The sequence below is a fragment of the Danio aesculapii genome, chromosome 11 (assembly GCF_903798145.1).
Source record: "Danio aesculapii chromosome 11, fDanAes4.1, whole genome shotgun sequence".
Classification (NCBI taxonomy): domain Eukaryota; kingdom Metazoa; phylum Chordata; class Actinopteri; order Cypriniformes; family Danionidae; genus Danio; species Danio aesculapii.
The window spans coordinates 24944241-25486713 of record NC_079445.1 but is presented as its reverse complement, the minus strand read 5'-3'; the positions used below and the strand labels follow the sequence as shown (position 1 = coordinate 25486713).

Below are 542473 nucleotides of genomic sequence, written 5' to 3'. Positions count from 1 at the left end.
AGATTTAACTTCTGAAAACTGAAGGTAAATAAACTGTAAATGTAACTCTGTAAATCTACACTGTAAATGATTTTTGTAAATTACACAGTATTTAACTGTAATTTGAACTGTATTTTACTGTAGGACAGTTATGCATCATGTTACTGTATTTTAAAGTTGCACTGTGAAAATGAAACTGTATATTTTACAGTAAAGATATACAATACTGTAAATGCATATACAGCGAGATAAATGGTAAATAAATACAGTGTTTTTACTGTAATTGTTTTACAGTAAGTTACTGGAGAACTGCTGCCTGTAAGTTACTGTAGATTCTGCAGGAAAGTGTTAACAGTGTAAATATGAGATAATCAAAATTAAGTTTTTAGCAATGCATAATACGTACAAAAAGTTTATATATTTAACATTTTTTATAAGCTTTAATAGATATTCTAATAATTTTTGGCATAAAGGAAAAATTGATAATTTAAATAATGTGTTTTATTTTTCCCACCAATAAACCCTTGCAACATAAAACAATAAAAATGAGACATTACATTCATTTTAAAAGTAACATCCTTAAAAACAATTATAGTAATAATAATTATAATAATAACAAAATATTGCAATGTATCTTAATCTTTGTTTTTTTGCACGTCCATAACATAAACAAACATAAACGTAAAAAACTATGTGCAAAATTTCCCTCACTAAGTGATTTAATGTGACCAACAGAATAAATAAACTAAAACTACAACATTTTATATGGATTTACCCATTTGTCTTACCAAATAATTGTTAGTAATTAATTGCTTAGTTAGTTAATCTAGGTCACATTAAAATTAGGATAAGTCTCCAGTTTAGGATAAATCTCCAGTATAAACCTCTTTAAAGGGATAGTTCACCCAAATATTTAAATTCTGCCATCATTGAATCACCTGGTTTGTGTTGAAACCTTTATGAGTTTCTTTCTTCTATTGAACACAACAGAAGGTATTTTGAAAAAAATTGGAAACCGGTAACCATTGACTTCCATAGTATTTGTTTTTCCTATTTAAGTCAATAGTTACAGGTTTTCAACTTATCTTCAAATATTTTTTCATGTTCAGTAGAAAAAATAAGCTCAAAAAGGTTTGTAACCACTTGAGGGTGAGTAAAATTCATTTTTGTGTGAACAACCTTTTAAAGTACAATATTTGCTGACAGTTTAAGTTTACTGATAGTTCCAAAGACAATTTTGGGGTATCAAAACTCTTCTGGGATCTGCTCAGCAAAACTGTGATGCCTAAAAACATAAGTAGACATCATAAACCAAGTAGCCTATAACCAAGCCTATACATGTTCTCCTCAATCTTCAATACATTTGAATAGACGATGTTTTATAAAACACACACATTGCAGACAGTCATCGCTTACATATTGAAGCATCTGCACTGTAAGTAGTTTATGCGCATGCTTTTGTATTCATGCGTGAAAACCTGACCTGGAATATTTGAGTGTCTGAAACTCAACAAACCTGTTTTTTATAACTTCTTTTCATAGTTAAATAACGTGTGAAAGCATTAGTCATTATAAAGGGTCATTGAGTCAATGGCTTTAGTTCAGTATGCAAAGAGATATAATATCAATGCAATGCAAATATATAATTGATGTTTAGCTTAGAAAGGAACTATTGTTGCCTTTTTTCCCCACACATAAGATTCTTTAGAAATATTGAGAGTAATAACTGATTACAGAAGCCATCGCAACTTACATGCACCCTGGGTTTTTTGTTTTTCTATTTTTTATACACATTTTGCATGGTAAAATCAAGCATATTCTGTGGTAAACTGTAGTTTGCCTAATAATTTGTGAGTTTAATATCATAAAAAAAGAGTGTCATTTTCCTCATGCCATAACATGTTCTCTTTACACATGTAAAAAACAAATAATTTGCTATAATGAAATTTGAAGGTTTAATATCTGAAAACCTAAAACCTTTTATATTGCTACTAAAAGTATTTTTTAGTATTTAAAAAACATGTTTACTTGAACAAATTTCTCAAACAAGCAATAAAGCATTAACTAAAACATCAGAATTTCTTATTTAGCACTTTTCCTCGACATCTTACTCATCTTCATCTGTAATAAGAGCAATCATTTTAAAAAAACTATTACACACTAAGAAATAAAAGTACAAAATCTGTCACTGTGATGATACCTTTTCAAAAGGTACACTTTTGTACCATACAGGTGGACATTAGTTCCTTTAGGGTACACTTTTGTATAACTTTAAGGTTCACTTTTGTACCTTTATGGTACTATAAAGTACACATTTGTACCTTTTAGGTATTAATATGCAGTGTTGGGGAACGGTACTTTAGAAAGTAATGCATTATAATATTGAGTTACTCCCCAAAAAATTAACTTGTAGCATTACTTTTTTATGGTAAGTAATGCATTATGTTCAGGGTGTGAATTATACAGGGTGCAAAGTTTTCAGTGAATTAAATTTATGTATTTACTTAAATGACATCAAATTTATGAATAAGATGTATTTAAGTTTTCAGTGTTTTGAGGGATATTTAATGTATTCTGACATACAGTAACCTGATTATTTTAGAGGCTGTAGCTCAAACTTATTAAATTATGCGTCTTTTAAATTTTACTTTACTTTTAGGCTATATATAAATACAAACACCTATTTTACAATAAAAATGTCTCCGGGCCACTTACGATATCCATTTACGCTGCTCTAGATCTGGTTAGCTGGTTTAGACTGTTGAATGATTCTTGCAAAGACTGATTATGCTTGATCCTTATAATGGTATGAACCATTATAGAGGTGGTCAAGTGTATATTTGTATTATATATTATTTTAATTATTAATGTTATTATTTAAGATACAGATCAGGGAAAACTATTTCTCACTATTAAAGGGGTTGACCCGCTCAAACATCTGTTTTGACGTCCATAGGGGGGGATTGAGCATTAAAAAAATTAATGACCTGGCTGAGGCTTGATTACTTTGAGAACTTGCAGGTTTTTTTCTTCTTTTTTAAATAGAGGAGCTCTGCAATAAACAACACACTGTACCTTCATTTACCTTAAAAAAAAACAAACAATTAATGTAAGAAAATGTTACCTTCTGAAAACTTCCTGACTGCAGAGTTCTACATGCAGTATATACAGATTAATGAAAGTTTAAAGCAATGTTTGCTACTTTGGTACTTTTTTCTTATTAAAAAGTAAAATCACTGTCCATTCAGATAATCCTCTTACCCGTTTCTTTTATCGCAGGAAAGTAAGGCTCTGCCATCTTCATTTCTCTCTGTTCCTGTGTTCCATTGCGTGCGGGATTCAATGTGACTGCGATTTGTTTTTTAAAAGCTCATTATTAAGCTAAAAAGTAACTCACATTACATTTTTAAAAAAAGTAACTCAAATTTTATTACTTAATTTTGAACAGCAATGCGTTTCTTTACTCATTACTTTAAAAAAGTTAGATTATTTTGTAATGTTACCCCAACACTGGAAATAACAGCACTCGCCTTTTAACCTTGTGTATTACTCCGCCTACATACAGAAGACACACTAGTTTGACAATTACTGCTGCTGTTAGACAACATAAAAACATAATGTACTTTTGAGGCTTTTTAGTCGAGAATGTAGTTGTTTAGATTTTAACTATGCAGTTTATTCCTAAGGTTAGTGCCTATTTTTAAATATTTATAATTTTTGAGGGAGCGCGTCAGCAGCCATTAGCCTGTCTTTGAGCAAAAACGGTTGACGATGTTCAACCACAAAGATGGCGACAGAGACTCAAAATGTGCCCCAAGAGAAAAACAGCATATTTTCAAACTACAGCTGATAAAATCATCATTAAACAGGTAAATGGCTTTCTAAGTCGGTCTCTCTCTTTTGTATGTTGTAGTGCTGTATTTATACCATAGTAATATTGTGATCTCTCGATTGCAACAGAGAAATAGTGGGAAATCTCTGTAGACTGATGGCATTTCATGCCGTTCAGCCTTATAATCTTAAAATGTGAGCAAAATCACCTGTTTTGTCACCAGTTTAGCCATTACGCTAGAGAATCATTTAAATACTAGCTCTAGAAGTGACATTTGTAAATTAGCCACATTTCTGCTGTTCTGATTATTTTATTTATTTATTTTTAGAAATTTTCTTACCCCACTAGCAGCATTTTTTTCATGTTTAAAGCAAAAACTCAGCTAAATTCTGAATTTCAGAGCAAAAAAAAAAAAAAAACATCCAGGCAAAAGAAAATGAAAACCTGTGGCTCTTGACGACATATTGAGGTCAAATGAAGCAAGTCATAAAACTGAACGATCTTTGGAAGAAATGGAACATTAACAGTATTACTTTTAATTACAGCCTGGAGCACAAGCTTCCCTTTTAGTAAACTATAACTATACAAACAGTGTGTATGTAACTGGTTACGTGAAACACTGCATGCAAACTGCACTTCTGCAAAACCCACCAACCATTATTATTTATTTTACAAATCTGCAGACATATTTCAGCAAAAACTCTGCCTTGTTGAAAAAGGGAACACCTTTGAACTGAGCACAAAACTTCTCAAGTCATGCATTTCATGTGCTCTGAACATTTTTCTGAACATGTCAGATAAAACTGACAGACCGAAACGCTCAAATAACTGCAGACGCCACTTGGAATAGTTGAAATAGGTTGAGATTTATCTAGCGGCTCATCAGATCAGGTGATGTAGAAGTATGAAGATGTTCTACCTCGGGACGGTGTTCACAAGATCTGCAAGATACTGTGTCCTATAAAATCTTGTGATAGATTTTATGTAACCGATGATGACCTTGATACACTTTACCTTCCTAATGCACTTCATTAGGACAAGATCAGCACATTTAATGTTATTCCTGTTCACATAACATCTCAAATTACATATCATCAAGCTTTGAGTATGGGTTGTGGATATTATTGGAGCACCATTTCCATCTGTTAAATGATGAATTATGTCTTGGACGCCCTCAAACAACCCGTTCACATGACAGCACCTGCATTCTGTGCAATCTGCGATGTGTATGCTGCAGGGCTAAGATGTCCTTACAAAGAAACAAAGAGACAATACAGAATGTCCGATGCACTGCATACTTTCACTCTACTTTTTCTTAAATCTAATGACTGGGGAAAACATGAAAAAGACATTAAATGGCATTTTTAGAGGATGAATAAGGTCACTGGTGAGACGCACATCTTATTTAATTTATTTATGTATTATTATTACTGCCTTGTTATTATGGTCACACTTTATTTTGATGGTCCGATTGTTGAATTTTCAGATATATTGCATCTACATGCCAACTAATTCTCATTAGAAAATAAGTAGACTTTCAGGGTTAGTGTAAGTTGACATGACCTTGCAAAGTATGACGTTATAGTCAGTTAAATGTCTGTTGAAGGAGCATATCAACAGATAAGCAGACAGTCTACTAATACTCAATTGGACCATCAAAATTGTGTTACCTTATTTATTTATTTCTCTTTTACTATTATTATTTTCTGTATGTGTGCTTTTTTGTTTATTACATTTATGTTATTTATCTGTATTTACTGGATTTATGATGGCAAATTATCTAATTACTGTAACTGCCGCTGTTGGGGAAGGGAGGGGATAGGGGGTGTTAAAAGGACATAAAAATGTGTAAACTAATGGTACTGTTATATTATTTAAGAAAATAAAACATTTGAATCATAAAAAGAAAAGGACATTAAAGGATGCTGGATTATTGTACCCATTGACTTTAACAAGTAGAAAATTTACTATGGAGGTCAAAAATGGAACCAGTATTTTTGGAAATATCTTCTTTTAAGAAAAAAAACAACTATCTTTGATGAAAAAACTGGTTTTGAAAACGTTAAGGGTGGGTAAACGATAGCGGGATTATAGTTTTTGGGTCAACTATCCCTTTAAAAAATGTAATTCAGGAAACCATCACAGTTGCTAGTTTCACAAAAGCATATCCATGTGGAAAACATGAAAACAGTCACACTAAACAATGCAAATAATGGTCCTTTTTTACAGTAGAAACGTTTGTAGTTTACTATTAAGAGCATAAATAATATAAAAATGACCAGCTGAAATAGTTATAAATAATAAACTAGTAGGCTCGGTGGTTAGCACTGTTACCTCACAGCAAGAAGGCCGCTGGTTTGCGTCCCAGATGGACCAGTTGGCATTTCTGTGTGGCGTTCGCATGTTCTCTTCATCTTTGCGTGGGTTTTCTCCGTGTGCTCCAGTTTCCCCCACAGCCCAAAGACATGCGCTATAGGTGAATTGAATAAACTAAATTGGCCGTAGTGTATGAGTGAGTATGGATGTTTCCCAGAGATAGGTTGCATCTGGAAGGGCATTCGCTGCATAAAACATATGCTGGAATAGTTAGCGGTTCATTCCGGTTCATACCCCTGATAAATAAGGGACTAAGCTGAAGGAAAATTAATCAATAAATAAACCAGGAATTAATACAATAGGTAAATGTCAAAAATCAAACTACAGTGTTGTACATATTCTATAATACTGGACTTTTGAGGCTCATAAATTCACATATATAGAAATACACAACATTCTTCAATACAGGACATTCTTCCTGACCATGCACAATATCAGACCACACTTGCTGAAACCACACGCCTCCTTGTGGTTTTCAGAATGCACTGCAGGACAATCACATGCTTGGAGCCCAAACTTGGAAAAATACACTCACTGACCCTTAGTTCAATTGCCTGTTAATGAATAGTGTGAATAAAATATGCTAAATTGGCCGTAGTGTATGTGTGTGAATAAGTGTGTGGGGGTGTTTCCCAGTGTTTGGTTGCTGCTGGAAGGGTATCTATTGTGTAAAACATCTCCTGGATAGGTTGGCGGTTTATTCCGCTGTGGTGAACCCAGATTAATAAAGGGACCAAGCCGAAAAGAAAATGAATGAATGACTGTGTCCTGGTCATTAATGCCAGATAGGCTGGTCTGAGTATTTCAGAAACTGCTGATCTACAGGGATTTTCCACATACAAAAATGAGCTGCATTCACTAAACCTCTAATATAAAGCAGCAAAATGTGATTGCAACTGTCATCTATTTTGCATGAAGAAACAACTCTATCATTCATCATAAACTCTATTCTACTCTCCTCGTTGTAGTATTTCATCACTTTTTTGACCTACAGTAAAAGTTAATATTTTCTAATACTAAATGTACCTGCATAGCAAAACATTTTTAGCAAAACAATATTTAGGAAGGAGGGAAGGGGGTGTTGGAGTGTGGATGTGTGTGTGCCAGCCTTTAGCTTTTGTGGTGTAAAAATGGTTTTATAGCTGGCTGGTCAAAACTGGCCACAATCGATGTTTAAATGAATGCATGTATGGCTTTTATGAACATGTGAAAATAGAAAATGATTAATTTTAGAAAAAACATCCAAACATTAAATAAAAAATAAATAAAAATTCTGCTGTTAAAATGGTCACAGGTAATTTCTGACCCTTAAGTCAACAGGAGGATTAAACACTACAGTACAGTAAATCCATGTCCATTAAGTTATGACCACAGTTGTGATAGCTGTTCCTAGCTGTACTTCTAAAAGCACAACACACCCTGTCACAAAGCTCAAATCATGTCAGACTTGTTTCTTGAACATTCATTCATTTTCCTTCAGCTTAGTCCCTTATTTATCAGAGGTCGCCACAGCAGAATGAGCCAACTACTATTCCAGCATACGTTTTACGCAGCGGATGCCCTTCATGTTCTAATTTAGTCAATCCAATTGTGTCTTTGGAGATACTCAGAGGAAACCCACGCAAACACAGGGAGAACATGCAAAGTCCACACAGAAATGCCACCTGGTCCAGCCAGGACTTATTCATAAGGTCTTATTTTTTTTACAATAATTTAGAATTGAAGACTTTTTAAAACTTTATAGGGATCTGCGGACATAGGCAGACTGAAAGTAATTTTGCATCTACACCATGAGGTTGTGAATTAAACATGTCTCATGGACATGCTTTGGAGGGGTGAGCACTTGTATTGAACATTTTTTATCATTATTTCTGAAAATATCTGATCGTTAGCAAAAAATAGCAAACAATTTTGTGTTTAATAGACATCTAAACATAGACAGCTTGGCTAAAACAAGGCTAAACTTGGGCTGTCAGTGAAAATCTAACAGATATATGAGAATAGCCCAAAACTAGACTAGTCTTCAAATAGACAGATTAGATAGAGTTTATATGTGTAGTCATTCATTTCAGTTTATTTGATGACGAGTCTAGTTTTGAACTATTCTTAGACGTCTATTAGATTTTCACTGACAGCCCAAATATAGCCTTGTATTAGCCAAGACGACTATGTTTAGACATCTTTTAGACATCTTTTATCAACAAAAAATGCTTGCTGGGTTATTTATCAGGGGTTGCCACAGTGGAATGAACCACCAGCTATTCTGGCATATGTTTTTACACAGCGGACGCCCTTCCACCCACAACCCAGTACTGGGAAACACCCATACACTCTCACAATTATACACGCACTCATACACTACAGCCAATTTAGTTCATCCAATTCACCTATACCGCATATCCTTGGACTGCTGGGGAAACCGGAGCACCCAGAAGAAACCCACGTGAACACTGGGAGAACATGCAAACTCCACACAGATATGCCGGCTGGCCCAGCCGGGACTCAAACCAGCAAGCTTCTTGCTGTGAGATGACAGTGCTAAGCACTGAGCCACGGTCCCGACCTTCTGACCTAATATTACAATAAAAGAAAACACAAAGATTCAAAAGTCCTTTGCTTTGTTTTATTGCTGCATGACAGTCTAGCACACTAGTATGTAAAAGAAAGGCATAATGTCAGCTGCCACAAGATTTATTTATTAGACCCTAGATGTAAATTAAAATTGGTTCAAATATTTCATATCAAGCTTTAACTTTGAACCAAGGTACTTGCATGTTGGTTGTTCGTTTGCGCACTCATTGCATCTTAATGATTAAAGTTGCATCGGCCAGGCTGGTGAAGGACCATGCGGTGTTTGCGGGAGAAGTGTTGTGGAAGACGCTGGCGGATGTGGTTCTGCCGCTGAATGCAGTTGCGGCCGAGACTGTGGCGGTTGGCACGAGCCTGTGCCCTTTGTATTCTGCCCACCTGTGTGACTTTGACCAGAGCTCCAGCCTGAGAGACTAGTCGCTGAGAGACTCGACCACTGCTTCGGGCTACTGGGACTTCTGGTTCTGTGATGCTTTACAAAGAGAACAAGACATCTGGTTATGTTGAGCCGATACAGACTGTCAGTGTCAATATTGCTGGGAATAAAGTGATCCCGACTGCAGTCTCTTAGCAGATGTGGTGAATTTACCTCGCCTCGCTAACCAAGCTGGCAGCACAAATCTCAGAGTTTGACAGGCTTCCTATTAACTTGAACTGCAGCTCGCCAGTTTCAGAGGATGACTCTCCATCTACAGAGAAGAGAATCACAGTTAACAGAATGACATGAGAAGCTCTATCTTTACTCGCCCTCAGGCCATTTAATATGTAGGTGACTTTTTCCCTTCAGTAGAATAAGATGATCCTTAAAACTTAAACTGACGAGCAACTTTTTTTTGTACAGACTGATTGTTTTTCTCCAATAAGACTTCAAAATATCATTGGGAGTCACAGATTTGAACTTTTTTTTTTTTTAATAAAATAGTCATCTACTGTTTGAAAAGCTTGGGGGTGTTTAAATGAAAAGCATTTTTCACACGAACTATCCCATAGAATAGGTACAATCACATCTGTTATGAGACAATTGTTATCTGTGCTACAATCAAAAAGAGATTTTCTTATTTCAAGAGTTGACACTTAGATATGCTTGATGCTATTAGCAGGTTTGGCATGTTGTCCTGGGAGAGATCCCAGAGCTCTGAAATAATCAAGCCCAGAGCTCCCACCAAGTCAATAAGCATATAAGGGAGTCTGAGATCAGATCTTTTGAGCTCCCTTTGGTAAAGGGAGGAAAAGGAGGAGATGGGGTGGAAGAAGGGATTCTTCCAAATCGAAGATAAGGTAGTAGGCCAAAATCTGCCTATTTATTGTAAGCTTGAATCAATCTGGGGTGCATTTCCAAAACAACGACATAACTAGTGGCTGAAACATCACAGTACCATGCATCGTTTGGGAAATGAGCAATGTAGTGACAAGTGTTTTCCCAAAACTGTAGTTTCTCTGTCGCAGATCCATTGTTTGAACTACGTTAGTTATAACGTAAAAACTCCGTAGTGGCGCTCTAAATGGGGCAGAGTAACAACTTCTTTAGAGAAAATGGCCATCATACGAAGATCGCTAAAACCGAACTGTAAAATAATACTTTGAAAGCAAATTACACCTAAGAGTGATGACCTTTTTTTTAAAAATCATTCCGTTTAAATGTTGGAACGTTCAAAACAAATAGGGCATAGGAGGGATAAGTGGGAACAGAACACAACCAGGAACTATGGTTCTAACTACAGCTTTAGAGGTGTAGTTACAAGCGTACAAGTTTGTGATGCAGTTTGCAAATATTCGTTGAAACGACAGATTTGGATAACATTAAATCAATGAACTATGTTTGTAACGACGGAACTTGCAATCTATGGTTGGCTACCAATGGTTTTCGGAAATGCACCCCTAATTGGATTATTGCTGATTTCGGATGAGAGACCAGCCGTGATCAATCATATCACATGCTCCTCTCGAAATTGGTTTGTAAAACTTCACTTAAAATGAGCTGAAACTACACAATTCTTGAGATTTTTTGCGACAACTTATTTGTTTAATGTTCAATCCACTTAAATTAGTTATGATAACTTAACTGATTTGTGTTCAGACCAAATTAATTGTGTGGAATATTGTTTTTTTTTTCAGTTTATAAACAAGTTAAAATATATTTTTACATTTAAAAAGTTGAATAAAGTTCATTGTAGGTGAATCATCATGTAGCTTTATGTCCACAATTTAACAGCACCAAACATTTTACAGTTGAAACATAAGTAGGTCCACTGTATTATAAACAATATGCAAAAATCTAAAGCCTCAAAACTGTTATCATGATCAAAATACAACATGCCTATTGACAGATAGTTTTCAAACTTTTTTAAGCAAGTAAAAGGTCTTAATTTAATTATAAAAATATATCCCTTTTCAGTTTGTGGTAGAAATGTGATGTTCATATGAAGCAAATCGAAGAATATAGTATTTTGTTTGTATTACATAAAAAAATAGCACTTACTGGGCTAAAGCCACTTAATTTCCAAAAACAATTATACATTTCTGTATAACACAATACATTCAAATAATAAAAGCATATCATGTTACTAACTTGCTTAGAACATATAAAGCAACAGTTGAACTTAAGTATTTTATGTAATTAGCCTGCTATAATATCGAAGACTTCTTTATACATATAAATATCAGCATTTGTATCCAATTATACATGTTATATTTGTGTGACAAAAAAAACTTAATGTGTCAAATTTGATACTCAAATAAAAATCAAATAAAAAAAGAGAATTTCTTTTCATTAAAACAACTCAATATACTATTCAATTGTTTAACAACTCAATATAGCATTCAATAATTTAAAGAGGTTTTCTGAATAATGTTTTGTATGTCAGATTTTACAGGCTGAATAGTCTAGAAATATTTGTAATCTCAATTCATGACATTTGTGGCTGTACTCACCAGCTGCATTGACCAATAGCCAGCCCTCTTCATCCACTTCTGGAGATGCTGGTTTTGGTACCGTCGGTTCCTGAGTTGTTTCATTCACGCTTCCGAACAGCAGGTTCGTGAGCCGTTGAAACATGGTTATAATTTACTTGTGATTGCACTGAATAATTGATGGTGCGCTTGGTATACACTAGTCGCACACTTCTCCTCTCAGGCAGATGTAAAGAGCAGAACTCAGCAGTTTGACCTTTGGTAAAGGAAAAACGCAACTATAAATGCATATATTCCATGCATTTAATTATATCCATTTATCAAGGAGTGATTTGGAACAGCACATGACTGGGTCAGGCTAAGAGCTATTTTAAAATCATATTGAGGCCATTCTTTCGTAAAGCACTCATCTGTCAGCAGAGACTTGTTTTTTCACAACAGACATAAAGTAAGGGTGATTTTAAACTTAAAGAATTTTAAACTTCCAACAGAATGGATTTGCCCCATTTGTGCACACTTAATGTTTAACATTCAGATTACAATGTATTTGTTATCATTAGTTGTAGTTAGGCATGGGACGATAACTGTTTGCAAGGTATACCACGGTTTGAAAAAGTCAAGATTTTAAAACCGCCAAAATTGTCCGCTCTACCATATCTATTGTCTTTTTTAAACAGTTTTTTTAGGACAACAGTATCTTCTGCATCCATATCCATTATGTCATTTTAATTGTAATAAAACTGGTGTTTTGAAACCTAATGAAGACAGCAGAAGTCAATGATTTATTTGAATTATTTAGCCTGACATGTTTACTGCTCCAAAATACTTTAAATGTTTCTCAAAATGAATTACATTGTGCTCAAAGGAAAAGGCTCTTTTGTTTTTTACCCAAACATTTAAAATGAATATATTTTAGAGCAGTAACCACAATACCGTGATATTTTTATTCAAGATTATCATACCATCAGAATCTTATACTGGCCCATGCCTAGTTGTAGTTGATCAAAATATAACTGCAATCTAAGACTCAAATCTTAATATATTTGTTCACAAGGCCACTAAGATGGACGAGCTGAATTTTGGGAGTGCATTGTTGGGACTCCAGCTCCATTGTTGGTGTCCATCTGTCGTCCTCCCAGCTGGGGGGTGTGCCAGTGCCACTTTAAACAATACCTACATTTTTTTCTGAAAACAGCATCTGCATCATGCGCAAATACTTTAATTTCAATGGTTTTTATGCAGGGTTCATTTATCAAAGAGCTGTTTGAGGAGGATCTGGACAATTTGTTTTGATCTCAATAACGTTAAACACTAATCATTCATAAAAGCAAGTCGAGGACAACACAGCCACAAATTTATCCGTTTGTGGAATGAGCTTTAAAAGCACACCGACTAAAACTAACTGTTTATCTGAAGAAATAGGTATACATGTCAATTCTGTAAATACAGCATTTGCGAGAATGTATATTACGCGCTTCATGGTAAGATTAGGATTAGGTAACACACTGTGAGCATGCATAAACATTTCTATTTCTCTATATATATATTTATACACACACACAAATTTAATGTTACATACAGTACCTGGAAAGAAACGGGTTTGCTTATATAAAAATGTTTAAGGAAAACATACCTTGTAGGTCTAATTCGCTTAAATTAATCTTTGGTTGTTTAATCCGAGGTAGATGCGCGAAATATTTGTTCTTTTCTTTTGCTAATTTGTGCTTTTATTACACACAAAATACAGCACCGCAGTTTAGATCACGACGAACAGCTGATATTAAAAACAAAAAACCCAGCGCAGTAGCCCCGCCCACTGATGTTGGCTAGTCCAGTAAGATTCAAACACAAACCGAAAGGCGGAGACTTATATAAACGGGGTGCATTTACCGTTTTTCCATCTACAACAGACCTAGGAACAGTTGTAACATTGTACTTTAAAACTCATTGGCCGGCTTTGAGTAAAGCTGACTCCAGGTCAGTTGAAAATAAAGCGAGTTAGCGGGCGTATAAACAAAATTTGAAAACTGCAGAATGTTCCTCAGCAACGGATACACGGACATTAAACCACATTTAAAGGGGGAGATCATTGAAAAAATGAACCCACCTTCATGTTGTTACAGGAATTCACTTGCTTTCTTGTATGGAGCACTAAAAAGGGACAAGGCTCCATTCACTATTCAGTTAAAATGCACAGATGCTCTGATGTACAATATAGTGACTGTACCAAAACTTGCATTTTACAACACCTTTCTTTGTTATTTATTAAATAAGTCTTTACTTACTGTAACTGATTCCTGTTTTTTTATGGGTGCTTTATTGTAGTTTTAGAAGTACTTGACCTACATCTTTAAAAATATATATACTTTTATTGTTTCAGAAAAATGTGATACATACATACTGTATTAGTAACCAAATACAAATCAAAGAACACCCACCCCATCCCGACAGAGCCATTAAAAATAAAAATAAAATAATAATAATAATAAATAAATAAATATATATATATATATATATATATATATATATATATATATATATATATATATATATATATATATATATATATATATATATATATATATATATATATATATATATATATACACATATATATACATATACATATATATTTACATATATATATATATATATATATATATATATATATATATATATATATATATATATATATATATATATATATATATATATATATATATATAAACACAACAAATTATTATATATAATTTATATATAATAAATTATATATAATATAATTTAACAATAAATTATGTATAATATATAAAACAAGTATTTTTATATTATATTATTATTATATATTATATATAATTTATATATAATTTATATTTATATATATATATATATATATATATATATATATATATATATATATATATATATATATATATATATATATATATATATATACACACACACAAAATAAAATAAATAAAAGGAAAAGAAAAAATAAACTAAAATAAGATAAAATAATAATAAAAGGTTCAAAGGACAGTTTAACATATACATTCCAATGAAAGTAAAAATATATTAAAGTTATTCAAAACAAACACAGTGAACATTAACACAGTCACATTGTTTGGGATTACTAAACGGTCAGTCCATTCTTATTTAAAAAAAATGAAGAAATAAGTCACAAATCTTGAAAAATATGTGCAGTTTTTGTTTGATTGAGTCTTTCCATTGCTGTACAAGAAGACTTTTCCTTAATCCAGAGTGGCAAAGATGGACCATGAATACTTTCCCAGTGAATGGCAACCAGGCGCTTCACATGCAATAGACACAGATTTATACATTTCTGTTCTTATGACTTCAGCGATAAGGCAGGTGGGAAAAGACCAAGAATACAGATTTTAGGGCAAACAGGGATTTCTTTACTAATAGTTTTAGAGATTACACCTATTAATTCTATCCAAAATGATTGCAAGTGCTCACATGGGCCAATGACATCACCACACTGAAATGGTATATAGGACTTTTTACAAGCAGCTTACCATAGATGAAGAATAGAGAATAAAAGCCACAATATCTTATATCGTGGAACAATCCTGCAAATCAGGAGAGTGGTGCAGTATACTGATGTAGTTCTAGCTAAATTAAAACAGCATCAGTTCAAATGTTAAGTTCAGATCAGTGTAATGCAAATGTCACTGCTTGGCCAGTCTACTGAAACTTCACACCGACTTTTAATTCCAGTCAGTCAGCCCCAGGGCTTCCGGTGAATTGTCATCCCATAAAAAAAACGCCACTTTTAAGATCTGATTTCTTTAAAAACAGCGATCTTTACTGCCTGGCTGAGATACGATATAAAGAGGGTATCACACCAAACAAGACACATTAAATTCAATTTTTCCATGCCATGTCTTTAAAATATGGAAATTATTTTACCCCAGTATTTTTAATCGAGTTTTTGCGCTAGCCTGCAGCTAATGACAGTGTCTGCGTTTAAACTGTTTTTCGTCTAACAACTAAATGAGTGCTTAAGTCTATTTAACTGATTATTTTTTAATTACATTACAACATGGATGCTGGAAGGAACTTTATCAAATTGAAAATAGTCACATAAATCTTTCACCAGAAGTTCATCATTGGCTGAAAAACACTAGCTGTGCATATTTTCAACAATTCTGTTATAGCCTCTAGTCATCATTTAAAATTACAAATTTTCTATACATTTTCAACTGATCCAACATTCGGTTTTCCAAAAAAAAAAAAAAAAAAACGGACCCAGAAAGCTCTAAAAACAAATCCTATTGACTTAACATTGAAATTTGTGACCTCATACATTAGACTCATTCATGGGCTCATTTTACTTAGTCAACTAGATGATACACTTAGTTTTTCCTCTAAATTCATGAACACAAATGCCTTTTACATATTTTAAGCAAATGTGATTGACAACAAACTGTTATTGACTTGTGACTGCTGAATTAGATTGCATGTTTTTTTTTTTACTTAAGTCTACTGTATCATACTAGATCAAAAGCAGCACATTTGCTGTGTAAAATTTCTTACTTATTTTAGCATGGTGTGGTGTATGTGTCTATGTATATGAAAAAAAGTTAAATAAATAAAACAAATACAAAAAATATATATCTATAAATAAATAAAATCAATTAAATGCAAACATTTACTCAAATTTTATTTTCTTTTACAAGCAATGTCAAGCAATGTCATCTCACTAAAACGTTTCACTTGGTTAAACTTACAAACTCAATTTCATCTGCCTTGAAAATGAACTCAACTTTTTTTTGTCTCAACTTAAGATGTAGAGTTTCACAATATATTTAATTAAAACTCAACATCTTAGGTTGAAACAAAGAATCTTTCTGAGTTGAGTTGACTCACATTTTCAAAGCAGATGGTGAACTTAAGTTTGTAAGTTTGACAAAGTGAAACTTTTACAGTAGTTTACATGGGGGGGGGGTACTATTATTATTAATGTTACGATTATTATTATTTGCTCAATTTGTTCCATTGCTGTGTGCAATGCTGGATGTAGGGGAGCGCGGGGCACAAAGTAACGCAGGGTAAAATGTAACACAGAGTTTTAAGGTATTTGCTCAGGGTAAACCATGGCATGCTTCCGAGGTTTTCACCACAGTGTCGGCAAAAAATTGGTGAAATTTGGATGAGAAACACAGGAGAAACCATGTTTGCAGCATAAAAGTATTTTGTATTATACTCAATATTTTTTATTTTAAAGAAATCTGTGAAAGTATGTATGTAAAATGTGATTACTGTCTTCTAGGCTAAAAGATGGAACCATTTTGAAAGATGTAAAAAAACACACAGAGACTGCTAGCCAGTTTTGAGGAAAGCACGACACAGCGGGGTTAGTTGTAACAGGGTGTTACAATTAAGCCACACACTGTTGGGCACCACTAAATTAACAAAATAATTGTTGAATTTTGAGTGTAATGTTTGAATTTTTTTAAATAAAATAAAAAAAGAAAATATTATTAATAGACAAAATTCTTTTTATATTGCTAATACTACAAATAAATGCATTATTTAATAATGGACAATAATGCAAAAAAATCAAATATGTTTATCTAATAGATAAATAAATAAACATGCTGTGCTATGTAGAATAAAAAATAAATTGAGCTAAGTACTGAGGAAATATAGCTACCATTTAAAGTAAACTGGATTTAAATTAATTGTGTGAATCTGCCTTCTCCTGTGTCTGTTACCCCTTGCCCCGCAGGAGGGGTAAATAGTAACATTTTTACTCCTGGCATTTTTGGTAATACTATACAGAAACCGTAAGTCCGGCGATCATACAACCAGTGCTCATTTGTAGGAGAGGCTTGTGTGTTGTTGGTAAAAAACAAATGGTTTGTCTGACCCCATTACTTTGTTCATTATTTAGCCAAAACCAAAAAGGGTTACTTTGTGCCCCGCTCTCCCCTACACACACACACACACACACACACACACACACACACACACACACACACAGAGAGAGAGAGAGACACACACGTTATATACATAAATAAGTGCAAACCATAGACTTTAAAACTATGAAAATTAACTATGAAATGTTTTAAGCGAAATATATACATTTTAAACAAGTTAATATGCTAATGTTTGTTCATTTTAATAGCACATTGTTGCGTTTTGTGTATCAAATACTGTACACGCTAATTTATTTTATATAACCTAAACATGAAAAAATGCAGTGCTCGTTTTTGAACGCAAAACATCGTAAAATTAACTTACTCACCACAAGGTGGAGCCAAATTCAAAGTTGTGTTTTACAAACCACTTGAATCAAACTCATTCCAGACTCACGCTGACATCTGTTGAAAAGTGCATTGTGCACTTGTCAGCTCATCAAAAGCAGGTAATAAAACATCGGCAGAACCTACACGTTACAGTGTATAATATATTATGCACTCGGCGTTAAAATAAAACGTGATGACAGAGAACATTTCAGTTGTAAACGCTGCATCTGTGCAAACACCATCTACGTGCACTGCAGATTAATGTTGCACGCGCTAATTCTATTATCCTTTATTGTGCAGACTTGTAAATGGCACATTTTCTTTTTTCCAAAAGCTTTTATTTTAATGGATCTGGCCTTCTCCACACATTGGCTTGGAGCCGCGAAGTAAACAATGAATTTACAATGGCTAATTTGCATGATCTTGATAGGCACGAATTAAACAATTGACTCATGTGTATTACCTGCGAAGTGCGCTTTGGAACATTCACACCTAGGCAGCAGTCAAGTGCTGGGTAATTAAATGAAACACTGACGACAGCGATGTCTGTAGGCTGCTCTTTTGGGCGGGTCCAAATGGACGTAAACCCACTTACTAGACTGTCAGGCTATTTTAAATAAGTACAGGCTCCCTAATTGTAGTGCATTTCACATCAGCGTTCACGTTACGAGAAGCACGGATTGGTTCGTCGTTGCATTTTACGGACTATTTGAGAGTGGAGGATTTAGTTTTTTCATCTCTGAAAATTACTGGAGTGGATTGATCAACTTCAGACTTCAGCATGCCTCGGTCATTCCTGGTAAAAAAGTATTTCACCAGCAAGAGGCCAAACTACAGCGAACTGGAATGTCAGAACGGTGAGAACTGCTTTATAAATCGAGTTAAATGTAAATGTTTTAATGAGTAAACTAGTCACATTGGTTAATTTTAATAACGAAAATGGCATCTTTTAGTTCATGTTGTAATCAAATCACACACCCGACATGTAAAGCCAAACTTGGATAGTTTGCTCACAATTTATTGAGTTTATTTGATCAAAAACACATGAAAAAACTGTTGTTAATTATTATTTCAACCCTGAATTTCTCTGTGAATGTATTTTAAAATGTATTCATGTGGTGGCAGAGCTGATTATTTAAGTATCTTTACTTCAGTCACATGATGTTTCAAAAATCATTATAATATGCTGATTTGGTGCATAAGACTCGTTAATTATTAGCTATGTTGGACATACTGATTTGTGGAAACCAAGATTTTACCTTTTAAAATACTTTTATTAATCAAGGACTAATTTAATTTATCTTAAATGATAGTATAAAGACTTGTATATATTTACAGAATCTGTTATATCAAATTAATATTGTTAGTTTGAACTTTCTATCTCTCAAAGAATCCTGAGAAGTAAGATGCAACCTGATTTGCACGAAAAACAAAAGTGTTTTCATCATTGATGACAATAGGAACCACTAAAGTAAAATTGAGCACTAACTATATTAGATTATAACAGAGCAGCAAATCACATTAAAATGATTTCTGAAAAATCATGTGACACTGAAGACTGCAATGATATTTAAACATTCAGATTTGCCACCTGTTGGACATTCAGCTTTGAAGAAAAATATATTTAACACGTAGTAAGAGATAAAATGGGTATTTTAAACAAAATATTTCACTATATTACTATTTTTATTACGAATGTAGCCTTGTTGAGCACATCCTAATTTACTGAATCTGATTGCATTTCGATAAAGCACATGCATTTTTTGGTCTTTTGCATCTTGTGTCTTGGTTGTTTTACATTGCATCCACTTAAATAAAAAAACAACAACTCTTAAGTCAAACAGGATGAGCCAAACGTCTAGAATCATTAAAAATAATAATTTTCTCTTTTTCTCACATCAGACACTTCAGCAGACAGATACCCACTAGCAGAGCTTCCAGCAGTCAGCAATGACTTCCCAGTGACGTGTTTGACCACTGGACTTGTCTGGGACGTCAGCTTGCTACCTTCCCTTCACAATCCCACATCCCCATCCACCCTCTCCACAAACCAGGGCCCGCTGGATCTCAGCTCCCCATCCAGCATCAGCTGCAGCAGCAGTGGGGAAGAAGATGAAGGACGGACGTCAGATCCCCCGAGCCCAGATTCCTCCGACACCTATCACCCCCAGCAGACCAGCAGGCCGAGACGCACCAACAAGAGCAGGGCAGGACAGAGAGAGGACAAAAGCGAGGCTGCTGTCACCGCCGCCAGTCGACCAGCCTTCTTCTGCAAGCACTGTCCTAAAGAATACAACAGCCTCGGGGCGCTGAAGATGCACATCCGCTCCCACACACTGCCCTGCGTCTGTCCCACCTGCGGAAAGGCCTTCTCCAGACCCTGGCTGCTAAGAGGTCACATTCGCACACATACTGGTAAATCTGATCTTCTTTTTATCAACAAGTGTTGGAAATGGCTGATTACTTAAACGTTTGAGCATTTTATGTATTTTAAAGTTGTTTTATTTAAAAGTAGCATGCATATATTTATTATTTTAAATGTAGCAAAATGCTACAATTAGTAAAAAATGTTACCAATCTGTTCTGTTTTACATGGGACGTTTGCTGTGTAAAATGGAGGTAGTTCATAATTGATTATTTAAAATAGCTTATAATAGAAATATTACAGTTCCCGACTAAAGCTATTATTTATTTTAACTTTTAGTTTTAATTTGAGATAATAATTTAAAACGAGGGCAACACGGTGGCTCAGTGGTTAGCACGGTCACCTTAAAGCAAGAAGGTCGCTGGTTCGACTCCCAGCTGGGTCTGTTGGCATTTTTGTGTGGAGTTTGCGAGTTCTCCCTGTGCTGGCGTGGGATTCCTTAGGTTTCCCCCACAGTCCAAACACATGCGCTATAGGTGAATTGAATAAACTAAATTGGCCGTAGTGTGTGAGTGTGCATATGAGTGTATGGGTGTTTCCCAGTACTGGGTTGCTGCTGGAAGGGCATCCGCTGTGTAAAACATATGCTGGATAAGTTGACGGATCATTCCGCTGTGGCGACCCCTGATGAATAAACGGACTAAGGTGAAGGAAAATGAATGAAGGAATGTTGCAAAGTAAATGATACAATTAGTAAAAAATATTACCAATCTGTACAATTTTACATGGGATGTTGTAATTCTTATTTTATCTGAGCTTCTTTTTTATCAACAAGGGTAGGAGATGGCTAATTACTTGAACATTATCGACTGTTTCTCTAAGTTAGTTTCATGATGATTTATGAAAATGCTTCTTATTAAAGAACCAGGTAAATGTACTGATTTGAGCATTTTATGTATTTTAAAGTTGTTTTATTTAAAAATAGCATGTATCTATTTATTACTTTTTATTTAAATGTAGTAAAATGATACAATTAGTAAAAAATTATACCAATCTGTTTCGTTTTGCATGGGATGTTTGCTGTGTAAAATGGAAGTAATACATATTTTATTCTTTTTAAGTTTTGTAGCTTATAATAGAAACATTCCATTTCAGAATATCTATTTTTTTATTTTAGCTTTTAGTTTTATTTGAATTAATGGCTTAAAATGAATATTTAATTATTTACATTATACTTGTATCTAGCTATTTAGCTTTAAAGTTTGTGTTTTTTTCACCTGAATTGCTTTACATTTGTTTTAGAAGGCTTTATTTAGATATTTAATTAGTAAGACTTTATTTTGATGGTCCCTATTGCACATTTTGTTAACTAAAAGTTGCATTGCAACAACATGCCAATTACTTGTCATTTGAGTATTACTAGACTTAATGTCTGCTGCTACTGCTCCTTCAACAGACATTTAACTGACTATAAGAAACTTTGCAAGTACATGTCAACTTACACTAACCCCAACCTAACAGTTTACTTAAAATCTATTGAGAATTAGTTGGCAAATAGATGCAATGTAACTTTAATTCAACAAAATGCGTTAAAGGGACCATCAAAATAAAGTGATACCATTGCATTAAAAAAGAAAATCTGTTCCAATTTCAGTTTCAATAGTTCCGATTTTGATTAATTTCTACTTGGATCATTTTAAGACCAAGTAAAATCAACCTTGTTACCTTTAAATTTACCATATTCTGCAATGTTTTTTTCCTCTTATACCACTCTATTTTGCATAAGAAAGTTTTCTAATGCAATATACAACATCAGTCTTAACTAATCTCTTCTAAGCATGGGCCGGTATAAGATTCTGACGGTATGATAACCTTGGGTTAAAATATCACGGTATCATGGTATTGTGATTAATGCTCTAAAATATCTTATATTTTAATGTCTGGGTAAAAAACAACAATTTTTCCCCCCTATTGACCACTGTATACTGTTGCCCTAAAAAAACTACCCATAAAAATGTAAAGGTGAACGTAACCCCTAATAAAACATGTAAAAAACCTTACATATACCATAGGAATGGTATAACAGAATTTTTTTTTGAGGTTTTAAAACCTTGACTTTTCCACTCCACGGTAAACCTTGAAACCGGTTATCGTCCCATGCCTAGTCTCTTCCAAAGCAAATGTCTTCCATTTTCCTTCAGAAGCCTCTAGAAACTCTTTAAACGGTCATTTCATTAATGCATCACCGTTAGTTTAGAGATTCACTCAAGTCACTTGAGTTTGTCCTCAATAGACTTGCTTTGCATTGATCATTGTGTTGACGTCTTTTTAACAATGACACAATAGGACAATCTTATCAATCACTAGTGTGAGAGTCCAGATAAGCCCAGATAAGTGGATCAAGAATTCCAGCGAGCTCTCTTGTTATCATCCATGCTGAGCATCCACTTATTTTGTGTACTCTCAGTTGATTCAATCAGTCACCCATGTGACTGTGATTACCCAAGTTGATTACAAAGCACACATCTAACTGTAGCTTTTTCTGTTTTCTTTCCTCTCAGGTGAGCGACCATTCTCCTGCCCACACTGTAACCGTGCCTTCGCAGACCGCTCGAACCTGCGCGCGCACCTGCAGACCCACGCAGATGTGAAGAAATACCAGTGCAGCACCTGCTCTCGCACCTTCAGCCGCATGTCACTGCTGCAGAAACACAGCGCGGCTGGTTGCTGTCCCTCCACGGCCAATGCCCAATAGCCATTTCATTCTAATTCAGGACTTATGAGAAAAGTATTTCTTCTCCAAACAGGCACAATATGCAACAGGAGAAGGATGACGCAACATTAAAGCGGACTTCTTAAAACATTTCCAAATGCCTTTTTCCTCGAACCAAAATACTTCAGATGAAGGAATTATGAATGTTAAGGGGGTCCTGAAGCAGCTGCTGTCAGGTTGGGGGTGGGTTGACTATGGTAGGGTATGTCTCTCAGCATGACACACACACACACACACACACACACACACACACACACACACACACACACACACACACACACACACACACACACACACACACACACACACACACACACACACACACACACACACACACACACACACAGACAGAGACAGCTGTTGTGTGGTGCGGAGGCAGTGTACTAACAGGTGCCCTGACCGCCATGTCTCTGATAACAGGTGGCGTCTGCTGATTTCTCTAGAAACACACTTGGAGAGAGTCCTGATGGAGCACAGTTGACTGCTTTACTTTTTTTTGTTGTTGGTTTTAGAGGTTTGTAGCTTGCATGCGGACGGTGCATCGCATGTTTTTTCCAATAATTCTTTTCACCAAAGATTGTTTTTTTACTCTGTCTATTGCTCTCTTTTTTTGTACAGTTTTAAATGCACTCCAGTTTACCAAAGAGTATTGAAGTCCATTTATTTTGTATTATTATAACAAATGATTGGACCATTGGAACCAAAGCCATGCTTTTCTTTTTTTGTGTGTGTGTGTGTAATTTAAAAAGTTTAGAGACACTTCTGAATTTGTGAAGAAACGGACATTCTTATTAAACTACCACCAATTTTTATACACATCTTTATATTCCATCAACTTATCGTCACATTTTATTGATGCCAGAATTTGTGCATAAAGTGTTTTCTTAAAACCGAATGAGTTCAGTGCAATTTTTAGCATTTTGTTTTTCATGTTTCTTTGTATTTGTCCAAATCATTTCCATTCAATAAAATAATTTAAGTTTATACAAAGGCTTTGGTTCGTGCTCGCTGTGTTTGTTACAGTTACGAAAGGCCTGATGGCTCAATATTTTAAGCTGTTGAAATCGCTATAGTACTGGGTTGGCGCTGCAAGGGCATCCGCTGCGTAAAGGATATAACAGAATAGTTGTTGGTTCATTCCACTGTGGTGACCCCTGATCAATCAGGGACTGAGCCCAGTGAAATCACTTTGAGAAAAAGTCATTACCAATATTTAGTGGTGTGAGGTAACAAATTACAAATACTCAAACTATGTAATTGAGTAGTTTATGTCAGAAATTGTACTTTACAAAGTCTTTTTTAAAAAGTTGTATTTTACTTTCCCTTGAGTACATTTTTAGTGCAGTATTGTTACTTTTACTCCACTACTTTCCTTCAACCTGCAGTCACTATTTTTTCTTGTCTATGGGGATTAGAAAAATCCTGTTCAATCAAATCACACATGGAAGGTAAATCGCATGATAATGAACCACCTCAAGACATGGGTGATTTATAATTGCAGTAAACTGTTTGGAAGCATTACAAGTGTCCAAGATGTCCGAAATCTTTACACGTATTGACCCAGATACTGTTTATATCATAGTTCTCAAACTCAATTCCTGGAGGGCCGCAGCTTTGCTCCAACCCTATCAAACACAGCTGATCCAAATAAGAGTCATGAACACCTTCATTAGTTGGATCAGCTGTGTTTGATCAGGGTTGGAGCAAAACTGTGCAGAGCTGCGGCCCTTCAGGAATTGAGTTTGAGACCTATGGTTTAAATGCATGTCTATGATGAGAAGATGACAGATGCTTACTGTACGATGACGCCTTGAAATGGCCTTAAACAACCAGCAGGCACGTTGCATGTTTGGAATTTAAAAAATCGAGTTGACATCAGAACTCAATGTCAGGCTGACATCAATGTCCAACCTAAAATCAACCAAATATCAACGTCTAATGATGTTACAGCTTGATGTTGTGTGGATGTTACCACTATGACGTCTATCCGATGTTGGATTTTGGTTGCCATACCGGACAAGTTAATGTCAGTAATTGACGTTAATATGACGTTGGTTTAAGATGTTGGCTCAACGTTGGATTTTAGTTACTTTCTAACAACCTAAAATCAACAAAATATTTATTGGACGTCAAAATAACATTGTCCTTAGACGCTGACTAGACATGGAATTTTGGTCATCTGACATCACAACCTGAATCTAACCTAATATTAACTAAATGCAGTACAGAATGTTACGTTTACACACATCTACAAATCATGCATCAGCTTTTCACAGCGTAATACTCACTACTCACTACAACTTTTGAAAGGTTTACTTTTTACTCATACTTTGAGTAATATTTACAACAGATCCTTAGATTACATTTTTGGGCAAGTAATGGTACTTTAACGTAAGTATGATTTTCCTGTACTCTATCCACCACTGCCAATTCTATTACCGGCAGCTGTTAGTTGCTAAGGGATGAGATCTGTCCTCCGTAGGCTGGATCATCTTCTTTCTAAAATGCTCAGTTTGGCCTGTCTGAACTTCGAAGGACTCATCTTTGAAGTGTACACAGTGTCGTATCGCAAAATTAATTTGTAAAGAAACATTTAATAAACATTTTTATTAAACAACCACCAATTTTTATACACATATACAGTTGAAGTCATAATTATTAGCCCCCCTTTGCATTTGTTTTTCTTTTTTAAATATTTCCCAAATGATATTTAACAGAGCAAGGAAATTTTCACAGTATGTCTGATAATATTTTTTCTTCTGGAGAAAGTCTTATTTGCTTTATTTCGGCTAGAATAAAAGCAGTTTTAAATTTTAAGGTCAAACCATTTTAAGGTCAAAATTATTAGCCCCTTTAAGCTATATTTTTTCTGATAGTTTACAGAACAAACCATCGTTATACAATAACTTGCCTAATTACTTAAGCCTTTAAATGTCACTTTAAGCTGTATAGAAGTGTCTTGAAAAATATCTAGTCAAATATCATTTACGGTCATCATGGCAAAGATAAAATAAATCAGTTATTAGAAATGAGTTATTAAAATTATTGTTTAGAAATGTGTTGAAAAAAAATCTTCTCTCCGTTAAACAGAAATTAGGGGAAAAATAAACAGGGGGGCTAATAATTCTGACTTCAACTATATATTCCATCAACTTATCGTCACATTTTATTACTGCCAAAATTTGTGCATAAAGTGTTTTCTTAAAACCGAATGAGTTCAGTGCAATTTTTAGCATTTCTTATTTCTTATTCCATTCAATAAAATAATTGAAGTTTATACAAAGACTTTGGTTCGTGCTCGCTGCGTTTGTTACAGTTACGAAACACCTGACGGCTCACTATTAGAAGCTGTTGAAATGCACTATAGTGCCTCATTTCCCATGAATAGGAGTGACTCACTGGTTTGTAACTGTGATGTTTGCTGGGTGGCAGGTGAACAGGTGAATGCGCTATGACAGCACAGGGACAACTGCATGCACCTGCTCTACACACCTGTCACGCTGCACGCACACACACACACACACACACTTCCTTTCTGCAAACAAAACGGTTTACCATAACAGACTCCTGGCCTGCTTATGCATATGGGATGTGTGTTGATCTTAAAGTGTATGCATGTCCAGTGCAGCAGATCTGTTTTTATATACAAGACATAAAGATGTCACTGTGGCCTGATGGCGTTTTAGTCATCTGAGGGCTCTGTGTTGGTTCAAACTGTAATTTTGCTTCAGGAGGTATTGCTGCAAGGCAAACTGATGGTATGTCTTACATAAATATTTTCATGTTGGAAGCTTTGCTTATGAGCGTTGGAAGAGTTGCGTGTGTATGCTGCATTGATATAAGGCGCTCCTATCTGCTGACCTCAAAACCTTGCCTGTGTAACTGTGATGACAAAAAAAAACCTTGCCTGTGTAACTGTAATGACTAAAAAATCTCTACTATGTCTACAGATCTCTACAGATCTCTATAGATTTCTACTATGAAAGCCTCTTTCCATTCTGCAATAAAAATATGTGCCTTTATATCTTGCAATTAAACTTTTTGAATCACAAAATTGCAACTTTATGCATCAAAATGTAGCTTTGTTTTACACATTTGCAAATTTATTCTTCATTATTGTGAGTCTCATAATGCAGATTAATTTCTCACAACTGCAACTGTACATCAAAATAGTGACCTAATGAATCTCTTAAAGATTAAACCTATCCTCCGAAGGATGCATTCGAAGGGCGATGCATCATCACAACAAAGACGCTCTCATTTTCCCCAAAAATCAAAAGCTCCTTCAAATGCAGCATCAGAACGCATCCTTTGTTTCCTAGATAATAATAAAGTACACAACCAGTGGATCCTTCACGGCCTTGAACATTCAAGATTCATTGTGCGCTGATAACAACAGGACATTTTAAAAAGAAAACTGGATTACAGTTTTAAATGTTTGAATTAGGCTTACTTGGGTATCTAAACACATATTAAAAACTGTCTGCCTAATATCTGCTGATAGTGCTCCTCCAACAGACATTTAACTGACTATAAGAAACTTTACAAGTACATGTCAACTTACACTAACCCTAACCCCAACCTAATTTATAATCTAATGAGAATTAGTTGGCATGTAGATGCAATGTAACTTAAATTCAACAAACGGACCATCAAAATAAAGAGTGACCAAGGAAATATATTTTCAGTTTTTGTGAACCTTGTTTTGCCTTCAGATCGCTTAATATAAGTTTAAAATCAATTTCGCTGCATCCGAAATCGCATACTTCCATACTATATAGTACGCTAAAAACAGTTTGCGAGCCGAGTAGTATGTCTGAATTCATTGAATTCAAAAATCAGTATGGGAGAGGTACCCGGATGACCTACTACTTCCGGAGAGATTCTGAAGTGTGCATCCGATGCATGCTTCACTATCCCATGATGCCCTGCGAGAGAATTCATAAATTTGAGTAAAGCAATGCAACTCACGCGGGTAGGTCACGTGATCATGACAAAATGGTGGATGTAGTACGTCCGAGTTCCCTTCATACTGCTCAAGTTCATACAGTATAGAACGTACTTTTCTAATGGCCGAGTAGTACATTTAAATTCAAATGCAGTACCTACTGAATAGGCGGTTTCAGATGCAGCCTTTGAGTTTCCCGGTACTGGGTTGCGGCTGGAAGGACATCCACTGCTTAAGATATGCCGGAGTAGTTGACAGTTCATTCTGCTGTGGCAACCCCTGATAAATCAGGGACTAAGTCGAAAATGAAATCACTCTGAGAAAAAGTCGTTACAAATTCTATTACCACTTATTAACAGCAGCTTTTATGCTTGCTAGGTGATGAGATCTGTCCTCCGTAGTCTATATCATCTCATTTCAAAAATGAAAGACCCCCCCCCCACTGACATAGGTCCAGAATTTGTCCCATACATGAGCTCATTTGTCCTATTTTGCCTGCTATACCATCATAAAGTGTGTAAATATCTCATCGAAGATTATTATTTGCCTAATAAATGACAATAGGCTGCTTGACCTTAATAAGCAGTTTTTTTTAATTAAAACTTCGACAGATTCTTTTTTTCTAATGATATACCATGTGATGAATTTCTATTTTAAAAATAACACATAAATGATTTTTTCATATTTATTTATTCTAAATCTTTAGGAAATGTTTTTAGTACATCAAAAAGTGTGGTTATGATGACCATCCGACAAGCTAATCCAGCAAAAAAGTGTTTAAAATGTCTCTAAAATGCAGTCTTTAATCTATAAACACTTAACTTCATAGTTAAATAGAAAATGAGCTGAATAACTGCAAAAAGCTCCACTTTCTGAGAAATCATCAACCTGGCTACAGGTCTGATAATATGGCATATCTAACTATTGCAAACGTTTCTCATACCGTGTCATTGTGTTTCTTCAATGGCCAATTTTTCCTCATGATATAGCTTTGTTCTTCACAACTGCCACTTTGCACCTCATTAAGTGTTTTTGTATCTCATCGTTGTGACTTTATATCTCACAATGTCTTACAATGCACAAAGTTACTTTATTTCTTGACTACTCTGAGGGGAAACATGCTTCTGTACTCCATTGTTCACATGATGTGAATAGCTAAAATATATTCTTGAACAAAACTTGTACTGTACTCTCTTAAAATGCTGGAAGTGGAAACACAGGTTTGCATTAATCAGACCAAAGTGTTGAATCCAGACAGTGAGTCAGCTGTGTCAGGAGCAAGAGCGAGCTCTCATAGTAAGTGTAGGTGCGTTTGTGAAGCATGAGGTAAGTCCTTCCATGTGCTGTCCCAGATCTGAACGTCTGAAGGACTGTTAGCCTCTTCCCATTTAGTCACCCAACCACTCACAGTCATACACAATCTCTGGAATGCATGTGTCAGGTGCTGACACGTACTTCACCACAGTGTAATCCTTTGCGGGGGTCTGGTTTGGAAAGAACTGTCTAAACTTTACGTTTTGATGATGAAATTGGGGTTAATTCATCTTTAGGTGTAGTGCAAGACTGAATGGATTGCAATTCTCCCTGTGCTCTGGAAAACATCTGTATGAAATGGAAGCAGAATGTGGTCGATTTGTAAAAAGCCCAGAGGGGAGGGAGAGTCAGTCTAATGAGATGACGTTATCGGAGTTGCTGTGAGAAACTTTAAAGAAGAAATTCCTGATAAAACTCAACTCTGCTCTGTCAGCAGTTAAAAAGACCACACGCTAGTATTGCAAGCACTGTTCGCCCAAAAAAAGAATCTTTCCAAACCTGGAAAGTAAACGTAGAATGAGCCAACACGCCAATGCGCCGCCAGAGAGTTTGCTGTAACGCAACCCGCAGCAATATTTAGTGCACATTCTGTGCAAAGAAATGAAAACTAAATATGCACTCTCATACAGTCGTTCCTGAGGGATAATGAGACGTCTGGCCCTGAAATCGGAGAACTTCTTCCCCACTGCGCGTTCCCAAGTGCCAGAACGTTCACTGTAATTTACCAAAAGTGGCTGGTGCTGCTGCCATAAAGCATGTGTTTAACATTCCAGCCCTTTTCTCAGGGCTCGTGTGTGCGCCTCTACTCCCTTTTCTTTCGCTCTTTTTCAACTTTGCATGGCTAAATTTGAGCACAAGCATGATGTGTCTTTGCCTTACTTCACATGAGGATCATCTCTCTCCCTCAGAGACACCCAAAGTCCCAGGCAGGAAATGGGAGTTTACATTGGCCTGACTTTGCAGAGGGAGAACAAGTGGGCTCAAGTGTTCGGTGACTGCGGGACGAGCCCCATCCCCCTCTTCAGATTCCCTCCCACGCCTGTGCTCCCACTCAGTCAGGGGGAGAGCGCCGCCAGGGCCTTGGCCAGGACTTGGGGCTCGGGGCCTGGGATACAGGAAGAAGCTGTCAGCCTCTTATAAACACGCATTGCTTCTGCACCCACGACCAACGAGTGCCTGAGGGAACGCTCCGCCGCCGCCGGACTGTCTGTGTCAAACTGGACCAATGCAAAAAGTCATGCATGTGTTCTAAAGTTCAAAACAAGCATCTCTGCTGTTAGTTCCTCAGACCGCTGTTGTCTGAAACTGAAGCAGCTTTCTGTAGTGAATTAACAGACTACATTTATATATGATGGAAAATGGATTCCAGTAGGTATTCTGCCTAAATGCTATCCAGTAGCATAATAGCTTTGAAAACACAGTCCCTCCCCTGCCATCCAAAGCCACACCTCTTGAAGTCACGAATGCGCACATTAAAGATGACAGACAACCCACTAGATGATGTCATTCGCCAGTTAGAAAACTTTACTGTACTTTATAATACTACAAGTCTGAATGAAAAACAGTATTATGTCTAGCATGATTTCACTTGTGTAGCAAGCAAAACTTGTCATAATGTGCAACATTTCAGGCATGCAAGGATCTCTGGTCTCACTCTCTCACACACTTTGTCCTAAAGCGACAACTGTATGGCTTGGTTGGCAGGCTCCTGCAGGAATTACACTATTACTAAGGCATACTTACATGCTATTTCAGATCGAAAATTCAAAGTAGCATGGAAAAAGTGCGTCACAGGTTGTCATTGTTCAAAAATGAACCAATGTGAATATAAAAGCCACTTCACCTCAGTAAGGGGCCGGTCACACAGAATATGCTTTTTGCGTTGAGAGGCGCCTTTTTTGAATGATTTACTAACGGTAGCAAGCGTTGTGCGTGCTGCTTATGCGACCTGCGAGCCTCACATTTTAATCGCCTACTGCACCTCGCATTTTTCCGATTGCGCCGTGGCTCAAAGTGGAAAAAGCGCATTACGTCAGTCGCATCTTTTTCATTCTCCAATCAAATGAAAGCAGTGGCGGGGTTTCCGTTGAGGTGCTTGCAGTATTTGTGTTGTTAAGACGAATATGGAGACATTTAAAAATGGAAGAGAGACTTGTGGTTGCTGTTTTGAGTTATCTGGAGCTGTATGAATCACAAATCTTGAACATCACAATATTATTCAATTTGAAAATTATATAAATATAAACAGCAAAACTTGCACACAATACGCAGCTGATTCAGTCATTGACTTGTGACATAAAAAGTGCACCGCGCTTCTTTTTTCTAGTGAACAAAAAAGGCAGTGTGGTGCGCCTCACGTTTTTGGAACGTAAAAGCGTGTTCGGTGTGATCGGCCCCTAAAGCAGGCTAGGCAGAAAAGCGATATTTACTAAATAAAAATTTACAATATCGATGCTTTAAAAGATCCCTTGTGAAATTGAAAATAGTCACATCAGTCTTTCACCGGAAGATTTCAGTGACTGAACAACACTTCTGTGCATATAACCCATCTAACCAACAAAATCTACATCAGCTTTGCTTGACTAAAATAGTTTCAAGAGTTCACACTTAGATAATGCTCGACTATGATAGCAGGTTTGGCATGCTGTCCCGGGAGAGAACCCCGAGCTCGGAGATAGATGAGCCCAAGGTTCCCGCCTGGTCAATGAGCATTAGGAGGGATACGAGATCAGGAGTTTCTCGAGTGCCCCTCCTTGCTATGTATGTGTTAAGTGCTTGTGACTGTATTACGATTCACTTATGTACATGTGTTTAGACTGTGGGAGGAAACCGGAGGACCCGGAGAAAACCCACGCAAACACAGGGAGAACATGCAAACTCCACGCAGGGAGTGCCGACTGGCTCGATTAGAACTTGAACCTGTGGCCTTCTTACTGCGAGGCAGCAGTGCTAACCACTGAGCCACCGAGTTGCCCGATCATGAAAGAGAAGGGGGGAGAAGGGAGGGATGGGGGGTTTTTTCCAAAAACGAAGATAAGGAATGAAGTTTAGGCAGGATATTTATAGTAGTTTTAAAATGATCTGATAGGCTAGCTAATGATTAGCAATGAGGATCAGCTGTAGTCAATCATATCACGTGCTCCTCTCGAAATTAGTTTGTAAAACTTCACTTTTAAAACATAACATTACCCGTCTAAAAGAAATCCTTCATCCATAGTGTCATCCTTCCTCCAGCGTGCAAAAGTAAAAATTTTGATTCAGGATTTTAGAAAGTTTTGATTCAGCTTTTGTTTTATCGCTCTCTCGTGTACAGGTGAATGCAGTGTGCATGTCGGATCTGTGTAAACGGGTGCGCAGATATACAAATCTGCATTTGTTGACAGACCGTTTGGGCTACTACTGGGAAATTATTTGAGTCTTATGCCTTACCCAGAATATAAAAATACATACAAATACATTTAGATCATTTACTTTAATAAGTGCTATTGGAATGTGAAGAGACAATCACCTGCACCTTTAACTCCAGCAATATTTATATCAAAATACTGCATTGTGTTGCACAAGTTTGCACTGAAAGCGAATGAAAAAACACTTGCTTATAATTAACTCACTGCTTTCACATGTTCTGTCAGACGGTATTTTTATTCTTTAATCCAACCACTGGATTGCAAGAGCAGAATGGTGGGAAATCATAAGCACTGAAGGACACATCTGCGCTACCTTTAAAAAATTACCAGCTGGAGGCATTTAAGTGAATCTACAAATAATGGATTCAGACGTGCCTTGATGACTTCCTACTTCCATTACTCAGTTCTGCACACAATCTATGCAATCGAGTGTAATAAATATCATATTGACAGGTACACGAACAGAACATGGGCTTGGGGAAAAGTGAGTGCAGTTTAATGCCAAAGCTTTGTTTATTTCTAACGATGTCAGATTTGACAGATGAGAAAATCACACATCCTAATGGCAAACTTCACCTCACATAACCTGGATCTTTCAGCGTCTGTCCATCAGATGTGCCCCAATATGAGGCTAATTACAAACAGAGAGACTTCTGCATCAAGTCTCCCATGAACAATAGCATCTAAACAAAACCACCAAACAAACGGCAAACAAAGGCCCTCGTCGTTCTCTCCAAGAGCTCTGCAGTTTGCCAGAGGGCCGCTGGAGAAGCAGAGAGACCTTATTACAGAATAATGAATCACACACTCACTAAGTCACAGGGTTGCTGAAGATGAATGTGCTCTCTGTTGGTTTTCCTGGAGCTGCGTGTTTACTAACCAATGACGCAGGCTGCACTTGATCAGAGACATGTGTTTCTGAGGTCTCAGTTCCAGTGAGAAGTGAGGGGAAGGAGAGCCGAGCGCGAATGTGTGGCGCCTGGGCTCCCTTGGCCCCGACGCTGCCACACACACAGGGGTTGGGGTAACTGTGGGGGTCATGCTGAGAAAAATAAACCATGTAAACCTCAGGACAGGAAGCACGCTGCAGAGAGGAGATCCACATTAAGCAGGAGCATGAAGCCTCTAATTTCAGCCAATGCACTGGTTTTGAACCTCATCGCATGGCCAAAAATTCATTCCTATACACTCAGAGACACACAAAGGTGTTTGGGAAGCATCACAAAGTAGGCTTGGGAGTTATCGACAAAATCTCACAGCAATTCGTAACTTTTGATCTAGTGGCTAATTCGTATGAATTTATACATCTCATTTGTACAGTTTAGTACGATTTGTGCTAAGCCTCCTTTTTTTAAAATCGTACAATTTCATATGACTGAACTCGAGGAGAAAATGTAAACATATTGTACGAATTTGTACGAATTATGTTTCCTCGTGAGATCAGGCTGAAACTATATATAGAACTTAAAAGTTGCCTACTAGTGGCACTGAATATAACTGCAAAAATGACTGTTTTCAGACAGGTTTCAGTTCCATCACAAACTGTAGTTTTGATGCGATTATAATACTATTAAAACATTGAGGAGACAAATGCATTTGAGTGATTAATGTTAAAAAGCCTCAGGTAATGTAAGCATTTCCAACTAAAAGTTAAATAAAAATTGTAATGCATTTTGGCAGTTCATTTACTCTACAACATTAGCTATGTTTCCATCCAGTGAAATAAATGTATGCGCAGAACTGGAATATCGCATAAAAGACATGAGAATGAAGCAGCATTTCCGCCCAATGAGTCAAAGCGAACAAAATCGTCACTTCCTGATTAACTGGTGCCAAATATCAACAGTAAAAATTGAACTTGCTGAGGTAGGAGAAGCTGCGTGAATATTTTCTTTATTTAATAAATTACTGGCATCTTAGAAGACAAATGCCGGCATGCAGTGAATGCGTGGTGGCGTTTGAAGGCGTGAGACACAGAGCACAGATGCTCTTGATTCTGGAGGTAACTAATAATATAATAGCACTAATACTGAGATGGTTAAAGCATTTTAGAATGAACAAAATAACATTTCCGATGTTTTACAGTGTGCTCAGCCTGCTGGTTTATCTGTTCACTCACATTTTTATCATCACATGATCTCTTATAACATAATCACATGAGTTTTTTAATGCGCATACTGGAATTTATTTCGGTAAAAATGTTTACATCGTAGTTTATGTGCATCTTTTCTCATCGAAAAAAAAGTTTATCCTGCCCAGTTATGCACATACGTTTTTTATACACATTTTCAAAATTAATGCACATCTTGGAGTTTCCATCAACCGTTTTTTTTTTCTCGCATATCCAAAATGCACATAGGTGGATGAAAACTTAGCTACTGTTTTGTGGGCCTGAAAACGCAAATGTTTGAAAACGGTTTCAATGTGATTTTTTTTTATACTGTAAGTTTAGCCTTTTTTAGAAAAATTCTAATAAATGTGTATAAAACCTCCTTAAAACAACATAAATGTACCTCAAGTAAAATGGTGTTCATATTTGATTTATAAGACAATATATTTTATTTATCTAGCAATTTAGTAAAAGAGAATGATTCACGAAAAGCTTGACAAAAGAGTTTAGAAAAATAAAACAATTTGTTTTAATATATGTGTTTAAATATATCTTTTATATATATTTGTTTAAATATATCTTTTTCACTTTTTAAAATTTTGTTTTAATATAAATGATAAGGAGCGAGTTTGACATGCTGTCCCAGGAGAGAGCCCTGAGCTCATAAGATCCATGAGCCCAGGGCTCCCTCCCATTTGCAGGGCAAGAGGGGAGTTTGAGCTCAGGTAGGTCTCGAGAACTCCCCTTTCTTATGAGGCTAGTGATAAATTAAGGATTGCTGTATAGAGATAAACTGTTGGTTAAGAGCTCGACTATAGTGTCTATTTGGATTGGTAGATTAAACCATGGCGCATGTTTTTTTGACTGTGGGAGGAAACCGGAGAATCCAGGAGAAACCCGCACGGACACAGTAATGTCGAATGGCCTATTAAGGACTTGAACGAGACGCTTTTGCTGAGGCAACAGTGCTAGCCATTGGGCCACCGTACTGCCCTATTGAAGAAAAAAAAGGTAGAGTAAGGGTTGAAGGGGGATTCTTCAAGCTGAACATAACTGAAGTAAAAAAAACCTGGTTATTTAGAGAGAGTTAGGAATCATCTGATTGGTGAATCATGCGATAGCTAGCCTTGATCAATCATAAGCACGTGCTCCTCTCAAAATTAGTTTATAAATAAACTTTACTTAATAACTATAAGTTCATTCATTCATTTTCTGTCGCTTAGTCCCATATATTTTATGCAGCGGATGCCCTTCCAGCTGCAACCCAGTACTGGGAAGCATACATAAACTCTCACATTCATACACTTTGGGTGATTTTAGTTCATCCAATTCACCTATAGTGCATGTCTTTGGACAGTGGGGGAGACAGGAGCACCTGGAGGAAATGTCAACTGACCCAGCCGGGACTCAAACCAGTGACCTACTTGCTGTGAGGCAACAGTGCTAACCACTGAGCCACTGTTCGCCCCTAAATCCAAGTAAAAGTTTATTTATAGACATAAATGTACAATTATATATCTTTATTCATGATGTACTAATGTTGAAATGAACATTCATAGACTCTAAAACACAATCCACCAAATAAGAGAAAAACTACTCATAGCTTGGGGTTTTTTGTACTAAAAATGACATGACCAGCCCAGACAATATGTTGTTGAAGCAGAGATCAAGCCCACATAATGCCAGTGAATAAACACAATATAGACAGTTTCAGACACCTAAAATAAAAGTCATAAAACTACTCATTAACAGATTTATTCCACAGATTAAAAATGGCTATAAAAGTACCAAGTATTGTCCATTGATTACTCCTAATCCATTAACAAACCTTTTTACACAGCATCACATCTGACCTTTGGGGCGATCAAACAAACACAAAGCATTTCCACAGGCAGTGTAGAAATGACACACTTCACCTTCTACCAGTTGCAATAAAATAAAAACTCCTCACATGGTTCTTGTTGAATTATTAGGGCTACATTCAAGGAAATAACACATTGCACCACTTACCACTTAAAACCATGACACACCACTTACTCGAAATATCCTCATCAATGCACACCGCTTAAAGCCATGTAGAAATGCCTAATGACTCATGACTGAAATTCATGCCAAAAGGAGAGAAACAACCTTGACTGTAAAAAAAACGAATGTAGGCGTAGGCTGCAAAGCACATGGAGGATGGAAGTCCAATTTTAGGTCTCTGGCTCACAGGTCGTACTTAACTCGTATCCTGTGCTGCCCAGGCCTTTCCTCACACATGCGGAGGGAAAAGCGTGTCGTTATTCACAGATGGACAAGTGTCGAAACTTTACTGGTAGATCAATGGTGGCTTTGGAGACTTTAACTATTGGATTTCCTGTTGTTGCTGACTTGTTAAAGAGTTGGACCTGTTTACACCTGCCATTCAGATGTGTTTTGGTCACAAGTACATGAGGGGGAGGCTGCTGTTTACACCTGCCATTTAAATCTGTCTCTTTTGACCACTTTTTTTTGATGAGGGAGGGCTTACAGGCAGGTGTATGTGTAGACTTTTTTTGATAGTGTCTACATTTAAATTTGTTTTTAGATTTGGATCATTGGGCTAGAGTGTCTTTACAAATAAAATAATTGATTTTCAGTGACTGGAATTGTGTCCTTGTATGCTGCTTTGCATTAAGTGAAATGATAAACAAAACATGATTTTATACATTAAATAAAATACTTACAAATCAGCTTTTTCATTCAATAAATCCAGGTTAAGAGGTAATTATATTACATAATTTTTTTTGTCAAGTATAGAGGTAAAAGATACATATAAGGATATGCACATAAAAACTAGACAAACAAAAACTAGACCAAGATAATCAAAACAACACTAATTTGTTTTTTAGCGGTTTTATTAATGTAGCATAACCATTTATTATTATGGCATTATTAAAGCCACTAAATAATAATAATAATAATAATAATATTATTTTAGATATAAAAATTAGCATCTCAAAGTCTTTTTCATATATAAAAAGTGTAGCAGTAAAAGATACATACAAGGATCCATGCATAAAAACTAGAAAAAAATAGGCAAAAAAAACTATTTATTTTTGTGAACAAAAATAGATTTTAGTAATTTATTTAGAATTTTCCACATTACTTCAGTAAAATTTCAAAAAAATTGTATTTAGGTCGCATAACCGTGTATTAATATGCTATTGTTAAAGCCACTGAATACTACTACTACTACTACTACTACTACTACTACTACTACTACTACTACTACTACTACTAATAATAATAATAATAATAATAAACTTTATTTTATATAATCTCTTTTAAAAGTAGCATTTCAAAGTGATTTACATATATAGATACACTGTAAAACCCAACAGTCAACTTTATCAAATGAAATGAGTGCAGTTAACTCAAAATTGATTGAAAGTTAATTTTACTAATTTGAAAAGAGTTTTGAACTCAGTGTTGAAGGTAATCAGTTAATTAAACACCTCATTACTTCAAAAGTTCACAGTACTCGTATGGATTAGTTTTTTAACTCAAATGGATTGTAACAATCAGTTTCCTCAAACGGTTTGAGATGACTTAACTTATTGGGTTCTACAGTACTCAATTAATTTGAGTTCTCTTCATTTTTGGGGTTTTACTGTGCTCAAATTGCTCCATTTACTCAAATGGATTAAGTTCACAGTACTCATTAGGATTAGTATTTTTAACTGAAATGGTTTGTTGCAATCAAGTTTCCTTAAGTGGTGTAGTGTAGTATAGAGGTATACATATATGTAAGTATAGAGGTGAAAGATATAAGGATTCTGTCCATGCATAAAAACTAGAAAAAAATAGACAAAAAAAAACTATTTGTTTTTGTAACCAACTTATTTAGAATTTTTCAGGTTATTCCAGTGTAATTTCAGAGATTTCATTTAGGTAAAATAACCATTTATTCTAATGCTATTAAAGCCACTGAATAATAACATAATAATAATAATAATAAATAAAATTTAAAAGTAGCATCTTCAAGTGATTCATATGGTGGCAGAGATAGCTTAACGTGCTGCAATTTGAGAAAACATGTGCAATACAAAAAAAAAAAAAAAAAAACAGCAGCAAAATTAAGAAAAGATCTTTATCTGTTTGACAGCACATACATGCTGAAAATCCTCCCAATGCATACACATAAAAAACTGCACTGCATTTTCCCACAACGCAAACAATTTACAAAAACGCATTGCAATTTCTCAAAACACTTGCAAAAACATCGGAACACATGGAGGTTTTTCAAGTGGACCTTAAAACATGACAGATGCTACTGTACCGTGACTATTGCTCAGTGAAGTTGTAGTTGATTTTTGAAAGGTGAGTTTTGTGTTTGTTTATTTTAACATCCTGATTCCCGTGTCTTTCTATTTTATTAGTCTAAATAACCATAACCTAAATAGACAGGTCTGTCACATCTTAGGGTCCTCTTGTAGCATGTTTGCGTAAATTGTTTGAGTTGTGAGAAAAAGATACATACAAGGATACAAGCATAAAAACTAGACAAAAAAATACCCAAAACAAATTCAAGATAATAAAAACAAAGAAAAGTTTGAAACTACATAACAGAAAAATCCCACAAATCCTACTTTGAAAAGTAAGTGTTTAAGTGATGATTTTGACAATCTCAAGGATTCTGCATTCAGGATCTCAGCGGGCAGAAAATTACAAAATGTATCCAGTGAAGAGAACACCCGATCACACACCTGATTTTAACTGAGCCGACTTAATAGTTAAAAGACCTTCAACAGATAAAGCATAAAGCAAGTGCAGGGGTGTACGAAATTAAAAGCTCAAACAAATATTGTAGTCCCAGACCATTCAAGTTATCAGCATGCACACAAAAATCAATTCGAAGATTAGTCGGAAGCCAGAGCAATTTTTCCAAAATAGGTGTTATGTGCTCTCTTGCACTGATCCAAGTCAGAATTCCTGCAGCTGAACATTGTACCAACTGTTATTATGTGTATAAACATTATTTTCACACCTTTAGATCAACTTTAGGATTATCAATGAAGTATAACTTGCATCTGTCCTGTGCATTTCATCAACACAGCCTGAAACGTTTAATAAGCGTGAGTTTGGCAGGCAAACAAATTGGACAATGAGCATCTACACTACAACACCAAACTGATCTAATGCATGTTTAACTATTCAGACCTTCTTTTACACCGGTAATTAGCATCGTTCACCTGTGATCTGATTAACGAAACCACACCTTAACAGCAGGTGAGCTCTGAGCCGACGTCCTTCACATATAAAACACAAAAAATTAATACACGACTGATGAAAAGCTGTTTATACACCAGAATCACGTGGGGTGGCTCTCAGTTTACCAAACTAACTAAACAATTTAACACAGTCTCTCCAGCTGTCATATAACATCATGCAAGCCACCGGCACCTTCCCCCAACACAAATACATGCGTCCAGGGGTGGTCTTTTGTTGCAGAGACCCATAATGACCAGCAGCACTTTGCAACCTTGCAGTCAACCCTGATCTACAGGCAGTCTCTAATCCTCTATGAGGCATCGTTCTGATCTTCTCATCCTGTTGTTTGGAGGAGTCTGACAACCCGCAATCTCTAAACTAACATATTACGAGAGGAGGGGGATTCGCTCATTAATGTCAGAGATCTCGAGCAGGAAATGAGAAGAAACTCCTCCAAAACTCACAACCACACATGTATTTATATTCTCATAAACTAGCGGTCAAAGGTTTGGGATCAGTAAGATTTATTTTTAAAAGAAGGCTATTCTGCAAACCAATGTTGCATTTATTTAATCAGAAATACAGTAAAAGCAAGTTTTAAATATCTGTTTTCTTGTTGAATGTAGCTTAAAATGTCACTAATATCAGGATTTTCAGCATCATTATTTCAGTCTTCGGTTTGTTCCTTTAGAATAGGAGTGCCCAAACTTTTTGTATAAGAAGCCAAAAACCAAATATCTTTGATAGCCGTGGGCCAAAGATGAATATAGCAAACTATTATACATTAAAGTTGCCATGGGCAATTTTCTAACTCATATTATTTTTTCATGATATTAAAAAAATAAATAGAAAACTTTACTTTGACTAATGCAGTATACCTTTGGTTAACTTATTCCAATAAAAGATAAACAATCATATTTATAACACAGTGGAGTTCAAAGATTGCTGCAAACAACATGTATGGAAAAAGTGATCATTTAAAAATTGTTTGGGAAAAAGACTTGTAGTCTTTCTGGTAAAGGGGGTCCTGTGAGAGATGCTAGATAATTAATTGATTTTACTGGGTAGTAATGAATTACATTTACTTCGTTACATTTACTTGAGTAAAATTGTTGGGTAACGTGTACTTTTTGAGTACATTTAATCAGTAGAATATGCTGGTTTGCCATTCAGGAACTGGATTATAACATTATAAATGAAATCTTTGTTTTTCTTTATCATAATTTTGTGGGAAATTATACATTTTGAACAGAATGTGTAGTATTTAGTTTAAGAACCGGTTCTTACTATTAACTGGTGGCTTATTCACCTGCATGATGATTATTAAGATGATGGCTGTTTACACTTTTAAAGTATGATCTGATTCTACATCCATTAATGCAATAACCCAACTAATACCTTAATTATTATTAATGAGCAGCCAACTAGGAGTTTTTGAGCTAAAATCTATGTTAATGGTTTGTTAGTAGTGGGAAATGTACCTAAAATAAAAAAGTGTGACCAAAACTTCCATTAACAGCATATATTTTTGAATAAAATTTTACTTTTTTTTTTTTTTTTACATTAAAATGTCTTTACTTTTACTTTTGAACAATTTTAAAATGTCATAGAATAAAAGGAAATACATTGATATTTGAATTTTGCTGGATTGAATTGCTCTGTTTCCACAAAAATATGAAGCAGCCCAAAAGCTTTTAATAATACTTATTATAATAATACTAATACTACTAATAAATGTTTTGTGAGTAGTAGATAATTCTATAAGAATGATTTTTGAAAAATCATGTGACAGTGCAGACTGGAGTAATAATGTTAACAATAACCCAGCTTTAAATCACACGAATATATTAAAGTTTTGGAATACGTTCGAAATTTAGAAAACTTCAACTGTAATAACGTTTGACAAAGTAATCAGGGCTGCACAATATATCGTTTCAGCATTGATATCGTAATAGTCACATCATAAAGATATGCAATGTTGAGTCTGAGTTATAGTTGACCAAGAGCCACAGAACACATGTGATTTGAAGAATCACTGCCAAGTTTAACCATAAAAGAGTGAAGGTTTATAATTTGCATGTGTTTTTAAGGCCTGTGAATGAACATTTCAAGAGCAATTAGAACACTTGGCCACAAAAAAATGATTATGTTTAGATTAGAAAGATTAATTATTAATAATTAATAATTAATTAATTATTTTTACACAATATGTCTTGTTTCTAAACCAGATATCTACACTTCAAAGCAAAAGCAGATTATTTCACATAACCCATATCACACTTAGTAGCGGAAGTCATCATAGTTGGGTAAACTTAGAATGCAGTGAATGGGAGAACGCACCAAATACTGTTTTTACAATCTTATTTGCTCAAATAATAAAAGAAAAACTCCACAATGGTGTTATCAAGACTTTCAGAAAAATGAAGAAATTAGTTTGAGACTGATGACAGCAGCCAGAGGAGAGAATAACAGCAAATTTACTGTACTGTCCCATAGACGCTGCATTAGAAATGCCTCTCACAATCAGTCACTTGTTTATTTGTACTTTGAAGCAAAGATGATATAATACATACATAAATACATATAAATGTTCATATGTTTTTTTTATTAAAATATTAAAAACTTTAAAGGATTTAAGATGCTGATGAGCATTAAATGCGTCATAACAGGCTTGTGAAACGGATCCATTGGCAGATAATTTAGCTTGTTTTAAAGGATTTTTTTTTAATTATTTCTTCTAAAAGAGAAAACAAAACAATATTTTTACTTGATTTAAAAATGTAGGATATTTGGACTAGAAACAGGACAAAGCGAAGTACAAAAGACATTTTTGCATTGTGATTATTCAAATCTGTACATGAATACTGTTAGCATACATAGAAAACTGGCAAACAGTGCTATTCAAACTATCTTCTGAAACTGTATTCACATTGCAAATTTATTGCAGAAAAATAAAATATTGCAATATCATATTTTTCCAATATCACGCAGCCCTAAATGTAATCATGATTTTACAAAAATTGTTATCAAATAAATGCAGTCTTGGCTGGCAGAATATGCTTTTTAAAAACAACAACAATAAAAATAAAAATCTTACTGATCCTAAACGTTTGCTACATGCTAGCATTGCAAACAGCTTTTTCTGTAAGGTCTGACTCTGGAAATCCCTCTTTTTATGGGCTTAAAAGTCTCATTAGAATGAATGTACTAGTCACTACACTCCACATTTGCTCTCCTTCATGCTGGCTCCGACTAACATCAATGAATGCATGTTAAACAAAGCAGATATTTTTGCCATCTTGCTCTCCTCTGTCAGTTTCACAGCTCTCACATGCTGAAGTCATTAAACTGCAGCTTGTTGTTTTCCCTTCCCAAAAGTAAAAAGGCTTCACGCAAAGAATGCCGAAAGATTTGCCACCCAACTGAGCTTTGGGTTGTAGGAATGTTGGCTGGAAATATAAAAAACTCTAATGAGCCATGAACATATACAAGCTAAAATGTTACATTTCTCAAAAGTAAAGTCATCCGTGTTATTAAATATCATCAGAGCAAAAGATGATCTACTTTTCTCTCTCTCTGACATCAATTTGTGAAGCAGAGAGTCTGTGGCGACCATGAAACCTGGAAAAGGAGGAGATTTTATTTAGAAATTGTCTAAAGGCGTAGTATTTGAATCTTTTTGGGGAAAACATTGTGCGCACACACACACACACGCACACACGCACGCACACACAAATATATGTATACACTGATACAAAATAAATATGGCAACATCTCTAAGATACTACCTGCAAAGCTACCCGAATAACTGGGGCTAGTGTACAAAGTGTTTTAAATGCAAAGTGTGGTCACACTAAATGTTGACTTGATTTAGTTAATATAAGTAAATTGATAAATAAAAGGTATTAATGCGTTATTTTTGAAAGCATCCTCATTTTATTGTTTTTTTACACAAGTGCCTAAAGCTTTGAACAGTACTGTAGCTTTGCAGGTAGTCTTTCTGAAGCATCTTAGAGATGTTGCCAAAGTTCTTCTGGATTTAGCATGTCTTAGTTTCTTCTCTGTTTCTTCATGTCATTTCAGACAGACTGGATAATGATTAGATCAGATCTCTCTGTGTGTGGAGCACTGACTGTCGTCAGACTTCTTGTGCAGACAATAATCTCACTGTATAATAACAATTAATCACAAAAATAATGTTTTGTAATGTAAATTGATATTTCAAACTGACATGTTACAGAAAAATAAAAAAATATCCAACTTTTTTAGCGAAAATACTAGTGGCTTTTGCACAGTACTGTATATATAATATAATATAAATATAACAAAAGCAATAAAATAGAAAAAAATATTTATCCTGTTTAGATATATTTAGATGTTTTTACTAAATGCAAAAATTAAATAAATATACAGAGGGGAAAACTTGTCACCATTTTTCTCAGAAAAAAAATTCTAAAGGTGCTGTTGACTTGAAATTTTCCCCAGATGTTGGTAACAACCAAAGAAATGCATATATTCAAAGAAAACAAAACTAATTAATTTACTAATTAAATTATGTGTAATAAATGAAATGACAGTGTATGGCACACATGAAGAAAGGGAGCTGTAGAAAGGCAGTGAAAGCCCAGACAGCAGCTGAAATCTCTGTTTTCAACAACCCTCTGCCCTTCCTCATTGTAAATAATATTAGTTGCTTCAGTCCAACATCTTAACATTAGCAGGATGATGAAGATGAAATCAGGGTGGACATTTCAGTAAGACCATGATCCATCAATCCATGATCCAGCCAAGGAAACTCTCAAATGGTTTCAGCTGTAGAATGGCCCACCCAATCACCTGACTTGAAACTAATATAAAATCAAAATAAAGATCAGATTTGATAGACGAGACCCACGGAACCTTCAAGATTTTTACACCCTGTTAAAGTCTGTGAAAACTTACCCCTGAGAAATGACTGTGACATTATTCTCCATGTGAGCGGTGTCTTTAAGCTGTCATCACCAAAAAAGCCTTTTATATAAAGTATTAAATACACTTCAGTAGTTCTTGTGTCATTCCATTGTTATTAAACAACTCATTTTCAGATTTTTTTGTTTTATTTTTATTTGTATTGTTGGAGTTTTTACCAAAATCTGGTTCAATTCCATGTCAACAGCTCCTTTAGAAATACTATATATATTTTATATATATATGAATTGTCCCTTCATCGACATGATTAGTACAGGTAACATGCACGTATAAACAGTTCTTCCTCTTTTATCACCATGTTCACTAATAACACACACTCACACACACAAGTAGTTGTGTGTTTAAGCTACGCTACATAACCCGTCAGGTCTTTCACGCCACTGTTTTAATGCACAACTCCATCCAAAGCTTCTGTCTCTCACTTGAACGCTAAATGAGTGACACTTGCCCACCACGCCGGACATTCACACCTCAGATCAAAGAACTGCAGGACAACGGCTTTTGCTCACATACCAGTGTGCTCCAGCCTGCCCTCCTCCACCAGCCCCTCACTTTTAACACCCCAGTGATAAGTCTGAAGTGGGCAAATGGCGCAAACACCTGTCTGCAGTTCAAACAGTGACATCGTCCTTGTGCAATCACCTGTCGGCCATCAGCTGTGAAAGGCCTTCTCACTTTTACGAAGCAGGAAGGGCCTTTTCATTGTCTCTCTGTGACATGGTCAGTTTGTTAAGTGGCTGGAGTCTTCAGCGGAAAGCTTGAATGAGCCTCTAAATGGCCCTTTACAAAACAAACACACATGTTTGCTTAGAAAGATGCATTAAATGAAGCTGGCTGACACCTACTTGAACTTTTGTGCAATGCCACTTGTCTAAATAGTCCTTCATTTGTTTTAATTCAATTATGTTGGTGCACGTACTTTACGTTTAAGAGAGTCTGGGGGTTTTGAGGGTCCATGATTTTGCAGGAACATTTTTTTTTGTAATAATTGTGGCCTAAAACCACTGATTTCGTGATCGCTGTTCTCAAATGTTATGACATTATTTGCTTCAATTCTCATGTTTTGCTGTGAAATGATTTTAAAAATCTTATTAAAAATTGTTCTTTTTTTGATCTCAGAAATGATTGAATTTGCAAAATTATGGAGGGACGGCCTATAATTCAGAAGTAATGAGAATGATCAGGGAATCAATTATTTCAACCCTTACATTATGCTGAGGGTCAATTTGAGATGTGAGAAATACTGTTTAACTCAGCATATTATTTTGAAATTCTTGTGACAGTTTGTCCTGTAGGGTAATAAACATGTCGGCTGAGATGTTATGGAATGTGTGTAAAGATTTTGGTTACAATTATGATGTTTGCAAGTCAATTTGACATGGATTTTCTTGGGTAACAGCAGCTAAATGATAATCACATAAATAATAATGAACATTTTGGTGTTTATCATAAATAACGAACACTGTTGAAAGCTTCACAAAAAGTAAATATACAGTCTTGACTCTATATATATATTATTATAAAACATTACATTTAAAATAAATATTATACTGTTTATAACATTCTTTTTTTGTCTCGTAGTTTGTTTTATTAAAGTTTTACTATCTTTACCTGACTTATTTTTGCTTTGTGTGTGATTTTTGTTTGATTGAATTGAATTAGATTATTAGGTAATTTTGGGCCACAACATGCTCTCAGGAAATATTTTTGCTGTTTGATCAAACGACTTATTTAAAGTGAGCTGAAACAACACAATTACTTGCTTAAAGAGACTTTGATTATACTTGAGTTTATTTAAAATTTAGTTGAACCCTGATAAACTTAAATTAAGTTAAAGTAACATAAAGACATGTTTTTGTCTTGTTTTTGTCTTTATATGCATACCTACAGTAGAAGAAGTAACTTGCTTTAAATGAACAGACTGGCTTTAATTATCCATTTATGGTGGACAACACTCAAAAATGACTTATTCAACTACTTGTAGGAGTTGAAATAACACAATTCATAAGTTTATTTTGGGGACAACTTAATTGTTTTATGCTCAAACTAAATTTGGTGAAATTGATTAAGTTAACAAACTATTTGTGTTAGAACAACATAAAGGAATAGTGTGGAAGCCAGCATTTTTACACTGTAATTACAAGTTGAAACAGCCACTACTGAAACATCTATAAATAATAAAACATCTATGTATGTGTACAGAATTTACTGATTCTGATGAGATGCATTTTTATGAGCACAATGACAACAGTGTTGTAAATCCCAAAGAGCGGAAAGGCAGAAGCGAGGGATGAGGACAACATCAGAGGGCCGAGGGAGGAAATCCCAAAGCAACCTGACCTCCATTTCAGCCAACATTACACATGAATTCACCTACTCTCCCTCTTTTCCCTTTCTCTCTCTCTCTCTCTCTCTCTCTCTCTCTCTCTCTGGGTGTGGCGCGCACATCAAAAGCTGCATGTCTCTATGGGCTATTCCCATTTAGGAGAGTTTGGCAAAAACAAGCAAGGTGGCACCAGCCACTAAAATATGGGCTGTTTTTTTTAAACAAACATCTAAACAAAGCACACAATTATATGTCTGTCATATAAACAGGCGCCAAACGGAGCAAGTGCATTCACAGAGAAGCAGCAGAGATAGAGAAGTGCATTCCTCCACGGTGGAGGAAACAGAGGACTCTCTATCATCTGCTCATTCAGAGAGCTCATGGTCTGCATGTGATTTCAATATGGACAAGGCTGTCAACTGAGGGTCTGTTCGCAGTCATGCTAATGTGAGAGTGGCTGTTGAGACGTTTCTGCTGGAAATTAAACTAATTTGGGGGAATTTATGTGTTTTTGTGAAGTCCTTATATTTGTAGGCATAAGATCAACATGCAAACTATATAAATTATCTATATTGAAGGGAAAAATCAAAAAGAAATAGATGGAAAATGAATAAAAAATATAAATCTAATAAAAGTCAGGAGGGAAAATAAATAAATAAATGCAAACAAAATAGATAGACATAAAGTAAAAATGCAATTAATATGTGTTGGGACAACATGAAAGAATTATGTTAACCTATTACTTATAAATCAACACAATTCTTAAGCTTTTTTAGAGGGAAAACTCTTTGGATCCCCTCACAAAAAAAAAGAATTTCAGGTTGATGCAGAGACGCAATAGGTACTGCTGTTGCCTCACAGCAAGAAGGTCGCTGGTTCGAGCCTCGGTTAGGTCAGTTGGCGTTTCTGTGTTGCATGTTCTCCCTGTGTTCGCGTGGGTTTCCTCCGGGTGCTCCGGTTTCCCCCACAGTCCAAAGACATGCAGTACAGGTGAATTGGATAGGCTAAATTGTCCGTAGTGTATGAGTGTGTATGGATGTGTCCCAGAGATGGGTTGCAGCTGGAAGGACATCCACTGCGTAAAACATGTGCTGGATAAGTTGGCGGTTCATTCCGCTGTGGCAACCCTGGTTTAATAAAGGGACTAAGCTGAAAAGAAATTGAATGAATTCAGCTTAACTGAAATTAATTTGAACAAAGAGCAAATGTATTTTTTGAATGCAGATAAAGAATGAATTATAATATTATAGAATATAAAATATTTTATTTCAAATAAACAATTGTCTTATTTTAAGCACTCTTAATGTTTTTGCACAAAAATGTATATTTTTATGTGCTATTTTTGGCCAAGAATTTTTTTATGAAATACAATAAAACCAACGCAGGCTAATTCTGATTATCTACCCCTATGTACATTTCTGGAGAGAGCAAAATACATCCCAGGAACTACGTTATTTTTGCAGTTTTTGTTCTTGCGAATCCACCAAAGGCTGCTGTGTACGCTTTTTCAGATCTCAAATTTGTCTCCCAAGTACCATTCACACCTGCTGTTCTCACGTAAATCTATCAGAGGCCGCTGTGGAATGACTGACTGACCAACTGATCGATCTCCCCATCCTTCCCCTTCCCATAACCCACTATACCACTTTTTTGGCACCCTTTCGAAAGGGTACCAAACACGAGAAGGGTACCAAAAGGCGGAGCTAGATGCGCAGGCTGAACGCTATTGGTTTACAGAGATACGTCATTCGCTTACGCAACAGGCCAGAATGAAAACAAAAAACCCACCATGTTTAAAATACACACACAGCCGAGAGATTACAGCGGAATTAATTATACATATATTAAACGAGCCATGGTCGACCCGGGCTCAAACAAACCTTGTCGTCGTCTTGATGAACAACCACAAAGCCATGGTGTAGAGCAGAATCTACCCTGTGCCTCGTAGTTTTTTACGAGGCAGTCTGAAGTGCGAGCGGTTTCGCTTTCTTCCTTGCGTTCGCCGTACGTCTAACATTATATCTGAAATAACAAACTTCTTGAGCTGATGATAATAACCTGCGCTTGATTATTGACGTGCTTTTGAAACCCGATCCTGTCAGACACTGACAAACGCGAGAGTGAAGCGCGAAAAAAACAAAGTGTTTTAAAAAGCACAGATTGACCCGCCAACCCACTTACCTAAACCTAACCGCTGTGTGTAAAAAAGCAATCCAGAAAAAGAAAAGCCCCCTGATTTTTACCACGTTTTCAGATTTTACCACATTCCCACCCTGTTATTTACTTGTTTATTTTATTTTTCTGGATTCTGTTTTTGTTTTATTTGCTTTCTGGAACCATTTTTCACCAGACTCAAAACCTGTTGTCACAGTCAACTCCACGTCTCAAGTCCGCCAACGTACATGTTGAGCTACTAGACAAACTGGTAACAGCAGGAAAGCTGTCCATACGTAGGCAAGCAGTCAGCGAGAACGGCTCCATACCACCCTGTAGAATTCGTTTTAAAGATGAAATGCAGCCATACATACTTCTGGCTTCATAACTTGCGATCTCCAGAAATGTATATAGGGCTATGTTTTCAGAATGAGCCGATGTTGCATAAAACATGCACAGTTTTGTCCTGGATTAAATGATAAAAATAAATAAAATAAACAATAATAAAAAAATAAACACAACTAGAGGGATGGATAGTCAAAACATAAAAAATTAAAATGATCTACTTTATAAAACATCTGATTTATAAATATTTGTCTTATTTTAGGTATACCTAAAGTTTTCACTGAAATTCAAGACAAATGATGCTATTTAACAGTAAATATTTAATGTTAAATATTAAAAGCCTTATGAAATACAAAAAAGCCACGGAAAGCCAGATTTTTAAAGCCAGAGAATGTCTTTTGTAAAAATATTTTTAAAACTGCATAATAATAATAATAAAATAAACAATAAACATTTGTTTTATCTAGACTTGGACTTTTTATGTTTTTAAGAAACATAAGACTATGTACACACTATTTAAGACTATTTTAAGTGTGTTTTATTGGCAGGGAAAGCCTCATGGAATGCAAGTAAATAGCACACGCTAATTTGTTGTGGTACGTTAATCTAAATTTGGGCCAAAGCAGTACTGAAACCCCTCAGCCAGCCTGAACAGACTTCTTTTACCCATCAAATAACTGCTGCGAGGTCCCTCTGATACCTGCCTCTCACAAGAGTATGAAAAGCCTTCTGTGTTTTCCGCAAAGGCAGCACATTACCGTTTGTGAGGAATATGGCAAGTGCAGTGACGGGTGGGGGTGGCAGAGGCACCTTGCAACGGCTGGACTGAATTAGCCGGGGGAATCAGGGGTGCGGGGGGCTCTGAGACTGCTGGCGCCAGGAGCAGGCCAGCAGGTCAGGGTGGATGAAGATTACCAAAACACAAGCGGGCAGCCATGCCCTGCGGAGGAACAGGAGAGGAGAGAGAGAGGTAGGAGGGGGGGTGGGGGGGTTCCTGGCTTACAGGCCTTCAGCCACAGGATGGGGCGGCAGGAGGACTTCCACTTCCTGTCAGATAACCCTTTCCTGTCCAGATGACATCCACTGAAAGAATGCCTGAAAAGAAAAACAGATATTCATGTGATAATGACAAAAAATATTAAACAAAGCACTGTTGTCAGAGCTAATGTTGTTAGCAGATTTAGCTTAGATCGTAGTTCATCTGAACGCGACATGAGATCGAGATATTTTGAATTAGTGAGAGAATGGAATGAAAACAGAGAGCAGTAAAGCTCTAAATATAGAGGTTTATTAGATTTGGAAGCCAAATGGTTATGTATAAACACACTTAGCCACCATGCCTGGATGTGAGGAGGGGAATGTTCAAGAACAAATTCCATATGAGGTAGAGAAATGCACCTCCAGACATTATGGGAATGCAGAGCTGATCTCCAACACACAAACAAACACAATAAAGAGTAACTTAAACCTACTTTTGTTTTGCCTTGACGTCATAACTTAGCCACTGAGCAGGTTTAATGTCATAGAAATATCTATAACACAATGAAAAATTAATACAGAATAAAAAAAACTGGTGTTTTAAGCCTTGTTATTTAAAAGGTAACTTTCAGTATGAACAATGTTTTACTTTCTGTGCCATTAAAGTAGCATATGAGGCCATCTAGTGGCCGACTACAATAAAATACAGGCAAAATAATAAAAGTTTGTTATTTCAGTTAATTGGCTTTAATTAAAAGTAATTACCTTACAAAACAGACTGATGTCATTTAGGCAGTAGTGCGGCTTTCTATTAGTATCTTTTCATATTCAAGCACAAATTTAGTATCGTTATTTACTCATAAGCACTCGATTATACATGTTCTTCCGGGAATAACAAAACATTGTACCTCAGCAGACTACTCCAAGTTGACGTGGCAGCTTTGTGTTAAGCCAAATTTAGGTCTAGTGTAAACAAAATCACATTTTAGCACATCAAACAACACATTTTATGACAGCAACACCTGCATTTACACTGTCACTGACTGTGAAGTAATTTAAATCGGATTGTATTGACTGAATTAGTCCTGTAGATGGTGCCAACCGCACCCACTTCACTACTTCAAAACAGGACTCAAATAAGTTTTAAAGCGGTGCACTATTTTAGATGAAATTGATAAACAATTTTAGGTATTTAGGTATTCATTAATATGCTTCCATTATCATTACATTTTCACGATTTAGTTTCATAACTTATAATAATAAATCAATAATCTAATTTTGTAGGGACTGAAACAGCAGTGTTGTCCTAAATTCATGTCAAAGCATTTTTCGGTCAACCAGATAACAGATAATTTAACACTGACTTTGTAATACTACTACTACTACTACTACTACTCATAATAATAATAATTTTTATTATTACTATTATAATTAATACTACTACTACTACTACTACTACTACTACCACCACTACTACTACTACTACTAATAATAATAGTAATAATAATAATAATAATAATAATAATAATAATAATAATAATAATAATAATAATGTCAATGAAAATGCAGTGAAAATGCAGTGGCAGAGACATTTATTTAAACATTATCAAAATGGTTCCTTTTTTTTTTTTGGTTAAATATAATCTCTGATTAATTTTAAACCTATATGTGGTTGTTTTTTTAAAGCCATCTTTTGAGATTGAAAAATCAATGCCCTGAACATTAAGAGCAGAATCTGCACTGAATCTGCACTTCATCAACATTATATTTCCTAACAATGGCTTTTAATTACAGCTGGGCATCGCTATAAGTGTACAGCATCTCAAGCATGGTCTAAACTGTCAGTTCATTAACATTAAGTGCAAAATGAACGGCTATTTCACCAAAGGGTCTAAGACTTCTCGAGTGCCTGAGACTCTGCCAAGAAACAGCTCTTCTCAAGATGCTTTGGGGTTCACACCAACACCCCACAATGTCACAAGTGTAAGCGATGCCTTTTCTCTCGCCGTAGACTGAAACCAGGCCCCTGAGGGCTGCTTTTACATGTGTCGAAGTACTTTTGCCATATTTTTCTGCCAAGATGTCTAAAGCAAGGATTACAGAGACAGGACAAAAAAACGATAATAAATATATTTAAAAAAATACAAGTAGTGAGTGCAGTAGTGAATTAGATTATCTAAATTTGACGTAGTGGATCAGTGTGTGTGTAAATGTGAGTGTAAGGGTGTTTCCCAGTACTGAGTTGCAGCTGGAAGGGCATTCGCTGCATAAAACATATGCTGGAATAGTTGGTGGTTCATTCCACTGTGGTGACCCCTGATAAATAAGGAACTAAGCTGAAGGAAAATTAATGATGTCTAAAGCAACTGCACCACCTGATTTCTAGGTTTATGAAGAGCTGCAAGCATGTTTTATTATGTATTTATTTACAGATGCATATATACAAGCACAAAAAATATTGTTGATACTTGTTGTATAAATAAATGTAATATTATTATTTTTTGATCTTATTATTATTTTTTATTATTACAGATCTGACAGGGGCTAAATATGTTGCTTGAATATTCAGGTTTTTGGTGTAAAATCTTAAAACTATGAAAGATTTTTCTAGTATCCAACTGTACAAAACATTGATACAAAAATACTTTCATACCAGCAGCCATTACATATTTAAATAAGGCATAGACTAAAGCAGAGGTATTACGGTGACCTGTATATTTTAGATAGTTTTAAACATTTATTTTGGGGGGGTGGGGGTTGGGGGGGGTGGACACTTGAAGTGATTATTCATTTATACTTTATAAGTGTTTTTATGTTTTATGTAATAATGTTTATTTGTTGTTGTTACTGTGTGAGTTCCTTTGTGTGGCACTGTTGTGAGATGAGGACTCTTGACTGCAAACCAAATCTACCTTCGGGTATAAAGTAAAGTAACTTAACCTAACCTTGTAAAAACGATGAATGCACACTTTAAAACAAATGATAAAAACTGTTAAAAATGATCATACCCTGGCAGAAGAGTTTTTTTTTTTTTTGTTAAAAAATTATTATAAATCTAAATTATTGTTAAAAAAAAAAATCTGTGAGGGCAAAGCTAAACTTTCACCTGCCATTTTGTACTGTTACAAATTTTCTAATTTGATGCTTAAAATCACCACAACATGTGTTTTTAGAAAGACCAGAAGAGCAGCATTTATTAAAAAAATAAAATTGTACAAATACTATCATATTTTTTTTACATTAGTTATAGTAACATAACTGGCACTTTTAATCAATGTAATGCATTTAATGAATATATATTTTAATGCTTAAAACATTTGAATGCTAGAGTTTGCTATTGCTTTAAGTGTTAAGTGTCCTTCAGCTTTGCAATACAATGTAATAAAGATCTATTCTAGAAATTTCCAAACATGCCCTTACTTCTCTGCCAAAAATCATTCTGTAAAACAGACATAGTGCAAGATGGCTTGATGTATAGTTCTTCTCCATCTATTTGCAAAAAAACAACAACTACTGTACTCAAGTTCTGTGCTTTTTTCCTCCTCAAATTAAAAGTGTAGCTATCTAGCCATGGTCATGCCTCTTTTGCTTGGTATAGGATTCTTCATACAAACGTCAAAAACACCTAAAGTGATGCAGCGCCCTCTATTGATGCAAATGATTGACTAACGCATTGTTAAAGGAATATTCAGAAAATTGTATCATTATCATTTTCTCACCCTCACTTGTTTGAGTTTCTTTCTTCTGCTGAACACAAAAGAAGATATTTTAAAAGACATTGTGAAACCATTGACTTCCATAATTACTTTTTTCCCTATACCAGGGGTGCTCAACCCTGTTCCTGGAGAACTACCTTCCTGCAGAGCTCACCTGCAACCTTGATCAAACACACCTGTCTTTAATTACCAAGTGCTCCTTCAGATCCTATGTAGTTGGTTTAGTTGCGTTTAAACAGGGTTGGAGCTAAACTCTGCATGAAGATACATCTCCAGGAACAGGGTTGAGCACCCCTGTTCTATACTATGGTTGTCAGTGGTTTCCAATGATCTCTAAAATATCTTCTTTTGTGTTCAACAGAAAAAAGAAACTCACAAAACTTTAAGTAAACAGTGCAGTGAATTTGCTTGCCATGAACACGTTCTCGGTCTCCACAGTTCAGATGTTGCTGTTTAGTCTTTGAGAAAGGCATGCTGGGAGCCATCTGTGTCTGCGTTAAGCAGTTGCTCCATGCGGGACAGGTGCCAGGCTCCCCCGGGACGCCTTGCAGGCAGAGTAAACGGTGGGCAAACCCCCATAAATTCCACACCACCTTCAAGATCAACTGTGGCCCCTGGCATCAGAATCACTGCCCTCAGATGCTAAACACCACGAGGTGGACAATGAACATGCGTTTCCAGATCATTCATCTGCTGTCTTCAGGTAGTCTGAGGGGTGTTCTTACAGACGTCACGCTGATCTTCATATTAGCAAGTTATCAGAGCAACAACTGGTCTGGCAACTGAATTAGGGTTCAAATTTTTTAACAAGACAATGAAGGATGGAGCTGTTTTCACTGACCATGACTGGGCTTTTATTTGTATGTGTGTTGTTTAATTTAAGAAAATCTGAACAAAACATAATGACCATTACACATTTTTAATATGATTGAGAAGACATCTACTAAAATGAACAACAATCTACATGAAATTAAATGTCATTATTCAAGTTCTTTATCTAATAAACAAAAAACCCTAATCATTTAAGAAAATTCACCCAAAAATGAAAAATGTCATCACTTACTCACCCTAACCACTGCACTGCCCAATAATAATAATAATAATAATAATAATAATAATAATAATAATAATAATAATAATAATAATAATAATAATAATAATAATCATTACACTGTGGCAACCCCTGATGATTAAAGGGAATAATCAGAAGAAAAATGAATGAATGGATGAATGAATGATAATAAAAAATAAAAATAAATAAATAAATAAATAAAATAAAAAAATAAATAATTAAAAAATGTATTATTATCTGACAAAAAATTTAATTTCTTAATTGTGTTAGCATTCATGTCTGATGATTAGTTTTGGTTTTCAACCTTTATATTTTGGATTAAAACATTTTATAATCATTTATTACAACTAATTATTATGCTCTGAAAATATATTCATTGTGAAAAGTTGCATTTTGCATTTCCATTTTTGGATGAACTATCCCTTTGATGTTCTAACGCAAACAGATGAAATCATAGTATAAAATGTTTCCAAAAAAATAAATAAATAAAATGCCAAAATCTGAAATTCAATTCAACAAATCTTTTTATGACAACTGTAAATAAATAATTAAACTCCTAATACATATAAACATTTTTTCAACACATTAATTCGTTCTTTCTCCTTCTGCTTAGTCACTTGCAAGAACATGCAAACTCAACACAGAAATGACAACTGATCCAGCCGGGACTCGAACCAGGACTTCTTGCTGTGAGGCGACAGTGCTAACCACTGAGCCAACATGACGCCCATTTCTGAACATAATAGTTTTAATAACTCGTTTCTAACAACCATGCCATGATGACAGTACATAATATTTTACTAGATATTTTTCAAGATAGCCTACTAGTGTTCAGCTTAAAGTGCAATTTAAAGACTAAACTGGGCTAATTAGGTTAACTAGGCAAGTCAGGGTAATTAGGCCAGTTATTGTATAATGATGGTTTGTTCTGTAGACTATAAAAAAAAAAAATTTAATAAAAAATTATATATATATATATATATATATATATTTATATATATATATATATATATATATATATATATATATATATATATATATATATATATATATATATATATATATATATATATATATATATATATATAAAGAGGGCTAATAATATTAACTTTAAATGGTTTTTAAAAATTTAAAACTGCTTTTATTGTAGCTAAAATTAATCAAATAAGACTTTATACAGAGGGAAAAATATTATAGGAAATACTGTCAAAGATTGCTTGGTCTGTCAAACATCATTTGGGAAATATTTGAAAAGAAAAATATTTACAGGAAAGGCTAACAATTTTGACTTCAACTGTATATATATATTATGGAATAACACAAGTTTTAGCACTGTAACATAATATAGACAGTATATCGTTTTAAAAGTACAAAATGAAATGGTCTGCATAGAATCTAGCTGCATTTACTCTATATTTTAGGGTCATATTATCATCTGACAAAAACAAAACCTCTGATTTTGCTCAGTTCTAATCAGAAAATAACAAAAGAAGTCATCCTTGACTACTAAAACAATTGACCATTATTCCTCTCTAAAAGACCACCATGACCTCAACCTCACACAATACAAACATCACCAACAGGCACAAACATTAATTCTTCCACACCGAGGAGCGTCACCACATCAGTATGAAGAAGTGAAATCTGGAGACGATTAATGCATTACAGGAATGAAGCAGGGATTGCGGCGAGATCCCAAAGTGCGACGGCTTGTCTGCATTGGTTTAGATAAAGCCACGTGACGCTGAGATAAACCAGCATAAATAGAAAACCCAGCTAAAGACACCGGTACCTCAAACTGGGGCCAAAGGCCACGACTTAACCAGTGAAAGACAGTCTATTGTGTGAAGCCGCAGGGGCAGCAGGACAGTCTCTTAATTCAGCACTTGCTAACAGACTAATTGACTTATACTTGTGTTGTCTGTTTGTGTTGGCGCTGCTCAGGATATTGAATGAGATTATCAAAGAGCTGCGGTATTAACTGGTGTCTCCTCAATATGTTTTTCTGTCTCTCCACGGATGGATTGATGGCCTATGACAGAGACAGTGCAGTTGCTGAAAGCTTTTGCGGACCATCACAGCAATTATCAAACATCCAATGTGTTGAACTGGATTGTCCTCTAAAGGCCGTAGATGGAGCTATTTCATTGAAACACTAAGATGCTTTACTATTTTTCATATTACCACTTGCAGGGCTGGGCGTTTATTTAAATTATCAGGACTTACATGTCAAATTAGGTATGTATGCGTTGCAGGCTGTCTCCTTAAAAGATTTAGTGTGTATGTGTGGCTGTGTGTGTGTGTACATTTCAGACTCCCTCCGCTTCGGTGGCTAAGCCTGCTGGCATTTGGTGCACGATGATCTAAAACAACTGTGACCCAACTGCAATTGCAACTTTGATTCCAGGAATCCCTGTTTCAATCGGGATGATCTGACTTAACTCTACTGTTTCGCAACAACTGATAAACATACACATCGTCTAAAGTCTGGCTCATTTATGGATTCCAGCTTGATTTACTGACACTGTTTCACCATTATTTTAATCTTACTATATGTTGTTTATTGCACAACACATTTTGGAAATGTTACATGTTTGGTTTTTAAAAGAAGTGTTTTCTGTCCACCAAACACTACATTAATTTGATCAGAAATACAATGAAAATAGTAATAATGTAAAATATTATTTTTAATTTATAATTGTAAGTTTTAAAATATTTTTGTAAACACCTGTAGTGCGTGTCTTTGGACTTGTGGGGGAAACCGGAGCATTGGAGGAACTGCAGGAAACTCATGCAAACACGGGGAGAACATGCAAACTCCACACAGAAATGCCAGCTGACCCGGCCAGGGCTCGAACCAGACACCTTCTTCATGTGAGGCGTCAGCCCAACCCATTTAGCCATTGTGCTGCTCAAATATGGTGTTTTTTTTGTTATAATTTAGCAGTGCTATTTTAAAAATAAATAAACAAAACGTTTCTACAATTATAAAATCTACAATTTTACAACCAATTCTCAAATAATCCAATTAAAGTGTGCTGATGTAAATAAAAATGTATCCATTTCAGCAATGTTACTAATAAGTAATGAGCACTACAACTGTGAGAATAACTTCTGAAGAATCAATTGACACTTCATTGACGATGCTGAAATTTCTATTAATTGAATAATAGAAATGAATTAAATGTAAAGTATGTTCATTTAGTTTCTACTGTATATTTGATCAAACACATGCATCTTACGCTGTAAAAATTAGTTGCTGTCTTAAATTAACCCAGCAGACCCAACCACACAACGTCATAAGCGTTAATATTTGGTTAGTTTTAGGTTGCCAGCTTCTTAGTACATCATTATTTTGATGTCCAATAACGAAATGAAATGACATTGATATTTGGTTAATTTTAGGTTGTGTTGGAAAGTGACCCAAATCCAACATCAAGCCAGCATCTTAAACCAACTCCATATTGACGTCAAGCCAACATCTTAAACCAACGCCATATTGACGTCAAGCCAACATCTTAAACCCAAGCCATATTGACGTCAAGCCAACATCTTAAACCAACGCCATATTGACGTCAAATACTGACATTTATTCGTTAGGTGTGGCAACCAAAATCCAACGTCTGATAAACGTCAAGTTGATAACGTCCACACAACTCAAGCTGTAACATCATTAGGCATTGATATTTGGTTGTTTTTAGGTTGCGTTGGAAAGTTACCAAAATGCAATGTCTGTCCGACGATGGACATTGACGTTAGGTTCTCCTAGGACATCAACCCGATTTTCATTTCCAAACAAAATGCAACATCCCACGACGTTGGGGTACAACGTCAATCTCACATCATGTTGAGATCCTATGGCTGCTGGGAAGTTGAATCAATTTAACTTTACTAGTTATTTCAAGCTACATCAGTTAAACTGACTTAAAACGTTGTTACAATCGCAAAACTTAAAAAATAAAGTCAAAATCTTATACATTTTTTTCATCAAAGTAACAAAGAAAGATATGTTGTCAAGATTTTCATAATTTTTCCAGTGTAGACAAACAAAAAAGATTTCTTCCAAAAATAATAATAAATCCTTGTTTCCGAGCTTTTAACCAGTACATAATAAAAACAATAAAATAAAATTAATAAATAAAAATCACCATCAGATTTAATTATCCCTCACATTTTATCAGTCTGTCAACGTTTTTTTTAACGCGACTTGCAAGTGAGGCTGTACATAACCCAGCTGCCACACTCACGAAGCATCCCAGAATAGCCCTCAACTGGCTCGCTCTATCTGACCCAAGCGCAACAAACCTTCAGTCGTCAACGTAACACTCCACGCTTCACTAATACATATCAGCAGCCCTATCGACAACAATAATTGGTACTTATTTCACCATAACACCACATGATTTAAATCAGCAACAGGTTTCACAGCGGCCAGTAAAATCTACCAACTGACTTCTTTCTCAAACAATAGGCCTGGTCTGTTGCTGTTGGTCTGCCAGGAATGCCAGTCTTTGGCATGAGGCGCAGATAGCGTATTCTTGTCTATATCGGGACACTATGAGCCTCCTCCTCCCCTTTCGCTCTTTACCCCTTTTCCACATACAAGGACACTGAGCTCAAGGTCAGATCCGCTGGGGCCGCTGTGTAAAAAGAGGCGCTCAATTACTGCCTGCATAATAAGCTCAATTTAGGCCTGTTATTTTGACACTTTGTCTGGAAAGTTCTGCACCACACCTGCCGTTTCGTATATCAAAAATGTGTGTTGGGAGCGAAGTGGGCTGGACGTGTGAATTAAGAATTATATACGATGTTCACATGTTTAAGGGTGATCTAATGATTAAAACTGCAGCCTGATTCATTTACTCACATTAATTTGTGTTTTTGACAAATAAAAACATTTTAGTATTCCATATCATGTCAAGCACAAGGGACCCTTTAGCATTTAGCAAGTATTTAGAAAAATAATTCAACTGAAAACTATTAAGTAAAATAAGATGAAAATATTTTTTTTAAGATAATGTTTAAAATAGACAAAGGAAATAATAAACTATTTTTTTATGTATTTAGTTTTAGTTAACTGTAAGTTTTTTTAAAAATTAGACTTATTTGCTATCAAATGCACAATACAAATACATTTATTTATGAATGTGTATTAATACTTCTACATAAACAACGTGTACATCCAATTTATATATATGTGTGTGGATGAACTAAATAATTATAAATAACAGTATTTTTATATTTTATAATTACCTATATACATTTTTTGACATTTTGCATATAATCAGTATTAAGTAATTATTGTATATTGTTTTATTATATATTGTTTTATATTGTATTATTGTTTTAATTTTTTTGTAGTAGAAATGTTGTTATTGTCATTTATATTAGCTTTAGTTTAATTAAAGTTATATAGTAATTACTAATGATGGTATTTTTACCTTTGTTTTAGTTAAACTAAATGACAATAAAACTATCTAAAAATATGAAAAATAAGTATTAAAATTTTTTTAAAAATAATAATAAAAAAAAAAAAAAAAAAAAAATATATATATATATATATATATATATATATATATATATATATATATATATATATATATATATATATATATATATATATACACACAGTTGAAGTCAGAATTATTAGCCCCCCTGAATTATTAGCCACCCCTGTTTATTTTCCCCAATTTCTGTTTAAAAGAAATTTTTCTTCAACACATTTCTAAACATAATAGTTTTAATCACTCATTTCTATTAACTGATTTATTTTATCTTTGCCATGATGACAGTAAATAATATTTTACTAAATATTTACAAGGTACTTGTTTTCATCTTAAAGTGATGTTTAAAGGCTTAACTAGCTTGATCAGGTTAACTAGGCACGTTAGGGTAATTAGGCAAGTTATTGTATAACGATCGTTTGTCCTGTACACTATCAAAAAACATATAAAGCTTAGAAGGGCTAATAATTATTACCTTAAAACTGTTTAAAAAAAAATGTAAAAACTGCTTTTATTCTAGCTGAAATAAAACAAATAAGACTTTCTCCAGAAGAAAAAATATTATCAGACATACTGTGAAAATTTCCTTGCTCTGTTAAAAACCTTTGGGAAATATTTAAAAAAGAATAAAAAAGAATTCAAAGGGGGGGCTAATAGTTATATATATATTCTTAGTTAACACTTATTTTATTATAAAGCAATTATAAAGTAACCAAGTTACTTTCGTTTCATGGTTTTAGTTAAATTAAATTAAATGTAGGTGAAAATAAGATACATTTTCTTAGCTTTTTATTTAGACATTAAAACTATTTGCATACTAGTGCATCCTTGCATAAGTAGTGCATGCATACTTTTTAATTAATTTTTTCAAGAAAATATAAATAGCAAGGAAAGTTATTTTTATTGTTTTACGTTACTTTTTGTTTCTGCTGTTTCATGTTAATGAGTTTACTTTTTAGTATAAACTAAATTAAATTGAGAAATATTTCCATTGATTTTAATTCAATTTTTTTCTCCTGTTCTCATCATGTTTCAGAAATTATATTATCACATTTAGTTTAAGTTAACTATAATATCTGCTAAGTGACTCAATGTAAATGTAAATAATATTTTGTAGAATTAAATAAAATAATCATAACTTCATATCACTTAAAGACAAATTATCAATTTATTTAATGAATTTCCACTCACTCACTCAATCAGAAAACTGCACTGGTATCCATGCAGGAAAGTATCTATGCAGGAAACAACATCCATCTCAATTATACTGCTATTATCATTAAGGCCAGTGCATCATGGCTTATATTGGCATGTATTTTTAGCGTCCCATATCATGTCGAGCACAAGGGACCCTTTAGCAATTTGGTCTAGGGTTGCATTTACTGTGGCCACACACACACACACACACACACAATGACTGCCTGCGTTGGCGTTTACAACAAAGGATTCCGCAAACAAGCAATTAGAGTAAGAGAGAAGAGCGAACACATGGCCATTATGTTCACCTAATACTTGTCCTGTATGTTGAGGAGAGAATAGTTGACGAGTTATTGAGGAGATGTTAAAGAGCCGATGGAAAGGGTGTTGCTTGTTGCCGCTGAGTGGATCTGTAACCTTTATCCAGGCCGGGACCATGAGGGAGTTTCAGAGACTGCTGCCGCTGTTCACATGACTGTAGATGTTGGAGACAAAATATAACTCTGAGAAAAAAACATTTTAATAAATAAAAATAAATAAATAATAATAATTACTATTAATAATAATTAAGAAATATATTAATAATTATCATTGCCTTAATTAAACATTCAAGTGTTAATGCACATGTTACATTTATTTCAATTATTTTTATATGCTATACTAAACTATATTTAGTTTAGTATTTACAGCTTACAGTACACTGAATAAAAATCACAATTATTTCATTGACAGCAAGATAAAGTAAAATAGGTTAAGCATTTAATTTTTTTGCAGTTAATATTTATTTTTTTACTAAATTAACAAAATGAGTAAACAAACAAAAAAGTTTCATGGTTTTAGTTTTAACCGTGGTTACCCTGTTTTGAAGTTTAATGCAAACTGAATGCAAAAATGTAAAATAATTGAAGACAAAGTTGAGAGTGATTTCCCTCATAACTACACTGTAGAAAATCCTGGTTGCCTTAAATTTTTAAGCTAAATCTAATTATCCTTACGAGTTCATTGTTAAACACTTATATTATGTTAAACTGACTTAAAACAGCTTGCATAACTAATAAAATTAAGTTAGAACATGATTAAATTAGTTATTAATTAAGTTACAATGACCTAAAAACATATGCTGTCAGGACTAATAGATCATATCATTTTTTACAGTCTATAGCTAAAGTAAAATGTTTTTGAGTAAAACTGTTTTAACTATTTTAAGTTACAAAAAGCTTTTTAAAATGAGAATGAAATTTGTAAAAAGCAATGACATGAAAAACATGAAGTTAATACAACAACAGCAACAACACATCAATATTAATATTAATAATAATAACATTAATACATTTGATGTAAATTTGCATTTAAATAACAAAACAACTAATAACATAATTATTTATGATGTATATTTTATGTATCGCTGTGTTCCAAATTATTGATGTTTTTAATTTAAGTACATATCTCTTTTACAGTAATTCGCTTTTATGTCATTATAATAAAGTTAACTACATGAATATGAAAAGTATTTCCCTTAAAACTAGTAAAATATTATGACTATTGAAAGAAAAAGAAAACATTTTTAGGTTTTATGGATTTCATTTAGTTACTGCAAGTTACTTGAAAATGAGAATGAAAATAGGAACATGAAACAACAGCGATAAACAATAAAAAATTGTCTTATTGCTGTTTTCAGTTAGTTTTAAGTAAAAGCTGAAAACAAGATGCATTTTCTTGGCAATAGCTAAAATAAAATAGGTTTATTGGGTTTATTTATACTACCACATTCATTTTTATTTAACAATCCTTTTGATCACGAACAAAAATTCACTTAATTTTCATGGTTGAGCTATAATTACCCTGTTGTGAAGTGCCAAAAGAAATTAAATGAAAATGTACCTGTATTAGTTTCATCTGTATTTTACACTGCATCATATTACAATTTCCTTTTTATGGAAAAGTTGACATATTTAACTCAGAAAATTCAGAGTATAATTTCCTATTTCCCGTAGTTTATTAAAGGTAAAAATGTCAATCAGTTGCGAATCCCTAATCATGCATCCTTCTCAATATAATGCTGCTATAAAAATAACTAAGCTTGGGTTTGGGTAAAGATGAAAATATGGCTTGCCCTTTTGTGTCAGTTTGGGCACACGGTAAGCACCAATAGGCATTGGAGGAGGTGACACATGATAATTTCTCTGACCATGACCTTGGAGGAGATGATAAAAGGAGTTCAGCCACTCCAGCCGGTCAGTCCCTGTTAAGGTCAGCTACTAAATTATGACAGGACACTTTACACTTAATTGATCATTTATTTTTCATATACTGCTATAATAGCAGGAATCATAAATACCATTAAATCTGTTTAATTTAGCTATAATCTAATATTGTAATTAATTCTAGTTATAAGATAGACCTACTGAAATATACACTGAATTTAAGTTAATTTGTTGTGTTTGTTTACTTGTTTGACAGGATAATTTTGTCAAAATAAGAGTAATATTGCAATTTTACGTTTAAAGTTTACAACTTGTCTACTTTCAAGGCGTCTGGCAAGTTTTGTCTTCAGTGCGTAAAGCAGCGGTGGATTTATCATCATGTCGCGAATGTTGGATATGAAGGAGTTTGGAGAAGCTGCTTCGTTTCTGCGCAAATCCGACCTGGAGCTTCTGGCTGCGCAAACTGTGGCGTTTGATGGTACTTGAGAAACTTTTTCAAGCGTCTTCAACAAATGTTTTTCAGCGGATACAAACACTTCAGTTCCCATTTAAAATAGCTAATTGCCATCTTTAGCGGCGGCTTTTTAGCCTGTTCGTAATTGCGTGTTAGGCTTATAACTTGTTAACGTAAACACTGAAATACATTTGGAATTGAATTACTGGATTTATTACAAATAAACCAACCGATGAGAAACTTTGTCAGCCTTTGGATATCGATCTGACAGCCTCCCTTGTGCGCAGGAAAGAAACGCGCTTGGATACCAGATGACAAGGACGCGTATATTGAGGTGGAAATCAAGCAGATTGATGGTGACAAAGTCGAAGTTGAAACGAAGGATGGAAAGGTAGGGCTTAAGACTATTTATCATTTAGCTAAAAACGGTCAAATAAGTACGATTTATTCAATTAAATGATTTAAGGATTTGGGTACAGTTAATAACCTTTTCTTCCCATTCTTATATTTTCTACTATTATTATGATTAAGCTACTCCTTTTTCAGTGATGAGATCTCAAATGTAACTAGAACCAATAAACTTAAATTGTAATGATGCAGATTTATTTAGTGAATAATATATGCTAGCTGTATCCGACACTATTCCGCTAACGTTATTTAACGAATACATAAAATCATTTAACTTAGCCAACAAGAATATTTTGACGGTAAATTATTTGTGAAGTAAGATAAGCTTTACAAACATATAAAAGTTGTAAATTAAGTAAGCTGTTTACTTAGATACCTAACGTTATTGCCTTAAAAATAAAACTAATGATAGCTACTTTTGATCCAATTCTAAACTAGCGACTAACGTAGTTAACTAGCCTAAAGTTACCATATTTATGTTGTCCTCCATTTGAAGTTTTTCGTCATTTCATTTGTTTTTTCAGCTTTAATTGACTTTCTTCTTACTTCTACACATTTTTTCAAAAGTTTTATATTTACCAATGTGAATTCTGTGAGTTTACTTATCATTTGGGATAGGCGTGTGTAATAACTGCTTAGAGCCGGCGGATGGCGATATTAGGCTATTTAAAGAATGTAAAGAAAAAGGCGGCGGAGGGATACGAAAGACGTGAAGTAAAGTTAATGCTAGTAGTACGTAGAAAAGAGCTACGGTGATCCTGTTTAATTCCAGTAATTTATGAACACAGCAATTTTTAAATGCTTCAGAAAGCCATGCAATATTCCATTTTATTTACAACTTGTTTTAATCTCACTCATACACTAACTGTTGGCAATTATCAAATGTTTTATATTTACCATAGGCCTACTGTTCTGAGATGCTAAGTGTCATTATGAGTAGTAGTAGCTCATACAAACCATTTTAACTTGACAGATAACGTTGTTAATTTGAAGTGTAGATAAAAGACGGTTAATAGACGTGAAGTAGCACCATCATGTTGACATTAGTAGGCTAGGCCTTCGGATTATCGGTCTTTTTAAAGTATAAAAATAATTTAACTCGATGGTTGATCTACCAAACAAAATTAAACATCCCAATGAGCAATGCAATAAGAAGCCTTTTTGTAAATTAGATGCTACTGAAGTAGTTCCAAACTTCTGTTGAGCAATAAAATAAGATAGAAAATGTTGGAAACCAAAAAGCTGATTAACTGTCCACATTGACTTCCATAGGGAAAACAATACTTTACAAGTCAATGGGGACCAAAACAGTATGGTTCCCTGTGTTTTTCACATCATATTTTTTTGAGGTAATCAGAAAAAAGAAAGTCTTGCGGGTTTTAAACATGCTGTAGAGGGTGAGTGAATTATGCAAAATTTTGAGTGAACTTTCTTTCTAAACTTCTCTCTTTAAATATCTTTAAGTTGTTTTTCCTGTTCCATGCTATACAACCTTGTTCTGACCTTTTACTTATTCGCTAATTGTACTTATTGCCTCTCAATCTTGTAGTGCTTAACTGTCAAGGAGGATGACATTCAACAGATGAACCCGCCGAAGTTTGACATGATAGAGGACATGGCCATGCTCACACACCTGAACGAAGCGTCGGTACTCTTCAATCTGCGTAGGCGCTACAGCAGTTGGATGATCTATGTTGGTACCATCACATCACACCGCTCAAATATAAAAAAAAATGATCTGGCCTTTCTCACTAATCTTTGATGCCACAAATAACCTGACCGGAGTATTAAACATAGAGGGGCGGCACTATTCATAGAACTTTACAGTCACAGCAATGAATTTAACACTTGCCTTTGCCAAGGGACAAATACAAGTGAATTCCCCAGATGCATGTCCTTTATAAGTGCCACTATCAAAGTATTTCATTAATTCATATCTGAGAGGTTAAGGGTTTCTGAAGAGCATGTAAACTGAATGTGAACATGGGAACAGTGAAATAAGGAGTCATAAAAATTGTGAAATTAGCTTAAGAAATAGTCACTATGTGAGATGAAGTATGACAACTCATGGGATTTTAACGTATTTTAGGTTGTTTGGGTGAATTGGTAGCCAATTTGTATGATTTTGTATGATGTTTTTGTACGGTCTGCTTAAGGTTAAGTTCATGGGCAGAACTTTTGGCATTCTTCACTCTTTAACACACTCCAAAATATACAAATTCATGCAATAAGTCAACATGGCAGAACAGTTTTTATGACATTGGGTATCCAAAAGTCACAATTTGATTTCAGAAAAAAAGGTTTCTTTTATATTTAAATTCTGTGTCATAAATATAATATTAAGCACTAGTTCTACTAACAACTCTTAAAATAACCAATATGTAAAAATTTGTGTACTTGTATATTTATTTTCTTTTATATGTTCAGAATTGACTAAAGACGTGCAGTGAAAAACTAGTGATGAAAAGGCATGGGCGCAGTTATTCCTGCAGCTGACATACATATGCATTTGTTAGAGTTTTCCTTTCAGACAAATAATTTATGAGAGGGGTATTTAAAGACATTACGCAACATGATTTACAGTACTAAGATCTGTGGTCATCAATTTACTGGTATTTGCGCCATCGTTCATGTACAACACCATGACCCTGTACACAAATCTTTCGTTTTAAGATTTGAAATATAATAATATCACAGCAAAAAGTATGTAAATACACTAGTACTTATCACGGCCAACCCTTCATCTCTCTATCCACGCAAAACCAAGACATTTATTGTGACTTGATATGGTACCTGGTGTTAATCTTGTCATCTCCTCATGGCAGACGTACTCTGGGCTCTTCTGTGTGACCGTGAACCCATATAAATGGCTCCCCGTCTACACGGCCCCTGTAGTGGCTGCCTACAAAGGCAAACGCCGCTCGGAGGCTCCACCTCACATCTACTCCATCGCTGACAATGCCTACAATGACATGTTGCGCAGTAAGTATTAATAAAAAGATTGCTTGTATCTTCCCTGTTATTAATAATATCTTAGTGGAGGGATCATTTCTCTTTACACACTTCAGCCAAGTTTTTTTAATATATATTTTTAATCATTATTTTTTTAAATATATTTTTTTATTACGTTAATGAGCTGAAAATAATGTGTTACTGTTTCCCCACACAGATCGTGAGAATCAGTCCATGCTAATCACGTAAGTTTGAAAAATACTCATACACATTCTGCATTGCTGTTGCATTGAGACATTGTCAGAGTGGGAAAAAAACTAAATCCTAAGTTTTTGCATTTGCGATATTGTATTTTCTTAAAAGAAGATTTTGTTTCTCTGTTTTTTTCAAAGCTGTGGTATTTTCCTTTTTTAATCTTGTTTTTCAAATGTCTCATCACTGAACCATTTCTTGATACTCCTAGCGGAGAATCTGGTGCTGGCAAAACAGTAAACACGAAACGTGTAATTCAGTATTTTGCCATAGTAGCGGCCCTGGGTGAGGCAGCGGCTAAAAAAGGAGTAAGACACAAAATGCTCTCTCGGTTTCTATCATATATCATCTCCCTTTTCTCGTTCAGTATGCTTTTTTTACCTCTCATGCTGGCAAGTGTCATTTTCATTTTGAAGTCACTCCTCATCTAGATGTCTATCACATTTTACTGTGATAGCTGTACTATGTATTTTTGTAATACACGTAAGTGTTGTGGACATCTAGACTATGGTTTGACTGTCCCTTCCATTTGCATACTGTAGATTCTTGCAGTTTTCCCAGATGTTTTTCGTGGAGTTGACCTGACTCCATGTGTCTTTGATGGCTTAACCCCAGCACACCATTTCCTGCCTTTTTCCTCCTTGTTTTTGACATTTAAAAAAAATATTTTGTGATTAACATTTAAACGTCCTTTTTGTGTCTCCAGCAGGCCCGACCTCTTTCAATCTCCTTGATTTAATTGTTTCCTCCATTTTTAAATACTTTATTCATGAATTCATTTTTTTCTCTGATTATCCTTGAGTGTGAAAGTTAAAAATGTTATTGTTTCTGATGTGAGCTAACAACATGACCACATATTTTAATTCTTAATCCATGTTGTCTATGAATTTGACTTTTCAGTTATATTAATCATTACATTTGATGACACCAATTATTAATTTGCAAAATAGTTAAAAAAATCAAAAATTTTACTTAGAAAAGTGCATACTTTAAAGGGCACCTATGATGAAAATCATCTTTTTGAAGCTGTTTGGATAGAACTGTGTGTAGGTATAGTGTGTCCACAGTCTTATTGGGGTGATAGAAACATAAGTCTCTTTTTAAAACTTTCCTGATGTAAAATAGGATCAAAATCCCTCCCATTTTGAGGCCCACCACAACGTGACTTAGGAGTGCGATTTCCCCGCCCACCAAACTGATTGACAGCCATGTATTAACATGTCTCCGTAGTAACTCGTACAATCATATCAACAAGACAGGACGTGCGCAAAGGAAGTGGGAATAAAAGATCTATTGAGCTGTGATCTTCAATTATCATCAAATGTGATTTTTAAAACAGAGCATGTGTGTAATTAATTACAGCAATTTTACCGTCTATACTTTATCACCACAGCTGCATGTCAGTACAATTATAAAAGACGCTTCAATCCCGGTTTGTGGACGTTAAATCAGGTTTAATTTGTGCATTAACATATCCATACATTAACGTGTATCCTGTCACATTTGCGTGCAAAAATGTGCATGCAAAGGTAAACCTGCACACTGACTGTGTGTGCTTGAACTTTGTAATGACATTGTGTGTAACTCGTTGCAGAAATGCTTGAATTAACTCAAATAATCATTGGAAAAGTTCTTACTGTGGTATTTCTCACAAACGTTACGTGAGATCTGCTTTCTTCATGTCTGTCACTGTGCTGTTTATCGGACACAGCTGGTAATTGAGGCACACTCTGACAGGCATGTGAGAACGATGGGCAGGGAGAACTAGCATTAAAGGCACTGGCGACAAAAAACAGCTACATCGTGTTCTGAGCAGAAAATTTGAATATTCTAAAAGTTAGAATAAATAATCTGATGGGTGTTTAGAGCTGAAACTTTACAGCCACATTCTGGAGACACAAAAGATTTATCTTATTTTTAGAAAAGGGGTAAAATAGGTGCCCTTTAAAATGTTACATGCACTGATTAGTAAAAAATCAGGCTGTTAAATTTAATGGAACATAATGACACTCTTAAGCTGAGAAATATGTACTCTAATAGAGAACAACAATGTTTTTTGTTGCTTTTTTGTTTTAAGGCCCCTGCTACTAAAACAGGGGTGAGTATATCTTCAAACATGAAGACATACTGAATAAATTGGATCAAGTTAAGCTGAAAAGCAATTTGAAATTACTTTTCCTAGGGAACTTTAGAGGACCAGATCATTGAAGCTAATCCTGCAATGGAGGCTTTTGGAAATGCCAAGACTCTGAGAAACGACAACTCGTCCCGTTTTGTGAGTATTTGACACTAAAAATCATCATTGTAGTTTTTGAATCAATTCCTCTAACATACTGTATTCATACGGACTGATATTACCATTCTGTAAAATAAAAATCTCTACATATTGCTATCAAGCATCGTTGTTTCAACCATGATGTTCTAGTTAATGCATAATGTGCAAATTCATTTTCCTTCTTGCTTTGTATTTGCTTAACTCCCACTAGGGTAAGTTCATCAGGATCCATTTTGGACCAACAGGGAAACTGGCATCTGCTGACATTGACATATGTAAGTGACAGTTCAAAGAATGATGAGAAATAAATGCTCCAAAATGTGAAAAACTAATGTAAAACAAAAATGAGTACAGATCTTCTGGAAAAATCCAGAGTGATATTTCAGCAACCTGGAGAGCGAAGTTACCACATCTACTACCAGATCATGTCACAAAAGAAGCCTGAACTTCTTGGTATGATAAATACTGCAAATGTGCAAAAAAATAATATTTGATTGACCTATTATTGATCAAAATATACTCTTATGCTCTTGCTTTGTGCATTTCAGACATGCTTTTGGTCTCTTCAAACCCGTACGACTACCACTTTTGCTCCCAAGGAGTCACAATGGTGGAAAATATGGATGATGGACAGGAACTTATGGCTACTGATGTAAGCTGTAAATTCTTTTTATCTCATCGCCTACAAAGACCAACTGAAAAAACAGGCAGGCAAAAAAACCTCTTTCTTCTCCAGCATGCCATGGACATCCTGGGCTTCACTCCAGAAGAAAAGTACGGCTGCTATAAAATAGTAGGGGCCATCATGCACTTCGGGAACATGAAATTCAAACAGAAGCAGAGGGAGGAGCAGGCGGAGGCTGATGGCACTGAAAGTGTGTATAAACCTTGCATCGGTCTTATTTCAATAAATGTTTTACATATGGTCTAAAAACGTATATTTTTAGGTGCTGACAAGGCTTCCTACCTGATGGGCGTTAGCTCAGCAGACCTTATAAAAGGTCTTTTGCACCCTAGAGTGAAGGTGGGCAACGAGTATGTGGTTAAAGGACAGAATGTGGAACAGGTGAGAAGTGCTCCCCAAATCATTCCTCTTTGAATATGTGTCTGAAGCTACAAAGTCAAACAGGGGGACTTGGGAGAATTCGGCGATGCCAATAATAATGCATGCTGAATCCACTGACATTTATTGTTGATCTACTAAGGAATAAAGTAGCCTGAGAAATCAGCCTGGTATCCAGGCAACTGTTGCAATGCATGTGAGTGACAGCTGTGGTCTTCATGTGCTCCCCACACATTGTGTGGCTCCACCAGGTTAACTATGCAGTTGGAGCTCTGGCCAAAGCCACTTACGACCGCATGTTCAAGTGGTTGGTAGGGCGTATAAATAGGACGCTCTACACCGCTCTGCCACGCCAGTTCTTTATCGGAGTGCTGGACATCGCCGGCTTTGAGATCTTTGAGGTGAGTGACTCTCGAAATTCCACACCGCACTTATCTAGATTTCCGTCGGCATTCACACTTGTGCATCTGTCATGTGGATTCTCTCAACAGCTCAACAGCTTCGAGCAGCTCTGCATCAACTTCACCAATGAAAAACTGCAACAGTTTTTTAACCACCACATGTTCATCCTGGAACAAGAGGAGTACAAACGGGAGGGCATCGAGTGGACCTTTATCGACTTTGGGCTTGACCTCCAAGCCTGCATTGACCTTATTGAAAAGGTTAAAGACAAGATAAAGAATTATTAAAAAAATTTTAAATGGGAACAATTACAGAGGAAAGTGCCAAATTGCAATCACGCTTCTCTTCTCTTGGTTAGCCCTTAGGAATTATGTCCATCCTTGAAGAGGAGTGCATGTTCCCTAAAGCTACCGACAACAGCTTCAAGGCTAAGCTGTTTGACAATCACCTTGGAAAGTCAGCCAACTTCCAAAAGCCAAGGCCTGACAAGAAGAGAAAGTATGAGGCTCATTTTGAGCTGGTGCACTATGCAGGAGTGGTGAGTTTGTAGCACTAAATAAGCTCTAACAAAACCTAATTAGGTGGTATTGAAATTAGAAGCATGTATTATACATTTAGGAACATTTTAGGCACTTAAAACAATCAGCTTCAAAAATGCCATGTAAATACATTAGCAAGGTTAGTAATGTTGAAAAAATACTACTGAAAATACTTTTATCTAAATTTCAGGTGCCATACAATATCATCGGTTGGCTAGACAAAAACAAAGACCCTCTGAATGAAACAGTGGTCATCTGTTTCCAGAAATCAGCCAACAAGCTTCTTGCTAGTCTGTATGAGAAATACGTCAGCTCTGACTCAGGTAAATAAACCACATAATCTGTTTGAAATAAAGCACAATTCTTTTTCAAAATCTTCTAAATACAATATTTCCCTCTTAGCTTCTGACCCAAAACAGGGGGCAAGGAAAAGAGGAAAAAGGCTGCCTCCTTCCAGACAGTGTCACAGCTGCACAAGGTGGGACTTTAACCAGACTGCTGTTTGCATTAGGTTATTGATATTAAAAAGAAACTGTTGTCTGCGGTCGATAAAACAAAAGAAAATGAATACTGAGAGGGAGGCAGTTAAGACTTGCAGTGATGTTTAGAGAAATGTCACATGAACATCACTTTAAGTCTGTGCTGGCTCCTGTTCTATGTCCTCAAAGTGCTTCAACAACTCAAGGTAGGTCTAAAAACAACTGACAAAGCCAGAAAGTTAGACATTTTTGCATGTTATGATCAATAGCATTTGGTTTGTTCTGTTTTAAAAGATAAGAACTGATCTACAACAGTGACAGTTTTTGGTCTTGATTGTGTGCTTGATTGCTTCTCCTCCAACTATAGGAAAATCTCAACAAGCTGATGACAAATTTACGAAGCACTCAGCCACATTTTGTGCGCTGCATCATTCCCAATGAGACCAAAACACCAGGTAATGAAACCATTGAGCACTTCAAAACCATTAAACTAACAGTATTGTAATAACACTCTCTGTGTTTCCAGATTTATTTGATGCGAAAGCAGCGATCTAAAATGCTACCCAACCTACATACCCTTAGTTTAAACATTTAACATTTCATCTTATTTGCAGGGATCATGGATGCTTTCATGGTTCTGCATCAATTGCGCTGTAATGGAGTCCTGGAAGGCATACGCATTTGCAGGAAGGGATTTCCAAACAGAATCCTTTATGCTGAATTCAAACAACGGTGAGAGGAGCTATTATTAAACAGTTTGGGATGCTAGTGGCACTATAAAGGAACAAAAAAGAAAATTGGTTTCTCATATGTTCTTCCCAACCTATCATGAAATTTGGGTAGTATCATTATTTAAAGGAATAACCCAATATGAAAAAGTCCTCAATATTTACTCTCCTCTCAAGTGGTTATAAACCTTTAGGACTTTCTTTCACCAGTTAAGAAGAAAGAAACATAATTTGCAGAATGTTGGAAACACGTAACCACTGACATCCATAGTAGAAAAACGAATGCTATAGAAGTCAATGGTTACAGGTTTCCAGGATTATTCAATATATAGAAGTTCAGTGTTTAACAGAAAAGGGAAACTCAAACAGGCTTGGAACAAGTAAAGGAAGAGTAAATGAACACAGAATTTTCATCTTTAGGTGTACTGTCCCTTTAAGTTCATTTCATAAAATTATTTCTAAAATGGTGACACGGTGACTCAGTGGTTAGCATTGTTACCTCACAGCAAGAAGGTTGCTGGTTCGAGTCCCGGCTGGGTCAGTTGGGATTTCTGTGTGGAGTTTGCATGTCCCCCCCATGTTTGTGTGGGTTTCCTCCGGTGCTCCGATTTTTTCATCCACCACCAGTGTGCAGCATCCACCTGGATGATGCGATGGCAGCCATATTGCGCCAGACCTCACACCACACACCAGCTGACTGATGAAGCCAATTATCATATGGGGATGGTTAGGATGGGATTTTTAATAACCACAGAGAGTCGGGACCTCTGTTTAACGTCTCATCCAAAAGACGGCACTCACTGAGCAGTATAGAGTCCCCATCAATATACTGGGGCATTAGGACCCACACAGACTGCAGGTTGAGTGCCCCCTGCTGGCCTCACTAACACCACTTCCAGCAGCAACCTAGTTTTACCACGTGAGCTCCCATCCAAGTAATGACAGATGAATAATGAGCTTCAGTGGGCCACCATGTAAGAGTTGCAGAGAGCTAGCTGACGGCTAAGTTGGCGGTTTGTTCTGCTGTGGCGACCCTTGATGGATAAAGGGACTAAGCCGAAAGAAAACAAATGAATAAATGAATTTTTCCAAAATATTGTCAAACACAGAGATTCATATGAATTACTTTTCAATAAACCGTGACAATATTTAACATCATAAAATTGTACAGTTTGCCTTTACCCTTCAGTAATTTGTAAGAAGTAAGCCCTAGATGATAAAAACCCTGTCTTGACATACAGTATGCATCCATAAAATCAATAAACAATATAACAATATGGTTACGGTGAGATTTAGCTGCTATATGATGAACAGCACAATGAATAAACACTAAGCGTGTGTTTATTTTAAAGGTATCGCATTCTGAATCCTCACGCTATTCCTGATGACAAGTTTGTGGATAGCAGGAAGGCTGCAGAGAAACTGCTGGCTTCACTGGATATCGACCACAATCAATATAGATTTGGACAAACCAAGGCAAGTCAGACTTTTGCAAGATTAAGTGTTTGTTGCTTTGAGCCTCAAGCAGCGGGACATCTTTCAGAAGTGTGACTCTGAACACAAGACACGATAGGCTAAATCAAGCCAAATCAAAGTGTTTCTGCAATACAGGTGTTCTTCAAGGCGGGTCTGCTGGGACAGCTGGAAGAGATGAGGGACGAGCGTCTTGCTAAAATACTTACTCTGCTGCAGGCCGCAAGCCGCGGCAAGATCATGAGGATGGAGCTGAACAAGATGACGCAGAGAAAGTATGAGCAAAATATGTTTATGAGATTAAAAATCTCAGTGGCACAATATATTTAGACATTCACTGCACACTTGAAAATAAATGAAAGTCATTGCATTAGATTGCTATTCAAACCAGCCTCCATTAATTTTACAGAAAGCTATATTTAAAATACACACGAAATCAAAACTAATAAACAGTTTTTTTTAGTTCATATTGCTAGTTTTGTGGTGAACAATTCATCTGTCATTATCATTTAAGAAATAGTTTACTTTTGTAATCTTTAATTGAAATCTGAAAATGCACTTTGTTTTCAGTTAAATTTTACATCTATCTGAGCTATTGGGCATGGTTGACATACTTAACCACGCCCCTCAAGCTGTCAGTTTTGACGGCGCTATGATAACAAACAGAAATGGTGAGGAAGAGGTGTCTGTTAGCTTGCAATAACTCTCTCGAAACCCTTTTCATGATATTTCTGAATGAAACGCCAACTTTACTACATCCAATCAGATCACAGTAAAAAAAAAAGTCACTATTTTCTCAATGTCCTATACTAATATTTAGTTTCTTTAGCAACTGCGTCACAATACAAAAATAAAATAAAAATGATTTTAACATTAAAACATTCCTTAGGTTTACAATTTTAAAAAGGCACAACCTATAATAAGATTTACTGAACATCAAAAGTTAGTGGAATATTCACAGAAAACTTCAATTTTGCACAAATATGTCAAAAAAAAATAAATAAATATGGCTTATGAAAGAGAAAAACAAAAACAGCAAAAAGAGATTAAGATTTTTTTGGAATATAAAATATGTAGCTATACTTCACAGGCCACAATGGTCCATTTTGAATAGCACTGTTCACACAGAAGTCTCTTTCACACAGAGTAATTTCTGTTCCCAGCGTTGTGAATTTTTGTGACATACTTAAATCCAATGGTTAACCTAAGGGTGAAATTCTTCATCCGGTTTGGATTCCTTCTAAAATTTTTGCTTACAAAAATGTGCCACTTCATCCTACAAACAGCTTACCTGTTTCCAATCCTTTTATTTTGAGAAAGTGCTTCTTAATCTTTTTTATTTCCATATACTTAGCCTGAAATAATGCCGTCCCACACAAATATTCACAAACTGTTCTGACATCCAACAGGTTTGCTCCTAATAAAGTTAGCAACAATCTGTTGTCACATGATAGCTCTCAATACTTAACATTTGAGAAGTATTTTGGGGCTATGTGGATGGAGTGTGTGAGGCGTGTGTCTTCAGACATGCATTTGTCTGTGTGCATGTGTGGCCAAGATCCTTCATGGGCTCCGACACTCTCTTTCAAACACTCCATGTCTATATCTACGATCTCCACCCTTTCCCTTTATTAGACAATGCAGGCGGTGTCCTTAAAGCCCAGAGACCCTGTGGGTCAGAAGGCAGCTGCTCACTCCACTCCTCACTAAAAATACAGGCCAGCACCCTTCTCAAAGGACAGTTTTGCCAAGGCGCCTGAGCCTCTAAAGGACCCCATTGAAAGCATATCTGCAGACTGGCAAAGGATTAAAGCCTTTGGTTCAACAGAAGGCCTCGGTTTCTAAAATAAATATTAGGCACTTCACCTTTTGGGTGGCCTGGGGCACAGATGCATGGCAGCTATTTGATCAGACCGAATTCTCTGCGTCATCTGCGAACATGTAACCGCAGTACTGTGACAGCAAGTGCATGACATCTGAAAGTCACCCCACTAATAGACTAACTAAAATGAACCTCGTTTCAGGCATTCATGGACATAAGCCAGTGGGTCTTATGTGGGTGATAGTTTTCCCATGGTCAGTGTTATTGATAATCAAAACTATTCAATAACAAATTCAGAAACCAAAGTGACGCTGAAATAAAATAAAAATGATTTTAAGTTGAAAAAACCTGAAATACATGTCTAATTAATAAAATAGTATTATTATTTTTAAAAAATCAATTAATTTGCAGTTTCCGTATTTTGTTATTCATGAGTATTTTACATTTATTTATGCATTCAAATCGTATTATAGGACCTTCATCTCTGCTCCGATAATTTCCTATAATGTTATTAGACTTAACCTCTGTTCAGATACTTTGATGTTGAAATACTTAGGTTTAAATTGTAAATTAAGACACAAAAACCAGGTAATGGCAGTATGTTTCAGTCATTTTACAGATTTTTTTTCTTCAGACTACTAAAAAATGTCACAGAAAATCATTTTGTTAAGTTGTAATGTTACATATTCAACATTAGAATGTCTGTACAGAGGTTAAGGTCTAATAATGCAATGATAAAATATTATTGTTAGTGGTTCACATTGTTTTTATAGTTTAAATATGAATTACTAATTCTAAAGATGTATACACTCATCAGCCACTTTATTAGGTACACCTGTTCAACTGCTTGTTAACACAAATTTCTAATCAGCCGATCACATGGCAGCAACTCAATGCATTTAGGCATGTAGACATGGTGCAGTTCAAACCGAGCATCAGAATGGGGAAAAAAGGTGATTTAAGTGACTTTGAACTTGGCATGGTTGTTGGTGCCACACAGGCTGGTCTAAGTTTTTCAGAAACTGCTGATCTACTGTGATTTTCATGCACAACCATGTCTAGGGTTTACATGAGAAAATATCCAGTGAGCAGCAGTTCTGTGGGCACAAATGCCTTGTTGATTTCAGAGGTCACAGGAGAATGGTCAGACTAGTTTGAGCTGATAGAAAGCCAACAGTAAATAACCACTCATTACCACCAAGGTATGCAGAAGAACATCTGTGAACGCACAACTCGTCCAACCTTAAGGCAGATGGGCTACAGCAGCAGAAGGTCACACCAGGTGTCACTCCTGTCAGCAAAGAACAGGAAACTGAGGCTACAAATTTGCACTGGCTCACCAAAACTGGACAATAGACGATTGGAAAAACGTTGCCTGGTCTGATGAGTCTTGATTTCTGCTGTGACATTCAGATGGTAGGGTCAGAATTTGGTGTAAACAACATGAAAGCATGGATCCATCCTGCCATGTATCAAAGGCTCAGGCTGGTGTGTTGATTTAATGGTGTGTGGTTCTTGACACACTTTGGGCCCATTAGAACCAATTGAGCATCGTGTCCATCTCTTTTTGACCACAGTGTACCATCTTCTGATGGCTACTTCCAGCAGGATAGCGCACCATGTCATAAAGCACGAATCATCTCAGACTGGTTTCTTGAACATGACAATGAGGTTACTATACTCAAATGGCCTCCACAGTCACCAGACCTCAATCCAATAGAACACCTTTGGAATGTGGTGGAAAGGGAGATTCGCATCATGGATGTGCAGCCGATAAATCTGCAGCAACTGTGTGATGCTATCATGTCAATATGGACCAAAATCTCTGAGGAATATTTCCAGTACCTTGTTGAATCTATGCCACGAAGGATTAAGGTAGCTCTGAAGGAAAAATGGGGTCCAACCCAGTACTAGTAAGGTGTACTTAATAAAGTGGCCGATGTGTGTATGTCACTGTAACAAAGAATGAGATGATAACTTCAGTATTAAAAAACAACTATAACTAATTTTCTAAAAAAAAAAAAATAAATAAATAAATAAAAAGAGGACTGGACTAGAGACAATATAATCAAACCATCTATCAAAATGTATGTTTTTTAAAAAGTCACATTAAGTTTCATAATGGAAACCCACACTTTTCATTTTAAGCATATTTAAGCATGAGTTGAGTTAAAAAAAGGTAAAACTTACTAATTTTGCTGTTACAGTAGAAGAGCTACATGTACAACCAAGATAATTATAAGACTTAATGAGACTAATTATACCTGTCTTTGTCATAAGGGAGGCTCTGATGATCATCCAGTGGAATATACGGGCCTTTAACATTGTGAAAAACTGGCCATGGATGAAACTCTTCTTCAAAATCAAGCCCCTGCTGAGGAGCGCAGCCACAGAAAAAGAGTTGGCCGCTCTGAAAGAGGAGTTCCTGAAGCTAAAGGAGGCACTAGAGAAATCTGAGGCCAAACGTAAGGAACTGGAGGAGAAACAGGTCAGCCTGATCCAAGAGAAGAATGACCTTTCATTGCAGCTTCAGGCAGTGAGTATCATGCATTATCACTTCAACTGGTAAATACAACACAGGCTCATTGGAAATACGTGCTTCAGTCTACATTTTTGTGAACTGCCAAAAATGTACTTTAACATATGTTTGACTGCAGTTTCTAGGTTGAATGAATGCTATGGGGCAGTATGAAGCTGAAAACTTTTGTTCCTTTTCAAACAAATAATATTTACAGGGACATATTATCAATGAATAAAGGATTACTTTCTTGCAGTTGTTTGCACAACACCAAATAAATTCTACAATACAAATAATTGGTGTTCTTGATTTGTAGAAGAATATGTTAGCCTCTCTGATCCATCTCCATTTGGACAACTTTTCCAGTGTGGTCAGTTTGCTCAGAAACTCGCTTTGTACGTTGTTGTACTTGAGAGCTCAGCTTGAAGTACAGTTCCACAAAAGAGATAAAAGCAATGTAAAATCAAGGTAAAACCTTTCTCTTACAAATGTTTTTGAAAACACTATTGCTTGGGTTGAAGAAAGGGTTTCAGATGAGTGGTTCGCTAGGGGATCTGACAAGTGGATGTGGACTAACAAGGAGGACGTGTTTCTGAAACATTTGTCAAGACATACTCTAATTAATGTGTTTCAGATTTGAAAAAATTTAGTCAGCACCCTCTAGTGGATTTGTCTTCTGAAACATGCAACGCGACATACTCAGAGCAATGTATTTTAGGGTTTGAAAAAGGCATGTATTTCCAATGAGCCTATTTGGGTACATTTATTGTTTACTCATAATGAGTAAAAGCTGCAGTGGTCACAAAACTATTTGTTCTTCCTCAAAATGAAAGTACACCCAGGGATGGGCAGTATTTATGATACATGTATTTCAAATACGTATTTTAAATACAAAATAGTAGTTTGTAATTTGAATTTGATAAGGTTGATGAAAATGGGTTAATATTTTGTATCAAAATACTTAAGTGTCTTGTATTTTTGCATTTGTAAAAGACTTTGTAAGAAATCTTGTAACATGTAAATAGACCCTCTGACTGGTGTTCTGGATGTTATTGACTCTTTCATTTAAAGAAGAATTGAAAAAATCTTCGGAGTAATAAAATTATTTTTGAATGGATTGCTGGTGCCAATTGTTTGTTGTTAAAACAAACAACATAAAAATAATCCTATAATGGCGATTCCAACAATACTTCATTGGCTGTTTCAAATGCCAGTAGTTGATCCATAGGTCCACTTTATAGTTAATGAAGAGGAAAGGTGTAAGCCTTAAGATGTCACAACATTTGAAAGAAATATTTAATAATCAAAAACTCCTAATACAGTTCTTACATTGAGTACTGAAAAGTTCAATAGCAAAAAAAATATATATTTCTGAAAAATTCTACGAAAATTTTTTTTAAATTAACTCTTTATTTAACAGCCTTTTAAAATTCTAAAAGGTTGAATAATCATTGTACAAAGATGATGGCAATTTTACTGGCCACGTTCGCTATCAAACATTACTTCACTAAGTCAGTTTAATGGGAAAGGGATTGGTCCAATAGGTCTAATTGGAAGATTTGCAAAGAAATGTCATGCTCCTTTGTAAAGTATTTTGTAGTATTTTTAAAATACAAAATACAGTATTTTAATTTGATACAGGTTGTGACTGCTGTATTTTGTAGTCTATTTTGATACACCTAAAACTAAGATATTTAGTCTTTTATTTTAAAATACATTTCAATGTATTTTTGCCCAACCCTGAGTACATCAAATGATTTGCAGTGTCATTGCACATAGACACACTAAAGTGTTTAATGTTCAAAAAGTGTATTCAAAGTAGGGCTGCACAATATACAGTTTCAGCATTGATATTGCAATGTGCCAATCTGCAATAATCACATCCACAAGCCACAGTTCAGAACACAGAAGATTTTTGGATTCAGTGAAGTGTTTGAACCATAATAGAGTTTATCAAGTTTATCAATTTATTATCAATTTATTGTTTTGAGGCCTTTGGTTATTGAGGCATATGGAATTGTAATGTTTGTAACATTAAAAAAGATGTATTTATTTAATTATTTATACCATAAAGACTATACAAGTGTTATTTTTACATTTGATTATTCAATTTCTGAAGCTGAATACTGTGAATGTAAAATATTTCCCTTCTATCTTCCAAAATTATAACACAGAATAATCCCCATAATCTTCCAGAATGATCCCAATCTGTCTAGATTAGTCAATTCTTTATAAATAAAGCCATTCAAGCTATCTATTGAAATTGTATTCATATCGCAATATATATATATATCGCAGTAAAACAAAACATTGCAATGTCAAATTTTCCAATACTGTGCAGCCCTAATAATAATAATAATAATAATAATAATTCCTTACATTTATTTAGCGCTTTTATGGACACACAAAGCGATTTACACATTGGGGGGAATCTCCTCATCCACCACTGGTGCATCCACCAGGATGACACGATGGCAGCCATATTGGGATGCCAGGGTTAAACCCCTACTCTTTTTCGAACAAGACCTTGGTTTAATGTCTCATCCGAAAGATGGTGCTCACTGAACAGTATAGAGTCCCCTTCACTGTACTGAGGTATTAGGACCCACTCAGACCGCAGGTTGAGTTCCCCCTGCTGGCCTCACTAACACCACTTCCGGCAGCAACCTAGCTTTCCCATGTGGTCTTCTATCCAGGTACTAACAGGGCGCAGCCCTGCTTAGCTTCAGTGGGCGACCATGTGAGAATTGCAGAGAGCTAGTTGCCGGCTAATAAAAAGGCTTAATTCATAAGTATAGAATTACTATACTTCGCTATACTCTTTACTCTATGTATCTTCAATTATTAGTTGTACACAGAGCCTAATTTTAACATTATCAATGATCTATTGCAGCTTCAGGCAAGGATGATGGTAGAAAGCATATGGTTCTAATACTGCTACCCTATAAACTATGAAATTGTCTTTAAAGGATTGAATAACTGTGCAAATTCACTCTACAGGAGCAAGATAACCTTGCAGATGCAGAGGACCGCTGTGATCTGCTCATTAAGACCAAGATCCAACTTGAAGCCAAAGTGAAGGAGATGACCGAACGCCTGGAAGACGAAGAGGAGATGAATGCAACAGTTCTGGCAAAGAAGCGCAAGCTGGAAGATGAGTGCGCCGAGCTGAAAAAGGACATCGATGATCTGGAGATAACCTTGGCCAAGGTGGAGAAGGAGAAGCATGCCACTGAAAACAAGGTGAGGCCATTCTGTTGAAGACAAATTAAGCTCTTGCTTTGTTGTTGAAGTCAAATAATCAAAGTTCCTTCTTTAAAGGTGAAGAATCTGATAGAAGAGATGGCAGCTTTGGATGAAACTATACTGAAGCTCACTAAAGAGAAGAAAGCCCTACAGGAGAGTCACCAGCAGACCTTGGACGACCTGCAGACAGAAGAAGACAAAGTCAATACTCTGACTAAGGCCAAAGCCAAGTTGGAGCAGCAAGTTGATGATGTATGTTCATTTGCTGGATAAATGGTAGTGTTAATGTTAATGGGTCTAGAATGAGTCAGGAATAAGTAATCCACTATAATGCCTTTGTTTTAGTTGGAGGGCTCTTTGGAACAGGAAAAGAAATTGCGAATGGACCTGGAACGATCCAAACGCAAGCTGGAGGGCGATCTAAAGCTGTCAATGGAGTCTGTCATGGACCTCGAAAATGACAAGCAGCAATTAGAGGAAAAGCTAAAGAAGTAAGATTTATTATGTGACAGGACGCTGTAAATACATGCCACCATTTTCATTTGGAATTTAAATTTAGCAAAAATTTACATTAAAAATGAACCCAAATTAATAATGGATTGTCACTAAAAAGCTAGATATTTTGTGAAAACAGTATTGTCATGTGTATTACGTGTTCAATCCACTGCCATGTGTGTGTATTTGTTAATCAAAAAAACACTAAAAAGACTACAGGACTGTTATGAACAGGCGCCTACTGTTTCCTGTTTTTAGTTCTGTTTTTAGTAACTTTTACAGTTTCCCTTTCACATTTTTTTGTGAAATAATTTTTCTTTTGTACACCGTTATATTGTAAACACACCATTAAATTGTTGATTTTTCATAGGAAAGATTTTGAAATGAACCAGATCAGTTCAAAAATCGAAGACGACCAAGTGCTAATCATCCAGCTTCAAAAGAAGATCAAGGAATTGCAAGTACGTCCAACTAGACTAAATATATGTATGTGTCTTCATAAGAACATATCATCATTCAATCTTCCATTGTGTTTTTAAGGCTCGTATTGAGGAGCTTGAAGAGGAAATGGAAGCAGAGCGCTCCACCCGAGCCAAAATGGAGAAACAGCGAAGCGATTCGTGCAAAGAGCTTGAAGAGCTCAGCGAGCGTCTTGAAGAAGCCGGAGGAGCCACATCGGCCCAAATCGAGATGAATAAGAAACGAGAGGCCGACTTTTTAAAACTGCGCCGTGACCTTGAGGAAGCCATACTGCACCATGAGGCCATGACTGCTGCATTGCGCAAAAAGCATGCAGACAGCGTGGCTGAACTGAGTGAGCAGATTGACAGCCTTCAGCGAGTCAAACAGAAGCTGGAGAAGGAGAGAAGTGAGGCCAAGATGGAGGCCGATGACCTCACCTCCAATTTAGAGCAGCTGGCAAAGGGCAAGGTGGAAAATATGAGCTGTTGCATCACATGCTGATCTAATTTAACTAGCATTAATTTAGCGTAGACTTTAACACTAAAAACACAAGGGCACATTTCAGTTGTCAGGATTAAATTAACTTTGCCTGATGCAGCTTTTTATATGTTATTCTTATTTTTGTTTAGTTTATATTACATTAATTTGAAAATAATCTTTATTTGTTCTTAATATATATTAGCTGTCATAAATTTAAAACAAACTACTTTTACAGTATTTATTACTGAAGATGAATGCTAATTGAAATATACTCAAAGGTATATTTTTTTATATTTCATGTTAAATTAACATCAGCATGTCTGTCGTGATCAAGCATAAAATAATAATAATAAATAATTATGAATAAACAATGAATAAATGCTGCAAAAGTATTTTTTACTTGGTAGTTGGTTAAGGAGAGTTAAGAGTTAATTTGTTAAATATAGGCCTATGTATAATGAAAAGGTTCATCTAGAAAAACTGTAATTTTTGTAATATATCACTTTTTAAAAATTAAGAGTAATAAAATATTTAAACATAATGAATAATAGTAATTGTTCAAAGGTATTTTACCTACTTCAAACTGAACCTCAGACACAGTCATAAGAACAATATCCCAAACCTTAAACACAACATCTCAGCAGTTACTCAATCACAAATTTATGAACTTATCAGTTACCACTATTTTTAGTGGAAAAGCCGATATGATTGTTTAGAGGTTTTCTATTAAATAACTTGTAGAATACTAAAATACATACAGTAGAACTCAGATGAAATTTTTGTTATTAGCCTCCTTTGATTTTTTTCTTTTAAAAATTTCCCAAATAATGTTTAACAGAGTAAGGAAATGTTCACAGAATGTCTGATAATATTTTTTTCTTCTGGAGAAAGTCTTATTTGCTTTATTTCGGCTAGTTTTTAGTTTTTAATTTTTTAAAAAACATTTTAAGGTCCAATATATCACAATATATCGTTTCAGCATCATTATCCCAATGTACACAGCCTCAATAGTCACATTGCAATATCCAGTCGTGATTATAGTTGAACAGGTACAAAAGGTTGTCATTGCAAAGTTTATCCATAATATTGTGAAAGTTTATCATTTGCACATTTTTAGACCTGTGATTATTATTAAGCATTTCAAGATATCTTAAAATCACAAGAAATTTTAATGTCTGTAGCTTTAGACTACAAAGATTATTCATTAATTTTCTTTTCGGCTTAATTCGGCTTTCTTTTCGGCTTATTCCCTTTATTAATCTGGGGTCACCACAGCGGAATGAACAGCCAACTTATCCAGCACATGTTTTACGCAGCGGATACCCTTCCAGCTGCAACCCATCACTGGGAAACACCCATACACTCTCATTTACACACATACACTACGGACAATTTAGCTTACCCAATTCTCCTGTACTACATGTCTTTGGACTGTGGGGGAAACCGAAGCACCAGGAGGAAACCCTCGCGAACACAGGGAGAACATGCAAACTCCACAGAAAAATGCCAACTGACCCAGCTGAGGCTCAAACCAACGACTTTCTTGCTGTGAATCGACAGCACTAACTACTGCGCTAACGTGTCACCTACTACAAAGTTTATTTATATTTAATTATTATATAATGAAGACTATACAATGATAATTTGCCTTTAATTATTCAAGTTCTGTGTCTGAATACTATATAACTACTAAAAGCACTGTTTATTTAATTTGCATCTTTGCTCTTTTGAATTTATCCATGCGTGTCATTTGATTACTATATGTTATACAGAATAATCCTAATCAATCTCAAATGATGAATTCTTTCCTCCCAAAAACAGCGATTTAGGTCAAATTGTATTTTTTCGCAAAATATATCACAGAAAAACAAAATATCGCAATATTCATTTTTTCCAATATCGTGCAGCCCAAGTATGTATACATCTCTACTTTTTACACATATTGCTTATGCATTTATTTCATAATATAAAATACAGTTGGCTGAAAACAATCTGTTGTTTAATTAATTATATAAATATAAAAACATTACAGGCTACTGCTGAGAAAACATGTCGCCTCTATGAAGACCAGATGAACGAGTCCAAAGCCAAAGTGGAGGAGCTTCAAAGGCAGCTCAGTGACACCAACACACAGCGAGCTCGAGCTCAGGCTGAAAGCGGTACACCAGCAAATCAAACCAATGCAATATTAATGGGACAGTTAATGAATGAAAATTCTACCATCATTTACTTACCCTTGACCTGAAACCATTGACATCCATAGCAAGAAAAAGAAATATTATAGAAGTTACAGGTTTGCAACATTCTTCAAAAAACTCAAACTAGTTTGTATCAAGTAGAGGTTGAGTAAATGATGACAGAATTTTCATTTGGGGTGAACTATGCCTTTGAGAGACAACTAACCACCTACTAACTATGAGCATTTTTTAAAATATAAATTTACACTTAATACAGCTGAGCTTGGCAGAAAGCTGGAGGAGCGTGAAGCCCTGGTGTCTCAACTGCAGCGCAGCAAAAACACTTTCAGCCAAAACATTGAGGAGCTGAAGAAACAGCTTGAAGAAGAAAGCAAAGTAAGAGAAACTACATTCCTCATTTAGTTTGGCTTTTATGTGGAACAAATGAATACTCTGATTTGTCTTTGGCATCTGCTTCTTTCAGTCAAAGAATGCCTTGACTCATGCCCTGCAATCATCCAGACACGACTGTGATCTGCTGAGAGAGCAATATGACGAAGAGCAAGAGGGCAAATCTGAGCTTCAGCGCGCGCTGTCCAAGGCTAATGCTGAGGTCGCCCAGTGGAGGACCAAATATGAGACAGACGCCATTCAGAAAACAGAGGAACTCGAGGAAGCAAAGTGAGTGCCAGTTTAAACTCTAGGTTTATGATGGTTTTAGATTTTCTTGTCGCAATTAATTGCTGAAGCTTTTATCATGCTATACGGTATTATCACAATATAATATTGACCTAACCTGCAAAATATTATATTAACAAGATTATTCACAAAAACATATTTGCCGTATTGCTTTATTATATACATTTTCAGAGTAAACAAATGTTAAAAGCAAATTAAAGTACAGAAGGAATATAAAGTACAATAGGCAGGGTTTCTGCAGGTTTCAGCAAGTTAAGTTTAAGACAGGGGTGTCCAAACTCGGTCCTGGAGGGCCGGTGTTCTGCAGATTTTAGCTCCACCTTGCCTCAACACACCTGCATGGATGTTTGTAGAAAGCCTAGTAAGAGCTTGATTAGCTAGTCCCAGTGTGTGGCTGATTGAGGTTGGAACTAAATTTTGCAGGACACCGGCCCTCCAGGGCAGAGTTTGGACACGCCTGGTTTAAGACTTTTAAAAACATTTTTAAGACCATTATGAATGAAATTTTAGACTCATACAGAGCTAAACACTAAGGAGTTATTGAATGGCCCAGTTGGAAAATATTTTTATTTGCCCTATAAACTTTAAATAATTTAATACATTTAATAATATAATAATAATAAAATAATATTTTAGTTAATTCTGAGCATAATATTTTAAATATTGTGTCAAAACAAGCAAGCTCTAGTTGTATACATACAATATTTTCAACATGAGTAAAAAAATGTTTTAAAAACTATAATAAACTAAATGTATGCGCAACAGTCGTCCACGTCAGCTTCCTCAGCAGTAAATACATTGAGAACTTTTAAACGTATGTTATTGTAAGGAAAATAATGAAACCATTATAGTAAATGGAGTTAAAAATTACATTAAATAACAATTCCAATAGGGCCTTGCACCGTTCGGTGCTCGGTCCCTAATTAATAATTAAATAAGTTTAAAGTTTTAGTTGAGATGGATTGTTGGTGATTGAATGGGTGTTGGCCAGATTGGGTAGCTATACATGAACAAAGCAAAAATAAAAAGATTTAAGACCTACAACACAATATTTCAGTTAAGACTTTTTTTAAGGCCTAAAGTTTTGTTTTTGAGATATAAGACATTTTAAGACTTTTTAAGACCCCACAGATACCCTGAATAGGTAACAATTAGTCATGTAGTCGTGATTGTGATTGTAACTAAGAAATTAACGTCACATAAGATTAATAAATGTCTTGTAATGTTTCTTGTGAGTTTAGTTTAATTAACGTCTTTTAATTATTGCAGCCTTTTTTCACAATGTTCACATTCAATTAGATATGGCACGAAAACCGGTTTCAAGGTTTACCGCGGTATGGAAAAGTCAAGGCTTTCAAACTGCTAAAAGTTTCTGTTATACCGATCTTACCTCATATTTGAGCGGGTTTTTTTTTTTTACAGGTTTTTTGACCATCTTATTTAGTTTTTTTAAGGCATAAAAAAAGTATCTCCAGCAGAAAAGGACCATATCAAAAGCTACTGGCCAAAGAAATGTGTTTTTGAAACTAATGAAGACAGCAGAAGACAATTGTTTATTTTAATTATTTAGCCTGCATGTTTATTTTTTTAAAATAATATTAATGTTTCCGAAAAAAAATATTATGTGTAACGGGCGGTTGGGGTCGCTTTTTACAGACTCTTAAATATAACTTATTTTTGAGCAGTAATCACAATTTTATAATAGTGTGATATTTTTATCCAAGGCTGTCATACCATCTGAATCTTATACTGGTCCATGCCTACATTCAATATCTATATAAATGGTCACAGAACTTTCAACCAATATTTTAGCATGTAGTAGGCCAGATTAACATGGGGAAATCTTCATCATTTAAACTTTTAAGCCAATAAACCAATTAAGTCTTTAAGCATCTGACTCTGAAACCCACTGAAAATAAAATCTGAACATTATTAAAAGGCATACTATAAGATTAAATAATAAATGATTATTTACAGTATCTTGAAGTGCCACAATATCAATATAACACATGTTTATAATTACAATATCAAATCATTAAATATCAGCATATGTCTATTAGACAGAAATAAATAAATGGCTTTGTGCTTCAAACTACAATTGAATCATTAAATTGTTAAACTCATCAGGAAGAAGTTGGCCACACGCCTCCAAGAGGCTGAGGAACAAGTTGAAGCATCAAACGCCAAGTGTTCCTCATTAGAAAAGACCAAACATCGGCTGCAGTCTGAGATTGAGGATCTGGTATTAGATCTGGAGCGCTCAAACGCAGCTGCCGCTGCCCTGGACAAGAAGCAGAGGCAATTTGACAAGATTCTGGCTGAATGGAGGCAGAAGTACGAGGAGTGCCAGTCTGAGCTGGAATCATCTCAGAAAGAGTCTCGTAATCTGAGCACGGAGCTGTTTAAACTCAAGAACTCATACGAGGAGGCTCTCGACCATCTGGAAAGCATCAAACGGGAGAATAAAAATCTACAGGGTATGTCGTTTTATGGATTATGAATATAGAAAAAACCCACTAATCATCTAACACAGTGTTTCTCAACCAAGTTCCAGGAGGACCACCAGCTCAGCACATTTTCCAGGTCTCCTTAACCAAACACACCGGATTCAGATCATCAGCTAATTAGCAATGACTAAATGTAAATGTAAATGTAGCAGACTGAAAGACCTGTAATGGGTGTGAGACAAAGGGGACATCCAAAACATGCAATGTTGATGGTCCTCCATGCAGGAACGTAGTTGAGAAACACGTCTAACATATATTGTCAGTAACAAATTATAATTATATTATATTATTATAGTATGTTATGAATACTTTTTTTATGTTTCTAACAGAGGAGATTTCTGACCTCAATGACCAGATTAGCCAGGGCGGCAAGACCATTCATGAGCTGGAGAAGATCAAGAAGGGCTTGGACTTGGAGAAGACGGAAATTCAAGCAGCCCTGGAGGAGGCAGAAGTATGGAGTTTCTTTGTTTCTGAAAACTTTTGAAGATGAAAACTTGCCTTACGTTTGCATTATTTTAAAAAAATCATGTTGCAAATTTCAAAAGGACAAATATGTTTATTATTACAGTGATACAATTTTTTTTTGCTAAATGGGAAATTTCCAACTATTAAATTGTAAGAAAAACAAGATTTTTTACATAATTCATGTATTAAAAATGGCCTAACTTTAAGTAAAACACTAATATAACTAGAGGTATTAATGATGATGCAGTTAAGAAATAAACCTAAAAGAGTTAGAGATAATGGAGATCCCTGGAAATTATAAATACAAATTTAGCATTACTGCACATTTTTAAATATTTATTCTGCAGTAAATTCTTTATCCTATCATAAACCATTATCATATCAAAATGTAATTGAAGATACTCTCATTATTAAACTGTCTTATCTTTTTGTGTCAGGGCACTCTGGAGCACGAAGAGAGCAAGACTCTACGTATACAGCTGGAGCTCAACCAGATCAAAGCAGACACTGACAGGAAGCTGGCGGAGAAAGATGAGGAAATTGACAATCTCCGGTGAGTTTAGTTTAATGAGACAAGTCTGAAAAGTGATCATTATCCACTCTGCTATATAAACAAAAAGGCTCCCTAATAAATGTAACTTCTATTAACTTCTCTAGCCGTAACCATCAGCGTGCCCTAGAGTCCATGCAAGCCACGCTGGATGCAGAAGTAAAATCTCGTAGCGAAGCCATTAGGGTGAAAAAGAAGATGGAGAGTGACCTGAATGAGATGGAGGTTCAGTTGAACCATGCAAATCGCTTGGCCACTGAGTGCCAAAAAATGGTCCGAAACCTACAGACACAGATTAAGGTATAAAATGATATCAATTAATTCATCATTAATGTGGGGAATAAAAACAGGTTTGGAGTATTTAGGGCCTGAGCACTGATGATGTGAGAACTCTTCTGAAATTGTCCAGATTATTATTATTATTCCGGTTGCCGCTCTTTCTGCATCGCAGTTTTGAAGGACTAAACATGCTTGAAAACTCACACACACAGTGTTTGCACACACACCTGAATCTGATATGGGTTTCAAAACTTTGTGTGGCAAAATGGCTCATCAGTGCCACCTATACATTTTCAAAGTGCCCACTGAGCTACATTTCATGTACATGAACAAAATTTACAGACACATGGAATGTCCCAATATACAAAATATACAATATACATGTATACAAATATACTTTTGTATACGTCCCAATATAAAAAAAGAGCGAAATCTGAAATCAGTTGATGACTTTGACATATTCCTTTTCATTTACAGGCTGAATGCTTATTGACTGCTGTTCTCTGTTATTCTAAAGCTCCATTCACACTAAGTGACAAACAGTAACAAAACAACCATTTATTTCAATGGAGAGCGAACGATTTACGGCGACCTCCAGTACACAAGCGACAGCAACTGTTGGCGACAGATGTAGGCACATTGAGCGATGTGACAAAGTTGAAAGTCCTTCAACTTTATGCAAACGAAAAGCGACTTTTATGAGCGACCACCAATACGAGCATCAGTAGAGCTCACGTGATCTACTCTCAGCTCCTGCAGCAGGCGGTTGTATTTCCATGCTGTAGATCCACACAGACTCACGTTTGCAGGAGATAAATAGCCGCAATGACAGACAACACATTTTATTCTTGATCATCTTTGCAATTAAGCATTTTATGTACTGATTCCATTCATATTTACTGTTTTCCCTGAACAAGGTTTATATTCAGCAGCACGTAAACTCATTCGCTCTCAGTGAATATCATCATAAAGGTTTTCCATGGAACCTCAAGGTGGAAAAGCCAACTAGCGTCTTCAATTGCCACCCTGAGCGACAAGCAGCTACAAAGTCACTGCTAGTGTGAATGCAACATAAGCTCAACGGGCAGCAATTAATCTTTCAAGGTTGCTTGCAGCTTTAATTCCATATCATTATATTTTTAGAAAACAAATTAATAATCACTTTTCAGAAATTTTGCAAACCTCATCATTTAAATATTGAAGTTATTTTAGTGGTGGCTATACCACACTAATAGAACCAAGTAAACAAAAAACTTTTGGCTTTCATTTAGACAAAATGTTGTTGGAGGTTTTCACTCACATTAAAGCAGCTAGGTCAGTAAAAACTAGAAAGTTCTACTGCCAGTTAAATAGAGTTAGTTAAATTAAGGGAATTACCGAAAGAAAAGCAATAACTGGGAGGAATCTGAAAATGTGTTCCTTTTCAAAATATCTGAATTTAGTTTTTATGCTGTGCTTGAACAGGAAAGACCCTTTACTAAATAAAAAGATTATTTAGGCCCAGCAGGCACACAATGTCATAAGATATTAATATTAGGTTAGATTTAGGTTCTGACATCAGGTGACCAAAATTCAATGTCTAGCCAGTGTCTAAGGACAACGTTATTTTGACGTCCAATACCGACATCAAATGATGTTAATATTTGGTTGACTTTAGGTTGTGTTGGAAAATCCAAACACTAAAATCCAAATGACCAAAATCCAAAGTCGAGCCAACATCTTAAACCAACATCATATTGACGTCAAATACTGACATTTACTTGTCAGGTATGGCTACTAAAATCCAACATTTGATAGACATCATAGTGATAACGTCCACACAACGTCAAGCTGTAACATCATTAGATGTAGATATTTGGTTGATTTCATGTTGGACACTGACATCAGCCTGATGTTGGGTTCTGATGTCAACCCAATTTTTATTTCCAAACAAAAATGCAACGTCCCCATAACATTGGGGTACAATGTCAATCTGATGTCATATTGACATCCTGTGCCTGCTAGGGGCATTCAATAAAAGCTACATAGAATTATTTCAAACAAATATTTATAGTGGGCTCCTCCAGCCATGAAAATGACATAAAACATAATAAACAAAACCATTAAAATAGGCTATATTTTCCTTCCCATTAAGATACATTTTTGGTAGCCCAACTGGAAAAGATAATAGCCCCAGGACATCAGGTTAGCAGTTTTGCAAGCCCTGAGAAAATATTGTCATGATATGTAGAAAAATACAGTTTGTATAAAATCTCTCATTTTGATCTCCACTGTAAATTAAAAGGACCTTCAGATGGAGTTGGATGAGACGATTCACCAGAATGAAGAACTGAAAGAGCAGTCTGCCGTAACTGAACGCAGGAACAACCTCCTGACCGCTGAGGTGGAAGAGCTGAGAAGCCAGCTGGAGCAGAACGACCGAGCCCGAAAACTGGCTGAGTTTGAGCTCCTGGAAACCACAGAGAGGGTCAACCTTCTGCATTCACAGGTAATGCCTAAGGACAGCTCAAAGGCCATTCATCTGAGCAGTCATGACAAATAACACCTAGCGATTTTCAACGCTTCCCCAGAACACTTCAATGCTCAATCAAAAGAAGAAGTTGGAGAACGATCTCGCCACACTTTCTAGTGAGGTGGACGATGCTGTGCAGGAATGTCGAAATGCTGAAGAGAAAGCTAAAAAGGCCATCACTGATGTGAGCAGCTGGCATAGTGTACTGTAGAGATGGTATTATATTGAGTTGTAAAGGGGGTTTGATATAATGCTTTCAACATGCAGGCGGCCATGATGGCGGAAGAGCTCAAGAAAGAGCAGGACACCAGCGCTCATCTAGAACGCATGAAGAAGAACATGGAGCAGACCATTAAAGATCTGCAGCTGCGTCTGGATGAGGCTGAACAGATTGCTCTGAAAGGAGGCAAGAAACAAATCCAGAAACTGGAAAGCAAGGTATGGAGGGCAATGAAGGACTTTGTATAACATAACATATTGTCCTTATTTCTTAACTTAATGTTGGACTGCAGGGTTCTCACTCCAAGACAAATATCAAACTCCATGATTGTTCCCTGACTAAAAAAATGATTTCCCTGTCCTATAATAAAACAGGCAGCTGTTTCAAAATGGTTATATCTTGAGTATCATTTTGTAGGACTTTAATAGTCACTATGAGAACAATTATGGATAATTCACCTCAGATTACGTACTGTTTACATGGCTTTAGAGTGCTCCCTCTCCCATATTTGACAGCTCGACAGTAGTTTAACAAACTTTACATTTAGTTATGTCATGTACTTTTAACACCCAGTCTTTGAAGTGTCAAAAGCTCCTAAAATGTACATCATCCTGACATGTTAGCCTTAGTTAACAGGTAGAGTCTGGTGACTGCATTTGACTTAAGTGACTACCAGTTGATGAAGCTAAAACTAAAATGAAACTGAAAATTAGCCTAACCATGAACATTTTACCTTTAAAAGTAGGGTATAGATTATTTTTTAATGAATGGAAACAAAAAAATTTAAAGCAAAAAACAAAAGTGGACAAAAAATATAAAAATTCCACCAATGTCCATGATCTCCCAGAAATTCCTTTAACTGTGGTAAGAAACCCTGGGACCAAAACCCATAATGAATGTATTCATATTGAAACACAAATGAAGATATTTTTAATCAAATCTGACAGTTTCTGTCCTTCCATTTGAAGTCTTAAGCTTAAAAAACTTTTGTAAAAAGATGAAATCCATATGAATTGAGTGATTTAATTGGGGTCTTTAATATTGATAGGACTGCTTTATAATGAACATTTAATTTAGGCTTATACATTTGGTGCCACATATTTAAAAATCTTATATTTTTGTAAGTCTGAATTAGATTTACAAAAATGTAAGATTTTTAAACATGTGGCACCAAATCCCACCCCTAATCCCAAATGTCATTGGGGGATAATCAAATTGTACTAAATTGTACAAATGAAATCATACAAATTCATATGAATTAGCCATTAAATCAAAAAGTTATGAATTGCCGTGAGATATTGTTAGCATTCTAGGTGAAAAGACTTTACTGTGCATCCGGAAAGTATTCATAGAGCTTCACTTTTTCCACATTTTTTTATGTTACAGCCTTATTTCAAAATTAATTACATTTATTTATTTCTTAAAATTTCTACATACAGTACCCCATTATGACGATATGAAGAACAATTTTTTTTAATTGTTGCAAATTTATTTAACCTGAAAAAAAAATCCCATGTACATAAGTATTCACAGGCTTTATCGTGAAGCTCTAAATTGAGCTCAGCTACATTCTGTTTCTACTGATCATTCTTGAGATGTTTCATCAGCTTAATTGGAGTTCACCTGTGGTAAATTCAGTTGATTGGACATGGTTTGGACATTTGCACTCACTACTTACTTCTATTTTTTTTTTTTTTTTTTTTTAAATATATTTATTATCTGTTTTTTGTCCTGTCTCTGTAATCCTGTTGCACTGTAGAAGCTCTGTCACGAAAACAAATTCCTAATATGTGTGAACATACCTGGCAATAAAGCTCTTTCTTCTTCTTCTTCTTCTGATGGTTTGAAAAGACATACACCTGTCTATATAAGGTTCCAGGGTTGACAGTGCATGTCAAAGCACAAACCAAGCATGAAGACAAAGAAATTGTAGACCTCCAAGATAGGATTGTCTCGAGGCACAAGGCTGGGGAAGGTTACAGAAAACTTTTTGCTGCTCTGAAAGTTTCAATGAGCACAGTGGCCTCCATCATCCATAAGTGGAAGATGTGTGGAACCACCAGGACTCTTCTTAGAGCTGGCAGGCCATCTAAGCGATCGGGGTGATCGGGGGAGAACGGCCTTAGTCAGGGAGGTGATCAATAACCTGATGGTCACTCTGTCTGAGCTCCAGCGTTCTTCTGTGGAGAGAGGAAGACCTTACAGAAGGACAACATCTGTGCAGCAATCCACCAATCAGGCCTGTATAGTACAGTGGCCAGAAGAAAGCCACTCCCTGCCTGGAATTTGCCAAAAGGCATCTGAAGGACTCTCAGACCACAGGAAACAAATTTCTCTGGTCTGATCAAACAAAAATTGAACTCTTTGGAGTGAATGTCAGGTGTTTTGTTTGGAGAAAGCCATGCACTGCTCATCGCCAGGCTAATATCATCCCTACAGTGAAGCATTGTGGTGGCAGCATCATGCTGTGGGGATGTTTTCAGCAGCAGAATCTGGAAGATGAACTGGAAAGATGAATGTAGCAATGTACAGAGGCATCCTGAAATAAAACTGCCAAAATATCAATGGAGTGACTTCACAACAACTCTGTGAATGTCCTTGAGTGGCCCAGCCAGAGCCCAGACCTAAATTCTATTGAACATCCCTGGAGAGATCTGAAAATGGCTGTACACCGTCACTTCCCATCCAACCTGATAGAGCTTGAGAGGTACTGCAAAGAGGAACGAGCAAAAATTCCCAAAGACAGATGTGCCAAGCTTGTGGCATCATATTCAAAAAGACTTGAGGCTGTAATTGCTGCCAAATGTGCATCAACAAAGTAGTGAGCAAAGGCTGTGAAAATCTTTTTTCACATTGTCATTATGGGGTATTGAGTGTAGAATTTGGAGGTAATCAATGAAATTTTATGCATTTCAGAATAAGGCTGTAACAAAAAATGTGGAAAAAGTGAAACATTATGAATACTATCCGGGTGCACTGTATATTTAGGAATAGAAATCTATCAGATTTGATTTCATTTGTGTAATATTACCACATTTTTCAAGGGAACTGTAATGACATGGCAAGTTATTGATTGATTGTTCATGTGACTGCTTAATATTAAATTGTTTAAACTTTACTTTCTTCGAGGTGAGAGACCTGGAGAGTGAACTGGAATCTGAGCAGAAAAAAAGCAATGAACTGCAGAAGGGAATTCGCAAATATGAGCGAAGGATCAAAGAGCTCACTTACCAGGTACAAAATCCAAAAAACTAATTCATGCACAAATTCAATTTAAAGTCCTGGAGTTGCATTGTTCAAACCTGATCTCACAGGAAAAAAGTGACAGAATTTGTATAAAGGCCTATTTATATATGATTTAATTCATATGAAAATGTTAAATGTTTGGAAAAATGCAAGCATGAAGGCTCGCCCCTACTGTAAAAATATCCACCACTGGAATGTGAGCATATTGTACAAAAACATTAGATTGTAAAAATGAATTGCCATGGAATTTCATTGACTATTCTGGAAAAATTAAGCCTTGTTTGCTGTTTCTACAGACTGAAGAGGACAGGAAGAACATTGCTCGCCTCCAGGAGCTCATAGACAAGCTACAGGCCAAAGTTAAGACCTACAAGAGACAAGCTGAAGATGCTGTGAGTCTATCAGCAAACCTTTGCATGCAACCTCATTATGTATACTTAAAACAGCATTACTAAAGGTTCATGCTGATTGTATAATTGTAGGAGGAACAAGCAAATTCCAACTTGACCAAGTACAAGAAAATCCAGCATGAGCTGGACGACGCTGAGGAACGAGCAGATATCGCAGAGTCTCAAGTGAATAAACTACGGACCCGCACCAGAGACTCTGGCAGCAAGACTACTTCTAAGGCATGTTACAAGTCATTTAATTTAAATTTAGATATTGTTTCAAGGCTATAATGAATCAATTTACTCATCTTTGTTTTTACTCTTTTCAGCTTGCAGAGTGAAGAGGAAGGGGCCATTAACAGTGGCGAGAAAATCTATGAGCAAGTTAAAGAAATTTGTATTTAGAGCATTGAAATTGGTATATTGTTTTTAACTATACTACTAATATATACTGCAATCAGTGGTGGAAAGAGTACTGCAAAATGATACTGATGTAAAAGTACCATTTATCTGCCCAAAATATAGTGCAAATTTGACTGGACCAGGACTGATTATTCTATGTAGCAATCACAGCAACGTTAGACCAGAAAATAATCATATAGGCTACTTTTTAGTGCATAAGAAACAACTGATACAGCACTAAAATTTACTCAAGAAAAAGTACACATATTTAAAACTACTCAGTACAAAGTAACGTTGAAAAACTACTCAATTTAAGTAACCTGAGTGTTTGTAATTCGTTACTTTACACCACTGACTGCAATTTCATGATCTCTTTGACTTTAAACTTCCCTTTACACAAATAAACATCCCCTTTAGAAACCCTCTTCATGATGTCTAAGGCGTTTTGGAAAAACATCAGTATTTAAAGTGTATAACTGTCCGACATTTCAAACATAATGAATACCTTGAAACTGCTCCGAGTGGTCTGTCATGGCGCTCTAGTCAGGGCGGTTGTCATGGACATGCTGACACCTAGCGGCGTGAATGGAGCTTCACGCAATAGCAAACGTTTCTATTTACGATTTGTACCATTTTGTTTAGAAATGCGATACTAACAATACCACGAGTTAATTTATTACAATGTGTTAGAGTTACCGAAATTAATAGCGAAGATTTGTGTGAGTAGTGATGTGACCTGAATGGCGGCCACCATGAGGCGACCCGCGCCATGTAACCAGAAACAAGCCATAGACACATATACACTAGATATCGCATACGGACCCTGAGCATGCGTCAATAGCGCCGCCACATTTGTACAGTGCTCGCAGCACAAAAGTCATTTAGTCTATGGTCAAGACTAAAGCCAATCTGAAGATGCTGGTCTTTTGCGCAGCGTATGGGTGTAGTAACAAGCAAACAGAAAACAAAGCATAAAGGTAGAACACTTCATAGGTAAGATTTAGTTTTTTTATGTTAAAAACGTTTGTGCTTAACAAGTACAATATTGATGATAATACAGTCACGTAATGCATTCATCAAAAGGCAAAGTAGCACTAACTTGTACTAAATTCTAGGCTTATGCTAGTTTGGTTGAATAAATTCAGCAAACAATGTAAATTAAATATGACTGCAAGACGCTGTGTCAACAGTGGCTGCGCCTCGATGTGCCCACTGTCCACCCTAAATTATTGAATATTACAAACGTTATATAAAATTTAGATCAGAAAGGTGGATATGCACATATCGGATATCGATGGTTCACACGAGTTTTCATCGCACCCTCCATTAGCATCAGAAGTGAAAGCAGGAGAGGGTGTGTGTTTTAGGACATGGATTAGATCAAATTTAACAGGGAGGGAGGATAATACATTTCCTTGCACACAAACACATACTCCTTGTCGGCAATGCCCGTGCAGTCATTTATCCATGGATGTAGAAAAGTGATGTAAAATGATCATTTTCACAATTAAATTTTTTTTTTAGCATACTGACCACTGGGAAATCTCCTGATCGTAGATATATGTATAAATGTTTACATATCCATGGCTCCAGATGGCCAGTCCTCCAATACACCTTGGTCCCAAATTAATTTCAAAGGAGCGCTAACCTGTACTAAAATGGCAGCTTTACTGACGCATTCCTTCCAATAGACAACAACAGCGTAGGCGACGTCTAATGTAAATATCTATGTATAAAAGCCAGCATCTGGGTGTTTTCATAAATATTGTGTGCATTGAAAAAAAATGTAATATACGAAAATGTGTTTTAGGAAAGTGCTTCATTTCTTAGCATTTTTTTCAAAAACAAAACATTTTCTCAGATTAGACTATTCCTTTCTTCAAAATGAGGCTTGAATAAAAAAAAACTTTTGACGTTTAATAAATTTGAATGCACTTTGTTACTAAACAATGTATTGGGCCTTTTAAACATACAGTATATCTTTTAGTTGTGGAATTATGCAAATAAAAAAACAATAATAAAAAGCCTGTGATTGCTGTTCAAACTTCACAAGATTATTTAAGACAAAAAAAATTGTGTGAAAGAGAAAACGCCATCAAACGTGAACTGTCAGAGGCTATATATTAAATCCAGGTTTAAAGCATTAAGTTAACTGGGCTTGACATGGTTACCACATGACTGAATTCATCTAGATTAAGAAGCAATATTATTGTCAGCCAAGTTCACGAACGTTAGTACTTTAAGCAACTTATAAGGGTGCCTGACAACATAACAGTGCCTGCACCTCACTGTGCATACTGTCCACCCTAAATGATTGAATATTACTAATATTATATACCATTTAGATCAGAAAGGTGGATGTGCACATTGAGACGCAGGGATATCGATGATTCACACGAGTCGTTGATAACGGAGATTCATTCACAAACGAATCATTCCCTCTGTTAGAATTAGAAGTGAAAGCAGGAGAGGGGGTGTGTTTCAGGACATGGATTACATCAAATTTAACAGGGAGGGTGGATAATATGCACACAAACACATGCTCTTTGTCAGCAATGCCCTTGTGGTCACTTATCCATCGATATAGAAGTGTGATGTAAAATAAGTATTTTTGCATACTGACCACCGGGAAAACTCCTGATTATAGATACATGTATGAATGTTGACATCCATGGCTCAGAATGGCCAGTCCTCCCACTGCACTTTGGTCCTGCATTCAATTCCAAGGAGCGCTACCCTGTACTAAAACAGCAGCTCTATTGACGCATTCCTTCCAATAGACAACAACAGCGTAGGCGACATCTATTGTAAATATCTATATATAGAAGCCAGTATCTGGGTGTATTCAATATGTAAGTGCACATGACTTTATAAATGGTTAGAAAAGAGTTAATTGGGCAATGAAATGCACATTTAAAGTCGTTCAGTCAAGTAACTGTATTGAGTACATTCATAAAAATTGCGTGTACTGAAAAAAATGAAATATATGAAGATTTGTTTTAGGACTGTGCTTCATTTCTTAAAGATTTTTCCAAAATTAAACAGATTAGATCATTCCTTTATTCAAAATGAGACTTGAATAAAAAGCCTTTAACATTTAATAAATTAGAATGCACTTATATTGCGTTTTACATCTACAGTGTCTTTCAATTGTGGAATTATGCAAATAAAAAAACAATAATAAAAAGCCTGTGATTGCTGTTCAAACTCCACAAGATTATTTAAGCCCAAAAAATTGTGTGAAAGAGAAAACGCCATCAAACGTGAACTGTCAGAGGCTATATATTGAATTCAGGTTTATTTAAAGCATTAAGTTTACTGGGATTGACATGGTTACCACATATGACTGAATTCATCCAGAGTAAGAAAACATCTGTATTTAAAACAAAACCCAACCCATGCGAGACGTGAACCAAGGCCTGTGGATAAAGAAGAGACATTCAGATCCTTTGTGTTGATGTTGCAATCATTCAGAGCAGAAAAAAGCGCATTCACACTACAACTGATACAACAACCATACACATTCCTGGGGTCAAAGAAAGTGACCAAAAACTCACTCCTCTTCATATGAATTGTATGAAATTGTGTTTCGGCAAAAGCAAAGCACCGTGAGAGGACAAGGAACTTCTTTTAAGAAAAAACAAAACAAGAGAAGCTGCAAACACCCACAGGTAAAAGCGAAGCAATCCTCGTCAAACACATTTAGCCATTTACACGCCGGAACGTTTGCATACACAGTGAAGTCAGCTGCAGCATGCTTAAACTATAGGAGTGGGTTAGAAAACAACACCAGTGAAACGAGGTAGTTGATTGGAAGTTTCTAGTTTAGCGCTTCTAGTCTAGCTCAGCTACCACATCCAGCACAAAGCCACCGCAGCGGAGCAGCACCATCCCGGCCGCCGTCTTCCAGAGCAACAGATTGTCAACGGCTTATGCCTGTAAAGTTTTGAAGATGGTGATTTAGTGGTTTGCTACAGAACGAATGACGGATGGCAGCATGGAGGTCAGCAAGGCTAGCTGGATATTTCCGACCATGGTGTGAGTGAACCTGCATAGTTTAACACCTTCGGTGGCCACAAGATATGAAGTGTTTCATCGTGACGAGAGAAAAGAGATGATTAGCTATTGTTAAAAACTAATTTATACAAAATTAAAAATATAAGAACTGAAAATCTCATATCTGATATATGTGCTTGATAAAACCTAACGAAAGGAAGGAGAGAATACGAAAACCGAAGCTCAACATATGAGAGCAAAATCACAAGAGAAATGTGAGAAAATAAATAAGACTCGCACAAATTCTGTTCTCTGTCATCAACACTGTACAAAGATTTTGACATCGCTCCAGCATGAGAGCCGTTCGCCTCTTCAACAACAGTTTAACCTCCTGACTGCTTGGCAAATTCACCGTTCCTCAATCCAACACTCCCTCATCCTAAAAATGAGAGTAAATCTCTTTGAAGGCTGGCTGTGCAGTTCATCGATCGCCTGATCATCATCATTCAGGGATGCAATATTATCTTCTTTGTACATTTCTGTAGAAAAGGCCCCACATGATTTCACCTCCGAAACACACGACGAGACAGTTTCAGGTCAAAGGTTCGGCTTGAGCTGTTCAGATACTGCGTTCCTGTTGAATAAATGACTGGGTGGGCGATCCTTCGCAGGACGCTGTCTACACCCGGTGACCTGGAGATGAAGCAGTGGAACATGGGCACCAGTAGAGAATGGACAGCTCACTGAGCCGCAGCATGCAGTGGGATGAGCCGGGAGGCTGTACTATATGCTCTCTGGACCGAATCGGAGCGGAACATGTGAGCCCCTCCCTGAGCCCACCCGCAAGAGTCAATCCTCCAGAAGGTCCCGGTCCAGCTCCATGTAAGGCTCATCTATGTAGCTGATAATGGCACAGGGAGAAGTCCTGTCCTCTCCGAGCAGAACTGAAACGGTCTCCTTCCAGAAACTGAAGGGAATACAGGAACTCTAAAAATAAGAACAACATTGACGATTACAAATGTAAGGTTTGGGAAGAGCCCAAATATTTATTCATGTAAATCATTATTAAGAGCTTATGTATGTCAGTGAAAATGCTTGAGGAATCCCTCCATTTTACAATCTCCTCCTTTATTTCTGTTATCTTTTCTCCACATATTACCTTTATAGAGGGTCTAGCAAGAGATGGACTGAATTTTTAGCTACCAAAAATTATTTTCGTTTTTTGACCAAACAAGAAAAAGGCCATGTTAGTCAAAAGTAGGCTTTATGGAGTCAATCTAGGTCCATATATACTTACAAAATGAAAGAAAGTTTTGCTAACAAAAAATAAAGTATTGAGCAAATAAATAAATAAATGAATCTCCAAAAATGGCAAAACAAGGGGGCGGAGTCAAGGGAACTTGGTGTTTAAGGCAGGCCCAGACCTACTGGACTAGAGGTTCACCTCGGTGATGCTGTGTCTCCAGCTGATGACGTCGCGTAAATGGAGGCAGGTCCGGGCCTGCCGTAAACGCCCAAGTTCCCTTGACCCAACCCCCTTGTCAAGTCAAGGCCACAAAGTTATAAACGCAGGAACATTAAGTGCAAAGTGAAAACCGCATTGCAAACTTGTTTGTAAAGGCAATGCTATAAACGTAAATGCTTTGCAAATGTATCTAGTTTTTTTATTGCAAATATTAATTTTTTTGCACTGATTTTTTGCACTTTCATTTTTATTAATGAAAACTGAATATTCCCTTTGCAGTTCTTAATTTTCAAGAAAAAAAAATGTTTTTTTGCTAACAAATTTTTTTTTTCCCTTTGCAATTACTGGAATTTAGCAATTATTTTTTGCTCAATAGACGAATTACCATGTTTGTAAACATTCAGGTATGCGAGCGCAGGGAGGTGGCAGAAAAAACCCGGGAGCGCTAGCATTTGCAGTCAGGGAATGTCATCAGATGTGGTTCAGAGTTTGTTGTTGTCTTAGAAATAAGTTATATTGATTACACATTATATATATTATTTACATAATGCTTTCAGCATATTATAACAGCTCGTCACCCAGTGATAAGCACAGTGATTCAGCAAAATTAATGTCAAAGTGAGCTGCGTTCATCTGACAGGTCCATCTGCGACAGCACGCTCCCAATAAATATTGGATAAGATGAAATGACCAAGCATCCAGCCCCAAATATACAATCTCATTGAAGCTCCAAGTGTTTTAACAAGAGAGATGTTAAAGGCCTACAAGTCTTTGGATGCCTACAATGTTGTTCTGTGTGGTCATGAGCAAGAAATAATGTTCCATGATTACCAGAATAAAAACTATGTAGTGCTAAAAACCGAGGTTCTGCCTAGCCAAAGACAAGGAAAGAAGACGGAGCTATACAAGGCCTGTGTAATTAATCATCAGCAAGCAAAACAACTGCATTCTGACAGAGAACTGCACCCGTACGACAGGGTGTGTGAACTTACACATAGAGGTAAAGTTGGTTTTATATTCGCACATTCGGACTTTCTCCTTAATAATATTATTTCATAAAAGTATTAATTGCAAATTCTAAATAGCAAAATCATATTAGCAGCCAATCACTATCAAAGTACAACATTGTTCACAGTCACATAAACAGTGTTAATGTGGTTTTCAAGTCACACTTGCAGGTTATTTCAGATCAAATATTCAAAGTGCTGTGGTAGACAATATAGGGAGTGTGTCACAAGTTGTCACTGAATGAATGTGTGAATATAAAACCAAGTTTACCTTAATAACTTACACTTTCACCTTTCATTCTGAGCATTTAGTGTCCACAGTTTAATTAACCATGTTTAACTGTTTTTGCTGAAATCATTGCTGCAATCAACAACGAGTAATGTGTATGATTCAGCATAGCGAGAGCTTACCTGATCTAACAAGAGAACTGCAGAGTCCAGCATTTTTAACTAGGTCGTCAGTTCATTCAGCTCCCTTTTAGCCAAAAGTGTACGGTAAAAGTGAAGTTTTCTATTTTTGGACTTTATTCTATTCTGGAATTACCTACTGCACAACATGACATGTTTTTTTTTGCTATTCCAACTGGGGACCTGTGTGACGTAGGTTGGTAATTCATCTATACTTCATTTTTTGTTTGCAAATCTTTCTTTTATTTTGCAATTATACATGGCCCTATACATGACTCTATATATTCTGCGCTGCACTATGTGCTGGTTTCACTCTTCCACCAGCCATAGTCACCAAAGCACAAGAGAAGTGGACCACAGCGTTGAATAGCTTGTTCAAAATAGCTCAATACTATGTATACTTTTGTATGCATGAATCACACTTTCTCACCAGAAAAGCAAAGTTTGCTCAAATAACATGCCATTGGGACATTTCCAAGTATTATACTTGTTCCTGCTGCTTGCAATAGCGCAACTGTGTTGTCAAGGCAACGCTGGTAAAATGATGCCTCTCAACTCATTCGCTGTCAATAAACATTTACTGTGAATATAATGTTGTTATTTTATTGGCTTGTTTTCTTTTCAAATCAGTTTAATTCAAGTTGCATTCAATTTCAAGTCCTACTAATTCACTTTTTTACTTTACTATTTTTTTGAAGAATGCTGAAAACTCGGCATTGACTTCCACTGTGATTTGTTTTCAACGACTACTGGTTACCAACATTCTTCAAAATATCTTCTCTTGTGCTCAACAGAAAAAAAGAAACAAGTAGATTTAGTATTTTTTTGTTTGTGTGAATGTTCAAACTGATTGTGTGTGTGCAATAAACTCATTGAGCACACTTCGAGCAGAACAAGTTGTATAATCAGGCCTTCAGTCTTGCAGGATGTGTATCAGAATCAAGTATAATTGATTTATTTATAATTAGTTTACCTCACATCCCATTTGATTACATGGAAAGGGCTAGTAATATGACCTATACTGCAGGCCACCACCAGGGGGTGAAGATTATGGCTTTACTTTTCAAGCACATTTGGTTTATTGCTTACAAGAAGCACATAAGGTAAACCAGTAGCACATGAATTTACTTCATTAAACAAGTCTTGATCAAAACATCCATACTGCGATTCGTTCTGTTATGCTGAGAAACACTAACTAACACTAACCCTACAAAGACTCACATTCTCTAAGCAGGTGCTGTCCTTGTCTTTGTTGAGGTAGTGGTGCTGCCAAAAGCGCAGCAGGTTGTGGAAGTTGTTGAGCAGGCATCCAGGATATTTCTCAGCGTATTCCTTCTCCCGCAGGGCGTTCAGGTAAAACGGGAGCTTGCCTCTCCTCCGGGCCAACATCAGAATCACCAGGCTGGTGTTAAGACAACTCACATTCTCCTGGGAGAGCAGCCAGAAAAACAGAGGAATAATTATCACAGAGGACTGAAATGAGGCAAACAGGCTGAGGAGATGTGCACTGTGGTCTTGCCTGTGTGAGGGTCTGCACGTTGATGATGTTGACCAGCCTAAAAAGAAAGGACAGCCTGTTCTCCACTCGAGCCATGTAGGACAGGAGACAGCACTCGGAGAGCACTTCAACCACTGCAGAGAAGCAAAAACACCCACCAAAATAGACAACGCCATTATATCCAGTAGAATATTTTCCAGGAAAGCATGCAAGTCTAATGCTCTGGACTGACCATCCATCTGATTAAACAATTTACAACGTCACTGAAAGCAAGCGGATTTCTTAATAAAATCCCAAGTAACCTAGGTAAAGCAAATATGCATCAGATTTTTCCTCAGATGCTATTTTGCTGTTTATACAGCATAATTAAAGCCAGGATGAAATACTCGACACTCATGACACATTTGAAGTGCAAGGAGGCTTAACATTAAAAAGCATTACTATTTTGTGTTTTTCATGCATGCACTAAAGATATGAGCCTAAACAAGGGAGGTTATCAATCACCGCTTAAAGAAGAAAAAAATAATATGTCGGCATGTTTGATTGAATTGATTTCAAATGGGGTATATACACACAGACTTCTCATTTCAGCCAGCCAGCCTCAGCGCTTTTGGTGAACTATCTTTCCATTATAAAATTGCCACGTATAAGATCTGATTTCTTTAAAAATTAGTGATCTTCATTGCCTGATAGATTTACATTGTAAAGTGGGTCTCAGACAAGAAAGAAGCACTGCATTTAATTCCATTTCTCCCGCCACATCTTTGAAAATACTGGGGTAAAATAAACTTATATTTTAGTGGAGTTTCTGTGCTCGGCTGCTGATCCTGACAGCGCTAGCGGTCTTTCATCTCAATTTACGCTTGAACAACGAAATGAATGCTTAAGTCTATTTAACTTAGTGCATTGTAATTGTATTATATATGAAAATAGTCACAATAAACTTTTACCGAAAGTTTAGCTGTGCATATAGCCCATTCTCAGTGGTAAATTTATCATATAAATCAGTATGGTGGTAAATACTGATGTTACTATGTTCTGTGATTTTCGTTCATATAAATAAACATATTTACAAAAATATTCAATCATTTAATTTTTTGAATATTATTTATTTTAAAATATATCAGACTTATTTGACTATATTACTTGTATAAATTTGATTTCTACTGGTTTACTATTATTAGGTTTACAAATAGATAAAAAAAAAATTCAAAGATGTGTGTGTCTGTGGTGTAATTGTTGCATAAGGGAAAGTAAATAAAACATTTGAATAATAATATGAAGAATAATTTGATAAAAAATATGTGCTAATAAAATAATTAGTTTTAATATTATATTTAATGTTACATGTTAAGGGTTTTTAAAAGGTTTTTGTAAATTATTTCTGTGACAGAAAGCTGAATTTTCAGCAGCCATTATTCAAAACCTCAGGTTACTTGATCCTCCTAATCATTCCATTCTGCTGATTTGTTGCTCAAGAAGCATTTATCAATGTTGAAAACATAATATTTTTGTGAAAACTATTATACATTTTTCAGGTTTTTTGATGAATCAAGAGAAAAAGTTCAAAAGAATAGTATTTGTTTTTAAAAATAATTCTTCTGGAACATTTTAAATGTCATTACTGTCCTTTAAGTCCAAATCATCCATGCTGAATTATATATATATCTCCAATAACATTTGAACATTACTGTATATTTTAGATAACAATCCAAGAGCACTGTGCCTGAATTCACCTTTCACGTCCTCTGTCTGGCTCTCGAAGCGATCCAGCGAGAGCACGATACAGCGGACCAGCATGTTGGAGTCAACCAGAGAGCTGTTGATCTGTGTGAGGAACACCTGGAACTAAAAGAGGCAACAAAGTCAGGCACCGGATGTTTAGGCAAGAGCCTTTAATTTTCCATTACCACAGCATCTACAAGTACCTTTTCGTCTGTGTTCACATATTTGTTGAATCTCTTAAAGGCATCAATATTGAACTTCATAAGCTCCCCGAGCAGGTCAAAGTAGCTCTGCAGGACATCTCTGGACTTGCAGCCACTGTCGATGATGCAGAAGAGGATGTGCTGCAATCACAAGACCACATTTGTGTGAATCATTCAGTTCTGTGAACCAAATACAGACACTTTGATGTGTTGTATTAAGATCTTCACCTCCAGCAAGCCTCTCTTCAGCAGAAACATCTGGTCTGCATATGATGTGGCTCCTCTCAGAAAGCTCTCAACAGCTCTGGCCTGCCAGAATCTTAAGGGAGAAAATAGATGTCGCCGTTACGCATGTGGCATTGCAAAACTCTTTTAGGCACACTGTCATAAATCCAGTGTCTCACCTGAAGGAAGAGTCTGGGGGTTCTTTTTTCATAACTGTCAGGAGCCGTGTGAGGAGCCCTTTTTTGCCATCACACACTAAACTCCTTCAAGAAAACACAGACATGATGCAATACAATATTTGAATTCTGTAAGCAAATGATTAAGGTTAATATATATATATATATATATATATATATATATATATATATATATATATATATATATATATATATATATATGAAATGTAACAACTAATTGGTGCAATTTTTTTAAATAAAACAATCATCTGTTCAAAATAGCTTGAGAATTACGTTGACATTAGGGATGGGTAGGGCCAGACAGAATCTGCGGACGTTTTTTTGCTATTTCTGCGGAAAATTTTGGTAAAAATCTGTTGATTTCTACTGAATTATTTTGGGAGTATCATAACTAAAACCTTAATATGTGAAATAAAAAATAATATCTTTTTAACTTTTATTTAATGTTTACAATGCAAATCCAATTAGATCCATTTTATTTGGTAAACAAAGCAAGTCTCTCATATAATATATCTACTACAAGACAGAAAATATTACTTTACAAACTGTATTGTACATAAGTCAGATGAACATATTCATATTAGTCAATAATATTACTGTAATTAATATAAAAAACTGAATAAATATAGATTTACACACATTTACTCAAGTAAATAAACTGAATTAATGATGGGCTAAAATATCTGCAGAATTCTGCGCGCGCAGATTCCGTATGGGCCTAGGGATGGGGAGTGGACTCCAAAAGACTCGATTCCTTGACTCTCAATGAACCTAGTACCAGAATCAACTCCAGGACAGGAATCAGCTCCCAGAGTTCAGTCTGTGTTTTTAAACTCTCCTGAATGACGCAGTTACATTGTACAGTTACAATGCTCTTTCTCAAGCACGATTAAGACTGAAGGCGCCCGCTTTGAATGCGTGGTCACACGTTCTTCGATTTTTAATGAATTATTTGAATTTCGCGAACACAACCACTTACGTTTTCAAATTCCAATAAAGCACACCTTTTTGCATTTTGTTTTTAAAGATGATCTGCCTGCAATGTCAAGTCTGCTGTGTTATAAATAAAATATAGTACGTGTGTGAATTTGGAGCGGATCGGATACTATTTGCAGATCAATGACTTACATTAGCACTGCAGGTTAAATTACGATGTTATGTTATTGGCTACTGCTTTATGCTCAAGTACAATTTTTTATTAACCTATGCCTATTTCACAAACAAATAAAAAAAACAGTAATCATTATGACAAAAGTAGCCAAGATTTATTTATTGACAAAATCGGATCATGTGGTCGTGGTTTTGTTTTGGCTCTGAACGCACTTAATTTCACCTCTAAAATTCATTCTTCTTGTTTGTTTTGTAGATAACTCACGAGAATTGTTAATATAAATAACAAAATATAAATAACGTTAATATAAATAACGAAATTAGTTTCAAAAAGAGGATTTTTAAATAATAATATAGCTGAGGTTAACTGTTCAAAAACAGGTTTGACTCGCTTCTTTTCTTCTGGCATATGTCATCCCGTTAACACAACCTTATCAAATAAATGAACAAATTGCACAAAACAAAGTGATATTTAAAAGTAGGCTACGCTTTATAAAAAATTCAAAGTAAAAAAAAAAAAATTCACATTTACGAGAGTGCAATGATATGCTTTGAGGTCTGTCATGCAGCTTTTATTTTTTATTATTATTTAAGTTAAACATTTTATGTATGGGGATAAATATTTATTTGGTCATTAACTCTAAAATGAAAATATAAAGCTGCAAAAGCTGCAGTAGCACTGTGTAAAGCGTGATACTCCAAAATTGGGAGTCGAGAATCGGAGTCGACTCCAAAAAAACCCAAAACCAAACACCACTATATTGACGTGGCATGTGGCAAACTATGAGATTTCTTCGCAATGGTAATGTCTAAAAATGTACTGTCTTTTTGTTTATTGTATTTAACAAGAAAACATTATTTTGCTTTCCAAAAAAACAAATAATAATAATAATGTAATGAGGAGAAGTGCTTTTTATTTATGTAAATGCACTTTATGAAGCAATTTCCTTAAATAAATATCTATCTATCTATACAAATAAATAAATATAAGTTTATTATGTACATATATTTATAGTCAAAATACTCCTACTTTGGCACAGAATTCGTTATATTGCCTATTATATTTGTTTATATTATATATTAATTTCAAGTATAATAACATGAAAGCATATCAAGCAATAATACTATGAAAGAATATCAAGCTATATGTGGTTTGAATTCAGTTGTTTGAAATATTCAACAAATAAGTTAACTGCAACCAGTTTGTTTACTTTATTTCAGTACCACAGAAATAAGAAACAAAGATAAGAAAAAATTCCCACTTGTAATAGTCGAGTATATTTACAGTACATAACCCTTTAATGAACTATGAGGGGGGAAAATTACACTTAAAATATAAGAATCATTTATTAATCAAAATGAAAAGTCCTCTATTAATTGAGGTTTTGACTTTAGGTCATACTTTCCAGCATTTTCAGAGCTGAAACTAGTATTTTTGATATCTGAGCTATACCTGTCTGTGTTTACTAGCGCCTCCACCTCGGGGATGTTGGCCTTTAGGGAAATGGCACTCAACTCATTCAGCTCCTGAGCGTTGAGAAGGAGGTACTTATTTCTATGAACAAAAAAATAAATAAAACAGACATAAATGAATCATCTTTGTGAATTCCAAGCTGTCACATGATTCAAAGCACACAATCTTGCAGCTTACTCGTGGTGGTCACTAAAGCTCTGCAGAAGCCTCAAGAACTGGATTTTAAATGAGATTTCCTGTGTTATAAACAAAAGCAAACATCAGTAAGACTGATAGGAAACGTAATACAGTTAGCACGATAATGTTGAATGTTTTTACTGAAAGCTCACCGGGCTACAGTCACAGTTTTCATTCTGTCCGTGAACCACATGATTAGAGGCGGTGTATTTCCTCCAGATGAGCTTGTCGAAAAGGTTGTTGAGTCCAGGAATCAAACGAAACTCTGCCAACATTTTATGCACCTAAGAGGTTAAAAAAAAAAAAAAGGAAGCAGATAACAACCTTTAAAAAAATTATTTAATCAGATTTATACAGATTTTTTTTTTGTTTACAGTCTTGAACAGTTCTTACCTGGTTCCGCTGTCGACCCATGAGCAAGACACAAAGCACGTACAGCACTTCCACCTTATACATGATCTCATGGACGATCTTCATGGACTGTGGCAAGCGATGTCTCAGCGGGATGGTGGCCAATGTACTCTCATCGGACGACTCTTTGAGGTAAATTGATCAAAAATGCCATTATATTTCAGTTTGAAATTATTTTAAAATATCCACATATGTTGTAGTTTCTATAGTAATATAAAGGAACAGGAATGACTAAACACCAAGTACAATTTGTCATCGAATACTAATAACAATTAACCATAATAGAGCAGCAAATCAGTATATTAGAAAGATTTCTGAATAATCACTGAAGACTGGTGAGAGACACTGAAGATTGGCAAGAGAAATGCAGAAATATAAGCTTAGAATCAAATAATAAGTTACATTTTACAACTACAAATAATTTTTAAAAAAATATATATATATATATTGTTTAAAATTTTTGTGTATCAAACCCCCCAAAGACTTACTGTTTGATAATCCAAATTCTAATATGTCTCTAGAATAAAGCATAAATAAGTGTATTTTAAACTTAAAAATAGGTTATAATGATTTTGGATAAGGAATAAAGATGTTATGTACTGGCACAATCATTTCATCTCCTGTTATATTTTCATTTTTAATGTTGACATGGGAATGTCTATGTTTTTGTACCTGTGCTGCTATGCTCGGCTTCATCAGTTGCTATCTGCATAAGAGCATCCAGTACTAGCGTGTTGTCGAGCCAGGTGTACCATTCCTCCAGTTCCTGCAGAAAATTTGACGTTCCGGTTGCCTCAGACACCTTCCGTGTTGCCAACTTACAGAGACGCTCAATGAAGCCAGGGATGTTCAGCAGAGTGACTGGAAAACATTACTTTTTCATTTTTCATGCCTTTAAACCCTCACCCCATAAACAGATGCCTGTCTGAAATAACCTATACAAAAGAGCTGTAATTTAACCATTTAACAAATTGCCATTTACCAATAATCTTATGGCCCGTTGTGGTACGGTACTGTACGCTTTTAAGGGCATTTCCACTGTCAAAAGGTACCAAAAAGCGAACTGTATCATACCACTTTTGGATACCCTTTGCAAAGGGTACCTAGCACGACAAATAGGTACCAAAAGGCAGGCAAGACATACAGCTTAATGCTATTGGTTTACAGAGAAACGTCACTTACGCATACACAAGCAGGAGAATAAAAACAAAGAAACCGCCAGTTTTAAATACACAGCCGAGACATTACACTGTAATAATATATACATATAATAACAAGCCATGGTCGACCCGAGCTTAAACAAACCTTGTCGTTGTCTTGATGAACAGCCACACAGCCAAGAAGAACAAAACCTGCCATGCCCTGTTTTTGTTTTACGAGGCTGTCTAAAAGTGGTTTGCGAACAGTTTCACTTTCTCCAGAGAGCATGCTATATTTGAAATAACGAACTTTTTGAGCTCATGATAATATTGTGCGCGTGATTATTAAAGTACTTCCGACATCCGATCCATTCAGAAACGGACAAACGAGAGAGAAGCGAGAAAAAAAAAACAAAGGAGAAACCGGAAAAAAACTGAGCAAATGATTCTTTCAGCAACCTAAACCACAAACTGCTATTGGTACCCTTTTGGCAGTGGAAACCCAAGCCTTACGGGCCATTATTCTCCACAGATCTACCAATATTTGTGGTATCAGAGCCAATCCTCCCTATAACAACCAGGGTAAATATTATAACTGCCTAGATGTATATTCATTAAACAGTACAGTTAAAGACAATTATTAGCCCTCAATGGACATTATTTATTCTCCAAATAGTGGTGTTGAACGGAGAGTAGTCTTAATAACTAAATTCTTTTGTCTTTTCTATGATGACAGTACATAGTGTTTTATTAGTTATTTTGCAAGAAGCTAGTATTCAGCTTAAAGTCCAATTTAAAGGCTTAGGTAGGTTTACTAGGTTAGGGCAAGTTAAGCTAATTTGGCAAGTGGTTTGTTCTGTAGCCAATCAAAACAAAAAAAATATTTCTTAAGGGGGGTAACAATATTCACCTAAACAGTTTTGATATAATTTTTTGTTTAATATATGCATTTTTACCCCAGACAAACTACAAACCTGATTCCAAAAAAGTTGGGACAGCGTATAAATTGTAAATAAAATCTGAATGCAATGATGTGGAAGTTCTAAAATTCAATATTTTATTCATTATAGAACATAGATGACATGTCAAGTGTTTAAACTGTGAAAGTGTATTATTTGAAGAGAAAAAATATGTTAATTTTATATTTCATGGCATCAACACATTTCAAAAAAGTTGAGAGAAGACCATGTTTACCACTGTGAGGCATCCCCTCTCTTTTACAACAGTCTGCAAACGTCTGGGGACTGAGGAGACAAGTTGTTTAAGTTTAAGAATATGAATGTTCTCCCATTCTTGTCTAATACAGGTTTCTAGGTGCTCTACTGTCTTAGGTCTTCGTCGCATCTTACTCTTTATGATGCACCAAATGTTTTCTATGGGTGAAAGATCTGGACTGCAGGATGGCCATTTCAGTACCTGGATCCTTCTTCTATGCATCCATGATGTTGTAATTAATGCAGTATGTGGTCTGGCATTGTCATGTTGGAAAATGCAAGGTCTTCTCTGAAAGAAACGACGTCTGGATGGGATGCAACCCCATACCATCAGAAATGCAGCGTTCTGAACTGAGCGCTGATAACAACTTGGGTTGACCCTGTCCTCTTTAGTCTGGGTGACATGGTGTCCCAGTTTTCCAAAAAGAACTTCAAATTTTGACTTGTCTGACCACAGAACAGTTTACCACATTCCATTTTAAATGAGCCTTGGTGCAGAGAAAATGCTAGTGCTTCTAGATCATGTTTAAATATGGCTTCTGTTTTGACCTATAGACTTTTAGCTGGCAATGGTGAATGGCATGATGGATTGTGTTCACCAACAATGTTTTCTGAAAGTAGTCCTGAGCCCATATTGTGATTTCCATTATAGTAGCATTCCTGTTTGTGGATGCAGTGCCATCTAAAGGCACGAAGATCACAGGCATCCAGAATGGTTTTCAAGCCTTGGCCCTTAAGCACATTGTTCTAGATTCTCTATATCTTTGGATGATATTATGCACTGTTCATGGTGATAACTTCAAACTCTTTGCAATTTTTCAGTGAGAAACTTCTTTCTGATGTTGTTTCACTATTTTCTGGCGCAGCATTGGGGAAATTGGTGATCCAAATTTTTTTTCCCTTCACTTCGTCAATTGGTGAAGTTTCTTTTTCCCGCCACTGTCACCACTGGCTTGCTTGGATCGAGACTTGTGTAGCTGCACTTCGGTGGATTTGCTCTACAGTGTTTGAACATTCAGCAGTAAAATTTAAACCACACTGAACTAAACTAAACTGAACTTCAACTCTGAAATCTGGACTTTATTAGAACTATGTTAAGCTGCTTTGACACAGTGTACATTGTGAAAAGCGCTATATAAATAAAGATGAATAGAATAGATCCTCTGCCCAGTGACACTGCCACTCTGAGAGGCTCTTTTTAAAAACAATCATGTTGCCAATTGACCTAATAAGTGGACAATTGGTCCTCCCGCTATTCCTAATATGTACATTTGACTTTTCTAGCCTGTTATTGCTACCCGTCCCAACTTTTTTGAAACGTGTAGCTGTCTCATCTATCCAAAATGAGTAAACATTTGACATCAAATGTTGAAAGAAATGTTGAGAAATTAAAACATTTGATATGTTATCTATATTCTATATTATAAATAAAATGTAAGTTTATGAGATTTGTAAATTATTGCATTCCTTTTTTATTCACAATTTGTACAGTGTCCCAACTTTTTTGGAATCGGGTGTGTAAAAGAAATAAGACTTTCTCCAGAAGAAAAATATAATAGGAAAACTGTTAAACATCACTTGGGAAATATTTGAAAGTAAATCAAATTCACAGGACGGCTATTAAACTTGTCTTCAACTGTATATTTAATTCATGCTGTTAAGTCAAAAAAGTAGAATATTTTACCTCATGTAATTTCTGCATATTAAGCTATTTTTTTTATAAGCTAAATAATATTTAGTTTTTTCCCCCATTTTATTTATCCTGTAATTTTTTATTTTCATTAATTCTATTTCTGACTGTTTCAACTCACTGTTGTTTGTTGACATTTTTTCACAACGTTTTGCTTAGGGCCTCTAAAAAGTCCAGGATCGACACTAAATCAAATCACAATAAGTGGTTGACCTACCCTGGTTGACCTCTGCACGCGAGGGGCTGGTGTTGCGTTTCTGCTGTGCGTTTTTAGCCAGAAGTGTGTGTTTGTCATCATTCCCCACATCAGGCTCAGATATAGTGACTGAGAGAATCCGACAGAAGTTGGCGAGCTGCTGTTGGTCAAAGCTCTGAACCAGTCCTGACAGATTCGGGATCCACTCCAGCTGTATCATTTGCTGTTATGAACCATCATTAAACACCATCAGAAAAATATGGTGACATTTGGCATGATTATCACTATTCATTTTAAGGCTTCTTGTAGATTTTTGAAAAGAAGATGAACATCCTCTCAATAAATTTTACATCTGCTTAAAGCAGGGGTCATCAAACTTGTTCCTGGAGGGTCGGTGCCCTACAGATTTTAGCTCCAACTCTAATCAAACACACCTGAACAAGCTAATCAAGGTCTTACTAGGTATACTTGAAACATCCAGGCAGGTGTGTTGAGGCAAGTTGGAGCTAAACTCTGCAGGGACACCAGCCCTCCAGGACCGAGATTGGTGACCCCTGGCTTAAAGCATCAAAATGATCTAGTAGTATAAATCTAGTAGCAGTAAAATTTATTAACAGACTTTTGATACAATGCAATTAAAGAAATTAAGTTATTATCCAGTAGTATCGACCAATTAATAGTTTGAATAATTTTTGATGTTTATTTCTTTGTTTGTTTGTTTTAGTTGTTTACATTTAGGCAACAATCAAGTTCATATCAACTTTATTTGAACAACCAATATTTATTTTATTTTACCAATAACTATGGGTTGCAGCTGTTTATCAGTGTCCTATTATGAAACATTTTTTTGTAGTTCTTTGTCTCTAGATTGTTAAAATATCATTTTATTAATTGTTCAGTTTTATTAATTTCATCATCCGAAGTATATTTAAATGAAACTAAATTGTACAAGAAAATGATAAAATAATTATAAAATAGAATGAAGTTAGCTTTTTTAATAAAACATTTCATTTAACATTTATTTAATTTCAAGTAACAAAAAAAACTAATTATAGTTTAGGTTTGGAGATTTTTATAGCCAGCACTGACCTTCTTAACCCCAAGAATATCCTCAATTAATGTAGCCGTTTGCAAAAATGTCTTCTTGTTTGTCATCAAGGTGAACAGAAATAATACAAAATCATCTCTCGACGCCAGGCTTTTGGTGACTCCTTCAGTCTACAGGAAAACAAATGCATTTTTGAACTCATCACCTACTTAAATTAACACATGCAAATATTAAGAACTGAATAAAGCCTTAATACATAAATGAAAAGCCTTAATACATACACATATGCAGCAGTTATACAGCACACTTAGGCAGTCCTTCACCAAGTCATCATTCACTACAAGAAGTTTAAATGAAACTTAATTAAAAACAAAGATTATGCACACAGACCCAATCAAATTGGAAAATATATATATTTTTTTACAAATTTTTATATAATTATTTTTGGGGGTTTTCACCTTTTAACACTAACCACTATGCTCTTGGCGGCGATGGAAAATCTAAACTTTAGCGGACATTTGTTAACCAATCAGGAGCTTGCTCTAGTATGAGCGTGATTATGACGTAGTGCCTGTTGTTGTTGTCCCAATGGGGAATCCCCCTACCGACACAGGACAACAGCTCGTCAAACTGGGCTCAATTCAGCTGGAAGTACAGCTGAAAGCTTCATTCAGGTATAGTTTCTGGAGCTCCCAGAGCTGGGTGCATCTCTGAAAGGATCTAGTAGACTCAGACATGGCGCTGAATTAATATATGCTGTTTTTCAGCCTTCCTAAAGCACATAAAGCACAGCTACTCTCTTATTAACATCCATGTTAGCCATTTAGCAACAAAACTAGAGTCAATAGGAAACCAAAAACCCTGCCTATGACGCCAATGTGTGTCCATTGTGAAGTGAATTTCATACTTCTTAATAGTTTAAACTTGAAATGTTCACGCAAGCTGCGTCTGGTGTGAACGCTCCCATGAGTATACATTATGTAAATCATTTATAAATTCATGCAAATAAATGGAATTATTGTTTATTATATATATAATAAAATTGCTATAATCAACTTACTCTTGGGCTTCTGTAGTGTAGTCAGCGTAGGTCTCATCAAAAGTTCAACCAGTAACTAAAAATACAATTCAATCAGACAACTAAATGTCAATTAACTTATTCATCAGGTAAACTAAATTTTATTTCCCGTCTGTCACAGAAAAAAAACATTTTATAATTACAAGCAGAACTATTACTTTTCAAAGTTTGGTTTTACAAAAACGTTTAAGTTCCTTTATCATGTTCAACACAGCTCTTTATTTACTTTTTATTTATTTTCCCCTTAAATGCAAAATGAGGCATTGACAAATCTCTGTGCTGCAACACACAATTACCAAACTAATCAATACGGGACACATAATTAATGTTAATTATAACTTAAAGTGCATTTATTAACATAAATAAACAATGAACAATACATTTATTATAGTATATATTCTTTTTCTGTTAACATTATTTCATTAAAATAAAGTTGTGTTAACATTAGCTCAGAGTTCATTAACTAATGCAAACAAGCACAGTATTAGACTTTAATAATGCATTAGTAAATGTTAAACTATGTTTAATAAATTATATACAAGCGTAAATCTTTGTTTGTTCACTAGTGTTATCATCATTTCCATTATAACCTTTAAGTAGTCAAAATCAGATTTCAGAGAAGACTTGACTGAATCATAACTCACATCTACACCTCCAAACAGATCAAAAGTGTATGTGTTGGGAAAGGTGGACTCCTGCGCAGGCTTTCTGTCCTCTGTCACAAAAGACATGGCCTCCATAGACAGTAGAGATGACAGCTCCTGTAATAAAACAACACAATGTCAGAAACAATTCAGCTTAGAGATCCTCAGAACGAAGTCTGCACTGGCTAGTCTATGTGTAAGCAGTAAGATAATGTCTCAAGAGTCAGAGAAAGTGGAGTCACCTTCAGGACAGTGTGTGTTCGGGTGAAGTCAGTGTTCAGGTGGCTGCTCTCGTACAGCTCCTGGAGTAAAACAGGAATCCCGTGCCATTTCGCCCTTTTATCTCTCTCCTGAAGAAGAACTTCGGGGAGCTGCACACAAGCAACTCACAATTACTGGAATTGTATTTTCTTAAGGTACGTGAAAAAAACAAACAAAACTAGCAAACATTTTACTATGATTTACAGAAAATACACACTAAAATGTCATCGTGTAGCAACAGTTTATATATAAAAAAAATCTTTTTATTTTTAGAATAAGAAACATCTGATGACAACATCTGATAAAAATTCTTTTAAGAATCACAGTACAGCCTTAAATATGCATTAACTGTCATTTTAAAACCTAAAATCTAACTTAAAATCTTAAATCAATACACCTTTTCGCCACTATCCTTGACCATATGTTGACAAGAACTTTAATGATTAAAAATATAATGAATTAAATATAAATTATTGTAAATATTTCAATAAGTCAGAATATGTCATTCCATTGCTACATAAATCCATTACGCTGAAAGTAGATTGAACATACTTTAGCATTTATTAATTTATTCAAACATATTAAACATTACTGACACTTACACTGCATTTAATATGATTTCTATGACTATATATAAAATTGTAAAACTGTCCGTTTAATTTGATGCAGATTTCATCATCATTCATCATTTCAGATCTCATCATCATCTCAGATTTCAATTCAAATACAGTTTTATATGAGCAATAACACAAACAGGCATGCGTTTAAAAAGATTATACACTTTTTAATAGACAATACAAATCACAAATGTCTGTGATGTTTTTAGGTCTAATGTATAAAAGGAAGTTTAACCTCCCAAAGGAGCTGCTGAAACAGTTCTACACCTCCATCATTGAATCAGTCATCTGCACATCAATAACTGTCTGGTTTAGCTCAGCTACTAAATACGACCTCCAAAGACTACATCGAATAGTTCGGACTGCTGAGCGAATCACTGGTACAACCCTTCCTACTCCCCAAGAACTGTACTTATCCAGAGCGAGCAGAAGGGCTGCCAAAATCACTCTGGACCCCTCACACCCAGCACACTGCCTCTTTGAACTTTTACCTTCTGGTCGACGCTACAGAGCACTGCGCACCAGAACAGCCCAACACAGAAACAGTTTCTTCCCTCAGGCAATCCATCTCATGAACACTTGATGATAATAATTGTGGAACCAACATCACTACTTGCTATACACTTTTATACACATATAATTTGCACATAACAGCTGCACATATAACGTTGTATATATTAATAAACACGTACATACACTTGTCAATCTGTATATTTGCACTTACTTCTAATTTTTTTTTTATATATTTATTATCTGTTTTTTGTTCTGTCTCTGTTATCCTGTTGCACAGTAGAAGCTCTGTCACGAAAACAAATTCCTCGTATGTGTGAACATACCTGGCACTAAAGCTCTTTCTGATTCTGATTATGGATTTCTACATGATAAATGAGTCTTAGCTGAACAGAACAATTCAAAAAAAAAAATCGATTTGGGAAATCAATCAAGCCATCCCAAGACTTCTATTGACACATGAAATCACTATCAGTACTAGTTCAGGGTATATACAGGAATCAGAGAGTGAAATCCAATACTTTTAAAGACTCTTTCCATATATTAAGACCTCACTGGCACTTTCAGTTTCAACCAGTAATACTGGTGACATTTAAACCTGCAATACATTCACTAAATACTGATTGTAAGAACCTAATTCTAGTCTAAAACATTATTCTTATACTGAATAAAATGCTAATCTAGCAGGTGGCACCAATAGAACAGGAGAAATAATGGTGTTGTCTTGGTCACTGCAGTAATTAAAGCAGCGTGGTGACAAACCTATCAGGATTTTATTGATATATTCACAATATTCACAATTTAAATTCAGGCAAACTTTAGCATACAACTATAGATTGCACAATCAAAAATAATACAAAATAGGGCTGCACAATATATCGTTTCAGCATCGATATCACAATGTGCAAATCTAGTCATATCACAGGATTTCAAGAGATTTTAAGTTCATTTAAATGAGTTCATTCAAACCACAGCTTAGCATAGTTTAGCTCCAACCACCTCCAACACACACCTCCTAATAGACACTAGTAGTCTTGAACACCTTGATTAGTCAGATCTGTAGTGTTTGGTTAGAATTGGAGCAAAACTACACAGAGTTACAGCCCTCCAGCGATTGAGTCTGAGACCTATGATTTCAACCATTTGGACACAAGACATTATCAAGTTTTCTGCTTTAAAAATTAGATTACATTTTATTAATTGGGTTTAAATTATTTATACGATGAAGATATTGGTATTTTACATTTGATTATGGAATTTCTACATCTCAAAACTGTTAGACTCCACTGTTATTTATTTCATTTTTATCTTTGTTCTATTGTTTTCATCTGTGCTTTAAATGACATGTGTATTTTTGTATCATTTTGTATATTTGATGCAGATGCGCTCCCCAACAAAGTCATCACAATCCATGTAAAATTGTGATTTTTTTGTTCCAAATAGTCATCTCGTGTAATTAAATTCATATCGTATTATATATCACCAAAAAACTAAATATCGCTATGTGAGTTTTTTCCAATATCGTGCAGCTCCTAATACAAAATTGAGTATCTTGTAAACTAGCATTTAAGATTTTTAAATCATTTTTAAACTCTTAAATTTCTCAAAAAGTATTAAAGGCTGATAAATCAGTTTAAAGACCCTGCAGACACACAGTACATCTGATATTCGAATTACATTTATATTCTGATATTTAGAAGATTGCCAACTAGACATGGGCCTGTATAAGTTTCTGACGATATGATAACCTAGATTAAAAATACCAGCAGTTTCACTGTATACCGGTGACTGCTCTAGAATAAGTGTTTTTTTAAATGTCTGGGTCAAAAAAAAACTAATTTTTTCCTATTGAACACAATATATCTTTTTAGGAAACATTTAAACTACTTTGGAGCAGTAATGTCAGGCTAGATAATTCAAATAAATCACTGACTTCTGCTGTCTTTGTTAGTTTCACAAACCCAGATTTCTTTACAAGACATTAAAAAAAACATATAAAAAAGGAAAAAATCTTTCCATATACCTTAGGAATGGTATAACAGAAAATTTTAGCGGTTTTAAAAGTTTGACTTTACCAAACCGCCGTAAACCTTAAAAATCAGCCTATTGTCAACAACACTGTTTTTAATCGAAAGAATCAGCTTATACTAGGGCTGTGCAATCAATCAAAATCGAATCACAATCGTGATTTGAAACATTGTGATTAGCTAATCGCAAGAGGCTACGATATGTAATATGTATTATTTAACTTCTCCCACCCAGAGCAAATGTGTGACTGCCGTCTGTGCGTGACAGTCTTACTAGCCAATTGAGAGAGCACACTTTCATTCTGCCCAATCAGAATAGAGCAACCAAACTATGCAGAATGCCCACAAAAAAAACAAACAGGAATGCGTGAATGAGTGGGATGACGGCATCTGCCGCTTCAGAAGCATTAATACACTAATTAAAATAAAAAAAAAAACAGCAAGTCGGTAATATGGGAATATCCTGGTTTAAATGTCACATACATCAAACAAAACCTGGTAATTTGTAAGAGCTGTCGCAGAATTCTTACCACAGCATGAGGAAATACAACAACCAGCACCTAAAAAAACACCACAGGTGACTATATGAGGAGCGTCTTGCTAAAAAGTCAACTAAAAGTATTGCCAGTGAAACCCAATGTAGTAGAAAGCAACAGCAAAGTTCAATTTCAGAGTTGTTTGATAATATAAGTTAATATCTTTTAAGTTAACACTCCCCTTTTTAAGTAACACTCACTGCATTTTAGCAGTACAAAGTTACAATACAGATTATTGGGCTGAAAATTGACTACAAATTAAATCGCAAATCAAAATCGCAATATCTGTCGGGAAAAAGTTTTTTTTTTTTATTAAAATCGCAATTACATATTTTCCCCAAAATCGCACAGGCCTAGTTTATACAATACTTTCTAAATAAATATTCCATTTCGTGTTTCGAAACTACTTCTAATAATGTTGCAGAATAAAAAACTGACATATGCAATACTTTGGAGTCTACAAAGTGCCCTTTACACACACAATGCTTTAAAAAAAAATAATAATAAAAAAATTAAAAAATAAAAAAAATAAATAAAAAAAAAGCAAATAACTTGGAAATACAGGCTATAATCTTTGCATTTAAAAGTGAAAGCTTTATTCATTGAGTCGCTAAAACTTGTAATTCAAAAGCAGTTCAAAGCAGTCTACTTCACTTTAAATAAAACCAATGCATAAATGTAAATATCAAAGTTCTCCATTTAATGACAAAGATTATTCCCAGTTTCCTTCATTAAGTTTGCCATTAGATGTTTTATATTAAATTACACATAATGCTTCTAAAGTGTCTTGCAAAATTTTAAACCTTCTAATACAATCAAATGCTCATAGAAACTATTCATACACTGTAAAACCCAAAAAGTTAAGGTAACTCAAACCATTTGAGAAAACCGATTGCAATAAACCATTTAAGATCTAAAATGAATCCTAATGAGTAGTGTGAACTTAATTCATTTGAGTAAACAAAGCAATTTGAGCACAGTAAAACCCAATAAATGAAGAAAACTCAAACCAACTGAGTACTGTAAAACCCAATAAGTTAAGGCAACTCAAACCGTTTGAGGAAACCGATTGCTACAAACTATTTAAATTAAAAAACTAAACTATACGAGTACTGTGAGCTTATATTTAAGTTGAAGTAATGAGGTATTTAATTAGTTCAAAACTCTTTTCAAATGAGTAGAATTAACTTCCAGTAAATTTTGAGTTAACTACACTCATTTGATAAAGTTGGCTGTTGGGTTTTACAGTGTATGAAGCGTTATATACAAACAATAGACAACTAAAACTCAATCAGGCTGGTGTAGGATACACTGGACCTCTTTTAGACTGTTTTTATGCCACATGGAAACCTTAATCTAGCTATTTCTACAAACTCTAGCATCTTCAGTGTTGAAAAAACTGTGTCAGATAGTGTTTATGAAGGGAAAGTGAAACTTGTGTGTGAAGTTCCCAGGCTCAGATCATGTCCAACTCAATGGGACATCTTACATAATTCAAGCTCTGTAAACTCCAGGCCTGAGCCAGCAAAATATCACTGTCTGAGCCAATAAGCCACACAAAATGAGTGCAGTTTACTGTTAAAGCTGCTCTAAATATAACATGCATCTGGTATCTTGAGGAAGATGCCACATATTGTGGACAATAGAAAGCGTCTGTGACAATGTGGCTGTCAAACTGTAGCACGCTCACTGCTTTGACAGAATTTGTGAGCTTTGTGATGTTCAAAAATGAATAAATAACTTTCTGTCAATGCGACTTTCTGTATTTGTTTTATTATGTAAGCTATTAATGACTTTCCCTCCAAATTTCAAATAAAAAGTTGTCACTTTGAGCATTGCATTAGATAAAATAAGAGGAGCCTTATTTTAAGAATAACTTATATTAATTATTTAATTTTATTAATATTTTTTTATTAACTCATTCGGTTATTAAGGTTACACACAACTCATTAATTATTGCCATTGTATGATTAACGTTATATAACCTGTAACTTAATAGTATAAAATTACACAAAATACCATATTTAATGATGTTTATATACATTTTAAGACAGCAAAATACCTGTGTTTTGACTTTAGAGAAGAAGTTAAGTCAATATTATTCAAAAAATGCTGTCTAGATAGGCATGACATTCGGTTGTGAGACACAGCCTGTGTTTACTCCAAACAGCTGATCGGTTATAAACATTATATGATTAGATATTAATCCGTAAGAGATAATATTACTCATTCACAATAATACGACTCCATATGTCCGAGTATTTAAATGGATTTTATTTGGGCTGTGTTTAAAGCCTCGTTAACCTAAATTATTATCGGACAGTCAAAGCTAAGAACAGCCCAACTGGTTAACAGCCAGTTGTCATTCTCCGTTTACGAGGCTTATTTTTAAAACACACTTATCGTTTGACTTCACGTGCACGAATAGATAGTTTAAACTACTTAATAGGCTTCACACGCATCATATTTATTATGTTTGCTAACTTGAAGCAGGCAGCTCGACGGTTCAGCTCATGAACGCGCACCCTGACAGCGGTTTTTCTCTGAGGTTTCACTGTTACCTGCGTCCCTCTGCTGAAGCCTCGGCCACCGATCTGACTTTGCCGTATTCTGGTGAGGATATTCCTGTTTCGAGTCCGCTTCTTTCCACCCATACAAGGGGACTCGGGCCCCAGTAGCGTCGCCATTACTTCGTCTTCCTGAACTGCTCCAAACAGGAAGTTAAAATCGCTCCGTCTTCGACGCGCGCTCGTGTGTGTTGAGCGCCCTCGCGTGGAGGATATTTAAACTGAACACTAGGGGGCGCTGTACTCTGTGAGCTCAAATCTGTTTACATGTACTGTGATACACTGCGAAAATACTTTTCTTACTTAGATTTTTTTGTCTTCTTTCTAGTCCAAATATCTAAAAATTCGTATATGAAAAAGGCAAGCAAAACATAATGTCTTGTTTAATATGTCAAAATGAAGTCAGCTTTCCCTTAAAGATTTGTACATTTATTTTAATAAACATAATAATTAAATAACCAATTAAATAGAAAAACTTTTAAATAAATAATTTCTAGTTCTAGTTAATAAGTTGTTAATAATAAATAAATAAATAAATAATTTCACAAGCAAAGTGACTTTTAAATAATAATACATTATAAATAACAATACAGCATTTCTACACAAACATTAAAACATATTTTTAGATCTGATGTTAAAATACATATTTAAAGAAAGGTCAATTGTTGGCATTTGGGACCAAATGACCCAGTTTGAAACAAAAAGTATGTTTGAGTGTAAAGAGTCTAGAAAGTTTGCAGCATTTAACACACACACACACGCGCGCGCGCGCGCGCACGCACACGCACACAAAAGTTTACAAATTTCTGACTACTATTCTAAAATAGTTTTCTCATCATTCACTTGTTCCAAACCCGTTTGTCTTTTTTTAATATAAAAAACTGGATGCCTGTAACTATTGACATCCATACTATGAAAAAGCACTGCAGTATTTGAGTGTTCTGTGTCTGAGGTAATTAGTCTACCTAAGTGTACATATTCCAAAGTATGAAGCGGTCAGTTCTTGTCACCTAACTTGCGGTTTTCAACTGGCAAATGCGAGTAGAAATGACAGCTACGCTTCTCTTCACAATCAGAAGATACCTTCACTCCAGATTCTGCAATTTTTTTTTAATTAGCCTGTTTAGGCTGAGTTGGACCTCCATGTTTTTGGGCACCACTGTCCTCCTTGGTATTGTCATAGAATGCTTTCTGTTCAAGTGCTTCAACAAAGTGCTGGTAAAGTAAACAGTTCAAAGTTTTTTAGACTGCACTTCACAGCAATATTTTTTGTTTTTACGCTCAGTGAAATCAAAGTAACGTCTGTATTTCCACTTGAAGAAGCAATCACTCTCGACAGCAACCATTTCAGCTCGTGTTCTCCAGCAATTTAAAAGCGCATGTTTATTAACTGACGGTGCAGCAGAAAACGTGATTTAAAAGAAGCATTTTTCTTCAAAAAACGATGTTTGTAACGTAAGTAACGCAATTACATTGACTTTAGTAATTGTAATAAGATTACACAAATTTAAAATGTAATTCGTGTGTACTGTGTTCCTGAAAAATGTCATTAGAATACAGTAACGACTGTGGAACGCGTTACACCCAGCTCTCCACACACCTAATATTTTTCCTGACATGAGCCCCTTTCACACATACAGACCTTTCTGGAAAATTACCGGCACTTTTTTTAATTTACCGGTAAAGTCGTTCCAGTAATTTTCCAGATATTTACCGGTGTCACTGTGTGAAAGGGGCTAAAGATGTCCATACCACTAAAGGTCCATACCACTAAATAAATATCTAAAGGGAAAATTAATAAGGAATTATTTAAATTGATCATATAAAGCTTTAAAATACATATATACATCAATTGTATTTTTATTTTTACTTGTTGTTGTTAAAAAAAACATTTTAAGCACATGAAATTAAACATAAAATCAAAAAGCATTTTTATTTTTTGCATTTACTCTCATTTTCCACACAATTGCGCATTGAAATCATCAATTTCATTTGCATTATATCAAATACTTTATGCTCTTTTATGATTGATTTCTTTTATGAGTAATCTTCTGCACTATTGACCAGTTTATCTGTAGTTTTCTAAGGTAATGCATCCCCGTCCATTATAGCAATCAAAAAAACATGATAAAAAACAATTTTCACTTTTTACAAAAAAGCATTAAACAACCAAAATGGCACAATTAACAAAATAATTAATTCCACTTCAGGCGCACAATACTGAAGTATTAAACAAAGTATTGTGGTCTAAAGCATACACAAAAAAACCCTTCTTAACTTAATCAGTGTCTCATAGGTCTGTTTTAGGCTAGTCCTCAAAGCTGGACTCCTCTGCCAGATAAAAATAAGTATTCATAGTCTCTCGTAGTCCTTCGCTGACCAGACTCTCCTGATCCATTCCCTTTAACTGCCTCTTAATCATCGACCTGATGAGAAACACTAAAATTACTTCTGAGGTAACAATAGGAAACCAATTCAAGCATCCTACTAGAAAACATGGAAATTGTGATCCAAATAAAACTTACGCGGACAAATCTCTCCAGTTGAAATTGGACTTCTGCGCTGCTACTGGTGACGGGCTGTGAGCCGCAGTTGGGATGGAGTCATGAAGTCTGCAAGGCTCAGTCAGATGACAGTATGAACCAACAGAAGATCCTGTCAATTGGAAAAACTCTGATCTCAAATGCTACACTCAAATAAATATTTTTGCTGCATGTTCAAATGGCTTATTTAAAATGAGCTAAAACCACACAATTCTTGTGTTTTTGGGACAACTTAATTATTTGATGTTCAATCAACTTAAAATTGTAAAAAAGAAAACTACGTTTACTTGGACATCAGCAATCAACTTATTTGCCTTATTCTGAATAAGACAATAATACGAGTAAAGTGCACCATGAGTTGCTTTTTAAATGTTCTTTTCATGATCCTGTTTTACATCTTATAGCACATAGCTTGATTAACGTCATTGCGTCACCACGCTATCCACATTTCCCCTGGAGTTTCATGTTATTTCAGGTGTTTCATTTTTAATTTGTTGACTTTAACTGCAGTTTGGCACTTTCACTATCATTCAAGAACATTTCATGCATGCCCTGTGATAAAACTGAGGTATTGGATTAGAGTACGAATTAAAGACTGGTGGAAGAGTGTTGTTTTAAAAGAATTTGATACCGCACACCAAATGGGAGGAAAAAAAACTCTCCGTATTTTACAATGTGTGTGTCTGTGGTCCTTCACTGACTCGATAGGTGCAGAGAATAGTATCAAACAGCTGTGTGTAGTGACTATGCTGTTGCAAAATGCGGCGAAAATCCTGCATAACGCTAATAGTTTGATTGCGGTGTTTACATGTCTGTACTGCACTTCAATAATGCGACTAAAATCGACATTCTCCACATGTCTTAATCTGATTTCTGTTTAGTTAGATTATGACTTCAATCAGAATAAGGTAATCAAACATTACTGTTTACATGGTAGACTCTTAATCAGAGTATTGTCTTAATCATATTAAAATCAGATAATTGCTGTCCATGTAAACATACTGACAGTTACCTTGTTACCAATCTGTGTTAGCATGACACGAAGAAATTGTGTGGATCCCAGCATTATTTTACAGTGTATGTTTATTTTGTTAGATTTAATGCAAAATGGGCTGTCTTTTGAAGATGGAAGGACCTTAAGACCTTAGAAGTATAAAGCTGTATCTATATTAGCGTCCATTTCAATTCATCATATTACTGATGACTTATTGATTCTGACTGAAAGTAAATATTATTGTTTTTAATTTTTTTTGGTAAAAAAGAAAGCAACAATATGATTTTTAAAATCAGTTTTAAAACTAAGTAAATCTTATCATTATATTTATCATGAGCCTGATCAATCCCAGTTTACAACAAATAGAACTATAATTTCAGGTTCTTTCTTTAAGTTTATTCAGAATTTTCAGGAATATTATTTATACATAATTCATGTTTTGCCTTTTAAAATGTAAATGGACATCTAACATTTTTATCACGTGTTTCAGAGAACTTAGAGAAAAGTAATCAACATTATTTTTGCAAAATAATACAGAGGAATGTTCTCTGAAAGGGGCCCCTTCTGAAAAAAACAGCTTGACCAGCCTGGTTTAAGCTGGACATAGCTGGTTTTGGCTGGGCTCCCAGCCTGGCTAGGCTGGTCAAGCTGGTTTTAGCTGGTCATCTCCCAGCCAGACCAGCTAAGACGCGGCAGGAAATGGCTGGAAACATGCCTAGAAGTGGCCTCTAAAACCAGCTTGGTTGACCAGCTAAAACCAGCCAACCAGCCTAGGCTGGTTTAAGATGTTTTTTTTTAGTAGTAACGTTATGTAATAATTGTTATATATAAACAGTTTCTTCATTAGGAATGTATGAACAGGTTGTTAAAAAAAAAGAAAAAGAAAACACATGACACCTTCCCCGATATACTAGGTCAGAGTTTCTCAACCACCTTCCTGGAGGACCACCAACTCTACACATTTTCCATTTCTCCTTAACCAAGTAAGCCAAAGTCCCTTTAAGGCAAGTCATTTCACTCGGTGGCCATCTTTGAAAAGCCTCTCAGGCAGTATGCTCGGGTATTCTGTTTGAATGGGGTAACATTATATCCAAAAGCTTTAACAAGCTTACGATTACATTACATATTTGGAATCACCAATAAAATTAAACAACAGCTGTCTCATAAGTTTAGTTTCTAAACGTCCAAATCAAACAAAATCAGCATTTTTTCATGTTGCCCAAGCTAATGAGCATGTGCACTGGAAAGGAACGAGATCACGACACCAACCTCATTTATGGCCGTGTTACTCATTATCATCCTCTGATCAAAGCTGTTCCAAACCCAGATTGGGCTGGTCTTCTGAAGTAATTCACAATTTAGTCCTGATGTCAAATCTCCTCCAGAAATCTCCTCTTTGTTTACAAGTTTTTGGGCATTTGAGTAGTTGCTGTCATGTGATTTGAGAGGACGGAATGTACCTCATGTTCATTTCATTCAGATTACAAAATCAGAAAACTTTTGTTTTCAAGTGCACTTGCTTCATTTAAAAGCACATATTTCAAGCTTTATGTGGATATATTTCTCATGTCTGTGAAGCAAGTATTCACTGAGGTTCCAGTGCGTTTGTTGACCACCAAACTGTCGTAAAAGCACACGTCTGGTACAAGCTTTTCCCCCTGAAGACACGTCAGTCTATAGCAATCGATGATTGGCAGGGCTTTATTCGCCATATTAACCATTACACTTTTTCCCATTCGAAAACATACAAGTGACATGTGTATTTGTGTCTTGTGCATTCTATAGTCATTGACCAAGCACACCTGATTCAGATCATCAGCTCATTAGCAGAGACTGAAAGACCTGTAATGGGTGTAACAAAGAAAAGAGTCATCCAATGTATGCAATGTTGGTCGTCCTCAAGAAACACTGTCCTAGGTTGTCTATAAAATATTCCAGACTTTAGTAGCACTCTATTTACGGTATGTACTTACTGTGTATGTATACCTCAAAAAAGTACTGGGTTAAGGTTAGGTTCAGGTGTAGTTTTAGGAATAGTAGTTGTAACCCAGTTTAAGCAATGACAATACAGTAAGTACATACTGTAATGTGCATGTAAAACAGCACTGTTAAGTAAAAATATACCCTGATTGCGATGTTAAAGTCTCTGTATGTGCTTTGAAAAAGACACACACTCCCAAAATGCAATTGGTTAATTTCAATATTTCTACTGCTTGGCTAATAAAAATAATTGCTGACTGCAGTTCACTTAATGGCCACCAGTGCAAACAGCAAAAGCTTTTCATTATAGTAGCTCATTTAATGTTTATCTAAGCAAAAAGGATGTATTTATATTAAAATGTTTTGAATGTTGATTGCAATAGCAAGTTCTTAGAACATATTATTTATAGCTGGATAAGATTTTGCTACTTAGTGCTCACGTGAGTAATAGTCCACCAGCTGGGAGAGAGTGGAGAAGGGGTGGTTTGAATGGATATAGAACCAGCCGTTGTGGAGCTGATAGATTTTGTAGTGCAGTACATTGTTCATTTGTCCACTGTGTTGTCGCACTGACAGTGAATACAAACCTACAACCAATGCAAATACATGTTTTAAAGATATGAAATCCAGTTTTAAAATGAAAAAACATGGTCAATAAATTGCTTTGGAGCACTGACTAACCAGGGAATGACTGGCTTTCACGAATTAGAAAACATCCAGAGTAGTTTTGAGGCAGCATTAGAAGTTGCTCTGCATTTCTCCTGGATATCCCTTCAAAAAACCACCTTTATCCAAACACATAAGACAATAATAGACACAGTCACACCATTTTCTAAAGCTCTCAGTCGACATTGATCATATATTAGGATATGATTAAATTTACTAAATGACTGATTTGATGATACACATAACAATAATTTTCTCTTATCATCATTTATATTGATAACAGAACAACAGTAGAGAGAAAAGAAATATTAAAAAGACAGCAATCATAATGCTAACACAAGCATTAAGAAAATGTTTTAGCATGTGTAATTTTGTGCTATATATATATATATATATATATATATATATATATATATATATATATATATATATATATATATATATATATATATATATATATGTAATCTTTATTTGCAAAAATAAACAGCGTGATTTTCCAAGTATCACACTCTAAAAAAAAGCTGGGTTGTTGAATCTTATCGATGGGTCAAATATGGACAAACCCAACAGTTACTTTTTTCAATTCAATTAAATGACACTTTTTAGTCCAGTGGTTGGGTTTGTTCATGTTTGACCTGACATTGAGTTACGACTACCAAGCATTTTTTAGAGAGAGTGTGCAATTGCTGAAAAAACATGATTTATAGAAAAGTTGCTAAAATAGTAAAAGAAATAGAAACAGGAGTAAAACAATAGTGTAAAACAAAAGTATTGAAATCTTCATATGTGAAAAAAACCCTAAAAACAGTGTATATTTGCAAATGAATATATATATATATATATATATATATATATATATATATGTATATATATATAAATAAAGAAACAGTCTGAACATTACTGACTGGTTATGGACTTTGGAAACATAGGTGTGAGGAATGAAACACTCATTGCCAGTTGATGTGGAACAAACCCTCAACATGTCATCATCTCTGTAACAGAAACAAACTCATTATAATTGAATATCTACTTGGTCTTCTACTGGTATAAAATGTTATTGTTGCAATGAACTGTTGAAGCTTTTATCACTATACAGTGCATCCGAAAAGTAGTCATAGCGCTTCACTTTTTCCAAAATTTTTTTATGTTACAGCTTTATTCCTAAATGGATTGAATTCCTTTATTTCCTCTAAACTCTACACACAATACAACCTAATGACAATGGGAAAAAATATTTTTTGGAAATTGTTGTAAATTTATTAAAAATAAAAAATCCTGAAGAATCACAGGTACATAAGTATTCACAGCCTTTGCTCAATACTTTGTTGATGCACTTTTGGCGGCAATTACAGCCTCAAGTCTTTTTGAATATGATGCCACAAGCATGGCCCACCTGTCTGTGGGAATTCTTGCCCATTTCTCTTTGCAGTACCTCTCAAGCTCTATCAGGTCTGATGGGAAGCGATGGTGTACAGCCATTTTCAGATCTCTCCAGAGATGTTGAATAGGATTTAGGTCTGGGCTCTGGCTGGGCCACTCAAGGACATTCACAGAGTTGTTGTGAAGCCACTTCATTGATATTTTGGCAGTGTGCTTTGGGTTATTGTCCTGCTGGAAGATGAACCGTCGCCCAAGTCTGAGGTCAAGAGCACTCTGAAGCATTTTTCATTCAGGATGTCTCTGTACATTGCTGCATTCATCTTTCCCTCTATCCTGACTAGTCTTCCAGTTCCTGCTGCTGAAAAACAGTTCAATTTTACTCTGATCAGACCAGAGAATTTAGTTTCTTATGGTCTGAGAGTTCTTCAGATACCTTTTGGCAGATTCCAGGCGAGGAGTGACTTCCTTCTGGCCACTCTACCATACAGGCCTGATTGGTGGATTGCTGCACAGATGGTTGTCCTTCTGTAAGTTTCCCCTCTCTCCACAGAAGAACGCTGGAGCTCAGACAGAGTGATCATCAGGTTATTGATCACCTCGCTGACTAAGGCCCTTCTCCGCCGATCACTCACCTTAGATGGCCGTCCAGCTCCAGGAAGAGTCCTGGTGGTTCCAAACATCTTCCACTTATGGATGATGGAGGCCACTGTCCTCATTGGAACTTTCAGAGCAGCAGAAATTTTTCTGCAACCTTCCCCAGCCTCGAGACAATCCTGTCTCGGAGGTCTACAAACAATTCCTTTGTCTTCATGCTTGGCTTGTGCTTTGACATGCACTGTCAACCCTGGCACCTTATAAAGACAGGTGTCTGCCTTTTCAAATCATGTCCAATCAACTGAATTTACCACAGGTGAACTGCTGAAACATCTCAAGAATGATCAGTAGAAACAGAATGTACCTGAGCTCAATTTAGACTGTCATTATGGGGTATTGTGCGTAGAAGTTTGAGGAAATAATTGAATTTAATCCATTTTGGAATAAGGCTGTAACATTAAAAAATGTGGAAAAAGTGAAGCTCTATACTTTCCAGATGCAAATATACTTGACCTAAGCTGCAAAAAAGAATATTTTAGCAGTTATAATACTGAAAAAAATACTTATTGTATTGCTTTAATGTATATACATGTTTAGATTAAAAACAAAAAGATGCTAAAAGTACAATAGGTTTACAGTAAAGTCTCATCAGTAAATATCAGTTAATGAATTAAAATCAACAGTTTGAAAAAACCATTATGTTAAAGTTAATTTAAGAAATACAACTGAAGTTTATTACAAATACTTTTTTAGTTTGCATTGACTTAATTTCAATTAATTAACAAAAGGAATCTTATTGTGCAGAGTTAACGAACAAAAGGGCTATAAATAGTGAGAGAATTTTCAACGTTGCAGACCAGACTAATATGAAAATGTCCAGGTTTGAAAATAAATGGTCTATTAAGCCTGCAAACACAACAATATGGATATTCATCAATAATAACTATACACAATATTTTAAAGTGCCCACGATATTAATATTATCCATGTTCGCTATCACGATATATTGAATTATTGAATATCGGGATATGTCAAAACATACTCTTACTCTGATATAATGTTCAGCTTGTCTCCTAAAAATATGGCATGTTCATCAGACCTGAAGGGTGGAAAGTTGCACAAGGCCACCGCTGTGTGCACGTGACTTCCTGAAGCTGAATTAAACCAGATGTAGGTGAGGGATAAATATATACAAGCAACGATGTGTTATTCATTTGTCATCTAAAACAAGAATGATCATTTATGTAGAGCTATTGTATTTAAATGTATGATTACAAGTGTATAATCGTTCTCAAACCTCCATCAGGCAACAAGACAGTTTCCTCCAGTCTGTGAACATCAGATCGACGCCAGAATCTGCTTATTAGACAGCCCATGCTTATTTTATCACCATGTCTGATGGATTTATTCAAAGACCCCACAACCTGAAAACACAACTGAAGGAACAGCACTCCATTTAACAGTTCAATTTCACATCAGGGCTGAACAATATATCGTTTGATCATCGATATCACAATGTGTGTGTCGGTAATAGTCACATCACAGGATATGCAATGTTGAGTTGGGATTATAGTTGATCAGCACAACAGTTGAGCATACATGAGATTCGTGGAGTCACAGCAAAGTATATCAATATCAGAGTGAAACATTAACATTTACATGTGTTTTAAAAGCATTTCAAGAGAGTGCAAAGCATTTAGGTACATTTGTAACTTAAATGAATAATAATTTTACTAAATTATATATATAATGTTGTCTATAAAGTGTTATTTTACATTTCATTATTCAATTTCTGTACCTGAATACTGTTTGACTGTCACTGTAGGGAAAACCACAGAGCTCTGTTGTTTTTTTTGTTTGTTTTTTACTTTTTTTGTTGCTCTATTGCAGGGATGCCCAAACTAGCACCAGCGGGCCAAAGTTGGCCCACAGTAACCTTTGATTTGGCCCACCATCCCATCTGAGAAGAGGAAGAATGATGGACATGGGTTAGAGCAGTGTTTCCCAACCCTGTTCCTGGAGGCACACCAACAGTACATATTTTGAATGTCTCCCTTATCTGACCCATTAACTTCAGGTGTTGGAGTCTCTTCTAATCTTCTGATGAGTTGATTCAGGTGTGTTTGATTAGGGAGAGGTTGAAAATGTGTACTGTTGGTGTGCCTTCAGGAACAGGGTTGGGAAACACTGGGTTAGAGGTTGTCATTTAAAATCTAATTTAACCTTTTGTTTGTTTGTTTTATTGTTAAAAGCTAACTGCAATGAAATGTTTCAATTAAATGGTGTAAATTAATCATATTTCGTATGAATGTGCATACTGTCACCTGACAGATAGAGGACAAATTAAGGCAAAGGCAGATTCTGCTTGACTAGTGTATTCATCATTGAAACCCACTGTTATAAATGTGATTGTTTATGTTAATATTGCAATAAGTTATCATGTTAAATGTTATACTGCATTAGTTAATACGATTTAAAGAAATGTATTTACTTTGAAATATTATTAAATAATTTAGGAAATTACCCGTGGCAACTTTAATGTAATATAGTTTGGTATATTTACCTTTGGCCCATGGCTCTCAATGATATTTGGCTTTTGTCCATATATACAAAAACGTTTGCGCACCCCTGCTCTATTGTCATAATTTTAGCTTGTTTTATTTGCTTATTATTTTATACATGATTCACATTCTTACAAAATCAACCTAATCAATCTAAATGTGATTTCTTTACAAATAGAGCTATTCTGGTGAATATCAGTATTCATATCGCAGAAAAACCCTTATTTCATATTATTAGCCAATCATTGGAAGCCAAAATCCGAAATGCTTCCAAAAATCATTACCAAAATTAACAATTAAATGAATGCATGGATGACAGATACCCCACTTTCAGAATCTAGGCTTAAAGCTAGTCTACTGGTAAAGTAGTAAACTAAACTGCATGCATGTGCTGTCACATAAACACAAATGTCAGTTCTATAGAATAGTTTCAAGATACTAATGTCTAAGTCATTTTAGTAAAAGCTGCTTAAAATATATATTTCACCCAAAACTGAAAAATCACTTAAAATTCCTTCACTTGTTCCAAACTTTGAGTTTTTGTGTTGTCTTTCTGTCTGTCTATCAATCAATGTATCGATCTATGGGTCAGTTTCACAAACAGGGGTTAACTTAAGCTAGGACTAGGCTTTGACTAAATTACAGTAGTTAATGAAAGAAATAGTTCACCCAAAAATGTCAGGTTACTCAGTGTTTACTCTCCCTCAGGTGGTTTCAAACCTTGAAGAGTTTCTTTATTCTGTTTAACACAAAGAATACCCATCCACCTAATATGGAAGTCAATGGTTACAGGTTTTAAGCTTTCTTCAAAAATTATATTTTTAGTGTTCAACAGAAACTCTTAAAGGTTTGGAACCATTTGAGTGAGAGTAAAGAGTGAGTAAATAAAATTGTTTGGGTGAACTATCCCTTTCATTACCTAATTTAATCTCTGCCATCACTTAAAATTCCTATACTTGTTCTAAACTTTGAGTTTTGGAGTTGTATTTCTGTCTGTCTATCAATCAATGTATCGATCTATGGGTCAGTTTCACAAACAGGGCTTAACATAAGCTAGGCCTTGACTAAATTATAGTAGTTAATAAAAGGGATAGTTCACGCAAAAATGTCAGGTTACTCAGTGTTTACTCTCCCTCAAGTGGTTTCAAACCTTTCAGAGTTTCTTTATTCTGTTGAACACAACGAATACCCATCCACCTAATATGGAAGTCAATGGTTACAGATTTTCAGCTTTCTTCAAAATATCTTCTTTAGTGTTTAAAAGAATAAAGAAATTATTAAAGGTTTGGAACCATTTGAGTGAGAGTAAACAGTGAGTACATTTTCATTTTTGGGTGAACTATCCCTTTCATTGCCTGATTTAATCAAGGCCTAGTCCTGGCTTAAGCCCTGTGTGTTAAACTGAGCAATAGAGCAATACATCGATTGACAGACAGATATACAGTCATGTGAAAACTTTAAGACACCCTATTAAAGTCAATTTTTTCCTTATTAAAGTCACAGCAGGAGTTTAAAAGATATTAGATTTAATGCAGGTCTTAAAATTTGAAGAACATCATAACAAAAACAATCCGGCACTGCTAAACAAATGCCTGAACTGATCATCAGCAGAAGTTTTAGTAGGTTGTTGGACTGGAGTCTGGCGTGTGAACACTATGACACTCCCACAGCTAAAACCTAGCCCAAATTGGGACATGTAACAAGAAAATTATCCCAAACACACCAGTAAATACAACAGACTACAACAGAACAGCTGAAAAAATGGATGTTTCAACAATAGTCATGGTGACAGAAATGCTGACAGAAAAACTCCAAAACACCTCCAGAATGATCTGAGAGACTGATAAAAGTCATACAGAAAATGCTGACTTTAATTAATGCTAAAAGCCGACCCACGGGCATCTGAATCTTATGTTTGTCACCAATGGATTTCTTTCTTAGCTATTTTTGTTCAATAAATAATGTGTGAGAGGTCATTGTTCATCTGAGGTTTTATCTCATGAATTTTAAGCCCTGCCAAAGACCATATTGTTTTTTTAAAATGATTTCCTGATGCAAAAAACCGTTAGGTTCAATAGGGTGTGCTAACTTCTTCACATGATTGCACAGACGATACAAATAGTTGCATAGAAAGATAGACAGACAGTCTGGTAGACGATAGGCAGATGACAAAAAGGCAGCCAATCCACAAAGTCATATAGAAAGATAAACCGAAAGTCAGACGATTGACGGATGACAAACATGCAGATGGAGATACAATGGAAGACAGACACAATCAAAGAGTCAGATGATAAACTCTGAAATGTTTAACCAGACTAAAGTAAATGAGAATACTTACTGTGTTCTGGTAAAATCTTCTCAAACAAAATCCACTACCGGGATCCCATCTCTAGCTGAGTGTTCATGTGATCTTCATGCACTGCTGCTCGTGTGAAGCACCTCGTGTTTTCACGAGTAGGAATTGTGGTTAACAAAGCAATATGCAAATGAGATTTCCTGTGCCAAAAGACTTCAGACGCTACCAATCAATAATCAAAACTAAATCAGAACTACATACGAATGACTTAAAGACTGCACATGTGTGTGAAAGTTACCTAAAAGCAATATAAATGCACAAAGGAAAAGTAGTGAGATGAATTCCAGCTGATCATTTCCTTAGCAGCATTTAATATTACAGCAGGATAAATATAGTATAACCACAACGTCGAGAGTAAGGGTTTGCTCAACAGAAAGTACATTTGTGGTCGGAAACCTCTCAATCTCAATGATCTTTCGGCTCTTATGCCGTTGATAAACTGTTTTTTAAGAGATCCCAAAAATGAAGCTTCCGTTTTAAAAGCAAACGTGCAGCACTTATTAAAAAGACAAGATGCATCAACAGTGTTATATTTCCATGATATAACTTTATTTATTAACTGAGAATCAGTGGACAGTGACACTATTTCATGTCCATAAGAGCTGTCATTCCATGTGTACATCGATTTATGCTCCGATTAAAAATAATAAGGATGTTAAAAAATGGTAAGGGGGTAAACGTACAAAAGAAAGATGCTACGTTCGTTTTGCATATTTAAAAATATTAAAAGTACAAATTAAAAAAAACAAAGACAACTCCGAGTGTTTATCTCCTAATAGCTGATGTGTTTAGTAGTATCCTGTTAAGAGTTCTTAATATAAATACAACAAAAGTTAGCTCTTAAATATTAATTACATTCGTAAGATAATCAGGGGAGTGACTTTGACAATAAAACATGAAGGACGGTTATTAAACATGACAATAAATGAAACAATATGACATCGTGAAGCAAGTTAAGCAGACAGGAAAGGTCACAGGTCACAGCGTAAAACGTAAAAGCTATTTTTTTAATGCGTGTGTTGTCCTTTAAGTGAGTTTCACTGTAATAATCGAAAACGAAGTGAATCAAATGCATCTCAAACCAGTTGGAAGACCCTCGCTGTTATTTATATATTAATCTTTCATTTGAGCCGTTTTTATGACTGAAAATGTGGCTAGCGTGTAGTAACATCTTTATATATATATTCACTATGCATACCTTCAGTATATCACACATGTCTGCCTTTCTATTCATACAGCAGTAGCAGGAGGACATTTGAGCTTTAGCAGGACACCTCCATGGTTTGTGGTCCAGAATTGGGCCCGTCCAGTGGGCTGTTGAGGTTGCGGTTGCGGGATCCGTCTGTGGAGGTGATGCTGGAGGATGAGGAGCGGGATCTGGACAGACGGGTCATGCCGGCTGCTGGTACTGTGGGTTGTAAAAGAGATTTTGGGATTAGTTTTGTTCTTGGTAGCTTCAGGGGGATAAAAAAACAAGCATCATGCAAGAGGAAACCAAACTGAGAATGTAATAACAGATGATCACAGGTTTGTCTTGTGTCGTCTGCCTACACACTGGTGTAAATGTGAACATGAAAGCATTGCTGATGAAAGCAAATTACTTGCTGAGCACAGAAGCATACAAGGCAAAGTAAAAACTGTCTGAAAAACTACAAAATAGTGCCTACATGATAATAAAATAATAATATATATATAAAATATATATATACAATTTTCAAATCTTTTTAACATAAAAAATATACACAAAAAATAGTAGAAGTAGAATGAAGAACACATGAAAAAGAAAAACCAGCATGAATAAATAAGTACTTTAGAACAGGGGTTCCCAAACTTTTCAGCCTCCCAAAATTACAATGCCAGTGACTCGCGACCCCCAATATTCTCTGAAGTGGTTATAAATACAGAACCCTTGTATACAATGGCGCACACACACCAATAGGCCCATGTTTATTCTTTGTTTAATTTTTTTAAAAATGTATTTGAGTCCTCTAAATGTGCCAGAAAGTTTAACCTGGTGCCATAAAATCAATCTGCTGCATCTGACGCTATTGCTGTGTCTTTAATATAATATGATCACCCCAGGGGTCGCAATACAATAGAACTAGTAACTATAAGCTGCTATAGTAACTATACAGTATATAGTAACTATAAACTACTATTTTTATCTTCAGTAGGTTATGGATAAAATATGGTAATTCTAATTAGGGCTGTGCGATTAATCAAAGTAATTGAAATCGACATTCAGAACCTATAATCGATCAAAATTTTCCAGGTCAATTTTTTCAATTACTTTCCCTACCGTGTGTGGAGTCACGTGACCCTGCTCTGTTAAGGCTGATTAATACTTCTGCGTCAAACACACGGGTATGGTCGCATACCCGAGCACCTCTCGAAAAACGTTACTACACATTGTATGTTTGCAATACATTGACAATGATTGGAAGCTGCCACAGATATGCTTTGAGACGGCGTATTTTCTATTAAAATAAAATAATTTACATTGAAAATGATATTTTCTGCTTTTGAAAACACTGAAAATAATTAATTTTGTTTCCAAAAGTGCAAAAACATAAAATAATTAAAGAAAATAATTATTTATTAATCATAATTAAGTTAAAATGTTCAATTAATTGAGATTTTGATGTAATGCCAAATTGCCCAGCTCTAATTCTATTGGTTTAATAAAATTAATTAGATTTTTGGAAATCCCCTTCATTGTCTCGCGACCCCCACTTTGGGAACCACTGCTTTAAAACATAGACTGCAACAAATAAAATCTAAAATCAAAATAAAGTAAATAAATACATAATTTGTATTAGCAACACTTTAGAATAATGCTCCATTAGTTATTGTATTTACTAACATTACATATGAATAATCTTATAAAGCATTAATTATCTATAGTTCAACATTTACTAATGTGTTTTTACAAATTTTTTTACAATTTACATTTACTAATGTTTGTTAATGCACCATAAGTTAACATGAACTATATTATTTAACTTAAATAATGTAAACTAGCATTAACAAAGATATAACAGATGTATTGTTCATGTTAGTAAATACATTAACTAACATTAACTAATGGACTATTATTTTAAAGCGTTACCTTAAAGTCTTAGTGTTATTTTTTTCCTTTAGAAAAAAGCCACACAGCGGCATTTCTACAAAACATATGTATCAAAAATACAAACAATAATAAAAGGACATAGAAATAAACAAACAAATTATACAATGAAGAATACATTAAAAATAATAGTAAAACAAATGAAAAAAATAAATAAATATCTACAATAAAATATATATATAAAAAACACTAATATAAATATTAGAATAACAAAAAAATAAATAGATGAACGTTTTGTTTTTCATTTATTCTATTAAAATGAAAACCATAATAATTAATGCAGGTCTAGACAGCTTAATAAAGGTCTGCTGGAAAAACTTTAGTAATTGTTGTGACAGACCGATATGTTGACAAGGCTGAAAAATATATATCAAATGTATGGCATCTGTAACAGTGGTGTTGTTGAAAAATGTATTTAGTGTTTTAATCTTATGTCATTGAACCAAATTGAGTGATGTTTTATTTGAATTTATGATGCAATATTTATGATAGAATATAATTGTACTGTATATTGGCCACACTTTCCATCAGCCATAAAAAAAAACATCGGTCGACCACACACATACAAAAAAGTCAAATATCACCATGCGAATACTGTAAACATGAACACAGAAGAGAAGCATGCATATATAGAGCATTCACAATAACTCCTGGTTCACATCCAGATACCTGATTCACAGCTCAGATGACTGAGCAAAACATGAGGGACTGTTGGCAAACGTTGACGGGAAACAAACAGACAGAACAATAAGACATCAATAGAGTTACATTTTCAACATAGTTCTGTTAAGGCTCCAATTACAGTCAGCGACAGTTTTATTTTAAAACTGAATTTCCTCTGTAAATCCTGCAGGTGTTTTAATGGCCTCTGCAGGCTCTTCAATCATAAAAGCTTTCTTTCTGCAGTGACATTTTAAGCAGCTGAGCCTCGAGCTGCATTTTGAGCTCTTCACCCACAGAGGGCATTAAGAAGCCAAAACATAACTTTAGAAATCCTTACGTTTATATGAAAGCCTGTTTCCACTATGGAATATATATATATACACACACACAGTGGTGTGAAGTAACAAATTATAAATAATCAAACTACTGTAATTAAGTAGTTTTTCTCAGAGATTGTACTTTACTAAGTAGTTTTAAAAATATGTACTTTTACTTTCTCTTGAGTACATTTTTAGTGCAGTATTGGTACTTTTACTCCACTACTTTCCTTCAACCTGCAGTCACTACTTTAGACTAGAAAAATCAGTCCTGTGATTCCTGGCCAATCGAATCGCACATAGAAGGTAAAGTGCATCATAACGAAAAATCAGGTTGACGTCAGAACCCAACGTCAGGCTGACGTCAATATTTAACGTCCAACCTAAAATCAACCACATTTTTGGTTGCCATACCTGACGAATAAATGTCAGTATTTGACGTTAATATGACGTTGGTTTAGGATGTTAGCTCAACGTTTGATTTTGGCCACTTTCTAACACAACCTAAAATCAACCAAATATCAATGTGTTTTGACATCGTTATTTGACTTCAAAATAACGTTGTCCTTGGACGCTGGCTAGATGTTGAATTTTGGTCACCTGACGTCACAACCTAAATCTAACCTAATATTAACGTCTTATGACGTTGTGTGCCTGCTGAGCAATAACTAGGGCCAGAAGGAATCTGCGGACATCTTTTGCTATTTCTGATCTGAATTTTGTTAAAAATCTGTGGATTTATGCAGAATGATTTTGGGAGTATCATAACTAAAACCTTAATATATGAAATAAAAAGTAATACCTTTTTAACTTTTATTTAATGTTTATAATTCAAATGCAATTAGATCCATTTTATTTGGCAAAAAAAGCAAGTCTCATATATTATCGCTACTAAAAGACAGAAAATATTACTTTACACACTATATTGTAAATAAATCATATGAATATTTTCATGTAAGTCAATAATAATACTGAAATTAATTTAAAAACGGAATAAACCTAAATTTACACACATTTACACATGTAAATAAACAGAATCAATGAAGGACTAAAAATCTGCGGAAATCTGAGGCGCGCAGATTCCGTGTGGGCCTAGCAATAACTAAATGCACTACAGAATTTTATGCTTACACACCTCCACAAATTACATGTAAATTCATCAGCTTTTTACAGCGTAATACTCATTACTCTTGAGTACTTTTGAAAGGGCTACATTTTACCCATAGTTTGAGTAGTATTTACAACAGATACTTTTACTCTACTTGCACTACATTTTAGGCAAGTAATGGTACTTTATCTTAAGTATGTTTTTTCAGTACTCTTTACAACACTGTATGTATATATATATATACAGTTTAAGTCAAACTGATTAGCCCTCTTGTGAAAATTTTCAAAGTATTCCTTTAATATTTTTTCTTCTGATGAAAATCTTATTTGTTTCACTTTGGCTAGAATTAAAGCAGTTTTAAAACCATTTTAAGGTCAATTTTATTAGCCCCCTTAGGCATTTTTTTTATTGACCCCAACTTGCCTAAATAACCCTATTAATCTAGTTAGGCCTTTAAATTGCATTTTAAGCTGAATACTAGTATCTTAAAAAATATCTAGTAAAATATTATGGCAAAGATAAAAGAAATCAGTTAATACAAATTAGTTATTATTATTAATATTATTATTATTATTATATCTAATTATTGTTAGGTCTTATTCTCCTAATGGTGCATTTTTCTTAAAATTTTGACTTTTTGTAACTGCTGTGGTTAAAAATTAGTAAGGGAAATAAAAGAACTATACATATTATACAGGTTATTCTGTACCAGTAGTGCTGAAAAACATACAGAAATAAAATAATGAATTATGATTTTATATTGCACAGTTCTGACCTTTTTTCATTATAATCTTTTTGAACTAGTTTGGAATATCACAGTTTGTTTTGATAGCACAATCTCAAGATAAGAATGACCAAAATTAGACTCCTCCTGATGTGACCCAGTTAAAAACTCTCCAGAGCCTTTGACGGCTTAATTGAAAAGTCTGGGATGAAAGTTACAAAGTCTTACCCTCATATGGCAAGACACTGCAGGTGAACAGGGTAAAAAAAAATAACTAATATTTTTCACAGTGATTGATGATATTAAGAATTGCAGTTTCATTGTATAAAAAAAAATCTAAATGATATTGAAATATATAAATGAGGCACTATTTAAATATGCACTAATTTGCATATAATTCTAGCACAAAAATCTGAACAGTGGATTAACTCCGATTCCCATTTTTTTTTTACATATTAGAGTGAAATATTTTTACAAAAGGAGAATAATTATTTTCACAATTTTTGCATATTATAATGTTCAAATCTCTCTTTAATAGCCTAGGAATATACATATGGATTAAAATGTAAAGTTTGGCTTATGTAAGTGGTGTTGAAGTGGAGATTTATGACTCTGAGGAAAAAAGGATGTTAGAAAAAAAGCCAATTTCTAAAAATAATTTTGTAAGAGTGACACACAAATTTTTTCTCCTTTTAGGCTGGAAATCTTTATGTAAAGCCCAATTGTCAGATACAAAACTATGTTTTTTGCCTTCAGCGTCATGCCTTAAAAACCTGGTTTGCCTCCAGACGTGATGTAAATTCCTGTGAGATTGCAACAAGAACTCTAACACTGCACAGAAATGAAACAGCAAGTCTCTCTGGAGGAGGAGGAGGAGGTACGAGGTCAGAGAAAGGGTGACATCTTTTCACACTGAGCGCTGGCAGCACACCGAGCGCCAAAACCTGTCAACAAATATGTGAGGAGGCCTCATTCAGAGAACATCGTGATTTTGCGCACGTCTGCCGCTTGGAAGGAAAACTAATCAACATGGAGCGAGTGGGAAGCGATGCTGAGCTGTGTGTGGTAAAAAAAAAAAAAAGACAAGAAGAAATAAAAACAGTCTCCCCGAGCCGGATTTGTCTTGATAAAAGATGGCCATTAGTCATAGTGTTGTGCTGAATTGCTAATTAGCATAGCCTAGCGTCTGAGAAACGTGGGTAAACAGATGCGTGTTTACGGAGTAAGTTGACCCAGATTGCTCGGCAGATTAAACAAACATCTGAAGGCAGATTCACAGGTTAGGGTAAGTCAAGAGCTGAGGTAAACAGATAATAAAAATACTCACTGTAGCCCATTCCTTGTACAAAGTATTTGAAGGCTTCGGCCAGCTTTCCGGGCTGTTGAGAGAAAAGAGGATGGTCATAGATTCAAATTATGGCAGCCATACACAATGGTGAAGATAAGAGCAGGGCGCAGGTGGTTAATGTGGTTTTCAAGGTTGCAAAATGGAGATGATACTAACCTGAACAACCTGAGGCAGACCTCCACAATCAGCCATCTGACACACACACACACAGAGAGAGAGAGAGAGGGATGAGTAAAATAAGGTACTGAGATACAAATATCACTGTGAAGAACAGATCAGATATAACACTGCTGGCCAAACAATGAAGCTTTTTGGTAACACGTTACTTGAAGGGGTGTTCATAAGAAACATTCATAAGCATAATATGACATGTCTTGAATGTGAAGGAGGTTTCACACATGCACTTGTCAATAAGTGTCATTAGAACAGTTATGTGATTTTAAATGCAAAGGTGACATTGTTTGAGATGTCTTTGTCATCAACAACAGACAATATAACTTGTCATAAAACTGTCATAAACATAAATATCACAAGGTCAATATAATTGTGTCATTCATTTTATAACAGTATCACTAATATTTTTTTATAATATGTTTAATAATTTCAGTGGTGCAAATTATACCTTAAAGACATTTTTAAAAGATATTTGTCTGTGTATTGACACTTTTACTAAACAATTTTGGTGGCAAATTCACTGAAAAAAGTGATCAGAAAAGCATTTATTATAATTATAATGGCCTCATGACAATCATGTTTATGGCAGGTTTATGACATGTTATGTTGCCTTGATAATGTCAAGTTATCATGACAAATACATACGGTTACGATGTATTTATGTCAAGTAGTGCTTTGTGCTGAGTAAAGTTGAGCTCATGACACTTAATGGCAGTTGTCAAAAGCATTCATAAAAGCTCCATATTTATAACATATGTCATGTCATGATTATTAAGTTGTCATGTCAGTGCCTCATGTCAGTCTTATGAATACTGCCTTCAAGTGCAGCATTACCGTGTTTATTATTTCAGTCTAATGGAAATAAGCATGCAAAACACACTTTTAAGTGTTTCATTTGTCACACTTCATCAATTTGTGTCTTCAGTTAAAATGCATATTTGTAAAGACATTTTGTTTTCTCAAACAGTTTTCTCAAAGAGTTTTTTTTCTCCAGCACTGAGCCATAAAGCTCCACTTCAGCTGCACGTACATACACCAAACTGCACATGATTTATTCACATCTGTATTCTGGAGGCTTTTTTACAAAAATCTTTTTCCCAGAAAAAATAATTTTGGTTTGTTTGCAAAAACAGATTGACAAAACTTTTTCTGAATTTTTTTTTCTAAATTCTGATATGGAAAAATTAAATGAAACAACAATTTTCCAATGTTCAGATTTTCTTGCTAGAAATATATGCAAATTAGTGCATATTTAATTAAATAAAGCCTCATTTGAATATTTAAACATAACAGATTAGAAAGCTTGTAATGCAAAAACATTTGTGCAGTCTTACCTTCAGCAAGGTGGTCTTTGTCGGATTTAACCTTGAGTTGCATTCAACCTGTAAGGCAAAATTATTCCAGAGATTTAAAATATTCAAGGATTCAACAACAACAACAACAACAACAACAACAACAACAACAACAACAACAACAACAAAAACAGCAGCAAAATGACCTTGCACTTCCAAACTTACCACAGCCTCCACAGCAGGGGAAGTGTCTCCAACCACCAGAAGAGCAGGGCATCTGCACAAAGATCAACAGCCAGTGGTGAAAAAAAAATCAACTAATGACTAAATAAACATAATTAAATCTATTATTTATTAATGAATAATTATTTTATATAATTAAATAAATATTGAAAAGAATACAATTAAATGATTTATTAATTTACTAAATGGTAATAAAATAAAATATAATAAAATAAAATAAGAAACAGAAATAAAACAGAAATAAAATAAAATAAAATAAGCTCTGGTAAAAACAATACAGAAATAAAATAAAATAAAATAAAATAAAATAAAATAAAATAAAATAAAATAAAATAAAATAAAATAAAATAAAATTGTAAAAATTGTGAAAAACAATAAACAAAATAAATACTTACGTCAGCGTCTTCACTATGTTCTCATTAAGACCAGTAATAGGCCTCTCGATTCCGAGGTCTTGACGCCTGTTCAAAACAAACACACAATTTAACAGGACTACTTTTAGAAGTAATAACAAATAAACATGATTAATTTAATGTGACATAACTTACGCATTGTATGAGCCACAGAAGAGGGCCAGGTTGTCCTGGTTGATGTCCTGTGCGATGTGCAAGCGGTACGTCTGAATCAGCTCCTGGTTGTCAGTCAGTTCGTCCTGAATGACCACAATAACAAAAAAGCTGGCTCTAAAAAAGCATCATGGGATTGATTGTTGCGGCGTGATAGAGATTTACTCACAGTGCTGAAGTGATGTGCCATCACAATGTCCACAAGATTGCTAGTCCATCCAGTCAGCTAGAGAAAAGAAAATAATAATAATAACAATAATAATAATATGTATATGGAAAATATCACCTGCCTGTTTGCTCACCTTTTATTTTATTTTACTTTAAATATTTTTTTAATTGTATTTACCACTGCATGTACATTAAAATAACATATTTGCTTGAGATGATTTGATTTTGCAGTGTTTTTTCATTGCAGATACAGAAAATTAATTTAATTGAATTAGTTTATTACCACTGCAACAACAAAAGAATGATTTAATTTTCAATTTAATTTAATGTAATTTAATTTAATTTAATTTAATTTAATTTAATTTAATTTTACTGCAGACACCGAAAATTTATTTAATTTAATTAATTTATTACCACTGCAACAACAAAAGAATAATTGTATTTTCAATAAAATAAAAAAATAAAAATAAAATAAAATAAAATAAAATAAAATAAAATAAAATTAAATAAAATTAAATTAAATTAAATTAAATTAAATTAAATTTCACTGCTGGCACCAAACATTAATTAAATTGAACTAGTTTTTTAACACTGCAAGAACAAAAGAATTGTTGTATTCTATTTTAAATTTCAATTTAATTCAATTTTATGTTTAATTTAATTTAATTTAATTTAATTGCTGTATTGTCTTTACCACTGATGAAATACAAAATAATTATTGTTTATTAGCATTTTATTTTGTACCAAAGATTCAAAAAAAACTTGCACTGGTACAAAAAAATATTATATTATATTATATTATATTATATTATATTATATTATATTATATTATATTATATTATATTATATTTTATTTTATTATATTATATTATATTATATTATATTATATTATATTATATTATATTATTTTTTATTATATTATATTATATTATATTATATTATATTATATTATATTATATTATATTATATTATATTATATTTTATTTTATTATATTATATTATATTATATTATATTATATTATATTATTTTTTATTATATTATATTATATTATATTATATTATATTATATTATATTATATTTTATTATATTATATTATATTATATTATATTATATTATATTATATTATATTATATTATATTATATTATATTTTATTATATTATATTATATTATATTATATTATATTATATGAATTTTATTTAAATTTTAGTTTTGCAATGTTTTTTTTTAGCACTGCAAAAACAACAAAATAATACTTTTTATATATATGTATATTTTATTAATATTTCATTTTATTAAGATTGCTAGTCCACCCAGATAGAGAAAAAACCAAATCCAAATGAAATGAATGTGTAAAACAGCAAAAACAGAGATCGGACACCATCTGTTTGTTCAAAGTGTTTGCTCACCTTAGAAGCAGCCCAGTCTATCCAGCCTTCAGCGCAGGGGTCCACATTGATCAAAACAAGCCCCTCGACCAGCGACGGATGAATCAGCTGCAGAAAGAGCACAGGATTGAGCCTTTAATAAAGGAAACGTGTGGAGAGGGTCTAAAAAATGCATGCAGACACATCATAAGAGAAGCTTTTAGCGGCTGAACTCAAAGCATCCCCTTCAGCAGCCCCGACCGTCACTGTCATTCATTTTTCAGTATGCCAGACTGCTACTTTATTACTGCCACTTTATTATGCCAAACTTTCATTTTATTATTGCTGATACAAAATAATAATTGTGTTTATGTTTGCATTTACTTGTATTATATTATATTTAATTTATTGTATTATATTTATATATTTATATTACATTATAATTGTAATTATAATTGTATTTTATTATTGTTTAACGTTTATGTTATTTATTTAAATAAACTTTTGTAGTATCATTCAGTAATTCAATACTGTAGTTATAGTATATATATATATATATATATATATATATATATATATATATATATATATATATATATATATATATATATATATATATATATATATATATATATATATATATATATATATATATATATATATATATATATATTGTTTTAGAATTGTTTTAACACTGTTTGTACAAAGGAATTCCTGCATTTGTTATTTATTTTATTTATTTATTTATTTAATTAGTTAAATTTTATTTCTGTGCCATTCCTTAATTGTTATTACAACTGCTGATACAAAATAATTATTGAATATATATATTATTTATGTTATTTTGTCATTTTATCTATTGTTTAGTATTCATTTACTTAAAATTTTACTAAATTACTACTTTTTATTTTAATTTCTCCCATGTTGTTATTCCACTCTTCTGCTACAAAACAATTCTTGTTTTTATTATTTTATTTCATGTTATTTTGGTTTGGTTTTCAACACTTTTTTATTATTTTATTTTACTTGTGTTTTTTTCTATACACAAAATTGTTGTATTTATTTATTTATTAATTTAATTAGATCTTGTATTGTCTTTACCAACCACTGCCGCATGTACAAATAACAATATATACATTTTATCCATTTTAATTTACTTTGTATGTCAGTCTATGCACACAGATAAAGTAGTAGAAATGATACAGGGCACACACAAAAGAGTGAAAGAGAGCAGAGATATATTAATAGATGTCTTGCATAAAATAAATGCTGAATATATTTGGCCTGTTGGTGCGTCAGAGATGTTTAGACCTTGATCAATGGCTTGAAAAGCTTGAGGCTGCAGTATAATAAAAGTCCTGCAGTCACAGTCTCTGGGGATAATGCAGTTTTGCAGCACGATTTTGACTCAGCTCTAAAAGACCAGGTGGGGAATATATGATGAAGATATGTGATACTGCTGCTTGATAAAGGGCATGGACACACTACAAATGTGCACCACCCTTTAAGGCCTTTTATATTTTGCTTACTTTGTTTTGTTTTGTTTTACTTATAAAATGTGGTAAAAACAGAACAGAAATAAAATAAAATAAAACAAGCAGTGATAAAATAATACAGAAAAAAATAAAATACATCATTTAAATAATTGAAATAAAAATTATGATTTACTAAAACTAAAAAACTTTTTGTTAAATAGAAATACAAGAAGAAAAAACCTAATAAAAAAAACACATAACAATTTCTTAAAATAAAAAACTAAATGTAGAAAAATTAATTCCAGTTAAAAGATATGAATATAGCAAATATAGCTATCAGGTAGTTATAGATGTATATTCTGTAATTTAACCTGTTATTTTATAATAAATATTATTTGTCAAACATTACATATGGATGGATGAATAAACAATTTCCTTCCAAAAATTATTGTTATTTAAAGATATTGGTAATAGGTCAGTCAAAGTAAAACATTGAAAATGATCCGGTTACAGTATATAGCATATGTGAATTCTTTACAGTAACTTCACAGAGTTTTAAACATCTCTGTAGCTTTGCTAATAATCAACACCAGTAAGTCAGCAGTTGTTTTTGTTTCTTTGGGGAAAAACAGCTAACGTCAAACGGTTAAACTGTTGGCTTCCCTGCCCCTTGTTTACAGCAGAGAGACGCCAACATGTTGCTAAGGTTATGCCAGTGGGTTTGAGAGAGAATTCAGTTTTCTGCGCACACACTGAATGCTAATGTGGGGGATTCAGTTTCATAATAAAGAAAGAGAAAGAACGAGCTAGAAACAGAGACCTAAGGTTAAAGGAATCGTTCACCAAAACAAAATTCAATCTTTTACTCGCACTCCAGTGGTTCCAAACTTTTATGTTCGAGTTTCTTTTATCAACTGAACACAAAATGTTGTATAAAAAAGTAATAGTATATTTAGAAGTAGTCATTTGACACCCATAGTGGGGAAAGAATACCGTGGACGTCAATGGCTACTGGTTTCCCACATTCTTTAAAATAATGTCTTTTTTGTTCAACAGAAGAAAGAAACTCAAACAGGTTTGGAACAAGTGTATGGTGAAAACATGATGATACAATTAAGTCCTAACTCGACTATTCATTTGCTCCCACTTTATAGACCATTTTGAGGAATGTAAACAATAACAATGGTTCCAATGTATTTCCTGTTTTAAGTTTTTAATTTGTATAGCTTTCGAGAATCCAAAAAGGGCCACATATTAATAAATAATGTTATGATAGCTGTTTTAACATTATTATTGAATTGCCTCTTGTTACAGTCATGAAATAGTTATAGATAACAAGCAGGAAATGTTCATGAGCCAATGACATCACCAGATTGAAATGGTCTATATTAGGTGGCCTTCACTAGTATGTACTTGAGTCTGAAAGTAAACATAATCTACTTACTGTGTTCATAACGTATTGCTGAGCACTTGAGGTAGAATACGGGTAGGGTTAAGGCTGATTTAAAAAAGCGTGTGCGGCGAATGTGATGTCATCGCGGTGTTCGCAGAGGTTCACTTTGGGTGCGCGCGACATGCTTTTGGCTGGTGGAGAGCACAAAATCTGAGACTCGACTGAATAGTTTGCGCGGTGCTGCATTTCATTTGAGTTGAATATGAATCACTTTATAGAGATTTTAGTACGTCTATACAGATATCTTTATGATCCATCCATGCGTGATCATAGGGATAACCAGATAGCCAATAATTCTTGGCTAGTAATTGCAAGTTTTTGTAAAAAAAAAGTTTAGAAAAACTTGAGGGCTTGAGGGATAAGTTTGTTAAAGCCAAAAAGAGAGGCTGTGGCAAAAGTGGAGACCCAGATGGTTTTAAAACACAATTACAGAATATGTTTTTACACCATTCATAGCTTTTTTGTTCAACAGAAGAAAGAAACTCAAACAGGTTTGGAAAAAGTGTATGGCAAACACATGATGACACAATTATGTCATAACTCAACTATTCATTTGCTCCCACTTTATATAAGATGGCCTTAACTACTATGTACTTGCGTCAAAAATGAACACAATCTACTTACTGTGTTCATAATGTATTGCAGAAAACTTGAGGTAGAATACGGGTAGGGTTAAGACTAGATTTACACTATAGTTCACTTGAGTGCGCGCGACGAATGTGACAATATCGCTGTGTTTGCGGAGATTCACTTTGGATGTGTGCAACATGCTTTCGGCTGGCAGAGCACGCAAAATCTTTTGAGACTCGAGCGAACAGTTTTTGCTGGGCCGTGTCTCGTTTGAGTTGAATATGAATCACTTTAAAGAGATTATGGTATGCTTATACAGATATCTTTATGATCCGTCCATGCATGATCATAGGGATAACAAGATGGCCAATAATTCTTGGCTAGAAATTGCAAGTTTTTGTTAAAAGGTTTAGAAAAACTTGAGACATAATTTCTTTAAAGCCAAAATGAGAGGCCATGGCAAAAGTGGAGACCCAGATGGTTTTAATACACAATTACAGAATATGTTTTTATACCATTCATAGCTTTTACACTGATGTATGCATTATAATTTTGAATTTAAAACAATTTAATTTCTACAAAACTAAAATAAATTAACAAATACTTTCTTTGATAACTGGAAAAGTATTTTTAAACTTATTAGTTTACCATAATAATAACAATTCCTTACATTTCTAGACACTCAAAGCGCTCTACACATTAGGGGGAATCTCCTCATCCACCCCTAGTGTATAGCATCCACCTGGATGACACGACGGTAGCCATACTGCACCAGACCGCACACCACACACCAGCTAATTGGTGGAGAGTAGACAGAGTGATGAAGCCAATTACGAGGCCTTGGTGGGCCGAGGCCAGTGGGCAAATTTAACCAGAATGCCGGGGTTAAACCCCTGCTCTTTTTCGAAGGACATCCTGGGATTTTTAACAACCACAGAGAGTCGGGACTTCGGTTTAACGCCTCATCCAAAAGACAACACTCACTGAGCAGTATAGAGTCCCCTTCACTATACTGGGGCGTTAGGACTCACACAGACCATAGGTTGAGTGCCCCCTGCTGGTCTCACTAACACCACTTCTGGCAGCAACCTAGCTTTACCATGTGGTCTCCCATCCAGGTACTGACCAGACGCAGCCCTGCTTACCATCAGTGGGTGACCATGTGAGAGTTGCAGAGAGCTAGCTGCCTGCTGTAAACTAATGCTCTGCTTTTCTAGCCTTTATTCGTTATAATGGTCAGGAATTATTGCTTTCAGCATATATGTAGAGGACACAAACTAGACAGTAATGTGTGAATTGTGGAGTGGGCTAAACCTAAAAAAAACTGTCAGTATTTGTACAAATTGTTCTGCTTTTAATTTTAATTCTTCTTGCCATAATAAAAAATATATTAATAGAGCAACCCATGTTCTGTTGTTAATAATATTTGAATAATTTAATAAAACTTTAATAGCTAAAACTGTCCGACATATGATCAAAAGCAAGTGATGCATCAAAGTTTGATTTAAAAAAGTCTTGAATGGTTATAAAATTCTTTATAATCATTAAAATAATTTATGAAAATAATTAGTTTAAATTTTTTAATAATATTAATGATATGACGTAGTTCCGGAAACTTCTACTTCTATGTTTCTCTGTGTGATGTTACGGTCGATTTATTTTGACTGCCCCCTGTCATTTTAAAAAATCTCAACAGCGAACGCATCAAGTATAAAAGCCTTGTCTGCTTCGCAAGGTGAGCGCACAGTCAGCAGAGGTCTCTGACGTGGCGCCAGACGAAAGTATAAATCAGCCTTTAGGGACAGGTTTGGTGCTGTGTGTAGGTTTAAGGGTGGGTTAAGGTGTAAGGGATGGTCAACAGTGTAAATAAAGATGTAATTACATGCAGATATTGAATCAATCGTAAGTACAATGTAAAAGCATGTATTTACACAGTAACTACATTGTAACAAACAATTAATTTCAGTGTAAGTACATATTAGTTAAGACCACCTAAAGTGGGAACATTCATTGAATCAAACTGAAAAAAGGACTTACAGCGAAGCGGGTTAAGATGTACGCTCCTGCGCCCACTCCAATTCCAATCACACTGTTCACCCTGCAAAAATGGACACAAACACATCCCGGGTCACTTCTGATGGCGGTTTTTCATCTTTGCGTTTCCTACAGTGAAATACTGTAATTGGCTTAAACTGTGACAAACTGCCACCATGAGCACTTCTGTCAGGCAGAGTCCTTGCGAACAGCCGTGTTCAGACACACGGAGCTCACTGATGGATGTGCTGGAGGGTAATTCAGAACTAATGGAGCGCTCTGACTTTGATACTCACTTCAGCTGAGTCAGGACTGAGGGCAACATCTCTGCCAGCTCGTCCATGGTAGGATACAGGTACCTGAAAATCAACAAAGACAGAAAATTACATTTGATGACAAAATATTGCATAAAACCAAGATGGTGCAGTGCACGTGATTAATTCAGTAAGGAAAGAGGTTGATCATATCCTGCTTTGATGAGAAATGTAATTTATAAATGCATTTGTCGACTGGAGAATTATCATAATAGCATTCTAATGTTGTTGAGAAATCCTAAGCTTACTGAGGTGCATTATCATTCACCTTTGAGGACGTATTGGCATAACAGTCTATTTTAATGTATATGGATTAGTTTTATAGTACTGTTTGTCTTCTGTTGCTAATGGACCTAGTGTCTGGACATAAAGTTGAATATTGGTTCAATTAAATGTGTTATTTGTTTTCTTGGGGTGCAGTTTTCAAAGTGTTGCTTTAGTGAGTCACATTTTCACATGAAAAGCTGCACATTTCAAAGCATTTTTTTCTTTCAAATCTTGTGCAGTCCTTTAAACACCAGAAAATACTACCGGTTACACTTTTTTGTCCAGTTATCAGATGATTTTTTGATGTTACTTAATGTTTAAGCCTAAGGTAAGAATTATTAGCTTTTAAGTGACAGAAGAAAATACATGAGCTGGTTGTTTTCTGCTACATCAAAAAAAAGTAGCAGAAAAGATTTCACAAATGATTGAAGCTTGTTACTTGAGTTTACGTTCTTTAAAAATCAAAGGAATATTTGAATGTATCATTCCATTCTTTTGAAGACTGTGGATTAAATGCTACATCTTAAATATTTGTTTCTATGCCTCAAACTGAAACTTTTGGTATGTGACTGCTTTTGATATTTTGAGAGCTGCATTAAAACTGATACACGGGTCAGGGATGAACAGGAATATCAAGCACCAAAACAATAAAAGTGTGATACAACTTTATTTTGTTTCCATTATTAGGGGCCGATCACACCGAACACAATTTTTGTGTTGAGAGGTGCATCTTTAAATGGTTAACTAACCATTTTGCGCGCTGCTTATGTGCCCTGCGTGCCTTGCATTTTAACTGCCTGTTGTGCCTCGAATTTTTTTTCATTGTACACTGTGCGCAGTTAAAAAAATAACTCTCAGCGGAAAAAATGTTACGTCACTTGCGTCTTTTTTCATTGTCCAACCAAATGAAAGCAGAGGCGGAGTTTCCATTGAAGTGACAGCAGTGTTTGTGTTGTCAATATGACTACAGAGACTTTAAAGATGGAGGAGAGACTAGCGATTGCATTTGTACCAATATCAACAACGTGCGCACACAATACACAGCTGATTTAGTGGTTGCCCAGCGACATAAAAAGCGGTGGTGCGCCTCGCATTTTTAGAACAGAAAAGCATGTTCGGTGTGATCGGCCCCTTAGAATGTCCCCTTTTTATATCAGAAGATACATACACAAATGTCAAAAAAATAAATAAATGTAAGCATAGTTTATACAAATATAATATTATTAGGTTTGTTCAGAACAATGATAATTTGATGACACAAGAATAAATGACATTTTAAAGGGGTGGTCCAATGCAATTTCAAGCATTCAGAGTTTTTAGGACTCTAATGCCAAGCATGGTTCATGACTCATGTTTCAAAATGTTTTATACAGCATTCAAATAGAAAACAGCTATTTTGAAAATATTAAATATTAAATAAAATATTTCAAAATATTTTTGCTGTACTTTGGATCAGTGGCGGAAAGAGCACTGAAAAATCATACTCAAGAAAAAATACCATTACTTGGCCAAAAATGTAGTACAAATAGAGTAAAATATCTGTTATAAATATTACTCAATATATGTGTAAAAAGTAGCCCTTTTAAAAGTAGGGCTGGAGTATCAAGCTGTGAAATGCTGGTTCGTTTATATGAAATTTGTGCACGTGTGTGTAAATGTAGCATTCTATAGTTCATTTTGTTATTGTTTAAGACTATTTGGTGATTTCATCCCGGCAGGCACAGAACATCAACATGACATCAGATTGATGTTGTTACCCCAACGTCGTAGGACGCTGCATTTTGTCAGGTAAAGAAAATCAGTTTGATGTCAGAACCCAAGGTCAGGCCGACATCAAAGTTCAAAGGCCGACGCTGGTTTAAGATGCTGGCTCGATGTTGGGTTTTTGTCACTTTCCAACACAAAATAAAATCAACACATCAACATCATTTCAAGTCATTATTGGACATCAAAATAACATTGTCCTTAGAAGCTGGCGACCTAAATCTAACCTAATATTAACGTCTTATGACATTGTGTGTCTGCTAGGATCAGTGACATGCAGTCTAAACTCTCTCGCTCATTGTGTGTAAAGATTTTGGACACTTACTTCTTGGACACTTTTAATGCTTTCAAATGGTTTGCTGCATTTATAAAGCACCCATGTCTTGAAATTGTTCAGTATAAGGCGATTTACTATCTATGTGCGATTTGATTGGACAGGAATCCCAGGACTGATTTTTCTACTAAGTAGTGACTGCAGGTTAAAGGAAAATAGTGGAGTAAAAGTACCGATACAGCACTAAAAACGTACTCTAGGGAAAGTAAAAGTACACATTTTTAAAACGACTTAATTAAGTACAATTCCTGAGGAAAAACTACACAAGTACAGTAATTTGAGTATCTGTAATTCGTTACTTTACTCCACTGCTTTGGATCAATTAACTGCAGGCTTGGTGAGCAAAAGTGATTTCTTAAACACATTACAAATCTTACTGTTCTGCAGCTGTGCATGTGGACGTGTGTTTGTATGATGTCTTAAATGTACAAAATTGATTTATATAGCAGTTATGTTTTTGACAATAAAAAAAATTGCATTCCTATTTTTGAACAAATAAAACAACAACCAATCAAACAAACTGTATGGGTATTCTTTTTTCTACACCCTTTATCCAGCCATTCTGTATTCTCAGATTGAAGATTTTGTCTGTGCGGCTGTGGCATTTACCCTGTAGGAAATGGTGGTCCTCCCTCCTGCTGTCCAGGAGCGTCAACATGAACCACAGCGAAGTGCTGAGTGATCTCCATCATGTCCTCAAAGTTGAACAGTGTGTTGAAGCAGGACTTGTCTGAAAACCACCCAAACATTAAAATCATTCTCAGATTTACAAACGACCACAATCCTGTCAGTCATATTAATATAATTAATATAATATAATCATTAATAATAATATAAAGTCTTTCCACATACGATTGAGGCCGATGTCATGGTAGGTCAGAATGACGGGACGGTTGCCTTTAGGGCTGCCTCTCATGGTCACATGGAGCACACCGTGTGGCGTCTCAATGTCATGCTCCTGGAACAGAGGACAACATGTCAAATACGGGCGATTAGATCTCTCCGCAAAATGCTTGTGGATTTACTATGCAACAAAGTTAGTAAAGTGTTGGTGCTGCTGCTTTCAGGAAGCATGTATTTGTATGGTAAGTGATATCTCCCATGAGGCGACTCGGGCAGATGGTTGTAAGATCAATAGAAAGATCCAGAGAGAAGGCCAAGCAGCTGCAGACAGTCACGATTCAGTCCTATCACACATCAGTGCTGCTGCATTATGGGTATGGGCCTTAGAAATGTTGATACCATTGCATTACACACTAGATTTTGATTATTAATACAAAAACAAGTGTGGGGATACAACTGACAATTAGTGAAATGATTCATATTGATTGTGTATATGAAATCTGCTCTCTTAATGTAACAAATAGAAATGTACAGCTCTTAGACACTAATATAAATGTGTTTAAATGTTGAAGGGATGAACCGTGAACTCTTTGCGCTGTAATTTCTCTCCAGCCATCATCATCTACATCTGTTTAGGATGAAATCCAAAATCTATAATGCATCCTTCCAAGAGCCCAATTAGTGCAATAATATTGGAGTTATTTATTCTGCCATTAGATACGCAAGACACACACACATTTTACACTACCATTTAAAAGTCTGGGTCAGTGAGATGTTTTAAACTGATGCTTCTATGCAACAAGAAAAAAAAATAGTCAATGAAAATATTTAGAAGTTTACAAAATATTTCTGGGTGGTTCATTCCGCTGTGATAAATAAGGGACTAAGAATAAGGAAAATTAATGAATGAATTAATATTTCTGTTTCAAACAATTGCTGAATTTTTATTTCATCGAGTTATCCTGATTTTTTTTACACTGACAATAAAAAATGTATAATTCATGAAAGATCATGTAACAGTAAAGAACTCTGAATTAAAAGTATTTAAAAAAAAAACACATTATAAATGGTCAAAATAATACAGTTTTACTCTAGTTTTGATCAAATCTTGGTGGGCATAATGATACTTTAAACATTTAAACAACTTACTGATCCTAAAATGGTAATATATGTGATAAGCTGACCTCTAAATAGAAACACTTCCTCTGATCAAAGATATCTAGCAATATGGACAGCAGATGGATGCTTCCGGAGCCATTATTGGGAGTGGCTGCAGAACTATTCCAATAGCGGCATCCTGACTCTATGACTTTGCAGAACTGTAACACACTGCAGCCCTCGTGACAGACAGTCTCCCTGCACCGTCTGATTCATATTGCAAAAAAGCTTGAAAGCAAAAAGGCTGAAATCACCAGTCACAATATAATTGGCTTCCTTTGCACAACTCACAGGAGGTTACTGGAAGTTTTTTTCTTTTTGATTTGAGACAAATAGAAAGCTTTGTTTGAGTATAAATAAATTGAGTATAAAGACAGTCCATCCATCTATTTCTCATTCATTTCAAATTCGTAATATGGAGGAGAACACTTTAGAAAGATTTCTTTGCAGAAGAAGAGCCAACTGAGAGATTAAACAGTCTCAGCCCAATATATCTGCTGACATTAACAACAATAATTGTTTTAATGATTTATTCACTCTACATATTAGTAGAAGTAGATTGGGTTGTAGGCAAGAAAGCAAACCTGGGAATGTATTCTAGTGCTTTGTGTTAAGGGAGGACCAACTAAATGGCTGGTTTTGTCCATTGATCCTACTTTGTCCTGGATGGAGCATCATGTTTAGTGATGTATATATGTACATGTACAGTATATACTCATCTCACTATATATAGTACATATATAGTGCATTATGTGTGTGCTTGAAAGAGAACATTTTGCGCATCACAGCTTCCTCTCCATCAATAATGAAATGAGTCACAGCAGAGGGACACACAGGAGTCTGAGACAGGAAAAATTAGCTTCTGTACCGAAGCTCTTTGTGTAATAAGGTTCACATAACTGTGACTGGCTGTTATTTGGTAATCTAGTCAAGCTGATTACAATACGTTAATAGAACTGGGGCCATCTCTTTTCAAAACAGAGTATGTCACTTCACTGATTCTGGTGTGAACAACTAGTTGTAAATTAGTCATTTTAAAAATTAAGATCTGCGTCCACTCAAAAAGAGACTCCGCCTCAAGATATTCCCCCCTTTTTTGGAAAAACTTCAAAGTAGACACAATACAGACAAAAAGATCTCTTAAAATTAACATCTCAATGCAAAATCTATTGTTAATTGATTCCATGAAAACAAACCAAAAATATTGATGACTCATCGTGCACTATGCAGATTTTATCCAATCCAAAGTCTCTGAAGACCGTTCCTTTAAAAAAGAGTCTGTTCCTCTATATATTTACATTAAAAAAACAAAACAAAACAAAAAAACTTCAATTTAGATCACAATACAGACAAAAAGATTCCTCAAAATTAACATCTCAATGCAAAATCTAATGTCAATTTATTTTATAACAACAAACCGAAAACATTGATGACTCATCCTGCACTATGCAGATTTTCTCCAATCAAAACTCTCTGAAGACTGTTCCATGCGTCCATTCAAAAAAGTCTCTGCCTCTAGATTTTTCCCTTTAAAAAAAAAACTTCAACGTAGATCACAATAGAGACAAAAAGATTCTTTAAAATGTATATCTCAATGCAAAATCTATTGAAAACAAACAAAAAATATTGATGACTCATCAAGCACTATGCAGATTTTCTCCAATCAAAACTCTCTGAAGAATGTTCAACTCCCTGATATCACAAACTAGCGAGTAGAAAAATCATGAATCATGGCTGTGATTTAAATAAAGCCACTTGGCTATTTTTTATGAAATATATCAAAACAGGATTCAATAGCAAATGCATCGATGTAGGAAAGAAAACTGAGTTTGTCAAATGATTTTAAGGGGTCTTGCAGGGTGAGGTCAAAAATAGGTGCAATTTAGTAGCGCTTGCAGTGAGGCATGCTGAATGTCTGGAACAAACGCCTGGCATGAGTCCGAATGTTTTCAGCTCTCAGTGATATGATTGATCAAGGCCAGGGAGTGGGAGAGTCTGAAATGTAACAATATAAAAAGTCTCTTCTAAGCATATTTTCAATGTTTCAGACACACATTTATACTCTGATGTGGGTCTAGAGAGTGTGGGGGAGGCTGGAAAGGGGTGAGAAATAGGAATGAAGAAAAGAAGACTAATTCGAAGGGTCAAACAGTCATTATAATCGCTCACCATCAATATCTGGCTCTGCGAGGTGATCTATAGCAACGTGCTTATTTAAAAAAAGAAACGCCCTTAAATACAACGTGATATCAAATGCCTGCATTATCTTTCTTTCTATGCCATTTAAAAGGGGAAATTGGTATGGAAAAGGGAGCACTGCAATGTTTGTAACCTGCTGCTCCCAATCAAGAAATGCTGATTAAACAGCCTGCAGGGGTGTGAAATATATATTGTGTATGGTAATATTAGCACTGACTGCACAAGAAACCTACAAAAATTCAGTTGACCATAGGATTTAACCTGGGGTTTGTTTGTTTGTTTGTTTGTATCTAATTATTAGATATAAAATTCTTAAGTTACAAACAAGTTTTCCTAAATATCTACATGTAACGTAATCACAAATGTGATATTGACTATACAAACTAGGGATGCACAATATATCGTTTCAGCACCCATTACAATGAGCGAGTCCACAATAATCACATCGCAGGGATCTGCAATATAGTTTGGATTATAGTTGACCAGACATTAAAAGTTAACAACATTGTGGAGTCATTTCATATTTTAACCTTAGAGTGAAAGTTTATTATTTGCATGTGTTTTAAGACCTTGCTGTAAGAATTTGAAGCAAATTCAAGCCATTTGGGCACAGATTATTTGTACATTATGTAATTCTCTACACAATTAAAACGATACAGTGTTATTATTATTATTATTATTATTATTATTATTATTATTATTATACAGTGGTTATTTAATTTCTGCTTTTGAATACTGTTTGGCTTGCCAGGAAATCATAAATCTTTGTTTATATGCATATTTTCTCTGTTATATTTAACTTTGGTTGTCATTTCTTGAATGATATTTTATGCAGATACAGTCCCCTCCCCTGCAGAGTCATCCCAATCTATCTAAAATTATCATTCCTTTAAAGCTATTCAAGTCATCTGCTGAAATTGCATTTATACCGCAATATACTGTATATCGCAATGAATGAAAATATGAAAATGTCAGTTTTTTCCACTATCGTGCAGCCCTTATGCAAACAGTTGTGTCATGTTACATTTTAGACACATCATTGTCTGGTTCCAAATGGATAGTTCTGTAGTGTGTTGTTTCTGAATGAATCTGTTTTAAAATGAATCGAGTGATGCAATAACTGAATGATTCTTAGGGAGTACTATCATTAGGTACGGTTGCCTTGAATCGTGCCGAAGCGTGATTGTCCCCCTTCCCCTCTCTCCCGACGGCCTGAACTTACACTGCATCTTGCTTTCCGAACCAGAGCACGCTTACGCCAGATGATGCGACTGTTCAGTTTAACAGGAAAAAAAGGACTCTCTCTCGGCACAGTAGAGATTGCTTTAGTTATATCGTTTGTATTATATTCAATTTTTTTTTATTTGGGATGCAGTGATACACAGTCAAATATTTTGCCGAACAGATCCACTACTTTTGACGCTCATAAATGATCATAAAAGTCATGGCGCTGCAGGTGTTAGGAGGTTTGCTGAAGGTGCAGGGAGGGCTTTGCGTCTTTAATAAACTATGACAGTTCTTATTCATTGAAAAATAAGAACGATTAATAAATCCATATGAAACAATCAGTGCTTAATTTGTAAATTGCAAGGTTCCAGAACTGGTCGGGGGGTGGGGGAAGGGGGATGTTGCGCATGAAAGTGAAGAGGGTTGGGGAGTCGTGGAAGAAAGTGAAGAGCCGGGGTGGGTGGTCTGTGTGAGAAGGGGGATCAGTAAACTGAGGTGCCGGATCAGATTTCAGAGGTGCCGGATCCAGCCTGTTCCGGCCCAAATTAAGCCCTGGAAACAATCCCTTAAAAGTGAAGTTGCATCTTCAGTTACAGGCTCGCGCTTTACACTCACACTTCAAGCGTACCGCACCAAAGCCCAACCGAACCGCGCTCTGGCAAACCTTGGCCAATCTCGCCAGGGGCAGCCAACTGAACCGTGCCTGGGCACACCTGGGCATGGTTTGAATAGCATAGTGTGTGTGCACCCTTACTTACTTAAGACTTACTTAATATATTGCATTTCTAAATGACTCAGCTTTTTTGAACGAATTGTTGAATGAATGATTAAAGACTCACTCACTCAGCCACAGACTTGCAGCACCTGCTGACAGTTTTATTGTGATATTTACTTGACCATGAGAGAGCAAGCTACTTAAAATAGCTAATTTATGAGGAATAAAACTCCCAGAACGTATTGAGATATTGTTTTTGTTAATATTGCACTTACATAGATGCAGTCTTTCTTGAGAAATGGACAAACCAATGAACATTGCTGGTTTATCTAGTTAGGAAGCTGAGTGGGTGCATTAAAAATATACATTTCTGCTATTAAATTAAATATTTACCCCCCCCCCCCCCCAATATTAAAATTATGTTTTGAGTTCCTAAATGGTGCATTCTTGACTGATTCCATCTAACACCCTTATATCCCAGTTACATGGTTTTACACTTGCATCCAGACATTCAAACCTGGAAAAAGCACAATCAAAGCAATTCTTCCTTGGGAAGCAGAGGCTAAGCCAAGGTGAATGAATGAATACAAGAAAACAGTCTAAGCCTTTGCCCCCCCCACACCCACACCCGCTTCTCTAGCTAATAGCATCAATCACAGACCACAAGCCTGGGAGCCATTACACAGCACAAACTTGACGGCGGATCACTATTACACACACACACACACAGATCCGGATACACACCATCCATACTAATGCATTCTTAGGAAAAAAACACACATACAGCATACACTCTCCACCACACCCTGCCAGTAGTGCTAGTGTTTTTAAGTACTCCAAATGTCCTTCATTTACTTGACCTATTAGAAAGTCATTGGGACGTTTGCCACATTTAAATCCGCAAACCCCCCCAAAATTTAACCATTAATCCATAAACAACGTCTCATTTTGAACCTTCTAAACTATGAAGATCTTCATAACTAACACTTTAGTCTCAAACTGGATGAATCTGAGGTAAAGTAAACAAGCTGAGAGACGCATGACTCGCATGACAAACACACATCGGAAAGAATCCCATATGACATCAGGCATGCACATTTCTGCTAAAAGGAAAAGTCAGGAATCAGTTGGAGGGTCTCTCTTTCACACACACACACGCACACACTCACCACTGCATCTCCAGTACACGCATTCTGCTCCACATCCAGAACGGTTGACATGTTTCCACACACGAGACAGTGACAGCTTCACAGAGGAGACAGGAAGAGATGGGAGGATCCAGGAGAGAAACACAGAGTGGCTGAAGGAGGGATGGAGCAGAACGGACAGGGAGAGCAGTAGCTAGGCAGAGATCCAGAAGGGAGGGGAGGCGGAGGAATGAAGAGAGGAGGTATGTTTCGAGAGAGAGAGAGAAATGCAGATAGAGCGGGGAGGAGAGAGAAGTGACTGCGGTTGGCGCTGGGGAGGCAGTGCTTGCTCATGCATACGCCAGCGGCTGCTCTGATTGGATGAGAGGGAGTCAGGTGGGCAGGAGAAAGGATGAGAGGGGCAGGGCTGATTCAAAGAGACGATGATGCTCTCCACTGCACTTTATTATTTGTTTTTGGGTGGGGTCAACCAGTTCAGTGGAGAGGTGCAAACTGATCTGACCTTGCACATCCACTGATTTACACTAAATGTATTAATTAGATGTTAGTCATGCTAGTGATGTTCAAATGCTTTAGGATCAGAACAGATTTGGCTTTGACAACATAAGATCACAACTGATTATCTTATAAAAATATAGGTTTTTATTATTTTGAATAATTTTGAATGGAATTACCTTTGAATATTTTCATTACATTTTTGATCTATTTTACTAGAAGAGGGCATGTCAACACACCAATCATTGCAGTAATAAAAATAACATGTTTTTGATGTCTAACATTCTAAATGTACAGTGCTCAACATAACTGAGGACACCCCATTTTGAAAATGAATATTTTTCTTCATTTCTCAGTAAATATAGGCAATGTATTTGGTGCATTTAAACAAAACAGATTTATTAAACAGACATATTTATTAAAATAATAGTTTAGTCACCAAACATATTTAGAAATTGAAAGATAATACAATTAAATTCAAGCAAAATGTTACAAAATAAAATTACAATCTACAAAATGTCAACAAAATTTTTCTTTTTTTTGCTTCACTTGATATTTCCTCTTTTTTAAATTTCAAATTCAATTCATCTTTATTTCTATAGCGCTTTTACAATGTAGATTGTGTCAAAGCAGCTTAACATAGAAGATTATAGTAAATTGAAGAGTTTTTCCAGAGTTTAAGTTCAGTTCAGTATGATTTAAATTTCACTGCTGAGAGTCCAAACACTTAAGAGCAAATCCATCGAAATCAAATCAAATCAAAGTTTATTTACACACCTAATTATAACCTTTGGTCGACCAAGGTGCTGTACAACAGCAGTAGCAGGTAAAAAACAGCAATACATTACAATAAAAACAACAATATAAAACAAAAGAAACCACAGTAAAAGTTTCCAAGAAAGAAGTAATTTAGTATAGCCTGAAACCGCGAATAGGGAATATTAAATGCACTCGGAAAAAGATTAACATTGATTTAAAAATAGATAGAGTGGATGCTATTCTGATTTTTAATGGTGACTTATTCCATAGTTTTGGACCCACAACTGCGAAGGCTCTATTACCCCTGCATTTCAGACGAGATCGAGGTATTTGCAATAAATGGCAGTCAGAATTTGATCTAAGCGATCGGGTTAGTGCATTAACAGTGATCAGATCAGAAAGATATGGTGGCGCTAGGTTATGCAAGGTTTTATAAACAAAGAGTTTTTGATACTGTGAAAAAATTTTATAGTCTATTTGGAAATGAACCGGCAACCAATGTAGTGATCGCAATATTAGTGTGAGTTGGTCATATTTGTGCCAACTTGTGAGCAAACGGGCTGCCGCATTTTTGACCATTTGAAGTCTAGAAATAGAACATGAAGGTAGACCAATATATTTGGTTGTATTAGTTTTTGGACGGTTATAGTAAGTTATTTTGTTAGATAAGCTCCAGATTTGGCTTCAGTACTGACTAATCTAATGTATATGCACAAATATAATATTGTATAGCTTCCTTTTAAAAATATGAATTTAAAAGATAGATTTGTGAGGGGTGTACTTATATATGCTGTGCACTGTATATATATATTATTATTTACAACAACAAGAACAACAAAAGGATACATTTAACAAAGCCTATAACATATCTTCATCATTCATTGTTTATTATTTTATTAATTTTATGTCTAAAGCTATGCAAATTAGGTATTCGAAAAAACTGACATGGCGATATTTGTATTAGGGATGGGCGATTCATCGAAAAGTTAACGAAATCGACATTCAGAACCTATAATCGATCTACTTTTTCCAGGTCGATTTTTTCAATTACTTTCCCTCCCGCATGTGGAGTCACGTGACCCCGCTCATGTAAAAGTAAAAATTGTAAAAATGTAGCTGCTGAACTGAAAAATGTTCAGCACTTTGCAGCCATATCTGATCTCTGGTCAAGTATGACGATGGACCCATTCTTGAGCCTTATTTTGTAAAAGATGCCTTGAGTGTGTTTCCTTCAATTTATTTTAAAATCAAATAATTGATCCTTCATTCAAAAATCTCTCACTTTTAACATGTGAACATATTTACAGTATTAGGGCAAAAATAAATAAATGAATAAAACAAATAAATAAAATAATCATTCATTAATCGTAATCAAGTTACAATGTTCAATTAATCGAACTGTTGATCTTAGGCCAAATCGGCCAGCTCTATTTTGTATTTCTGCAAATATAATTTCACAATATGACTTAAGTAAGTGTGAAGAATTCACAATTTTACATTGAATAGGATAATTTTGTAGAGGAGTGCACCTGCATAAAATACATATAAAAATGTATTTAAAAAACTTAAGCACAGATAAAAACAAAATAAACAGTGCTTTATGGTTGTTGGTGGAATATTTCAATACTGAGGTAAAGAAATTCAATCATCAAATCTAACAAATAGCACTGTATAGTCTTCATTTGACAAATAACTAAGCTCAATTAATATTTGTTAAAGCGGAAAACTTTCTAATTTCTTGTTCACAAATGGTTTAAATTTGCTTTAAATCTTACAGTCACAGGCCTTAAATTCCACATCTGAGTAAATAAAACATTCACACTAATAGATTATTGTTGAAATTCACAATGACTCAACAATCATGTGTACTGAACTGTGTTATTTTAGTTCATTATAATCCCAACTCAACATCGCACATCCTGCAGTGTGACTACTACGGATACGCACATTGCAATATCGATGCTGAAATTATATATTGTGCAGCCTTAATACAAATTAATAACATCTATGCATAAATAAATAGAAATATTATCTTTTGTTAAAACTTACATCTAAATAATGGTGCTTTAAGGTGCTGCATTCAGTAGGACTTTTAAACCGGTTTAAAAATGTATGTATTATGTGTTAAAGGGGTGGTCTTTTTAAGGCTTGGTTGTGTTTATAAGATGCAAAGCAATGTGTGCTTATGCTTCATTTGTAAAAAAAAAAATCATGTTTTTTTTCATATATCTTACTTTAATTATATACTGCTACTCAGCTAACATGAAAACGACTCATATTTCCTTCTTCCTCCGAAAGCCCGCCCTCAAGAGGCTCTGATTTGTCAGCTAACATAATGAGCCGTGATTCGCAGATCGGACGCATCTCTGTTATAAAATTACAACGCATCTGGCCACGGCCTTTTGCTACACAGTGTGTGTGCGTGTAACCTGAAGGGTTTATGACATCATTAACCTGGATGTATTATTTTGTATTCCCAAAAGTTTGTTCGCTGTAGGCTTTGCTATGCTAACTCTGTAAAAGCCAATGTCTCCCTTTGCATTGAACTTTGAGCATCTTACATTCAGAGTTGCTGTTTATGTTCACACATCTACATTACACATCAACTAAAGTTTAAAACATGATATCGTAGTGGACCACCCCTTAAATAATTTTAAAACACATTTAAACTTTTGTGTTTGGGTGAAAGAAGACTTCCAAAAAAAGAGTTTTGATAAAACTAAATATTAAAAATATAATAATGCTCAGTTGTTTTCCCACCGTGTATTGGAATGTGTTTTACCATGATTCACAGAAGACACCAAATGGTATTTGGCATGTATCAGTACTGTAGTTTATATTCATTTTTAACCAAAGAGGTGAAAAAAGTTAAAATATAATTTAGTATTATCAATCTTCTTTAATATAGTGTCAGTTATGTAATCTCTGTATGTATACAGTGCTCAGCATATATGAGTACACCCCCACAAATCTCTCATTTAAATTAATATTTTCTATAGGATGCTTTACAATATTATAAAACGTGCATAAAGTGTATATACACTTCACTATCAGTACACTCTCAGAAATAAAGGTACGTGATCTGTCACTGGGGTGGTACCTTTTCGAAAGGTACAAATATGTACCTTAAAGGTCCATATTAATACCTCAAGGGTACATATTAGTACCTAAAAAGTACAAAAGTGTTCCCCCTAAAATTTTTAGGTACTAATATATACGTTTAAGGTACCAATATGGACCCTTCAAGTACAAATGTGTACTTTTTGAAGAGGTACCACCTCAGTGACAGCTCGCGTACCTTTATTTCTGAGAGTGTACTGAAGCCAAATCTGGAGCTAATCTAACAACATAACTTACAATAATGGTTCAAAATTAGTAGCCCAAATTTAAATGTTAGGCAAAAATATTAAATATGAATTTTAAAAAATTACAAGAATCAAGAAAAGCAAAAACATATACAATTTTGTTGAAATGTTGTAGATTGTAATTTTTTTGCAATATTTTGCACAAATTTAAATGTATTATCTTTCCATTTCTTAAGATGTTACGTGACTACAATAATATTTTAATAAATATATCTGTTTAATAAATCTAAAAAATTATTTCACCCATATTTGACATTTAATTTTCACAAATGCAAACTGAAACATTATAATATACATTTTACTTGCATTCAATATCATTTCTATGTATATTAAATGTTTTGTATTTTTTGAAGAAACCAAAATGGGATGTTTCACCTTTGACTCAAATGAATGTCTGAATTGTATTTTCAATTATTTATTTAAATAAGCTTTCAAAAAACGGAAGTAAACCTATTTTCAGTGTCCATGGATACATTATGTAATAATATATTAATTTTTATTTCTTAATTGTTAACCACTGCAGTAAATGCTCATGGTTTCAAAGCACAGTTTGTGCTCAGTGAAGGAATTTTGTGGCCCTGCAGAGAGGTGCATTATGGTCTCATGTGAGCGATGTCTGATGTCTTTGTGAGTCTGGCTGTCTGATAGGTTATTGATCTGCCTTGCTTTCATTTATCAGTATAAGAAGCTGAAACATTGTTTTTCATTCAATGAGCTCTAGTGTTGTCCCCCACCACAAACACAATCTGAGGAGAAACAGCCAGGGAAATCCAACACAAGTGAAGTTGTAACATATAAGGCAATATAAACTCTGTAAACTACGAGAACAACGTTTTTTTTGACAGCGCTTTACTGTCACTGACATTGTAACGTTTTCTGCAGTACAAACAGATCTTAAATAAACTCATTCCTATTATAGAAACTGACTGACTCAAACTGGCCAACTGCTGTTTAAAATTTTGAATGTGCTATACGCATTTACTGTAAAATATACTTAACTAAATATACTTAATTTGTGTAAAATATGGCTATAATAGTAGTTTGCTTTACCCAGGATATTTTGTTAAATTAAAAGAAAATAACCATTTCACATAATTTACTAACAAAAACAGTGCTGAAATATGGCAGTTTTTTTACAGTGCAGTATTTGTGCTTTTAAAAATAGCATTAAACATTTAACATTTAGATATTTAATATCTTAAAATGATAGAAATCACTATACCATGAAATATAAATACAGCATACCAAAATAGACTCACATTTACTCATCCTCTTTTGTGGTTTGGAAACACTTGAGGGTATTTTGAAGACCAGTAGTTATATAGCACAGAAAAATACTGCAGAGCTCAATAGCTATTGGTTTTCAACATACTTCAAAATATCTTCTTTTCTGCTTAACAGAAGAAAAACCTCAAACTGATTTTGAACAAGAGGAGCATGAGTAAATGGTGACAGAATTTTTGAGTGAACTGTCCCTTTAAGTACTTGAGGGTTAAGAAGTAACTCAGTTTTATTACTTATTGATGGACTTCAGCTTCAGTGATAAATTAGATGTCTGTGATTCTCCATCTGAATGAGCAGTCGTGCGGAGTGAGTCTTATCCCAGTGACCTTCAGGACACTTAAGGGTAAAATGGACAAACACAGCCTCTTGAAGGCCTGTTAAAGGGACAGTTCATGCCAAAATTAAAATTTACTCACTCTCTCAAGAGGTTCCAAACATTTTTGAATTACTTTTTTTCTGTTAAACACAAAAGAAGCTATTTTGAAAAACGTGTGAGACCAGTAATCATTGACTTCCATAGTAAAAAAAAAAAACAAATACTGTGGAAATGAATGGCTATCGTTTTCAAACAATTCTCAAAATAACTTGTTTTATTTTTTTATATAGAAAAAACTAAATGAAAAGAAACCCAAACAAGTGAAGGGTGAGCAAATGATGGTGTAATTTTCAGTTTTGGGTGAGCTGTCCCTTTAAGACTGACAGCAAAAAAAAAATGATAATCAAATAAACATTTTGTTTAATAAAAGCAACTGAAAATGCATACAAAAAGAGAGGGAGTCAATATTATTCTCCACATTTGGGAAACAATTTTACATTAGTGATTGAAGGCTGAAGCTTAAAGCCAGTAAAAATTAGGACTACTGTGCTATTAATTAATCTCTTCTCTTGGGTAATGTTCTTTTGCTATTTGAGATTATTTCCAGAATTATCTAACAAAATTAAGGACACTGTATCAGAGTCAAGGATAAGACTTTGCTTACTCTGAGCTTCTGATGCCCTCTATAGGATGAAACCAGCTCTGAATAATAATGAAAATGTCCTGATGACTTGCAGTATTTGGTCGACACTTCGGCTAATGCTACCAGTTAAGAAATGAAGGAAATGTTGCTTCTTAAAAGGAGGTTTTAGAAAGCTGAATCTCTCCTTGAGACCCATTTGAACATTTTTTTAGTCTAAAATTACTTTAAAAATAATAAAGATTGAACTAATGAAAATAAAATAATATATAAATAAATATTATTTTATTTTGTTTATTATCTATTTCAATAACTATTATTAGTAGGTTACTATTGATATCAAGATTAATACTAATATTACCACTACTACTACTGCTAGTACTACTACTAATACTAATAATACTACTAATAATAACAAAAACACCATTCACAATTATTTATATAAATAATAATAAACCCATAAATAATAATATATGCGATTATTTACAATTATGATATGCAGGTCATATTTTCTAATGCTTTAAAAATGTTGTGATACAATTGTAAAATAAAACTAAGGTAAATAAAAATGTTTTTAAACAATAATAATAATAATCTACTAGTGTTAATAATAATACTAATAAAAACAACAGCACATACTACTTGAGTGTGTTTGTGTGTGTGTTAGTGTTTCTGCATATATACAGAATTACTTTTTTTAATGTCAGTATTACAACTGAAGTCAGAATTATTAGCCCTCCTGTTTATTTTTTCCCTAATTTCTGTTTAACGGAGAGAAGATTTTTTCGACACATTGACATGGTTTGTGTTACTAGTTAAACTGCTTATTTCTCTGGACCTGAACATTCTTTGAAACATTTGGAATAATGTAAATTTGTATGTTTGTAAGTATGTATATGTATGCATGTAAGTTCATACATTTGAAGTCAGAATTATTAGCCCCTTGTTTGTTTTTTCTTTCAATTTCTGTTTAACGGAGAGCAGATTTTTTCAACACATTTCTAAACATAATAGTTTTAATAACTCATTTCTAATAACTGATTTATTTTATCTTTGCCATGATGACAGTAAATAATATTTGACTAGATATTTTCAAGACACTTCTACACAGCTTAAAGTGACATTTAAAGGTTCAACTAGGTTTATTAGGTTAACTAGGCATGTTAGGGTAATTAGGCAAGTTACTGTATAACGATGGTTTGTTCTGTAGACTATCAAGAAAAAATTGACTAAAGGGGCTAAAAATTTTGACCTTAAAATGGTTCATAAAAAATTAAAGACTGCTTTTATTCTCTCTGAAATAAAACAAAAAAGACTTTCTCCAGAAGAAAAAATATTATCAGACATACTTTGAAAATTTTCTTGCTCTGTTAAATATCATTTAGGAAATATTTAAAAAAGAAAAAAAAGAAGAAAAAAAAAAAAGGGGGGGGGGGGTGAATAATTATAATAAATAATATATATCCACAAAAAAAAACACACCCAAGAACATATGAAGTATTTTTTCTAACAAAGTTGATTTCTTCTTAATTAGTCAAATGAACTGCAAATAGACAAACCATTTCAGATAGTAGAGGCATATATCTCATGCGGTTGTTTTTCACATTAAAAGTATAATAACTATGGAGAGAAATAGGCCGCATAACCCCCATTCACCAGCAGAGAGCAGTCACTCCCTACACCTGCAGATCTCTGTTCTGCAGCCCTCAGTGCTTGTGTGAGACTGGATTGGCTGGCCTGCTGTCAGCCCACCACCTGACTTAACACTTAATGTGTATAGAGCCTTGCTGACTAAGGAATACTAAAGTCACTATATAATGTAGACCAGGTCATGCCTGAGTCTGAGCATGCTCACTTCAGCAGCTGCAGGCGCTATATTTAGCTCATCTGAGACCCTTGCGCAGAACGAGGAGGATGGGATTCAAGACCAACCGTTTCCTCAATGCTACGAAGACATGAAATACGCTACTCATTAATGATGCACGTGCATCTATATTTTAAAAATGTAAAACCACCATCCTGCCATCTATTACACAGTGCAATGAATAATGTTCAATGTAAATAATCTTGATATGATTTAAAGGAAGATGCATTATGTCTGAAGCACATTCTCAAATTTGAACATCTTTTCATTAAGGTGAGACACTGCAGGCAAAACCTTTATGAAATGTTTTTTCTGTCTAATGTGAAAGAAAACATTCCCAAAACGTTTTAAGTGTTACGCAATTCATCAATTTGTGTCTGTAGATTTCAATTATAATACATAATGAGAATGAGTTGTGATATTATATACAATCTACTAGTACAACTTTATTCATACCTTTATTTTGAAGGTTTTTACTGAGAGATTTGTTAAAGAGCCCCTATTATGGTTTTAATGACCTTCTATGCAGTGTGTAACACAGCTCTAAGTGAAGTGAAACATCCAGCTAAGGCTCGAGTCTGAAAGTGCGCCATGTTTAAAACTATTGATTGATCTATAAAAGAGTCGACTCATAATGGTTCGAATGAATCGGCGCTGTAACGAATCTTAAGCTGTGTCGGCATGACATTGGTATAGAACTCAAGCCCCGCCCATTTGTTGCATGCGCAGAGCCGGGAAAACCCCCCGGTACCGCCTACAAACACTGTAGAAAGAAAAAGAGGGAGACAAACACTGTAGCAGACGCCATTTGAATCATGTCGCATAGACGCTGTGTTCTGAAGTGTGGGGGAAATTTACTGTTATTTTTCCCTACCCTAAGATGAGGCTGTGAAGATTCAGTGGTTCAAGAATATTTTTGCAAAAATACCTCAGCATTATAGCCCCAGCCTTATGCTGTGTTCCTATCATTTTTCTGATGAGTGCTTCAGCAATAAACATGCTGACAACAGGGCATTTATCAGCTGTTTGTTAAAGGAAGGATCAGAAAAGAATATTGATGTATGGAACTTTACAGTACACAGTTCATGGATCAGTTCCTTTCTCCATTTCACAAGTGTAAGTAAGTGTGCTTAAAATGGTTGCCTCCGTGTTTTCTCTTGCTTTCAAATTATGTCTTTAATTGTGTTTTGTTACCTGTAACTGCTTGTACTGTATCTGGGTAACTCTTTATATTCTCATATCACATCTGGAACCACGTTGAAAAGGTGACGCATGCTGCTTTGTTTACAGATTTAAATGCGTTTGTGAACTCGCGATCCACTGCCGTTTGTCTTTGCTATGGCCACCGTCAGATGTTTCTTCACACGTGCGACGGTCAAGTTTCAAAATAGTTCAGCTTTTGCCACTGTGTGGATTAATACTGAAGGTGTGTCACTGTTTTTACTTATACTAAAGAATAGAGCAATATGCTGTTGTTTAACTGCATTGCTTTAATGCACTCCTGCACTGGGCTCACACATACACACTGCACTCTAACCATTTCAGAATTGTTGATAAGCCATGGTGGGCAATTCTCTGTGTCTCGCACTGAACACAGTCGACCAATCACAAGAGACTGGGTCATCGGAGTAATCAACGCAGACTAGCATCGTGCTAAGGAGGAGGGGTTTGGGAACAAATGGATCGCTGAACAAATCATATGGGAGTTATTTGTATAATTAGGTAAAAATAAATGCATATTATAAGACAATGAAAGTGTTTTTTGATCTTGAATGCATATTGGACTGTTGTTTTTGAAGACCCCCAAAACCAAAGTGTGACATTTTTTAATGCATAATAGGGGCTCTTTAATACATAAATCACCTGGCTATATACATTTCATTCAAATAAAAGTGTGAAAATAAATTGTACATTTTTAACTATTTGTGATATTTTCTGAATTATGGAGTACTAAAAAGCTTCCCCCCCCAAAAAAAATCTATAATAATAATAATAATAATAATAATAATAAAAAAATATATATATATATGTATATATATATATATATATATATATATATATATATATATATATATATATATACACAATGAAACAATGAATTATGTTCTGATTTTTGTGTTTGATAGGTATGCAATTCCTAATATACAGTGGGTACGGAAAGTATTCGGACCCCCTTAAATTTTTCACTCTGTTATTTTGCTAAATCTTTTAAGTAAATTTTTTTCTTATTAATCTACACACAGCACCCCATACTGACAGAAAAACGAGTCAACGGGAAGTATGGGGATAACTATTTTTTTTTAATAGTATGATTTTTTTACTCTATTAACCAGCAGTGTCTTGCCTTAAAATGCCTTTATTTTAATTAACAACAACAACAACAAAAAGATGCCAGAGCTGATTTCCTGATAACAGTTGAAACAGATTATCAAAGCAGAGATTCTCATAAGGTTTATTTCAACATCAAAATGTGATGGAAATAACACCTTTGATATGAAAATGTGAAGGCTGCAGCCTAAAATATCCATAATTGTACATGCAAACCTCTAATCAGAATCTAAGATTAACTCACTTTTATCTCCTCTACAAATAAAATGAATGCAAAATAAGCAAAGGTCTTACCTGGCAGTCAAAGTCTTGAAAGTTCTGAGAGTTCTGTTGGAGAAAGAGATGATAAATACTTATTTCTCACTCAATGACTTGATTCAAAAAAATGTCATACAGTGACAAAAATTGATCATATCAATTACTCTGTAGACCCTTCTGCTCTTTGTATTGGCACCACTAGATGGAGTGAGAGGTCAGTGAATGTCTCCTGTTCAACTCATTTAATAAGTTGTTTGATCCCAAAATGATCTTTCTGTCATAAATAACTTACTCAATTAACATGTCATTTTAAACCTGCCTGCTGCTATTTTTATTGAAGCACAGAGATAATAATGGTCACTGTTTACTCAGCCTCATGTTGTTCCAAACTTCTTCTGAACAAAAATTAAGATGTTTGTATTGAGAGTCTACATGATAAACATGTTTATTTAAGGCTTTCATTCCCATATGAACATTGATCAGCCGACAAGACATTCAATAAAACGTTCAAATCTGACCACAGAAGCTCAAGAATGCTTGTCTGACATGTGAGAACCAATGAGGTTCATTCCTAAAATTCACATGATGTTTTATCTTCTGCAGCAAAAAATGAAGTTTGGTCTTGTGCACCAAGCAGGTATAGATGAGGCTGAGCTTCTGTTTATGATTGCCAGTCAATCTTTATATGTACATCTGTTCATTATAAAACATGTCCATATTTCTTTAAAAGACTTGGACTAAACCACTCAATTCATATACATTTTTAAGTGAAATTTTATAAACTAATTTCAAGAGGAGCACGTGATATGATTGATCGTGGCCGGCATCTCATCTGCAATCATCAATAAACCAATACAAACCTACAAAAAACAGCCCATTTCACCTTACCTTCCTTATCTTTGTTTTTGCAGAATCCCCCCGTCCACCCCATCTCCCCTTTTTCCTCCTTTACCAGGGGGAGCTCTCGAGAACTACCTGATCTCTGACTCCCTTACATGCTAATTGACCAGGCGGGAGCCCTAAACTTAATTATCTCTGAGCTCAGGATTCTCTTCCGGGACAGCATGCCAAACCTGCAACTAGTATCAAGCAATATCCAAGTGTGAACTCTTGAAATCCCTTAATGCACCAGAGTAGTATCAGAGTTTTATTAATATGAACAAAAGTCTTAAAGTGAAAGTTTACGCAAAAATTTTAATTCTGTCATCATTTACTCATCGTCCACTTGTTCAACATCTATATGAGTCTCTTTCTTCTGTTAAATGCAAATATATACTGAAGGATGTTGGGAAAAACATTGACTTCCAAAATATATTTTGTTCCTACTATGGCTGTCAATGGTTACTTTTTACATCATTCTTCAAAATATATCATTCACTGTTAAACAGAAAACCAAACCTATACAAATTTAGAACTGATTAAGTGTGAGGAAATGGTTTGGGGTAAACTGTCCCTTTAAGGAACGACAAGAGGGTGAGTAAAGGATGAAAATTTACAATTAAATATATCGCCTAGGTTTCCCAATACTAGGTTGCAGCTGGAAGGGCATCCACTGTGTAAAACATATGCTGTATACAGTAAGTTGGCGGTTCGTTCCGCTGTGGCGGCCCCTGATGAAAAAAAGGACTAGCCGAAAGAAAATGAATGAATGAATATACCGCCTAGATCTTCTACCCCATGTCAGGTCAGGGTGTGTTTACCACTGACAGTAAGAGTCAGTTGCGCAACAAGGAAGCACCGTAATGGCTGTAGTAAACACACACAGTGATCTGATGCAGAAGACTCTTGTGAACAAACAAGTTTTTATATTTTATGGGGCACACAAATGTGTTTTTGGAGCTTTGTATGATTACAGTTGAACCGCTGAAATCACTCGGAATGTTTAGATTTTTTTCCTTTTCTGGACTTTGAAGGTCTCATGCTGATTTCTTTTTATGGAGGATGAGGGAGCTCTCGGATTTCATCCAAAACCTTTTTATTTGTGTCTCGAAAATGAACTAAAGTGTCAGGGAATTGAAACAACATGAGGCTGAAAAATTAATAACAGGATTTTGCTGACACTATCTTTTTTCAAAATGTATAACCCTGAAGGAAAACAGATTTATATAATAAGAATCTACAGTTGAAGTCAGAATTATTAGCCCCCTTTGATTTTTTTTCCCTTTTTTTTATATTTTCCAAATGATGTTTAACAGAGCAAGGAAATTTTCACAGTATGTGTGATAATATTTGTTCTTCTGGAGAAAGACTTATTTGTTTTATTTCAGCTAGAATAAAAGCAGTTTTTAATTTTTTAAAAAACATTTTAAGGTCAAAATTATTAGCCCCTTTTAAGCATTTTTTTTCGATAGTCTACAGAACAAACCATCTTTATACAATAAATTGCCCAATTACCCTATCCTGCCTAGTTAACCTAATTAACCTAGTTAAGCCTTTAAATGTCACTTTAAGCTGTATAGAAATGTTTAAAAATATCTAGTCAAATATTATTTACTGTCATCATGGCAAAGATAAAATAAATCAGTTATTAGAAATGAGTTATTAAAACTATTATGTTTAGAAATGTGTTGAAAAAAATCTTCTCTACGTTAAACAGAAATTGGGGAAAATAATAAACAAGGTGGCTAATAATTCAGGGGATTTAATTAATCCGATCGCAACTGTACATAATAACAAAGATGAGAAATCAGATACTTTCTGCCTCCGGTATCAAATGAAGCAGATTTGAAGCAATAGTTAACAGATTTTCATGATAAAGCAACTGAAAATACTTGTATTTGTTTCATACAGAGCCTGCCATACAAAAATAAAGTTAGCCAAGGGTTAAGACAAGAAATTTGGAGAAAAGTTTCTACAGTTTTAAAAGCATAATTCTGTGCGCATTTAATGTTACTGAAGGTGTATTTATAATAGTGACGTCTTATGAGGCGCCGTGTAGGATTTAAATCAAACTTTGCTTATCAACACACACATAAACACGTGCATATACACCTATAAATTACTCGCATATACACCTATACTTTTAGATGTTCAAAACAACATATATGAAACTTGTGTATATACATATAAACTTGACGCTCGCATACACCCACACACACGCGCACATACATATATACTCCATCCATGCAAACACACCGACACACGCGCACATACATATATACTCCATCCATGCAAACACACCCACACACACGCGCACATACATATAAACTGCATCTATGCAAACACACCCACACACACGCGCACATACATATAAACTGCATCTATGCAAACACACCCATATATATTTAATGACTTGTGTATATACATATATACAAGTGATTTCATATGTAAGTGCGCATGAATTTTTCACTTTAAACGGAAGGTATTTCAGTATAACAGGAAGTTATCTCAGTTCATAAAAAAGAAGTCATTTTAGTGTAAAAGTCACAGCCAAAACGAAATATATCATCATTTATAATTATAAGCCTGTATCAGGTAATTTTAATTAGCTGTGTTGTAGTGCAATCTATCCTATCTTCAAGCTTATAAAATATAAATAATGTGATTAATTGAGGTATTAGGTCTTTTGATTATTGAAAACATGACATGACTGCCCCAGCAAAATGTTTATTAAAAATCCTCAAATAAATGAAAGCAGTAGGTTTAATCAATACACGGTCACATATGAAGTATATAATATTATTTATTATTAGAATAAATACATTGTTGTCTAATATGATTTTCTGTATCGTGTCGCAATCCTTAATGGGTTATTTTGGGTCCACACTTCAGTCCAGAAGGTGGCAGGAATGCACATTGTTGGTTTGCCAGCTGCCATTAATCAGAAAATAAGACGAAGTAAGCTATTTTGCCACGTTTCTCCATTTGAATGACCATGATGAACAGTGATAGCGTTACGTTACAGACATAATTAACATTTTGCGAAATGTTCTTGCTTCGCCGACTATAATAAGATCCATATCTAATTCAGTGGAGTCAAATGTGTCCCCTTCAGCTGAACTGCAAACAGAATCTGAATTGCGCAATTTGTTTCGCCATCAAGGCCCGCAGTTCAAGACTGCGGTCACGCCATCTGCGGTTCGGAGAGAGACGGTCACGCTATCTGTGCTTTAAATTGTAGTGCGCGTCTACTCTGTGTTTTGCGGTAGACTAAAGACGCGTGTGTTTAATGCGCTGCAGTTTTATAATCTTGTTTCACTTTTATTCGCCTGACTATAACATCCTCATTGCAATTAGCACAAATAAATAAAGCACCGAAAAACGTCACGGCTATCAAGATCACTCTGAAATTCATGTTGATTTGCATGAGAAAAAAAATTAATTAATGCCTTCCGTTTGAACGGATATGCCTTCCGTTCACACTGAAAAGTTAACGCACATCCACATATAAATCACCTGCATATATGCACAACTTTGTATACGTTTGTGTATCTTGTTTTGGATGTTTGCTCGACTGTTTAAGGGGTGTTTATGCATGCTGGGAGTTGTATGTGCGTGTGTGTGTGGGTGGGTGTTTATGCAAGGAAGTTTATGTATGTGCGTGTGTGTGCTCGCACAAGGACCGAGTTTATATGTTTGTGCGTGTGTTAATGTGTGTGTGTATGCATAGATGGAGTTTATATGTATGCGTATGTTAATGTGTGTGTGTATACATGGATGGAGTTTATATGTATGTGCGTGTGTAATGTGGGTGTGTATGCGTGGATGGAGTATATATGTATGTGCGTGTGTTAATATGGGTGTGTTTGCATGGATGGAGTATATATGTATGTGCGCGTGTGTCGGTGTGTTTGCATAGATGGAGTTTATATGTATGTGCGTGTGTGTGTGGGTGTATGCGTGCGTCAAGTTTATATGTATATACACAAGTTTCATATATGTTGTTTTGAACATCTAAAAGTATAGGTGTATATGCGAGTAATTTATAGGTGTATATGCACGTGTTTATGTGTGTGTTGATAAGCAAAGTTTGATTTAAATCCTACACGGCGCCTCATAACGTCTTGTTTCTAACCACCTTGCATTTCTTCATGTCAGACATTGATTGTTTTCCAGCAGCATAAAGTTGAAGACGCCTTTACCTTTTTTTTATATTACTTGTCTTAACCCTCTTGCTGTCTCTGCGGATCTCTGTCTGAAAAGCCCTGCGCTATATGTATTAGCTCTTCCATTGGTTTCCGAGGAGAGAGACAGAAGGCCCACCCATAAAACGCTTGTTTCTTGCCTCGTAAATTATACTGGCGGCCTTGCTCAGCGCTAATGGGTGCGCGCCATTTACATTTCTATTTTTAGTGTTTTTGATATGGATGCAGTGTGGCAAAAGAAGGACGGCAAGATTTACACTGACAAACCCCCGAGAAGCAATGAGGAAGATTCCTGCCAACAGGGCCTGCAGTAAGAATGATTATTACTCTGGAATAGACAGAAATATCTTTCATTGTGCTGATTTCTTTTCTTTTTTTGTATCTAAACCGAATCTGCCCTTTCTTTTTTCAGTTACAGTCCTCCAGTCTCTTTCTTTTCAGCAATATTCCACCCCATCGGCCTCTTTTCCATCTCTTTTCTCTTGCCACAGTAACACTCACATGAATTATTCAGTTTGATGAAGTGAAGACAAACACAGGGGTAGAGAGGAACTTCGCATCAGCTACAGGAAAACATAGAAATCTCTAATACAAGGTGCATGAACATCTCTATTCATTATGGATTGTAAGTAGTGAATACCTCTGCGGTGACTACAGACTTTATAGTGTGTTAGTTCTTGCTCCTCATACATTTATGTGCATACAACGGCTCAAACCAGCAAATTCTGAGGTCAAATTTATATCTAGATTTGATTCTGTAAAAATAAAGAGAACGACTAATGGGTTGGATAAGAAAAACTGAACAAAGGCAATGTTACAATTTACAGACAATGTCACCTGTTATGATTTTGAAAAATAAATAGGTCAATTTACACTACCTGACAAAAGTCTTCAAGTCAACAAATAATAACTTGACTTCTAGATGATTATTTGGTATCAGAAGTGGCTCATATGAAAGGCAAAGGCCTCTAGATTACGCTTATTTTACCAAAATAAAATATGATCATGCCTTGATTTTTAATTATGTAATTATGACAAGAAGATCTGACTTTGCTTAGACAAAAGTCTTGTCACTTAACAGAAATAATGTACAGTATAGAATATAAAGTCATGGTGCAGTGAAAAAATAATGAATATTGTGTATGACTCCCATGAGCTTGGAGGACTGCATCCATACATCTCTGCAATGACTCAAATAACTTATTAATAAAGTCATCTGGAATGGCAAAGAAAGCGTTCTTGCAGGACTCCCAGAGTTCAACAAGAGTATTTGGATTCATCTTTAATGCCTCCTCTTTCATCTTACCTCAGACATGCTCAATAATGTTCATATCTGGTCACCAATCCTGGAAGCCCTTGACCTTCTTTGCTTTCAGGAACTTTGATGTGGAGGCTGAAGTATGAGAAGAAGCGCTATCCTGTTGAAGAATTTGCCCTCTCCTGTGGTTTGTAATGTAATCGGCAACACAAATGTCTTGACACCTTTAGCTGTAGATGTTGCCATCCACTCTCACATCTCTCGTATGCCCCATACTAAATGTAATCACAAACCATGATTTTTCCTTCACCAAACTTGACAGATTTCTATAAGAATCTTAGGTCCATGTGTGTTTCAATAGGTCTTCTGTAGTATTTGTGATGATTGGGATGCAGTTCAACAGATGATTCATCTGAAAAATCGACCTTCTGCCACTTTTCCCAAATGATCAACTAGAAGTCAAGTTATTATTTGTTGCTCTTACAACTGGGATCGACGACAAGTCTTTTGTCAAGTAGTGTACACTTAATTAAAAACTTTGTATTATGCTTATGGCCAGCATAATACAAAGGAAAAAAATCTTATTTAAGAAAATTCATGCATATCCTGAACACTAACAGTCAAAAACTAAGAATCCAAAACAAATGATCTCCATTTGCATAATTTGATGACCTTTCTATTGTTCTAAAATTAGGCACACAAAAAAACTGCTTAAGTTGTAAAAAATAATGCTAGAGTGTATAAAAACCAGCCCAGGCTCTTTGGAAATACATGACTCAGCCTACCTTTTTGCAAAATGTAAAATTCATTTTGTTGCACATTTTAGATGACAAATCCACTAGAGGGCGATGTCTATATTTTTTGCGAATTTGAAATACGCAACTTACGGTATGTTTTGTTGTATGTTTTAAACACGTCCTTCTTGTGCAAGTCAAACACAAGGTGGTACAGATCTTTGTACAGATCACCTAGCAAACTACTGACATAAACCCTTCCCTAAACAAAACCAATAGTGTTTTCAAAAGCGGACGTAAGGGAAAACGCCCAGTAACCTCATCGTTTTACCTTGATTTTACATCACTTTTATCTGCTTTGTGAAACCATGCTTGACCTGAGTCAAACCCGAACGCTCTGCATCCCACGTACAATACTGTACAAAGTGAGCTACCGAGCAAACTGAAAACACTGTAAAAGTTGTCCATATGAATATATCCAGGAGAGGCAAACTATATTACAAACAATGGACACCATTAAGTTAATTCATTTTCTTTTCGGCTTAGTTGCTTTATTAATCAGGGGTCGCCACAGCGGAATGAACCGCCAACTTATCCAGCACATGTTTTATGCAGCGCAACCCATCACTGGGAATACACCATTAGGTTCTTTTGTGGAATTTATTTGGTCTTGTGCAAAGAAATGCATGCAAATAATCCTTTACTCATCAATAATATGTCCTTGTAAATATCATTAGCGTGTTGCTAGCATCATACTGCTTACTATTGATCATTTTACCTAGAAACTGCAATCAAACATAGGTTTAAGTACATTTTTGCAATTTCACTAGGCTAAAGAACATATTTCCAATGAAGCTGTGTTGATAAAATAGGCGATGTTCTAGACAGAAACGGTGTCTGTTGTTCAAATTTAATCAAGGTATTACTAATAAAAGAAACAAGATCTACGGTTTTGCTTTAATATGCAATTTGCTTTATTGATATCTATGGTTTTGCTACAGCTTGTTCATGAGTGATAGCTACACAAGCATATAAGTGAGAGTGTGTCTCTTTGTGTCAGTCGGATGTTTCTGACATGTTTATCTCACCTTGTAGGTCAGCAGAGGTTTGATCTCAGTCAGCTGAACATCTTGTAGCTCATCCATCTTTGTGTTGGTCTGCACTACAACAAGAAAAAAATATTTATCAGACATGAGACACAAACACTTATTAATCTACTAAAACCGTTTATAGTAGAGGGTTGTCAATAAATTAAATGTTTTACTTGTACCCTTTTTCGTCATGAAATTAAACCGTTTTATTATTGTTTTCATCCAGTAAAGAAACCCATAAGATTGAAAAAGAATTCTCAGAATAACTGTATGTTCTGCAAGCTTTTTTCAAGATAAATGGTGTCCAAAAACCAGAACAACTAATTCGGAATTATAAACACAACAACATACGCAATATTATCTTTACCTTGATTAAAGGCCTCATCCATCAAAACAATACACTGGTCTGTTTTATTCCAACTAAGAATACTATTTACTATATACTGCAAAAAAAAATAACCAAAACAAATTACTTCAACTTCAACGTCAACAGAAAAAATTCTCTGAATAGTTTGTGTCATATTTGTCCACACAGCTGTGGGATGTTTTGATGTTCTGTTCAGTCCTTATTTTACACAATGCAATACAAGTGGGCTTGTACTCTTCAGAATCAAATCTGAGAATGTGACAGAGCTTGTGTTTTAAAGCCAAACACATGCTGGAATGAATAATTCACTTAAACATACTGTTTATTTTCTGCTATCTGTCACAGAATCATATTTTCTATACATTTGAGCTTTTTTTTTTTCGCTTACTCGATCATTAAACTGAAAAGTTTCCTGGAGTTTGCAGTATAAATATTTGGAAATGTGGAATCAATAACAGATACTGAGAATCTAAAAGGTACAGCAAATTTTTTTAATTTTGCAAACACTATTTTTGCTGATCCTCAATCTGAAAAAACTTCTGGGATTATCCAATCGTGAAACATAAATTAAAATTTACAAAATATTTGGCAGATGCTTCAACCCAAAGTGATTTAAAAATGAGTTCAGTAGAAGTAATCAAACAACATGCAAGTACAATGAGGAGTGAATCTTTTCTATTTCTAGTTTAACTCTTTTTATTGACAATTCTCAATCAGAGAGGTATTACAAGTGAGGGAAAGAAAAACCATATTACATTATTTTCACAGTGTTGAGGAAAGAAATACTGTGGGGTAATTTAACACATTCCTTACTCTCTGAACCATATTGAGATGAAAAGAAAATAAGTAAGTAAACAAAAACAACATCAAAAAAGGAACAAACAAACCAAACGACAACAAAAAACCCATATACACATATAATAATAATCCTAATATTAAATTAACAAATGACACCTAAATAGGCCATTATCATTAAATGTAAAATATCACGCAATTTCTTTTCCAAATACACTCTTAGATAAGTTTGCATCATTCAAAAGCAAGAGGAAAAAAAGAAGAAGAGAAAAGACAGATACAGACGGTTAAATATGCAAGATGGGATATATACAGCTATTTTTAAAAATACAACAGAAAAGGTTGCCAAGCTGTATAGAAATCCCCTGTTTTGCCATTAATTGTATATTAAATTTTCTCTATTTGAATGAACTGCAACAGGTCATACATCCAATAAGTAATTTGGCGAAGAAGGTTTTTTCCAGTTCAATTAGCTGGAATTGAGATGGCGTATTTGCGACCAAAACTTAATGTGTGCGACCAGGAAAAAATATTAAAACTCACTTGAGCGACTGACCCGTTTGAAGCTCAGAAAACTACAACTCCCAAATTTTCTTACATGTATGTTAACCACCAACAGTGATGTTTGTGATTAGCAGACACAACCACTACTTTTGGCACAACAAACTTAATCATAACTCTCAGATGACTTTTCTGATGACGCATGAACAGAGTAGTTTATTATTGAATCCAAGATTAGATTGGATTGGATAAGATCAATCACTGGTTATGCAAATTTTAACCACATTTTCTAAAATATGAAGGTGTTTTAAGCAAATTTATCTGACAGACGGACACAAATATGCAGACATATTCATTCTCATGAGTTTCTTAGTGCTCTCATCCTTCCAACAAAGTTTGTTCTTCCAAGGTAATCTACGAACATGTTCAGTGTTGCGAATACACTGCAAAAGCATTTCCTGCTTATTCAAATTTGTCATCAATAATGAAAACAGTTTAATATAGGCTCCTCTGAAACTGTGAATATTTCACTTTCATTTTATTTAGGCTAGATTATTATTTTATTTAACAAACCAACACAATCTCACGACAATTCGTGTTTTGGTGTATATAGCGGACTTGTTTTGAAGCGCATCACCTCAAATGTTATACGTTATTCTTGTTTACAGATAACGGACCAAACAAAGATACATTAACATTAAGATAGAAATTATAGCAAACGAAAATCGTTTCAAAAAAATAAAAATATATGAATTATATTTTTGTTTGTGCCCCTCCACTGTTCAACTATACGAGTGGATGATTTGTTTCGCTCTGAGGAATATAAGGATTTAATTAAAGCTTAATTAATGCTTAATAAAAAAATTGAAATTGAGAAAAGAAATATTGTTATAGCAACACTTGTGACTGCTCTGGGAAATAACGCTAGTCATAGAAGTCACAGGATGACTGTTTGTGAAGGAACGTGTATTTGTTACCCACAACCAGTCAAGATTTTATAAAGGAAAACAAAAGCATATTCTGACTTTCGTAACAGACAATAAAAATGGTGTGATCTGACCGGGGCTTAAGTCTAATGCAGCACACATTAGACTTTCACAATTTTGTGTAGTTCAGTAATTTATTTGCATTATTTTAACATATTAAGGATTTTATAGTATAAATATTATCATATTAAGGAACACGTTACTGACACCCCAGTACAATGATTAGTACAATCAAATCTAAGTATAATAATGTCTAACACTGTCAGGCAGATTTCACATTTGAAGCAGAACTCACTTGAGTCAATACAGACGCCTTCTGCTAAATTTCTCTTAATAAAAGACTCTCTGCAATGTAGCAGAGTTCCGATCATTTCTACCCTGTAATCAGTGTAGCCACCGTTTTGTTTTTAATTAACCTGGCAGACCTGAGATTGAGTATCAGCCCACAACAGCCTTAAGCGACACACTCTCAGTAAACAGTATTAAAAGCCGAGAGCCGAGGGGAATGTCTGTACAATTAAATCTGCTCTTTTCCGTTGCCTTGGGAACAGAGATGTTTTGATGAAATGGGTACAGTCTGCCTGCTAACTAATATATAAATGTTGCATGGATCCGGTCTGAGATTAACAGTTTGAAGGCAGAGGAATGCAGATGTGCACAGTGCATTCCGAAGATGAGTTTCTATTTTTAATTCCTCCATTAAAATCCCTTCCTGCATTTATTAAAAGCACCGAGACATGAATGATCATGCAAATTTTGTGTTTCATCTTTTTGCACTGGCTGCTAATATGAGAGTATGCAAACGAAGCCCAGCCTTTTCAAGGTGAGACCAAAAAAAATGTGATGTTTGTGATGAAATATATTTTGCCACTTTGGATACATCGAATAATAATAATAATAATAAGAATAATAATAATAATAATAATAATAATAATAATAATAATAATAATAATAATAATAATAAATAATTAAAAAATAATAATAACTACAAAAATAAAAATAAATTATTATTACTACTACTACTACTAATAATAATAATAATAAAAATAATAATAATCATCATCATCATAAATATAAATTATTAATAATAATATAAATAAATGAAATAATAATAATAATAATAATAATATCAATTTATATATACTATTAATAATAATTGATACGTTGTATTAATAACTTAAATAATTTAAACTTTAGAATTAATAGAACTTAGAAATATTCAGGTTATTGGCAGTTGTGTTCATCAAGACTTAATAGGCTATTTATTTTCAAACATAAACATTTAACAACTTAATCTTTCTTATGACATGCACCAAAAATATTATTAATTGTTTGTGGGCCTATTATTCGTTAACACTTTTTTCACTGTTGATATTAAAGTAGTAACTTTTCTACATATACAAATGAGACCTTATTGTAAAGTTACCTATTGTGTTATATTTTAATATTTCGTCAAATATAAGATAGTAGAACCAGTAGAACAACAAAAACAAGAAAACTGCAGAACTCCCCCCAAAAAATCAAACCTAAACTAAATCTAAACCATCTCTTCCATCTGCCAGCCCTCCCTGTTGGGAGATGGGAGGGAGATGATGCCTTCAATAAGTATGCAAAGAAGAATCAAGACTAAAAAAAAATAAAAAAAAATTAAATCAGAAAAAATTAAATAAGGAGGCAATTATCTAAAAATAACAGTACCCATATATGTTACCTGTTGTACTTTATCATTTTTTTGTAATTTAAATAGCTTGAAATTTGTTTTCTCTGAACAGTCATATAGAATAAGAATCTTTTTGTTATTTTACCTGTTAAAGTAACCCCTTTTACAGCTTATGTTGATATTATGATAACACTGTATATCATGGTAAAAACTTCCGCCTCACTTCCTCACTGTATATCATGGTAAAAACTTCCGCCTCACTTCCGCCTTTAGTGAAGTTTTTTTTCCCTCTCCGCTGTCGCCACTGGCTTGCATGGTTCAGGATCTGTAGAGCTGCGCATCGATGGATTTGCTCTTCAGTATTTGGACTCTCAGTAGTGATTATTAAACCACACTGAACTGAGCTAAACTGAACTGAACTTAAACACTACAAACTGAACTACACAGTTCCTATTTACTGTGACCTTTTATGTGAAGCTGCTTTGACACAATCTACATTGTATAAGCGCTATACAAATAAAGGTGAATTGAATTGAATTGAATTGAATTGAATTGAATTGAATTAAAAACTACAGCAATTATCGTAAGAAGAAAATGTAATACGCTTAATTATGATAAAATATTCCAATGTTAAAAGGAATTAAGTTGACCTGTTTGCAACAAAAAAGTGACATTTGGTAGGAATGAGGCATCTATGGAAATCTGCTGAACTCGTGTTGTTTGGTGGAATGACATGCTGGCGTGGCTTAACCCATATCCACTAGCCTCATCTGTCTGCTGTCACAGTCATTCTGACCTCCCTGACCTTGAGACAGGTCCAAACAGGACTGACGGCTGCTGTGATGCTCAACGGACTGAAACGCAGTGACCGACATTAGATGAGCAAGATGTGATATGATGACATGCAGTTTATGGGCCTTAAATCCTCAAAAAAGTGCTTATAAATAGCTGCACAAGTTTAAAGTGGTAAATCATAAAAGTGTACAACAGCTTGCTTTAATTGGTTTCCGATGCATTAGGATGTGTCATTTAACTTTTTTCAGAAATGACAAAAAAATAACGACGATTTACAAGAGACATCCACTTAAATGCCATTTGGTCAAATGTTTAGGTCCCACTTTACATTAAGTGGCCTTAACTAATATGTACTGACACTGAAACTAATAAGTCCTTACAATGTACTTATTGTGTAAATACATGTTTGTTTATACATTGTACTTATGCTTGATTTAATACCTGCATGTAATTACATCTGTAATTACGTTCTGCAATTACATCTATAATTAGGGATGCATGATATATCGGTGGCCATATTGTTATCGGCCGATAAATGCTATTTTTAATGTTGTCGGTCCGATGTCAAAATTAGGCCGATATCCTTAAGCCGATAGATTACGTAATTGTACAGAACTGCCTGCCTCGCGCATGCGTGAGTGAGTCGAACTTGTTCAGACTTGTCCAGTGCACTATAACGGAGCTTTCCTCACATTGTTTATTCCTTCAAAGTCCGTCCTTTCTTCATGTGGTATTGCTGTGCGCTAATATCTCAGTGAGTAACCATATTCCTTATCATTGTAGATATGTTTGGTTAAGTAAGTCCCATTTTTTTAGATATGTTTGATAGTGTCACTGTGTATTTTTGTTTAAATATTACGTGTAAACATAAAAGCAGTGATGCAGACATGCTAAACAACTTGTTGGCTTGTAATCTAATATGATTATTTGTTATTATCAACGAGTTGCTTGTCATGTGTTGTTGATGTAAGATTGTATTCAGTTTAATCGGCATATTTATAATAATTATAACGAGCGCATATATACCAGCATGCGCACACATAGCATTCACAGCACCCTAAACAGCAGCAGGGGAGACGAGTGCCAGTCGCTGAATCCAGCATAGGGGTTCTTAACCGTCCATCACTTTCTGTCTATATAATATGCACTGTGTTTGTCATAAAATCATCTGTGCTCAATGCTCAGGTGTTGTATCAAAGGCTGCATTTATACTGGAGATCTTGGTGGTCAATTCCGATTTGAGTCACTTTCCGAATTTAGTCACTTGAACAAGTGCAGTGTAAATGCAGCCAAAATTTGACTCCGAGGACAAATCTGACTCAGTTTTGTGTGCACGCGCATCACACAGCACCTGCAGTTAAACTTTCAAACTCACAACGGTTTAACATAAATCTCTCATCAATCATTTTTCCCGCAATTGACAGCAAGAACGAACATAGAAACATTGTCTGATTGACAAGTAGCAACCACATGTGTTCAAATGAATCTAAAACGCCAAATGGGATGAATTTATTTAAAGTAATACTAAAGTAAATACTAAAGTAATACGCATTTTCTAAAGTAATACTATCTGTATTTAGCTTTTCGTTTCTATTGTGTTTCTGATCCAACCCAGGCTCATTCTGAGAACGTAGTCCCGGGGACGTTTCTGGAGACCGCAAAATACGTAGCCGGGGGTACGTACGGCTGCATTTCATTTTTTTAAGCGAACGCTGCGGGGCGGTGTGACCCGTTCCCTTCGTGTGGAGGGCTTTCCCGCTGCAGCCAGTTTGTCCGGTTAGCTCTTAGTGTACTCTGGCGGACTCGAGGCGCAGAGAGGGGCTGACCACGACGACGACGACGACCGGGTTCGAGTCCGGGGAAGAGCGGTTCCAGGAATCAGGTAAGAAAACAAAAACAAAATCCAAAAAATGAAGCGAACAGGTTCGTCACAGGGTGAGAATGTGGTCAAAATCCGAAAACGTGGTAAAAATCGGACGAGGGCTTTTCTTTTTCTGGACGGCTTTTGTGAACCGTCGTTGGTCGGGTTTAGGGACGGAGGAGGGTGGGTCAGCCGATTGGCCGGTCGCACGGTCAATCATTCCGTCATGAAGACAGGCAGTGCGCACAGCGGCCTCTCGCGGACTCGCGAAAACAAAAACTGCACAAATACGTACCTCCCGGGACATATTTCGCGGTCTCCAGAAACGTCCCCGGGACTACGTTCTCGGAATGAGCCTGGGTTGTTCTGATCTGTCAAAACATCTCTCAAAACACTTTTTTGGACATTACATATTTATTTATCAAGAACATTTCAGCTGGTTTCAGTTCTTAGTTCTTCCATTTTCATTTTACTTAAAATTAATTTATTTTACTTGTTTGTTAATTCCCCTTAAAAACACATAAAGTCCCATTTTGTTATTTTTCCTATTATTTTTATACAGCAGTCAAGTTGCATGTTAATTTGCTATGCGAAGTAAAGGAAATAATTTCTTTTTTGGCATGCCGACTTATGTGAAATCATGAATGTAGGTCTATATAAATCACCTTGCAATTTTAACATTATTGCTTTTTTTGCTTTGAGTAGGCCATTCTAAGATCAGTACAAACTTTTATGAAGTTTTTAAAATAAAATCAGTTGGATACTGCATAAAAATATAACATTTTTAAATATAACGACTATTATATATCAGTTATTGGCTTCCAAATCTTAAGAGTTATCGGTTGTCGATATCGGCCAAAAAATCCATATGGTGCATCCCTATTTATAATTACACAATTGACCATCCCTTACACCGTAACCCAACCCTTAAACCAACCTATATCACCAAACATGTGCCTAACTCTACCCTAAATAGCACCAGAAGTGATCTGCAATACACTATGAACACATTAGTACTGTTTATATTTTGATAAAAGAGCATAGTAGTTAAGGCCACTTAATATAAAGTGGGACCAAAGTTTATTTGCCAAAAATCATTTGAAAACAAGAATAATTTTATGACAAAAAAATATTATTCTATCATTATTATAAAAAATATTATCAAACCACTGGGTTTTACACATTTCTGTAAAATCAGTTTTTAATCATTTTAAACAAAGTTCTTTATAATTCTTTATTTTAAAACTTAAGTACAGGTCAGAATAAGAATGTTATATGCTACATTTTTAAATGCATTGCTTCAGCCATATTGTAAATTGAACTTGATCCAAAAAGCAAAATAAAAAATCTTATCTTTGACCCCATCCAAAAAGGTCAGCAGTTTTAAAAACTTGTATAAGAGCAAAAGTTTGGTGTGCTTTCATCAATGAAATACCACAGCAGTATAAATATAAACTTCCATTACGTAAAAAGCACGGAAACCACTAGCACGTATTAAGATTTGAAAGCTTAAGGGTGGAAATCTCCTTTGCAGTCCCGGCAGCAAATCCGGATGAAGGGCATTAAATAATATTTAGATGAAGAGTGACACGAAAACAAAACAACAAATGTTCAGAATGCATGTAAAGACTTGGTTCAACTCCTTCCACTTCCGCATGCGATCTTCTAAGAATCTGAGCTGAGAGGTCAAAGGCCAGCCATGGCTTCTGATCGATCATAATCCCAACACAAAGTTCAAAGGATCTGGATCTGTTTTTTTTTTTTGTCAATATCTGTCTCAAGATTTCATACCAACAAAATCTGACTTGGATCACCAACGCAAGTTCACCAAACTATCAACTACAATCAATGTTTAGTTGTGGGTTCAGTGAAGTGTAAAACTGTTGCTATAGAGACAAAAGGGTCTCCCAAAGGGATGGGAAGGAGTAATGAAGACTGAACAGAAGATCGAGGCAGTAACCACAATTAAAAACCATAGGCCTCACGTCAGGTTTTTTTTTAAGTATAGATTTACAAATCAACTGAAGGTAAAACCCAAAGCAAACATCCTGTATCCCCATCTTCCCTTCAGTATTGCATAACTATGACATCTGAAGAAATGTGACTCATGTAAAAACACTTCCCAGGAGTCCTTCCTCCAATTTCACTGCGATTTTCTGTGCAAATGCGTATCCACACAGCTGTGAAAGGAAAATATCAGAAAAAACGATGAGAGCCATGAGTCAGATGGCAAAATTACTAAAGGGCAAGGCTGAATCGATTGCGTGGATGCAAAAAATATACTTTAAGTCCAAACAAGCTGAGAGTAATTTTCTTTATATGAATTTTCATTGAGTTGTTTCAATAGGATGCTGTTGGAAACATGGAAACACGCTCCAAGTATTCTGTTAATCAGTCACATATGGACAAGGAGGCCCTTCAGCCCACACACACACACACACACAACCTTGTATACCCTTGAGGGGGTTTTCCTTTCATCTCTGTTTATTCTTAAAAGACATTTACAGAGGAATGCATACCACGATTGTTTTACAGAGACCATAGAATACATCCATATTTAATAGTTTGCTACTGTGTTGTTACATTCAAGAAGACAAATTACATGGTTATAACATGATAACTGACAGATGAAACAGAGTAATAAAAAGGAAACAAAAACAACACAATATATAAAATGAACACTATTAAAATTTAGAATTATACATTTAAATATTCATTAAATAGTTTATGTGATATTATTAACATTGTTGTATGTTAAAGGCACAGTATTTCAATTGGGCTGCTAGAGCGCATGTATTCACAACAAACAAAGGAGAAGTTAAATGACTGCCTGATCGTGTGTGGAATCATTGCTGTCGTCTTCAATACACTCTACTAGGGGTGTGAACCTACACTGGTCTCATGGTTCGGTTACGATTATCATGCCATTGGCTCGGTTCAAAATCTCGGTGCATCACGGTGCATTGACGATGCTTTCCATACATAATTAGATTTTTTCTTCATAACGCATTCATTTTTTAAATTTAAATATATAAATATATTAATATTCATATATTATTTGTAATACAATTTTGTCCTTTAATACAAGCAGTCAGATATATGAAACCTCTAAATTTACCTGTTCAAAGATGACACTCTTTTTGAATGTTTTAAACAAAACTCCAATACATGCACAGAAGACAGCATGAGCATTTATAGCAAATAAACCAATGTAAATATTATCCTGCTTGCTTTTTGAGCGGTCATGCGAGGTCTTACACCCCTATGATCGGTCATTTTCTTCCCCTGCTCAACAGAAAGGGCTGCGATTGGAATGAAAGCGTTGTTCACCGATGAGTGAGGCGGGAAGAACAGCTGTGGTTTTAGTCTGTATGCGCATAACACACAGTCATCACAGGTAATCCGTAATAGACAAAATGGAGAAAACTCGCACCTCAGGCATGCTCGTGTCTGGATCCACAAGTGTCCGTTTTAACAGCCAAGAGGAGAGAAAAAGTTACCTCACGAACACGCCAGTGGGGCAAATGTCCAAAGTGAGAGAAAGAGGCAGAGATGGATTTTTACAGCATTTCTCCCTAGTAGTAACATAGCGGCTCGTGTGCTGTGCCTTCTTCAGTGTCAATAAGTGTCAGTTGAATTGTGCACAATTATCTACCTTTTAAGTAGTAGGAGCGTTTTATTTACTCTCCCTCACCTCCTTCGTCATAGTATTCTACTGCGACATTGCACATGGAGATAAATGACGTCAGTACGTAATAACCGGTTATGATCTATTACTGAACCGATATCGAATTGTCCCCATCTGCATCGCGGAAGAAACAATTAATTTTGACACCCTTACACTCTACAGCATGGTTTCTCAACCACATTCTTTGAGGACCACCTGCTCTGCAGATTTCCCTTATCTCTTTAACCAAACACACGTGATTCAGAACATCAGCTCATTAGCAGAGACTGAAAGACCTGTATTCGGTGTGACAGACGAAATAGAAATCCAAAACATGCAGTGTTGGTGGTCCTCCAGGAACGTGATTGAGAAATACTGTCCTACGGGATTCATGTTCACGTTCATGGATGAGCTAAAGTATTCCAGAATTATTATTATGGTAGAATGAAGCCGAGTAAAGCTGAAAGATGCTGAAGTAAAATGAGAGCACGAAAGCAGCAGAGCTTTTATTATGCCACAGTCCAACTCTTACGGTTCTTTAGCTCGTAATCGTTTTAATGTACATATTAAGATTCTGTTATAATGCTGCTCTGTGCAGTCTAATAAACAAACAACATAATAAATGGATTTCTATTGACCTTATTCTTTAATGCGGAACTGCACTCACTTTTGCGATTGCTTTAGAACTTCTGATTCAGTTGCTTATGGGAGAAATTACTAAAAATAATAAACAGCAGAAAATGGTCAAACTACCTGCTCTAAACAAGTGTGTTCATGACTATACATAAAAAGTAGAATAACATAATAAGAAAATATAGGCTTGCAACATCAACAAGTGTAACAAGCGGTTTTTATTGTCTAAAAATCAATGGAAGTGAATAAAACTGGAAGTCTCCAGCCAAAAATATTCAAGTGGCTGCGCCCACTCGTATGTAGAGAACAACGTCAATAAAACCAAACCGGAAATTGAAGTTTAATAAAACATAAGCATGGTGACACATTGACATGGTCTGTGTTACTAGTTAAACTGCTTATTTCTCTGGACCTGAACATTCTTTAAAACATTTGGAATAATGTAAGTACAATGTAAGTACATTCAGTATTAGTCAGAATTATTAGCCCCCCATTTATTTTTTACCCCAATTCCTGTTTAACGGAGAGAAGATTTTTTTTTCAACATATTTCTAAACATAATAGTTTTAAGACCTCATTTCTAATAACTGATTTATTTTATCTTTGCCATGATGACAGTAAATAATATTTGACTAGATATTTTTCAAGACACTTCTATACAGCTTAAAGTGACATTTAAAGGCTAAACTAGATTAATTAGGTTAACTAGGCAGGTTAGGGTAATTAGGCAAGTTATTGTGTAACGATGGTTTGTTCTGTAGACCATCGAAAAAAATTAGCTTAAAGGGGCTAATAATTTTGACCTTAAAATGGTTCATAAAAAATAAAAACTGCTTTTATTCTCTCTGAAATAAAACAAATAAGACTTTCTCCAGAAGAAAAAATATTATCAGACATACTGTGAAAATTTCCTTGCTCTGTTAAACATTATTTGGTAAATATTTAAAAAATTCAAAGAGGGGCTAATAATTATGACTTCAATTGTAATTCAGCAAAATATATAATGCCATTCCTAAAGGTTTTTGGATATTTAAATGAAAAAAAATGAAACATAATGTGCATTTAATATCTAAATACAATAATTTTATTTTCAGTCAGTTTTAAAACTTCCTCCCTCTTGTATGGATGCAGTTTCATGATGATTTGATTAGGTCCATTGTAAAAAAAAATTGCCCCCACATATTTAGTAAACCACACACATATCTACAAACACACACCAAGAGATATATAAAGAGGAGTTGAAATGAAAGGTGTCAGAAAACACAGCTGAATGATGGATGGTCATCACAAAGCCTTCTTGCTACTATCAAACCCTCCATCTTTCTCTGTCTCCCTCTCTTTCACCTTGAAGCTATAAACAGCTCATGCGTCAACAGTTGGCCAGTAAGATGTGTACACAGATGTGGACAGACGGTCTGTGCCCTCTCTCTTCTGGATGGGTCAAGTTCTGTCCAGTTTGCGTAACACTCATTTAATTAATTGTGTTTTCTCATTCAAGAATTTAGATTATTCATTAAAATTCAGGATTAGGGATGCCAAAGATTAATTGACTATCCATTAATTGTTGACAATTGTATAAACAAATACAGCTTACTGATGAAGGATTAAGCACAGATGCCATTCAAATTCAGTTGAGAAGCATGTATAGCAGATTTGAAGGAAAAATAAAGTGAGTTTGCATGTGTGTACTAAACATTCTCTGGTCCAATGCTTGGAGAAACAACTATACATTCATTCATTCATTTACTTATATGTTCAATATCCTATTCACAATTGAGAATAAAATAAAACACTCACAATAACAAACACTATTTGCTCACATGCACCAGTTACCAGTGTGTAAATCTGCCACTTTGACACTCAATATATTTGACATGTCATTTAATCATTAAATGGTTATTTTAAACGGTCAATTATTGATTCCTTCTGCAATTCTACCGTTTTTTTTATGTTTGCAATTTGCCAATGGCATTTTGCCACTGAAGCAGTCTCATGTCATATTATTAAGGTTAACAATCAACTAATTGTTCAATTAAACAGTGATAAATCAATGTAATCTGTAGATATTTACATTCATAACCTCCTAGGGCTTGAATGTCTGCATACGTGGAGAGGACATTTTAGCACTTAAGTGGGTATTTAAAAACTTTGAATGTTTTATATTTCGTTACAGACATACAGTGTCATCCTGCAACTGTTTTGCAGCATATGAAATGTCCCAAACACAATTTTTATCCAAAATGAGAAAAAAATGAGTTTTTACTCTCTGATAGTCAAAGCTAATTCAAAAAAAAAAAAATTTATATGTTAAATATGCATTAAAAAAATTTAGGAAAAAGTGTTTTATGTAAATTCGGACCACAAGTGCACATTTATGGACATCATTTTTCTCTAAAAGTACATCGTATCAAAAGATGTTACTTAGATGTTTAGTCTAATTAGGTTCTAATAAGCCCAAATAGCAAAGAGAAATAAAAACTCCATGTAAAAAACACCTTGGGCTTTAAGAGGTTAATCTGAAATATTCATCATTCTGGATATCCATAATCTATTTTTTGCCTACAGTAAGAATATCAAAATAATTTTAAAAGCAAAACCAATCTACGCCACAACCTATTGACCTTATTCTTCACGTACGAGCTGCCGCAACCAATGGAATCTTTATGGCTTGAGGTCTCATTCATGATTTCTAGACATTAAAAATAGTTAGTTCTGCTGCTTGTTGTTGCAAACTGATATTTTCTTATTATATTATTCTACTTTTTATGTATAGTCATGAACACACTTCTTTGTAGAGCAGGTAGTTTGACTGTGGTCTGCCACTTATTATTTCTAGTCATTTCTCCCACAGGCAACTAAATCGGAAGTTATAAAGCAATTGCAAAAACGAGCGCACTTCCGCATCGCAGAATAAAGTCAATACTGTGTGTTTTTGTTAACCATTTTTGAAAGATTGTTACTTTAGACATTACACTGAAAAAAAAAACATTTTTAATTGGATTTACAAATTTTTTTAAGATAAGTGTGTCATGGTCCTGACCTGACCGTCTTGTCTGTCCTGTCAGTGTTTAATGTTTCCCTGTGCTCCTCTTGTCATTCCTTCTTATTTTCAGTTAACCTGAAACCTTATTTTCAGTTAACCTTGTTATTCTGATTGTCTTCACCTGTCTCTCGTGTGCTTTGTTATATATTTGGTGCTATGTGTTCTCATTTCCTTGCTGGTTAGCTCCATGTAAGCTTGTCTTTGCTTATCTTGCATCCTGGCCTTGTATCCTTACATAGTGTTTTGTCTAGCCTGTTCTTCTAGTTCTTTTGTTTATTTTTGTTTGTAGCTACTACTTTTTGTTTGTTCCCAGTGTTTACTTAATTCTTTTCAAATTGTTGTTATCCTTATAACCATTTTTGTTCCATTTTTCTGTCAATCCCAGACATTAGTAGTTGATTATTAGTTGTCCTTTTGATTGTTTAATTTCTTTCTTTAAGATTCTAGAGGTTTTTATTTAATTGTTTCCTTTGTTTTCAGTCTAGTTTTCTTTCTACTAGGATTTATATTGATTTAATATTTTCTTTTAGATTTAGTTAGTTTTATTAATTTATTGTACAATCATTTCTGCCCGTTTGCTATCCCGTCTTATACTTTTCCAGTCCTATCACGTGTCCTGACTTCCCTGGCCTGCCAGTCTGGAGTTTACATGGCTTGCTCCCAGCATCTATCACTGGGTTTGACCACTGTTGCTCTTACTCCTAGCTGGCTGTATTCTGGTGCCATCTTGTCTCTACCACTGGCTTATTCCCCGTGTTGTTGCCCCTACAGTTTGAACTGTCATCCCCTTGTCTGTCTACTTGTGCTTAATTACATCAAATAACACATTTTGTTTTGTTTATTGCTGCAACTGGGTAAGCTTTCTTGCATCCAACTATGACAAAGTGTTTGCAAACAATTTATATGAGCTAAATTTAAACAACTGAGTATTGTTCAACTTAATTTTTTTGGTTAATCAGCCCATATAAATAGTTTGCAACTACTTGCCTTAAATTTAGTAAGTCTAATGAATAATTTTTTCAGTGTAGAGTAACAAAACAATCTAAGACAGATAAGGTATCTTACACAGTTTTGTTTCGAAAATATTCTGTGTATTAAAACAAATACCAATACTGAATCAAAACTATTTTTGCAGAGAATGGGTCCTTTCTAGTGCATCTTCATGTTTCAGGTCATCAGTTTTCTGAAAGGTCAGAGATTTGTGTGTGAGTGATTTGTAATTGTTAGTCATGGCAGAAGCTCAAATTTACCCAATTAAGGACACAAAACTACAGCATTGTTCCTGCTCACCAGTATACTTTCAGCTACTGTTATCTTTGCAGTAGGGTTATTCTGTTCAGGACAGTGTGACATGCTCAGTTCCAGATTATTCCTGATGCCATATCTCTGACAATTATAAAGGTGAAAATGTATAAACAAAAGTAAACAATTAACATGTTTACAAAGATCATGTTCTTATTTTTTAACATAACATGTTATTAACATATTTACAAAGATCAATTTATTTTTTGTGTGTGTGTATTATAGAGCACCTGCTGTTTGTGAGAGAACTGAGATCAAGCAGTAAGATCAAAAGCACATGCTCCATAAATGTGTTACTATTTAACCTCTTTTTACAGCGAAGGTCATTCCGGTTTCCATTCATCCACCACAGGCTACTTACATGCATGCTCATGTGTTGAATTTAAACCAGTCCAATCACTTCCTCTCAATCCCACCCTCTTTACTGGGAGAGTGGAAAGTGGAAAGCTCAGACAGACTAGAGTGGAATACTATATAGTGGAATATATACAGCATATTGTGCAGTGAATACTGAATACTAGGGCTGCACGATACTGGAAAAATCTAACATTGCAATATTTTTATTGTGTGATATATTTTGCGATATGAATAAAATTTCACTAGATAAGTCGAATACTATTTGCTAAGAATTTAGCATTTTAGATTAACTGGGATAATTCTAGGGGAGTACATATGCATAAAATATAAGAAACAATTTACAAGCATGGATAAATTCAACAACAAAAAAAAAAACAACTAAATAAACAGCGTTTGATTGCTTTACAATGAAATGAACTGTATTTAGGTGTAATTGAATAATCAAATGTAAAATAATACTGCAATCGAATAGAATTCAATCGTTATTAATTTATCAAAGTTATAAACGGTACAATTTCCTAGGCCTGAATGCTTTTTAAAACCATCACACAGTCACAGACCTCAAAAAACACGTTACACATTAACATGTTATGATCACATTGCGATAACAATGTTGAAACTATATTGTGCAGCCCTGAATACTGCCTACTAGATCAGAAATTTGCAGATGCATTGTTTTTGTGTTAATGTCATCAAGTATGTCATAATTATTATTAAAGGATTATTAATAGGATTCATTTTGATTTAAGGCGCATATTTGAAATACTGTTTAAAACTAGCCAAGACACTTATTCCACTTTTTTATTAATTGTAAAGGTGAATTGAATAAGCTAAATTGGCCATAGTGTTTGCCAGTGTTGGGTTGTGGCTGGAAGGGCATCCGTTGCATAAAACATATGCTGGATACGACCCCTGAATAATAAAGGGGCTAAGCTGAAAAGAAAATGACGGAATGAATGAATATATTGTAGAATGCTGTTAATTGTAATAATGTTTAATTCATTGCAATCCATATATTATTTGGAAAATAAATGTTTATTTTGCATTTTGAATATTACTTTGTATGACACATTTTTGTATTTTTCTTATCATTTTGTATTAGCTTGTGGCTCCCAACTCAAAGAAGTCATAAAGAAGTTCGAAATCAGAGATGGTACACAAAATAAGTAAAATAAGAAAAGTGCTTCAAATGAATAATTTAAGAAACAAAAGTAAAAATAAAACTCACTTTCTATACTGATAAAAATTATAATAATAATATTCATTACAATAATCCATAACAAAATTATAATTTATAATAGTCTTAAAATTTTCGAGTAATTTAAAGAGCCCATATTATGGCTTTTTGAAAATGCCCTTCCATGTAGTGTGTAACACAGCTCTAAGTGAAGTGAAATATCCAGCTACGGCTTAAATCTGTAAGTGTACAGTGTTTAAAACTATTGATTCATCTATAAAAGAGTCGACTCATAGTGCTTCAAACGAGTCGTCTTGATAACAAGTTATTAGGTGTTTCGCGATGACGCAGCTACGAAACACAAGTAGTTGCACGCGCAAGCCCGGGAGATTTGAAACCTGCGGCTCCGCCCACTAACAGAAAAAAGTCACACACACACACACAGAGACACACACAGACACCGGTAGAATGAAGTCACGCTGTGCAGATGGAGATTATTGACAGTTCACCCAAAGATGAAAACCTTAGCATATAGCCTAGCCTTGAGCAGATCGAGAGCCTCTGGAAACTACCTGCTTACAAAGAAGACTTCATCAGTTTGTTAAAGGAAGGATCGGTAAAGACTGTCAGAACAAGGATCAGTGGATCATGAATCAGTTTCTTCCCCCATTTCACCAGTGTAAGTACGTGCGATTAAAATTGTTGCCTCGTTTACTCTAGCTTGCAAATTATGCATTTAGTTGTGTTTTGTTACTTGTAACCGCGTGTGCTGTATCAGGTTAACTCTTTATATTCTCATATCGCGTGTAAAGCCACGTTGAAAACGCGACGCGTGCCGCTTTGTTTATGGATAGTCAGCTATGTGTGTGTGTGTGTAATGTGTGTGTGGCTCCTCTGAGGACGGTCGTTTGTGTGAGTGTCTCCTCTTAGGAGGTTGATGTGTGTGTGTGCGTGTCTCTGAATAGGGTAAAGCTCTAGGCAAAGGGTGATCAAAGGGACCCGTTTGTAAAGTGAGGACTTTAGGGGGTGTCGCGGTTGAAATCGTAGGGTTGTAATCGCGGATGTAACTGAGGACGCGGAGGGGGAGGGAGGTGTCGCCGCCGCGCCGTCTCTATTCTGGACGCGCCGGCCCTGTGTGTGCGTGTGTGTAAAAAGAGCAAGTAGACTGCTAGGACATATCCTCGCCAGTTCTTGGACTTTTTGCTTGATAAAATAGTTAGTCGTCAGTATTTTCTAGTCCATCGTCTGTATTTACATTCACCCACTGGCAGCCAAAATCCACTATGAAGCGTGTGTACACTGTGACTACTTTTATATTGTTGATAATCTGCTGGGCATTTCACTCTGTCTCGCCCTGAAGCCTGTCAGTGTCGTCGACCAATCGCAGCAGCCTGTCATTGGTCCAATCAGCGCAGATTAGCTTCGCGCTGAGGACGGGTTTGGGTACAAATGAATCGCTGAACGATTCATATGGGAGTCGCTGGGATAACTAGGTAAAAATAAATGCATATTATAAGACCATCAAAGTGTTGTTTGACCTTGCATGCATATTAGACTGTTGTTGGAGACCCTTACAACCTAAATATGACCCTATTTCATCTATAATATGGGCTCTTTAAAAAAACATACGAAATATATATTGCTAGCCAAAAGTGAAGTAAAAAGACATATTTTAGCTTTGTATTCTGAAGGCAGGCTTATGTTCCCACTCTGACCTTTTCTTCCTGCTTTTGTCTCCATCTCTGTGGCTCCCTCTGTCACTAACTGAATTAAGGGAAACCCCTGGTCTAAGCAGCTGTGTACGTGATAAGGCGATGTGCACACTCCATTAATATTAGGGCTCTTATGGTGCCAGATTGCAGCCAATGCACTAGGCTCTCTCTGCCAAAAAAAGACCTTCCAACCCTTTCTCATTATACACTAAGAGCTGAGGGACACCCTGCATGCTGACGCAAACTGTCAGATTCCCTCTATAACATGCATCATACTTTGGCTTTTGCCTTATCCATTAAACCACATCCTTCCTGTCATTCCTGAAGAAGAGAGGAGTTGCATACAAACAAGCGTATAGGAGGAGATTTGTCTTTTATAGAAATGTTCTCAGAAATATCTCTTACAGTTTTTCCTTCATTTCACATACACAGAGCAGATTAAAGCGAAACCCCTTTTAGAGTTCCCAGAATGCATTAGAAGGAGTGCATTATTACAAAAAGAGTCACGGTTTTTATTATTAGAAGTGAAAGGCCACTTAGTGTATTGATTTAACGCTTACTAGTTGTTGGCATCAAGAGTAAAAGCATCTTAAGTGTTCTGGTTGAGTGCAGAGCAGAGTCTGTTTGAGTTTTTGTGAACTTTAACACAGTTCACCAATATGCAAGAATACATTGTATTAATAAGTCATGGACAACCCAGGCTCATAATTGATACGTACCCCTATAAAAAAAGTCTGAAAGTCGCGAAAAACATTCCAGGAGGTACGAATTTTATTTCTTTTTCAGATTACAAATTTATTTTGCGAGTGCCATTCATGCCTGTTGTTCTCACGTAAATCCACCAGAAGCCGCTGTCGACTGACTGACTGACCGATAACCCCACTCACCCCGTTCTCCAAACCCAACTGATGGTGTTTTCAAAAGCACAGATTGACCCGATCATCCCCTTCCCTAAACCCAACCGATAGTGTTTTCAAAAACAATCCAGAAAAAGAAAAGCCCTCATGGCCGACTGATTTTAACGTTTTCAGATCTTACCACGTTCTCACCCTGTTATTTACTTGTTTATTTTCTTTTTTGACTTTTGTTTTACCTGCTTTCTGGAACCGTTCTTCGCCAGACTCAAACCCTGTCATTGTGGTCAACTCTTTCTTTGCATCTCAAGTCTGCCTACATACATGGTAAGCTACTGGGCAAGCTGGTAACAGCAGAAAAGCAGTCCACATGGAGGAAAACGGTCAGCTGGTTGCACGAAAAGAAACAGAAGCCGTTGTCGGCATCATACTGCCCCATAGCCTTTGTTTTAAAGACAAAATGCAGCCATACGTAGCTCTGGCTTCATAATTCATGCTCACCAGAAATGTATACGGGGGTACATTTTCACAATGAGCCTGTGTTGCTCATGGAAGTGGTTCGATGACTGATGATAAGCTACTGACCATGCATTTAGAATTAAAAAAGAACGGATGTTACAGTATTATTTTAAAAGTTCCTTTTTGTTTTGGCGGCCTTGATAGATTTGCATTGGTCCACTATTCACTGCAGCATCAGCTCTTCTTTCACAGTGTCTGAAATAGTTAGTTCAAGAATCCATTCTGCCCCGAATTGCTGATAGAATGCTATGTTCTGATTGGTCGGATGGTACATTAAGTTGTGACTGATCTACCTTTAACAGAGTGTGAGAAACAAAACACCAATTCCATAACTAATAATCAAGCTAAAAATACACAATAATGCAAACATCATTCTTCAAAAGTGCAAAATGAACCGGCTTTAGAATTTGGACACCAATGAGCCAAAAAATACACTTTAAAATGTACTTTTTCTGCATTTGCTGCAATTACTTATTTAAAATGAGTGGAACCAACACAATTTTAAGGTTTTTTGGGGGAGAACTTAATTGTCTTATGTTCAATCCACTAAAATTTGTAAAAATTATGAAGTTAACTAAACCGATTTGTGTTGGGACAACATGAAGGAATTGTGTGGAACCCAGCATTTTTTAATATACCCTATGCTGACATTATGCAATTTTGCAACACACTTGTGTAGGTGAATGCTAGATTACACAGTACATCAAAGGGGTATAATCTGAAAAGAGGTTAATGGAGCACTTTAAATTTACTAATTATTATTTCAAAACAAGCTTTAAAAAAATGATTAATATCAGAAATGGAAGAGTTAAAAGAAATGAAAATCTTAAAATTAGTTAAAAACAAAAGCCTAAAAAACAAAGGAGCAACTCTAGGAAGAAGTGAACTCAAATTTTCATTTTATAAGGATTAATTTAAACAGATTTTTGTTTCAAGACATTTTTCCCAGTTGTTTTGTATACGTAAGTGCCTACCCTATTAAAATATCAATATTTTTGGTACATATAGAAGGAGGATGTGAAATGTGACATCGAAACAAACCTGCCCCAGAATGCATCAGCTTTAAGTTCAAAAATATGTCACGTAACAAGCCTGGGATGAGGCTGCAGATATTTACTGAGGCTTTAAAGGGATGTGATTGAATTCTTGGAAACTGCGGCCTCTGTTTGTGTACCAAAAGCATGAGGATTTAAAATAGATTAAATTAGTCTGAGCACGCAAACAAGCAGATGGATGATGGTCACATCTAAAACATATGATGTGCAAATAAATGTATAAATTGCATTACATGTATGTCAATTAGACATGCCCATAAATGCAGAAATCAATAATTAATATGGTAACAGCTTGTAAGGGTGCCGGATTCCTCAGATATGCACAAAGCAGACAACGGGCAACATTAGATGGATGTCAACAAATTAATCTGGTCTGATAAATGGGAGAAAATAAATTACCAACCTGTCCAGACAAGATGTGAGCTGGGTAAATGACTTTCTGCAACAGCTCACAGAGCCATAAATAAAACCCCAATGTGTAGCATGTGAATCGTGGGCTACACGTATAAAAGAGAACCTGCATTATAGTGCAATCTAAAGAGAAATGCCACCGCTGGTTTTCAGCAGGACCAGAGGAAATGTTCAGAGAACCAAGTCAGATTTAATTTGAGAAACATTCTGTAAGTGCATTTTACTTGACATATTTCCGAGAGGCTGTAATCTTGTATGACTACGCTGGAAAAATGAGCTGAACGAATACTTCAAACTCTAAATATGCTAACTGATCAATAGTAATGGTTATATTTCAGCGAAACAGCATGTTCAGATTTTGTCTTTATATTTCAGCCTCTTACGCTCCATTTATTTGATTAAAAAGACTGTAATACTAAAAATATTATTATTTATTATATTATTATATACTTATTTATGTATCTTTATATTTTATATTGCTTTTCATTAACAAAAAAAATTGGCATTTTAGGTTAAAAACCTACAGAGACTAAACTGACTCATTCATAACAATGTAAAAAATATTCCAAAAGCAAAACTTCAAATAGTAAATATGCTAACTGATAAATAGTAATGGTTACATTTCAAAGCGAAACAGCATGTTCAGATTTTGTCTTAATATTTCAGCCTCTTACACTGCATTTATTCGATTAAAAACAACAACAAACCTATAAAACTAAAAATTATTATTATATTATTATATACTAATTTATGTATCTTTATATTTTTTATTGTTTTTTTATAAATAAGAAAATAGGCATTTCAGGGTGAAAACCTAAAGAGACTAGAGTTTCATTTACAACATTGTAAAAAATATTCCAAAAGCAAAACGGGTACTGTTGTGCTTGCAAAAGGATATGTTTTGCTTTCATGAGCCCTGAGTCCTTATGGGATCCAATGCAAACTTACGACTCAAGACTGAAATTAAAGAGCTGCATGAAGATACACTAAGCAAATAGAATAAAAGCCTCTAGCATGATGTGAAAATGTGTAGGGTCAGTGTGAAATCTGATGATTAATTTGATGGAATTGACCGAGACATCAGGCACAGCTGTCAAGGTGAAAATGAGAGGAGAAAACAGTGGGAGATGGCAGAAAACCAAAGACATGGGTTTTAGTGGGCTGGCAATGGTCCAGGACGACCGCACGACCAGCGTGACAGGCCAGTATGAATGACCTTTAATGTTAATCAGACAAAGATTGAACTGGCGCAATTGATTAAAAGAGCTCCGAGATTCAGCAAAGAAGTGATTTGCCTTTGTAGGTCAGATATTAGATGGGTCCGGGCTGATTACCAAGGCGCACAAAAAAGCAAGCGCTCCATGTAGCAACAGCAGAATCTACAAATTAAGGTCACAGGGAACTCACAAATCTTCAGACAGTCAAGCTAACACCAGCTGCCCTATGCTAAAACCAGTTTCACAGCATTTCTGACTGTAATAGAGAGGAAAGTGCAATAGAATAGATTTACTGAAAGACCTCAGAATCCCACTGACTGCTGAATCCCTAAACAAATCAGACGCTTGATGTTTGTTTGTAATCCTTCGCTCTATCTCCACTAGACTGCACTTAAGAAAGCACACTCAAGGGAACAAATGCTGCAGAACATCAAATTGGCCATGCGCAATTTGCAGAAATCATGGAGACAACAACTTGTTTTTTTTTTGTTAAAGGTGGACTAAGTGAATTTTGCTAATGTTGATATTTAAAAGCACTAAAACAAACACATCTATAACCCAACAGGACCACATCCCTTTTTAAACCTACTATTAGCAGAAATAGGCGGCATGATAGCTCAGTGATTAGCACTGTCGCCTCACAGCAAGAAGGTCGTTTGCATGTTCTCCCCGTGTTGGCGTGGGTTTCCTCCAGGTGCTCTGGTTTCCCCCACGAGTCAGATAAAAACATATGTTGGAATAGTTGGTGGTTCATTCCGCTATGGCAACCTCTGGCAAATAAGGGACTAAGCCGAAGAAAAAATAATAAACAGTGTAATGACAATGTAATGACATAGTCATAGTCAATGTAGCATAGTAATAACAATGAAATGACAGAAGGAGAAGATACAGAACTACTGAAATATTTATAATACTTTGTAGGCTTTTTTGGTAATGAGTGTAAAAATCTCGACAGTTCTATAGATCTGGTCTATCAACTCTGATCTTTAGTTTTTACCCTATTGGATCTGAGTCAGGTGACTGGGTTGGCCTTATTTTTTGTTTCTGAAACCAAGAGTTTCCATGGCTGTGTTTGGGATCCTTGTCCTGCTGAAATGTCTACCCTGGTTTCATCTTCATCACCTGGTAATGTAGATGTTGTGACTGAAGCAGTTTATGTTCATTTACGCTGATGGGGTCAGAGTTTACTAAGAAATTTCAGCTGCTGTCTGGGCTTTTCATGACTTTTTACACCTCACTTTCTTCATGTGTTCAATACTTTTTCCCTGTGTCATTTCATTTTATTACATAACTTAATTTCTAAACCAATTAATTTTGTCTTTGTATATATAGATTTCTTTGGTTGTTACTGACATCTGGTGACAATTTTAAGTTAACAGCACCTTTAGAAATATGTTTTCTGAGAAAAATTGAGACGTGTTCAATACTTATTTTACCCACTATATACAGTAGAGGTCAGAATAATTAACCCCCCTGAATTATTAGCCCCCTGTTTAACGGAGAGAAGATTTTTTCAACACATTTGTAGATATAATAGCTTTAACTGAATTATTTTATCTTTGCCATGATGACAGTAAAAAAAATTGACTAGATATTTTTCAAGACACTTCTATTTAGCTTAAAGTGACATTTAAAGGCTTTACTAGGTTAATTAGGTTAACTATTAATAATTTTGACCTTAAAAAAAAAAATTAAAACTGCTTTTATTCTAGCCAAAATAAAACAAATAAGACTTTCTCCAGAAGAAAAAATATTATCAGACATACTGTGAAAATTTCCTTGATCTGTTAAGCATAACTTGGAAAATAAAATAAAAAATTTAAAAAAAATCAAAGGTGGTTTAATAATTATGATTTCAACTGTATATAACACTTAGCAGTAGATACATACATACATACATACATACATACATACATACATACATACATACATACATACATAAGCATTAAGGATTACAGAGTGTCTTTTACAGTCGGTCTAGCAGTCTTCCACATTTCAGCAGTGAAGAACGGTTTCAAGGACCAGCTCGAAATCTTGAAATCTGTCCACATCACACAATCAACAGCCTGACACCTGTGCCAATACTGCACCTCTGGCAGATGCTTTCTAGAAGATGCTACGAGGAGACTCAAAATGTACTGCTTGATTTTTTATAGGGATATAAATTTAGATTTATGAACACAAACAAATGTGTGCTATATTTACATTGAACTTTGAGTTAAAACATTGTGTTAATAAATTGTTATTTGAGAGCAGCAGTGTCAGTGTACCAATTTTTGGTTTGTTAATTATATATTTCAATTAAAAAATATGAGAATAACTAATGACGTGTTCACACTCTATAGATTTGGTTGAGTTAAAACGAACTCTGGTGTGTTTGTTCTGTTGAAGTGCTTGAATAAATGTGAATATGGCCATCCGAACATTAATGCAAACCAAAGCAGACTGAGATCCTTGAAAATCCTTTGTTGTTTTTTGCTCACTTTCAAACAAACTGTGGTGCAGCTTGACTGAAATATGAATGCAACATTTAAACAAACCAAAAAAACCCTAACAAAGAAAATTTCTCATAAGATGTGGCCATTACACTCAATACAAGAAACGCATCTCCTTTGTGTGTGTGTGATGGCTTTAACTGTTTAACATATTTAATAAGCTATTCTCAATTTCACATCTGTACAACACAGTTAGGCAGGAACACAGCATTGTTTTGAATGTTCAATAAGATCTGACTCAAAATATTTCTGTCACAAAATACTTTTTCTTCTGTTTTTAGGTTTGATTCATAAAAACAACAGAATAAATCAATGCTGAATTTATAATTTTCTTTTTAAATGTTCTTTTTTGAGTGAACTATCCTTTTAAATAACTTTTGTATGTGAACTGTTAACACTCTTGGTATACAGTTTACTAATGCATTATTTGTCATCAACACACACTTATATACAAGGATATAATGTATTACTTTTAAATGACATCTATGACATATTCAGAAAGGCCAGTTTAAAACAAAGCGTCTGCTCTTATCTCTGTATAGCACTGTGGGCTAAACTTATTGGCACCACAGTCCAGATAAGCAGGGTTTCTGAGATTGTGAGCAGACTCAATTGAACTGAAGCACAGCTTAATTAAAGCTCACTGCTCCCAAGAGTCCCGGGATTCCCTGACATCTATCTATCTCCACATGCCAACCACCAGAAACAGCACAATTCTTCCTTCTCTACATTAATATACTTGTCTATTCAAATTAGGGCTGCACGATTCTGGCTAAAATGTGAATCACGATTTTTTTTGCTTAAAATCAAGATCTCGATTTTCTCATAGATAATCTTCTTTAGACTCTTTAGATGTAAAATAAAGGTTAATACGAGTAGGCTATATTGTTAATTCTCAAACATATCGCCACCTTGGAATTATAAGGTTCTATCTGCGTTCTGAATGATTTTGAGATATTAAGCTTCAAAGTTTTTGCATTCCATATAGCAAACAGTACGTGTGTAACATTTGTTTTAAAAAAAAAGTCTTAAAATGTAAACAACTTATAAAAAAAATGTCAGATAGAACCTTATAATTCTAAAGTGACAAAATGGTAAAACAACAATAATAATATTAGGCCTATGTGTAGGTCTACTGTTGCTGTTTGTTAATCCTGTTTGTTAATTCACAGTAAAATGATGACATCAGAATACAACTATTTATAATTATAAAGTTGAATTATTATGTTTAAGACATGTGCTTGTCATTTGTCATTGACAGCATTATTAGACCATTTGTTTTCACTGGTAAAAGGAGACATTTTTCTATCAGATTTCTTCTTGCATTATATTCAACATTATATAAGCTAGAGTAGCTATACTGACACTGTTAAACATTTATTTTCATGCACAACACTGTGTTAGCTATGAAAGAAAAAACATATCAAATGCTTGTCGTAATAATAACTGTAAAATGCGTCATGATCATTTAATTCATGTGCGGCCAGTTTCATTTTCACTTCCTAGTGCGGCTCATGGCTGCCGTCACTGTGATAAAAAACACACACATGCAAATCATTCTTTCAGCACGGCTCTCAAACGATCACTGTTTGCAACAAACTTAATGTTATTTAAAACTATATTACCTGTTATTCACAGACTATGCAGGTTCTGTTCACTAAAGTAGCCGTCATTGTCGTGCACGTGCGCGCGTTCTCGGTAGTAAACAAACAGCTTGCCTTGCTGTCAGCTCACGTGTGATTTTGCGGTTGCGAATACATCATTACATGTCATTACAAGTTAGAAATAACATTTCTGGGTGAATTATGCCTTATAATTACAGTATGTGACACTTTTAACGCCATTTGAAGGTGTACATGTTCCTGTAAAGACTTATGTGACCGTCTTTAAGCTTCTCTCCTGACCTTGAAAGTTTAATTGGCCGAATCGTAGAAAAGCTGAATTAAGATTGTGTGTAGGGTCGAATCGAGATCTTTTTTTTTATTTATACGTGCAGCCCTAATTCAAATATTTCATTCATTCATTTTATTTTCGGATTAGTTCTTTTATTAATAAGGGTTCGCCACAGCAGAATGAACTGCCAACTTCTCCAGCATGTGTTTTATACAGCGGATGCCCTTCCAGCTGCAACCCATGACTGGGAAACACCATACACTTTCTCACATTCACACATAACGGACAATTTAGCTCACCCAATTCACCTATAGCGCATTCACCTATAGTGCATGTCTTCAGAGGAAATCCACGCGAACACGGAGAGAACATGCAAACTCCACACAGAAATGCCAACTGACCCAGCCACAGCTTGAACCAGCGACCTTCTTGCTGTGAGGCGACAGTGCTAACCACTGAGGCACCGTGCCGCCTGAGAATGAGCAAAAATTGTATTCCATTGCCCTAATTAATTGCCCTACATCTCATCTGGTTGCCTATTGACGGCATCATTTGTCAAAGTTGCCAGGCAACATTGCTCAAAATAATGCCCAGTGTCTACAGTCACTTTGACAGTCAAAATAACATTCAGGCAAAAGAAGATGAATTCTCATGACCCCTGATGTTACAGTGTAATGATAACCTGAATATTATTTACAAATGTTCCACAGCATCGATAAGTGGCTACAGATACTCGTATCATTTTGGCCATTTATGTTTTTTTGACTCTCAAATTGCAGAAAGCCATTGGCTTGACTTGACATTAAAGCTTCACGGATCATCAAAACAACTTTGTTAATGTCCTCTCGAATAAATAATAACACCTACATCTTATGCCGAGTAACACCTACATCTTATGCCGAGTGCATGATTTTAGCCTCAATTTTGACTCGTCATCGGGTTTTGAGAAATCGTCGACAAATGCCTGAAATCACAGGCAAAATGGTGCTCATTCACATGACTAACAATCAAACAGTGTGAACATTTAAAGACGCAATCTGAGAGAATCGCAGATAAATCGCAGATACCCGTGAAATGTTTGGCATGCTAGATATCTGGAGCTGTCGGTGATTCATGCCATGTGAAATGTGTTCTGATTGAATATAACATCGGCGATTACCTACAGCCAATGCGAGAGCAGCATCCACTAGTATGAGTATCTGCAGGCCAGCAGGAGGTTGAGGGAGAAGTTAAAAGTGCTCATTTTCAGTTTATTTGGACCCAAGAAAAGGAGAAAAAACTAGTGGAAGTTTGGCAGGAGCACTCGTGTCTGTTTGACGTGTCATCTGAGCAATACCACAACCGGCTCGAAAAAGAAAAAAGGTTGAGGAGTAACTGCTAATTCCCTTCAAAGCCATGTGAGCAAAATAAGTACATTTTCTACCCCACTAAAAGCTTCTTTCTCATTATGTAGTTACAGATAGTCATGCAGTGTTATAACATCTGTGACATGACGACTTTAAAAATTACGCAGTCTGAACTCGACATTAGATGGCCTTTTCTTATCGCTTTTGAATAACTAAAAAACATGTTTACTGTTGAGTTAACTTTCCATAAGCATTAAAGACATTAGATAACTTTCTATGTTCAATTACGGAGTATGAGCAGCATATCATTAATTACCAATAATTACATCTAACAAAACAGGACATTTCCCAAGTGAAATGCCTGTTGATGTACCACATTACTACTTAGAAGAAATATGAATTGGATTTCTATGGAAAATGGCTTACATTCATACAACATTAAAGAAGTTTTTTCTTGAATTCAACAGATTAAAACATACATTGAGTGCTAAAATAACAAACGTTTCAATGTATGCAAGACAAACAGATTTCAGGTCAGAGACTGCGAGGGATCTGATTTAGAGCCCTGTGTTGATGATAACAACAGGTTAGTGTTGTTTGTTTGTTATGTCAACACAGTGTATTTGCTGTAGTAGTTCGCCAGGACACTGTCTGAGTGTGCTCAACAACACACCTGCGAGCACATGGAGATCACATCATCAGCCCTGCGACCTTCCCATGAGCAGGTGACCGAGGACAATGTCATTTGTGTCATGCCGGAAGTTGTCATATATAATCGAAGCCAAAAATCCATCAATTTACAGTATGATTTTGATATACATGCGCCACGTAAAAAAGTGCTAATGCATTCAGAAAAACTGGATTTATATACATATATGGATTCAAACTAAGAAAGAGGGCTTAATGCAATCCTAAATCAAAGTTAGACGTAAATAATTTAGCAATTTATGTATATTCAGATACATTACGAAAACAGCACATCGTTTCATTTAAACCGCAGTAACGTTATATAATGCTGTAAAAGGCAATACAATTTTAAAGACTGAATGAATGTTCGATGCAGCTACAGGAGAAAAATAATCTATGAAAACTAACGTTACATATATTTAAAAAAAAACATCTGCAGCGACGAAAACAGCGAATTTCAACCCATTTTATCAAATGAGGTACAAAGTTTCTATTTTTGGCGAGACATCCAACATCCTGAGTGTCGGATGTGTGAGATAAACAGAAAAAAATCGATTTACAATTAATCAAACGGCACGTATATTTCCTGTAATGTCTTGTTTTAGCGGCGGTTGTGATGTAAATCGACGTTATTGTGGCTTCGGGCAGTTTTAAAACACGGAGCCATTTTAAATGGAATTACATTGATCGCTGTAGAGAAGATAACCAACACTATCACTCTGAATTATGTCACAGAATTCTCGTCCAGTTTTGTCCATATTCACAAACTAGCTGTTTACAAGAATGGGGGTGTTTGACTCACCGGTCAATGTTGAAGAGCAATATCTATATCTGTCAAGGGGAAAATCCTCCTCAGAGATGTTGGAGTGAACGAAGGGCTCGTCGTCCGCACGTTTCGCTGCTCGCAGTCTCTGCCAGCCGTGTTTTGATGTCATTCGGTGGGCGGGGCCTCAAGGGCTCCCCACATTACAGTCAACGCGTTTGGAAGACCCCCTCAATCACGATTTATCGCCCCCGTGAGGTTATCTATGATATCACGATGACGAACTCACGTCTTTATAGAGTTTCGTCTTTTTATTTGATCCTAAAAATTTTTTTCTCTTTGAAAAAACAAAACAAAGCCGTAGGGCAGGTACACATACGTATGTATCGTGCTTTTATTATAACGTTTTCCAATTTCAATGGCTGGACTAACAACATGTGAAATAAGCCCATATCTACGATGCAGTATTAAAAGGGGGATACTGATTTCCACTCTTTCAGTCTTTGGACAGACGCGTAGGTGAGTACATTATGACATACTTTTGACATTAGACAAAAATATTCAATAAGTTAATGAAGGAATAGTACATCTCAAAATTACAACGCCGCTATTATTTACCACTTTTGAATGTTTTTCTTCTGTTTAACACACAAACACAATATATATATATATATATATATATATATATATATATATATATATATATATATATATATATATATATATATATATATATATATATATATATATAAAAGAATGTTTGAAACCAGTAACCATTTGCTGGAAAAAAACAAGTTATGGATGTCAATGCATGGATAACAGTTTCTAACATTCTTCAAAATATTGAAGTTCAACAACAGTTCGACAGCATTGTGTTTAACAGATGTCAGACACTTGAAAAAAGTGAATGGTGAGAAAATGATGACAAAATTTCTATTTTTGGGCGAACTATCCCTTTAATACTGAGATGCATTCGAAATGAGAATTTCAGCATTTCCAAGCTCTGGAGAAAAATTTTTGATTTTAGACAGGAGGATTACAGTCATTATGATATTCACAGTTGTTCAGAAATAAATAAGCAATATTCAGAAAACACTTAAACATCCTAAGCAGCTTTTCTTTTAAATATAATGGAGCACAATGTACATTTGACTTCACACCCAACCAGTTACATGTAGGTTAAGGGTTAATTAGCAGTTTAAAGAGTGCAGGGCAAATGTTGACTTCCTAAATAGGTGTTAGGATTAAACAATTAAGATTAAACTTTCAGTTTGAATATTTAACTTTCTTGAGGACAAATTAAAATCTAGTTTGTATATGTTGAGTTGATTTGAAGTGTAAATATATTGAAAAAGTAAGCTCACCTCAGAATGAAAAATCTGCCATGATTTACTCACCCTCGTGTTCTCAACGCATTAGAAATATGCAAATGAAGATATTTGTAATCAAATAAGAGATTTATGTTCCTCCAGAAAAAAAGCTTAATCTGTGCAAATGTCTCATAAAAAGATTCATAATGAGTTACGACAAATAAACTGAATGGCCACGAGACACTATCGCTTTAAATAACCATTTACATGACTTATTATAGGCGTTTAATCACATACAACCACTGACAAGGAAACAATGTTTACAGTATACAAACTGGTCATGGACGTTCAGCCATGCTTGGTTTATGAGCAAAAACCAATAAGGTTTGTTCTTATACACTAAGCAGGTGTAGTTTTGATATTTTTTATGATGTATTCATGCGAATAAAAGCATTAATTAAATCTGTTCATCAAATGAACCAATCACATGTCTACAGAAGACATGCATTAATCACTTCATTTAAATGGATTTATTTACTTTATTTCAAAAGATTTTGAAGCATCAGCATTTTGGGTAAATAGGCTATCAATGGACAAACACAACTATCTCAGACTTGATTAAAATTATGTTCATTTGTGTCCCAATGATGAACAAAAGATGAGGATGAGTAAATAATGACAAACCTTTTATTTTGGTTTGAACTAACCCTTTGAGAAATGTGAGCATACTGTGCATTATTAAATGTCAAAGACATATCTTGTAAACCTTTAAGCAAACATATTCGTAAAGAATTTTGTTCTTTCCTTTTGGAGAAACAGAAGGAATAAAATGGATATAAATAGCATTTGCTGTAACAAATATAAGTGAGGTGATAAAGAGTTTGGTGACATTCTGTATTAATGTGACAAAAACCAGCATGTTCAGTTTCACATTTTCTCAGTCTATTCTATAGGCTTTTTTGGTTTCGTGGCCTGGTTTAATAATGTTTCAAACTGAGGTAGTCGTCCTGTGAAATTAGTCCTGGCGCCCTCATGTGGCACAAGTCAGAGCGACCTGCTGCACCTTTCCCAGTTCACTCAGTAGTTGTTTGATGCTGTGCTTGAGTTCAGGCAGACGGTCCAGCGGTTCTGGAGGCTCCAACTCACCCGTACAGTCCAGCCAGTTTTCAAGAACTGCAAGAAAACAAACAAAACAAAACCGTGTTTACAGCACGCATGAAATCCAAACTAAATATACTGATTTTGTTAGCTCACATTGCTAGTTTTGTGTCGAATGTCATTAAAAAAATAGTTTGCCCTTTTAATCTAAAATTGAAATCTGAAAATGCTCTTTGTTTGTTTGTTTTCAGTTAAATTCTCAGATTATGTCTGTCTGAGGTATTGGGCGTGTTTAACATACTTAACCACGCCTCTCCAACTGTCAGTTTTGACAACAAACAAAAATGGTGAGGAGGAGTTAGTTAGCTTGTAATAACTCTGCCCAAACCCTTTTCCTGATCTTTCTAAATAAAATGCCTACTTTACTACATCCAATCAGCTTGCAGTAAACAAGCCACGCCCACTGTTTTCTCATTTAATATTCAGTTTCTCAAGGAACTGCTTCACAATATGAAAAAAACAGCTTCTAGTTCCTGAAGCTAAAGTTGTTGAGACTTTTAATTTCAGTATGTTGATGTACTTCTAACTGAAACAGAATATTGACTAGGGGGCGGGGCTTTCTTTTTCGCACATCGTTCCCTCATAGGAAACTAACAGTAAGAAGGTTGTGGTTAAGAATATTGTTGCTGAAACCATCAAACTGACACAAATAGAGTAAAACCACCACTCCAAATGGGGAAGCAAATGGTCAGACTTTGGAAAAATGTTTGTTTTGGTAATCTTCAATCAATGTATTCACTTACTAATTAATCAAATGACTTGTTCCCCTAAAGAATAACAATGTGTGCTAGAAAAATAAACATGGTAAATTTAGATCTTACACGGACTTTAAAAATTAATACACTGTATATAGCTGTAGTGTTGATCATCCTAAATGAACATGAAACATTCCCATAATGCAAATCACATAAAAAATTACAAAACATAAATCCAGCCCTCTGAAACCCTGTGGCGCACCATCAAGCTCCCGTTCGATGAAGTCCATCCTGTGAGTGACTTCTTCTTGAACAGTCTCGATATGGTCCAGCAGGTTGACTTTCCACTGCTGCGGCAGAGCTCCGCCTTTATCTCCACCTCCATCTGCACCCGCCTCACACTTCTCTCCTATAACCTAAATGCAATAAAGTGACATTCAGTCAGTCTGTGCAACTACTCAAAAGTTCAGGATTGGTATGATTTGTTAAATGATTTCTTTTTTATAATTATTTTTTAGCGGTTTTCACCTTTATTATGATAGGACAGTAGAGATATCAGACAGGAAAGCATTGGGAGCAGAGAGAGGGGAAGGATCGGCAAAGGACCTCGAGCCGGGAATCAAACTCGGGTCTCCGTGAGCACTTCTGTGCTATATGTCGGCGCACAGTACCACTAGGCTAGGATAAAAGTCTTTGAAAGGGCATGAGTGTAAGTAAATGATGTAAAAATGTTATGGTGAACTAAGTCTTTAACACCACATACAATTACAATTCTTATAAAAGTGCCACAGTGTGCATTGATTCAATATGTTAAATTACTCTTTGATATCTGCGTAGTAGGTAAATGGCACAGGAATTGCTCTAGAAAGAAAAGCTCGGTTTTGACCATATTTAGAATGGTTGTAAATATAAATTAGCTCTGCTATAATACTCTGCAGCTCGTGTCAAAGCCAAATGATCTCTCTCTCACACACACACAAACGTTGGTATTGGTGGTTTATGAGGACTCTTGAAATGTATTTTACACTGTTAAAAACTGCTTATTATATGGTCCTACCCCTGAATCCAACCCTAAAAGGAAAACCGTGGCAAATATTAGAATGTTAAAACATGCCATTACTAAGTATTTTAAGCATTTTGAATTACAAGGACATAAGGCATGGCCTCATAAACCACCACAATATTGTAATACTTAAGTCATACCCATGTCATTAGACACATTGCTGTCCTTGTTAACAACCCAAACTAGTGCACACACACCTGGTAGCCTGAATAACACACACGCAAAATAATCATACTGCAGGTATGCAGCATATAGCAGGTAGAAATGTTTATTTTGGCTAGAATGAATGAATGAATGAATGAAATGAAATGAAATGAAATAAAAGTTTTCCTTAGGTGCATTGTAGATGAAATATAGACTTATAATTATACTTGATTATAATTATACTTGACAAAAGAGGTCATCAGAGATGTATTTAGAGTTGAATTTTGTGGTTTTGACATATAAAAACAGAGGAATTCATATCAACCCCAGAATAAACATACATTTTTGAGGTTCATTGGCATTGTTTTACTACAGAAGAATCATATGTGTGATATGAAATGATGTACAGTATAAATGTATATTAAACACTTATATTCAGCAGTCTACATGTTCATTACAGATATGTAGATATCACAATATACACGTTAAACTAACAAAAGATACAGTTAAATAGACTGTATGCCTCTTAATGGTGCGGTGAAAAAATCTGTAATCTACTGTATCTTTCCCAAATTTTACATTCTGAAGACAAGCTCTGATGACATGATATACTCATACCTGGTTGCATTACCTGAGAGCTCCATAAGACTGGTCCCACATACATAGTAAGCATTATACAAGCTTAGATCAACTTAAAAATAAGAGAATAAAAAAAAAGTGTTGTAATCTCATTCGGAAAGCTTGTGTGGAACAGCCATCTGTGTTTTGTTCGGATTGGCCTGTGTTTCACTAGGATTTTACACTCACAGGATTTACATGAGAACGAGGAACCAATGGTGTTTGAGGCTCATAGTATGCCACTTCCATATACTGAACTTTTATTATTCAGCTATGCCTAGATTTATCCAAATTTTCATACTATAGCAAATACCTTTATTTAGTTTTACATTTATTTTTATACCTTTAAAAATATTAGACCATAACCATTATATTTCACAAAACTGGACTGTGATAATGCTGTTAAAGGCTCATTTATGTGACACTCACCTTGCTGTGGTTAAAGAGCTGAGTACTAGAAGTCTTCAGCATTTCTCCATTGTAGTGTTGTTCATTCTTCAGCACTCTTTCAGTGCTGTGCATTCGGTCTTCCAGCAGCGACTCTACCCGTGTTTTTAGCACCAGCCTTGGCTCCAATACCTGGTAAAGAGTTTGTGGTTTTTGGTAGCAGTGCTCACTGCTGATGTAGTCCTGGAAGGATGAAGAAAATGCCTCTTTATGTTCAATGGCCTCCAACCCTGCTGAAGAAGACACGGTTTTTGCATCATAAAGAGCCTTGCTTTTCATGCTGGATCTTTCAGATGTCTTCCACGGCTGTCGCCACAACTTAAGATCTGGATGAGTCTGGCTCCTGCAGAAAAAAATGATGTGGATTTTTAAACAGCACATATTTAATGGATTTAAACAGAGAGAAAGCAGCATCACTCACTGTAGCACGCTGATTTTGAGCTGCAGGCCATTGAGGACTTCAACCACATGTTGGACGTCCCCTAACAGCTGATGGGTGGCTGCAATCTTTTTACCATTTTGATGGGAGTAGTTTTCCAGGAAAGAGAGACCGTACATGTGGCCAGTGCTTAGCCAGTCCCTGTCATACCAGTACCTCAGGCTCTGTCTCTGACCTCTCACCTGTCCTGGATACACAGAAACAAATGAGACAGCAAGATTTAGTGAAGTCATTTAAATTAAAAGGAAATGACATCATGTAGATTTCCCAGCTGGGGGTACACAATTGGCAATAAGTTGAGTTAAACTACATAAAAGACCTATGCTCTTTTGTCAAGTGAGTGATTTTAAATACAGGCGTAAAATGGGGTCTTATGGCCCATTTACACTGAGTGGTACGGTACGGTATGCTTTTATGGCTGTTTCCACTGTTAAAAGGTACCTAAAAGCGAACTGTACTGTACTACTCTTTGGGTACCTAGCACAACAAAAGGGTACCAAAAGTTGGAGCAAGACGCGCAACTGAACGCTATTGGAACCTTGTCGTTGTCTTAATGAACAGCCACAAAGCCAAGAAAAAGAGCAGAATCTACCCTGTGCCCCGTAGTTGTTTACAAGGCAGTCTAAAGTGCGAGTCGTTTCACTTTCTCATTTTCGCTATTTTCTATTCACCTTATTCTCCGCGTACGAGTGGGCGCAGCCATTTGAATCATTTTGGCTCGAAACTTCCGGTCTCATTGACTTCCATTCATTTTTAAACATTAAAAACAGCTCGTTTTGCTGCTTGGTGTTGCAAACTGATATTTTCTTCTTATATTATTTAACTTTGTCTGTATTGTAATCCAAACACTTGTTTGTAGAGTAAGTAGTTTGACCGTTTTTTGCCGTTTATTATTCCTAGTCATTTCTCCCATAGGCAACTGAATCGGAAGTTCTAAAACAATCGCAAAAACGCTCGCACTTCCGCATTGAATAAAGTCAATATTTGAAAGCAGTACAATAATCACACTCACGTTATCATTATCAGCTCAAGAAGTTCATTAACTTCTTGAGCTGATAATGACAACATGAACGTGATCATTGAACTGCTTCTGACACCCCATCCTTTCAGAAATGGACAAACGAGAGAGTGAAGCGTGAAAGAACAAAGGACAAGCCCGACAAAAAGGAGCAAATGATTATTTCAGCAACCTAAAACATGAACAAACTGCCTTGTATAACTATTATCATCACCTTCTGGACTATTATGAACTAGGAATGACAAAATTACTTTCTAACAGAGGTTACATGTGCTGGTGAAGAATAAAGACACAGATGAGAGGTTTGCTCTGACTGTGGGCTGTTGCGTGATGTTTTTGAACCCAAATAAGGACTAAATGTCTGCTGTGTGTAGTTTTTCTGTAATTGGCAGCATATTGGAGACTGTGTATTCATATATGGTGCATTTGTTTATTTATTTTATATAATTGCAGACATTACAGTAGGTTATTTCCCACTATCATTGATCAAATCATGCTGATAGAAAGGTTAGTAATGAACATTTATATACAAGTATTTATGTGTATAAAGCCTTTCTTTTGTGAGAAGTGCTTCTCATATAATTTGTGAACGACCCGTACAGCTTTACTTTGACATTTCCTCGAGTGAGAATGACATCAACTGCACTTTGTACCATTGCTACTCTTTTGGCAGTGGAAACGTAAGCCTGATAAAGGTGACCCTTACCGTACCATATGTACTGTACCATAAATGTTTTGAGATCGTCTACTTTTGACCCCTTTTAGAACACATTAGACTGCATTCAATCACATGAAACCAATCCAATCTAATGTGTTTTTGACTAGTTATAAAAGTTTTACTGCTTGCTTAAAAGCCTCCTCCTGCAAAAGTGACACAAAACATTAGGGAAGTTTCCTGTAGAAAACTGAATCCAAGTGGTCAAAGAGAAGCAATTGAATCACTATTATTTGCTATGCTAATATCAGGTGCAAAAGTAATGTGTCTCAGCTGACCATTTTTAATAAAATCATTGAAAACGCATGTCAGGTAGCAATAACAGGTGGAAACAGGGCCAAAGTGTCACCTTTTCTGAGGTTTCAACTGAAGTTCTGTTTATAAATCAATGCTAAAACATACATACTTTCCAAACCTGGAGAATCCCGGCAAATGAAGCAGGAATATCGTTCTGGAACGTTCTCTTCCAAGAGGCCCATACAGGTCCCATGCTGCCAGTACAGACACTCTTCACACTGAGGTGCAAGAGAAAAAGCAATCAACATGATCTAAAACTCAAACTCCAAAGTCAGTAGTATTTAAGAAAAGAAGGCTGACTTGTATATCATGAAACATTCTTACATAATACATATAATATATAATATATAATTACTATATTTCAAATTGTGCATGAATGATGTCAATGCATGAAGGATGTCATGAATGATGACCCATTACTTCAGTCTTTAATGACACCTGATCCATCAGAAATTATCCTAATATGCTAATCTGGTGCCCAGGAAATATTATCAACATCTTAACAATTCTCATTAACAGTTAACATTTTTGTGGATTTTATTCATTGTTTTTTTTGTTTTGGTCTGTTTCTATTGAAAGTATCCTTACTTAGTAAAAGAAGTCATTTCTTAATACTAAATATACATTTTACTGACCCCAAACCTGTGGTCAGTACGGTAACATACAGGCCAAATGAATGTTCACCTGTAACATGAAATCATTCTCCTCGTCTGCTTCACACACACAGCGCACAGTTTCCTGACTTTCTGTAGTCGAAGCAACAGAACTACAGCTGAGAGGTGAGGTGATGACGTCAAGATCCGCCTCCATTTCATCTTCACTCCACCCACAGCTTTCAGAAGACCAATCAGAAATACTATCCTCATCTGGAAACAAGTTGGAGATGAATCACATCACAAAATGGCACTAATTGAAATAAGGCACTGCTAAGTGTAGTAATTGAAAGTAGGGGAGCATAGCAAAAGGAAAGAAAAGCAGAGCACAGTATGTTTATATTTAGCAAATTATAAAACGCAAGCTTTGTAGACTGCATACAATATAACGTCATTGAACATTATAAAAATTTATGAATTATATCATATAATTTCTTTAGTTGGATTTTGGGCTGTGCGATTAATTAAAATTGTATCGAAATTGTGATTTGAACATGCGTGATTTCTAAATCTAAATCGATTTTCTCACAGTATGCTATTTGAACCAGTCATAACACAGTGCGCCTAAACAGTGCGCAAGAACAGGAGACTGAGCTGAATGACAAATAGCCTGCACAAACAGGGATGATGAGTTCAGCACACGAGGACTTGGTGTGGGATTATTTTGGGAAGAGGAAGGCTGATGTATCACAGAATCAGGTAATTTATAAGACCTGTCAGTCACATATCGCTTGTAAAAGCGTGTGGAAGGCGCGAGGTGCGTCATTTCATTCAGCATTCAACACTCCTTTGTCGTGTCTTGGCAATCATCAGCAGTTTTCTCAAAGGATGACAAACTAAAAAAACATTGCTGCAGGCAGGGCCAGCCCTGTACATTTGGGGGCCCTAAGCAGAATAATTTTGGGGCCCTCCCTTTGGGGCTCTAAATAGTGGAGTATTGCCATTGCAAACCGGCCCACAATGACTTTATTGCTTATTAAATACAATCAATGAAACAGAAAAGTAAAGCCTGATTTCTTCTACTCAATAACCATTTGAATGGTTTGGACACTGTAAAACAGCACTGTTTCTGTTAACTACCAGCTTCAAATATGAAGAATTAAATTATATTTAATAAAGGGACCAGTGATTTCTACATTGCGTTCGTCTAGAGTGTTTAAAACATCTTCTATTAATTTAGCTAACAAACTGAAGATCCTATAAAAGATTCTAGGTTGATTTTATTTTAAATAAATTCCAAAAGCAAAACCCCTGCACTGTAAGACACTGAACAATAATTCATTGAATGCATTACTTGGTAATAAAACATACATTCTGAACTCATTAAAAACTCAACAACAAAAAAACAACATTAATGCAAAGATTGATCTATAAATAAAAATATCAATACAAAAATAATATAAATATGAAAAATATTAATATAAAAAACATAGGAAAAAGGGAGGCAACAAATACTGGGTTAATGTTAATACCCAAACACAAACTTTATCATTCCCGCCAGTCTCCTTGCCTGTTCCTTTCATTTGAGATGAAGGGTCTAGAGCTTAAATTAAACTATGATTAAATTAGAACAAAACTTTTTTAAACATGTCTCAAATATATATATATATATATATATATATATATATATATATATATATATATATATATATATATATATATATATATATATATATATATATATATATATATATATTACCAGTGTGCAAAATATGTCAATGAAAGACACTTCAGTATTATTGCATTTCAGTAAAATGCGCTTTAGACTAAAGATAAGGGTCTGCAAAACCAGGAAAAGATTAAATATTTCCTATAAATAGATGACATTTATTAATCTGTAATTGTCTATTTTTGATAAATGTGCTATTAGATTATGTCTTTAACGTCATCATTAGCACTTAAAAGCGATACTAAAAATGATTTTGTGCTTGTCTCTTCTCAGTGTCATTTTTTCTCCTCAGTTTTTCTATGCCTGAAGAATAACGTTGGTTTTGTTTCATTTTCGCGGTGCAATTTCCAAAATAAATCAGGTATATAAATAAGGCACGTAATGAAGCAAAGGCCATGGTGGCTGTGTCTGAGCACGGATTCGCGTTCTTGTGGTGACCGGTCGGTCTTGCAGGTTACCTTGGAAGAACAAACTCGAACGGTGAGAACACAGAACGCATATGAGAAATGAGATGCTGCGAGCTGTTGCTCACACGACCTTCACAGAAAAACAATTTCAACATTAATAAAATTGTGATTTTTTTTTTTTGTATTTTCTTTTTAAGTGAAAATGTATAAATATTTAAGTACTAAAGCACTGTCATTGAAGATAATTGTAAAATGCAAATAAAAACGATTTTAGCAAGGAAATGGCTTGCACCACTAGCGGGTTTTGGGGGCCCCCTAGTGGTGGCAGGGCCCTAGGCAGCCACTTAGTTCGCTTATAGGGAGGGCCAGCTATGGCTGCAGGTCCGGTACAAGTTTTATTTATGGAGAAAATTAAAAAGCACTGGGTGTTTGGGTGTTCTGTCTACCGAAGTGTGTATATTTCATACAAAGTATGAAGCTGATCGCTCAGTTCTTGTTACGTGACTCGCGGTCACTTGCAGTATTCTGAAAGTAAAAATGTTTTCAAGTAGATGCACATAGAATATGCGCGCATGTCACTTCAAATATGTGTGCAAGCCACAAAACATTCAGTTGTAGCTTTCAGTTAAGATGAACACATTTTTCATAATGATACTTTATAAATAAAGGTCTATGGCTCTGCATACAATGACTTTATCTTGCTGGAGTTTATGGCCATTTCACTTTACTTCGGACGCACTAATGTCTATTGGAGACATTCATAAATATTTCTAGCAAATCTAATAAATGTTGGAGACATACTTGTTACATAAACTGTTACATAAACACTAAATCGCACTTCAGCAGGGTTTATTTGAGACACAAGAAAATCTGTGCTTGAGCAGCGTATATTTGATGGGGCATGCAGGAAGTTTTGTGCACGAACAGAGGAAATCAGTGCGCAAGCAAAGAGAATTGCATGCTCGTATTCCATAAATGCAATCTCGACCTGTAATTCTGCACTCATGACAGTTGTCATTCAAATAACGCCATAGGTAGTTGGAAGATCTGTGTAAAAGGCCTGCCGCCACAGCTGGAAAAAATCCTAAAGCAAACACTGAGATCTAATTGTATTCCTTTGAAAATCTGTTTCATATTGACACTGTAAAACCTGTCTGTGTGTCAAAATCGTGATAAAAAAATATCAAATTGGAATATTGTTCAAGAAAATTGTAATAGGTTTCTTTTGCCCATATCACACAGCCCTAGTTGTATTGTATTCATTTTCTTTTTGGGTTAGTCCCTTTAATCGGGTCGCCACAGCGGAATGAACCGCCACCTAGTTGTATTATATATTTTTTTAATCTTATATATCTTTGAAAAAGATTTACAGCTGTTGTGCACAGAAATGCAGATCTATCGTGCTTCCAAAACTAATGCTTTAATAACAGGCTGTTTAATACTCAAATAAATGCAGATTTTCTTCACCTGATGTGGTTTTTCGTATCTTTTTCTTTTCCTTAAACTTTATACGCAGGAAGTCTCTGCTTTGTTTCTCTTTCAGCCTGTCGCGTTCCTTCACACCTTCTGCAAAGGAAAGAACCAAATCTCAGTTAGATCTAGCCACATTTTAAAGCCTACAGCAGTTGGCTTACAATGAAATCCAATATAAATATTTTGCATAAGCCATACCCATATCCATAAATCTCCTATCTCTTTCCTTGTCGAAGCATCTCTGCATAGTGTTATCTAGCTGATTCTCTCTGGTCTTGTCCTTCAGTAAAGGCCACTGCTGGTAATTCTGTGCGCTGGCAATAGGAGGCGCTAGAGAGCGTTTCTTCACAGTCACCCGCGCACACTCGCGTGACTTAACGCATCTCTTCTTTGAGCCATCGTGACTATTAAGTGTGGTGTTTTTGTCTATTTCCTTGGTCTGGTCCGGTTCTATGGGGCACTCCTCTCCATGGTAGTACTTCATATGATAGTGCAGGAGTTTTGCTTTACGGAAGGACTTTGAGCAGCCAGGGGTGTTGCATTTATACAGGTTATGATCCAGGTTGATAGAGAGCACCGGTGGAGGCTGGTTTCTGATGACTCTATACACTGTGAGAAGTCAATTGTGCACTCAGTCATCACTAATTCAAGATCATTCATGATTGTGTAAATGTGATTAGTATAGATCTTTACTCACGAGGCTCTCTGCTGAACCGGTTGGGATTGTGAAAGGCTTGTTTTCTTACTGTTGCGATTTAAAAAATTATTGGTCATAATGTAATTATTTGAGGGCATATGAGTTTTAAAGATGTGGCGGGTGGAATCTCACCTGTAGGCTTGAAGGTTTCTGATTGACACTGAGCCTGAGATGCTGCCGTGCCATTGGACGGTTGTGTGAGATGTAAGGGGTCTGGTTCTTTTCCTTGAGTTCTCTGATTGTTGGACTTGCAATCATTATGACAAGTTTTGTCTGGAGGAGAGAGATACATAATAAGGGAATAATATTGCACAAGTACAGTACGCACGTTTTACAGTTAAATAGTCAAACCTGAATCAGTCTTGGTTTTTTTGGAGCTCCTTCGTGCCATTGAAAGTCTCCTTTTCCCTAGAGGTGATAAAACATATGTCACAAAAACATATGATCATGTGATCAACATTTCATTTATGACATCATTTGTGAATGACTGTTCATTTGAGCCACAAAAAATAGACATTTGTCATTTCTGTTCCAATATCCTCTGTTAATGGTAGGGCTGTATTTTTTGGGAAAGGAAAAACCCTTTGTGATTTTGTGAACATTTTTCAATACTCGATATTTTTGTCAACATAACTGTAGAGCAGGGGTGGGCAATTAATTTTTCCAAAGAGCCACATTGGACTCCTGGGAGGGTAGAGTTAAAAAATTATAAATTCTGTATAAATGTATTTTAAAGACCAGTCTCACAATATTAACTTCATATAAATGCCACAGGGTTGTTTGTTTGATTGCTTTATCTAATTTTTATTTATTTATTTATTTATTCATTCATTCATTCTTTCAGTGTTCAGTGAGAGAATTCTAGCCTGTATTGGGCCAAACAAGAGCACTGAAGTCAGGCTGAATGTGAGGTGGATATGTGATGTAGTATCTGCATTTGTTAAAACGTTAATCTGAGGTAATTACTAATTAGTCTACCTTTATTAATGTGTAACTCCATACAAAGTGTGAAGCTGCCTGGTTGATTCCTGTCACATGCCTTGTGGTTCGCTTGAGGCTCTCTGAAATGTTTCAATTTTTTCAACTTGCGGCACCTGAAAAAGGTGAGTGTGACATACCGCATGTGCATCTCTTTGCGCGCTGAGCCCTCCATTGGAAATAACGAAACTGAGCACGCAAAAGACGCTGTATGTGAAAGTTGACGCGCAATATCAGACCTGCGCATTAAAAGACTCTGTTTGCAGTTGAATTTAAATTAAGTAAATACTTCATGCGGGCCGATCACAGAAGTCCAGTGGGCCACATGGGCCCCAGCTGTAGAGTAACATTAAAAACAGATATTGTTATGATTATTATTATTACTTGTATTGTAAAATATATTATTAAAGAAATATTATTTAAAAACACAAATATATATATATAATAAATATTTAAATAAATTTACTTTTATTTTGCAAGCTTCAACATTATTCTAATGCTAACGTTTATGGCTCTCTTCATTTTATTAATTGTTTTCAAACATTAAATCACCAAACTTTTATTTTACAAAAAGCTGCAGCTAGTTTGTAAATACTTGCTGTACAAGTCTGGTAAAATAGCTTTCATGTTGTTATACCAGATATATATTAGAAGTGACCCAAATTCAGAAGCGGAGACAGGTTTGTGTGGAGCAACATTCACTAAGAACTGAATTGCTCTGAGATGCTTAAAATAGGAAGCATTTCTGTGTAAACGAACACAGTGCTAAACAATTTTAGCCAAAATATTTCATCAAGCAGTCCTATTAAACTGAAAAATTATGATTTCCAAACAGGTTTCCCAATTAATCAAACAAATAACCCCGCCCCCACACTCATGGCTATTGGTTGAGTGAATGTTGCTAGGTAATGCTGGTCACAATTATTAAACAAACAGCACAATCTGATTTGAGCAACAGAACCGCCATGTTTACACGTTTCAGAGAGCTCAACCTACAAATGTCTCACAACAAATTTACTCATTAATAGTTTTACTTTATACTTACTTTTTATCCGCTGCCTCCGTGCTTTTCTGTCATGAGCAAGACATTGTTCTTTGACTTCCTCCTTCTTTTGTTGTGCCAGGACGTTTGTTTCCTCTGTCTCGTTCCTCTTTACCGCGCTCTCGCTGAAGTTCACATTAGAGTCAAACAGCGCAGAGTCCTCCATCTTCACCATGACCTCCTCTTCTTTCTCCTGAAACCCTGAGCCCTTCTTCACAAGTGACTTACTGTAATTGTGTTGACCTATTTCCTCCAAATCTCTCTCCTCTTTAACGCTTTCATTTTCCACTTTACATTGCATCTGTTCGCCTTCTTCTCTATCCACGTCTGAGATCTCGTCCTCATCTTTCTCAGGAACACAGTCGGTCTGTCCTGCTGCTTGTTTATCACCATTGGCTTCATTCTCTTGGATTTCCTTTTCTGTCTGTTGTATCACTGGCTTCTCTCCATTCAGATCATTTAGTTTCTTTCGTCTCTGAATAGAGGGAATGAGAGAATGAGTACGATGTCAAAGCAGGTTTCGTAATAGAGGCTAAATATGAGTATGACAGAAATACGGAAGGACCTCTTTGGTGAAGGACTTCACATGGATTCCTTTGACTGTCAGGACGACGCCATCGTAGAACTTTACCGTGTAGGATCCTTAAGGATCATTTTGTCATTAGAATCACACAAACATATACAATTTAAATGTTAATATTTGACCATACACAACAAAACCAATCTTAAGTGTCAGTTTGCTGAAATCAAGATGTATACATCACCTGAATAAATACGTTTCCATTGATGTACATTAAGTCAGGATAGCACAAAATGTGGCCAACATAGGCTCATTCTGAAAACGTAGTCTTATATAAGTTTCTGGAGGTCGCGAATTATGTAGCCAGAAATACGTATGGCTGCATTTCGTCTTAAAACGAACGCTCGGAGGCAGTACGAGTCTGTTCCGTTTCGTGCTTACCAGCTGACCACTTAACCTCCATATAGATGGCTTTTCCGCTGTTACAAGTTTGTCCAGTTAGCTTGCCATGTGCGTCAGTGGACTTGAGACGCAAAAAGCAGATGACCACGACGATGGGGTTTGAGTCCAGTGAAGAACGGTTCCGGAAAGCAGATAAGACAAAAACAGAGATCCAAAAAATAAAATAAACGAGTAAATAACAGGATGAGAATGTGGTAAAACGTGGTAAAAATCAGACGAGGGCTTTTCTTATTCTGGATTGCTTTTTAAATTAGTCGGTTGGTTTTTGGGAAGTGGGTGGGCAGGTCAATCTGTGCTATTGAAAACACTATTGGTAGAGTTTAGGGAGGAAGGAGGTTGAGTCAGTTGAACGGTCAGTCGGTCAGGCAGTCAACAGCAGCCTCTAGTGAATTTAAGCGAGAAGAGCAGACGCGGATGGCACTCACGAAAGAAATTTGAGATCTCAAAAAGCATACAAAATCGCACTCTGGTGCATTCGCAAAAACAAAAACTGCAAAAAAAACATAGCTCCTGGGACATATTTGGCACTTTCTAGAAATGTATATAGCGGTACGTTTTCAGAATGAGCCTGGGTTGAATGTTGCAGAGATACAACTATTTAAAAATATGGAATCTTTGGTTTAAAAAAAAAAAAATAAATACAGAAAAAATTCCCTTGATTTTTTCTAATTGAAGTGCTTAACAATGCACATTATAAATCAAGAGTTTCAATATACATATAGTAGAAAATTCTCAAAGAAATCTCCATTTAACTTGATCTTAATATTCTAACATTTTTTCGTAAAAATAAAATCAGTTATTTGGATTTTTTGGCTTTTCCAAAAAATATACCTGTACAACATAAGTCTGGTTTTGTCGTGCAGAGTCACATATAAATGTTTAATGACACATTAGTTTTATGTTTATTACCATCTTTATTGACAGCCAGAACTTTTGCCGGATAAAATCGACAGTCGGACCAACTGGCAAGAACTCTGTCATTCACATGAAATCCCTGCAAAAAAAAAACAAAACAAAGGGAAACAATTAGAGTAAGGGTTTTGGTGGGACGGTGGCTCAGTGGTTAGCACTGTCGCCTCACAGCAAGATGGTTGCTGGTTCCAGTCCCGGCTGCGCCAGTTGGCATTTCTGTGTGGAGTTTGCATGTTCTCCCTGTGTTCGCATTGGTTTCCTCCGGGTGCTTCCCCACAGTCCAAAGACATGTGCTATAGGTGAGTTGATTAAGCTAAATTGGCCGTAGTGTATGAGTGTGTGTCCAAAACTGTTAATGTTAATGATAAGTAACAGTAAGCTCATTTATAAATGACATAGAATTTATATTTCAAACTAAACATGCTCTTTTAAGGACCAAATAATAAATAAATAAATAAATAATGCACTAAATCAAAATATTAGAAGAAATTTTGAAAGATCGTGTGGCACATGATTCAGTTTTTCCATTGAAAAATGTATTATTTATTAATGTAAAAAAATGGTTATTACATATTACTGGAATATATTACAATATTATTACAAAATGGGCGGTACGGTGGTACAGTGGGGGGCAATGTCGCCTCAAATCAAGAAGGTCGCTGGTTTGAGCCTTGGCTGGGTCAGTTGGCATTTCGGAGTTTGCATGTTCTCTTTGCATGGATTTCCTCCGGGTGCTCTGGTTTTCTACATAGTCCAAAGACATGCGATAAAGGTGAATTGGGTAAGCTAAATTGGCCATAGTGTATGTGTGTGAATGAGTGTGTAAAGATGTTTCCCAGTACTGGGTTGCAGCTGGAAGGGCATTTGCTGTGTAAAACATATGCTGGATAAGTTGGCTGTTCATTCCGCTATGGTGACCCCAGATTAATAAAAGGACTAAGCTGAAAAGAAAATGAATGAATTGTACAACATTTAATAATAATAATTGGCAACATTACTAATATTACTACTATAAATGTGACCTTTATGAGCATAAGACTCAAAAGACTTTGTTAATGTACTAAAAAGCAACATGTCTAACTTATGTCTATTTTCTACAAACTTTATTTTCTATAACAAAAGATTATGTCAGACTGCAAATCTCAAGACATTTAATTTACACAATACAAGTGCATGTATTTATATAATAAAACATATTGCAATTATGAATTTATATATATATATATATATATATATATATATATATATATATATATATATATATATATATATATATATATATATATATATATATATATATAAATAATATATAATGGCAGACAGCTTAAACTTATTCATTCATTCATTTTCTTTTCTGCTTAGTCCCTTTATTAATCAGGGGTTGCCAAAGTGGAATGATTTGTTTTACGCAGCGGATGCCCATCACAGGGAAACACTCATACAATCTCATTCACACACATATACTACGGACAATTTAGCTTACCCAAATCACCTATAGCCTTTGGACTTGTGGGGGAAACAGGAACACCTGGGGGAACCCATGCAAGCATGGGGAAAACATGCAAACTCCACACAGAAACGTGACGTTCTTGCTGTGATGCGACAGTGCTACCCACTACGCCACAGCTTACACAATTTTTTTTTTCATTTTAACAATGTTATTATTTTAATAAGGCTATGTCGCTCTGAATAAAAACATAATAAATATCTAAATAAGTACGAAATTAAAAACATAACTGGAGGGTTTAGTAAGATGTTTTTGTATATATAACAATATATAATACTATTATTACAAAATTGTAATACTAACTGACAATATTACTTTTTGTACCTCAATATACCCTTATACAGTAAAGTTATAGTATTGCAGTATATTACCAGCTAGACTAATATCTGCATATTTGTGTAGATAGACAATATTTTTTATTCATTCATTTTCCTTTGGCTTAGTCCCTTTATTCATCAGGGGTCGCCATGATGAAACATGGACGAAACCCACACAAACACGATAAGAACATGCAAACTCCACAGAGAAATGCTAACTGACCCAGCCAGTACTCGAACCAGTGACCTTCTTGCTGTGAGGCTACAGTGCTAACCACTGAGCCACCGTGTCACCCTTAATATTTTTTAAAAGAACTTTAATATAATCCTAAATAGTAAAGTTATAGTATAGTATAGTATAGTATAGTATAGTATAGTATAGTATAGTATAGTATAGTATAGTATAGAAACTAATATACAGTAGCATAATACAGCAAAGACATTGACCATACCATGCTGGACTAGTATCTGCATATTAGTGTGTATAAATAATAATATGCTTTTTTGTGATCATCCACACAGTAATAAAAGGGAGGCAGGAATGCAATATCACTTTCACATCACGGTAAACAGATTAATATCTAAGGCTGATCCTCGATTAGCTTTCATGCTCTGGGATTTTAAAGGAGCGCAGTCGTGACTCACAGGGATGAAGCTGTCGTCCTGCCGCCCCTCTCTCCTCAGCTGAACCCTCTCCACAGGCCTCAGGTACGGACTGGCCCAGTCGAACCACTCGTCATATCGGTGACTCCACTGTCGATAGTGAACTAACACCTTCTCGTCCTTATAGTCAATCTTCTCTATGTTTGCTGCATACCTGCGATCAATTATGCACAGATAGATTCAGAAAAAACATAACGAGGGAGGAAGTTATACCAAAAATTATACAAATAAATAAAAGAATGACACTTGCCAGTTCTTCAGACTGTCCCGTGCTTCAAGAGCAGCGCCCACCTCAAACTTAATTCCTCGTCTGTTAGCAGGCCTTTTGCTCATAATGTCAGCAACTACCAAACGTGAAGCAGTCAAATTTTAGTAAAGAACTAGAGATCATTACATTAAAGTGCATTTGATCTGTCGAAACAAATACTGTTTTTACAAGTAGATGTTTTAATAGCCAGAAAAAAATATATAATAATATATATATACATAATATTAGTGCTCGATATTATGAGAAATTATATATTATAATATTCATTATATTTTATTATTTTCATATCTAAAAGAAACTTTCAGTCAGAGCAACAGTTTTGGCAATAAACTAATTACATATTTATTGTTAGACATTGCTATTAGAAATGTACAATTTTACATATTAAGAATTTATTCTGTAATTAAGACTTTTAGGTGGGCCTATCAGCTTGTTAAGTGGTGACGTGTTGGTGACGTATGTAATACATTTTCCGGGTCCAAGCCGCCACTCATTTGAATTGACAAAATATTCGTTTATGATCACTTTTTAGTCCTATCACACATTAAAGTGAATTTTATATAAAGTCATAGTGTACACAACAATCTCTGGACTTGCTGCATCACAAATACCAAAATTTGAACAATTTATAAACAAAAATGAATCACGTTCTGCCCATCGGTTATTAGGCATGGATATTTATATTGCCAACGTGATTTTCGAAAGTATTACAGTGCTTTGTAAACATTTATTATTACCATTTCATGAGCCTCCCCATACAGTTTGATGGAGCGTTTGGACCCGGAAGCCGCTTCGCGTGACGTCACACTTAACAAGCAGATAGCCAATTTTTCTTTATTATTCCAACACAATCTCACGGCAGTTTGGAACTTTTTGATTTAGTGGCTAAATTGTATGAATTCGTACAATCTCATTTGTAGAATTTAGTACGATTTGCACATCCCCCAATGATGGTCGAGTTTAGGGAAGGGGTTGGGTGTCACGCCTTCTTTTTAAAATCGTGCATTCTGTACAACTGAACTCGTATGAATTCATACGACTTTGCCACTAATCTGACAAAATATAAAATGGTTACGTTTCCTTGTGAGATCAGGCTGATCATTTACATTTTGTATTTTGTTAATTAATTATGGACTAAAATCAAAATCTGTGTTATTTCTATGTTAATTTGACTTAAACAGAATAAAGTAGGGCTGTACGATACTGGAAAAATATGCAACATTGTTGTTGAGTATTGCGATAACGATACGCGGTTACGATATAACCTAGAATATATATATATATATATATATATATATATATATATATATATATATATATATATATATTTTTTTTTTTTTTTACATTTTTTAAAAAAAATGTATGTAATGACATTAAAATAAGGATGTAAAAGATCTTTTTCAGATCAAATTAATTTTAATTGTACTGTATTGACTCACCATTATTATTTTTTTTCAGCTCTAGGTTTACATTTGGGCCACTCCGGCCAATAGCAGAACAGCAACCACTGAGGAGGCAGGGATAAAGATAGTAATGTCCAATGTGATTAGTCAAATTTAGATAACCAATAATTATTTAGTTAATAAACGGTAATTTATTGCATGTCTACGATATGTATACTGCATATCTATATATGTATTTTGCGATGATTGTAGATAATTTTGCAATATGTTGGGCAGCCCTAGACAGAGCTCTAAATTTCCACTAAACCTGAAGATTTAAAAAAAAAGGTTTATGCTGCTACAATTCTGTATGCTTTATTGTTTTATATATATATATATATATATATATATATATATATATATATATATATATATATATATATATATATATATATATTATAAATTAATCAAAGAAATCAATTCTGTATGCTTTATTGTTTTATATATATATATATATATATATATATATATATATATATATATATATATATATATATATATATATATATATATATTATAAATTAATCAAAGAAATCAATTGAATAATAATCAATTCACTTAAAGTAACTTAGTTAACTTAACTAAAAGCTAAAAATAACATACTATTCAATTACTTAACTTTAGGTGGCTACATTTAAAATACTTGTAATGTTTAATTATTAACAAACAAATATTAACCAAATTAATTTGTATTTTTAGTGATTTCTCAACTGGCAAAATCCATCCCTGAGTTCCCTAAAAGACAGGTGATCGCTAATCTATAGCATTTAACTTGTGAACATTGTAGGTGGAAAAAAATCCAGGTCATGGCATCATGCCACTAAACACACAAGGAACAACAGACTTAAATCAATCATCAACAGCCTACTTTACTAAGCCTCTTATTTATACGTAACTTTAATGTATAAGTTTAGATTCTGCTTATATGAATAGAATGTTAAGAATTTTTAAATTGAATAGCTCTATCAAAAAATGTATCTATTTAACAAATGAATACATTCAATCATGACATTTTACATAGCAACGCTATTTAATGAACCCGTTTAGAGTAACCGTGTAAGTGAGAGTGATTTACTGTGATTTCATCAGGGGCCCCATATATAAGTGCCTGACGATGACAATGGAAACAATAGAGATGCCAGATATTCCGATACTCCACTAAATGTTTGCCTGTTATTCCCACATTACATACTTCTGCCCGTCTATATCGAAATACAGACAAAAGAAGACCATTCACGACATTTCGGAACGGATCTTTTACATCTCGGCGAAAACACGAGCAGACGTGAACTTCCTGACTGATCCACACCCTCCATAAGAATAATGTCATGGATAGTAATGGGCGAGAACATCGCCACTCCCACAAATACAAGCTGTAAATCACAACATCAGTCTAGCAGTGCACATGTTCCGATATTAATGTCATTTCAGTCCTTTAAACTCGAAATTAGAGATTCAATTTCGTAAAGCAGCATCTTTACACACTCCGTACTCGAGCAAAGTCTTGGCACAGCGTAAACAGTATTGCAATATGCTAAATATATAAGTTACCTGTGGCGATATCCGTCCTTTTGTAATTATAAACGCCCGTTGTTGATGTATTAAAGCGTCTTTTATTGTAAGCACGTTGGGCGCGAGATGCGCGCACTTATTTTCCAATGTGTTCCACAGACTACCGGTATGAACAATACCACATCTGCGCATGCGCGGACGACTTGGCGACTGTATAAATACGTCTAGCAGCTCTGTTGTGATGCTCTGCTACCTTTTAGCTTTTTAGTGCAACCAAAACATTAAAACTATTAAGAAAGCATCTTTTTAATTAGGACCGGACAGTATAAACTGATTAAAACCACTTAGATACATTAATACTCTTATTAATATTATAATAATATTAATAATACACACAAAACAAATTGATCCCGATTTCCAGAAATATTGCAACAATATTTATAATGAGAAATATTTCTTGAACTGCAAACAGCCATATTAGATTTCTGAATGGTTATGTAATGCTGAACACTTGGGGAAATATATATATGTATATTTTTAATAGCAGAAAAAAAATCATATTTTCTGAGAATAAACCCCTCTCGCTCCCTCTATATACATTTATAATGCATTAAACTAGATAGGATTTGTCATATTATTTACATACTTTTATTGTTACTTTGAGTCATTTTATTAGTTCCATCCGCCACTTAGAATAAGTGTTTGCTAGATAATTAAATGTAAATGCAGACTTGGTGAATATGAAAAAAAACACTGACAACCATTTTAAAAGCTGGCATTTTCACAATGTAATATACTCTCACCGGCCACTTTATTAGGTACAACTTACTAGTAGAGGGTTGGACCCTCTTTTGCCTTAATCCTTCTTGGCATAAATTCAACAAGGTACTGGAAATATTCCTCAGAAATTTTGGCCCATATTGACATGACAGCATCACGTTGCTGCAGATTTGTCGGCTCGGCTGCACATCCATGAGGCGAATCTCCCGTTCTACCACATCCCAAAGGTGATCTATTGGATTGAAATCTGGTGATTGTGGAGGCCGTTTGAGTATAGTGAACTCATTGTCATGTTCAGGAAATTAAGATGTTCAAGAAGTCTGAGATGATTCGCGCTTTATGACATGGTGCATTATCCTGCTGAAGTAGCCATCAGAAGATGGGCACACTGGTCATGAAGGGATGGACATGGTCCATGGTCCAACAATACTCTAGGCCAATAATACTCTAGGTAGGCTGTGACGTTGACATGATGCTCAATTGGTACTAATGGGCCCAAAGTGTGTCAGGAAAATATCCCCCACACCATTATACTACTACCAGCACCAGCCTGAACTGTTGATACAAGGCAGCATGGTTCCATGCTTACATGTTGTTGACACCAAATTCTGACCCTACCATCTGAATGTTGCAGCAGAAAACGAGACTCATCAGACCAGGCAACATTCTTCCAATCTCCTATTGTCCAGTTTTGGTGAGCTTGTGCCAATCGTAGCCTCAGTTTCCTGTTCTTAGCTAACAGGAATGGCACCCGGTGTGGTCTTCTGCTGCTGCAGCCCATCCGCCTCAAAGTTACATGTGTTATGCATTCAGAGATGCTCTTCAGCATACCTCAGTTATAATGAGTGATTATTTGAGTAACTGTTGCCTTTCTATCAACTCAAACTAGTCTGGCCATTCTCCTCTGACATCAACAAAACATTTGCGTCCAAAGGACTGCCGCTCACTGGATATTTTCTCTTTTTCTGATCATTCTCTGTAAACCCTAGAGATTGTTATGTTTGAAAATCCCAGTAGATCAGCAGTTTCTGAAATACTCAGAACAGCCCGTCTGGCACTAAATGCATTAAGTTGCTGCCATGTGATTGGCTTATTAAAAACACAGCTGTACCTATTAAAGTGGCCAGTAAGAGTCGGTATAAAGTAGTCACTTAGGAAAATATAAAAAAAGACCAAACAAACCGATTCTTTGTGAAACTTTATTACTTATTCCTCAACATCCATTTCACACAAAACACATACACAATCCAAATGTTGTATAGAATATTTTGATCATATACAATCAGCCCATAGAGTCGAACACTAAATAGAAAAAGGTTTTGATTTTCCTCCAACTATTTGCCAACAATTCCCCAGCACTCACTTTCATTCATAAGTAACGTCAGTAAAATAAGCAGCACTATTTACAAGCCATATTTACATACAAAACCTCACAAAGAACGTGAACATACCAGAGGTACCTGTGTCTTTTTATTTAAGCCATGGATTTTATTTACTCTTTCTTTTTTTACATTCAAATGAATCAAAAGCTATTTCACAGGCATCATACACCGGCATATAAATTCAGTATCACTTAATATATTTAAATCACGAACAAACTGTCCTAAAAGTGGTATGTTACAAGGATGTGGGAGCTGAAAATGTACCATTTCATCTCCAGACAATTTCGCATTAATATCATTCCTGATTAACAGGGAGTGTTCGTTTCTCCTAAAAAAATTACAAAATAAAATAGAAAATCTTCACTTCTTAAAATACTGTTTTATTTCATAGTGTGTGAAGAAGTCACAACCAATCTAACAAACCCATTTCTCTCTTTTCTACAGTTTTTCAAACAAAACTAAGAACAAATACAACATTCATACATTTGTCCTGTACATAAACGTATCTGTTTTTTAAATCCACAAATACACAAAGATACTCTCAGTGAACAACAAAATAAAGTGGTTTCTTACGGTCTGTCACTATGACTTAATCTTCAAAACAAGCGAACAGTGTTTGAGTGTTCACAAAACGATGCATTCATGCACGTTACTTTTAAACTCGGACCCTTGCGGTGCACAATAATGCAAGTAAACCATTTTTCATGCATTTCTTCAACATGCAAAAAACTTAGGATGACTCGGCATGACATTTCTGCCATGTTACAATGAATGAATCTGAACAGTCTTTATATTGATACGGTGGACAGGAAACATGTACTTAAAAAGGAAACAGTTGTGGAGAGTTTTCCAGTCGAAATAACAACAATCATCCTTAAGAGTGTGCTTTTGCCCTCAATATCATTATTGCATTTGTCAACCATCGACTGGTGCACCAGTGAGATCAATTTAAACCACGCCCTCTATGAAGCTTGTGTCCAGATGAACAATGAGCATTCGCAGGAAAGACATCTCCTTGCGTGTGTTCTCGAATATGACACGAGGATCGTCCGATTGGCACCGGAGGCAATTAGGAGCCATTACCATAGCAAGGTTGTTTACATCCATTTTAGTGACCGAAACGTTTGAAGGCTGAGCGAAAACCTGAGGAAGACATGAGACATCAGTCAAATAAGTAGATTAAAGGGCACCTATGATGAAAATCAACGTTTGTAAGCTGCTTGGACAGAACTGTGTATAGGTATAGTCTGTCCTCAGTCATATTGGAGTGATAGAAACACAACAAGTCTCTTATTAAAAATTTACTGACGTTAAATTACGACCCAAATTCCAGTGATTTTGAGGCCCATGTGACATAAGAGTGCGGTTTCTCCCCAGCCACTGATTTGATTGACAGGGACCAATGTTTCTATAATAACATGTCCACAGAACATTTCTTTGCAAACAAACTGGGATTAAAATATTTGTTCCAACTCTGTGATTTTTATAAAATGTATAAGTTTAAAACGTTTTTAAAACAGAGCATGTTTGTTATAAAGACAGTAAAATCACTATGTACTTATTAACCACTATAATCACCACGGCCGTATGCTGTCAGTAAACGCGCATGTGTGTGTGTGTGTACTGCTAACGCCATTTCTGTGAGACTCATCATGTCAGAAAGGCTTGAATAAACTCCACCACAAATACATGAAATAAACTTACTTGGAATTTTTGACTAATGAGCTGTATTTCAGCTTCATCCTCGTCTGTCTCTATCACTGACTGCTGTTTATCTGACAAAGCATGATGAGAAGCAGACACGCACGTGGGATCGGTGGGCAGAGAGAAGCAGCTCATTTGCATTTAAAGCCACAGTCTACAAAAACAGCTACACTGTATTCAGACCCCAAAATGGGCAGATTTTGGAGGCTAGAATAAATTATCTGATGGGTATTTTGAGCTGAAACTTTATAGACACATTCTGGAGACACCAAAGGCTTATCTTATATCGAGTAAAAGAGGTAAAATAGGTGCCCTTTAAGTCAGAGGTTATTTCTGTGCATTTAATCCTCTGACCACTGGGGGTCGTTGTACACCAGAAACAGCCAACAGGTAAAATGATTTGTCTAAGAAACTTATTATGTCACGGTTAAAAAGTCATGATTATTTTTAGACTATATTTGCATGTCAACGATGAAGCTTTTTTGAAGTTTTTCCCTTGCTTTTAGAAAGTGTTTTACACCTACACGACAACACCTTTAAGACAATCTGCGTTTACACATTCGCAAAAAATGGCCAAAAAAGCAGCATCACGCATGTCAGGCTAGTATTTGAGTAAAGCATGGTTTGCATTATTCAATTTCTGTACCGGAATACTGTTAGACTCCCTTGAACAAGGGTTTTCAAACTGTGGGGCACACCAGCACCTATTAAGGGGTGCGCAATATGAGGCGTGTACTCGAGTAAATTCTAATGACGATTTTTAACTGTTCACTAGAGTGAATCTGATTAATGTTAGCTCCACATCTAACTATCAGGCACATGTAGAGATAACGTGTTCGAGTAAAACATATACAAATAAAATGGAGCGGCTGCTTTTTAAAATGAATGACGGTGAATGAATGAAAGTCAAACCGGTGAGCCGTCGAACAAAAAAGTGCCCTTCTGAATCAAATAAGCAGGATGCCCTTCTGGATGTTTCACTAACTTTGAAGACACACTGACTACGCTTCCATGGACATCTGTAATCTAGTTATTGGCCTTAACAGACAATAATATAATTAAAATGTTTATGTGTAGTGCTTTCATATTAGAGTTTCATGTAATTTTGGTTCACTATAACTGCAGTCAGCAGTTTCACTTTCACTCATGAACATAAAGGGGGGGGGGGGGGGGGGGGGGGGGGGGGTCCTAAAAGGTTGAAAACCCCTGCCATAAAAAAAAAACTGTTAAATAGAGCTATTCAAACCCTCTTGTGAAATATTGTGTATTCATATCACAATATTTAATCGCAGAAAAATCGCAATGTTGTTTTTTTCCAATGTCATACAGCCCTAGCACAACTCATTGGAAACGAAACCCATTTTTACCAACAGGGAGAATTTAGATTAAAATGTCAACGACCAGGAGACTTGGATATTTTATAGTAAATTCATTATGTAGACTTTAGCTATACGTGTTGGTACTGGTAAAATTGATGCCGTGATGGCTTTTCAAGTTAAAAGTCTTTAATTCTAAGAGCTTAATGTTACCTGTAGGAAGTGTATGAAGTAGCAGAGAACCAGTCGGTTGAGCTCCGGCAGAGACTGCACCACACTTATGGCGGCCGCTGGATCATCATAGTTAGTCACACACTGCTTGTAGAAAGTCATAGGGATGAGTGGCTCTTCCAACTCACGGTACCACAGCTTCATCAGAGATGCTGAGGGGAAACATGCGTGAAAATGTTTAGAGTGTCATTTCTCTGTGGCTATTTAGTATTCTTATAAATGCATGAAGAATAGATAATCACCAGGAACATTGGGGTCGGACAAATTTTCAGGAATCCTCCACTGGTCCACTTGTAGCTTCAGTGCATTCACTTCATCGATGTCACCGGGGACCCTGCAGGAGGAGATTGTCATGTTACACTTGATGACCAGCAGAGGGAGACAGCAGGCCGTGAAATGAACATTGAATGATTTTGGAAACTGGATATTTTTAGATGCCTGTCTTAGAGGGTTGAATGTTATAATGTGGTTTTAATGTGCAAAGCTGATATTATTGAGCATGTCACTAACATTGAAAATAAAACAACATGTCTTATGAGTCTTAAAGCCTTCACTGTGATGAAGCCTCTTAGAATGCAATTTAGATGGACCTAAAATTCATCGTCCAAAAGCCAAAAAAGGTCCTATATTTCTAAATAAATTCCTAAATATTCAATTTAATGTGAAATATTAAGTAACATGACAAGCATGAGAGACTTGGCTTAAGCTTGGGCGGTCTCCAAATTTTGATACCGTCAAACCTTCTCCTTTTTTTACCTCAGAATTCGGCATTACCATGCATAATAAAAATTATGACCTAAGGCTCAGACAGCGTCACCAAACTGTTGGCTTTTGGCTAAACCTTACCAAAACTGAATACCGTATATGCGACCTAGCTTGGAGGTATTTCCATCTCTCGCAGTCACCTTTTTGTTGCACAATTTGCAAATTGCCTTGTCTGTATTTACAGCCTCTCCCTTTTCATTTTGGTCGAAACCCAAAATACTGCCAAATTGCAGAAGTTGTTCTTTTTCGAGACCAGGACACTTGGTGTGCGACTTGCTATCTTTCCCCACCTCTCTCTTTCTCTTTCTCTTCATGCTGTCCCGTGATGACAACCACACATACGCACTTTTAGGCATTAAATAAATTATATTTAATATTTAATCTATGTCTCCTATATAAGTGCATTGTTTTTTACTGCGGCATAACAGTATTGAAACAGATAAATGGTATTTTTTAGATCCTTTAGGCTATTTTTAGATCCGGTGGTATACCATATTACTGCCCAAGCCTAACTGCAAAAAAAATGTGCCTTTATTATTAAAGCAGCAGTTTAGAATGGCTTCTAAAGGATCGTGTCAGCCTGAAGACTTGAGTACTGATGCTGAAAATTGTAATAGCTGCATTTTACAATTTTATTTAGCATATTTTTTTGCAAATAAATGCAGACTTGAAATATTAATTAAAAATGGATTTGTAAGTGAATCAGTTTAGCTAACATATTGATTTCTGACTGCATGCAGCTAAAAACAATTCAGCATATTGTTGTGATAGACATCTACTTATTAAAAGGTTACTTGTCACTAGAAAAAGCTGTGCCAAAGTACTGAAAAATACAGAAAAAAGTAGTTGAGCTTGAAACATTTCAGCTTTGAAAATGATTTACTAGTCAGCACACATGTAGTAAAATACAGCCTGCTCTTCTGTTCTGCCTAATTATTGTGGGGCTGAGCAGGTCTTACCTGAATATGCCTTCAGTCTGAGCTCCACCCAGAGCCAGCACATACTGAGAGAGCTGCACCTGCACCCACGGCAGCTTCCTGTCTGGAAAGAGTTCACTCTGCCGCTCCATCACTTCCTCTAGAGAGCTGCCGAACAGTGAAGGGGTTAAGATGGCCCGCCGACTGTGGTCCACCTCCTCCAAACTAGGCTTACGCAGACCCTATATAAGAAACAGTAAACTTACTCTTCTAATCTCGATCAAAGTTGTCCATTGTATCAGATATTACATACACATATCTAAACTCTCTAACATGAGCAAAACTGCATGAAAACAACAAAAAACAAACGAAGTCTGACTTTATAAAACAAGCTAACAGAATTTAATCTTATTTTTGACCAATTTAAAAATATTAGCAAATGCACCAAAATGTATATTTCTCTCCGTGTTTTAAAGAGGACCTATTTTACCCCATTTTTAAGATATAAGATAAGTCTTTTGTGTCTCCAGAATGTGTCTGTAAAGTTTCAGCTCAAAACACCCATCAGATTATTTATTATACCTTCCAGAATATTGGAATTTCCTGCTCTGAACACAACGTAGCTGTTTTTGTTGCCTGTGTCTTTGTTGCCTGTGTCTTTGCCCACCGTTCTCACATGCCTGTCAGAGTGTGCCTCAATCTCCAGCTACTTGCGTCAGATAAACACCACAGTGACAGACATGAAGGAAGCAGATCTCACGTAACGGTTGTTAGAAATACTACAGTAAGAACTGTCCTGATTATTATTTAATGTATTTGTTGTGGAGTTGCAACGATGAGTAAGACACACTGTCATTGTCACTGTCACAGTCACTGTCAGACAGACAGACAGACAGACACACACAGCACATGTTTAACTTTGCACTGTTTTTGCATGGCAAATGTGACAGGATACATGGTCATATCCAATGCAGTGTGGACATCTATTATGTTAATGTACAAAATAAACCTGATTTAACATCCACAAATGGGAATTGAAGGATCTTCTTTTATAATTGTACTGACACGCAGCTGTGGTGATAAAGTAAAGACAGTAAAATCGCTGTAATTCATTGCACTTTAAAAATGTTTTAAACTTGTAAAACTCATTCTTGATCACATTTGATGATGATTGATGATCACAGTGAGCTGAACAGATCTTTTATCCCAGTTGCTTTGCGCACGTCCTGTCTTGTTGATATTTTTATATGCATTACTATGAAGACTTGTTAATTCGTGGCTGTCAATCAAATCAGTGGGCGGGGAAACCGCACTCCTACGCCACGTTGTGGTGGGCCTCAAAATGGGAGGGATTTGGCTCCTATGTTAACGTCAGGAAATTTAAAAAAAGACTTATTGTGTTTATATCACCCAAATATGACTGTGGACACACTATACATTCAGTTCTGTCCAAACAGCTTACCAAAGATGATTTTCATCATAGGTGTGTTTGATCAAAACTCACCTTTTTTCCTCCAGTAACGGCTACTTTCTGGAGTTTCCGGTAACAGTATTTGGCATATGTGCTGATTGGGAGAGCTGGAGACAAAAAACAAAACGAGTGATTAATACCATTCTTAGACACAAAGCCTACAGTCAATTCTTTGACAGACTTGCGTCTAATTCATCAAAACCAGTTTTACAAGTTAAACCGAATCCCTTCTCTTTGTTTGGAACTTGTTTAAAGTGCTCTATAATTGTTGTTATAGCATGAGTGATCATGGGACCCCAGCAGCATGTGAAGAGTGAAGCATTCAAAATGAGACGTTGTTTTAACAATGAATAAAAAAATGAAGATTTGGTCCCATCAGAAGTGTAGAGAAACCAGATCAGCTAGCAAATTCTGCTAGCAGTGACTCATCAGATCAACACCCGAAACAAACACAGGGGTTTTCTCCTCGTCAATGCTCTGTTCTGTTCTTCAGTTATGTAAGAACCAAAGACTATAAAGTGAACATCGCAGAACATTTTCCATTACTCGGAATCAATTACATTTCCAGATATCACTTGATGTCAGATTGTGAAACAAACTCCAGACTTGTAGAATTACTGGATTTATTGTACAGCCAGCAATGTGGAATTTATAGCAGTCTATGCTCAGTATTTCAGAGAAACCGCAGCCGTTCACAACAGGATTCACAGGAGAGCTTCATAACTCCAAAGTTAAATCCATAGGGGGCATTTCTAATACAGGCGCAGCAGGATTTGCGAATCTTAACTAAAGGAGCCAGATGGTAAAAACTTGTGGGGCGATAAAAAACATCTTTTCTGGAAAGTGCCCCAAACTCGACACCCCTTCAGATTTATGACAAACAGGTGACACAAATGCGTGTTGACACAAGCTCTTGTTAATTTCTGCGCGCCAGACTGCAATTACGTCTAATGAGAGATACTGCTTCATGAATTTACCCTTGATCTGTTTTTTCCCCCAAATTCCTGAACCTTAACAGTTCATTTACAAGGTAAACAGAGATTCTGCTCCCTTGATTTTGATATTTTGCGTGACTGACTAAGTGCTGGTGGTCCAGCTCTGAATCAACAGCTTGCTCTCATTTCAAATGAAAGGCAACAATAAAATGAAGGAAAACAAGAGGAAACAACAACTTTTCAGGGGCCGCAAATGAGACCACACAGATCTTTGTGGAGACACCCTCTGTCAGAGGGATGAGTAAATTCCTGCTTTACAGCAGCCCGTCATCAGGGTTTCCAACTTAGCATTCCTATAAACTCTTCAGCTGAGCCGGCCCTGCATTCAGACCAAATTCGACCTCAAGAATCCCCCCATTGTTGTGACTCAGACACCCAGCTGCAGCAGTATATGTGAAGTCAACCTACTCATCTGGACTTCTGCCCATCAGATCCAGCTTAATGACTCAAAAACATTGCAGGCGAGGGCAGACATATGAGCCATATCCTGCTCCTTCAAGTGGCCAGTGGCTGAAGCTGGTCTAATGGGCTTGTGAGAGAGACGGATCATGCAGCAGTGGCTGTGAGTCAATGTTCTGCCATGCCTGCAGGCGGTGAGTGTGTAAGGGATCCTCGCTGCGGTCAATGCCATGGCTGTGTGTAGGCAGAACTCATCAGGGCTAATCGTTGTGGTAATAGTAGTAAGGTCAAAGTGTCACCACATGAAGCCACTGTCATTTACTGATAAGCACACGTGATGTGCGCTGCCCGAAAGGGAGAATTGACATAGTCTTATTGACACGTGTCAAATAATTGATCCTACTAATGCTGCCAGGAGCGAAGAGCAATAAATATATGCCTACAGAGGCCTGTATGCAAACATCTGATTCTCCTTTAGCATATTTCAGAGTCATGAGTCTCTAGTTGATCCATTACATATTTCAAGTTCCTTAAAATTATTTTTAAAAGTCTATTATTTCATCAAAGTTCCCCCTGATTAAAGTGAATCTAACATCAAATTTTTCTATTTTTCCTCTGTACAGAAGTTTCTCAGATAAGGAAACATCCATAAGTTTAAAATAAAATACCTTCTGCTTCCTCTTCTGAGCTTTGTTTTCTCTTCTTTCTTGACTTGGAGTTCTTCTTTTTAATATCCTGCTGGTCCAGTATGAATTGGGTTACTGCAATGAAGACAAAATTAATTAAATGACCATAAATTTAAATTACTTAGCTTTATTTTATGCAAATCAATCGGTATAAATCAGAATGAACTGCATTTTTACATTTGTAATAATAATAATAATAATAATAATATTATTAATTCAAGAATATGCACCAGGGCTACATATATACAGGGTGATTTAAAAAGAATACCACAACTTTCAGGTTAATATCAATCAAGTGTCTCGAGTGTCATATTGAACATCTATGAACTTGTTTTCTACTGAAAAAACACTTTGTTAAGTACTCTTCACATTGATTAAATACCCAAGGTTCCATCATGTTTCTTTGATTAAATACAGACTTTCAAAGTTGTGGTATTTTTTTTGAATCACCCTGTATAATATACAAATTAGAGCTGGGCGGTATGGCAAAGATAATTATGTTCCATATCGAACGATAAAGATATATATTTTGATAGAAGTTGTAAATGCTTCCAGATTTAAAAGAGAACCCCAACAATGACTGAAGCCACAAAAATTAGAGAGTTCATTAAATGGCATAACATTTTCAGTCGATACATTTTCGGTGGCTGAAAACTCAATAGATATCTTTTAGATACCCATTGTTGCACATTTCTGCTGTGTGATTGGCTTTTAGATTAATAGTAGAAAGTACAGAGCTTGTCATTGTTATTGACATGATTATTATCTCAGTTCGATAAATATCGTTTATCGGCCCAGCCCTAATATAAATATACAGTAAAAACAGTTACTATTTCAAATGTACTATAAATATTTGAATTGAATATACGTTTTCTTTTTTAAATATATATCTATTCCAGTCTTCTTAAGACAGAAACACTTTCTAAGTGTTTTCAAATATTTTTGATCAAATTAACTCCTGAATAAAAGAATTTGAGACTTGCAGGTCCATTCAGACCTGTGAACAGGAAATTTTCTATGCATTGTTAAAATTCCGTAACAAGTTAAAAAAATCCCTCTTGAGGTGTTTGTTTTCGTGTTGCTGTCATAGTGCACAAGAATGTGTCCTGTGTGAATGACTTTTTCAATTTGGCACACCAACTTGCATGATTAATGTTTTGTATATCATTTAAATTAATTATCAAACTCACTTTTCTTGTCATTGGTTGGCTCTATGTGCCGCTGAATGTATCCTTCCAGGTAGCAGCAGAACTTGGGTGAAGGAGCGAAGAAGGCCAGACACACAGCCATGAGCTCCCAGCCTGCAGCCAGGCTCCGCGGGCTGGTGTTTCCTGTGGTCTGCCTCACGAGCTGAACGTAGAGCTCGTCCCTCAGGCCCTGCATGCCCCAGCATTTAGTGACTATGAGAAGAGCTGCATGGCGGCGGTCTAGCCGTGAAGGTCGGTCCCCCATGTAAGCCTGGACCAACTTAAACATTTCACAGGCTTCTTTGCGGACAGTGCGGTCGTTGGTCATCAGCATGGGTTTCTTGATGGAGCCACGGTTCCAGGACAGCATGTTGGCAATAGACACTCTGCGCCGGAAAAGGCCCTGGGTGTGCATGTTCAGGTGTTTGCTGGCCCAGTCAGTCATGCTGGTGTCTGGAGGTGGAGGCTGACGGAGGGTGGCGTAGGATAGCTGGTAGGCAGCACCATCACCTCCCTGCAAATTGGTCTCGCTGGCTATGTGACGATGAGGGCCAAGGGAACCTGTTCTGTTGTCTACCATACCTTTCTTTCTGCTGTCCAACTGAACCTTTGGCTCTACATTTCCTGCCTGCAAAGGAGGAGAAACAGGGTAAAAGGGTCATTTTCATAAAATACTTATTTATACAGACCTTGAGTTTCTTTGACTGCTTTTCACTGAACTTGACCGTCTCCATGACTATGTTCTGCTCTGCTAAACCTGCAGGATCTGTCCCCTAAAATGTTTAAACTCTACAGATAAAGAATTCCAATCCACTATAGATGAAGTGTGACCAATCACTGACATGAAAAGTTCTACAGCAAGTCGTTTCTCCTTCCATGTCTCAAAAAAATAGTGCAAATCCAGCAATGGCCTCATTTTGATCCCTGGAGGAATTTTGTCCTGTAAGAAGGTCCCTTATGCAGTCATTGCCTCTCTGGCTGTACTGAAAGCTGTATTCCTGTACAAAAACCAGACAAGATGTGTGTGCCAACTTTACTTCTATACCAAATATAAAAATGTAGGACACTGTTGGTCAAAATGACATAAGTCGTAGAGGGCATTCAAATAAGGCAATTATTATTGTTTGCAAATACTCACAATAGCATACAATATCATATGCTGTTATTGGAAATCAGGGTTATTCCCCCAAATATTTGTTTAACTTTTCTGGTAATGTGTTGCATAAAAAAAATGAGCAGAAAAAGGTCTGAAAACATGACACATTTAAAGCAAAAAGCAGCATGTTTATTTTAAATTTAGAAGAACTATCATCAGAACTTTACAGAATAATCAGACCCCCTAGTTTTCCGCAATTCCATGATCGCTGAATCCAACGCAAAATCAACAAAAAGTTCCACATTTTTGCAATCCTGTAAAATTATTAGTTTAAACGCAAAATAATCTAAAAAAACTCAAATAATCTCATAAAACATAAAATTCCAAACAATATAATCAAATTAGATTTATTTCAGTTTGCAATTAATTGTTTTACATGACTTCTATTGTCTCTCGAAAAATGACGTCTAACCTGTGCCCTCACAATCCAAACATTACATGAGAGTGGGGAAGAATGTTTTGCAGCCTGTGCAGTAAGAAGATGCGGATGAATCGCGAGTGATTTAATGTGTAGTCAATGCAAATATTGGATTAGACATCCTGTGGGACGAATTGGGCGTTTTGTGTGTTTGATGAACTTCAGACTGCAAAAGAAAGTTGGAGCAAACATCTAACAAATGGAGCAATGGAACAAACAGAAAAGCAAGCAACTTACAGTGATGGAAGTTGATTCAAGAATGAGGGCCTTTGGACGTGACCGAGTTGAAGGACATTATTCGTGCTTCACATGCATAGCTGGTATTATGATGTGCGTAAAATCGCTAAAAAAATTTTCCGTTTAACTCTTTTCCTGCAGTTAACGAGATAAAACGCTTCCCTGCCATTGACGAGTTTTACGGCAATCCATGTTTCAGGTGTATTACAGTAGGGGAAGCCCTAACGCATGTCCCGAGTAAGGTACATGATGTTAGATACTCCGGGGAGTGAAGTCTGAGAGAAAGTAAGATTGTGGACAAAATTAAGAGTTTTACAACCTTCCTTTGGGTTAATCCCTACCATTTTAGATCTTGTCTAAATAAAGGACAATAAAGAAGCTTTATTTTTATGATTTGTGTCATTGTCATTGTGTCAGATTGCACACCTAACATACTAGGCTACCTAATATGGTGAATCTAGAAATTACCACCATAAAATCATTCATTTTTAATCGCAAAAAAAAATTGTGAAAAACTAGGGGGTCTGAATAGAACCATAAACATTTGGACATTTTTGATTTCATTTAATTTTATGTTTAATTTATTATTTTTTTTTTTACAAAAAATATATCGTTTTTACATTTTGTTTGTTTGGGGTTTTATAACACCACTATTATGTATGGATTCACCATTAGTCCAAGTAAAATCGGAAGACCACAAGAAACATTTTCAGACTTCCTCATATACACACTTATCTGTCGAACCTTTTGGACATTAGCATGTTAAAATGCCAATGTGGTGAAATCTCTTATACACTAGGGAATGAGGTGACCTATGATGTCATCAGCGTATGGAACAATCCCCAGCAGGTAGCAAACCCCTATCGGCTGCACCCTAGACACACAATTGGTCGGTAAAGTGACCACGCCTGACCAGAACCCAACTGTCCCGTCTGTGCCAGCAATACTACCATATGGGTCACAGCAGCCATCCTTCCTGCTCAATAGGTGTCATGTTTTGCAGCTCTGCTACATTCTGGCATTTCACCCTTTACCCTGGCAGACCACTGCTGGATTTGTACCAGAGGATGGCGGGAGGCAAAGAGGTGGGCGAGACGGAGTAAATATCATCGGCTCTTTTTAAATAGGTAAAGAAAACATTTGCAACGATCAGCACCTGTAAGTCTCAAAGCCCTAAAATAATCCCTTTCATGTTTCCAAAGCTGATTTGGATCGAAACCCTAGTCATGAATCCTTGAAGGCATTTGAGAAGTGAGGTCCTCTGGGCGCCTGGCTATTGAACAATGCAGATAGAATTCATCACTGAGGGAGGACAGATTACAGCTTTGCTACGGGTCAAAGCGGCACTAACCGTTCCTTTGAGTGAAATCATTGCCCTTAACTAGAATCATGTGCAGCTGGGGAATTGCCTCTAACTTGCCTGAGTGCAATGTTGAAAACACAAGATATTGTTATACTGCCTGTTGCCTCATTGAGATTTATGTTTTCGACTGAAATAACTACAAGATTGATATTTTACTGCGCTACTATGTTATAATGGCTGGTGTAAGGTGTACACAATAATGTGTTTCTAATAAAGACGTGCTTAAAAAAAATAAATAAAAAATCTGACAGCCATGAAAAACTTAAACCAAAACAAGGCCCTTTCCCAACAGTCCCATGTGGAGATTAAACAAATACGACGTCTGGTTTTTAATGTTGCTGAAACTCAAGATCTGTGGAAAATACAACATGCCAGAAGTTCATACACATATTTTATATGAGACTGCAAATGTCTATAAAATAACAAGGTAAAAGCTACTCCCCTGGAGGATGTGTAAACGTTAAGCTCATAATATGAAACTGAAAGTTTACCATAAGAACATCTGTAAAATTTCACATTAGGATTTAATTTGTTAAATGTCAGTTATATTTAAAATAATGATTTATAAATATACCAGTTATTCATTGTCACAGACTTAACACTCGTAACACTCCAGATTCTTTTGAAAATAGGCTCATTTTACATCTCACCTAGAGTTAAACAATTGAGTTCAACCATTTTTTAATTCTCATGGTCTAGCTGGAGCACTTTTAGCTTAGCTTGGCATAATTAATTGAATTGGATTATACCATTAGCATCTCAATCAAAAAATAGTGGCAAGAGTTTTACTATTTTTCCTAATTAAAGCTTGTACTACCAATGGAAAATAAATATTTGGAGGCTCAATGATATTATGCAGCTCCTGTAAAAAGAGTGTTCTCTCACAAATGTCTCCATGGCTGCAAGATTTTCATTGGGCATGCTGCAGTCATGGTATGGCAGCAAAGTTTCTTGATTATTATGCCGGGATGGGAGTAAAATTCCTAGCCATATTGGCCTTTCATTTTGTCTTAATACACAATTTAACTACAGAAGAGTCAAGCTTTAAATAGGAAAATTATTGAAACTATTTGGTATTTTCTGAGTGAGATGATAATAGTCTAAACCTATTCAACAATCGATAATATACTAAGCTAAAATTGCTCCCGCCAGACCTGGAGTTTAGCTAAATGGATTAGTAAAAATGGTAAAACTCAACTGGTTAACTCTGGGGGAGTTGTAAAATGAGCCTATTTTCAAAAAAAAAGTGGAGCATTTCTTTTATTTATACCTTTCTATGTTCTATACCTATTTTATTTATACCTTTTATTTTAGTACAAATGGGTCCGAATGCTGTTTATGGCCCTAATAACTTGCAGTTATTTGTGTAAAATATAAAGGTATTCACTTTTTTTTAAACAAAGGTATTGTTGGTTGGTATTTTATGATATGTCAAATAATTCAACCTGATTATAAAGAGTCAAACAGAGAATGTATGCAGTACCTGTGAGGGGGGTCCAGGAGTCTCCGGCAAAGACAAAGTCAAACTCTTTTCAAGCGTGTCCACTTTTTCATAAGTCCGCTTCTGTCTTCCTGGAATATCCAGAGGTGTGAAGGCCATACTGGGATTGTTATTTGTCCTGTTTAGTGACCTGCTGCAAGATCCAACATCCTCCCTGGATGAGCACCGTCCCACGCTGTGTGTGCGCTGAGAGGAAGAGCTTTCCGACATCTCAGAGTCCAGACTGGTTTTGGTCTCCCGCATTGTGTTTGAGCGACTGACCACCTCCCTCATCTCTTCCATGAGACGCTCATTCAGAGCAGTGAGCTCCCCAGTGCTGCCCACAGAGCCTGGGCGACCCTGGGCTCCAGCACCTATTCTCCTCCTGCTCTTTCTCCGAATGCTAGGAGATGGACCAGTAGAGTAACCAGAGTCCTGGTAGCTAACAGCGGGAGGAGGTGGTGTGGAATAGTCTTGAGATCCTTGGCTTCCCTGCCGGCTGTGGTGCACTTCCATAGCTCTGAGCACACTTGCTTCTAGGATCCTCAATGACTGCTTCTTCTCCAGACTGGTGGGCTCCTTCGAGTGTCCCCTTGTTGGGAGAAGCAGAGATTCAGATGCTGAGGTTGGAGAGGGGCTGGGAGAAGGGATCGGTGAGGAGGAAAGAAGCCCTTGTTTGGGATCTACATTCACCATATGCTTGATACACTCCAAGCCTGCCGGACTATAATCAGAGGGGTTCCTCTTGTGTCTGGAGCTGGTGTGAGATTGAGCTGGATGCTGAAGGAGTTTCATCTTCTGGAGGCTGTGATTGTGTCTGGAGAGGCCGTTGTGTAAGTGAGCACCTTCAACCTCCATATCTACTGGGGGCTCATCATAAATAGGGCAATCAGATGATGGGTCATCATAAAACCGTGCAGTTGCTCCATACTGAGGAGAGACTGGCCTAGATGAACTGGACTGTGGTCGTAGAGAAGAGGTCGTACAGTCCCCAGAGGTCACCAGGCAGAAGCTACCATTGCTCGCCTTCCTCAAGTGGTGGGCCTGCCTTGAGTCTGCTGCTATCTTTCCACCTGGTGTGGTTTTGTAAGCCTGCGGTGACAGCATGTAGCCTGAAACAGATTTGACACTGCCAGGAGTGAGTGTGCAGGCACTGTGATCACTGGCTTTGCTTTGTGGGAGATGAAGGGAAGCTCCGTTGGTTCCTCGAGTCTGGCTCCTTCCAATGCTACTGACCTTTACCAACATAGCGGCTTTAGATCCAGGAGAGGGCTGCCATTTCTGAGATGAGTCTCTTTGCTCTTGCCTGTTGTAAAAGAGATACATTTTAGTTTTTTATAACAAAGACAGTCAAAAAAAGAAAGAATCTTTAAAAAAGAGAATGTGAGGGAAATGCAACACAAATATAAGGATCAGCAATAAAAACAAGTACAAGTAACTGTTAAAAAGCTAATCCAGGAAACCAAAACCAATCTTCTTTACGAGTCCAAAACTGCACTCTCCATTCTAGTCTTCACCATCCAGACAAATCTTGCTAGATTCTCAGTAATTTAATGTAATTAAGGGTCTGTGTAGAGTACAAAATGTCTATTTAAATGTACATAATGCCATTGTCAGGACAACAAAACCATGATTGTTCAACTGAAATAGATTTTAAAACACTACAATGTTTGAGTTTAAATCGGTTTTGTGCTGAAAATGAATGCGGTTCCTTGAATTGTTCTAGTTTGAGAGTTTATCTACAACATATTGCACCTTCAGTGGTCCTAAATAGTTGTTCATACTTAAGACAAACTAAAAGATATGATAATATCAGGCAGAGTAATCAAATTTCACAAACATACTCAAGACAATTCACAACACAAATAGTAGCAGTAGTAGTAAGAAAGATTTAAATTACCTTTACTGTGCAAGAAGACGAACTCTGTTCTGTACTCACAGACATCTACAAGTGATTTACTTTCACACTACAGAAGGTTTATGTACACAACTGGACACCACAAAAAAACCCCAAAAATCCTCTATTAAAACCTGATCAGACGACCTCCTCAGGGGATTTCTAATGAGTCACTTCTAAAGTTAAGCTCTGGTCTGGATTTGCTTCCTCTTTTACCTCAATAATCCATGTAGACAAACAGATCTCCCCCATCAAACTCAGAAAGACAAGACAATCGAGTAAGAAATCAGAGACTTATGTCAGCCTGTAGGTAAACTTTAATTCAGCCATTACACTATGACAATCCATTGTTGCGTTTTGAAATAACACGTGAGGAAACTACTTCCTTTTCAATTTGCTGAGGTATTTTGTCTCCAGTTACAATTGCTTCCTTTTCTTATCAAATAATTTCTGACATATTTGAAGGTAAACAACTCTTTGAAATGCCAGACAGGTACAGCATATAGGAAGACTGGAAGTCAGCCATCTGGCAGAGCCCCAAGGCCATTGTAAAGACTGTGAGACGTGACAACACAACAATCAACAATGTTCAAAGTCTGTCACACTGATTGAGAGACTTGACACTTGAATCACACAGCTTAAATGGTGTTGGTTTTCTCAAGCTGGTGATGGAGGCGATGTTGTTACCCACCAAAGAGAAGACTGTAAACAAGTAGCTGCTCTTTCCTGTGAAATTTAGCTTATACTATACAACATCGAAAATGATCTGTAATGTAGATTTAGGTCTCCAACATGGGACACTGAACACTCCCACAGAGATGTTTATATAAGGGCCATGGATTCAATGTGTTGTTGTTTTACGAGTTCTGCCGATGTGTGGAAGCCGGCAGCTCGATTTCCTGTCACAGGGAATGACTGTTAAGGAGTTCAAAGGAGAGAGTGCACAACCTAAAGACGAAATGCTAATGCAGATATAAATTTAGCCCCAGTTTAACCTCTGTACTTGTGAAACATTCCTCGGAAATGTAAATAATCATCTAACATACAATACTGATCAAAGATCTAAGAAGGATGTTTAGGCACCCATGCAACAAAACCATTATTTCATTAATAACTAATAAACAATGTGAGAACATGGCTTGAATGGACAACACATACTTACAGTAATTTGTCAATGATTAAGCAGTACATATGTGATATTTATCTCTCATAGACAAAGACACTAGTAAAACTCAAATAATGTTTGAACAGGTCCAAGAAAACAGTAAGTTTACACAATGCTCTGAGGCCCCAGGGTGAAAATAAACACATTTTGGTGCCGCCCTCTGATATTTAACTGACATCTAGAACATGGTTACAGGTGAGTAAAACATGTATATTCAGTTAACAAAGAGGCGCCAAACAAATTAGTAGGGACACAGTTAGCCATCATTTTCCATCAAAGCCATATAAATGATCATACTGTATGTAATTTGGTGGGGTTAAGGTTAGAGGTTAGTCTATAACCTATAGGGTTTTTTTATCCAATCATAATGAATTTATATGAAATAACTAGGGCTAGGCAATAAAATTGGTATTGATATTTATTGACTAAACACCATTGTCAATATCGATAAAAAAATTTGGTATGAAGTTTCGGTATGAAGCACTATAGTTTATTAAAATGTGGCTGCTGAGCCCTTGGAAGCAATGCCAATAAGCTTAGGGTGTAAGTTTGTCATTTCCAGTGAAGGCACATGACTTGCGTATGCGAGCAATGTGCACATGTTATGCAAGTGGCACACGCATTTTCCAGGCACCCCTTGTTGACAACATCTAAATTTTTCCGAACGCAGCAAACTATTTGCCTTAGTAATGTTGGTAAATTAAAATAAAGTGGTTAAATTAAAAAAATGCTAATATTCCTAAATGTATTGGTAAAAAAAATACAATAATTATCGATATCGAATGATATGAAACATATCGTGATAATGCTTTTGCAAAATTGGCCAGCCCTACAAATAACTATGGCAACCAAGTCTAGTTGTCTCTCTCAAGTCTCTGACGCTAAAGATTGGTGCCAATGAATGACGTATTGCAGACTGTTTCATATGTCTCCCTGGTGAACAAGTACAATGTGGGCATAAAAGCGCTGAAGGACAAAAACTAGTAAAATGAGAGGGGAAGAGAGAAACAGACAGAGAGAGATTAGTCATGGGAGGCTGATTTGGTTAGTAATAGAAAAAATGTTGGCATTCCTTGCACTGATCACTTGAATGTGCAAAGATTGTTTAAATAGCGTTGATAAGCTCCATGGTGGTGTGTTTTTTTTTTTTTGTAACTTAATGTAACATACTAAGATCATTTTTGAAAAGGCAGTTTGCTGGCTTCAGCCAGTTTCTTGAGCCAAATTCAACACGCACATTACGACAATGCATATATAAAGAAGTAGGCCAGCATAACTAAAAAGCGAGTTAAAATCCTGTAGAGCCGCTTTGGATAATTAAATTTGGCACTGTGGAAAATAAGGTTAACTAGTCAGGGAAGATCAAATTGTCCCAGGCTGTCTGGTGTCTAACAGTCCAAGCTGAGGCGCGAGATTAGGAGTTTTGGAGGGTGAAATGATTTATAAATGCACTGGACTTTCCAATAGCATTTGAAAACAGATCATGGCAATGCAGCCAAAGCCCTTTCCCAACAAAAGAGGAAAACTGATATAATAGGCTATTTTCATTGTATGGACACAGGAAGAGGAAATGAGGTCTACAGCGAACACCTGAAAGATGACTCAGTGTTGATAATCATCTTCTGAACAGATGTGAAGGACTTGTGGCTGAAAGAATCCTTGGTGACTGCAAGATATTTGAGACATATCAGAGACATTAATCTCTTTTGACACATTTAACACTTCCTTGCCGAACAAAAGTATTACAAGTGATCCAATTCTTTTAAACAGTGGCATACATTCATAGGATACAATACTCTTTCCATTTCCCATATAATAACTCATTAACTTGAACAAATTGTTCATTTCTCACGTTTTACTTAAAGAAGCAAACCTGAAGTGGCTCGAGCTCTAGAGGACTCAGCTGTTTGGGACAGCTGAACACCTCTCATTACTGAGCCAGAGAGTCTAGCTTCTTCACATACCGCACACGTGACCTGCCCATCCTTTCCCTCCACACCCTGCTCTCAAAAGACTTAAAAACTTAATTCAAATTATTATAAGTATTAAAGCTAAACCACAAACAGGGTGGGAATCACTTGGGGTCCTACGATATTTACAAAGTTTCATATTACTTAGGGTGTGTTGTGTACACATTTCTCCTTTGCTTTCTTGCGACTAATATGACTCCCGCCTTGCTTTATTTGTTAGGAATAACATTAAAAGTGTTAAACGAAAAAGCAGCATTTATAATGTATACTTTGTAATGGAACTTACTAAACATTCAAAACAGTGATGGCGTGCTGGGGTAAACAAGCTTGTTGTGTGTTTGTACAAGTGATGGGATTTTTTATAAGAGAATTGGTATTTTATTGAAAAGTATTAAAGAAAAAGAAAAAAGTAAGGGCCAAAAACCAAATATCAAGAGCCGTGGGCCAAAGGTAAATATACCAAACTATTTTAAGTTAAAGTTGCCATGGGTAATTTCTTAATTTATTTCATAATAATTCTAAATCAATAGAAAATATTACTTTAATCTGTATTATCTAATGCAGTATAACTTTTAAAATGATAACTTATAGTAATAAAAAACATAATCACAATTATAACACAGCGGAGATCAATGCTGAATACACTAGTCAAGCAGAAAAGTCTCTGGATTGTCGGGTGACAGTGTATCCATTTAAACAAAATCTGATTCATTTACACCAATTAATTGAAACATTTAATGTCAATCAGCTTTAACAATAAAACACACAAACAAATAAACAAAGGGTTACATTAAATTTGAATTGATAATTGCGAAACCATCAAACTTTAATCAAAGATTACCATGGCCCAACTTTGGCCCGCGGGGCCTAGTTGGGGCATCTCTGGTTTTGATGTCTTTGGATGTTGCATTTATATTTCAGTTGAAAAACATTTAATTTTGTTTGGAGGCCGACCAAGATGACCTTTTCAGAGGTCTTCATCCTCTAGTTTGGTAAACACCATTGTTCAGATGACAGTATTCCCATTTATTAAAATGAATCACACTAGCAATTAATTTTACCATTAAAAAAATAATAAATTCAAACCTGCCAATTTAGTGTGAACAGTCTTTATATTTGCTCTAAAAACATTTTTTCAACCATAGCAGCACATGCATACCAAGCCCATGTTGTATATGTTATTGGGCTCCCTGTAACCTCCGGAACAGTCCGTCACAGGGGGGCCAGCTCGGCATATGGACAATGAGGTGGCTCTGGAATCTCAGCACTAATCTACATCTGTTGATATGAAATCAGATAGCATGAGAATCCATGGCTCTGGTTACAGCTGTAAAAACCGCCTCCTCTCTCACAAACAGTGAACATGCTGTACAGAACATAAGTCCCACAAAAGTGTGACCAAAATATGTAGAGATTACTTTCAAGTACTCATTTTCAGAGATGACTGTGGTTATGGATGAAAATTGAGGTTATATCCACTGCAGCCTTCATGGTCAATTTAAATACGTAAAGAATCTTAATGTTAAAAACCCTTTTTTATTAACTTTTAAGTTCAACAAACACTAAGAAAACAGAAGAACCTGTCTGGTTTAGACAAACTCTAGCCCTGCACCAGGATTTCTGAGTTTATATGCGTTTAAAGCAGAGCCAGCAGAGCAAGGCAGCAATCTGTTCTCAATGTATTTTAAGCAACACCAAAGGCACGACTAAAATAAAACAAAAGACATTTGAAATTGCTCTACTTTCATAGACGATCTGTGTTAGGCCACTAATCTAGTGTTCAGAGTAAAGAACTGAGGTAACACAAAATGTGTGTGTTATGAAGCGGACAGGAGACAGAGGTAAGGAAACGTTAGGGTGTTTATTAAATGACAACAAGGAGCACATGAAGGATAGCCAGGAGGATCAGGAATGATGTTGGGGTCTTTTCCTCCGTGGCTGGGTAACAGGAATACACGAGGATGGACAGCACACACCAGATACAGCTGACAGAGGATGACACAGACTTGGAAGGACTGGAAGACAGGACGATTCGGGAGGACCAGGAAGACTAGGAGGAATACAAAGAGAACAGGTAAGTAAATCGTTTGTTTTAGCTGAGGATGACTACGCTGAGTGGTCGCTCAGTTGTCCGCTTTCGTCGAGACGAGCCCGGACAATGAGCGACTGGAGTGCTGTGCTTTTATCTGGTGCTCGTGAATGTGATGCAGCTGTGTGCTCATTAGAAGTCAGGTGATGGTGATCTTCGTGAGTGGGGGTCGTGAGAGCCTGACCAATCCATGACAGTACCCCCCTCCCCAGGGCCCGCTCCTGAGGGCCGACACCTCCGACGCCGTGGTGGTCTCCCTCTGCCTCTAGGCGCTGGGAACTCAGGGTGGCTCTCATGAAACTCCACCATGAGACTAGGATCGAGAATATCAGCTCTGGGAACCCATGTCCTTTCTTCGGGGCCGTACCCTTCCCAGTCCACCAGGTACTCCAACTGGCCACCACGACGTCGGGAACGCAAGATCTCCTTCACTGCGTAGACGGCTCCTTCTTCTAGGAGCAGTGGAGGAGGGGGTTCCTCTTCGTGGTCAGGCTCTGTGGAGGGAAGAACAGGATCGTGATAGGGTTTCAGGAGTGATACGTGGAATGTAGGGTGAATACGGTAGTGAGAGGGTAATTGTAGTTTGTAGGTGACGGGGTTAACCTGTTCCACGATGGTGAAGGGACCAACAAATCGGGGACTTAACTTGCGAGAGGGCAGTCGCATGCGTATGTCCCGGGTGGATAGCCACACCTTTTGTCCGGGTGTGTATCTGGGTTCTTCAGACCTTCTCCTATCGGCGGTTACCTTGCTTCGACGGACTGCCCTCTGCAGATGTTGATGAGCCTCGTCCCAGACTCTCTCGCTCTCCCGGAACCAGTGATCCACTGCGGGGACATCAGATGGTTCGCCATCCCAGGGAAAGAGCGGTGGTTGGAAGCCCAGGACGCACTGGAATGGCGTGAGTCCGGTGGAGGGTTGCCGCAGTGAATTTTGGGCATATTCTGCCCAGCCCAAATACTGGCTCCAGGAGTTCTGGTGACCACTGCAGAAGGTCCTCAGGAACCGTCCCACCTCCTGAATCTTCCTCTCTGTCTGCCCGTTGGTTTGGGGATGATATCCAGAAGAGAGGCTGACGGCCACACCTAGGAGCTTGAAGAAGGCTTTCCATAGACGTGAGATGAACTGTGGACCTCTGTCCGACACAATATCTTCTGGAATACCAAATGACCTGAAGACTTGATTAAAGATATTGTCGGCAGTTTCAAAGGCTGTGGGAAGACCTTTCAGAGGGATTAGTTTGACAAACTTTGAGAATCTATCTACTATGACTAGAATACAGGTATTACCTTCTGACGAAGGGAGGTCAGTGATAAAGTCCACTCCTAGGTGTGACCAGGGACGGTTCGGAATCGGCAAGGGATGGAGCTTTCCAGCGGGTAGATGACGTGGGCTCTTGGATTGGGCACAGTCCTTACAGCCCTGAACATATTGCCTCACATCCCTTGCCATGTTTGGCCACCAGAATCGTTGGGATACTAGCGAGAGAGTATTGTTGATCCCTGGATGTCCAGTGCCTAGCGAGGTATGTAAGGAGTGGATCAGATCTACCCGGTGTTCAGGTGGTATGAACTGCCGATGAGGAGGGCATCCCGGCGGAGCAGGGGCTTCCGGAGTGGCAACGACTGGAGGAGCGTTCCAGGTGATCGGACAAATGGAGATGTGTTCGGGAAGAATCTTCGTTGGGAGTTCTTCATGATCGTGATGCTCGTGTAAACGAGAGAGAGCGTCTGCTCTTAGATTCTTGGGTCCTGGACGATAGGAAATGGAGAAATCAAAACGTGAGAAGAAAAGTGACCATCTGGCTTGACGTGGACATAGTCTCTTGGCCTCTTTGATGTATTGGAGGTTTTTGTGATCTGTGATCACCTGGAACGGATGTTTGGCTCCCTCCAACCAGTGACGCCACTCCTCCAAGGCTAGCTTGATTGCTAGAAGCTCCCTGTCTCCTATGCTGTAATTCTGCTCCGCCGGGCTCAACTTCCGAGAGAAATAGGCACAGGGATGCAGTCGGGGCGGTGTATCATGATGTTGAGATAATACTGCCCCGACGCCGGTGGTGGATGCGTCCACTTCCACCACGAAAGGAAGATTTGGGTCAGGATGAGTCAGGAGTGGGGCCCTTGTGAACTCCTTCTTAAGAAGGCGGAAGGCTGCGGCTGCTTCTTTGGTCCACTCCAGTCCTTTGGGTTTACCCTTGAGGAGATTAGTGAGAGGTGATGTAATCCTGCTGTAGTCCTTGATAAACCGTCTATAAAAGTTAGCAAACCCAAGAAACCTCTGGAGCTCCTTAATGGACGTGGGTTCTGACCAGGATAGAACAGCCTCAATTTTCTTCCCATCCATACGTATACCGGTTTGGTCAATGATGTATCCCAAGAAATGAATCGACTTCTGGTGGAATGAGCATTTCTCCGCTTTGAGGTAGAGGTGATGTTCTCTCAATGTGTGTAGGACCTCCGCAACGTGTTGGCGATGTTCGGCCTCACTCCGGGAGTAAATGAGGATGTCATCTATGTACACTATTACACAGTGGTGAAGAAACTCCCGGAGGACTTCATGAATGAAGTTTTGGAATACGGAGGGGGCGTTGACCAGACCGTAAGGCATGACCTCATATTCATAGTGGCCAGTAGGGGTCACGAATGCTGTCTTCCATTGGTCCCCCTCACGTATTCTTATCAGATTATGCGCGCTGCGGAGGTCCAATTTAGTGAAGACTTTAGCTTCTCGGAGCTGTTCCAAAGCGGCTGGTACCAGAGGAAGGGGATATCGGTATTTTACTGTACCGTTATTTAGGACCCTGTAGTCGATGCATGGACGCAGCCCTCCGTCCTTCTTGGCCACAAAGAAGAAGCTTGAGGCGGCTGGTGATTTTGAGTGACGTATGTACCCCTGACTCAGAGCCTCCCTTATGTAATCTTCCATTGCCTGATTCTCTGGAAGCGAGAGCGGGTAGATCCTACCTCTTGGCAACTGGGCATCTGGAACTAGGTCGATCGCGCAGTCCCATGGCCGATGCGGCGGTAGCTGGGAAGCTCTCTTGATGTAACAACCCCACTTGAAGAAGGATGTCTTCGCATTGTCGATGGATACGGGTCGAAGATCGAGTGCACTGGGTTATCGGTTGTATCTGGTATATATGCGAGGACGCCTCAGTACGGAGGTGGAGTTGACGACAGAGGGATTGGGGGATGAAGTTCCCTGCTGACCCGGAGTCGATGAGGGCTGTGACAAGGAGAGAAATAGAGGCAGTAGTTATTTGTACGGTGGTAGTAAGTGGTTTACATTGTTCAATATTCGTACTGAATACACTCACTGAAGTCCGAATGGGACGAAGGGGACACTCCATACGGGTGTGTCCACTGACACCGCAGTATAGACACAGACCCCGGGTCAGCCTCCTCTGTCGTTCCGCTGATGTCAGTCTTCCAGACTCTATTATCATGGGTTCTGGTTCTGGAGAGGCTGTTGACTCAGGCGATTGGAGGAGTGCAGACGAGGGGGTGATGGTGTCCTGTTGATAGGAACGGAGACGATCGGAACATCGGAGAGAATGTTGGATGAATCTCTCCAGACCCATTGTATCATCTAATGTGGCCAGTTGGATTCGGAGAGTGGGTTCCAAGCCGAGCCGGTACGTGGTCAACAACGATCTCTCATTCCATCCACTTGCAGCTGCTAGAGTGCGAAACCGGAGAGCATATTCCTGTGTAGATAGAGTACCTTGCTTTAGATGATACAGCTGCTCTCCAGCGGCTACTTCCCCATCAGAACGTCCAAACACCTCTTTGAAATACTCCGTGAAGGTAGTGATGGAATTCATGACCGGCCCGGCTTGGTTCCAGATCGTCTCAGCCCATTTAAGTGCAGGTCCAGAGAGTAGAGATACGATGTAGGCGATCTTCGACTTATCTGTGGGATATAGAGAAGGTTGCATTTCGAATATGAGGGAACATTGTAACAGAAAACCATTGCACTCCCCCGCTCCGCCTGAGTAGGGCGCTGGTCGGGCCATGGGACTGGAAGGAAGGGCCGAAGAAGAAACTGTGGAGGCGGAAGTGCTCGGTGCTGGTGGTGCGTTGGAAAGTGGAGCTGGTGGCTGTAGAATCCGCTTCAACTGGTCCACCAGCTCTTGAAGGTGATCGGGGGTGCTCATGTTGTCGTCGTTATGGGTCCGGGCTTCTGTTATGAAGCGGACAGGAGACAGAGGTAAGGAAACGTTAGGGTGTTTATTAAATGACAACAAGGAGCACATGAAGGATAGCCAGGAGGATCAGGAATGATGTTGGGGTCTTTTCCTCCGTGGCTGGGTAACAGGAATACACGAGGATGGACAGCACACACCAGATACAGCTGACAGAGGATGACACAGACTTGGAAGGACTGGAAGACAGGACGATTCGGGAGGACCAGGAAGACTAGGAGGAATACAAAGAGAACAGGTAAGTAAATCGTTTGTTTTAGCTGAGGATGACTACGCTGAGTGGTCGCTCAGTTGTCCGCTTTCGTCGAGACGAGCCCGGACAATGAGCGACTGGAGTGCTGTGCTTTTATCTGGTGCTCGTGAATGTGATGCAGCTGTGTGCTCATTAGAAGTCAGGTGATGGTGATCTTCGTGAGTGGGGGTCGTGAGAGCCTGACCAATCCATGACAGTGTGTGACAGTGGGCACGAAAGATTTACCGTGTCTGAACAGCTTCAATGTTTCTATGTTTGTTTAAAGAAGCATGAGAAAAGCCAAATCATTCCTGAAATCTGAGATGCTGCTGCAGCGATTCTAGTTGAGAATATTAATGGTGACCTTTACACTCCAAACATGAGCGATAGCCCATAACCTGCTAAATAATTCATTTAAAACGTCTTGCAATCTCAGCTATTTATTACCTCCCAGACATTCCCCAAAATTAAACAAACCATGTGAGCATGACAAGTAAAACTAAGAGCACAAGACTGGTATCAAAAGTGTTGCTTCTCTTTTGCAACTTTCACTTTTGGTTTCCAACCACACCGTTACACAGCGGATTTCAGCCCTCTGAGAAATACCCATAAATACTAAAATTTTTAATGTTGCATATGCATGATTGCTGTTGTCATCATTACCTGCATTCCTGACTGATTTTACTTAGAAATGTGCAATGTAAAGTTTAATGAATAGGGCAAAAATAACTAATATTTATCATCAAACTTTCCAAGTTGATGGACAAAAATATTCTGTATTTCATTTTAAAAAGGAAAGCGAGGCTGCGGAGGAAAGAAACCGAGAAGTATAGGATCAGCAGCACTGTAGACAATGCAACAACATGCTGTGGATTAAAAACCACCAGTTTTTGCCAACTATTTCAAAGTGCAAATGTTGTGTAAACATCACTTTAACATCTTTAAGTTTAATTTAAACAATGAAAAGCATATTAGGGATCAAGCAAAATCATAATCTCTTTAAGAGTAATACGCTTAAGATTCCTTCTAGGCTTCAGTTCATAGCACCAGGTAAACACCATGGGGACACTTCCCTGCTTCAGCCTAAGTAACCCTGTGAGCAATAAAACAATGCAGTCCTCTGTAGCACATCCTCATGTTGTCTGTAATAGTGTTGTCCCGGCACTGAAATTTTAAAAACGTTCATTTCCAGCTAACATTTAAGCGCCGTTGAGTGCGTTCTTAAACAGCGCTGATTTGCCATAGTATTCACCACTACTTAACAGAAATGACTGAGATTGGCCGTGAAGGTCTTCAGTTCACCACTCTTTACCAAGTGCAAACACAGATCCACGACATGAACACTGGAGCGTTTTAAAACCGCGAAGATCTGTCGATTCATCAGCGAATCACTTGTCTGTGTTTGAGTTCTGTAAACATACAGTAATTGAACAATAATTTATTTATTTATTTACTTATCCAAGTAACTGAACAGTAATTTCTGTTGAGCACTGGTGAATACTATGGTAAATTAGCGGTGTTTAAGAACGTACTCAACAGCGATTAAATGTTAGCGGGAAATTGCAGGGTTTTTTTTTATTTCAGTACCGAAATTCAGTATTGTGACAAGTTTAATATAGTGAAAGAATCAGTTCATTAACTTGAGTTTGATAAATGGCATCTGAAATGTGTGTTTGGGAAAGATAACATTAATGCCATTTTCCCTTAACTTAGCTGAAAATGAGGTCCGATATCCCTTTTTATTTTCACTATCCATTCAGAACGGACCTTTGGGTCACTCGGAAAGTGGTGAAATTCTAAATATGTGTCCCTTTCTCTTCGCTATTAAGATATACAGCCAGGTACACAACAATACGCCATCGCAGATGCTGTTCCTGTGTGACTCCAGGCGATACTTCAGAATTTCTTTCCACCTCAGCCTCGCTTTCGCTTTTAAAATCGCGGCTGCATAAAATAAGTATATTACAGGTTTTCTAAAATGTCATGTTTAAATGTCAAATATAAGAAATGAACATTTGTGGAAAGTTTCAGAGAATAGAGAATCTGTATGTAAGCGTAGCTGAAATGGAGATTTATAGTTCAGTCCAAGAGGGAAAAAAACTAAGTTTAGAAAAACATTGCAATTGAAATCTACAGACACAATATAATAAAGTTCTATAAAAGAAACATTTAAATGAGTATTTTAGATTATTTCTCTCGGTTAAACTGGAAAAAAAAAAAAAAAAAAAAAAAAAAAACGTTTTATGAAAACCCAAATAGCCTAAAATCTCAAAATTGACGCATGAAAGAACTGTGCTTTGCCTGCAGTGTCTTGGCTTAAGCATCTGTCTTGTCCTCTAAATGTCAATGAAATACTATTCAAATTTGATTGTATCTCATCAAAGGAAAGTCTCTTAAATCATTTGACTACAAAGAGATGGTTGTATGAGGCTGGGTGTTAATTTAATGTCTTAGATCCCGCTCCAATTCATGCTATGGGAAAGCCTAACAGCTGGTCCTCAGGGATTTGCGTGCTTAACTAAAACCCTTGTCCTCCTATAGAAGCCACTCGGCCTGGGGGCAGCCTGTAGGACAAAAGAATTTCATGACCCCTTCACAACTTCCCCAGGTCATCCCTCGGTTACGTTACACCATTGCGTCACAAGGCGAAAGAAAAACAGAGGTGTCCTCTAATCTCCAATCATCTCGCCATGGTAACCAACTAAACAACTTAATGCTAGATAACACACAGACACTGCTGAAAACCCCTTGTGATCTCTTGCGGAGATGTGGAAAAAGCAAGTTTCCTTTTTTCTCTACACTTAATAACTTTCACAGAAACACCCCCATCCCTGCAGCCCATCCATCATTTAAACAAGATCGCATTGTATGTGTGTGCCAGTGTGTTAGTGTTTGTTTACAGGGATTTGGTGTGCATGTTTACTGAGTTACTCGGACTAGGGTCAAGCTCTGCTTACCCGTACCATGACTGCGTCCTGGATGGGCGGGTGTGATGACTACCAGATTTAGTACTTTGTTCATCAATCAGGGGAAGCTGCTTGTACCACACACACCATATGATAACACAGATGGTGCTATTTGGATCATTGTCAGGCTGATATTTTATGACCACTCCCTAGCTTTTATTTTTAGATGGACAAACAGCGGAAAACGTTACTGGAGACTCCTTCCCCTTGAGGTATGAAACAATAACAAAGCATGTGTCACAACAGATCAATAATAATTACACAGCAATTCGGCAAAATTACCTTGCTTAATTCTGGTGTAAGCAAACATAGGACAATGGGAGCCAAAATAACCTCTTTCCAAGAATGGAAAATGCTTGAACAAGATGTGTTGCTATAGAATCTGGTGAGGAATTTTCACTAGCCAGAACTATATGCCTTGCATTTTAGCTTTAGCACAACAATTTCTTTTTAGATCGTAGTATTTCAACCAAAACCAACAATGACCAATGAATTTAATGTAAAAACGTATTTAAAAAAACGATTTTATTTTACTTCATGGTTGCAGTTACATTCATTCTTCCATGGCGTTGTGCCACACCAAAATTCATTCCCATCATGGCTACATTACAGCTTCTCATTTAAAACCTTCAGTTGTTGGTGTTTTTTGTTTTTATTTATAGCGGGTTATAATCACATCAAAACTTATTGAAATGTAAGTGAATTATAACACAGCAAACTTTTCTGTAATCGCAGTAGTGCTGTGCGTTATTTATTAGTTAGAATAAATTATTTATTTATTAGAAGTTATGCACGAACAGAGGAAATCAGTGTGCAAGCAAAGAGATTCGCAATAGGGCTGTGCGAAATTGAATTAATTGAAATTGAATCGCAATTTGAAACGTTGCAATTAGTTAAATCACAAGAAGCTGAGATATGAAATATATATATATATGTATTATTTAATTTCCCCCACCATTAGCAAATGCTCACTGTGTGTGACAGTCTAACTAGACAATTGAGTGAGCACACTTTCGTTCTGCCCAATCAGAATTGAACAACCAAACTATGGGGAACGCCCACAGAAAAAAAAACAGGAAAGCGCGGACAAGTAGGATAATGGCGTATGCTGCTTCAGAGGCAGTAATATTAAAGAAAACAGCATTGGTAATATGGGAATATTTTGGTTTCAGTCACAGTCACCGAAAAAAAAAACTGGTCAGTTTTAAGAGCTGTCGCAGAATTGTTGCCACGACTTACAGAATTATTGAGCTGAATCTTGACTACAAAATTAAAATTGCAAATCAAATTGCATTATCTGTCAAGAAAAATAATATAAATAAATAAATCACAATTAGGTATTTTCCCCAAATCGCACAGCCCTAATTCGCATGCTCGTATTACATGAATGTGATATGGACTTGTAATAATGCGCTCACGACATTTGTTACTGAAACAAGGCCATAGGTAGTTGAAAGATCTGTGTAAAAGGCCTGCCACCAGAGATGGAAAAAATCCTAGAGGAAACACTGTACTTCATGTGATGGCAAAGCTGAATATTTTCCATCACTCCATCAGTGTAAAGTAATCTTTATGAAATAATTTTAATTAGGATACATAATTTAAAAACTTTTTTCCTATTTGGTCACGATTTTTTCATTTAGACAGAAGGCTTAAATGAGCAGCATTCATTTAAAACCTAACTTTTCAAATTTCACTTTTGACTAGTTTAATGCATGCTTTCTATATCAAATTATGCTCTTTAAAATGAAAAACAATCTTAGTGATCACAAACTTCTGAACAGAAGTGAACATCATGAATACTCACTATTATCTACCAATCCTATTCACAACCCACAAAAGTTATTTGAAAACAAGATATTACCATACTGCTAAATTGGGCACAATGCTCGTGTGAAACTATATGGCCTCTGCATCTCTCTGGCACACAGCTGTCTATTGTTTCGTACATCGTATGACCTTTGAAAAATGTGAGTCATCCATAAAGAGAGGCTTTGACGTGTGGGATTCCCGGGAGAGCCATAATATTGCTTGCGAGGTTTGAAACATTGCAGGCCAGTCAGTGGGAGCTGAGTGGTGTTTGGCCCTTCTAGTTTTACCTAAAGGTCAAAAATTTGTTGCCCTTCTAGTTTTACAAAAAGGTTAAAAATGCTGGGCCTCCCAAAGACAGCAGTCATGCGTGTCTGATGTGAAGACAGAAGGCAGCTCTTCATAACACTCAGCGCTCACCAAGAAGCTTGAGCCACAATATTTCAAAATCCTCCCAAGTTGGGATCCTGCTGTTAAGATATTGGACTCCATTAACTCTTTTTCCATGGCTGGATATGAAAAGACCCTGCTAAACATTTCCCTGAAATAGAAAGAACCACTGTATATACCGTGGCTTTCTCTTTGCGGGAAAAAGAGAAAGTCCAGTCATGTTCAAACCACAATGGTTTGGCTCTTATTGGGTCCCGACCCCAGCAGCTTTCATCTGGTGGGGCTCAGAGATTGTTTTAGGAAAGACTGAATAGCCAAAGGATTGTAGAAGGTTAAAGCTTAAGGCACTGAAATAATAGAGACACAGCCCAGTGCCAGGTGAAATAGAGCTGGCATGACTGGAATCTGGTTATGAAGTTGAGAGAAACAAGTTAACTTGTATTTAAGTGTTCCATAAGACTTACGAAGAAAATAAATACTACTATTTACATTTGGCAGCAATTTATCTTAATGACTGCCTTACAAACACATCATAAACAAAAGGAGTGGACCAGCAAAACGTAAAGGTTGTTCAATTCAGTACAAGCTAAGCTCAGTTGACAGCCTTTGTGGCATAACGTTGATTACAACAGCAATACATCAGACCCCCTAGTTTTTACGATTCTGTAATCGCTAAATCTAACCGAAAATCAACAAAAAGTCGCACATTTTTGCGATCCTGCACAATTCTTAATTTAAAGAAAAGTTATTCCAAAAAACTGAAATAATCTCATAAAACATCCAATTCCAAACCATGTAATCAAACTAATTTATTTCATTTTGCAATTAATTGTTTTACATGACTTATAGACATTGCATATGCATATTGCATGTTGTATTTTGAGTGTCTCTCAAAAAATGATGTCTAACATGTGCCCTTCCATCCAAACATTACTTGAGAGTGGGGGAGAATGCTTTGCAGCCTGTGCAGTAATCAGATGTGGATGAAGAGCGAGTGATGTGAAGTCAATGCAAAGATGCGATTTGACATCATGTGGCACGAATTGGGCGTTATGTGGGTTTGACGCACTTCAGACTGCAAAAGAAAGTTGGAGCAAACATCTAACAAACGGAGCAATGTAACAAACAGAAAAGCTAGCAGCTTACAGAGATGAAGGTTGACTCAAAGATGACGGCCGCTGGACGTGACCGAATTGAAGGACATTATTTGTGCTCTACATGTATGGCTGTTATTACGGTGTGTGTAAAATCAATAAATGTTTTCGTTTAACTCTTTTTCCTGCAGTTAACGACAGAAAACGATTCCCTGCCATCGACGAGTTTTACAATCGTGTTTTACGTGCATTACAACAGATGAAGCTCTAACTTGTGTCCTGAGTGAGGTACCAGGAATTACCACCACAAAATCAGTCATTTTTAAAAATCGCAAAAAAAAAAATACAAATAAATAAATGAATAAATCACCAAAATTTTTTGGGGAAAAACTAGGGTGTCTGATAAATTACTTTTACATTTGTGCCTCGAGTAGCAAGACCCTTAAAATAAATGTGAATAGGGCAAATCCATGCAATGTATCATACAACAACACGATACAACCACAAGACCTAAACAATACATTTACATGATAGTAGTGTGAAATGTGCTTATAAGCCAAGGCTTAAGATTAACCTTCGTAAAATTGGCCCGACTCATCCCCACTGTAAGTGCCTCGCCGTAACCTTGCTTTTTCTAAAGAAAACAAATGACAAGCTAAAATATTTTTTGTGATAATCAACATTACGCCACAATTGCTGCTAGTTGAGCATAACTTGTATTGAACCAAGAATGTTCCTTTAATGTCAGGGAAAATCAGAGTAATATTCCAGCACTCAAAGGTAATTGGTCTCTGGTTAAGGCCAGTTATTTCAGAGGAACCGTAATGGCTAGACTCAAGATAACATTCATAAAAAGCCAAGAGGCCTACCTGAGTGAGTCTTTGTTGATGTCTGAAACGTGGATGTCTGGCTTCTGTCTGTTGTCCATTTCTGGTTCTTTAGGCTCTTTGCTGGCACATTCTGGCTCTTTATTGTAGGGCTCCATGGGTGGTAGTGGGGTGTGTCTATCTTGACTGCCTGTGGATTGATTCCCATGTTGCCTTTCCTTAGTGCCCCCATCAGTTTTACGTTCTAACGCCGTGTTGCGCTTCATGGCCTGGAGTTGAGACAGAGGGACAATATCTGCCCCCTGCGGTCTATGCCACACTGTGATACGGCCAGCAGAGTTGTAGTAGTAGAACCTGCCACTCTGAGGGTCGAAAAGTTCCCACCATTGGTTGCCATCAGCCTGGCGGATGGGTACATTGGTGGGTGGTTCCCAACCACATTCTCCCGTGGTCAGATTCACATACATGCGCTCTTGTGAACGAGGCTCCAGGATCTCCACCCAATCAGCACTGAGAAGACAAAGAACTTTTTAACTTTAGTACGCAAATAAAACCCCAATCATTTACGGTCACAATACTGACTGCGATTGTTGTATTTTATTGTTATATAAAGCAGCTATATTGGAATAAAATCAACTCTACAAATCGACACAGAAACACGGTTACAAATTATAGGCCAAGCTTCACGGTCAATCTCTTAAGTGTAATCTGACGGATGTGTTATCAAGGGAATTAGGCCAAAGCCACGGAGAGATACGCCATGTGTGAGAATGCCTGCTCAGAAACGCTGGCTCAGCACATGCATAATCCTATCAGCAGATACAGCCACGGTCGAGGAACCAAAGTTGTGATCTGGAAAGTCTTCACATATATTCCTACTGTCACACACAGGATATCAACCTTACTTTTTTTTAATGTGTCAGGTCTTCCATTCACATTCCTTTAATTAAATTTTAACTGTACGAAACAGCTCCTTACGCTGCTTGATGTTGAAACTGGTATTTTCTTAACATGTTATTTTACTTTCAATGTATTGTCATAAACATACTGGTTTGTAGTACCTAGTCATTTACTCATGGCAGAAAATAAATTAGAAGTCTATTGTATTTGCAGAAAAGGGCTTACTTCTGTATAGAAAAATAAAGATCTTCAATCTTGTTATAGACATGCTTTTCATGGTCCAAAAAGCTCCAAGTCACGTTAGTGTGTCGTGTGGCAACAGTTGTACAGAAGACGGGATATTTAAGAGCCCCTATTATGTATTATAAAAGGTCATATTTTAGGGTCTCAAACAAGGTTGATATGCATGCAAGGTCAAAAAACCCTTTCATTGTCTTATAATATGCATTTATTTTTACCTAAATTTCCCAACGACTCCCATATGATTAACTGTAACTGTTACTGAAAAAGTCCCTGTCAAAGTCCCATACATAATAGCTGCTACTTCTATTAATAGTAAACAGCCTGCAAATCCAGCAATGCAGGGTAGGATATTGTATCAAAAATCTGACAAATGACAGGAACAAACACAACACACGGTTGGCTATACTGTGGTGTTGTTGTGAAAATTTACTTTAAACCTTTATTCCCCACAGCCGAATCTCCATCTGTCAGTCATCATCATCTTCGTGTCATGATCAGTCCCATCATCCCCCGCACTCCACTGGTGTCTAAAGGGAAAGGTGTGTTCACATTTTACCTGATCCGGTACCCAATATTTGGTGACGTACCGCGTCAACATTGATGCGCTCAGGCAAAAGATCTGAATCCAACATGATTTATTTACTCAACTATTTTGTTAAAGAATCAATAGTTTTGAACACGGTGCACTTTCAGATTTAAACCTCAGCTAGATGTTTTCATTCACTTAGAGCTATGAGGATCATTTTCAAACACCCATAGTAGGGGCTCTTTAAAGAATAAAAGAGACTAAAAACCACACAATAATTTTGGAATCGATGCAACTGTAAAGCCAATAAACAGCTCCACTCCCAAATAAAAGTACTCCATTTTACAATAACATTCAAGTTCAGGTTGTCACCTTTGTTCTGAACACTGCATATAGAAAGTGACATCTGATAGAGACCTAAACAACAACAAAAAACTGTAAAGCAGCTAATTTGGGTCATGTTGTCCCTCTGAGAAACCTGTAATGTTTCTTTTGATCTAGTTTCCTAGTGCAGAGAAACTAAAGTGTGCTAATTTAAGACATGTGGGAGCTCAAACTATGTCTCCCGTGTGGCGGGATTGCTTATAGGCCACCTAAACCAGCGAGAGACTCACTGACTCACTATGATAGTCAAAATACTGATATTTATCTTAAGTGTTTTTAGTCAAACTGCACATGCCTATACAGACTAGAATAAAACTTGAGAGTATATGAACACTCAGATGTCTAGACATGTAGACACAGCTACTGTAAATTATCCTTTCAGATCATCTTCAGCTGTTTAGTATGGTCTGATGATACTTCAATAAGGCATGCCAGCGTTTGCAGCTTCTATGCCACAAGTGTGCTTTTTCTCTCCTGACACGTGCCCTGTATACCACTGGTTGGGTAGTGAACAGTGTGCTTGTGTGGTGTCACGTCCATATGTCCATTTGTTCCCTGGGCTTCATCCCAAGCTGTGGCTCAGGATCAGAAATAGTCAGCCCACCTGTTCAAAGGTGCTTGAAACGTTTCAAAAGCATTCCAACTGTCTTTACTGCTCTGGTTTTTACATTTGAAGCAACACGTACCAAATCTATTATAAACACCATTCAATCTTTCTAAAAACAAATGTAGATATACATAGGACAACAGAGACTGATATGCAGCTGGTGCCAGGTAAGTTGGGAAACGCAAACCAAAACAACAGACCTGACTTGAGCCTCGGCAAAGACATACTGGGACACCATCTGTCTCAAACATAGCAATCGCTCATTTTACCTTGATTAACACAAGTATTTAAGCCATCAGCAGTAACTGACATGAGCAAATGCACAGATTTTTTGAGTTCTGAGGGTGTGTGCATGTCTGATAGCTTGACAAAATGAATAAAGGGTAAGGTTACCAATGCTACTGATCACAAAGAATCCTGTCCCGCAGATTCTATTCTGCACAAACTGTTTCTCGTTACTAGATCAAATGCTTTATGGGTGGAAGCGGTGTAATTGAAGAGCAGTTAAACTGGAGGCCTTTGTGTGCTGAACTCCACCCACTTTTTTCTCACTCCGTCTCAAGAGAGGCATTCAGGTACTGCAACAGAATCCTTACCACTAAATTCCTCCACATCAAATTCAAAAGTTTGCCATTACATTTTGGAGAAAAGAGGTTTGCGTACATATGAAAAAAAAATATTAAAATAAAACATGCAAAAGGTTTCACAAAGCATAGGATACACCGTTTGATTGTTAAGACCACTGTAAAAATCAGATTTGCATGTTTCAGTGGTCTCTTTCAGTCGTTTTAATTTATAAATTTGATAATGCCTGACTTTTTTTTAAGTTTAAATGAAAGCTCCATCCTTTAACCTCTACTTATGAAATAAAATGAAACTACTGAATTAATCATAGAAGAATTAATGTGCTTGATATGCTTTTTTCACAATCAAATTTTTTATATCCAATCCAGAGCTCTTTGCTTTCTTCTATTTTTGGAGCACTTAAAACCATAACAAACATTTTTTGAAGCACATTCAAATAAAAAATAAATTGCCCGCCTATTATGAAGTAATATTTTAGGGGGATTTACAAATAACAAATAATAAGTAACAGTAGCTATGCTTCCATCTGCCTATTGTTATGTACAGAAAAAACGATTGATGGAAACTCAAAGATGCGCAATAAGTTTTGAAAATGCGCATAAAAAACATGTGCATAAATGAGTAATATAAACTTTTTATTCGATAAGAAAAAAATGCACATAAACTATGATGAAAACACTTTTACCGAACAAATTCCAATATGTGCATTAAAAAAAGGTCATGTGATTTTGTTATAAGAGATCATGTGATGATAAAAATGTGAGTGAACAGATAAACCAGCAGGCTGAGCACACTGTAAATCATCTGAAATGTTGTTTTGGTCATTCTAAAACACCTTACCGTTTAAGTATAAGTGTTAATATATTATTAATGACCTCCAGAATCAAGAGCGTCTGTGCTCCCCGTCTCGCCTACAAACGCCACCGTGTTTCCTTCTCAGATGCAAGTAATTTATTGAATAAAGAAAAGCTTCACGCAGCTTCTCCTACCACAGCAAATTCTGTTTTTACTGTTAATATTTGGCACCAGGAAGTGACGATTTTGTTCGCTTTGACTAGTTGGATGGTAACGATGCATTATTTGCATGTCTTTTATGCGATAATCCAGTTTTGCGCATAAAGTTAATTTGCATTTTTGGATAGAAACATAGCTATTGATAATATTATGTAGCAAACCAAAATAACATGTAGCAAAATACCCCTCTCTGGAGATTACTAGCTGATTAATGATTTCATAGACATTAAAATCACTTTTCTGAGTAGATAACGTATAGTTTCATCACATTATTTTCAAGCTCTTTACAATACTTACATTCTATTCAGCATTTTTTGTGAAACAGATGCTGACAGTGTCAAAACACATCAAAGAATAGCACTGATAAAATGTCTCTGTTTTGGTCAGTGAGTTCTGTCCTTGTTACACGACTGTCAGTGAAGGCAGATCAGGGAGATGTTGCTCCCGTGACAAACGAAGGAGCTCATGCAAAACTAAAACTTATTATAATTACATTTACCAAGCCAAGGTACATGAGCATCAGTTGGTCTGTCTAAGTTTTTGTCGAAGGTCTAAGACAGCACAAAATTTGGAGGCTGAGCACATTTACAATTGCTCCTAAATTTTTTTGAAGTCGCAAATGCTACTGAAGTGGTCATACTTTACTATAGAGTATTAAATGAAAGAATTTTTTAAGAGCACACACTGCCTTTATAGCAACCTGGTTATGCAGGCAGCATACAAAGGAGTGTGATGACTATTTCACCCACATTTTGAGCCTAGATCTATTTGAAGAAATAATTTTAGAAATTGTCTAATATTATGTCAAATCATTTCCTCATTGAACAATAAAATTAGGCAAATTCTTGAGGTCTATGGAATCTGCACCATTGTTTAAAAATAGTTGTAAAATGGCTGGCCTCCAAGCTCCTAAAAACAACGACATAACAGACTAAATCCATTGTTCAAGAATGAGGCCAAATGCCGTTTTTATTCTGAGCTTTTTTTAGGAGTCCAATTTTAAAATTCCACCTTGTGTGTTTCTGATTTAGACTACCCGAGACCACTGTGATAGAATGGAAAAACTGCAACAAATTTAACAATGATTCTCTGTGCCAAAGTCTCTTTCTCTGCCATTTACTCCTCATAAAGCTGAGCGCCAAGAAAAACAACAACAAACTATTTGGAGTTTGACACTTATAAAAATATTAGCCATGCCAACTAAATGCATTTAAAAACTGAACCTGTCTTTTATTTAGACTTGACTTATTGGCTAGCTAAAAGTGCAAAACACAGTCAATTTATCCTCAAATAAACTGTGTTCCTGTAAGGAATTTAATAAAAAATAGTATTGGGACAATAGACAAAAGGAGTTTGACATGACATAATGCCATTCAATATGAATGCATAGCATGCAAATTGTGCGGCAGGTGGGGTTACGTAATTCCCTGAATCAAGGTGTGGCAAAAACAAAAAGTATATACAGTACTTGCTCTTATTAATAATTCTAACCATAAACCAGCATTAACTTCTCAAACTATTTTCTACCTAATGTTCTAGAAGGACTAACTGAACTTGCATATTTGTTGCATTTGAGTACAGAAACATGCAGTGTCACTCTTAAACACAAACGCACAGAGTGTCAGCTGAGTACACACAAAAGCAAACAATAGGCGTTGGTCTACAAACAAAACACACATGGAAGAACATTGCCCTGCCCCTGAAATAGAGAAGAGCGCGAGCACACGTTCATTCAAACAAAAAACGAACTGCTGCACCTGTCGGAGGAATTCTGTACTTCTAGGTCACTCATTCTGTGATGCTAGGAAAAGCTTGCTCACATTTGAATGAAACTAGAAGGATGGAAATGAATGGACACTATGTTCATGTCTCTTCCGTGCTACATGCAAATGCTGCATTTATCCAAGAGCACACTGTGTTTAATGCCCTGATATATTGCCAGTAAAGTTCTTTTTCAGGCTTTGTTTAGCAGGACAGATCAAAGAAGTTTGAAATACTTGAGCTGTTAGTGAACATCTCGACTCAACACTTGGTGGTGATTGGTCAATGTTTAAATATATGCAATGTTTTCCTTTCAGTAGTAAAATAAACATCCAGAAAAAACTACACCAGTGAGAAAACAGTAGTTAAGAAAGCGTCTGATAATAGTGATGTGGATGTTTATATTAGCTCTATAATTTGACCCTTCAGTAAAATTACATAATGCTATGTTTAACTTCATGCAGTATGCTGCTTTAAAGAAAGTAATTTTACGCTATTAAATCGAATCAACTCACAAAAAGATATATTCAAACACTCGACAACATGATTTTTGATGGTGCAGCATTTACTGAGAGCTCACTGACAAGTCATTATCACATAACGCCAATCATTGTTGTCCAATTAAATCGATCTCAAACTCGATATTGCATAGCTTATGCAGTCAAGCCCTAGCATTAAGCAATTGTTAGTTTAGAGGTAACACTATTACTCAGACATCTAGTCTTAACAGACTAAATAGAGAAAATAAACCAAAGAAACTGCCTAAACTGAAGAAGTGAAAATATCAGGGCTTTTATATCCTAGCTGTTAGGGTTAATAAACAATCCTGAATATCACTTGAAGGTTGGTTTAGCTCATGCTGAAGAGGAAAATGAGCAAAGCGAACCAGGCCTTCATCAGCAGAGGTCATGGCACAGCTGCTCCTGTCCATTTCACTTTTATTCTGCCTGGATGTACGACCCTACATCAGCTTCATTTATCTTTGTGCTAATACATTAGGACAGATATAGCTGCTCTTGTGTTAACACATGGAGGTTGCCTCATATTATTGGTAATAATAATATAAAAAACACTGAAAAGGAGTATGGTTTGTCAGAGTCTCCAACACAAGATCAAATGTGAGAGAAAAACTTAAATCATTTGTTTGTGTCTGAATTCATTAAACACTATTTAAAACTGCAGACCCTTGGTATTCAATAGGATTAGACTTAAGAAAATAAGCCTAAGCTTATCAAAATCAGACTGCATTCTATCTTATAGGAGCTGCCAGTTTAAGTTACAGCTGACAACTCACAATGATTATAACCTTACAACCTTGATTATAACATTACAATAGTTAGTCTGATAAAAAGCACCTCACTAGGGTTTTTAAAAAAGAAATATATTGCATTTTAAATATTTATATTGAATCTTTAACATTTTATTTAACCCAAATAAAAATGTATTTTATTGTTAAAGTGAATTTCCATGGTCAAGTACACAGATAGAAATTGGTTGTTTGTTGCTTGTTCCATTGGTTATTTTTAAGCAAATTTACAAAAAAAATAATCAGATAAATTTGAAATTAATAATTTTTTCAAAGTAATCAAAGTCACCAATGATCAGCTAGTTGTTGTGTGTTGAGCTGTACACACTCTGCGTGTGTACAGCTCAACACACAACAACTAGCCGATCATATTGACGTCGCTCTCCATTGAACCCTGACAGCTCGTCAAAAGGCACAGCCTTAGAAAACCACAAAAACAGAGGTGTGACTCATCTACCTTTTTTATTTATAACAAGATGACAAAATAACAATAAATCATTTTCTTTCATATTATTTTAAGATTTTCCAGCATATACAGCATAATCTGTATCAAGAAACGAAATTTCACCAATTTATTTATTTTATTTTATCATCAATTTGTTTATTTATTTATTATTTACTTATTTAAAATGTTTGCAGATTTTTTTATTTGAAAATGCAATGCATGTATTTATTTTCAGTGTGAATCTGAAAATGATCCCAAGTTTGCTGTGTTTGTTTGGCTAATGTCCAATATGACCAATGACCAGACTATACTGGTGTGCAGGGCGTCAAACTGTTTAGCCAAATTGTAGTATGTCAGTATGATATGCATGACAATACATGAGAATTCCACCCATTACTAATGGATAATGAGAACATGACAATAGGGAGCATTGTTGGGCTAACCATTGGGCTCTATTCATTTAGAACAACCCCCTTCACAAATAAAATGCTCAAGGCACTGGAGGCCAATCAGAACGTGAGTTGCGTCTTAGTGGGGGCGTGAAGCTTTTGGGGTAAAGGATAAGGGGTCTGAGATGCTGAACTGCTGAACTACACCCCCCTTCCGGGAATTCTTTCTATATAAAGGCAGAAAAGTTGACCTCATTTGGGATGATGCACTGCAATACGACTCTTTTTGTCCGCACGGCTGCTGATTTACTTCCTGTCTCGGTGGACAGTGCTGCCGGAAACTTCTACTCCGGGCGGGAAGTCTGTAACTGCCAAACAGCAACTGTGCTAGCAAAACAATAAATCCTCTTTCTAGAGGGGACAAATCTGACAAGCCCGCCATTTGCAGTGAGATGTGAATGGACATGTGCGAGGGGGGTAGGACACGTTGTAGATGTGCATTAAAATACAGATTTGCTTGTCTAAAACAGTTGTCAATGTCAGTATCAATACTTCTTTTGAAACATCCCATTCTGAAATACAGAAACAACTGTTCATATTGGAGAGATAAAGAGATTAACTGTTCTCCGAGATGACCATCACTGCTGAACATGATGACCTTATTATAAGATGTCCAGGAAGGCTCGTATGGGCAACAGGTTAACATCTACCATCTACAGTCTGGGAGTGTTTAAAAGTATCAGATTCAACGCATCAGATTTCTTCTTGCTGTCGACAGTCAGACTGGGTGGGAGAAGAGGTCAGAGGTCACCCGCCCACCTCAAAGGATGACGATGTCAGAGCGAGCTCCTAGGAGATGGGAATGGCAGCCTGGATCTAGTCAACTGATTGAGTTGTCAACGTTTGTTTCAGAGCTTTGTAAGGAGTTCCAAGTATAGGATAGGATAAAAATAATGCGTTCGCCTAGAGGGACTGAAGTTTTGGATAAGATTAGCATTTATGGAGCAAATTATCGAGGTGTCGGGAACAGCTGCACTAAAGTGCTCCATCCTAAACAAACACCGGAGTTGAGATGCAAGCAATTATTGCCAATATAACAATTAAAATACACACCTATTTAAAGTGTTTTACACAACCCAGGCTCATTCTGAGAACGTAGTCCCGGGGACGTTTCTGGAGACCGCGAAATACGTAGCCGGGGGTACGTACGGCTGAATTTAATTTTTTTAAGCGAACGCTGCGGGGCGGTGTGACGCCGTTCCCTTCGGCGCTTGCCGGCCGGCCAGCCGGCCGCTCGACTCCGTGTGGAGGGCTTTACCGCTGCAACCAGTTTGTCCGTTTAGCTCTTCGTGTACTCTGGCGGACTCGAGGCGCAGAGAGGGGCTGACCACGACGACCGGGTTCGAGTCCGGGGAAGAGCGGTTCCAGAAATCAGGTAAGAAAACAAAAACAAAATCCAAAAAATGAAGCGAACAAGTTCGTCACAGGGTGAGAATGTGGTCAAAATCCGAAAACGTGGTAAAAAAATCGGACGAGGGCTTTTCTTTTTCTGGACAGCTTTTGTGAATCGTCGTTGGTTGGGTTTAGGGACGGAGGAGGGTGGGTCAGCCAATTGGCCGGTCGCACGGTCAATCATTCTGTCATCCAGGCAGACAGGCGGAAGGTCGTTCGACAGCGGCCTCTAGCGGGTTTACGCGAGAACGGCGCGGGAAAAAGCGCGCACAGCGGCCTCTCGCGGACTCGCGAAAACAAAAACTGCACAAATACGTACCTCCCGGGACATATTTCGCGGTCTCCAGAAACGTCCCCGGGACTACGTTCTCAGAATGAGCCTGGGTTGGTTTTACAGGGCTTTGATCAAATGATGTCATGATCAAATAACCCAATCATTATTTGATGGCCCATTAATGCCCATTAACTGCTTCCAACGCAGATAACGTGTGTGAAATAGTGTCCTAATAATAGTGAAATAGTGTCCTTATAACCCAATTTGTCAATTAGTCATCGTGAAGCACTGTAAGTTACTTTAGAAAAATAATGAATTCTTAATTACACCAACAAAATTGTTTTTAAATGACTTTTTTTAATTACTATATATGAAAAGTATCACAGTTACTTAAGGTATTCACATAAACCTGAATGCAAAATCAAATCAATGGCATCATATTTTTTAACATGGTTTAACTATTGAATTGTTTCTTAAGCATATGTAATTGTCAGACAATAAAAAAACTTTAGAGTTTTAGTTGAAGCTTTTAGTTTTAAACTTTTTAGTACAAATTTAGTTATTATGCAAAATATGCGAATAACAAAAATAATTGCATATACAATTACGCTGCATTTAAACATTATATTGCCATGAACTAATTTCTGTGAACTAATTTTCTCACGAATACGCAGCTGTCTTTCTTGATAAATGTTGTTCTTTAGTTGAAAAATACAGGTATTCTGCAAAATATATATTAATCTGCTTTGTTGAGTTGATTTATAAAACTACTGAACTTATAGTTTTTAGGGCAAGTATATTGTAAGTAACTGTAATTAAAATACCTGAAAAAGATGTTCAGAAGGTAATTTACTGTACTGTAATTTATTACAGTAAATATTTACTTTGTAACTAATTACACATAGGGCGTCATGGAGGCGCAGTGGTTAGCACGATCGCCTCACAGCAAGAAGGTCACTGATTCGAGCCCGAGACTGGCTCAGTTGGCATTTCTGTGCAGAGTTTGCTCTCCCCGGAGTCACATGGGTTTCACCCAGGTGCTTTGGTTTCCCCACAGTCCAAAGACATGTGGTATAGGTGAATTGAATAAGCTAAATTAATCGTAGTGTATGTGTGTGAATGCAAGAGTGTATGGGTGTTTCCCAGTGTTGGGAAGGGCATCCACTGCGTAAAACATGCTGGATAAGTTGGTGGTTTATTCTGCTGTGGCGACCCCTGATGAATAAAGGGACTAAGCCGAAAAGAAAATGAATTAATTAATTCATTAATAATTATACCCAAACAAATGGCAGACAAATGACAGAGACAGTTTGTTCAATCCATCAGTTGTTGACTCAATGGAGGCAAAACGTATGAGTATCAGCATGAAAGGAGCAGAACTAAAGGGAATGTGACTAAAGGGACTTTTAGCCAATAATTTACACAACAGCACTTTGAGTGCATGAAAATTCAGATCAATTTGACACTGTCAAGAAATGAAAGATCTTCAAAAAGAAACTGGTAAATTCCTGACAGCAGAAATGCATTGTATTATTTTACAAACCACAAGACTACTTGTGCACTATGATTCACAATTAATCATCCATACAAAAGAACAGTATCGTCATCATCTGACATTATTCTGAAAAAAAAAACAATAACAATCAAGCAAAAAATGGAATAGAAAAGAAAGTACGCCAGTAAGAAACACCCTGAGGCAGAGTGCTGGAGATTGGCCATGGGCTGCTTTTCACATGGAGCTCAAAGGTCTTGTTAAAACACTGGTGCTAAACTGCTGTCACAATGCTATGTCCTCCCTTTGTCCGCACACTATTGTGTACCAGATATGCAAACAGGGGAAAAACATCCCATTGTGAGAACCCATTCTGGATCAAAGATAAACCTCGGCCTGTCAAAACATACATTTACACTCACTAACTACTACAGACCACAAAAGTGCCCATTAACATCAGTCAGCGGTCTCTTATCATATCAGAGTTTTGTCAGAGAAGTGCAAAACTACAGCACAATTAAATAAGCTTCAAGTTCAGCAGTATAATGACGTACCATCAATGAAAAACAGCATCAAGTGTCCAATGGCATACCCGTGTTCAGCTTCTAAATGGCGAACTCAGAGACCCACAGTGAGCCATCAATACTTCATACAGCTGATCAAAGCTTGGTAGTGTGTTACATCAAACAACATACACACACACAGCAAGTCTTTCAACCACAGCTTTTCATCTATTTACACTTCAGCATCTGTGTCATAATCAAGCCCAGGGTGGAAAAAGAGGTTAGGCTATATTTTTATTTAATTAATTTAATTAATTCGTACATCTGTAAGCCTGTGCTAAACAGATGCGAGCACCAGCAAATGCAACATGTGTACGCAACTCACATGACGTGACTTCAGAGCCTCTAACCACAGTAAAGGTTTTGTGGGATATCAAAGAGGGTTCTGGTGGTTTCCTGTGACCATCAGCCGATATTAAGCTGCTTTGTATACAACACTGGCGAATTAGACCAGATTCATTGACTGTATCATTCAATTCTGATTCCTGAGTACTCTCATAACAATAAAAATGTTAAAATAATACTGATACAAATCATGAAGAAAGAATTAAAGACTATATCAAATATCCAATCCAATCAAATTTACAATGGTGACTTTATATAAGTGTAGCGGAGGCCAGCTAGCGAAGTGCTATGCAGGTAAGCCTCACTCCTCTGACCTCTAAAGGTGCTCTAGCAACATACGCTAAGATGCCATGGTCTTTAGCCTCCTTGTTAGAGCAACCGACTCCCATGCAAAAAATAGCCGGTTCAATCGTAGTTCAGCATGGGTAGGGTGCAGTAAGACCGGCGGGTTACACATGGGGGCTTGTCCGGTATGGGAGTGAGGTTTAGGTAAAAGTATGTATAGATAGAAATAACGTTACACGCAAGTAAATGTCTACTAAAATGTTTCAAATAACTTTTGTGAAAACGTTTTGACAAATTTTGGGTGAAATATGCCGTTTCTATTTAATATAAAATAATTAATACATTTATTGATGATGGTTTTCAATATGGCTGCACAATATGGGACAAACTTGCATTGCGATATTTTCATTTTCTGTGATTTGTATTGCGATATTTCAGCAGATAACTTAATTAACTCTATTTGGAAAGAATTCATGCTTACATTGTCACAGGCCATAAAACACACACAATTAAACTTTCACTTTTTATGGTTAAACTGAAATGACAGGGCTTCACGGTGGCGCAGTGGGTAGCACGATCGCCTCACAGCAAGAAGGTCGCTGGTTCGAAAATCTGCTGGGCCAGTTGGCATTCCTGATTGGAGTTTGCATGTTCTCCTCGTGATAGTTTGGGTTCCAAAGTCCAAAGACATGCGCTATAAGTAAATTGGGTAAGCTAAATTGTCCATAGTGTATGTGTGTAAATGAGTGTGTGTGGATGTTTCCCAGTGATGGGTTGCAGCTGGAAGGGCATCCGCTGCGTAAAACATATGCTGGATAAGTTGGCGGTTCATTCCACTGTAGCGACCTCAGATTAATAAAGGGACTAAGCCAAAAAAAAAATGAATGAATGAAATGAGAGGTCAACTATAATCCTGACTGGATATTGCAGATCCTGTGATGTAACTATTGAGATATCGATGCTGAAACGATATATTGTCCAGCTCTAGTTTTCAATTTTAAGCCCCATCTATTGAATTGCCAATACGGTCACAAAGCATTCTCATGATGTTGTCTAACCCAATATTTTGATTATATTTAAAAATAGCAGCCATTTCTTCAGGAGTTCATATTCTTTAAACGAAAGAAATTATCTGAAAATTCCCCCCAAAAATTAATAATTACAGTCATGACTTCATAACAACACATAGTACATTCTTAAATCTGGCAACATATATTTATCAAAAAAGTTTTTTTTCCATTATTTGTACAACTGAGTGCAAATAGCATAGTTTTGTCATATTCACACATTCGTTCATTTTTGAACAGTGACATTGTCTCTATTCACCTTATTTTTTGCATAAAAGTGGGCGCAGCAATTTGAATGTTTTTAGCTCGACACTTCCAGTCTCATTCACTTCCATTTATTTCTAGACGTCAGAAACAGCTCGTTATGCTGCTTGATGTTGCAATATTTTCTTCTTATATATAGTCATGCAAACACTTGTTTGTAGATCAAGTAGTATGACCGTTTTCTGACGTTTATTATTCAGTAATTTCTTCCATAGGCAACTGAATTGGAAGTTCTAAAACAATCTGGAAAACAAGCACACTTCCGCATTGAAGAATAAGGTCAATAATGCTACTATGAATATTCAATTCTATCAAAACAACATTACCACTATATAATTGACTGAGATCAATATTGTACTTTGATAGTCATTGGTGGCTAATTTGATTTGTCTATTTATAATTTGCTAAGTATACTTTTCTGCATTTATTATTATTAATGAGAAATGTTTAAATGTGCGAATATAAAACCAATTTTTCCTCAATAAAAATAAAAGCACAAAAATAATTAACCCTTTTACTGGTCAACCAAGAAAATTGGATTGCATTTCTTTACTTCTAATGTTACTAGTTAACACACTCAATGCTTTTTTTAACACATCCCATAATTTCTAAAATATTAACCTCTACCAAATGGTTGATATGTCGGTTTATGGTAAAAGTACCAGAATTAATACATACACTATGAAAAATCTGAAAAAATCAAGCGTAAGATCAATTTATTTAAAAGCATAATCAAACATTTTAAATTGAACACTAAATCATCTTTATTTTTTGAAGTATGCCATAAAATATTTCTTTACAATAAAACCAAAATCAAGTGTAGTAGTGCAACAGGATTAAGTTTTTAGTTTTTTTTTTTTTTGTAACCCAACAATGCTGTGTGTGTAAACCATTATTTAAAAGACTTTAACAGTGATTATTTAAAACAGTCAAAATAGGGTCAACCATTTGCTAGAGCAGGCAGTTAAAGGGTTAATGAAAATTTTACCATTGTGATGTAATTAAACAAAGCAAGTAAAATGTGGATAAAGACTCACCTTGATGATGCTTTGTTATTTTTTTAACTAATATATAACAGTGCTTATTAAAAGTTTAAAAACATTTGGGAAAGCTCAAAATAGAACTACAATCCACTAATCATCTCTGACTAACTCAAAAAATGTAAATATTGCTATTCCTAGAACTAATCACAGATGTTTTAAAACCTGTGTAGTTCCATGTTTAAGATTAGTGAACAGTGATGTAAGGTTAGTTTATCTTTTTCATGTATCAGATGAGATCAGTCTGAGATTACAGTAAGAGTAAAACTAGTCTAAACAGCCAATAACCCCATTGAGGTCATGTTGCTTTTATATTTACACATTAGTTCATTTAAGGGTCCCTATGTTGTTTACCATGCTAATTTGAATACTGGGTCTGAAATAGCTTTTAAGGATGACTTCAAAACAACATTGGCACTATTTGATTGACTGTAAACAATGTTGTACTTTGATAGTCATTGGCTGTTAACATGATTTCCCCATTTAGAATTTGAAACAATACTTATATTAAGGAAAAAGTCAGAATGTGCGAATATAAAACCAACTTTACCTCAAAAATACCCCTTGGGTTCTAGCAGCAAGTCATGTTTACAGGGAAGTCAATTCAAATCAAATAGACACAATCGAAAAAACGGGCCTCTGGCAGTGGCTGGTTTAATGACAAGACTGGGCAATCGACCGCAAAAAAACATATGACTGAACTTACACGAGTCAAGAGGGAAAAAAATCACTTCATTCACAAAATCTACAACTTTCTCTCACAGAGACGTATCGGCGACTTACATACCAAATCACGCTTTTTTGAAGTTTAACGTCAAGTTATAGCTGATTTACTGAGCTAAGACTGGTTAAGTGGCTAACGTTAACGTTCAACTTTCCGCGCTATCCCACCATGTCAAAACTGACTTAATTTTCTTTTAGAAATGATTCAAACTTACCTAGTCCCGGCCATTTCTCCTCACATTGTAGTGTGAACCCACAAAAGTGTAAAAAAGTCAGAGTAGAGATGGTAAAACTTTATCTCCACGTTGTGTCGGACGTCCTGCGCGAGGTCTTCGTGATGTGTTCAGAGCTCTGAATGCTCGCGCGCCACTGCTGCTGCCGCGTGCACGTGAACGCGCAGGGGTGTCTCGTGGCCACCAGTCCCCTCTCTCCCTCTGCTCTCTCCCTCTCTCCCTCTCTCGTTCTCTCCACCCCTTCACACAAATAGTCACTCTTGTCCCATACTTTCTAAACGTGACGTCCTAAAAGCTGAGTAAAACAAACATTTCCTGTTCAAAGGTTTTTTTGATGGTTCATATCACGCGACAGGTGCAGGTTCAGGTGGATATGGATTCATATATTTGATTGCCTGAAGGGATTTATATCGGAATATATAGAAAGCGCCACCTGCTGGCGAAATAGGCAATTGGTATTATAAGAGGAGCGTAATCTTGAATGTTGTTCTGCTTAGCTGGTTTAAATGGTATTCCAGTCTGATAAAGATTTGTTCAGGTTGATTTACTAAATATTGTCTAAAAATCTTTTTTTTGTTGTTGTTTTTATCATTTTTCATGGTGACAGGCTACAAAAAGAAGGTAAGAGACTTGTACCAACAGATATCTACTTTATGAGCAAAATAAAGTCATAAATGTTACATTTAATTTTTGTTTTGTTAAACTTTTATAGAATAAAATAAGTATAAAAACTTACCTATGGTAAATACAGTGTACATATACTTACCGGTCACTTTATAAGGTACACCTGTCCAAATGCTAGTTGACACAAAATTCTTATCAGACAATCACATGGCAGCAACTCAAGGCATTTAGGCATGTAGACATGGTCAAGATGATCTGCTGCAGCTCAAACTGAGCATCAGAATGGGGAAGAAAGGTGATTTAAGTGACTTTGAACATGACATGGTGGTTGGTGCCAGACAGGCTGGTCTGAATATTTCAGAAACTGCTGATCTGCTGGGATTTTCAAGCACAGCTATCTCTGGGGTTCACAGAGAAGGATGCAAAAAAGAGAAAATATCAAGTGAGCGGCAGTTCTGTAGGTGCAAAAGCCTTGTTGATGCCAAGTGACAGAGGAGAATGGTCAGACTGGTTCGAGTTGATAGAACGACAAAATAAAATCAAATAACCACTCGTTACAATCAAGGTATGCAGTAGAGGATCTCTGAACACACAACACTTCCAACTTCCTCTAGTCAGCTAACATCAGGAAACTGAGGCTCATCAAAATTGGACAACAGAAGATTGGAAAAGCGTTGCCTGGTCTGATGAGTTTTGATTTCTGCTGCAACATTCGCATAGTAGGGTCAGAATTTGGCGTCAACAATATGAAAGAATGGATCCAGGAGAGATTTGGAACGTGAGATTCGCATCATGGATGTGCAGCAATCTACAAATCTGCAGCAACTGCGTGATGCTATCATGTCAATATGGACCAAAATCTCTGAGGAATTTTCCAGTACCTTGTTAAATCTATGAAACAAAGGATTAAAGCAGTTCTGAAGGCAAAGGGGGTCCAACCTGGTACTAGTAATGTGTACCTAATAAAGTGGCCTGTGAGTGTATATTAGTTACACATTAATTCAGGGCTTCATTACATACATATTTATTCCACCACAAGTAATGGTAATTTTATTGTTAGAAAAAAATATATATACTGATGGGGATTATGGAAGAATTGGTATCCATGTGTATTTAACATTTTTATTCAACAACTACTACACCTTCATTGTTTTCCACATTTCAAGGCAAAGGAAAACAGCAAAAATGACAGAACTGGCTTGTGATGACAACTACACAGATATCCGAAATTTCATAACTATTAATAACACGTCATTACTCAAACACTGTTTAGTATGTTACTCATAAGTGCATTCAGATAAACGTCAAACCTTTGTTAGACTGAGGGTATTTCTGAGACCGCTCTCCTTACTCCCGTTTGTTCAGCCTGGCAAAAATACAGTAATATTTACATTAATTGCACATACATTCAAAATACATACTATGCAGCATTCAGTTCCAACTGTTACCTTACAGTAGCACCATGTTTCAGAAAGCAACATGAACAGAATCAAATACTGTTGTTGCAGATGACACTAACATCATACACTACAGCACAATGTGTGTAAAGTATCATGACGTTTCCTTGGAATATTCACTTTGAGAGTAATATTACAGTATCCACAGCAGCAGAGAGGTCAGGGCACAGAGCAGCCCTGTTTGTAACACAGTATCAGAGTCCCACATCACAGTCTTACAGGAATAATAAAGGAAAAAGTCTGATGATGAGCCATATGAGTGTTCTTGTCTTGTGAGAGTCGTGAAGTTGATCAATCTTAGCCACAAAATGTTAGGTGCTTGGTCGAATAGAGAGTGGCCCATTTAAAAAAAAGGCCCATTCATTAAAAAAAAATCCATGAGAGAAAAGGTCATTAAAAAGTTCACGAATAAAGTAGTGGGTCAAAAAAATGTGACTAGAAAAGGTTTGATTTTGAGAGAAAATGAGATGACCGTGCTGATCCACACTTGATTATAGCTGGACGTTTGAAGAGTTTATGCTGTCCTCGGGTCAGGAGTTCATCGGTTCACATTCCTCACCTCTGCACATCCTTCACAGCGGATAGCAGAGACCAGTCTAACCTACCCATCCTTCCCAAATCTGGCCCCTGGGTAAACAGACAAGAAAATCTCAGTGCAAATCTGATTTTGCTGCATGTGTGATTTGAATCCAGTCTTATTTAGCAAGTGTGAATGGTAACAGAATGTGAAATACTAGTTTTTACAAATCCATTTAAGCTACATGAGCTAGGCAAAACAACTCAATAGTGTATCCAACCAAAATATGATCCAACCTGATATAAAGGATTCAGTTTACACACTGGATCCACATCTATTTCCTGTACTTGATATCTATATGGGTTTGTATGACAAACTTATTTCTAGAGACATGTTTTCTACAAACATTGATAAGCTTTGCAAGATGTGAGAATGTCACAGGCCCCTCCCCCTACAAAAATCTCGAATCTGATTGGCTGATAGCAGTGCGATATTCCGCAATATCAGAACTACAGCCTCCTCACCCTTCTGTATTTCTCCATCCACATAGTGACAGCAGATCAATAAACTCACTACAGTTTGACAAATATTGCAGCTGTTGGACAACATAATGTACTTTTGAGGCTTTTTTATTCAAGAATGTAGTTGTTTAGAATGCAACTATGCAGTTTATTTATAAGAATAGTGCCTATTTTAAATATTCATAATTTCTGAGATACAGCGCCATCCACAAGATGGCGACAGAGACTGTATAATAAGCCCTTAGAGGAGAAAACCCCAGCGTAATTTTAAACTACAGCTGATTAAATCATTATAAATCTGGTAAGTGACATTCTAAGTTGATCTCTCTCTTTTGTATGTTGTGCTATATTTATACCATAGTAATTGTAGTGTATTGAGTGTGAGATGGTGACTCACATATCAGGAATGTATGTATTTCGTGCCATTCTGTGTATAACCCTGAGTTACTTTTTGTTTGGTCATCTGTTTGTTTCTATTGAGTCTCCTGTTTTCTGTTTACTGCAGACTAGTTCAGTAAAAAGAAAGCAAGAAGAAATGCTTGCATGTGTTTAGCGTTTTTCCTTATCGCAAACACAACAGTAATCTGGTAGCTTTTTCGCTGCTTTGGCTTTTTCAGGGTTAATTATTGTGATCACCCAATTGCAACAGAGAAATACTGGGAAATGTCACAAGAAAGATGGCAGTTCATGTCGTTCAGCCTTATAATCTTAAAATGTGAGCAAAATCACCTGTTTTGTCACCCCTTTAGGCATTACGCTAGAGAATCATTCAAATACTAGCTCTGACGTTTGGGAAGTAGCAACGATTTCTGCTGGTGGAGGAAAGTAGTTCCTCATAAAAAGGTTTTTTGGACTCTCCGTGTTTAATTTTCTTTTTTATATTCACGATTATGTCGTCGAACTGTTGTATAAACGCAATATCACACTTGTAGCAGTGCAATATGGCTGTATATCGCCACAGGTGGAACTCTAAGGCACCAACACTTACCTCCCACCAGTGCCAATGTACAGCCACATCGCACTGCTAAGAGTATATATAGTATATAGTATATATATATTTGGTGTTTAACATCCAGATTTAAAAATATTAATGTCTAACCAAACTTAGTGTCAAACAGTAACCAAAAATCTGAAAATTTAACAAATTTTAAAAACTTTCAAATTAGACAAGCAAAGTCTGAATAAAACTATAAAACACATAAATGTAGCTTGAAACAGATTTCTACAAATTTTATTTACTTTTTTTTTTTTACATTTACACTTGCTGAATATGAATGAATTTCAATTGGTTATGCATAAATATTAAATTTAATCTGATAGCCTGAACAAGTCTATACACTGTTTCAAAGCCTCTAATCAAATCACGTTTCTGGAAACATGGTTCCATTTTAAATACACTGGTTGGATTTTGCATTGATTTTTTCGCTGGTTAATCATGAAATTTTATTTTATTAACACAAATGTGTTTGATCATGTTAAGAATTTTAAATGTGTATATTTAGCACAAATATGCATAGTTTTACTCTCAAGAGAAAAGGTATTCTGTTGTTGCCACTGGGAGGGTATAATTTCAAAAGGTACACTTTTGTACTTACTGGTCCTGTGAAGTGCTTTCAAATATGCCTTTTTATTCGATGTTTGACTTAATCTCAACCAAAACACGAAGAGAGAGTGGGACATAGTGTAGCCCCTCCCCTTTTCAAAAAACAACTAATAGCGTTTTGTTTTATCACTGCTCTGCCAATGAGAGAGGTTGAGCACAATCGCATCAGATGAAAAGGAAATGAGAATCGTCTTGAAGGGGGCGGGGCATGTCAGATACTAGAGAGCATTTGATTGGTTATGATTTGATGAGAAACTGAAGTATGAGGTGATGTAAATAAAACTGTTTATCTATTTAGGCGGAAGTGATAAACTACAAGCTTTACATGTTCATAACAGTTTTATATCTTATAAATGCGAATTTTGTCACTGTTTTGGAGCACACTAAATTATACATATCTTAAAGACTAACAATACTGATACCAACATCTAAAAGACTATATTTTAATTTCATAGGACCCTTAAAGGCTCTATATTGGTACCTCAGTGGTATATATACTGTATGTTCCTAAAAATTTCAAGATACACATTTCTGGTACTAATGGTCCTAACATGTAACTTTGAGGTATAAGTTGTACATGTACATGCAAATATACCACTACTGTATGCTTCATACAGCAGGGAAAATAAGTATTGAACACGTCACTATTTTTCTCAGAAAACATATTTCTAAATGTGCAGTAGGCTTGAAATTTTCACCGGATGTTGATAACAACCCAAGAAATCCATATATACAAAGAAAACAAATCTAATTAGTTTATAAATTAAGTCATGCGCAATAAAATAAAATGACACAGGGAAAAAGTATTGAACACATGAAGAAAAGGAGGTGCAGAAAAGCAGTGAAAGCCCAGACAGAAGCTGAAATCTCTCAGTAGTTTTTCAGCAACCCTCAGCCCTTCCTCATTGTAAATGAATATTAGCTGCTTCGGTCCAACATCTACATTAGCAGGATGATAATGAAGATGAAACCAGAGTGGATATTTCAGCAAGACTATGATCCAAAACACAGCCAAGGAAAGTCTCAAATGGTTTCAGAGAAAGAAAATCAAGCTGTAGAATGTCAAAGCCAATCACCTAACTTGAATCCAATATTAAGTACAAATTAAAGATCAGACGAGACGCACAGAACCATCAAGATTTTTACACTCTGTAGAAGTCTGTGTAAAAAAATCACACCTGAGCAATGAATGTGACTTTATTCTCCATATGAGAGGCGTCTTTAGGCTGCCATCACCAAAAAAGCCTTTTATATAAAGTATTAAATACATATCAGTAGTTAAGTACTTTTTTCTTGTGTCATTTCATTGTTATTACACGTAACAATTTTTTTTTTTTGATTTTTTAGTTTTGTTTTATTTTTACGATTGTATTGTTTGGGTTTTTACCAAAATCTGGTTCAATTCCATGTCAACAGCTCCTTTAGAAATATTATTTCCAGTAAAAAACTTGACGTGTTCAATACTTATTTTCCCTGCTGTATATAATCATGTCATCTGATCTTTTTGTATGTGTATATCCAAAAATATCAACACATCTTATAGACAAATAAAGTCTTAAATTCTACAATTTCATCTGCTGTACTTTTTCATGACATAGTAAAACTGCATATCGACGTCATCAAATTTCACATATTTTCTTTAGAAACTTTTGGCACCATTGGCTTTCCATACATGCCATCTTTTTCTGTAAACCAAAAGAGCATCAACTGGACGTACAAATAAGATCCAAAAAGTTGTGAAACTTAATGCGAACAGTCAATGAGTTCTGAGTACATAAAGACAAAAGAAAGTCAAGCAGCAGAAAATGGGGACAATGTGTAATTATGGCAGTGGGTCGCTCCACACTGCTCTCTGTTAACACACTTTTTAATCGGTGATGAAGGGCGCTTGTGCATCTAAAGGAATGTCAGGAGAATTGAGAAGCTGCTCATGAGAGGAGTGACAGCATGTGTATGTACTGTATGACAGAGGGAGGAAAGCTGCGGAGGATTAGTGCTCATAACTGCCTGGCTCAGTTATGTTAAGCAGATGGTGTGAACAACAAACTCACATTGATTTGGAGGATGCTTTCTTCACTTTTGGCCTCTTTCGACGATGAAGGGGCCTGAAGCATGTGGAGAACACACACACACACACACACACACACACACACACACACACACACACACACACACACACACACACACACACGTTCAACACCCCATGCCAGAATGCTTACTAACCCTATACATTTTTTTAAAGGTGCAGTAGGTGATCTCCCAAAATGCTATACGTTAGCATAATATCTTTGAAAACACAGTCCCTCCCCTGCCGTCCAAAACCACTCCTCCTGACACAAACGTGCACCTTAAAGATGACAGTAGACAACCCACTAGATCATGTCATTCGCCAGTTAGAACTTTTTTTAGTACTTTATAATACTACAGTTCCCAACAAAACACTGGGCTCTATTTTGACGATCCATGTGCAAAGTGCAAAGCGCAGGGCTCAAACACATTAGGGCGTGTCAGAATCCACTTTTGCTATTTTAAGCACGGAAAATCCGCTTTGTGCCGCGGTGCACGGTCTAACAGGGTTGAGCTTATTCTCTTAATGAGTTATAGGTGTGTTTTGAGAATAAACCAATCAGAGTCTCATCTCCCATTCCCTTCAAGAGCCAGTTGCGTCGCGCCATAGCACATTTGCAAGTGGAAAAACTGAACCCTTCACTAGCAATAAAACAGTTAAACAGAGCATCTACAGCGCGAGAATGAGAGATGAGCCTCCTCATTGTTTACTTTCGCTTTCACTCTGAGGGAAACGTGTTGTACGCACAGACATCCATTAGCCTATACATAATTAATTTAGTTTGTTATGCGCAAAGATTTGCTTCAAAACTATTTCTAAATTCAGTTCTAATTTCCAGCAAACGAATAAATGAACAATAATAATGAAGTGTGTTAAAAAAACTGAGTTATATCCAAACACACATGCTGTGCCCTATCTAAATTCTGACAGGTGGGCAAATCTAAGCTTGTTTTTAATAAAACAAATATAAATATGCATAAAATAAATAATACTGCTACTAATGATACCATTATACAAAAGCAAATTGTTATGAATAAACTGAAAAAGCCCCCCGAGATGAAGAAGCCATGAAGGTATGGTTTTTATATTTATGTAGGCTAGAAAATAATAATTGTTATAATATTTTAATCCTTTAATTATTTTTCATTTGTAAAGATATTTGCGTGTTGCTGTACTTCCTGTGTGTATTAAGCAATGTGTAAGCAAGGCGCACAAATAATGCACTCTGCGCTGGACTTTAGACTTGATTTGATCTGGTCTATTGAACAGCCAAATTTAAGTTCCAAAACATCAAAACGACTCTTGCGCCGAGCTGAAACTAGCAAACAACAATTGCGTCGTGCCTTGCATCGCATTGCGCCGGGTGTATGATAGGGCCCACTGTATTTGTTGACAGACAGTTTGGGCTACTTATCAGAATTATGGGAATTGTCTGCTCGACAAATTTTAATTGGATAAACATGTTTTAGTCTTATGCTGTGTTCACACCAGACGTGTAAATAGACGCATGAACAGTTTGAGTTTACTCGATTCATTTACGTGTCAACTTCACTTCACAATAGACGTGGATTCGCATCATGGGCAGGGCTTCTGTCTGCCCGGTGACTCTAGCTTTGTTGCTAAATGGATTTTATTGAGATAATAGCTGTGGTTTATGTGCTTTAGGACGGCTGACAAACAGTGTATATTCGTTCGGCGCCGTATCTAAGTCTACTAGATCCTTTCAGAGGTGGACCCAGCTCTGTGAGTTCATCAACTCCTCCAGAAACTATACCTGGATGATGGAGGCTTTCAATAGTGCTTCAGACCGAACTAAGCCCAGTTTGTCGGGTGTCGGTAAGAGGATTTCCCCTTAGGACACCAACAACAGGCACTACATACATAATCACACCACTACAAGAGCAAGCTCATGATTGGTTAACACGTTTTTTCCGACTCAAGTGATAAGTGCGTTAAGCATGTCAAATGCACAAAACGCTCAACTCGCGCCACTTCATTCATGCGAATTGCATCATTCTCGCCGCCTCATTCTCGCATTGATTTCACTTGTAAATCACGCGCACTTGACACTTCATCCGTGTCTGGTGTGAACGCCACATTATACCTTACCCAGAATATAAAAATACTTATAAATACACTTAGATCATTTACTTTAATCATTACTATTGGAATGTGAAGAGACTTTCAACCAGCACAACAAAAAAAAAATTCTGAAGACTATCACCTGCTGCACCTTTAATTCTTTCAAAAATTCTGATCTGATAAAGCCATTATTGTTAAACTTTTAACATAATTTAATTGTTCAATATTCCAAAATATTATATAATGATTACATACATTTGATATATTTTTACTTTAGATATTAATTAGTCATATTTTTAATGTTTATTTATATATATTTTTAAAATACCAGGATTGCATTTACTTGATTACAAATAGATGTTTTTTAATTGGGTAAAAATAGAAATCTTGTAAAATATTAGGTTAAAATGATCCTTCACAATCTCTTATATGAGGATCTGGTGTTCAAAAAACATTTGTTATTTTCGACCAAAGACTTTAGTGCATTTTTTAAGATTCTTTTATAATATTTAATACAATATTTAATCCAAAGCATTTAAATAATGAAACAGTAAAGATTTGTAATGGTACAAAAGTTTTCTGTTTTAATTAAGTATTGCTTTTTTGTATCTTTACATCTATTTTCTGTTCAAAACCCTATTGAGCAGAGTCTTTTGAACTGTGTTTTCTAACCATAATAAAATATATATTTTATAAAAAACAAACACACAAATTAAATAATAAAAAATGAATCTAGTCTTTTGAATTGTAGTTTCTGAACATAATAAAAAATATATATTTAGCAAAAAACACATATAACAAATATAACATGCAGCTGAAGTCAGAATGATGTCTAACAGAGCAAGGAAATGTTCACAGTATGTCTGATAATATTTTTTCTTCTGGAGAAAGTCTTATTTGTTTTATTTCGGCTAGAATAAAAGTTTTTAATTAAAAAAAAAAAACATTTTAAGGTCAAAATTATTAGCCACTTTAAGCTAATTTCTTTTTTCGATAGTCTACAGAACAAACTATCGTTATACAATAACTTGCCTAATTACCCTAACCTGCCTAGTTAACCTAATTAACCTAGTTAAGCCTTTAAATGTCCCTTTAAGCTGTATAGAAGTGTCTTGAAAAATATCTAGTAAAATATTATTTACTGTCATCATGGCAAAGATAAAATAAACCAGTTATTAGAAATGAGTTATTAAAACTATTATGTTTAGAAATGTGTTGAAAAAATCTCTCAGTTAAACTGAAATTGGGGAAAAAAATAAACAGGGGGGCTAATAATTCTGACTTTGACAGACTTTTTTTTCTTAATTTCAAATAGTCAAATAATCTTTTTTCTTTTATCATTTCTATATCTTTCCTGAACAAAAATATGAATTCCAAAAAAAAAAAAAAACTATATATGGTAGCTTATAAATTAATAGCTATTAAAATGTTTTGATTGAAGCCATACCTGTAATCGTACAATGTGTTTCTCTCTTTACCACCTGTAACAGATAATGATATGTCATCAGTCTATAGTGTAGATTATATGTTTACAGGTATTACATTGAACTGTCAAGTGACTCATCAAAGACGTGCTGTGACTCACCTGTCTCCTGATTGCACTCCTTGTGACCTTTGCAGCTGCGCAGTTTCATGAGCTGCTGGTGCATGTGATTCACCGCATCACGATCCAGTGTGCTCACTCCATTAATCAGCTGAAGACAACAGCAGTAAAACATACTTCCTTTACAAATCGGAATAAACCAATAAACAAAGTATAAAGTGCAAAAATCTACCTGATAAGGATCTGTGTTAAGGTCAAAATACTCCAGGAATCCAGTGGCAAACTCACAGAACAGGAAGTTGTGTGTCTCATTGATAGTCCTCAGACACCAGTAAGTGTTATTATTTGCACTTGTGCAAGCGCAAAAAGGCCCCACTGACAGTATACAAAAGAGAGAACAACACCAAAAAAGTTAATGTAAGTAAATAATTTAGTTTAAGAGGAAAAAAATGAAGATTCTGTCAGTAGTTACTCAACTTCATGTTGTTCAAAACCCCTGAGACCCTAAATTATCTAAATAATATACATTATGAATATTATGAAGCTATGAGAATACCTTTGTGGACACATAAAACAAAAATAACTTTATTTTTATAACTTTATTTTAAAATAACTAACTTTATTCAAAAGTTTCTTCTTCTCGGTGTCAGTATATTGAGCACTCTGCATTAATGTATACCCCTATGCAACTTCCTCAGTTTAAAACAAAGCATTGTACAGCCTTGCATTTATATCAGGAACACGCACCCTGTACTGACACTGAGGAGATAAAACTGTTTGTTTAAGGTGCTCACTCATAGCTTGATTATATTTTGATTGAATCACTGAAGGCATATGCACTGTAAAACAATCTTGCTGCTGTAAATGTATTTGTTGAATTAAATGAACTTTTCTAGTCATCTTAACTTACATCAAAACTGGACTGACGCAATTTCAATTTACTAGAACTTCTATGGTAAGCTGCTTTGACACAAACCACACTGTAAAAGCGCTACAGAAATAAAGATGAGTTGAAATGACTTAATCAAACTGACTAAAAATATTAAAGGGCACCTATGGTAAAAAATGTACTTTTCAAGCTGTTTGGACAGACATATGTGCATGTATGGTGTATAGACCGTCATATTGGGGTGATATAAACACACCCAGTGCTTTTTTTTCAATTTAACAACATAAAAAACGGTGGACCAATTGGAGCGGTTTTCAAACCGACCGCAACTTTACGTAGGAGTGCGGTCCCCCCGCCCACCAATATTGATCGTCATCATATCCTCAGTTTGTTGATTCACGTCCGCCATTTTCAGCAAGAGTCGAAGCGATATCACTAAAGGAACACCCTAGCTCTATTTTTAGATGCAAAGCTCATTGGGCTCAACACAAGATCAATATTCTCCACATTATCGCTCTAATCTGAATTATTGGTTGTATCTTTAGGTAGGTTTGCAAACATGTGTACTTCTCATTGAGTCTACCTTATACTTCAGCCGTTTGCATTTCTCGCGATCACAGAAGCTCCCTGTGATCTTAACTAGCATGCATTTTAGAATTCTAAACATAGGTTTCTATCAGGGTACACTCAAGTCGACGGCTGGGCGCCGCGGACCGCTGCAGAAACCTATGTTTAGAATTCAAAAATGCGTGGCGCGACGATTCTGGACACTTCATGTTTCTGCCGCACCACACAGAGCGGGTGAGCTCATGGCCCCGCCCCCTTGTTACGTTGAGCGTTGAGCGGGAAGCCGAAACTAGTCTACATGTGAAGCAACACACCCCTAAATCAGCGAACTGTGGACCCGCCCCCAACATGACACTTTTTAACACATTATAAAAAAAATATCTGAATTGTGTTTTGAACTGAACCTAAACTGGCACACTCAGAAGAACCATAAGATTAATATTAAATCATAAAAAAGAGGTAAACTATGTGCCCTTTAAGTTAAACTTGGCATAACTTAGTAAATGAAACCTGATTAACTCATTAAAATAAGATAAAGCAACATAAAAATATTTGTCGTCATCACTTTTTGTCATTACACTTTTTACAGTGTGGTCAGTTTTTGAATCAGGGGTTTAAGGGTGAGTAATTAATAACCGAATTATCATTTTTGGGTGAACTAACCCTTTAAGTGCAGTCTAGTCTAATCAAAGCAATGACAAGGATTTGTGTTTATTGTAAAGCTAAACTGTGCAAAGTTGCTCCCTCCAGGAGCCGAGTTTGACACCTGTGCTTTAAAGACTGTCAGTAAATGGCCAGTGTTTGGATTGGCTAACATCACTGCATAGAAAACAACACCAATGCCCCTTCACTATTACACAGTGTTGTACTGCGAAATGTGCATTAATAACTATTATCCATGTACAATTGTAATTCACAAACAAAGCATTATGAAATTAAAAATATATTTTTATGCAGCCGCTGTCGGATCCAGTTCAAAAAAACTGTGAAGACAATTTGGAGTAAAATGTCCTAATAACGCATGTGTGCCATTGTTAAAAAATAAATTAATTAATTAAATTGTTCCTTGTTCCTGCTGAAGTCTATATGGTGACAGAAACAACCTGTTTAAACCAGATGAGTCAAAGCGAAAGTTTTTATTTGTGACTGCCTGAATGTTTTAATAAAAATAAAAACAATCTTTTATGTCAAAAGATCAGGGCAACCTTAATGTAATTTGTTCCTTGTTCCTGGTACGGAGATCCTCTTGAACTCAGTGTACAGTGACGGAAACAATCTATTTAAACCAGATCGTTCAAAGCGAAAGTTCTTTTAAAACGTTTTTAATGATGTTTTAATGGAAACCTCTTAAATGTAAAAAGATCAGGGCAACTTTAATTTCAAAAGTCATGACTCCTTTAAATGATTTTTTTATTTAATGTGATATCTGAAAGATGAGTTGTGACATGTAATGCAGTACTTGTCCAGAAGGGGGCGGTCTGCCAGTGCTGGTTGTCGTGAGTGAAGCAGGTGAGGCCAGGCATGCTGCAAGTGTCATTATTACGCAGACGCTTCAGGAGTTTCCTCAGCTTCTTCCTGCGCTTCTGCTCTTTCATCAGCCACTGTTTCTTATCTTTGGAGGTCATTCTAATTAAATTAAAAGAACATACACCACTGATATCAACTGTTTGTTAGATTGCAGCAATGTAACTTTATGACAGATGATGAACGAAGACCTACTTGACAGAAAGTGTCTGGGCTGATTTGAGTTTAAATAGTGCTCTGCTGCTGTACTGATACCTTTAAAGAAATTAAACATGATCGTGTCAGATATGAGAAAAAGATCAAGCAAACACTTGAAAAGTTTATGCAAAAAATTAATAAAAAAACACTTTATTTTGATGGTCCATTTGAGTATTAGTACACTGTCTGCTTAATTTCTCCTGATACTGCTCCTTCAACTGACATTTAACTGACTATAAGAAACTTTGTAAGTATTCATATATATATATGTCAACTTACAATAACCCTAACCTGACAGTCTACTTAAAATCTAATGAGAATTAGTTTGCATGTAGATGCAATGAGACTTAAATTCAACAAACTGACCATCAAAATAAAGTGTGAGCAAAACATGGTGTTTTATTGATGATAACATGCTGTTTGCTGAGTGTGGATTAAATCAGAGGCGGATTTATTGATTTTGGGGCCCTAATCAATTCCAGCCAAAGGGCCCGACAATTCTAAAATGCACCCTTTTTCTGTTTATTTACATTGTTTTTTCCCTCTCTCCTTTTCTACATTTTATCTTAATGCAATCTCTAGATTTTGAATGATATGAAGAGTTCAGATGCAAAATCCTCAGATGCAAAAAAAAAGTGCCGTCGGAAATTTTCTCCTAAAACGAACATTTCTTTTCAAGCTCTTTATCAGTAATTTGACTTTTACGACAAAGAATATCTTACTTTCATTGCCTTTACATGAAATAACTGAATACAAATATAAGTGGCTGAGAAAAATGCTCATTGTAGAAGAAAATTCCAGATGGCACTTAGAGGTTTTTGCATCTGAACTCTTCATTTGTTTCCTTAAAATGAATTCACAACCAAAAAATGTTGCGTAGATGTAATAATTCATGTTAAAATGTTATTTGATAGACCCTCACTATGATAGAAAATGATGATATATATAATTTATAGGTATAATTTTTATTTCTAAGCATTTATTGGGGGCCCCAGATTTCGTAGGGCCCCAAGCGGCCACTTACCATTAATAATAATGAAAATAATGTTTCCTGCTCAGATCGATTGTTCTTTTTTGTTTAAGACTTTAATGAATCATTAGGAAAGACAGGAATTAATTTTATTTTGTCTGTATATGTTATGGGACACTCAAAGTAACTGAAGCCATTGTCCAAGGACTACGATTTGAGCTTAAATGTCTTTAATTTTCTACTACAGAATAAAAGTCACAACTGAAGGCCTGAGTATGAGTAAATTAATAGCAAATAAAAAAATTTGATGACCTATTTGGTGAATGAATACATCCATTTTTTGTTTGAAAAGACTTACATGTTTTGGTTGCATTCACACTCCTTCGGTCGAACCTGTTTTAGATGTCCTTTAACCTCTCGGAGGTTCTTTATTTTGGTTTGCAGTGTCTCAATCTATTTAAACAGCAACAAAAGTAGTTAAAAGTAAAATATGATGTGTTTTTTTTCATTGTTGTTGCCTTAGAGAGCTATTTACTTTGTGTGCTTACCTCATGCTCAATGTGTAGTTTGTGATCTTTCCATGCTTGTAGAGATTTATATAATCCACCATCACATCTAACTGTGTCGTTCATTAGTATTGAGCATCTGAACAAGAATGTTTTAATTACTGTTCTATCACTGGCATGTATTATTATTGTTATCCAGCATAACTGACTGTGTATGTTGTACCTGTAGGTGACTTTAAGAGCAGCAGGTGGCGTGAGGGAGTTGAAGTTGTCTTCTGTGGGCCCCATGCCGCTATATTCTTCATTCTGTCCATACACCGCCTGCTTTCTGCCTAGCATGAGGCTGGTGTTGAGGTTGAGAGGCCGGTAGCCCTTCTCCAGGTCCAAAGTGTACACATTTGAGTCCAAGTGATAGGGGACAGAGCGGGCCCATCGATTTCGTGGTACACTTTTTTTGTTCTTCAGTTCTGGAAAATAGTACATGGTACAGGTACAGTAACGTGTATACGTGTAATAATATACAAACTATACTGTGAATTTAAAAATAAATAAATAAGCTAATAAACTGACAACAAAATGACTAAAACCTAAAAACGGAAAATAAACAGTTGAAGTCAGAATTATTAGCCCCCCTGTTTATTTTTTCCCCAATTTCTGTTTAACAGAGAGAACATTTTTTCAACAACATAATAGTTTCAATAACTCATTTCTAATAACTGATTTATTTTATCTTTGTCATGATGACAGTACAGAATATTTGACTAGATATTTTTCAAGACACTTTTATACAGCTTAAAGTGACATTGAAATGTTTAACTAGGTTAATCAGGTTAACTAGGCAGGTTAGGGTAATTGAAGAAATTATTGTAAAAAAAAATTTGCTTAAAGGGGCTAATAATTTTGACCTTAAAATGGTTTATAAAAAAATAGAACTGCTTTTATTCTAGCCGAAATAAAACAAATAAGACTTTCTCCAGAAGAAAAAATATTATCAGACATACTGTGAACATTTCATTGCTCTGTTAAACATAATTTGGGAAACATTTGAAAAAAGGGGGGCTAATATTTCTGACTTCAACTGTAAGTAATATAAAATATGAATTTAATTGAGCTGACAAATGGTAATAAATATAAAATCAACACTTGTTGCTGCACATCATTCAGTTAGCCTTTTTTGGCCAGTGCCATAAGAAATTGTTGCGATATTCTTATTTTATTTAAAAGTAATAAATTTTTCAGACTTCTTAAAATAATGTTTTGCAACATTATTTAAATCTCAAATCTCATGACATAAATCTCGAATTGTTATATAAATATTACAAGTGTAAAATTCACTTTGAAATTGACATTTTTTCTTATATATTTTCATTTTTTTTCCACTAAATATTTCAACCTACATCTGAAAATAAAAACATACTAATATTAGGTTTCTTCAGGTATTATAGATGTCCTCGGAACTAACCCTTAACATAGCATTAATAATTTTACATTATGATTAAAATATTTTTATAAAAACAACAAGACTCCTTATGATTATCTAACAATTGAATGTCATTATAAACCTATTTGAGTGAAAAAAAGCATAATACTTTAATGATTGTCATAAAAATTCATATTTTCCATATTTTTATTCAAAGGTGTTTTATGTAAGATTTTGACTCTTCTTAAACATAAAAATACCATCATATGTTTGCAGATATTTAAGAAACATGTTCTTGTTTATCTGAAAAACAATGCTGAAGTCAGGGATTCCGCTTTGAAAATGCAAGTTGTGTGCTGGAACGGCTGTCTTTGTTTTGGTTATTTTAACCAGCTCAATGCCAGTTTAGCCAATTATATTTAAGCACCCGGGTTACCTTGGCGAAAAACAACATATTTCATTCATTTATTGAGAAAGGCGACCTTCGGTGGCCAGTAGCAGACTCCGAAATGAGACGCAGGTTCAGTTCCACGTGAGGTCATTAATTAGCAAATAATATAAATATTAGGTGAGCTGGTAACATTGCAACTCCGTGTCCTAACAACACGCTACATGACAAGATGCAGTGATAAGCAATTTGGCAGTTTGCACCTGACAAAACACGCCAGAAATACAGCCATTCAGAAGCACACAACATGCACTCACTCACAAAATGGTGAGGTTTATAATCTAATTAATACATTTTAAACCTCTGTAACATTATTAAATGAACATGCTGAATCACTGATATGTGTTGGTTTGAGTCTAAAGTTCAATTTCAAGCGGTTTATTTCATTTTGAAGATCTAAGGTGAACAATCTACTGCTGCTTTCAGTAGTATGGCAATAAACGTCATGTAACTCTGGATAAAGCACATAAGGTGATACCTGAGGTGATCATTGTCTACGTTTTCTGTTGTTCAGCTGTAAGAAATAGAAGCCGTTTCTAATATATCAATTCGAGGTGTTGATTAGGACAAAAACTCATTTTAAAATGGAAAATATTCCTTCTACCACGTGCTGTTGCTTTTATACAGAACATGATTTAAAACAGCATTTACTGTAGGTTCAATAATAAGACTTGCTCCTGTTGGTCCTCAATCTGGCAACCTGCGCTTGCGTTTGTTTTGATCCAGGAATGCAATACCTAGTTCAACCACTGGGTATCAAACTTACATGCAGCTACTTTAACATTTTTGCAACATAGAAATATGAAACATGCCTAGTAAAATTTGGACTTTTTTGTCCAAGATTTAAAAACCGGACACAATACAGGTCAAGTACAAGTTGAGCAACTTCTACAGAGAAAATTAGCAAAATTTGACAATTTTTGTATCATTTCATATAAAAATAAATAAATAAAAAGACGCCTAACCACTACAGCAAACATGGACACCATTAGAGAATAGTAAAACTATACTTTGACCCACTTTTCTTAGTGAGTGCTTTCTTCCTCTTGAGAGGTGCTGCGGATTCACAATCACAGTAGTCTGATCCAGAGTGAGCTCCATTGATCTGTCCTCTGTTGGCAGCCATCAGGCCGAGAGCTCGAGGTGCATAGAGACCCGCCATACCCTTACACTTATACAGCCTCGGCATGCCAGTGCCATCCTCAATACACTGCCACTTCTGCACAGAGGAGGAGATGTTAGCTAGAAAGCACTAGATAGATAAACGTCATCTAGGGAATATGCAGTTGTAATTGAAAGAGTGAGTATTTACCTGGCCTGGCTGCTCGCAGGGCGTCTGGTACTCGGCTCTTTGACACAGATCTCTGACCCGCTGATACTTTGGCAGCGAATTCTGTTCCACCTCTTTGCCATCTGCTAGTTTATGCAGAGGCTTCCTGGAGATGGCAAAGAGATCACATCAGGTTGCCACCCAAAAATACAGCAAAGAATTAGATACAGCCCCTTTTTGAAACACAGATGTGTCCGGTGTCAGTGTGCCATCTGGTGTCTCTCTAATGGAGCCGCGTCTAATCAATTTCTGGGGTTAAAAATCTTTTTTAGGAGAGATACAGTGGAAGAGTTTGTGATACGGTGTTTAATTAAAAATGCATGGGTTCATCTGGCCCGATCAAATGCACTCACCCTCTTTCTACCAGGAATGAATCCCGCCACACTTTCGCCTTCTTGTACGAATGAAACCTGGTGAAACTAGAAATAAATAATGAGAAGTCTGCATTTTTAATTGTCTTTTCTTTATATAGTGCTTTATATAATATATGCTCGTTTTATTGCAAATTTAAATTAATTAACATGAAGAGTTTGGCATTGGCATATCTATTATTACACTGTAAAAATATATCCGTAATATAGTCATGTTTTTTATCCACTTATTTATGCTTTTCAATTGAATTACAGGATCTTGATCTTTCCTCCAAAAGCATTTCATGTTGAAAGGTTTGAATAGTGACTTTCATTTTCATCTTTTAATAGTTTAAAGTGCTATATTGTCTGTTTTTGTTGTAAATTATGGTACAAAGACCAGTGTTGGGGAAAGTTACTTTTAAAAGTAATGCATTACAATATTAAGTTACTCCCCAAAAAAAGTAACTAATTGCATTACTTAGTTATTTTTTATGGTAAGTAATGTGATATGTTACTTTTGAATTACTTTTGCGTTACTTTATCTGACCTGGCTAAGGCTGAGGCAAGGTTTCAGAACTTGCAGGGGTTTTTTTTAAATAGAGAAGCTCTACAATGCACAACACACTGTATAATGTTATCTTCTGAGAACTTCCTGATCCCAGAGCTCTATCCGCTACGTAACAGCCATATTTACAGATTAATGAAAGTTTAAAGCAATGCATTTGCTACTTTTGTACTTTTTGTCTTATTAGTGCAGTTAAATCACTGTCCAGTCAGATAATCCTCTTTTCCTTTTCTTCCATGTGTTCATAATCATGAGAATATATTGATCGCAGAAATGTAAGACTCTGCCATCTTCCTTTCTGTATGTTCCTGCATTCTCTCATTGAGTGCATGATTCAATGTGACTACGTTCATTTTAATTCAGCAAATTGTTTTTTAAAAGCGAATTAGCTAAACTAAAGTAACTCGAATTATATTTTTAAAAAGTAACTCAATTATTATTTGTTCAAGAATTATTTCTCTCTTTATTATTTCTTATACATTATAATATTTCTAACTACTAAAATGCCAAAATAAGTCCCTTTGTTAAACTGTAGAGTTGAATTTTCAACATCAAAAGTCAACAGAGCAAAGATAAAGGTCAAATAATGCAATTCACAACCGTAAATAAACAGAAAACACTTGTGAATCACAAAATATGGAATTAACAGATATTTACAGTGTAGCTTACTTAACTGCTGTTTTCTCACCGCTGCAAGTTTAGTTGTATATTTACTTTGTTACAGACACCGTAAATATTTACATATTTCTATATGATATAGTTTGAATGTACATTCTTTCATTCATTTTCTTTTCAGCTTAGTCCCTTTATTAATCTGGGGTCGCCACAGCAGAATGAACCGCCACTTATCCAGCACATGTTTTATGCAGCGGATGCCCTTCCAGCGGCAACCCATCACTGGGAAACCTATATCACTCATTAGGTAAATTTTACTTATTTTTACCGCTAAATGAAGAAGGAATAATAACTGTTTTGAATAAACTGGAAGTAAAGTTCAGGACTAAGTTTTTAGGATCATAAAATGAAGTTCATACAACAATAAGCAGCTATACAGAAGACAATTCTCAGCAAACAATTTTGTTTAATAGAAGTCTAATAGACATCTAAATGTAGACAGCTTGGCTAAAGCAAGGCTAAACTTGGGCTGTCAGTGAAAATCTAATAGACATCTAAGAATAGCCCAAATCTAGACTAGTCGTCAAATAGACAGATTAGACAGAGTGTAAATCTGTAGTCATTCGTTTCTGTTTATTTGATGACGAGTCCAGTTTTGGCCTATTCTTAGACGTCTATTAGATTTTCACTGACAGCCCCAGTTTAGCCTTGTTTTAGCCAAGATGACTATGATTAGATGTCTATTAGACATCTATTAGATATCTTTTAAAAACAAAAAAATGTTTGCTGGGTCATTAATTTGCTTGAGTTAGTTCATATATTGTTTTTTTTTATAAACCGAAGCTGCAATATCCATTAATATTATTATAGCATATGGGTATAAGGTGGCTGTACAGAAGGCAATATTGTAGTTATTAAACTCAGTTCAATGTAGTCAGATAGATACAATTACACATTTTCAGCAAGAAATGTGTATATTTGTGTGCTTTAGTACCTGTTGACTGGTCTTTCTGTTTCTAACAGCTTGAGAATGGACTTGCCATCCATGTCCGGTGGAATATCAATTCCAGCCATATCCAGCAATGTAGGAGCAAGGTCAATGTTCAGAACTATGTGAGGATTACTGCAGCAGAACACAAACGTACAGTCAACTATGTGTTGCTTTTTGTACTACACTGTATAGTTGAGTTATTATCTGTGACTCACATGGCACCAGCTTCCACATTGGGCCCTCGCAAGTAGAAGGGGATTCGGATGTCAAATTCATATGGCATTGATTTGCCTTTGACCAACCCAAACTGACCAATGTGATAGCCATGATCAGACATGTAAATGATGTAGGTGTTGTCCAGCTCCCCAGTTTCCACCAACATATTGTAGACCTGTCAGGAAAAAGATGTTAGTTAAGCACGTCTATTGAAACTGTTTTATTTTTAAGGGACACTTCACACAAAAAGGAACATTTACTCACTATTTACTCACCCTCAAGTGGTTCAAAACCTTTTAGAAGTTTCTTTCTTCTGTTGAACACAGAAGTAGATATTTTGGTAACTGGTAGCCAGTGACTTTCATAATAAGAAAAATATTATGGAAGTGAGTGTCTAAAAGTTTTCAACCTTCTTCGAAATATCTTCTTTTCTATTCAACAGAAGAAAGAAATCTAACAGGCTTGTAGCAAGTAAAGGGTGAATAAATGATGACAGAATTTGCTATCCATTTAATGTTTCCTAACTTTTTTAGGTTATGAAATAGAAATTCAGAAAGCAGATTCTCTAATTGCTTTTAATAGATACTGATTCAATTAGAACAATACAACTTTTAATAGTCAGTATGTAACTTAATGACTATATATTTATTATATAATGTTACGCATCTTGTATTTCATCGGCAACAACACTGTGAACTTTTAAAATGATATATTTGCCCATCATTTGTATTATTATGAGCAAATTTCTCCACTTGAACGTTACTACAATTCTTACCACAAGAACACTTTAACAGTGAGACTGTACATAAATAACCAATATTATGTTATATTAAAGCGACAGTTCACCCCAAAATGAGGTTTCTTTCTTCTGAACATAAAAGAAGATATTTCAAAGATTACTAGAAACCTGTTGTGGCGGGGAAGAAGAAGTCGAATGCCCCGCAACAGTGGAGAGCGGGTTAAGCCGCGGTCACACTAGAGTTTGAGCCCCATAGACTTCCATTCATACGCATGTGAATGCAGCAGACCGGAAACACAAGCTCGTGCGAGATGTTTCACAATTTGATGCGTTTGAAAGTTAAATCTTGGTGAACTTTGACCTTCGAAATCGCATCATGTGATTGTGTGAGACCAGTAGATGATCAGAACATGATAGTAAAGTACAGTAGTCAATGTTTGAAGTGGATCAAAATAGTTATTCAAAACTGTCTTAAGACACGAATGGGTGTTGAATAGTTTTAGGACAACTTTGATGAAGTCTTTTGATTCACTTTAAATGTTTATTACTGTAGGTCAATCAGAGTTTAACTCCTGTTTCTTCTCAGTGATTAGGTTGGTTGGAGAGACACTTTTTAAGTGAGAAGATGGGCCAGCGGGGAGAGAGAGGAGCCACCGAGAATGCACTGAAAGAGTGTTGAGCGTTTATGCCTAAACAAAATAAACTCTTTGCTTACCAGAATCGCCGACCCTGCCTTCTTCTTTCTTTATATTAGACAAACTGTATAACTCCTGTAACCACTGACTTCCATAGTAGGAAAAACAAATACTATGGATGGTCAATGGTTACAGGTTTCCAGCTTTCTACAAAATAGATCCTTTTGTATTTAACAGAAGAAAGAAACTCATCAAGGTGGGAAACAATTAAATTGCAGGTAAATGATGAAAGAATTCAAATTTTGGTGTGAATTCACCCTTTAAAGACAATTTTAACCATGTGTTGTAGTACGTCCCAACGCTTGCCTACTCAAATTGAATGCGATTTTTTACAAAAGGAAAGTATATGCTTTTAGAGCATGGTGTAAGCAAATTAGCACACCATTATACTGAGAATGATATGTGACCTTCTCGACGCTGTCATCCACTGAAAGTAGGGTCTGCAGTCTTCGTCTCTGCAGCATATTGGTGAACTGCATGTGTACAGGCTTCATGGGTCCCGTGTAACGCAGGATCCAGTGCTTATCTAGGTTGGGTGCGTGGTTGTAGCTTGGTGTTCTGTGTGTGACATTTTCAGAATCATTAAAAGATTTTTTTTTTAAACTTCAGTACATAAATAAAACTTAAAGGAACAGTTCATTAAAAAAACAACAACTAATATTTGCTGTTAGTTTGCTCAAAATTCTATACAGCAAAGATTTTTAGATAAATTAACAGTAATGCTTGTGTCAACTATTCCTTTACCATTGCTGCCAAAGGAATTTGGAGTCACAGTCCTACTTCATGTGCATATATTGAGTACACAAACATTTGCGAATGGAGAAGCTTTGTGTGTAAAGCATTGTATGCAGCGTCATGGTGCCACACATGCTGAATGAAGTGCTGAGAAATGTCATTGTGCTGAAGATTGAAAATGTCATTGTTGCAAAACTGTGCATTGTGCTAAATTCTCAAGTCCTGTTTCATATTGTAATAAGCTGACGCATTGTCATCTTTTTGTTTGCAGTGTTGTTAGTAAAGATTCGATTTGCATAAAAGTGCATACCAGCTGCAGCTTTAAGAACAATAATAAACTAACAGTCAACTTGTAATCAGGTATGTTTCAGTATGTTCATTTAGAGCAGAAAACAACCAAAGAGCCGCAGAGTAATCAAATGCAAACAAAAATAACAGTATGTGCACTAGCCGTGGGCTTTATACCTCCATTGAGACCAATGAATGAACACTGAGGCAAATAATAAATCAGGATATTATAATAATAGCACTGTATTTCTCTGTGGAGCCTACTACATAAACTCATTTGCTGGCGGCACTATGGAAACAATTACTGTACCCAGAATACATAATCAAACCCCTGTTCCTGCAATAATCCAAGAGAAAGTAAGTCATAAGGGTTGGTTCATTAAAAGCAGTTCGGCTGTAATGAGAACAGTGGCTACAGTGCTATACAGTGAGCATTATTTATTAGGTTGTGGTATCTCAAACAGCATGGGAATATTCTATGAAATGCTGAAGAGTAAAGAATTGATACTGAATAAGATTTATGAGGCCATGTGAAGCTGTTGACTCAAGCAGACTGTGTATGTGTGTGTGGGTGAGAAGGAAAGATGAAGAGAAAGAGAGAATCTTACATGTGTTGAGATGCATTGGGGAAAGCGCTGCTGTATTGAGGTGCTGCGTCCTCCGGTCCATGAGGGGCAGCGTGGCTCAGGACCATCATCACAGGTCTGTGCGGGTACATCCTCTTTGACATACGGAAGTAGTTGATGCTGTCGTTTGTGATTACGTCAGTGAGATAGTCCTGTAAATTAAGTAATGCGTAAAAAAGGTAACTTTTATTAAATGTTCTTGTATGCATCAAGTCATTATTATGTACACTACGGTCAAACGTTTAAGAACGGTAAAATATTTACATATCTTAATCTCACACATTTTCCATAGTCCAATTTAAACATTTGAAAGCACCAGGTGCATTTTCAAACTTTCCCAAAACTATCCACATGTGTGGCACATTACATATAGATGGAATGTTTGGCCCAAGCCCAACATAGAAATACAGTCATTTTTCTCTCTTAAATGTAATTTACTCACATCCTAAATGTGTAATATTTAATTAAATGTATATTTATTTTAATTTCATGCATTGTTCACTCATGAACCGGTAATCTCATTTGGGTTAAATGCATTGTGTCTTCTCCCACTATTTAAGTAAAGAACCCAGATATGAAAAGACAGGCAAATTACTCTACAGGCACCTGCACAGAGTTTCCTGACTTCAGAGTTTACATTTTATGCAAATAATTTATTTAATTTAGTTAAAATAGTTCATTATTATTGCCTATTTAGTAACATAATTTATAATGAAAGCAACACAACTGTATTTTCAAGCAGTTTCACGCACCAAAGTCTAAGCACTTCTCAATCTTTGACACCAGATTCAAAGTCAATCATTTTCAAGGATTTCCAGAATCTGTGCAAACACTGCTGTTAAAGATATCTCTTTTGCTCACCAAGCCAGCATTTACTGGTATCACTTCATTTTGATGGTCCATTTGTTGAAATTAATTTACATTGCATCTACATGCCAACTAATTCTCATTAGATTATAAGTAGACTGTTAGGTTGGAGTTACGGTAAGTGTTAATGTATGTTGACATGTACTTGCAAAGTTTCTTATAGTCAGTTAAATGTCTGTTGAAGGAGCACTATCAACAGATATTAAGTATACAGTCTACTAATACTCAAATGAGAAGTGATTGGCATGTAGTCGCAAGGCAACTTTTAGTCAACAAAATGTGCAATAGGGACCATCAAAATAAAGTCTTACCCATTTATTTGATCCAAGTATAGCAAAAACAGTAAATATTTTTACTATTTAACGTAAAGTTTTCTATTTGAATAGATTTTAAAATGTCATTTATTCTTAGCATCATTACTACAGTCAGATGATCCTTCAGAAGATTCTATTCTAAAGTGTATTCAAATAGAAATCAGTCATTTTAAATAGTACAAAATATTTCCAATTTGACACTTTTGCTATACTTTAGATCAATAAATGCAGGCTTGGTGAACAGAACATGAAGATATTACTGTTCTATTGATTGTTTTAAAATATGAACTGTAAATTTAAATAAAATCACAACAAAATGTATCTAAATGTAAAGAGTGATTGAACATTCATCGTTAAATACCCATATTCTAAAATCTCTAATATCAGCCAACAAAATAATACGGAAGCAATATATTATATAACTACGTTGGGTAAAAATTGTTAATGAGCTGAACAGCCGATATGTTTTAAATTAATGAAGGAAATAATAAAATTTTAAATCATAAAACGTTGAGTCATGTTATATGAAAAGAGGCAGCAAGTGGACAACCTTCGGGTACTGTGAGCCATGCTTTTCTCTGATTCCATTCCTGCACAGTGTGTAGTTGTAGAAACGAGAGTTCTTGACCAGTGCTACCCATTCTCTCCAGCCAGGAGGAACATAAGAGCCATTGTACTCATTCAGATACTTCCCAAAGAACGCTGGAACAGAAAACCATTATTATCAGAACAAATATCAGACTTAATGGAATAATTCGGCCAAAAAAAAAAAAAAAAATCAACAGATTCTTGATTATTTATTTGCCTCCAGGCCAAGAAAGATCCCTGTGATTTACTTTTTGCAGCTGAATAGAAATTAAATTGGTCGTAAACTGAGAAATCAAAACTCCCTTGATTTGTTTTGCTGTGAGAGGTCATTATACGCACAAAATCCTTCATGTTGTCCCAACACAAATCAATTAAGTTAACATAATCATTTTTTACTAATTTAAATGGATTGAAATAAAACAATTAAGTCATCCTAAAACAAATGTAAGAATTGTGTTGTTTCAACTCATTTTAAATAAGTAGTTTGAACAAGCAGCAAAAGTAATTATTGGAGTGTATATAAAAAATCCAGTGAGTTTCAAAACTTAAAACTCTCTTGTTTGTATGAAACAGCTTATGTTATAGACAGTCTGCAAAAAAAGGTTGTGATTATGCCTCTATATAGAGTGTTTTCATGACACGTCATCAGTCAGCCATGATGGAGAGCAGAACGTAAACAATGCTGCTGAACTGAACAAAACTTCCATATTTTGCTGCTGAAAATGTTTTGGCTTACTAATCAGTCAGACCAGAAAAACATTGTAGTTCTAAAGACTGAAAAATGTTTTAATAAATCTAGGAGAATAGAAAGTCAATTTGTAAAAAAAATATTTCCTATTTTCCTGCTTGCTAAGTTTAGCAGTTTTTATTTAGCAGCTTCTACATGTTTTCCTGTGGTTTAGACAGCATAAATAAGCAGAAAGTTTTCAGTAATAGATTACCATGCAATCAATGCTGGTGTTTGCACCTGAGTATCTTCATCATGGGCATCATGGGCATCTAAACCAAATTGGGATGTGAGTGAAAACACTCTGTTATATAAAAGTGTGGGTAAACTCTGCCTCCACAGAAGAAGATGTTTCTACATCACTGTCTGTTTAGCTTCGCCCACTGACTTGTGCTGAATCTAAATAACAAATTAGGCAAAGCAGAGGCCTGTATCAAGAAGCCAGATTAGCTGGCAAACCAGTTAAATTTCAATTTAGTTTGCACCAACTCTGAGTTTTACGTACCATGAATGTAGCTCAGCTCAGCTTAGCTCAGCTACTCCATAATACCATGGCAACAAAGAGTGATTAAATGTTATCTAAAACCCAAGATTGGTGCAAACTAAACTGAAATGAACTGGCCAGCCAGCTAATCCAGCTTCATGGTACAGGCCCCTGATGACACCAAGATGCTGTACAGAGCCAAGATGTGGAAAAATAGCTTTGCTTTGCCCTCAATCTGATCCCAATAATAGGAAGAGTTTTGAATAAAGTTCCAGACCACACCAGTTCCTTTGTTTCCTTTTTACCACAGATTTGATTAGAAAGAAGGCTCAATTCAATGCTGGATTTTCAGAAACATGTAAACAAAAAGACAATGTTCTGCTTATAGTAATGTTGCACCACACAACCTTGAGGAAGTTTAAGTAGATTTGAATTAATTCACAATTGCTTTATCTGTTGTTATTGATCATTTGATACGTACTGAGTATGTATGCATTTTTAAATCAGAGCAGCATTCATCTTGGCCACAGCCATATCACCCTGCAGCCCAAGAGCAGTTACTCAGCAGAGCTGAGCCTAGTTAGTACCTGGATGAGAGACCACATGGCAAAACCAGGTTGCTGTTGGAAGTGGTGTTAGTACGGTCAGCAGGTGGTGCTCAGGGTGCTGCGGTCTTTGTGAGACCTAATGCCCCATTATAGTGAAGCGGACACTATAATGTCAGTGAGCGCCGTCTTTTGGATGAGACGTTAAACCGAAGTCCTGTCACTCTGTGGTTATTTAAAATCCCTTGACATTTCTCATAAAAAGTAGGGGTGTAACCACGGTGTCCTGGCCAAAGTCCCTCCATTGGCCCTTACCCATCATGGCCTTTCAATCATCCCCATCCACCGAACTGGCTCTATCACTGTCTCTCCACTCCCCCTATAGCTGGTGAGCGTACTGGCAGTGTTGTCATGGGGCTGCCGTCGCATCATCCAAGTGAATGCTGCACATTGGTGGTGGTGTGGAGAGACCCCCCTCATGATTGTGAAGCACTTCGGGTGTATGGCCATATACAATAAATGCGCTATATAAATACACATTACTTACTTGCTTACTTACTATCTATGAACTAAGTAAGCTGTCAAATCTATTGAACTTATTGAAGTACTTATACTTATTGAATATGTATTGAATATGTAAACTGTAGGCCAACAAGTGGCCGTCAACAATCCACCTCATAAAACTCTCTTCAAATTAAATGATCAAAACAAGACAGAAAATAGCCTATTATTTTTTTTATTGTAAATTCTTGATAACATAAGTGTACCCTATAGAGAACAGCACAAAATACAAAAGAGGCAGTTCATGACCACTCTCAAATTTAGCTGGAGCCTTCGTTTCCCTTCTGCTGAATAAAGAAGCTCATACACATCTTAGATGGCCTGGAGATGAGTAAATACTAATGAAAGTCTACTAACCCGTCCTGTAGCCTGAATTGTTGAGGTGCACGGCAAACGTGTGTGGTTCGTGATGGGCCTGCCAGGACGGCGATGAGCAGTTTTCGTTGTTGGTGTACGTGTGGTGGTTGTGCACGTATTTCCCAGTCAGGATGGTGGATCGAGACGGGCAGCACATCGGAGTGGTTGCAAACGCATTGGAGAAATGGGTGCCGCCTTGCATCATTATGCGCTTTGTTTTGTTCATGGCCTGCATGGAGCCTTTAGGGAACAAACAGAGAATATATGTAGATTGGAAAAAGAAGGAGACAGAGCAAAAAGAGATCCAGATTGTTTTATGTAACAGATGCTTGACCATAAATTTACTCCCTAAAAGAGCTTGAATGAAAAGCCTGAACAAAGACCAGCAGCAAAGCCATTATGTTGCCACTTCAGTGATTAAAGTGCCAAAAAACGAGTAGAAAAACAGCATGTTTGGCATAATGGACTTTAGAAGTTGGTCAATGCTATTGGACTGAATATGTGAGATGTCCTTCTGCAGGGAACTGAAGTGAATTATATGATGATGATTCATAATTGTGATTCATTCTCTGTATAAACTCACACGTCATGTCAAATTATGTCCATACAGAAAGAAATGCAAATGGGTAACGCACCAAGTTCAATGTCCTGGTCATCAGTAAGAATGAGAATCATGTTTGGACGAACGTTTCGCCGATCTCTCTGAAGACGAGACCTCTGTCTTTGGCCTGAGAGGTACGTGGATCCATCCGAGTGACAGATGAACGTCAGGATGAAGACTAGGAGAAGGGTGGCCGGTCTCCACCCTACTGCCATGACCTTAACCAGTGCTCCACCTTCCACACTAGATAGTAAGGTCTCAGTTTTTTGTCACCCTGGAGAACAGAACAAAGAGTAAATATATATTCTTAACTTTCTATTCAGCAAAGGATCCTGAAAAAAATGGTTTCCACCAAAACGTTCCAACACAGGTTTATTATTGAATTATTGATATGTACCCCTATGCACATTTTTGTGTATAGACATCGCGAAATGTCACAGAATATTTTTTTTTTGCAGTTTTTGTTTTCACAAATCCAACCGAGGCCGCTGGTTATGCTTTTTCAGATCTCAAATCGCGTTCGAGTGCCTGCTGTTTTTGTGTAAATCCACCAGAGGCTGCTGTCAACTGGTAACTGTCAAAAGTCTTGATATAATTTATTACAAAAAAAAAAGAGGCAAATAAATAGAGAGTGGACAGCTAATTTTATTTTAACTTAATAAAGAAGAACACATCTAGATTTTTCTGGCACAATCCTGACATCTTGTCGATCCTTTAGCAAAAACCTTTAAAATGTGTGTTTGCTGCATGCGACATTTCATGTCATGTGAACGCATCCAATCAAATTAGCCATATCCCAAAAGTGGATAAACTGGCAAAAATGTTCTTGTAGAGTGAATAACAGTAATGTTAAAACTAATAATTAAATTATTCAATTCTATTAAAAACATTTAAACATTATATTTAAATAGTTTAAAACTAACATTTAATAACATAAAAGTCTGATATTGTATATCTTGCTGATATTGTAGCCACATGTCATGCATATCTATAAGAAATGTTTCAAATCAGCATATCAGAATCAGTATATCATCTGACACTGATGATTTTTAAATACATGCATTGGGTTGTCATGTATTATGGGGTCTTCCCATAGACATGATGATTTTCATACTGTACAGACTGAGTCTGTCCACTTCTCCCAAGCCTACCCCTAATCCCAACCCTCACAGAAAACAATCTGCAGTGTTACATTTTCAAAATTATTCATTTTAAATTATTTAAATGATGAGTGAGGACCAAAAAAATAAATAAATAAATGACCCAATACGGTAAAAATGACTGGTATTATTGCTATACTTGAGGAGAATTTTGGTCCCCAAAATGTGATTAATACCAGACCCCCCCATCACACACACGCACACTTCTCAAATGAACCTCCACTTGTACTCCTTTGGGTTTTTGGTCACCATTTGCAGAGTAATTGAGGAGCTCGTCCATATAAATGATCATATTTATGATGCTTGGCATTAATTAATCATTAATGATGCATAGAGAGCCGCTCATTCCCGAAGTGTAACGATGGGCTCGGTTGAACACATGGCAGCTGGTGTGGATGATAATGACAGCGGCTACAGGCCAAAAGAGTCAGAGAGACGCTGACTGATACGGCCAAAGGTTAAAAGAGGAAAGGGCCATTATAAGAGAAGACATTTGGGTGTTAATGGATTGGAAAAGGGAGGGCATGTGATGTCTGATGCAGATTAGTTATGGAAATGTGTAGATGCATGTTTAGACTGACCTCTCAGTCAGGGACCTCACAGCTAGAAAACAGATTATAGCGGATAATTGGTTTTGCTTTAAGAATTTCACAGTGAACATCAACCTAAATTATTTATTGTTTAAAAATCAACTATGATTATGCCTAAATGAAACAAAATACAACATATTCTGGAAGTAATAGTAAGTGTAAGGTAGTAAGTAAATTAATAATAATTAGCATATATAAATTAACAATGGCACAAAAGTTCTTTTCCACCCTAACAATTAAAGGGCACCTATGATGAAAATAATCTTTTTGAAGCCGTTTTAACAGAACTGTGTGTGTATAGTGTGTCCACTGTCGTATTGGAGTGATAGAAACACAATAAGTCTCTCTTTTTTTAAATTAGATCTACTATGAGAGTTAGATGTATATTATGATTGTGACGGCAGCAGTGTGTTATATTCTCAGACTGCAAGTCTGTGAAAGTACTGGCAGTAGCAAGTCTCTGTACTTGCTCTTTCATAATAATCAAATCAGCAGCAGCAGCATAGCAGATCTTTTCCACCAAATCCAAAGCCCTGTTCCACATCTATTCCAAGACCAAACACCGAAAAAATGCCATATACAGTTGAAGTCATTTAGTTATTAGTCAATTATTAGCCCCCCTTTAATTTTTTTTTCTTTTTTAAATATTTCCCAAATGATGTTTAACAGAGCAAGGAAATTTTCACATTACTGTATGTCTGATAATATTTTTTCTTTTGGAGAAAGTCTTATTTGTTTTATTTCGGCTAGAATTCATTTTTTTATGAACCATTTTAAGGTCAAAATTATTAGCCCCTTTAAGTGAATTTTTTTTTCAATAGTCTACAGAACAAACCATTATTATGCAATAACTTGCCTAATTAACCCTATCCTGCCTAGTTAACCTAATTAACCTAGTTAAGCCTTTAAATGTCACTTTAAGTGTCTTGAAAAATATCTAGTCAAATATTATTTACTGTCATCATGGCAAAGATAAAATAAATCAGTTATTAGAGATGTTTTTAAACCTATTATGTTTAGAAATGTGTTGAAAAAATCTTCTCTCCGTTAAAAAATAAACAGGGGGGAAAAAATAAACAGGGGGGCTAATAATTCAGGCGGGATAATAATTCTGACTTCAACGGTACATCTCTCAGAAAGCTGCCATGACAGAAATAGAGATAATTATTATTATAAATCATGATACATTTTTTATCACCTTTGAGAAACCATACCATTGTTGGACCACATTAAATAACCATCTACATGAATAGACTATATGTTTTACCGCATTTGTAGTATGTGTTTTCCCTACTGTCCAGTTGAGAAATGACAATTTGATCATCTGAAAATCCACCGCTGATTTTCATCAAAAATAAACACAACCTGCATTAAGATGAAAATGTATAGACAATAAGCAAACAACATGAACATTAGTTACAGGCCTAACAATAAATATAAAAAATGAAATAAATCTTTTAAATTGTCATGCAAAAATTGCTCTCAGGTTATAGTGATGATAATAATTTACACACTTGTGACCAATTCAGAATCTGTTTCATCATCTGTTGTTCTATCATACAATGAATTGCAGCGGTTGAAAGGTTTCCTCTGTTAAAAACAGCACAATTGCGAAACACTTGTAACACAGCAGAATTATTTGATAAAGGGCTCAGCAGTTGTTCTTTGTCCCCTGAGGAGGTCAAACTAAAAGTTTAATAACTGATGGTCAAACACAATGCAAGGATTGCCTAGCTTCTTAACACAGCATTAACCCAACACACCACCAGCTGTGAAGGGTTACATTCAGAAAGAAACATGAGCTAAGACCGGAATTACTGTTTGTTTTGGAGACCACAGGAAACCAGACTCCCACAGTGTCATCCTTCAAAACACAAATCCATAAGAGCATCTTATGAGGTCCATTAAAAACAGTGCAAATACACTACTAGTCAAATATATAGAGTAGTTTGTTTTTATGTTTTTGTATGCCCACCAAGGCAGCATATATTCAATTAAAAATACAATAAAAATAGTAAAACATGTTTTACTTTTGTTTAAATCTTTTTCTATTTAAAGACATTTTAAAATGTGATTAATTTTTCAGTCTCACTCCAGGCCTTAGTGTCACATGTTCCTTTAGAAATCAGAATATTATGATTTGGAGTTAAAAAGTATGCTTTATTCTTTCTTTCTTTCTTTCTTTCTATCCATCCATCCATTCATCCATCCGTTTTTTCCTTTTAAATCAATCAATCAATTTTCACTCAATCTATCCATCCATCCATCCATTCATCTATCTATCACTCCATCCAGACATCAATCAATCACTCCATCCAGCCATCAATCAATCAATCACTCCATCCATCTATCCATCCAGCTATCAATCACTCCATCCATCCATCCATCCATCCATCACTCTATCTATCTATCTATCTATCTATCTATCTATCTATCTATCTATCTATCTATCTATCTATCTATCTATCTATCTATCTATCTATCTATCTATCTATCTATCTATCTATCTATCCGTCCATCCAGCTATCAATCACTCCATCCATCCATCCATCCATCCATTTATCTATCACTCCATCCATCCATCCATCCACCCATCCATCCATCCATCCATCCATCCATCCATCCATCCATCCATCCATCCATCCATCCATCCATCCATCCATCCATCCATCCATCTATCTATCTATCTATCTATCTATCTATCTATCTATCTATCTATCTATCTATCTATCTATCTATCAACTCAATCAATCAATCAATCACTCCATCCATCTATCCGTCCATCCGTTAGGGTTTTTTACCTTCTCTATCTTATTTACTGTCAGTTTTGAGTAGTTTACAGTTTTTCTCAGTGGTTTTGGTGCATTTCTCACAACACCATTTACATTTGCACAACAGTTAATGCATTTCTCAAAACAATTAGACATTTGTGCACATCATAGTAGCAGTTTCCCATTCCTTCCAACAAATCTCAAATGCTTTAGGACATGCATCAAATGACTTTATACAACTCTCTGCTGTTTTATAACATTATCACTTGCTTATGTCATGTCAGTCAAAATGAACTAAACTTGTGAATGCTGAATAGTCATTCCATATAAAACTAATAGTCCTCATTTCATCACTAGAGTCATTACATACAAAAATGTTGAACTAGTTGTCAAAATCTGTCAAATTTTATAACAGATTTTAAATCTTTTTTTCCTGAAAATATCTTCTAAATTGAACAATTTCATGAATGATTTACAGACCTACATTATGTATGTTGTAGGTTCAGCTCCAATATGTACTGCACTGTTGTGCACAGCTCTGCCCAAAGGAAGTTTCTGTTTGTTGTAAATAAGGATATATTTATACTTTTACAAAATGCTGTGAATAAATTAGAATTGCAAAGAGCAAATGCAGTAAAAAACAGTGAAACATAAATATTCAGTGTCTTGTACTCACTAAATACAGTGATGTCTTACTTTACTGTAGTTTTTAAATGGCTGTGCAAATAGTATATTGTGCTGTCTTCAGCATTTTCAGGAAGTGTCACCAAAATCTGACTTTTTTGCATAGGAAATAATGTAGAGAGTAAACTGTCGTAATGAAAACATGACAAAGCCATTTGACTATCTTGTTCATAAACAATGGTGTCAGGACTTTTCATCTTGATGTAACTGACACTTTCAATGACATGAATACTTGCTTTTGAGGAATGAGCAATCCATTTTGAGCAAGTGACACACTTTTGCAGGTTGTCAACTAGGTCTTGCAGTTTGTACTAATTGTTTTAAAAATGCTTTAACTGTTGTGCAAATGTAAATAGTGTCGTGAGAAATGCACCAAAGGGACGGAGAAAAACTGTAATGATTTATTTAAATTGTTTATCTTACATTTGTTTTTGGAAGTATTTCACGCAACAATTATGAAAATTTGTCAAATCTAAGCAGAACAAGAAACATTGATAAAAAAATACTGTTTTTGAACACCAAAATTCTGTTTTGAATTTCAGGAATAAACTGCGTTTCAAAACACATCACAATACATATTGTATTTTATTGTAATAATGTTTCACTTTTTTGTTAATCAAATGATTGTAGTACTAAAAAGACATCTTTCAACACCCTAAAACTCAACCATCTCAAACCTCTTTACCAGTACTGCATAAACATCAGATTTCCATAAATTAAATGTCATCTCATTATCCATCACCCTAATAACCTCACCTCAGAAAAGTGGAGTCCTGTTGCACTGTAGATCCAGACACCCTGCGGTTCTCAGGTTAAAGGTGACCAAACAATCTTCACCCATCCAAACAAACAGCAAAAACCTTCATCAACAAACACCATGCACTGCTCATCCCTGGACATTCCCATCCAAACAAATCCTCCAAAAGCTATTCTAAAACTTTTGATTCATACATCTGACAGCTTTCTCTCTTCTCGTCCCTCTGTTTCTCCCAGCATCTCCTCACAAACCCTCACGCAGCTGCATTCAGTCCATGTTAATTCCTGCTCTCTCCTCAGTCATTGTTCCCTCTCAGGGGAATGGATGAGGTCTGACCTTGGGGGTCTCCTGTTTTAAATTCTCTTGGCTGCTCTGTTCACCCTGAGCCCCCCCTTCATCTCCTCCTCCTTCTGCCTATCCAGGACTCACTGCTGGCAATTGATAAAAACAACAGCTTGAGAAAAGAGTTAAATCTTAAAGAGCTGGACAAACAGGACATCTTTCACTTTTTTAAGGCAAGATATTGGAAAAAAAACACTGTCAGTTTGGAAATTGTGGGCTTTTTGCCTGCTGATATACTGTTTTTTAGTCAAATGTAAATGTATATAATATATTATTCTATATTGTTTTTAATGTTCTTTGCTTTCTGGCTATTTGCAGCATTTTCTGAATTATGGAGGGTAAAAGAATATTTCCAAATCCCCCCTAAAATAAATCATAATGTTTTTGGACTCTACTAATACGTCAAAATAAAAATAAACAAGATTTTAAACCCGATTCATTAATCGTTTGTTGTTTTCTGCATGAAATATATGCAAATTAGTGCAAATGCAATGAAATAATGCCTCATTTACATAGAGTATTTACATACGGCAATAGCATGTATTACAAACTTGTGCAATTCATAATGTAATCAATCTAATCTTCAGTAGTATGGTAATAAATAGCAGTTTATTTTTACCCTATTTGCATTGTCTTACCTTAACTGCAGTATAATTGTTGCTGCATGGTCTTGAGAGAAATACGTTTAGAGTGATCTCTGTTATTTTCGAGGGTCTTCATTACCACAGAAGTGAGAATAATTTATGACAAGGGGCTGGAGGTAAAATGGTGCCAGTATCAGATGTTTTGTATCTGATCTACTGTTCTGCATGCCAGCTTTGTCCTCTAGCGCCAAGCTCCTGTTATTGCTGCCGTCAGCGCTTTGCTTAACTTCCAATGTAAGATGGCATGATGTGATATGATGTGAAAAAAAAAAACTTGGAGCTCAGAAAATCAGTTTTAAACTTCCGATTAAACGTTCTCCAAATGTTGAGGACAAAATGCAATACAATTATAAATTGTGGAGCTGTTGTGAAAGTAAGAGAGTGCTTTTATATAGAGGACTGAAAACAAATTTGCCATTTAAAGACACTATGTAATTTACATCCACTAGAGAATGTGTATTCACAACAAACAAAGGTGTAGTTTGATAACATTGAGACTGAGTGTGGAATCATGGGAGTTGTGGTCTTCATTACATCCTTCAATACTCCTGCAGAACTAATGTTCATGGATAGTCTAATAGTCTAATAGTCTATATAAAATGTATATAGTATAATAAAATAATAAAATAATATATAATAAATATATATAGTCTAATAAAATGCACAACACTCTAAAGCGTTTTTGATGTTTCCTTGTATTCTTTAAAACCAAACCAAAAATCAATAATGTATGATGTTATTAGCATGCCGACACCGGACCCATGTCATAGATATATACACTAGATATTGCATACGGACCCTGAGCATGTGTCAATAGCGCCGCCACATTTGTACAGTGCTCCCAGGACAAAAGTAATTCAACTGCACTAGTCAAGACTAAAACCAATCTGAATTTGCTGGACTTTAGCACTGTGTACAGGAGTAATAATGAGCAAACTAAGAAAACAAAGCATAAAGGCAGAACATTTCATAGGTAATATTTCGTTTTATTACGTTTTTGTATGACCTTTTTTGCTCAACAAGTAACGTTATTGATGATAATACTGTCTCTTACTGCACTAACCATAGGGCAAAGTAGCACCAACTTGCACTAAATTCTAGGCTTATGTTAGTTTGTTGAATAAAATCAGAAAACGATGTAAATTAAATATGACGCAAGACCCTGAGCTACCAGAAACTTGTATTATTATCAGCTAAGTGAAGTAACGGCTAGTTTTTGAAGTAACTTATAAGGGTGCCTGACAACATAACAGTGCATGCCTGCACTTCATTGTGCATACTGTCCACCATAAATTATTGAATATTACAAATATTATATACTATTTACATCAGAAATGTGGATGTACACATTGAGACGCAGGGATATCGATGGTTCACACGAGTTGTTCATAACGGAGATTCATTCACAAACGAATCGCTCCCTCCATTAGAATTAGAAGTGAAAGCAGGAGAGGGGGTGTGTCTCTGTGCACTCACTTATCCATCGATATAGAAAAATGATGTAAAATTAATTTACGTCATTTAAAAGAAAAAGTTGCATACTGACCATTGGGAAAACTCCAGATGATAGATATATGTATATGCTTACATATCTATGGCTCTGGATGGCTAGTCCTCCACTACACCTTGGTCTCACAATCATTTCAAAGGAGCATTACCCTGTACTAAAATGGCGGCTCTATAGACGCATTCCTTCCAATAGACAACAACCATGTAGGTGACATCAAATGTAAATATATGCTGTTTCACTATTTAAAATGGCTTATTTCTCTAGATTTTAAGATTTGTGGCAATGTAAATATAATAGTTAGCAAACTATATAACACTTTTCTAGTTTTTTTTTGGATATTTGACTGAAAAAAACCGTAGATGGTGTGCCTTTAAATAGAAAGAATAGAAAATCTAATTATATAAATGTAATCAGATATTATGGCCAGCACAGCGGCTAATTGGTTAGCATGGCTGCCTCACAATTTTTGCCCGGTTGACCAGTTTATGGTGTATGAGTGTGTGTGTAGGTGTTTCCCAGCACTGAGGAAGCTGTGCTTTGTCAAATGCTAGCTATATATTTTTTTATAATTCTCTGGAACATAATTAAAATTAAATTGTAAGCACTTCTCTCTTTGTGTCATGTCCTTTGGAAGCCCAAATACAGAAACAGAACAAGCTCTGTGGAAATAGCAGCGTATAGGCAGCATTTTAGCTTTCTCTGCTACATAACAGAGGCTCTGGCCACGCCCTTTGCTGCACAGGGTGTATGCGCGTGGTAAATACGTGTAACCAGAAACCCTTGTGATCTCACTTGTGATCTCGTTTTTTTTGTGGTCCTCAAACTTTGTTTGCTGTAGGTTTTGCTAAGCTAACTCTGCATTGAGCTCAACTGCATTGAACTTTGAACGTATTACATTCAGAGATGTTGTTTATGTTCACACAGCTACATTACACATGAACTAAATTTTAAGATATGATGTCGTAGTGGACCACCCCTTTAATAAAAAAAATACCACTGGTTGAAAACCCATTTTACCCATATTTGGGTTAAATCAACACACTTTGTTTTAGAAACACAGCCTGTTTTAGAAGGGTATCCACTGTCTGTTAAACATATACCAGAGTAATTGGTGGTTCATTCCACTGTGGCGACTACTGATAAAGCAGATTATATTAGAATATTATATTTTTAGATATTTATGACAAATATTACATAAAATAAAAACCAAAGAAAAGAAGCTGCATAAGCAGGCAGTCACTAGACACTAGACTCATTGACAAAACAACTTAATTACACTATTGAGAGAAGGTCTTGTACTGTACACGGAAGAACAACCTAAACTGCTAAGAGCCATTGGTGGCAGGTGAAATAGGGGCCACTTGACCCGACTTTCATGCCCCCGGGCCTCTCAAGTACAGCCATCAGTCTCCTTGCTGCCCGCATAACTATGCTGGCATGGCTTGGGGAATGTGCGTCCACCCTCCGATTCAGTATGCAAACTTTCCAAAGTCTCCCTGAATTTGCCAACAGCAGCTGCCATTCAGATGCAAATGCTCTGACAAGCCTCTTTCATGGAGAAGACCTTTATCTGCCAGTGAGTTTAAAGTGAGGTGGGGGGAAATGTGGATTCTCCAGCTCAATACTGTACATCAGGCCCCTTTGTGGTCAAAGGGACTTGTGTCGGATTTGGTCAACGTCAGTATCCGTCTTGTTTAGACTGGAACGTATATGCAGTGGCACCTACAACAATTGATTCGCAGGTTTTAATGATGCCGTGAGCGCTTAGAGAGGGGGCAAATATTGAACATGCAATTATCGAGAGCAAACGGCGTATTCTGCCTTGATCAGCAGTATGATAAACAGCCGAAAAGCTGGACGTCAGCACTGTGTGAAAACAAAAGGCTTCTAAACCATAGATTTAAACTAATTAGCCTGGTCAGAGTCAACACCTCGAGTCCCGTAATCATCACTGACATTTAAATCCTCGGAGACACATCACACGACTGTGCTGACAAGAAATAGAGAACAAATGAGAAACATAAAGCAGTGGTTTATATGTTACCGGGGATGGCTGAAGTAGCCTACTGATACCCTAAAACAGGCTGGGTTGATTTAACCCAAATATACAGTAGGTAAAATGGGTTTAAACCAGTGGTATTTTTCTTTTATTAAAAGTGTGGTCCACTACGATATCATATTTTAAACTTTAGTTGATGTGTAATGTAGCTGTGTGAACACAAACAACATCTCTGAATGTAATATGCTCAAAGTTCAATGCAAAGGGAGACATTTACAGAGTAAGCTCAGCAAAGCATATAGCGAACGAAGTTTGAGCACTACAAAAAAATGCATCCGGGTTAGTGAGATCACATGCACTTCAGGTTACACGCATTCACCACATGCATACACCCCGAATAACAAAAGGGCGTGGCCAGAGGTGCTGTAATGTAGCAGAGAAAGCTAAAACGCAGTCTAAATGCTGCTATTTCCACAGAGCTTGTTTCGTTTTTTGTATTTGAGCTTTCAAGGGACAGGACACAAAGAGAGAAGTGCTTAGTTTAATTTTAATTATGCTCCTGAGAATTATAAAAAAATATATAGCTAGCATTTGATAAAGGACAGCTTCCAGAATCTCTCCTAGTTCAGCACTGGATTCGGCTAAAAACTCCTCAAAGGAGCAGCTCCAACCATAATAGCAGATGCTGTGGATTGTGAGCCACAACCTGTAAGTATTTTTATTTGTTAAAATTGATCAATTACATGCACAGTTTCTAGCCTTAACGGTATGTTGTAGCAAGGATGTAAACAACGGGAAATGCTGTTTGACACCATTAACAATTTAGCTACAAATTCATATTTATTCGTCAAACCCCTGTAAACACCCACAATCTTCAGCAACGCTGCAATGTCTCTTTATTCGGCCGATTTCCCTGTGTCCTATATCTCAGATAACAAACTCACAAAAGATCAGTGAATGTTTCATATTACTCACACATGCTTATAACCCGAATATATGTGAAAGACACTTGTAAGATTTTATTTTAGAGAGCAGGCGTGAGCTTCAAACTGATATGGCTTACAGCCACTCTGACTAGACTCTGACAAGCAAAAGCATGTTTTTGTAGGAGCATGGCGCTTTTCATGGTGACGTGGAGCTAATCTGTGTATCACAGCACATTATGTTAATTGACCAATCAGATGTTTTATGCAGTGGATGCCCTTCCAGCTGCAACCCATCACTGGGAAACACCCATAGACTCTCATTCACACACATACAGTACACACAATTTATCTTCCCAAATTCCCCTCTAGCACATGTCTTTGGAAACCGGAGCATGGGGAGAACATGCAAACTCCACACAGACCTAGCCGAAGATCGAACCAGTGACCTTCTTGTTGTGAGACGACATCTGCCACAGCACCTTTCACACAAACAATCACTACAGGTAATTTTGTTTACCCAATTTACCTATTATGGATTTCTTTGGACTGTGGGAGAAACTGGAGCACACAGAGGAAACCTTCTGGCAACAACAGAAAACAGTTTAAAACATGCTGCTGTCCGATCACTTGTCCTGCCTTCTTGATGACATCACACATATCATTAAAGATGGCAATGACTGGTCAGGAAGCAAATGTATTGTCTGACATTTCTAGTCTATGATTAAAAGTTAGGGGTAAAAAAACTGCATAATCAGACACAGCAACAGCCAAGAAATAACTCAGCATTAAATTGGTTTACAGCTCAAATAATAAATAAGCTTAAACAGAAGAATTAGTTTGTTATAAAATGATAAGATTCACATTTTGCTGCATAAAATGGTCCACATTTACTTCCATCACAAGTGCCTCACCATAACCTTCCTCCCTTTTTTACTGTTGTTTGAACTTGTATTTTGTGCCCAGAATGTTAATTTTAAAGGACGTTATGTATAAGCATTTAAATAAGCTTTTAAAAATAGCCACTTTATACCACTGTCTTTGAACAGATTTCTAAGTGAATTTATGATGAGCCTTTTCTGTTTCAGCTTCAAACAACACCAAAGAAAGGTCAAAAGAAGTGCTAATCATCACAATCTCCTGCTGTTAGCGTAGATATAGGCTAATAACAAATGCATCAAAGCCACAATTTGGTGCTTCCTCTGAAGACAAAATGACATTGGCAGTTTTCAGACACAAATAAATGGAGATCAAATGGAGATCCAATCAAATAGGACTCGTTTATTAATTGTGTTTTAAAGTAAAGGTGTGCACTGGTGCTATTTTAGGGCTCAAAACTGAAGTCAACTAGACAGGGACTCTAGGTACTGCTAATTGTAGTTGCCCTTACTAATCGCAGTGTATAACTGGTGACTGATTAACAGATGATATGTGTGGTTCTCCTGTGGAATCCTGTTCTCTGTATCCTTGGGCAACCATATGGCATTCACAATGCAAGCGTGGTGGTCCTGAGCCCTGTGGCCAATGGGGGATATTTGATGGGGTCACCATGGTGTCGAAAAGGCCACTCTAACGCCCTCCGTCTGTCCTGTGACATAAGGACAGAGGCCTCACATACAGTGGCGCCCAAAAGTCAGAGAACCGAGATGAAAATCTGGCATTCAAGCGTTTTAAGTTAACACAGCAACATTGAATAGGTTTATTTGGCGTTTTATAAATGTTTTGCATTTAGATGACAATATTGTCAATGTTCTGTATGACTGGCCATTAGTTGGTGTTGTCGCTTTGTAAAGAAACAAGTTCCAACCTTAAAAAATGTCCTACAAAGTGTTTTTTTTAACTCCCAACAAGCCATTGTTGTGAATTTAGCTTAGCTTGTGTTCTGTTAAAACTAAAAATGAACAAATTCTTGAAAAACACTCATTATCTTTAAATAATCTAGCTCCTGTTTATCTAAACAACCTCCTGTCTCGCTACAATCCAACCCGCTCTTTAAGATCTCAAAACTAGTACCTAGAATAGCAAAGTTGAGTAAAGGAGGCAAAGCCTTCTCATTTATGGCTCCTAAACTCTGGAATAGTCTTCCTGATAATATCCGAGGTTCAGACACACTCTCACAGTTCAAAACTAGATTAAAGACCTATTTTTTAACAAAAAAATACACTCAATGCATCACATAGCGGTATGATGCCTGAATGTGCTCCACGCAGGTTTTTGCATCTCGTTTATATACACTATAAACAGCAGCTATGCTAATTATTCTCTTTTTTTAATATTTCCACCAGGAGATACTCATCCTGAGACCATAGGAGAAATAGTCCTGCCCAACTGAGCCTGGTTTCTCTCGAGGTTTTTTAATTCTTCACTTTCGCCAATTGGTGAATTTTTTTCCACGCCGCTCTCGCCACTGGCTTGCATGCTTCGGGACCTTTAGAGCTGCGCATCGATCGATTGCTCTTCAGTGTTTGGACTCTCAGTATTGAATATTAAACTACACTGAACTGAGCCAAACTGAACTTGAGCTCTGAAAACTGAACTGACACTGTTTCAATTTACTATAATCTTCTATGTGAAGCTGCTTTGACACAATCGACATTGTAAAAGTGCTATAAAAATAAATCTGAATTGAATTGAATCCTTCGGCTTAGTTCCTGATTTATCAGAGGTTACCACAGCAGAATGAACCGCCAATTCCTTGGAAAAATCTTTTTTCTCAATTAAACTTTAATGATAATTTTCTTAAAGTGTACGGTAACACTTTACAATAACAGTGAATTAATAATGATGTATTATATGCAAACTAAACATAATCATGGACTAATGATGAGTCAATGCATAACAATTACTTGTTAGTACATGTTGTTAATTAACATATAATTAACATTTAAGTTTAAGCTAAATGCAACCAACATAAACTTATGAGCTGTTAATGTATAATTATGTCATGACTTTAATTGTAGGGGCACATCACCATTAACTCATCCTTAATTACTCATAAACCCCCGTGTTTAATCTCTTCATGTTGATGTTGACTCTTTTCTGTAACACTTTAGTTTAGGTCACAATTCACAGTTTTAAAAAACCATTAATTAACACTCCTAGCTTAATAAACAACTAATTATTGGTTTATTAATAGTTAGTAAGGTAGAAGTTTGGTTTAGGTTTCGGGTAGGATTATGGATGCAGAATAAGATCATACTTTATAACTACTACTGAACAGTTAGTAACTTAATAATCGGCAGATAATAAGCCAGTAGTTGAATGAATTGTGACCTAAACTAAAGTGTTAGCCACTTTTCTATTGTTATTCAGTGTAAACGCACTAGACGGATATGCATAAGGAGTTCATGAGTAGTTAAGAATGGGTTAATGATGACGTGCCCTTTTAAGTAGTCACAATATTAACATATTATGTGTTCTTGTTGGTTAAATTAAGCATAAACTAATGTGGTATTGAATACATTAATTAACAAACAACATGTACTAACAAGTAATTAAGGTAGCCGTTATTCACACATGAACTCATGTGACTAATGTTAAAGTTAGTTCATGATTAGCGCATACATTAACTCATCATTAGTTCATAATAATGTTTAGTTTACATATGAACACATCATTATTTATGTACTGGTATTGTAAAGTGTTACCAACTGTACTTTTGAACCCTCAAATTATTATGCACATTTTGAACGGAAAGAAATTGGATTAAACTTGCAAATGTAAAAGAGAATTCGTTTCTAGAAGAGTTATTTTTTGACCTCGCTGTACCAAATATGAGCAGTGCTGTGATTGTGCCTCTGAGGGCTTCATGTGGACCACAGATATCTGGGACTTAACAAGCAACTGAAGTAGAAAATAGTTTCTGGTAAATGCTTCAACCTCAACAAAGTGTTTTTCCACCGCTAACCGCCAGGAAAATCCTCTAAGATTAGTGTTCAGGAGAGAACCGGTCCTACTCATCCTATTCTGATGAAAGCAGCAGACCGAGTGAGCAAGAAAGATAGAAATAAAATGTGAGGGCAGAGTGACTACTGGTGACTTCAATTACAAATTGAGAAATCCTGAGAAACTGAAAATAGGACCATGCTGCTCATCCAAGTGTTCATCAAATTAAAATCACAAGTCTTTTAAGTGAATTTCATAAACTAATTTCGAGAGGAGCACGTGATACGATTGAGCACGTCTGGCCACTCATCTGTAATCAGTAATAATCCAATCAGAGTGATCCTAGTTTACTATAAATGGATCATTTTCTCCCTACTGTTCTATCTTCGTTTGGAAGAATCCCCCCTTCCACCCCATCTCCCCCTTTTCCTCCCTTCTCTAAAGGGGGAGATCTCGAGACCTACCTGATCTCGGATCTCCTGATATGCTTATCGACCGGGCGGGAGCCCTGGGCTCAAATATCTCCGAGCTCAGGAATCTCTCCCGAGACAGCATGCAAAACCTGCTTTATACGCCAAGCATATCTAAGTGGGAACTCTTGAAATACATACAGCGTATGAATTAGACATTCAATCAATCGTAAAGTCATTTCTCTCTAAAGACATTTTGGGACATTTCAGGTGATGATTTAAGCTTTGTGTTTTAAACTTGGTGACTTTGCTATTTAGATTTAGCAATGGATCATTTAGGGGATTTAAAAACATCCAATCTGGCAACTTTTATTTTACCAATATGGCTAATCTAGTTTCCAAATCTCACTTGTATGGTGACTATTATCCATTATAAGCATGTAGCAACTCTGGCTACCACATTTATTTAGTTTTTTGTCTGTTTTAGGATTAAAATTTCTTAATTTCGCTCAATCTTTCCTGCACCTTGAACCTCATTACAATCTACTTTGAGTCTGTAGTGAAAGATCTGTTTGTTTGTTTGTTTGAATCCAACAATTAGTATCAGTTTTCCATACAATCTGCTTTCTGCCACACCACAGGATGCCAGCTCACATCATTCATTTTCTTTTAATTACTTCCAATTTTTCTTGTCTCCTCTAAATGACTTGGGGAGAGGGGAAGTGTAATGGCCCTGCCGTAATGATGATTACAGACAATATTGGTTTCTTATTTCAGTAAGCTGGTTCTGTTGCGAATACAAGGAAATGCATAAATCTATATGCACCACACCACGCTAGAAATGACAAGCATCACAAAACGCAATGTTACACAAGGGTCAAAACTATTACATAGATGAAAACTAGCTACGCTGGCGAAATGGTAAAATTATTTTAATGGAGCACAGACTAAAAAATTATGATTAGCAATTTATAAATGGAAAAGGGCAGCACGGTGGCGCAATGGGTAGCACAGTCACCTCACAGCAAGAAGGTCGCTGGTTTGAGCCCCGGCTGGGTTAGTTGGCATTTCTGTGTGGAGTTTGCATGTTTTCTCCACGTTCGTGTGGGTTTTCTTCAGGTGCTCGGTTTCCCCCAAAAGTCCAAAAACATGTGGTATAGGTTAATCGGGTAAGCTAAATTGTCCGTAGTGTATGAGTGTAAATGAGTGTGTATGGATGTTTCCCAGTGCTGGGTTGTGGCTGGAAGGGCATCCACTGCGTAAAAAAAACCATATGCTGGATAAGTTGGCGGTTCATTCCTCTGTGGTGATCCCAGATTAATAAAGGAACTAAGCCAAAAAAAATGAATGAATGAATTTATAAATGAAAAGGTTTATTTTTCATTGTTTATTCAAAACTCCCATTTCTTCAGGAACAAAATTATTGAACTTGAATGAATCTGCATTTTTCAACAAACTGACTGAATGAATGATTCAATGGCTCACTAATAATGGTGGAGAATTATTTGGTTCATGAATGCAAGGCCATTATGAATGAATAAATAAATAAATCTCTACAACTCTCACATGGTCGCCCACTGAAGCTAAGCAGGACTGTTCCTGGTCAGTACCTGGATGGGAGACCACAAGGAAAAGCTAGGTTGCTGGCGGAAGTGGGTTAGTGAGACCAGCAGGGGCATCCAACCTGTGGTCTGCGTGGGTCCTAACGCCCCAGTATATTGATGGGGACTCTATACTGCACAGTGAGGGCTGTCTTTTGGATGAGACGTTAAACAGAGGTCCCGACTCTATGTGGTCATTAAAAAAAAAATCAAAAATCCTTCAAAAAAAGATTAGGGGTTTAACCCAAGCATCCTGGCCAAATTTACCCACTGGCCTTTGTCCATCATGGCCTCCTAAACATTCTCAATTCATAATTGGCTTCCTCACTCTCACCCCTCTCCACCCCCCTCCTCACCCCTGTCGACCAATCAGCTGGTGTGTGGTGTGCGGTCTGGCGCAATATGGCTGGATGCCAGGTGGATGCTGCACACTGGTGGTGGATGAGGAGATTCTCCCCAAAAGTGTGTAAAGCACTTTGAGTGTCCAGAAAAGCGCTATATAAATGTAAGGAGTTATTATTATTGTTATTAAAAAAGTTGTAAGAAGAGTCATTTTCACTGTGAAGCTGTTGGTGAATTTTAAGAAATTTGGAAGTAACACATTGAACGAAACAAATTTTGAGTGTTTTCTTGGAAAACAACGAATTAACCTTTCTTTTATTGCATTTACGTATGCATTTATTCATGATCAAATAAAACATCAGTTAATTAACAGTTTCCTACATTTTGTAAATTCAAGGATGTTTTTCAGATTGCATTACTGAACCTTGATCTCCACTTTGTCAACTTTTGATATTGAAAATGTAACTCTACTGTTTAACAAAGTGACTTTTTTAAACATTTCTAAAAAAAAAAATTTATATGAAGTTGCAATCAGAATTATTAACCCCCCTATGATTTTTATTTCTTTTTTAAATATTTCACAAATTATGTTTTGCCAAACGATGAACTTACTGTGAAATTTTTACAGTATGTGCGATAATATTTTTTCTTCTGGAGAAAGTCTTATTTGCTTTATTTCAGCTAGAATAAAAGCAGTTTTAAATTTTTTTAAAAACCATTTTAAGATCAAAATTATTAGCCCCTTTAAGCTACATTTTTGTAAATATAAATGTGTTAAAAATATATTCTTTCCGTTAAACAGAAATTAGGGGAAAAAATAAATAGGGGGGCTAATATTTCAGGGGGGTTAATAATTCGGATTGCAACTGCAGGACAAAAAATCCTAAAGGACTAATAAACAGAAAACACCTTAATGTTTTTTTAGAGAAAAGAAATGAAAACTAAGGTTCATTTCCAAAAATAAAATTAAGAAATTTGAAAACAAAACAATTTTTGAACAATTAAAAGTATATAAAAACTACATTCATGGTTCCCACTTTAAACCAAATGTCAAATTCCTTGACTTTTCCCTGACTTTCACTCACTAAAAAGCTGAATTTCCATGACTTGCAACAAATACAAATTCACTGATTAAAATACTGCCATTGCAGATTTTAATGCAAAATTACACTGTAAAAAAAGGCTGGATTCCACACAGTTCCTTCATGTTGTCCAAACTAAAATTGATTAGGCTAACTTAATAGTTTTTTTTGTTGTTGTTTTTTTTTACAAATTTACATTAATTGAACATAAAACAATTATTTTGTAAAAAAACAAAACTCAAAAATTGTGTTGATTTTAATTAGGTAGTTTAAACAAGCAGCAAAAATCCATTTTTGAGTAAAATGGTTCAAAATGTAGAGAGCTTGTGATTTTTTTAATTGCCGCAGATATACTTTTACCAGCAACACTGTTCAAATTTCTTATATGCCCTCTGCATTTTTAAATATTAAATAACATTATATTTGTGTATAGAAATGGAAAATGCTCATGGCAGTGAAAAATATCCTAACCAGAACAATAGAAAAAAATACATTTTGATAAATGAGAGGTGAAATTTTAAATGACAAACAAAAATCCGTCATATTCATTGGCTTGGACAAAAAAATGCCTGACTTTTAAAATCTGGAATACATTTTCCAGAAATCCCATGACCCGTGGGAACCCTGTAAACTGCAATTGAAAACCCAAAATACGCACAACATCTAAATAAACTTTCAAACCTCTAATAACCCCCAACTGCAGCTTTGAAAGCACAGCTCTCCTTCCATTCACTAAAAACCATCTTCAATATTCCTCCCTCAAAGGAGCACTTTGCAGCTCACAGCAGAAAGTGTAATTATCACATCCATCGCCTCTGACCCCTGTGGATTCCAGCACATGAACGTTCGCAATAATTCACATGGGCTTCCCAGCGTCAGTGTGGCCACTGTGGGGATTTTCTAATCTTCGCTGGAGATTGTCCCAGGGGATGTGCGGCTGTTGGCATTTTCCTTTTCTGACTTTCCTCATCCTAATCCTCTTCTCCTTCTCCCTTCCTTCTCTTTGTGCTTAGATTAGCAGGCTTAGTTGCAGCCCCTCCAAAATCTATACATGTTACAGGCCTCATTGCCAAAAACACACAAGGGCTTTAAGAACAGCGGGGATAGATGGGAACTTGAAAAGAGGAATTAGGCAAGGTCCGACGCCTAGCACACTGACCCGAGTCTTCATAAGAAATCTCAGCTACTCAGATATCAGTGTTTCGATTGTCTGTGAATTCTTTACGGCGAGAGAGAGTTAATGATACATAGAAGAATTATGAAATATGGACCTTGACATTTATTTTAGAAACAAACTTTTTTTTAATGTAATGGTCTAGTAAGGTGATTTGAAATGTGTATTATTGTTTGTTGTGTGACATAGCTTAAACTGAAACATGAAGGCAGGGTGGGACACAGGGCTGGACTAGGAAAAAAAATTACTACATGCAATCAAAATGCTACCCATCTGTACACGCACTTGAATATGTTTACCAACTCCTATTCTTTAATAGCACATAAGCCATATACAGGAAATAAGGAGTGTTGACAAATTAAAACTTACAAATTTTAATTAATTATTATAAATAAATTGTAATCCACTCTGGAAGTCCATCTTGTGTGTTTTGAGGGACCCTATATTAAATAATGAACAAAACATAATGTTATTAGAGACCCTTAACAAATTTAAATATTTAACTCAGCAGTGAAACATCCAAACACAGCTTAAAGATTTTATATAGTCAAGTCAAATTAACCTAAATGATTAAAAAATACAACAAATATTTATTTGGGCCCAAACTACAAAACCAAATGTAAAGTATTTTATTATTAGTTTTGCTTAAAGGGCACCTATGGTAAAAAATCAACTTTTCAAGCTGTTTGGACAGACATATGTGCATGTATGGTGTATAGACCGTCATATTGGGGTGATATAAACACACCCAGTGCTTTTTTTTCAATTTACCACATAAAAAACGGTGGACCAATTGGAGCGGTTTTCAGATCGACCACAACTTTACGTAGGAGTGCGGTCCCCCCGCCCACCGAATTGATTGACAGGCGTCATCATATCCTCAGTTTGTTGATTCACGTCCACCATTTTCAGAGCGAGTTGAAGCGATATCACTAAAGGAACACCCTTGCTCTATTTTTAGATGCAAGGCTCATTGGGCTCAACACAAGATCAATATTCTCCACATTATCGCTCTAATCGGAATTATTGGTTGTATCTTTAGGTAGGTTTGCAAACATGTGTACTTCTCATTGAGTCTACCTTATACTTTAGCCGTTTGCATTTCTCGCGATCACAGAAGCTCCCTGTGATCTTAACTAGGTGCTGCTACACCTGACGCTGTGCCATGCATTTTAGAATTCTAAACATAGGTTTCTATCAGGGTACACACAACGGCGCGACGATTCGGGACACTTCATGTTTCTGCCGCGCCACAGAGAGTGTCTGGTGTGCCGTGTCGCGGCTTCGAGCGACGCATCCCGTGCCTCAGTCAAAGTTAATTCCAGTGTGCGTGGTTATTAGTCTCGGTGTACAAGCTCGGTACTTGAAACTAGCACACAGTTGGCTGTAAAACTGTACAAAGACACAAATGATTTTGTACTCTCTGCTTGGTCTGTGTCCGAGTCGTGCATGTACGACTGATTGCTGATCCTCTCACTCCTGCTCCTGCTCCTTCTCCGTCTGCCTGTCAGACTCTGTTGCAAACGCAGAGCAGGTGAGCTCATGGCTCCGCCCCCTTGTTACGTTGGGCGGGAAGCCGAAACTAATCTACATGTGAAGCAACACACCCCTAAATCAGCGAACTGTGGACAAGCCCCCAACATGACACTTTTTAACACATTATAATAAAAAAATCTGAATTGTGTTTTAAACTGAACCTAAACTGGCACACTCAGAAGAACCATAATATTAATATTAAATCATAAAAAAGAGGTAAACTATGTGCCCTTTAAGTTGTACACTAGTTTGATCATGTATAAATATCATTATAACCATATTGTATAAATATTATTGTAACTATATAGGCCTACATCATGCTGAATGCAAAATTACAGGAGATCACAGGTGATTATCTTCTGACTGAGTGCACCTGAAAATACATGAATGGCATCCCTCATAGAGATTGAGAAGCATACAGTTTTTTAGGATCTATATCATTTGTAAAATAAAGAGTTGCAGGTCAAAGTAACAGCCTGGGAGGAAGTTGCCGCGGGCCTTGGTGCAGATGAAAAGTAAAAATAAAAAGTGTATTTCTGTAGATATATAGGTAACTATATAGAATAGACAGAGATAGATTGATCTGTGCAACAGCAGCTGATCCGCTGTGCTCTGCCGGTGTGAAAGGCAAAGGTGTGAAACAGGCATGACTCTCGACTAGTTTGTCAAATACACACCGATGTTGCACGCTTACACAGAGCCTAAAATGGGAGTTTATGATTGGTTTAGCCCAATATGAAAAGATCCAATAAGCTGCAAATTATGTCACATGGGCTGGTCTGTCAAAAAAAAAAAAAAACGCTTTCAGAGCGTTACAGATCACAGCATCGTCAATTAATTAGGCAGAAAAAGACATATGGTAGCCCCTCCCCTTGCCAATAGTGTTTCATTTATATCACAGCACTGCCAGTGAGAGTGGTTGAGATCATGCGCATTGAATGAAAAGCAAATGAGAAGCGTCCTAAAATGGGCGGGGCATGTCAGATACTAAATAGCATTTGATTGGTCAGAGGATTTGATAAGAAACAGAAATATGAGATGACGTCAGAACAATCATTGATTCATAGGTGGAAGTGGCTGCAAGCTTTGAATCTTTAAACCTTCTTAATGCTAATTTTGTCACTGTTTTTGCTTATAGACGTACACTCAAAAAATGACTTTTACTGTTTGATCAAACTACTTATTGAAAATAAGCTAAAACAACACAATTTTTTAGTTTTTTGGACGACAACTTAATTGTTTTATGTTCAATCCACTTAAATTTCATTCATTCATTCTTTTTCTTTTCGGCTTAGTCTCTTTATTAATCTGGGGTCGCCACAGCTGAATGAACCGTCAACTTTTCTAGCATATGTTTAAGCAGCGGATGCCCTTCCAGCTGCAACCCATCACTGCGAAACATCCATACACACTCATTCACACTCATACACTACGGACTATAGCCTACCCAATTCACCTATACCACATGTCTTTGGACTAAGTCGAAGGAAAATGTATGAATGAATGAACACAAAAGAAGATATATTGAAGAACGTTAGTAACCATTAACCATAGTAGACCTCCATAGTAGTAAACAACTATAGTAAATTTCCAACATTCTTCAAAATATCTTTCTTTGTGTTCCACTGAAGAATGATTTTTTTTTGAAGTTTTGAATAAGAAAATGTCGAGTAAACAGAATTATCATATTATTCGAACTAGCCTTACTATATTGATCTGTAAATAAATGTTTTAAATGCTCAGAATAACTCTGTTTTGGGTACAACTGAGGCACAACAAATGCCCCTAATGGCATTCTGCCTAAACCAACAATTCTCACAGCAAATGCATTATACACATATTTTTGTATTGGAAATTGTTTATTTAATATGCCATTGTGACTTCTGATTAAAGTACTATGTATGTATTCCTGGACAGTTCTTATCACATTAATTTATTCCTGTCTGGCTAAAATTGGATGTAATGTGTAATCCATATCCAAAGTGGTTTCTCACACTTGCTAGCATAATCATAAACACACAAGTTCAATGGAAATAAATCCACCCGCTGTCACACACAAGTGCCAAGTTGATAAAACATCTGGTGGAAATCGTCCATACTCATTTCCAACATGCTGTGGTTTAATACTGTTAAAGTCCATACAAAAAAATCCAAACTTGCTGCACATTTACTCACTCTCAGGATATCCAAGAGGTGACATTGTTCTTCAAAACTTTTCAAGGGTACTTTGAATTTAATAACAGATCTACAATATGTACTGTTTTGTCTACTGTACAGTGCAATTTAGGATGTAGACATTGGTTAATTATTTTTTCCATAGACAACTTGAAATTAAGACTTCAGACTTTTTGTTTACAATAGCGACAAAAAAAAAACATTAATTTTTTATTCATGTTTTTGAAAGGTTATGTTACTAAAAATATGGCACAATCACTCACTCATTCCTTAGTTCACAAGGGGTCACCACAGCAGAATGAACCACCAAGTACTCTGGCAATTGTTTTACATAGCGGATGCCCTTACCCACACATACTCATACCTTACAGCCAATAAAGTTAATCTAATTCAACTATATCGCATGTCTTTGTTCCCATACAGATAGAAATGGATTTAGTCATGGACAATATGGGCGGCACAGGGAGACGGTGCAAAAACAAAACAAAAAAAACCTTGCCCCAGTAAAAGCTTTCAGATATTATTTACTTAATGCAAGTGTATTAATTTAGAGTGGTAATCCAAAAACAGAAATGTTAGGAGCCATTCACATTTGGTGTCTTTTGCAAGCGCAAGTTTGTTACTCTCAACCGAAACAACGCTGGTGAAAGCAAACTGACGCATGTTTGCAGAAAACCATTCCCGCGCGCCTCACATACGCTTCTCCCGCTCCTGGTGTGAATCCCAGTTGTTTATATACATGATGAAAATATATGCACCGCTCATGTGATGTGAAACCGGAGTAACAGCCTTTTATGCAGAGGTGATGGCACGCAACGAGTTTTGGAAGTCGACAAAACTGAGTTTATATAATATGATGATGATCTTATTTTAACTAAGCATGGGTATGAAGCAGAAAGGAGGGATAATGAGTAGAGGAGGTAAGACTTACTAACTTTAATTCATGTGTTGGGTCTAATACAACAGATAATTCCATAAAACATTTTTTTCCATATTCTATAGAATTGCAATAATTAATATTCATGCAAAAGATTTCTTGAGTGATCTTAGCATGTCACTCCAGTTCCAGTGTCTTTACATCGTTTTCCAGTTAAAAATAATAATACATTTTTAATAATAAATATAAATAAAATGCTACATTTATTGAAAATATATAAATATATTTATATGTGGTAGGAGACAGGTGAGCTTTGTCTAGCAATGCCCTGGGTTTGGGTTACTTTAATGGGCTATTGATGATATAATTGATGACTTTGCAGCAAAAAAGGCAAGATAGGTCCAGATGTTGTGAAATATTAGTACAATTCCAGTTTGTATGCTATCTGGATTGTTTGACTGAGTCAATTACATGTGGTCCAACCACATAGTGTCTCATTTCATATTTGAGTGTGATGAATATGGGGGGTTCGCCCAGGGTGCTATTCAAACTAGAACCACGACTGCACGCAGACACGGGGAATATGCAAACTCCACATAGAAAGGCCTCCTGATCCAGCCAGGACTTGAACCAGCAACCTTCTGTCTGTGAGGCAACAGTGCTAACCATTGAAGAGGGAAGAAATTACACTGTACAGTCAAATTTCTTAAAAGAACTGCTTATTTCTTCGAGTGATGAATATATTAATCATGAAAAATGCTTTTGGAACTAAATGTGTGTTAAGAGTTCCTTATGGAACCATTGACACCAATAAAGAGCCTTTCTTTAAAGAGAGTTGGCAGAGTTCCCACATTCTGCATATACATTTAGCTATACCTATTCACTGCACAGTATCCAGTTACAATAGCCACTTTTTCCCTCCATTTGGTAACCGGCCATTAATGTGGAGTCGTCCCACTAAAGGCCATTTGGGTTAATGATGCTGTCATTGGGCCCAATGTAAAAGTCTTTCACCCTGTGGCAGGACTGGACCCTCTTTGATGATCGTAATCTGTAATCCATAAAAAAGACTATTACCATTCCCACAATTTCCACTGCTTTCCCCCTCCATTTGCTTCCCTGCAGATCACAATGGCCATTACATTCCCAAACAGACCGGTGCAGGTGGGTACCTCCGCTAATTGAGAGGTCCTGTAGAATCTGCTTGAGGGAGGACGGCACTAAACAAAGCTAAACTACTTGATGAGAGACCAAGTCCGACCCAACCTCTATAAAATAGGCCATAAATCGCATTAGTGAATGACTCTACAGACACATAGTCGTGGCTTCGACATTTGGGTGAGCGAACAACAATATGAGTCTTCAAGCCTGGGCTATTGAGTTAATAGCCTTAAACGTTCACAAGCTGATATGATCTGCAGTCAACATGGTATAAATACACCAGATTTGAGTCTTAAAATAAACACACAAACAAAACAAACAAAGCCAAAAGGGTAAGAGGAATTATTCGCTTACTATCAGCATTTTACATCCCATAAGCTTCTAGGCTGTCGCTAATCTCTATCTGAACCTATTAAAGTAATTAGCAAAGCAGCAGGAGAGTTGTCCATTTTGATAACTCTCAAAGGAAGAGGGTAATTATAAGGGTTTGAGCGTTTTTGCCGGAGGAGAGACAGAGAGACGGATCCTCTCATGACAGCCAAAAAGTGTTGCAAGACAAAGCGCGTATGATTTCCCACTGACCTGCCAGACGAACCCACACACACAAACGGGAGGTTTTTCAGTCGCCTCTATACACACTGGGATGCATGTGGCGTACCTTTGTGTGTGGGGTGTCTGTTGGCACAATCTACGTAGCTTGATTGGGGTGCCTTTTTTCGAAAAGCGGGCACATAGCCTGATGTTGACAAAGCAGGGTATCTCCTGCTGTCTGCTTGTTTCGTGTGCAACGAGTGGAAAGAATCAATTATCCCAGCGCACAGCTCGCCATTTTAATATCTGACTCCTAATTAGATTGCAGGAGGAGATCCCTGGTGTAAATAGATCAGGGTTTTTTAATATATACACTACCCCTCCAAAGCTTGGGGTCAGCAAGTCGTCTTTTTAAAAAGGAATAAAAACTGCATACATTAATCAAATGTGACAGTAAAGTCAATTTTTAGGGTTACATTTTTTTTATATTCCAATAAATAATGTTCTTTTAAACTTTTTATTAATACAGAAAATGTTGAATGATAAAATTTCATGATTAAGATTTCACAAACTGTATTTATTATCATTATGGAAACATATGCTGTGTTTTTTTATTACACAATTTTAAAGTGTAATGTGTGTGTATATATATGACTGTCTTTATTGTATTTTTGGTTAACTAAATGAAGCCTTGATGAGGATAATTAATTGATGTATTTATTTTTATTTTACTTTTTATTTTAATTATTTTTAACAGCTGCAAATTGATTTTCTTTTAAACTGTCATATTTTAGGTTTTCTTTTTTTGTCATATCATATGTATAAGCAATTCTGTGCTCTTATATATACGAGCAATGCCACACAACTAGCAGTGCGATATGGCTGTGCTACGAGTGTGATATTGCATTTATACAACAGTTCGACAGCATAATCGTGTGTATAATAAAAGAAAATCAAACACAGAGTCTCAAAAATCCTTGTTTATGAGGAACTACTTTCTTCCACCATTCATTCACATCTGCAGCTGACGTCAAAACAGCAGAAACCGTTGCTACTTCACAAACGTCACTTTATTTGAATTATTCTCTAGATTAATGTCTAAAATTATGACAAAAAAATTTAATTCAAGTAAATTCACACTAATTCAAGAGTTCACACTTAGCTGATGATTTATTATAAGCTTGTTTGGGATGCTGTCCCGAGATCCTCGAGCCCGGGGCTTCCTCCCGTTGCAAGACGAGAGGAGAGTTTGAGCTCAGGTAGATCTCGAGAACTCCCCTGCTGTAGTAGCTAATGAACAGATAGTGATTGCTCTTAAGAGATAACTACAGACTAGAAGCATGTCTATGGTGCTGATTTGGATTAGTCAATTAACTTAAGTTGCATGTTTTTGGACAGTGGGAGGAAACCGGGGAACCCGGGGGAAACCCACGTGAGCGCGGGGAGAAAGTGCAAACTCCGCACAGAAGCGTCTGCTGGTTTGGTAAAGCCTGGAACCAGAGACGTTCTTGCTGTGAGGCAACAGTGCTTAGCACTGGGCCACCGTGTCACCCATCTAGGAAGAAGGAGGAGTTGGGGTGGAAGGGGGGATTCTTCAAAACGAAGATAGCGGTGGAATGTAACCCAGGGTATTTGTAGTAGCTTAGGAGTCGTCTGATTGGTGCATTGAGAATTGGATAATGAGGATCCAGCCGCTAGCAATCATAAGCACGTGATCCTCTCGAAATCAGTTTATAAATTAACTTCACTTATTCTACAATGAGTTATTAAAACTTGCTAGAACTTTTAATCAGCCAGTGTTTGTGTTGTTCATTATATAAACAGTCAGTTTTGATGGGAAGAAACTTCGAAAGACCTAAGTATTTTATGCAATAATATGCAAGATTGAAAATCTTTAAGGGTTTGTGGAAAGAAGGACCTGTTTAAAATCATAAAAATATATATCTCTACACTTCCACTATGTCTTTGAAGAGTTCTTTCCCTTTCTTTCAGGTGGCAGTAGCTATTTTATCTTGCTGAGCTGAAGGCAATTTCAAAAAAAGAGCCTGAAAAGGAAACGAGAGGTAAAGTACACACACTCTCTTTTGAAGTACACGATCATACCTCAAACAGAATAGCTGAATAAAGCCTTTTCCTGCAACATTCGAGCAAAAACCCTTCTAGTACACAAACAGTAATCCAAGTCTCCAAATCTGCTGACGGACAGCTTTATGGCTTCCTACAATTCATTAACAATGTGGTAAATCTCCAGAGTGTGATCCATCAATGCAACACTCCACCTAAAGATCAACGCCACGAACGCTGATGTAATTATGTACAGAACAGAAAAGCCATTAGCCTTCAGTTTGGTCTTGATTATGTCCAAAGGGCAAGTCCCTCATGAAAACTGCATCACTTCACGCTCACACTCGTGAAGACGTGAGATCACAGCATCCGGAGCTACTGATCTTCCCCCGTCTCCTACTGCCTAGGTGGCTATTAGTAACTCTGGCAGCAATTTAATATAAATGAGGACTCGAAATATTATGACGGGCAGAGATGCTCCTGAACGTGGGTTCTTATGAGGGCTGCACATCATTACTCAGAGCACAGCTAACTGTGTAATAGCCTGTTTGCTTGACTCACTGCAGGATACATGGCAAGATAAAAACTAATAGGCATCGTTCTATTTCTGTTCTGGGGCTGTGCAGAAACTAGGCAACAATTCAGTCCCGAATCAGGCTTAAACCCAAGCGCTGCCACCCACAACCAATTACAGAGAAAGTAACACTAAGGAGGCAAGCATAAGGGAGGATGTAGGACTAAATAGTATGCACTTTTATATACAAACCTGTACTAGACTATATGCAATGTTCTCTGGTATACTTTAGATTACTTAGATTAACAACTGGACGCATATTTATTGTTGTGAGCTAATCTGTACTCTGTACTTTTTTTCATCTACTGCTTTAAATATATATATTTAAATACACTCACCGGCCACTTTATTAGGTACACCTTACTAGTACCGGGTTGGAACCCCTTTTGCCTTCAGAACTGCCTTGATCCTTCGTGGCATAGATTCAACAAGGTACTGGAAATATTCCTCAGACATTTTGGCCCATATTGACATGATAGCATCACGCAGTTGCTGCAGATTTGTCGGCTCGGCTGCACATCCATGATGCGAATCTACCATTCCACCACATCCCAAATGTGCTCTATTGGATTGAGTTCTGGTGACTGTGGAGGCCATTTGAGTACATTGAACTCATTGTCATGTTCAAGAAACCAGTCTAAGATGATTCATGCTTTATGACATGGCGTGTTATCCTGCTGGAAGTAGCCATCAGAAGATGGGTACACTGTGGTCATAAAGAGATGGACATGGTCAGCAACAATACTCGGGTAGGCTGTGACGTTGACACGATGCTCAATTGGTACTAATGGGTCCAAAGTGTGCAAAGAAAATATCCCCTACACCATTACACCACCACCACCAGCCTGAAGCATTGATAGAGTGTCCTATTCTTATCTGACAGGAGTGACAACCGGTGTGGTGTTCTGCTGCTGTAGCCCATCCACCTCAAGGTTCGACATGTTGTGCCTTCAGAGATGCTCTTCAACATACCTTGGTTGTAACGAGTGGTTATTTGAGTTATTGTTGCCTTTCTATCAGCTCGAACCAGTCATTTCTCCTCTGGCATCAACAAGTCATTTGTGCCCACAGAACTGCCGCTCACTGGATATTTTCTCTTTTTCAGATCATTCTCTGTAAACCCTAGAGATGGTTGATCAGTAGAAAGTAGAAATACTCAGACCAGCCAGTCTGGCACCAAGAACCACGCCACGTTCAAAGTCACATAAATCATCTTTCTTCCCCATCATGATGCTCGTTTTGAACTGCAGCAGATCGTCTTGACCATGAGTTGCTGCCATGTGATTGGCTGATTAGAAATTTGTTATAACAAGCAGTAGGACAGGTGTACCTAATAAAATAAATATTTATAAAGAAGGGTAGATTTTGATTAGCTGACAGTGTTTTTATCATTCGTGCATGAAAAAACCTTCTCTGGATTTCATCTTCCTCTCTGTTGTTTTCATTACAGCTGTCCTGGGACTGGTAAAACCTATATAATAATCATTACTGCTATCAAACTTGGATGGGCTTCAACTAAAGCATGACAACGCATTCTGTATACTTAGGCCTTGTGTCAAATTTATGTTCTCGAACCACTGGCCTGATTGAACTTTGATAATCTTGAGAGTACTAACATCTGTGTCTGGGAAAGACTATTACTTAAAAAAGAAGCGTAGCCATGGCAGTTATCCATCATTGTCACCCATTATGGCTCATTTCATGTAAATGCTTAAAACTCTTTCCACAGATGCCGTTTACCATGATTCACACCTCACAGCTGACATTCACAATCATCACTTCATGCACCTGCTATGATGACATCATGAGAAATCCAGCCTTAAAACACAACAGCTGAATAGAAACAATAATTCAGAAAAAATACAATATAATTGATAGAAAAACATTAAGTGTGCGAAAAATATTTCAATGTGTTCTTTGCTATGGTAAAACTGTACATTCACTCAAAAAAATTATTGCTTGCTCAAACTACTTTAACATGAGCTAAATCAACACAACTGTTGCAACACCGGCTCAGTCTGAAAACGTAGCCCTAAATACATTTCTGGAGATCATGACTTATGTAGCCAGAGCTAAGTGTGGCTGCATTTTATCTTTAAAAGTCAATCGGGTTAATCAGTGTATTTTAAAACACTATTAGTTTAGGGATGGGGGAGGGTTGGTCGATCGGTTGGTTGGTCAGTCAGTAAGTCAGTCAGTCGACAGCGGCCTCTGGTGGATTTATGTATAACAGCAGATGCAAATGGCACTCGCGAGAGAAATTTGAGATCTGAAAAACATACACAGCGGCCTCTGGTGGTTTCACGAAAATAAAAACTGCAAAAAAAAACGTACCTCCTAGAACGTATTTTTCTCTCTCCAGAAATGTATATTGGAGTACATAATCAGAATGAACCTGGGTTGCAAACTTGCAATTCATTAGGTTTTTGGGACAATGTAAATGTTTTATGTTCAATCCACTTAAATTTGTAAAAACAAATAAGTTACTTAATCGATTTGAGTCAGAACATTAAGGAATTGTGTGAAACCCAGTTTTTATAATTGTTCATTGCAAATTCAACTTTGTTTACAAGCCCAAACCAAACAGTTAGCAGTAATACAAAAATGCAGAGGTAAAATCTGTAGTGTTTGAAAGAGCACAGTAGCTGCCAAAACACCTCAACCTTTGCTGAATGCTGACAAATAAACAGGATTTTCTTGGTCCATGTAACATGGAGAAATAGTAAACATATACAACACTACCAACACTGTAACAAATGAAAACTGGTGAAGTTATACACTTAAAATATACTGCTTATCCCATTTCGTAAAAATAAATCACATCTTTTTAAAGCAGTGAAACACAAATATTAGTATCTATAGTAAAGAAGTATTCTATAGTGTTAAAAGAATCTGGGGGGAAAGAACTAAAACAAGGTATCTATTTAATGCATAATTGTCAGAAAAGTGCACATCAGCCAACTCATTATTTCTCATTTACGAGAAATACGTAGCCTATTTAATGAGTGTTTTATCAGAGCCCTCAGATCAGTTGCAGACTGGCCCTCAGGCTATGTTTGTTTGATTCCGTCTGGTCCAAATCTCTCTGTCGACTCCAGAATTCACTTATTCAACCAATTAAAATCTCAAGTAGTTCAGTCCCTAGTTAGTGCAGTGCCCCCTGGATTTTTTGAGGTTCCTGTCCCACTAAATTCTATATTTATAATCATTTTATAAGACCTAACAATATTTATTAAAATCTTAAATCTGATCATTCACAGTGTACATAATTTTTGGTTTAATATAGAAAATAAATAATTTAATTATTCATAAACAATTAAAAATACAATTTCATGGCCTGGCTTGGAATTAAATCACAGTTAAATTAAAAAGTTTGTTATATATATATATATATATATATATATATATATATATATATATATATATATATATATATATATATATATATATATATATATATATATATATATATAGTTGATCTGTAACACTTTTTAAATTAATATTGTTTAATTATTGCAAAAATAAAGAAAATAAAAAGGCAGAAATATACAATATTTAATGCAAATTGAAACAATAAATAATGATAAAGTGTTCATATATGCTCTAGCTGAAATAAGACTGACTGCATAGACTATGAAAGCAAAGGCTGAAGTGTGATTTGATTCTACCAGAGAAGAAACAAAGAGACCGATAAACCTGCCATCCAAACTAATGGTCCACAGTCAAACATTCAAGTTAAGTTTCAGGCCACAAAAACTCTGGTGCATGTAAAAGTAGCCAGCTAATCTGCTTTCTTTAGTGAGTAGGAAAAATCCAATTTCAGAAATCTATAATTCCATAAAAGTTAATAAGCAGCCACAAAGGCTGCTGAGCTCCTGAGGGAGCAAGAGATAGATACGGTGAGCGAGAGAAAGCCAGAGAGAGTAATGGGGTAGATGTGAGCTGAAGTCTGAGCGAGACCCTATAAAACTCGGTTGGGAGAACCCTGAGGGTCTGCGATTGAGAAGACGGCAAGGATAACACAAAGAAATGCCCTTTGAAAATGAGCAAAAGACGCAACTTTATATTGCATTGTATATGAAAAATGTTTTAAACGCTGTTTTCAATGAATATTGATAACATCACTTTGCTTATTGTGACTGTCTGTTAGCCCATTAGTGCTTTATATCCCTTTAAGGATACTGTTGTTTCCTTTGGTGTCCAATTCTTCATCATTTCCAATGACTGTCACAGTTGTCTTCCAGGGTATGCAATCATACCTCTGCAGCTCATCCTAAATGCAGAAGCCCCCCATTGAACATTCACAAGTACTTACACATATGTTCCCTACACTGCTTCCCTGTTCCAGCTAAAATATAGTGTTCCAAAACAGACAACGATCAAGCATTTGTAAATCCATTCAACACCTCTTTAAAAAATAGGTTGTCTTCATTAGCCTGGGAGTTGTCTGAGCCCACTATGGCTTCAGATAATCACAATTTGTAATTCAAAACAAACTTTTACCTTCTATTAAATGTTTATGGCAAAGAAATTGAAATGACCTGGATTATTGACTGGACTTTGTGGTATTTTTGATATCACATCAATAAAAACTTTTACATATAACTGCCAAATGTTTGCCCACATCTGATACAGATCAGAATTTGAAGCACGCATGTAAACACAATAAGCAAGAGATCAGGTTTTTTCCCAGATCTGATTTGAGCTGTTTTAAAATGTGTTTTAAATCAGACAATTGCTGTGACAATTACAATGAATGTCATAATTTCACACCTGTTTAAAGCAGGAGTTGCATGTGGCACCATGATAATTATACAGCATGTTGCGATGGGTGGAAGTCAGTGGAGCCATGAGGAAGTGTCACATTTAATTATTTAATGAGGAGATGCGTCAACCCCGGCCAAATTGCATGGTTCATACAGAATTTGGGTTGTATATGAAGCATAAGCATTGCTAGAAAAGAGAATCTGGGAGTGTGCTTCAGAAAAACTGGGGGTGTTGCATTTATTGTCAATTTTTTTATTGTTTTTTATTGCTAAAAAACAGACCATGAGATTTTGTTTTCAGAAGTTTCAGATATGGAAATAAACCTAAATTTTATACATCTCATTTGAATCAGTATTTTTAAATCACTGACAGCTTAGTCGACAGATCCATAATTAATTAAGTATATATATATATTTACATTTAGTCATTTAGCAGATGCTTTTATCCAAAGCGACTTACAAATGAGGACAAGGAAGCAATTTACACAACTATAAGAGCAGCAGTGAACAAGTGCTATAGACAAGTTTCAGGTGTGTAAAGTCTAAGAAGTAGATAATATAAGAATATATAAGAAATATATAATAATAATATAAGAAATATATAATAATAATATAAGAAATATATTATATATATATTTTTTATTATTATTATTATTATTTTAATAATAATAGCAAGAGTCTCAGTGGTGGTTTGGAAAACGCAATCTAAGGCAATTTGTAACTTTTTGATTTAATGGCTATTGTACAATTTTGTACAAATTGCTTATACCAAATTGGGTATGAGGTACCGGTTTGGTTTAGGGGTGGGGTTGGGTACCACGCCTCCTTTTTAAAATCGTACAATTTCATACGACTGAACTTATGAATTCGTACAAATTAGCCACTAATCTGACAAAACGTAACATACTTACTTCTCATGAGATCAGTTTTGGACCCCACTCCCTTCCATTTGATAGACATAAACTATTATTATTACTATTATTATTTTGTTGTCCACATAAAAAAGGAAGTTTGTAAATGGTGACCTAATTTCTTTTAACTCCTCATTTAAATGTAAAAGAAAAAAATTGAAACCTAAACTTCTACATCCATATCCAATGTACAGTACACCATTTAAGCATCAGATGGCCACTTGTTGTGACAGATGTTAATGTTATATGAGACGAGAGATGGATTCTGGTATTGAATGTTTAGGCCTGATGAAGAGAGAGATGTGGTTTTATAGGAAGCAGCCGGACTGATGACTAATGAGGGACAGCTATTATGATAATTATGCTTTTATATATTGACAACAACACTTACATAGACTTATAGCAGTGTCATACCTTCATTCGCATTCGGATCTGATTATTAAAGTAAAAAAATAATGCAATCTTGAATGAAATTCAAAGAAAAAAAAGTGTTCTTTCATTACAAATTCTGATTGTGATCTAAGATTGATGCTCTCTGTGTTCTTGGCTGGATGTAATTACAGATCTCCGCTGGACACCTGCCGTATCTTGGCACAGCTCTGTAATAATGCATTCACATCACTCTCTGCCTCACAGGGCACCGCCAGAGGTGCTGTACTCCAAATCACTCATCAAAGACTTCCAGTCAGCATTAACATTTAAGATGGTGGGCACCGGGCTCAAACTATACTTTAGATTCATATCAGGCCTTGTTTTGCTCTCAGCGGCTCATGAAAATGAGATCCTGTGTGTCACTAAAGACGTGCTGTGGGCTGGTTAGAAATTGTCGGTCCAATGTTTTGGGGTGTGGTAGAAGAATCTTGTGAAAGATGCAGAGACAAATGAGGACAAACAGGAAATCATTTTTTTTTAACATTCCAAGTAATAGAAGTAAGTAGACATAGACTAAAAAAGACAATCCCAAGGAACCTTTAAAAAAGGCATTATTTCTTAGTATGCAGTATTTAAAAATCTAAAGAACCTTTTCCAAAGAACCATTTAAAGAAATGCTCTATGGCTCTACATGTAATTGAATTCACAATTTTGCTGCCAGTCTATTTTAATTTCAATTAAAGCTTGTACTAATTGATTTAATGAGCATACTTATTTTCTGAGCACAACATTGAAAACAGTTCTAGTTTGTATTGTCAAACCCTTTTAACTAAAAGAAAAATGACTTTACAACTTTCAGCTATGTGCTTTAACCTTGAGAACTGTCTGATTCTGACTGTTTTCATCTGTGACAAGCGTGCTTATAACAAGCTCAACCTCTGTTAACACATTCAAATGTTGGGACAAAAACATATGATATTGTATGACTAGGATGCAAAACCCACTTTTATAGCATTTCATAAAAGTTTTTTTCATAATTTTTTAATTATGGTTAGAAATAGTGTTTCAGCTAGTGATGAGGCTTCATAGTTGGGTTTAAAGGAACACTCTTATTTTGAAAATGGGATTATTTTACAGCTCCCAAAGGAACTTTGCTTTTGTTCCATGGTTACAGCAGTTGCAATGATATTACGCAGCATCTTGAAAATAGTCCCCAGTAACTTCCAACATGACCGAAACACACTTCCTGTGCAAGCAGGTATCGTTAGTTTGATAAAAAGCTAGCTGAATTTCAGGCGCTGCATAATATCTGAAAGAGGGTGTTTTTTTAAGTTTGATACAACAATTTTTTCATTCTAATTAAATGATTGAGCTTCTGTATAGCCTAGATCTGCTACATAATATTTTCCCCTAAAACAAACAATACACCAGCTTTTTATGTTGCAAGGAATTCAAAAATATGTGGTTTCCAGCTTGTAAATTAGATGAAATCATGATAGAACCCTGTTAAGGCACGGACGCACATATGCAAATGAACCCTAAATAGCTCCCACTCAGGAATTAGAAAATTGAGATCAAATTCCCCATTTTGTGCTGTCAGACTGAGGTCCCAAATGAGCGTTTCACTCAGCTCTAAAGTTACTGCTGAACTACTTTAAGAAATCTTTGAAGAATGAAAGAGCATACACTGGAAGCCCTTGTCTGTGTATGTGTTCAGTGAGGTCCAAAATCTGAGGGTACGAAATATGAGGCTCTGTTTACAATTGGTATTAAGATGCATTTTTGTGCATTTACTTATCTTATAATAAGTAAATGACTCAGTTTACAGTTGCAATATAGGGTATGAATTGTAGTTGAAATGCATTCAATAGAATTGCTTTCATAGGGTAGAAGATGATCATGTGAAAAAGCTACAAATAAACCCCCTACTCTATGCCTATTGACTAAAAGGGGCAGTTCACCCCAAAATGAAAATTCTGTCATTGTTTACTCGCCAAAGTTCAAAGTTACTTTGAAATAGTTGAAACATGTAACCATTCAATAGTATTAATTTTCAAACTACACTCTCAGAAATAAAGGTACGAGAGCTGTCACTGGGGCAGTACCTTTTCAAAAGGTACATATCTGTACCTAAAGAGTCCTCAGTGGTACCTCAAAGGTGCATATCAGTACCCAAATGCACCTAAAATGTACCTTTGAGGTACCAATATGGACACTTCAGGTACAAGTATGTTCCTTTTAAAAAGGTACTGCCCCAGTGACAGCTCTCGTACCTATATTACTGAGAGTGTATGGACATCAATGGTTTCAAACCATTAAAAAAAATGTAGGGTTCCACACAAGTCCTTCATGTTGTGCCAACACAAATTAATTAAATTAACTTAATTTACGTGGATTGAACATGAAACAATTACATTGTACCAAAAAACTCAAGAATTGAACTCATTTTAAAGAAGTAGTTTGAACATGAGTAAATATGAGTGATGAGGTAATACTGAGTAAATCTTCATTTTTGGGTGAACTATCCCTTTAACACATGGTCATTTTGGGACATGTTGTGAGAAAGCACCAAAACGAGACATTCATACTTGCTTGTGTTGTACCAAAACTGTCAAAATCACCAGCGATCTAATCTTTGCAGGTCGCTGGTAAAAACACAGATCGCTAAAGAACTACAAATCCATTCTTACATGGACTACAGATCAAGTCATGCACTGCTCACACACACACCGGTTCCTCATTCCATTGATTGCACACACACACACACACACACGGCCAGAGGATTGTCAATGACTGATTACATGGACTTTAAAAAGAACACACACACATGCATCAGGGTTGAGTCTTGTTATACTGTTACTGATACCTCTCACATTACAAAAACATATAGTATTCACATAATTTTCTGCATAATCATTGCATAACATGGATTTGTTCATTCAGCAGTACCCAAGTGTTGCACTGAATGCTTCTGAAAAAGTGATAGAGCATGATGAAATAATATGGGTCTTGATGAAATCCAGGTGTCACCCAAAAACTGCATTTGAAAACATGTTAATGCCAAGATTTGAAACCTATACGAACATTATTATGTATCCCAATAAGAATAATTCTTTTTTTAGGTCTCTAATCATGGGAGGGGGGGAGGTGTTGGGGAGAAATCGTGACACTGACAATGAGAACTCGTTTATAAAGCTCCAATGCATTAAATGTCATTGCACCACTGGTCCACGGCTCTGATTCAGACAGCAGAAGAGGAAAAGGAGGCCAGTTGTTATGGGGCCGAGCAGAGACAGAGAGCACATTAAATAATGGATGACTAAGGCACAGATCTCTCAACCCTCATCACCTTTGTCATTACCTCATAGCCTCACGCAAGAACACGCTCAGTCATGCATATTCTACCCGGCAAATAGTGAGCACTCAAAACATCACAAGCTTCCAGAGACCTACTTGACCCAGAGAGCGGTTCTTCGCTATCAAAAATGCAGCGTGAGTCATGTAGCATTTTACAGAGGTGACGACAGACTCTTGTTGAAGTCCTTAAAAGGGCCAAAATCACCCACAAATTAACACAGATGGAAGAAGTTCAGTCAGATGAGGGATAAGCAATGCAAAATTGTGCATATGGGTATAAAATAAAAACAAATATGCTTTTAAAATGCAGTACAGTATATGACTATAGATGCACTTGGAATCACAGCAGATAACTATCTAAATCGCTCAACGAGTGCGTTTACATGGACAACAATAATGCGCTTTTAATAAAATACTCTGATTAGGAGTTTACTATGTAACCAGCGATTTTTTTAACTAATTAAAACTGATTAAGGTCATAATTGAACTAAACAAAAAGATGATTAAGACATGTGGAGTATGCAGATTTTAGTCGCATTATTGAAGTGCAGTACAGACATGTAAACAACGCAATCAAATTTTATCATTATGTAGGACTTTTCGCTGCTTCTGACAGGATAGTCTATATACACACAGCTGTTTGACACTATTCTCTGCACCTATCGAGTCAGTAAAGGATCACAGACACACACATTTTGAAATGCGGAGGTTTTTCTTTCTTCCGTTTGTGTTTGTTATCAAATTCCATAAAAAAAACACTCTTCCACCAGTCCTTAATTCTTACTCTAATCCAATAGTTTGTCACGGGGGCATGAATGAAAAGTTCCTGAATGAAAGTGAAAGTGCCAAACTGCAGTTAAAGTCGACAAATTAAAAATTAAACACCCAAAGTTACACGAAACTGTTGAGGAAACGTAGATAGCAAGATGATGCAATGACTCTAATCAATCTATGTGCTTTAACATGTAAAACGGGATCATGAAAGGAACATTCAAAAAGTAACTCGTATAACACCTCAATCATATTACCCTAATCAGTTTAAGGCATATAATTCGATTACTGATGTCTAGGGCCAGACGAAATCTGCTGACATTTTTTGCTATTTATTCTGAGAATTTTGGTAAAAATCTGCGGATTTCTGCAGAATTATTTTGGCAGTATCACAACTAAAACCTTAATATGTGAAATAAAAAATAATTCCTAATATAATTTTTTACTTTTATTTAATATTTAAAATTAAAATCCAGTTTGATTCACTTTATTTGGTAAACAAAGCAAGTCTCTTATATAATATATCTACTAAAAGACATAAAATAATACTTTACACACTGCATTGTACATAAATCAGATGAACATATTCACATTAGTCAATAATATTACTGTAATAATTTAAAAACTGAATAAATATAAATTTACACACATTTACTCAAGTAAATAAACAGGAATTAATAACCTAAAAATCTGCGGAAAATCTGTGGAGAATCTGCGGAATTCTGCGCGCGCAGATTCCATATGGGCCTACTGAACTGACTACTGTCCAAGTAAACGTAGTCCATGGTAATTATTTGGACTTTATGACTTTGATTTCAAGAGTATTTCACAAGCATTCATTTCAGTCATACAATAAACTGAGGATCTTACAATGCGGAATTGTGTATATTATAGTCTAGAGAAAATTAAATAAATTGCTTGGCTAACGCTATAATTGCTATTCCTAATTGCAATGATTTGGGCTTAATAAAAAGCAGATTTACTTAAAATAAATATGTGCATTGAGGACAAATGAACCAAATGAAGCAAGGAAATTTTCACAGTTTGTCTGATAATATTTTTTCTTCTGGAGAAAGTCTTAATTGTTTTATTTCAGCTAGAATAAAAGCAGTTTTACATTTGTTTAAACCATTTTAATATAGCCCCTTTAAGCTATATTTTTTCGATAGTCTACAGAACAAACCATCATTATACTTTAACTTGCCTAATTACCCTAACCTGCCTAGTTAACATAATTAACCTAGTTAAGCATTTAAATGTCACTTTAAGCTGTATAGAAGTGTCTTAAAAAATATCTAATTAAATATTATTTACTGTCATCATGGCAAAGATAAAATAAATCAGTTATTAGAAATGAGTTATTAAAACTATTATGTTTAGAAATGTGTTGAAGAAATCTCTCCGTTAAACAGAAATTAGGGAAAAAATACAAAGAGGGGGGCTAATAATTCAGGGGGGATAATAGTTCTGACTTCAACTATATATTAAATATGATGCAAAATGACACATATTACAATCTAAAGAGTGCATAAAAATAAAATCCACTCATATATATGCAGAGATGTAGTACTAGCTTGGCATCACAAAAGATGGCTTCTGAATCTCTCAATTGCAATGATTTGGGCTTTAAAGAAAACAGCGTTTCACAAGTGTTTCAAATTTCAGCTTCTACGTTGAACTGATGTTCATGCAGTGCAGAACTGTGCATATAAATACAACCCAGCATTTTATACATGTATACTAGCTTAACACCACACCAGACAACTTTCTAAATCTTTTAATTACAATGAGAAAATTATTGTATCAACATTTCATCTAAGAAAAATATTAATTATAAGTTAAGGTCAATTCCGATATCCATTAAATTGATGTTCGTGCATTACACGGATACCTCTGGAGGATGTTTAACAATAGACGAATATACCTGTGCATTATAGTCTTGCAGAGGTGATATTATCAAGCAATAATTAAAGACATAAGGCACGTACCTCACTGATGCCCACCTCTAAATCCTTCCTGATGAACACCGACACTACAGAAGCCTTCAAACTCTGGGAAACAAAGATCCGTCACCTGTTCGGTCCTCGACAGACCACCTCTGACTCAACTCCCCCTCTGTCAGCCACACAAGTGGGCTCTCTCATAGCCGGTCCCTTGATATAGACACACGGAGATGTGAAAGGAAGGAGGCGTGGTTCTTTAGCAGATAAATAAAAGAGGGCGGGAGGGAAAGAAGTCCCTCCATCTACAATTCAATATCGTCCACTCCCCTCTCTTGTTGTCTCTTTTTCCCTCTCTCACAGTTACTCTTCCCCTCATGCATATTAACACATTGCCTTTTTCTCCCACACACATGGGGGAAACTCTATCACTCTCTCTATCTCTCTTTTGCTCGCCTTGAACTCTGTTTTTTCCTCTGTTTCTGGGCTCTGTGAGCTGGTATTCATCCGGCAGCAGTGTGACTGAATCAGGGCAGCTCTGGCCATCTGTTGGAGCCTCAGAGTTTCACCTATTCACTTGGGTTCTAAAGCTGCGGGTCTGGCAGCGCCCAGAGAAAAGAAGGGGTGGGGATAAGGGATCAATCTTGGAGCAGGAGGGCAGAGGGACTGGATTGCCGGGTACAGAGACAGTATTTATTGGGCTGGCAACTATCAGAAGCTCTGGTGAGCAGAGGGCTGTTAACAGGGGCACGGACAAACTGCAAAGTTGAGCGCTCCAAGAAACAAATCAACCGAAATAAGAAACAAAATACTGAAAACAGTGAAGGACGCAATCGGATGCATACAAATGAACTTTGGATACATAAATTAATACAAATAAACACAATAAATGTATTATGATTAATTAAATATTATGATTAAATAAGCACTAATCAAGAATAATAATCAGAACGACTTCCTATGCTTTCTGGATTTGTCCTTTGTTATATACATTTAGGTTAAGCATATTTGATTGGTATTCTGAGGCTGGTAAATCTTTACCACCTGATGCAGAACTTGCTGTTTTCGGATACTCACAACACATTTCTCATCTCCCAGATGGACATAGGTATGACAGTGGCTGAACTTGTGTGCCAGCATTGGAAGTCATTTTCACCCCCTTCATTTCAAATGTGGATTGCGGACATGATTTCAGTAATACATATAAAAAGACTGAGATTTCCGAGGACTCATTCTATTGAACAATTCTTTAGTGCCCTGGTTTTACTTCTTGAATATCTGGATGAACAAACCAGCCACTCAACCTCTGTGGATTCTTCATAGACTTAATTTATTTATTTATTTACTCGTTATTTTATTTTCTGTTGTCACTCACTAAACTATGTTGTCATTATGGTTTTGCTCATTGACTCATTGAATGGGATTTGTCCGGGATAGTGCTGAGTGTTGTGTGTGTATGTGTTTCTCTGTGGTTGTTCTTGAAAAATTCAATAAAATATTATTATTAAATAAATAATAATCAGATAATCAAGTGATGAACCGAAGCTACAGTGACTTCTGGAGTAAAAAGAAGTGGCCACAGGAGAAAACAAAACTCCACCTAAGCTTCATTTCATTTAACTTATAGAAAATGTCTCTTTCAGTGTGCAAAGAAGAGGCTTCACTACACAAGGTGTGGCTTAAAATAAAGGAGTGTGGCTTCAACAACTAAGCATCAAGTTCATTCATTCATTTTGCTTCGGCTTAGTCCCTTATTTATCAGGGGTCACCACAGCGGAATGAACCGCCAATTATTCCAGCATGTTTTACGCAGCGGATGCCCTTCTATAACCCATTACATGCCATCTCGCATTCACATACACACATACATACACTGCAGCCAATTTTGTTTACCCAATTCATCTATAGGGCAATCAAACCGGAGAACAATCAAACTCCACACAGAAACGCCAAATGGCCTAGCTGGGACTCGAACCAACGACCTTCTTGCTGGGAGGCAACAGTGCATACCACTGAGCCACCATGCCACCCCTAAGTATCAAGTTAAAATCTAAAAGGTTTAGTTCATTAATATAAATGTTGTTTTGAGTACTCACAAAAAGAGGAGCGGCTTCAGGACAAGATGTGTGTAGTGAGCAGATATAAGAGCAAAATAAAGTTTATTTGTAGAAAATCCTGTGTTCAACGTAGTGTAGACTTACCAGCATATGACTATAGGACAGTGAAGTACCACAAAAGCAAATAAAGAGCATGTTTGAGATCATTCTGTGTGCCAGATGTTTTACTTGTTTTACTTTAAAAACCGAGCCAGTTGTTCTTGCAGTAGAGGCGTGGCTTTAGCAGAAGAGGTGTGGCTTGAATAATGATTGGGTTAAATCGTCTTTGCAGCATCACTTCAAGCTGAACACACTTGTTGTTTTAGTTAAGTGCTCACAGTAGAGGCGTGGCTTTAGCAGAAGAGGTGTGGCTTGAATAATAATTAGGTTAAATCACCTGTGCAGCATCTCTTCAAGCTGAACACACTTGTTTTAATTAAGTGCTCACAGTAGAGGCGTGGCTTCAGCAGAAGAGGTGTGGCTTGAATAATGATTAGGTTAAATCGTCTTTGCAGCATCACTTCAAGTTGAACACACTTGTTGTTTTAGATAAATGCTTACAGTGTGGGCGTGGCTTCAGCAGAAGAGGTGTGGCTTGAATAATAAAGAAGTTAAATAATCTTTGCAGCATCACTTCAAGCTGAACACACTTGTTGTTTTACTTAAGTTTTCACAGTAGAGGCGTGGCTTCAGCAGAAGAGGTGTGGCTTGAATAATAATAAAGTTAAATCATCTTTGCAGCATCACTTCAAGTTGAACACACTTGTTTTACTTAAATGCTCACAGTAGAGGCGTGGCTTCAGCAGAAGAGGTGTGGCTTAAATAATAATGAAGTTAAAACAATAAAAAAAACGATGGTCTGTGCAGCATCAGAATCAGAAGGGATGTGTTTTTAGCAGAAAAATTGTGGTTTTAAGAGAAGATGTGTGGCTTCCGCTGAAGGGGAGTGGCTGCAACAACTACATTTAAAGTGTTTTGGTGAAGTGCTCACAGAAGAGGTGTGGCTTGAGCAAAAGAGGTGTGGCATCAGAACACCATAGCCACCGCCCACTGCAGACACACAGCAAGCATCTTCAGACTAACAAAATACAAATTCTCTATTTGTAAACCCATATCAATTCCCAAGGACACTGTTTTGAAGACAACTACTAATCAGGCTGTTCAAAAGATAAATAAAACACCAATAGAAAGCACACACTTGCTCACCCATGCGGCTCAGGCATCTCAGTGATAATGTCACCCACGTGAATATTGGTTCACTGGCAGCTGCCATTTCTCACAATAAAAGTGTCAGTGCCACGTACCCTACTCCCCCGGGAGCCTCGCACCCAAATCAGTCACTGTCTTTAGGACGCGCTCATGATGGATGCCTCTGTTTATTTGCGTTCGCAGGTTATTTATTTACACACAGGCACAAACGATCAGAGGACGAGGACATCTAATCACTCATCCACCCCCTTCCACACATACTGTATATCTCAGAAGCTGCAGGCGGCAGCTCTAATGAAAATGAAACTATTGCAGTCAAACTGTGAAAGTTTGCCGTCTATTTTGTGGGGAAATTTGCATCGGACTGGCTAAATGACACTTGATTCATAGGATACAAAAGCATAGAAAGCAGAATAAAAGCAAGTAATGTCACTTTAAGGTTGCAAATATTCATTCATTTTCTTTCAGCCTAGTCCCTGATTTATAAGGGATCGCCACAGCGAAATGAACCGCTAACTACTCTGGCATATGCTTTGTGCAGTGGATGCCCTTCCAATCGCGACCCAGTACTGGGAAAGGTTGCAAATAACTTTTGGTAAAATGTCAAAATATGGGTGAAATAGTATTCCATCATCATTCATTCACTTTCTTTTCAGCTTAGTCCCTTTATTAATCAGGGGTCGCCACAGCGGAATGAACCGCCAACTTATCCAGCACATTTTTACGCAGCGGATGCCCTTCTAGCCGTAACCCATGGGAAATCCATCATCAATCAGTATAACATAAAAATTAAATATATATGATATGTACTACTAAATTATTTAATGAAATTAAAGATCAAACTAAATCGTTTAATTTTAAATTATTAAAATTATTTGGCTGACAAATGCGTTAAAGCTTGGTTGAGGGGGAAAAAAAGAAAGGACATTTACTAGCATTTTGGAATTGCACTGTGATCCACCAAAAATGAAACTTCTTCCATTATTTACTCACATTTGAAGATAATTTGTAGAATGTTGGAAACCTGTAACCATTGACCCCTAAAGTATTTGTTATTCTATCTATGGATGTAAATGGCTACAGTTTTTCAACATTCTTCAAAATATCTTCCTTTGTATTCAACAGAAGAAAGAAAATCTAACTGGGTTGAAACAAGTCAACGGCCAGTAAAAGATACCATATTTGTCATTTGTGAGTAAACTATTCCTTTGAATTTAATCTTTTAATACATTATCAAATTATTGTTCCAAATACACCAACAATGATTTGATATATAAACTCTTACACTGAATTTTAACACTTCCCAGCAGTTGACACACAACGTCAAATGATATTAATATTAGGTTAGATAGGTCAAGATGTCAGGTGACCAAAGTTCTCAGTTATTTTGACTTCCAATAACGACATCAAATACCCAGGTAGCAAAGAATTCTGGCCCAGATTTGGCATAAAGCTGACACAGCAGGCACTCATCAGACACTAGCATACAGCATGTGGGGCAAACATGACGCAGGTTAGGCAGAGGTGACACAGTCTTTAAGGTGGCACACAATACTTGGGCCAGAAATCAAAAGTAGTATTTGGCCCAGATGCTAATAATGGATATGTGGGCCATGTAAGTTTGGCCTATCTTGACCCACATTTAAAATGCATTTTTATTATGTTTGAATAAAGGGAAAAAAAAATTCTACCAATCAGGTCACTTTGAGAAAAAGCACGCCCATAGCGCACCTAAAGGGCAATGCTTCATGAGTTTATTCATTTCATTGCAGTCGTGACACACCAACATATCTGGCCCAGTTCAGGCCCAGTTATGGGCTATTAACTTGGCTGAGACTTGGTCCAGATTTGGTCCATGTTTGGCCCTTGTCTGGAAGTCAGACTTGGTCCAGTTATGTACTGTAATTCACTGTGGCATGTGGACCAAGCAAAAGCTGGTTGTGTGGGCCAGAGCTGGGCCAGAGATATTTTGCTATGTGGGTAATGTTGATATTTGGCTGTTTTTAGGTTGCATTGATAAGTAACCAAAATCCAACACTGAGCCAACATCTTAAGCCAACGTTATAAGACGTCAATACAGAGATTTATTCGTCAGGTTTGGCAACAAAAATCTGTCTGATTGACGTCATAGTGGTTATGTCCACACAACGCCAAGCTGTCACATCATTAGACAGTGATATCTGGTTGTTTTTAGATTGAGTTGGACAGTGACCAAAATGCAACGTCTGTCCAACAGTAGACACTTACATCTGTCTGACTTCCACCCGATTTTCATTTCCATCCAAAATCTCATGACGTTGGGGTACGTCAATCTGACATGAAAACAAAAAAACCCCAACATTTTAATGTGAAAAAACAAAGCTAAAACCTGCATTACTCTCATTAACCCTCATAACAAATAATGAGTGCTCATTATGCCTTCATTGAATAATTATTTACTATTAAAAAACAGCTTTATATTGGTTTTGATTTGATTCTATCCAAATGCAAGTTCTTTTAATCTTCAAATAGCTAAAAATGTCCCACTGGTGATAATCTGAAATCATGCGTCAGTCCCTAATCGTCAGATTTGATCACAAAATCATTAAACGATGAAAGACAGTCAGTGAGATGAGAAGCTGGAACAGACCTCGGGACAGACATGTTGGACTAAAGAGGAGATGACATGTGCAGACACACACGCTCATCACTGAATGGAAAGGCATGATTTATTAATGCATGTTCTCCCGGGAGGAATGAAATGTCTGGATTCGGATCCTAAGAGATTTCGGCCAGTATCTGCATTGAGAAAGGAGAGGTAAATAGGTGTCACTGATCTCGGTCCTCCTGAGGACATATTTTGTTGTAATATTCTCCATAACAGTAATCAATAATAAGATTTACACAAAAATATGAAGCCTTCACTGAGCTGATTCAAAAGAGATGTTTGTGGTTTCTGGTTCATTAGTTGAAAACATACACTAGAAGCCAAAGGAAATGTCTGACTACACATCTGATTGTTGACCATAATGGGATAGTTCACCACCAAAAAATTAAAATTTACTCACTATTTACAAACCTTCATGGGTTTCTTTGTTCTGCTAAGAAGCTATTTTAGAGAAAGCTGAAAACTAATAGCCATTGACATCCATAGTAGGAAAAACTATGGAAGTTGACTATGGAAGTCAATAGTTAATGGTTTCCAATGGTAGCTCAGTGGTTAGCACTTTCACCTCGCAGCAAGAAGGTCACTGGTCCTAATCCTGGCTGAGCTAGTTGGCACTTCTGTGTGGAGTTTGCATGCTCTCCCCGTGTTCGCATGGGTTGTTCTCCCCATGTTCAACATCTGAAATACAGACTAAGCCTAAGGTAAATGAACAAATGAATGAATAAATGAATTAATGTTTTCAACCGAAACAAGTCAAACAGATTTGGAATAAAAGAAGGGTGAGTAAATGATGACAGAATATTGTTTTGGATGAACTATCCCTTAAGGCTTATGATAGACACTTCAAATATTAAAATGTAAACATATTTTATACATTTTATAAATATGATATCATGTTATAAGTATTTATATGTTGTTATATGATTGAAGCCCATTTCAGGATGAAAATAAAACTATCAGCATTAAAAGATATAAATCACAATTCAGGGAAGAAAAAAAAAAGTAAACTCACAATTGTAAGACATAAACTAGATATTGTTATATCTAACAACTAACATTTTCCACTGAAATTTGATTCTTGCAATTGCGAGTATAGTCTGTTACAATTCAGACTTTATTTCTTGCGTTATATCTTTTGATACCGACTTCTCATTTTCTCAGAATTGGCTGATTTGAACCAGTATGAAAGCTGTTGGAATAACATAAAAACTATAACAATAAATGACAGCCCCTTTCACACAGTGATACCGGTAAATAACCAGAATGATTTTAGCGGTAAATTCAAAAAAGGTCTGGTCACAGGCAAGGACGTTCCGGAATTTTTTCAGAAAAGACCATCCACACATCCATTCCAAAATACCTGTTAATTCTGACATCATTAACCAGAAATGAGCACTAAACGGCTGCACTTGTATTTGGAAACATAGAAGGGGTCGGCTTTTGTTGATGATTTCACTTTTATCTAAAGCTTTAGCATTCATGCAGCTGCTTTTGTCCAAGAGACATCCAAAGGCAGAAACGCGAACCGCAACTAAATGTTTACACACTTGACTACATTACAAATTCTGTGGATGGATAAATATTGTGAACAACTTTGATGAAAACATATGGAGGAAGAGTTTCGTATGTGGAGATGTACATAATATGTGTGTGTGCTGGCGCTCACCGGAGCACTCCTGCACTTCACGTGCACACGCGTCAAGCAACTGAAGCAGAGCTTGGAGGTAAACAAACAGCGGTTTATCATAAGCATTTTATCAACATTTTTTACACAATCGGCATTCAGAAGAAGCATAGAAACGTTATTTGACTAACATCTAGCAGCTAAATGTGTCAGCTAAATATTCAAAGGATTTTTTTCATAAACGGCGTGGATGTGAATGCGTCTGAATGTTCTGATTGGCTGGAGTAGACATCTCACATCAGCGCGTTCTAGACGTGAACTTGCCCTTTCCAGAAATTTTCCTTCTGTGTTCACACAGCGCAGCATTCCGGCAAATTACCGGTAATGTTAAAACATGTCTTTCCGTAAAAATCGCTGGAACAAATTTACCGGTATTTTCAAAAATACCTGTTCACACATGTAGATCTTTCACATATAGATTTTTCCGGTAATTTTCAGGAAAGGTCTGTATTTGTGAAAGGGGCTAATATACACTGTACAAAATGCAGAGTTCCACACAACTCCTTTATGTTGTGCCAACACAAATCGATTAAATTGACTTCTAATTTAAGTGGACTGAACATATCAATTAGGTTGCCCCCCCACATCCCCCACACCCCAAAAAAATAAGAATTGTGTTGTTTCAACTTTTTTAAATAAGTACTTCTGAAAAAGCAGTAAAAGTAATTTTTAAGTGTATTCAAACATTTATCTGCTAGTGAATGCACCAAAACAAGAAAATCCCGTACACAAAGCGATCAATAAAAACCGCTCCACCTGCATTTTGCACAACCACTAGCCTTAATCTAAAAGCCACGTTTAGTTCCCGTGGGCATGGATGTTTGCTCGGCCAAATAAATAAAGCGGAATAATGTTTACTCTGATTTTCCGAAAAGAGCGCCTATGTTCCATCCTGCTGGGCCATTGTCCTTGGCAAGGATTCCGCATTGAAATGAATGTGTTTCTCTGCACGCAGTGTGTTCCGTACTGATAAAAACGTCTGCTGTCAGCTCGGGTTTGAGAAGGAGCGGACTTTGTGCAAATTAGACCAACCCCTCTCTACCTCTGAAAGCAGTTCATTCTCTATGGGCATTTTATTTTGTTGGGGCCTGAATCCCTCCTCCATCACCCCACACTGCCTCTTCAAAACTGCTCCTCTTTTATTCCTGACGGCTCAAAGAGCGTCTCTATCCATCGGTCGATGCCCTTGTGATCACCATGACTACCTTAGGGACGGAGCTGCCGTTACAATGGATCTGAATGGTGGTGTCTTAAATATTGAAGGACAACACTGAGGATTGAGGGGAAGGCGGATTTACTGCTGCTCATGTGTTACTTATGTGGCCTGAATGTATATGAATGTATAGCCAGTTCGGTAATGGTAATAAACGTTTCCTGATTTAAGGTTAATCTAATCCAGGCTTCAATTCAAGACTGGACATAGCCTTAATAATTTTAGTTGCTTATAGCTTGTGATTTACATGCGTTTTCCCTTTGTTTTGTTGTTTTTAAATTGCATTATGGGACATTAATTTGTACTCCAATAAATGATGTTGAAAAGTTTAACAAAGTGACTTTTATTGACAGGTTATTAGTTTGAATAGATATATTTATTCATTTTCCTTCGGCTTAGTCCCTTTATTAATCTGGGGTTGCCACAGCGGAATGAATCGCCAACTATTCCAGCATACGTTTTACACAGCGGATTCTCTTCCAGCTGCAACCCAGTACTTGGAAACATCCATACACACTCATTCACACACACACTACAGCCAATTTAGCTTACTCACTTCACCTATAGCGCACGTCTTTGGACTGTGGGGGAAACCGGAGCACCCGGAGGAAACCCACACCAACACAGAGAGAACATGCAAACTCCACACTGAAATGCCAACAAACCCAGCCCGGACTCGAACCAGCGACCTTTTTGCTGTGAGGCGACCACTTAGCAACTGTGTCAAATTGACTAGATATATTCATATCTAATTATTTTCTTAAAAATAGCCGAAATCTGGAGACTGTGAGGCACTTACAATATAGTAGCAAGTGATGCACATATATGGTTGATATCAGCAAAAAAATATATATTTAAATGACTAATAACATTTAATTGAGGCGATGACAATAACATTAAAATGATTTTAGCAGAGGAAAAAAAATCAATTACAAAATTATCAGAGTAAAAAAATATATTTATAGCTTGATAGCAGAGCTAATTCACTGCACATAACAGATGCAGAGTATGCAAAAAGACATCGATGGAGCTTATTTTCACCAACTGACATGCCAAATCAACTGCAGCTCAATGGGCTATAGGACCATGGTTCATTTGTCAGCATGGTGTGAATTGGCCCCATAATTAAAGTAAAAACTATTTTTATAACATCAATTAAGTTGTTTAAGAAAAAGGTCTATAAGCTCAAACAATAAAGTCACTTATTCACTATCAGAAAGCCTCAAGAACCTTCTGTCGCCAACCTGATTTCGCCAAGTAGGACATGTTCCTGGATTAACATCTATGTTGATCCTGGAATAACATTCCAATCAGAATTAAGGGATACGTTTACGTTAAGTTTGGGCTTACGGTTAGGTTTATGCACTTCTACATGATTGTTATTCAACTATTATTCCGCTCTCTCTGATTTTGTGAACAATTTACAGTTATGCTTGGGTTTAGGGGTAGGGAATAGGTATGGAAAAATGATGTTCCAGGACCAACACAGATGTTAATCCATGATTGCATTTTACTTGGCAAAATTATGACGTGCTCTGCAGAGTTCAGACTGCAAGATTTTTAGTGCCGATTTTTACTCGTCGACAAGTTGAGAAAAACAAAAACTCATTCTCGTGAGTAACAATCACACAGTGTGAACTATCAAAAACGCAATCTGAGAAAATCATGTATCTGCAGGCCAGCAGTAGGTTGGGGGAGAAGTTAAAAATGCTATGTAAAGATATGCTATATTTTGCTTCCACACAGACATGCACACATTTAAGTTTCTTCTGAGTGAGAAGAGTTTCTTTTCTGCATGTTAAAAGAGTTTTCTCTAATAATTCTTCTTTAAAGATTCTGTGAAGTGCTTTTTTAAAAACTAAATTTGACAATCTCAACTGAAACATGAAGACAGGGTGGGACATACAGTAGCTCCTCCCCTTTAAAAAAAACAGCCAGTAGCGTTTCATGTTTTATCACGGCTCTGCAAGTGAGAGTGGCTGAAATGCTAAATGAAAAGCAAATGAGAAGAATCTTGAAGGGGCGGGATTTGTCAGATACTAGCGAAGATTTGATTGGTCAGAAGATTTGATGAGAAACTGAAGTATGAGGTGATGTCAAAAAAAGTGACAAACTGCAAGCTTTGAATGTTTATATTAGGTTTATATGTTCTAAATGTGAATTTTGTCACAGTTTTTGTCACAGGTTTGGATATCTCAGCTTATAGATATCCTTCAAATCAAACACACTAATACTTAACATCTAAAAACTTTATTTTAATTTCTTAGGACCTTTCAATGAACTCAACCCATTATTTTGATGACATACACACAACTCATGGAAGAGTTTGAACAGAATATTAATTCTTTATTTTGCTAAGGCTGTTGTGAAAAGATATTCTGAACTGTTGGGTGAAGTGGTCATGGCCGAGCTGACTAAAACACAGCAAGTGGCCAATCAGCTTCAAGAACTGGAGCCAACCATTTTGTTAAAAATGATAACCTTCACATTCCTTCTGTAAAAACCTCTGAAAAACGGTCCCATTAAGTGCCTCATTGTAACCTTGATTTTTGCTTTTTAAAGGAATTTCTTTGAGTAATCAACGTCATTCTACAGAGATAAAAAATATATTTAGAAGTCCTGAATGTCACAGAAGTGAATGCATTGCATATAGTTTCAAAAAGCTGAGAGTAGTGCACTGAAAAGCAAGACCTCATTAAATGCACAGCGTTCCAGCAAAACATCTGAGGGTCATTATCACCAACAGTGATAATGTCGACTGTACATCATGCTGTCATGTCTAATGCATTCTGTCTTATTTATTTTTTCCGCTTGCAACTGTTCACACCACAGACTCTGATTATTCACATAAATAGTTAATGTGACGTTTATGAACTGCCGCTTATTCCATTCAATTGCCTGCAAGCCTCACATCTGTAAAAATGATCTGTAATTCTCAGCAGTAAAAGTGAAGGACAGAGCAGAAGAGTGATGAAAAAATTAAGAACATTTCAAATGGGAAGAATTGTGGTGTTCATAGGTTAAAACTGGACACAAGCGCGTCGCTGAGGAGTTCAAGGACATTAACTTTTGCAAAGTATGATTTTTAATTACTTCTAACTTTTTCTAATTGTATTTAAAAGAGAAGTTTAAATGACAAAAGATGGGTTTTTTGTAGTTCAAATGTAAAACAAACAAACTTATTTTACATTTCTAAAGCTAAACTAAATATAATACCAAATTAATGAAATGGGGGAAAAAAACTTACTTATTTTCTTTAATTAGTCCTTCATAAATATGAAAACAGATTCAAACATTAATAAAAGATATTGTACATGTGAGTCAGGGTACAATGGAATTGAGGGCCCAAATGCAGTTTATTAAGTCATGCAGGCAATGGTCAAACAGGAACAAACAGTAGCATGAGGGTAATCCAGAGAGTAGTCGGTCAGTGTAGGCAGCAAACAGCATAAACTGACATGTGGCTGACGTGAAACTGACATTGACACAGTGTCGAGATCCCGAAGTGCAAGTGTTTCGAAACACTGCACCGAAGCATGATCCGAACCACCCAGATCACGTGATTAAGGCGATTCAAAACACCCAGGTCATGTATTTAATATAATAATGTTACTGACCAAACAGATGTTTGACCAATGTTAAAACAAAACACGTTACAAATACAGAGCATTTAAAAAGCAACATCCATAGCTGCATCATCCTGGATTCAAACCCCTTATCTCAGCATGCTAGTCTGGAACTCTCAGTGCTTCACTAAATCACTTCAAGCCTCGATTCTACAACGTGGGGTTTAATACCTCAATTTGCTGAAGCTGTTCCAGAGTAGTACATAAAAGATGACCACTAGGTGTCGCTGTAGAGATGGGATTCGAAACGTTTCGAAGCTTCGACACATTTGCTTTGACTGTTTCAGTGTTTCATGAAGCCTCACTTTGCCTAAAAGGCATGGCAAGGCTAGACAGGAATAATGCTTGGTAATGTTACAGGTGAACAAGACTCAGCAAAGCCTGTGCTTGTGTGCTGTTTATTTGGTCCATCTGATTAGTTCATCAGTTGATTAGTTAATAATACTTAAAAAAATAAGATAAAAAGCAAATTACAAACATATAAAATTTGGCCTGTTATAATTAAAACTTGAAACATGAATTTAAACTTTTGGTCTCTCAAAAATCACTAATTAGAACCAAGAAAAATTCTCCTATTGATAATATGCAGGTCATGAAATAAGAGCTAGTTAGTGTGCATTTGGTGATAAAGAGCAGGGCCTCAAGTGAGAAAAACATCCAATTAAATGTCTCTTTGAAAGTTGAAGCGATGCACACAGATGGACATACAAGACCTGGATTGTTGCATGAGCATCTATACGTCATTGTATAAGAATTTGCCTATAACTTAGAATGCCACATGCACTGCCTCTTCCTCATTCAGACACCCCATCTCCAGCAACACAGAAAGTTTTGGAGTCTTTCACCAAACATCTTGAGAGCCCAGCCAGAGCTTGTTCAATGCTCTTGTAAACAATCAAGAATGCTACGCTCCCACAGTGCCTTCAAAAGCCCTGAATTAATAATCACAGCACTTTTTAGGAGCTACGCAGATTAGCAACCAGTCATGTTCGCTGCCTTCCATTATTAATGAGTTGTTTGCACCACAACTTGACCTTCCTTCTGCCGCCATGATCTCCAAACAAACTCGCATGCAAACAGGAAGAAGAAGTGTGAGGTAAAGTGCCAGGGCTTTTTAGAGCAGACATGCTTTTTCTGAATGAGAAGGATTGGAGTGAAAATAAAACTCAGCTGCAGAAGTCAAGCCAAACCACTTGGACTTTTGAATGCGGAGGCAAAAGGTCAAAGAAAATGACTTTCTCATAAAGAGACGTCAACCGGCAAGGCTGAAAAGACACAGAGCGAGGCACTGAATGGCATGAAACGCAGCAAAAATCAATGAAAACAGCAGGTTGTTTGTCCGGTTTAAAGGAAAACATTTGTCTGCAAGAATGCTTTTGTCCAGCAACAGACAAGAAAAGAGAATGAAAGTAATAAAGAGACTAAATGCTCTGACTTGTCTCATCAATAAAAATACTCTCTATTTCTCCACTCAACAATATAATTGCCTATTTATTCCCATTTATACCTAAAACCTGTATTGAACTATGGCTTTACTACAAATAAAACCACACACAAAAAGTGGTTACTGTTGTTAAATCATGGTAACAAAAATCAGCCAGAGTTTTAAAGGGGAAATGAAGCACTCAGTCAAGTTTACATTATTTTGTAAATTGATTTCTACTTTAATAGAAATATATACAACAAACTCGATTAATTTAGCCATTTAGCAAAAAAAAAACAGGTTTTAGACATAGAGCGCGGCCATCTTGGAATGTCGCTGTGTCTGACATCACAGGGTTGGTTCCGTTCCCTCAGCTGAACTGATACAGTGGAAGTAAAGAACTGAACACAGAGACTGTAAAGCCTAATTTAACCCAATGTGTGAAGTTGTGGATGTGAAGCTGGTGAAAATACAAACATCAGATGTGTGTCTAATATAAAAATGTATACATTTATTCCATTTTTCCTTTTTCCCTTTTAATTACAGATCATTTGATGCGCTTTGCTCCAGTCTCTGTATTATGCTGCCTGACTGGGACAAGATCCGGTGCTGACGTAATGTGGGCGGGTACTTTCACTTGTCAATACAACAGCCCCTCGCCTCTTCTCGTGTTCAAAAGATCAACGCTGTTTTTCACATGGCAGGTTTTTACGTCCTTCAAACATGTTGAGAGATTGAATTGATCAACTTAAAAACGGAATATATCTTGACATAATCCACAAAGACATGATTTAGTAAAGGGTGAAGTCATGTATCATTTTAATCGCTGCATTAGTCTGAATGTAAATTGCCTCGTTATCGCTGCACCAGCATGAGAGAGTGGACGAAAGGACATCAAACGAAAGGTATTAACAAAAGAAAAATACACAACTTAAAAGCTGGAATTTACACCAGTTCTCTGATGCACGTCCACAACTTCCAGCATTAGGTTAATCTAAGCTGTCCAGTTTCTGTGTTTAGTCCGTTACTACCATGGTTGAAACCCAGACAGCCAATCAGGCAGCGGTAATACAGAGAGTGGAAAATTAAAAAAGGGGAAAAAAGAAAAATAGAATATATATATATATATATATATATATATATATATATATATATATATATATATATATATATATATATATATATATATATATATATATCGAGGCTATCTTAAATATATATTTATTTATAGACACATATCTGATGTTTGTATTTGCACCAGCTCCACATCCACAACTTCACACATTAGGTTTAATCAGGCTTTACAGTCTCTGTGTTCAGTTCTTTACTTCCACTGTATCTGTTGAGCTGAGGGAACGGAACCAACCCTGTGATGTCAGACAGAGCAACATTCCAAGATGGCGGCTGCCTAGGTCTAAAAACTATAATAAAATATGTTGTTGTTTTCTTCTAAATGGTTACATTAATAGTGTTTGATTAATACATTTTCAATAAAGTGGAATCTAATGTACAAAATAAGGTAAACTTGACTGAGTGCTTCATTTCCATTATAATACACTAACCATAGTTTATCTGTAGTATTTGTAGTAATTTCCACCATTTCAACATTCTAAACTTTGCAAACTTTTCCAAATTGTGGTAATGTCATATCAATATATAAATTAAAATAAATAAATAAATTAAATTCCTGGAGGGCCTGCACAGCTCTGCACAGTTTTGCTCTAACCTTAATCATACACAGCTGATCCAACTAATTAAGGTGTTCTAGACTACTAGGCTTTGGGCTAAACGATTAATCGAAAAAAAAGATCACGATCTCGATTCGACCCTACACACAATCTTAATTCAGCTTTTTTACGATTCAGCCAATCATATTTTCAAGGTCAGAAGAGATGCATTAAGGCAGTCGCAAAGTCTTTACAGGAACATAAACACCTTCCAATGGCGTTAAAAGTGTCACATACTTTATTTGTAAGGTATAATTCACCCAGAAATGTAATTTCTGTCTTCATGTAATGATGTATTTGCGGTCACGAAATCACATGTGAGCTGACCACGAGCTGCCAAGAACGCGCGCGCATGAGCCGCACTAGGAAGTGAAAATGAAACTGGCCGCACATCAATTAAATGATCATAACGCATTTTACAGTTATGATTACGACAAGCATTTGATATGTTTTTTCTTTCATAGTTAACACAGTGTTGTGCATGAAAATAAATGTTTAACAGTGTCAGTATAACTACTCTAGCTTATATAATGTTGAATATAATGCAAGAAGAAATCTGATAGACAAATGTCTCCTTTTACCAGTGAAAACAAATGGTCTAATAATGTTGTCAATGCCAAATGACAAGCACATGTCTTAAACATAATAATTCAATTTTTATAATTATAAATAGTTGTATTCTGCTGTCATAATTTTACTGTAAATTAACAAACAGGATATATTATAAGTCTTGAAAGACCACCATAATGACTGTACAAAATTTAGCATTTTAAGCAACAGTAGACCTACACATAGGCCTAATTTTATTATTGTTGTTTTACCATATTGTCACTTTAGAATTATAAGGTTCTATCTGACATTTTTGTCAAAATTGAGTTGACATTCTCTTTTAATGACTACTTATCGTTTACATTTTAAGACTTTTTAAAAAACAAAACAAACGTTGCACACATACTGTTTGCTATACGGAATGCAAAAACTTTGAAGCTCAATATCTCAAAATAATTCAGACTGCAGTGAGAACCTTATAATTACAAGGTGACGATATGTTTGAGAACTAACAATAATAATGGCGTACTCATATTAATCTTTATTTTACATCTAAAGAATCGTGAGAAAAAATCCTGATCTTGATTTTAAGCAAAAAAAAATCGTGATCCACATTTTAGCCACAATCGTGCAGCCCTAACTAGGCTGTTTCTCAATTGCAAGAATGCAGAGAATGGACTTGCCAGGTCACCTTGGAAGAACGAACTCAGGACACCCCGAGAACACGTCCTGTGAAAAATTAGATGCTGCATCTTTCCTGATGGTCACATGACCTTCACACGATTTTAGTGGAAAATTATTCAAACATTACAGCATTTATACAACGATTTATCGTTTTCCCCCTTTTCAATATATATATACACTATGCATAAAGACTTATTCGTTGCACAATATAAAACAGATTTTATTATGAACTTCTGCAAATAAACACCCTTAATGTGTTTATTCCTTTAAGATTTTTATGGTAATGTTTATATTCACCATTTCGTTTAGGAAAACTCCTGAGAAAAATAAGTTATAATTCTGAACTTTAATTATAAACCTATATGAAATGCTGCGCTTCCCAGCTCCAGTCGCAATCACTTCTGGGACTTCGAGCGAGTTCAGTGCTCAAACCTGCATCAATGCGTCCTCGATATCAAGAACACGTCCAGGAACTTTCACGCGTCCACTGTTCTTGCAATCTTGAGTTTTGGAACTGAACTTTGGCAGTTGATGACGTTACACGAGGACAAAAAAATTAAATAAATAAATAAAAATCACAGAAGAACGCATATTGAGAAACAGCCCTAGTGTCTCGTAGTCTTAAACACCTTAATTAGTTGGATCAACTGTGTTTGATAGGGTTGGAGCAAAACCGTGCAGAGCTGCGGCCCTCTAGGAATCAAGTTTGAGACCCATGTGCTAAAATCTGGGTGAACGCATGATTATCTGATGAGATTGGGTTAAAATTAAGAAATATTAGAATAAGTATTAGCATCAAATTAAAAGCCTCAAACTACAAGCACTAATAATATAAATAATATAATAACCAGTGGCTACGACACACATTTACTTAACTAAGTCTGTTCCCATGAACGCAGGGTTGCCAGGCTTTCGCAACAAAACCAGCGGCACTTAAAACATGCCTCTCAAGTGAATTTGGAAAAAACGTTTTTTACAAAGCAAGCACTATACGTGGTTTATTTTCTGACAACCACTCTATATTAGCAAACATAAAGATTCTACTTTCTGAAATCATTTTACCTCAAGGTTGAGTGGTGTCCTCACAGCCATGTGCTGTCTATGAACCTAATGGATGGCAAATAAACTACACCGGAAGTTCACCACAAATTTGTAAAAAAATTTAAACTTAATTATTAAACATCATAAGATCCTAATTAAAGTTTTATCGGTGAACTTTCTTTTGTAGATTACTTAACAGTTACCTTTTTTGTTTTTAACAACAATCCTGGAGTCCTGCCATGGCCAATCTGTTACTATGGAAACAGAAGTATCAGCAGCACTGCAAGTCTTTCCTCTCTAGTACAGGGGTGTCCAAAACTTGGTCCTGGAGGGCCGGTGTCCTGCTGACTTTAGCTCCAATTTGTTTTTAGAAAGCCTTTAAGAGCTTGATTGGGGTTGGAACTAAACAGGACACCGGCCCTCCAGGACTGAGTTGGGGCACCCCTGCGCTAGAGCGTTTCACAAACGTTTGTCTAAAAGTTCTTATCATCTGTAGAATATAAATTCACAATAATAAAATATTTCAACATAACCATATAAATATATTTCATGCATATTATGAAACTTTTAAATCGCATAATTAAAAAAAAAATAACCCACAGGACTTAAAAGCAGCTTTAATCTGTAAGAATTCAAGGCAACCCTGCACGAACGCTGTGTATTTGCGTTTGTTGTTATTAAAGAGTTCATGAGCTTCTAAACAATCCAAATTAGCCTGTCCTTGTTTTACATCATCTTCTGTTCCTTTATAGCAGGGGTGTCAAACTCAGTTACTGTTTAGTTCCCTTCAATACACTTACCTGGGGGGGGGATCAAAATTGATTTGATCAGGTGTGTTTAATTATGATTGATTAATTATGATGAGCTGTGGCACATGTGATGTGCTTTATTGGTCTCTAACGTTAAACATTTTTCCTTTTGCATTAGTCCTTGGCTCCCTCTAGTGGATAATAACGCCACAGTTTGGATAAACCTTTGAAACCACAATAGAGATGTGATTTTATAATTGACCATATTCAATAACGTCTTGATTTTCACACAGAGACTGGCACAATAATAATAGCTAGTTTATTTACGATGTTTCTCAGCCTAATTTGGCTCTTTAACCATCAGAAGAGAAAATTAATTCTGTCCATTCATCAACCTTATTCTCAGATGCTCTCTTATTGAAAAAAATCCTAATATTTCACTGTAGAGACATACTTAAAGTAAAATACAGCATAACATCTCAAGATGAGGAAGTTGAACTTCTACAAAATAAATAGCTACTTCAGAAAGTACACTGAGGAATATACTCTGAGAGGGATGGTTTGGCATGGAGCAGTCAATAGAAATCTCCGCTATGTATATACGATCTTGTTATAGCCCATGAGAATGTTTACATTAAAGAGAACAATCTGTTCATAGGCGGGTATTAAACTCTTTTGCATACATACACACACACACAAAATGGTATTAAATCATTCGCACACGCAGCAAACACGCACTTTATACAGCCAATTGATTGGGGCTCAACTCAAACAACAAGATATAAACTGTATACCCACTGCATCATCAAACACTTTCAAATTGTGTCAGTGACAAAACGAGGTCAAAGAAACAAAAACACGAGGATGAGTCTGATTTCCTTTCTGACTTAAATAGGATGACCCGGAGGCCAATGAGAAAGCCGAGAACAGCAAAAGGCATACTGCAGATAAACGCAATGACAGGAACAATAGTGTTTGGCCTTGGTATTCCCTTTGTCACAGTCATGCTCTGTTGATGAATGAGGTCCTCACTGTAACTTCAGTGTCTCAGATGAGTTCATGGAATAAGAATAGGCCTTGAGTTTTGAAGGACTTCTCATTGGTACTGTCTATAGTCTCCAAATGAAGAAGTGGGCATTGGAGCAGGTTCTTCAAACTGTGGGCCTGTAGAGAAAGATGATTATTGTTTAGCAATTCAAGTACCTTTTTGGGCTGTGTGATATTGGAAAAACTGACATTATTTCATTTTTCTGTGATATGAATATAATTTCACAAGAGGATTTAAAAAACTCTATTTGAGAAGAATTCATAATTTTACATTGATAGGGAGTGCATCTGCTTAAATCCGCACATCACAGGCATACAATAGAATGAAGATTCAAATGAAATAAACAGTGCTTTATGGTTTTCTGGACAGTCGAACAGTACAGAAATTAAACAATCAAATGTAAAATAATACTGTGTATAGTAGTCAAAATTTTAAGTAAATCAAAACCTTTTATTAAAGTTGTCCTAAAACTATTCAACAATATCTAATCTTAAATTAGGACAATTTTTGAAAAACATTTTTTGATCCACTACAAATGTTCTGTTAAAATGTACTGCAGAAATAACGAAATACAATTAAACTATGTTAAAGCTACAAATGTAATAATTTCTTGTGCCCAAATGGTTTAAATCAGCTTGAAATCTCACATAGTCACAGGCTTTAAAAACTTTTACTCTTTTTAACTTTTAGTTAAACTTTTCATGTCCATGAACTGTTTTTCTGGTTAATTATTATCCCAACTTGCCATTGCAGATATTGTAATTACCATTGTAACTATTGTAGATTCACATCTTGCAATATCGATGCTGAAACAATATATTGTGCAGTGCCCTAATTTGTATTTCAATTTGTCTCAGAGAATAATCTGTCACACTTACCAGTTGGGAATTGCGCTGAAGCAAACCTTGTGAGCAAAATCCCAGCACCTTCTATTAATGCGAGCAGTATTCCTCCCATTGCTGCAGAGCCAACCATGGCCACTGGTCCATCTGTGAAAAGACAGAAGATTAAAGTCTACATGAACCAGAAGCTGCGACCATTTTTTTTTTTCTCGTATTATAACACAGTTCCTAGAGGAATGGAATATTACATGACAAAACAGTGGGTGTGGCTTGTTTTTTTCTACTGCGAGCTGAATGGATGTAGTAAAGTAGGCATTTCTTTCAGAAAGATGGGGATTTGCGGAGAGTTATTACAAGCTAACAGACACCTTCTCACCATTTCTGTTTGTTGTAAATGCTAATAATACTACTAATAAAAAAGATTAAAGGCATCACAGCACTACCAATTTTTGTTCTGGATTTGACTCACTTCTTGCTGCTAGAATGGCTCCTGTCATGGCTCCACTTGTGATTGAGTTCCAAGGGTCTTCTTTGCCTCTCACCTTCACCAGCCCACAATCAATCATGGAGAACAGGCCACCCCACACAGCAAAGCTTCCTGATGTTCAAAGACATTTAAATGTTGTGTTGTAATTTCAAGAAAAAAACAGTTTGTATGGTCATTGTATGGAATTTTGAGCAAGCACAAAAAAAGTGAGATGTAGATCATTGGTATTCAATCTTTTAGACGCACCAGACCACTAAGTATTATTATCCTTGTCAAAGAGATCTTCAGCATAAAGTTCAAAATATTTAATAATAATAATTTCATAATTTAATTGAAATTTGTTTGCCGTTCAAAATGTTGCACATAAAAACATTTTTTTTTGCTATAATGGAAAAGGCTGTGCATGTAAAAACCAAACATATTTTGGGCTTAAAGGGATTTGTATAGGGGCTAAAATAAAGACGAAATATAAAATGTGAAATAATAATAATAACATTATAGATTTGTCTAAAAAAAAAATGAAAATATATAAAGTTATATATAAAGTAAAAAAAAAATGAAAATATATAAAGTTATATAAAGTAAAAAAAATGAAAATATATAAAGTTATATATAAATTAAAAAAATGAAATATATAGTTATATAAAGTAAAAAAATGAAAATATATAAAGTTATATATAAAGTAAAAAAATGAAAATATATAAAGTTATATATATAAAGTAAAAAATGAAAAAATATAAAGTTATATATATAAAGTAAAAAAAAAAAATATATAAGTTATATATAAAGTAAAAAAATGAAAATATATAAAGTTATATATAAAGTAAAAAAAAGAAAATATATAAATTATATATATAAAGTAAAAAAATATGAAAATATATAAAGTTATATATAAAGTAAAAAAAAATGAAATATATAAAGTTATATATATAAAGAAAAAAAAATGAAAATATTAAAGTTATATAAAGTAAAAAAAATGAAATATATAAAGTTATATAAAGTAAAAAAATGAAATATATAAAGTTATATATAAAGTAAAAAAAATGAAAATATATAAAGTTATATATAAAGTAAAAAAAATGAAAATATATAAAGTTATATATAAAGTAAAAAAATGAAAATATATAAAGTTATATATAAAGTAAAAAAATGAAAATATATAAAGTTATAAAGTAAAAAAATGAAAATATATAAAGTTATATATAAAGTAAAAAAATGAAAATATATAAAGTTATATATATAAAGTAAAAAAAATGAAAATATATAAAGTTATATATAAAGTAAAAAAAATGAAAATATATAAAGTTATATATAAAGTAAAAAATGAAAATATATAAAGTTATATATAAAGTAAAAAAAATGAAAATTTATAAAGTTAATATATAAAGTAAAAAAATGAAAAATATATAAAGTTATAAAGTAAAAAAATGAAAATATATAAAGTTATATATAAAAAATATATAAAGTTATATAAAGTAAAAAAAATGAAAATATATAAAGTTATATATAAAGTAAAAAAAATGAAAATATATAAAGTTATATAAAGTAAAAAAATGAAAATATATAAAGTTATATAAAGTAAAAAAAAAATATATGAAGTTATATATAAAGTAAAAAAAATGAAAATATATAAAGTTATTAAAACATGAACTGTATTTACTCATTTATTTTAATTGATTCAAAACTTTCTATTACTAATTTTATTAAAAAAAGAAAATTATCAAATGTTCATTTATGCATTCATTTTTAAATACCTTTTAGATTATTTATTTGAATCTTACATTGATCCTGTTTTTGTGTGAATTGCTTATTTCTATGCTTTGCTTTTTCTCCAGTCATTTTCACAGATCCCATGATACTAACTTGGTCACAATTTAAAAACCCCTGATGTCAAAAATACTAATTAAATTGATACATGGTTTATAATAAAACATGTACAAGATTTGTGTAATATACACAAACACACACAAATAGTTAAATCAGCTAATCAGGCATGTTTATCTACTAATCAAAATAATGTCAGTGTCAAAAATAGCGGCCATTATTTTGGTTTAACAGGCCATTGTTATCAACACAGATGTAATCAATTAAAATCTAGGCTAAAAAAAAACAAAAAATCAAAAACCCAAACCTTATGAAAACTATTGCATCACTCATGTGACAAATAACATATAACAAGATCATTACCTCCTAATTGTGGAGCTCTGGTTCTTATGGCTGTCAAGCTACCCTTCATTCTGTGATTCATTCCCTAAAAAGGTGAAAAACAAAAACACCACTGACCTTAACAATGTGGTGAAAAAATGTACAAGCACCAATCGTTAGTGTTAAACTTCATTGCTTTAGTAGCAGCATCAAAAACGACTCACAGAAGGAGAGTTTCTAAAGCCTTTGACTGCCTGAAAGATCCCTCCACCAATGGCCCCCATGGTGAAGGCGCCCCCACAATCGTCCACTATCCTCCAGGGACTGACAAACAACAGAGATGTCATGATGTGAAGCACACACAGATAGCATAAACCGTAGTGTTCATCTTTCCTACTAACAACTCTTACAGTTCTTACAAAACAGTAAAATATCGTGATAAATGCATCAGCAATGAAATTTAATTATGGTTGAGGTACAAAGAAAATTCAAAACACATGATATTTGCAGATAAACCATGCTAAATGTTCAATAACTATAGTTTTGCTACATTAACCATTGTATTTGTAGTAATAATGTATTATACAAATATTATCAATACAAATTTTCTTCAATAAAATATAGTAGGAAATTACTAGAAAACTGGTTTTATAAATATGACATTTCTTTAGTGTTTATTTTATACGTCCACCCTTACGAAAATTTACTATGGTTTACATTAAATAAGAAACTTATTAGCAGTTAACATACAGTAATTTGTCGTCATATTGTGGTTAAAACAACGTTACAAAAATCAATGTCTTTTGGTATTATTTGTAGTAAAAACAACTTGGTCAAAATAGTTTGACTATTTTATATTTAATAAAACAAACAGTAATCAATAGGACATGGTTACTAACTTACCAAACATAGTTACTAACTTTCTAGTTACTAACTACATTCTACTTGGTTACATCATATCTAACGTTACATAGTAGATTTGCCGTAAGGCTACCCAGGTGATTTGCAGAAACCAGCAACAATTCGTAAACATTAATATACATTCTGCGTTTAACAGTTGACGAATTTACACAACAGACATTTCTGGTAACCATAATATAAAAACAAAATCTAGTGATCTCCGAAGCCGGTAGAACAAGGTCATGTGCGGCACTGACAGCATGAAGCCTTCACTGAAGGGCATCGTGTTAAAAACCTCCATCAAAACGACCATATCACAATAATGCGAGCATCAGACACACTGACAATTAATTACAGCGTATAAATAATACACTACAGTATGACAGTTAGAGAAACAATACAAAAATAATTCACTGGATGTATAAAATAATAAGTTTGAGGCTGTCGGCTCACCATGGCTCCCTCGCGTACTCCTCCATTTTGTTCTTTTCCCGTTCACAATTGACGTAACCAAGCACGTGCTGTTGCTGCAAGTGACGTCAGGTTCCTCGTGCGTTCTTTTGCTGGCTCTTTCTGTGTGAATATTGCATAGACGCCCCTCTAGTGGAGGAATTTCTGCAAACCATTCAAAGTCACAAAATGTGACACATTGATATATTATCATATATTATCAGGGGTGCGCGACGATATCATTCGTTTGCGGGCACCCGAGACTCTCTATGCATATGCGGGAGACTCATAGAACTTCTGGGAGCCTTGGGAGTGTTATAGTTTACGTGGACTCTTCTTTTCACTATGAACAACAAAAGTGAAAAAAGATCTTTGTGAGGGTCATGGTTTACAGTTCTTAGCATAGGTTCTTACAAAGATACAAGTTACAATAGTTAAAGTTGCAACTAACTAATGTAAGTGCTTTCTGAAAGTAATGTAACTGATTATATGTAATTTATATGTGATTACCTTTCTAAATTTCTAATGAATATTTTTAATTGCCAACACAATCAGAATTTGGCATTATTTTTACTTTGAAATCATTCAGATGTTAAGTACAAATTTAAAATCATAATATGAAATAGTTTTCAATTTAATAACTAACGTAACGTTACTGTTTTTGAAATCAATAGCTATAACAAGAAACAGTCATAACTATAGGCTAGCCTACATAAACCCAAATAGGAAACAAAACATTTGTCGAATTGGCATGTTTCCTATTCTTTGTCCTAAACTAAACAAACAAGAGAAAAAAATATTCATTAATAAGTTTACTACACATTTCCTTTCTCAGAAACTGTAATAGATAACAACAGTTACATTTCATCAAATTATGTAATGCCATTAAAAATAACTAGTTACACCCCAACACTGGTCATTTTTATAATAATATTTATGATTAATGTCGAATTATATCTGAAAAGTTTTAAATCTTATTAATAACATTTCATATTTTGTCAATTTATTTTATTCATTAATTTTTCTTCGGCTTAGTCCCTTCATTCATCAGAGGTCGCTACAGCAAAAAGAACCGTCAACTTATCCAGCATATGCTTTACACAGCGGATGCCCTTCCAGCTGCAACCCAGTACTGAGAAACACCCATAGACTCATTCGCACACATACACTACGGTCAATTTTGTTTACTCAATTCACCTATAGCGCATGTGTTTGGACTATGGGGGAAACCGGAGCACCTGGAGGAAACCCACACCAATACAGGAGAACATGCAAACTCCACACAGAAACACCAACTGGCCCAGCCTTGTACTATTCTTGCTGTGAGGCCAAATTCAAGACAAATTCAAGTTTATATCTTGTAAATAGATGTTGTCAAGTGGCAAGTGAAACAAAATGGCCTGGCCTTAGTTTTTTCTAAACAGAAATGTTTGGCTGGGTAGCAATAAAATGGCTCTATGTTAAAACATAAGTCAAGAATCTCTCTTTCGCCTTGATGTTGCATTGCTCTGAGTCCGACAAGCTGTTGGCTGTGTTTCCATTATTAGGAAGAGGAAAGGAATGATACGCAGACTGAGCCTGCATCGAGAAATGACCAAATATAGACATTTCAGCAGTGCTAAGGGTTAGTCCGGGCAATCAAAATATAAACTAGCTCGCTTTCAATTCAATTCAAACTTCCAGACTTTGAAGGAGAAGCCATTTCTGAAGGGCTGTGGAAAGACCCTTGAGCAATTACTTCTAATCTATGCATTGAAAAAAGCATCTGCCATACATCCCAAGACCATAATTCTACAAGAAAAGACTTTTAAATGTGCGACCTGGAACCTGGTTCAATTGTAATCTTACCTAAAAAATGGTGTGCTCGTTTGTTACCAATGTTGTTTGTTTACTTTGGCTGTCCTCCATAGGCTTCATGTATAGTTCTTTGTTCTAGCAGTGACCAAATGAGCTAAGCAGAATTACGTGACATTTCCAGCAATGCATTAGATCACTGGCTTTTCCATGCCTAAGGATATCAGTCTTGCTATACAGTGCTCCAGCCTTATTTGCTTTATTGACATTGTATGAAGAGTATTCAGAATTCACTATGATCCTTCATACATACAAAAGTTCTGTCTGGTTGTCGAATCTGATTAGCTGATAGTTGTGCTACATTTTGCAGTAACAGCACTTGCACAGCCTCTTTACCATTGTGTATTACTCTGTCCACATAGAGTGCCAAGCAAAGGAATTAACTCACTACATTTGACAAACATTGCTGCTGCTGGACAACATAATGCATTTTTAAGGCTTTTTAGGCGAGAATGTTGTTGTTTAGATTGAAACTATTTGTTATTTAATAATAAATATACAATTTATTCTGTCTATGGTTGTGGACTCTAAAGAATGTATGGCATATTTATGTTCCGATAAAATTACTCAGGCTGAGGTAAATTAAGGTGATACTTAGTGTTTTGTATTGGTATACTATGTCACTTACTATACACCAGGTTATGTGACTAATGTTCATAAAGATAACTGAGTGAAGATGTTTGTTCATAATTTACACATCCTTCCAAACTATAAAGAAATTGTTGACTCCTTATTTTCTTTTATGCTGAATCAAATGAACTTTACATGTCAGTTCAACTGATATTTTGAACAGTGCAAAAAGGTTTTGGGTTTTTGTAACCCAACATTGGTTCAAATATAGACAGCAATGTTGTTATTGTTTTAATTAAACGTACACTTTTAATCTCAGCAGATGGGTTTTTTCCATAATTGACCCATGTGTTAAGACAACCCAAAATTGTTATACCTTATTTTAAGGACCATAAAAGAACATACAATTAACATAATAAAATGAACTTTGAACATAGAAAAAACTCAATATTTTCAGATCTGTGGGATATTCCAGCCTGATCTCATGAGAAAACTTAGGTATTTTACGTTTTGTCAGTTTAGTGGCTAATTTGTATAAATTCGTACAAGTTCTGTCGTACGAAAATATACGATTTTAAAAAGGAAGCACCCAACCCAACCCCTACACCCAACTGTCATTGGGTGATGAGCAAATTGTACTTAATTGTATTAATTAGATTGTACGAATTCATACGAATTAGCCACTAAATCAAAAAGTTTTGCCGAATTGCCGTGAGATTGCGTTGAATATTCTAACAATTACGGCCACCACTATGCTTAGGACATAATATTGAACATATAGAAGCATTAGCATAGAAAACATTACTGAAAGAGACACAAAAATTATTCTGACAATGACCTGAAAATAATAAATAAAAAAATAAAGTCACTCAACCCGGGTGTTTTTGTTGGACCAATCACATCTTTAACAAGATACATCCAAAAACACGTTGTTTTCTAAATAAAACAAATGGATTTACTCCATCAATTCACCCAGCTGAAACCTGAAAAAGAACAGTGAATTCATGTTCAACAGCGCTTCTTTTGCACTGAGTATTCTGCATTCTTAAGAAACTGAGATTGTTTTGTACAAGCATAAAAAATATACGGAATTGGTTTTAAAGCATGTGTGGTACATGCACATATTTGTGCTGACATTGCTTCCATTCCCAAAGTAAAAACTCTCTGCATGTTTTGATATCATTTCATAAATTACAAATGCATGGTATTTAATTACAATTGGTAGTGATTAACATGTATATACTCAATGAATTACATAAAAGCGTAACGAGAAACTCTGATCAAAATAAATACTGTATGTGTTCGCAGTGATATTCACATAGCTCTGATTATCCATCCCTTTCTCCTAAAGGCTGTAACCCTGTTCTCTTTCACACGCACTCATTCAAAGTAGAGTGTATTGGAAACAACACCTTTGTTTATGTGATTTCTGATTTGAATCCATTTTTTCCCTGATCGGCAAGAGCTTTTACTTCAGATATAACTTGAATATCACACTGTAAAAGTTATATGTTAATTACCAGGCTTCGTATTTTGTGATTCACAAGCTTTTCCCCTTTAATTAAAGTTATGAATTGCATTATGGGACCGTTGATCTCTGCAGTCAACTTTTGATGTTGAAAATTATTGAACACTGCAGTTTAACAAAGAGACTTTCATTGACATTTTAGTTCAAAAATATTATAGGAAATAATATTGCGAGAAATATGTACGTAAAATAACAAAAAAGTACTCAAAGTTTATTACCAGGTCATTGTACCTTAATTTACAACATCAACCCAGACAATATATCACTAGTAACTTTTATAAATGGCAATAAAAGTCACTTTTCAAAAACTTTTAACATTAAAAGTTGTTGGAAGAAAGATCAAGATCCCATAATGAAATACAAAATCATGTTAACAGTTAATTTATTGATATTTTTAACAATGTAGGATAACATCCTGCAGTTTAATTCAGATGCCATTCTAATTCAGACACAAGCATCCACACACATACTGTACCAATCACACATTCATAAATCTATCATTAGAAATGATTCATTTAGTGCAAATGACAAGCAAGGCCTCATGCCTGCAGTCCCACAGGCCATCGGATCCTCTGAGCACCCATGACTGCACCACACTTTCATGTCTTTCTATCGTCCAGTGTATTTGTACAAAGACTCTTGGCCAGAAGCTGTGAATATCCCCATATATATACACACCAGTCTTTGCCTGTCCTCTGTACTGCAGTAAGACTCTGTATGGAAGATTCTGAGCGATGATCTTCTCAAGGTCTGTGAGATGTCTGTCCTTTCATTCCTGGCTTTTTCTTCATCCACATATATCTCTTTGCACTTACTGCAAAAGCTTTGGTACTGCAACCTGTGGAAAAAAAGAAAGATTTATATTGAGCATTTTCTTAGGGTAAAGTGAAAAAGGAAATAGATACCTCAAGACCTCAAGGGATGGCTTGAGATTTCTTAGTTTCTCTGGATTTACGATCAGTAATGGGTTTGAGTAAAAGGACATTGTTTTATTCTGTGAACTATACTGATGCCATTAGTTTATTTATTCATTCATTCACTCATTTTCTTTTCGGCTTAGTCCCTTTATTAATCTGGGGTCGCCACAGCGGAATGAACCGCCAACTCATCCAGCATTTGTTTTATGCAGCGGATGCCCTTCCAGCTGCAACCCATCACTGGGAAACACATACACACTGAAGCTACGGTCACACTGGGCTTTGTGTGTGCGAAATTCTGTCGTGCGGCGCTGCGAAAAGGGGCGGGATTAAACAAGATGATTAGACATTTAAAAAAGAGAGCTATTGCTCCATGTTTTAAATTTCTGTCCAGAGAGATCGTGTTTTGATCCTCGATTGGTCTCACGCAGTCAAGTGATGCGATTTCGCAGGTCAGAGTTCACCAAGCTTGAACTTTGCACCGCAGCAACATGCGAAACTTGACGCATGACCCCGCGTTTCCGGTCTGACACATTCGCGTGCGTATGAATGGAAGTCTATGGGAGGAAAAGTCAAGTGTGACCGCAGCTTAATTCACACACACACACTACGGACAATTTAGCCTACCCAATTAACCTGTACCACATGTCTTTGGACTAAAGGGGGAACCGGAGCACCCGGAGGAAACCCACGCGAACGCAGGGAGAACATGCAAACTCCGCACAGAAACACCAACTGACCCAGCCGAGGCTCGAACCAACGACCTTCTTGCTGTGAGGCGACAGCACTACCTACTGCGCCACTGCGTTGCCCTAGTTTATTTAGTTTACATTTAAATAAACGTGTTTGTGATTTCTTTTTCTGCATGTAATAAAAAGGTTTTTGGACATGTTTAAATTATATTTAAACAACAAAATAAAATGTTTCAAAAGTAAATAAAAACTTCAAAAGTTTTTAAAAAACTTCAAAAGTTTTGGTGGAATAACCCTGATTTTCTGTTACAAATGATTTTGTTTAGCATTCTAATTATCATTTTAATTAAAAAAGCACATTTCTAATTTTTATTTAAAATTTGGATGATTTTTTTTATCTGCAAAATAAATTTATTCTAATGTATATAAAGTACAATACACATAATGATTTTTATTAAAATTTAGAAATGTAATAATTGTTGTACTGTTCACCAACTACAATCTACAGTGCACAATAAAAAAATAGTTCGCTACAATATAATAACTTTATACATTTTAATTAAGAAATTGTATTAATTGAATAACAAATTATATCACATTTATTTATACATTAACTAATACACAATCTATAAAAAACATTTTATCTTAATTTACTATCTAGTGTAGTTTTCATTCATTCATTTTCTTTTTAGCTAAATTCCTTTATTAATATGGGGTCGCCACAGGAACCACACCAACTTATCCAGCATATGTTTTACGCAGCGGATGCTCTTCCAGCTGCAACCATCACTGGGAAATAGTGTAGTTTTTACATTCCATAAATACAGTGGTGGGAAAAAGAGAAAAACTACATAGCCTTGTGTGGAAAAAGTGTTTTTAAATCACTTAAATATTACCTGCCTGAAGCTGACCAAAAGATCCTCATAAGCTAGACTTCATGCTGAGATCCAAAGAAATGAAAAAAACAAATAAGAAAGAAAAGAATTGACATCTACCAGTCCAGAAAAGTGTATAAAGCTGTTCCTAAAGCTTTGGGACTGCAGCGGAACACACCATGATCTACAATGTAATCTACACAGCCATTATCTACAAATGGCAAAAACATGGAATAGTGGAGAACCTTCTCACGAGTGGCCGGCTGACCAACATTACCCCACAGACATCTCAAACAGGATGTCACAAAAGACCCCACAACAACATCCAAAGAACTACAAGCCTCTCCTGCCTCAGTTAGGATGAGTCTTCATGACTGGGCAAAAATGGTTTGCATGGCAGAGTTCCAAGATGAATCCCACTGCTGAGCAAAAAGGACATAAAGGCTCGTCTCAATTTTACTAGAAAAAATTGTATAATCTTGATGAAGACTTTTGGGAAAATACTCTGAACATTTTGGAAGGTGTGTGTCCCATTATGTGGCATAAAAGTAACACTTTCAGTTTAAAAAAATTAACATCATAACAACAGTAAAATTTGATGGTGGCAGTGTGATGGTCCAGGGTTGTTTTGCAGCTTCAGGACCTGGAAGACTTGTTATGATAAATGGAATCATGAATTCAGCTGTGTACCAAAATATCTTGAAAGACAATATCCGGCCATCTGTTAGTGACCTTCTAAACCGTACTTCAATTCTGCAGCTGGACAATGGTCCAAAGCACACCAGCAAGTCCTGTTCTGAATGATTGAAAAGAAACTAAATGAAGACTTTGGAGTGGCCTAGTCAAAGTCCTAACCTGAATCCAAATAAGATGCTGTGGCATGACCTTAAAAAGGCAGTTCATGCTCAAAAACTTTACAACAACTGTGCAAAGATGAGTGGGCCAAAATTCCTCACAGCGCTGTAACAGACTTATTGAAAGTTATTGAAAATGCTTGATTGCAGCTGTTGGTGCTTAAGGGTGACCCAACCAGTTATTAGGTTTAGGGAGCAAACACTTTTGTTTTTCGTTATGAAAACCTACATTTCAAAACTGTATTACGTGTTTACTTTTGTGATATCTTTGACTAAAATATACATAGTTATTATTAGGTATTTATTTTTCATTCCCTACCTTTTTGAGCTGCTTGACATTGCTGTTCCTAATGGAAGCTAGAAGTTGGTCCCGTGAGTTTTGAGCTCCTCCTCTTCCTCCACTCCTGTCGTCCAGCTTCCTCTGAGACACAGGTGTCAAAGAGTTCTTCAGAAAGTCTCCATCCAGCATAGGTGGTGGAGGTGGCGGTGGTGCTCCAGGTGGTGGTGGAGGAGGAGGTGGTCCACCAACAAGCCCACTTATCCTTTTCTTATGAGTCAACTTAGGCGATGGAGCAGGTGACGGTATGGGTGAAGGTATCGGTGATGGCCTAGGCGATGCTCTCGGGGAGCTTTTACCAAAGCCGGGTTTTGGAACTCCTAATGAATCTTTCTTGTCTCCAGCTCCTTGTGCTTGAGCTTGCTTCTGCTCCTGGAGCCGCTTTTGCCGCTGACGGTCCATATTCCGACTAAGAATATTGGTCATGGTCATACGAGGTCCCGCTAACTCAAAGTGATAGCCTAGTTTGAGTAAAGTCGTATTTTCTTTTAAAATTTTGGTCATCTCCATTTCAGATTTTCCTCCAATAATGTGTCGCTGGTTGTGGAAACGTAGCTCAGTGAGTGTGGAGTTGTGTTGGAGGGCTTGAATCAGAGACATGATGCCTTTGCTAGTAAGAAGATTGGAATCCAGATTGATGCTAGTGATGCTTTTGTTGCTGCGTAAGGTTTCAGCAATAGCGTAAGCCACATGGTCATCAGCGCGACAGTTTGCCAGAGAAAATGCTTTGATGTGTGTGTTGTTTTTCAATGCCTCAGAGAACTGAATAAGAGTTTTGGTTTTTATGACCTCAGAATTGTTCACGTTGAGATCAGTCATGCCTGGGTCATTGCGACGCACTTTCTCCAGATCTTCATCAAACATGCTGGTCGACTCGTCATCTTCTTCTTCCTCTTTGGTCTTACTTTTCAAAATGGTGTCCGAGACACAGTTTTCAATTGTCTCTTCTTTTGGTTTATGAACTTCATTAACAATTTCATTGTGTTTCTGAACATCCCCTCTACCTTTGTCACTTGATCTTGCATTGCATTCTTGCACTCTTTTCACATTTTCAGATTCTTTCTCTTTATTTTCAGACAATGCGGTAGTCTCTTTTACCTTTTCGCTTGACCTTCTTAACTGTTTTTCATCCCTGTGCTTGTTATCTTCTTTCGTCTTGTCTTCTTGAACCTGATTTTGATTCTCCTCTAACCGGGATGTATAGCCTTTACTCTTATTCTCCTCTCTCTTTCTAATCTCTTCCTTTTTCTCCCGTTCCTTCTCCTCTTTCTCTTGTATCCTTGAAATCATCTCCTTTGCTCTACTTTCTCTAGATTCTCTCTTCCCCTTGTCTTCCTTTTTATTTTTTTCTTTACTATCCTCCTTCTCTTGAAGCTTGGAAATTAATTCTTTAGTTTTGCTGCTGCTACTTTCTCTCATCTCTCTTCTGTCTCTTAATCTACTACCATCGTTTTGGTCTTTTGTCTCATTTTTTTTCTCACTCTCCTCGTCTCGCTTGGAAACAGCAGATGGGCCAAATTTTTCATCTTTGGTGCCCTCTGTAACTCTGCGGGTCCTGTCCTCCAATCTACCATCACGTTTTGGGAAGGAAGAGGTGGAGGATGTCCTCTGAAGTCCTCCATCTCTGCTGTCAAATGCACAGATATTTTTCTCTTGGCTCAGGCCCATCTTACGCAGATACTCTTGTTTCCGGCTCTCCTTCTTCGGCTCTGCCTAGGGACCAAACATGTTTGAATTATGAAGAAATTAGGCAATAACATTTAAAATTTTTTTTTTTTTTTTAAAGAGCAAGCAAAAAAACAAACAAACAAACAAACATATAAATGACTTGATAATGATAACACTAAAAGATTAGTTCACTCAAAAATTAAACATTGCTGTTATTTTAGCTACTCAAGTCATCCAGGATGTACGTGACTTGTTTCTTCAGCTGAACACTAAAGAACACTTTTAGCTGAAACCATGGTCCTTGGTGATTAATAAAATACCTGTTATTTACAATATTAATGCCTTTAATTAATTCCCAAACAGATTTGGGAGGTCTTGAACGTACTCAAGAGACTCTGGCATACATACAGCAAGTGATTTGCCATTGGCATTCATTTTTTATATATTTTTTTGACTCTCAAAAGTTCTGGTATTTGACTTGATCTTATGAATCACTAAGAACCAGTTTCAGTCAAATATTTTCTTTGATGACCTACTGAAGAAGAAGAAGAAGAAGAAGAAGAAGAAGAAGAAGAAGAAAGGCATGGCCTGAATAAATTTTCATTTTTGGGTGAACGATCCCTTTTAAAATGACAACTAATGCTATTGCTTTGAGACAGCAACAAAAGCTGTGCTGCATGCACATGAGATGTTTACACTATAGTGGTTGTTTCAAAGTGAAGATGTAAACTTGCACAGTGGCTGAGTGTTTGATTTGTGAGACAAACTGTTTTGCACTGGAAAGCTCCAGCCTTGGCAGACTTATCCTTAAAAGGCAGTGAGCAAAGGAGCAATTAACCAAGGTACTTCAACTGGGCCAACTGCAGTTTCCATTAGAATTAACTTAAGAACAATTTATCCTTCTTATTTTATACAATATTTAAGACCTAAACATTTAAGTTCATCTTCACCTTATAAACGAAGTACAAACATGTAACTGATATAAAAGCTATATTTACATGATACAGAAGTTATAAAATGAGACATTTATAGGCTACCCTAGAACTTCAATTTTATTGATTTATTTGGATTTAACTATAAGTATGTAATTTCAAGTTCAGGAATTCACATTTTCATACTACAACACAGTAAGTGAATATATTTACCTCAGTTGACAAGGTTCTCTGGAAGCGGGATTTGAAGTCGTCGGTCTGGCTGCTCGGTTGCGATTCCTTTCTAACCGGCGCGCTTGGTTTTAAATCCGTTTGGTCCACAACGATCATTTCAGTCGGATCTGGATCGGGAACAACTGACACCTCTTTCTGCAACTCTTCCATTTCTGCAGTCGACAGGTTTGACAGTAAACTGTCGAGTTCCGGGTCCTCACTCACCTGTCGCCCGGTTTTAGTGAGTCCCTTCACTTTCCTCCTGGACATATTCGGGTTCAGTTTTTACGAAAATTTCAGTAGAATGTGCTGAAGATAATGTTATCCGTGCGTTTTTGACTTACTTTGCCAGTCAAAATAAAATAGAATAGAAATAGTGGATGGAGGAGAAAAAGGAGTCAAATTGAAGACTTTCTGGATGTTGAAAGAAACTTGAGGAGCAGGGCGAGACGCGATCAGCCCTGGTTTGTGGTGCTCAGACATTCCTTGAAATCCATCGCGAGCTCATGCCCATATTTAGATGGGGGTACATAGTCCTTTAAAGGCAATTGGGAAGGCTATGGTTTACTAAAACTCAAAAGCATCCGAAATATACTTCCTGGTCACTGAGCAAATCAGGATTCCTGGAGTACTGACAATATTTTTCCAGGGTTATGGAAATAGATTGGATACTATAATAGGCTACTCTGCTATTCCAGGAATCAGTTTAATGTGGTGCAGTTGATTTGTAGGCTATTCATAAATTTGAAATGATATTGGGTTATGTTTGTATATTAAAAGCAATCTGTAAGCCATATTTTATTTGATAACACACACACACACACACACACATATATATATATATATATATATATATATGCAACTCAAACACTGTAAAATAAAAGCTGTCTCGTTAAAATGATAGACCAAAATGAACAAAATAACTTAAGAAACTAAACAAAATAAAATAAATAGACCAATTATGTTTGTTTGTTGATTCCAAGCAATAATCAGACACCATGCAAAGTCAACTCTTTTTTTTATTGTAAAAAGAGAATTAAGCAATACTCCTTGTCCAGTCTGTTCAATTAGTCCTCTTTTATAGGATTGATTAGTGCAAGTTCAAACACTAGTAGCCTATTAATTCCCTTTTTTCCTCTCGAAATACATGTTAATATTCCACATTGTAAAAATTCCTCTTTGTAGATCGTTTGTACTTCACATTTCAAAGTGACAAAACTGTAGCATATGCTGTATACAGCAAAAAACAACACTGTTAATTTTACATTAATTTAAATAACTAGCAAGTTATTTAAACAGTGGAAAAAGCATCACAACTAATGTGAAATGAGGAGGTAGCACAAATCATTTCAAATCAAAACAAATTGCACCTCATATGCACCTGATGAATTATTTTGAACTAAATTCTTCTAATGAGAGAGTTTCTAATTCGTTTTAAATACATTCTAACTGACCCTTGGAAGAAGTGTAATTGATGATAAACTTGGAAAATAAGGCAGAGACGATACAATGATGCTTATGTCAATGGAAAAACACTCAATTCGGCAGGCAATAAAAGAGCCATCTTAAGTTGCATCACAAAAGAATTTGTAACAGGAAAATGTTCTTTTGCGAAATTCCCAATTAAGTTACCTCAACTTTAATTACTGTATTTCAACTGCAAAAATCTGTTGTGTGCTGGTAAATGACCACATATTTGCAGTTTAAAAAGACAAAGAAAAGTGTCCGATTTTTGTTTTTGCCATGAAGTTATAGAGATTTGACTCAAGTTTGCAGAAATGACTCCAAAAACTTTATCTGCTGTTCATTTACTTACTTTCAGGTCATCTATGATTACATTTATGATTAGATTTTCTTCAAAAGAACATTAAATTATGGTGGCCGAGAAAGCTTAACATGCTGCAATTTAAGAAAATGTGCAATTAGAAAAAAACGCCAGCAAATTGAGACAAGATCTTCATCTGTTTGGCAGCACACATACTGCAAATCCTCACAAGGCAAACACATTTTTTTAAAAAACGTGCTGCATTTTCTCACAATGCAAACAAATTAATGAAACGCACTGTATTTACTCACAACGCAAATAATTTACCAAAATCTGCATTTTCTCACAACACTTTCAAAAAGGATGGAACACAATGGAAATGTTTCAAGGGGACCCAAAAGCGTGACAGACTCTGCTATTTAGGTTATGTGCTGCGTCCCAATTCGCATACGGTCTTAAATAGTATTTGAAAATAGAATTAGTATGTCCCAAATCATAGTATGTTGAAAAGAGTATGATATTGCCCACAGTACATTGTACATTGTACGTGAATTCGATTAGAACTACAAACGCGGGTGAAAAGTGTAAACAAACTAGAAACATGATGGACGCGAGAGACCAACCATCAAGTAGAGAAGCTTCAGTAAAGATGACTGTTTATTAATATCTAGCCAACTGGAAAATATTTAAATCGCATTTTCTGTGTTATATTTCATCTGCAACAACAATACTGAACTTATATAAAGACGTGTATGGACATTAACATCTGAATGCATAATTGTCCAAAGACCTGAGGAGATTTCTCTGCATGAAAAACTTGTAAATGGGAGATTAATCTGCTGCTGCTGCTTCTCCAATAAGGTAGGAAATTGAAGATGACAGAAATGTGGATGATGTGTGAATGATTGACGGCTCGTAACTAAGCAACATATTGATCTGTTAACAAGGAAGTAGTACGTTCCAAAGCTTGCATACTCTACTGTCACACACTCAAAAGTATATACTTTTCCTTCACAAAAAAGTGCATACTTTTAGGGCATAGTAGAAGTATGCGATTTGGGATGCAGCAATGGTGATTTAGGCTAGTAAAATACAAAAGACAAGGCAATAAGGATGTTAACATAAACACAAAACTCACCTTTCAAAGATCAACTTCAACTTCACTGAGAAATAGTCCCGACACTATGACATGAGTGGTGTCAGTCACGTTTTTGGGTCCCCTTGAAACATTTCTGCTGTGTGTTCTTTTTGAAAGTGTTGTGAGAAAATGCAGCACGTTTTAGTAAATTGCTTGCGATGTGAGCATTTGCAGCATGTGTGCTGTCAAACGGATAAAGATCTTTTCTTAATTTGCTGATGTTTTTTTGTAAATGCATGTTTTTTCTTAAATTGCAGCACGTTAAGCTCTCTTGGCTACCATATTAAATAACTAAATATCAAAAACTCGCCATTAGTGATTCATAAACTGCAAGTCAAAGTCCTCCGGCATTTTTAGAGTAAAAAAATATACATAGGACAAACAAAATTAATACTTTGCTTTTTGACTCTCAAATTGCTGATATAGCTGTTGACTTGCATTATATGAACCACCAAATGCCTCGATTTTGGCTAAAAATCTTCTTGAAAATGCTTGAGTAAATAATTTTTTTATGTAAATTATTGAAACAGCAAATTTTCATTTTTGGGTGAAATATTACGACAAATATGCAGAAACTAACATAGCTTAAAGGGGCTTTGCTTAAATGACACTGCTTTAAGTATGTAACGATATAATATAAATGAATGTTTTTTGAAATGAATAAGAACAGATAGACAGCTAAAGGAATGCAAACATTACTGTGATCTCCTCGATAGCTGGCCTATAGGTAGCTTGAGTTACAATTAAAGACATGCAGATCTAACGAATGTTAACATAACGGCTTAAATTCAAGCCACATCTAACGACAGATGGCAAACTGCAAACGCACACAATGACGTTTTGGTTGGTTGGGAAGATGCTATGCGACACATGTTAAGTTCTCTCTTATTTACATACTGCATGTAAACTGTCTATAAAATACCTGTCTCATGTCAGCATGTCTGTAAAACATCTAAAGCCTACGGATGTTTATGATGCACATGACATGCAGAAATAAATGCATTTCGAAGAAACGAGCAGGGAGAGACAGCTAAGCACGTCTATTGCAGCTTAAAGTGCGAATGACAAATGCTTCTTATTTGGTTGAACAGAAAACATCCTGGGCGAGTCAAAACTATCAGCAGTTCTCTTCTGCAGATCAGCCATATCTAACGGTCCATTTTTTTTGAGAGTTTGACAAAAACATAATGGCACATCTATAGCAGTCTTTTTGAGTCTGTGAGTTGCTGGGTTAAAGTGGAAGGAGTCTTGCTGATTAGTGACACATGAAAGCTGTACATCAAACAAGAAAATACTCCGACGTGTGAGGCGATTCCCAGGTCAGTTCATGCTTCACTCCACAAATTAATTTAAATTAAGAAATAAATAACATAACTCAACTTTTTTTTATACGGATTCTCATACAAGGGATTCCAAACAAGCATGGGCCCTCTTCATCACCCATTGTACAGGTTATCTTCTCCTTGCCGATGGGAGGGGGCTTCGGCTCTTTCAGTGCCCAGGGTACTGGGGAGGAGAGTACGGCGGAGGAGCTGGAAACAACCATGACACAGCTCAGGAAATGCATTACAGTGTTGACAAGTAGTGCAATGTTGATATTAAGGGATTGACAAAGTGTTATCAGGAAAAAAAAATGAATATAATCAATTATATGGTGAAAACTGTAACAAAGATAATGTGTACAATTTTAAAGCATTTTAAATGTTTTATACAGTTTTAAAGGACATTTGCAAAGTTTTCTTTTCATTTCTTTCTATACATGCATATGTGAATATGGGGAACAGGACAAAACACAAGCTTAAGTGAGTTTTAGAAATGCCCCCAATGTCACAAATGAACAATTTAACCAACTTAACACCACTGACATATTAGCAATAGCTTCAACTGATATTAAATTTATTAATTATTAATATTTATGTATAATGTTATTGTTCTTCTCTGGGTATAAAATTTAAATATATAACTTCATGAAAAACAAAAATCTGTACACAATATAGTATGCCTGACAACATAAATACAATCAGACAGAGAGATAGATGAATAGATGGAAAGGAAAATATATATATAGATAGATAGATAGATAGTCTATTATGTAGGTACATTAAAGGTTAAAAAAATAAGCGATTTTACACTTGAACATTAAGCTGCTTTTCAACTATAGTGCTAAACAGTTTTCTTTGTATAACTGTTCCATTTCATGGTGATCCGGGCCAGTCAGCATGGATATAGTTTCATATTCCATGGTGGTGCTGATAATGGAATGTAATACAAATGCGCCAGTCTTTGCTTTGGTAATGCAAGTGTAATGCAAACAGCGATATGGACAATAATGATGATCTTTCTGTTTTTGGGACTCTTTTTTTAATATTTGTTGGATAACAAAAATGTTATTGATTAACAGCATGCTTCTGCCTAGTCAGCTATGGAGAAACATGCAGCCAGTAAACATTTACATATATTTACATTTACATTTAGTCATTTAGCAGACGCTTTTATCTAAAGCGACTTACAAATGAGGACAAGGAAGCAATTTACACAACTATAAGAGCAACAGTGAATAGGTGCTATAGGCAAGTTTCAGGTGTGTAAAGTCTAAGAAGCAAAGCATTAGTAATGTACTTTTTTTTGAGAGAGAGAGTACAGTTAGTGGTATAGCCAGAGAGACAGTTGCAGATTAGGAAGGAAAGTGGAGACTAAAAACAAAGTGATGACATCATGCGCATTGCACTCTAGCAGTCCAGCAAAATTTAAAACAGTAGTCTAGAATTCCGGGATGAGAACAGTTTGTAATCGTGCCATGCTGTACCAGGCTCACATGGAAAAGAACTGAAAACATATCTGACTGTCTATAGTGCACTATAGTGGAAAATCAACTTAAATTTTTTGTGCTATTATAAGCAAGTGTGAGTTTTTTAAATCCTCTAAGTTATGTGATCTCTGGTATCTAGGCCATCTGTGTACCTGCTTGACTGAATCCTGGATCAGGAGGATGAGGAGGATAAGGACCCTGGGGCATCATAGGATACTGCGGCACCATTGGATATCCAGGATATTCCAGATGACCGATTGGTTTACCATAAGCATCATACATGTGCTCCACTGGATAGCTGGCCATTGGAATGTGCTGGGCTAAAATTGAGGCTGGTGTTAGTCTTTCATACATTTTGTTCGCAATGAGAGTGCAGTGAATAACACGGTTTTATTCACTACACACCTATTCAAACATGTGTGATGCTTGTGGTGTTTTCAGCATCTTAAATCTCTCTATATGACATAAATATGTAAACGTCGTCTCCAGAGATGATCAGAGACTCAATTCAGCAGCATTTTAACAATATATTTTATGGAAAATGCCAATTTTAATTACATTTAAATATATATTTTTACATTTATTTTAACTTTTTAAATTTTATTCTATTTCAAGAGTAAGGGTAGGGTAATTATTTAGGTAAGGGAAGGTCTTAAGCACTCAACCAACATACAAGGTGCATGCAAAATGCAAATATAGTAATAAAAATAGGCAACTCCAGCCACACTGTTCAAAGGAGAACATTTTCATGACATCAAATAAATTCTCCTTTATTACAAGTGTTGCTGGAGTTCTCTATTTTTTACTAAATTAAATTCAGGATCCAGAAACATGAAAACAGAATTTGGGGAGATCAGATGTATTCTACAGTTGTATATCGTAATAACTGCAACAGCAAAACAAAAATCTCGTAAATATAAATAATACTTAAATAAACTACCAAATGTATTAAACTGGGCTGTGAAGAAACAAAAGTGATTAGTGTTTACCTTCATAAGGAGTTCTGCCTCGCTGCTGGCGTCGCTGGTAAAGGTAACAACAGGAACACATGAAGCAACAGACCATGGTTGCAATTGCAGCCACAAAGAGCAGGATCGATGAAGCAATGCCAGCTATAGTGGATGGGCTGAGAGAGAGAAACGAGACAAAAAAACTTCACTTCTCAATAATCTGAATACTCCGGCAGCAATTCATCACCTTCACCATTAAGAATAAGCATTTCTTATCCAACAGTTGCTTAGCTGTACTATTTGGTGGCCTAATGTGAGGTAAATGAGCCTCTCAAGTCTCAATAATCTCTAATAAAGAGAAGCGTACCTGAGATGGAAGAGCATGCAGCGCTTCTGTCCTGCTTCTGTGATCATCTTGAAGCCATCGAGACAGCAGTAGCGGCGGTGACAGTTTCCACAGCAGAAAGTTATGAGTGGGCAGTCGAAGCCATTGTGCCAGGTGCCATTTTTGTCCACGTACCACAAGCAATCCTCATTTGCACTCACTGGAAGTCATAAAAACTAGTAGTAAAATATACTGTATCTGGGTCAAAGATGAATGAGAGTTTTTTCAAATGCAGCTTTATTCTTGTACTTTTTTTTCTTTATACTTTATTTTTTTGCAGGATTTACAGAAGATACCTAGTAAAATATAAATCATTGTAACAATCAGTCTATCAAAGATTTTTGTCAGTAGGACGGGCTGATTAATCGAAAAGTAATTGAAATCGACACTTAGAACCTATAATCGATCAAATTTTTCCAGGGTCGATTTTTTCAATTACTTTACCTACTGTGTGTGGAGTCACATGAGCCCACTCTGTTAAGGCAGAATTATACTTATTATATTATGATATTATACTTATTATATTATTTATGATTTATACTTATTATATTATTATCATATTATACTGCCAAGGGCATGTGTACAGTCCGACACAGCCTTCGTATAACGCGCACCTCTCAAAAAAATATACTTACATGTCACAAGTCACAACTATGCGTAGCACAAGCTTTGGGATTAGTAGGTTTGGTAGCGATGACAACAGTGGGTGGTGCGGAGAACCGCGTTTTAGGCAATGTGTGTTTTAATTTCAATAAATAATCATAGACAGCAGATAGTGTGTGTTTACGTCAATTATTTTAAAATCAAGTAATCCACCCAACATTCAAAAATCTCTCACTTGTAACATGTGAGCATATTTACTGTACAAAACTTGTCAGTGAATTATGAGGGCAAGAACATAAAATAAAATAATCGTTCATTAATCGTAATAGAGTTCAAATGTTCAATTAATCGAGATTTTGATTTTCAGGCCCTAGTTGTTGGATATGAACAATTCCATGCAAATGTCAATCTTTCCATGAAATTTTTTTTCACCAAAATAGAGAAACCGTTTCTAAATTTTTTTCGTGTTAGGATTTTACAGTACTTTAAAAATGCTCAAAAATATCTCGGTCAGCGTTTTCTAACTATTATATTTGATTTACCAAAGTTACACAAGAGCCAATTTCACATCTGTTTTATCCATAACGAAAAAGTGTTGCATCCATAACGAAGCTTTTCCCTCATAAATGCAAAAATGTCAAATAACATAAAATTAACGATTTTTATTCGATAGAGAGCCAACTCTTATCCTTTTGATTAGCATTGTTTCTTTTGGGTTGTGCAGTTTCACACAATTTCTACAAAGTATGTTGTATACTGTAAACTCGCAAAAAAATTGTCACATCCATAATGCACGTTTATTTTCCTCATTTAAAATATAAAAAGTGTTTACAGATTTTTATTTTTCAGATCCCATAACTCTGGTTAGTTGTTTTGGAAAATATCAACAGTTCTTCAATATAATGTTAACGTATACTTTATGTGAATTTATGTTTTGCATTTTTGCTGAAAATGTCACATCCATAACGCTGAAATTGCTCACATATTTAGAGCAAGAATTTGTTGATTATATAATATAAGACTAAAATTGAAGGATGGTAGTGCTAGGCATGGGCCGGTATAGGATTCTGATGGTTAGCTTGGATAAAAATATCACGGTTTCACAGTATTGTGATTACTGCTCTAAAATATATTCTTTTTAAATGTCGGAGTAAAAAAACAACAAATTTTTTCCCCTTCAAACACAAAATATTTTATTTTGAGAAACATTAGTAATATTTTGGAGCAGTAAACATGTCAGGTTAAATTATTCAAACGAATCATTGACTTCTGCTGTCTTCATTAGTCTCAAAAACACAGATTTCTTTACAATTTAAAATGGCATCTTTGGATACCTTTTCTGCTGGAGATAATGTTGTCCATAAAAACAAAAACTCTTACACATGCCATAGGAACGACGTAGCAGAAAATTTTGGCGGTTTTAAAACCTTGACTTTTCCAAACTGCGGTATACCTAGAAAACAGTTATATTCCCATGTGCAGTTCCAAAATACTGTCTATTTATTATGTTAAATCTTTACACTATATAATAAAGTATAGTAAATATAATAAAAGTTAACAAAACTTACATTAATCTTTGAGGAACTGAAACCTTTACTAATTTATTATACCCAAAGTGCTTACAAAACAGTAAAAAAACAACAAAGCACAATAAAACAAAGAATACAGTAAAAACACTGTGGAAAAAAAGATAACATTGTTAACATTAAGTAGCAATAAATAACAACTAATAATATATTTTACAGCACTTATGTCTCAAGCGTAATCCATAAATCACTTCATAATAGGCTAAAAATTCATAACAGCCTAAATAGGAGGGAGAGTTAAATCCTATTTCCACAGGACTATGTAACCAAACATTTACTACATTTCAGCACGGTAAGCCTTACCTAGTTAAATTGATTTGTATTGCTAAATCTTTTTTAAACAACAGAAATCGCATCTTTCTCCATCTCAAGTTGTAGTTTTAGGTAGGTCAGTTAACCACCTGCTTCAAGGACTCAACTCTTGGATTAGCTTTCATTTGTGTTAGTGGCACAGAGAATGACCAAGCTAAACAAAATAGGCAAAAGAAAACAAGCGCAGCCTCACGTTAACTTGCACATCTAAGCGGTTTGAGAGATTCTGCTATATAACTGACACATTGTGATTTGTAGCCATTACGTAGCTACTTCATATATTCATCGTGTTGATGAAAGTAACATTAACTTCTGAACAGAAACATGTTTACAAGTAAATATATGCGGCAATGAGGCCTATGAAGAAACTACAATATCGTCTTACCCTGCCAAGCAGAGAAAATGATACAGAGGATCGGTATAATGACGGCGTAGAAGGACATCCTGCTTCCAGTACACTTTCCGTTATTCCCGACAAAGACGGTTACATTTGCATCACTTGAAAGGCGCTTTAAATCATAAGATGTGCCACGTCTCGCAGTCAGGCGGCTTCGTGATCTACATGCGATCTGTGGTGAATGACACGCCGCCCGTGACGCTACACACCCGCACGCCGAACATCCAGTACCAGTCTCCTCGTAGATGGAGGAAATTAAAAGACGTTCATTTCTCCGGGACGAGGTGTAGTATAGGGTTATATTAAGACGGAAAAAAACGAAGGTGTTGTGTGGAATTGTGGAGCTACCGCTAATGCAGAAGACGCGCGAAATTCCACGAGGAAAAATGGAGCCCGTGGGCTTCTGTAGCAGCTCCTCTTCTGGAGAGAAATGCATCCATTCAGCATACTGGGAGACTGTGCTGTATATTTTCTAAAAGAACAGAATTATATTTCATATTTGTCTCCTAATATTAATAATACGTTAATATAGCTTATATAAATTGTACATTCATGCATTTTTGATGTGTCAACAATTTAAATGCTGTCATCATTTACTCACCATTCACTCGTTCCAAAGAAGTTTGACTTTCTTCTGTTGCACACAAATTAAGATATTTTGAAGAAAGCTGAAAACCTACAACTAACTTGCATAGTAATTGATTTTCCTACTATGGATGTCAGTAGGTACAGGTTTTCAGCTTTCTTTAAAGGAACTTATTTTTTGAACTCAAACAGGCTTGAAACAAGTGAAGGGCGAGTAAATAATGAAAATATTCATTTATTTGGGTGAAATATCCCTTTAAATTACATAATATTCCCATTTTCACTTTACATAGCTTAATGCCCGAACCCTGAACCTTCCCCCAGTAAGTACATGGTTAAAATTACTCAGTATTTAAATGTATAATTACAGTGTATTAAGGAGATTAACATAAAATGTAACTTTAAAGTAATCAAAACAGTCCAGAATTTGTTTGAACAATTTGTTTAGCAATAGATCAAGCTCTAGTTAAATATATAATGTATACTAGACATATGGTTAATGCTGGGTGAAACTAACTGCATGCGCTCCAGATTAAATGTTAAATTCCAAAAATTAAGTAGTGATCAGATTTTAATACGTTTTAGTTAGATTACTTATGATCTATACTCATGAACTACTACTATTGTCATCTGCTCTTCATATCCACTTATCTTGACCAACTAGAAATCTTGACCAAATATATTTCAAAGACTACAGCTACATAATTTCATATTCATGTTTATTAACATTTGTTCAAGCAGTGCATGGGCTCTTTTTTTGTTGTGCCAAACCCCTTGCATCTGAAATATATACTTAAGGTACACCTGGAACTTCAGTTGCTTGAAGTTTAACATATTTGCATATTCAGAGTTTGCGGATAACCATACAACATTGAGATAAACAAATTAAAAAAATGATATCCTTATTTTATTTTTACATTGTAATAATTAAACTATTTTTTTCATCAACTCACAAACAAGTTTGGGTCAAATACCAATGTAATGTGAGGTTTAATACACTTCAGCTTGATAAAGAACAGATTTAATGATCTTTCTTGTTCTATTTTTATTTTTTTTTACCCAATATAGTGTACAGTGGATAAAATAAGAATTGAACACGCCACCATATTTCTCAGAAAGCACATTTCTAAAGGTGCTGTTGACTTGGAATTTCCCCCAGATGTTGGTAACAACCAAAGAAATATATATGCAAAAAAGCCTCAAATCTAATTAGTTTACAAATGAAGTTATTCATAATAAAATGAAATGCTGCAGGGAAAAAGTATTGAACACATGAAGAAAAGGAGGTGTAGAAAGGCAGTGAAAGCCCAGACAGCAGCTGAAATCTCTCAGTAGTTTTTCCGCAACCCTTTGCCCATCATCATTGAAAATTAATATTAGTTGCTTCAGTCCAAGATTTTCCATATTAGTTTTGTTTTATTTTTGTTTGTATTGTCTGGGTTTTTACTAAAATCAGGTTCAATTCCTTGTCAACAGCTCCTTTAGAAATATTATTCCCAGAATTTTTCTTTTTTGTTCAATACATATTTTCCCCTCTGTAACTCTATTCAAATCCATATGATAAATGAGGTCAAAATTAATTGATGAAATTATCTAAAATGTGTAATCTAACACAATATTCTACAATCACTGACTACAATTATCATAATTTGAAGGTAGTAGTTGTAATTCGTATATTAGTTCTAAGGGCAGTTACTAACATTTTTACCCTTTCACAATAAACAAATACTGTCATACAGATGTCTTTAAGTTTTCCAAAAACTAGATACAATTACAAACAAGACCTTACCATGTCTTTTATTTGGAAAGTGTTCTCATACTACAGTGCTAATAAGTCTAGAATCACCATGATAACACTATGATTCTTCATGCTTACCCAACACAGTGCAGCTATAAAGATCATGCTCGTGAGACCACATAATGACAAACAACATGGATAATTTTAATAAGGCCGCCAACAGTTCCAACTTCTTTTCAAAGTTCAGATTCATCATCTGTCATCATAAGTCTTTTTTGCCTTCCTCTACAGAAAGATTATGTAACCATTGTGACTTAATAAAGCGAGAAGGTACAAATGGACAGTTGATACTTTTAAATCGTTCCTATACCATTTCCAGTCCCATTGCAGAAAAATTCATTCATCATACCAGACGGGTCAATCAAAGCACAGTAGTGTTTTGAACTCTGATTCAAATGTACCCATTCGGTCAGGTCTGGGATGCAAAAAAGCACATCACACCCTGATCTTATAATATCCCAAGGACTCAAAGTCCATCCCTTCCCCTAATAAAACACAGGGAGAGTCACGTAAACCTTTACTTTAGTCCTCTTTTGGCTTGTGGGTCGAGAGCGTCGTCCGAAATGTCACTCAAATGTTCAAGTTTGAAAAAAAGATGACTGAGTGGTAAAGACGGAAACAAAGGACAAGGAGCCGATGCTGGATTTTGGGATACAGGTCAAATGCCTATGGACTGCAAGACTCTTCTCTCGACCTCGTTCAAGTGGCTGGAAAACATGCTATAGCAAGGCTGCTGAGCAAACTGGGTCAGGAAATCTGTCAGATAAGCCTGTGGAGAAATCGGGGAGAGAAACGCAGGTAAACAGGTTATCATTAGAGATAATGATGTGAAGTCTGGTTAAAGCGGTAATGGGGATGAGTCGATGCTAAATGACTTACCTGAAGGTCAATTTGAAATATCGGATCCTTCAGAGCATCTGGATCTTCATCATCATCGTCCTCATAATAATCATCATCTATGGGGAAATCACAACAACTGTTACAAGACTTTAAAATAACAAGTAGTTGTTTACTTGCATTTTTAGTTTGAGCTCCTGATGTATCACAGCCCCTCACGCCCACTATGCTCAATTAATTCTGGACAATTGATTATTCCCAGAATATCAAGTTCAATTGTAGATGGCAGATCCTACTCATATCTGGCACCTAAACTCTGGAACAACCTTCCTAGAACAGTTCGGGAGGCAGACACACTCTGTCAGTTCGAAAAAACTAGATTAAAAGACGCATCTTTTTGCATTAGCATACACATAAAACACAAATGCTTTGAAATCCAAATCCTCTAAGAGCTTGTTAGGCTGCATTAATTAGAACTACCAGAACCGAGAGCACTTCCTAAAAGACATTATAATTTGAACGACATCTAGGTTTATGTTAGTCTATCTTTCCCTATCCCAAGGTCTCCATAATCATGGACCAGGCCGTATCCTGAGCAGATTGCAGCTTTGTACAATAAGTTTGGCCAGAAGAGAAATGGCCATGCTCAACTGAGCCTGGTTTTTCTCTTTTTTTTTTCCTTCACTTTTGTCAATTGGTGAAGTTTGAAGTTTAAAAAAAATTTAATTTAAAGTACACTGAGCTGAACTCTGAAAATTAAGACTCTGCAATTTCAGTTTACTAGAACTTCTATGTTAAGCTGCTTTGACACAATCTACACTTTGTAAAAGTGCTAAAGAAATACAGATGAAAAAGGCACAATATGTAATTTTTTTTCATTTAAATATCCAAAAGGGTGATATATTGCGGACATTTTGCTAAAGGTTTCAAAGAATAGTTTCATTTCAATGGCTTTCAGTCTTACTCTGCTTCATACTACCTAAATAATACATTTTAAATACTTTAGCTCACCCAAAACATGAGTCCCATAGGATGCAACAAACACGACAACTCCCATTTATCAGCACTTGGTTACGACATCATTATTCTACACATTTGTTTGTTGTGAATATGCGCCCTCTAGCGGCCAAAACTGCATACTGTGCATTCAACAAGTGTTTATTCATTTGTTAGTTTTTTTCCCTGTGTTGAATGTATGAAATTCAGCCTTATTTTTGTTTCAGCTGTTTCTGTGCTTCAGCAGTGTTACCAAAGTGCCAACAAAATGTGACAATTCCTTAAAGCTTTTGTTTTTGAACTATATTTTAATATAGTCAACAATATTAAATGTCAATATAGTCAAAGGTGTACTATAGCTTCAGTATACTATAGTATTTGGGAAAAATAAGGTCATCTGTGAATTTTAAGGTTTTGTCAACAAAGATTTCATTAAAGAAATACTTAAAAAAAAAACTATATTTTAGTGGTCAACCTTAATAATGGAAGGCAGAACAGTATTGCAATTTTAGACTGAACAATTGCAAATTTAACCTGGTTATTACAGGGTTTCTGCAGGTTTCACCAATTAAATTTGAAACCTTATACAGGGCCAAATGCTAAGATTTTTTTAATATCCAAGTTAGAAAAGATTTTACTTGCCCTATCAAAATTGAATTCATTAAATAACACAATAATAATAATTATTATTATTTAGTTTGGATATATATTTGAAAATTAAAAAAAATATATTCATTCACAAACACTATAGCCCTGACCAAAAATAGAACAAAACATAGCTGTCAATTACTTCAGTCTTCAGTAATAATAATTTAATAATAAGAAATAGGTCAGGTCAGTATTCTCAGAAGTAAATAAATGGCGAACCTTTAAGCAAATGTTACTGTAAGGAACGTAATTAAATGCTATTTTTAGATAAAAGTTAAAAGCTTTATTGAGATGGATTGTTGGTGATTGTATAGGTGTTATGGCCAGATTGGGTAGCTTTACATGAACAATGAAAAATTAAGACCTGTTAAACCAGATTTAAGACCTACAACACAACATTTTTAAGCCCTAAAATTTAACTTTTGAGATTTAAGACTTTAAGACCCTGTGGATACCCTGTATATGCATTTACCATATTTGTTGGAAGCAATAAGATCAGACAGAAGCTGTCCGGCTAGTCCTTCATCTTCCTCCTCATCATCCTCTTCTTCTGCCAGATCATCCCACATTCCACCAGAGTCTGCGAAGCAAACATTAGTAAGCTAGCTTTAGAAAACCCCACATTTCACCATCATCATACTAACAATAGTAGTGAACAGTACCACAAATGTACCTTGGCTCCAGTCTGCAGGATTTGCTCTGTTCGCATTAGCCTCCACCACAGAGGACAGTTCATTGACGATAAGTTTAAAGATCTTGACCAGCAAAGGAATGTTTGTCCACCGCTGAGGATCTGAGAGACACTGATCAGTCAGATATCTGACACAATAACAGTAAATAATCATTCAATTAAATCAGATTGTTAACTTACTCTTGGCTGATTTGGAACGTGTGCAAATTCCCTCGTCTGGATTAAAAATTTCATCTCCTTTGACGACTATATCTTGGAGGCGCTTGTCATTTGTATTCAGACCGTGCTGGAGAAGTTTACACAAGGCGACAGCACTGTGGACAGAGTGCTTACACTGTTATTTTAATGAAAGCTGTGTGGTTTCTTCAAACACACTGGAGATGAGATTGGAAACCCTCACCTGACTTTGCCTTCGTACTGGCCGTAGAACAGATGCTGGCGACTCATCCACTCAGCCATGACAAACTCCAGGGCCGGTTTCCCTGTGGGACCTGGAAGACTGCATAGGAATTCTAGCAGGGGCTCCAACTGGGAATGGACCAGGTGGGCGAAAACCATAATCAGGGACTGAAAAATGAAAAGAGAGAGAGAGAGAATGTGTTTCACACCTCATTTGAGCTGCCAGCTGCAGCACAATTCAGACCTACAGTATCTGTCATACAGGAAAATTAATGTTCAATGTGCAAAAACAAGCAAGCATCTATAACATGCTGAAAAACTATTTTATTAAGAGCTTGCTATTTCTGTTCCTGTTGTACATCATCTCATACATGCATCTAGGGTTCAGTTGTATACTAAAGTGAACCACAGTTTTGTTTTCTTTATCAACAAGGAACTAAATGATCTAGCGTGTTAATTACAAATTAAATAAATAAATGTTTAAATAAGTTTCCTTGTCCTATAAATCAGTGTTTCTCAGCCACGTTCCTGGAGGACCACCAGATCTGTATATTTCCTCTGTCTCTTTAACCAATCAGACCTCATTCAGATGATCAGCTTATTAGCAGAAACTGAAAGAGGGTGACAGAAAAAGGAGACATCCAAAACATGGAGTGTTGGTGGTCCTCCAGGAAAATGGTTGAGAAACACTGCTATAAATGATACATAATTAGATGCAATATGCCTAAACCAAACACCAACACAGTAAGTATATGTTGGTAATTAATATTACTCAGTGAATAAATGTACAATTACACAGTAATAAAGACACCATAATGTAAAGTGCATCCAATAAGCAGAAAAGTCAGAATTACCGATTTATATCTGCCAATCTTGGCAATTTCTACTATTTATTATTACCTGCATCACACTGAGTGTCTCAGCCTGCTGCATCTTGCTGAGAATAGCACGCAGTATTTGGTCCAGCTGGTCAGCCAACTGAGTGCCTGCTCGGGTAATAAGAGTGGACACCAAACGACCCACAAAAGCAGCAGTGAACTCAGACGTGCGGGGGTCCAGGAGCTGACTAACAACCTGCATGACATACCACAGCCCACTGTGACCTTGCTCATCCTGCCATCGAGCGATCTGCTCCAGTGCCACAGACACATAGGCCCGCAAGCATTCGCCGCCATTCTGGGGAAAAACAAACAGCAATGTGCTTTAGACAACAACTGATAAGAGGTCTCTGAAAAGACATGTCAGGTTTGTGTCCGGGCCGCTACCTGCATTGTGGTGTTGTCATCTGTGCGGAGGGTACATTGAGCCACTGCTGGAAAAGCTTGGCACACCAACATGTCGGACAGTGGAGGTTTAGTGTTGCGGACAACTGTAGTTAAGATATCTATGGAAGTCTGTAAGAGCATAAGAATACACATTACTGACAGAAAGCACTTGTGTTTGTTTATTGCCATACCACATTCACAGGCTGTTACGCAACAGATGCATATGAAATATTTCACAATAAAACATCACAAATACACTAACACACTGAAAACAAACATTTATAAAAATTAAGGACGAATAAAAGCAATTTCATGAAAGATTTGATAAACCTGCATGTCTTTCTGGGTCCGTAAATACATTCTTAAAGTCCTGATAAATATTGCAGTCTCATTACATTGAAAATTAAGCAGTCAAACAACAGATTAACAGGCAAGTTACAGACTTTTTTTTTTGAAGAGACATTTTGATGCTTTCTCACCATTCAGTACATCTCCAGGTGTCAGTTTAGTTTAACACTGCGTGTATTACAGCAGCACGATTTTGGATAAATCTGATATTGCGATATTTTAATTTTCTGCGTTAAATATTGCAATATTGGAAACATACTATATAAGATGGTTTGAAAAGCACTATTTGATTGTTTTTTATGGAGTCTAACATTATTCAGAAATTGAATAATCAATAGGGTATATGCGGAAGTATGCTTTTAATTCACATCAGGACTTTTAATTTGTCAGTAACCTCGGTCAAGCTCTTCCGTGAACTATATGCCATTACAAAATCAGCACATTTAAGGTCTGTTTTCTTCAAAAATCAATTTGAATGACATTTTTTCCCTGCCATGTGTTTAAAATATGAACATTTATTTGAACACAGTATTTTCAATGTAGCTTCCGCGCTAGCCTGCCGATTCTGACCGGCGCTTGCGAGTAAAAGTCTATTTAACTGATTGTATTGTATTACATTACAACATTGATGCTGTAAAAGGAACCGTATAAAATGGAAAAAAAGTCAGATTAACAGTTCACCCTAGCTTTGCATATACCCTATAATAAATAATAAATAAATTAACAAATAATACATTTTATAAACACAATGCAAAAACATGCTTGTCTTACTTTGCTTTGTCTCGTTTCTAGTCTAAATATCTAAACATTCTTACATCAAGTCAAACTAGAAAAGTAAAGTTCCTAGACAAACTTGATGGTGTCTTGAGAAAGCCTCGTCTGAAGTCGTTTTTAAGAAGTTTGAAACAGTTAAAACTACATATACGTTAGCATGTTTCTAGTATGGATTGGCATGTTTCTTGCTAGGCTGTTCTGAGTGGTTGCTAGGGTGTTTCAGATAGTTGTTAAGGTGTTGCGAGGTGGTTGCTAAGTTGTTGCAAGTTGTTGCTATGCAGTTGTAAGGGTGTTCTGAGTAGTTGCTAAGGGGTTTTATGTGGTTGCTAAGATGTTGCTAGGTGGTTGGTAGGGCATTGCTTAGATGTTGCTATGTGGTTGCTAGGGTGTTCTGGGTGGTTGCTAAGGCATTGCTAGGCTGTTGCTAGGTCGTTGCTAGGGTGTTCTAAGAGGTTGCTAAGTTGTTCTGAGTGGTTGTTAGGGGGTTGCTAATGTGTTGCTAGGCGTTTGCTAAGGTGTTGCTAGATCATTGTAAGTTGCTGAGGAGTTGCTAGGGTGTTTTATGTGGTTGCTAAGATGTTTCTAGGTGGTTGGTAAGGCGTTGCTAGGTGGTTGCTAAGGCGTTGTTATGTGGTTGCTAGGGTGTTCTGGGTGGTTGCTAAGGCATTGCTAGGAGGTTGCTAGGTCGTTGCTAGGGTTTTCTAAGTGGTTGTTAGGTGGTTGCTAAGTTGTTCTGAGTGGTTGTTAGGGGGTTGCTAATGTGTTGCTAGGGTGTTCTAAGTGGTTGCTAAGGCATTGCTAGGTGGTTGCTAAAGTGTTGCAAGGCGGTTGCTGAGGTGTTGCTAGATTGCTGCTAAGGTGTTGCTAGGCGGTTGCTAAGGTGTTCTAGGTCATTGCTAAGGTGTTCTGAGTGGTCGCTAAGATGTTGCTAGGTTGTTGCTAAGGTGTTGATAGGCGGTTGCTAAGGTGTTCTAGGTCGTTGCTAAGGTATTACTAGATGGTTGCTAGGGTGTTCTGAGTGGTTGCTAAGGTTTTGCCAAGCGGTTGCTAAGGTGCTGCTAAGGTGTTCTGAGTAGTTGCTAGGCAGTTTCTAACATAAATTAGCATGTTATTAGCATGGTTCTTTTTTTTGCATAAATCGTATAAATTCCATATAAATACAGGAATTAAATACAATTCTGTAGCTCCTGGTCAACTATGATCTAGACTCAACATTGCTTATCTTGCGATGTGACTATAGCAGATGCGCAGATATTGGCGATGAAACGATTTATTGTGCAGCCCTAGTGTGTATGCAACTTGTTTATTTGTATTGAAAGTTCTTTTTAAAAATCACAATTCTAACTTAATACATCTCACAACTTAATTTTCCTTAAAATTTGTAATAATAAAAAAATAAATTAATAAAACAAAAAATGAATTAATATTTTATCAGAGATTTTTGTTCAGATATAAACTTACTGTTGTGTTTTAAAGTCAGAGTAAAATAAACTTGTAATGTACGCTTATATAATTCAGACCATCAGTATATTTTGGATAAAGTATACTTGAAAAAAAAACAAACTTATGTCAAAGATATTCTGATGATAAATACAGTTTAGTGGAAGAACAAAGTAATGAGTTTAACTTACAGCACAAAGTCCTGAAGGGATTTTATCAGGCGGTGCTTGCATAATGCTAACGAGAGTAGGAATGAGGCGCATTTGCATAGGCCCTTGGCAGGCTTCAATCTGGGCAAGCTCCTTGAAGATGTCCTGCGCTAAAGATGCTACGACAGGATCTAACAGAGCGGGAAAAGAGGACATGGTAATCTTCTAATATACTAATGATAATGAATGTTGACTATAAAATGATCTTACCGTTACTGTACTTGAGGAAGATGGCAATGGTGAGCGGGCAAATCTTATTCTCAGCACTCGTAGTGAAAGCTGGATCCACGGTGCAAACAATACAGAGGGTCTCCATGACTAAAGTGAGCACTTCTGAGCTGAACTGAGCCGCCAGCTGAACTAGGCCTTCCAAAACACTGGGCAGGAATGGCTGGAGGACGTGAGTACTCTCTGACAGCTTTAGCTGATCACAGTAACTGTAAAACAGACAGAGTTAAAAAGAACGTTATGTTGAAGTCACGTGAAAAGAAAAGAAAAATGATTTTATGAAAAAAGAAAGACTGGGGTCAGTACGATTTCCTTTTAATTTTACCATAGCATCGCCACATTTATTTGATGAAAATGCAATGTTCATTTTAAAACAGCAGTATGTTTTTATATTAAAACGCTATTTTGTCCCGTGATGTAAATACTAGGGTTGGGTACCGTTTGGAGTTTTTCAATACCTAAATCAATACTTTTAAAATGATACCGGTGCCAAAACGGTGCCTGAACCGATGCTTTTGATCAGGGGTTACCAAACTTGTTCCTGGAGGGCCGATGTCCTGCAGATTTTAGCTCCAACCCTAATCAAACACGCCTGAACAAGCTAATCAAGGTCTTACTAGGTTTATTTGAAACACCCAGGCAGGTGTTTTGAGGCAAGTTGGAGCTAAACCCTGGAGGGTCACCGGCCCTGCAGGACTGAGATTGGTGACCCCTGCTTTTGATCCACAAAATTATGGTGGATGATCTCTTATTTGACAAGTTTTTAAAAAAATTCTTTTAATTGAACAAGATAATTCAAATATAAAAGTCTAGATCAATACATACTTTATTTATTTGAATTGAATTGCATTGATATATTTCTTTTGATCATTTGTTTGTTAGCATGAATTTAAGATTTGCACTATGCAAATAACATTACATAAGCTTACTACTAACCTGTGGAAAGACTGTTATCAAAATCAGGGAACACCTTGAAATCTAATGATTTGGTTTAACCTGAATAAGACAATAATATGATTAAGGTGTTTATATGAGTTGCTTTTTGAACGTTCCTTTCATGATCCCGTTTTACATGTTATAGCACATAGATTGACTGACGTCAGTGCGTCACCACGCTATCCATGTTTTCTCCGGAGTGTTTCATTTTTTTTCTGACCATAACTGCAGTTCCGCAGTTTCACTTTCATTCAGGAACATTTCATCCATGCCACTGTGACAAACTGAGGTATCGAATGAGAATATGAAGTAAGGACTGATGGAAGAGTGTTGTTTTAATTTAATACCACACATCGAATGAAAAAAAAAAAATAGTTTGTGACGCGGGTGTCTGTGGTCCTTCAAGGTAATCAAAAATTGCTGATTACAAGGTAGACTCTTAATCAGGGTATTGTCTTAATCATATTAAAATTGTAGTAGGGTAGATTGCAGGGTAAAATTGCAGTAGGTAGTGCTGTCGCCTCACAGCAAGACGGTTGCTGGTTCGAGCCTCGGCTGGGTCAGTTGGCGTTTCTGTGTGGAGTTTGCATGTTCTCCCTGCATTCACGTGGGCTGCGTCCTCCGTGTGCTCCGGTTTCTCCCACAAGTCCAAAGACATGTGGTACAGGTGAATTGGGTAGGCTAAATTGTCCATAGTGCATGAGTGTGAATGAAAGTGTGTGGATGTTTCCCAGAGATGGGTTGCAGCTGGAAGGGCATCAGCTGCGTAAAACAAAATGCTGGATAAGTTGGTGATTCATTCTGCTGTGGCGACCCCAGATTAATCATAATTAGTCGACATTAGTCGTAAAGTTACTTAAATTGATTTTACGAGCCATCTAAGCAACAAGAACAAACACCTAACATCATAGTCTGTGTCCCTCAAAGTTGTTTAGAGATGGTGTGACAACGTGTACCCATGTGTGTCTTTGATGTACCTCTTGATACTTCTTATGTCCTTGTGCCTACCAGTGGCACTGAAATTCGTATGCTGATTCGGTCTGGTGCACACTGGTTACATAGCACCAGGTTTCGGTACCCAACCCTAGTAAATACTTTAGAATTATTTTAATGAAATCATTTTAATCATAATAATTTTGAAAGAAATCATTTTAATATGTTCATATGGTACGCAAAAACATTATTTTTTTCCATTAATGCAATGAAAACAGTTTTTAGTGTTTGCTTACATTGATTAAAAAATTATATTGATAAAAAGTGATTATTCAAAAGAGAAATATTATGTATAACAATTTTAATTTAGAAACAGTCATACTAAAAAAAAGTTTTTAAAAATAATAATAATTACCACAAACTTTTGAATAACATTGCAACATTGCAAATTCATACACGGAGGCAGTATTTTACAATAATAAAAACATGTTGGTTATTTGGTTTAATCCACATATTTGCATTTTTGTGTGTGCATTCATTGCGACGTCGATGCTAAAACTATATATTGTGCATCAGTAGAATATAAACATAGAGGTGCGAATAAAACCCCAGTTTTGTGCGAACTATCAAATGAAGTGAAAACAGAAGTCTCACCCCCAGATAGCTCTGACGGCAGAGATGCGAACTGAGGGTGGCTGACTCTCGTGTAACCCGCTCACGGTGGCCTGCAGAAACTGCTGAATGAGCTCTGGAGACATCGCTGCAGTGAAGCGACTGGCTGCCCATAAGGCCCGACCCAGCAGGAACGGAGAGGCTGCTGGGAATCAAATAACACACGGATCAGATCCGGTCTTTATACTCGGGCGGTTCAGAGTTGTACTACCAAAATGAAAATGTTAAAGGAGGCTACCTGGTAAATTGAGGTCCGCAAGGATGACATTGGCAAGAAATCCATGCATATCGAACTGCACACGACCGTTCTTTACGTTCTCTGTGATGATGGTCTTGACTGATCCCAGGGCCAGCATGCAAGCTTCATGCACCTTCCACCTGCATAACAGCGGAGAGACACTGATGTGAAGCAATACAATAATAGACCAAGCTTGCTTATGATAGAATAGAAGATGTGTTTAGTTTACTACAGGGTTCCCACTCTTTCATGAACAGATTTAAGGACTATTAAAGCACCATTATTTCCAAATGAAGCACCTTTTTAAATTCCCCCAGCATATGTAGCAACATAAAAATCTTTACTGTGTTTAACATTTCACTTAGATTTAATATTTACATTACAAATTCAAAGTAATGATGATGTTTTGAATGTGTATTTTCAAAAACGTAGACCATTTTAAACAGTCGAATTCAATACTGGTAATACCATTATTCTCCATATATTTTTAAATGAAGAATTTATCATTTTTTAGTTCTGTTTTTGACAGAGGCACAGAACAATTACTAAAATAAAACATTAATTTCATTTCAAATTTAATTCAAGCACTTTCAAAGACCTATGTTTGTCACATAATTCATGTTTTCAATTGATTCACAAGTAATCGATTCAATTCAAATCACAAATTCAATTCACTTCTATAGATTGAATACAGTACAAACTGGGTTTTATATTGAGTTAGCACTAAATATTAATTTTCTTTTATAAATGTAGTACGGGCAATGTGATTTCATTCGATTTACAGTAGTTTGTCATGAGTTACAAAATCTATTTATAAAAACATTGAATACAGATATAGAGTTGAAGTCAAAATGATTAGCCCTCTAGTGAAATTGTAATTATTTTCCAAATGTTTCCCATGTGATGAAAAAAAATTCACAGTATTTCCTTTATTTTATTCCTTCTGGAGAAAATCTAACTTATTTTAGTTTGGCTCAAATAAAATCAGTTTAAAAATATATATTATTAGACCCCATTAGAAATGTATTGTTTAGATTGCCTACAGAATAAAGCACTGTTGTCCTATGATGCACATAACTGACCCTTCGCTAAGCTCCACCCTCCTTATTTACTGTTGCTACGCCTGTCAAGCTTTCATGCCTGGCATATCCACTACAACGTGTATGCGCCAGTGTCAGACATTTCCAGGGATACAATTAGTAATTTTTGTCGAACAGGTGAGATATCCGAGAAAGCCAGACAAAAAAGGACTGCCTATGCATCATAGGGGTATATTCATGACATAATAGGCAACAGATTAGAAAATAATTTAATCAAAATTGAAGTTAGGTTAGCCAAGCCGCCTCATAAGCTGACCATTCAACAGCTTAGTTCATGCACAGCAGAGGTAAAATTTTAAAATAATCTAATAAAAACAAATTAAACTGTGATTTTTCTTTTTTAGCCAAAAAGCCTGATTGGCTAATTGTTGTGCAATGAAATATAGCGTTACTAACCGACAAGGAAACACACACGGACAGTGCTTCTACATAATTCATTCATAGAAAGAGCAGCCAGAAAGGAGAAATAAATGGATTTGTGCTGAATATTAGCATCATTGACCCATAATAATGTGCAGTACCTATAACTGTCAGCATGTGTGCTCTTTATCTAGTTTCTATTCTAATTTGCAGTTAAGTGGAAAAAATAAATAAATTGAAATGCAAATCAAAGTATAAATAGCAGAAGTGAACAAAAAGATTTCCTTTTAAATATTAATCAGACACCAAATATAAAAGCAGACATTAACCCGCTATAGCATCATCACCAAAGACTAAATCTCCAAAAGACTGATGAAAACATAGGTGAATTGTAGCTCTGACATGGACATGAGGGTTATAAATCACTGAAAAACAGCTGCGGGTGAAGTATATTGATCGCAAGTGCTCAGACTATGATCACATCTCGGTTTTGTTCTGTTGATATGTAATTTCAAATATCCGTAGCTTGAAACAGATGGAAATATGATTGCTATTAGTATGACTACTATGGCGAAGGCTTAAACGGAGCACTGCTCATGATATTGAGCGAAAAAAAGAAAAAGACAGCTGGGAAACAACCTGCTTTGTATTTTTGTAGGGAACTCAGTTTAGATCTTTTTAGGGTATTGTAAGAGGTGTGTGAGTCATTGCCGTCTATCAATGAATATGTCAGGAATATCAAAACCAACTTAACTCTGCTCCTTTAGCGCCCCTCACAGAGCTTGATCCACGCTGGCATTTCGTTTTAGGTTTTGAAAAGGGAAAGAATTCCACCACCCTGTCCAAACTTTAAGAATACTGGGTATCAGATCTGCACAATCCATATGCACAACGCTTTGGCTTGTTTTCCCTCACTCGAATGCTTGACAGAGCCCCTGCGCGTAGCTACGGTTGCTAAGCCACGATTGGTGGGTGGCGGTTTTTGGGTGTGGCTTTGCGAACGGTGAATTAACTGCACTTGCTGAATACTAAATCTTACTATAAGAGCCGTGTAAATATTACGTATAATGTGTGATGTCATGCGACTAAGGGAAAACACGAATGTCATTATGGTAATTAAAAAACCTGTTCCAGGGAGTAGCTAGAGGAACAAGGGCGTGAATGAGGAAGCTCATATTTGTTTGTTGACAGTATCATATTGTTCGTCCTATCTGTTTTCTCTTTACATTTGTTAAATATGCGATGAAGAAAATAACCAAGATGCACAATCAAGATGACTGACGAGTCACTGGTAATGTCCTATCTCAACTGCAGAAGCTGTATCTGTTGGTCAACCACTACACTTACTATATCAATAATGTATCCAAAAAGAACTAGTAAAATTATATGTACTGTCTTCATAGCAAAGACAAAAATCTAATTAATCACTAATTGGTTACTAAAACTATTATGTTTAAAAAAAAAATCTTCTCTTCATTAAAAATCAGTTTGTAAGTAATTTTAAAAAGAATTATATCCAGGGTTTCTGCAGGTTTTACAAAGTCAAATTTAAGACTTTTTAACACGTCATAAATGAAATTTCAGACTTACACAGGTCTTAACACTACATATTTTTCTAACGGTCCTAAAGTTTACTTGCCTCACCCCAAAAAAATTCATTCATTCATTTTTTTTAATCTAAGTCCCTTTATTCATCAGGGGTCAACATAGCAGAATGAACCGCCAACTTATCCAGCATATGTTTTAAGCATCATATGACTTTCCAGCTGCAACCCATCACTGGGAAACACTCATACACTCTTATTCACACACATATGGTGCATCCCAAATCGCATCCTTATGCACTATTCTATGCCATTTTGTAGTATAAATAGTGTAAGTAGTGCATTCACACTAAAAACTTTACAAATAATAAGTGCACATTAATTACCCGGATGATGCAGTCATTCAACCGTTAAAACTTAAGTGTGTAATGATGGACATTTCACGCACTCAACGACCGCAGTTTTGCTCACGTAGCGGAAGGGGCAGAGCTATCGGGCGCACATGTTGGATAGCTTTATTTATTTGGATTGTGAAAGCAAAATTCTCCTACGAGAGTGATTATAGAGCCTCCCGATGGTGAATGCGGTTATACTAATGGCAGGTATTATTGGGTAGTTTGGTCATTTATTTCCCTAAATGTCATCAGGGAAACGGTTTGAATTTCCGCTTAGTAAAAAAACATTAGTGTTCAATTTGGGACGACACTACATACATATACTATGCTGTTGAGTGTGTAAGTGCATAAGTACACAGTGCATAGTGTGCCATTTGGGACGCAGCTATACACTACAGCCAATTTAGCTTATTCAATTCACCAATAGCGCATGTCTTTGTAATGTGGGGGAAACCAGAGCACCTGGAGGAAACCCACGTGGCACGGAGAGAACATGCAAACTCCACACAGAAATGCCAACTGACCCAGCCAAAGCTCGACCAGCGACCTTCTTGCTGTGAGGCGATCATGCTACCCACTGCCCCAGTGATGGGTTGCAGCTGGAAGGGCATCCGCTGCGTAAAAAAAATGCTAGATAAGTTGGTGGTTTAATCTGGCGACCCCAGATTAATAAAAGGGACTAAGCCGACAAAAAAATGAATTAATGAGAGTTTGGTTGAAAGTTTTTTAGATGGATTGTTGGTGATTGGAGAAAGGGACAGATGCAAATTTAGACTTCTTTAAGACCTATAACACAATATATTTTAGTGAATTTAAGACCTTTTAAGGCCTAAAACTTTAGGACTCAGCAGAAAACCTGTTAACACGAGGGCTAATTATTTTGCCTTTAATTATATACACAGTGTATATTGCAATTTCGCCAAAAATACAGAGCTAAACGCTGACTAAACAATTACACAATCGCAGTGAGCAATCTTATCAGCACACTTTTTAATATTCATTCATGTCTATTTTCAATTAAACACGCTGGTGCTCTTTAGGATTCCATATTAGCTCATCAACATGAGAATGCATTAAAATAGAACCACTGATATTTTAAAAAAGCAGCGTTTGGGTTTTCTGTTTACCAGTGTTCACTGCCAGTGTTCTTGGCTTGCTCTGCCTCCTGAAGGTGTCGTGTTGCGGCCGCCGCTAAAGCTGCAGCGCTCTCGTTCTGGAACTCAGCAGCAACAGCCTGATAGATGAGAGCAAGCATTAGAGATGAAGAAAAAAAAAAGGAGAACATTCAAACACCCACAAACAAACTCCCAACGCTCTCACCAGCAACAGATCCTGTGCCGATATCCGAACCGAATAAGAGAACGTGTCATCATCCTCATCCTCGACAAACTGCTGCGGGTTGGCTGTCCACACCTTGATCTGCGAGATGGATTTGAATGTGAAGATAAAAGCTATATATACGTATAAAAAGACAACACGCACTCACACCTCCCACAAACCTGATCCTCTGTGATCTGCATGTAGAGGATGATGTAATAGATGAGTTCCGGTAAAGCTTTCTTCACTGTGCTCTTGAACTTCTTGTTCTCCAAGAGTGTGTGGACAAACTCAAAGATGCTAAAAACAAGGTTTTCAAAGCCAAGGACCTCACCTGTGGAAACAACAGCTCACATTTACATGCACACCAATGCACTGATAAATCACCAATATGTAAACCTGGGACAACAAAACCGGACATGAGGTTTAATTTTATTTTTTAAAATTTTATCTATATTATTTAATATTATATATATATTTATTAGGGATGCAAAAAAAAAAAAAAAAAAGTATCGTCCCATTGTCCTTCCAAGGTTCGGTGTGCCATGTGATCTACGGTTCAGAATATGCAACAAAGCAGTTCCGCCTTTGGATGTGAAAGGTAATCGGAAGCGTACATTGCACGTTCGATGACCCGTCCGATCACCTCTTAGTATGTAAATCTGTTGTTGACATCACGTTTCCTCACAGGTCAGTGTGTGCGTGTGGAGATACTGTGGGTTTCAGCATGGCAAGTGAAAGAGATAAAGCACAAATGTGCAGGTGAGGCCAAATCACAGTGCGTTGCTGTCAGTGTTTAACAGACACTCGATGTAAATTCAGACAGACACAAAAACATAATGATTGCTGTTTTTTCATTGTTGTTGCAAAGATAGCCTAGATCAGTGGTCACTAACAGGGAGATCGAGGTCTGTGTCCAAACGCAGAAGCATCCCATACAGACGCGGACATACAATAGGTCTGTTACTTCAGTCCTGCTGCTGCTGGGTGTTCTTCCACGATTCACTCTGTATACATCACTCCCACTATTCACTGTTTACCCACTGTCTACTAAGAAAAGTTTTCTTCTTGACTGACTGTTCCCACTGAATTAAGAGAGAAGAGCCGAATGCTCTCTTTTTTCATTCACTACGATGGTGCTGATAAGTGAAATAGGGCTCTCTGGAATCATAGTAAAATCATATAGAGATCTGATTGGTAATGCAAGCATAATGTAAACAGAAGTAATCAATACTTTAAAAGTGCTCAATAATTAAGATGTGTTGACATAATTAGTTGAGGCTGTAGAGTCAAGATGTAAAATAGAAAAAGGGGAAATTTAGGATTTTTCTCTTTATTTTCTTAAGTAATTTATTTAGTCAAACATTTCCAAAATGTCCTACTTTTACTTAATTAATGCAAAAACATGCAAATCTACAGTAATATTTGTGAAGCTGTTGCATTGTCAGGTGTTTTTTGGCATAAAAATAGACTATCAAATGTAGTAACTTGGACTTATAACAGTTATATACTGCTACTCTCTGAGGAATTGATGTGCTTCTATTATTCTCACTTGTAAGCCGTTTAAGATAAAAGCATCTGCTAAATGACTCATTGTAATATAAATCCATTATTTTGACTTGTACAATGCATTTTTGGCTTTTAACACAAATTCACCTGTATTTGACTGCTTTTGTGGTCCAAGGTCAAACATTTGCAATAACCCATTATCGCAGTTTAAATGCAACCAATAGCCCAACAATGCTTGAAAAAACAGCATTTACAAGACTTTATTAATAAATTCCTTTTTTTCTAAGTAGTGATGTCAAAACGTAATCATTTGCATAACTAACTTTGAGCATTTCACTTGTCATGTTGTTTATAAATAAAACATTAAAAACCGAATTAATATATATACTAATTATAATAGTATTGCAACATGTTAGCAGAAAACTCACAGCTCATATATTAGCATCTCAAGATGCAGCATTTTGATTGCACAGCTTCTACTTCTGCTGCATGAGATGATGAAAACACATTTTTATCATTATTTGGGTGAAGAAAGCACATGAAACTGAGGTACATTTCCACCTGCCTTACAATAAATTGTCAGCTCCATATGGATGTGCTTAAATCTGCAGTAAAGACGCATTCCTATCACAAATGTGCACTTTATTATAGCATCAGAAAGCAGGTTGATGTTTTAGATATGCAAAAGGGGTAAATTTAGTTGACAATCAGATTATGTTAAACTATTAACATAATGGTTAAGCCATTTACATGATCACATACATTGTCAGTTTAAAGGGAGAGTTCACCCAAAAATGAAAAATTCCTCAAAATCAAGTGGTTCTCTAAACTATTATGCATTTCTGTCTTCTGCTGAAACAAACACAAATCAAGATATTTTGAAGAATGCTGGAAAAAGCCTTTGAATATTATGAAAGTCAATGGATGCTTTTCTTAACATTCTTCACAATATCTTCCTTGGTGTTCAACAGAAGAACGAAACTCAAACAGGAACAAGTGGATGATGACTAGCCTTCATAATTTTCAGTTTTGGGTGAACTATCCCTTTAATAAGCACAATCAAGTTAAAGACATGCATGTAAACACACTCACTGACAATCAATTCCAAAAATAAAGTGTCACATACCATCAGAGTCAACTGGATCATCCACTTCTTCTGTGTAGTTGACCTCAGTTCTCACATAAGTTCACATCAGGTTAAGGAAAAGTACTTGAAAACGATATTTAAAGGACTGATAAAATTGTTAAGAGAGATATTAATATTGGTGAAAGCTTTGAATGAAAAGATATAAGGAGGCGCTCTCTGTCAGCGTGTTCCACACAATAGGAAGAATCTGTTGCATTGAGGACACCATAGGTTTGGGGAAGTTCTTCACCAGAGCAGTCACTGCCTATGAGGAGACCACAATACATAATTAAATTCACGTCATGAAGGGAAACAGTTAATCATGACGGGCGGTTTGTTACCTTCAGCACTTCCATCTTCAGGCCACTATCGGAGGTGGGACCGTCTGGGATCTGCAGGGCCTGTATGAAAGCCTCTGTGAACTGCTGGACTACAGGGAAGATCAGAGCGTTGGCAGCACCCTGGAACCAAATAAAACTGTATTAAACATCAATAACAGGCAGTGGCGGACTTGGTGATTTGGGGGCCCTAAGCATTTCCAGGTATGGGGCCCTAGTATTGAAACTCAAAACACTTTCTTTCTCTTTAGATATTTTTTCTCTGTAGATCTATTTTTTGTAAATAAATTGCCTGTTAAAATATATTTATTAAGTTGAACCTTTATCTTCTTAATGTAAAATTAAATACAATAAATACACAAATACAAAAACAAGTTTACAAACTACAGTATGTACAGTTAATTAGTCATATTTGTGATTAGTTTTTAATATTTGCATATGCAGTTGTGTTTATGTGGGCCCCAGTGTGAAAAGAAGTAATGAGGTTAAAATTGTAATGAATATAGACAGATTTTACAACATATGATAGAAAATTTATAAAAGAGCTATCTGATTAATATAGGATTCTCGACATTAGTTGAGGCCACCTAGTTCCCCGGTGTCCTAAGCGGCTGCTTACATCACATATTGGCTAAGTCCGCCCCTGATAATAGGTTTGATATGTATACTTTAGTAATAACGTGGTGAATCTTACTGAGAAAAATAAAAATGAACACTTTGATGGCAGAATTGTGCTAATTTAGATGAGATAAATCAACTTTACACAGTACAAATGTGTACATGTTCAAAACTTTTGAGTTCATAAACCATTTTATGTTTTTAACCTTTTATTGGGCAAAGATCCATATATGGTAACTTCATTGACATTGATTATAACATATATTATGAAAACGTGTTTTAAAATATTTTAATTGAAATATTCACAGCTTAAATAAACAGCTATGTTAAATTTTAGCACCAAAGGGTGCTTTCACACCTGTGGATCGATTCTCTTGTTCTGAAACAGGGATTAAATTGTTACAATGTTGCTGTTTGTTCTTGGTGTGGTTCGCTTTCACACGGCAAAGTTTCTAAACGGACCAAATGAGCTAAAACAAGTCACGTGCGAGTAAACTCTCCTCACATTGTTCAGAGGTTCACGATTTATTTAGCAGAGTCCTGCTCAGCTGTCATGCCTACTTATTTTAATTTATGATGATGAGCAATAAGACAATATAAGCAAAAAGCTGCACTTTCATTTGGATGGTGACACCCACAGACGTCGTCAGCAAATATAAATCAGAGGTAAGACTTTCTCATACATAGCAGTTGGCTTATGCATTATAGGCTTTACATTGTAGAGAGAGATAACAGATAAACCAAGACTGCTGTTCGGTCAATTTTCCTAAAGGATAAACAGCTCACGTTAATATTTCAGCATGCTTTCACTTTCGTAATTGACATAAAACGCACATTTACCGGTAGGAATGACATCCCGCCCTATTCATAATTCTCTCTTCATCTAGCCGCATATATGCCCATTACATATCCATAATACACTGATATAGCCGGGCTCTGATCATATTGCTTTCTCACTACAATCGATCCGCTCCACAGTTCGTTTTAATTGATTGTTTTGTTGCGGATCCGAGCGAGATTGCTGGATTCACATATGTCAAACGAACCGCACTAACTGAGGAAAAGCGCCAGGTTCCAAAACAATCTAGGTGTGAAAGCACCCTAAAATACAAACCCTGTCAATTCAACTCATTAAAATGCAAGCAGTTGTTAGTGTATTATTTTTTTCAGTTTGTGCTGAATACTTTTCACATTGATTTTGTTCCATAAATAACACATTGAAATACTCATAAAAAAAAACCAATGAGTAAAAACGGTGCCCTACAAAGGGTTCAAAGATTTTTTTTGCTCACGAAGATCAAACAAACAGTAAATACAGTTATTAGTGAAATAAGACTACAAATTTACTTACATAATCATTAAATAATTTAGAAATGCAAGTAATTTATACAGTGCCCAGCATATACAAGTACACCCCTCACAAAACAATTTTTTATATTTATATTTTTAATAGGAAGCTATACAATATTATATTTCTCCATATACATTAGATTAGTCAGTACTAAAGACAAATCTGGAGCTTAAGATAACAAGATAACAGTCCAGAAACTAGTACAGCCAAATGTATGTGTTATAGAAAAATATTAAATATAAATTTTAAAATGAGGAAAAAAAATAAATAAATCAAGAGAAGCAAAAAAAAAAAAATCTAAAATTTTGTTGAAATTTGGTAGGTTGTAATTTTTTTTGCAATATTCCGCTTGAATGTAATTGTATTATCTTTTAATTTTAAAATCTGTTTGGTGACTAAAATATTATTTTAATAAATATATCTGTTTTGTTTAAATGCACCAAAATACATTGCCTATATTCACTAAGAAATGGATAAAAATATTCATTTTTAAAATGGGGTGCACTCATTTATGCTGAGCACTGTAGCTGTGATGCAATTGTTATAGGCTGATTTGGTGCTCAAGAAACAAGACAAGAGACATAATAGTATTTATAGTTACTTTGACTGAAATCATGATAGATGTTATTTTACAAGACTATTATTTTTAAAGAATCACTTTAGTGAAGTTACAAATAAATGATCAAATTTACTGCCATTTTAATCAATTTTATGCGTCCATTCTGAATCAAGGTAAAAGTATTTCTTGCTCTTACATGCATTTTAACAAAAGCAATTCACTAAAATCTTTACCTTTGCTACTTCATCAATCGCACAGATGAGATTGGCACATGTTGTAAAGATCTCAACTGCTCTGGATCGAGTGCGAATACTATAAACCTGCAAAAGCAATGAACACCACCCCAACAGAGCTTTTGTTAGTTTCATAATTTACTAAAGAACTTCAATGTGTAGATGAGCCAAGTGTAATACTTCTGCCATGGTAAAAATCTTGTACATCTGTGGCAAAATGACAGGAGCAACATCCGGCATCTGCACATCGGTCACCTCTCGAGTAAATTCTATGAAACACAACATGATAACTTTCTTAAAACCAAAACAAGATCACGTATTGTGAATTTGAGGAAGATGTGCTTAAAAGCATTACCCGTCAGGACTCTCATGGCACCATGTACAGCGTTGACATCTCCACTGGCCAGCATGTCCATGAGGAGCTTGAAGAGCCCAGGCCAAGCTTCAGGCCAGTCCCAGTGTGCAATAGCCGAAAGGGCGTAGGCGACACTGGAGCGCACCTTACTGATGGCCTCCCGCAAACCACTGGGCAACAACTCACGGATCGCAGCTTTGGCCTGAGCAGAAAGAGCAATTAATAATACTATATCTCCATTACTCTTGAATGCTTGGTCCTAAATATGTGATTCTTACCCATTCGGTTGTCTCTGGAGGCCTGTATTTTTCTGACTGGGCGCACCAGTGGGTCTCGACATACTGCTTTAATATGACAGAGGCCAACTGAAAACGATATATAGCAAAGACATTTAGCAAAACTCACAATGGTTTAAGTTTATTTGGTAAAAGTGTGTGTGAAATCAAAACGTATACTGTTTATTTTGCTAGCGCACATTGTTATTTTTTAGGTGAGCAATTAATCCGTGCAATTTTTTGGTAATCTTCAATCAAAGTTTGACCATTTGCTTTCGAGTTTGGAGTGGTGATTCTTCTCTGTTGATGTCAGTTTGACACAGTATTCTTAACCACGCCCCTTTTACCATTAGTTTGCTACAAGAAAATGATGTGCAAAAGAAAAGCCCCGCCCCTACTCAATAGTCAGTTTCAGTACATCAACATACTGAAATGTAGTCTCTGCAACTTCCGGTTCATGCGGACTTTAATAAATGCTGTTAAATGCAGATATCAAGTCTTACTTGGCGAATAGCGAGTGCTCCGTGTGGGTCGACTGTGAGCTCTGCAAGGTGAACTCCAAACTCTACAAAAACAGGAGCAAAAATATTAGGTCATTTTCTGCGTGAGGCCAAAAATCACAACTAGCAAAACAAAACAAAAAGTAGTTTACAAGCTCTACGCTGATAAACAGAGAGTTAAGTTGATAGTTTACCCACATATAAAGATTAAAAAGATTTTTTTAGTTGGAAATGCAGTACTTGGTGCTTAATAAAAGTAAAATCCTGACCAGTGGCACTTTGAAAGTAAAAAGAAATATGAAGAATTCAGATGCAAAAACCTACGGAGACCCGGAGGGGACGTGATGGTGAGGAAAAAAAAAATGGGTGGGAGAAAAAAAAAAGTGATAGGAAAATTTTTGCGTTCCCTCGCAATGAAGTTTTTCGTTCTCGCAAAGATGTTTTGCGTTCCCTCACAATGATGTTTTTCCATAAACACTTCCTGTTCACTTCACACGTCAACCCTCCCGTTTTTGCCGGGATTTTCTTATATTTTACCATTCTCTATCGTCCAATCATTAAGTATTTTCCCATATTTCTTGTGTATTTTTAATCTTGAAAGAACGCTGAAATGAATATAAATATGTCTGCATTCACTTTCTTTCCAATAAAGCTGTGCGTCGATCAACGCCCTTCATATCTCTTCACTTGTATGACAACAGAGGTGTCACTTTAAATGGCTTGTACAGAAGCTGAACTGGGATCCGTTTATCATACGGAGCGCGTCCGTATACATGCATTCGCTAACTCAGAAGTTGCATATGAAGCGCGATGATGGACGCACAGCTTTAATGGAAAGAAAGTGAATGCATTTTTACATTTATTTCAGCATGCTTTAAAAATACACAAGAAATATGGGAAAATACTTAATGATAGGATGATAGAGAATGGTAAAATACAGGAGAATCCCGGCAAAAACGGGTTGACATGTGACATGCGAGATAACGCAAAACATCTTTGCGAGGGAACGCAAAAACTTAATACATATATTTTCCTATCACTGTTTTTTTTTCTTCCACCCATTTTTCCCCCACCATCACGTCCCTTCCTGGTCTCTGTAAAAACCTCTAAATGCCATCTGAAATTTCCTTCGAAAATGACATTTTTGCTCAGCCTCCTTTTGTTAATGTTGAGTTGTTTTACTATAAAGACCCTGAAAAGCACTCATTCTTTGCCATATAAGTGATATTACTGAATATACACACAGAAGACTGATAAATATGCTCATTACTAAATTCACACACAGAAGACTGATAATTATGCTAATTTTAAAAGGAAATTACAGACAGCATTTAGAGGTTTTTGCATCTGAACTCTTCATATACAGGCAAAACAAAATGAATTCTAGTGTGAGACATTGACTTCTAACGAAGCTGAATGATTGGTTTGTGCATGAGCTAACGAATGTAGCATAAGCCAATTTTGTTACAGCTGTATATGCTTTTGACTATCAAAAGCTGGTAGATGTTGACTTAGGGCCCCGCTTACACTGATACGTTTGAGTTTTAAAACAGCATTTTAGAATGAAAGAAAAATCTGCGTCCACACCTGGCATTTCTGAACAACTCTCCGTCCACACTACAGCGCTGAAAATGCGCATCACGTGACCACGCACACACTTTGGCATGCACTGCAGCAATGAGATCTGTGCACGTCGGACTGTTCATCAGGGATCTGCCGCTGGATGTAATCTCACTATATTTGTTAAACGTGATATTTAGTTCATCTTGTTGTCTATATCTAACAACATATTCCCCGCCTTTGGTCTTTTGAATCTATTACTTGTTCTCAGGTAACGTGTTTTGGCTGAGCGCAAAAAAAGAAAAGTTAATATATTAATTAATGTAACCACGTACACTGATTCTGCACATTTGATTAATGTATAATGTTATACTTTTATAATGGCCATTTTGTTTCATATTTTCAATGAAAATGAATGGAGGCAGTTATAGGCTCTGTTTTGTTATGAATACGCATACAGTGAAGATGACGGCTCAACATTTCTGCTGTCTGTTAAGTTTGATAATATCAAAATGAAAATAGGCAGTTCCTCATATCATGTTTTCATTTTACTGTTAAGATAGTGAAAGAGCGAAGCCAGGATGTGTGAATGACGTTATAAAATACTCTGTTCCCTTTGAAGATTTACCCATCGTGTCCTCGGAAGTTTGTTTTCCATATCAAACTTGTGAAGTCTGATCTTACAAGGAGAAGATGCAAGACTGAACCGAGTGTAGGCTACTTAATATTGAGGAAAAAACCCCAATCAGATAGGCGAACGTCTGCAGCCACGCCTCCTTTTTCAGATGTCTCCATTTCCCCCCCATCCACACTAACACAGAGCAGCAACGCTTTAAAACAAAAATGGCCTCTTCAGCGTTTTTTTAACTCCGACGTAGTGTGGATGTATGGCGTAACCGTAGCAAAACTTATGCATTTTAAAACTAAAACGTATTAGTGTAAACGGGGCCTTAAAGTTTATGAATCACCAAGGGCCACAGTTTTAGCTAAAAATGTTCTTTAACTAAAGTCAACTGCAACTGATGGAGTGTAAATTACAATCAAATTAGCATTTTGGTGTGAACTAAAATGCATTAGATGCAAAGTCACACACCACTGCTATATCTTTCATCATCCATGGATTTAGTTCAATAAGAGGTTAGTAGCCAACAGACAATGTTACTGCTGACACCAAACACACAGCAGATCCATGAGAGAGGCCACAACCCACTGAACAACTGACTTTCAAGGGTATTTCTGCCATTATGTGCTTTTTTTCCTAAACAAAGCATACAGTGTACAGTCCATAGATACACTGCTGTTCTAAAGCTTGGAGACGATGTCATTTTAAAAAGAAATTAACATTTTGATTTATTGCAAATGCATACAAATAATCTATTTTTCAAATGACTTTAATCTAAACAATTTTAATTGAAGTCCAGAGATACACTTACCAAAGATTTGGGGTCTATTTTTTATTTTAAAGAAAAATACAGATACTTTGATTTAGCAATAACACACTCAATTGTTCAAAAGTAATATCGAAGGTTTTTTACCTGTTTTAAAACAAAAGGTTTCAAATAAATGCTTTAGCTATTTTGAACATCTTGATCCACAAAAACAAATTGCTCGTATGTCCAAAAATATTGAACAGCACCGTTTTTAACTTGGGTAATAAGAAGACATGTTTCTCGCTTAAAGTCAACATACAAAACACATCCTCATCATTAATAACACATTCACCTTTTTCCCATTACTGACCTTTATATTTTTACATTCTGTTCCTTTAGTCAATGCTACAGACTCCCATTCAGGGAAAATAAAAAGGATTCTGCTTTCTCCCCAAATAAAGATGATGAAACAGCCACAAAACCCCATGCAATAAAGCAACTTTAAAAATACTGGGTGATGTAACCATCGTGATAGTGGGTATTTGGACTTAATATTAATATGGACACTAGAACAAACATCAAGTGAGCCGCTTTGTTTTGTCATTGCAGTCAGAAGACGAAATAAAAGGATGAAGAGGTGTGCTATGATAAAATGTTAATAAATCTGAACATTTTAAGGGGTAGTTCATCCAAAATCTAACTGACCCATTGTTTCGTGAAACACAAAAATGAATCACCATTCACTTTAATTGTATGGATTTTTTTTTTTCAATAAAATGTTTTCTAAGGGTGTCAGACTCAAAATACACCAATAAAATACATATGTGATACATATATACAAGTGATACAGTTTAGGAGCAACATAGGATGAGGAAACAAGAGTGAGTTGGGCGGGAACACTTACTTGGAAATTGTACTTAGAAAGGCATATTTATAAACAAAGTTACGAAAGCGAGGTTAAAAGTGAAACTGACTTGATGTATAAGAGCACAGCCAAACTTCTCACTCGTATTATTACATTATGACTGAACAACCATCAAGCTACAAATGCGGGAATATGTTGAATTCGGCTGCACGTTTTGCCTCATAATTCAATCCAACATGTTTACAAATGAATCGTAAGTACATGAATTACAACCATGGTTAAAACACACAGCAAATGCAGCATTTGAACTGTGAAACAAAGTCCAGCAAGGTCCGTGTGTAAAATAATTGTGGTCTTCACATGGTGTCATGCATGTTGTGGCTGCATCTCACGTCAGTTCTTACCCTCCGTCACTTCCAGCACTTTAATGCGCTCCTCCGCCGCCGCTCGCACTTCTTGCACCGGGGACAGAATGGCGTTCAGCGCGTCTATCAGAGTCTCCTTCAGTCCTTTATCCACCTGGTCGAGACTCGAAACCGGGCCGGGGCCCGACGCGCTCATACCCGCCATATTTTCGCCAGTCTTGCCGAGGCTAACGGAGAGATGACCGGGGAGCCGACGGAAGGATGCACAGCGCGCCAATGCACGTTCAGGGAGGGACTATGAAACGATGAAATGTTGCCATTCAAGAACTATTGGCGCTTTCATAACCATAATGGCTCCATCCAGAGGAAAGGAGGCTAAACAGTTACTTTGAACTGACTTTATGTGCCCCACTTTGTCGCCACCTAACGCTCAATGCTCTTGGTTTATGCTTTTCCAAATATTCAGATGCACACAAATGACACCAGAAGTGGATCAGTGTTTATAGGTGAGAACAAACCATTTTATTCCACAGTTGAATTAACATCGGAAAGATCTGTTTTAAAGAAAGCCACAGTATACATCACAAAGTATATTTTCACACAGCTTTTTCTTCTGCTTGCTACATCTCTTTTTGTCTGACAACCTACATTAGGATTCTGTACAAACACTTCTAATGCATCAAGCAACAGATCAGAGCAGATCTCAAGCTACTGAAAAATCAGGGTAACCAGCCGCGTTATTGCTGGGATAAATAAATAATATTTTATATTATTAGACACATGTACCAAAACAGTGGGTTCCAAAAATAATTTCAGACCATTTTGATTAGTCCAATTAATATTATTTGGTGTAAATAGCCCAGATCGACAAATTCATGTTAAGAAATTCTCAAGGCGATTGGGGAAAGAAATAAAACAATAAATATGAACAAAAATACATTTTGGGGATGCCGAAGTTCCCCTTTGTTTTGCATTTATGGGATGGAAACCCCTGAGGTACATCTATGCATCACGTTCTCTAGAGAAGGAAAAGAAAAGTGTTATAGAAGGAAATCTTCAAAAATACAAAACAAAAAGCTGAAGAATCATACAGATTTTTTTTCTTGTTAACAGTCCTATCAAGAAGGCAGTAGCACCAAGGGAGCGAGGAGAGCGGGATTCAGTAAGAGGATGATATCTGGTGCATTCTTGGTGCTGTAACTTATGTGCAAAACGGGGAGCCTTTTTGACTATCCTTCGAAAAAAACAACATGATTTTGGTCCTTATTCTGACAAATCGTTTATTGCGCAGCTGACGCAGATGTAGTCCTCGTTTTCGGCCTGCTCAGCAGACACTCCCACACAGACCTGGTGGAACCACTGGTTACAGCTGCCGTCACACTGGACCCAGTTTACCTGAGAGGACATGAGGAAAAGTGTTTTAATTATTCATAAGCCTTAAAATAACCCAATTACGCAAGCAAGAATGATGCACTGCTTTAGCAACAAAAACATTTAAGCTGTGCTAGAACTAACCTCGTTTCCTTCTGGTTGCTGGCATCGCTTTGCCGAGCACACAGACCAGTCCTCCTCTGAGTCGTCTGAATTCGATGGGTCAGAAAGAGAGTTGGAGGGGGAGGTGGTTCGTTTCTCCTCTCTTCTCCTTTCTTTGATCATTTTAGGCTTCTTTTTCTTGGGCTTCTTTATCTTGTCTCTATACTGGCCTTCTGTGATTTCCTTTTCTAGGCGCCGTTTGCTGTTCTTCTCCACCTTTTCGTGTTCCTTCTTGATTTCTGGAACTGCATCCTAGATACAACAAAAGCCATTCAAAATCATTTAGAAGTCTTATACTTGAGCTCATGTGATAAGAAATTTGATTTTGTAATTTAAATGATGATGTTAGCATATGGACAGTACACAAATGTTTGATTAAACTAGGGACGCTTAAAACTGCTAACCGAAAGGGTGCATTTTTAACCAATTAATGGTATCAGTTAAATCATTAAAAAAATATATTATTTTATATATTTTTGAAGTTTGGCTGCATAAGAAGCCGATCACCGCGAATGTGCTTTTTGCATTGAGGCGCACCTTTTTAACGATTTACTAATGGTGTGTTGCCCACAGTGTTTTGCCCACTGTGTTTTTGAGCTTTTTCATTCTTCAATCCACCAAGGTTAACCAAGGCTATTTTCATGGCAAGAACATTTCAATAATAAATATACAATAAAGGAAATTAACAAACAAATGAATACATACATTAAAATAAGATTTTTAGCGCTGATACATGATTATTCATCACATTTTTCTTTGTGTCACTTCGCTAAAAACGTCTTTAAGGGAGTTCATTTCATAAGAAAAGTCTTCTGGAATCATTAAAAGCAGGACAGTGCAGTAAAATGTGTTTTACTGTAGGAGGAATTATGCAGTACAAACACTGAGTGGGGTCTTCACCTTTGAGCAAAAGACCATGGGTTATTCTTGTATGTCCAATACAACATTTCTTAAAAATCACTTGATCAAATCTAGTATTAAAATGTCTTAAAATTCGGTTTTCAGGTTGTATTTCATAGTTTATTATTTTTCAATGCATCCCACTCCTCTTGCCACCTGTTTAAAATGTAAACATTGATAAAAAGGTCTCATCTCTGAAGGAGGAATTAAAAAAAAAATGTATAGTTTATTATTATCACCTAGTTTAGAGATAAGATAAATTATTATTTCCAAGAGGTTTCAAGCACTTCATCTAAAAATTAAAGCAGTTTTAAAACCTTGACAACATTACACTAAAATTCAAGCATTTTTAAATGACCATAACAAGTGTTTAGGGTCAAAATACAAAGCTGGAAAATTAATGTTATTGAAGTATCAGTAGGCAAGTTGGCAATGTTCTCCCACCTGTCCTTTGCTGTGCGAGGGGCTCCTGTGAGGTGGACTTCGGTCTTGAGCAATGTGATACTGGTGATCATGTTCGCTGCTCTGCAGGGAGCGCTGTGATGGTGAAAACCTGTTGATCAGGCTGCTATAAAGCTGCTGGAGCTCCGGCAAAGTCACCTGCAGGAGAAGCCCTTCCACCAGCAGCTCCTCCAACTCAGCACTGAGCTCTAGAACACACCACACATTCCCAGCTGTTCACATCCAGACATTTATAAGCAGTCTGTGAGATTTATTAAAAACATCAGAGGTCACAGACTCACCACTGAGAGGAATACACGGCTGCAGCATGTAGAAAGAACTGTTGCTCCCTTCCAGTGTCTGAAATGATGTGAATCCAGAAATGTGCCTTGCCTGCATCGTATAAATAAATTAAAAGATCATCAAATAAAATCAAAGCATTTATCTTATGAGCTGTTTATATTTGAGAACAAAATTCTCACCTTTCCGTTTGGATGCAGTGTAGGAAGAGAAACCTGCTGCACTTTGTGTTGCCAGCGCACCGTTCTCTCAATCACATATCGCAGAGCATCGCCCTCTGGCAGCCGAACCCGAATCCGCTGTAAGGATGCGAGCAGAGGAAGCACCTTATCTAGGGGCGGCTTCTCTGAGCGCTTGCAGAGCGGGCATAACCAGGGTTGCCCTATCTGGATGTCTTTGAAGCCTGGCACGCAGCCGCTGTGGTAGGCGTCTCTGCAGAGTTCACACTGGAGCATGGGGCCCGCAGGGACCGTGTGACACAAGCACACTGTGGGGGCCAAACAGCTGGGCGAAGACTGGAACTTTGACTCATTTGATGTCCTCAACATGGACAGGCTGTCCAACTCTTTCTGATGTACGTCACTGAGAGTGGCCATCTGTTTGGAGGAGAGCAAACAACTCAGCACATACTCCAGTGTCCAACACAGACCTGAGCAGTCAGGACTCAACAACAAACAAATCACAAGGTTTTAGCAGTTATAAGAGTTTTAAAAGTCATATTTCAGACTTGTTAATGCATGTAAATATTTAAGTAATATTAATATGCAATTAAAAGCAGTTTACACAACACCATTGTAAATCAAATATGTTAAACTTTGGAGAAATTGATTGCGCTTATGACTTTACATTGTGTAAACCAGTTTGATTTGGCCCACCATCCCATCTGAGAAAGATGGAGAGGGTTGGCAACATGTTTTGTTTGTTTGTTTTATTGCTGAGCTACAAAAAAAGAATCAAATGTTTGAATTAAATGTTGTAAATGTTTTTTTAATGCACAGTAACTAATTTCACTCGATGGATAGAGGACTATGGTGAGCAAAACAAGGCAAAAAGTAATGCTTCATTCAACAGTGCTCCATTTTGTTATATGTATATGTATTAGTTTATATTAAGCAATGTTTTCTAGTTATATTTAAATATTATTAAATAAATTAGGAAATTATCCATGGCAAATTTGTTTACCTTTGCCCCTCAATCAAGTTTGGTTCTTGGCCCTTCATAAGAAAATGTTTGGGCGGCCCTGGTATAAACTGATCTTTATAGGTATTTGTTAATGTGACCTGTAAATATGTGACCAGTAAATTGTACATTTAGGTTCCATTATTGTATTTTTTACTTGAATAATAATTTTTTTCTTCTTTCTTCCTCAAAAAAATAATAATGAAGTATATATATATAAAAAAAGTTAAACTTTTCATGGATTTTGGACATTCGTTTACGTGACAACTGTGTTCTGGCAACCTGAATATGCAAATGTTTAAAAACAGGTTTAAAAGTTATCACTTGCATATAAAGTATAAAAATACAACAGGCTCTATGCACAGCTTGAGTTTTAAAGCCAACGATAAACTGCCAGTTAAAGCTTAAATATGACTATTTTCAATTTCACAACATCATAGCAGCGGATAGCAGCATTTGTTTTTACAGCATCGATGTTGTAATGCAATTACAATACATTTAGTTAAATAGCCTTAACCATTCATTTAGTTGTTCAAGTGTAAAACAAGATGAAAGGCCGTTGTAACCTCTAGCGCCGTCAGTAGCAACAAGCTAGCACAGAAATTACATTAAAAATACTGGGGTAAAATAAACAACCATATTTTAAAGACATGGTGGGGGAAAATGGAATTTAACGCAGTGCTTTTAGTCCGGTCTGAGACCCACTTCATATCATATATCTAACGGGCAGTGAAGATCACAGATTTTTAAAGAAATCAGATCTTAAACGTGACAAAATTACAAAATTTCCTTAGAAAATTGTCACCGGAAGCCCTTGGATTACCTGGCTGAAAATTTAAAGTCCATATGCATATAGCCTATTGTGTGAAACAGTTATGTCATGTAACAATCATGGGCAACATTGTAATATCATGATTATTACAGCATTTTTAGCCATTTCCATGTGAACAGGGAAATGTTTTAACATTGTCAAATATGCAAACATTTTCAAAAGCATGAAACCTAAATACACTTGGACTCATATTTAGAAACTAGTCCCAGCGGTTCAATTAAACAGGTGAGAGTTCGAATACCCGACTTGACATCTATCTACAAGATATAATCTAATATTGATTAATTATAAAAATGTTTATTTCATGCTCTAAGCATTTGAATAAGCAATTGAATCACATTAAATCAGTACGGAGTGTGAAACAGCAGTGCTGTTTTTTAATAAAATAATAGCCATTCAAAGTTTAATAATCACATTGAGACATTTCACATTTCAGTTTGTTCCATGGCTATAATTTTAAAGAAGAAATAAAAATTTGGCAAAGGCTTTTTTGCTATATAATTTAAGATATTTAAAGTATTAAATTTGGTTAAAGGGGTGGTCCAGAGTGTATTTTTAAGGCACAAAGCAATGTGAGCTTATACTTAATTTGTAAAAAGAAATCACGTTACTTTTTCATATATCTTCCTTTAATTATATACTGCTCCTCAGCTAACATGAAAACAACTGTCATATTTCCTAGTTCCTCCTAAAGTCCACCATCAAGAGGCTCTGATTGGTCAGCTAACAATGTGCTGTGATTCGCGGATCGGCTCCACGTCACTAGAAAGCATCTCTGCTATAACATTACAGTGTATCTGGCCATGTCCCTTCACTGCGCAGGGTGTATGCTTGTAACCTGAAAGGTTTATGACATCATTAACCCGGATGTATTTTTTTGTAGTCCCCAAACTTCGTTCGCTGTAGCCTTTGCTACGCTAACTCTGTAAAAGCCAATGTCTCCCTTTGCATTGAACTTTGAGCATCTTACATTCAGAGATGTTGTTTATGTTCACACAGCTACATTAAACATCAACTAAAGTTTAACATATGATATTGTAGTGGACCACCCCTTTAAATGAATTTAAAAGAAATTCTGATTCTTTTGAGTCTTGCAATAACCACAAAAGGACTAACAAATTTACCAGGGTTTTCAGTACAAAGCAAAACCTGCATTTTGTTTCGCACCAAAAAGTGGCTTACCGCTGAAGCTGTATCTTTGCTTGTAGAAAGCACTTTTTCCACATCAAAAAGAGAGTCCAGTTTTACATCAGCTTTCTTGCATGGTACCAAGCCTTCCTTCGCCTTTTTAGACTTTGACTTCTGCGATCCAGTCTCACACCTTGGACACAAAACCTTCAAGACACAAACACAGAAGTCAATAACAATAGATTTTACTCGCTCAATAATATATTACCACACAAAATAGGTACTGTAATAAATCAAGCATCTACCTCGAGGAGAGAAAGGGATGAGTTCCTCAAAAGGAATGTTTTAGCTGCACTTTCCTTCCAGGCCTGCACCTCAGATATTAAGCTTTCCAGTCGAGTCAGTGCCTCCAACATTACGGGAATACCTTTGGCTCTTGACACTAGTTCAGAAAGAGTGACCAAACCAGGAATACGGCCTCCTGCCTGTAGCGATAAATGTTTAAATGGACTGAGAGCCACTTACACAGGGTTCCATGTATCCAATCATAGGGTCTTGAATAATAGAGCACTACAGAAACATGGGAAACGTACCTGAAGAGCATCTACTTCCATTATCCACTCTCTGGCTCTGCTTACACAGTCTTTGAGCTGAAGACAGCTGGGCAAGTACGCTGGGATGCTGTCCACTTCCAGTATAGCCGCCTCAAGGGTCTCAATGCTATGACAAGGCCTGAACAAGAGCAAATAGAAAAGCAAGAACATACAACGATTCATTTAGACCTGTTGTAAAATAGTCAATGATATTAGATTTTAAATGGAATAATTACTGTTTTCTTACAAATATGCTGCACTAACCTACACTATTGCTTTTAAAGTTTGAATCAATCTTTTTTTCTTTAAGATAATACTTTTAATTCTGAAAAGTATTCATTTAATTAATTAATGAACCCACATAAAGCTGCGGTCACACTGGGCTTTTCCTCCTATAGACTTCCATTCATACGCACGCAAATGCGTCAGACCGGAAACGCAGGGTCATGCGTCAAGTTTCGCAGCTCGCTGCGGTGCAAAGTTCAAGCTTGGTGAACTCGGACCTGCGAAATCGCATCACTTGACTGCGTGAGACCAATTGAGGATTAAAACAGGACCTCTCTGGACAGAAATTTAAAATATTGAGCAATCGTTGGCTTTTTTAAATGTCTAATTATCTTGTTTAATCCTGCCCCTTTTCGCAGCGCCGTACGACAGAATTTCGCACACACAAAGCCCAGTGTGACCGTAGCCTAATGCTGTTCTGGTATGCTTTTACCAGTAAGAGATGCACTAAAACAGATAATAACTGTAAATACATTAGACTAAAACTTTGCACATACTTTAAGATCTTCAAAAAACACAATTTATGTTTTCTGGGTTTAATTTTTTGACCTTGCTGAGGTTCAAAGTGTTTTTTTTACACTCACTCATTAATATAGAAAATGCAGATTTAGAACACATTTTCAAAAATATTTAATCTTATTGGCCCCAAACAGTTGAATGGTAAAATATGGACATTATACAGCGGAAGTCAAAATTATTAGACCGCCTGAGAATTTTCTTTTCTTTTTCAAATGTTTCTCAAATTCTGTTTATAAGAGCAATGCATTTTTCACAGTATTTCCTATAACATTTTTTCTTCTTAAGAAAGTCTTATTTGTTTTATTTCAGCTAGAATAAAAGATTTTATTTTTTTAAAACCACTTTAAAAGGTCAATAAAGTGTGTGAAGACCTTTTTAAAATTGCATATGAATATAACAGTATGTGAAGTGTATGCATTTTATGTTTATGTGCATGCATGCATGCATGCATCTATCTATCTATCTATCTATCTATCTATCTATCTATCTATCTATCTATCTATCTATCTATCTATCTATCTATCTATCTATATTGTGTAGGTGTATGCGTGTATGCATGTACAGTGTGTGCATGAATATGCATATGTAAGGACTATTGTGTGTGTGATTGTGTACATGTATGCTTTTATCGGAGTATATATTTGTGGTTTATTTTGCTTTATTTGTCCATACATTTGTTTATTTGGTTTATTTTACAATGCTTGTTGTTTGTGAAGCGCTTTCAGTTGCATGTAAGTAGGAAAAGTGCTATACAAATAAAATGTATTATTATTATTATTATTAGCCCCTTAAGCCTTTTTTCTACAGAACAAACCACTGTTATACAATGATTGGCCTAATTACTTTAACACGCCTAGTTAACCCAATCAACTAAGCTTTTAAATTGCACTTTAAGCTAAATACTAGTATTTTGAAAAATATCAAGTAAAATATTATGTACTGCCATTAAGGCAAAGATAAGTCAGTTATTAGAATAAAATAATTAAAAATATTATGCTTAGAAATGTATTGAATAAAAAAATCTCCCCATTAAACACAAATTGGGGGGAAAACTATACAGGGGGCTAATAATTCAGGAGGGCTAATAATTCTGACTTCAACTGTAGATGCTGCCCATCAGAACTAGCTCAACCCTGTAAGTGGCCTTTTTCAATATATATTAACTTCATTCACCAAGAGCCATCCAATAAAGCATTTGCAAGCAAAATTATGCCAGAACAGTTTGCAAATAATTTGGTTTGCATCAGCTTGGTTACGCCAAACCAAAACCACAAGCAGGTGCTTTCATAACTCAGACCGCAGATATATTTTTTTTAACATTTAAAATGACTACAAACCTAGCAGTGAGCATGTTATGGGCCTTTTCTTCCCAGTGTTCACAGACAGTGAGTAGCTCCTGCAGGCGGGCCATGGTTCTTTCCACACAGGCATGTGGAGCAAGACCCACGCCTTGATCTATGAGCCTCCTCATGCAGTCCAGACTGAGGTCAGCCGGCTGATCGCTAGCTTCCTGAACGGCCTCCACCCAGCGTGCCTGCTCCAGCCTCTGCCTCAACACTGCCAGCTGAGGCAACTCCACATCCAGACCTGCGCCTTCATCCAGGAGGCCTTGGAGGGCTGAGGAACCAGCCATGTCCTCTGCAAGAATATCGGAGCTCTGCTGCTGAAACTGTTCAACGCGGTTCAGGAGAGCCTGAGGTGGGAGGAAGAGGGTGGAAAGTGTCAAATAAAGAAACTTGGGAGCTACAAAAACGAAATAACCTTTTTTGATAAAGAGTGGTCAAAATGTATGAAAATTCATTAAACATGAAAGAATACTGTTGGAAAAATGCCTGTACAAACAGCTAAATAAACAAAAAACTCTCTAAACGTTGGCATAACTGTGGATGTAATGAAGCAAACAATTATCATATTTTGGAAAATACATGTATATTGAAGAATATTGAAAAGTAATAGAGGAGCCTCTTGAACATATATTTGAAAGAGATGCAATCCTAGAAAGCAAATTGTTCTATTTTGGCTGCGTAAATCCAGATACAGTAACTCGAGACAATAAATACTTGCTGTGTACTCTCTTGGCTGCCAGAAGGAAATTAAAATCACATGCAAATGTCTACATTAAAAGAGACCAACTTTAAATAATTGGATAGATGTGACCTTACAAAAACAGAAACGATCAGTTTTGTAACTTGAAGTACATGTTCTTGGGAAAATGAGGTAATGGGTTGAATATATTTCAGAAAGAAGGCCTGATAGTTATTAATAAATAGATGATAAGGGCTTGCAAAAATTTTTAATTCCCTTCCCGCAAACACTCCTTAGTTTTTGGCAGCCCGAATATAAATTTAAGTAGCCCAAATAGAAAACACATTATTTATTAAATAAAACAAAAACATACATTTACTAAATAAAAAAAAAGATATAATGGCATTTGTTATAGGCAATATATTTATTCTTAAATAACCAAAAAATTACGTTAAGGGAACGGTTTCAGGTTATTTTTTGCAGCTTTAAAAACATTACAATATGTTAGAGTAGTTATAATAAATGTTCCCTTGTGGTTAGTTTGGATTACATTTTAATATAACTAACTTACTGCTACCTGTAAAATCTGAATGATTTTAGCTCTGATGTAGAGAAGACAAATGCATATTTCACCCAAAAATTGTATCATTATTTACTCACCCATCACTCATTTCAGACCCATTTGCATTTCTTTCTCTTTTAAACAAAAAATTCTTCAAAATATTTTTACCTGTGTTTAACGGAAAGAATAAAAACTCAAACAGGTTTGAAACAAGTGAAGTGCGTAAATATTGAGTTCATTTTCAGGTAACTGCCCCTTTAACCACTCCTTTTACAGGCTCACTGACAATTGTTTACCAATCCTGTTGGATAACCCTGAAAAGTAGACAGACGACAATAGCTTATAACATGTAGTCTATCTTTCTTAAGCACGTGCGTCTCTTCTGCACGTGCTCCAGCATGCACTTTTCAGACACGCACACTTTTGCATCGTTTAAAAATGAACGATTTTTCGTTACAGTCTGAATGACTAACTAACTTATCTTAATATTGAATAATTGCATAAAGATATATCTTTTTAATTTCGCATAGCTTATACAGGCCTAACATGATGTGAACGGCTTGTTTACGAACCCAAAAAAGGACATGTCCTATTAAACTACAGTTACGCTATTTGGAAGGTAGTTGATAATATTGTGGCTTTTCTCCTTTATTAGCAATGAGTGGATTTATTGCTGCCGTATCAGCAGCACAGCACAGCACATACATAGTCATCCACTTTGTGAGAAAATGTAAAGGCATTGAAACATATTTTCCCTCCCACTGACCCGCCATGCAGCATTGTAGACAGATTTTGATAGCCCGACAAAAAAATGAAGGCCCTGGGACGTCAGGAGCCCTGAAGATGATCAATTCATAGATAAATATACATGTATTTAAGTACATTAATATATACATTCACAGATATGCATGCATTCGGTCTAATACATGTATGCATTATGAAGGTCATTTGAGATGACTTTGAAGGGAATTGTAATAAGACCTGTTCTTTCACTAAATGTAAATAGTGCTTCCTTTCGGTTTCCTTTCTTTTTGTAATTTAGTTAAATTTAAGTATAATGTATAGTCAAAGCTGCTAATTGAACATAGTCTGTATATCGCAAGTTCATTTAAAATGTTTTAAATTTGGATACCTTCAAGAAAGGGGCCTGTCGAATGGTACAGGGAAGATCATACAGCTGATTGACGAATGCCCTCAGTTCCTCTACTGTGAGCTGGTTCTGAGACTTTCCCCCACCGGAGCGATACCTGTTCACACAGATGAGTATAGGATTACAGTTTTGCATCAGTTTAAAACATGTTCTGCAAGAACTGTGGATAGATTTACATATCAGAGAAGGCAATAAATGTACCTGGTCTGTCTCTTGCCGTTGAGGAGCTGTTGGGCCATTATGGTACATCGATCTGCATTCTGGATGACCTGGCGTAGGTGATTTAGAAGGTCGGTCTCGGGGTACATTTTCTTTTCTGCTTCAGCCAACAAACAGCGCAGCTCCTCCAAATCTAACATAGAAAAATATTTCACATTTAAATAAATAAATGCAATGATCGAGCCAAGTAATTAAATAATATATGAAATTCAAATGAGAGTTAAACTACACATTTATCAGAACAGAACAGTTTTAATGGGAAGAACTCAAAGTACACATAAATGGCACCTATTAGTTAACAATACATTTCCATATTTTCTACCTACATAAATCAGAGACTGTTCTCTGATCTCACTGCTATAAAAAGGAGATTGTCACACACACACACACGCACGCACGCACGCACGCAAACATTTGAAGTGGATCAAATCCTTTAATCATTGTCCTAAAACTACTGAAAAACATCCATCCTTGTCCTAAAACAAATTTTAAAAATGTTTTTGATCCACTGTTGACTTTAATGCAGTAGTATTAAAAAAAAAAAGAAAAAGGATAATAATTTAATAATTTCCCAGTGATGGGTTGCGGCTGGAAGGGCATCCGCTGCGTAAAAACATGCTGGATAAATTAGCGGTTATTCCTCTGTGGTGACCGCGGATTAATATAGGGACTAAGCCGAAAAGAAAATGAATGAATGAATGTTTTTAATAACTAATGGCTTCCTAATAAGGCTGCACAATATTGGAAAAATTTCACCAGATAGCTTAAATAGCTCTATTTGAAAAGAATTTATTAATTTAGACTATTTGTAATTTAGATTATTCTGGAAGATTATGGGAAATATTATGGATTATTATTGGAAGGATAGAAGTGAAATATTTTACATCACAGTATTCAGGTACTGACATTGATTAATCAAATGTAAAAAATAACACTATTTAGTCTTCATTGTATAAAAAAAAATAAAAAATACATCTTTATTAGGAGTTAACGGTACAATTAACAATTTTAGGGATAATCCGAGGAAATCCAGATGTTCACAGACTGCAATGCTAAATTGGCCAAATACTACCCTACATGACAGCTGTGAGGGGGCGAATTTTTTTTTAAAACTCATCGGTTTCATTTTCATTAAGTTTTATTAATTCTGCATAATTAAGGGCGTGGCCACTTGAGTGACAGCTAGGTCTTGCTGGTCACCGTCATGTCACTTCAGCTGATTCCAGCTGATTAGCCACTTAACTCGGCATATACATTCTATTTTTGTTGTGTTTTATGTGGCTTTACACAGTAAATTGCCTTTTGGAATTATTTCCTACAATTATCAGATGATATGGCATGCTGTGTGCACTTAATTGTGCGCTCCGCCTCTTTGCCCTTTTTTTTGTCACCTCCGGTTTGTGCAAGGATGCGCGAACAAAATGTCGACGTTTGGCCACCACACCTACTTGTAGCTTCATTTGCGCTCTTTAGAAACCTATGGGTGACGTCACGAATACTACATCCATATCTTTTACAGTCTATGGTCCCGCCCCAACCCTGAACACACACCCACCCCAGGGAAAAAAAAATGAAAACCGCTTCAGTGCTCTCAATTATAGTAACGAACAACTTATTATGTCAGTAACAGAGGAAAACAGTAATTAATTTGATAACCCATTACTGAAAAAAGTATCGCCGTTAGTTACGCTGTTCATTTATAGCACCGTTATTCCCATCACTGATTTAAACTCAACATTGCACTTCCTGCGATATGAGTATTGTGGATCTGCAGATTGCGATATCAATGCTGAAACTATATATTATGCAGCCCTGCTTCCTAAAATAATACAAGATGGATGTGTATTTTGGCTTGCTAAAAGTTAAAAACAAACACACTGCAATAACAACAACTCACCACTTTTATTGTCTTGATCGGCTTTCAGAATCTTGTTAACTTTAGATGCCCAGTCATCATAGGACTCAGCACGAGCCGTCAAAGCCTGGAACATTGTCTTGAGCTCAGCAAGTGTGTATTTATAGCTGTTGAAGTAAAAAGCCAAAAAAGGTTCATTTGGGGAATAAAAGCAACAACTGCTTAACATTTGATCAACAGTGCCAAACATTAAACCCCATGGCATGCGGTACTGTCTCGCTTTAGCAAACACGTACTTGAGCGTGTAGTTTCTAGCAGGGCAAGAGCAGAGGTCCTGGGTGTGGTGGAGACAGACCACCTGTTCGGGGCTACAGGGACAGGTGATGGCAGACAGGTAACAGGTGGTCCGGCATTTAGCACACTGCCTTTCCTCATCTGGCAGTATATCATAGTCAACCTGCTGGGAGTGCCACATACCCTGGAGAACAGCACAAACACAATGGGATCAATTAGAAATAGGCAGACAAAACAAAGCCAGTAGGCGCTACAGCTATAAAGGTTTAATTGTTTATAAAATATCCAATTATAGATACACAGAACTTATTAGACAGGTTATTTAACCAACTGGGTCATCAAGTGCAAGTTACAGCAGCTTAAATCAACTCGCTGGCTTTAAAATAGCCACTCACCAGCTTATAGGCTCTCTCACGGAGTATCTTCTCCTCCTGAATCATAGTATTCATGTCTTTCTGGACAGCGGATGCCAGTTCCAACTCTAGACTGTCTGCCTTGGTGGCAATGTTACAGGTCATCTCATCATGGGAGAAAACACAGTATCTGCAGAGGGATCGGTAGTGCTCCACACATTTTCGACCAAGAGGCAACTGAAACACAAGAAATGCAAGGGTTTGGTTCATGATTGTTCAAATGTATTGCTTATACCAATCCAGCATTAAAAGGGTTCTATTATTATGCCATTATAAGAGTTAATACAAGTCATGATTGTTCCCAGAATGAGTCTGTGAAGTTTCAGCTCTAAATACTTCAAGCATCATTTATTATGGTCTAAATGTGCCTTTAGGCATAAAAGCTAAAAATGTGCGATTTTCATGCATCTCTTTTAAACGCACATGATCCCTGCATGTCATGCCAATAATAAACCAAGTTCTCCTTCGTGTCAACTTTTGAATACAAAACAAGATTCAGGGTTTCTGCAGGTTTCACCACGTCAAATTTAAGACCATTATGAAATAAATTTCAGACTTACAGGGCAAAATGTTTAGGTTTTTTTTCCTAATGGCCAGTGGAAAAGAAATTTACTTGCTCCAATAAAATTCAAACACATATTTTAAATAATGTGTAAAAACAAGCAAACTCTAGTTTTATACATTGCCTTTTTTCAGCTTTACTTTTCTTAAAAGACAAGTTTAAAATGATTTTAGACCCAAACCATCATATTTGAGTAAATTTAAGACTTTAAATGCCTAAAATTTTGTTTTTGGAAGACCCCACAGACACCCTGAAGTTTATGTTGCAAGAAAATAATATTACATACATGCTGTTGGTTTTTTTGGTGAATGTAAACATTTGGGAAGAAATAACATGTGGATCAGCATATTACATCTGTGAATCTGTCTTTTGAGCATGAAGGCAACAAGCAACTAACTAATCTAAGAGTCTCGTTAGAGTTGAATTTGTGCTTTGTAACGTCTATAACATGCCCAAACAGCAACATTTTGCATTAAAATCAAGCATCATAGAATTACTTTGAAGTTGTATATACCGTATATAGGAGTGTAATGGATTATAGAAAACTTCATTGCTTTGGTCAGAATTTGAGTTGTGGATTGTGATTTTAAAAATGTGTTGTTCAAGAAAGTATTAAAAATGAGCTATGAAAAATTTCTTTAGATTAAAATCCATAACATGCATTTACAAAATGCCCATTTTAAATGCTCTTTACCCAATCTGCTGTGCAGAAGTTGACTGCCTCTGCAAAGTTGAAGCCCTGGTTGAATCCACTGTGATAGGCTCTTGGAAAGGTAATGACAAACTCCCCGGCACACTGGTTTGTGCGGTAAATCTAGAGGACACAGATGAGAAAGCTGATCAAGTGCACACAAACTGTTCCATCATTTATTAATGGTCTACGTTTAGACCACATCTCCACCAATTAAATGTGGCCACTCACTGGTACTCCATGCTCCATGAGCAAATTTGGGTTCATGATGGTGACCAGCTGGTGGAGCAGATCTGGCTGAGACTCAAAGAGCTCAGGGGCCAAGCTCTTCATCACATCTTCCAACTGCTCGGCAGCGTAGCCAGGAGCGCCATACCACGTCTTTGGCTCCCCCCTTCACAACAAAAGTGAGTGGGGAAAAAACAATTATGAATTGGTAGTAACAGCTAAAATAAAGTATAAGCATTTTATAAGACCATTAATAACGCCCATGTAATAAGCCACAAAGTAGCATTGCAGAGTAAGAACAGATACACTCAGTCTACCATCTAAAATATATGTTTCTTTCAATGTGTAAAGTGCGACAGAATTACCAGTGCAGATAGTTGACAGAATAGCTCCAGTGGTCCTCGATGTGCCAGCAGAAGGAGGAGAAGCACATGCCCACATAAAGCCATGGGAGCTTCATCCCACAGATATCCGCTGTGACATGAGTCAGCACAGACGATTCCAACACCGGCATGTTGTTGAGGTTCCAGCCACTGGTCAGATAACCCTGGACAAAACAGAAATGCAATTTAATGAAGCATGCATTTGTGATCTAAAGTCTTTCAGCATAGAGACTTCAAGTCATTTCCATACCTCTTCCTCTGGTGAGACTTTAAATGTGCCATTTTTAACAGGAAAGCCACTTCCGAAATCCTTTGAAGCAATATCAGCCCCGTACTCCACAGTGACGTCCTCCTCGATGGTGCTAACCAGCCGCCAGAACTCTTTCTCCACCAGCTCTGTGGGAACCATCTGCCAAAAAAAAACGGCGTATCACTCTCTGGTCAAGCTTCCAGCTGGTTTTAACATGCATTTTTAGTTATCCCATCACAAGTGGTGAGCTGAGAGCCATTATAGTTTCCATTATCCTTTAACATGCATATAAATGCATCTCATGACCATTTGTGCTTGCATTTCAAAAACACTCTCTCTTATTATTCTGGCATACTTTTGCAGAAGTTATGTGTAATGCATGAGTACTACTGAATAAACAAACCAGTATTACATGGCTCATGACAGAGGCAAGTCAATGCAAATGGAAAAAACATAGAGGTCTACAACAGCTTGGAAGGTAATTTGTGTTTTTGGTATGACACAGCCAAGTATGTATACCTTGTTTTGGTGTGCTTTTCAAAAACACACTCCATAACATCACATTTTAGATTAGAGAGGTTGGAGTAGGTGTTTGAGACTGTTTACACCTTCATTTAGAGTCACCCACTTGTGATCGAATTGACAGAAATACATCTAAATACCAGGTCTAAACATAGAAGCCTGTATTCCAATGACACATGGTATGCAATCATACTCGACTCACTAAAGTATCATTTAATACACATACGTGAACAGGCATGTTGAAGTAGTCAGACTTGAAAGAATCAGCCATATCGCCGAAGGTGCGAAGGGTGTAGTCTCTGGGGGCCTGCTCGAAGCCAAATGCAACCTGTGGCTTACCACACTCCTATAGAAAACACAATGATAACAACCATTATCGCTCATCAAAATTGCACAGCCAAAATGCAAACTGTTGTTAAATAGAATCCTACATTACTACACAGCATCATACGCATTCCCAGATAGCGAACGTGTATAAAGAGAATAAACAGTAATCATTTAGTTATGAAAATTGCTTCCAAGCGCATGATCACATAACCTTTTCTTAAGTAAATACAATCATGTGACAAACCCATCGGTTTGCCAGTGTAGACATATGGGAGTGGTTCACCTGAGCCAGGCACTTAGGGCACCTCCAGTCACCTTTTGGGACGTCGTGAAGAGGTGGGATCAGACAGAATGTGTGATAGCTGTCGTCACACCCATCACAAAGCAAAAGTCTGTCTTCGTCACCTCCACCTCCACATACCAAGCACATGTACTGCTCCACCTGTGGGTCAAGAAAACCAAACGTTGCCAAAAAAAGGAATGTGGAATGTACTTTCTATATTGTGAAAACCAAACAGCTCTTTGACCTCTTTGCTCACCTTTGATTTTTCACCATCAACAGGTTGCACAATGGGTTCTTCTTTCACCTGTACTGGAAGCATTTTAACTGGAAGAGAAGTGTAAAGTAGAGATGTTATAAAGATTATGCTGGACTGAGACTATAAACTTGGTACTACACAAAGTTTAGGGTTGGAGAAACATAATTGTTATGCTCACCAATCCTCCATTTAATTGATAAATACATAAGTGAAATGTATTGATCAAAATGAACTGTGAATACTTCTTAAAATGCAATTTATTGTGATGTCAATGCTAAATTTTCAGCAGACATTACCCTAGTATTCAGTGTCACATCATTTGTCAGAAATATTCTAATCAGCCGATTTAGAATGTCAATGTCAATTTTATTTATATAACACTATTAAACACAACCAGCGGTTGACCAATGTGCTGCACAATACAAATCACAACAAAGAAAAATATAATGTTATAGTTAAAATGGACAATTTTTATTGATAAAATGCCAAATCAAAAAGGTACGTTTTCAACCTAGATTTTAAAAATGACAGATGAAACAGATCTAATACAGAGGGGCAGAGCTTTCCACAACCTAGGACCAGCTACTGCAAAGCCACGGTCACCCCTGCATTACAGCCTCGACTTAGGGATGCATAACAATCTCTGGTTGACCGAAGAGACCAATCAGGCTGATGCTCAATCAACATGTCTGACAGATAGGAAGGTGCAAGGCGATTTAGAGATTTGAAAACCAGAAGAATATATTTTAAAAGAAAGTTACTTGTGCACAGACAACCAGTGCAAAGAGTGTAATACTGGTGTAATGTGGTCATGATTCTTGGTACCTGTTAAAAGCGTTGCAGCAGCATTTTGAACTAATTGCAAATGGGATAAGGTTGTCTAACTAATCCCAAAGTATAGTGTGTTACAATAGTTCAACCTAGTGGTAATAAAAGCATGGATTATGTTTTCTATTTAGAATAGATTTAACTGTTTTTAAGAGTCGTCAGTGCCAATAGCCTAGTGGTTAGTGCGTTGACATATTCCCAGCTTGAGGTGCTTTGCCGATCCTTTCCCTCTCCCTGCTCCCGATACTTTCCAGTCTGTAAATCTACACTGTCTTTTCAATAAAGGTGAAAACCCCTATATAAATAAATGTATAACTGTTTTTGAGAGTCGAAGCTAAAAGCAGCAGGATTTAACCACTGCATTTATCTGTTTGTCAAAGCTCAAGCCATCAAAGATAACACCCAGAATTAAGCAACCATCATCAAAGTTTAAAACAGTTGTGCTGTTTTTTTGGAAACCATAAACACTTTCAGGAAAAAAAGTTTTTAAAAAAGCCACACAATTTATTTGAAATGCCTATCTAAATATTAGGGATGCTCCGATCAAGATTTTTGCAGCCGATACGAAGTATCAATTCCTTGTTATGGTGATTTGCCAATACGGAGTATCGATTCTAATGCTTCAAGATTTATAATGCATAAAACAAATTTTCATTCACTCTCATCAGGTATTTTCACAAATTAGAAGCTGCCACGGAGCCGGTATGAATATGCGCGAGACTTGCAGAGCTAACAATAGTTATTGGATATACAATGGTTGCAACAAAGAGACCATCACTTGTGCCAATAAACTTTTTAAACAGAGGTTGCATCACAACTGTATGCATTTTAGCTGCTGTGACGCGAGCACAGTGATCGCTCATGCTTCTACACATTATTCATCTCCTCACGTGTTGTAGCTGCTGTATGTATAACCCAGGATGTTTGTTTTATGTGCTTCTTCCTCTGCTTGTAAACTCATAAACAAACACTTGTGATCAGTTCATGAGATCGGTCAGATCAGTGAATACCAATAGAGTCATTAAATTTGATACCGATCTCTGGCCGATCGATCAGAGCATCTCTACTAAATATGTAACTATACATTAAACATGATAATGCTGTCACTTCTAATCAATTTAATGCATCTTGAATAAAAGTGTGAATTAATGAATTGTAGTATACAGTGTTTTCTCTAGGATTTTTTCCAGCTGTGGCGGCAGACTCTGTTGGGCATTTAACACAGATCTTGCGTTATTTCATTGACAAATGTTGTGAGAGCAATAATAAGTCGAGATCGCATTCATGTAACAGCCTACGTGCATGTCAATCTCTGTGTGCTCGAGTGCCGATTTCCTCTGCTCGTGCACAAAACTTCTTGCACGACCTCAAATACGCTGCTCAAGTGCAGATTTTCTATTGTGCTCTCAAGTAAACGCTGCTTAAGTACAATTTGGCACATTTAGCGGCATTAAAGTGTCCTGAATTAAAGTGAAATGGTTATAAACTCCAGCAAGATAAAGTCATTGTATGCAGAACCACAGACCTTTATCTATAAATAAAGTATAATTATGGAAACGGTGTTCGTCATAACTGAAAGCTACGCCGTGTTTGCTGGCCTCATGCATCACGCACCTGTCAGTCAGTCAGTCAGTACGTCACCTTAAAGGGTTAAACAAAGAACGCACAGCACTACTACGATTACAGAAAAGTTTGCGCTGTTATAATTTACTTACCTTTTATTAATTTTTTAGTGTGATTATAACCCGCTATTTAAAAAAAAACGACCGAATGTTTTGAATGAGAAGCTGTAATGTAGCCATGGCGGTATGAATTTTGGTGTGGTGCCCTGCCACGGACGAATGAATGCAGCGGAAACCATGGTATAGATTGATGCTAAAAACCAAGCCATAATGAACTTTTATATATGGAAAATGATTTTCACAAGTAATTGCTGAAATGTTAAAAATACTTACATGTACCCGGTTCTGGTTTTGCCACATAGGAGCCCATTCTCCTCCTCAGGTTGGGTTTGTTTTCACACACCTCACCCGGTTCTGATTTAAAACAGCGGCCCTTTGAGGAATAAAGATAAATGTCAGAGATTAAACATTTATTATCTAGCTTAAATCAATATTAATCTTTTTATTTTTAAGAGACTTTACCTCTGTACGTTTAGCTCTGCGAGCAATAGTGCAGGTTTCCACTGGTTGCACCGACTGACGCTGAGGCAGGTCATGGGGTTTATACTCCTTGTCTTTGGTGTCATTTGTCAGAGTTGGTTTTTGAGAGTTCTGCTAAAGAGAGATTCAGTGTTGTCAGCCTATGACAAACCCACATATATTCACAACAAAACAAACAATGCAATAAACATAGCTGTATTTATAACACCAATATAAGTGTGCACATGTGGCTTCACTCTTATCAAATTAACTGGAGAGCCACATGACAGCAGGGTAGACATTATTAAAGCCAGAAACAGTGAGAGGCAAAGCAGATCACCCCTAGGGTATTAACATGGGGTAAACGCAGCAGGCAAGTAGGCCCAAGGCTCATTCAATGAATTCACACCCCTTTATGGGTGGGGGAGGGGACTGTGGGTAAAGCACTGAAAAACATTCATGTCAGTGAAAGCTGTAAACCACCAAACCCGCAGGAACACCAAAACAGCCTGCCGAACAGGCTGCCAAACACTACTTCAACTTGTTTCTGTGTATGTTTTATAGGGTGTTAGTAGTAGTTTGGTTTATGTTCGCAGTGTTACATATCCCAAACTACTATGTCTAATCTGAGCTGAATATATATATATAAATAAACTAGGGCGCTTTATCAACAATTGTTAATAAACTAGGGCACCCTTTCTTTTCACATACAGAGGAGTCCTCTGCCAAAACATAATCAGGGACAATGACTGTCATGTGTGCATCATCAGAACAAAGAACATTTATTAGGAAAAAGAGATGGAAAATGGATGATGTAAGGATGAAAAGGGGATGTTACACAAGCGCTTTAGCGGCCTCACCATAAGATTAGCTCCTGTCTGGAACAGATAGTATGGGTAGAGAATCCTCTCATAGTGAGCACGGAGGTGAGAGCCAATAGCTTTGCCGGGAGCAAAGCCCATCTTCAGTGCGATCTGGGTCCATCTCCGCTCTTTACAGACCACATCAAAGCCTCCGTCCTCTTTGACCAGCTAGAAACAGAGGACACCAAAGGACGTGTTTACTTCCATGTTTGATTTTTAAAATGTCACCGAAAACGTCTATGACAGCGTTTTCAACTCTAGAATTCTAGACTACATACTAACTGTAAATAAATAACAGGGCTTAGATTCAAGTATTTGTAATAATTGCTGTTTTTTAGCTTCCGTGTGAACAATTTGTAACAAAAAAATTAGACCTTCCTTGACTTCTTAGGTTGTCCATAAGCCCCTAAGAGCCTGTTTATGTCTATGACACATAAAATGAATGCTTATGTTTAGTAGATTTTAAGAAAAGGCATTTCAAACTTGTACAACTATGCGTCAAAAAACAACAACATCATCATATCAGAGCACTTCAGCTTCTTTCACATTATGCTTGTGGGCACAAGCACTATGTAAACTTAACAGGCACTGATGTAACTTATAAGTAGAATATCTGAATTCTTCATGAAGCAAACTACTTTATGTTTACTTCAAGAGTGGACACAGCATCACACCTACCTTGTAAAGCACAAATAAGTCCAACGTTTTGCGTTCGACATGGGGAATTTTCAACGTACAACCCTGTAGTTCCCAGAACTTTGCTATCTGGTCCAGAAAGTTGAGCTTAACTCTGGTTTGAGCCTATGAAACAATAAAACACAAAAATGGAGTCAGAAAAACAAATAAAGCTGTCATTCTTTCAAAAGCTTCTGGTCTGTGTTTTAGAAGATCACATCTATAACTAATCAATTACACTATTGTTCAAATGTTTTGGGGTTCAGGAAAAGAATGCTTCAAACTGATTAATTATTTTTATTTTGAACTATTAAAATCACAAACTGGAAGACATCAATTGGCTTCCACAAAAATATTAATCTGCATAACTGTTCAAAACATTATTCAGCACATAAAAAATGATTTCTGATGGATCATGGGATCCTGCAGGCTCATACACATTCTGCATTTCAATCAGGAAATAAATTGTTGTAAATTATATAACACGCTACAACAGAAAACAATTTTTCACAATATTATTGTTTTATTGCATTAATGATCAACTAAAAGCAGACGTCGCCAAACAAAATCACAATAATAAAAAGTACAACAGCAAACTTAATCAAAAAAGCTGGTGACAACAATGTAGTCTTATTGTTATTTTCCCACCAGTGACCTTTTCTTTTTGTCATTGACCTTTTTTTTCTTAGAGACGACACTAACCCTTGTGCTTTTAAGTGTGGCAGACCAAAAAGAGGTCACGCTGTGCAGGTCTCATATTAGGTTTAATAAGGCCACATGAAACAACTGAAAATACAACATATCTAACAAACAGTGGGCAAATAAAGGTCTCACCTCCAACTCATTGAGCCTCTGAATGCGCGGTGTAAAATGCAGTCTGTCCACATCACAGGCAAATGGTGGCTGCCATCCCTAACATAAAGACAGAAAAGTGTTAAGCTTTTATGTTTACCATTTGCCACAAAATAAACTCCTGTCTAATGGACGATCATTCTTTGTGGTTAAAAGCTTTTGACAAGCATGTATTCTTTTCATTATGCTACCTTTTGTACTGAAAAATGTTATAACAATATTGATAAAACGTTTAAATGAACATAGTTGTGATCAAAATACTGTTTAAAACATAAGCAAAGATTGCTTTATTTTCAAAAAGTACTGATTTGCTTCCCACTAAATCACATTCACAGTACATGAGGTAGATTATAATGCATACCAACAAAATATTAAAGTTATAAAACGATGCAGAGTAGAGATTTTGGAGTGTTAACATTTAAATTTAAATGTCTACGTGCTAAAATATAATTCATAACATTCACATTTGCAATATAGCTTAAAAGGATGAACACAGATGACAACAATACGTTTTTATCTTTCCACTGAAGCCGTTTTAGGGTGTTAACAATTGTGTACAACAAAGCAAATGTTAATATATATATATATATATATATATATATATATATATATATATATATATATATATATATATATATATATATATATATATATATATATATATATTACACGTATGTATGTATGTAACGGTAAGAAAAAAAACTGTATAGAGGTTTAAAACGCGAAGATAGCAGAATTTCGTTTCTCGCTTGCGTTGTTATTTACAGCAAATTTCAGTTTCAAAGGCCAAATGCAAATACACAACTCGCACAACATGGAGGACAACGACGAAGAGCAATTACGCCACCTCAAACTTCAGCGATATTTTCTACATATTTATCTCCCAAATAAAACTGAAACCTTAAATTGTCTAGAAACGACATATGAGTTAACAAACGGAGCTGTTTTACATTATTTGGTAGCAAAAATTGCCATTGTTGGTCAATACAACATTTCCGTAGCACTGAAAAAAACATTATAAAATGTATTTTATCGACTAGTGTATAATAAACAAACACCTTACACCACCGTCCAGCATCAGACAACCAAGCAAAACGTTATATTTTAAACCAAACGCTTTGACGTTAAGGTGAGAATAATAATAGGAAGTTGCATGGAGAAAAAACGGACACCGGTAGTCTATATATAGTATGTAGTATATTATAATATCCGCAAAATGTCCAAAACTAAATGTGAAACAAAGTTACATAATACTTGTCCAGGGCTGGGAGCTGAACTATTGGGGATTGTTCTTTTTTGGGTGGATACATTCTAGCCAACATTGATTGTGGAAGACAATAACAATCACTACATTCCGTCCCCAAACATTTTCCATCAGCCTAACATTTATTAAAAGTATTTGTAAATATTCATTCGTGACACTCAAAAGCTAAATTATGATTCAACTCTGTCAAGAATAAAGTAAGTGATGTTATTGTGGAGTAAACCACACGCGAGCATTCACGCATAGCTAGTAGCTGCGCGCACACACGCACACGCCGTTACGAACGTTCGCAATGGCTGGAGCCGCAATCCGCCATGTTGAAAAGACCTGTCTTTAGAAAAAGTGTTTCAAGATCTGCGATCTGCGAGTGAAAAAGACGACCAAACGCTGGCGTGCACTTGACAGTTCTGTTATATGTCGAAGAAACTTACCGGGGGCGGTCGGATCTTGCAGATGCCAGTGTTTTCTGCAATTGGACGTATTTTGTTGATGAACCCAAAAGGGTCTGCAAATTCCTCCCAACTGGGCTCAAAGACAGGGCACTCCGGTGGTGGAATAAACTCGTTGGGTCGTGAATGGGTCATTCTGGGGAACTTGATCCGAGCGATGACATGTAGAAACTGCAGTAAACTGTTTGAAGTTGAAGTAAATGTTTTAATTAGTCTCGAAAAGATGCCATATTAAAGAATGATTACACCTGAACTCCGACAATTAACATCCTCATCCACTTTGGGAAACGTACACACAGACCGAGTGCCGACGTTAGTGCTTAATCTTCCTCCGCTTTCAAAAGTAGAGACGCTGGATTTCCTTTCTCCACCCTGCGTTTTTACTAATGTGGATTTTTAACATAGTTTAAAAAATGTAAAATGCACACTAAGATTCTTCAATGCCATTGGAAGTGGGGGAAAGGCATTAGAAATTATATCAGCAGTTACGTAACAATCAATAATAACAAAGCTTTTGGAATATCGCAAATTATCATCATGAATCTCTAATAGAAATACATAATTCGTTACACAAAACAAAATATACACAGCATTTTAAATCATAGCTGTCAAACCTCACCCAGATTTCTCTCTCAAAGCGTGTGCTTTTCCCCTGTGCTTTCTTTATCTGCTCACAAAGGCATGTCTAAACATATTAAGTGGCAGTCAGTAGCTACTTTTATAAAACCTGTGGTCAAAAACAAAGATTTTATACACAAACGTGACAATCCCCCTCATCATACTTTTGTAAAATTATGCGGTTTAACATCTCCCCCAAAGTGCTTAGGAAGATAGAAATAGACTGCCTTTGAATTAGAGAAGTGACTTGCGCGGATTGATATATACAGCTTCATTTTTACCAGAACTACTTCTTTAAATGGACTCTTTCAAGTTACCCACTCGGAAGTAACAGATGTTGTTCAGGGACGACGAATTTAGTCGCTCTCCTCCCTATCGACAACTACATCCTCGATCAACCGCTGACACGAGCTCACATCGTTCAAACAGCGCATCAAACCCGTCTGAATGTGTAATCCGTGGGCATTTGCATCGTCACATGACCCGATTTCGGAATGCAGGATCCGTCAGCGGAAAATGAAATATTGTGCCAAGACAGAAAGTATCTCACCGTACTGGAGTTGCGCTCGACTTTTGTCTTTACATATCTAGGTGCAGAGGGTCCATCAACATCCACCGTCGTATTCCATGCAAGCAATATCTACGAGCACGTACCACACGTCAACTCGGAACTGTCGCCCCCTATAACAGGACAGCGATCCCCGGTGCCCTGATCCGCCTCCCGCAGGAAGCAGCCCGAGCAGAGGCACTGAGGTGTGGCAGCGCTAGCCTGACCTGTTAGCGACAGTATCGACGACGTTTAAACAAACGAATGAAGCATATTTTTGCTCATTGGACTTAAAAACATATTACCGCCTGTGCTGACTTGTTTCCATCAAGTCGCTTTAATGTATCGTTGTTAGTACCCTTATATAGTATGCTAATAGTTTCATTCAAACCAAAAGATCCAGTCAGGGTTATTAATATATTTAGCATTTTTTTTGTATGAAATGGTATTCTTTTATATTGATTTTTAATAAAATCCTATTTAACCTTTGATTTGATGTATACTAGCACACCAATGTAATCTTATAGTAACCGTAATATGTGTATGTGATGTCCACTTCAAGATTTAAAACTTAAAAAAGTGAATAATATTTATGGAAAATATAATATAATCACATGATCTTACAAAGATACAATCTGAGTGCATAGCTTTTGTTGTGCTTTTGGCCAAATGACTAATATTGCTTTAAGGGTGTCCAAACTCAGTCCTGAAGGGCCAGTGTCCTGAAGATTTAGCTCCAACTTGGCTTAACACACCTGGATGGATGTTTCTAGAAAGTCTAGTAAGAGCTTGATTAGCTAGCCCAGGTGTGACTGAGCTGGGTTGGAACTAAACTTTGCAGGACAACGGCCCTCCAGGACTGAGTTTGGACACCCCTGGGTGGAAGGATCAGAAACCTCCAACCCCAACACAGTGGATTTGTGATGTCTTATTCTTCCTAAAGTTGGAAGGTTCATCTAACCAGTTTAAGAAAATGTGGGACTCATTTAGGAAATATATCCAAGAACATGTTTTATTGTCAAATATAGACAGAGTCCTTGTTCCAGCAAATGGATTATTTTCTTTTCTAAGTATAGAGTGTTTTGTCTGATACAGATTGTACAATTGTAGTTTTTTTTAAGCCACGTTATTATTTACCTTATTATTTGTTAGTATGTTTGAAATTTCATTGTATGCGCTTAAGTTGATCCTATCTATACTTTTTAAAATGTAATTGTTTTTATCTTTTTACTGTAATTTGCCATAAAGTTCACAAATAAAATTATATAAAAAACATTTATGGAAAAAAACAAGTCAGTTTTCATCATCAGTTGTCTTAACAGATATCTCTGCTAAAATTAAACATACTTTTGTCTGATCTGTATGAATTAACCTATTTAAAATAAGTGATCACACTACAATTGTATACATTTAAAATTATTACAAACATCGCTGACAAATGCAACAAACCAGTAGCAAAAGTGCATTGTGATCCTAAAATCGAGTTTTTTAATGTTATCAAAAGATTGTTGTTATAAATATGCCTGATAAGATATTTTAGTACACTGAATGGCGTTTAATGTCTATTGTAAATCATGATAAAATTTAACATGAGACAAAAAAATCTTATATAAAAAAAATATATAATAATAATTATTCATGCACACACATGCATTAAGAGCATAAATGAAACATGTGTATTGTACAGCTGTACAGCCAGGAGTTATATTTTATTCATTTATACTTTTTCTTATCTGTATGAATTAACCTATATAAAATAATCACACTACATTTGTATATATTTTAAATAATTACAAACACATCGCTGACAAATGCAACAAACCAGTGGCAAAAGTGCATATGATCTAAAATCTTCATCTTTTAATATTATCAAATGATTTTTGTTATAAATATGCCTGATAAGCTATTTTTAGTAAACTAAATGGCTTTTGTAAATCATGAACTAATTTCTTTAAAAAGTGGCAATGTTTTATAACTTTAACTCTCAAGGTCTTGACTTCCATTTAATAGATGCACTCTGCTTCATGTTTAATTTATTTATTTCGTAGTAATTAATATATATTTTTTTACTTTTACTATTTTATACTGTTTAATTGTAAATATTTACAATGTATCTGAACAATTGATTGTGATTGTTGAATGTCTGCATTCAGTTGGATGTAATTTTCTGTACACTTTTAGTACTCTTGTTTCCATTTTTCTTTCCCCTTATTATTATTATTATCATTATTTTTTTCCTTATTTTATTATTATTATTTTCTTCTCTTTTGTAAAAAAAGCAACAACAAAGATAATTATATGCAACTTTTTGTACTGAAATAGTTTGTTTTTTCGCAATAAAAAATTTGAACATAAAATGCAACATGATAAAAAAATATATATATATTAAACTGTATTCTTTATATTGTACTAAAACAAAGGAAGAAATCTGAACTGTTTTACTCTTAGATGGTTTTAATGTTTGATCACTATATTTTGTAATATTTCAAGTGTATATCTTGCAAAATATAAAGAATAGCATGTTTTTTTCTTTACACCATCGCATACATTCATAGCATCAAGGAAACACTTATTTTGAGAACAGCTAAGAGTTATATTTTATTCATTTTTCAGTCATATATTTTACACATCTCATTAATGGTCAAGGATGGATATTAACTAACATTGACGTTTCCTCTTTATACAAAAAAACTGACTGAAGTGTTATGAAAACTAATGGAGAGATAAGAGGGATGGGAAAGGCCTTGTGATTAGGAATGTTTTAAGAAATGTCTCCATTTATCTATAGCAGACCTTTATGAAAGATAAGTACAGTTGAACATGTTAACATACAGAATGGTGAGAGCAAAAAACCCTAAAAACATCACACGTATCGAAAAAAAAAAATCAGGATTTGCATTAAAAAAAAACAAGACATTTGAGTTATATAATCAAATACCATAGAATTTTCTGCACAGTGCCTTCAGTGAGTGCTCTATTCATGGTTCACCCTGTCCAATGCCACATAGAAACTCTTCTTATCATCTAAGCAATGCCAACCAATAGGTCCGATCTCGCAATCCGCACAAATAAGATACTTCACTTTGCCTACATCTTTTGTGAAGCCCACATTCTCAAATGTGTACATGTCATCAACCAGCCAGTGAGCCATTAAGGTGTCCCCATCCAATGTCCCGTCCGACTGACCAATAGAGGTTTTCTTTCTCATCGAAGGGAGGAACAGCTGACAAATGAAAAGGGGTCGTATGGAAAGCTGTCAGTCTTGAAATATCATTATCATCACTGTAGATATATAATAATTCATTTTAAATGACACGTTAGTGGTGTAATGACAGTTCATGACTATAATTCTGGAGATTACTTATTTAGTTTAAATTACAATGAATTATGTGGTGTAACACAGGCACTATAACTGTATTTTAAATATCTGAATATTTTGAAAGTTACCTCCTTTTCTGCAAAGACTGCCATGCCTGGACAGAGCACTTTAGATCCACACCTCTGGCACAAAACAGCTTTGACATTTTTGCCATCTTCCGATATGAGAGAGGGGTCTACGGGTCCCTCGGGAGAGGAGGTCGCTTTACTGCCATCCATGTTAGTAGGACACTGTATGGAAATTGAAATCAACACCTCAATTTACCATATATTAATTTATTAACTTACACTCAGTATGTCATAGCAGCCAATACAATATCATTATGATTAGCTAGCAAGCTACTAAAAAATACTCGCCTCTGAGTCAGACCATGAGAAAAACAGATCCTTTTGGCAGAAGTATTACCCAAATACAGTCTACAAAAGTTAGGTACTAATGTGGCGGTTTGTGTTCATACACAATTATAAACATTAGTTGGAAAAATATAGCGGACAAATTTTGGCTACTGCTAATATTGGCGCAACTGCTAAAGCAGACCGGATCAACACAATATACGGATTTTACGTTCCGCTCAGAATAACACGACTCCATTTTCGAACGCTAGCGTTAGTTGTTGACTGGTTGTTTCCACTATAATAAATGAAATATATTTCCACAAGTGTTATTGAATAGTTTTAATCGTTTGTTTAGATTAATTAGCGAATAATGAACTGCTGCCAGGTTTATAAACATACCAGTACGTCTGATAAAGCAGTTTGGGAAAATGGGTCTTACATTTTGGATTGAAATTAGACCAGTCCTATAAATGGTTAGATTAAAACCCTTAATACTCCCCTACGATAATTGAACATTGATTTATTATAAAGTGTAGAAGGCTAATAAAGGTTTTGGCACACTGATTACCCCTTGTATAAACAGTTTTACTACAAATACCATGATTAAATTATGGTTAACGTAGCAAAACCACAGTGACTTGTTTGTTGCCATGTTCTTTGGTTTGATTTGTAGTGAATCAAATTTTCGTAGTTGTAGGGAAAGATATATGCAAACGTATTGTCTCTGCAGGTCGTAAGAAAGTAAAAAAATACATTAAAACATCTGCAAGACCACAATTTTGATCATTTTAATTAACAAAAAAAGTGGAAGCACTGAATCACTTGTATTAGCATAACTTTTTCCAATTGCTAATGTTTTTTTTCTTTAGTATCTTTTTCGTATTCTAAAAGTTCCCAAATCAGGATAATATACCAGTGTAACATAATAAAAAGATGAGTAGTGCTGTCTTAATTTAAAATAGTTCAAAATCAGAACAAATATCCACCAATGTAAAAATCAAACAAAATAAAAAATAATAATCAATTATTGACATTCATTTATTTTCCTTCAGCTTAGTCCCTTTATTCATCGGCGGTAGCTACAGCAGAAAACAGCGCCAACTTATCCAGCATTTGTTTTATGCAGTGGATGTGGCTGTGGGGAAAACCGGAGCACCGAGAGAAAGCCCACAGGAACACAGGGAGACTTTGACATATTTATTTTAATTTAATTAAAAATACTTAATTTTGTCCAGTTTGTCTGACAACAAGACCTGCATCTCAATGTATCGGGATTCAAGGATATTCAGATAATTGAAGTGGAAAATAAATAAAAAAAGATACACTTTTTTAAACTGTGAATGTAACTTAAATACTTTCTAATAAGAATTTTTAAGCCCTTAAACTAAGAAACAGTGAAGTAAAACATTTTAAAACCTTTAATATCTACAACACCCTGAAATATAAAAATGAAACTCCAGAAACTACATCTTATGAATCCACCAAATAAAAGAAACAACGCATGATCCATAAATATTTATTTAAACATTTCACATTTCAAATAAATGCAAATGATTTACCACCTCTACACATAACACATGGATATATGGATTGTTTAGTCTGTGGTAAAGCCACATAGTTAGCTTATTTATTTAAAAAGGATCAAACACTACTTTTTTATTTTTATGTATTTTTTTTTTACAAACAGCAGTCTGAGAAAGTTCATCAAAGATCAAACTCTTGTTATTAATGTAACATTTCTTAATAATAATAATAATAATAATAATAATAATAATAATAATTTGATTGGATTGCTTGCAACGTAAATTAACTAGCCATGTCTGAGACTAATGAAATTTACTACACTGTAGTTTTGGCCGTCTATTTTAAACCTATTTCCAGTGGCCTAAGGCACAGGAATATTCTTATACTTTACAGGAAAGTTTATACTTTACAGACTGCACAGATGGATCCATGCAGAGGCTTTAATAACAATGATATTCAATATCTGTGCTGTAAGGTGCAACAGTTGACCTGTTTATGTTATTATTTGACCTAGAAGTAAAGGTTAAAAATTGCGCAAGTGTTCAAAGCAGGTAGATTTTACCCTCAAACCCTTTATATGCCCTTTGTGCGTTAAATCGCTATGAACAAAATATCTCAAAGACATTGCACTATTAATATTGGGGCAATACTTTGGGTGTGCATCGAATGATCTCAATTGTTCATTTACAATAAGAAACAAAATGCATTACATTATGAGGGCGCATCTCTACAGCTCAATGAAAGTGCTTTTCACTACAAAACAAACACGTCGGTTCAAACTTTGAGATTGTGCTCAAAATTAAAGTTTGATGATAACAAGGGTTATCATGTTCCAGCCATCGGATACCTTTGACCACACAAATGCTTTCTTCAAAAGAAACAAAATCATGTAACAGAATAATAATAATAATAATAAAGTGAAATAATAAAAGTTAAGTTAAATCAATCAGGAAAAACTTAAAGGTAAATAAAACGAAGGAATGGGTATAAGTGGGGTACTATTAATCCTAATTGAAAAGAGTGAGTTTGACGAGTTCTCAGAGAAGAGTGTCGTCAGTGCAGCCTCCTTCCAGACCATAGCGAAACTCTTGCAGGTTGGAAACCCCATAGAAATGAATGAAGGCCGCTGCCACCACTAGCACATGAAATATCTGGTGCGAGTGAAACTGAGAGAAAAAAAGACAAGCCAGAAGGGTAATGGTTATATTACACACTACTCAGATCTGTTATTATGGTGCAAATCTAAAACCAAAATCGCTTTCCCTTACCCAAATATCACACTTGCCGGGGAAGTAGCGCTCTGGGATTCTTGCAGCATACAATCCAGCGCCGGTGATGTACATGGCGCCCATTAAATAGAACCAGCCCATCTGTCCAACAGTAGTGGCCTTGACGAAACCCTCCTCGATGGTGAAGTGCATGGTGGGGACAATACCACTCAATCCAAGACCCATGAAAACTCCTAACAATAACAACAATGTTATACAAGGGGAGAATCAATGTCTTGCACACAGTTTTAGCTCAATCTTACTCTGTGACTAAAAAGGGCCCCAATGAGAGTGTGCATACCAATGTGCAAAATGGCAGATGTGAAAAAAAAACAAAAAACAAAAATGACACTGTGGTAAAAACATCTTCACATGCCTGGAGCTGCTAAAGTTACAGTAAACATGACTTTGTGGCACTCAAGCACAAACGTCCTAGACAAGCACACAGTCCTAATGACGAAGAAGATATTATCAAGGCAAGATGAATGTGGAGCTGTATGATAAACACGACAGCAACTACGAAAATGTTGACAAGAGGGAGCTATTTGTTGCATTCCAAATGAGATATCTTGCCCTCTAAAGGGTACTTCAAAGTGAAAAATTCATGTCAACCATATTGAAGTGGCATTCCAAACCGAAGTGATCAAAACCGGCCACTTCGAAGGGCCCTATGGAATGAAGAAGTTTGAAAAATACAACTGATGGACACTTTGGGAAATTCTCCTGTAAGCAGGAAAGCTTTTTTTTGTCACACACTGCACTCAATTTGGAAGGGCTCATCTCTATGCTCTAGGCCCTTTAGAGAGACCATCCGAAAAGATTAGGGCATAGGAATGAGCCCTTTGAGATGAGATTGGAATCCACCCATCATGTGGAGCAGGGGTCCCCAATCTCGTTCCTGGAGGTCCGGTGCCCTGCAGGGTTTAGCTCCAACTTGCCTCAACACACCTGCCTGGGTGTTTCAAGTATACCTAGTAAGACCTTGATTAGCTTGTTCAGGTGTGTTTGATTAGGGTTGAAGCTAAAATCTGCAGGACACCGGACCTCCAGGTACAAGTTTGGTGACCCCTGATGTAGAGCGTAGGTCCCAAACTCAACTCCTAGAGAGCCGCAGCTCTGCACAGTTTTGCTCCAAACCTGATCAAACACAGCTGATGCAACTAATGAAGGCGTTTATGACTCTTAAACACCTCGATAATTTGGATCAGCTGTGCTTGACAGGGTTGGAGCAAAACTGTGCAGAGCTGCGGCTCTCTAGGAGATGAGTTTGAGACCTATGATGTAGAGGGATTGCAGATCATCTTCTCTCATGTGACAAGCAAGTGTCAGAAGATTTAAGTTCCACAGCGCCACCTTGTGTACTAGGGTGTCTTTGTTTTTCCATTAAGTGCCATCTAATGTCAAGGAGTGATTTTGGTGATTCACTCTGTTCCTCACCAGTGAAAATTGCCTCGGTATGACTGCCAAAAAATGCTGATGATAATCATGAACAAAAATGGTTCTAGTGTGCACGAGCCTTAAGTGATAAAGACAGGTGTGAATTGAAACCTAATATACATCTATGCGCTATTACTTCAAATCAGGATGACGATTTGGCAAAAGCTGCGATTATCATTCACACTGCTCTGTGATCACTAGTAAATCTGCTGAGATTGGGGAAATATGCCACAAAGAAGAGACAAGGTCGGGAAATCAAATAGATGAGAAGATTTAACTGCTTTTACTTATTCACCGTGACTAATAAACACGACTAAGGAATCATCATGAACAATTTTCATCGATTTCCGGATCACAACAATTAGAGGTTTTTGCACACTAAATCCGAAATATTTCAACTGTAATTTTTCCTCCTGTTGCGTCAATCAAATTCGAAACTTTCATCCATCATACGAATTTGGGTTTGGGTGACCCAATGGCGCAGTAGGTAGTGCTGTTGCCTCAAGTTTGCTTGTTCTCCCTGAGTTTGCGTGGGTTTCCTCCAGGAACTCCGGTTTCCCCCACAGTCCAAAGACATGTGGTTCAGGTGAATTGGGTAGGCTAAATTGTCCATAGTGTATGAGTGTGTGTGTTTCCCAGAGATGGGTTGCGGCTGGAAGGGCAGCTGCGTAAAAACATGCTGGATAAGTTGGCAGTTCATTCTGCTGTGCATTATTCCCTCGATTAATAAAGGGACTAAGCCGAAAAGAAAATGAATGAATGAATTTTTTTCTCGTTTTTTTGCAATAAAAAATGTTTGAGAAGTGGTTTGATAGTTTAGAGCCACCATACAAGCAAACGGCAAAATACCGTATGCCATCATTTGACCAGCACAGATCACTTTATGACAAACACAGAGCATATATTAATATAAAGACAGAATCTGGCGGACAAAAAAAAAAAAAAACCTTCAGTTTTGCAACAGATTAAAGTAATTGCTTCTCCATCTGAAAGCAGCTGCTGGAGATTTACAGTGACTACAGAGCCCATTTTACTGCTTAAATGCACATGAATATAACTTTCGATTAACCGGCCTGCTCTTCATTATGGCAAATATGTCATTGCCCACCTGCTCTAGTGGGCCTGTGTCGTGGAGTGGAGAAACGGTCCCACTGGGCAACGATTATAGCGGCGATGCCCAACACACAGACGATTGTGAGGTAGATGAGACGCGGCTGAGGAGAGCAGTAGAACGAGTAGTAAAGCCAAGGTACAAAAGAGCCCATGATCAGCAGAGCAATGCCGGAGTAGTCCAGTCTGAGAAAGAGCAAACATGAAAAACAAAGAGATAAATGAAGCTTTCTGACATGAAATAATGCACATAATAACAAGGGACCTTTTCATTAGCCTGTTATGGCACGTTTAACGGTCATCATAATCTTAAATCCTTGAAAGTTTTTAATATTTAGATTTTTTAAAAAGAACATTTATGTATGTGTTATATCATCTGTGCATCAAATTACAGAAAAAGAATTACCGCTTATGTGAGATGTTTTTAATGCTGTGTCTATAGGGCTGAGAGTAAATTTGACATTATTCTCTCTCTCTAACTGTGGTTATCAGTCTCACACTATTTTGTTATTTTTCTGAAAGTCTTTATAACACTATTGTGGAGTTTTTCTTTTATTATTTCAACAAATAGGACTGTAAAAAATTATTTGTTGTTCTCTCCCATTCCCTGCGCTTAGTTTACCCAACTACGACGTCTTCCGCTCCTGAGAAACCCGGAAATGTGTAAAGGTTCTAGAGAGTAAACTTACTTGGAGAAAGTGCGTGAGACTTTCTCAGAATGGCAGTAGACAGTGTGAAATAACCAGGAGAAGCTGAGGCACAGCACTGCACCTAAGAAGAACATCCCGAACACCACTTTCTCCTGCAACGGGGCCATGAAGTACATATTGGGCCTCAGCATGGTAAGTGTGCCCAGGCACAAAAATAAGATTAACCCTGGGGAAATAAATACAAATAATGGTTAATATAGTGATGCTCCTTTTTTTTGTTTTAATATTAACATTTCTAAAAATGTGAACAGTTCACACAAACACTGTGGCTTGAATCCACACATTTCATAATGAATTTAATTTGTAGGATTGAAAATAATAATAATTTTATACTTGCATTTTTAAATGAACAAATTAACGATGCCTTTCTAATATTTGAACTGGTTTCAGCCATTTATTTTCTAGAATATATCAGAATATATATATTTCTCTTTTTATTTCAGTTATAGTACTTAACCAAAATTAAGCAACATTTAAAAAAATTTCTGTTTTTTTATTTCATTTTATTTTATTAAAAAAAAACAACTATTTAAATAATTTTAGTCAACAATACGTATTTAGATTAGACTTTTAATATTCAACATGACCATTTCAATGTGGTCATGTCATTGGCCCATGATCATTTCCTTTACCTTATCAAACTATTTCATAAGTGTAAAAAGAGGCAGTTCAATCATAACATAATGTTAAAACAGATATAATAACATTATTTATCAATATGTGCCTCTTTTTGGATTCTCAGAAGCTTTAGAAATTTATAATCTAAAACAGGAAATACATTGGGACTATTGCTTTACTTTACATCCCTCAAAATGGTCTATAAGGATACTTGCTTAATTTGACCATGGATGCTTTTTCACTGACACTATTATACAATAGGTTGTTTGCACATGACGTCATTGATAAGGCGCGAAATACAGATACAGAGCAGGAAGTGATTCTTCTACATAGGAATTGCTATCCGAAAATGAAAATGTTTCTGTTTTATGTTGTTTATAATTGTTTAAATCTGCCAAAATAAGAAATGCAAACAGCTTTTATAGACTTCCAAAAGTTTTCTCATAAAGGTGGGAAAGTTAAAGAAACTAGATGAAAAACTGAGGAAGTGGTGGCATGTAATCAACATTTTTGTGTACTTTTTTTAAATGCGAAAATTGGTTTGACAGCACAAATAAAGATTAAAAACAGACCTAGCTATATGTGTGTATAAATATGTTATACATGTGTTGTATAAAAATCAGATACAAACACTACACTTATGCAATATCTAGGTGAATATAAATAACGTACCCTGCCATGTAATGAAATATCAGTATTGTTTTGCAGTAATCCAAGTCTTAACTGGCATTCGGCTAAACAAACACTCGTAAACATAACAGTGAGATGTGCAGCAGATGTGAATGTTTGTTGATGGTAAGTTCATCGACAGAACAAAAAAGAAATGCAACCCTTGTGACAAAACTAGACGGTTATTATTGTGGAGCACTTCTTTTCCCCCTTACAAAAATAAATAATAATGTAGACTACGCATCCATGATTTTGTTTGCTTTCATCTGTTATTTGGTGATGTCCGCATGGGGAAAACTACAGTAATTTATAATAAACATTTTTTAAACCACATAGTAAAGAGTATAATGTGTACAACTCTTTGATCATGAATGCTACAGCATACTGTAGCATAGTAAACTGATAAACTGTAATAAATCTATTTTTCTATTTATAACTCCTTTGAAATATAGTCTAAATCGCAAAAATATAGACTTTCTGCCCTGAATTTTGCACGTCACCAAAAACGTGATTGAAAACAACCTATTATATTGCCTTTTACAACCTTTTTAATCTAAATGACTAATTATTTTTGTTATTTATTATGATAAAAATGCATCATACATCACCTCAAGTAAACGTTTAACACGATCTTGCAAGCTCTCAAAATTAGAGTGGTGTTTATTTCTTGTAATGGATCTGCTGCATAATTGATGCACTAAATATATGCATGAGGTGTACAAAAGCCACTATTCTCTGTGACGGCTCAACGCTGTAACCTCAACCTTACCCAACAAATGAGTCCAGATATTCCCGGTCTCTGTGTGGATCCTGAAAATGCTCCCAAAGCAGGCACGGAAGGAGGGCATGGGGGGCCGGTGACCGTGCAGGAGGTAGTCGTTGTCTTTTAGCCACTCTGGCAGAACGTGAAAGGGAATGACCCTCCAACGCCCTTCCCAAACCTGTAGAACACACATTCAGCATTACTACATGTTTTGTACACCTTTTCCAAACACATATTTACATTACACACATAAGAATAAATGGAGGTCAATGGGGTCCAAAAAGTTGCCCTTCCAAACCTATTTACAAAAAGAGTTTTAACTGTTTTTGTCTACATTGTAGGTGCCACTGGGGTCCGAAACAACAATGAACTCCATAAACTCCTTTCATGTCTTTTGTCGTGCCCTTTCAAATCTACATTGTTCCACAAAACACGAAAAAAAAAGATATTCTGAAGAATGTTTTAGCATTTTCTGTCCATTTAATTAAAGTCAATGGGTTCAAAACAATACTGATAAGCCTATTTCAAAGACTGTGATGCATGTTTCAAGTTAGTAACATTGTAAATCTAAACTAGGGCTGCACAATAGATCATTTAAGCATCGATATTCCAATAGCTATGTTTCAATCAAAACTGCAAATGAACTTTATGCACAAAACTGGATTATCGCATAAAAGACATCGAAAAAAGCAGTGTTTCCATCCAATGAGTCAAAGCAAACAAAATCGTCACTTCCTGATTAACTGGCGCCAAATATCAACAGTAAAAACTGAATTTGCTGCAGTATGAGAAGCTGCATCAATCTTTTCTTCATCTAATAAATGATTTGCACCTCAGAAGGCAACCCTGACACGCAGTGATCACGCGGTGGTGTTTGAAGGTGTCAGACGCGGAGCACAGACGCTCTTGATTCTGGAGGTCATTAATAATATAATAACACTTATACTTAAACGGTAAGGCGTTTTAGAATGACCAAAACAACATTTCAGATGTTTTACTGTGCAGTCAGCCTGCTGGTTTGTCCATTTACACACATTTTTATCATCACATGATCTCTTATAACAAAATCACACTGGAGTTTGTGCAGTAAAAGTGTTTCCATCGTAGTTTATGCGCATCTTTTCTTATCGAATAACAAGTTTATCCTACTAAAAAACTACTTTTTAATGCGCATTTTAAAAATTTATGCGCATCATGGCGTTTCCATCAACCGTTTTTTTATGCGCATATGCAAAATGCACATAACAATAGGTGGATGGAAACATAGCTACTGTGATCCTTCGCAATAGTCACATCACGAGTTGAGTTTGTATTATAATTTATCATTTGCATGTCTTTTTGATGCCTGTGATTGTATAATGATTTTAAAACCATTCAGGTATAAGTAATTGTACCATTTGTGACTTTAACAATACATTTTTATCATTCCGTTACTGTACTTGAATACTGTTAAACTTGGAAACGATAAAACACTACTTCAATCGTATCTTTTTCTTGACTTTATTTATAGATTGTGATGCATGAAAATACTCACAACATGTGCAAATACAGAAATGCACTGCAAATAGCACAGACCACAGCGAAAATGTGTCTATTTCCTAATAGAGACATTAAGTTATCTGATGATATTGTATTCATATCGCAATATAGAAACATATCGCAATGATAGATTTTTCCAATATCATGCAGCCCTATAGTAAACCTTTTAATATTCATGTACATTTACACCACTACATTTGTGTTTTAACATGGAATAAATTTACAAAAATTTCCTAACACAACTACTGTTTGTTTTTATTTCTCTTATAATTGTTTCTTTTATTCCTGTTTATGTAAAGCACTTTGAATTGCCACTGTGTATGAAATGTGCTATATAAATAAACTTGCCTTGCCTTGCCTTGCCTTACTGAGTGAGTGAAGGCAAATTGAATCCTTTTCTTTTGATACCGCTGTAATCAATCACTTGATCATTTTTTCTTTTTTCAAAAAGTAATTTTTTGAAATAATAGAGCAAAAAGGAACAAATAAAGAAATAAAATGTTGTATTTTCCATTTACCAATATAAAAAAATGTGCCAACTATGATAACTCCACTATATATTCACACTTGGTCCTCTTAATTTGTTTGGTTCAGACCAAAATAAACAAAATTATACATTGGGTCCTGATTCGCTTAGCATTCACAATGCCATTTTTATTTTATTTTTTTAGGGGTTTTCATCTTTATTGTGATAGGACAGTGGAGATTTAGAGACAGGAAAGTATGGGGAGCAGAGATAGGGGAGAGGTCGGCAAAGGACCTCGAGCAGGGAATCGAACTTGGGTCGCCGTGAACACCTGGGTGCCATGTGTCGAAGCACTAACCACAAGGCTATTGGCGCCACAATGCCATTTTTAAGGTAATATACAAAATTAAACAAACAAAGCTGTTATGAAACACATTTTGCCAGTACTAAACTGTAATAATTGTGGTAAGACAATACATGAATGTTAAAGCACATTTTTGGTCACATTGTTTCTCATAATGTCCTGTTTTTGTTTGTTTAGGCGTGTCTAATCTGTAGGAATACACCGATCGATCGGCCAGAGATCGGTATCAGCCGATAATCACATTTTATGACTCGACTTGTACTCGCCAATCTGGCCGCTCTCATGAACCGATCACAGGTGTATCACACTTAAGAGGAAAAATGTGCTTTATGCATTATACAGCTTGAAGCATCAGAATCGGTACTTGGTATCAGCCCATCACCATAACAAGAAATCGGTACTTGGTATCGGCTGCAAAAATCCTGATCGGAGCATCCCTACTGTTTGTCTGAAAGTGTGGCTTACTTTCTTCAATGATCTCAGCCTGCTTGTTTGATGCGTACCAAGGTTGGGATTGAAGCAAATAAACAGCACATAAACTCCACTAAAGAGTTACTCCACCAGAGTTTGTTTCAATCAAACCAAACCTGCCAAGTGAACACACAATTAGGCCCAAGTCTCAATTCTATTTTTGTACCCCCTTGAAACAAAGTTTGACCCTTCAGGAAATCCCTGAAGGCATACATCATTGGGGTAAGAACTGGGTAAGGGGAAGAGCTTAGGGGTAGAATTCAAAAATGAAGAATAAATGGTGATAGAAGTGTGATCGTGATCTTCATTAAAGTGGCTGACATCCCCACCTTATGCACAAACTCCTCCATCTTCTCCATTGCGTGGTGAGCCTGCAGTGGCAGCGTCAGAACTTCTCCGACTTCTTCATCCTCCTCTTCATCATCAGCAAGAGCGCCGGCTCCCTGTTGACACAATCAGAACTCAAAAATGCATCTGCATTTTTTATTCTGCTGTCTGGCATTGAATATGAAAGACTTTGTAATGCATTCAGATTAATAATTGCGTGGCTTGCCTCTGACTGGAGTCCTTTGGCTCCCATGGGGCCATTTTCTTCCAGCAGGGGCCCGAGTTCCATCAGCTCCACGTCGGCTGGAACGTGGCATTCCTCCGTGACCCGGCAGTCTGCATGACTGGCAGACCTGATTTGGCCTGACATCAGTAGACTGCCCTGTGACCCGTCCCAGACCTCTGAAGCCTCCACTTCAGTTCACTGTGAGCCAAAAGTTACATATTCAATCAAAACAACACACTTCATTGCCAAAGTCAAGACATGACAACAGCAGTGAAGCGGAACAACAGAGAGACGGCTTACCTCTAGCAGGAGCTTTGAACACAGGCAGGTCTAAACCAGCCTCCTGATGTTTGCCTCTCTATGAAATTGCATTCAGTCTTGGAAAAAACAACAACATGGAATCAGTATCTCAGTCCACAAGGCTAATACGATCATACTGTGTGTGCGTTTCAAAACCTAGAGAAGGAGTGTGCGACAGTGCATTTTAACAAGGAATTTTCGGAATCAAATTCAACCCGTTCAGTCAAAAATATTTACTGAAACTGAGGTACCACAAATGTTCTGCTTTGGCTTTGTTCTACATTTGTTGACAAAACTGGAAGGAGAAGGAGACAACGTTATGTATTGAATGTAACCAAAGTCCCTTTAAGGCAAGTCATTTCACTCAGCGCCATCTTTAAAACACGTCTCGGGCAGTATGCTCGGGTATTCTGTTTGAATAGGGAAACATTAAATTCTTCAAAACTACATGCAAAGCTTACGACTGAATTTCCTATTAGGAATCACCAATAAAATTAAACAAAAAGTGTCTGTTTGGTTTTATTTCTAAACATTCAAATCACACAAAACCTGCAGAAACTCACGTCTTGTCCGAGCCCCTCCTCCTGAGTATCGTCAGTCCATAGCAATTGATGATTGGCTGCTGTACTAGAAGGCGGACTTTATTCACCATTTAGCGATCGACGATTTGCCCCTGTACTAGAGGGTGGGGTTTATTCGCCATATTGACTGATACACTTTTCCCCATTCAAAACAATACGAGTGACCAAATTTATGTAACCAAGGACTATAAAATACGAAAAGGGACTTTGATATAACTCACTGTTAAGTTTTTTGTTGAACTAAATCAGTCTTTAAGACATCATTCTTGCCCATGTCATATTAATTAACATGTTAAAAAACATACAGTGATTTTTTTTATTTTCATTTTAACTTTTTTTTAATAGATTCCTTGCACAGCGAATGGTTTCGACTCTCAAGAAAGGTTTGTTTGTGGTTTCGAAATGACATTCGACAATGTTAGCTTGCGCATAGTTAAATCAACAATTACAATTTTATTATAGATGACATAAAGACGCACCCTATGGGACATTCTACCAGAAACTTACATTATCTGTCCCTGATATAAAATCATAAATACAGCGAAAAAAAAGTATTTAATCCCAAATCTTTTTAAAATGGACTGAAGCTTGATTTCTGTGAGTTGCTCTGTAAAGGAATATGTCATTCATTTGGTTCTTAGATTTCTTTTCTTCTTTATTTCTACTGTGAAATTGTTGAAAAGCGAAAAATCTAAAATATTTATTAATTATTATAACACTTTTTTTGATTCCCCTGTTAATTCTTAATGTAGAAGATTCTTGATGTAGAAATGCTGTATACTTTGCTTTTTGTATTTAATTTTTTTATCAGTGTTATATTTGTTTTTTTAACGTTTCACTCTGTGTTGTATGTTTGTTCCTGATTTTTTTTTAAATCATTTGACGAGGGAGAAGCTGACAGTGATCAAAGATGTGTTCTATCATTGAATTGTATGACTTTATACTGTTTTTTTTTTATTAAGTGAAAATGTTTCTGGTAGAATGTCAATTATACTGACACTGAGGAGAAGAAACCAATGAATTAACTCCTTATTTTGGTTTATGTGGACACACAAGTATTCTCATAGCTTCAGTGGTTCAATCAGAACATTGTGAAGTCACATGGAATGTTATGAGGATGTTCTTTTATTCTATTGACAGGACTTTGAAAGAATATGAACCATTGCTGTCTATGGAGGATGAGGGAAAATCTCAGACTTCATGTAAAGTATCTTATTCTGAAGACAAAGGTCTTCAGGGTTTCTGCAGATTTCTTCAAATCAAATTCAAGACTTTTAAAGACCATTATGAATGAAATTATAGACTGTTACAGGGCTAAACACTAAGGCTTTTTCTAATGGTTCTAACGGTTACATCTGTAAATAGTTTTTGTATTAATGGAAGATCATGTAAAGGGATGTGTTGATTTAGTTTTCTTTCCCCGAGTAGGGAATAGAATTAGGAGAATTTGCTGTAAAAATGTCTAACAACTGTTTTGAGTTGTATCTCTTTGCAACAAAAAGCTTAAATATATATTCATATACAATATAGTTTTGTAGATGAATTATTGGTGATTGGGTGTTGGCCAGATTGGGTAGCTTTACATGGCCATAGGAAATTTAAGACCTGTTTAAAATGATTTAAGACATTCAACACAACATTTTAGTGAATTTAAGACTTTTTAAGGCATAAAAATTCGTTTTTGAAATTTTAGACATTTTAAGACCCTAAGGAATACCCTGGTCTTGTGGGATTGGAATGACATGGGGGGAATTAATTAATAACAATATTAATTATTATGGTGAACTAACCCTTTAAACTCACATCCTGAGACTTGCCTGGAGGTCGGAACCATTCATATTAATATTAAGTCTTAATTTTGTTTTGCCTTCAAAAGGTTTTTTTTTTTTTTACTCTGAAAGTTTTTGTAGCTCTGACTTGCATTGTATGATTCACGTTTAGGCTTAAAAATATTTAATGTTCGACTGAAAACAAACAAAGACACCTCCATATTGGATGTCTTGAGGGTGCGTAAAATAACAGCATTTATCTTTTTATTTTGGGTGAATTATTTCTTTAATAAATCAATTAAATAAACGACACATTGACTGATTAATTTGCACATTTTTGTGAACCAATTTTAAAGATTCGAGTCACTGTCTGTGACGAATCAACATCCTCACCACTAATGCGAATCAAAGGTTTGATCGCACATATAATCCCAAAACCACCGTCTAGAGGAGCAGATCAGTAGATTTCGAAATAAACCCGTTATAATTGACATAGGTGTCTGTATGAGGTGGCATCAAAACAGCTCATAACCATGACTAACGGTAATTAGCCAGTTGGCTAACATGGGGGGGCTTTAAATTTTACAGGACGAGCAGCAAAAACACCGGTACACGTCACGAACAACACTTATAACATACATACATAGCAATGCAATAACAACAGCTATGTTATTCGCAAAATAGCCCTAACGACGATTAATTATTCAGTGCGTAATGTAAAAAGCCTAAAGCTGTTGTGTTAAAACAGGTTAGCACTGAGACACAGAAACCGCTGCGTACCGCTAAACTACTGTCTGGATGCGTTTACAACTACATTATCACATTTTTGCCGTTGCATTGAAATAATGATACATTTCATCGTGCAGACGCTTACCTGATATCCAGATCTGCTGTTATAGAAATGTGATCTCTTCCGGATGGCCACCAAACACCAGCAGGATGGAGAAATAAAGAGTTGAAAGCTGCTGTATGTCAGACGGCGAGTTCAAACTGGCTCTCTGTTGTCTTTGAAATAACACGCGGTGGCGCCGCCCGCTGGACAACTGCGGTGCTGCACAGTGTTTGCTAACCCCCCCATAGCGCTCTTTAGGGGCACTAACCCATTTATTTAGTGGTGTTCGTCCAAATTTAGAGCTGTAATCGCCAGTAGGTGATTTATTTTAATGTGAAGGACCTAGTAGTTCAGTTTGAAGAGGCGACGAAAATACTGTAGCGCGTTTGTGTGACGGTCACATTTATGAGGCACGTGCTGACAGGCTTTAGGATGATAAAAAAAAAAACACTATCAGTCTTTCAAGATGGAGTATTTTTGTGTTTAACCAGCTGGCCTTCACTGACAATCTCCTATAATCCCAAATCCTCACCCTAGCCAGTCTTTATAATCTCAGTCAATGCAAATGTGAACATCTCACAACCAAAACATCCATAAAATACTCAGATTTCAGAGCGGAAAAAAGCCAGTTGCAAGTGAAAATGGTTGTTTAATATGTTTAATAATGATCTCTTTTTTTATATTTCCGTAAATACATTTTATATAAAACAACTTCACTGCTTCTTAGATTGAAATACAAGTCAGTTTTTATAATATCAATGCAAACGTGAGCAAATCACAACCAAAACAAAACTCTTATTTGGCCACACAGAAGAAGAAAATAAAGCAAGATCCCGGTGGAAACACTTTAATAAGCTTTTACTTTAGTGCATTTCATACAAAACAACTGTGTTGCTTTTTAAATTTAAATATGATTACATGACAAACATATGGAGTACAACATGCATACAAAAATACTCCAGTGACAGCATATAACAATGTGCACATACAACAAATATGAACTTACAGCTCACATATAGGCACATGAATATAATATTCAGCATTAAACCAGAAAGCAGCACTGGTGCCTTTTTAAGTGCGTTTGTTTTTGTAGTATCAGAATTTTATCACGAGCCACAATGGTGAATATAAAGCCTGAGGAGACAGCAGATCATCTATGTATCGTATTACTGAATTAAAGACTTTTAATATGAAGAACCAATTACCTTTGGACAGTCTAGCACTTAAACATTTAATATGTATTATATACTGTCCATAAAAGGGAGATTCGCTTTGTAAGATCAGATTTGTAATGCCAAATAGAATTGTGCGCAACTCAGTATCTTTGGAGTAATTTGTGGCCTCGCCCTAAACATAGAGAACGGCCTAATAGGCGAAGCGCTGGCTCTGTCTGTAGCCCAGCTTGTCCAGGTTTGGATTACAGGCAAACTGGATCATAGGAGGTGGACCACACATGAGGATCATAGAGTCATCACTGGGTGGGGGAAGATGGTCCTGAATCATCTCAGCGCTGATGAAGCCCTGACTGTACTCCCAATCTGCAAGTCAATACAGGTGGATGTCAAATGTCTATTTGAAAAAACCCACTTCAAGTTCAATTATGTACTGGTTAAATAAAAAAAATATATACATGTACTGTTACATTCAGAATAGATTTTAAAGTATTATTACTTGTCTATAAATCACTAAATGGCCAAGGACCTCAATACATTATAGATATGCTCACTGAATACAAACCTAACAGATCACTCAGATCTTTAGGATCATATAAACTGGAAATTCCAAGAGTTCAGTTAAAGCAGGGTGAATCAGCCTTCAGCTACTGCGCCCCTATTGCTGAATCAGCTTCCAGAAATGATCAGATGTGCTCCAACATTAGGCACATTCAAATCAAGACTGAATTCAAATCTGTTGAGCTGTGCCTTTACTGAATGAGCACTGTGCTACGTCCGACAGATCGCACTATCATGTCTTTCTTTTTTCTTTCATTCTTTCATGTTTTTTTTTAGCTTGAAGCGCATTTTTAGCACTATTGGCCACCGTAGTTTTGCCATAACAGAAACAATTTACATTTTAGAATGCAAATTAATTACTTTTAACTGTAGTAAGATTTTTTCAATGTCAAAGACTGGTTGTATGAGACCTTTGTCAGTAACAATGATAAAAAATAACTGCAAACCTCTGTACGACTATCCATACCAAACTATACTATATTCTGTGTTATATTCTCTGTCTCATACCTGCCGGAGCTCGGTCTACGGTGAACCAGAGTTTGAAGCGATCAGAATGCCTGGCCTGAATCTCCTCCAGCTCATCCTTCAGCAGAATGTCCTTCTCAGTCTGGAAGGCAGACAAGAGGTAAACAGATTCATCATGTTATTTAACCTGTCTGGACATTTCTATTAACAAGTGTTGAACTGCGTCTGCTCTGAGCACTCATGTTATAGACCCAGCTTAAGACCACTTCGGATCACTGATGAATATGCATTTCAATGGATTAGGTTTAAACAGCCCATTTTATAATCATTTGTTTATAAACAACTGACTCCATCATGCTCTTAAAGCGAAAATGGAGTGCCTTGGAATGTGCAGCTTTGATTGATGCGAGACGTAAAGTAAAACATTAAGACAGGATGGGACATATAGAAAAGCTCCCCCTCCCTTAAAAAAAGCCATAGCGTATTTAGATTACAGCTCGGCCAGCCAGAGTCATTGAGCAAAAGCACATCTGACTCATGACAGCCTCAATCTAATAGTTATATTGAGTTGTCTAACCTTTCCTCCAATTCAAAATACAGACTACAGTGTGGAATTCTAATGGCTGCATTAGATTTTGTGATCTGCATTGACTCATTTATATGATCGTTGCAGAGTCCTGGCTTTTTGAGTGTCCTTTGAATAATAAACATGGAGGAGTTCAGATTAACATGTTGTCTGGTACTGATTAGAATTTTTCTTACATATGCAAGTGTTTAGATAAGCCCTCTTGGTTTTCTATTTACTTTCAGTGCATCTTGTAAAGGGAAAAGACACTTATGATACCAAAGAGCATCTAATTGATCACAAGACTTGATAACAATCTGCAGAGTGATATCACAGAGTGATGTGTCGATCCATATTGGTGGAAGTGAGAAACTTCAAGGTTTGAACGTTTTTGTTTTAAAATGTGAGATTAGTCATTATTTTGGATCATTTTAGCTTATATTAATTTTGATATTATATTAAAGCTTTAAGAGTTAATTTTTTAATTATTTTTATTGGCCACGCTTTACAATAAGGTTCATTAGTTAATGTTAATTAATGCATTTACTAACATGAACAAACAATGATGTTAGTTAAACGTTAGTTAATGAAAATACAGTTGTTCATTGTTAGTTCATGTTAACTCACGGCGGTGCATTAACTAATGTTAACAAGCATGGACTTGGATGTTAATAATGCAAGTAAATGTTCAATTATGATTAATAAATGCTGTACAAGAGTTGTTCATGAGTAGTTCATGTTAGTAAATGCATTAACTAATGAACCTTATTGTAAAGTGTTACCTGTATACAGGTATAATTTACATAATCTCTCACACAGAAAGAGACTTACAGATCTTGCAAATGCTTTGTATTTTCTTCCCTATAACAACAACTTTAAACAGTAAAATGGGGAGCTACACATCCTTTAGAAGATTTCCTTTAAAGTAGAAAAGATATATAATTAGACACAAAATATTACATTTAAAAGTAACAATTCAAGAAAAATATGAGCATATTGGTGAAATATCCTCAATCCATTTACTCCAAATTAGAAAAACGTATTTAGTCTGAGTTCTTATTGAAAAAGATCATTTTTCCATGACATACAGTATATAGTGTGCACTGCATCAATCCATTCTTCAACTGTAGAGGACTCTAATTTGAACAATTGTTTTGTAATTACTTTTTTACTAGCTGCCAGAAGAATAAATAACAGTTTCCTTTCTTTATTAATCCATCAATCTAAATTGATATTAGCTAAATATAAAGATTCACAAGTGAAAGAAATCTCTACTTCAAAAATGGCGTCTAAATGTATTTTAATCTCTTTCCAGTATGGTGTTAATGTCTGACAATCCCAAAAAACATGATCGTGATTAGCTATTTTCCCCACACATTCTCCAGCAGCTAGTGCCCTAAAAAGTTCACTCACCCACTAATTAAAATTCTGCTATTATTATTCACCCTCATGTCATTCTAATCCTCTGAGACCTTTGTTCATCTTTAAAACACAAATTACAATATTTTAGATGAAATGCAAGATCTTTCTCGACCTTCATAGACAACAAGGGTCCTGAGTTCAAAGTCCAGAAAGGGAACCAAAAACATTGTCAAAACAGTTCATGTGCCTGTAATCATATGATGCTTCGAAAACACTTTTGTGTGGCAAAATACAAACAAAAACAAATAAACCCTGTTAATACAACGTTGTTTGTCTATATCTTCTCTCCCGCATCAGGTCAGGATGTGCTTTTCTATGGGCAATAGTGACAAAGGTGAGCTGGAAAAGTCATACTTAAGTTTTTTGAGTGTTCTAGGAGCTTCGTATGATTACAGTTGAAGCACCGAAGTAACATAGAATGTTTTGTCAATGTTATTAGTTTCTTTTCCTAGACTCTCATGACTACTGCTGTCCATGGAGATCCAAAAAGCTCTTGGATTTCATCTAAAATATTGTTATTTGTGCTCTGAAGATGAATGAATTTCTCTGGGGGGAGGACTGTTTTAAAAGTCTAACATATTGATAATAAGGGTGCTTTCACACCTGTAGATCGATTGTTTTGTTCCAAAAACAGGCATTAAAATAGTTACAATGTTGCTCTTTGTTATTGATGCGGTTTGCTTTCACACGGCAAAGTTTCTAAACAGACCAAAACAGCTAAAACAAGTCACGTGCAAGTTAACTCTCATCACATTGGTCAGAGTCCCACGGTTTATGAGTCCCGCTCAGCTGTCATGCGTCTTTATTTTAATTTATGCGCAATAAGACATTATAAGCAAAAGCCGTGCTTTAATTTTGAACGGTGACACCCACAGACATCATCACCAAATATAAATCAGAGGCAAGGCTTTCTCAAACAGAGCCGTTGGCTAGAATTATGCATTATAGGCTTTACATTAAAGAGAGAGATAACAGATAAACCCAGACTGCAGTTCGGTTAATTTTCCTAACTGATAAACAGCTCTCGTTAATAGGTCAGCATGCTTTCACTTTAATATTCGACATGAAACACACATTTACCGGTAGGAATGATGACTTCCAGCCCTACTCATAATTCTCTCTTCATATTGCATATCTATACTATAATACACTGTGATATAGCCTGGTTCGTTGGATCAATTGTGGTGAGAAAGCAAAGTGATCTGCTCCAGAGTTAGTTACAATCAACCTAAGACCACCTCATTCAGGCGAACTCAGACCGATTGTGTTGTGGTGGATCAGAGCGTGATTGTTGGATTCACATATGCCAAACAAACCACACTAACTGGGGAAATGCGCCAGGTTCCAAAACAAAAGTCTAAGTGTGAAAGCACCCAAAATCTATTTTTAGGTGGACTTTAAAAGGAATAGCTCACCCAAAAATCTAAATTCTGTCATTACACATACACATGTGTACACATACACAAGTCTAACAGAACACTGACCTGATTGGCAAACAACAGGCTGCACGTAGTCCTGTCATTTGGGTTCTTGGTGATGTCACGAATCAGCTGCAACATTGGCGTAATGCCTACACATGGAGGAGAATCAATGTCTTCATTGATCATACAGCTTCAATAATGAGGCGAAAGACTCTGTACCTGTTCCTCCAGCTATAAGACCCAGAGATTTTACAGTCTTGGTCTCTGCAGGGGCCTTCTTATCGGCCTGTATATCCAAGCGACCTGTTGGGTGGAGATGTAGACACAGGCGTCACACCTAACTGTGTAAATACTTCAATTAAGGGCAAATATTGACAGTGAATTTGCAGTCAGACCTGCGCCCTTGTACTCCAGCAATCCTCCTGGTCCTCTGAAGTCAATCACATCTCCGATCCGCAAGCTCTCCAGGTACTGGGACATCTTTCCCCCTTCAGGAAACTTTGGGTGCACATCCCTAAAATAAATCTGCAGAGGAACATATACATCAGTTCTGTTACTACAATCTAAAACCCCAGGAGCTTTTAAAAGAAATATAGACCTTCACGACTAGGTCAACGAATCCTTTGTCATCATCGCTGGACACTGGTGTGTAAGGACGCACAATCAGATTCCCATCAATCCTGGCAGAGAGATAAACATGCTTGCCTTGAGAGAGAAACACAGGGAGAAAGAGGATAATTAATATTCCATACGCACCCCAGTGTTTGCATTAAGTTCCTGTTTACAGCAGGTATGAGACCACCAGTGGAGACAGACTGAATGAGGCTCAAAACATGTTTCGATTCGGTCTAATTTTGTGATATCCAGTTTGATCTGCTGTTGTTACCTTTGTGATTGTTATGCTTACTAAAGCTGCATTTATTTGATCATAACTATAAACAATATCAGGAAAATTTCTGATTTTATTTTTAAGAATTGTGTTAGCATTCTTTTTAGAATTGTGTTGGTTTTAGAATTCTGATTTAACATTTTAGAATTCTTTGTAGAATTATATTTGTATTAAAATTCTGAGCTTTCATATTAGATTTCCATCATAATTTATAATTCTATGTTTATATTTGACAATTCTGAGTTCATATCTTAGAATTCCTTTTTTAGCTCTGTGTCTGTTTTATAATTGTGTGTTTACATTTTATATTTCTTTTATAATTTAATTCTGTTTTTATTTTAGAATTCTGAGTTCATATTGTGTTTGTTTACATTAGTTTATATTTTAAAATGATTTTTGTAGAATTCTGAGTTGATATTTTTCTACTTTAGAATTGTCTTTAATTTGTAATTCTTAAACATGTAAGTTTATGTTTTAGAATTCTCTGTATAATGCTGAATTTTGAGTTTATATTTTAGAAATCAGTTTATTTTTTAATCTTTTAATATATTACAATTCTAACATCACATTTTAGTTGTACGTGTTTATATTTTAGAATTCTATGTTCATATTTTAGAATTCCTTTTAGAATTCTGTTTATATTTTATAATTCCGAGTTTACATTTCCAGATTTCTATTATTATTTATAATTCTCTGATTTTATTTTTGAATTATGAGTTTATATTTTAGAGTTCTTTGCAATTTAATTCCCTCTTTTAATTTTAGAATGATGAGTTCATATTTTAGAATTGTTTTTAGAATTGTGTTGGTTTCATGATTCTGAGTTTACATTTTAGAATTCTTTTTTAGAATTCTGAGTTTATAATGTAGAAATCAGTTTCTTTTATATGTAAAATTCTAACTTCACATTTTAGATGTGTTTATATTTTACAATTCTGCGTTCATATTTTAAAATTCCTTCTAGAAATCTGTGTTTATGTTATATAATTGTGAGTTTAATTTTGGATTTCTATTATTATTTATAATTCTCCGATTTTATTTTTGAATTCTGAGTTCATACTTTAGATTTATTTCAAATATAACACTGTTTTTATTTTAGAATTATGATTTCATATTGTAGATTTCTATTAGAATTGTTTATGTTTCATGATTCTGAGTTTACATTTTAGAATTCTACTTTAGAATAGTCTATAATTTGGAATTCTGAGTTTATATTTTAAAAATTGGTTTCTTTTAAACTTTTTTTAAAATGTAAAAATTCTAATTGTACATTTTAGACTTAGGCATTTGTATTTTACTTAATTCATATTTTAGAATTCCTTTCAGTATTATGTGTTTATTCTACAATTCTCTTTAAAATGTTGAATTCTGAGTTTATATTTTAGAAATCGGTTTCTTCTTTGTTTAATAAATTCTCTCTTTACATTTGAGATTTATGCGTTTATATTTTAAAATCATGTTGAGTTAATATTCATGCTCTCTGGACGACATTTACACCTGTATTTAATGCCTGTGATTACGCTCAAGTAAATGAGTATGATTAAACAAGCTGCTTTTCGAGTCCTAAGCTCATTTATCATTTAGCACACAGTTCTTATCCAAAGCCGCCTACACGACAGGACAGGTGTGGGATTTCAGCACATTCAGACCAAACCCTGCCACCTTTGTATTAGTAGCAGAGAAACAATCAACCCACCAGACTACTCACCTACTGGTAATCCCAAAACATGCTCTGGACTAGGCAGGGCGAACCGAAACCTCCGGGTATCATGACTTATGATCTGTAGGAAAAGAAAAAAAAGTTGATTTGTTAGTAAATCTAAACTGTATCAAAATAAGACATAGTAAGACAGAGCCAATACCTCTTTGTCTACAAGTCGCAACTTGTATTTTTCAGAAGGATCAATTAGTGTTATGAGTACTTTCCTCTTCCTGTTGAAGTAATAATAACCCAGCAGCCCAGCTGTTGACACCAGCACCACTCCAACCGTCACTGCTACTGTGGTGGACTAGAATACACATGTTCATATCAGCACATAAATGAAATGCTGAAAATCTATTAACAATTTAATAGATATTCAGCCCATGTTGTTGTGAACACTATATCACAATAAAAGCTTAAAAGAGTAAAATAAATAAATAATAATAAAATAATAAAAAATAAAATTAATTAATAAATAATTGAATTAATGAAATATGAAGTATTTTAAACATTAATTTACATTATTAAACTTAATTACGTTTAATTAATTAATGATTGACCAAAATACATTGAATAAACACAAACACGAAGTAATATAATAAAAATAAAGTACATAAAATAAAGTAAATACTTAAAAATATTAAACTGACACGCACAATAAAACACAATAATCAGAACACAATTCTCTGTAATGCAAACATCTGCTCAGACAAAATACAAACGTCACAAACAGATATTTCCACAAATGTGACCATGCATCAATATATATTAATCACAGCATTTTATAATATTAGAACTGTTAAGATTTATTATTAACCAAAATAATTATTCAAAACTATTTTTAATTTTTCAAAGTATAAATTAAATCCTGGTACAAACATTTTAGGATTGTGGTTCCTCGAGCAAGAATGATCAAACTTGGGGATGAACAGACAGGCAGATTGAAAACAGACAGGAAACAGATTGCACATGCAGATCATAGTACTTTAAAATATCTCAGCATAATGTCAGAAGCCACAGGTAATAAAGGGTTAGTTCACTCAAAAATGAAAATTCTCGCATGAATTACTCACCTTTGACTGTTATTAATTGCCACCTAGAGACCTTTGTTCATCTTTGGGACACAAATTAGGAAATCTTAGACGAAATCCTTACCCAGAAAAACACCAAAGGAACTTCCTCAAATCTGACCATACATAACTTGAACAGTGGTTCAGTCGGAATATTATGAAGCTACGAGAACACCTTTGTGTGCAAAAATAATGACTTTATTCAACGGTTTTTAAATATAGGGCCATGTGACCAAGAGCAACATTCATAAACAGCGCAGTGATCCTGTGAATGTGTGCGCTACACTGGCATCTGCGCATATACAGTATGCAGCATTCTCGTAGCTAAACTGTGCATTTACACTGAAGGCGGCGAGAGCGTCAAAGTTTGCTCTGGCGACAATGCCGTCTGCTTTCACTGCTCTGCCAGAGAGAGTGTAAATATTCGCTACATTGATGTCTACTTTTAAAGGGGCCGTTGCAGCATATCAGCAAATCAGTTATTTTCCCGCATAAAAAACATGCAGTCTAGCATGAAAATGTTATGCGCTTTTCATCAAATTCATTTAACTAGTTGTTGCGTGCTACATTGTGATTGCTTGCTGCTGAACCGCGTCAGAGCTCATTACCATAGAATTGACTTGATTTCAACTCTCCTCAACGGCCACATCAGCGAAGACGCGCCATGCCGCTCCTCGCCCCTGGCTCCCATTGAAAATGAATGACTTCTGGCTACTTTGACGCTCTCGTCGCCTTCGGTGTGAACGCGCAGTAATACTCTGAACCACTGACAGTGATGGCCAGTTTTGAGGATGTTGATTGGTACTGTTCTTGAGTCAGGACTCAGGAGCATTGCTGTCTTTAGGGGATGAGGGAGCTCTTGGATTTCACCTAAAATATAACATTTGTGTTCTGAAGATGAACGAAGGTCTCAGGGGTTTGGAAAGACATGAAGGTGAGTGATCAATAGCAGAATTTTATTTTTGAGTAAACTAACACTCAACACTTTTTGTTTCTGTTGTATGTTTTTAAATATCACAAAAGTTGCTGCTTTAAATTTTATGAGTCAAAAGAAGATCTAGTTTAAATGTTTTGCTTGAGAAAAAAAAAATCATATTGAATGTCCTGGGCGAGCAATTTTTCGTTTAATAGGGTAAGCTCCAGGGTGCGAATTACAGGGGCGAGGGGGGATTGACCCCCCGAATTAACGCTTGATCAAAACAAGATGGGGGGGTGGTATCAGTTGTTAAATACTGAGAAATATTTCTCACTAATTTGTATTTTAAATAATAATTGTAATAAATAAAACAATAGATAATATAAATATGCATTTGACCACCCCTACAACGGTTCAAAACATTATCAATGCGTCAATCTGAAAGTGACAGATCTAGAGCACCGTGTTCACAAGACTTCTGTATTCCCAAGACTTTGTTTTCTCATAAATTAGGTGTTTGTATCTAGATTTATTCTGAAAATAAAATCAAATTAGACGCATAGTTTGTAGTTTAACCTACAGTAACATCTGAAAGAGCTAATCAGAGAATACCGTAGGTCAGAATACACTAAATATCAAAACGCTGAGAATTTAATTACGTTTTTATTAATTAACTAGATGTAATTAAAAATAAACAGATAAATGACTGAAGCATGCATTACACAAACTAACCGAAACAGTTGACCTGATCGTCAATCTCCAGTTCGCACACTGGTAAATTCTACCTTTAAAGTTAAACAACATTAACAATGCTAACAAAAATATTAAATATAATTGATCACCAAAGCAACCTAATAGAAATGAGTAATTAATAAACGCTAATAAAGGGCGTTAACTGATTAGAACAAGCGTCAGTCAGAAAATGACCAAGATCCTCTGCTGTTAACCGCTTAAATGAATCATCTGTATTTCCTAAAATAAACTCTGACGCTTCTGCTATGGTATGCCAAAGCAGACAAGATTATTCAGCCCATTACTGCACAAATACAAAAGACTTAATAGCATATCTTCAGTTTAATGGCATGACAAGTCAATATGCTGTGCGCTGCTGATAAACGGATACAGAACGCTGTCAAACAAACTTGGTCAAATGCCAAAGCAGTAAGTTTCCAGGTGCGTATGTGTCTGAATAATAGTAGATAGGTTCAATTAAACTTTAGTGTTGCTCTGTAAACCTTTATGGCTTACCATCGCGTAGCTCATGACGAGGGATCGACTCCTACAAGCGTCGGTCAGAGTGAATCTTCAGACTAAACATTTATTTTGTCGACACACCCATGAACATGCAGACGCACAGCTGTGTTGGAGGAAAACCACGACGCGTAGTCATTGCGCAGAAAAAAGCTGGGAGAATGCGTCGCGTTCTGCGTATTCCTATCCACATTACTATGATATCTAATGCATGGCGTCTCTCTCAGCACCCGGAAAACATTTACACCACACTGAAATAAAAGTCCTCTAATTTACATTTGTCCGGTTTCATTGATTACATGAAATGAGATTCGTATTAATTTTGAACTACATTTAGATAAAAAAAAATCGTCTTCAAATTCAGAAACATGGTTTACAAAAGAATTTAGTCTTTCTATTTAGTTGAATATCAACGCTAAACAACATAATACATACAAAATCGATTTCATTGATTCATTTTGCTTCAGCTTTGTCGCCACAGTGAAATGAACCGCCAACTATTCCGGCTTATGTTGTACACAGTGGATTCCCTTCCAGCTGCAACCCTGTACTGAGAAACACCCATACAATCTCATTCACACACATTCATACACTTCGGCCAATTTTGTTCATCCAATTCACCTATAGAGCATGTCTTTGGACTGTGGGGGAAACCGGAGCACCCGAAACCCATGCAAACAGGGGGAGAACATGCAAACTCCACACAGAAATGCCAACTCAAACCGGCGACCTTCTTGCTGTAAGGTGACAGTTACTCAACCACTGAGTAACTGCCGCCCCAAAGTTGCTTTAGAAAATCAAGTGATTTTCTTGATCATTAAATAACAAATACTCTATTGCTACTTGTAGAATAATTTGTAATAAGGTAATAATAAGGTAATTTGCAAAACTTTAGTAACTTACATCTGCATTTTTATACATTTTGGAATCAAACTACATTTCGTTTAGATTACACAAAATTAGACATAATCAGTTATTACTAAGTACTGAATATACAATATAAATACTTTCTATAATCAATATAAAATATAGTTTTTAAAAACGTTTTCAAAATTATTTTTTTTATAAATGTGCAAAAAATCAAATATAAAAAAACCAGAACAACTAAATGTTTAAAGTTGAATTAAAATAAAAAAAAATTACCTCTGAAAGTCAAGGTCAACTTTATTTATATAGCACCTTAAAACAACATGAATGTTGACCAAAGTGCTTCACAAACATGACAACAATAATAAGCCATTTGAGAGACAGGACAATATACGCTGCAATAACATTTAAAAACATAATCTGTACAGTCAATGAGTCCTAAAAAAAAAATTTCTATAAATAAGGCCAGAGAGAAGAGGTAGTTTTTGACAGATTTTTAAAAACACAATGTAGATGAAGCTCTAATTTCTAAAGGTAATGTGTTCCAAAGCTTTGGAGCATAGACAGAGAAGGCTCTGTCTCCTTTTGTTTCAAGTGGGATTTAGAAACAATTAGCAGGAGCTCAGCAGAAGACATAATGGATCTTGGGGGAGAATACACACTTAAGTTCAGATATATAGGCCGGGGCAAGACTTTGTAGAGCTTTGTGGAAAGAGCTTTCCTCTAAATTCTTTGTCTAGAAATGTAATTTATTTATGAATAAAATTTGTAATTTTGAACTAGATTTAGACTTTTTAAAAATTCATTTGTCTCCAAATTCAGAAACAGAATTGACATGGTCATTCTATTTAGTTGAATATTGACGCTAAACAACATAACATCGTTTTATAAAAGGAAATGCTTTTTAAAAATGTGAACAATCATTAAATAATTTATAAGATAATAATTTGTGATAAAATAATTAGCAAAACAGTAACTGTAACCTGCATTTTAAAATTGAAGTACAAAATTTTGAAATCAAACTACATAATTCAGATTACATGTAACCAATTTTCACATTGCACTGAATATACAATATAAATAGTTTTTATAATGAATATAAAGTCCAGTTTTAAAAAGAGCAACAGTTCACACATCTTTAAAATATATAACAAAACAACAACTGTTTCAAGAGTTCCCACTTAGATATGCTTGGCGTATAAAGCAGGTTTGGCATGCTGTCCCGGGAGAGAACCCCGAGCTCGGAGATATTTGAGCCCGGTCGATAAGCATATCAGGAGATCCGAGATCAGGTAGGTCCCGAGAGCTCCCCTTTAGAAAAGGGAGGAAAAGGAGGAGATGGGGTGGAAGGGGGGATTCTTCCAAACGAAGATAGAACAGTAGGGAGAAAATGATCCATTTATAGTAAACTAGGATCACTCTGATTGGATTATTACTGATTACAGATGAGTGGCCAGACGTGCTCAATCATATCACGTGCTCCTCTCAAAATTAGTTTATGAAACTTCACTTAATAATGAACTGTAAATAAAAATGTCTTCCAAATTATGTCTAGAAATGTGATGTATTTATTAATAAAAATGCAATTACATATGAAATTCAAAACGTGTCAGTCATTAAATGCCCCAAAATTTGACATACTTCATTTATATAAAAAAAACTCAATGATAATCTACTATTCAACCAAATTTATGAACACTTTATACAGATTATATGAATGCGGTGCTCTATTTTAGGATACCAGGGCCCATATGAAAGCAGATCATTCCATACATTATTCTCCCTTATATTTTTCCAATTTTATCATGTTCAAGCTATTATCTTTTTAACATAATTGCGAACATTGACGTGGAGCTGACCGGAGGTGGCAGAAAACATCTCCATCGCCAAAGCCTTTGTCTCCTCTGATCCGTTCCAAAGTGCCCGATACACAGGCAAAGTGTACTTCTGCTTCCCCTGCATGCAAAACACAAGCGTTCATCTTTTAGGGTAAAGTCAGCTGATCTCCGATTCACACTATCAATCCATTTATCCGAATGAATTATAAATAAAGTAGAGATTCTGACCTGGCTTGTGAGGAAATCCCGAATGTGCTGGAATCCTGGAGTGTGCTGGTTTTTTGCAACAATCTGAGCCCATCGCACTTTCAGCTCCGCATTGTTGGACTCAATGATATGCGAGTAGCACTCTTCAAGTTTCTTTAGGTTACCTGTAAATAGGGGGCGAATATTTATTCACAATCTGTTGAAAATACTTACAATTCCTCTAGAAGCACAAAGAGGGATCTGCACCATCAGGAAGAGGTGACTTCTCAAGGATCCTGTCTAAGAAGTAGACGGTCTGGTAGGTCTTCCATGATTTTAAATCAGTTTTGCAGATGGATTCCAAGTCCAGGTTATGGCTGAGCCACTTTTCTGCTAACAGCTCGGCTGGTTTCATCAGAGTCTGGCCAGCGGAGAGGTCAGGGACGTATGGAGGCCAACCAGGAACATTGAGCCAGCTGTCAAAATCCAGACCTAACGAAAAAAGTAGAGCTGATGACGAAAGACTGCCTGACCAAAGAGTGCCAATGGGGTATATGCCCACAGACTTTTCATTTTCAGTCTAAACTGTCGCACCATTACAAAATTGCCACGTTTAGGATCTGATTTCAAAAATCAGTGATCTTCACAGTGTGATTTATATATGATATAAAGTGGGTGTCAAAATGTACAAGAAGTACTGCATTAAATTCCATTTTTTCATGTCATGTCTTTAAATGTGTTAATTTATTTTACCTCTAGTATTTTCAATGGCGTTTCGACGCTAGCCTGCTTGCATTTATATGGTCTTTCATCTCTTTCTACACTTGAACAACTAAATGAATTCTTAAGTCTATTTAACTGACAGTATTTTAATTACATTACAACATCAATGCTGTAAAAGTAACCTAATGAAATTGAAAATAGTCACATTGACCTTTCAAGTTTAATGTTGGCTGAAAAACACTAGCTGTGCATATACCCCATTCAGACTATGCTTGTGATTTTGAGGCAAAAGAAGTGCTGCTTGTGGTTACCCTTAATTTTGTGGACGTTCTTTTCCTTCAACTCTGGGAAATACTCCAGGTAAAACTCCAGCGCATCCTCTGCCAGCACACTTCTGAACTTGAACTTCTCCACATAAGCCTTGAAGAGACACAGTCACTGTTTTGACATGTTTATCAACACGTTTTTTTTTCCATTCAATTGCTTGAGGTCGATAATGCATTTTAGTCTTTGTTTAGATTAAATGGAGATAATAATATAACATCTTTGTTGTTGCAAAATCTATTTTTTAAATGAATGGTGTTCCTAATTGTCTATTTGTAAAAGAATCCAGAAAAAAATTATCATGGTTTCCACAAAAATATAAAGAAGAACTGTTTTCAACATTTACTGTATAATAACAGTTTACTGAACACCAAAGAAGGATATTAGAATCAAACCAAATCCAAATGAACACAATTAAATTGCTATTATGCTGAAATAATATTAAATACACTGATTCAATGCAAAGCTAATCAATGAAAAATATTAAGCTGCTTTGACAAATAATAGTTTAAGATCTAAAAACAAGCTAAAAGCAAACTAAAAATCATTTATAAAAATAAAATAATGTTTAAAAAACAAAACTAAAATATAAGACAAAAACAGAATTCCTAAAACATTAAGCCAAAAAATATTTGAAAACAAATGTATTAATAAAGACTAAGACTAAGTATAAAATATTAATAAACCACTTGAACATTCGTAGTATCACTGGATTTACAATTTATACTTATACATTTGCATAAAACAACATTTGTTCCAAATAAAAAAATGTTGTCTTTTAGAACTTTTCTATCTCATTATTTCCACAAAATAATGTTTATATAAATATTTAAACACAACACCGATTTTTAACATTAGAAGAGTCAATAGACCCTTTTCACATTTCCGGGTTTTTCAGTAGCAGAAGGCGTCATAGTTGAGTAAATTTAAGAGCACAGTGATTCGGAGAGTACAACAAATTATTTTTCACAACACTATTTGCTGAAACGATTAAAGAAAAACTCCACGATGGTGTTATCAAGACTTTCAGAAAAAGGAAAAAAATAGCTTGAGACTGATAATGGCAGCCAGAGGAGAGAATAACAGCACAGATGAAATAACACATACATAAATGTTCACACATATTTTAAAAATCAAAATATTAAAAACTTTAAAGGATTAAAAATTATGATGACCAATAAACACGTCATAACAGTCTTGCGAAAAGGGTCCATAAATTAATATTTGGTGAAATAACCCAAATTTTCAATCACAACCTATGGAAACATTTTGTCTGACCATTTCTTAAAAACAACAACAAAAAAAAGTACTGAACATTTAAAGAAATGTTTTATGACAAATATTAACCATACCTAGTAAATCAAAAGAAATTCTAAATATACATTTGAAGTCAGAATTATTAGCCCTCCTGAATATTTTTCCCCAATTTCTGTTTAATGGAAAGAAGATTGTTTCAACACATTTCTAAACATAATAGTTTGTTCTGTAGCCAATTGAAAACAAATATTGCTTAAGTGGGCTAATAATACTGACCTTTAAATGGTATAAAAATGTTACAACTGCTGTTATTCTAGACGAAACAAAACAAATAAGACTTTCTCCAGAAGAAAAAAAGATCACAGGAATTACTGTGAAAAACTCCTTGCTCCGTTAAACATAATTTGGGAAATATAAAAAAAGAAAAAAAAGAAAAACAATTCGTAGGAGAGGTAATAATTTTGACTTCAACTGTATATATATATATATATATTTTTTTTTTGTTCAGTTCACCTTGAGGAATGTGTCAAAGCGTGACTGATCTCCTGTCAGGTGTGCCAGGTAGGACACAAAGCAGAATCCTTTCTCATAGGGCGTCTCATTGTAGGTGTCATCAGGATCGACACCTGCATACAAAAAACCATCAGTTCTATCAATCAATTCAAATGCTCAATTCAGCAAAATTTGCGTTAAAACACTAAGCTAGTGGCAGCATACCCGGCTCAATCTTAACCCGTAGTTTATTGAGAGGATGATCTTCTCCAGTATTGTCCATGTGCTGACGCAGGAGAGCTTTACCAGTCGCTGCTTCCAAACACGTATACGCCTCTCCTGAAAATTGAAGAGAACATAAATGCTTGATATGACAGTCATGATGAAAAACTTTCTACTTTTTCCTTTTAAACTTTTATAACAAGACAAAATAAAATAAAAAATTATAAAAATAAATAAATAACTTAATAAAAATAGTTAATTAAAAATTAGTCAATAAAAAAGAATAACACAATCAGCACTTTTTGATGGATTCTTAATCAGTGTTCATTCAATTCAGGTCAAACCGTGTATACCATAGAGCTCCCTGCAGACCCTGCGCTGGGCGTACATGGTGAAGCCTTCATTCAGCCAGAAATCCCCCCATGTGGCATTGGTGACCAGGTTTCCAAACCAGCTGTGGCAGATCTCGTGCACTATGACATCAGCGAGAGAGCGATCGCCGGCCAGCAGACAGGGGGTCACGAATGTCAGACAGGGGTTCTCCATCCCACCGAACGGGAACGACGGAGGCATGAAAAGCACATCATATCTGGACATATGAGATGAAGCATTTTAACGAAAGGGTTTTTAAGGTTGTATTAAGCCATGGTCACTCTGCACTTTAGCCCAGTTGACTTTCATTAGCAGACCGGAAAGGCAAGCCTGTAGTTTCACTTCACTGTAAAATCTAGATGGGATACAGCTGTGGATATTCACATCAATATAGCATCATTTTTGTGACACTGTACAATAATAATTAACATTTTTATATTACTGTGAGGGTTAAGTTTATGGGTAGTCGTTAATAAAAATATAATTTAATGGGACATTTAATAAACAATATGAATAATACTCTGTATAATTACAGTTTTTGCATTACTGTGAGGGTTGGGGTATGGGGTAGACATTAATAAAATCCAATCTAATGGGTAATTTAATATATAATATGAATAAAACTTGGTATAATTACTATTTTTACATTAATTTGATGGTTGGGTTTAGGCTAGGGGTAGACATTAATAAAATACAATTAATGGGTAATTTAATAAATAATAAAAATAATTCTCATCAATTTCTGTCAACAGCTGTATCCCTTCTAGCAACATCCTGTTTTATATGTCGTTGCATTCCGAAGTTCAAGCTTGGTGAACTCTGACCTGTGAAATCGCATCACATGATTGCGTGAGACCAAGAGAAGATCAAAACGTGACCTCTCTGTAGATAAATTTTAAATATAGAGCAATCGATCCCTTTATTAATGTCTAATCATCTTGTGTTTTCGCAGCGCTGTATAATAGAACTGTGCATGCTCAAGCTTTGTGCATGCTTTTTAGAGCTTGCAGAATTAGGAAGGCTTATACAAATAATTCCTACCTTCCCCAAACGTAAGGTCCAAACAGTTTCTCTCCGACAGACAGGAAGTCTTCAATCACATTATCATACTCCTGCTTGGCTGCCTGTAGTAAACAAGGTTCGGTCCAAACACGTGTCCTGAAAATGCAGTAAAAATTGGTCATCATATACTCATTATTTATCTCACGTCGCACAAGAAATTAGTTAGACTTTGGAACAGAAAAAATATTTGTATTCAAATGCGAAAGATTTGTTGTCCCTAAAGGCAAAGTGCGTTCATCCAAAGATTCTGATGCTTCGAAACATAAATACATACAATTTTTAAAACATAAACATAAAAATAAAGACATCCAAAAATAAATCCATATCAGTTAATCAACGAGATTTTAAAGACTTTTATTCACAGACAAGCATTAATCAGCAATGTTTGCAACATTCAAATGTATTCAAAAAAGTTGCTATGTTTGCTTGATGTGTGAGAACCAATGAGGTTCATTCTTGCACGTCACATGTTCGAGCTTCAGCAAGATCCAACGAGGTTTATTCCCGTGTAATCAAACAGATGTTGTTGAGCTTTTGTTTATTTACGTGCATGTTTATATTTACATTTTGTATAAAATGAATCTCTTTAAAAGAAACAGATTAACTGGGGTTCACATTTTTTAGATGCACTTATTTAATTTGTACAAATCCACTTAGTATTAAAGAGGATGCAGATAAGTTATTTATTATAAAGAAATTATCCATAAAATTAAGTTTTAACTTCATGATGACTTCTGAAATCTGAAATGCTTATTATTACTTTTTTGCTATTATTATCATTGAAATACCTACTTTATAGTACAGTACACTTATAATGTATTATTCCATAATTCTTTTTTTTTAACTATTGCAGCTTAAGTAAAAAAAGAAAAACATATTTTTTTACTAATAAAGAAATAAAGTTATTAAAAGTTACAGCATGTGCTTATAGCCCAAGCCCACACATTATAATCTCCAAAGAGTTATAAAAACTTTATTCCTTATGATATGACCCTGGTGTACTAAAGGATTTGGGATGCATTTACCTGGGTCCCACTTCCGCAGACTGCAGGTTTCCCACTGCCAGTGCTACCAGATAAGCAGGAATGGGATGCTCCATAGTGAAGAGAAAAGCACCGTCCGCTTTCCTCTGCTCCCATTTATTAGCGCTCATAACTGCCGTGAAGCCATCAGGCACCTGATGAAGCCATCAAAATCAGAAGCCATTGTGTTTATAACAGATCAAAGTGCAATCTAAAGGCATAAACTCTTAATCTTATCACGCAGACTAGAGAAAACCTGGATCTGATCATTCTTGTGCCCTTTCTCCTTGAGAGCTTAATGGAAGTCTAAAGCAAAACCTTTTATACACTGAAGATACAGGAAGATTTAGTGTCAGCATGGAAGAAAAAGCATAATAGACTTTAGACCAATGGACATGTAATTTAATTTGATTGTTTTTACATAACCATTCAAAATGCTGGACCTGGTAAAATTGTTCAGGGTTTCCTTATGCTTACCTAGCCGTGAAAATAAAACCTGGGATTTATCTCTTTTTGTTATTGTATGTGGTGCACCTCAGGGATCTATCATGGGACTGTTTTCTCTCTAAATACTATGGTCTGGTTTTTTTTCAGAATAACAACATTTGTTACCACTGTTATGCTGAATATTCCCTTTTATCATTAGTAAAGTATCATCACAAGACACAGGTTTGATTTTATCTGGCCTTTTTTTAACTCTTAAGTGTCCCTGCAGACATTGCCTTGATCACAGTTTCCGCTAAACATACTGAACAAAAGTCACATCTGCATTGGGCAAAAAATGGTTAAAAAATCAATTATTTAAAAATCTAAATGCATTTAAAAATTAAAAGACAACAAAATAACCTCAATGATTGCATTTGAACTGTGTTGTATATTGATTTATACAAAGGCATTCTTCAAACAGAATGCCTTTTACAATCCATCCAGTCCCTGATCAACAAACTCCATCCTTGTAACTGAATCCCCTTTTACTATCATGCTCCATAAAGAAAGAGATGCATTTATAAATGTCATGCAAACCATTAAATTTAACTACCCTTATTATCTCTTTACATTGGAGTGGCCCAATGGCCTCACCTGAACTGCTGCTGAGTAGGTGCTCTTGACTGCTGGAGTATCAAAGCATGGGAAGCAGGAGCGGTTGAGAACAGCCTGGCCTTGCGTAAAAACATAAGGCTTGAGCTTTCCCGCTGTCTGCTCCGGTTCCAGCCAACACACCTATAAATGAGGAGATACATGCCTTTGGTGAGAAATTACCTGCACAACAGCCGAGTAAGTGCTCTTTGTTATGGGCGTATGGAAGCCGGGGAACAGGCTGCGGTTCAGGATAGGAAACCCAGATGTGTACAAGAATGGCAGCGTCTTCTCAGCTGTCTGCACTGGGTCCAGCCATGACATCTACAGAGAAGTGATGCATGCTTGCTTGCTTGTACAATCAATGAATTAATTATTTTAATATTAGTACTGCAGAATTTCAGTAAGTAAAGGCTGAAAAGAGAACAGGTTTAGAAGATTTAAGCTATAGTACCACCCTTTAGCTAAACGGTTTGTTGCAGTTCGGTTGTAGTTATATGCAGTGGTGCAATGTCTGATAAACGTCTTCATCTCTAAGCTACTAAAAAGAGTAGCATTCTTCTGAACATTCTGAATAAGTTTCATCCTGTTTTTAGATCTTCATGCTTTACTCTGGGTCAGTTGAACGTTTCGATTAGATTCGTGCTCATATGCTGTATTAATTTTGATGGTCTAAAGTACATGTGATACTATTAATCAATTCAGTCGTCTTGATTGTCTTAAATGTATGGGGAATTTTCAGGCCCTGTACAATGTCTTGCCCTTGAAAACCGACATTTCTTTGTTATTATTTTATATTTAATTATTATTCTTAATATTTTGCTCCCCTGTTGTGTGGTGTTCCCCAGGGGTCTATTATAGGACCTTTAGTTTTCTTTCTATTAGTGTTTCTTTGGCCTACATTTGTCCCACTATTTTATTCCCACATATTATTTCCAATAATGTATCTCCAAGTACCTTCACAGGTATTAATTTTGTTTTTCCAGTATGTTTTTTAACTAGTACCAATTGCCAGTTTTAGCTTGATTTATGGATAAAAAGACATTGATATCTTGGATAGTCTGAGCATGAACAATTTAGCAGCAAATATTTCATTTCAGATTAACTATGCACAAAAGTGTACTATGTTGATGCTATAAATCAAATCAGGCTGCTTTTTCTGTGGCTGCGTATGAACTTTGAAATAATCTATCTATCATGTGGTTTCTGTCCCTTCACTGGCCATTTCAATCTGCTCTTGCATTATTTATATTCTTATGAAAATCTGTACATATTCTATTAATAGTGTTGCTTTGCATTTGAAACAGAAACAGAAACCAAACTTCCCTGGATGTCTCATGACTTGTTAACTGTTTATATAATAATTATTATGAACAACAATAAATAAATATATATTGCAGGCTTACCCCTGGCCCATCAGTAGCTGTATATCTGATTGCAAGCTGAAGTTTGTCATCGGCGCTGAAAGCAGTGGGAAACTTCACCACCAGTGTTGTCCCGTAACTGGTGAAATCCTGAGTCAGGAATTCTGTTCTGGTCCAGTCACGTGCATTCTGGCTCAGTGTGATTTCATGAACAGACAGAGTTGGATGAATATCTAGCTGTAACTCACTTTGACTGTCTTGAATGCACTGCAGTTGTATCGTCTCGGTTCCTGATATAGATTTTTGCAAAAAGTCCACTTTCAGGTCGAGATGAAAATGCTCTATTTTAAACTGGCGAAAACTAGAGGACGTCGCGACGTCTTCGGCTTTGTCTGAGTACAGCGTTAACGTTTTATCCATTGCAGTAACGACTATTTTCTACTCAACAATAGACCCAATTGGCTACAGATACACCGGTTGGAAAGTAGCAGTCTTCTTGTTTCCTCACCCAGAAATGACAAGTGAACCGTGGTTGGAAGACTAACGTTAACTGATAAGGTATACGGATAGGACTAACGCCGAACCTCTCTGCGTTATTACAGCGCACTGTTGTTTGTCGTGAAGACATGACCGTTGACCAATGAGATAATTCTAAAAATCAAAATTAGTATAATAGTAAACTGAAATCTGTTCCAGTTATAAGACGAAAACAAACTTTCTGATCTAAAGTGGGCGAGGGCGCAAAAGGGTAAACATTTTTTCAGCCACAATTAAACCTGAGGGCATTATTGTCTTAATCCAAATACAATATACAGTATTTTTACCAACTCTAATGATTAGTATATCGTTTCTGGACTGAAATCGTCAGTTCTGAAAATGAACAAAGTTCACAAAGTAATCGCATAATCACAGCAGTTGGTTGTGATATCTGTGGTAATCACACAATTGATTGGTTGTGGTAAGAAAAGCATCGGTGACCACGTGACCACCGGTGTTTCTGTCCTACTTTGAGGTTCTAGAATTTATTTCACACACTTCATTAAACAATTTTCTTTCAATTATAAACACAACAATGTCATAACTGCCTTACAACTTATAGTTTATAACTTTATATAACAGTACAAACTTCAAAGTAAAACAATAACCCGAGCTCTTTTTTGTCAGAATGAAACTTTTTGTTTTCAGATGATATATGATAGATATCCTACACACATTAGATTAAAATACAAATCTCTTTCTGTGAATGAGGAATGTTTAGCATTTGAGTGCTTATTTTACTGCAAAACAGCCTACTTTCTCTTCGTTTAATCTGCAAAACAGAGCAGTCCCAACGTTGCAAATTATAAATCTGAGAGAACCACATGCTAACAATACTACCATATAAAAACAGAGTACCTACTTGTGAACTGTAATTCTACTGTATGTGTAAGTAATATAAATAAACCATGTTGAAGTTCTTTCAGCTCTTTCTTCAGTCAGGATGCATTTCCTAGAGCACATAATCCTCGGTTTCCCCATTTATCCAGAGATTCTGACTGGTATGTCATCAGTTTTTCTACTTTATGTTTACAGATGGATAAATGTGTGCTGTTTGACTTCAAATTGTGGTACTTGAGGTAATTACAAGGTGTGTTTTTTTTTTTTTGTCTGAATGACAAAATATATATTATGTACTCACCAAAACATAGTGTATATACTCATTGGCCACTTTATTAGGTACACCTTACTAGCACAAGGTTGGACCCCCTTTTTATTGAACTGCCTTAATCTTTCATGGCATAGATTCAACAAGGTACTGGAAATAATCCTCAGAGATTTTGGTCCATATTGACATGATAGCATCATGCAGTTGCTGCAGATTTGTATATAAAGAGTCAGTTTCTGTGCCTGGCGATCGGGTTGTCGTGGTCCTAACCTTCGACCACCTACCATTCCACAATGCACCGGCCCCTTGCAGCTTAGATAGGGCGAGGAGCTCTGTCACCCCGGAGAAGCTCGGAGTAGAGCTGCTGCTCCTCCACATCGAGAGAAGTCAGCTCAGGTGACTCGGGCATGTGTTTCGGATGTATCCTGGAGGTCTACCCAAGGAGGTGTTCCAGGCATTTCCCGCCGGGAGGATGCCTCGGGGAAGACCCAGGACAGGCTGAAGGGATGTCTCTCTATGAACACTTCGGGATTCTCTCCTAAAACTGCTGCCCCTGCGACCCGCCCCCGAAAAAGTGGTTGAAATAAATGAATGAATGAATGAATGAATGTATATATACACGAGTGCTAAACAGACTTCAACTGAAAACACTGAGTAAAATTACATCAGTCGAACAGGCTAAAAATATTAAAAAACATTTAAACTTACAATAACTATAATCCGATTAAGTTTTTGAAATAAACAGTAACAGAAAAACATTTGATGTCATGACATTGTCATTTAATTTATTTTACAACGTTTGTAAACAAATATTATCTTTGTGTAATGTCTCTTGAGTTAGCAATTGAGAAAAATTCAGTTTTCCCTCCAGAATTAAATGTTTTATTTGATCATATCACTGAATTCATTGAGGCAGTACTGTAAATAAATGTAAATGATGAAAGTTTATTACTCTAATCCGCAATTACCATCAAGAAAATAGTTTTAAGAGCAACCATTCACAAAAGTTTACAACTATGTAATCAGAAGGCTTAAAAAACGATGCATCACAGACAAACAGAATAATTTTACAACTTTATTTTATTTCAGTATCAACAAACACTATCGTAAAAACACACTTAGTAACAAATTAGATTTATTTAATCGTACAAAACAATCCATAAGTGAGTTAATCTATTTTAAAAAGTCAATAAAACATTGTCTTCACAGTACAACTCATACTCTCCCATATACACATATATAATAAAAAAAGTCTATACTCTAGTCCATCAGCTCAATAAATTACTGAATAAATAGGACTCTCTCTCTCTTTTTCAAGGATTATGGTGGTTTCACACTTGACTGGCAACCTCTGATTCATCCTCATACAATCTGTCTGGAGTCCTCAGAACGACCTGCGGAGAGAAACACAATGAAAACAGGTCAGTCAATAGGAAATCTGTTTGCACTGGTTTAACATTCTAGTAACCATTCACTGCATCTTCACTTAATAGTAAACGGGACTAGGGAGCGACTGCACAATCAGCAGCTCTGTAGGGTTGACAGAAGGTGTGTCAGAAATCTGGCTTTCTGTTACACAACAGCTGGGTCATAAATCACAGAGCTCAGTGTATTCTTATAACCTTTCTATGCATTTATTTTGTTGAACAGCATGGCGAGAGCTTAAAGTTCCTTGGATATTTAAATAAGATATCTGAGCAGTAGTGTTTGAGACAACAGGTGTCTTTGCATTTGAAACACATGACTCTGTAGATCATTATATGACATGATTTAGGAATGAAGCATACTGTATATGTGTCACGCGCATTGCTGATATGCCGACATAAAATCTAAATATCTTTAAAGGATGATCCAAGACGAAATGGCTAAAGGCCTGTTCACATGTGTAGTTCAGTTTTTTTTTATTTGCTTTGGTCCTGGTTCACTGTACCATTTTTAAGAATGACTTCATAAATTAAACAGCTTTTATGATGTATATTTTAAAACAGATTATAATATATTATTACGGGATTATAATTGTTTAAATAATTATAATATGTTTTATTTATAACACACTTTTAGTGGATCATTTAAAGTCCAGTTTAAAGTAGCCCAGCAAGCCTTTTTTGTTTTTAAAAGATGTGTAATAGACGTCTAATAGACGTCCAAACATAGTCGTCTTGGCTAAACCAAGGCTAAATTTGGGTTGTGAGTGAAAATGGAATAGACGTCTAAGAATAGGCCAAAACAGAATCAAATAAACAGAAATGAATGACTACACATATAAAGTCTGTCTAATCTGTCTATTTGATGACTAGTCTAGTTTTGCGCTATTCTTAGATGTCTATTAGATTTTCACTGACAGCCCAAGTTTAGCCTTGTTTTAGCATAGCTGTCTACATTTAGATATCTATTAGACGTCTATTAAACACAAAATTGTTTGCTGGGAGGCTACTTAAACCACACCAAAAATTGTTGTCTGTCCAATTCTGTCGTTTTTGTTTGCATATTCCCAGCGAACAATTTTAGATGATAAAATCGCTCCTTTAAAGATTCTATGAAATTAAAACAGTGTTTTAAATGTTAGTATCTGTATTGTTTGTTTTGGGGGTATCTAAAAGCTAGTTTTAAACGATATTTAAAAATGTTATTAAAACATTCCATATATACGTTATATTAATGTTCAAAGAACATTTACCTGATGTTTTCACTAAGTTATAAAAATGTCATTGTGGAAGGTTGGTAACTTTATTCAAAATGTTCAGAATGTTATTTGTACTTTATTAGAATATTATTGGTGGTTCATTCTGCTGTGTTGACACCTGATACATCAGGGACTATCCCGAAGGATAGTAATAGGATAGAATAGGGCTGGGCGATAAGGAAAAATGCAATGATAATTATTTTCCATATTGAACGATAACGATATATATTTCAATATCAGTTGTTAATGCTTCCAGATTTAAAAGAATACCCCAACAATGACTGAAGCCACGAAAATTAGAGGGTACATTAAATGGCATAACAATTTTTTGGCTGGTAAATTTTTGGTTGCCGAAAATTTGGTATATCTATTATCAACACACTTTTAGATTTCCTTTGTTGCACATTTCTGTTGTGTGATTGGCTCTTAGATCAATAAAGAGTAAAAAAGTCCAGAGCTTATTATTGATATTGAAATAAATATCGTTTATCGGCCCAGCTCTAGGACATAACATTATTTTAATAAGTTACATGCAAACATTTAAACTTTTAACTTTTAAGGAACAGACTGTTTCCTGTTATTTTGGTTGTGACGTCACGTCTAGTTTTTGGTTTCAATTAGATCTCTTTGGTCGTTTTTTCTTTCATAATTCAGTCGAACCACACCACATTTTGTTTGGAATTTTTTTTTTAAGTTTGTTTCTTGCATCAAGTTTTGGATGGCAGTGTTCAAATTTAAACTAATTGAAACAAAACACAGTAAAAGAACAATCGCACCCGTTTATTTTAATCAAACCAAGGGTGAGCAACCAACCGAAAATCATGCATGTTTGTGGTTTGAGATTCTTGTGGTTTCTGTTTAATTTCTAAATGAGTGGATATATCTTGTTGCACAACTTCAGTTCCTCATTTTACTTGTGTCTCGGAGGCATTTGTTCCTAAATTTATTCCGCAGGGAATTTTTCAATCATTTGTTATGGGACTTGTTGGTGCATGAGCTCTGCATTCTCCAGGTGTCTGATTGCACATTTTTAACTGTAGTGTAAATTACCTGACTCCCACCAGAATAACACTAGCACCCGCATTTCTGTTTGTGTTGGTGTTTGATTTGAATTATGTGTTGCAACTCAAAAATATGTTTTGATAGGGTCACTGACACAGATCTATAGTTAGGATGGCAAAATACTTTCACATTTAAAATGAACTGAGTAGTTAAGCATGTTTAGAAATTGGCACTCTGCATTTGACCTATCCATGTGCGCACACACATTTTAAGTGAAAACACCCACACGAACACATAAACATCCACACATACACTCACCGGCCACTTTATTAGGTACACGTGTCCAACTGCTTGTTAACGCAAATTTCTAATCAGCCAATAACATGGCAGCAACTCAATGCATTAGGCATGTAGACATGGTCAAGATGATCTGCAGCAGTTCAAACTAAGCATCAGAATGGGGGGAAACGTGATTTAAGTGACTTTGAATGTGGCATGGTTGTTGGTGCCAGACGGGCTGGTCTGAGTATTTCAGAAACTGCTGATCTACTGAGATTTTCACGCACAACCATCTCTACGGGCATACAGGGAATGATCAGAAAAAGAGAAAATATCCAGTGAGTGGCAATTCTATGGGCAGGAGGTCAGAGGAGAATGGTCAGACTGGTTTGAGCTGATGGAAAGGCAACAGTAATTTAAATAACCACTCGTTACAACCAAGGTATGCAGAAGAGCATCACTGAATGCACAACACATTGAACCTTGAGGTGGATGGGCTACAACAACAAAAGACCACACCGGGTGCCACTCCTGTCAGCTGAGAACAAGAAACTGAGGCTCCAATTGGCACATGCCACATCACCAAAATTGGACAATAGAAGATTGGCAAAACGTTGCCTGGTCTGATGAGTCTCGAATTCGTGATATTCGGATGGTAGGGTCAGAATTTGATGTGAACAATATGAAAGCATGGATCCATCCTGCCATGGCCTGAGGGATATATTCTTGGCACACTTTGGGCCCATTAGTACCAATTGAGCATTGTGTCAACACCACATTGTTGCTGACCATGTCCATCCCTTTATGACCACAGTGTACTCATCTTCTGATGGCTACTTTCAGCAGGATAATGCGCCATGTCATAAAGCATGATCATCTCAGACTGGTTTCTTGAACATGACAATGAGTTCACTGTACTCAAATGGCCTTCACAGTCACCAGAGCTCAATCCAATTGTGGCACCTTTGGGATGTAGCAGAATGTGACATTCACATCATGGATGTGCAGCCGACAAATTGGCAGCAACTGTGTGATGCGATCATGTCAGTATGGACCAAAATCTCTGAGGAATATTTCCAGTATCTTGTTGAATTTATGCCACGAAGGATTAAGGCAGTTCTGAAGGCAAAAGAGCTTTCAACCTTCTACTAGTAAGTTGTACCTAATAAAGTGACCGGTGAGTGTACATACATTACACACACAAACAAACACCCCAGAACAGTGGACAGTCATTGCTTCCAGCGCTCACAGAGCAATAATTGTAAGGTGCCTTGCTCAAGGGCACCTCAGTTGGGTATCATTTGTGGGAGAGAGTGTTGTTCATTCACTCCCCTGACTTCGATTCCTGTTGGTACTGGTACTGTGGCTTGAACCTTCAAACTTTTAATTACAAGTCACACATCCAGTGCTGTTCATTGTTTATACACCTATATAAATGATTGAGATTTTTCAATGTTTCGTCCAGTACTTTTTATTTCCTATTTCAAATTAAGTATAATACACAGCTCTTTTTGAAGCATCAAACTGGTGTTATTTTAGTGTCACTGAGGTACTTCAACATTTAAAAAGTTAAATTTAAAAGTTAAAAAGGGTTTGTATTTTGTAATTTGTGTTTTTATTTTGTTACAAATAGTCTCTGTAGATTATGTTGATTTGTTTAATTTATTTTAGTGATTCTAGTCCATGAAGATGAAAATGAAAGATGTTTAGTATTAAGTGTATTATACACTTTTACACAATTCATTTTATTTAATTTCAGGTAAAATTATAATTAAAAATAATGATTCAAACTTAAATTCACATTTTAATAGTTGATTCTACAAATGGAGATTAAATTGAGTAAAATTATTTTTAAAATAAACTAAGTGTGAATCAAAACAGGCAGCATAGTGGCTCAGTGGATAGCGCTGTCACCTCACAGCAAGAAGTAACTGGATGGACCAGTTGGCATTTCTGTGTGGAGTATGGATGTTCTCCTCGTGTTGGTGTGGGTTTCCTCCGGGTGCTCCGGTTTCCCCCACAGTTAAAACACATGCGCTATAGGTGAATTGAATACACTAAATTGGCCATAGTGTATGAGTGTGTGTGTGTGAATGTAGAGTGTATTGGTCCACAGGGCAATGGTTTCCCAGTCCAGGGTTGTGGCTCGAAGGGCATCCGGTGCGTAAAACATATGCTGGAATAGTTGGCAGTTCATTTCGTTATGGCGACCTCTGATAAATAATGGACTAAGCCGAAGGAAAATGAACGAATGACTGAATCAAAACAGATTTATACACCAAAACACAGCCCAAGCAGATAACTTCCATTTAATAAAAGTTTTGGTTTTTATTTGTCTACAGTAATAATAATCCTGATCCTGAAGCAAAACTACTGCTTTAAATGAGCAACATGACACCAGAAAGTCTCTTTGTGACTTTTGATGGTAATGCAGACCAATTTACCAGTACTCCAATTAGTAATGGATAAAAAAACGTTATTAATGTTCATCCTTCCGACATCTCAACAAAAGCCTGTGGTTTGCTGACTGACACCGCAGCCTATGCAATTCTATATACAACACCAGTGTATTATTGCCCCTCATTACCTTGCAATAGGAAAGCTAACAAAAGAAACTATTGATTTCAACTGGGAACACGCCAACTATTAAAATGTCGCTTGAGGAGATCCTAAATCTGGCGCAGATGTGCATTGGCCAAGCAGCTTCTCTGGCTCTCTCTAGAGAAATAAAGGAGGTAATGGGCCGGGCCACTATCACCGTTTCCTTTCCTTCAATAATCAAGCTTTTGTCCCTGAGGAATGAAATGTTCACCTACATATCAGGTTCACACACTTTAGCATCGGTGAGCTTGAATGGATCTAAACAGCAGAGCAACCTTGACTGCATGTTTTCCCACTCGACTGTTGTGTTATTTGGGAAGTTCATGACCGTGAGCAAAGCTTTGAGAGGAATGCAAAGCTGTGTGTGTGTCAATACCAATAAAATCAAAGTGAGCAAGTGATCCATCTGATGCAGTATTTAGGAAGAATGTGAGGGTTTTCTCACATTGAGACTGTTATCATTTAGCGGTAAAGTTTCTTCAGTGGTATGTGTAAGTGAAATCATGCTTGGACAGTTCTTGTAAATGTGTGAGAGTTATGAGTTATGCGTACAATGAAATAATTGTTATCAGTTTTGAACAGGCCCAAGAATCCCATGTTGCAACTTCAATACCTTTTGGAGTCGTTTGTGATTATTTGATGAGTTTTTTTAGTTTTTCAATAGATTTTGTTAACATATTCTCACTAATTTCATATTAGAGGAGTAGACAGAATGACTCCTTTAAACAAAATTTCCAGGAAATCACAGTTTAAAAACTCCCTGATATCTACAGTTTAATCATAATTGTGGGAAAGCTGAGAGGAGAAAGCGACTGGTTGCATCATTAGATTTTATTTCCTTGTGTGAGAGTAGCCTCTCGTTGTTGTCTAAACGTGTTCTTTATTACAAAGGAAATCATTAGTAATGTACATTCTTATCTTTTTTATAATTATTGAAAATTTTTGATTGTTTCCAACAAATTCACAAATTCCATCCACTCATTAACGTGCTAATAGTCAATCAAAACTCTGAAACTTTAGGAGATTTTGTTGACACTTGCATACACTGCAATGATTCATCGAATTGCTCAAAAGCGACAGTTAAGACATTTCTAATGTTACAAATATATACCTTTCTATATCATCCTTAAATTCATTAAAGAGTCATGATTTTTTATGGAAAAATTAAAGGACAAACTTTTTAATATAATTTTATGAATCACTGAATATTGATTATCAAAAATCTGACCAAAATCTGAATATTTGGGTGAGAGAAGAGTACAATAAAAGTAAACATAATTTGTTTGTTTGGAGTTCTTTACCTATTGCTGACTATTTGAAACAACTGAAACATTTGGTCAGGTGATACACAAATATCATATCCCGTCTGGAACCACTTTAGCTGTGCAGTTTCCAAAAACAAACACCTTTATTCATCAACCAATCAGAATGAAGCATTCTAAATCAGATGCATAGTAAAATTCACAATATTGTTGATCAAACAAATGCTGACTTGGTGAACAAAAGATACTTGAGTTAAAAACATTTAAAAACCAAGCTCAAACTTCAGAACTGTAGTGTTCCTCTATTTACAGTATATAGTTCTAATATCTCTCGGCAACCGTAAACAAGAAAATGACAATTATGATTTGTGTGTTCTGTTATTGTGCCATTCCCAAAACTAATTGGAATGAAAAGCTCTTTCATAGCTGAACACCACACCTAAATCATGCAGTGATCTCACTTTGACGCAGTGAACTTTTCCCCATCCCTCAGACAGGCCCGGGCAGTGCGCAACTGATCTACATTTTCTGGAAATTCCTCTCCCAACAGATTGATACACAAATAGATGGCATTCTGTGTCATAAAGAGCCAAGACTTACTTATACTTATTACTTATTTGTGACCCTGGACCACAAAACCTTATAGGTTGCACAGATATATTTGTGGGAAGAGCCAAAAATACATTGTATTTTAAATACATGAATGTCAAAAGTCATTGGAAATTTAAGTAAAGATCGTCGTTGTGAAAAACATTTGTAAATGTCCTACTGTAAATATATCAAAACTTTGCTCAGTAATTTTCTAAAGATTTTTGGCTAGTAATAAACATTGCTAAGAACTCTGGAAGAAATCTGGAAAACTTTACAGGCAATTGTCTCAATGTTTAGATTTATTTGAACCCTCAGAGTCCAGATTTTTAAATAGTTGTCTTGGCCAAATATTGTCATCATTGGAACGCTGTTTATTCATCTTTCAGAAGACAAATAAATCTTAATTTAAAAAATTGACACTTAAGTTTTGTGATCCTGGGTCACATTTGGAACTTTTTCTCCATATATTTCCTGCCCATTTATTTACACATTACTACATGGTGTTCAGCGTAATCAAGAACCAAGATTGTTACATATTTAGACTTTAGACATTCTCAATACCTTTTCCACCCATTTATTCGGAGAGACTGTGAAAAACGAATGTTTACCTGCTGTTCCTGGTACCTCTGGTGTTGGGAAATCGAAAGCGGGGACTCTTGCCCAGGCATATTTCGGATACGGAGCGCTCCTTGTCGGTTCCGATCCAGCGATTGCGGTCGAGGCGGTCGAAACTGGCTGCGTTGATGCCATGATTTAAGTTCCTCCGACACAACCTGTCGTGGCAGGCCTCGGCTAGGGTGGTGAGGATACTCTCTGAGTGAAGGGGCCCGGGACAGTTTCACATGGGCGGGTAACAACCTACAACTCCGCTGCTGGGATGGCAGAGCCTCACTGTAATACTCATAGTGACCATTGGGAGAATAAACAGGAGCCTGGTGGTTAACATACGACCTCCCTCTGTCCATTTCTAAAGCGTTACCCCATCCGTCCTCTATGTAGCCCCTTGTAAAACTAGGTGAGGATTGGTATTGAGTGTTCTTGTAGAAGTGCGTAGGCGAGCATCTCTGTGGCATGTGGTTGTCGGCGAGGCTGGCGTATTGGTAGCCGTATTGGGATTGGTAAGTCCATGGAAGTTCTCCTGGGTGCTCCTGGCAGGGTGAGCTGGCGTACGACTGGAAAGAGTGCTCAGAGTTGCTGTCTTCTGAGCTGGAGTAGTACACTGGGTTTCCTATATTCAGTCGCATCGGGGAATATTCGGATGTCGACACTGCGAATTCCGTCAAGCGTCTTCTGGGGCCCTTCGAGCGCCCACGATCCCGCTCAGGGTCATAATGGTTGGGTTCGGTGATGGGAAGTCTGTTGAAGTGAGAATGAATATGTTTCTGTTTATTGGAGATGGCAACAATGTTAAAGAAACACATGTGATCTGAGGCGTACAGTGACATTTAAAGGTAAGAAATTAATGTTTTGAGCATTACATTTTAAATAAATGCTGTTATTTTAAAGCCTGCATGAACCAGAAGCTGCAACCATTTTGCTCCGTATTGTGACGCAGTTAATAGAGAAATGGAACATTAAATGAGAAAACAGTGGGCGTGGCTTTTTTCTACTGCGAGCTGATTGGATGTAGTAAAGTAGGCATTTCATTCATAAAGAATGAGAAAAGGGTTTCGGGAGAGTTATTACAACCTAATGGACACCTCCTCCTCACCTTTTCTCTTTGTTGTCATAGCGCTGTCAAAACTGACAGATGGAGGGGCGCGGTTAAGTATGCTAACCACGCCCAAAATACCTATAAACAAACGTAATCTGAGAATTTAACTGAAATCAAACAGGAAGTGCATTTTCAGATTTCAATTTTAGGTTACACGGGCAAACTTTTTTTTTCTTAATAACATATAATAACGTGCCACGGTGGTGCAGTGGGTAGCACTATCGCCTCACAGCAAGAAGGTCGCTGGTTCAGATAAGTTGGCGGTTCATTCCGCTATGGCGATCTCAGATTAATAAAGGGACTAAGCCGAAAAGAAAATGAATTAATGAATGAATATCTAATAACACAAAACTAGCATTGTGCGCTAACAAAATCAACGTTTAGTTTTGATTTCGTGTGTACTTTAAACTAATCATTAAAGGATCCTCGCCTCACAGCAAGAAGGTCGCTGGTTCGAGCCTCGCCTGGGTCAGTTGACATTTTCTGTGTAGAGTTTGCATGTTCTCCCCGTGTTTGCGTGGGTTTCCTCTGGGTCCTCTGGTTTCCCTCACAGTCCAAAGACATGTGGTATAGGTGAATTGGATAGGCTAAAATGTCTGTGTATAAGTGTGAATGAGTGTGTATGGTTGTTTCCCAGAGATGGGTTGCAGCTAGAGGGACATCTGCTGCGTAAAACATGTGCAGAATAAGTTGGTGGTTCATTCCACTGTGGCGACCCTGGATTAATAAAGGGACTAAACCGAAAAGAAAATGAATGAATGTATTCAACTTAATATTCTTTATATTATTTAGAAATTTTTATTTATTATTTAACACAGAAGAAACTTTAGCATTAAATGTTTTGTTTACATTTACAAAACTGCATCTTTAAAATGCAATATATATATATATATATATATATATATATATATATATATATATATATATGGTGTACGTAAAAGTAATGCTACTGTACTACTTCTACTGTACTACTTCTGTTGGAGATTACCTCCTGAGGAACTACAACTCCCAGAACTCTCTGCACTCATCAAATTCTGCAACAGCTGACAATAATCCGGACATTCACACACAGATACAGCTGCTGCTCATCTACACTGATTACAAGAACTATAAATACACTTCACCTTCATTCACACATTGCTGAGTCTTGTTCCAGAACTTGAATCTTGTGTTTTGTTTTTGATCCTTGCCTTGTTCTGATTCATTGCCGACTAGTCTGACCTCTTGCTTGTATTTTGACCACGATTATAGGATTTCCCTTATGATGTTGTTTTGCGCCTGTTTATGACCCTGCCTGTACGACCACGATTCTAATAAACTGCAATTGGCTCCGCAAGTCATTTGTCAGCGCCCCACTTCGTAACGTTAACAAAGTTTGTTTAAATGTTCGGGGTTAAAAATGTAAATTAATTAAGATTTGAAAACATATTTTGTTTTAGTGTTATTAAAGAATTGTCTTTCAAATAAAAACAAATGTCTTGAATCCTCAAATAAATCAACATCTGAATGATTTCTGAGGAACCATGTGACACTAAAAACAGTACAGCGAAAATTCAGCTTAGTGTCACATGAATGTATTTCACTTAAACATATTGTAATTAGTTATTTTAATAAAATATAATATTTAATTTAATTTAATAAATGTTATAATAAAAACATTTCACTGTATAACAATTCACATAATAATAACAACAACATTTTACTATTTCTGACAACCTTCTAAACGTCACTCTTTATTAAAAGCATTTTAAGGCAGACCTGAGGGATTGTCTCCTGCGCAGGTGCATCTCTGGTGTGGAGGGTGCGCTGCATGACTGTGTGTGTTTCAGGGCCGCATGTGAAGGTATCTGCAACGGGATTCCAGCATCCGCAAGACAGACCTCTATAGAAGGCAACGTGGGGGTAGAAGGACTGCAGATGTGTGGTAAAAACAAAAATAACCATGTTTACCATTACGAAGACAAAGCTGACACAGTAGAGCTGTAGTTTCCTGATGACATACTCATACTAGCAAAAACACATGTGCTCCATAAATCAACCTTAAAAGCCATTATAGAACGGGGGTGTGGTCAAACACACCCCAAAAATGACTATGTGACGTCTTAATGACCAGGTGAGTCAAAGCTGCTTTGTAGAGGTCATGAATCATTTGGGTTTTTACACTGAATATTCGTGTGTTGCACTGAAAAAGGAATAAGGGAGATGCAAGTTTGAGAAAGAAGAGGATGCTTTTGTTTGATCAAAAGCACAAAACTATAGACATTTAATTTATGAAATATAATTTTCATTTAAAAAATCTATTTTATTCATGTTCTTTATTTAACCAAGGAAAAAAGGGGAAAAACGAAAAAAGAAATTAAATAAATAAATAATATAAAATTGATATAATACGTTTAGTCTTTCAGCAATACAAAATTACGATATTTTAAAAACACACACTGAGAAATGGATTGTTGATGTTTGATGTATACACTCTCAGAAAAAAGGTACACAGTGGTACAAATAATGTTCCTTATGGAACAGTTTTGTATCTTTGTAAAAGTTGTACCTTTTATGGTACAGAAAAGACCTCATGATACTGTTCTGTACCTTTTGTGGTAAAATTGAAATGAAGGTACACAGTTGTTCTCATAAAAACGGTACATAAGTGTTGAAAAACTCCTTCTTTATGACAATATCTATGAAAATAAAGATATTGTTTGCTCTCCACTACGCACGTGAGCTGGCTAATGTCCTGCATATGCAAAGTGTTCATGCAGACATTTTAGTATTGTAAAACTAATCAAACATTGTGCAAATCTCATTACAATACTTTTGCATAATTATATTTCTATTTTAAAATAAGTAAATTAAATGAACTTTTAAGTGATTATAAAGGTATTGCGTGAAAACTGGAGAAATAAAAGTTTTATGTTGTACATGGGAGAATGTATTTCTGTAACATTTTTGTGTGAAATAAAAATAGATGTTTTGATTTATGTTGATGTATTTTTTATTCTTTATTGTAAATTGAAAATGCGTATTTACACAAAAAGAAACTTTTTTAAAAACATTGTTTAAAAATGTATTTAAAGTTTTATATTTACTGAAAATACATTGATGCATCTTGGATTTAAATCGTTCTTGAAGGAACACGTTTGACATTGTTAAAGTATAAAGTGTCTTGTCACTGTAGTGGTACCTTCATGGATCACATTTGTTTCTTTGATGAAGGTACAATTGTGTATCTGCAGGTATTAAAAACCAAAGGTACATTTTGGTTTCCCATGGTACAAATCATGTCCTAAAAAAGGTACAAAGTACAATGGTACAAACAGGTACAATTCTGTCCCATAAAAAGGTGTACTGCCCCAGTGACAAGAGTTTGTACCTTCTTTTGTACAAAATTGTACCATTTTTTTTTCTGAGAGTGTAAGATAGAATGGAATGATTTAATTGGGACATTCTCAGACATTTTCAGCTCAGACATTACAATTTTTATTTTACATATGATTTGTAATGTAATTTACTCTAGTGATTAAAAACAGAACTTAATCATCTTAAGTGTCACGCAACTTATTTCAAATGAGCAGAATTAACACAATTCTTGAGTTTTTTGCGATAACTTAATTGTTTTGTGTTCAATCTACTTAAAATTATAAAAAAAATTAAGTTAACTTAAATGATTTGCATTGAGACAACATGAAGGAATTGTGTGGAACCCTGCAATTTTTTTTTAAATTGCATGATCCTTCAGAAATTAGTATAATATGCAGATTTTTTTTTCTACTATGATCAATTATTTTCGGTACTCAATCATTAATGACAATTTTTAGAATTATTAATGTTGAAATCATAGTTTCATAGCTTTTTAAATGTAAAATGTCATTTATTTTATTTTCAATTGAACAGCTGAATGTGTCCTGATGAATGAAATGAAATACATTTGTGATGGTACTTTTGAATATTACTGTATTTACGTTTCCTCAATAATGTGAAGCAGCTGAACAGATTACAAGACTGATAATAATAAGAATAAATGTAACTGATCATCAGCATTATGATACATTGAATATTGGAGAGATGATGTTGAAAATTCAACACAGGAATAAATAAAAAACGAAACTCCAATTAATAAGAAAACTGTTATTTTAAACTGTAATAATATTTCACAACTTTACAGATTCGACTATCTTTTTAATCAAATAAATGCAGCAGAACAGGCTTCTTTTAAAAAAAACATCTTTCTGATTGGAGATAGATATACCTGGATTTGACAGAGGGAGATCTTTTCATTTTCTGATAGGGCTGGTCTAAACTGCTCTCCGTCCAGGGTGAGTTTTGGATGGGTGCAGGGTCGTGCTCTGGACTCTGGCAGGTGTGCAGGCTCTCCAGGGATTGTGGAGGGGTTTGATGGGAAAGGGGCTGGAGGGGCCGGTACGAGGGGCCCACAGGTGCATGAGGAGCGGCATGAGAGATGACTATCGGCGGAGGGTAAAAGTCCACAGCAGGAGCTGAGGGAGGCTCTGAGGAGAGCTGGGAGGACAATTCCTCTGAAACACCAGAAAGATGATTTCAATTCATAATAAATGTGTAAATGACACAAAATGACACAATTTTTTTTTCTGAAAATGATTATTTCTATAAAATAAAGAATGCAGAGTAAAGCGCAATGATTCCTTTTTAAATGTAAAGAAATACTGTTTCACGGATATAATAGTAAGTATTAGGACTGCACGATACTGGCCAAATCTGACATTTCAGTGTTTTGTTTTTCTGCAATATATATTGTGACACGAATACAATTACACCAGAAGACTTATACAACTATTTTGTAAGATTTCAGGCACAGAAATGTAATAATGTAAATAAATGTAAAATAGCACTGCATAGTAGGGCTGCACAGTATAGGAAAAATCTGACATTACGATATAGAGTTTATTCAATATATATTGTGAATCTATATAATTTCACCAAATGATTAAATAGCACTATTTGGAAAGAATTTATGATCAAATTTTATTTTAAGGTTCAATTCTTGATATAGGCAAACACATAACTATGACTTTTGCTTCAATAAACTCCTAATTAGCTCCTTATTAATAGTTAGGGTATTTTAGGTATTGGGGAGGATCAGGGATATCTAATAAGATCATGCAGAATATGTAGTTTATAAGTACTAATAAGCAGTAACCAATATCTCAATAACATGCATGCTAATAAGCAACTAGTTAATAGTGAGAATTGGTCCCTAAATGTACTCATTGTATTCATGTATTCAAATGTATTCATTTTGATTGATTAAGATGCTTCTGTAAGGGAGTGAATCATGCATAAAATGTAATAAATTGCAAGCATATGATAAATGCAATAAAGCAAAAATTAAAGTGAAATAAACAGTCAACGCTTTATGGGTTGTAAATGTAGAAATTACACTGCAAAGACTTCAGTGTATATATAATTCAATGAAATTATTCTGTATTAAACTTCCAATTTAAGTACAGTTTTTGTGTCCAGGAATACTTTAAGCTCTCTTAGGCCTTAAAAACATGCAAATTAAAAAAATTTCACTCCATTGTGGTTAAACACTGCATCAACCCAATCCTAACTCAACATTGCATATCTATTGCGATGTGACTATTGCAGATGCACACATTGCGATATCGATGCTGAAACGATATATTGTGCAGCCTTACTGCATAGTTTTCATTGTATAAATAATTCTATATAACAATTTTTTATTAAAATTTAAAATGGGACAATTATTTTGTGCCAGAATGCTTTAAACCAGGGGTCACCAATCTTGGTCCTGGAAGGCAGGTGTCCCTGCAGGATTTAGCTCCAACTTGCCTAAACACACCTGCCTGGATGTTTCAAGTATACTTAGTAAGACCTTGATTAGCTTCTTCAGGTGTGTTTGAATAGGGTTGGTGTTAAAATCTGCAGGACACCGGCCCTCCAGGAACAGGTTTGTTGACCCCTGCTTTAAACTCTCTTGCTACGCTCATACAGTCACAGGCCTTAAAAACATGTAAATGATTAACTTTTGCTCTATTATTCAAAATTTTTCAATGACTGTGGCTCCTGGTCAACTATAATCTCAATTCAACATTGCAGATCACCCGATGTGACTACTGCGGATGCACACATTGCAGTGCTAAAACCATATATTGTGCAGCCCTAGTAAGTATAATGTTCTTTTTTTAATATGTGGAGAGTACATATGTAATATAACAGTATATATTATATAGTTTCATTTTTTTAGTTACATTAACTTTTTAATATTTACAAATGTGCATAATATTTTATATATTTAAATGAAATATTGTTTATTACATTAAAAATATGTATAACTATTAAATAAAATATTAAGTCATATTAAATAACACAAATAAAGATTAAATAACAGCAAATATACATTCTGAAAAAAAAATGATCTTACCTTCTTCAAGCACAGCTGAATCTGACAAGGAGCTATCGTCTGAAGCGCCTTGATTTAAAAAAAGATAATAAAATAAATGTAAAAATCTTTGATAATTAAGCTGATAAAACACTTCACCAAAGTGAAATATTTCCCTACAAGCATTAGCCAATTTAGTTTCATGGCAAGTCATAACTTTTTAAGTTAGTGGATGATAGGGGTTTGATGAGATTCCACGAGATGAGACGAGACACGAGATTGGGTTCACGAGAACGAGACAATACAAGATTTTTACCCTATTTTTAAGAAATCGTCTTTTATTCAAATGAAAAAAATTTCAAAACTATTTAGGTGCTTTTTTAAAATAAACTTGTAATGAATGTTATTTTACTTCTATTTGAATGAATTCTATGGAGTAAAGGGCATGTAAAACTGCTAAATATTTTGCTAATAGTCTATGTTCATGGAATTTTTAAAATCATTTTAAATATTAGCAAAACATTGGCTTATACATGAATAGGAATAGAAAGTAGATTTTTATTCAACTGAAAAAAAATCATGAACTGCAAAACAATTTAGGTGCTTTAAAAAAATTATATAATGAATGGTATTTAATTTCTATTTTAATTAATTCTATGCCGTAAAGGACATGCAAACACTGTATTTAGCTATAAACTCTACTGACTGGCTTCTCCACTGTACAGTTTCACATGTGGTCCTTTACTCACTCAGTAGGTGCAGAGAATAGTGTCAAACAGCCGTGTGTGTGTGGCTTATCCTGTCGCAAAATGCGGCTAAACGTCCTAAACAATGGTAATAGTTTGATTGCGGTGTTTACATGTCTGTATTTACATGTCTATAGGAATACTCCACATGTCTTAATTCCATTTGTGTTTATGACTTTAAGCATATTTGAAGTGCTATTCCATCGCATGGTTACGAACCATACTGAGTGTGGCTGCAGTTGTAGCCTATGCTGGACCTGGTAGCCGCTGAACTCCCGAAAAAAAAAAAGCGGTTACGTCACACTTGCCCAAGCAACCAAGTGACATGTGCAACTCCAAGGTCAGCCTGGGTTGCCAGGTGTTTGCAAAGCATTTGATTTACAGTTCAAATCCAATCCTGTTCAAACAGTTCAAATCCAATCCAAATCCAATCCAATCTTCAATGCTAATTTCACCCTCACACTCCATCATAACATCACAACTCATGAGACAACTTTTCTCATGCTTTAATATCACGAGATCTCGTCATACGAGATCTTGTCACACCCCTAGTGGCTAATTTATATGAATTCATTTTATTTTAGTATAATTTGCTCATCCGCCAATTAGAAGTAGAGTTTAAGGGTGGGTTTTGCCTCCTTTTAAAAATCCTACGCTTCCACATGAATAAAATTGTTCAAATTTGTACAAATTTAGACCTAAAGTTTTCAATTTTAGCTGCTACAACTTCCTCACCTCTCTGTGTGATGGTGCCAGGCCGCGGTGAGGATCGTCCATGTTCCAGTCTCAGTCTGAAAACGGCCTCCTGAAGGTCTTTGAGTTTCCTTTCCTCTCGTTGGTACTGCTGCAGTCGACTCCTCTTCACCCCTTTACTGAGATGCTCCTCCTGGGACAGTCTCTGCGCTGCCACATAGATCTGCTGCTGAAGAGCCAGGTCAGCCTCCACCGAGCTCAGTGCAGAGTTCTGGGTGCCACAATCACCAGATTTACACTTATTCATATTAACAGGATAGCATGCCTAATGATTTCGTGCTGATTGTTCAGGACTTTACCTCAGTTCTGTGAAGGATGCTTGGCTCGTCTAATTTAAATGCAGCTCCGATGCGCCGGCGAATCTGAGGAGGCTTTTCTCCAGGTAACAGAGGATAGACTGAGGACAAATGTCCTGTGAGCTCCTGAAAGAAAAGAGGGAAATGATTAGGAGTGCATTAACATTGATTTCTGTTTGATTTGATTTTAATTAAATCTTTTTTTTTAATTAGTCAAGTTCAAGTAAATTAAACATTTTATATATGTTAAAGATTACATTTAACAGTGTTATTAAAGTATTAGTGCTTTAGGGATTATTTTTAGATGACTGTTAACTCCCTTTCAATGCAATTTAAATACATAAATACAGTTACAGTTCAGGTCCTATGAAATTATTTTACCCAATTTCTTTTTTTATTCATATTTAGTACTTTTTTGGATTCTGTTTTAATGGTTAAATACAATTTTAGTAATCCAAAATTATATCCAAATAATTAAAATAAATAATTAAAATTTAAATCATGAAATGTATTGGGCCCTTTCATTTACCCAGTGCAATAAGGCGCAAGACGTGTTTGGCGCGATGTGTTATTCATTTGCTGGAAATTAGAACTGAATTTTAAAAATAGTTTTGAAACAAATCTTTGCGCTTAAACCAAATTAAATATGTAGGATGATGGATTTCTTCACTGGAGTGATTTCATCACAACACAGTTTCCTTATCCACGAAAGTGAAGGAGTAAAGTAAAGAGTAAAAGTAAAGTGAAAGAGAAGGTAAAGAGGCTGAATGAAGGAGGTTCATTTTTTATCCTCGCGCTGCAGATGGTCTGTTTAAGTGTTTTCTCCATAGTGTAGTCTTCAGTTTTTCACTTACAAAGTCTGCCAAGTAAATAGCAAATGCGCCATGGCACGACACAACTGACTCTTAAAGGGAATGGGAGATGAGACTCTGAATGGTTTAATGCACATTATGATCAAAACACATCCATAACTCATTAAAACAATAAGCACAACCCTGTTAGACCATGCACCTTTCCATCCTTAAAACAGCAAAAGTGGATTTGGACAAACCCTTAATGCTTTTGCGCCATGTGCTTTAGCCTAGATTGTTAAAATAGAACCCATTCATTTGAACCACTATCTTTTATTAATAATATTTTTAAAAGATTTTTTTCTTTTGTTTTATTTTAGTTAAAATGAAAACAAAAAGACAATTGTGTAATTTTTTACACAAAAATATTAATATGATTATAATTATATTACAAATGAATATAATAAACAAACATAATAAAAGTCATTAATATATTTATTATTAGTAGCAATAACAACAATAGTAATATGCTAAATTGTCAGTGTTTTGGGATTATACATTCACAGACACTACATTATAGCACTATTATATACAATAAATGTATTCAAAATTGATCATTCATTAATTTTCCTTCGGCTTAGACCAGGCATGTCCAAGCTCGGTCCTGGAGGGCCAGTGTCCTGCAAAGTTTAGTTCCAACCCCAATCAGACACACCTGGGCTAGCTAATCAAGCACTTACTAGGCTTTCTAGAAACATCCGTGCAGGTGTGTTGAGGCAAGTTGGAGCTAAAATCTGCAGGACACCGGCCCTCCAGGACCGAGTTTGGACACCCCTGGCTTAGACCCTTTATTCATCAGTGATCGCCACAGCGGAATGTACTTATCCAGCATATGTTTTACACAGTGGATGCCCTTCCAGCTGCAACCCAGTAATGGGAAACATCCATACACACTCCTTCACACACATACACTATGGCCAATTTAGGTTATTCAATTCACCTATAGCGCATGTCTTTGGACTGTGGGGGAAACCGGAGCACCCGGAGGAAACCCACGGCAACATGGGGAGAACATGCAAACTCCACACAGAAATGCCAACTAGCCTAGTTGGGACTTGAACTAGTGACCTTCTTGCTGTGAGGTGACATATAAACGTCTTTAAGATTGGTATTACAAAAACCTTTTCGGACAGTCAAGCAGATTTTCAATTTGTTAGTATAATTTTAAGTATGATTACATCGACTACACTCCATTAATCACATTAAAAAGTCACAAGCAGGTTATCTTGAACCAAAATTCCTGTTTCTCCAGTGTGAAACTTTCCAGCGAGTTGGGACAAGTTACAGCCTTCAACCTCTACATTATGCAAGCCTGTTGAAATATTTGCTTCTTTCCTAAGTCCTTCCAAGAGCCCTACCTGTCAAACTAAACCTGCCATCTATCTTCTCCAAATCCATGCCTGCATACATTTAGAAACAATTCTCTCGGAGACAAAAACCACAAGCCCACAGCTCTTTAAAAAGCCACAACAGAGGTGAAGCTCAGATGATACATACACTGGCGTGACTTCAGACTATTGTGACATAAAGGTGTCATGAGACACTGAAGAACACCTGGACAAGCCGCAACAGGAAACAATGATGCATTTTCTGTGACTTAACATCTTACCAGGAGGACTAATAAGCCACAAAGCCTCTGGGGCTGAAGATCATGAACATTTAGTGCTAATTTTTGTGGTATTTTTAAAACATTTCCATCCTATTCTTCTTTAGAATTTTAAGGCTTTTACTGAAAAGCTTCCTGAACCTTTTAACACACATTCTGAAGTATTTATTTCAATGGAATTTTGAATTTCAAGTACACGATTGTATCAGCATGAAGTGGAAGTCTGCTTTAAGTTATTTAGAAGTGTTTTGCTAGATTTGTGTGGGTGTTCATTTGCAGGAAATCTCAGAAATCTGTCCTAAAATTAGAAATTAAACTATGTAACAGGTCAAATTTTGAATAACTAAATCAAAAGTGGAGCTGTTTTACTAAAAAAAAAACATCACATTGTACAAGTGTCTGTGAATATTAAACCATAAAAACTATTTAGAAATGAATATTTATTATACTAGTCAATAGGGTATATGCGGAGCTAGTGTCTCCTCCCATACTGATACATTTCCGGTGAACGGTTAATGTGACTTTTTTCCATTATATACGGTTACTTTTACAGCATCGATGTTGTAATGTAATACAATACAATCAGTTAAATAGACTTTGGCATTCATTTAGTTGCTCAAGCGTAAAATGAGACAAAAAGCTGTCAGAATCACCAGGCTTGCACAGATGCTCTGTTGAATATACTGGGGTAAAATAAATGTTCATATTTTAAAGACATGGCGGGGAAAATGTCATTTAATGCAGTGCTTCTTGCACAATCTGAGACCCACTTTCTATCAGATATCACTCAGCCAGTGGAGATCGCTGATTTTTAAAGAAAACAGACCTTAAACGTGCCGATTTTGTAATGGCATACAGTTCACCGGAAGGGCTTAACCCAGGTTACTGACAAATTAAAAGTCCTTCAGCATACTTCCGCATATACCCTTTACATGCTAGCAAAATAGTAAAACTCAACAACTTGCTACAGCATTTTATAAATTTGCAAAAACATGCTAGCAACATGTTAATAAATAGCTATAAACATGCTAGCAGCTTGCTAGACGTGCTAGTAATGTGTAAAACATTTTTGAAACACGTTTGAAATATTACAACGTTAACTTGTTAATACGTTATAAAGGTGTAAATCTGACTAACATGATTAAATCATGCTAGTACTCTGATAAAACATGTTAAAACATGCTAACAACCTTAATGTCATTTACGTTACATTTATGATGTCAGGTTTGTTCAATCAATCAAACTTAACAAGTTTATGTTTGAAGTGAATCAAACAATTGAAATAACCCATAATTTGTTGGTTTTAATATATCAGGGTAATAATTTTATTTTTAGGCTGGTACAATAACATTGGTGAGAATTTATTCGCTAATACTGATTTGGCAGCCGAAATATTTACCATTAATTTGTGGTGGTGTAAATGTGTGTATAACTAATAAATACAATCTTTTCAACATGATTTGAATGCAGAACATGTTAAAACATGCTAGAAATATGCTAAAACACATTTGCAAATTGTTAAAACATGCTAGCAATGTAACAAATGATGCATGATGCTAGCTAAATATTAAAATGTACTATCAATGTAACAAATGATGCACGATGCTAGCTAAATATTAAAATGTACTAGCAATGTAACAAATGATGCATGATGCTAGCTAAATATTAAAATGTACTATCAATGTAACAAATGATGTATGATGCTAGCTAAATATTAAAATGTATTATAAATGTAATAAATGATGCATGATGCTAGCTAAATATTAAAACATGCTATCAAAATGTTAGCACCCCATAAGTGTGAATAGTGACTTACAGCCTCTCTGATGCAGAGTTTCTTGAGCTCCAGTAAGCACAATTTCAGTCTGTCTTCCAGAGATTGCTGCTTGAGTTTCATGACCCGAGTGTGAGTTTTCACATCCTTCATCATTGTGGTCGGGCTGTCAGGACCTAGAACAAATAAAACATAAAAACACACACACAAAAAAAGAGATGAGAAGCAGCTTCGAGATAATAACTGAAAATAAGCATTTAGACTTTGTTTTAAATATTGTATGCTCCGTATAGATTATATAACTTTGAATTTTGTGCTAAATTTCAGCTAGCAGCACAACTATTGCTTCATAATCACAAAAAAAATAAATAATTCCATTCATATCAATTAGAATTCGAGCTAAAAGATATCTCAAAATGTATGCAGACTTTCAGGAAACAAATGCTCATCAGTAGTTGTGATATGATCAAGAATGAAAATAAAGGTTTCGACTGTGGTTTCAGTCACTGGAAATGAGTAAATGGGTGACAACAAAGGGTTTATTACTTGTGTATCCGGTGACTGAAGGCAAATGCCTCTGGCCTGTCTGGAGAGCTTATCTACTGAATTCCTCAACATACATGTTCAATCAATCATATGACAGCACACAAAGACATAGCTGAACAATGACAAAAAACAAGGGAAAAAAACGTTGCACTGTACAGGAAAAAATATGTGGTATTATTATGTCTCATTGTAAGAAATACTGAGTTTAACGAGGCTTTTTAAAAAGCTGCTATAGCGCGGTAGCTTCCGATTCAACCGTTACATCTTTACAGATGTAATGAACACTAAAATCATTTTCTTTACAGAAGTGAAAACTAACCACTATATTCTATAAAGCTATAAAAATGACATTAACGTTCAAAGGCTGAGGATCTGTGCTTTTAATATTTTTGTAATATTTCTTATGTTCTAAAGTATTTCACACTCTATATCAAAAATATAGACTAAAAGCAAAAATATTGTTAGATATTTTTACATAGTAAAAAGCGTTTAGTTAAAGCAAGACTATTGGCCATCAACAATATTTTCAGCCAATCTGCTTTCTTATGTTTACAATCACTCTCATTGGTTGGTAATAGTTTTGGCCTACTTAAACAATATTAGTATTTTCAAAATGGCAAAGAGGCAGTCATGTATATTTTCATAATGAGCCTGATCAAAAGAGCTCTCGATAAAATGAAACTACGCGAATGGATCAGGATAGCGGGAGACAGAAGCAAAGCGATCTCGAGTCAGCCAGAAAACATGTCAGAAGAGGTACATGTGGGCTCTTCTTGAAGACATCTACAGTTTGGACAATGATTAACAGATGTTACATAGTATCGTCTACAATCCTACACAGCTGTTGGATTAGTGACAGCATTACAGTTGTGATTTTATTACTATGAAACTGAAAGTGACTGTGCTGAGACACAAATAGCGTAAAACCTTCTTGACGTCATACAAATACAGACTTCATGTGAACTTATACCAGAGCTGAAGAGATTACTTTCATTCATTTATTCATTTTCCTTCAGCGTAATCTCTGATTTATCAGAGGTCGCCACAGCAGAATGAACCGACAACTATTCCAGCATATGCTTTACACAGCGGATGCCCTTCCAGCTGCAATCCAGTACTGGGAAACACTCATTCACACACACTCACACACTACGGCCAATTTCGTTAATCCAATTCACCTATACCGCATGTCTTTGGAGGTATTTCTGGGCTCTTCTTGATGATTACACTGAGTCATTTAATATTCTTTTTTTCATTTGGCACATATTAGTCAAATGAACTGATTAGTGATTGTTTTTACGATTTATGTTTGTAGCGACATGTTTTCATTATCCATGACTGACCTATAACGTTATAAAGCACAAAATAACTAAAAACCGTTCACAAATGTGATGCTCTTTTTCACGTTATCACCGTTTAATGACGTCATGTTCCGGGAAAACTGAAATTGTGTGACGGATGTCGGTCACTGTAACTTTTATTTACTGGTTTTGTTCAAATTATGCACCAGAGTCAACTAATCACTTTTACAACAATTTAATTACACTTTGAAATGTAACATATTCTATGTGATGTAAAATGTTCTAAACCGATGTCAATCAATCATAATCAATGCTGATAAAATTGGTGCTGCTCTGTATTTTATAAGGAAACTGTAACTTATTCAAACTGAAAGTAAAAAGAAGAGCATTTGTATGAAACAGAATTCTGTTGCAACATTACAAATGTCTTTACTTTCAATTTTGGTGAATAAAATGATTCATAACTTTACAGAACATTTGCATTTAAATTGGTATTTTTGAATATATTTTGAATATTTCCAATTTATTATAATAAATATATATATTTTATACATTTCAAACTATATTAGTATTCCTTTCAATTAACTATAAAGAAAAAAGAGAGTCACACAGGTTTGAAAACAAGAATATGAGTAAGTGGATTGGCATTTTTGGTGAACGATCGTTTTAACCTCACAACCACATGCGATATACCAAAAACCTGAACTTACCAGAATGCAGAATAACCCCACTGTCCGTATCACTGATCTCCTCTTTCCCTTCCATGACTGTTCGTCAAGCGTTCTTCAAAGCGAAAGCGACGGTTTTCTCTTACTTCACGAGTTCCTAAAAAGCAAATACAACTGTTATCACACTCATGCATGCTCACTAGAGACCAATTTAGCTGTTGAAGCCAAAGTGAAGAGAAACTGGTCTCGTGGAAGCACTCAGTCGCTCAGCTGTGACGGGTCTCCTGACCCAGAGCCTCAGGGGTCATTGCGGATTCCAGGAGACAAACAATAGGTTTCACAGGACTACTAAAAATCACAGTCTAACTACGCCTCGCAGCAATGCGCCGTCAGCAGGAGCTCCGGGTGAGCTTTAACTAAGAGGGCATTCAAGTAAGTACTCTTACATCCATGTGTATCTGAAAAACGTCAATTTTTTTTTTCAGTGAGTGGTGCTTAGATCACAACACTGGAATGCTCCCAGCAGTACAGGTTAATGAAGAGGCCTGCTATGCCTCATTGCACTCAGTTGTAATTAATTAACCCCAATTCATTTCTACACCAGTTTGTCAGACTCTACATGCAGGAAGGGGGATTATAGCCACAGAGTGGGTTGCACATTGCTTACATTACTTTTACAGTATAATCATTTTATTCAAATCAACTGATATCTGTTTACACATGCTATAGGAGTGTTCAATTTCGATCAGGCTGTTATAGCTGGAGGAAAGGATTATGATTAATTAGCATGTGCATACAAGCTTATGATGGGCTGTGCTAGTGTGCTTAGTGTTATGCATTAAAAAGTCACATGATCCTTGCTTATTTTGGGGTTCAAGATTTCTATTGACTGTTTTTATGTTGAAAACGGTTATCTTGCTACTATAAAAACTGAAATTGAAGCACAGGATCATAACATTAATGAAACTAAATAATAAGAACCATTGTTAATATAAAAACTCTAGATCAGAGATATCAGAAGGATCATCCGACACTGAAGATGGGAAAAGTGATGCTGAAAATCCAGCATTGCAACGTATGAATAAAGCCCTTTATATTTGTTTTAATATTTCACAATATTACTCCATTTTAAATCAAATAAATGCAGCTTTTTTTTAAGTAAACTTATTTTAAAAACTGTCAAATATTTTTTCCATCACACTGAACACACTTTGAACAAAATCATAAGATATTAACGTATAAACTAAAAGGGGTCAATCGTCCTAGCTGTATTTCCCAACAGTGTGTGAAGTCACAGTCCAGAGCACCACCAGCTCATGACACATTTGTTCTGCGGTGTACAAGTCTCACCTGCTTCCTGTCAGTATGTCAAAATGTTATTCTACGTCATGATGACGGTATCTTCAATGTCCTGAGTAAGCTGTGAACATCTACAGTTTGGACAATGATTAACAGACGTTACATATTCTTGTCTACAATCAGACAGCTGTTGGATTAGTGACAGCATTACAGTTGTGAATTTATTACTTTGAAACTGAAGGTGACTGTGCTGAGACACAAATAGTGAAACAACGGCTAACTCATTCTTGACGTCACACAAAAACAGAGTTTATTTTACGGCAATTTATGATAACAGCTATACCAGAGCTGAGAAGATTACATTCATTCATTCATTCATTTTACTTTGGCTTAATCTCCCGATTTATCAGAATGAAATGCCTACTATTCCAGCATATGTTTTACTTAGCGGATGCCCTTCCAGCCACAACTCAGTACTGGGAAACACCCATACACTCTCACATTCACACACACATACACTTTGGCCAATTTAGTTAATCCAATTCACCTCTACCATGTCTTTGGACTGTGGGGGAAACCGGAGCACCCGGAGGAAACCCACACCAACATGGGGACTCGGAGAACAACTCCACACAGAATTGCCAACTAGCCCAGCCGGGACTCGAACCAGTGACCTTCTTGCTGTGAAGCAACAGTGCTAACCACTGAGCCACCGTGCTGACCGAGGAGATTACTAATGGCTTGAAATCAGTTACTGAAAGTGTGTCAGTAATGTAGTCTATTAGATTATACATTTATGGTTACTTTTTCTGATTACTTTTGGATTACATTTAGATTACTTTTGTGTTAACCATTATTTGATGACACATATATTGTGCTATTTTATTAGATGCAAAAAAATATATATATTTCATTCTTAATCACAAGAACCTCACTTGATTACAACTTTCACTTACAGCTTACTTCCATACTGTAAATAATCATGTAATCCATTAAAAAGTAACTGTAGTCTGATACCGATAGTTTTAAAAACTAGTTTAATTACAAGAACATTTAAAAAATAAATGTAATTATGTAATACAGATTACAAATAATCTGTTTCTATTTTCAAATATCCAATAAAAGTTCCAGAACTTTTAGGCAATGTACACATTAAGCTAATACAGATTTCTAGACTTCATAAAGTGTTTTCAATTTCTAAAAGAAAAGTGTTTTAATATTGGTAAAAGGAAATGTTAGGAAAATCTGTTAAGGACAAGTACGAATATTTATACAAAGTAAAAACAGAAACATTAAATACGCTAAGCTGTATCATATATAATGGCTTGTATATAAAAAAACTATCAATACAATATAAAAGTACTCACATATTGTAAAACATTGATTCCACCAAAAGCATATCCAGTAAACAAAATCAGTTGATTTCCATGAGACGTCTAGGTCCACACAGCACTATTGACTCTAGATGAGCAACGGTAGGAGTTTGTACTGTGAAATGAACCTGGGTGCGTCTTGCACATACCTTTGTGTGTGTGTGTGTGTGTGTGTGTGAGAGAAAGATATCACGGCGTCACACCTCTTGTAGACACCTGTCGAAGGCGATAATAACGCTTCCTGTTGTCTTTGTTATCAGCAAGAACAAATATGAATATGTAAGAAGTGATTATATTCAATCATAAATGTGTAAGCTTGGTATGGTAAGTCGATACGCACTCATTTTGCTTTAACTAGGTTAAGTTGAAGGTAAATTTTTAAAATTTTAAATAACCTGAATAATCATATTTCTGGTTCATTAATCAAATAAATTATTTTATGATAATGATGACAGACATTAAGTTCTTTATACAGACAACCATGTGTTTGACTTGATGCTTGATGCTTTTTTATTTTATTTAATTATTCAGGAGAACATGACATTGAGATTTTATAAATAGTCAATGTAGTGTAAATGCTTCTATCAAAGCAAAATTATTACAATTACAATTATTACAAAATTATTACAATATTTGACCTTTTTAGTTATCATTATTATTATTATTATTATTATTAACACTTATTATTATTAACTAGTGTTATTAGAACTTTTGACCTATTAAAGTCTGTGTTTTAATGCTGCCTCCTACTGGTGACTCTTAGGCAACTCAATTCCCACACGATAAGACTATTGAAAGCTCATCTGGACTGAATAAATATTTGATGTATATGATAACCGATGCTATTCTAAAATATTTCTGTGGCTTCTGATTTCTGCAAATACCACACAACTTAAAGGGGAAGCTTCAGTGCATGTGTTGAAAAAATCACAGATAACTAGTTGTCCAATAGGGTGTACAAAAAGCAGAACCTGAATTAAAATTGAATTTAAAGTTGAAGCATTTTTAAGAGATCGCTACATAGCTATCATAAATAAATAAAAGTATAGTAAATAAACAAATAAATAATAGCAATAATAATAATAATTAAATAAACCAAAGGACAATATATAAAAATAAAATAATAGTAAAATAAAAAACATTCAAGTTATGACATACCATCACTTAAAATGCAGCTTAAAGAAACAAAATCAATCAATAAAATCGAAGAGGAGTCCAGACTTTATGAAAAGCCTCAGTGGACATTTGAATGACACAGGTAAGGAATTCTAAGGGAATCATTTCCCTGTTAATATTGTGCCACCCCTTCAAGGATTGGGATTTGTCAATGATCCAGTGTATCAGTATATTGTTCCTGGTAGCAAAGGCTAAAATGATTATTGAAATAAACGATTAGTGAATTTGTCAGGCAATTCTTTACTTTATTTTATGTTTTCATGCAGTTTCCGGCCATCTTCTACTGCAGATAAAAAGAAAAGAAGCTTAAATATATATGATGCGCAAGAATCAGTGAGTATTGCTGAATGTTAAATCAGTGGCCATATTGATATCAGCCAACAAATCTTAATTTTTAAGGTTATCGCTATCTGCCCAACGAGAAATGAAATTATAGGCCAATAAATAAAAGAAAAAAGAAATGATATTCCTACCATTTTTAATAATTGACAATATTTTGTAACAATTCACTTGCAAGTCATTTGTTTGCTGTTTATTCTGATTTGCCATCAAACTGTCTGAGACACATTGCTATGGGCTCATTCATTTCATTCTGACACCACAAGCTTCCTCCTTTCAAGCCCTTTATCCATTTGGCAAAACACACTGGTTTAGTCAGTGTATGTCTTTTTAAATGCAAATGACCTCTTTTTAGAAGGGGCAGCACTTTTACACCTTGTTATTCAGCATCCAGCAGCCACTACTATTCTAACATGTGAAAGATTTGTCATTTTGAACACCGAATATATGCTTCCGAGCACACAAGTTTATGTCAAAACACATACTGTAAATTGTCAATGTTGGTTATGTCTATGAAAGTAAACATATTTATCAATATATAAGATTTATAAAACAGCACCTATTGGACAGAGATATATCCAGCTGCAGAACCGCAGAACCACACGTTTCAGGCACACACAATCTAGAACACACGATTTAGGCAAACCATATATGGTAACTTAACTCCTTAGCATTATCGCCACCTATTGAATTTCACAAATATGGTTTCCCATTTCAGTCATTATTATTATATTGTAACGATCATTTTAACATCTCTGCAGTTTCTGAACCCAAATTATGTAAGTAAGAATAATTGGTTAAAGACACTTATGACTTTATTCACGTGTCCACATAGGCTACACAAAGAAAACCGTCAGACCGTCTAATTGTAGGATTAAGTGTAATAAACTAATTCTGGATCTTAATATTATCATACTTGGTTAAAATAAGTTTGTCACATTAAAATGAATTACTATAGTTAATCATTTAAACAATATATAATATAGTTATAAACTGATTATCTTAACTGATTATAAACTAATTTATTTTACTAAACTGTCACATCTGTTAGTTATTTATATATTTACTTATTATTGTTTTTTGATTAATTATTAATAGTTAATTTGTTTCTATTGCTACATTTTGGTTTAAAAACAATACATTGTTTCCTATAAACTAGGCCTACTACAGTATTTAATGTGGGAAATCATTAATTAAAAAGTTATTAGAAAATTAAGCAAATGCACACTATTAAATCGCTTGAGTAAAATATTAATATAGTGTTATACATTTCTTACATGTAAAATGTATTATTGCCTATATTAACTTGCAATTATTTCCTTCATTATGAATGAATCCATTATATAAAATAAACCTGTGCAATTTAGATCTTTCAGCAAGGCCAGCAAAAGAGTATCTGCGATATTTACTCTGTCAGATAATAATGACTGATCATCTATGATGACTAATAGAAAACTGTTCAGTCTATTATATTGAATGGCGATCGGAAACAGCGCTCCCCATTTGACCGTCTCGATCGTAATATTTGCGAAATAAAGTAAAGTAAACACTATTGTTTATTGTGTACAATATTTATTACCCACATATATCAAAATATATCGATGACGATGTCCAAGAAGACGTTAATAACATTAACATCCGTCGTAACTATATGGTTTGCCTAGATTGTGTGTGCTAGATTGTGTGTGCCTAGAACGTGTGTGGTTCTGCGGGCCTGCAGCTGGATATTATTGATTGGACATGACAACAACATGATGATTTGATGATAATCAAATCAACTTGCCGAATGCTTTGTTGGACAGGAATTATTCAAATGTAGGATACTGTGATATATATTCCCAGACTACAATTGAGACATTTAAGGAGTTTAGTTAAAAAGTCATTGGACACCTTTAAGTATCAAATACACAGAACTGAAGCCATATACTGTTACTGTGTGAATGTTGTCTAGGTATCCTAAATTACTGCTGAATAGACTAACTACTGTATGACACCAAACAAGTAAGCAAACAAGCCTCCTTTTCAGCTTCATTCTTTTAACTGTACTGTAATGCAAATGCTGTTGTCATGCGTACAGTGTCTTCACTGAGGCATTGTATGGACGATCATTCCACTCTGACATGCAGACCCAATAGGAAACCAACCCACACACACAGATGTCAAGAGAAACACTTTTCCAAAATACTGTGGGAGACGCTGCACCTGCTGCTCTCAGGGATCACTCGCATACATTTAGGATTCTCGTCCTCGCACTGGCTCTCCAAGAATGCCAGTTTACTGCCTATAGGAGCCACCGCGGCTGGCAGATGGGACAAAATCCTATCTCCCAAAAAATGACCAAGGAAATAAGACTGCTGGAACATGCCAATGTCTGTTTCACAACTAGTTTGATGAGTAGCTACGCCAAATAATCGGTTTGCGATCAGATTAATGAAATAATAGTAATGTGTAACTGTGTTGTTAAAGTTTTATGTTATGCAAGTTTGCATTTAATTATCTACATATCTATATGTCTGGAAATAAGCAATATGCCTGTAAACTAACATGTCAATTGGATTGCAAAATGAATTTAAAGAACATATGAGCAGAGCTTTCATAAAGTCGAAATTAAATCCAATTCATCTAATTGTTTTCTTCTAAACAATCAAGACCCAAGAATGAGTGTGAGTAAGACTGTAAGTGGCTGAGACTATCACTATGGTTGTGATGTAGTTGCTTGCTTTATATTTTTTCCACTAGCATAAAAACTGATTAGTTATGCGAACCTCAATTTAAATACAGCAGGTTTTCTCATGTCGGCGGTTCATTCTGCTGATTAATAAAGGGACTAAGCCAAAAACAAAATTAATGAATGAGTGTCTCATGTCACAAATCCAGTGATGCTAATGATGATTCATTCAGACCAGTTGGTCAACAGCATTGTTTATACATAAATTGTATGTAATGGTCGTCATCAGGAATGATACTAAAATGTATCAGGTAAAAAATGCAGTGGAAAATCACTCAAAATGTACCAAACTGGAAAAAATGAGGGGTGTAAAAAATTCTTTGCACCGCTATGCAGGTGTGAACAATTAGGTATCGGTTCAGTAATAGATCCTAACGGTTATTACATGCTGCCGTCATTTATCTCATATGCGCTATATTGCAGTAGCTTACTATGGCGAGGGAGGCGAGCGTGAGTAATTAAAACACTCCAACTACTTAAAAACGCAGAAACTCTGCACAATTTACTGCCTGTGAGTGCTATTGTCAATGCACCGTGATGCACTGAGATATCGAATTGAACTGAATCTATGGCATGATAATCTTAACCGAACTGAATTGTGAGACTAGTGTAGGTTCACACCTCTAGAAAAAATATTGTTATTGTTAAGCATTAGATCTACTCTCTTAGGTTTGTACTGTGGCTTATCTGCTTGCTTATATACTGCAAACATCTTCAATAAAATGTATGCCGAATTTGACCTTTTAATATCACTATAGCGGCACGGTGGCCCTGTGGTTAGCACTGTTCATCTCACAGCAAGTAGGTCACTGGTTCGACTCCCAACTGGGCCAATTGGCATTTCTGTGTGGAGTTTGCATGTTCTCCCCGTGTTTGCGTGGGTTTCCTCCGGGTGCTCCGGTTTTCCCGCACAGTCCAAAGACATGCGCTATAGGTGGATTGGATGAACCAAAAATGGACTGTAGTGTGTGTGTGAATGCAAGAGTGTATAGGTGTTTCTCAGTACTGGGTTGCGGCTGGAAGGACATCTGCTGCGTGAAACGTATGCCGGAATAGTTGGCGGTTCATTCTGCTGTGGCATCCCCCGATAAATAATGGACTGAGCCAAAGCAAAATTAAATAATGAATGAATAACCCTATATTATTCAATTCTGCCAATTTTAGTTTTTGAAATACTGCAGAAGGCGCTGTATTATTATATGGATCATAAAAAGCCAAAATCTCCCATTTGTTTATATATCTTCTTTTGCGAGGTCATCTAAACATTTGTGGCCTCTAAAAATAAAAATTTTCTAATATTTGGCTTTTCATAACACCAACTCTGGGCAGGGCACCAAAAAAACTGAGCAGACTTAGCCACATGACTTTTGTAGAAAGTAATTGAGTTTTCCGGATTGTGTTATTTGTGTCAAAAGAAACCCAGAGGGACTTTCCCACTATGAGATACTGTAGGTCTTCGCTATTGCAGACACTTCAGACAAATGCATCTAATTTTTGTTAGGGAAGATTCTGAGGCTTGTTTATATGTAAGCACAAGGGATGATTAAGAAAGCAACAACAGTTTGATTAGTGCTTGTTTAGTTAGTGCTGCTAACTACTCTGATTACATTAGATTCTAGATTTTTTTTTTAATCCTCCTGTAGTTTTGTACCATGGCTGCTATAAAGAGAGCTAGTATTTTTGTGTAAGAAAAAAGTTTCTTGGTTCAAGTCAAAAGTTCATGTGAAGTTATGTAGCAGTGGTAGTTCTGCAAGGGCAGAGATGGGTCAAGAATCTAAACCAACAAACTGATCAAGACAGCTGTGATTGAATATATGCTTTGTTTTTTTACTGCTACATTCAAAGGATTTCCATAGGATTAGCTGTCTACAGGGTTAGAGCGATATTGTATAGAAGCTCATAGATTCTCATCTCGCCTCTTCCCGGGGATGTGGGATATGTCGGATTAGCACGTATGGGAGGCGGAGAGGGGTTTTATTATTGTGGGGATCTCTCCCATCCTGCTTATTCAGACAGGGAACTCAGGCACGCTGGGAACACCAGTGAACTGTGACAGTCGCATATTAACCTTCACTCAGGACCTGTCCACACCAGACACAATGAATGATGTTTATGAGGTGAAAAAGTTTATGAGGTGAAATTTTACTCAAAGTTTAATAAAAAGCATGATATTTCATGACACACTACTATTCTAAAGGAGTTCTCAAAAGAGGTCTGACCAATGTAGCATTTATATAAGTCAAAAATAAATAAAAAATAGCAATATTGTGAAGTATTATTACAATTTTACTATTCAAATCTCCTATTATGTTTCTGTAATGCCAAGTATGTATTGTTATCAGTCAGAGCAGTCTTCAGTTTCACATAATCCTTTGGAAATATTTTTAATATGCTAATTTGGTGTAGGGTTGGGCGATGTTGACCAATTTGCCATCGTACGATGTCTAACATGAAACATTGCGATGGACGTAGGTCGGTTGAAGCAATGTACTGACGCTGTGATACGTTACCTGATAGATCAAAAGACCGAAGCGTCGTTAGATAAAGACAAGATTATTTAAATATCAAGTTTAGCAACTATAGACCATTTTGAGGGATGTAAACGATAACAACAGTCCTAATGTATTTCCTGTTTTACATTTTTATTTCCATATCTTCCAAGAATCCCAGGAGGTGCACAAATTAATAAATAATGTTACGACAGCTGTTTTAATGTTATGTTCTGATTGAATTGCCTCTTGTTACAGTTATGAAACAGTTTGACTACAAGCAGGAAATGTTCACGGGGTGGTGACATCACCGAGTTGAAATGGTCTATAGTGAGATGCCATCCAACGGTATCCTTGATAATCTGTCCGATGTGCACTGCTCTCTGGAGATTTTGTGCTGAAATCACCCACTGTCTGCCTAAAGCAGCCTAAAGTGTGTGTGTGTGTGCATGTGGTGCGTTTTCAGCAGTATAGTGTGGACAGAGGGCTTTTCAGAAACGCTAGGTGAAACGCCAGTGTGGACGTGGATCGTTTCATTCTAAAATGCCATTTTAAAACTAAGATGTATAAGTGTAAACGGGGCCTGAGTGTGTATTTTTCGTTAGCGGGTTGCGGCTGCGACCAGGGCTGGGCGGAGGATCGCGATGCCGGCTCAGCATGGTGATGTCTATCGGCCATCGGCAATCAACCCAACCCTAATTTGGTGCTGCATATTTTTTTTTCAAATTCAACTAAATACATTTATTCTTTAATGAATCCTTTAACAGAAACTGTCACTTATGATAAATTAATAAAGTATTCATTAATAATATTAATTATTACTATCACATGTAGTATTCATTTCTTTGAAAAAACTTTTGAACAGTAGAACTACAGAATTATTATACAGTCACACTTTACGCATCAATTAGCTTTCATTGGTTAATGTATTTACTTACTGAACACATGAACAAACAAAAAGCAATACACTGATTACAGTATTTATTCATCTTTGTTAACATTAGTTAATAAAATTAAAGTTATTCATTGAAAGTTTGTTTACTCACGATGCAATAATTAATGTTAAATTGCACAACATTTAATGGTTCATATCAAATATACATTAACTAACATTAATTAATGAAACCTTATTGTGTGACCTATCATATACATACTCTAGGGATTATACAAGGACTCGTTTTGAAAACCAAAGTATTATTTAAACCAATGTCATGCACAGCTTCACATGCACACTGTAAAGGGAAATATGTAGCTATTTTTATTTCACATGTCCATTTTACTGCTGTAAGCTAATCTATGCAAGTTAACCCAGTCATAAAAATGATACGTTTACTTGAGGTAAACAATTTAGATGACATCCAATAAAGCATACTTCTTATCTGAGGAGACATTTTGTATAGTTTATACAGTATCAGTGAATATAGGCTAACCTAAACAACAGTCTGTATACAATTACAGTGAAGATACGTGATATGCTGAAAGCGTTGTGGAGCAATCATAGGCAACATTCACACTGCAAGGCCTAGTCCTCAACTCCAATGTATTGCTCAAATCTGATTTTGTTTGGCATCACATCTTTTAAACAAACACAGAGGCTGCTACTACAGTTCGTGTTTATTAGGTTTATTTATTTATAAGCCGATGTGCTGCAGGAACCAGCAAATTGAGAGAAGGAGAAGGAGAGAGGATATTAAATATACATTACTACCCCTTAACCCTCTATTCGCCAAAGACCCATATGCGATAACTTCTTTGACATTGATTACAACTGAATTTAAGTCATAAAGTTTCAAAACTCTTGTAATATCCTTCAGTGACACTTTTTATGTTTAGCAAGATTTATGCTTAGCTCATGTTGTCACTGTTATACTTAAATTCCACTGATTGAGTCTGTCTGAATTGTCTGTAATATTCACTGAGTAAACGTCTGATGTAAAAATCTTTGGCATACATCCCCTCATTACAAAATGAAGACAAATGTGGTGTAACAAAACTAGCATGAATCTTTGATATAACTCTTCAGACTGAGCTTGCACTTAATCAAAACAACATTCCACAACCCATCTAGTGACACTGGAAAAATGTTGCTATCTTCGTGCATGGGGAAACACTATATTCAGCCTTAAAAGAACAGGAAGTCCTTCAAACTAGCGCCTAAATATACCGTCTGTGGGTAATTATTGACTTGTAATTACACTAAACTAGTATCCATAGTAAGACGCTGCATAATTAAAGCTTTGGCGTGAGACTGAAAAGGAATAAGGAGCTTTGAGGCCTGTGAACCCCAACACCGCACCCTGGCATTTGGTGCTTGTGCGGCCATGAGGCACCCTTTCGGGAAATAGAAGATGTAAAGTGGAAACTGGTTTCAAATGAGCCAAAGCACAGATGGATTGTCTGATGTGGAGTGAAGTGAGTTGTACCACCAGCACTGCAGCGCAGCACGAATCCCTCCGGCTGTAAACCCCAGGAGAACTTTCCCTCTGTATATTCATTACAACTGCGGCAGGACTCGGCAGATGAAACAGACCTCACAGATCCTGGCTTAACTCACTCGGCTACACTGGGGCGGTGCGTCTGCTTGTGGAAAATGTTTGTGGCTAGACACAACTCACATTGAATGAAATTATTATAATAGGGAAATGATCATTTAATAAAGAAAAATGATTTTACTTGTTCCTATTTTTTTAAACAAACAAAATAATGCGATGGGACATAAAAGTGAATGGGTTTTTAGTGTAAAGTATACAATTTTACAACACTGTTGCCAAGACAAAATCTAACAACATGCCTGCAACCCTAACATGACTGTAAAAGTGACAAGTACATGTTTACAGCTTAAATAGTGCTTAGGCTTTGACAGAATAATAATTGACTAATTATAGTATAGTTATAGTGTTTTAAGTACTTTCAAGTTTAATTTTAATAAAATTATAAGCCATTCGTTACTGATTTAAAAAAATTCCAAAAAGTGGTATTATTTACTTTGCATTACTGTGACCTTTTTAACTTTTCTTTTACCAAAAAAAGGTCAATAATGTTTGTTGTAATTTTGGCTAACATCATGCCATAAACACTCAAAATAGTTGAATCTTTTTGAAAAAAAATTATTTTACTGTATAACGCAGAACGTCTCAGAATTTGGCAAAACTTTAAGGTGCTGTGTGTAAGATATTGACTCTTCTAAAGCATAAAAATGCCACAATATGTTTGCATCTATTTAGGAAACATGCCAAGTGAATATTGTTGTTTATCTGGAAAAGTCAGTTATTCTGCTTTGAAAATGTCTGTTACGTGGCGGAACGGCTGATTTTTTTTGGTTCTTTTAACCCGCCCCCTGTCAGTTTAGCCAATGATATTTCAGCACCCCGGGTTGCCCTGATAAAAAAACAGCATATTTCATTCATTCATTCCGAAAGGCTCTCCCAGTATGCGACCGTGAATGAAATGCGACAGTAGCAGACTCTGAAATGAGACGCAGATTCAGAGTTCCACATGAGGTTATTAATTAGCAAATAATATATATATTTTGAACGTAAACTTTAGGTAGCAGGTTTTTAACTTTAGCAGGTTACAATGTAATCCCGTGTCCTAACAACACTATGTGTGACAAGATTTGCAGTGATAAGCAATTTGGCTGTTTGCACCAGACGCAACTCGACAGAAATTTAAATACAGCCATTCAGAAGCACAGAATATGCCCTCACTCATGAAATGGTAAGGTTTTCATTCATTCATTCATTTATTTTCTTTTCGGCTTAGTCCCTTTATTTATCTGGGGTCGCCACAGAGGAATGAACTGCCAACATGTTTTACACAGCGGATGCCCTTCCAGTTGCAACCCATCACTGGGAAACACCCATACACTCTCATTCACACACATACACTACAGACAATTTTTTAGCTTACCCAATTCACCTATACCACATGTCTTTGGACTTTTGGGGGAAACCGGAGCACCCGGAGGAAACCCACGCGAACGCGGGGAGAACATGCAAACTCCACACAGAAATGCCAGCTGACCCAGCCGAGGTTCAAACCAGAAAACTTCTTGCTGTAAGGCGACAGCACTACCTACTGCGCCACCACATCGCCCCATGGTAAGGTTTTATAATCTAAATATTACATTTTAAACCATATTAAATGAACATGCTGAATCACTGATATGTGATAATATGCTTGCACTGTCACAGTTCTGAAGTTGTTGGTTTTTTTATTTTCAAGATCTGAGGTAAACTCTCTGCTGCTGCTTTCAGTAGTATGGCGATAAATGTCATGTAAAATGGCATTAAAACTCACACTGTTTGCATTTAACACTGAATAAAGCACATGAGGTGTACCTGAGGTGATCAATGTCAGTTTTCTGTTCTTCAGCTGCAAGAAATGAAAGCAGTTTCTAATATATTAATTAAAAGTTTTGGTTAGAATAAAAACTCTATATAATATGGAAAATATTCCTTCTTTCATGTAGCGTTGCTTTTATACAATTTACACGATTTAAATCAGCCTCAATCTGGCAACCTGCACTTGCATTTGTTTTGATGCAGGAATGTAATACCTAGTTCAACCACTGGGAGTCCAACTTATACTGCGCTTTTAAAATTCTGTTTGCCTGGATTTCAATATTTTTATTTGAGAAAAACTATTGTCAAATCAAGCACCCAAGCTTCTTTACGACAATGTCAAAATAAAAGTTTACTTTAACTCAAATAAATTGTGCTTAAAAAATATTTATATTGCTCCTAATATATAATTGTACGTTTTTAATAGATAAAATTGAATTAAATGATATAATGAATTTCATAAAAATTAAAATAGCATCTGGGGGGGGAAAAAAACTCACGAAAAAATGAGAAAATCTGATTTCATTGGCCCTAATTTAATTTGACATTGTTTTTTGCATGCCAGGTCGTCCATAATAATACTGTTGAAAATGTGCGTTGAAGTCTTTTTATCTATTACTAATGAAAACAATATCTGCTTTAATCATCCTATCTTCATCCAAGAGGAAGTGAAGTGTTTCTTTGAAATCAGTGTGTTATGGTTACATATGGCTTTAGTCTCTTCCTGTTTAGTCTTTACGTCACTGCACAGAACAGCAGATAGACATTTTACATGTGGTTGCATGTGTAGAAGTATTGAAGTGGACTATATCTGATTAATTTCTCAGGTTTAAAACAGTTGAATGATGTTAAAATTCACCGCAGAACAGGAAGCTTGTTGTATTCATTTGTAAATTAGAAAGGAAGTTGATCATAAGCTTCTCACTGACATTTCTAAAGTGACTGTTTTGACTTGTATCACTCAAGACATCCTACGTTACCATATTTATCATTGATAGGAAGACGCAGTAATTACTTTTGCTGAAAAATGAGCAAAGATAGTATTCTGAAGAGTTTCAAAACAACCCATTACAACAAATCAACAGATTTTGCAAGTCAAATCTAAAATGTGCTGCCACACAAGTGGATGAAATAGAAACATCATTCCAGCGGCTGTCATTGTATTAGGCCACATCCAGAGGTGCTAATGAGAGCCTTAAAACTGAGCTGTCGGCAGCAAACAATACACACACGCTGCTTGGCTCCGGTTTGGCCGACCCTGGCTATGAACCAACAAAGCCGCAGATTCCAGGGCTATTCACGTTTCAGTGGTCTACACACCTCCCTCAGATGCCGGCCCACTCAAATCACCCTTGATGCTCTGAGTCACACTGATCACTGGATTCCACAGCATTAGACAAGGAATGCTGTTCCTTTTATAAGAAAGGCAACCGAATAAAGTAATGAGACTTCCACTTTATTTGATTAAGAGCTCAAGTAGTTGTTTTAGTTCTCTGTTTTTAAGACTGACTGACATTAGATCATGTGTCTTATACATTAAACCAAAGCCCATTAGAGGAAGTTAGTGTTCCCAGCTGAATAAATGAATGGAGTGTAAAATAATATCCACCTTTAGACAATGAAACAATATAAGCATCTGATTCTCACGCTGCAGTTGAAATACCTGTGCAGGTTTTTTTTTTCATCAAAGCTTTGCAAGTTCTCTATTTATGCTCTTATACTTCCATATAATCGACATTCAAAAGCGATGCAGATGACTAATTTTACTTTTAAAAAAATGCTTTCATAATTGTAACAATATCTTTGTCCTATTTACTTTACGCCAAAATGTTTTATATGGTTTATACTTGATTTTATGGGTTTCAAAGTTAGATTTTCTTAGATACTAATTTAAATTCAAACAGGTTAAAAGATCAAATACAACTTCAATGCAGGTTTGCCAACTTGGATTTACATTAAACTTCTAAAGCTGATCTTTAACACATTGCACACTACAATTACCCCTAAAAAGTAGCTTTTTTATTGTATACTTAACCATTACTTAACACTAAACCATAACTTAAAAACACGTAAAAAGACTATAATGGTTTCAATATGAAGTCTGATTTAGTAATTGTTACAAAATCCCCATATTTTTTTTCAACAGGAGAATTTTTCGGGTTACCATGACCAGCTTTATCACAACTTTTAAAACTACGCAAACGTAAATATATTATTCGCAATCTAGTTTTAATAATTAAAGAGAGTTTCAATGGTTGCAAAACTTTTGGCTGCAGTAGCGATGCTGTATACGCTCAATTTTCGTATGGTGCTGTGTCTTAGTTCAGGATATGTATATGTATTATCGATTGAGGAAAATATCACCATACCTTTTGTCGTCATAACAAAAGCAACACAGAGTCGTCAGATCTCCACGCAACGCATTATCATGGGATATTATTTATCCACGCTTTCTCCAGCGCCGCATTCCAAATTGATGTAAGCGAGACTCTGAAGAATGGGCGATTCTAAGCCACACGAACTAGAGGGTCTGCTTCGGACGACGATTCTCGCTCATGGATCTGACAATAGAAACTATACACTTAAAAGAAATCCGTGAGGTGGCAAAGTCATTAAGACGCTTATGACGAAGTGCCAGATCTATTAAATCGATGTGTTTTACGATAGTACTCTTATGAGAACTGAAAAGCAAACCCCCTATGTAACAATAGTACGTCCCTCTCCCCATCAGAAACTTTTTTCCACAGCGCTGACTGAACTAGTGATGGGAAGCTCGACTGCGAGAGTTCATTCTTTTGAACAACTCTTTTCAAAGAATCGGTTCCAAAATGATTCAGCAACTTCACAACAACGTTTAAACATACCATGTAAACCCTGCTGCTTGCGTGGCGGTCATAGGCTATCGTTTTTTTATTTTAGTGAAGATAATGTAATATATTTGATTTGAAAAAAATAAATAAATAAATAGGGGGCAACACGGTGGCGCAGTGCTGTCGCCTCATAGTAAGAAGGACGCTGGTTCGAGCCACAGCTGGGCCAGTTGGCATTTCTCAGTTTGCATGTTCTCCTCGTGTTGATGTAGGTTTCGTCCGGGTGCTCCGGTTTCCCCCACAGCCCAAAGACATGCGGTATTAGTGAATTGAATAAGCTAAATTGCCCGTAATGTATGTGTGGGTGTGAATACAAGAATGTATTTTAGAGTGTAGCATCCGCTACGTAAAACACATGCTGTATAAGTTGGCGGGTCATTCCCCT

The 542473-nt window shown here is 36.0% G+C and overlaps 19 protein-coding genes and 1 long non-coding RNA gene across 30 annotated transcripts; 2 read left to right on the top strand and 18 right to left on the bottom strand.

Moving 5' to 3' along the window:
• Positions 1-8347: 8347 nt before the first annotated feature.
• On the bottom strand, positions 8348-13466 carry tp53inp2 (tumor protein p53 inducible nuclear protein 2). The gene is made up of 4 exons (XM_056468196.1): positions 13320-13466; positions 11708-11942; positions 9366-9465; positions 8348-9248 (listed from the first exon to the last, which is right to left on the bottom strand). Exons 2-4 carry the CDS (start codon positions 11829-11831, stop codon positions 8993-8995), a joined length of 480 nt encoding a protein of 159 aa, XP_056324171.1. The 5' UTR covers positions 11832-11942; positions 13320-13466; the 3' UTR covers positions 8348-8992.
• Positions 13467-18531: 5065 nt separating this feature from the next.
• Positions 18532-23986, top strand: snai1a (snail family zinc finger 1a). The gene is made up of 3 exons (XM_056468027.1): positions 18532-18815; positions 19861-20373; positions 22885-23986. The coding sequence occupies exons 1-3, from the start codon at positions 18740-18742 to the stop codon at positions 23076-23078; spliced, it is 783 nt and encodes a 260-aa protein (XP_056324002.1). The 5' UTR covers positions 18532-18739; the 3' UTR covers positions 23079-23986.
• A 26934-nt stretch (positions 23987-50920) lies between these two features.
• Positions 50921-68357, bottom strand: LOC130236948 (uncharacterized). Of its 2 annotated transcripts, none has more exons than XR_008838506.1 (3): positions 68230-68357; positions 62679-62873; positions 50921-50998 (listed from the first exon to the last, which is right to left on the bottom strand). It is a non-coding gene; the product is annotated as an uncharacterized LOC130236948 (long non-coding RNA). The 2 variants fall into 2 exon arrangements; XR_008838507.1 differs by having other exon boundaries at positions 62679-62845.
• myh7ba (myosin, heavy chain 7B, cardiac muscle, beta a) lies at positions 64884-98949 on the top strand. Its single transcript, XM_056467708.1, is given in 43 exon segments — positions 64884-65052; positions 65316-65419; positions 66986-67129; positions 68262-68418; positions 68606-68633; positions 68852-68948; positions 70718-70738; positions 70823-70915; positions 71127-71190; positions 71270-71368; positions 71464-71567; positions 71652-71790; positions 71863-71981; positions 72230-72379; positions 72470-72640; positions 72739-72918; positions 73110-73242; positions 73322-73330; positions 73333-73397; positions 73766-73853; positions 74013-74130; positions 75479-75602; positions 75738-75874; positions 79702-79957; positions 82940-83182; positions 83261-83437; positions 83531-83676; positions 84051-84141; positions 84221-84610; positions 86655-86781; positions 87077-87195; positions 87284-87480; positions 89626-89975; positions 90335-90459; positions 90911-91026; positions 91131-91323; positions 93587-93790; positions 93873-93998; positions 94082-94252; positions 97164-97268; positions 97577-97672; positions 97763-97909; positions 97999-98949. Coding segments are annotated over 43 exon segments (5835 nt in total). The 5' UTR covers positions 64884-64952; the 3' UTR covers positions 98011-98949.
• A 2405-nt stretch (positions 98950-101354) lies between these two features.
• On the bottom strand, positions 101355-125652 carry trpc4apa (transient receptor potential cation channel, subfamily C, member 4 associated protein a). The gene is made up of 19 exons (XM_056467707.1): positions 125489-125652; positions 119219-119347; positions 118977-119093; positions 118315-118369; positions 117536-117591; positions 117296-117424; positions 116228-116429; positions 112640-112828; positions 111950-112092; positions 111709-111840; positions 111557-111615; positions 111359-111460; positions 108778-108861; positions 108602-108692; positions 108374-108514; positions 108182-108293; positions 106467-106579; positions 106169-106375; positions 101355-103054 (listed from the first exon to the last, which is right to left on the bottom strand). Exons 1-19 carry the CDS (start codon positions 125612-125614, stop codon positions 102917-102919), a joined length of 2325 nt encoding a protein of 774 aa, XP_056323682.1. The 5' UTR covers positions 125615-125652; the 3' UTR covers positions 101355-102916.
• A 1722-nt stretch (positions 125653-127374) lies between these two features.
• sla2a (Src like adaptor 2a) lies at positions 127375-139002 on the bottom strand. Its single transcript, XM_056467819.1, has 8 exons — positions 138551-139002; positions 134949-135087; positions 134700-134805; positions 132583-132669; positions 131693-131796; positions 131452-131598; positions 128020-128149; positions 127375-127920 (listed from the first exon to the last, which is right to left on the bottom strand). The coding sequence occupies exons 2-8, from the start codon at positions 135025-135027 to the stop codon at positions 127803-127805; spliced, it is 771 nt and encodes a 256-aa protein (XP_056323794.1). The 5' UTR covers positions 135028-135087; positions 138551-139002; the 3' UTR covers positions 127375-127802.
• Positions 139003-139095: 93 nt separating this feature from the next.
• Positions 139096-214899, bottom strand: ndrg3a (ndrg family member 3a). Of its 4 annotated transcripts, none has more exons than XM_056467815.1 (17): positions 214777-214899; positions 184639-184712; positions 176511-176543; positions 158728-158833; positions 158485-158605; positions 155493-155555; positions 155200-155260; positions 149707-149793; positions 148300-148356; positions 148113-148216; positions 147960-148025; positions 147547-147598; positions 147364-147411; positions 146012-146047; positions 145835-145886; positions 142365-142403; positions 139096-139976 (listed from the first exon to the last, which is right to left on the bottom strand). In XM_056467815.1, exons 2-17 carry the CDS (start codon positions 184693-184695, stop codon positions 139831-139833), a joined length of 1128 nt encoding a protein of 375 aa, XP_056323790.1. In that variant the 5' UTR covers positions 184696-184712; positions 214777-214899; the 3' UTR covers positions 139096-139830. The 4 variants fall into 4 exon arrangements, with proteins under 4 accessions (XP_056323790.1, XP_056323791.1, XP_056323792.1 ...); XM_056467816.1 differs by having other exon boundaries at positions 184639-184707; XM_056467817.1 differs by lacking the exon at positions 142365-142403 and having other exon boundaries at positions 214777-214898.
• A 733-nt stretch (positions 214900-215632) lies between these two features.
• On the bottom strand, positions 215633-237316 carry phf20a (PHD finger protein 20, a). Its single transcript, XM_056468631.1, has 17 exons — positions 237203-237316; positions 234192-234285; positions 233924-234095; positions 231452-231536; positions 230126-230202; positions 229564-230035; positions 227892-227948; positions 227673-227813; positions 227541-227588; positions 227042-227452; positions 226838-226936; positions 223326-223507; positions 222751-222859; positions 220594-220798; positions 220155-220515; positions 218163-218316; positions 215633-217220 (listed from the first exon to the last, which is right to left on the bottom strand). The coding sequence occupies exons 2-17, from the start codon at positions 234272-234274 to the stop codon at positions 217078-217080; spliced, it is 2799 nt and encodes a 932-aa protein (XP_056324606.1). The 5' UTR covers positions 234275-234285; positions 237203-237316; the 3' UTR covers positions 215633-217077.
• Positions 237317-239128: 1812 nt separating this feature from the next.
• arhgap46a (Rho GTPase activating protein 46a) lies at positions 239129-288349 on the bottom strand. The gene is made up of 10 exons (XM_056467753.1): positions 288177-288349; positions 272339-272806; positions 253654-254956; positions 249000-249624; positions 247792-247884; positions 245763-245836; positions 244301-244500; positions 242819-242910; positions 242559-242728; positions 239129-240468 (listed from the first exon to the last, which is right to left on the bottom strand). Exons 1-10 carry the CDS (start codon positions 288188-288190, stop codon positions 240274-240276), a joined length of 3234 nt encoding a protein of 1077 aa, XP_056323728.1. The 5' UTR covers positions 288191-288349; the 3' UTR covers positions 239129-240273.
• Positions 288350-289926: 1577 nt separating this feature from the next.
• sulf2a (sulfatase 2a) lies at positions 289927-358493 on the bottom strand. Its single transcript, XM_056468564.1, has 21 exons — positions 358286-358493; positions 317363-317602; positions 316728-316967; positions 314016-314167; positions 312267-312436; positions 311043-311193; positions 309201-309376; positions 308989-309117; positions 306815-306880; positions 306444-306567; positions 306152-306350; positions 303487-303730; positions 303306-303402; positions 303116-303210; positions 301785-301844; positions 301525-301691; positions 298842-298984; positions 298652-298760; positions 298514-298547; positions 294968-295021; positions 289927-290902 (listed from the first exon to the last, which is right to left on the bottom strand). Exons 2-21 carry the CDS (start codon positions 317541-317543, stop codon positions 290872-290874), a joined length of 2622 nt encoding a protein of 873 aa, XP_056324539.1. The 5' UTR covers positions 317544-317602; positions 358286-358493; the 3' UTR covers positions 289927-290871.
• An 18694-nt stretch (positions 358494-377187) lies between these two features.
• Positions 377188-382869, bottom strand: timm17a (translocase of inner mitochondrial membrane 17 homolog A (yeast)). Its single transcript, XM_056468040.1, has 6 exons — positions 382761-382869; positions 381632-381731; positions 381450-381513; positions 379245-379373; positions 378812-378922; positions 377188-378049 (listed from the first exon to the last, which is right to left on the bottom strand). The coding sequence occupies exons 1-6, from the start codon at positions 382784-382786 to the stop codon at positions 377982-377984; spliced, it is 498 nt and encodes a 165-aa protein (XP_056324015.1). The 5' UTR covers positions 382787-382869; the 3' UTR covers positions 377188-377981.
• A 2451-nt stretch (positions 382870-385320) lies between these two features.
• lmod1b (leiomodin 1b (smooth muscle)) lies at positions 385321-393647 on the bottom strand. Its single transcript, XM_056468744.1, has 3 exons — positions 393198-393647; positions 390367-392097; positions 385321-387547 (listed from the first exon to the last, which is right to left on the bottom strand). Exons 1-3 carry the CDS (start codon positions 393465-393467, stop codon positions 387521-387523), a joined length of 2028 nt encoding a protein of 675 aa, XP_056324719.1. The 5' UTR covers positions 393468-393647; the 3' UTR covers positions 385321-387520.
• A 551-nt stretch (positions 393648-394198) lies between these two features.
• Positions 394199-403537, bottom strand: shisa4 (shisa family member 4). Its single transcript, XM_056468576.1, has 5 exons — positions 403131-403537; positions 400227-400404; positions 399899-400035; positions 399062-399229; positions 394199-397632 (listed from the first exon to the last, which is right to left on the bottom strand). The coding sequence occupies exons 1-5, from the start codon at positions 403186-403188 to the stop codon at positions 397592-397594; spliced, it is 582 nt and encodes a 193-aa protein (XP_056324551.1). The 5' UTR covers positions 403189-403537; the 3' UTR covers positions 394199-397591.
• Positions 403538-405645: 2108 nt separating this feature from the next.
• On the bottom strand, positions 405646-432169 carry ipo9 (importin 9). 2 transcript variants are annotated; one of them, XM_056468055.1, is made up of 24 exons: positions 431919-432169; positions 427723-427784; positions 427223-427309; positions 426945-427146; positions 426770-426858; positions 426590-426676; positions 423832-423951; positions 423655-423755; positions 423491-423549; positions 421038-421189; positions 420859-420957; positions 420666-420772; positions 416140-416279; positions 415884-416043; positions 413343-413569; positions 413115-413263; positions 410362-410490; positions 409997-410272; positions 409098-409264; positions 408878-409011; positions 408680-408799; positions 408479-408586; positions 406405-406481; positions 405646-406294 (listed from the first exon to the last, which is right to left on the bottom strand). In XM_056468055.1, the coding sequence occupies exons 1-24, from the start codon at positions 432082-432084 to the stop codon at positions 406184-406186; spliced, it is 3129 nt and encodes a 1042-aa protein (XP_056324030.1). In that variant the 5' UTR covers positions 432085-432169; the 3' UTR covers positions 405646-406183. The 2 variants fall into 2 exon arrangements, with proteins under 2 accessions (XP_056324030.1, XP_056324028.1); XM_056468053.1 differs by having other exon boundaries at positions 415884-416046; positions 431919-432168.
• Positions 432170-432378: 209 nt separating this feature from the next.
• kdm5ba (lysine (K)-specific demethylase 5Ba) lies at positions 432379-458010 on the bottom strand. Of its 4 annotated transcripts, none has more exons than XM_056468049.1 (28): positions 457850-458010; positions 456664-456862; positions 454951-455028; positions 454120-454242; positions 453439-453609; positions 452582-452713; positions 452393-452492; positions 449610-449677; positions 449354-449512; positions 448970-449089; positions 448222-448380; positions 447954-448135; positions 447592-447754; positions 447364-447483; positions 446090-446284; positions 445697-445878; positions 445443-445567; positions 443528-443678; positions 443309-443423; positions 440927-441282; positions 438786-438924; positions 438498-438677; positions 438247-438399; positions 435236-435649; positions 435056-435146; positions 434757-434962; positions 433395-433664; positions 432379-433274 (listed from the first exon to the last, which is right to left on the bottom strand). In XM_056468049.1, the coding sequence occupies exons 2-28, from the start codon at positions 456814-456816 to the stop codon at positions 433143-433145; spliced, it is 4437 nt and encodes a 1478-aa protein (XP_056324024.1). In that variant the 5' UTR covers positions 456817-456862; positions 457850-458010; the 3' UTR covers positions 432379-433142. The 4 variants fall into 4 exon arrangements, with proteins under 4 accessions (XP_056324024.1, XP_056324026.1, XP_056324025.1 ...); XM_056468051.1 differs by having other exon boundaries at positions 452582-452710; XM_056468050.1 differs by lacking the exon at positions 457850-458010 and having other exon boundaries at positions 456664-456992.
• Positions 458011-460415: 2405 nt separating this feature from the next.
• On the bottom strand, positions 460416-461764 carry rabif (RAB interacting factor). Its single transcript, XM_056468286.1, has 3 exons — positions 461582-461764; positions 461294-461455; positions 460416-461069 (listed from the first exon to the last, which is right to left on the bottom strand). Exons 2-3 carry the CDS (start codon positions 461441-461443, stop codon positions 460821-460823), a joined length of 399 nt encoding a protein of 132 aa, XP_056324261.1. The 5' UTR covers positions 461444-461455; positions 461582-461764; the 3' UTR covers positions 460416-460820.
• Positions 461765-463060: 1296 nt separating this feature from the next.
• Positions 463061-476697, bottom strand: adipor1a (adiponectin receptor 1a). The gene is made up of 9 exons (XM_056468490.1): positions 476577-476697; positions 473353-473429; positions 473053-473250; positions 472829-472942; positions 469666-469837; positions 467589-467775; positions 466898-467085; positions 464353-464546; positions 463061-464250 (listed from the first exon to the last, which is right to left on the bottom strand). The coding sequence occupies exons 3-9, from the start codon at positions 473194-473196 to the stop codon at positions 464122-464124; spliced, it is 1128 nt and encodes a 375-aa protein (XP_056324465.1). The 5' UTR covers positions 473197-473250; positions 473353-473429; positions 476577-476697; the 3' UTR covers positions 463061-464121.
• A 479-nt stretch (positions 476698-477176) lies between these two features.
• LOC130237495 (NADH-cytochrome b5 reductase 3) lies at positions 477177-488076 on the bottom strand. The gene is made up of 9 exons (XM_056468439.1): positions 487966-488076; positions 484892-485038; positions 484738-484810; positions 482739-482845; positions 482536-482665; positions 482360-482443; positions 482204-482289; positions 478775-478874; positions 477177-478072 (listed from the first exon to the last, which is right to left on the bottom strand). Exons 1-9 carry the CDS (start codon positions 487978-487980, stop codon positions 477900-477902), a joined length of 915 nt encoding a protein of 304 aa, XP_056324414.1. The 5' UTR covers positions 487981-488076; the 3' UTR covers positions 477177-477899.
• Positions 488077-490623: 2547 nt separating this feature from the next.
• rnpep (arginyl aminopeptidase (aminopeptidase B)) lies at positions 490624-499304 on the bottom strand. Of its 2 annotated transcripts, none has more exons than XM_056468665.1 (11): positions 498817-499304; positions 497414-497554; positions 496337-496488; positions 495291-495407; positions 494231-494466; positions 493881-493994; positions 493677-493789; positions 491894-492002; positions 491127-491351; positions 490902-491044; positions 490624-490791 (listed from the first exon to the last, which is right to left on the bottom strand). In XM_056468665.1, exons 1-11 carry the CDS (start codon positions 499192-499194, stop codon positions 490645-490647), a joined length of 1875 nt encoding a protein of 624 aa, XP_056324640.1. In that variant the 5' UTR covers positions 499195-499304; the 3' UTR covers positions 490624-490644. The 2 variants fall into 2 exon arrangements, with proteins under 2 accessions (XP_056324640.1, XP_056324641.1); XM_056468666.1 differs by lacking the exon at positions 497414-497554 and adding an exon at positions 497594-497734 and having other exon boundaries at positions 498817-499302.
• A 2195-nt stretch (positions 499305-501499) lies between these two features.
• On the bottom strand, positions 501500-541702 carry inavab (innate immunity activator b). 2 transcript variants are annotated; one of them, XM_056468164.1, is made up of 10 exons: positions 541588-541702; positions 525514-525628; positions 522999-523132; positions 518729-518851; positions 518412-518640; positions 516973-517020; positions 514798-515083; positions 512310-512462; positions 509446-510193; positions 501500-501813 (listed from the first exon to the last, which is right to left on the bottom strand). In XM_056468164.1, the coding sequence occupies exons 2-10, from the start codon at positions 525566-525568 to the stop codon at positions 501751-501753; spliced, it is 1839 nt and encodes a 612-aa protein (XP_056324139.1). In that variant the 5' UTR covers positions 525569-525628; positions 541588-541702; the 3' UTR covers positions 501500-501750. The 2 variants fall into 2 exon arrangements, with proteins under 2 accessions (XP_056324139.1, XP_056324136.1); XM_056468161.1 differs by lacking the exon at positions 541588-541702 and adding an exon at positions 528138-528288.
• Positions 541703-542473: the final 771 nt, after the last annotated feature.

What these genes read in the sequence shown, in the direction of transcription:
- ipo9 (XM_056468053.1), bottom strand. Translation starts at nt 432,084, where the DNA reads ATGGCGGGTATGAGCGCGTCGGGCCCCGGCCCGGTTTCGAGTCTCGAC. An exon ending in AGTGCTGGAAGTGACGGAGG is followed by an intron (nt 427,785 to 431,918) that starts GTAAGAACTGAC and finishes CTGTTTTTGTAG; the next exon opens with AGTTTGGAGTTCACCTTGCA. An exon ending in TGCAGATCACAGAGGATCAG is followed by an intron (nt 420,958 to 421,037) that starts GTTTGTGGGAGG and finishes TCCATCTCGCAG; the next exon opens with ATCAAGGTGTGGACAGCCAA.
- timm17a (XM_056468040.1), bottom strand. Translation starts at nt 382,786, where the DNA reads ATGGAGGAGTACGCGAGGGAGCCATG. An exon ending in GCTTTAGAAACTCTCCTTCT is followed by an intron (nt 381,514 to 381,631) that starts GTGAGTCGTTTT and finishes TCACCTTTTTAG; the next exon opens with GGAATGAATCACAGAATGAA. An exon ending in AGCCATTCTAGCAGCAAGAA is followed by an intron (nt 378,923 to 379,244) that starts GTGAGTCAAATC and finishes GTCTTTTCACAG; the next exon opens with ATGGACCAGTGGCCATGGTT.
- shisa4 (XM_056468576.1), bottom strand. Translation starts at nt 403,188, where the DNA reads ATGTCCTTCTACGCCGTCATTATACCGATCCTCTGTATCATTTTCTCT. An exon ending in TGCATGCTCTTCCATCTCAG is followed by an intron (nt 400,036 to 400,226) that starts GTACGCTTCTCT and finishes TCTCTCTCTCAG; the next exon opens with CCCATCCACTATAGCTGGCA. An exon ending in TCCAGGATTCAGTCAAGCAG is followed by an intron (nt 397,633 to 399,061) that starts GTACACAGATGG and finishes GGTTGTTTCCAG; the next exon opens with CTCCTCCGCCGTACTCTCCT.
- inavab (XM_056468164.1), bottom strand. Translation starts at nt 525,568, where the DNA reads ATGGAAGGGAAAGAGGAGATCAGTGATACGGACAGTGGGGTTATTCTG. An exon ending in TGGCACCATCACACAGAGAG is followed by an intron (nt 517,021 to 518,411) that starts GTGAGGAAGTTG and finishes TTTTAAATCAAG; the next exon opens with GCGCTTCAGACGATAGCTCC. An exon ending in CGCAGGAGACAATCCCTCAG is followed by an intron (nt 510,194 to 512,309) that starts GTCTGCCTTAAA and finishes TCACTTCAACAG; the next exon opens with ACTTCCCATCACCGAACCCA.
- trpc4apa (XM_056467707.1), bottom strand. Translation starts at nt 125,614, where the DNA reads ATGGCGACGCTACTGGGGCCCGAGTCCCCTTGTATGGGTGGAAAGAAG. An exon ending in GCTTCAGCAGAGGGACGCAG is followed by an intron (nt 119,348 to 125,488) that starts GTAACAGTGAAA and finishes GCTTGTGTGCAG; the next exon opens with CTCCCCGAAGTTCTTCTTCA. An exon ending in CCAGACAGAGGACGTGAAAG is followed by an intron (nt 106,580 to 108,181) that starts GTGAATTCAGGC and finishes GCTTCTCTGCAG; the next exon opens with TGGTTGAAGTGCTCTCCGAG.
- snai1a (XM_056468027.1), top strand. Translation starts at nt 18,740, where the DNA reads ATGCCTCGGTCATTCCTGGTAAAAAAGTATTTCACCAGCAAGAGGCCA. An exon ending in CGAACTGGAATGTCAGAACG is followed by an intron (nt 18,816 to 19,860) that starts GTGAGAACTGCT and finishes TTCTCACATCAG; the next exon opens with ACACTTCAGCAGACAGATAC. An exon ending in TCACATTCGCACACATACTG is followed by an intron (nt 20,374 to 22,884) that starts GTAAATCTGATC and finishes CTTTCCTCTCAG; the next exon opens with GTGAGCGACCATTCTCCTGC.
- rnpep (XM_056468665.1), bottom strand. Translation starts at nt 499,194, where the DNA reads ATGGATAAAACGTTAACGCTGTACTCAGACAAAGCCGAAGACGTCGCG. An exon ending in GGTCTGCAGGGAGCTCTATG is followed by an intron (nt 493,995 to 494,230) that starts GTATACACGGTT and finishes TTCAATTTTCAG; the next exon opens with GAGAGGCGTATACGTGTTTG. An exon ending in GAACGTCCACAAAATTAAGG is followed by an intron (nt 491,352 to 491,893) that starts GTAACCACAAGC and finishes TTTTTTCGTTAG; the next exon opens with GTCTGGATTTTGACAGCTGG.
- lmod1b (XM_056468744.1), bottom strand. Translation starts at nt 393,467, where the DNA reads ATGTCCAGGAGGAAAGTGAAGGGACTCACTAAAACCGGGCGACAGGTG. An exon ending in AGAGAACCTTGTCAACTGAG is followed by an intron (nt 392,098 to 393,197) that starts GTAAATATATTC and finishes TTTGGTCCCTAG; the next exon opens with GCAGAGCCGAAGAAGGAGAG. An exon ending in ATGTCAAGCAGCTCAAAAAG is followed by an intron (nt 387,548 to 390,366) that starts GTAGGGAATGAA and finishes TTTTTTCCACAG; the next exon opens with GTTGCAGTACCAAAGCTTTT.
- sulf2a (XM_056468564.1), bottom strand. Translation starts at nt 317,543, where the DNA reads ATGGCAGTAGGGTGGAGACCGGCCACCCTTCTCCTAGTCTTCATCCTG. An exon ending in AACTACACATTGAGCATGAG is followed by an intron (nt 303,211 to 303,305) that starts GTAAGCACACAA and finishes CTGTTTAAATAG; the next exon opens with ATTGAGACACTGCAAACCAA. An exon ending in AACACATTGTACGATTACAG is followed by an intron (nt 295,022 to 298,513) that starts GTATGGCTTCAA and finishes CACATGCTTCAG; the next exon opens with GCCCCTTCATCGTCGAAAGA.
- phf20a (XM_056468631.1), bottom strand. Translation starts at nt 234,274, where the DNA reads ATGAGCAAAAGGCCTGCTAACAGACGAGGAATTAAGTTTGAGGTGGGC. An exon ending in CCGGTTCAGCAGAGAGCCTC is followed by an intron (nt 227,453 to 227,540) that starts GTGAGTAAAGAT and finishes GACTTCTCACAG; the next exon opens with TGTATAGAGTCATCAGAAAC. An exon ending in GATACGAAAAACCACATCAG is followed by an intron (nt 223,508 to 226,837) that starts GTGAAGAAAATC and finishes ACTTGTTTCCAG; the next exon opens with ATGAGGATAGTATTTCTGAT.
- ndrg3a (XM_056467815.1), bottom strand. Translation starts at nt 184,695, where the DNA reads ATGGATGAGCTACAAGATGTTCAGCTGACTGAGATCAAACCTCTGCTG. An exon ending in TTCTGTGGCTCATACAATGC is followed by an intron (nt 148,026 to 148,112) that starts GTAAGTTATGTC and finishes TGTTTTGAACAG; the next exon opens with GCGTCAAGACCTCGGAATCG. An exon ending in GTCTGCCTCAGGTTGTTCAG is followed by an intron (nt 145,887 to 146,011) that starts GTTAGTATCATC and finishes TTCTCTCAACAG; the next exon opens with CCCGGAAAGCTGGCCGAAGC.
- kdm5ba (XM_056468049.1), bottom strand. Translation starts at nt 456,816, where the DNA reads ATGACCCATTCACGACCCAACGAGTTTATTCCACCACCGGAGTGCCCT. An exon ending in AGAGGCTCAATGAGTTGGAG is followed by an intron (nt 454,243 to 454,950) that starts GTGAGACCTTTA and finishes ATTGTTTCATAG; the next exon opens with GCTCAAACCAGAGTTAAGCT. An exon ending in GCAAAGATACAGCTTCAGCG is followed by an intron (nt 435,650 to 438,246) that starts GTAAGCCACTTT and finishes TCCTCCAAACAG; the next exon opens with ATGGCCACTCTCAGTGACGT.
- adipor1a (XM_056468490.1), bottom strand. Translation starts at nt 473,196, where the DNA reads ATGTCAGGCCAAATCAGGTCTGCCAGTCATGCAGACTGCCGGGTCACG. An exon ending in TATCTGGACTCATTTGTTGG is followed by an intron (nt 467,776 to 469,665) that starts GTAAGGTTGAGG and finishes TTATTTCCCCAG; the next exon opens with GGTTAATCTTATTTTTGTGC. An exon ending in ACACAGGCCCACTAGAGCAG is followed by an intron (nt 464,547 to 466,897) that starts GTGGGCAATGAC and finishes TGTTATTGTTAG; the next exon opens with GAGTTTTCATGGGTCTTGGA.
- rabif (XM_056468286.1), bottom strand. Translation starts at nt 461,443, where the DNA reads ATGGATGGCAGTAAAGCGACCTCCTCTCCCGAGGGACCCGTAGACCCC. An exon ending in CAGTCTTTGCAGAAAAGGAG is followed by an intron (nt 461,070 to 461,293) that starts GTAACTTTCAAA and finishes TTCATTTGTCAG; the next exon opens with CTGTTCCTCCCTTCGATGAG.
- sla2a (XM_056467819.1), bottom strand. Translation starts at nt 135,027, where the DNA reads ATGGGCTGTCTAATAAGCAGATTCTGGCGTCGATCTGATGTTCACAGA. An exon ending in AAGCTGAACATTATATCAGA is followed by an intron (nt 132,670 to 134,699) that starts GTAAGAGTATGT and finishes TTTCTGTTACAG; the next exon opens with AGATGATGACATGTTGAGGG. An exon ending in GTTTCCAAAGTCCATAACCA is followed by an intron (nt 131,797 to 132,582) that starts GTCAGTAATGTT and finishes GTTTGGATAAAG; the next exon opens with GTGGTTTTTTGAAGGGATAT.
- LOC130237495 (XM_056468439.1), bottom strand. An exon ending in TCTTATAGCTGGAGGAACAG is followed by an intron (nt 482,290 to 482,359) that starts GTACAGAGTCTT and finishes CTCCATGTGTAG; the next exon opens with GCATTACGCCAATGTTGCAG. An exon ending in CGTAGACCGAGCTCCGGCAG is followed by an intron (nt 478,073 to 478,774) that starts GTATGAGACAGA and finishes ATTGACTTGCAG; the next exon opens with ATTGGGAGTACAGTCAGGGC.
- tp53inp2 (XM_056468196.1), bottom strand. Translation starts at nt 11,831, where the DNA reads ATGTTTCAACGGCTCACGAACCTGCTGTTCGGAAGCGTGAATGAAACA. An exon ending in GCTATTGGTCAATGCAGCTG is followed by an intron (nt 9,466 to 11,707) that starts GTGAGTACAGCC and finishes TCTTCTCTGTAG; the next exon opens with ATGGAGAGTCATCCTCTGAA. An exon ending in AGCTTGGTTAGCGAGGCGAG is followed by an intron (nt 9,249 to 9,365) that starts GTAAATTCACCA and finishes CTCTTTGTAAAG; the next exon opens with CATCACAGAACCAGAAGTCC.
- arhgap46a (XM_056467753.1), bottom strand. An exon ending in ATCAACAAAGACTCACTCAG is followed by an intron (nt 254,957 to 272,338) that starts GTAGGCCTCTTG and finishes CTTTTACAACAG; the next exon opens with GCAAGAGCAAAGAGACTCAT. An exon ending in CCGTTACTGGAGGAAAAAAG is followed by an intron (nt 244,501 to 245,762) that starts GTGAGTTTTGAT and finishes TTTCTTATATAG; the next exon opens with GGTCTGCGTAAGCCTAGTTT.